The sequence below is a fragment of the Pelodiscus sinensis genome, chromosome 29 (assembly GCF_049634645.1).
Source record: "Pelodiscus sinensis isolate JC-2024 chromosome 29, ASM4963464v1, whole genome shotgun sequence".
NCBI classification, from domain to species: Eukaryota; Metazoa; Chordata; order Testudines; family Trionychidae; genus Pelodiscus; species Pelodiscus sinensis.
This window is the reverse complement of record NC_134739.1, coordinates 12,696,225-13,254,941: the sequence shown is the minus strand read 5'-3', so window position 1 is coordinate 13,254,941 and position 558,717 is coordinate 12,696,225. Positions and strand designations below refer to the sequence as shown.

Sequence of the window (558,717 nt, the reverse complement as noted above, 5' to 3'; positions counted from 1 at the left end):
GTAAATGTTCTTGCACCATCAGTGGTTAGTTTAACATAGGGAAGAAAGACAGAGGCTAGCATTTAAACTAGAAAGCATAGAGCAGCAGTGTGCAACCTGTGGGTCGTGACCCCCTTGGGGTCACAGCGCTTGGATCCGGCCAGTTGCTTTTCCTGGCTTCTCAGTTCGGCGTCTGACGTACACGCGGCAGGGGGAGTGGCAGGAGAGTGGCTGTGACCCGACAATTAAAGGGGCCACTTCTTTTTTTTTCCCCCCTCCACCAAATTCAGCGGCCCCTGTGGGGGTCGCGAATTAAAAAAGGGTGTGCACTACCGGTATAGAGAAAAAAGCTCCACGAGACTGACTGAATCAACTCCATGGAGAGTTATAATAAGGAGGGCAAATGTGAACGGAGGTCTAAAGTGAGCAAAATGGAGCTGTCTGAGGATGACAAACATGCATCTCTACATGTCTGAAAGCAGACTGCAGCATAGAGACACATCTAAGTATAGAGGGAGAACAAAAACGCTGTATCTACAGTCACTCCATAGCCAGCTCAATTGAGTTCTGATATTGGCAATGCCCATGCAACATTCAGAAACCATCCAAATCCAGTCTGCAGAGCTCTTCTTACTTCCTCTAGAAAATCAAGTCCATTCCTCTGTCCTGTGTGAAAGTGCTTTGTGGTAAATAAGCTTAAACTGCAGGTCAGCTGAAATAACAGTACATTTCCATGACCCATGCTGGGCATTCAAACATCTAGGCTGGTTTAACTGGGTTAAGACGTACAGAAGCACAGCCAAGCTTCAAAACAAGCAGCCGATCAGCATGGAGGGAAGTTCAAACCTCTGCTGGTCAACTGCTTCCGTCAGCAGGCTGATTGAACAAAGGATAGTGCTCCACTCTCAGAAGGGTGAGGAACTGACATTTCTGATCTTTCATCTGTCCTCCCATTCTCATCCGGCACATGGGAGGGTTAACCGTGGTGGATCCCACACAGGACTAGGAATGTAAGCGACTAGTCGACTACCCGATAAGCATATGCTTATCAGGTAGTTGAGTCAATACTCGAGTAGTCACTCCCCCCCCACCCTTGCTGCTTCTGTATCAGAGGCAGCAAGGGGGGGAGAGGGGAAGAGCTGGAGCTGACTTAAAAAGCTGGTTCCCCCCAGCACCATCTCACAGGACAGGTGGCAGGGGAGGCAGAGATGCAGCGGGTCAACATCCAGAGAGCCAGATTTGTTGGGAGGAGAGGGTTTGGCAATGTCCACAAATAGTTTTGGGGCCGTATGAAAGGAGCTAGCCCCATGGAGGTAGAATGCTTGGCACGGCAGATGCTGAGGGAGCGCAGGACCCTGTCTGCATGGGAAACTTGTGGTGTGGGGCAGAAAACACAAAGATGGACGCACTGAATTAGGTGGTGGAGAAGTTACATGCAGTGGAGAATATGAGGCGGTCCAGGAATCACAAAAGGGATGGTCAGAGCTGGGCTACAAGAATTTTGGTCCCGTCAGATCTTATGTAACACTTGTGGGAGAAGGGAAATGGGGAAGGCGTAGTGGAGGTCGCCTGTCTATGAAGGAGAAGAGCTTCACTTGAGAGTCCACCCCCATGGCCCCGTGCAGCAACAAAGGGGCAGCTTTCCGCTTTTGTGAGTGGCAAAGAGACCCCACCATAGGATGCCCCATTTGTGGCACCTGAATGTGGCATCATGTAGGGATGTGACATGATCCAGCCTGCCACAGGCAGGAGCTGCTCCAACTCAGCTGGAACAGTTGGCAGCAAGCCCAGCCGAGCATGCCTCCAGCTCGGCTGCAGCAGCCCCTGTTGGCAGCGGACCCAGCCCAGGTGTGCCATAGGCAGTAGCAGCTGGGGCAGTCCCTGTCCGCAGGAGGGGGGCCACTCTAGCCCAGCCAGGCTTCCCCCTCCCACTTTAACTGATTAACCAGTTAAACATTATGTACCAATCAAACGGGATTTCACATCCCTAGCGTCATGGAACTCCCACTCATAAGCAAGATAGGTACTTCTGAGCATGCCAGCTGGGGAATTTGGAGTGCCTGGGAGGTATGTGGTTTGGAGCGTCGCATGGTGATTGATGCAGCAATTCCAAAGGTGGATGGACGCAGCACAGAAGGTGTAAGTGTTGCTGGGGCTGGCTTGCTGACGCACACGATTGCTGGGGAAGAACTGAATGTGCTGAGACCAGAGGAGAAGAAACGATGTCTGGCATGCGAAAGGGACTGCCCTCAGTTCCAGCACGTTTATGTGCATTCTGACCTCCTGTGGCATCCAAGCCTCCCACACCTGTGTGATGCTCTGATCAATGGCTCTGAACTTTTCCAGACGACTGTACCAATTTCAGGAGTCTGACTTGTCTTGAAGACCCGCAAATTTCACCTCACTTAAAATATACTTGCTTACAAAATACAAAAGTGTCCCAGCGCACTATTCCTGACAAAATGCTTGCTCCCTCATCATCGTGTAATTATAAAATAAATGAACTGGAATATAAATATTGCACTTACCTTTCAGTGCCCAGAATACAGAGCAGTATAAACAAGTCACTGTGTGTATGAACTGTTAGTTTGTACTGATTTTGCTAGTGCTTTTCATGTAGCCCATTGCACAACTAGGCAAATGTCCAGATGAGTTGATGCACTCCCTGGAAAACGCCTGCATACCCACAAGGGTACACGTACCCGTGGTTGAAAACTGCTGGTCTAGATGGGATCCTCAACCCTACTGGGAGGCATCTGGTGGCCTGCAGGCTGGGAAGGGGTCCTGGCCATGACCCTGGGAGGACTGGTCCATCATGTGAGGGAAGCCATAGCCCTCTGGGATTCTGGCCTCCAAATGAACCTCCTTGGGTCTGTAGATGGAGAGGAGCCACAGCTGCAGGCAAGCACATGCAGACATGCGTGCAGAATGACAGAGGTACGATATGTCCAAGGAGAAAGAGAGAACAGCAGCCCATGGCACTTGTGATGCAGGTCTGCAATTATGGCTGCTAGAGCAGCAAAGCAGTCCACTGGGAGAAAGACAACTGCCACGATAAGAGCTGAACTTTGCCCCAGTAAATCATCCGTGCAGGTACGAGCACCATCTTGTCCTCATTGATGCAGCCAGCTAGAGACATTGGGAGACCGTGAAGGGCGAGAATGGCGCAGATTGTTCTGGTCAGGAAGCACGACAAGGAGCCAGTCGTCTTGACCGGAAATATCGAGTAGCCGAGGTGGTGTAGTTGTGCTGCTAGGATGGTAAAGACTTGCATGGAGACTCACAGAGCTGTAGCTATGCCAGAAGGAAGGACTCAGAACTGGCAGTGATGGTGTCCTACCTGGAGATGGAGACGTGGATGTAGGGGTCCACATCAAGAGCCGTGAACAGAGTTACCACATGGTATTTGGATTTTCTAATTAAGCTATTTGGTAGACAAAGGTCGAGAATGGGAGGAGACCCATTTGATATGGAATCAGTGAGACTAGCCCATAATGATATTTCATTGAGTCACCTTTCACAATCCTGCTCCACCTTAAGAATGACTGTAACCTACATATCCACATGGCAGCGATCCAACCAAGGGTCTGTCACAGTTTTGAAATTCAGATTCCAATACAGACACTAATACCTACAGAAGACCTTAACACTGAATTTTTCACTTGCAGATCTCTATCGGCCTGGTAATAGCCAGTAACAACTCTCCACACTCCTGAACAATGAAGTGGGACTATTTTTGCCCAGGACTGGCTTTAGCTAAGCTGTGGTTGCCATGGGGATGCACAAAAAGCCACCAGAGTTCAATTCAAAGCTGCCTGGGTTTAATGGCAACACTCAGCTTTTCCAGGCTCGGATTCCTAAATGGTTGGACTTTATATTGTCTAGAACGCTCCGGGAAGCAAACCCGAGGGGAAAACAGACCACTATGCCAGCTCTAGCAGAGCTGAGCCAATGCAAGGTAATGGCACTGACAAGACACCCCCCCCCCCCCCCCAGAAGCTTGCGACTCAAAGAGCAGGAAAGGCAAATGAACGGCTGGAATGAAGCATAATGGAAAATCTCAGGAAGGCTGAATGTAAGTCTCTCGCGAATGTTCCCCACTACACAAACTCACCTTCACCCACTGGTCTGGCTTCACATCTTTTAAAACCACTGTTAGCTCTGGCTTGTCCATCAGCACTTGCATTTTGGCACAGCTGGGGTCATCGCTTGTACAAATACTGATGGGGACCATCCACAGAGGCCAGTCCTCCCCTAAACGAGGGAAAGGAAAAAACGAAGGCTGAGAGGAGAAGGTGTGTACACACCACTCGACAGAGGGTCAGCCTGATGTTCTAGCAGGTTTCAGCAGCCAATTCAACACAAGCATTTAAGTCAGCTTATTCTGTCAGGAAAATGGCCAAGGTGCCTTTTAGATTATAATGACAACAGACATCCACATCTCATGTGGGAAATAACACGTTTTAATTTCTGAACATGCAATAGCTAACCAGCATTTGTATCTGCTTAAATTATAAACCAGACGCTTGTGCTTTCTTTTAGCCGTGGAGAAGTTACTCAGTTACTGAGGCCCCTGAGAAGAGCTCTTTAAGGTGACAGTCAAGGCCCTAGATCGGATATTGACCAAAGATTTAAACATCCGAATATGATCAAATAAAAGCATTTTACCAGTGAAAGTCTCTCCCCCATACATGTGATTATGACATGCAGATTCAGAATACGTCTACACTGCGGAGGAAAACACCAGAGCCGGCTCAGGGAGCTCGGGGTGTGGGGCTAAATACAGCTGTGGAGACACTTGGGCTCCGAGCCCATTCCTGTCCCAAGTTTCAGAGCCAGGGCTGAAGCCCAAGCCCGAACATCTACACTGCTATTTTGAACCCCACCCCCTACAAGGCAAAGTCAATGCATCCAGGCTCTGTGACTCAGCTCCGTGGCTTTTCTGTGCAGTGTAGACACATGCTAAAAATGTACGAGCATCCAGGGCGTAGCTTAACTTGGAGTTTTAACAAGTATTTAAAAAAGATCTAAATCCTAAAAGGGCACCTGCCTGTGCAATCAGACAGTGCAAGAGTTGAGTTTCACGGAAGTGCTGGCGTGGCATACAATATGATGCACGGCTCGACTCCTGCTATTAGCCTTCATCTTACCGCTATATGGTCCACTTGCACAGAACTTCTTCTGGACCAACTTCAGAACTTTTTCCTCTTCTTGCTACAATGGAAAACAAACACCATAGTAGTATCTACCGAATTCAGGAACGTCCATGATGGCAGAACATTCCCATGAAAACAGAATAAATGGAAAATGTTTTTGCCAGTTCCGCTGCCACCACTGCTCAATCCCTTGGGGCAGAGGGTTTTTTTTTCTCTAGCAACACACCTAGAAATGGATACTAGGGTACCATTCAGTAGATTCAGAACAGAATCCCAGCATATTTAAACATCCACGGAGTTTAAGATCAGAAGGAACTACTAGGTCATCTAAATCTGACCTTCTGCACACAGTAATCCGTATATTAAGCACAATAACTTGTGTGTGGCTAATGCAAATCATCTAAAAATTCACCCAGATCAAGACATCAAGTGATTGAGAACCTGCAACTTCCCCTTCGGTAGTTTGTTGCAAAGGTTAATACCATGCAGTATTCCTGTATCTGTCTCCCCAGTGCTGTACAGAGCTAAAATCACCTCCCTACCCCTAACTCACTACTTCGCTGTTTACCCAAGGGTTGTGTTAGCTCTTTTTGCCACAGCATCACACTGGGACATCACACTGAGTAGCTTGTTCATTATGACTTCTAATTTACAGCCCCCTATTGCATAGCTAGGACTTGCATTCCTTGTCCCTCGAAGTACCATTCTGCATTTGACTATATGAAAATGCATACAGATGGGAACATGCTCAGCTTACCAAGCCACCCCTCGGCATTACTGCTCTGTTGTCCTTAGTTATCATTCTGCTAATTTTAGCATTAGCCGCACATTTTACCAGCAGTGATTTTACATTTACTGCTGGAGCAATGATGAAAACATTGAATGCTGGGCCTAGTGCTGACCCCTGCAGAACCTCACTAGAAACACCTCTGATTTGACTATTAATCCCCAACATGATGGAGATTTCAGCTCCACTGTCGAGAATAGCTTCCAGTTGTTCCTCATCTGTTGTCCCCAGCCTGCCCCATACCCGCAGGCACAGAGAACTAGAATCAAAGCAGCTGAAATTCAAAAATGTCCACAATCTCCACAAATACTGGAACCCCAATGGGAGTACAACAGGGTCATTCTTCACCGGCTCACCTCTTCCAAGACTGAGAAACTGTAACCATGGTGGTTAAGCACCTTTAGTGCAGAAAAGCATTTTTAGTCTATGCTTTTATAGAAACCAATACATTTAAACAGGCACAACAATCGGTGATAGGAAGCAGCCCATATATTTTAATCCCCGATATAGGAGGATTCTGTAAGGCTACTCAAATGTTAAAACAAGACACAAAAGGAAAAAACAGGCAAAGAAAAAAAATGTTCATTTGAGGAAACTCGGACGCAAGAGAATCCTAACTACAGCAGTGGTGATAACTGCCAACTCTGAAAAGTGAAACAGGTATTTGGGCCTGGACGGGCTAATCTGAAGAGAACAGAATAGTCATTTTCCTGCTTGTAATTAACAAGAGTAAGAACGCTCAGATCCATGCAAGACTGCCTGTTACAACAGTGCTGGGATAAGATCAAAGGCTTTGGAGGAAACCCTTCTTTTTATTAGGTCATAAGCATTTACATGCAATGAACTTTACAGGTGAGCTCCTAGAAGACAGGCAATACAAACACAAGCACTAGCAGCAGACACAGTCTAAAGGGGGCTTCCAAGGGTTTGACAAATTGATTGTATAGCACATATCTTGGAGATTAAATGCTCACAAAAAACACGGTCAGAAATACAATCAAAGCTTCTTCAATTAAAGCAGGAAATGGCCCATCAGCATAGCTACCAGAGCAATAACTTCTCTACTAAAGTTTGGGCACATTAGCTACACAGTGCTGGTTTTCAAAGCCTGCCTATATCAGGCAGCTTTTTCAGGTAGCACTTCTTCTAAGCTAATGCATGCCACCTGTAAGATTTTAGGGATCCTCATTCAGCACCAAGATGACCAGATAGGTTTAATTATTCAGCCTTTATTTTTCTTTGAAAGTTGCCTTGCCACTTTTGTGCAGAGTGGAGATCTGGGTGCAAGTTTGTGCAAAGCATGAAAAAAGCAGCCTGGGATGATTGTCAATGATGTAAAGTGTGACAGAGTGGCTACACAAAGCACTTCTCCCATAATTTCTCTATTTTAAAGTGTCAAACCAAAGTAAAATCTACCCATTTCCACTTAAATGTGATTCTAAACCTGAAATACTGGAAAAGGAAAGTCCCAGTGATCAAGGAGAGGAAGTGACAGAAGCACCCGTAGTGCTCGTTCCTCAGGATGTTATGATCCATTACTCCCCACAGAACTTGAACAAGTTAGCTACATGTTTGCAATACAACATGGCACCAAGAAAAGCAAAAAGAACTTTGATCTACATTAGCAGAGGCATTGATACAATCATGAATGGTCTGGAGAAAATGAAAAGGGAAGTGACATTTACTTCTTCACATAACTCAAGAATTTAGAATGGGGAGAGGGAGAATCACATGATGAAATTAATAGGCAGCAGCTTATTTAAATCAAAAGAAAATTCTTCACACAATCCTCAGTCAATCTGTGGAACTCACTGCCAGGGGATGCTGTGAAGGCCAAAAGAATAACTGGGTTCAAAAATAATTTGTTAATTTCCTGGAGGATAGATCCGTCAGTGGCTATTACTCAATATGGTTAAGGGCACATACAGGCCATGCTCTGGGTGTCCTTAAATCTCCCGCTGCCCAAAGATGGGACTGAACAAAGGGAGCAGATCACTCGAACTTGCTCTGTTTTGTTCATTTCCTCTGAAGCACCTGGCATTGGCCACTGTCAGAAGACAGGATGCTGGGCTAGATGGACCTGACCCAGTGTGGCTGTTCTTATGCTCATGACATCACAGAAGATAGTGGCCTATAAAGTGCTCATGAGACTAGGATTTGTATTAAAATCTTCTGGTGTGAGGCACTTATGACTTAAGAAAAAAGGGAAAATTAGTGGTAACAGTAACTTTTAGGCCTAGGAAAACCATCCAATCAAGTATTGGAAAGACACTGTATAGGGTGGTATGAACTAAACTGAAGGGGTGACATTAAAAGGGGAACACTTACTGAGAGGGAGATTATTAAACTGGAGAACAGTTTCCAAGAAAAGTGGCAGAAGCCCCTCAACTGAAAATACTTTGTCAGACTCATTGTAAGTTACGAATAACGTATGGAAATGCTTTCCAAACCGTGTGGTGCTTCTAACGTGCATGATGCACTTGCTCACAGGCTATTTTGCCATATACTTTTCTGCCCCATTATAACATTCTTAATGTATACTGGAGTGAAGTGAGTCACCCAGGTGTCCTCTCCCCCATACCTAATGCACACTCCAACAAAAAGGATACTTAATGTCTAAGCTCCAAGCACACTAACTGGATGCGCATCAGGGGAATGAACTCCCTACCACTATGAACGGCATTCCCCACGGAAAGTGACAGAAACCCCTCTGCTTAAGACTCTCTGCCCAATCTAATTACAAGTTGGGAAGAATACACAATACCTCTCCCCCAAACTGCATGATAGAGTGTAACTTTATGTTCTACCTAAAAACATTCGCCCTCCCTTCAAAAGCAGGTTTTGTCTCTGAACAAAAACAAGTCACTGCACTGCCTCCTGATCAGGAGAGTCCTGAAACGAACGGATACTATTAACAGTGATCCTGGACACTTAAGGTAACGATGTGCTTGGAATGCAAAGGAATATTTAATGTAACTGGAATTTCAAAATCTGTAATTGTTTTCTGTTTTTATCATCACAATTTACCTGCTCAGCTTCCACATAAATGAGCGGGAATCCCATTTGTTTGGTCCATGTATTCATTACAGCAGCAATAGGTTTACCACTGGCTTTCTCCAGACTCTCCCAAAGGTCCTCTGTAGAAAAACAAAAAAAACATCAGTCTATGAGTTCCCAAATCTCCCCCCCTCCCCCCAAAATGTAAATCTAAACATACATTAAATGCTGACAAGGCCACTACAAAACATCAGGAATCTAATTTGTTTCATTGTGTTTATTATTGTCACAAATACACCTAATCAGAAGCTAAAGATGCCTCTCCCAGGTGTTTTATGCTCCATTTTTGTAAAGTTACACGGTAACAGAAATGATTCAGTGAGGATAAGCAGCAGTTTAAACCTCCCCTAGGAAACGTCAACCCCTTCATTAGGATTCCAAAGACTACCATTTATAATGCATTGTTAGCAAAATGATTGGAGTAAATAACAAAACCCTCCACATTTTAAAAATAACTGTTCTCTTTCTCAACATACTTTCACATGTGCCCAGGAGCACTGGTGAACATCTGGATCACTTATATCCGTGGTTCCCAGCCTGAGGTCAATGGTGGGGAACCAATGCAGGGGGGCCATGGAAAGTTTAAAAGAAAGGATCTCTTTTCTCCCCCCTCCCCTTTACTTTTCTTTTCCTTTTTTCTTCCCCCAGGAAAAAGGGGTCTATGAAATTTTAATAGACTGAAAAGGGGCCATAAGCTCGAAAAGGTTGGGAAGCACTGACTTCTACCCAACTGACAAAGCACCCCTTATTTCAGTTCAGCATTTTAACTTTGATACACAGCAAATCGCTATGTGAAATAAGTGCCAACATACACTGGACACAACCTCATTTGATCAGTTTAATCCCACATGTGATCAGTTCTGCAAACGGAAACTTGCAGAAGCCTTAATGTCCAATTATCAACTTACTCTGAAAAACCAACAGCTCGTTAGAAAAAGCCGCAAGGGCAAAAATTCTGAATCAGGCACAGGTAGCTTTACTGGGATAAATGCAGCTCCTTCAGCTCATCGTGCCAATGTACTCCAGTGGTTAGAGAAACAGATTGGGAGAAAGCCAAGAATATATTGGGTTCTAATCCCAGCTGAGCTACTGACTCCTTACATGACCTCAAGTGCAAGTCTACAGGCTTCCTTGCATCCCAGTCAAGTCAGCAGGGAAACTGGGTATTTTAAAACCCAAGATACCACTGGAAATTAAATTCTCCAGAGCTCAGCTTTCTTGGATAAAGCAGAATCATAGGACTGGAAGGGACCCTCAGAGGTAATCAAGTCCACTTACCAGTACTCACAGCAGGACCAAGCACTATCTGGACCATCCCTGACAGGTACATGTCTAACATGCTCTTAAAAATCTCCATCAATGGAGATTCCACAGCCCCCCAGGCAATTTATTCCAGTGCTTAACCACCCTGGCAAGTAGAAAGCTTTTCTTAATGTCCAATCTAAACCTCCCTTGCTACAACTTAAACCCATTGCTTCTTGTCCTGTCCTCAGAGGTTAAGGAGAATGATTTTTCTCTTTCCTCCTTGTAACAGTCTTTTAAGTACTCAAAAGCTGTTACGTCTCCTCTCAGTCTTCTCTTTTCCAGACTAAACAAACCCTCATAGGTCATGTTTTCTAGACTGATAATCAGTGCTGTTGCTTATCTTTGGACTTCTCCAACCTGTCCACATCTTTCCTGAAATGTGGAACCCAAAAAGTGGAAAAAGTCTAGCTGAGGCAGAGTACTGCAGAAGAATTACTTGTCATTTCTCACTTAACACTCCTGCTAATCCAGAATGATGTTTGCTTTTCTTGCAACACTGTCACACTGTTGACTCATATTTAGCTTATGGGCCACTGTGACCCTCAGATGCCTTTCTGCAGGACTCATTCCTAGGCAGTCATTACCCATTTTATAACTGTGCAACTAACCGTTCCTTCCTAAGTAGAGTACTCTGCATTCGTCCTCACTGAATTTCATCCTGTTTACCTCAGACCATTTCTCCAGTTTGTTCAGATTATCCTGAAATATAATCCTATCATCCAAAGCTCTTGCAACCCCTCCCAGCTTGGTATCGATCACAAAATGTGTAAGTACTTTTTATGCCATTATCTAAATCGTTGATGAAATACTGAACAGAATCAGACTCCGAACTGTTCCCTGCAGAACCCCACTTACTATGCCCTTCGAGCAAGACTGTGAATCATTCATAATGACTCTCTGGGAAGTTATCCAACCAGTTATGCTCCCACCTTATTGTAGCTGCATCTAGGTTGCATTTCCCTAGTTTGTTAATGGGAAGGTCATGTGAAACTGTATCAAAAGCCTTACTAAAGTCTAGATATATCACATCTACTGCTTTCCCGCTATCCACAAAGCTTTCTTTGACTGGGTAACAAGCCATCAGATTGGTTTGACACAATTTGTTATTGACAAATCTGTGCTATTACTTATCACCTTATCTTCTAGCTGTTTACAAATGGACTCCTTAATTATTTGCACATTATCTTCCCTGCTACAGAAGTTAAGCTGATTGCTCTGTAGCACCCTGGGTGGTCCTTATTTCCCTTTTCATAGATGGGCACTGTATTTGCCTTTTTCTAGTTTTAAGAACCTCTCTTGCCTTCCATGACTTTTCAAAGCTAATGTCTCAGATAGCTCCTCGCTCAGCTCCATGAATATTCTATGATGCATTTCATCAGGACCTGGTGACATGAAGACATCTAACTTGTCTGAAATAATTTTTAACTTGTTCTTTCCTATTTCATAACTTTCTGATCCTACCCCATTTTCACTGGCATTCACTATGTTAAGTGTCCAATCGCCACCAACCTTCTTGGTAAAAACAGAAACGAGGAAGTTAAGCACCTCTGCCATTTCTGTATTTTCTGTTGTTTTTCCCCTTTTCATTGAGTAATGGCCCTACCCTCTCCTTGGTCTTCCTCTTGCTTCTAACATTTGTGGAGTGTTTTCTTATTACCCTTTATGTTTGATCTCGTTTTGTGCCTTGGCCTTTCTAATTTTACCCCTTCATAATTGTGTTTGTTTATATCCACCCTTTGTAATTTGACCTAGTTTCCATTTTTATAGGATTCTGTTCATTTTTACTTAATTGAAGATCTCCTAGTTAAGCCATAGTGGTCTCTTGCCAAACTTCCTATCTTTCCCATGCACTAGAAGAGTTTGCAGCTGTACCCTTAATAATGTCTCTGAAAAATTACCAACTGTCTTCAATTATTTTTCCTCTTAGAGTAGCTTCCTATAGGATCTTACCTATCAACTCACTGAGTTTACTGAAGTCTGGCTTCTTGAAATCCACTGTCTATTTTGCTGTTTTCCCTCCTCTCCATTCCTTAGAATCATTAACTCTACCAATTCATAATTTCTAGCCAACCTGCCTTCCACTTTAAAATTCCAAACCAATTCCTCCTTATTTGTCAAAATCAAATCTAGAACAGCCTCTCCCCTAGTAGCCCTCTTCACCTTCTGAAATAAACAAAACCTGTCTCCAATACATTCTCAGAATTTGTTGGATAATCTGTGCTCTGTTGTGTTAATTTTCCCTACAGATGTCTGAGCAGCTGACGTCCCTCATCATCACCACCACGTCCTGTGGTTCGGAGATGATTTCATTAGTTTAAAAAAAGCCTCATCCTCCTCTTCTTCCTGGTTAGGTGGCCTATAATACAGCTCTACACCATGACATCATCCTTAGGTTTTACCCCTTTTATCCTTACCAAGAGACTTTAAACAAGCCTGTCTCCTATGTCCCTCTCAATGTCAGTGCAAGTGTATACATTTTTAATTTGCAAAGTAACATTTCCCCTTTTTCCCCTGCCTGTCCTTCCTGAGCAAGATGCACCTTTCTATACCAATGTTCCACTCATGCATATTATCCCACCAAATCTCTGACACGCCAACTCTGTCATATCTGTTTATTTACTAGCATTTCATACAAAAATAACTGCTGATTACCTGTAGCTGCATTCCTCTGCTGGAACCTGGTTAAGTACAAATTCATTCCTTTCCGAAAATCCTAGAAACATACAATTAAACAGGTAATTGCTCCAGAAAGGAGGCTCTCACTGTCCTCCCAGTGCAGTGCACTTACGTCCACACATCAGCCAAGGGTCCCTAGTACTGGTTTTCCTTCTCTACCGCACCCCTAGGTTGTGAAGTCAGGCATCAAAATGGCTTTGTAGAACTCCTGGTCGGTAGACTTCAAGCTTCAAATGCATTTGGAATATTTAAACAATCATGTTTCTATGTTGTCCCAATAGCTTAGTTCCCGCCCTGAGATTTATTAAGGGTGTTCAGGTTTCCTCCAGAAGAGTAGTAATAACTCCCCAAAAACGAGTGAAAGAATTAGTGTTCAGGAGCATAAATGTTCAGCAATCAGAAATCACACACTTACAAACTGTTTATAGGTTGTTCAAACAGGAATTTTTACTAACAATCTACATTAAAATTACGTGCAACTGGGCACTTTTACCTCATCTCCAATGTAATCATGTAACATTCGGATTACAGATGCTCCTTTGCTATAAGAAATAGCATCAAATATTTCGTCTACTTCAGATGGGTGGCCCACATTGACCTAGGATATACAGTACAATGTGTAGTTAAAACAAACTGCCTCTTGTCTGCAGTTCCAATTCAAATGAACCAACTAGCAGAAAAAAAATTTCATACTTAATGCTAAAACAATTTTCTCAATAGTTCAGCTATAGAGGAGGTTCACATAGCCTGCCTCCAGGTCTGAATTGCTCACTAAGCCTGCCCAATGGGCCTCTCCAATTAGATATGTTCAGAGATGACAAGACATGGATTCGTTTATAGGTAGATAATCTTGTGTTTCATTTCCAGCATCTAATAAATAGGTCTGAAGCTGTGTTCCCTATAAGCTGTGCGCTTGTATGGCCACGTAAAAGAGATTCCAATGCCACACAGATAATTAGCAGAGCACTCACAGCTTGGTTTACATTTCTCCTGTGGTGCACATTCACACATGCATTGTTGCATGTAACAAAATTTATTCTGCACACAGATGGAAAAACCTGCACATTGATGTTAGGTCTTGACCCAGTCCTTTGTGGACTATGATCTATACCAGTGGTGGGCAACCTGCATCATACAGGCTGCATTCAGCCCAGCAGGGTTCTATGTGTAGCCCATGAGACATTTTGTTTACCAGTGCTCATAGGCAGGGTTGCCAGATTTCACTGGTTTCCGTCCATTTTTTTTCCCTACTGGTATTATTAAAGCAACATGCACATAAACCAAGGGCATGTAAAGCGAGGTGCATGCTGACTGCACACAACTTTGACTGTAATTGCTGTGCGCACCTTCTGCTTCCAAACTGCTGCTATGGTCCAGTTGGCACATCCTGCAAATTCTAGGGATGCAAGTGCAGTTAGCCAAACTATCCTAACCTGGGAGACCATGTTGGTTATGACAATCTTGCGGTCCTCAGAGATGAAGGAGGGCCACTCATGTGGCCCACTTACTAGCCTAGGTTGCCCATCACTGGTCTATACTCGATCACTCATACTGTGACTTGACTAAATTTGATTGGGCTCAAAGTAAAAAAAACTGGTTACTGATTAGGCAATGAGGAAAGTAAGCTTTTAAGAATACCTGCACTGGATCTGCCTGTTTGTGATGTCAGCACACACCAGTATCCACAAGTATCCCAAATTCCCTGTTATTCAAAGCATGATCATGCCCCCTGACATCTATGACATTAAGAATTTCCTTGATTATCTGTTTGACTGAACATATTAAATCCCTCTGTCATTGAAATAATGGAAGCTAGACAACAAGTATAAATGAATAGATTCAACATTTCCCTCCTTTTTAGCTATCAGTGGAGGGGTTCTGCTGAGAATTCCTAGCTGAACTGAAAGCAACATAATGGCAAGAGCAGGGAGTAACAGCTCACTTCAATAGGATGACTGTTGTCTAAGGCATCAAGCTCCTGCGCTCGTGTGTAATCAGCAGAAACAAACTGAGTCCAGATATCATATTCTGGGAAGCAGTGGTCTACACAGAGGTACTCAATCCAGGAGGCAAAGCCTTCATTCAGCCAGAGGTGGGTCCACCATTCCTTGAAAGAAAAGAGGAGTATTTGAATGTAAAATGCTTTTCCCCCCACTAGTTTCACTTATTGTAACGCTCCTTCCTACTCACTGAACTAAAATGCCTGCACTACAGACTATTAGCAGCCCAGATCACTGCTATCAGAGGGAAAGGGCTACTGAGGTGGCGTCTGAATTCTCCGATATGGAGAGATCAAATTTAGGAAATAGAACAGAATGCACAGCAGACTAACCCTAACCCTTCAGCTTTAGAACAGCTGATGGACTGACTTGAGCCCAGCGCAGAATGACCTACCCAGCAATTGCTTGCTAGCTGACATTTGCTTCCAAGAACGCAGAACGGGGAGCGCAAACATGCAGATGGTGGAAAAGAAATTGCTGTACAAGCTATATATGAGGCTGTATCTGAGCATAGAGCCACAGGCGGAACAGTTACAGGAAGGACTAACAAGGAAGACTGAATTGGGGAAGCTGACTGTGGCATGAAAGGCTACAGTTCAACAAAGTAGTCAAATCATGGGGAAGCCACACATTCTGCTCCTTAGGGAAAGACCCAATCCACAGCTACATGGGAATTTTTCTATTAAGGTCCTTATAGGTAATGGGAAAGGTGTTTGGATACCCAAGGGAGAAAGAATACCATTTTAAATAGATACTGAAAACCAGTAGTTATTTTAAGTTAAAGTAGTTTCAGGATTATACCTGCCCCAGACACACTTCCTGACAATTTTTGTGGCTTTACAATTATACTGTCCTATATTTTAAGATGCATCTTATCTCAGCTAAGAGAGAAAACTGCCTAATTGTACCAAGGGAGATAAGGAAACCGACTACATATGTAACTGGGGGAAAAAAAGAGAAAAAGGCTTTCCTGTCTTTTTATTTCTTTCAGTTATAGTTCTCCTACTTATAAAAGTAGATAATTCAGATTTAAGTTGCCATGTCTGCTTAATGAGAAGAAATTGGAAAGTGATACAGAGTTAACCCAATAGAAATACAGCCACACACCAATACTACTACTCTGCTAGGAATGGAACATAAGAGGGAATTCAATAAGGAATAATTTTATTGAACAGTCTATGCAGATAAGTCCAACTTTATTTTTAGAGTAGAGACTGTCCAATTTTCATTATAGTTCTGATAAAATCTGTTTCCAAGACATGGTTCCAAAACTTAAATGCAGTGCTCATGCCAAAGGATTACTGCAACTATGAAAAATGACAGACATTCAACTTTAGTTTCAAATTCCCAGGAGGCTTCTTCTATATTAATTTCATGAAGTATAAGTAGGTGTCAGGGACATGCTAACTGCAAGAAGCTGCTACTCTATCCCAATGAAAACTCAAGACCAGGGTGGGGAAGTGAGATTGCAATGTTATTGCTGAGGCATCCCTTTATTTCCCAGAATTATTTTGATTCCAATTAGTTTAACATCTTGGAATGTGCAAGAGCTGGCATTTGAGGGCCTTATTGTCTGGTAAATTCCAGAATTGGTACCCTAACCGTAATGTAACTGACACTTCCTGCAGTGATCGTATCTTTGCTCCCTGCATATAACAAGTTACCTGAGTCAGACATTCACAAACATCTAAAATGAGAAAGTGAAAGGCTTTCACCAAAGAAACATAACCCTATTTTAAACACAAAAAATAAAAGAAAAATAAAAGTTTAAATGGAAAAAAAGCTTTAAAAAGGAAAGAAAATGCCACTTTAATAAAAAGTTTTACAAAGCCCTTATAAGACAAGTAATATTCCTTTGTTAAGTTACAGTGGGCCACCAGCAATCTCCAAAGCACTTGTTAGTGATCCAGAAAGAGCTGGTTGATCACACAATGCCACTTTATTTCCACCTGCCCAACTACATTAAAAGCTAAAAATACATTAAATACTAGCCTAATCGTACTTTGCCACTTAACTGTGTCACTGTCACTGGGATATGACTACAGTTACAGAGGGAGGTGCCCTGTGCAATTGTGAATGCAGAAAGAAAGAAGTGATCCACAACTTTGTATTGTGACACACGTCACACTATGGGAAAGCTTGAGAACCTATGCCTTACTGCTGTCACTGGCCAAGTGACACACAAACCTCTCTTCTATCCAAAGCACAATCTCTCTTTTGGCAGCCTAAAAGCCAGAACTAGAAAACTTTGCTGGCTCCAGAAGTGTGCTCCTTTTGCGGCAGTGCTTCTAGTTCAATTACCCAACATACTGTGCTTCTGGCACCGCATAAGGCTTCCTAACCTCTAACCTTGTTGGCTTCCCAAAACCCAGTGGCAGGGTTTTTCTAAGGGGGTGTCAGAGAAAAGAAAGCAAAACACTAGAAAGATCTAACTGGGACAGGCAGATGCCACTTCTTAGCAGACACTTTAGTAAACATGGCTTCCAGGTTTGAAAGCCCAGGGGGGAGTTTATTGGCACCTTTCAACCCTGCTGCCTCTCTCGTATTTGTACTCCCATCAAAATGGCTTTGGCATCAATCATTCAGAAGACTGGTTCCCTACAGACCCAAAATAATCAGTGTCAGCTACTACCAAGTAACTTGTCAGCTAATGGACTCGGATAAAACGGTTCCAGTGTCACAAACTGAGAAGTCTGCTCAGTAAGAAAAGCTGATGATGACCGTGAATCATCCTTACTAGAAAGGAAAATGACTTATCACTTTGAAAGTTATCTAATATGGTGGCTTAACGAATTTCCATGGAAACCTGCTGTTCACTTCCCACTGTTTGACTACATTGAGACAGACTCAGTCAACTTCTTAACATTAATTCATACACACCAGAACTGGTTAATTAGCCTTTTTCTCTTTACAGATCTGTTCTACAGGAGCATCTGATGCCCCTTAAAGACAACATGTCACTTCCTTTTCACGTAATACTTTTGGGGGCACGTGAAGTACCTAACCGTAGTTAGGAGGAGCACTGCCAAACTAAACACGATATGTCTCATCATAACTAGCTTGCAAGTTCCTTGAGGTGGAGACAGTCTGTTCTATTTTTGGACAGTGCCTAGCTCAATGTGTTTATTGGTCCATGCTTAGGGCTCTTACGTGTTACAGTAATACAAACAAGAATAAAAATACTTTAAATATTAGATACCATAGTCACAAGGTTTCCAAACCACTGATGAGCAAGTTCGTGTCCCACAACCAGAGCAACCCACTGACGGGATGAAGAACAGGAATTTTTGGGATCAATCAGCAGTGCAGTCTCCCTGTTTTTAAGGAATAAAGAGAAGCTGAGCCGCACATGGATTACCTAAGCAAGCTACAATCATGAGCCGTACAACTGAAAAAACAGAAGTTGTTTCAGTTTGCACATAAAACGGTTACGTTACATTTTAGAGCAGTTGGGATGATTTGGGGCAACACTTCCTCAAGGAATACATGAAATCAAGTGCAAAAAACCCAGACAAGAGAAAAACTTTATTCTGAAAAAAAAAAAAAAAGTCCAACTACATGTCTAGAAAAAACGGGGGAAATGTCTCACCTTCACTGCAATTTGCTTTCACACTCCATAATGTATGCAAAGCAAGTTTTCTTCCCCACACTCAACCCAGAACCAATCTGCGCTCATCCAGGAGCCCAATCATCGGCAGTGTAACATTTACCATCTTAGATGCATACAAATATACACATCCCTCCCCACTTGTAATCAAATTAGAGAACTCTGAAGTCATCACAAACAACTGCATCGTAACTATGGCTTGGTAGGTCAACCAGCAGAAACTATTCAACAGCAGAGACTCAAATGAGGGGAAGAAATGTCTTGGATAAAACATAACCTGCTCATTATGCCAATCTTCTAAGTATCTCACAGGTAACAGACAAGAGTGTCAAACTGAATGCAAGGGGGAAACTTTGTACTAGCATTAAAACCATCTTGCAAAACTCTCCTTACCCACTGCATATAATTTTAGGACAGGGAATAAAATATCAGTTCTCATCAGCATGGCAGAATGGGCAAGGAGATTTTGTGCACAGGCTGGTCATTTTTTCATAATAATTTTGAAGGCCAAATTAATGGGACGAACTGATAAAGAAAAATCCTGAAATCTCACTTCAGTAGAACTAATGAGACTCCTCTGTTGCAAAAGAAGGGAGAGCCTTCCAACAGCTCAAAAACAAACAGGAGAATATCGAGCAGAAGGCATAAAATTTTGCTTATCTAATCAAGTAACTGAAAATGGAAGGCAAGATAAGGTTTTCAAAATTACTCAATTCATGTTTGTCCTATGGTTGTAGAAGTTTACCAACTTGGCTAGAATAAGTACAAATCAGGAACAGTTTTCTAAATTGTGTAAACAACGACAGAACTAGGGGGAGGGGAAATGCAGCCAAGAAAACACTTTTTTTCTTTGGCAAACACCACCGCTGCCAGATGCTTTTAAAATCTTTAAGGCTATCTTGGCTAGTTGCCTTAAAGGCTAATCCTTATCCTTTGGAGATGTGAACATGACTGCATTCTGGTGTAAAAGTCTAAATTACTCAAGACTGAAGCTGGAGTTGAGGAAGTTACTCAACCTTACTTGGGGGAGAAACCCAATCATTACAACCCCCTAAAATCAGTCTGGCTGCCTCCAAAATTAGTGAACAAAGGGGAGAAAGACAGTATTTTAACAGCATACCTATAAGTAACAAGGCCCCAGTTCTCCATGGCACCTTTATAAAATAAATACAAAGGTTTATTGATATTGATACACACCTCTTCCTAAATGTTTAAAATTCAAAGAAAATCAATACCATTCAGCAAAAAAGTGAGTTACTTTACCAGCTGCAAAGTCTGCAATAGCTATGAGATCAATTTTAGGAAGAGGATAAGGAACATTGAAGTAGTCCTTATAAAAAGGCAGAGTTTTAGCAGCAACCTATAAAAAAATAAGAGGAAAAATCTACTAAACATTTTAACTAACTCACAATGACAGGCAGTAATGACATTACCACATGACTAAGTACTCCAGAAAGAAGCACATTCTGGCCTCCTCCCCAGCAATCACAAGTCTAAAAGATGGGACTTCCAGGAATGCCAAAGTAACAACATTTGGAAGTCCCCTGACAAGCCTTGCTGCCTTGCATTGACTTTATACAAAGGTGATCATGCCAAATCATCTCAGTTGGGTCAGAATTCTATATTTTTGTCAAGGCTTCAAGGTTTCTTTCTCCTTATTTCTCCATGTCACTAATCAAATCAGAATCAAGGCAACATGACAAATGTCACATTAATTGTGCTGTTGACAGAACCCAGGTTCCCCGCAACTGGGAACTACACAAATAGTAGAGGAATCACTCCAAATGCATTTACTGTACCTCTAATGCAAACTTTCCCTGTTCTGCTTTGCCAACAGGAGTGTAAACACGCACTAGCACACCATCAGACGACCTGGTCTCTACAAAGTCATACTCTCCCACCACAAAAGCTACTAGGTACGTTGACATCACAGGTGTGCGGGCAAACTTCACTTCCACCAAATTTTCATCATCAGGGTATGGCTTCCGATCAGTGACATTCTTTCCAACAACAAGAAAGGAATGCAGTTAGTACCATGAAAAACATCACTGGATTACAACTTTAACACACTATGCTTATAGCCAGGGCTCGACAAATAGTGCAATCTACTCGCCTACGGGCGAGTAGATTGCAACCCGGAAGAGCCGGGTTTGGGCGATCTGTGCATGCGCAGATCGCCGGACAGTGCATCTGGTGAGCAGGGCTTGCTGCAGTTCGGCGAGCCCTGCTTATAGCCTCCCCACTTACCCCCAACTGAACAACCTGAAAAACAAATACCTATTTTGTATAGTTTATTCCACAAGTTATTTCACACTGCAGTAGCTTTTGCTATCAGTTCCTGGGCTCTCACTCCCTAAGACTGGTGATGGGACCCATGCCTAATGAGCCTGTTTCCCCCACGAAGTTTTCAGGGCATTATTCTTTCATTCAAACACTGAACGGCTGGCTGCCATAAAATGATTGACGGACAAGACTTCTGGCCTGCATTAGTACATCATAGCAATACGCCGTCTGAGCAAAGCAAACTGGGTCATAACTGAAAATGATATTAACAGGGAAACAGACATCCCAGCGATAGGCGCCTATAGCATGAGATACTGAAGAGTGGCTTCTCCGTAGCAAATAACTATTATGAATAGGAATGTAAAAAATGCTTTTAAAAAGTCACCATTAAAAATCTTCGTGGTTATACACACTGCAGAGCCCACAGCATGGGGTGGCAGCCCACTCGTTGGAGCAGGGCTGGCAGCTGGCACGTACCAGCGGATGAGTTTAACCACAACTGGAACCGATAAGCTGATGCTTATTGGTTAACTGGTTCCACTCTTAGATCCCTAATTTATGAAGATTTATACCACACCATATTTAAAATGGGGAATGTGAAGATACCTTGTTTGTACCTGTAATAAAATTCCTGCCACTCGCTCATGTTATGTCTGAACATTAATTAGCAGCTCTCCAGGGCAGAGACTAGTCCTATTCATCTATAAAATGCACGCATGCTTACGTAGCTATCTAAGCAAGCAAAAGGTTTATTTTTTCAAGCATTCAATTAATGGAACAGCATGTCATGCCATGCATTACGACTTGTTTTAATGAACAACCCTTTCTGGTTTGTGCAGAGTATTTAATTTTTAGCATCTACTAGCCATGGATGTCTGTTTTAAAAAAAACAGTCCGCAATCAAGTATAATTGCTTAGTGATCACAAATAATATAGTCCATCTTCCTATTAATGGGTGCTAGTTACACACATCACTAAGTTGCAAACAAAACTGCTAGATAGCCAGTTGCTATACAAAAATTAGTTATTTGCACATTAAGCACTTACCATATTTGACAAAGCTACTCTGTCTTTAGGGACAACCAATGAGATATCAAATGTCGCTTTAATAGCAGGTTCATCCCAGCAAGGAAAGGCTCTGCGAGCATCAGTGGCCTGAAGGAAAGAAAGCAATAACTGAACAAATCTTTCACAGAGATTATGACAGTGAAGCATATCAAATACATTCTATTGGTAGTCTGGCACTCTATGGTCGGACTCTGCTAGAAAAAGTTTCCTTGTTCTTTTTTGACCTTTGGGTTAGTGTGTTTCTCTTAATGTATAGTTTAATTCACTCTCAGGTTAAAAAAAAACAACAGAAATTCATTTTGTTTTGTGTCTGAAGTTTATAGGCCCTGAGCAAAATCCAGCAGAGTCATGACCGAATAGTGCTTCGGTCACGTCAAAGGGAGGGTGCACACATAGTCACAGAAATCACACACGATCCCTTGGTTGCATCAGCTCACTACTCTGCACACACCAAATTATGTTTTATTTGAATTAAATAGAGGAAAAAGTGCTTCATGTGTTTATTTATATAACGAAGACAACTGTTGATGTCAAGAGCTATAGAATATTTGAGACAGAAGACAGCACACAACCTGTGTACCATTAAGATACTGGGACCAAGTCAGAGCGTCCAAGTAAAATATTAGTGCACTTTCAATAGGCAACTTATATGGACATTAGGTTCAAATAAGCTGTTTAAATAATTTATTTCTAACACAGCAGCTGATGGACCATGATGGAGGAACTTGCCAAAGCCTGGGATTTGTTGACTTTTAGGTCATAGTGCAAAGGTTATTTTTTATTACCTTGTATTTTGCTGAGAGTGAGAAGTGGAAAATGTGGATTCCAGAAACTCAAGCCATGCATGTGAGTGAGACCAGTGTTCACTCTAAGCTGCAGGGCAGCCCAGCCCCGTTCAGTCAGTCAGCTCCTTGCGAGCCCTGAGCCTCTGTCTGGGCAGGACTGATGAATCACCTGTGAAGCTGGGCTGCCCCACGGCTTAGAGCAGGGGTGGCCAACCCACGGCTCTTCAAAGGACAAATTACAGCTCCCGCACCCGTGGCTCAGCTTCTGCACCTGTTCTGCAATCCCCTGCTCTGACCTTTTTTCCTTGTCTGGTCAGGGCGCCACTGGGGGCAGCAAGATCTGACACTGCGGCCGATGGAAGCCTGGTTTGGTGACACACTGCTGTTAAAGGAGCAGCGGTTTTTTGCTCAACAACTTCTTTCCCTCGGCTGTTTGCGCTATATCCACCACTATTTTGGCTCTTTGTCTGTAACGGGCTGGCCACCCCGGCTGAGAGGGAACTAGAAAAGAACTGTATCCCAATCTTCTCCCAAGAGTAAATCCTGCATTAAGAATGACTCTTCCTGAAAACAAAAATATAGCTCATACCTCAAACTGAGTGACAGCAGCATAGCGCGTGTCTCCGGAAGGGGTGGTATATTTACTTCTATAAAAACCTTTCATTTTATCATTCAGCTCTCCAACAAAGTCTATCTTTAATGTCCCTGTCCCTGTGACAAAAAAAAGAACAGAGGTGACATGTTATTTGGAGGTGCCAAACAGAACATTTATTTAGCCTGTTTTTTCACATCAGGCTACTTAGTTGGCTCACTACCCTTCTGAAATAGCTCCTCCTTTCCATTCGTCCCCACCCACAGCACCACTGCCAGCATCCTTCAAGTCCTCCCCTCTCCTGACAGCACTGCACAGAACACTGCCCAATGGCAGCTAAACACTAGGAGTAATGCAAGCAGCCGTGGCACTATGGCACTTGACTGGTACAGTACCTCCCGGGTTCTGCTTGCATTCATTTCTCTCTATTCATCGCTGCACTGTAACCAGACTGAGCTCTTTCTACCCAGTATAAGAATCTGATCCTGCGACCCTTACCATTATGAGTAAGGGATGCATGATGGGATGTTACTTTTAACTCCACAGGTAGGCTTAGAAAACCTAATCATATAGAGTGCCTAAGGATGTTAAAATGCGGTTAATTGACTAGTCGATGGAATTTCCGTCAACTAGTCGATAGGCACTTTCCGCACTGCTACTAGGGCTCTCGTACATTTCAAAGCAGGAATGCAGAATTCCATGTATAGCCTGGGGCCAGCGGGAAGTCGCACTGACTCCAGGCTGCACGCGGGTGCCTGCTTTGAAATGCACAAGAATGCCCAGCAGGGGCTCTTGTGCATTTCAAAGCCATGGAGCCCAGGGTCCCCTACTAACCCTGGGCTCCATGCTATGCTGCATGCCGCTAGGAGCCCGGGGTCAGCTGAGGACTGCCGAACTGACCCTGGGCTCCACTGCCCCCTTTGAAATGCCACCTCCATGCGTTTCAAAGGAGCAGTGGAATCCAGGGTCAGTTGGGGACTCCCAGCTGATCCCAGGTTCTGGGGAAATGCTGCGGGGAGCCCAGGGTCATCTGGGAGTCCGCAGCTGACCCTGGGCTCCACAGCAGTTGCCCCTTTCAAATGCCAGAAGCAGCGTTTTAAAGGGGCAGCCACCACACACCTGATCCACAGATCAGCTGTGCAGCAGCTGCCCCTTTGAAATGCAGCCTTGGAGTTTCAAAGCAGCAGCGTCACACAGTTGTGCAGCGCTGCCAATTTGAAGTATTCCCCCCCCCCTTTGCTGCCACTCTCATATAGAGGCAGCAAGGGGGGTGGGAATCGATTCATCGACTAGTCTTTAACATCCCTAAGAGTGCCTACGTGATTATTAATAAAACCTTACAAAAATCTAATACAGAAGTCTAGGTAGAACTTGGTCTGCACTCTGACATCTAATTCAGTTACATCCAGGATTTATTCTGCCCTTGATGCCTCAGCACAAAAGGAGAACCTGATCTTGCTAAGGAAGGCAAGGTGCCAATAATCTACAGAATAAAGTATGGTAACATTTGTATCTGCTTAGAATCTTTACACATCTGAATGCACAGATAAAAATATCCACCTCCCTTACTCAACTGTGGTGTCAAATTCCAACCTAAAAATCTCAGCAAACAGAACTGCCATCCATACAGTAAGCAAAGAGTTTGTATACTGAAAGCTTGGAGAACACTACAGTAATTAAGCTTAGCTTTTTCTGGGTAACAAGAGAACAGATCAACGGTCTCTCGTATAAATAGCTCCTACGCCTAACTCCCAGCGGCAAGCAGATGATCAGAATCACCTCAGGAGTTCGAAAGCAAACTTCACTATTACTAAAAGCAAACAATCACAATCATGTTTTAGTTCTGCAAGCCTAGAGTTGAGGCAGCAAAGTAACTATTACTGGCACTGTTTACTTATTGTGTCAGTGATTTTTACCATCAAATTTCTTTGTAGAACAGGTTTCAAGTCAAGTGAATGTAATTTGCACTGACACTGTAAATGAAACTTTATTCTGGTGCAATCCAACCACGGATACAGTTCTAATGTAGAATCAACTGCTAATTAAGGAACTAGAGTGACCAATTTAAAACACAGGCACAATTGCTCTTACTTAAAAAAATGTTCTTGCAGAAGCCTACTAGAATTCTAGAAAATAGGACCTACAAACCTTTAATCGATTCGTTTTTTAATTTCAACCTGCTACCACCAAATATAACCGGATGAATAAGACACTTGCAAATTTCAGTCTTCTACTGGCTCACACTAATGAACACACTAGACCAACCAGATAAGTATAACATGCACAGACTGGGACTTTGTGCATCTGTCCATGAAACGTGAAGCCTGCTGCAGCTCCCCATTCTTTCTTGGAGGGATAAGGGGGGGAACATCAAACACTAAGACAATGAAGTATGAGAGAATGAAATATGGAATTTTTAAAGTAATTAAAACTTGGTATCTTTCAAATCTTGATTTTTAAATAGATAGGCAAATAGTAACCTACACTAGATTTTTTCTAAATCAGTGAAATATTTACACCTCTCTACAAGAATGTTTCCAGCTGACCCAGACACTAATATTTTACCAAATTATCAACAGGAATGCTACAAGACACTAACCTTCCTTTATAGTGCTGCCATTACTAGGCACCATGATACCTGCAGTCAGACAACCATCACCTGCACATTTTTTCCCACTGAACTTGTATCTAATTATTGTGCAAATCAGTCAATGAGCTTAACCTAACAGAGGACAATATCTTACACAGAGGATCTGCTGAAAGATTCCCAGAGCTGTCAGCACAGAACCACCATTGCAGAAAGGTTACTTCTTCTGGGTAACCACAAAATAATTCCATAGCCAGGACACAGTGTTGCTTGATGGGAAGATTTCTTTAAAGGCTGCAACACCAGTAGCCCATGTGATTTCAGTCCGCAGTGTCTCACTATGTATCCTAAGCTTACAAATGATTTCTCCTCATCAGGTCAGAAGATAGTTGAGTTTCCTGTTCATACCCATTCCATCTGGGGTCTCTCTGCATGGGCTGCCAAGGAGACTGCCAAGAAGTAGAGCCAACTGTGGTATGGATGTGAGAGATGGACATCCATCCCTCCAGGATGTGGGCTGAATCCAAATGCTCATTTTAACATACGCTCCTCAATAACCAGTTCTCTTACAGTCCCTTACAACCTGGGATAGATTTTAACTCATGCCAGATATGAGACAATTAATCTCCTAAACAATCCAATGATGTTACTAATGTCAAAGGCTGCTTGAACAATGCAGCAGGTCTAAACAGGCCTCAAAATGTACTATATGTTCAGATGAAATAAATACTGCAAGTCAGTCTTGAAACAGAGCAGTCTCACATTCTAGAACCTTGCCCTTGTTGCACCCTTCATGCAGGGATAACAATGCACTTTCAAAGCACACACTTAGCACTTTGCACTGTAGTTCACATGTTCAAAACAGTGTAAAAACATTCATTAATCCCCAGCTATGGAATGGGGAAGGCTGAGTCTTAAGCAACTTCTGTCATTCCTAGATCATCCATTTTTCTTGGTTCCCTTCTTGTCACCTATCTAAGACAACCAACATATTTAGTGAACAATTAAAGCGGTTTGTTAGAAACTAATAGTGGAAAGCAAAACTAGTCAAGACAGCCAGAGCAGGAGTCATGGTAACCTGAACTATGCCCACTTTGTATAATCTTCACTCACTTCTTATAGGGCTTTCTATACAAACTAGTTTTTCAGTTAATTAGATAATGACTATTAACTGGGGCTGTTAAATTGATTTTTTAAATCAGTTACAGTATGTATACAGATATTGATGCTTTACTACATTTCCAAATATACGGATTTCAATTACAACACAGAATACAAAGAGTACACTGCTCACTTTATATTTTTATTACAAATATTTCCACTGTAAAAAGATAAAAGCAATAGTATTTTTCAAATCACCTCTTAAGTACAGTACTGTCGTGCAAGCTCCTTTGTGAAAGTGCCATTTACAAATGTAAAAACACTTTTAATTTTTTTTTTTTTTTTAAACAGAACTGTACTTGAGAACAAAGCTTTAAAACTTTAGAGCCTACAAGTTAATGCATGACGGAGCATACAAATCTTTAGCATACCTGGCACAAATACCTTGCTACGCTAGCTATAACAGTGCCATGCAAATGCCTGCTCTGTCAGATGACATTGTAAAAAAGAGGGCAGCGTTATCTCCTGCAAATGTAAACAAACTTGTTTGTCTTAGCGATTGTCTGAACAAGAAGCAAGATTCCCATCAATGTAAGATGCCCACTGAACTGACTTAACTCCACCTCTCTGAGAGGGGTAGAGCTGAAATTAATGTAATTAGGGCAATGTCTATGTAAATACTGTGTTACCTACACTGTCCGCTGGCTGCCAGCACCCCAGACGTCAGAGCAGTGTGTTGCGGGGGGGGGGAGGTTCCTGTTATCAGTGCCCACCATTCCCCACACAGTTAAGTCAGTGGTGAGGATAAGCACAGTGGATGTGTAACACCGCTTTAATGACTGCAGTGGCTATATGTTGAATTAACTTAAGTTGACTTGATTTTGTGGTGCAGACATGCCCTGGGACCTCGGAAATGCTGCTTACCTTTTTGTAGAGTACTGGGAAAGGAGAGTGTAACTTTCTCATCTTCATTTTGATAATTGAATCCCGTGGCGTGTATTTCTGAAACGGAAAGAGCACTTGGTTCAGACAAGAGCCTAGAATGTTTCTGTAACTCAAGAGCACTTTATAGCATTTTGCTAAGCTCAGCTGGACTCAGTTCGCTGAAGTGTGAGCGTAATCACTAATCAATATTTCAAGTAACATAGAACAATGTAAACCTAAATACCCAAAGAAATACCACACTTTGACAATATTCAATGCTCGATTCTCATGCCTCAGGCAACCAAGTTAAGCATATTTATGTGGGGATCTTAGTGTTCCCCCACACAGATTTCACTTGAAGCTCCCACCTCAACCTCTTCCCCCACACACTCCACCGGAATGCTTCACTTACACAGATCTGCATAAGGCTGAGCAACCTATCTATCTGTTTGTAACCAGAGCAACGTGAGCAGTATGTTTAGATTATAAACTCTTTGAGGCAAGGACTTTGTCTCTTGTGCAGGTCCAAGCATGTTCGGAACACTTGAATACTGCTCCGCTGATAACGAACGAAACTCCAATGGACCACCTCTCATTTAACATGAGATGTAGCAGTGTTATGGAGAATGAGAAAAGTTGTGCCAATAGAAATTTGTTTAGTATAGTATTACCTAATTTTTCAAACATGGTATTTACAAAAAATCAATTTGTTTTAGAAGCTTCTAGATCTCAATTTGAAAAAATAACTAACCAGATTCTTATACCGTGAAAAATGAAACTCAGAGGTTTTCAGAAACAAGGATCTTGGTTTTGTTTAGATTTATAAGGGAGCTCAGTTCTAACTGGAGCTCATACCGCTGTCATTAAAATGTAATCTTTGAAGTAAATTGTAAATGCTTACTGGTAAATGACTCCAGGCCAGACTGAGGTAGAGAGGAAATCAGCCCTCAGCTACCAAGCTCATCTCCCAGGCTGCAGTGCTCAGTGCTGACAGAGCATTTTCAATTGCTTCTTCTTCCTTTCTAATCAATTCAGAGAGTGGCACTTACTGTGTCTGGAGGAACTGCTGTGTTCAGACCTTCCTCACCTAGGAAAATTGCTACAGCTTTCAAGGTGAGATCCTAGACTCTCTTCACCCCATCCTTGGTCCACACAAGCAATCCATCACTAACCAGCTTTGAGAAGAGCAGAGCTGTTTGTAATCAACAGAGGAGCACTATTTTTAATAGTGCCCAATGTTCTGAGCTGGTAAATTTCCATTCAGCACATTACATGCACACCAGCATTATATAAATTGAATCATAGTTGTGAATTTACTATCATCATCTCAGGTATTAATTGTTAAAGGACAACAGAAATCAGGAAAAGGATGATAGAAGAAATGTGCTGTACTTACGTTAGATAGGGACACATTAAAAGAGGAATGTGCCAGAGAATCCATTCTCATTGTACGGATCCTTGAATCACTATGGCCTACATCTAGAAACAATGGAGTTTAATTTTAAAGTATTATAGAATGACCTCTTTTTCTAGGGCCATATTTTGTGGCAAGGTGGTATTTTCCAGACATATTTTTAGATACAGCCTCAGAACACTCACGTTCATTTTGACAAGTCAGAAACTGTCAGGAAGAACTCCTTTTCCAAGAACACATCTTCAGTAAACAGTACTTTTGTTTACTCTAGTATAAAAGGGGAGAGAATGTGTTGCTCCATTTTTTTTAAATGGCGCATTATTTCAGCCTGAAAGTCATCCAAAGTAAATACCAATCTCTGTTGACAAAATATAAATGTAAAACTTCTATGAATGTATTCAGTCTTACCTGCTTGCTCCCTGCTACCTTACTTAGGAATTAGTCAGCACTGACTGCAATAATGAAATATTCAACAAAAAACCCTCTCGCTATAAAACAACTATAAGAGGAAAGAAATATAGTAATGAATCAATACCAAAAGAAAAATGATAGTTCAGTGGACTGATTTGTTAAAGTTTAGTCTACTAGCTTACACTGCATTTCCACTAGGGATGTTTTAGCAATTGTGTAGCTACAATTCTTATAGGTTTTACGGTTACTAAATGCTCTCGCCCCCGGGGGGCAGAGCCAGCAGCCAATATGCTCCTGGCTCCCAGCCCCACTCCCAGGGAGCCCCATGCCACCTCGTGGTGGTGCCTCTATCAAAGGCATCAGTGCAGGATGGCAGGCGGGAGCTGGTTTGCGAGAGGAGCCAGTTTAGAAGTCAGCTCCCCATATAGATGGGCTCCCCACCTGCTGCCCCTGATACAGTTTCCGTCCATGGGGAGATCGAGCCCCCCGCAGATGGGGGCTGCTGCCGCCCCACACTGCTGGCTCTGACAGAGAGGTAGCAGCACGGGGCAGCAGTTGGGAGCTGGTTCAAAAACTGGTTTCCCACACAGACTGGCTCCCGCCTGCTGCCCTGTGCTGTTGCCTCTGTATCGGAGCCAGCAGTGCGGGGTGGCATGCAGCTTCCCTGTGCGCTCTTCATTTAAAATTCAGACCAGTGGGCTGGGACTGAGTCAGCCTGCCAGTCTGAGTTTTAAGTGCAAAACATGCAGGGGAGGAGGAGTGTTGTGGTTAACCGGTATCGTTAACGGATAAGCAATCACTTATCAGTTGAACGGTTAGCCGCTAACATCCCTCATTTCCACTATTTTAAATTGTCTATGCCCTTCTGCTCAAATTGCTGAATTTAAGTGAAAACAGGCCTGGGATTAATATTCAGGCATTAGAAAGACTTGAACGGTGCCTTTTGGTCAAAATTTCACCAAATACAGCCAGGAAAAAAAAAAGAAACAGTCATTAGAAGTCTCTAGTCTATTAATTTAGTAGAAGATGGAAAAGCAAAGGAGCCATGAGGGCGAGCTGTAGGTCAAAGCATAGCCAACAGAATGTCACATGTATGGTGGTCTGAACAAGACACACTAAGGAACTTCGTGGTTACATGAGGGAGCCAAACTGGTTGCCAACTCAATCACTAAATAAGATTTGCTGGATTTTGACCCTTGCTATTTTGAGATTCCAACGGAAAACAAAGCTGGTGTAACAAAATAGAGCGCCAGCAATCTGTCAAAAGAGGAGAAAGGGATTGAACGTCTGCCTCAGATATTACTCTGTCAAGCTGCCTGGAAAGTATGTTATCCACCACAGGGGCCAGCAAATATCTAAAAGGGTGTCACAAGGAGAAAGGAGAAAATTTGTTCCTCTTGGTTACTGAGGACAGGACAAGGAGTATTGGGCTTAAAGTGCAGCAGGGGAGGTTTAGATTAGACATTAGGAAAAAATTCCTAACTGTCAGGGTGGTCAAATATTGGAATAAATTGCCAAGGGAGGTGGTGGAATCTCCCTCTCTGGAGATATTTAAGAACAGGCTAGATAGACATCTGTCAGGGATGGTGTAGACGGAGCTTGGTCCTGCCTTGAGGGCAGGGGGCTGGACTCGATGACCTCTTGAGGTCCCTTCTAGTCCTATTATTCTATGATTTTATGAAATGATGCTGAGCTGACCAGCTATGTGTCAGCTTAGAGAGGCTAAAATAAAGAGCTAAGAAACCAGACTGGAAGGTCTGGAGCTGAACTCAGCAACAGAACCCTTTGCCACAGCCTTTTCACAACCTTTAATGAGCATTGAGCATGAAGTAAAGGAGTCAATGACCCAGCAGATCCCAACTGAACCTAGGGAAGTACCTTGCAGCACGCATAAGGGATGGAGATTGTTGCTAAACATGACACCAAATATTTAATTTTTTATTTTTTCCCTAAAGTCCCCAAATCACTACAAATCAATTGCTTAGCAGTGACATGTTGTGGTGTGGTTTTACTTCTTTTTCCTGCCTGTACAGGTTGAACCTCTCTAGACCAGAACCCTCAGGACCTGACCAGTGCCAAACCAGAGAATTTGCCAAATCATGGAAGGTCAATATTGTCGAGTAGCACGACTAACACTTCCACTACTTACTGGACTCTTAGAAGACATTTAGGGAAACAGAGCTAAATAACAGCACAGAACACTGAGAACCAGGACTGGTGGCTGTAAATAAAATGTATGGAACTGTGGAAATCTTGGCCGCACCCTTGATAAGTGGATATTTGGCTAACCAAATTAATGCCAGACCACAGATGATGCTGGATTACAGAATGACAGATTGACCGGATCAATCTGTACAAGAAAAAATATTGGGCAACTGCTTTTACCATGGCAGATACATAAGCAAAACAGCTCCTCACAGGTTTATTTTTCTGATTGCACAGGAAGAAACCTTGTTTATACATGCAGATAACCATTTTTCACAACAGCACTTAAATATGGTTAATTGTGTAGGGTAGATGGGGTTTAGCCCTGATTAAATAGGGTTGCTTCCAGTATCAGTTTCCATTGTAATGTGCACAGGCCCTTAGCACTTGATTGTTCAAAGGGGATCATTCTGACGAATGCTGCAGGTGCTCTGTAACTCAAATAACGCCTTAAGAATCACAAACTTCCTCTGGTTAATTTACATTTTTAAAATACAGGCAGTCCCCGACTTACGCGGATCCGACTTATGATAGATCCGCACTTACAAATGGGGCTCTCTCGCCCCGGAGCTCGCAGGCAGCATCCGCCACCTCGACCTCTGGGGCGAGAAAAACTGCTCCCGGTGCCCCTGGTCTTCTGGGGACCGTCTCCAGCAGACCAGAGACACCGGGAGCAAAGCCGCAGCAGCGGCGCGGTCCCATGCCTCTGAGGCTTTGCCAGAGCAACTTGGGGCACCGGGAGCAAAGCCGCAGTAGCGGCGGGTTCCCGTGTTTCTGAGGCTTTGCTCTGGCAAAGCCTCAGAGGCGCGGGACCGCGCCGCGGCTGCGGCTTTGCTCCCGGTGTGTCTGGTCTGCTGGAGACAGTCCCCAGCAGACCAGGGACACCGGGAGCAAAGCCGCTGCCGCTTTGCTCCCCGTGTCCCTGGTCTGCTGCGGGGGGGGGGAGGGGCGCATCTAGTGTGTCCCCCCCCCCCCCCCCAGCAGACCAGGCTTTTGTTGTGGACCCTGGGACAGAGCAGCTGGGGCGCTGCTGGTTGGTCCCGCAGCGCCACTCTGGGCACTACTGGACCAACCCGGCAGCACCCCAGCTGCTCTGCCCCAGGCGTCCTGATTCAGCCGCTGCTGGTCAGTTTCAGCAGCGGCTGAATCAGGACACCTGGGGCAGAGCAGCTGAGGTGCTGCTGGGTTGCTCCAGTAGCGCCGAGGAGCGGTGCTACTGGAGCAACCCAGCAGCACCCCAGCTGCTCTGCCCCAGGCGTCCCCAAGTCAGCCGCTGCTGAAACTGACCAGCGCTGACTACAGGAAGCCCGAGGCAGAGTTGCTCTGCCCCGGGCTTCCTGGAATCAGCCGCTGATCAGTTTCAGCAGCAGCTGACTTGGGGACGCTTGGGGTTCTTAAGTTGAATCTGTATGTAAGTCAGAACTGGCGGTCAGTTTCAGCAGCGGCTGAATCTGGACGCCAGTTCCGACTTACATACAGATTCAACTTAAGAACAAACCTACAGTCCCTATCTTGTACGTAACCCGGGGACTGCCTGTAACAAAAATTTAAATCTATGTGGCTCACAAAAGAATTTATTCAGTTAATATTTCAAAAATGCACACCAGAGAATAATTGTTGACTTGGTATCAATTCAAGTGCCTCTTCCTAGCCTCTCAAACTGGCTTCCACAAGCATTTTTATGTTAAAAGGCAGGAGACAATTGCATTTCTATCCAGCCAAGAAGCACACTATATCTACATTGGCAGATTTACAGCGCTGCTCACAGAGCACTGCTGGCAAACCGCTGTTGTGTGTCCACACTGTGCTCCTTGTGACAGTGGAGCATGTCCACATTAGCAGCATTTGCAATGCCACAGAGAGCAGTGCATTGTGGTAGCTATCCCACTGTGCAACCGGCTGCAGGGTGCTTTGGGAAAGATTTGCAATGCCACATGGGGCAGTCAGCATCACATGATTCAGGTTTCCCAATCCCATTGGTTCCATGATCATCCTGCTACACTGACAGCAGCTTTTCAACAAAAATGGAGGGGAGGAGTGTGAGACAAGGAGTGTGAGAGAGTGTGTACATGTTGGGCAGGGGGCAGACTATGTGTTTTGGGGGATCTCAGCATGCTGCCTTGTAAGTTCAGACAGCAGCAGGAAACAGCCCCTGCTGAGGCAGGGGGAAGGGGAAAGCCTGTCATGTCAGCTTCCCCCGCCCCTCTGCATGGCAATCTCTCACACACACACCTGCCTCTATTAGCAGGAGAATTCCACCTGAATGGTTTGCTCTGTGGCCTTGAGCTAAACAGCACAGCACGCCAGCTGTCCGAAGAGGAGCACTGAAAGAGGATATGCGCAGGCAGACAGGCAAGTTTAAAACCAAGAACAGAGGAGTCTTGAGGAATTATGGACCATTTCTGGAGGCCACAACACAGCAAACAATTCAAGTGTCCACACTGGCACCTAAGTGCTGTATCCAGAGGACAGCAACTGCTGAGTTAATGTGCACTTACTGTCTTTCCAGGATGGACACCTCAGGAGTTACAGCCACTGGGAGCAGATTCGCTGTGCTGTAACTTGCCAGGGTAGACTTGGCTTAAGTTGCACTATTTTTAAGAATGCCTATTCAAGCCACCAAGATTTAATACCCAGCAAAGTATGAATAGATCAGTGATTATCTTGCCCATGAGTACTTAAGCTTTAGAATACTGTCTAGAATACTTTTTAAGTGCTTAAGAGACCAGCTTGTAACAAACATGAAAATGTTGCATGAGGCTGCTGAAATTTCTGAGGGAGCTGGAGGCAAAGGCTCCTGAAAGAAATAGAACAATTTTGGCATTCTAATGACTTTGAAGGGCTTGGCACACTAGTATACACACTTGAACCAGTAACATGAGAAAACATGCAGAAGTTGTTAGTTCTCCATTTCTCTGGAAAAGGGCATAAAAAAGATCCAGCAAAATTTCCAAGATACAGAGCACTATATATTTAATACTAGTTTTCTATAAATAACATTCCACATTTTAAATAAATTACTGCACTTCTAAAAAGTAATTCTTGAAATTGCATAGTATCTCCATGGATTGTCAATTAATCCAATTTATCAGCGTGGAATACAAAAGTCTAGACCCGGGGATCATATGTCCAATCTAGTGCAGGGATTCCCAAACTTTTTGACACGGGGACCAGTAAATCCATTCACGAACTTTTGGAGGACCAGTAATGTTCATTTGCATATTTGCATATTCATTAATCAAATTATGAATATTCAAATAAGTTGTTTCTGGTCCTCCCAAAACCCCCCAGTGCCAGCTTTAGCAAAGCTTTTGATATGGTCGCCCACAATATTCTTGCCAGCAAGTTAAGGAATATGGATTGGATAAATGGACTGTAAGACAGACAGAAAGCTGGTTAGACCAAGGTTTCCCAAACTTTTTACTTTAGTTGGAACCCTTTTTTTTCCAATACTGCTTTTTGCAGCTCAAAAATATAAACACATAAAAAACAAACTGAGAAAATACCAGACATATAACATGTCTGGTATTTTCTCATTAGGTAAGTTGTATTATTATTAGATATATCAGTTTGTAGTTTCAAGCTGCCTGGCTGGTAAATGTGCTCAGGCTGCATGACTGTGTCTACCAGCCAGCCAGTTCGCAACTACTCGAGGGGGAGTGTGTGTGGGGGGGGACAATAGAATCCCCAGGCTGGACTAACTCATGCGGGGGGCAAGGGGGGAACAGGGGCAGCGTCCCAAGATCGAAATATGGCCTGGTCAGTCCCACTCCCCGCAGGCCGATTCATTCCTCCCCCATGCTCCCCCCGCTGTGGCACTGACCAGCCCCACTTCCCTCAACCCCCTCCCAGGCAGCCAGGTCCACTTCTCCTCCCAATCTCCCTTGGCCAGCCCCACTGCCTGTATCCAGCCCTCCTTCCAGAGGCCACTTCTTTTCCCCGCCCCCATCTTCCCCGGCCAGCTCCCTGCCCCCAACCTCGTACCGGCAGCCCTGCTTCCACCAGCCCTCCAATCTCCCCAGCCTGCCCCGATTCCCCTGTCCAGTGCTGCTTCCGGTGGCCAGCTCTCCCCTCCTCCTCACCCCAGAATCCCCTGGCACCTGCACCTTCCCTTAGCCCTGCACTCTCCTGGTGCCTCCCCCTTCCCGCACTGCCCCGCCCCCTTTGTCCTCTCTTTCCCTGATACCCACCCCCTCAGCACTCTCTGCCCCATCCCCTCCTGCCCCTCTGTGCCCTCACACATCACTTGTTCCATCCCCACCTCTCTCATGCCCACCCCTTCTTTCAAGCCTTCTCCCAGCACCTCCCCCTCCAGCCCCCAATGCCCTTTCCCTCTCCTCTCCTCTCCCAGCATAACCCTGTCCCCCCTCCCACTGACACCTCCCCTCCTGCCCTTTCCCTCAGGCTGTGTCTGGACTACATGCCTCTGTCGTCAGAGGCATGTAGATTAGACACATAGGCAAAGGCAAAGGAAGCCGCGATTTAAATGATCGCGGCTTCATTTACATTTACTTGGCTGCCGCGCTGAGCCGACAAACAGCTGATCAGCTGTTTGTCCGCTCAGCGCGCTAGTCTGGACGCTCCCCTGCTGACATCAAAGCCCTTTGTCGGCAGCCCCATTATTCCTCGTCGGATGAGGTTTACCGGGGCTGCCGACAAAGGGCTTTGATGTCGACAGGGGAGCGTCCAGACTAGTGCGCTGAGCGGACAAACAGCTGATCAGCTGTTTGTCGGCTCAGCGCGGCAGCCATGTAAATGTAAATGAAGCCGCTATCATTTAAATCGCGGCTTCATTTGCCTTTGCCAAAACAACAAATCTACATGGCTCCGTCGACGGAGTCATGTAGTTTAGACATACCCTCATTGTCTGCACTTGGCCCCCTGGCATTTGTCTCTCTCTCTCCTGCACCCTGTCCCTTGGTACCTTCCCCTCCCAAGCCCCTTCTCCTTCCACTCCTCCCCCTCCACGCAAGCCCGCCGCTGCCGCCTCCTCCTCCTCGCCTCTGCCCAAGCCCGTTCCCTACCTTCTGCCTTCCACATTGCGGGGCCAGAGGCCGCCAGAGCCAGCGTGGCCCTGCCACGTGCCTCCAAAGACTTTTAAAATCTCGGGCCGTGACGTCACGTCAAACCCGGGCGTCCTCCCCGCCCACGTGCAATGCCGCACATGGGCAGCAGCAGGCGGTGAGGAGGAGCCGCGCACGGCAGGGACGCTCTGGGGGTGGGGTGGGAGGACACACGGGGGGGTCGGCGCCAGGCAGAACCGGGGAAGAGACCCAGCTGGCACTTCCGGGTTCAGGGGCACCAGGCATGCTGAGGCCCGGTATTTTTTTCCCGCGGCCCGGTAGCGGGCCGCGGCCCATAGTTTGGCAAACGCTGATCTAGTGTATTTGAGATAAAAAATAGCCAAATGCCAAAGATAGACTCATACATATTCAGTATCAAAGTGATCGTAAAAGATGCTTCCCCCTTGATCAGGGATGGCCAATCTGTGGCTCGCAAGCCACATGCGGCTCTTACCCCCTTAAAGTGCGGCTCGCGAAGCCTTCCCCACAGCTCACAAAGCCACCCCTGCATCGCTAGAAACAATCCCTGGCCCCCAATATGGGAGCCTGATGTGGCCAAAAAGCCTTGTGTTTTCTTTTGAAGGGGCAGCGTTCTTTTCCTCCCCCCCCCCCCCCCCCAACAAAAATTGCTAAAAAAAAATGTCTGGCGCGGCTCTGCATTTTTTCCACCCCTGCTCTAGACTCATTAGCATCATTGTCCACACTTGCAGATGGGAGGGGGTGAGGACGATGTGTTAAAATACAAGGGTAGAGAAGACAATTTAACAAATGCTAACTGTTTGAGCTAAACCCTATGCTCTACTCTGCACATCCCTTACAAGGCTTACCACAGTTCCACTAAGTTGCATTAAATACAGTTTTTCCCTAGTGAAAACAAGACTTTCAGTGGTGTTTTCAGAGCTAAAAATTAAAAAACCTCCTTGGTCATTTACGAGTTATATACAACTCAGATACTGTTCATATAGAAGCTGCACAAATAGCCTTCAAAACACATTCTACATCCTGTTTGCTGCAAACATATTTAATATCTTTTCACTGAGTTTAACAGCACAAACTGTAACAAGCAGGTTTAGGGTTTTTTTTCCAGAGCTAAATTCCCTTGGAAGATATCAAAGGGCCTTAATAATGGCATATATAGTCATATTCTGGTCCGTTCTTCCCCCTCCAAAATCAATTTGGGAATGTTTGCCTCCAGTTTTGGCCAACAGAGCTCAAAACTGTAGCAACCTACCACTCTGACTATATTTATATTATGACCCACTTATATTTGCAGAAAAAACATGTAATCTGAGTGGTTTTAAACACATATACCTTGGGACATGACCTGCGCTTTTCGGCTTTGCAGAACATCTAGCACGTTGGGCACAATATAAACCAGTTTCATGACAAAATGGCTTTAATAAAGAATTGAAGACCATGGTGGAAAGACACAAACCATGACAATTCTAAGTGAAGTTCTACGCAAACATTTTTAAGTATTATTTAGCGCAGCACAATAAGTTGGCTAAAAAATGCTACCAAAATTATGTTAGCTATTATAGCCAATATTGTTTTAATGCATGGCTAAATGAGGTCAGCAGGTTCCATGTTTTAAACATGATTTATATTCACAGAATTACAAAACTTAATCTGTTCCAAGTAGGGATGTGCAAAGTTAACCAGCAAACATCACCCTAAATGGGTGACTTGCCAGTTCCGATAAACCTGTGGGGACTGGAGCTACTCCACATCCATCTTGGGCAGAGGGTTACTCCAGCACTGTGGGGCCCATGATGGATAGGTGCTAAAGCCCTGCTGGGCCATTGATTAACCCTTTACATCCCTACTATCCACCCTCATCCATATGCTTCATTGAACTTGAAACCTGTGCTTGCCCAAGGCTTTTGCAGCGAGGAGAGACAAGATCATTCAGGCAGTGATAGAGCTCCCATGCCTTCCACACAATCCCCCCTCTTCACTTCCAAAGGACAGACAGGTGCTCCCACAACTGATACAATTAAATGGAAAAGAATCCTTGAGCATCTCAGCAGAAATCATGGGATGTCCTAAGACTAGCTAGCGCAGAAACACTGAAGGAATGGTAATGCGAATAAAGCTTTGCTGGGGAAACAGCAAGGTAACCAGAATGCCAGATATCCAGGTCAGATGTGCAGTGCAGACACACTTTACAGCCCAGGATCCCTTGTGGCCATACAAAGAATCAACTTGGGGGGTATCCCCTTCGGAGCATTTTGTTTTGAAGTTAACACCCCACTGAAAGGCACAAGAGGGTTCGCACCTCTCAGTTCAAATTATTTGCAGACTTAAGCAGATATCACTGCATATTGCCAAGCTTTTCCCAACTACTTGAAATTTAATTTGTTTTTAAATGACAGCTGAGATTCTATGTAAACAGAATGACTTCAGGAGCTCGGGATTTAGGAATGCCTTAATCAGGCCCTGCATCCTATTAATGACTCTCTAACTTCCTGTGGGACTAAAAAGGATGAAGTGGCAAATATTAAGCAGCAAAAATTCAAATAAGGAGTTAGCTGGCAACATGTTTTCAAAAACTGTATACAGAAAAACTGAATGCTAAAACAGAAGGGTAGTGGCTCACTCTATTATTTGGCAAAATTAACAGATAACCCTATGCCTGTTTGCAATGCTGCATGTGAAATTGCTGATTACTACCCTCCGAACACCTCAATATCCATGTCTTTAATAAATGAGTTACTTGTAATCTATGAAATATTCAAAATGCTCCCCAAGCTAAATGAAGGTGAACTATAATTAGCCAATGATTACGACTTCCGCAGATAATTTCACACCTCCTTAAAATGAAGATTTGCAGAGAAACCTAAGCACTTAATGTCCAATATTAAATATAAATAAAACACACTCCTGTGGAATTTACTTAAAAAGATAATTACTTAAACTTGCTTTCTGAATCACTTATTTAGCTGATTATGGCCATTCGTTTAGACAGATAACAAATGTATCTAATGCATAACTATCCACTTAACCAGAATTAGCTTGCTATATGTAGTAAGCATTAGGGTTCAAACACCCCAAAAAAGTATAAGTCCAGGAATCTAGAAGGTAACAAATGATCCAGCCATGTAAGAAAACACTGAGGTTATAGAAGAGTTTGCAGTAGACAATTCCAGCTAAATCTAAAATAAGAATCATGGTTCCAGTGCAATCTTCATTGGTACATGTGGCAAGCTCACAGCTACCAGTTGGAATTTCAATTACTATTTTTAGTAATACAATGATTTCTCATATTTCAGTAGTCAGTGCCTTCGCATGGTAAGTCCTATGTATAATGAGTTGTGCATCACCATCAATAAGGATTCCAGAGACCAAATGCTGCTGAGTTTTTTTCCCCCCAAATAGGCCAAACTCAGGTAACACTGAGAAAAGTGTGCCCCCAAATTCAGTTGCAGTTAAAGTTTTGTTGATGCATGAGTTACACTTGAAACGACTGCCCACGTACCTGTGTTCTGCAGAACTTACAAGAATTAGTAATAAACTTAGTCATTAATTTTTCAACAGACCTGCCTCTATTTGCAAGGAAAGCAGATTTGTTGAGAAAGAAGGTGCTATGAGATAGGACATATCTCACATTAGAAAAAGAAGAGCTCACTATTAAGTTGTTAAAATATCCTAAATTCCCCTTATTTTTCTTAAATCTACTGCAGTCTCAGTAAGCGAAGCAGTTCTTTATCAAGGACCCTACAGCCCACACCTAGGTAATCTCATGCTTTCATTACTATAATTTCTCTCCACCATTCAGTCTACTTAAAATATCTTGCTGAAGTCATCTCTTACCATCTTCAAAATATTACACATACAGTATTGTAATCTTGAACTTCTTCACCCGCTTCCTGCCTTTGCATATCAATTGTAAGTTACAGTCCTTATGTAATTTAATCTCTGCTTTCTTCTGTTCTTGCCTCCTTCCAATCTTGACCTCTTAAATACTCCTGCTGTGTCCTCTATCCACTTAGATTTATGTCTTCTAACCATGTTGCCCCTATGCTTGGAACACTCACACAAACATACACTAAGTTCCCACCTTCGAACCTGCTTTGCCCATGCACCTTTCCTACACTGATCTCACCATTTATTCTACCATTCCTCTCTACATGCACTGTTACCCCATGTTTTATCGTTTGTGTTGAACTGCACATGCCTCAATAAAGACCAGGTCTCACTATAGTACATCTATGGTCTTACGTAAATGGATAACCAAGTGTCAGAACAGTCAACCATCAACATCCCTTGAGAAGAAATGCCAAAACTCAACAGGGTAGGATTCGAGCTGCAACCCAATTTATTTTTTGGAGCAAAATTAAAATGAACTATTTTGCTTTAACACTGTGTAGAGAAACTAAACTTCTGCCCTGGATTAACACCCCAACACTACAAGCATATAATTATTTGTAATCACAGCTCTTTCACACACCCATTTAAATAAACACTCAAATAAAAGAACCTCTTTCTAGCATCCCTTATGATCTGCCAACAAGGAAAGAGGGAGTATCTACCAATTTTTTTTTTTGCCACTTTCCTATTCAAGGTTGGCAAAGTACCTACTACCCAACATTGACTATTACTACCTAACATTTACAACATTTCCCCCCTGGATTTTTCCTCCCTTTCAGAACTAGATCTCCCACTGAAAAATCTGCAAATCAAATTAAGAACATCTACTTAGATTACACACTTAAAATCTATGCACAGCAGATTAGACTATAGTTTGGGGACAACAGTTATACTGTTGTGACAGTCCTCACCCTATGAGCGATAAGGATGTTAAGAAATGGGTAATTCACTAATTGTGTAGTCAATAAAATTTATCGACTACATGATTAGTCGATAAGGGAAGGCTTGCTCAGTCCTGGCTCCAGGAGCTACCTCCTGGCTCCAGGAGCTACCGCATGCAGGAGCTACCCCCACTATGGCTTTGCAGTTTAAATGAAGAAAGAGCTGGGTGTGCAGACAACCTGGCTTTTACTACATTTAAATACAGAGCTGAAGCTACCAGACCCGACAGGAGCTACCAGATCCAATAGGAGCTGGGAATGAGCCGGGCTTGCTCAGTCCTGGCTCTTGCCGGGTCCAGCCTCTCCCCCACCCCCGGACAGGGGTTACTGCCAGAGCAGCCTCTGCACAGCCAGCCTGGGCCACCGTGGACAGGAGTACTTCGCGGTAGCCTCCAGCATTTGGGGGGGGGGGGGAAGGAGGAGGGCCCATACTGCAGAGACAGTGCTCAGGGGAACCGGCTTTTAAGCCAGCTCCTGCTTCCCCTTGCTACCTCTGATACAGAGGCAGCAAGGCGGTGGGAGAGAGAAGTCGACTCGACTACCTGATAAACCTAGGCTTACTACTCACTCACATCCTCAGAACCGTCAGTGTCAAAAAGCACTGAGGGGCAATATGTAACAAACTGCATCAAGAATAGTTCTTACCTTCATCTCCCTCTGGTACATAGGAGGCTGTAATAATATCGATGTCAGCACAATTCATCACAATTTGATTGGTTGCCTGTCCCACCTGCAAAAGAAGTTGTATCCGTAACTGTCGTGAAAGGTTCATACACATTCCCCTTTAACACTATATTTGCTTAGTATTCACTTTGTATTGGGATTTAACCTGACATCATGAGTTGTCTAGAGGCAGATGAAATATTGCAACAAAGTAGCTACAAAGAAAAAATACCACCATTTCTTCTATTTTTAGTCCATAAAATCACTCACTAGAATATGCATATTTACATTACATTCAGACCATTTAAACATATTACTGAATTATAAATTGTATTAAATTTGTAGAGTAATCTAGCCTAATGGAACTCTGGCCCTTTACCTGGGTTTCTAAGCACTAGCCCCACACAAATATTAAATACTGACAGAAATTAGAAATTTTCCCCATTAGTAATGAGCAATAATGGATTACACTAAAAGTGGATAGTATAACTACTGAAGATGAGCTAAAACACCTTACACTGTCAATAGTATTTAAAAATGACAAGAACTTTACAACACAGGAACATTGGCTAAAGAGCAGCCTTTCAATTCCAGTTAAAAAGTTCTTTTTGGACAACTTGTGACTGTATACACATTGTTTTATTTGTAAAATGGCTGGTTACCAATGTAATAAAGAGCCTCACATCTCCAGCATTTCACTTGGATGCAACAGCCTGAATGCCCAGTAACAAAAATGAATAAAATTCTGGATGAAAGAAAACTGGAAATGTTTAGGAACTGCTCACCTCCCACAGTAGCTAGTAACCGATTATTCAGAAGAAAATGTACAAACCCCATGAGAGAAAAAACACACAGAATACAAATAGAAGCAGTTTCATCCAAACCCTAAGTAGTTAGTGACTGGCTTAGTCTGGAGGTAAAAGGGAATAATATTCTTTAGATATTTTTTTCCTAAGTGGGGTAACTAAACATTTTAACAAATGCACTATACTAAAAAGCTCTAGCTCAATCACATTACAGCAGCATTCTCACAGAACTGTGTATTGTGTAGAGAGTCTTTATGTCAGACTTTGATATGTTGCCTTTCAATTTCACTGAGCATAAAATAACCCAACAATGTAACCTACCAAAGTACCAAGAAACATATTTCTGTTATATGAAACTAAACAAATATAACAGCTACAGTGACATGATCTAGATCTGGCAAAGACCAGTGAACTTAACTAATCTTTTCTTCACAATATATGTACAATTCAAGAGGTTTTATATCCATTCCCATAAACATTACTTCCATAAACAACAGTTTATAACCTGAGATTGTGAATGGTAATTTCTTAGTTAGGTGGGGTTTTTTTTTTTTTTTTTTTTTTTAAATCAAGCGACACAGCCATTTGGTTTTCAGAAAAAACTAGTCAGCATAACCACTTTTTTCTAAATGGTACTTAATTGGAAGACCCTTATTCGTCAACCTACTAGTCCAAATTCCTCAGCTATTTGAGATCCTAAAAATGGAATGATACATGAAAGAGCTGCCCAAAGTCCAGAAACTACCGAAGTTAGTAAGTCTTTAGCTTTAAAAACTCTGAATAGCTCTAAGCACATAGAAGTGTCTTCATTAGAAATACAGGAGAGGTTAGGATTGATTGGAGACTTCATAATCAAATCTTTATGAGGATGCACTATTTTTAGATTTCACTTGCCTCCTGCCAATACCAGCCAGCTTTACAAAAGGGTACAAAGTGCTGGAAAACTTTTATAGGAATCAGATTAACGGTTAACATGTGAAATATTTACTCTCTGCCAGCCCCACAAATATCAGGTAAAATCAGCAAATGAATATCACAATCAGAGTATACTTGTGATGCTTTAATTACACAGAACTGATAGAAAAACCTTCACACAGGAAAGAAAGCAGCCTTCCCTCCTTCCTATTAAAAATATTTAGAAACCAACTACATCTTTAACAAGTCCTCGACAATTCTTAAAGACGAGGCACAATGAAAATCCCTGCAAAACAGTCAACATTTAACCATTCTTACCTTACCAGAACCTAAATCTTAAATTGAAAAGAACTTCATAGTGCTTTGTAAACACCTTTAATAAATAGCTAAGTATTTAAGTTAATAGACAGAAAACAGTTCATAAGCTTGAGAAGTGAGTTTTCTGGAGAACAGTTATTCTGCTCATGTAGACATTAGTTTTCATGCATACAATCAAGTTAAGCAGCAAAAAGTACTCTTGATGGATGCAATACATTCATTTCCAAGATTATAAATATGTGAAGTGTCACCCTTGCTCCACACAGCTGTACAACATAATTAAGCTGCCCTTCAAACAGATCAGGCTGATCAAGGAGATTCAGTACAAGAAAATGATGGAGGAGAAATACTCATGACAGATCCAACCATAACCAAAAGAAAAATACTTGAAATAAAACTGAAATGAGATGAGTGTCAAAGTTAAATACACAGCAGAACCCTCCGAAATGGACATCCTGGAACAGACTAAAGAGGTTAAGAAGCAGTTATTTGGCTAATCATGTAGTGGATATCATTTGTATCCACTACACGATTAATCAATAAGGGGAGGCGCTCCGCAGAGCCGCAGTGAGAGCAGATCCCGGAGCTGGCCTGAGCAGTCCTGGCTCATGCCGGCTCCAGGATCACTGCGGTGCTGTCCCCCTACCCCAGATACAGAGGCAGCCTAGGCTTATTGGGTAGACGACTATTTGACTACTCACTTACACCCCTAGTCTTGACTACTTTTGCCTAGGCCTCACACCAGGCCTGTGATGTATGGGCTTATGTCTCAGGCCTTCTTCTGACTACAGTTTGCAGTTCAGTTAGATGGGTCACCCGCATGGTCTTGGAGCTGATATAATTAGTATTTTAATCCCCTTCCATCAGGTGGACCTAGGCTTATCAGGCAGTCAACTACTCAAGTAGTCGCTTACACCCCTAGAACAGACCAACCTTTCTGTCTAATACCTTGCTACTGGCTGTAGCCTAATAAGAGGGAGAGGTTAAGCCCTATCCCAGTTTCTCCGCCTTCCGTTCCACTCCTGCAAAACAAATCATGCAAACAAACCATCCATGCTTATTTTTCTGGAGAGGAGAATTCCATCAATCCTAGTGGGAGATCAAAGTTTATTGTTTTGAAGCACAAGCTTCCCCTCCTGTGTTACCAACTTGAACTAGCTTGTTGACGTCCTAGAGATATATCAACCATATAAAGTCTCAATGGAAACAATACTTGTTTTCCAGGCTCTCAGAGGAAGAATAGTTATAACTGTTCTAAATTCAAAACCAGTTCAATTTTACTTCAAACACAAGTAAAAATTTAACTGTTTCCTTAAGCTTTCCCTTAGGGATTAATTTTTAAAACAGTGTATGTGAATCTACTTGTTCATATTCGCACCCACAATTAATTTGGAGCAGTTTATAAATTTCAGTCTCAGAAAAGGATGCAGAGGCTAAGCCTAACAAATTTTACTTTTTATTGTCCAGATTATTGCAAAGATCAGAAAATTTAAAGACTACTTTCACTGAAGTCAGAATATTCATGTAAACCAGAAGCAATTTAAAATAAGCTCATGCCCCTGCAAAAATGACCAGTTTCATTGGAATACAAGAGAACTGGGCATCTCAGGCCCCTCAATCATAACTACGAAGGGGAAAGGTTGATGCTCTACCTATAATTCGTATCAAACTACCTTAGTACAAAGAATAGTGATATTGACCGGTTTAAGTTCTTGAGTAATAAGGGAAGAAAGCTAGTGAATTTGTGAACAATTATTGTGCAGAGGCCAAGTAACTTAACCATTAAGAAAGGTTAGCTCATGGAATCCTTTTATAGTTTCCATTACATAATAATCAATAAAGTCTGAACTGCATTTACTGGATGTTTACTTTGTCAACCAGAAATCCCCAACTGCATCCAAAGCTTTAAAAGCCAAGCCACTCCACAATTCATTATAAGGGAAAAGTTAGACCGCAGGGCAAGATTTCATTCTGAAAATGTCACTTTTTTCATCTAATTCAGATGTATTTTAAAATATTTAGGTATAGTTTTAGTTCAAAAAAATCAAAAAGCAATTGAGAGTTGTAGAAAATTGTATGGGGGAAATCCTATCACCAAGGCTTTCTAGTGTTCCAATTAAATTTAATACAGATGTTTATGTTTAACATGCCAATAAGGTGGGGCACAAGGAAAAAAGTCAGTTACTAATTACCTTTCCTAAACCACAAGTCAGAAACCTGTAAACAGACATTTTCATAACTGTTCAAACAGGAGTTAAAGATACTCAAATTTCTAATTAGCTGCTTATGCAGAAGAGTAGAGGGAAAGAAAACTCTAGGATTTCTGTACTATTTACAGCAATCAAACAAGACATCTGGGGAGTTCTGATGGAATCTGAAGCCACTTGAACTTCAGTCTCATGGTTTATTCATCAGAAGTCCCTTCTTAATGCCATTAAGATCTTAGCCTATACATTCTCTGATGCATGAATTCTTTCTATGTACTGTACAGTTTGGCAACACTTGATAAATTAAAACCTTGTAATTTAAAGTTGTTGGATAGTTAATCTACATATAACATCCCAACAAGCATGCACTCAATTCTCAAAGCCTGCCAAATGTTTGATTAGTATTTTACTCTCCAGAAATATGAAAACAAAACTAGTTCAGAGCCTAAACTGTAAACAAATGCACAGAGACCCTGCTCAGAACTGAAAGATCGATTATGCCAATGAGAGATCAGCAGCAGCTACATTTATTAATATTTACCTAGGTAACCACATTTTTCATTCACCTACATCTAGATTGGATTATGGAAGCCAAGCAGTAAATCTACTAATATCAAACACAGTATTGCTCTGCTATAAAAAGCTATTTTGTATTTCAAACAGCATTTAATTCTATTATATCCTATAGTATTCACACTTCAGAAATATTACGTTTACACAACTCAAGTGTCTTTTTAATGTATAACAAAGGGATCACCTTTACTCTGATGAATTACAGCATTGCACAGAACTGAGAATTAAGGGTTTTGCCTGTTCTGAAAAGCAGGAGGTATACAAAGAGTAATAGCAGGGACCCCGACTGTGAATATGAATAGAATCAAAATTAGTGCAGTGTCTTTAATTTTCAAACTCAGATCTAAGTTATAGTACTACAAATCCAAACTGCTATACTGGATGCAGATTAGTCTAAAAGACTTTCCAGATGGTCTACAAAACATGGTATTCATAAGGATGGATCTTCAGAGTTGTAGAGCTTGTCTACACTGACATTTTACAGCATTACAACTTTCTTGATCAGGCGTGTGGGGGGGAAAAACCCTGGGCACAAGTTACAGCACTGTACAGCACCAGTGTAAATGGGATCCCAGCTCTGGGAGTTACACCTAGTTAGGTGGTTTACGCAGAGTGCTAGGAGAGCTCTCTCTCCCAGACCTGGTGCCATAGCTGTACTTGTACCACTGCAGTGGCAGTGCTTTAATGTTTTAAGTGTAGACAACATGCATGATCAACCAATCACTAATCAGCAGGGCTAACCAAGCAGCGGCGAGCCCCACTCGCCAGCCGCGTGCTACTGCGCACGCACTGACCGCACTGCGCGGCCGCGCTGGGCTAAAATCTCCTCACCACGGGTGAGTAGATTACGTTAATTGTCGAGCCCTGCTAATCAGTATACTCTAAAATCAGACTATGAATGCCTTCCCCTAGTCTGGCAGATACTACATAAGCAAGCTATAAAAAGCGACAGATGTGGGTTAAAACATTGCTAAATATACCAGAACATCCTGAATACATATTAAAGGGATTGGGAAAGGAAAGATTTTAAAGGTCCATCCATTTTATATTGTACAGCCAGCCTTTTAGGCAGCAGATCCTTATTGTGCAGCCAAGAGGACCTTTGCTGGCAGTTTATACACAACAAAACTGAACTATCATGAGTTGATATTTTCTATATTTAATATGATGGCGTACAATTTCCAATACGTGCAAACCAACAGAATCACGTCGCCCAGATCTGTCTAAATCTCTAAGCTGTTACACCCTTAACCGGAGAAGTAATTGTTCAGAGGCACTACAGCATTACAAACTTTAATTTATAGGATTAAAACAGAAGTTGAATGTTAGGAATCAGCTGACTAGTTTTGTTGATGGCTAACTCAGATTTGCCTTTTCAATTTGATGCTACAGAAAAATAGTATGTTAGCAGATCCCTTCTTTGTTCATGGCCCAGGATTAAGCCTTTTGGGACTGGAAACAGAATGGATTTCAACTGACCTAGACAACTGAGTAATGACTGTGCCAAGTTGATGTCTGGACCCTCCAAAATAGAGTTATAAAAGGCGACTTTCATGAATTGGCGACATAACTATTTGGCAGTTCATATTTTCTCTGAATGTTACTTCTGCTTATTTAAAACAGTTCACAAAAAGGTATTTGCATCTAGGGATGTGAATGGTTAACAATTTGATAGGCCCTTAAGACTGAGCCCCACAAGCCAGTCAGCTGCCATGGGACAACTGCAGGTTTTTAGTTGCAGTGTAGGGATGTGAAGGACGAGTTGACTACCCAATAAGAAAATGTTTATCAGATAGTCAACAGGCTTGTCGACCAGCTGCTTCCCCCACTTGCTGCCTCTATCAGAAAGTGGCAGAAAGAGAAAGGGGTGCTTCAAAGCGGCAGCCAGGCTGCACGCAGCGTTTCAAAGAGGCAGTGCAGCAGAGAGCCCGAGATCAGCCGGGGACTACCCATCCTGAGCTCCACACAGCACTTCTGCTCTGAAATGCCACAAGGAGCCTGATGCTGGACTCCCCAAGGTGTTTCAAAGTGGCAGTGCCACACGGAGTCAGTGGGGGAGTCCCCGGCTGATCTAAGGCTCCACGCAGCATTTTCACCTTTGAAGTGTAGCAACAGCCCTAGGCCTGTTGCTATACTTCTAAGGTGGCGGTGCCCTATCAGCTAATTAAATCGTCAATGCAAAATACATTGTCAATTCGATTAGTCAATTAGTTGATATTTAACATCCTTCTTGCAATGTAGACAAACCCAGAGTATCAGTGATAGAGCTGGAACTGAAATTAAGGGAATCTAGCTCCTCATTCTTTGATCAGTCCGGTAACCACAATTCCTCTCAATAGTCCAAACTGTTGCAAATATGCATGTAAAATCCTGGCCAATAAATTAACTGGCTAAACTTTATGTTTAACCAGTTCACTGATTAAACAGGAGCAGGTGGGCACGCCACTCCAGCCTGAGCAGAGCAGCCCCCGCTTGCAGGAAGGGCGCAGCTCCATCCCAGCCACCCTGCCTACCCCTGCAGCAACTCCCATCGAGCTGCCTGCCCCCCTGTGCTGCTGCCTCTGGTTTAAAGGCAATAGTGTGGGGCAAAGGGGGAAGGAGTGGAGGGAAATGGGAGCTAGTGCTCATTACGGATGTTAAATTTTGATTAATTAACTAATCAAATAGTCTATGGGATTTCCATCGACTATTCAATTAGTTGATAAGAACTTCCACGTTCCGCCTTTGAAATGTACAAGAGCCCCAGCAGGGGCTCTTGTGCATTTCAAAGTTGGAATGAGGTGTGGAGCCTGTGGTCATCAGGAGAACCAAAGTTGGTCGCCACTGCACCTCTGCCCTTTCCCATGGAGCTGAAGGGAACAGGCTTTTAAGCCTGCTCTCTCCAGCACTCCCTCCTCTTCCCCCCCTTTGCTGCCTCTTTGTGATAGAGGCAGCAAGGGGGGGAAGCAAATAGTCAACTAGTCGCTTACATCCCTAGCACTCGCAAGGAGTCAGCAAGTAAGCCAGATCCCCATGAGCACTGGTTCCCGCCCCCACGCTGAAAATGTCAGTGGTTACACACTTACACAAACAAACACATTTTAACATCCCTACTTCGGGGTAGGATTGGAGATGAGGGACTCAGTATGCAGGCTGCACTGGGGAGAGTGCACTATTCTAACCCTCACTCAATGCAGCAGCTTGGGGTCAGTTGAAAGCAGCTCTCCATGGCTGCTACAGCTCCAGCAAGCACAGTCAGAGGAGGGGTGGCATGTCCCTTGGCTGAGGCAAGTCCACATTCATCTGCCCCCTGCGCTACTCAGCCAGAGTGAAGAAGGCAGCCAACCCTGCACTTTCCCCTTGCTCCCTGATGAGGGGGAACAGCCGGCAACATTCCCATATGAATAGGGGTGGGGAGCTTCAGCCCCCCTGCCCTCCCTAAAGGGTGCCTGGGAGGTGGAAGGATCGGGGATGGAGCACTTCCAGACAAGCGGGAGAAAGGAGGGTCCCTTTCACTTGCTTGGTGATTGTCTCTTTTCTGTATGGTTTTATGACAAGCAACTCCATTCCAGGCACATCCAAACCTTTATGTTTACTTTATGCTTTAAGTTACTCTGAGACAGGAGTGGGGAACCTTTTTTGGGTGAGGGGGCCACTGGCTCACAGAAAAGTCATTTGGGGTCCGCACACTAGTGAGAAAAAAAACCTCCTCACTGACATGGCCGCCGACAGGGAACAAAGACACTCTCTACGTCCCCCTTGCACACCGGCATCTAGGAGAGCCCAGCCCCGTGATGGGACAGTAGGGGGGCTGAAGCATCAGCTCCGCAGTGCTGGGTGGAACTGAGCCTCTGGGGCTGGATCCAAGGCCCCCAGGCCTGAGGTTCCCCATAACTGCTATAAGAGGAAGTTGTACTAGGGATGTAATAGTATAGTCAAGCAATTGATAAGCAAAAACATATAGGTTAATGCTTTAGAATACATGAATTTCCCGCCCCCCACTCCTTGCCAGTAAATTTTTTAACAGGCTGGCCAGCAGTCCAGCTCAGCCCTGGCTTGCACTGGGTCCTGAACCCACCCCTGCTGTGGCTCTGCATTGAAAGTGCATTAGGAGCCAGGCAGCCCGGCTCAGTTCCGGCTCGTGCTGGGTCCGGGAACTCAACACCCTCCCCCGGACAGGGGCTGCCCAGGGACTATAGGATAGTCAACTAACCGATAAGAACCCATGAGGTTAATCAACTATTCAATTAACCAATATTTAACATCCCTAAGTTGTACACTGACTTCGGTGGTCCTAGCTCTTACCATTTAGGAGACGCTTCAGAGGGTAGCTGAGTTAGTCTGTACAGGATAAACTTAAACAACAAATGGTCTGGTAGCACTTTATAGACTAACAAAACATGTAGATGGGATCATGAGCTGCCCACAAAAGCTCATGATACCATCTACATGTTTTGTTAGTCTATAAAGTGCTACCAGACCATTTGTTGTTTTTTAAGTTTATCATTTAGGAGAAGTTCTTTAACAAACAGATGGACAATCTCTCAAATATATAGTAGGCATGTGAATGCTAAAGTAATCTTAAACAGCCAGACAGAAAACTTATTGAAGTTATAGTTACTAAAAAGCTCAGTCACTGCTCTGAAAAAGAGGTTAGTTTTACATGGCTATAAATCTGAGTTTTATCAAAAGACAGATCATAACACCGTAATTTTTGTTTATAAGAAAGCAGACAGAAAACTTGGCCTGCTTTAGGTTTGTTCAACATGTGAAAACTAACAATGAAATGCCAAATTAAAAACTACAAATAAGCATTGGTAATTTTCAAGACTAAAATCGCATGATTTGCTTCAGTCAACAACTGCCACACAATCTTATCTACTGAATCATAAAAGGTTCTGCTCTCTCATGCGGACATGAAAAGACCCTGTATAAGCATAATATGTACTTCTGTAGAGTCAATGAACAGCATTCTATCAATCGGTTTACATGCTTATGAGTTCAAAAAAACTGGCGTTCCAAAGCCAAGACTTCAAGTGCAATACTTATTTGAGCATCAAATGCTCAAGGCAGAAGTGTCACCCACAGAAACAAAGTGAAAAAGGCCACCAAATCCTACTTACTGCTAATGAAAAAACAAAACAAAAAAACCCTACTCACAAACAACCTATTTCACTGATCGAATGCTGACCTTTAATCTGATACTTGAAAGAATAGTTTAAATATATATTTATGACTGATTCTACAGCTCTCTACTGAGGATGGCAGAAAATAAGACGTTGAGGTACATAGTAGCAAAAGCTTTCATAAACAAATAATTAACCATGATTTTTCCAGGTATAAGTGTTACACCATTCAAGCTCTAGCTTAGAAAGTATTTCTTTTCAACCGCTTAGCACAAATTACTGTCTGCTCATCCACTGCCACTACCAGGGTTCTTGTTATTAAATCATGATACTGGCCGTTCAGAAGGTGGTGGTGAGGATCCAGTAATCACTCCTTCCAAATCCACACAATCGGGAAGACTGGAGAGCTATAAAATAAGTGCCTAAATCTGTTATAACTTGGTGCCTACACAAAGACATAGGATTTCAGAAAATGAATAAGCATATTTTCAAAACAGTCTCATTACTTTACATTTCTACTTCACTAGTTGATGCTTCTCTCTACGTGTATTGATCAATACTCTCAGAATTGTACCCAAACCACATCTCAAAGTGGATAACAAACCCAACAAATACAAGCTCAATGAAGGTCTTCCAAAATTCCAAAGCCAGTCCTAAGATCCTAGCAGCAAGAACACATCTAGAACTTAAGCTAAAGGAGAACCTCCAAATAGAGAATTTCATTATTTCCTCCACATGCAAATATACTCATCACTGGTCATCTTCCTGCCAAGTCACAAGATTCACCATCATTCATAGCCTTTCACCCACCTCCAATCTACACAGACATCAGCTTGAAGCTAAGTCTTCATATTTATCAACCTTATTACTTCATATTTATCAACCTTATTACTCACATAGGATTACAGACATCACATTTATAGGCAACTTTTAACTTCCTTTTATGACTAAGGATTTTGGGATGCGTATATTTCAAACAAGGTATTTACAATCTTCCTCAAATATTTTTCATTCTTTGTTCATTCAAACTGTGCCAGCTTGAAAGAAGACCCAGCCATAACACAGAAAATTTGCATAATTTTCAAACTAATTTCAGAGGAAAAAACTGAGTATGATAGTGTTTGCTTTTCAGAGAAAGTGTGAGAATCAGTGTTTTTGGTTGTTTACATATTTTCACTGGTAGGGTAGCTTCTGGTTTCATGGAGACCTCTGCTTTGCATGATACTGAGGCTCACAGTAGCTTCCAATCTTGCATTAACCAACAGGAAAAGAATGTATGATTTTTTATATAAGGCTTTCAACCAAAGAATTCCAAGCCATTTCATAGACTGAATGTATACAATACCACTCAAATGCAGCATCTTTTGGATTGGAAGGCAAAAGCAAGCCATATTCCACAACTGGCATAGGGCAAAAATACTGACTGGAGCTAAGAACAGCCATACTAGGTCAGAGCAATGGTCCCTCTACCGCAGTGGTCACCAACCAGTAGATCAGGATCCACAGGCAGATCCTGGAGCCTCTGACAGGTGATTCTGACTGGTTTGGCTGGGAGGCACTTCACCTGCCCCTCCTCACACTGCCCTGCTGCTCCTGCCCCCTGGGAGCCTCCCACTTGATGTGAAGGGTGGGGTAGACAGAGGCAGGGGGACTGATGTCACTCTGTCCTGCTCCTCTGTAACCTATCTTCACAGAGTGAGGAGGGTGGGGCCTTGGCAGGGCCTCCAAGGAGGGGCGGGGCAGGGGTATTTGGGTTTGAGGCAGATCCTGGACTGACAAATTCAAAAAGTGATCTTGCACTTAAAAAGGTTGGAGACCACTGCTCTAGCACATTAGCCTGCTGCCAACAGTGGCCAATGCCAGATATTCCAAAGGAATAAATAAAACAGGTCAATCATCAAAACACACATCCTATGTCATCCAGTCCCAGCATCTGCCAATAAAAGGCTTAGGACAACCACAGAATGGGGTTGCATTCCTGAGAGCCAATGATGGACCTATCCTCTGGGAATTTACCTAATTCTTTGTTTAATCCAGTTACTCTTCTGGTTTTCAAAACATCCCCTGGCAAGTTCCATAACTTGACTGCATAGTTTGTGAAAAGCTTTCATTTGTTTTAAACATGAACACTTCCTTATTCAATTTCCCCAAAACATTCACTATTTCATAGACCTCTATCCTACCCCATCTCACCTGTCTCTTTTCCAAGCCAAACAGTGCCATTCTTTTTAAGTTGTTCCATGTCCTTAATCATTTTCATTGTCCTTCTCTGCACTTTTTCCAGATCTAATCTTAAGTCTTTTTTTGACTTAAAGCAATCAGAACTGCATGCACTACTCAAGATGTTGGCATCCTATGGATTTATATAATGGCATTATGATATTTCCTGTCTTATTCTTTATCCTTTTCCTAATAGTCCCTATAATCTTTTTTGACTGATATAGCACCCTGAACAGACAGTTTCAAATAATCACAGCAATTTCAAAATCGCTTTTTGAGCAGTAATAGCTACTAGACCCTCCTCATGTTGTATGTATAGCTGAGATTATGTTTTCTAATACATATTACTTTGCATTTATCAACACTGAATTTCATCTGCCCTTCTGTTGCCCAGTCTTGTGATATACCTGTGTAACTCTTCAGTCTGATTTCGACTTCACTATTTTGTGTAATTTCTCTCCTATTCCAGGACTTGTTTAAGAGCCTTTGGTGAGGGAGCTTGTCAAAGGCTTTCTGAAAAACTAAGTATGCTATATCGACTGGCTCACCTTTATCCACATATTTGTTGATACCTGCTCTGCCATGAACTTGAATAGATTAGTGAGGGTTGATTTTTCTTTACAACAGCTCTTCCCGAAGAAACCTTTGTGTCTGTTCTTTACTACAGTGTCAATCAATTTACCTAACACTGGTATTACTACCATCCTCCGGATATTTAACACACATACAGGAAAAAAAAGCAGTGCTTGGATTCTTTGACTCAGAATGGAAACATTGGGGAGAAAAATAGAAAAGGGACAGGGAAATAGTCAAGAAGCATGTGTGTGGGCAGAGAGTTGACCCTCCCAATACAGTAACCCACAGGAGAAAACGGAAGGCTGACACAGCTCTTGAGGTGGGCCCTGAGTGAACTCCCTCAAGGATCAGTGCTCCCTGAAAGCTGTGCACTTGTGCAGTCACTCAGGAGAGATTCAGATGCCTTCCCTCCAAGTCAAAGAGCACTCCCCCATTCCCTCTCCTCCCTACCGTGTCTCCCCCTCCCCAAAAGAGCACTCCCCCAACCCCTCTCCTCCTCACTGAGTCCCTCCCCAGGGATGATCACTCCTTCCACCTCCTCACCTTCCCAGCAGGCCCCCCACCCCCAGGGCAGAGCACTCCCCCACTCCCTCTCCTCACCACAGTACCCCCCCCCGGGCAGAGAAACAGCGCTCCCCCCACCCCTTCTCCTCCCCACTGTGCCCCTCCCAGAAGAACAGTCCCCCACCTCCTTTTCTCCCCCCCCCCCGAGTCCCCTACCCTGGGGAATAGCACTCCCCCCCACCCCCCACCGAGCCCCCCCCCGGGGAAGAGCGGCTCCCCCACCCCCCACAGAGCCCCCCCCGGGAAGAGCGGCTCCCCCACCCCCCCACAGAGCCCCCTCCCGGGAAGAGCGGCTCCCCCACCCCCCCACAGAGCCCCCCCCCGGGAAGAGCGGCTCCCCCACCCCCCCACAGAGCCCCCCCCCCGGGAAGAGCGGCTCCCCCACCCCCCCACAGAGCCCCCCCCCCGGGAAGAGCGGCTCCCCCACCCCCCCACAGAGCCCCCCCCCGGGAAGAGCGGCTCCCCCACCCCCCCACAGAGCCCCCCCCCGGGAAGAGCGGCTCCCCCACCCCCCCACAGAGCCCCCCCCCCCGGGAAGAGCGGCTCCCCCACCCCCCCACAGAGCCCCCCCCCCCGGGAAGAGCGGCTCCCCCACCCCCCCACAGAGCCCCCCCCCGGGAAGAGCGGCTCCCCCACCCCCCCCACAGAGCCCCCTCCCGGGAAGAGCGGCTCCCCCCCCCACAGAGCCCCCCCGGGAAGAGCGGCTCCCCCACCCCCCCACAGAGCCCCCCCGGGAAGAGCGCCCCCCCCACAGAGCCCCCCCGGCCGGTACCTGCACGGCCGCCTCCAGCTTGCCCTCGAAGGTGAAGTCGATGAGGTCGGGCTTGAGGCAGAGCCCGTAGTTGAGCGGGGACACGTCGGCCGGCAGCCGCTCGAAGGGCCGCTTCTCCGGCATGGCGGCGGGGGGAGGCGGCGGGACCCAGCGAGCGCGCGGAGCCTGCCCGGCCAGCGACACACGGAGCGAGGGGCGGCCCGGCCGCGCGTTCCCGACAGCCCTCAGCAGCGGGGCGGCAGGGGGCGGGGCGGGGCGCGGGGACGCTGCGTGCGTGCATGCGTGCGCGCGCGCGGGCGAGCGCCACGCACCGCCGCCGGCGGGCCGCGCGCCGTGACGACAGAGCGGGCGCGCGCCGTTCGAAACCGCCGCTCCGTGGCGGGGGGGGGAAGGGAGGGAGAGAGAGAGAGCGCGCGCGAGCGTGCGAGCGCGCGGGTTGCGTCAGAAGCGCGCCCGCGCGCTCTCCATCCCGCCCCGCCCCACCCCGCCCGCGCCTTCTTAGTGGCCCCGCCTCCAACTCGCGCACCCCCTGAAGGTGGGGTCCTGCGCCTGCGCGTGGGGAGGGAGCTAGGTGTGGCTGCACACAACCCTGCCCCCCACTAGTGGGGCGGGGCTCCCGTGTCCAGGGCCTCCCACTTCTAGAGCCACTGCACTTCTAGAGCCAGCCCCTGTTCTAGAGCAACCTGCAATTTAGAGGCACCCCTGCTGTTCTAGAGCCAGCCCCAGTCCTACAGCCACCGTGCTTCTAGAGGCCCCCCCCCCCCCCGTTCTAGAGCCAGCCTCTGTTCTGGAGTGACCTGCATTTCAGAGGTACTCCTGCTGTTCTAGAGCCACCCCCTGTTCTAGAGCAACCTGCATTTTTTAGGCCCCCCGCTGTTCTAGATCCACCCCATCCTAGAGCCAGCCCTCCTGTTCTAAAGCCACCCCCAGTCCTACAGCCACTGCACTTCTAGAGCCAGCCTCCGTTCTAGAGCAACCTGCATTTGAGGTTGTTCTAGAGCCAGTCCTCCCATCCTAAAGCCACCCCCAGTTCTACAGCCCCTGCACTTTTAGAGCCAGCCCCCTGTTCTAGGGCCACTCCCCTTCAACGTAGCACCACCCAGAACCAAGCCTTGCCTCTTCCCCTCCCGCCTCAGCTACTGAAGCATCGTCCGGGACAGCGATGGGCAACCTGGGCTAGTGAGTGGGCAGCCTGAGTGGCCCTCGTCCAGAAGAATGGCCAGACTGGCTCAGACCAAAGGTCCATCTGCCGACAGTGGCCAATGCCAGGTGCCCCACAGGGAGTGAACAGAACAGACAATCAAGTGATCCCTCCCCTGTCATCCATTTCCAGCCCCTGACAAACAGGCTAGTGACACCATCCCTGCCCATCCTGGCTAATAGCCATTGATGGTCCTAGGTTTTTTTTTTAACCCTATTAAAGTCCTGGTCTTCACACCATCCTTTGGCCAGGAGTTCCACAGCTTGCCTGTGCACTGCATGAAGAAATACTTCCTTTGGTGTGTTTTAAACCTCCTGCCTATTAATTCCCTAGTTCTTATGCTATGGGAACAAATACATAACTTTTCCTTATTCACTTTCTCCCCAGCAGTCATGATTTTATAGACCTCTCGCCTGTCCCCCCTTAATCTCCTCTTTTCTAAGATGAAAAGTCCCCGTCTTTTTTCTCTCTCTTCATGTGGCGTCCATTCCAAACCCCCAACTCCATCTCGAGGGGCCCAGTAAAATTGTTGTAACTCAGACAGTCTCCCAGGATAAAGCAGTTTTGCTCACTGCGCTTGCGTCCCTAGAATTTGCGGTGGGTGCCGATTGAATTGTAGCAGTCCTGTGATTGGCTGCAGAGGGAGCGCATGGCTCTTGCAGTCAGTGCTGTGTGCAATCAGCACGCACCTCACTTCACATGCTCTTGCTTTATGTGTGTGTCGCTTTAGAAATACTGTTAGATAAAAACTACGCAGAGAGAAACCAGTGGAATCTGGCAACACTGCAGGCGAGCAACAACAAACAAAACATCTTGTGGGCCACAAATAGAACCCCAATGAGCCACAAGTTGCCCATCACTGCCCTGGGGAGTCCAACCCCCCCGCAGCCTCCAGCTGTCCAACAGCATGAGCTGAGCCCCTGCGCTTGGCTTAAAATCCATGAGGCTGTCTGAGAAAGTGATACATTCGGGGTTCTTATTAGCCTTCTGGTTGTTAACCATCACCATATGCTTGCAACACATTTCCCAGCTTTCCTCAACAACTGGGATGCCGCTTGTTCAGATTTTCCCAGGATTACCCCTCCCCTTTTAAGGTTCAAAGGCCAGCTGTCCAGATTTGAACTCAGGAACATCCTAGCTTTCCTATCTCAAAGGTGGCAACCATGATTCATGAGAGTCAACCAGCTCATGAATAGCAGGACTCCAGGAACTGGGGTTGTGAGAAAAAAAAACCACTAGGGCTGTGTCTAGACTGGCCAGTTTTTCCAGAAAATCAGCCACTTTTCCAGAAAAACTTGCCAGCTGTCTACACTGGCCGCTTGAATTTCCGCAAAAGCACTGACGATCTCATGTAAGATTGTCAGTGCTTTTGCGGAAAAAACTATGCTGCTCCCGTTCGGGCAAAAGTCTTTTTCTGGAAGACTTTTGCGCAAAAGGGCCAGTGTAGACAGCTGAGATTTGTTTTCTGCAAAAAAGCCCCGATTGCGAAAATGGCGATCGGGGCTTTTTTGCGGAAAAGCGCGTCTAGATTGGCACGAACGCTTTTCCGCAAAAAGTGCTTTTGCGGAAAAGCGTCCGTGCCAATCTAGACACTCTGTTCCAAAAATGCTTTTAACGGAAAACGTTTCCGTTAAAAGCATTTCTGGAAAATCATGCCAGTCTAGACGTAGCCCAGTTGAGGTTAACTGGTGCTGCACGGGAGGATAAGTGAATTCAGGGGTGGCTGAGTTCCATACACCTGTTTTTCTCTGCCCATTCACCTTGGGCTTCCACTGAATCAAGCAGCTCTGTTCAGCTGAAGGATGTGCCAGTCTCATAAACTAACCCCACCTCTCTCACTGAGGCTTCTGAGGACATTCCATTCCCACCCAGCATGTTCATTTCCACTGTTCCTGGTAGACTGGGGAGAGTAATTTAAGGTCCAATAACAAGGCCCAGATCTCCTCCCTGGGTACACACAGCATTAACCACCAACCTGATTAAAATCTTAATCACAAAAGAAAAAGTATCAGTCCCTTTTGTTGAGATCTATTTCCTCCTTTATTTTAAGAGGGAGCTCAATATCTTATGCAGGGAATGTGTTCTGTTGTTAATTTCCTTCTATCCTTGGGAGCCACGACTGGATTTCTCAGAAGGTTTTATTTTAGTTAAAAGTGCTATCTCACTGTTTAAAATATAAGTTAGCACAGAGAGAAAGAGAGAGCACTAATTTGCTGAGACCCAGAGGAGTTTGCAGCAGGAACTGGGGCGCAGAAAAAGAAGGTCTTGAAGCATAATTAAAAAACAGCGGAGGAGTAGAGTTTGTTTGGGATTTCTTTTTTAGTTGCAAGGCCTCAAGGACAGGTAAGGAGCCAGAAGAGAATGGCTGGTGGTGTGCATTGTATTTAATGAGTTCTCTGCTCCTGTTCCCCAGGACTGCTTTCCCAATATCATGGATCCAGGTGCCGGAAATTGAACATCTCAGAGGACATTGTGCATTTCCATGGCAGCCAGCCAGCGTGCATCACACCAGCTATATGAAGGCTACCTGTGCGGGGCCAGCATCATGAAGCGGTATGGCACCCATTAATCCCTTTGCCCCCAGAAAACCCATTTTCTTTACAGCTGTTTCAGTTCATGCTGGGCTAGATCATGCACCCCCTGAAACCAACAGCAAAGCCACATGGTTCAGGATCAGGCCTAGTGTGCATAAAACTTGAGATACAAATTGTCAATGCAGGAGACTGAGCAAGAAATGGGGGGGAGTGTTTGTTTTTAATTAATTTGCTAATTGTGGGGAAGTTAATTCACTTCTGGTGAAAGGTACCGGTGGCAGCCTGGTGGCTGAAATCCTTTACTCCAAACAGGAACAGCCTGAGCAGTAGTAGTACAAGTTTTCCCATCCTGACATCATTCCAAGACTCATTCATTATGACTACTTGTTTCAGCATCGTGCTCAGAGACCCCAGTCAGGATCAGGGCCACCCAGCATGTTGGGACTCCTTTGATAGCTGTGTATTGATATTGCACTAATCTTTGCTGCAAGGTAGGATAAATCTGCATTGACACATTGCACAGGAAGCAATTTGTCTTCTCCAAATGGAAACAAATATTTGCAGAGAGATTGCATTTGAATTTGGTTGCCAAAGTGATAACTTGGCTTGAGTTTGGAGAAAGGGAGGATAGATTCTTTCCAGGGCTGTTTCTCCCATAGGTACAGTAGGAGATGGCTGTGGTGGTGTTGAATAGCAGCTGTTAGTTGAGGCAAAAGAATCCTTCTATCCAGAAAACCCATGGAACATCTTCCCCTTTTGTTACTTCCCAATCAAGTTAGTTTCTCCTGTGATTCCACAAGGCAGATCGCATTGTTTGCAGTGTCGCTGTAGCCGTGTTTGTGCCAGGCAGTGTTCCCTGTAAGCTGAACACTTGGGTGGCCACCCAGGAGAGATTCAGGTGCCACCCAGATGACTAGCAGAGCACCCATAGCTGGCAGTGTGTGTGTTTTGACTAGTGGTGCACATCCATGCATGCCATGATGCACATAAAATATGTTTTCCACCCACAGATGGAAAAAACAATTAGAGGGAGTACTGGTGCCAGCTTATGACAGACAAGATTGGTGAGGTCACATTGCACCAACTTCTTTGAGAAGTGTTTTCAAGCTGCATAGAGCTCTTCTTCACGTCTGGAAAGGTAACCGGAGTGTCACCGCTCAATACAAATTGGGAGAGGTTGTTAACCCTGGACTCCTTGGTATTTACGCTTATCTTAAAGACAAATACATGTAATAGGACATAAGCTTTCATGAGTTGCAGCTCACTCTGCCAAAGGATGAAAGCTTGTGTTCTATTACATTTTTTTAGTCCTTAAGGTGCCATTGGGGACTCCTTGGCTGTGTCTAGACTGGCCAGTTTTTCCGGAAAATCAGCCGCTTTTCCGGAAAAACTTGCCAGCTGTCTACCCTGGCCACTTGAATCTCCACAAAAGCACTTACTTCCTATTGTAAGAAATCAGTGCTTTTTGCGGAAATACTATGCTGCTCCCATTCGGGCAAAAGTCCCTTTTGCGCAAAACTTTTGCGCAAAAGGGCCAGTGTAGACAGCTGAGATTTGTTTTCCGCAAAAAAGCCCCAATTGCGAAAATGGCGATCGGGGCTTTTTTGCAGAAAAGCGCGTCTAGATTGGCACGGACGCTTTTCCACAAAAAGTGCTTTTGCGGAAAAGCGTCCGTGCCAATCTAGACGCTCTTTTCCGAAAATGCTTTTAACGGAAAACTTTTCCGTTAAAAGCATTTCCGGAAAATCATACCAGTCTAGACGTAGCCCTTGTTTTTTGCTGAAACAGATTAACCAGTCTGACAATTGTTAAGCATAAAGAGTTAACGAGAAGTGGGCAGATGGCATCTCCGGGGCTGTCGGACAAAGGAGGGACTGAGGCTCAAATACCTGCCTTACATAAGAGACCTCAACTCAAGTCAGTGAGTTGTCATTGAGCCAGAATCTGGGAAACAAAACGGCATCAAGGTTTTAGGGGTTTTTTCCCCACATCCGCTGCGAAAGTGGGCCCCTCAAGGCCACCAGGCTGCGCTGACTTGAAGGTATTGTAACAGCTGCTCACAATTGGAATCTCAGGTATTTTTTTATTGAAACCCACACACGTTTGACGTTTTTTTCTCTTGGAAACAGATAGGGAAATAACTGAGTGGGGCCCCTTTATGAGCTGCCCTGGAGCAGCAGCTGCCTCCAGCTGTTGCATTTAAAAACCTGCATTTGCTGGGGTTCTCTGTCTACCCCTGCTTTGCCACGTTTTGTAATGCTCCAGGTGCGGTTACCTAATGCTGGTGAAGACTTATCTATCTAGTCCATCAGGCTGGGAAGAAGCGCTGGATCAGCAGACAGAATGGCGCGCTGTGTGCAATAGAGCTGCTCCCAATAAAAGCGCCCTCTTGGCTATTGAAAGGCTTTTTTGGAGCTTCCGGCAGCAAACGTTCCTCTGAGCTGGACTGGGAGGGATCTGGATTGAGCAACTGACTTCAGGACTCTGTCGTCTCTCTCTTGCAATGGGAGACAGAATGGCCCAGTGGGTAGGATGCTGGAGAAGGAGATGGGGGTTCTTTTAGAATCCCAGGGTTGGCAGAGACCTCAGGAGTCACCGAGTCTAGCCCCCTGCCCAAAGCAGGACCAGCCCCAACTCAATCATCCCAGCCAGGGCTTGGTCAAGCGGGGACTTAAACACCTCTAGGGGTGGAGATTCCACCCGCTCCCCAGGGAACCCTTCCCAGTGCTCCCCCCCCCCCACTTAAGGAAATAGTTTTTCCTGATATCCCACCTAGACCTCCCCCACTGCAACTTCCATTGCTCCTTATTCTGCCATTTGCAACCACTGAGAACAGCCTCTCTCCAGCCTCTTTAGGGGTACGTCTAGACTACATGGCTCCATCGACGGAGCCATGTAGATTTGTTTGTTTGGCCAAGGGAAATGAAGCCGCGATTTAAATAATCGCGGCTTCATTTAAATTTAAATGGCTGCCCCGCTCTGCTGATCAGCTGTTTGTCGGCAGTTCGGGGCAGTCTGGATGCTCCCCTGCCGACATGAAAGCCCTTTATTGACCTCCCCGGTAAACCTCATCCTATGAGGCATAACGGGGAGGTCGATAAAGGGCTTTCAGGTCGGCGCGGGAGCGTCCAGACTAGCGCGCTGAGCCGACAAACAGCTGATCAGCTGTTTGTCAGCTCAGCACGGCAGCCATTTAAATTTAAATGAACTTCATTTCCCTTGGCCGATCAGCCGATGGAGCCATGTAGTTTAGACACACCCTAGAGACCCCCTTCCAGGTAGTTAAAGGCTGCTATTGAATCCCGCCTCACTCTCCTCTTCTGTAGGCTAAATAAGCCCAAATCCCCCAGCCTCTCCTTGTAAATCACGTGCTGCAGGCCCCTAATCCAGGAGTGGGGAACCTTTTTTGGGTCAAGGGCTGCACACAAGTGAGAAGCAAAATACTCCCCCCAAACCCTCACTGACGTGGCCCCAACAGAGAAGGAGAACGACCCTCCCCACATTCCCCTGGCACACCAGCGCCGAGGAGGCCCAGGCTAGTAGATCTCGTGCAGTCCAGCCCCACGGGGAGATGGCAGAAGGCCTGGAGTGCCAGCGCAGGCTCTCCAATGCTGGGGAGATGCCCTGAGCCTCGGGGGCCAGATCCAGGCAAGCTGGGGGCCACATCCGGCCCCTGGGCCTGAGATTCTACACCCCTGCCCTAATCATTTTGGTTGCCCTCCGCTGGACCCTCTCCAGTGTGTCCACTCCCTTTCTGTAGTGGGGGGCCCAGAACTGGACTCAATACTCCAGATGTGGCCTCCCCAGAGCTGAATAAAGGGGAATAATCACTGCTCTGGATCTGCTGGCAATGCTCCTCCTAATGCCCCCAATATGCCGTTAGCCTTCTTGGCTACCAGGGCGCCCTGTTGGCTGTTCAGTTGAATTCCTGTGTGTTTTGGGCACGTCACTTCCATTCTCTCGCCCTTTCCAATGTTGGTCTGTCTTACCTATTTCGACTATAAACTCCTCCGAGCAGAGTAACTTTAAGGCGATGTCTACGCTGCAGCTTACGTCGGCATAATTTAGATCACTCGGGACGGGGGGAGGGGGGTGAATAAGTCAACCCACTAAGCGACGTAAGTTACAGCACCATCTGCGCGGGTGTGCACAGGGCCACGGGGGCAGAACTGCTGATGCTCGCAGGGTCTAGAGTAGTTAGGCCAACAGGCAGGGCAATCCCTGGAAATGTTGGTGCCCTACACAGCCCCTGATGGGGGGCACAGGGAGCTGCGCTCAGTACTAGAGGCAAGCGCTGTGGGGGGCAGGAAGGCAGCAGGGGGTTGGGTGCACATTCACCAGCAGTGGCGGGAAATGGAGTGACCCGGTTCCAGCCTGTTGTGTTCCCCCGACTGCCAGCCACATCACCTGGGGGGGAAGGGGTGGCACTACCCCCACCCTCACCATCAATTTTCTAGGTGCCTGTGCAGCACCTACCACAACGGGGCTGCGTCTGCGCTGGGCCTTCTGGGTTGCTGCTCCTTTTGTAGGCCTCTCTAGCCCCTGATTGGCCAGTTTCTTCTGTCGCTACTCTAGCCTCCTGGAGGACCTCTCTATGGCCCTTTCTGGGCTCAGGGCTTGGTCCGCCCCATTACCGGGGGGACAGTGAAAATTTGGAGGCGCAGCATCGCGCGGAGGAAATCGGCACCTGGGGAATTGTGGCGTTTCTGCATTCATTGCATGTCCTCGAATCTGTTTAACGGGACCTCCGGCTTCTTTTCCCTGGGTTTGTTTCCTGTTCCCCTCTAATAGCTTATTTTATCCCTTATTTTAAGAGGGATAAGGGATCTTTCGGAAAAGGCTTTATTTTCCGAAAGATCCGTGTCCAGACTGGAGCTTTTTTCCGGCAAAGCTCCGTGCCGAAAAAAAGCGGCAGCCAGTCTTATGCTAATGAAGCAGGGGAGATTTAAATCCCCGCTTCATTAGCAATTGCGATACGTCTAATTTGCATCCCTTTTACGAAAAAGGGATGCAGTGTAGACGTAGCCATTACGTCAGAGGGGTATGCAATGTAAGAAGCAGGGAAAGCAATGCCTGGCACTCTCCACCCCCAAGATACCCCCTTTCAGTGGCTTCTCCAGTCTCCTGGGGCTGCCCAAGTTTCAGGCCTGCACTACTAGCCCTCCCTGTGCTCTGGGGCTTGGGAGGTTGCCTACATGCTCTCTCACCCTCCAGAAGGGCCAGGCCCCTGCACCGCCTGCCCTCCTAATTCTGGGGGGTGACAAGGAAGGCTGCGGCCGCCTGTGCTCTGGGCAGGGACACGGGACTACACCCGTGGTCTGAGCAAGGACACAAGAGCAAAGACCACCCTTGCCGGGGGGGGAGGGGAGCTGAGCAGAAGGAGTGGGGACTCGAGTGGAAGGGGCAGGAATGGGGGTGTGCCTCCGCCAGCCCTAGGTTCACCCACTGCCCGTGGTACGGAACACCTCTTCCTGCAGCCCCAAGGGCCCGGGGGGGATGTATCCACGCGAGGCAGGCGGCTGAGCCAGCCTCCGAAATCTCTGTGCTCAGGGCCATGAAGGGCTTGCTAGAGCAGCTCATGGGTGCTTGGCGGAGTGTCACGTCCCCCCCAGGCGGTCTCACATGGCAGCTCCCGCCTCTGTTAGAAGCTGGATGATCTGTGGCGTCGGAGAACGTGTCATTCCCCCTGCCCCCCATTCTTCATGTGTGGTTGTGTAACCCCCAACAAGCCATGGCTGCGCTGCTGTGCAGAGAATCGGTGGCGTTGCAACACCCCACGGCTGCAGGGTTCATGCTGTTAGTGGTGGACATTCCCGGTTCGATCCCCAGGGGGTTGGCCGAGACGCTGGCTGTTCCAGTAGCTCTGGCGAAGCTGGAGGTGTTTCAACCTGCTGAGTGAGATGACTCACCCCCTCTGGTTCCCTAACAGTCTGAGCACAGGCCTGGAGAAGGGCCACGCCAGGCTTCCAGTCCCAGCTCTGGGCCTCAGTTTCCCCATTTGGGCCTCAGTTTCCCCATCTGTTCACTTGCCTGGGGCATGTGGCTGGGAGGACTAATCAGCTCACGCTTGAGAGGCGCCTTGACAATGAAAATCAGTGCGTCCGCTCAGGCTGTCAAGTTGGCCCCCGGGGGCTTAGGCACGCGGTTCCCCCGGCTAGTAAGAGCCGTGTGCCTAAACCTCTTAGGCAGCTTAGAAAATCTCAGGCACTAAAGCATCTTTCCTTCCTTATTATAACACAAGTAGTATGTCCGAGGCGCTGCCGCCATGAAACTGAAAGCAAAACCCTTGTGCCTTGTCCCTTTTGTTCAGTGACCACAGAGCCACACCCTGGGAGAAAAATCTTCCGCATACCAGTGGCTGCTCCTTCTTCAGGGGAAGGCGTGTGCAGGTGAGGGCAGGGATTTCTGAGAATGGCAACTCCCTTGTTCGGTACAGATTATGATCAGAATTGAACTAAACGTCCCCCTTCCTCCTCCCAGCCCCACTGTAGACCCTCCACATCCACGGCTTGGTTCTGTGCCCCCTTTTCCCAGCCTGCTTTGCTGACGGTCACTCATGTGGAATGGGCTGAGACAAGTCAGGCTGCAGCCCAGCAAAGGCCCCGTCGCTACGCCGGAGCCAGCGATTAGACACAAAAATGCTTCCTCTCCGCCAAGATCAACAGTCCCCAAAGCAAACCACAGAGCGTGTTTGGGCAAGAAAGGGTCCCAGCGGCGTGTGTGCTGAAATAAGATACAAGATGGGAGGTGTGTTGAGTCAGGGCTCCCAGGAGGTCGCTGTTACGGCCTGGCGGCCCTTGCGGGTCAAGAACTGCATTTGTCATGACCGGCGTATCCCTCTGGGCTCCAGCAGCGCTCCCGTTAGCTCCCCCGTCTCTCATCAAAGAGCAACACAGCGTGTCGGGGCCGGACGTCACCGAAACTGACGGCATGCTGCTTGAACATCGCAGCGGGGCAGCTTTGAGCCGATTCTCCTCCTACCGTTTTCTAGGCAGGGCCGGGCCAGGGTGGAAACGTTTCCTGGGAAAGTTCCGTTTTGAGAGCCTGGTGCTGGGTGGAAAGGACGTAAGCTCAGCTATTTAAAAACAAACCCATGAGATTTAATAACAGCACAAAAAAAATTGGTTTGGATTTTTGTTCTTGGCCGTCTGTCTTCGCCACCGTTATACGTACACTGGGCCAGCGGGTTTCAGACTCTTTTGAGCGGAGGCCCAGAGTGACAGGTCCAAAGCCATGCGGCAGCTCCGCGGAAGAGCTCAGAACAGAGCCAGGCGTCCTGACACCCACGCCCGAGGACCTGCTGCCTCTGTAGCCCCGCAGCACTGGGAAGTCCAAGGCACAGAAGTGTGATGCGCCGGCAGCACTTGTGCACCGCGTCCGGCCAGCACCGTGAAGGAGCCAGACCCTGGCGTCCTTTTGCCAGCCAAAGCTCCTGTTGATGTTGGGTGGGGCAGAGGAGGCGCCTGCAGAAAAATTGGGGAAGAGTCTCCAGATTTGCCCTGCAAAGTCCTCCTGAGTCGTCTTCTAGGCAGTGCTGAATGTGTGCAAGCCAGGCATGAGCAGTAGGGATCGTAGGCTGGGGGAGGCTAGGTATGGGCCTGCCCACGCTTTGCCCCCAGGCGCCTTCCTGCATCCTGTTCAGCTCCCCAGTGCCCTAGCCTAGGCAGGGGCTGGGGCCGTCCCACCCACCAGGTGCCCTGGAGCTAGAGGTTCTGGGACAGCCTGGGGCGTGGGGCCGGTGGCTGCAGTGGGAGGGGCTTTGGACACCAATGTGGGGGGGCCTTGCACAGAAGGGGCAGGGCTGGCAGTCTGCCCATGGTGCCAGGGCATGCCAGCTCTGAGCCCCGGCACCCCTAGGCTTGGAAGTTCATAGCCCCGGCACACCTAGGTTTGCTGCATCAGTTATGAATGTAAAAAATGTTCTTGAGTCCAGTTAAGCACCTCTTCTAGGCACAGGCTGGATCGGATCCCACAGCCTTTGCTCATCTGTCCCAGCTACAGTGAAAAGTCTCAGACGGCGGCCGTGTTAGTCTGTAAGGGTATGTCTACACTACCACCCTAGTTCGAACTAGGGTGGTAATGTAGGCAACCGGAGTTGCAAATGAAGTCCGGGATTTGAATTTCCGCGCGTGTAGCCGCGCGGCACGGAGTCCGCACTAGCGGATATTTAAAAATGGCGGCGCCCAGCTTTATGCAAATGAAGCCCGGGAAATTCAAATCCCGGGCTTCATTTGCAACTCCGGTTGCCTACATTACCACCCTAGTTCGAACTAGGGTGGTAGTGTAGACATACCCTAACTAAAAACAACGGGCAGTCCTGTGACCCCTTAGAAACTCATAGAAACATCTAGGCTGTGTCTAGACTGGCAAGTTTTTCCACGAAATCATCTGATTTTGCGGAAAAACTTGCCAGCTGTCTACACTGGCTGTTTTAATTTATGCAAGAACACTGACGATCTCATGTAAGATCGTCAGTGTTCTTGCGGAAATACTGTGCTGCTCCCGTTCAGGCAAAAGCCCTCTTGTGCAAATCATTGTGCAAGAGGGCCAGTGTAAACAGCACGGTACTGTTTTCCGCAAAAAAGCCCCAATCGCGAAAATGGCGATCGGGGCTTTTTTGCGGAAAACTGCGTCTAGATTGGCCACGGACGCTTTTCCGCAAAAAGTGCTTTTGCGGAAACGCATCCTGCCACTCTAGACACCATTTTCTGAAAATGCTTTTAATGGAAAACTTTTCCATTAAAAGCATTTCCGGAAAATCATGCCAGTCTAGACATAGCCCTATAGTATCATGAGCTTTTCTGGCCAAAACCCACTTCCTCAGATGAGTTAGAGTGGAAACAACAGAATCCAAGATATATAAATAGAGAGAGATATAAGAGCAGAAGAAGTACCTGTCAATTGTAGGACCTGTGATAATGAGGTTAATTAAGTGGGTGGTGTGTGTCCCATTCATAGCTTTTGATGTGAAAACGTGACTATGAAAGGCAGGAGAAAGTGGTGGTGTAGTGCATAGACCAGTTAATGTCTTTATTCATGCCCGGGGTGACAGTGTCAAATTTGTAAATGAATCCCAGGTATGCAGCCTCTCTTTGTAATTGGCTGGGGAAATTCCTTTGTAGAAGGACCGTGACTTGTAAATCCATGACTGAGTTCCCAGGCAGGTTAAAATGTCCCCCTAGAGGTTTGTGTGTTACCCTTTCTGATGTCTGACTTGTGTCCATTCATCCTTTGGAGCAGCGACTGTCCGGGTTGGCCAATATCCATGGCAGCGGGGCCTGACTAGCACTTGATGGCCTAGATCCCATTGCAGGATGTGCAGCTGTATGAGGCTGATGTGGTTAGGGCCTGTGATGCTGTCGCTTGTACCGACGGGTAGCCAACAACGGTGCTCCCGGACCACGGAGCCGGAGCTCAAAGAGCACGAAATACACAGAGGCAAACGCCCGTCTCCCATTCCCGGCCCTGAGACCGGAAATGAACTGACCAACCCTGGAAGGAAGGAGAGGCTGGCAGGGCAGGAACTGACGCGGTGCTTTGATCCTGCACATCAGCCTTTGGCCTCTTGGGGCTGCGCTCATACTGGAGGTTTCCAAGGGAAAACAATCCGAGAGTTTCTGTTTAGCCCCTGGTGGGGCGACGGTGGGTCCATATGCCATGCGGGGAGATAGCAGCAGTGGGGAAAATAAATGGCCTTATCTGCGTGGTGACGTTTTTCATTTCCTGCCCCTCGGCGCTGCCCGCCCGGGAGGGGTTCTGAGATGGACTGGCAGGGGCGTTGGCACAACAGAGCGGTCACAGCTCAAACCCCACCCACCCTGGGAGTAACCAGCCAGCCCACCCAGGCTCAGGGACCCGCGGACAAGTAGGGCATGTTCTGGAGCGGCTTAGGGGCTAGGGCATTCGCAGGGTGGTGGGTTCAAGTCCTGCCCGCTCTGGGAGCGTCGGGACAGCGAACACTGAGTGCCCCAGGGACAGAGCTGGCTACTACCATTTGGAAGGCAGGATAAGGGTGTGATGGCACAGTCGGGGTTCCCCTGGATCCTGCACCCCCGTAGCAGCCAGAACAGTCGCCAGCAGAATAGAGAGGGGTTTACTGATTTTCCAGAATACAGCCCAGCACAGACGTGATGTAGCAATAGGAGGGGGGCTAGGATGCCCCAGACCCCTTAAGGGGAGGTGCCTGAGCCCCTAGTCTCCTAGGCTGTCTCCATCATGTTTCCAGCCCCAGACTAACTCCTCCTCCCCCCACATATTTCTTTTGTTCCAACCTTCTTCCCTCCCCCCAGTCAGGGCAGTGTCTGGCCCCCCTGCTGGGCCATGCTCACAGACAGGGCCAGTAGGGGACAGCCCCAGCCTAGCGACCAGCAAGATGCCCACGACACAAAGAGACCTGTGGAATTGCCCACAGTCAGGCCTGCCAACGGGGGGCAGGGGGAACGACCAAGAGTAGTGGCAGCCAGAGCCCTTTAAATCCCCACTGGAGCAACATGCACTGTGCTCCGAGGGCAGCTGGAGGGCTGTGGCGTGTTCCGGATGGTGCTGAGGGCTGGCTGCTCCCCACCTCGCCCCTTCTGGGAGCACGGAGTCCCGCCCCCACCTTGCCCAGCGAGGGCTGGCTCCCCTGCCCACAGGTGATGCATCCAGAAAGGGAGCGGGAGAGACGTTGACTCTATCAGTGTCGTGTCGAGGGGCTATTATTAGCGCGCTGTCTTGAACAGTAGTTGTTAATCTCTAAGCATCTGCCCATCTCCAACAGGAGGGGCTGAGAGTGAGAGCGGCAGGCCCTGCTGGAGCGCGCCCCCCCCCCCGGTCCGTCCATCCAGATGAGAACTCTGGAACGAAAGCTCGCCTTGCCAGCCTATCAGGCTTGGCGACAAACGTGCTGTCGCCAAAAGTGAAAACCGCTCAAACCGGTTTTTCTGCCTCCGTTGTCGACGTTTCATGGCTGGCTCCCCTGTGGATAGTAAAAGCAAAGCATTGTGGGGGAGCATTCCACGGAGCCGTGCTGTGGGAAGGCAGAGCGGATCCCTGCACTGCTCGGGATACCCTAGGAGCTCTCCGTGCTGAGGAATGTCAAAGCAGCACGGCAGCCTCTCCAGCCCTCCCCCTGCAGCAGCCGCATGCCTGCTGCTGGATTCCTAGCTGGGCAGAACAGGAGCATCCCAATGATTTGCTCTTTGTTTGTTCCCCAAAGGGAGCCGCTCACTCCGCTGTCAGACACTTCCCTGAGCTTTGAAAGGGGAGGGGCGCCTGCCTGCAGGGCAGCAGAGATCCTGAAACACTGAGCACAGCCACCAGGGCAGGCATGGTGGGATAGTGGCGGAAACCAGTTCTCTCGACAAAACAAACAGCAGAGTCCACACTGGCTCTTTGTCGACAATGAAGGGAGGGGAAAAGACAAAAGTCTCTTGCAGGGATGGGAGCTTTTTTGTTGCCAAAACGGTGTTTTTCCCGACCAAAGTTGTGCGGCAATGTAAACGCTCTCGCTGGTTTGTTGCCAAAAGACAGGTTTTGACAACAAAATGTGCCAGTGTAGACAAGGCCTTAGGCAGCTCCTGCTGAGGCAGGAACTTGTTTCGAGCAGCAATGGGGTAGGTGTTTGCCCAGGTCTTGTGATGTGAACAAATAACCCTTGCTTGTTACTACCATGATTCCAGCCAATGGGAGCAGCGGGAAAAGCTTCCAATTGAGCAGTTTCCTGCACTGCTGTTCCCCCAGCCTGGGGGTGGAGGAGTTGCTTCCTCCCCCTACAAGCCAGATCCAGCCCAGGAGGCATCCCCTCCTCCCCCCACAGCGGGAAGCCGGTGCTGGCACTCCAATCTCACGAGGCAGGAGTGGACTGGAGCACCAGCGCAGGCTCCCTGCTGCAGGCAAAGGGAGTGAGCTGTGATGATCATGGTCCACACTTTGAGAACCACTGGTCTAGTTAATAAGAACTGGCTACACGTGTCGACTTGGGGGAAGGTCTGAAATATTCATTGACGTGGCAGGTGCTGTGTCTGCTCCTTAGGGACTGGTAGAGCTTTATTTGAGGGCAGTGTCTGGGTGGGAGCCTGGGGGCGGGTAACTTTAAGAGAACGGTGCCATTTGGACATCTGAGCAACCAGTAAGATGATGCAGAAGCTGTTTTGTGCTGGCTTGGTAAATAGAAATATCAGATTAACCAGCAGTTTTGGGGCTTGCTGTCCCGTTTCTTGCAGTGCACCCTAATTTCATATCAGCTGGCTCCCCTGGGACCTTGGGTACATAAGAACGGCCAGATTGGGTCAGACCAAAGGTCCATCTAGCCCAGTGTCCTGTCTTCTGACAGTGGTCAATGCCAGATGCCCCAGAAGGTGGGAACACAACAGGTAATCATCATGTGATCCCTCCCCTGTCACCCATTTCCAGAGAAACAGAGGCTAGGGACACCATTCCTACCCATCCTGGCTAATAGCCGTTGATGGACCTAACCTCCGTGAATCTATCCAGCTCTTTTTTTAACCCTGTTAAAGTCCTAGCCTTCACCACATCCTCTGGCGAGGAGTTCCACAGGTTGATTGTGCACTGCATGTAAAAAACTTCCTTTGGTTTGTTTTAAAGCAGCTACCTAGTCATTTCATTTGCTGACCCCAAGTTCTTATATTATGGGAACAAGTAAATAACTTCTCCTTATTTACTTTTTTCACGCCAGCCATGATTTTATAGACTTCTATCACGTTCCCCCTTCGTCTCTTCTAAGCTGAAAAGTCTTTTTAATCTCTCTTCCCATGGGACCTGTTCCAAACCCCTCCTCATTTTTGTCACCCTTTTCTGAACCTTTTCCAAGGCCTAGAGGTCTTTTTTGAGAGGCGGTGACCACATCTGCACGCAGGATTCCAGATGTGGGAGTCCCACGGTTTTATGCAGAAGCAATAAGATATTCTCTGTCTCCTTCTCTCTCCCTTTTTGAATGATTCTGACCCTGCTCTCAGGTGACTTCTAAACAGCCAGACACACAAGGGAAGGCAGGCACTGAGCGGTGGCTCAGAGGGATGGCCTAGCGAGGACTCGCCAACTCCATCACTGGCCCAGGAAGAGTAGCCCTGCTCAGGACCGTCTCTCATGGTTCTGGGGGCAGGGAGCAAGTCTGGTGTAGAGCGGTAGGTGGGGGAGACTCCGGGAGTTCTGTCCCTCCTGTTTGTGCTGAGAGCGAAACATGAGGGCCTCAGGGTGACTGAGTATCAGGCTCTCTGTGCAACAAGCATCCTGGATGAATAATCCTCGCTCCACAGGGAGCTCCACACCCTGCTGGCTGCAATCACCTGTAAACCCTGCTGTGGATAGCAGGGCTCCAGCCAGGGCTCCCTTGTTCCGCTGGGCCAGGGATCATGCGTGTGTGTGCGAGTGCGTGTGTCATGCTAGCAAAATGCGTTCCCGGTGTGGCGCCCGCGGGGAAAGCCTGCAGCCTCAGCGCAGACACACCCTGTGATAGCCGGCACAGCTCTGATCACCGCACGCACGGAGCGCAGGTGGGAGCAGACGCCCCACGCCGTGGGGCTGTTCAGCACCAGGGTCCCATGACTCGGGCAATTCAAAACATCAGCGTTTTCCCTTTCTAGCGTCTGTGCTCTGGGGGAGGGAGGGTTGACGGGGAGAGAGCCAGTCCCCCTCTTCCCCATCCATTCCTCTCCACCCCCCAACGCAAAGCTGCTTTCAGAAGAGTCCTGTGTTTTCTAAACTGGCTCCCCTATGAGTCAGGTCCCCTTCCTTGCTCAGAGCATCGGATTCCTTCCCCAGGGGCCCCACCCCACATCAGGACTTTCATCAGCAGGCCAAGAGAGCTCTGGGTGGTGGAGCAGCCTAGGGCACATTCCAGGGCTGCTTCTTTCCTCCCCTCCCTCAGACATGGCTGAGCTGTTCTCCCTGGAGAGGCCATAAGGCAGATCCAGCTGCTGGAGGAGTGTCCATGAGGTGAGGGATCTGGGCTAAGAGAGCCTGGAATGAACCTGACTTTGCATCTTGCCTCCCCCCTCTTTGATACAAACTGGATCCCTCCCTACCTATGCAATGCAGCCACATCTGGGGTGGAGCCAAGGACAGCCACAGAGCTGAAATGGAATGCCTGATGATAATATATGGTTCGGAGCACTGGATGTGACTTAGCCAGTGACAGGAAGTGAGTGCCTATTGGGGTTTGGTCAGAGGGTGGGAATAGGTCTTAGCCCTACCTGTGACCTCGTTAATTCTCTTCCCCAGGTGGGCAAAAGCAAGATGGATCGAGCCGGACTCTAGGATAAAAAAAGGAGGAGAGGTTTGGAGAAGGTGGTTCTGGGAGGCTGGTGGGCCCATAGTCTGGGTTTACTGCTGAGCTCTGAGCCAGAGAGAATACAGCCTAAGGAGAAATGGGAACGTCTCCTAGGCAAAGGAGGAAAGACTCCAGCGAGGATAGTCTGGGAGAGACTGCTCATCCAGCACTCTGGGATGGAAGAAACCCTGACCTGGCAGAAGATGCCAGAGCAGAGGGAGAAGTTTTGAATGTGATGGATTTTGCTTTGAAACGTTGAGGCTTGAATGATGGTAGGAAACCAGCCCCATGCTGGTTTATTTCTGAGACCATCAGAGGGAAACTGAGGCAGGACTGGGGCAGAGCCACCCTCCACCAGGAGGGGCTTTATTTCCATAACCAAATGATTATCATCCCTGAGACACAACTTAAATAAAGATTGTAATGCTTTTTTGTTGAAATAGCTTGCCTTGTAAGAAAAAACCCAGTAAAAATAGCTTATAGGAATGTATTTATGACCACAGACATTCCTGGAGAATAGACATATTATTCTATGTTTAGAAGGGTTTTATATTTTTTATAAAGGTAACAAGACAGGTCATAGCTTTCTAAATGTTTAAAGTTGTGGGTTTTTTAAAGAGAAACACACTGTCCATTTGCTTTTCAGAGTTTTGCCTAAATGAATTGACCAAAATACAAAAAAAACCCCAACCACTCAAAACCTGCTCTTCTGAGTTATCACAAGTAAATTATAAAGAAAGCTTGAAGATGCCAGGGCCCCTATAAAAGTCACACTTGAGGCCTTTGTATAACAAAAGGAGTAAAGGGTATTATCTAGATGACATCCCTTTTATCGAAAAAGGGATGTAAATTATACATATCAAAATGGTAAATGAAGGCGGGATTTGAATTTCCCACAATTCATTTACATAATGACAGCCACAGCTTTTTTTTGAAAAGCCACTTTTTGAAAAACCCTGCAGGTAAGAGGGGCATCTTTTGAAATAAAATGCCCCCTTTTTGAAAGATCCTGTAATCCTCAAAAAATGAGGTTTGCGGGATCTTTCTAAAAGGGGCATTTATTTCGAAAGATCCCTGTCTTAACCGCGGTTGGTTTGTTTTTTCGTAAAGTGGCTTTTCGAAAAAAAAGCCGCAGCCGCCATTATGTAAATGAAGTGCGGGAAATTTAAATCCCGCCTTCATTTACCATTTCGATATGTTCTCATTTACATCCCTTTTTCGATAAAAGGGATGTCATCTAGGCTTAGCCAAAATGTTCAAGAGAAACCAAACACCATAATTTTGGGACTATGGGATAGTCAGAGATTAGGCTGTTGCCTTTGGCCCAGTTATGTGAACAAGAAGCCCCCAACCCCTCTTCTCTGCTCAGTGGTGGATTAGCCACTGGGCCAACAGGGTTGAGCCCAGGCATCCTGGCCAATTGGGGACTCCCCTGTGCCTGCTCCTTCCACTCGTCTGGTGCTCCTGCTGAGGAGTGGAATTGGCGCGCTCCTTATACCTGCCTGGCATCCCTGTGGGGGAAGCCCTGGCACCAGCGTTCCCTCTAAGCTCAGGGCTCCGTGTATGGAGCTGACTGCCTGGGCGGCGCTGATTAATCACCTGTGAAGCTGGGCTGTCATGCAGCTTAGAGGGAACACTGCCGGGTACCCCTAACCCCACTCTCCAGCAGGAACGCCAGGTGGCTGGGGGAAGCCCTTGCACCAGGATTCCCTCTAAGGTGCACGCCTGTGTGGGTGCTCACCAAAAAATTCAGTCCCGCCCACCACCTCAGCAGAGGTGGGTGGCTGCCCTGCCCCAGGAACAGCTGGGCAACCACCACACAGCAGCTGGGAGCTGGAGCCTAGGCTGTGGTACTAAAAATAGCACCAGCTGTGGTCCCAGCCCTAGCAGCTTCCACACAGCCGCAGCCCCAGCTGTAGTTCTAAAAATAGTACTGCAGACCTGGCCCCAGCCACGCCCCTGGGAGCAACAGGCTGCATGGCAGCTGCTACGGTCCGGACCGCTGTCCTAAAAATAGTAACACAGTCCGGGCCCCAGCAGCGCCACGCAGCCATGGCCCCAGCTGCTCCCATGGTGCTAAAAATAGCACCATGGCCACACATGTGCCCTCCCCCAACCTGGGGAGCAATTAAACTATCTGCCCGGGGCGCCAGAATGGAGCGGTCCGGCCCTGCCCCTAGGTAAACTCGGTGTGTTTTGGCTGGATTTCCCCACTGAGGGCGTGGTGGACTGCTCCGCCACTCACAGGGCCCTGGGTTGGGACCCAGTGGAGTAGAGACTCGGGTCCCTCTACCGGGGTGATTAGCCCCAATGTATTGACTTGGGCTACCAAGCTGTGACGCCCTCCGTTAAAGGGCCCTACCCTATTGACTTGGGCTACCCAGTCGTACTACCGTGGACCAACAGTCGGGGTTATAGACAATGAAGAGACTGCCGACGATACAGCGGCTGACCAGGTAGCGTCCAAGCTCTCGTGTAACCACCCCCAAGAGACGGGGTGCGCCTACGCTGGGACAGTCCTGCAGAAAGACCTCCCCTCATGAGGCGTTAGTACTCCCCCTTAATGGAAATACGATGACCAAAAAGATGGGGGAAGGACATGCCCGGAGGCGTTTTGTAGCTGTCCCTGCCAAGTAGCAATTCCATTTTTAAAATGTTCATCATTGCGCTCCTGGCGCCCTCAAGAATTATTTTTCTGGTTTTGCTTGAATCCGAGCTGTCACCGTCAAAAGCTTTGCAGCGTTAAATAATACAAGCCAGTGGAGGAGCGGCCTGAGAAATGACTGAAAACAGAGGTACAGAGGTGTTAGGATGACTAATCCCCCAATGCAGAAGGCCTGGGGGGACAGAAAAAGGCTCAGCTGAAGTGGAGAGAGAGAAAGATTTGAAGAAAAAGGTGGGGGCAGGGAGGTGAGAGGTTTGAGGCATCTTTGCAATGACCAGAGGTCCAATTATCAACATTCCTAACCCAGGGGCACTTGTCAGTGGACCAGGCTGTCTGTGTGCCTTTTGTTGTTAATCTGTCACCTTAACGATGGGGGTAAGATCTAAAAATACGCAACTCAGTGTGCACCCCTATTCCCTTTTCACAACAACCTTCCTCCTGCCAGAACAGGGGGGCCGACAGAACTGGGCAAGGTGGGTCTAGCTACCACCGTAGTAGCAGTGGCCAGGAGCCCGGGGCAACGGCCCCTTTTGCCCCACCTTGTCAGTGCCTGTGGGGCAGTGGTCTGGGGCAGGTTGACATTTCTCCTTACCTAGGGAGGAAATCCAAAGCAGGTTTGAAGCACCGTCCCTAAACAATTGGCTACGGAATTTCTGCACGAACCTCTTAGGGAAGAATTTGAAGCGGCCTGTTGATTGGAGACAGAAGCACTTGAATTTCGACCCTCCTGGAGATGAAGGGGCTGACTCTCCTATAGCCCGACGTTCTCGTTAGGCAGGAAAACGGACTCTAAGGGGGAAAGCGCCTGGCTCTGCTCATGCGGAGCGTGGCAACTCGGCGGAACTCAGCCGCGGTGGGCGGCCGCAAAAGGGGATCTGGGCACGGGAACAGGCTGTGCAGTAAATGTTCTGGCTGGAAGGACAACGGGGAGCCGGCCGGCCCTCCGCAGTGCTGGTTCTTGGGGAAGGTGGCATGGCTGTGGGCCGGACCTTTGTGGCCGGCTAGCGCCAGGCACGTGATGATCGGTGAAAGGAGCCTTATGGGGCAAACAGAAAGTGCAGGGGCCTTTGCCCAGTGGGATATGGGGGCTGATCACGGGGCCTGCGCTGGCCAAGGGTGCATTCAGCACTTTCTGAGCAAGCTTTGGCACTGGGCTGGGGGCTCCCTGTTCCCCCCCCCCACACTGAGCTGGGGGCTCCCTGTTCCCCCCCCCCTGCACACTGAGCTGGGGGCTCCCTGTTCCCCCCCCCCACTGAGCTGGGGGCTCCCTGTTCCCCCCCCCTGCACACTGAGCTGGGGGCTCCCTGTTCCCCCCCCGCACACTGAGCTGGGGGCTCCCTATCCCCCCCCCACACTGAGCTGGGGGCTCCCTGTTCCCCCCCCCCGCACACTGAGCTGGGGGCTCCCTGTTCCCCCCCCGCACACTGAGCTGGGGTCTCCCTGTCCCCCCCCCCACACTGAGCTGGGGGCTCCCTGTTCCCCCCCCGCACACTGAGCTGGGGTCTCCCTGTCCCCCCCCCCCACACTGAGCTGGGGGCTCCCTGTTCCCCCCCCCCCCGCACACTGAGCTGGGGGCTCCCTGTTTCCCCCCCCACACTGAGCTGGGGGCTCCCTGTCCCCCCCCCACACTGAGCTGGGGGCTCCCTGTTCCCCCCCCCACACTGAGCTGGGGGCTCCCTGTTCCCCCCCCCGCACACTGAGCTGGGGGCTCCCTGTCCCCCCCCCACACTGAGCTGGGGGCTCCCTGTTCCCCCCCTCCCCGCACACTGAGCTGGGGGCTCCCTGTCCCCCCCCCCCCGCACACTGAGCTGGGGGCTCCCTGTTCCCCCCCCCGCACACTGAGCTGGGGGCTCCCTGTTCCCCCCCCCCCCACACTGAGCTGGGGGCTCCCTGTCCCCCCCCCCCCACTGAGCTGGGGGCTCCCTATCCCCCCCCCACTGAGCTGGGGGCTCCCTGTTCCCCCCCCCCCTGAGCTGGGGGCTCCCTGTTCCCCCCCCCCCCCCCCCCGAGCTGGGGGGAGGGGTCAGAAGCAGCCCGCGGAATTTTCCACTCCCGGGCGGGCCCAGCGCGGGTCCCGCCTCCATCCCGGCATGCAATGCGGATCCAAGATGGCGGCCCCCATGCAGCGGGGCCTGGCTCGCCTGCTGCTGCCGCTCGCCCGGGGCCTGCAGGTGGAGACGGGGGGGGAGCAGTGTGGGGGGGTAGGGCGTGGAGTGGGGGGCAGTGGGGGGGGTAGGGCGTGGAGTGGGGGGGCAGTGGGGGGGGTAGGGCGTGGAGTGGGGGGGCGGGCTGTGGGGGGAGCAGTGGGGGGGTAGGGCGTGGAGTGGGGGGGCGGGCTGTGGGGGGAGCAGTGGGGGGGTAGGGCGTGGAGTGGGGGGGCAGTGGGGGGGGGGTAGGGCATGGAGTGGGGGGAGTAGTGGGGGGGCGGGCTGTGGGGGGAGCAGTGTGGGGGGGCGGGCATGGAGTGGGGGGAGTAGTGGGGGGGCAGGCTGTGGGGGAGGTGGGGGCAGGCTTCAGGTTTTGGGGGGTTGCAACGGGAGCTGGGGGAGGAAGGTTGCAGGATTGGGGGGATGCAGAGTAAGCTGGGGGAGGCGGCAGGAGTTTGGGGGTGATGCAGTGTGAACTGGGGGAGTTTGAGGGGGGACGGTGATTGGGGGGAGGCTGCTACGGCAGCTGAATGAATGACTCTACAACTTTTCTTTAGGGTGTTGAGCCCTTACTCAGACTGACTCGGACCTCCCTGCTGGTCCCAGTGAGAAGCAAGAAGCGGCACGCTATCCCTCCTTCTGTCAATGCTAAGCACCTGACTGAGGAGGAGCACAAGTTGAAAGCCAGGGCTGCTGGCATTGTGATACCTTATGAGCCCCCAGAACGCCCCATCCATCTTGCTTGCACAGGTAGGCGCAGGAACAAAATGCTGGTGGTGCCTTCCAGCAGTAGGAGCAGGATGTGGGGTAGTGGGAGAGCTAGTGCTTGGTGAAGTGTGGGACCAGTAACCTAACACACCTGGGACCTTCATCAGTCTAGTGCACTGGTTCAATAGGGGGCTGTTTGATTACACTCGATCCCTCTTTGTAGGGAGAGTAACCCTCATCCTCAATTTCTGCTTAGTGCTGCCGAATGGTGCCAAACTAATGGATCAAGGGTGACATAGAAGCTTTCACTCCCTCCTCCCCCTGGAAAAAGCCTTGCTCTGAAATGCAGTGACTGCCTCTGAGATTGAGAGGGGAACCCAGGCTCTCTGACCCATTCAAGGGGGCCAGTTATTGCCAGTTAGTGGAGTTTTTTGTATTGAGGAACCTGGATTGAGACCCACCAAATACGTCACACGGGCCCACTCAAGTGCCAATAGCTGGTAATAACTTTAGGTCCAAACCTGTGCTGCTTTGGGGCCTGTGCCTAGCAGTGATTTGTTCCCACTGTCGCTTCTCTTAGCTTTTTATTGCCCTCTGTGCTTCCTTCAGGTTTTGTCTCTTCCTTCAGGTTTTGGGATAAAAGCCTATTTAAGGAATAAACAGGCCATCCAGTTTCTTACTTCTCCCTGATCATCTAGTGTTTCCCCTGTTGGTTCTCTTGAGACTTTCATGGTTTTTTTTAAGAACTTAACCTGTTGCCAGGGTGTTGATCTTTTCCTGATCTCTCTCTCTCTTTCTAATACAGCTGGAATTTTTGACCCCTATGTGCCTCCGGAGGGTGAGGCCCGCTTGTCCTCCCTGTCAAAGGAGGGGCTGAAGCAAAGAGCAGAGCAGCTGAAGCAGCGCGCGGTTTCACAATTAATGTATGTATTCCAGGGTTCCATTCAGGAGCTGCTTGGGTGTAGCAGCAATTCCACTGCAAATCCTTGCATGCAACTGGCTCTCGACTTTTTGCTGTACTGGCCTATATCAGTGCTGCTAATCTGTGATAACATCAGATAATCTTAGGGGAGGCTGTGATTTACTCATCAGTATTTTCTGCTACCTCCTGACACACCATGGCTCGATTCCTGGGGTTTTTTACACGTGTGTCCAGAGTCCCTCCCCGCCACAAACCTGTTCTAGGCACTGCATAGTGGGGATGCTCAAGTACATTTCTTTTTGTAAATGTGTAACCACTGATATTTTCAGCAGTTACGTGTTTACACGCAGGGGGGCAGGTGGGGACCTGATGCTTGTCTTACATGGGTGTAGTGCGTGGTCTAGAATAACCAATAGCCACACAGCTTATCACATTGCAAGAAAAGTCAGGCAATTCACCCTGTGATTAGTGCCGGGCGCTCACTCCCGTGACAGCCTCGTGTTTATATTTCCAGTCAGTGGTTTCACAAAGCTGGCTCCTCACCCAAGCACCAGCCCCTGCCTGCCCCCCATCCCCAGCTGCTGTCTCTGTGGGAAGCAGTGTGGGGGTAGGCAGCTCTGCAGGAGCTGGTTCTCTATGTGTACCAGCTCTTGCCTGACCCCCTCGCACACTGCCTCTGTTACACAATTGATACAAAGGTGTGGAGAGGAGGGGCCTGTCACTGTGCAGGTTAACCAATGAGCCCAGGTTTAGCGGTTAACCGTGTACACGTTAACATTCGGACTGTATAGGCAGAATAAGAGACTGTCCCTGCCCGGAGGACTTAGGATCTAATTAGAGGATGGGAGCAGAAAAGAAATTTTATCATTCCCCTTTTGGGGAACCAAGGCACAAGGATTAGGTGACTTGCCCATGGTTACACAGAGGGGTCAGTGGCAGAGTTGAAAATTCAACCTCAAACCTCCCCTTCCAGTAGCTTAACCACAAGGCTGTCTTTCCTCTCCACTTCCCTTCCATGTCCACGGCATCAGCTCGCTTGTGAAGCCACTGACTGGAAATATAAACACAAGCCTGTCGTGGGAGTGAGCACTGGGCACTAATCACAGGTTTTTTTTTGCAATGTGATGTGCTGTATGGTTGTTGGTTATTCTAGATCAGTGTTTCTCAACCTTTTTTTTATAAAGTACCCCTTTAAAAAAATTCTAAGTACCCCCAGTACCTACAGTTTTCAGACACACACAAATTTTTTCTACCATTGCAACACATTTGTTTAAACAACTTAAATGTAGCCGGGCGGACGATTACATTTTTGGGTAAAAAAATACACAAATAATAACGTGCTGTAAAACTTAAAACAAAAATTCAGTTTTCTCCAAATTTGAGTTGTGTTGACGTACCCCCCAGACTTCTCTCGAGTACCCCAAAGGGTACTCGCACCACTGGTTGAGAAACACTGTTCTAGACCACACACTACACCCACTGAATAGCTTTATCGTGGGCACAAGGAGATTGTGTCATGGGAGACTCCGTGGAGGATGGGATTAAGGCAAGTGAAGCTGCCTTGATCTTCTGAAGGGTGTTTTCTGAATTGTTCTTCTCTGTAAACTATTGAACACTGAAGGGCATGAGAGCAACATTTCTTATCTTTGCCATTACAGGATTCGGAAGATAAAAAATTATGTTCCTAACTTCAACACTAAAACTTTCCCCGAGAAAGCCCAGGAGATATTCATTGAAGCTCACAATTGCCTGGCAAAGTAAGAGTGGTTCTTTCCTGTGTTGTGGTTTTTCAGGGCTTTCCCTTTGCCCCGCTTAGGTGCCATATTCTTTCCTCCTCTCTCTTTAGTAGACTCTCTCTGTTTCTCAGAAACTTTTTCCTTCTGCTGCCTCCTTGAAAAGGCCGTGGTTGAGATACCACAGGTCAATGCTCCTTTAATTCCGACTGACGAGGACAGCAAGAAAGAAGAGGCAGCAAATACATTTGGGGGCCTGATTTCCAGATGTGTTGAGCCTCTGCCGCGCTCGCTGGTATCGCTGGAAACGTGAACACTCGGCAGTTCTGGAAATCAGGCACCAAGGGGTTGTTTTGACCCGAAGTGTTGCTCCGATTTTCATCCTTTTCCAGTGATGAGACCAAGCACGTTTCCAAAGTGCATTTGGCTTAGTTACAGTTATACACATGGCTAGTTGAGCCAGATTCGGGTTCCTGGGGGAGTCGTGCTGTTAAATTGTCATTGCTGCCTTTGAGGCTTGATTCCATGTGGGCTCTGTTGTTCATCTGAAATCCCAGCTCAGCCCTTTGCATTTTGCCAGTGGATTTGATACAACATGTGGGGGAAGAAGAGCTTCTTAGGTGGAGTCTTTTCACCACGTGCCGCTGAGTAACGTAGTGTATTTTCACTTTACAGTTTCAACAAGCTGAAACTTCACTCCTTGGTCACGGAACGCAGCTACCCGGTAAATATTTCTCTGGAGTCAGCATGTCCTTTAGAAACCACTCAAGGGCTAGGCAATCAGCTGTCCCCTTTCTTGGCACTCGGAGAAATGAGGCAGAGTACAAGTCCAGCTGGCTCTTTGTAGCATTAATTCCATGTTTATCTCGGGGCAGAACAGAAGTGTTTTATAAACACACAAGTTTGGGATCTGACTGGAACCCAAGCGATGCTGCTTTGTGCCACTAGAATTCGATCGGCCTTTTAGCGAACAATGAGCATTATTTTTGTAGGATCTCCCTCTTGGGCGTGCTCCCCGCCTTGGAGGGAATACCAAACTCCCCTGTTGATCTCTGCAGCCACAGAATCAGGCCTCACAAGAGCCCCTTGGGTTTGGTTGCAGTCTCTAACCAAGATCCCTGTTAGTAGAGTCGAAGGCAGTAAACAAAGCCATGTTAATTTCTCTTGTGTTGGAAACATCAGGGAGGCGGATGCTAGAAATGCCTGGAAAGGTCGCTTGAGAGCAACCTTGTTTGCGTTTCCCCGAGATGCTGTGAAAATGGTGCTAAGGAGACGTGCAAACTAAACCGTGTCTTTGAGTCCCTTTGTATTGAGGAAGGGGCAACACTGGCAGGATTCGTGGAAAGCCGAGAGCCCGTTGGGGTGTTCTGTAGCTGTGCTCAGTGGGCCTGGGGTTAACCCCTCATGTTCTGCACCTCTCACCATTGCTCCACATGGCAACACTCACTCATGCATGCAGAGCGCCTCTCTCCCTGGTGACCAATTACTCATCATGTTGCTAAGCAATCCCGTTTGCTCCCTAGGAAATGGTGCGCGGGAACAGGTACAATACCATCCGCTGGAGCTTTGTGGAGTCATTGGAGCCTCCCAGGGTGGTTCAGGTTCGGTGCTCGGATATGGTGAACAAGGGCAACCTGTACGGGCAGGTGACGGTCTTTATGCACACCCGGCAGGTACAGTCTCTGTCTGCGTGGTGTCGCGCCGCCAGTCTTGCGTGGTGTCACATAACCAGTGTCACGGTTCTCCCTGCAGACCTTGGCGATCTACGACCGATTTGGGCGCCTGATGTACGGCGGGGAGCAGGTGCCAAAGGATGTCTTGGAGTACATCGTGTTCGAGAGGCACCTGGTGAACCCGTATGGCTCTTGGCGGATACACGGCAAGATAGTGCCAGCCTGGGCACCCCCAAAGGACCCCATTATCAAGGTGACATATCTGAGAACTGGCTGCTTCATAGACTCTGTGATACGTCTGCCAAATGACCCCTATGCCCCAAGTCCAAACGACCCCTATGCCCCAAGTCCAAACGACCCCTATGTCCCAAGTCCTGCACTCTCAAGCTGCTCTTTCAGGATCGTGGCAGCTTCATTGCTCACGGCATTTCTTGCCGCTTCCGGAGGCTCTCCTGTGCCACTCTCTGCAATTTGGATATGGCCAAGTAGCTTCTGCAGCACTTCGGGCAGAGAACAATACATGGGGTTTCGGTGTAGTTGAACTACAACTAGTTGGGACGGGGGACTAGGCGCTTTGGGGGTTAAATGGCATTGGAGGCACTGGGAAAGGGATTGGATAAAACACAGGACATCTGGGATTCTAGTCCTGCCTCTGCCACAGACAATGGGGTGTGTCACTTACTTTCCCTGTCTGCGAAATGGGTGTAATGCTGACTGCCCCCAATAAGCAGTTACGGTTTGTGAAGTATTTGAGGGATTCAGCCGGAGAACTCTACAGACACATTCAGAGGGGTAGCCGTGTTAGTCTGAATCTGCAAAAGCGATGAGGAGTCCTGTGGCACCTTATAGACTAACTGAAGTGTAGGAGCATAAGCTTTCGTGGGCAAAGACCCACTTCGTCAGATGCATGTCACATGCATCTGACGAAGTGGGTCTTTGCCCACGAAAGCTTATGCTCCTACACTTCAGTTAGTCTATAAGGTGCCACAGGACTCCTCATCGCTTTTACAGACACATTATTATTATTGTCCCAAGAGCTGATAAGGGGAGGTTGTCCCCTTTTGGCCATTTATACCCCTGGGCTTGCTGCTGGTACATGTGATCAGGCAGAGAAGTGCATGGGCTATTGTTCCTTGGCCAGTCATCCATACCGCAAACAGGTTCCTGCTAAGGCCTGTCGGCGAGACAAGACACGTGGTGCAGATGTTCCCTCCCCTCTTGTCCCATCCATCCCCTTTCCTGCTCGAGGGCTAGGCGCCTTTGTAGCCTGAGAGGGTGTTTCTCTACAGAGCTGCTCTGCAGCCAGCCCAGTGGCAAGCTCATTGGGGTCTTGTTCTTTCAGACGGTGATGCTCCCTGGCCCCACCCTGGACCCCTCGCAAGAATTCGATGAGATCCAGCATGAAATTCCAAAGCCCAATCGGACGCAGTACAAATAACGCCGGGCAGGAGGGGCGGCGACACGGAGAAAGCAACAGACTGGAGATGTGACGGTTCTTCGGTTGTGATCCGCAAGCAGTGTGACAGCAGGTTCTGTTCCAGCTGAGCACAGACACCACCAGAGATGTCTGGGTGGGGAAACTTACCAGCAGAAGACTGCCCGGCACGGTTTGGCTCTTCCCCCACCACACAGCATCCTTCGTGCCGGTCTCCAAACTCCGTCCGGTTTGCTTTGGAGACCAGCCATCCCACATCTTCAGGAGTGCACATTAAGTGACCCTCAGTTCAGGGACCTGCGTCCCTGCTTCCCAGGGCACGGGTGTGTCTATGGGTGAGGAATGTGAGGCGCAGTCTATATAAAGCATTCCTGCCCCCTTCATCTGCACTGTAAGCATAGCTTTTCTAGCCCTGGTCTTTATTTTTTTTCCCTTCACTTAGTGGCTGGTGCCTGCTCCTGGACTCTGAACTCCCTGTTTTCCTTCCTCTTCCGCTCCTGTGCCCCTACTAGAGATGGTAAAAGTGGTTAAGTAAGAAACCGTGTAACTGCTGAAAATCTTAGTAATTTACACAGTTACATGCTGTGGGCTCTGCCAGTATAAAGCTTTATACTGCCGAGTCTTCAGCGCACGGCGGCAGCTGGCTCCCCCTGCAGCCGGCTTACTGGGAGCCAGCTCCCAGGGTATGTCTACACTAGCCCCCCAGTTCGAACTAGGGGGGCTTAATGTAGGCATTCGAAGTTACAAATCAAGCCTGGGATTTAAATATCCCGCGCTTGATTTGCATCTTCCTGGCCGGTCGCCATTTTTTGAAATTTACAAGTTCAGACTAACTGCCCGCGTCTGTACGCGGCAGGGACCCGGTATTTTGAATTAAAGCCCTAAATCGAACGACCTGTTAAACCTCCTTGCAGGAGAATAAAAGGCCCCACCAGCTCCGTTAGCTCCTCCCTTCCGTTTTGCTTTGGGTTGGTATTTGCAAGGGCAGCTTTGGGGAGCTGGTTGCCCTTTCTCTGCCTCAGTCTTGCTGCAGAGCCAGCGGGCTGGGTGCACTGGGCGAGCGGGGGGAACGCGGCAGAGGGTCCTGTTTTGTAAGTAGAAACTGCCCTGTCCCCCTCCTGGGGAGCACAGCAAAGTAGGGTTAGTGCCTACAACCACCTAAGTCCTCACCCTCCTTGGCTTGCCGAAAGAGGCAGTGATGAGCAGGTGACTGGACGGAGGTCACGAGGTGCAGCCCTCGCTAGCACACTGCTGGCGCCGAGCAATCACAGCAATCCCAGTCTGGAGGGAGCTGCGTTTTGAAACATACAGATGTTGGCAGATGGACAGAAGCTGCTCACTGCTGGGAAACCGGCGCCGATAGAAAATTGCCGTTGACAGTAGCGCTTGACGCTGTGCTGGGAGGTGCGGCACCCCGGCACCCGTGCCCCAGAGAGCTTGCAGCCTGAAGGATCAAACACAGCACAGTCTGGCGGCCTTAGAAACAGAAACACTTCTTACAAGCATCTAAGTGCCCCTCCCGCTTTCCCGGGGGAGCGACCCTCCGGCAGGAAACACTCCATTCCCGTCAGCTGCCCAGAGGCAGGCTTTGGAAGGTGCTTACACCACACGCTGCATGGCTGGACTCTTGGAGAAGCCAGTGGCCCTTTCCTGACCTGGCCTGGGGCTCGTTCCCTTTGCTGCTCCTAACAGCTCAGCTCTTTGTGGTCTAGCAAACACCTGCAGCCCTGGTCTGCTGCTGGCCGCCAAGAGCAATGGGATAGGAGAGCATTATTCCTGCTGCCTCAAAGGAGGTGTGATCCCAGCGGCTCCATGTGATGCCTGCAGTAAGAGACTCTTACCTAGTTATCAGAACGGCCAGACTGGATCGGCCCAGAGGCCCAGCCGGCCCAGTGTCCTGTCTGCCGACAGTGATCAATGCCAGGTATCCCACAGGGAATGAACAGAACCGTCAATCATCCAGTGAGCCCTCCCCGTCACCCACCTTCTGGCAGACCGACACCATTCCTGCCCATCCTGGCAAAGAGCCATCCAGGGACCTGTTTTCCCATAATTCTTGACTGTCTCCAGCACATGGAGTATTTCTAAAACCGCCACCGAGGCCTTGCTCTCTCCATGGGGAGCAAAGCCACCAAGGGGCCTCGTTACGAATCCCTTTGGTTTTTGAACCCAAATGTATCCCCATGCCTACCCCAAAAAATAGCACCTTCCAAGCAGCTTTCTGAGGCCAGTCGGGGCATACTGGGAAGTCGCTCTACAGCCCACACCACGTGCAAGCTGGGTGGGGAATGGCTGGCTAAGAAAAATTCAGACAGCTGCCTGCTTTGAGGCTGTAGGACAATAGAAAAGCAGATCCAAGTGCTTTCCCACCACTGGTTTTAATCCATAGCATTTGGCCGCTCAGTTAAAAGTGCCTGCTCCTGTCTTACTGGGATAGTTGAACGGGTTTGTGCTCATTGGGAGAAAGTCCGCGCTGACCCTCAACCCTGTGAGTCCGAGCTGTCCTCGCCCATACGCAGAATATGTGTTGCGTAGGGCTCCTGAAAATCTGGGGCACTGCTGGGTCTCAAGGTTCACCACCTGCCTCTTCCCATCCCTGTTCTCTGGCTCAGCTTCCTCCGGAGATGATCTAGTGAACTTCCAAGTGACAAAGCAGAACACTGAACCTGTGAAAGAGCCGTGCAAGAGGCCAGGAAAGTATTTCACAGGCATTTGCTAACCCCAGGTCTGTCCCGCCAGCTTCTAAATTTCCCGTGCCAGTCAACAGGACCCAAGTTGATTATTTTATGAGTGTGTTGCTGAAGATGATGAAACCACATCTCCAAAAAATTGCACCCCCCCCCCAGCTGCTGTCGGGCTCAGGGACACCAGTTTAACAGTACGGCGTAAGGCCCTGTACATCCTAAGGACGGCCCTGCTAACAGTGCAGTGAAACACACCATGCGCCGCGGTGTCTGCTCTGCCTGTAGTGCTCTTCCACTAACATATTATTTAGCACCTAGAGGCCCCCATCCAATGGAAAGTGGTGCTGTAGAAATCCTGGTTACGTCTAGACTGGCATGATTTTCCGCAAATGCTTTTAACGGAAAAGTTTTTCCGTTAAAAGCATTTGTGGAAAAGAGCGTCTAGATTGGCACGGACGCTTTTCCGCAAAAGCACTTTTTGTGGAAAAGTGTCCATGGCCAATCTAGACGCGGTTTTGTGCAAGAAAGCCCCAATCGCCATTTTCACGATCGGGGCTTTTTTGCGCAAAACAATACCGTGTTGTCTACACTGGCCCTCTTGGGCAAAAGCATTTGAGCAAGAGGGCTTTTGCCCGAACGGGAGCAGCACAGTATTTCTGCAAGAACACTGACAATCTTACATGAGATCGTCAATGTTCTTGCGGAAATTCAAGCAGCCAGTGTAGACAGCTGGCAAGTTTTTCCCGCTGCCTGTTGACCGTGTCTGCTGTTTAAGATGGACCTGTTACCGCTTTGAGTGCAGTGGAAAAACTTGCCAGTCTAGACGCAGCCCCTGTGTTTATAATCCGAGTAGACAAGACTTAAGGGTGAGAGGGGAAGCAGCTTACTCAGAGGCCAGTGGCGGAGTCAGGAACAGCCCCTCCCCTCCCCCGCCCCGCATCCCCAGTCCAGGGCCTTACTCATTAGACCATGCTGCCTCTCTCCGATGCAATGGTTTTTGTGCACAGATGTTTGCACCCACGGTTCCCTCCCGATGTGACCTGCCTGCTTGAACCTAGGCCTCTACTAATGAAAGGACTGTGTGACATACTGTGCGGAAAGGCAGGCTGGGGATGCAAAAGTTTCCACTGATGGTAGGAGCAGCGTTGGGGAAAGTTAGGCTGACCAACTCCTTGCATGGTGCGAGTCTCAGAGGGGTAGCCATGCTAGGCTGCGTCCGCCAAAACAACAAGGAGTCCCGCAGCAGTTGAAAGAAGAAGAGATTTATTAGGGCATCACCTTTCATCGGCAGAAAGCCTGCTTCATCAGAGGGGCGAAGGTGAAAAATTAATTGCAATCGGTATACTGCGCAGACGCAGCTGCCGAAGTGGGGTTTTACCCACATTGTGCCAAATCTGCTAGTTTTTAAGGTGCCACAGGACTCCTCGCTGTTATTGCAGACTAACGAGTGCGGCGTGGGCCTATCACGAAATGAACAAGTCCACGCTTCTTACTCTGAGTCACAACCTCAGCGACTCCAGAGTCTTGCGAGATAAATCACAAAACTTCACAGCTGGGAGTTCCACGTGTATATAGATAACTCTCTTTATTCTCTGTATGTACATTTTCTTACACCGGCGATCGATTTCTTGGGACATTCAGCGCTGAAACGGACAGCGGAAACATTAGCATTTCCAGTTCCTACGGACACAGAGGCTGCGTCTAAACTACACCCCTCTGTCGGTAGAGGGATGTTAATTAGACATATCGAAAGTGCAAATGAAGCCGGGATTTAAATATCCTGCGCTTCATTTGCATAATGGCAGCTGCCACTTTTTTCCAAAACGGGGCTTTTCGGAAAAAAAAAGGAAGTTTAGACGGGGCATTTTCGACAGAAATGCCCTGTTTCGAAAGATCCTGTACTCCTCCTTTTTGGAGTACAGGATCTTTCGAAATGGGGCATTTCTGTTGAAAATGCCCCGTCTAAACTGCTGGGTTTTTTTCAAAAAGCCCCGTTTTGGAAAAAAGCAGCGGCCACCATTATGCAAATGAAGCACGGGATATTTAAATCCCGGCTTCATATGCACTTTTGATACGTCTAATTTACATCCCTCTGCCAACAGCGGGGTGTAGTTTAGACGTAGCCAAGGAAAGTAAAGGACAGCCTGCGGAAAGGGAGGAGGGAGAAGACAAATCCTGAGCCAAAGCCACATGACGGAGGACAAAGCTAAAACATTCCCTTTTGCTGTCTCGGATCTCACTGCTCCCAGGGAGAGGAGGCAGAGGTGGTGAATCCTGGGAAGCTACTGTCCCGAGCAGCCCTGGCTCCTGCAGAGACGGGGAAAGGGACCAGATCAGCTGACTGAGTTGGCAGAACGGGCATCTCTCTCCCCGCACTGTCTCTGTAATAGTCTTATATCCGTGCTACCTGGGCAGCTAACCACTAGTGTGGCGGGGGAGACTCTTAATGGCTCGCCTGCATGGTTTGTCACCAAAAACTGCCTTTTGGCAACAGAACAGCGAGAGCGTTTATACCGCAATGTGACTTTGGTTGGGAAAAACACCCAGTTTTGGCAACAAAAAAGCTTCCAGCCCCGTGAGAGATTTTTGTCTTTTCCCTCCCTTCATTGTTGATAAAGAGCCAGGGTGGATTCTGCTGTTTGTTTTGTCGAGGGAACTGGCTTCCGCCACTATCCCACACTGCCTGCCCTGATGGCTCTGCTCAGTGTTTTGGGATCTCTGCTGCCCTGCAGGCATGCGCCCCTCCCCTTTCAAAGCTCCAGGACTTGTCTGACAGCTGAGTGTGTGGCTCCGTTTGGGGAACAAAGAACAAATCATTGGGATGCTCCTGTTCTGCCCTGCCAGGAACACAGCAGTAGGCAGGCTGCTGCTGCAGGGGGAGGGTTGGAGAGGCTGCTGTGCTGCTTTGCCGTTCCTCAGCACGGAGAGCTCCGAGCTACAAGGGAATCCCAAGAAGCACAGGGATCAGCTCTGCCTTCCTGCAACACTGCCCTGTGTAATGCTCCCCCACAATGCTTTGCCCTGTCTCTCCACAGGGAGCTAGTCATGTGGCCGCGAAATGTCGACAACGGGAGGCTGAAAAATCGGTTTGACCGGTTTTCACTTTTGCACATCGACAGCACTTTTGTCCTGGTGTGGACAGAGCCCGAGGCTGCCCTTGGCTGTTCCTCCCCCATTTCTAGTGGGGCAAACTCCCCCTTGTATTTCTTTCTGTCCATGGGCTGTAATTGTCCCCTGGTCTCTCTGCCCGGGTGGGGGCACCACGTTTCCTACCATGGGAAGCTCCAGGAGGCGGCAGCTGCGTTGGCGTTCTGTGGTATAACAGCCCCGTGCTTTCAGGAGCAGAGAGAGCCAGCAAGCAGTGGTGATGGGAGAGCAAGGCACTGGTGGGAACCAGGCACGGGGTGGGCACTTCTGACCTCCCATATGTGCTTCTGCCGATGCACCTGGCCCGTGCCCAGCAGCGCCTCTGGTCTGACCCTGCAGCTCTCCTGAAGGTTTATTGCTCACTCCTCTCTCTTCCTTTTGTGGGGTGGCAACGTGGGCAGATCTGAGTAGCAAACCCTGTAGCCCCATCCTGCTTCCAGCCCCACTGTGGGCTGGACCCTAAGAACCTGCTGCATGGAGCCAGGCTCCCAGCTTATGCCCTACCCTACACTGGGTCGTCCTCCTGGCTTTGGTGGTATTCGGTTGTTCTCGGCACTGGGCTTTCTACCAGCAGGCATAGCGGGGCTCAGCTCCGTCTGAAAATGGCTGGAGGGTGGGTCATGACCAGGACAGAAAAGGCATCCAGGGAAACCCCCCTCTCTGTGCATTCTAAAAGTGAAGGCTTGCGACTCGTGGATTCAGACGATTCCCCTTCCTGGAGAGGCTTGGTGGCCTTCTGGGAATGGTAGCCCTGGGCGTGTTCGCACCGGGTGGGATGGTGTAGACACATGCCCAGGAGTAACCATCAAGGACAGTACTTCAGAAAGTGAGTGACCTTGTTAAGACACTCCACACCCTGGAGTTGGTGTTCACCCAATGGTGCCGTGAGGTTAGCCGATGGACTGCGGGTACTGCAGTGAGTGTTCCCTGGGGTTCGTTAATACAGAGGATGCTAAAAGCAAAGTGGTGGAACGGCCGAAAGGTTAGCTGATTCCCCAGGAAAACATGCAGAGACTTTCTTTTGGGACCAGAGAAAAGAGGGTCGTTGAATTAGATCATTCAGGCACGGAGCGGGCATCACTGGAACGAAACAAAAATGGCTCGTTGCAGATGCACGGATTTCGTGCGACTGGTGCAGGGTCAGGGGATTTGCGGGGATCGAAATCCAGGAAGCAAAGTGACCCGGGACCAGAGGGGAACGTAAGCAGCAGCTTCTCTCCAGCTTCAGAACCTAAACTAGACGTTGGAGTTCTCCTGGGATGAAATGAAGATAGCAGCAGCGTTCGGAGAGACCAGCTAGGCTGTTGACAATGACTTGGAAAGCCGCTTTCTTTTCCTGCTTGGTCTCCTCTTTGCCTTGACCCCGACCCCTTGTTCCACCTCACCCTTCAGTTTCGTTTGGCTTTTCATTGACGGTCAAGATCCGAGCCTTCCAATGGTGGAAGTCTCTCGCTAGCGCTGATCTTCAAATCCTGACTCCCCTTGTACGCCCGGAGTGTTGCTTCTTACACAGCTGTTTCCCCGTTGCCTCGTCCTCCCATTGGTGCGTTTTCTCCACTAGCTCACTCCCCTCGATTGCTGCGGTTGGTAGCTGTTGCGGGGGGAAGGACTGTCATTACAGACTCGGTACCATGCACAGCGGAGCACTAACCCTGAGCGGGGACTCTGCCGTAATCCCAGCATTAAATAACAACTTGATGCTTAGTACCTTGCAGGAGGTGGCCTTGGCAGACTCACGCCTGGGAGAGAGGGTCAGTGACGTGGGAAAATTCAAACTTCCAGGTCAGTCACTCAAGGGAGCAATAAGTGAGTGTTCGTTAGACAAAGATGAGCAGCATTTGGGGTGTAAGGCTTATCGACCCCTTGTTAAGTTTGATTTATCCTGCTGTTTGGGCCCATGAGTGGCACTCCAAATAGTTCCACATGCTTCCGGACGATCCACGAACAGACACGTAGCTGTAACGGTCAACGAAGAATTGTACAACGAAAGACGCCGTTCCTATTCCTCCTCGTTCCGCCGGCGACGTAACCCTCCTCTGAAGGCTTCCCATTTGCTCTCTTTGACTTGAGCGCTGGGACTTTGTGTAGCGTGTTGCAGTTGTGGATGAGTGTCTCGGGCGTGCCGCCGGTGAACGTGGCTGAACGCTTTCCGACACGGCGGGTTTGACAAAGAGGACACGGTGCTACCTTGCGATGAGTGGACAGACGAAGAACGGAATGTGCAAAGTCTCACAGCTGGCTTGGGTTTTCGGTGAAGGCAGAAGAGTGCAGCTGTCCCGACAGCAATGGCCCATCGAGAGGTGGCTCATTTCCAGTGACTGAGAGGATTACGGATATTCGCGTGTGGGATTTTTGTCACCCGCACCCTCTACCCTTAGTGTAGGACTCAGTCACGTCCTTCATCCCAGTCCGTGGCCATGCACTGGGCTGTGTTAAGAATTGAAGCAGTCATTGGTTGAAGCCTTCTCCCCTTTTATGAAAGTCCCACCCACCTGGGAAAAGCTACTCACAGTCCCATGGGCAGATGTCTGATTTGGTTGGGCTGGGACCCCCGGCTTCCTCTTCCCGTGTTTCTGCTGGTTTGCTTTTGGCGGGGGTGGCACAAACCAGACTGACCGCTCCAGCCTCCAGTGGGCACCCCTCCGAGGTTTGGCTGGTTTCTCTGTCCCCCGCGGGCGCCCCTTCCACTTCCCACGGGCAGATGTCCGCCATGACGCTACCACCTTTGCTAAGACACCTGCCCAAGATGGGAGCCACCCCCACTTCCCAGGAGAGAACCTCCGCCATCGTGCTACTGCCCAGGCTGAGACCTTTCGGGGGCTTGGCGTCCGGCCCGAGGCGATGCAGCGGCTTGTGTTCGGCTTGGCCCGCGTGTTTGCTTTTTGCTTTTTTCTGCTGCGCCATTGGAGTCTCCGCGACAGCTGTGCTGGCCGTTTCTGCCGCATGCTTTCCAGTCTTATGGGGCATGGCTCCTTCGACGTCCCACGGGCATCTTTCTGCCGTTGCACTTTCTTTCTCAACAGCTCTTGGATCTAATCCTTCCCAAGGGCAAATATCGGACTTTTTGCTCTCAACACTGTCAGATTTCCTCGATGAAATGTTGCCCGTGTCTGTTACAGAGAAGTCCTCCCAGGGGCAGACGGACTCTCGCTGGCTGCTTTCCTTCTCCAGCTTTTTAGCTGGGATGTCTCCCATTCCTCTTAGACCCTTTTTATCACTCTCTCCTGCATCCTGTCTTAATTTCCCTTTATCTGATGGTGCCTCCAACACTTCCCAAGGGCATATTTCAGCTTTAATGCTGGCTTCGACCTCCTCACTTTCCCACGGGCAAACCTCGGCCTTTTTGCTCTCCTTTGACGGGCCTTTTGACAGTTCAAAGCTTTTCCTGTCGGCTTTTACAGAGGATTCCTCCATGCTCCTGCCCTCCCGGGGGCAGATGGCCTCTGTCTGGCTTCTTCCCTTCTCCAGCTGTTTGGATGAACCCGCGGCTGCTTTCAAGGCGACGCCATGGTCGCCAACTTTATCCTGTGCTCCTTTCTCTGATGGAATTGCGGCCTCCTCCCAGGGGCAGATTTCAGTTTTAACGTGAGCTTCAACGTCTGCACTTTCCCAGGGACAAACCTCTGCCTTTTTGTCTTCAGCACTGTCTGATTTCTTGGAGGCAACGTTGGGCAGCTGGAAACGTTTGGAAGCTGGTTTTAGAGATGGCTCCTGCACATCCACGGTCTCCCAAGAGTAGAGGGGTCCCTTGTGGCTGCTCCCCGGCTCTAGGGCTTTAGATGGGCCCGTTGCTTTTGACTTGCTGCTCTGCTCCTTTGTGGAAGCCACACCAGCTTTTCTTAGTAAAGTCCCTTTCTCTGATGGTGCATCTGCTGCCTCCCAGGGACAGATTTCAGGGCGAACGCTGGTTTCGACCTCCTCCATTTCCCACGGGCAAACCTCAGCCTTTTTGCTCTCCACGCTGCCAGACTTCCTTGATGGGCTGATGGACAGGTCACAGCTTTTCCTGTTGGTTTCTCCCAAGGCTTCCTCCATGTCCATGCTCTCCCAGGGGCAAATGGCCTCTCGCGGGCAGCTCCCTTTCTCCAGGGATTTAGATGCACTTGCTGTTGCTTTCGGGGAGAGGCTCGCGGCCCCTTTGGAAACGGCATCTCTCTCCTGCTTTAATTTCCCTTTATCCGAGGGAGCTGGAGACACATCCCAGGGGCAGACTGCAGGGCTAACGCTGGCTTCGCCCTCCTCGCTTTCCCACGGGCAAACCGCTACCCTTTTGCTCTCCACGCTGCCGGATTTCTTTGTCAGATCAAAGCTTTTCCTGTCGGCTTTTACCGCGGCTTCCTCCGTGTCCACGCTCTCCCAGGGGCAGGTGGCTTCCCGCTGCCTGTTGACCGTGTCTGCTGTTTTAGATGGACCTGTTGCCGCTTTCAGTGCAGAGCTCTTGGCCTCTTGGGAGAGGCCCTGTCTCATTCTTTTCCCTGGTGGCGTTTCAGCCACCTCCCAGGAGCCGGCTTCAGCGTTCACGTTGGCGTCCGCCTCCTCCGTTTGCCAGGGACAAACCTCTGCTCTCCTGCTCTCCACGCTGTCCGCTTTCTTTGCAGCCCCTTTAGGCGGGCTGGCGGGCTTTGCGTCAGCTTCTGCGGACGGCGCCTCTGTCTCCGTGTTCTCCCAGGGGCACACGGATTCCCACTGGCTCCGCATCCTCTCCAGCTTCCTCCGTATGGCGTTGCCGGTGCCTTTTGAGCCCTTCTTCTCCACCGCGCTGCCTGCTTCGGCCGGCGCCAACCCATCTGGGGGATCGTCGGCTGCTTCCCCTCTTGCCTCCCAGGGGCATATTTCGAGCACTTTGCTGGTGGTGTTGTTTTGCTGGGCTGGGCTGGTAGTCTCCTCTTCCCAAGGGCAGATGGTGGCTTGCTTGCTGATGATCTTCGGCCTGCTTTCCTCGGGACCTCTGGCTGTGGTCTCGCGCTTGGCCGCCCTGCCCACGGACGGAGCGGAAGTCTCTGCCAGTTTGGGCGTATCACATTGGCTGCCTGCGTCTTTGTCCTTCTTCCTCTGGCTCGCCTCGTCCTCCTTTCTCGTAACGCTGCCCTTCTCTCTGACGCGGTGAAACGCTTTCATGGCTAACCCTATACTCCTGATGGAGCTTTTCTGGGGCGGGGTTTGAAGACTCAGGGGTTTTGCTAGTGAGCCGGGTGGTTTCTCGGTGCCGCCAGGTTCGCTCGGCTTCTCCTGCTGGCTCGGCTTCAAAACCTCCTCCTCCGCCAGTTCCCACGGGCATATTTCTGCCGCGAAGGAAGGTGCAGGCAGCAGCCGGCCGTGCCCTGCCGCGGACGGAGGCTGCACGTTCTCGTCTCCCCGCTCTGCCTCCTCAGTCGTTCCCGGAAGCTCCTCCACCTCCCACGGACAGATGTTGATCCGCGCAGTGTTGTCTTTGGAGCCCTGACGGGGCGTATCCGTGGCAGGCCGTGTTTGCTCACTCCTTTCGAGGCTGTGAGCCAGGCTTTGGTACCTGACGGGCGGCTGCGGGGGTGTTCTCTTGCCGGCCAGGGGCGCCCTGCCCGCCAGCTGGGAGCTGTCCACGCTGATGCTTTTTATCGGGGCGTACGTGACGTGTTTCTGCGCCTTGTCTTGCGGGGTCGCGTCCCCTTCCCAGGGACAAACGGCGGCCCGGTCGGAGCTGTCCTGCCGGAGGGAGCTCTCGGTCCCTTGGGGCGCATCATCGCTCTGCGGCTGCTTGGCAGCCTCTAAGGCCTGCTCGGCAGGCTCCCCGCCCTCCGGGTGCCTTGAGGGTGGCGTTTCAGGAGCGGACGCTTCCGGCTTCACCTCCCTCTCGTTTTCTCCAGGCGCTTGGCAGCTGTCTTCCAGATACGCCCGGCTGGTCAGCAGCAGGGCCTTCTCCCTGGCACTCATCAGGACGCTGAGGGATTTCTGCAAGGGGGAGGGTTTGGGGTGCAGGGGTTTCTTGTCGGCCAGCAGGTTGTGGGCACTGGCAGACTTGTAGACGAGGGGGGCCGAGTCCAGGGACTCGCTGTTGGCCCTCTCGGAGGCTTTCTTGGCCAGCTTTTTCCTCATCAAGGAGTCTAGCAGCGGGGGTTCCTTGCCGAGGCTGTCATGCCTGGAGGGCAAGGCGCCCTCCTTGGGCTCCCGCATGTGGTCGTAGGTGCTGTGGGACTTCCTCAGCGAGAAAGCTTTGTGCTTGGAGGCGTCCTCTTTCACCTTCACGCTGGAGCTGCTGGAGTCCAGAAGCCGCCTTTTGTAGGAGCCGGAGTGGCTCCCGCCGCCGCTCCCGCCGGCCCCTTCCTTGTCGTCTCGGCTGCACTGCCGGGACACGGACTCCGGGATCTCGGTGAGGCGCCTCATAATGGAGCGGCCCAGCCCCCGCTTGGAGCTCCGCTTTTTCTGGAGGTGCGGGTTGTTGGCCGTCATCTTCTTGGTTTTGTGGACCTCTAGCTGGGTGTAGAGCTTTTTTAATTCATCCTGCAGGTGGGGTGGAGTTTGGGAAGGCAGAGGAAGGAGGATCAGAAACAAAAAAAGCAGAGAACTATATAAACACTCTGACTCAAAGCGTAGGAAAACCTCTGGGTTGGGTCGGCGCAGAAGCTAAAACTAGGCCTCTGCCTCTCGGGTGGAAGGCCCGGCTGGGTTAGCTTGGGAATGCCAAGCAGCCAGCCAGGCTGAGGGAAGAAAGCGGGAGCATAAGACACCTGGGCACAGTCCAGAATCCAACTCTTTCATTTTTCATCCAACATGCTAGATTTTTTTCCTCATCTGCCCCCCTTTTTCCACAGAAAACAAATCCATGTCCGGCCCGGCTCGAGCTGTGATATAGCAGGCGGGCGGGGAACCTTTTTTGCGTTGGGGGGCTGCTGACCCACAGAAAAATCAGCCGGGGGCTGCGCACACGTGAGAAGACAGACAAACCCCAAAGCCTCACGGCCGTGGCCCCGGACTGAGGAGACAGACACTCCCCACTTTCCCCTCGCACACCAGAGCCTGGGGGGCCCAGGCTAGTAGATTTTGTGTGCTCCAGCCCCACATGGGGGATGGCGGTTGGGCTCCCCAATGCTGAGGGGGAGCTCTGAGCTTCAGGGGGCCAGATCTAGGCAAGGTGGGGGCTGCACCTGGTCCCTAGGCCTTAGGTTCCCCACCCCGATTCAGCAGAGACAGAAAGCCCCCGAATTAACGGTCCACCTGGCTGACATGAGGAAGCATGTACCCCAGGGGCAGCCGTGTTAAACAGGCGCCCAATGATGATGTCACGCCATTGAGGGCTGTGGAGGTGGGGGCGCCGATAGCCTGGGGCGCCAGCTGCCGGCAGCCCGCCCCGATGTACCCTGGCGCACAGTACAGCCGCCCGAAGGGAGATCAGAAATCCGATCCAGTCAGGGTGGAGTCATGTTTATGCCACACACCCCCTGCCCCGTGAGTGTCTGAGTCCCGTTTTCCAGTTGTACTGATCTCCCCGTAGCAGAGTGAACCTTGAGGAAACTGAACCCCCCGTCCTGAGGAGAAAGCTTTTTTCAGGGATGGGATTCTCAAAGGGGCATGAAGGGGCATGAGGTGCCTACACCCCATTGAAAGGCTCCTTGTGGCTTCTCCACGTCTGGCCCGTACATCAGCCTCTGGGTTCGTTTTCCCCGGGATCGGGGCTGGGCGATTTCCTACAGGAGTCGGAGGACAGGACGGGCGGGCGTAGGACTGAGCTGGGATCCGGCCATCCACCGGACCAACCCCGTCCGTTCGGGTGGGACTTTAAACTGTGGATTGCAAACCACCAGGGGTCCGGGGTGCTGCTCAGGCCGCCTGGCATTGCAGGGGCTCAGCGCCTTGGAAAATCAGACTCCTCGGTGCTAGCCCCCGAAGAGCCCGCCAGGCGCAGCCCCCTCAGTGCTGCGGGCCGGGGGCTTGGGCAAGGCAGACAGAGCCAAGAGGCTGGCGGGTGGCTCTCGTGAGTAAGGGCTGGAAAGATCAGGCCTGGAGAGAGGAGTGAAGTTGGTTACCGAATAGTCGTGTAAACGATTAACCGATAAGCCTGGGTGTGGCGTTAATCCTAACAACTACATAGACTCCTCCCCCCGCATTGCTGCCTCTGTATTGGAGGCAGCAAGGAGGCAGGGGGAGGCGGGAGCCGGCGCCCCTCTGCCCCGCGCTGCTGCCTCTGATAGAGAGGCAGCAGCACGGAGGATGGGAGGGGCAGGCGGGAGCTGGTACATGCAGGATGCCGGCTTTCAAGCCAGCTCCCCGCATGGATCGGCTCACACAGAGTCACCTGCTGCAGCGTGACGGCAGTGGGGGGGCAGGCAGACAGGACAGAGACTGCTCTGTGGGATCCCCGTGGATAGAGGCTGCTGCCGCCCCACGCTGCTGCCTCTGATACAGAGGCAGCAGCATGGAGTGGCAGGGGGCCCCTCGGGAGTGGGGCCTCGTCCCCGGGGACTACTGAACACTCGTGTAACCCAGCGGTTCCCAAACTTTTCGGCATCACGCCCCCTTTTTGATTTTTGACAAACCCTCACGCCCCCCCACCCCCCCCCAAAAAAAATATAGCAGCAAAACTTGAGGGGGGAAAAAAGGAATTGACCGGGGCCGAAAAAAATTAGCAGCAAAACTAAAAGCAGAGCAGGTATTGCCCTTTTAAGGTGGCCATTTTGAAGTCTGCCCCAGATGGACCGGGCTCTTTCTTGAGGGAGGAATGATGGGGGGGGGGGGAGAGGCTGGGTCACCTCGTGCCCCCCAGTTTGGGAACCCATGCTGTGACCAATAAGATTAGGTGCAGTTACAGGAATATTTAGTTAACTGATACCTAACAACCCTAGAGCTTGGTCGTTCGCCCCCTCCCCCACATTTCAACTGAGCGTTTACTCTGGAGACTAACAATGACACTGCATATGTCAAGCCTTCATAACGGCTTTTCTACAGACCATCCGGCAGCCCGGGATTGCTGCCCCCTGCTTCCTCTCCCTCCCCTCGTCCCCCGCTGGCGGAGGGAGGTCCCCCTCGCCACCCCACTGGGTGAAAGACTGCAAAAGGCAACTCTTACTCTGCACTTCTGTATAGCTAGCGTCAAAAGAAGGTCCTGAGTGTGCCACCCACCCGAATGTCATCGGGGTCAAGACTGTGCTCGCTCCACGCCGACGCGATGCTGTTGTTCAGGTAGGAGCCCGAGCGCCGCATGTCCAGCTCGTCCTCGTAGACCTCGGCCGCGATCTCCTCCCGCAGGGGCGCCCCGGCGTGCAGGAACTGGGGGGCGAGAGCGGGGGCTGGGGTTGGCGCCCCATGCTGCTATGCAGGTGGGGGGGGGCGGAGAAGTTTGGCCTCTCCCCTGCCGGCAAATCCCGGGGCCACCTCCCCGCCCGCCTCCAAAATGACCAAGGGTGTGTCTGCGACGCAGGGACAGGTGGAGCGTCGGCCCAAGTCCCATGCCGCGGGGGGGGGGCTGTTTGTGAGTTGGCTAGTTAGAGGGGGACAGGCTACAGCTCGGGTGGGTAGAACCTCACCTCTCTTTGGCCTCTCCCGCCGTTTTCCCCCCTCCCCCGGGCGGTCATGGGGGGTGGATGCGGAGAGCAGCTCACGCCCAGAGAGCCCTGCGTGACACCCCCCCCCCCGGGGCCAGAGCGTGGTGCGCACAGAGCCGGGCTGGCTGGCGCGGGGGCGTGTGGCCACTCTCCCCGGCGAGGAGCCCCGGTGCAGCTAGCCCGAGGGAAGGTGACAATGAGGGCAGGTGCCTCCCGGCCTGGCAGAGCTTGCGGTAGATCAGCCTGGCTGGGTGGTGCCAGGGAAGCGGCAGGCTTGGTGCTAAATACAGTGCCCCCCCGCCCTGGCTACTAACCAGGGCAGCTAATGGGGGGCAGGTCTCGGCACCCCGGTTTTTGCAACACTTGAGTGAGTGCAGGGGCTGGCCCTCCTTCCTCCCAGCTCACTGGGCTGGTGGGTGACCCAGCAGGCACGGCCCAGCACTGCGACGCAGGCCAGCCCTCCCGGCGCTAGCTACCCCTCGGCCAGCTCTGTGCTGCCACCTCAGCCCTGGGCGTAGGTGGTGCCATGGGGCAGGCAGGCGGGACGGACCTGCCCCCCTGCAGAGCCCCGTGGGGCAGTCCTTGCAGCCCTAGCCTGCCCCAGCCCCCACGGTTCCTGGCTCGGGGAGGAACAGACTGCCTGTCTGCTGGCTCAGTTTGTGCCCGGCTGCGGCTGCCCCTCTCTTTCCAGCGTTGCCGCATCTGCGAGCCCAGGGGGGCTGGTTGGGGATGGGGTGGGTGCGGGCGGAGGTGGTACACCGGGGACTCTGCCCCAGGGAAGGCTGGGGAGGGCTGGGTGCCGGCGGAGGTGGTACACCGGGGACTCTGCCCCAGGGAAGGCTGGGGAGGGCTGGGTGCCGGCGGAGGTGGTACACCGGGGACTCTGCCCCAGGGAAGGCTGGGGAGGGCTGGGTGCCGGCGGAGCTGGTACACCGGGGACTCTGCCCCAGGGAAGGCTGGGGAGGGCTGGGTGCCGGCGGAGCTGGTACACCGGGGACTCTGCCCCAGGGAAGGCTGGGGAGGGCTGGGTGCCGGCGGAGGTGGTACACAGGGGACTCTGCCCCACGGAAGGCTGGGGAGGGTTGGGTGCCGGCAGAGGTGGTACACCGGGGACTCTGCCCCACGGAAGGCTGGGGAGGGCTGGGTGCCGGCGGAGCTGGTACACCGGGGACTCTGCCCCAGGGAAGGCTGGGGAGGGCTGGGTGCCGGCGGAGCTGGTACACCGGGGACTCTGCCCCAGGGAAGGCTGGGGAGGGCTGGGTGCCGGCGGTGGTGGTACACCGGGGACTCTGCCCCAGGGAAGGCTGGGGAGGGCTGGGTGCCGGCGGAGGTGGTACACAGGGGACTCTGCCCCAGGGAAGGCTGGGGAGGGCTGGGTGCCGGCGGAGGTGGTACACCGGGGACTCTGCCCCACGGAAGGCTGGGGAGGGCTGGGTGCCGGCGGAGCTGGTACACCGGGGACTCTGCCCCAGGGAAGGCTGGGGAGGGCTGGGTGCCGGCGGAGCTGGTACACCGGGGACTCTGCCCCAGGGAAGGCTGGGGAGGGCTGGGTGCCGGCGGAGCTGGTACACCGGGGACTCTGCCCCACGGAAGGCTGGGGAGGGCTGGGTGCCGGCGGAGGTGGTACACCGGGGACTCTGCCCCAGGGAAGGCTGGGGAGGGCTGGGTGCCGGCGGAGGTGGTACACCGGGGACTCTGCCCCAGGGAAGGCTGGGGAGGGCTGGGTGCCGGCGGAGGTGGTACACCGGGGACTCTGCCCCATGGAAGGCTGGGGAGGGCTGGGTGCCGGCGGAGGTGGTACACAGGGGACTCTGCCCCACGGAAGGCTGGGGAGGGCTGGGTGCCGGCGGAGCTGGTACACCGGGGACTCTGCCCCAGGGAAGGCTGGGGAGGGCTGGGTGCCGGCGGAGCTGGTACACCGGGGACTCTGCCCCAGGGAAGCGGGAGGAGGAAGGAGAAAGCCGCCTGGGGCGAGCAGTGCGGGGGCCAGGCCCACGCTCTGGGCCCGAGCCGGCTGCCAGCGGGTTACCTTTGGGACGAAGAGCAGCGCCAGCGTCAGGGTGATGGTGCCGTGCGTGTGGACGAAGAACAGCAGCAGCGTCCAGTCAGGGTGCAGGGAGGGGACCATCAGGAACCTAGACGGGGGAGGCTGGTGAGAGGGGCCTGCGCTTGGACTTTCTCCCTCCCCCATCTGCCCCGGGGGCTGGGGATCTTTCCAGGCACTTCGTGGGACCTGGCTCCGGACTGAGCGCGGCTCCGGGCCCCATTCCCTGCCGCTCTGCCCCCTCGTCTGGCAGCCAGGGGCAGCTCCTTTGGGCTGGGGCCTGGTTCCCCTCTGCTGACCCAAGGGGAACCGGGGGTCACGCCCCAAACACTGAGGGTGGGAGGGGCAAAGGGCCATGGGGGAGCTAAGGGGAGGGGTCTGGCACCCGCCTCCGCTCACCGGCAGCAGCCAGGGAAACGGAGCAGGGCGGCCCCAGCTGGATGCTCTGCCGGCCAAGGGGAGGGGTGGGACCGGCCCTGCGCTCCCTGGCGGGACGTGGGGTGACGCAGCGGGGGGAGCAGGGCGAGCTGGGGCTGTGTCGCTCCACTTCCCCCTGAAACAGTGGGGGGCGGCAGATCCCCGGCCCCACTGTTCCCCCCAGGCTGCACTGATTGGAGGAAGAGGCAGGGTGGGGGCGGAGCAGAGCATGGAGAGGCGGGGCCTGGGCTGTAGGGCCCTTTCCCCGACTGGGGGGGTCATGCGACACCCCAGATCCCCCCTCACCAGTCGCCCCTGCCTGGACCCCAGACAGCAGCGATACCGCTGTGCACAGCTGGAGGGGGAGACCTGTCCCAAACGGGGGTTTGGCCCCAGGAAAGCCTGATTAAAGATGAATCCAGGCCCCAGCGTCTAGCCCGGTGAATTAGATTATCCCGCCCTTGGCTGGGCACGGTGGGGGCAGTCAACCCTCACTATTAAGGGGCTGTCCCGGTGATAGGAACCCCGCCCCCGGGAATGCCTGCTGTCCTGCTGGGCGCTGCCTACGTTCCCTCCGCATTTCCCTGTCAGACAGGCTCAGCCCTGGCTCTGATCGCAAAGCTCGCTCCCGCTGCCCCTCTTTTACAGCGGGGGAAACCGAGGCACGGAGCGAGGCCACGACTTGCTGCCCCTCGCCCGACAGAGCCGGTGCAGAGCCAGGAATAGAAAGATCGCCTGAGTGCCACTCCGGGGCGCTCCCCGCTAGGCAACGCTGCCAGTCTCCCAGGACTTCTCTGAGCTATACTACGCCAGTAAGTGTCATTATCTGCACTGTGCTGCCAGGGGTGGGAAACTGAGGCACAGAGAGACCAAGTGACTCGCCACACGTGAGACAGTCATTGGCTACAACCCAGGACTCCTGCTCTCCTCCTCTAACTCCTGAACCACTCCCTCCCGTTGGGAACAGAACCCTGGCACCCCCCTGCTCTAACCACTAGACCGCACTGTAGAGCGTCTAGCCGCTGGGGTTGGTGGGACAGTGCAGGGCGCACCATTGGTTCTGCACCAGAAAGGGGGCGGGTAGCGCTGCCTAAGGGGTTCAGGAGCTTGCCTGTGCGTCCCAACTGACCAGCGTCCTTGGCACTGAGCTGGGAGAGCGGAAGGGGAGGAGGAAAGGGCAGGCTGTTGAGGCGACCTCAAGCTGCCCCCACGACTGACAACTACAGCACGAGGCTCGGCGCCGGTGCAACATCGAGGCCCGGGAATGGGGTCCGTGTGTCTCCAGGCTCTGTGTCACCTGGGCTGCGCTAGGGAGCCCCCCGGGCAGGCAGGTCCCCCAGCCAGCGGGGACCTCGGCGTCCCTGACCCACCTGACCACGTGGAAGGCCGCCGAGATGATCATCTCGTTGTGCAGGGCGATGCCCATGTAGCGAGGCTCGTGGAAGGCGGAGGGCACCGTCCGGGTGGCGTAGCACAAGAAACTCCCCCAGAGTAAGAAGAGCATCTCCGCTGGCAGAAGCGAAAGAGAGAGGGAGAGAAGAGCAGTAAAGACCGGGGCTCGTTTCTCTTGGGGGTCGTGTATCGGGGCGCGGTGCTCCAGGGAGTGCAGGCAGCGGCCGGGCGAGGGACTAGTTAAGGCGAGCTAGCTGCCATGACTTCCCGGAGAGGAGGGCAGCTTTCTCCCATGCCCATCCTCTGAGCACTTCGCTCTCCCTTGGCCCCGAGCCCCAATGGCCTGTAGGCCGCACGCCCTCAACAGTGGCCAAGTGACACAGTTGGGTTGCAGGGAAGGAGCACTGTGGTGCTGAGGGCCTTGTCTACCCTGGCACGTTTTGGCGCCAAAACCTGCCTTTTGGCCACAAGCCAGTGAGAGCCACAAGCCAGCCTGCGGCTTTAGTCGGGAAAAACGCCCAGTTTTGGCAACAAAAACCTTCCAGCCCTGCGAGAGACATTTGTCTTTCCCTCTCCCTTCAATGTCGACAAAGAGCCAGGATGCACTCTGCCATTTGTTTCGTCGAGAGAACTGGTTTCCGCCAGTATCCCACCGTGCCTGAACACAGGCTGTGCTCAGTGTTTTGGGATCTCTGCTGCCCTGCAGGCTCCGCCCCCCCTCCCCTCCCCTTTCCAAGTTCCAGGAAGTGTCTGACAGCGGAGTGAGCTGCTCCATTTGGGGAACAAACAAAGAGCAAATCATTGGGATGCTCCAGTTCTGCCTGGCTAGGAACCCAGCGGCAGGCCGGCTGCTGCTGCAGGGGGAGGGCTGGAGAGGCTGCCGTGCTGCTTGGACATTCCCCAGCACGGAGTGCTCCCAGAGCTAGGAGGGAATCCCAAAAAAGGCAGGGACCAGCTCTGCCTTCACACATCACTGCCCTGAGGGCTGCTTCCCCACAATGCTTTGCTCTGTCTGTCGACAGGGAGCTAGCCTGAACGGCGGCCGGCTATGGAAACCCCACAGCACAGTAGGAGGGAGAGCCAATCAGCAGAGGGACCCAAACGCCTGGCCTTTTGTATTAGCAAGGTGCGTTTCCAGGTGCCATTTTGACCATGGGCCAGGTCCTGACGCTCTCGCTCCTCTCAAGTGGTGCCTGACAGCAGGCGGAGGCCTGTGGATGTCCTGGGGGCTACCTGGGGTGCAGGCGAAGCGTCGGCATGGAAACCCGGCCCCGTGGGCTTCCCGGTGAACCGGCTCGTGGCTTTCCCGCCTCCTCGCTGGGAATTGCCCTGTGCCAGGGCTGGGGGCAGCGGACCTGCACCCTAAGATGGGTTCTGACTCCGGTTTGAGCCCAGGCCCCCACTTCTGTCCACCCCCACACCTGCCCGACCCCAGTCAGCAAGCGCTCAGGACGCCAGCCCTCGGACCGTGCTGGGGGGTGGGGCAGAGCCCAAATCTTGCTGAGACGTGGATCCGAGCCCTGTCGCCCTGCCGTGTGGACGCAGCTGCAGCCTGACTGGAGGGAGAGGGTCAGCAGAACGCAGTCCAGACGGGTTAGCGTGGCTGGGAGACCTGGATCCGGCCCGTCAACCCCAGTTCACGCTACAGGGTGGGATGTCCAGTGTGGGCTTGGAAACCCGAGTCTCTCGAGCATCCTTCCCCACGTGTCCTTTGGCTCTTGTAGGACTGGGGTCAGAGGGGTCACTGGGCAAACGGAAGGCCCCTTCCCCTCCCCCCCGTCGGACGCAGGGTCTCACCCACAACCATCATGTAGTCCCAGCGGTCGTGGTCGCAGATGTAGAACTGGAGCCCTGTGGCCGTGCGGGAGCGGATCACCAGCGGGATGTTCTTGTCGATGTTCTCCAGCATCCCCACCGTCCAGGCGGCCAGGAACCAGAGCACCAGGAGCAGGATCAGCCCCAGCATCCTCAGCACCCGCCCACTGCTCATGTAGGGCATTCGCTGGGCCGAGCGGGAGAGGAACACCTTCAGGACCCTGCAGCCGGAGAGCGAGGCGGTGGCTCTGGCATCCCGGGGCCTTTCCTTCAGTGGCCAACTGCTGCCTTCCTGCCCCCGCCCCCGCCGCTCCTGCCCCCGCCCCCGCCGCTCCTGCCCCTGCCCCCACCGCTTCTGCCCCCGCTGCTCCTGCCCCCGCCCCTGTCCCCACCACTCCTGCCCCTGCCCCAGCCTCTCCCGCCGCTCCTGCCCCTGCCCCCACCGTTCCTGCCCCACAGCCTTTGAGTGCAGCCCCTGTGGGTGCGGGTGCTCGGGGTGGCCCTGATCACCGGGGCCCCATGGCGGCGGTGGGAGGGCTGGCAGAAGGTGGCGCCGCCCGACGGGCCCTGGCCCGCGTTACCTGTACAGCTTGAGGGTGATGGTCCCGTAGACAATGGCAAAGCCCAGCATGCGCACCCAGCGCAGGACGATGCAGCGGAAAATGCTCGGCTTGAAGTACAAGATAAACACCTGGGCAAAAAGGGCGGGGGGGGAGAGTGACTGACTTGTTTTTCCTAATGTCCAACCTGAGCCTCCCTGGCTGCAGTATAAGCCCCTTGCTTCTTAGAATCCTAGAGCACTAGAACTGGAAGGGACCTCGAGAGTCATCGCGTCCAGTCCCCCGCCCTCACGGCAGGACCTAGTACATCCCTGACACGTGTCTGTCTAAGCTGCTCTTCAATATCTCCAGGGATGGAGATTCCACAACCTCCCCAGGCAACTTATTCCAGTGTTTCACCCTCCTGACAGGTAGGAAGTTTTCCCTAATGTCCAACCTGAACCTCCCTGGCTGCAATTTAAGCCCTTTGCTCCTTGTCCTGTCCTCAGAGGCCAAGGGGAACAATTTTTCACCTTCCTCTTTGTGACACCCTTTTAGATACTTGAAAACTGCTCTCATGTCCCCTCAGTCTTCTCCTTTCCAAACTAAACAAGCCCAATTCCTTCAGCCTTCCCTCCTAGCTCCTGTTCTCTGGACCTTTCCTCATTCTTGTTGCTCTTCTCTGGACCCTCTCCCATTTCTCCACATCTTTCTTGAAATGTGGCGCCAAGAACAGGACACAATCCTCCAGCTGAGGCCTAATCCGCGCAGAGCAGAACTGGAGAAGGACTTCTCATGCCTTGCTCACCACACTCCTGCTTGTGCCACCCAGAACCAAGTGTGCTTTTTTTGCACCAGTGCCGCGCTGTTGACTCCTGCTCATCTCGCAGGTGCTTGCGAGATTTTATTAGATGCCGGAGACACCTCCCCAGGGAAATTAGGCATGTGCAAGGCCTGGGAGAGCTGTACCGGCTGCTGAATCCTCCGCCGGACGGTGGATCGGTGGCAGGACCCGGCGGACAGACTCCGGGTGTGATTTCCCGCTCGACTAGAGAGATGTGTGCTAGCGCCGATCAAGCGAGAGCACTGAAAATAGCATCACTGGGCTGGCATGTGCGGTGGGACGGGCTAGCTGCCCAGGGCGTGCCTTCCTTGGGGCAAAAAGAAGGTGTAACTCCCTGGTCTGAATTTGGCCCCTCGTGGGAATCTCTCTCTGTCCTGGCTAGGATCAAGGGCCCCGCAACACAAGGTCCTCTAACTGGACAGTCTGGAAAGAGGGAAAGGATTGATGTCTATCCGGCCTGGCCGCCTTTCCGAGTCAGGAGGAGGCTGGGCCCTTGTGGGCTCAGGGAAAGAGACAGAGCAGTCCCCCCTGCCGCAGGCCAGGGACTTACAGGGAAGTAGAGAAGCAGAGATCCAAAGAGGATGGTCTCCAGCAGGATAACACCTGACGCCCGGATCCTCTGCGGAAACAGAGAGAGAGACGTGGTAGAGAATCCAGGTGGTGGGGGCATGGGCCACGCAAGCGCATGATGGATCTGCAGGGAAGCTGAAGGTGGAGAAATTATTCCAGAATGTGCCTGTACTTTGGGGGGTGGGGGTGCCCCACGGCCATCCTACCACAGCCCCCCCCTCCCAAAATCAAGCTTCAGGGGCACCCCTCTGGAATGCAACTCGTAGATGTATTCGGGGCTCGGGAGCTAATCCCACTGGCATTGCTGGAAAGTGGAGTTAAGCTAGTGCACCGGTGCAGGGGGAGGATGCACCAGCAGCAGCTGCCCTTGTCAGTGGAAACAACCAGGAGCATGGGGGCACCGTGCTCTCTCCAGCGGAGAATTTTTATTTTCAATGGAGCAGGAGGGGAGGACCGAGCTGCTACCAAGAATGCTTTGCCGCCCCTAGTGCCTTCTGGATGAAGCTCCCAAAGCACGTTGCAAACTTTCATTAGGGTGTGCAACTCCCTGCCTCCCCCCACCCCCGGACTGACTGCGTTCAATAGTATTATCAACCCATTCTACTGATGGGGAAACTGAGGCACAGAGCAGGGAAAGTGACCTGTCCAGGCTCTGAGGCAGCACTTGGAAGACAACTCGGATCCCTTTGCTTCCAGTCCTGTCCTCAGTGCCCTCGGCAGAGCTCTGTGCGGCTACTACCTTTGTGTGCATCTGTAGCTGCAAAAATCAGCCCTTGGTAGCCGTGGATATGAAGCGGGTATCTGCGGATTTGCAGGGGTCTAGAAATCGACGCCTGGGCAGGGCACAGGACAGGCTCAAGCAAAGCTTTCTTGGGACCCTCCCATGCCCTAGAGCAGCCTCTGATTTTGGCAACTTCCTTTCGATGGGCACCCCGCTCGAGACATGCAAGATCTGACTGATACAGGAGTGCGGGGCACCCCCCGCCCCGCTCCAGCCAAAGTCAACAGCAGCTGCAGGTGCTCCCTGGGGGGGGCCCCAAAAAACAGAGGCCCCTAAAAGCAGAGACCACCAAAAACGTCGCCCTCTGTGACCTGGCCTCCGAGCCGGGATTAGAATCCTGCGTTCCTCTCTCTCCGAAGACACGGCCGAGAACTCGCACCGGGCACCGGGGGGTCCGCCATCTGGCACCGAGGCGCCGCAGGGGGGAGGACCGCCCAAGAGCCATAGGGCGGGGCAGTAAAATCGCATTGCTCTGCCCAAGCCGGGGGCCTTGCCTTGCTCTTCCGGAAGTGGTAGGAGACCAGCATGCTGAGGAAGACGGCCAGCATGCAGAAGGCCTGGAACGCGAGGACGGCCGCCCGGAGGGGCCAGTCCTCCTGGATCAAACAGGGGCTGTCGTCCACGCACGTCACGCAGCCTTCCCTGCAGGGCCGGCAGGCCAGCAAGCTCCCAGCCGTCGCCGCTCCGTCCTGCCCTGCGTCCCGGGCCGAGCTCCCCTCCGGGCCTGCTGGCAAAAAGAAGACAGGTGGGAAGGTTAAAAGGTGGCTTTCGCTCTCCCCGCCAGACCGAGTCAGTCATGGGCTGGGGCCAATCGTAGCCCGAGGGGTGGGACAAAAATCGTGATGCTTCCTGGGCATCTCGAAGGCCTGGTCCAGACACGCCGCTGCATCCGTATCACGCAGGCCGGGACTGATTTGGCTAAGCCGGTTGGGCTGGGCCCTGCAGTTTGCAGCCTCCCCCCCCCCCGGGCGCTGATGAAGGGTGGGGAGAGCGGAACAAGGTGAAGGCAAAGCGGGGCTCCGATCTGCCCCCAGGGTCCAAACCCCTGGCTGCTGTTCCACACTGTGGGGCGGAGAAGCCAGAGGCTTCGAAGGCTCGGCAGGGGCAGGGGTGGCGTGCTGGTGTGGCAGAGAGGAAGGCTGGCGCAGTGGTGAAGACACCAGCCTTGGGTGTGGAAGATTTGGCTTCGGCTCCCTGCTCCGCCACCGCCATTCTGCACGGCCATGGGCAAGTCACTTAGCTTCAGCTTGCCTCTGTGAAGCAGAGTGTGTGTGGCAGTGACGGGGGGGGGGAGGGTTCCACGAGAAGACCCAAGTACCGTGTTTTGCCTTTGCACTTGGATGTGCCGCAAGGGAAACACCCAGCCCAGCCATCCAGGCGGGACACTCCGGCCGGGGGAGGCCATGCCGAGCTACCACCTACCGGGCTGGCCAGCGCCGGCGGCCCTGTTTGCGCCGTAGAATCCCGGCCGGCACAGGCAGAGGTACCTTCCGAGGACGAAGCCGCGGCTTTCCTGCGGGACGCACTAAACAAAACAGGCGAGGGGTGAGTTCCACCCATCCCCCTCTCTGGAGCCCCAAGGGTCCTGTTTTTCCTCTCCCTGACCCCTCCCAGCTGGAGATCTAGATAGCTTCTTTCAATGGCACAGGCATGGGGGGGGGGTCCACCTTCTTCCCCCTGCCCCCACTCACTGGGGTCCCTTGGCCCTTTAAGTTGATCTCTGGAAGCCAGTGCGCCAACATTTCCGAACGACAGGCCAAAGCCCGCTGTTCAAATCCCTCCTAAAGCCCTAAATGGAGGCGTAATGCCGCCCAGCGCTAATCCCCGGAGGAGAATTCCGCCGCGGCCACGAGGCCCAAAGCCGGATGCCAGCGGCCTGTCGAGAGCCCAGGCCGGAGCCCAGATGTCAGTGGAGAAAGGGGACAGATGGGATGCAAAGGGGGGAGCAGAGCAGGAGCCTGGAGAGCCCCAGCTGTGACCCACGGGAGTGCTGGCAGCAAATGGCATCCCTGCTGCCATCCACATGCCCCCGCCTGGCACTACCGCCATCGGCCGCTGCTCTGGCTGACAGGAGGTGGCTGTTTCTCCCTCCCCTAAGCAGTCTTGGCCTGTCTCGCGGCTGACAGGGGGTGGAGCAGAGCAGGGCATAGGGCTCCTCCAGACGCTGCTCCCAGCTGCTGAGGCGGCCACGGGAGACCTGGGCGGGAATCCCAAGATGTGACCGGCCCTGCCTTCCCTCATCGCTGTGCTACACGCCCACCATGCAGGGCGCAGGGCTGTGGAGATGGTGGTGGGTCCCAGAACCCTCAGAGACCTTCCCCCACTCGCACCCAGACTCCCTCCCCCACCACCTAAGGCTCTGGGAAGCAGTTTGGGTGCAGGGGGTGTGGAGGTTGAGCTCTGAGCAGGAATGTGGGTGTGAGGGAGTCTGGGATGCAGGCTGTGGGCTGGCACAAGGTTTGGGGGTTCAGGAGGGGGTGGGGTGCAGGCTTTGGGCTGCGGCAGGGTATTGCGGTGTAAGAGGGATGGGTCTGCAAGGTCTGGGCTGGGGCAGGGCACTGGGGTGCAGGCTCTGGGCTGGGGCAGGGTATTGGGGTGCAGAAAGAGGTGGGGGTGCAGGCTCCGTGCTGGGGCAGGGTTTTGGGGTGCAGGCCAGGGATAAACCATCAGGCCACAGGCACAGCATTGGATCCTTGCTCTGGAGGTAGAGGTGACGGGCCCTTCACCCGCTGCTCCCCAGTGCCGGGGTCCGTTGGGGCCCCCAACGTAGCCACTCGGTTCCCGCTGCCACCCTGTCTGGGCAGGCCTTCCCCCAGCAGGTGTCTGGCTTCTCAGGCAGGCTTCCAGTGTGAGCTGAGGTGAGCGCAGGAAGCAGGGACCCGCGCCCGGACAGCTGGGTCGGCTCTGGCTCGGCCAGGCGGCGGGGACGCGAGAAGCGAGGTAGGACGCTGGCCTGGGAATCAGAACGCCTGAGCTCTCTTCCCACTGACTCGCTTAGCGCCCCCTGGCCCCTCTGTGCCGCCCCCAATGTTCCCTCGAAGGTCTTTTGTCCTTGTGCGGAATAAATGTTCTGTGCACCGAGGCAAGTGTCGATGTGCACCACCAGGAGAAACCCGGGCTGCGGGTGCTCTGCTAATCAGCTGGGCAGCCGCCCAAGTGCCCAGCGCCCAGGGAACCCTGCCTCCCACCCCCTGGTCTGTTCAGTGGGTTGGGGCAGGATCCCTTCCCCTATGTGTCTGTGCAGGAGGGAGGCCCAGATCTCAATAGGGGCCTCTGTGAGCATCAGGGGAAGCACAAGTGTTGCAGGCTAATCGCTCGTGCAGGACCGGCGACTACGCAGGAAGGGGGCAGCTGTCCTTGGGCAGATGTGGGGAGACACAATCCCCCCCCCCCCGGAAAAATGGGGGAGCCAGAAATAGACCAAGGAACCGGCTAGCGAGTGGGAGCGATCCCTGGCAAAAGGAGCCGTGGGAGACAGGGAGCCGCCACGCCGCGGAGGGATTGCTACTAGGGATGTGAAAATGTAACTGGCTAACCGATTAAATGGGATTTTACATCCTTAATGGCTACCTTTGGATCCACCAGCCCATTACTCTCCCCTTGCTCTGGAGGCCTGGACAGCTGCCCCCTCACACTCCTGCTCTGGGATGTATATCAGGTCTGGTCAATATCATCAGGTCTATATCAGGTCTGGTCAATATCATCAGGTCTATATCAGGTCTATATTAGCTTCAGAGGATGCTCTGATCTATATCAGGGATGATCTCAGTGGTTCTTAACCTGGGGTGCACGCACCCCCTGGGGGTGCGAGATGCTCTTTCTGGGGGTGTGTGACATGCTAGATTTTGATGATATAGCTTAGGTTTAAAGCACTGACCTACTTCAACGATTTTTAATAAGGGGTGCGAGAACATATTTTGAGAGCCAAAGGGGTGCAGGCTGCAGTGAGGCTAAGAACCACTGATCTAGATGGTGCTTGGTCCTGCCGTGAGGGCCGGGGACTGGACTCGATGGCCTCTCGAGGTCCCTTTCTATTCTAGGATTCTAGGGTGCCAATTCCGCAATGTCTGGCTCTCTGCGGCGACCGGAATGCATTCACCGCGCACCCGTAAGCAGCGCCCGCAATTCAAAGGAAGCCTTTGAATTACAGAGCGAGCCGTGTCCCTGGTATTTACCCAGCATGGGAGCGAGGGCAGCAAAAAGAGCAGCAAGCCGAGGCAAGATTCGTTAATTAGCAGTGCTGGGTAGGCTGCCTTTCGGTTTGCGAGCATGACATCCAAGGGGGGAGGGAATCTAGCTGCGTTTGTCATTTCAAATTGCCCGGAGGGCGGCTGGAGATCTGATGGGACATTCGACCCCAAGGGCCGAGTCTCCTAATCCCCACATGATTAAAGCGACCCCCTCGATCGCCATCCGGCGCCTGCTTGGAGAAGCTGTTGGCTCCCTCTCTCCCTGCTGAGCCGAGGGGCCGGGCTGGGGCTGTGGGGTTGGGTATTACAGTGGGGAATGCGCATTGTGATGGCTGCCAAGTCCGTTAAGCCCCGGAATGTGACCTACCTTAGTGGGTTATAATCTGATCTCTCTAGCTATCTAATCATCGCTAGGCATTTGTACTGCACTCGGCTGGGGAAGCCTGTTTTGGTAGGACCTACCAGAACTGTCTGACTTTGTGCTCGTAGTTCCTTCCTTGGCTCCAGGCTTAGTAACACATGTGTCAGATTCCCAGCGGGTGTCAGTGGAGCAAAGATGATTTTTGTCTCCTAAGGATTTGGCCTACTGCCCCCGGATGAAACCTGGCCACCAGCCTACGCCTGTCCATGAAAGGCCAGATTCTCATTGCACCTCATCACCCCACATTTTCCCTGGGTGGCAACAGGCCCTGTTGAAGCTGAACATCACTGAAAAAAACAGACCCCAGGGGCAAAGTTCCCTATAATTTTTGTTCCATCTGTGCGCAGAATAAATTTTGTTGCATGCACCAAAGCATGTGTGGATGTGCACCACCAGTAGAAACACACGCTTCTGGCTGTGTGTGCTCTGCCAATGAGTTGGGCAGCACCTGAATCTCCTGGGTGGCCGCCTAAGCGCTCAGCTTACAGGGAACACTACGGGGTGAAAGTTGCTTACATTTCTTAGAGCTGCTATTGTATTCCTGCCTCCCCCGCAGGGCTCAGAGCAGCAGACTGGAGGGGGGTTATGATACAACAGTACCTGTGGGTGTGGGGTGGAGTTAGCGGGGGAGCTCAGGGCGGGGGGGGGGGGGAGGATGCAGGAGTCAGGGCTGGGTGTGTGTGGGGGGGTGCAGGAGTCAGATTTGGGGTGTGAGGAGGAGTTTTAGGGCAGGAGGCTGGGGGTGGTGCAGGAGTCAGGGTTGGGGTGTGCGAGGAGGGTCTCAGGGCAGAGGGTAGGGTGTGGGGGGACAGGAATCAGACAATGGGGCTGGGGGGACAGGGCAGGGGCCTAGGGACCCGCCAGGCTCAGGCCCACACTGTGCTAGGCGCTGGCCATCCACAGAGGGAGGCGGCCCCCGCTGGGAAGAGCGGAAAAGCCCCTGCAGATCCAGGGAAGGGGAAAGGAATGGCCCCTCCGAACCAGCAACCAGTGAGATGGTGGCTAAGGTCATGTCAGTTTGGCTAGTGGGGGGCGGGGCGAGAAAACTCACTCGCCATCTGATTCGCCCTCCACAACATTTCCATGGTCAGACGTGAGCCCGGCGGGACAGGAAACCGAATTCTCTCCCCTCCCCCCCGGGGCCACACAACCCACGCTCCACGCTCCAGTTCTAGTTCAGAATTACACTCAAAACCTCCTGCCTCCTCCCGGCAGCCCCGCCGCCTCCAAAGAGAAAGCGTTGCCCAGTGGTTAGGGCTCTAGCCTGGGTCTTCAGAAATGTACACGCACTTTTCTCCTCCAGTACAACAGGGCAGGTCTCGGCCCTCAAAGCTCTTCAGGCGCCCAACTCCCATAGAAACCATGTAAGTGTCTAATAATAATAGACACCTAATAACGTTGAGACTCTGCCTCCGTGGCTCCCTCTGTGCCTCAGTTTCCCCCTCTGTCCAATGGGGTGTCAGCCCCAGTGGGTTGTGAGGCTGATGATATTGAAACTGTGACGTGTTCAGACAGTAGGGCCGGGGTGCCAGAGGGGTGCCTCAAACCGATTGTGCTGTTCGCAAGGGGTCATTCCTTGGGGGCGATGGGGGGGGGAGACTGTGCACAGAGGAGAACGGGGATGCCAGAAGCTTTTCAAACTGCCCATTGTATGCCCTGGGGAGCTTTGCAGCCCATAGCTATTCCCGGCTGAGCTGCGCCTTCTGAACTGATCGGGGGCCGGTAGGTTGTGATCTGAGCCGGGGTCTGCACAGCCGGAAAGAGCCAGGCCACACCCGGTGTGTCCTGGCAACACAACACAAAAGGCCACGCCTGCCCTTGCGCTTTGTCGATGAATCTTTGGTTGTTCACGGGTGCTGCCCCCCACCCCACCCCCGGTGGAAGCGACGACGTTTGGCCGCAACAAACGCACGAAGTCGGCTCCGTGTTCCACTGCTTCTGGGGATGAGGCTAGCATCCACATGGAGCCATGGAACGCCCTTCCCGAGCCATTCGCCTGGCGCCAGCACAGGTATCATTTTGGTGCCAGACCAAAGCCACCTTTTTAGCTTTTACTGCGGTTTCGGTGCGTGTCTTGAGGTGTTTTAACAGACTGTGTCCCCTGCCTTTGCGGTTCTGTATTTTACTTTTATACATCTATACTGATTGTCTTTTAAATCACTTTGGCTACGTCTACACTGGCCCCTTTTCCGGAAGGGGCATGTAAATTTCACTAGTCGTCGTAGGGAAATCCGCGGGGGATTTAAATATCCCCCGCGGCATTTAAATAAAAATGTCCGCCGCTTTTTTCCGGCTTTTAAAAAAGCCGGAAAAGAGCGTCTAGACTGGCCCCGATCCTCCGGAAAAAGTGCCCTTTTCCGGAGGCTCTTAACCCTACTTCAAAGTAGGAATAAGAGCCTCCGGAAAAGGGCACTTTTTCTGGAGGATCGGGGCCAGTCTAGACGCTCTTTTCCGGCTTTTTTAAAAGCCGGAAAAAAGCGGCGGACATTTTTATTTAAATGCCGCGGGGGATATTTAAATCCCCCGCGGATTTCCCTACGACGACTAGTGAAATTTACATGCCCCTTCCGGAAAAGGGGCCAGTGTAGACGTAGCCTTTGTAAGCCGCCTCGAACGTTTTCAGCAGAGAAGCGGAGTACGAATATTTGGAACAAATAAATACAAAAAATGCAAACGCTGCTTTGTTGGCCGGAGAGCGCTCGGCTGTCCACACAGCGAAAGCCGCTCGGGGCGGGGGGGGGATATTTTGTCGGTGAAAGTACTGACAAATGACGTTGGCAGGCGCCAACTTTTAGCGAGGGGGCTGCGTCGACACGGACCTGTCGCTCCAAGCGGCGTAGTGTAGCTGTTCCCAAAAGTGCTGACATGCAGACTGGCTCGGGGACCTCTAGGTACGTCCACACTGCATGCTGATTTCGGAATAAACTATTCTGGAATAGTTATTCCGAAATAGCTTATTCTGAAATAGCACGTCTACACTGCAGGGAAGCCTCAAAATTAGTGCGAGGCCGGCTCCCCTCATATAGACGCGCTATCTCGCTGCAGCGCCCCGGGAGGCACTGGGGAGGAAGAACTTACAACGGCCCTGGGAAGGGGCTATTCCGAAATAGCAGCAACGGAGCGTCTCCACACGCCGTGTTTCGAAACAGCTATTTCGGAAGAGGCGTTATTCCTCGCAGAATGAGGTTTACAGAAGTCGGAATAAGCTGCCTGTTATTTTGAAATTTTTTCGAAATATCGGCATGGCTGTGTCGACGCTCGCTTTGTAACGGCGCAGTGCAGACGCACCCTTCGTGGCTGCCGGGCAGGGCGTGGGGCTGAGAGCCGGTGGGGAAGGCGATCCTGCGGGAAGAGCGTGGGGAGGGAGGGAACCAGGGGCGGAGAAGGACTCTGGAAAGAGGTGTGAAGTTGCACAGAGGGGTCATGTCCGTTTGGCGTGGAGGGAGGCGAGATCTAAGCCGGAGCCCACTGAAATCGGAGGCGTTTTTTCTCCATTGGCTCCCTGAGCTTTGGATCAGGCCCGAGGAGAGGGATTTCCGGGGCACTAGGGTTCGCTTGGGATGTGGAAACCAATGTCTCTCGGAGCTGCAAACACCCTGCCCCCAAAGCCCAACAGGGGCCTGCTGGGTAGAGCTGATCACACGCCATGAGTCAGCGCTGCACCCAAGGGAGGGCTCTCAGGCTATGTCTACACTCGCGGCTTCTTGCGCCAGAAATACGCAAACGAGGCTCAGTGTGGAATATTGCCGAGCCTCATTTGCATACCTAATGAGCCGCCATTTTGCGGAAGAGGCTCTTGCGCCAGAAATATGCAAACGAGGCTAAGCGTGGAATATTACCGAGCCTCGTTTGCATTCCTAATGAGCCGCCATTTTGCGGAAGAGGCTCTTGCGCCAGAAATATGCAAATGAGGCTAAGCGTGGAGGCTTTTCTCGTGGCCCCTTCTTGCGCGAGAAAAGCCCTCTTGCGCAGTGCCGCTACGCCAATTATTTTCAGGAAGAACGGCGTTGCGCAAGAGGGCTTTTCTCGCGCAAGAAGGGGCAGTGGAGACAACTCCTCCTGGCGCAAGAGCCTCTTCTGCAAAAATGGTGGCTCATTAGGTATGCAAATGAGGCTCAGCGATATTCCACGCGTAGCCTCATTAGCATACTTCTCGCACAAGAAGCCGCGAGTGTAGACATAGCCCGAGAGGCGGAGGGGCAGACCAGCTGCTGAGCGGAGCCGGGCCGGCAGGGGAGTGGGCCGCACGAGGCGGCGGGGCCCCCTTTACCTGCGTACTGTTGAGATCACACTGGTGCGTGGCGGTGAACCACCCCGGGCTGCTGGCGCACGGATTGATTTCCACGTCCTGCAGCTTGACGTCCATCCTCACCACGCCCCTGCAAGAGAAGAGCACGGGCTGGGGGCAGGGGCCGGGCAGTTGAGCCTTCCCCTTCCCCTCTCGCCTCCCGTGGGAGTGGGCCGTGGCGCTAAGGGGCACACAGAGACCGGTCCAGGCTCATGCTGCATCCACGGCCCTCCCTGAATTCCCCCTCACCCCCCCCCCCCCCCCCAGCTGCAGCAGGCCAGGAAAGCCACAGGACTGAGGCTGTTCTGTTTGTGGAAGCTCTGTGCTCGGCCAGGGGGCTGGGACCCGGCGGAAAGCGGCTGGTTGTCCATGCAGGGGTCGGTGTGACGGGGTGCGCATACCCCACATGGTAGCAGGGGGGCTTAAGACCTGATGGGCGGAGGAAGTCCCGCCCCCTCGCCCGGACTGGGCATGCTCCGGATGCTGGGGCAGTATAAAAGGCAGCAGAGCCGCTCAGTCTGGGCTGGCCAGTGAAGGAGAAGGACCTTCTGCCGGAGCGCCAGCAGCCAGTGACTCAGACAGCAGGAACTGGAGCCCCAGGAGACAGCCGCGGTGTAACCCCTGCGGCATTCTAGGGAGAAGCTGCTGCCGGGGGGCTGGAAGACCCAGTGACTACGGGGGACGTGGACCCAGCCGAAGCGGTAGGAAGCGACCCAGGGAGGGTGCAGGAGCAGCCTCTCCCACCCGGGTATCCTCGGCATGTTTCGGCCGGATTCCCCACTGAGGGAGCGGAAGACCATTCTGCTGCTCACAGGGCCTTGGGTTGGGACCTGGTGAAGCAGGGTGGGCCCCGGACCCCCTACCAGGGGGCTTGCCCTAACCCTACTGACTCTGGTCCTTAGGCTGCACAGCCTTGAACCAAGGGCTGTATATAGACTCTGGCTATTAGGCCACACTGCTCTAAGCCAAGGACTGTCTTGAGACGAGGAAAAACCATTTCCCTAGGCGGCGGCGGGGGGGGGGGGAGCTCTGGGATGGGTTCCCTAGGGAGGGGGTGGAATCTCCATCCCTAGAGGTGTTTAAGTCTCGGCTTGACAAAGCCCTGGCTGGGTTGATTTAGTTGGGTTGGTCCTGCCTTGGGCAGGGGCTGGACTTGATGACTCCTGAGGTCTCCTCCAGCTCTGAGATTCTATGACTCTGGCTGGTAGGACACACTGCCTTGAGCTAGTCGCTACAGACTCATAGACTTTAAGGTCAGAAGGGACCATCATGATCTAGTCTGACCCCCTGCACAGTGCAGGCCACAGAATCTCCCCCACCCCCTCCTAGAATAATCCTCTCACCTAGATCTCAGATATTGAAGCCTTCAAATAATTTGAAGACCCCAAGATGCAGAGAATCCTCCAGCTGTGATCTGTGCCCCATGCTACAGAGAAAGGCGAAAAACCTCCAGGGCCTCTGCCAATCTACCCTGGAGGAAAATTCCTTCCTGACCCCAAATATGGCGATTAGCTAAACCCTGAGCACGTGGGCAAGACTCACCAGCCAGACACCCAGACTTTCGGAGTTACCCCGAGTTAGGGGCTATTGAGTGACTTTCGGCCGGTGGTCTGTACTGCCCTGTGTGCTGGGCTGCTTATGGACTCGGGGTCACCCTGAGAGAAGGGAAGATGTGTGGAGACGTCCCACTCTGGAAGAGACTCACACTTGTGACGGACAATGCCCACAAAACAGATATTAGACAGGATCACAAAGAAAAAACAGTTTCTTGCCATTTCAACCAGAAAGGACACTGTCTCAATGACTTAATTACCTGCATCCTGCTTCAAAAGCCTTTTAAAACTGCACTTGAAAGGGAATCCTCTGAACTGTTATTCATGCTAAAATTCGACACTTTGCGCGGGGGTCTTAACAAAGACTCTAGTTACCTTACCCATTACAAAGATAGCTTCCCCAATTATCACCTCTAATACCATTAGCTCACAGACATTTACCTTCTCCCCCCCCCCCCTCCCGCATCCCCCTTCTGTTCTGAAATTTGATTTGTCCTTTTCATATGTGTTCTTTTTTTTAAATTGTATCCTTTGGTATATATGGCTGTGACTATTTTCTTCCACTATTTGATCTGAGGAAGTGGGTCTGGCCCACGAAAGCTCATCATCTAATAAACCATCTTGTTAGTCTTTAAAGTGCTACATAGTCCTGTATTTTTCTTGTGACGGGGAGTGCGTACACCCCCACAGTCGGCCACACGCTGCAGCAACTAGGAAGCTGCCAAGGTCCCCCCAGCTGCCGTGGAGCTCAGAGCGGGAAGGGAGGCTGCCTTCCATACGCGCCCCACGAACAACCCTTGGGCTCTGCCTAATGGCCACTCAGGCTCCCCATGGCACAGATATCTCGTCCGGCTTTCCCTACGGCCGCGGGAATCCAGGTTGTATTCCTGGCTCTGCTGCTAACGGGTTCCGTGACCTCAGGGCAGTCCTTTCCCCCTCTCTCGGCCTCGGTTCCCCCCTTCCTCTCCTTGTCTAGTCCAGCGAGCGCTTTGGGGCAGGGCTCGTCGCTCCTGGGTTTGTACAGCACCCTGCATGGTGAGACTCAGGTTTCCAGTGGGGCACTGAGTTGCTACTCCCATAGGAATGCCCGGCTGGAAGGGTTTGCAAGAGGTCATGCGGCCCAACCCCCCGGGCAGAGGCAGGACCAAGTCTCTCAGCAGGTGTTTGGTCAACCTGCCCTTAAAAAGCCGGCAACGAGGGAGACTCAACAGCTCCACGGAGCTCAACTAGCCTGCGAGTTAGAAAGGTTTTTCCCCAATAGGTAACCCCAGGGTCTGTCTCCACGGGGAGCGGTTGGTGATGAAAGTGCCGTCACCAGGCAAACGTCCCCAAAAGTGAAAACTCATCAGCGTGGTTTTCCTGCCTCGTCGACATTTCACGGCCACATGGCTGGCTCCCCTCTCGACAGACAGAGCAAAGCATTGTGGGGGAGCATCCCACAGGACAGTGTGGGGAGAAGGCAGAGCTGGTCCCTGCACTGCTTGGGATTCCCACCTAGCTCTGGGAGCGCTCTGTGCTGAGGAACATCAAAGCAGCATGGCAGCCTCTCCAGTCCTCCCCCTGCAGCAGCTGCTGGCCTGCTGCTGGGTTCCTAGCTGGGAAGAACAGGAGCATCCCGATGATTTGTTCTTTGTTTGTTCCCCAAATGGAGCAGCTCTCTCAGCTGCCAGAAACTTCCCCGAGCTTTGAAGGGGGAGGGACGCAGCCCGCAGGGCAGCAGAGATCCCAAAACACTGAGCACAGCCACCAGGGCAGGCATGGTGGGATAATGGCGGAAGCCAGTTCTCTCGACAAAACAAACAGCAGAGTCTACCCTGGCTCTGTGTCGCCAATGAAGGGAGGGGAAAGACAGAAATCTCTCGCAGGGCTGAAAATATTTTGTCGCCAAAACTGGGTGTCTTCCTGACAAGCTGCAGGGCCGCGTCAACGCTCTCGCTGTTCTGTCACCAAAAGGCAGGTTTGGGCCTGGGCACGGGCGGCGAGTTGTATCGGCTGCTGGGGCGTGTGTTCCGGGAACATTCAGAGCACAAGGGGGTCCAGCTCCACTAATGTTCGGGGTGGGGTCTCTCCCCTGGCCCCATCTGCCTCCCTCATAGTGTCTTCTAGTCCTGCCTGCTGTCCCCAGGCGATGTACAACGGGAGGAGAGCACTGACCCCCTGGCCCCCCCTCGGCGCCCTGCCCCAGACCAGAGCTCGCACCCTGCACCCAAACTCCTTCCAGATCCCGCACCCTTTCCTGCACCCCAACCCCCTGCCCCAGCCCCCACCCAAACACCTTCCCAGACCCTGCCCCCCAGACCCCTGCCCCAGCCCCCACCCAAACTCCTTTCCAGACCCTGCCCCCCTTCTGCACACAAACTCTCCAGAGTCTCCAGGTCGGGGGGTCTGCGGGGTGGGACTTGGACCCATTCCAGGCACCATCAAAAATCATCCAAGCCTGCCGCTAGCGAGCATGGAACTAACACGGCTAAGGATCCCGGGTCAAGGAGCCGTCCGGCCGGGTGCATTCCGGGAGGTGGGAGAGGAGAGAGAGGCAAAGGAAACAGACATTCGCACAAGTCACTTCTTTCTACCATGGTTCTTATAGACCCCGGCCTCTGTAGCTTCCTCTCCAATGCATCTGATGAAGTGGGTTTTACCCTTATGCCCTCATCCAGCTGCTAGTCTCTGAGCCCTGGTCGACACCAGGGAGTTCTTTCGAAAGAACTCCCCAGTTTTCGAAATAACAAGCAGAGCGGCCACACGACCAAGCCCGTCAGTTCGAAACAGCAACTCCAGCTTGTCACGAAGGACACCACTTGTGTCGGAATAACGGGCGGGGGACGTTCCTCCCCAGAGTCCTTCCTGGGGCTCAACCTCGAGGTAGCACGTCCACACTCTGCTTCCGGCCCATTTCGAGGCTCCCTGGCAGCGTGGACGCGTTAGTTCGAAAGAGTTATTTCGGGAGTTACTGTTGCGAAATAATTTCCTAGTGCACATGCCCTACGGTGCGACTGGACTCGGGGCTGATTTCGCAGGTACAGACGAAGACGGCCACCCCTCTGAGGCTTACAGGGAGAGAAAGAGCGCGGCGGGGTGCAGGGGTTGGATCGACCAAAAACCAGATGGATCTTGACGGCCCGACGTTGCCGCACCAATTAGATCTACTGAGAAGCCACCTGTTACTCGTCTGTGTTTGACCCGTTTTTCATGCCCGGGATGAAAGCAGCCACCTTCCCTGTGGCCAGTGGCCTCCCCTTGTCACTGGCCGAGTGGAGCTGCTTGTCTTGCAAACAAACCCAGAGAGGCAGGCGACGTGGGCAGCGGCAGGCCGGGTCCCCGGGCCAGGAGCCAGCTGGCTTGGTGGGCTCCCCGAGCGTGCTGCCTCCCTGCGAGCCGGGAGAAGAGCTTTAGGGCTTACTGACTGCTCAGCTGTAGGCGCGTCTTGGCACAGCTGTTCCCCGGAGTGACTCCGGCAGCCCCAGCCCCCTCTCGATTCAGATCTCCTGCCTTGGGGGGCAGCCAGGCGCATAGAGGGGGAGGTCAGTGGTGGGGGGTAGAGACACAGCCTGGGTTAGGGCAAAGTGCAGGCCCCATCAGCGCCATAATCTGTCTGGCCTGTCACAGCTAGTGTGGCACGCAGGACGCCTGACCCCCCTTTTAATGGTAACCCCACTTCACTGTAGCCGAGTTTCCGAAGGGAACCCTGCCAGGGTTCGACTGATCCGGCAAGGCGCCGGGCAGGCGCTGGACCCCCTGTGGCAGCAAGGCCCCCATTTACCTTCCAGTAAAAAAATATCACATGAAAACAAAATGAAGCCCCCCCCCCACCCCAGTCCTCCCCCAACCAACCCCGCGGGTGGTCTTAGGAAAACAAAACTCCGTAGAAATGGCTCCCTTCGTTTCTGCTCACTTCCAGGGAGAATAGCGCTTGGTTTGCTTTTCCGAAGGGGTGTCGGAGTGGGGAGGGGGAGTATTTCCTGGCAAAATTTGTAACCTAAACACTGGAGCCTGATGAGATAGATTAGATATTGGGGTGCGTATGGTGTGGATGAATGGGGTGTATGGGGATAGATAGACAACAGACAGATGGGGTGTATGGTGATAGATAGACAGACGGTGCATAGGGGTAGACAGACAGACAGAGGTGGTGTATAGGGACAGACAGACAGACAGATAGATGGGGTGTATGGTGATAGATAGACAGACAGACGGTGCAGAGGGACAGACAGACAGAGGCGGTGTATAAGGACAGACAGACAGATAGATGGGGTGTATGGTGATAGATAGACAGACGGTGCATAGGGATAGACAGACAGAGGCGGTGTATAAGGACAGACAGACAGACAGATGGGGTGTATGGAGATAGATAGAAGGAGTGTATGGGGCCAAATCACCCTTTGATCTCCAGGTCTGGGCTGCAGCGTGGAAACACCGGGGCAGAATCCAGTGGATCCGGGTTCTTCTGGGCGGACTTTCTCATTTGGGCAGGTAAGCGAGCCCAGCCAGCCCTGGCAAGGCGGCATTAACCCCGTGGGGTGCTCACAGGCCGGGACGCTCACAGGGAAGTCAGGGGGCTCCCCCATGTTTCCGTCCATCCCTGGCCAGGTTTGGGGGCTGAAACTAGCTTCGGGCCGCCCCCTGTGGGATTCTGGGCAAAGGAGGCCGGTGGGGGGAGTCAGGGGGCATCGGGCAGGGACACCCAGGGGCGCTCGGGGGCGGGCCCCGAGCACAGGAGCTGCTGGCGGGAAGCGTGGAGCCGCCAGTGCAGACGGTGGGAGCAGCCCCGAGTGCACAGGAGGCCTGGAGTCTGGCAGGAGCGGGGGGTTCCCTGCCATCGGACAGCGCTGCGCCGGGAGGGGAGGGCGGAGGTGGGCGACAGGGCTCCCCTGCTCCACCTCTGTCAGTGACTCATCCGCCCTCCCCCCAGTGCAGTAACCGCTCGAGCTATGACCAGGCCAGAGCTTGCCAGTCTGCTGCGGTTCCCCCTCCCCCCCGAACACCTGGGGGCAGGTCGGCCAGCGCCCAGCCCGCCTCCCAGCCCCGCCCCCGGGGCTGGCAAACCCGGCAAGGGGGAGGAAGGATGTGGGGGAGACCCCGAGGGGCGTATGCCAGGCACCCGGCCGGTCTGCACTCCGAGGGGTGAGAGGGGAGCCCCAGAGCACCACCCCCAGGGCTGACGGGCCCCTTGGCAGCGCTGTGCCATGGCGTAGGCGGGGTGGGGAAATTCCTGCAGCTCCGCGCCTCTGAGTGGGGGAGATGGGGGAACCCTGTCAGTGCAGATCCCAAGGGTGTGTTAGGTGGGGGAATCCCCCAGCTCCGCACCCCACGGCGGGGTATGTTAGATCAGGGGATCCCTAGCTCTGCACCCCACAGTGGGGTGTGTTAGATCAGGGGATACCCAGCTCTGCACCCCACAGTGGGGGAACCCTGTCAGTGCAGATCCCAAGGGTGTGTTAGGTGGGGGAATCCCCCAGCTCCGCACCCCACGGCGGGGTATGTTAGATCAGGGGATCCCTAGCTCTGCACCCCACAGTGGGGTGTGTTAGATCAGGGGATCCCCAGCTCTGCACCCCACAGTGGGGGAACCCTGTTAGTGCAGATCCCAAGGGTGTGTTAGGTGGGGGAATCCCCCAGCTCCGCACCCCACAGTGGGGTATGTTAGATCAGGGGATCCCGAGCTCCGCACCCCACATTGGGGTATTTTGAGGTGAGAGATCCCTCAGTCTGGCACCCAGGGTGGGATATTAGGTGGGGGAATTCCCCAATTCAGCACCCTAGGGTGGGGATAAGTTAGGCGAGGGAATCACCAGCCTTGTATCCCAGGGATGCACTAGGTGGGGAATCCCCCAGTTTGGCACCCTAAGGTGGGGTATTTTGGGGGTTGGATCCCCAGTTCTGCACCCGGAGGCGGAGCTGGTTGAGGGGATTCCCCAGCCTGGCATCCAAGGGAGCTTGTTTGTTGGGAGTACCCCCATTGCAACACCCCAGGAGGCCTAGGAGATGGGGATTCCCCCAGCTGTGCCGTAGGGGGTGGGTGGGGGGAATCCGGGAATTGAGACAAGAGAATCCACCCGCCCCCGCACTGGAACAGGGGGGCAGAGAGCTCTTCACGCTGCTTCCCCGGCACGCCCCCCATCCCCCACAACTCCCACCACAGCCCCGCCCCTTGCCTCTCCCAGGCCCCGCCCCTGCTCACTTGAACTCAGGGCTCAGGTCCGGCTTCAGCCCATAGAAGGCGGAGGAGAGGGCCACCATCCAGCTGGGCAGGAACTTGCTGTCCTGGCACTCCAGGAAGGGCGGCGACCACCGGACGTGGCTGGCGTCCATCACGTAGCTGTCGCCCCGGTGCCACTTGGGCGTGTGCAGGCTCTTGAGGTCGTTGACAAGGACTCGCTTGCGCAGGGAGAGGCCCGGCGGGGCCAGCGGGCCGGGGAACCCCTGGCCCTCCCCACTCCCGTTGCGTGGGCCTTCGGCCGACAGCTCCTGCAGCAAGATCTCGTTGTTCTCCTTGGAGGCCTGGAGCACCAGCTGGGGCTTGGCAGAGGCCGGGTGGGCGTGGAAGGTCAGCACGGCCCGGTAGACTTGGGGATCCCCTTCCACCAGGCTCCGCACCAGGGCGTGGTACCACTCCGTGTCCTCCTTGACGCTCGACTCCCGGATGTCGTTGGTCTGGAAGAGCATGTTGAGGAAGTTGGTGGCGTGGCTCAGGGCCTCGGTGGCCCCCCGCAGGGTGGCCCGCAGGCTCGGCGGGGGGCCGGCGGCCCCGCCCGGGGCCGGCGCCTCGAAGCGGCGGCTGCAGTTGGCTTGGGAGAGCCGCCCCACGTCCCCCGAGTACAAGAACGTCAACGCGGCCTCCGAGCCCTCCGGGTCCACCTTGTCCAGGTCCGGGGTGGGCCCCCAGGAGGACGTGGAGGAGGACGGAGAAGCCCATTCCTTCGCCTTGGGTGTCCTGGCCTTGGGGGGAGGGGACTTCTGTGGCTGGAAGATCCCCGTGCCCCACGCCAGCTCCATCTGGAAACCCCAGAGCAGAGGCCACAACCAGCCCCCCATGGCTGGGCGAAGGGGATCAGCGGCGCGGCCACCCCGCAGCCCTGCCGCTGGCTTGGCTCATTTCAGCAGCAGCAGAAGCCGGGACCCCCCCCCCCCCCGAGGCCAAACGGGGTTGCCTCGGGGGATCCTTAGGAGGAGGGGGGACAAGGCGCAGCGGGGCCCATGGCGGGGCGATTCACGCGTCTCTGCGCTGCCAGAAATACGCAGGACTCTCCCTCTCGCGCTCACTTTCTCCCCCCCCCCCCCCACTTTGCTGGCGACGGTGTGGACGTCACCGGCTCCGAAATGTGTCCATCTGCCGGCGCGGCCCCCCCGGCCCGTGCACGCCCGGCCCTAATGCGGAGGCTTTGGAATCTCCAGCCCCCGGCCCCAGCGCGCGCGGCCCGCTGATGCTCCGAATGGAGCGATGCGCCCAGGGGGGGAGGGGCTGGCGGCCACGCGCCCTCCCGCTCCATTGAGAGATCTGGGGCTGGCGCTGATGCAAGCGGAGCCTGGATGGGGCGCCATGGCAACCGAGCCCGGGCGCGCGGCGCCCCCGCCCCGCGGTCCCATTCATCAGCTGCGCGCGCCCGGGGGAGGTCGCGGGCGGGGATTCACCCTCGCGGCGCCCCCAGCGCTGGGGGTCCAGCCGGGTTGCGCCGCTCGTGTACTGCGGCGGCCAGTGTCCCCGTGCGGGGCGTCGGACCCCGGCAGCGTGTCGGGGGCGGAGGAGAGAGGGAGGCAAAGGGAAAGGGGGCCCGCAGGGAAGAGAGGTGGTGTCAGCGGGGCAGAAACATGGGGGGCAGATGCACAGGGATGGAGGTGGGGGAGCAGTTGCTCAGATACTGGGGGGGGGGGCAGACGCACAGGGGACGGAGATGGGGGGAGCAGATGCACAGGGGATGGAGACATGGGGGGCAGATGCACAAGGGACAGAGATGGGGGGAGCAGATGCACAGGGGATGGAGACATGGGGGGCAGATGCACAGAGACACGGGGGAGCAGATGCACAGGGGACAGAGATGGGGGAGCAGTTGCACAGATATTGGGGGGCAGATGCACAGGGGACGGAGATGGGGAGGGGGAGAGTAGATGCACAGGGGACGGAGACATGGGGGGCAGATGCACAGGGGACGGAGACGGGGAGGGGGAGAGTAGATGCACAGGAGACGGGGAGGGGGAGAGTAGATGCACAGGGGATGGAAACATGGGGGCAGATGCACAGGGGACAGAGATGGGGGAGCAGTTGCACAGATACTGGGGGGCAGATGCACAGGGGACGGAGACATGGGGGGCAGATGCACAGAGACATGGGGGCAGATGCACAGGGGACGGAGATGGGGAGGGGGAGAGTAGATGCACAGGGGACGGAGACGGGGAGGGGGAGAGCAGATGCACAGGGGACAGAGACATGGGGGCAGATGCACAGGGAACCGAGTGGAAGAGAATGAAAAAGGGGATGAACAAGAGAAAGAGTGAGCGGGAGACGAGTGGGAGACAAACGAGGCAAGGCCTTGGCTGCCCCCTGCCCTGCTGGAAGTGGATCCGTCATACCCAGCATCTGACCCAGGTGGATGCGGCTGAACATCCCTCATAAGAGACCCCCGCCCCTCCCGCCACCCACCCTTCAGGGCTCTGCCTGGCCAGTCTGCTGCCTCCCCGGTGCGTGGGGGGCTTGTGTCTCCAGAGGGCGCTGTGGCACCACGAGTCCCCTTTCCTCTCAACCCCACAGTCCCACATTTCAACCCTGTCCCGAGCGTCCCGTTCTCAGCCCTTCGCCTCTGCCGCCGGGATGGGCTGGCATGCGCAGCCAGGACGCTCGCGCCGCTTTTGAGCGAGGCCAATTAACACCCCCCCCCCCCCCCCCGGGAGCATCAAAATCGCAGCGGTGCCGGGAGGGCAGGCTGGAAACTGCGCTGGCATCAAGGGACTTAGGAAGAAGCAGGGGAGAGAGCCTGACGCTGGAAGCCATCTCTGGAGCGGCCCTTCCTAGACCGGATTCACAGGGCAAGCGCTGTTGCAGCACAACCGAGAAAGCGCCTCCAAGATCACGCCCGTGGGGCTGGGCCTGGCTCCAACACAGGGACAGAGGCAGGGCCTGCCTGGAAGAGCTGACTGTCTAAACGGACAAGGGGCAGGAGCAGTGTAGAATGACTGTGCCCATTTTACAGAGGGGAAAACTGTCCAGCGCGACTAAGCCCCCCCAGCCAGGGTTGGGTATTGAAGAACTTGTCCTGTAATGGGAGGAGCCCCAAGCCACTTCTCTACAGCCATGCGGGTGGGGGTGGGGGGAGCCAAGAAGCAAACGCAACTCCTTAGCGTCAAAGCTTTCCTCTTTACCCCCTTCTGCAGCCCTCAAAGCTGAGAGCACAGCTGCCCAGCCCCTGCGTGAGCCCCTGTCTGACAGAGCATGGGGGCTGGTGAGATCATGGTGCAGGCTTGATCCTGCTGGTGCAGGGGCACAGAGGGGTCCCCCGAAGCGAGGGGAGCACACTGGACACGGGGCGATGCTGCCTCCTAGCAAGAGAGAGACCCTCAGAGGGAGCAAGTAGCTGCCCACGTGCCTCCTCCATATAAAGATGCTACTGCATCTCCCTGGTCAGTGCCCAGCGCCCACCTCCTGCTCACAGGGGCAGGGCAGGCTGTCTCGGGCGGCACCCCACGAGGCTGCCTATTTGCAGAAATTCCATGTGCATCGTGTGCTTGCCGAGGAGGCGGCTCCGTTGGGATTCCTTTTCCACGGAGGTGGGAAACAGATGTGCCCCAGGCCGCTTGATGAATCTGTACGTCTCCCTGTGGCACGGTGACACTGTGCACGCTCACAGGGCAGCAGTTCCATGTGTGGGAAGCATGGCCTAGTGGTTAAAGCCCAGGTGTGTAAAACCAATGAGCCCAGCTGGGTGACCTTGGGCAAGTCTTCATCCTCCCACCCTGTGCTTCAGTTTCGCTGCCTGTGAAATGGGAACACTCGAACTGGAAGGGACCTCAAGAGATCGAGTCCAGTCCCCCGCCCTCACGGCAGGACCAAGCACCATCTAGGAGGTTATCCCTGACAGGTGTCTGTCTAACCTGCTCTTCAATATCTCCAGAGATGGAGATTCCACAACCTCCCCAGTGCTGAACCCCCTTGACAGGTAGGAAGTTTTTCCTAATGTCCAATCTAAACCTCCCTTGCTGCAATTTAAGCCCATTGCTTCTTGTCCTGTCCTCAGAGGCCAAGGAGAATAATTTTTCTCTCTCACCTTTTTATAACATCCTTTTAGGAAGTGTCTATACAGCAGGGCTCAACACGAAATAAGCGACGCAAATGGAGCTCCGTCAATTGCATAGCTTATTTCGAAATTGGGAGCAGCTACACAGCACTTATTTCGAATCAGAGCACTCTTCCTCTGACTTCCCTCATTCCTCGTACAATGAGGGTTACAGGCGTCGTAATAAGCAGTCCTCCAGCTTGACAGTATTTCAACATTATTTCGAAACATCAGCCTGCTGTGTAGACGCACTCAGTTATTTCGAAATAACGTTGCTCTCTAGACGTACCCTCCAGTACTTGAAAGCTGCTATCATACCCCCTCTCATTCCTTTTTCTAAACTAAACAAGCCCAATTCTTTCAATCTTCCCTCCCAGCTCATGTTTTCTAGGCCTTTAATCATTTTTATTCCTTGTCTCTGGACCCTCTCCAATTTCTCCACATCTTTCCTGAAATGTGGTACCCAGAACTGGACACCACCCTCCAGCTGAGGAGTGTCATGTTTCTGACCAATGTGGCCTCCGCTGATTCAACCTGGCAAACAGGGCAGAGGATCTGTCTAGGGGGAGCTGACCCAACCCTGAAAAATCCAGGGCCATCTGGGGGGTTTTGGAAAAGCTCTCCCTCTTTGCTTCTGTTTCACACCCTCCTTCGCGGCATTCTCAGGGAGCCCCCCTTAATCCTTCTCCCCATACCGCAACTGCGCTGAGCCAGGCCCTTTCGAGTGCCAACCGTAAGCCAGCTGGCAATCAATGGCACTGCTGGGGCTCGCTTCTAGCATCTTTTAAAAGGATCTGGGAAGCTGCATGCCTCCTCCCACCCCGTTCAGCTTAACTCCTTCCAAATGCAGCTCTTGCATTCCATCCACTTCCCGCAAATCACCTTAATGATGTGAAAGTGAATTGCTTTATCCTTTCCATTACCCCACCGCACTGGGCTGAGAGCTTTGTTTGTCCATTAAGCCCCATTTCTGCGAAGCTCAACATTATTACATTCAAATACTTGTTTTGCAGCAGCACTTTGGTGCATCTTTTGCAGGAAACTCTTAAGGGACCGGCCCTTTTTCTCTTTGCTTTCATGCAATCTGCTACCTACCACACGCACACAAGTAGCTTCACCTTGTGGAGGAGGCAGGTAGTGCAGCTTGGGTCAATAGCAGGTTTGAACCTACTACCTTCAGCACCAGTTTCTGGTGGCTGAGCTAAAGCAATAGCTCCTGTTATCGGATCATGGTAACAGTGTCATGACTAGGTACTACAAAGGAGAGTCTGGCTTGCGAGGAAAGGGTTAAGCTAATTTGGAGATGCACCTGAGGGAGGGGGCTTTGGGCATTCAGCCAATGAAATGCAGATAAGGAATTTCAAGAGAGAGAGGGTGGGGAGGTTCCTTTGTTCTGGAGCAAGTAGCAGTTTTCCCCCAGATAGCAGGAGAGATGGATGGTCCCAGGAACAAACTCCTTGAAATGTGTAAGTAGAAAAAAGTTTAGATAGTTCATCAGGTTTTGAGTCTTTTCCTTGTGGGGGGGAGGGGGAGTTGGAAATCATGTTTGAGGTGGTTAGCTGTTATTCTTTTGTAACTAATGATTACAGCCCAGGGATTCTCCCCGAGTCTATTTCAATCCATGGCTTTTAACACCCAGTCATTTGCTCAACAGTAGTCTTGTTTTAATAATAAAAGTGTTTTCTTTTGTTTTGGTTAACTGGTATTAGTTGATTTTTGTGTCCTTAAACCTACCTACCTAAGTGAAACCACGTTACCCAAGAGAAGTAGAGCCCCGTTGTTCTCTGTGGATTATCCCTGTTTGTTTTCCCAACTCTAAGCAAAATGGAGGTTGGGGGAAGTGAGAGAGAACTTTGCCTCAGGGAAGGGATTCCAAGTGGTCTCTTCCCTGTAAGAAGAGTTATTTCTTTTTATTTCTTTTTTTTTTATTCAAATTGACACTTGGTGCTGGCAGCAATTTTTTTTCTTGGAGCTCAGGGAAACTGAGACTGGACAAGTTTGTCTATAGGAGTTACAGAGACAGGTTCTTACAGTTTATTTGGCTAGCCAGCCCCCATATCTACACTTGAAGTGCCAGGTTGGGAAACTGAGCTGTGACAAACAGTCTCGTCACTATCTGACCACCAGCTGGGACCCCCAGTTTTAGTATGGGACCACCTAGTGACAGGGCCTTGCACTGAGCCAGGCTTACCACCATAGACCAGGGGTCCCCAACTTTTTTCCTTGCACCCAGCCCATTTGGTCCATGCCCCTGCAGAGCCATGATTGGGAGCCAGGGCCAGGAGTGGAGTTGTTAGCAAAAATGTCATATTTTAGTACTGGTGTAAGAATATATAGCCTCTCCCCGACTTATGAACCAGTTACGGACCAAGCAATTGGTCGTAACTCAGTTTGTTCATACGTCAGACCCCATAGAGTTACCTGCGACCGCGCTGTTCGTAAGTGCAGATCGTGTTCATAACTTGGGGTCCGCCATTTACGACAGCTTCGGTTGTAAATGCGAACGGTCGTAAGTCGACCGTTCGCAACTCGGGGACCGGCTGTAAGGTGATGTACAGTGAGAGCTATATGCGTCTTTCACCGTTTCTCATGATTAGACAATGTCTGCGTTGTAAATTAAGTTGTGTCTTCTAGTAACTACGTGATCCTTTGATGAGTGGAGCAAGAGGCAGAGGGACCCAGAAAACCCCAAAATGTAAAGCAGAAAAAGAAGGGAGGGGGAGGAGAAAAGAAAAAAAAATGCTGTTAGCTACATTTTTTTTGTCTTCTCTCCTCCCACTCTCCCCTCTTTTTCTGCTTTAAATTTTTGGGCTTTCTGTGTCCCTCTGGGCCTCCTACTCAATATCTGTTGTCTGAAGATATGGGCTGTGCCCACGAAAGCTCATGGTACCCTCTATGTTTTTTAGTTAGTCTCTAAAGCTATGTCTACACCGCTGGCTTCTGCCAGCAGAGCGTATGCAAATGAAGCTCTAATTAGCATTTTGTTACACTTCATTTGCATAATCTATTCAAGCCATTTTTGTGCAAGGGGATTTTGCACAGAAACAAGCAGTGTGGACGTTTCCTTTTTGCACAAAAAACCTCTCCCAGAGAGGCAGAAGCATCTTGAGCAAAAAGGAAACGTTCACGCTGCTTCTTTTTGCACAAAAACAACTGGACTAGATTATGCAAATGAAGTGTGACAAAATGCTAATCAGTGCTTCATTTGCATACTCTCTGCCAGCAAAATCCGGCAGTGTAGACAAAGCCTTAGGCGCTACAGGACCATTCGGGTTGTTTTAGTTTTTTTCAGTTACAGACTAAGAGGGCCACCTCGCTGAAACTCAAAAAGACTGGAGAGACATGGAGATGTGAGCACACGAGGCTGAAGGAATTAGCAGAACAGCCCAGTCCTGGAGACAGGCCGACATTCCTCAAGATGAGACCAGAAACAAAAGATAAGGAAGCGTGACTGTAGACATCAAAGGATACACAAGGGAAACACCAAGAATAACATATCAGGGATTGCAGGTAGGGCTGGACTAAGGGGTGGGCGAGCCGGGCAGCTCCCCAGGGCACCAACCGATGGGGGGCTCCTGATGGAGGCTGTAAGGGGCGCACGGCGTCCCTTATAGCTGCCATCAGGCGCCACGCGCCCGGCTCCCGCAGTGCCGGCCCCCCCCCATCCCCGCAGAGCCGGCCAGCAGTGCCCTTCCCCCCATGGCTGCGGGGCCCTGCACGGCCAGGCGCTGCCCACCCCGGGCTGCATGCCAGTAGCGGTGGCCGGTCCAGGCTGGGCAGCGCATGTGCCTAGGGACCCATGCACCCTAGGGCCTGGGGTGCCAAAATGGCTCGGGCCGGCCCTGATTGCAGGACGACACTGCAAACCCCACAGAGTCCAAGGGGATCTCACAAGCATCAAATGGGGGGCTCTGGGCTCAGTCCTGCAAGCCAAGCCTCAGAGAAGCCTCGAATTCTGATGGACAAACCCCGACTCCTCACTCAGTCAGTCTCGCCTGGCCAATAAGACTGATTTCAGCCATGACAGACTGGTCAGCAGGGAGGGGTGTGTGTCTGTCTGTCTGTCCGCCCGCCTTTCCCCCTGGAAGAATCCAGAGTTCTTCTCATAAGCACAACAGAGCTCTGTCCAGGAATGGAACCAGGCGTGGCAGCGGTTGGCGCTAGGACTAGGAGTGGTGGGACGTGGGCTCACTGTTGGGGGCAGGAGGTGGGGGCCACAGCAGGGAAGAGAGCCGTGGCTGGGAGGGGACCACGGCCAGAGCTGCAGCTGGGGCCGTGGCTGGGACAGCAAGGCTGTCGTTGGACCACGGCCATGAGCCAGCTGGGGGTAGAACAGGGCTGAATGGCAAATCCCTCCCTACACCCCCAGTTGGATCTGTCCCAGGCTCTGCCACCCCCTCCACGTTCCTCCACGACCCGCCCCCAGGAGGTGCCACACAGTTGGGGGGCCACTGCGCTAGGTGCTGTACAAACCCATTGCAAAGGCCGACTCCGTCCCAGACGCCTTTCACAGCCTCGCCAGAGGAGGCACAGAGAAGTAACGCACTTAAACCAAGCTCAAAGGCAGAGCAGGGATGAGACCCCCGAAGCCCCTGAGTTCAAGTGCAGTGCCGTCGCTCCAGCGCTCGCAACATTGAGCTGTGCAGGGTCTGAACCTCAGCAGGTCTTGACGAAGGCCTCTCTTTTCAGCCACAGCGAATGCATTTGGGGCTGCCTGTGTAGGAAACCAGAGACATGGGGCTGAGAAGGTAGGTGGACTATGTATAGTCAGGGATTTAGGCCCACCCAGAGCTAATTGTCATTCCTGGGCCTATCCTCCATGAATTTAGACTTTTTTGGACCCTTGTTGTGAGCAGGGATGAGAGATGGGAATGGGGGGGGGGATTTACACCCCGATCCTGCAAAAGGTCTAGAGGATGCTTGGTGCTGCCGTACGGGCAAGGGACTGGACTCGATGACCTCTCGAAGTCCCTTCCAGTCCTAGAATTCTATGAAATGGATCCCCAGTGACTGAGGCCGCCTTGAGCTGCCTCCGCAGAACAACTTGCAACACTGGGGACCCAAGGCCATAGCGGGGCGGGGAAGAGGGTTGCTGGAAAAGGAACTCTAAAGGGGCATGGCCAGTTCATAATCTGTATCTCGTGAACATGGCTCGAGTGGAAGCAAATGGTGCTGGGGACAGTGGGAGCTCAGACACCGCCATGACGGGCTGGATGTCCAAAGCCAGGCCCGGGCTTCCGCAAGCACCTGAAGACTTGACACGCCCTGCTAGAGACATGGCAAAAGGGCCTGGTTTACAGCAAGTGCTGAGCCCGGGCCCCCAGTGCTGCGACTCCGGCTGCAGAATCTTGGTCCAGGAGAACGGGGATGGGAAACGGTCACCGTGGCGACGGGGAGGTAGATGTGATGGGGCTGCTTATCTTGTAGCTTTAAAAACCAGACCTTGGGGCCACCCTTGACTTGCTCTGTCCCCAGGTTTTGTTTTTGCCAGGGATGGGAGGGGGGTGAGGACTGGGCACGGAGGGGGAGCAATCAAGGGAAATCAGAGGGTGGGCACCCCCCCCCCTCACAGGGCATCAGGGAAGGGCAGGCAGAGCTGGGAGACTGGTGGGGAAGGGGGTGCAGGGAGGGGGGGGCGGGTGAGGGCGCCCCATTTAGCAACCACAATTTTGGCACATGGGGGTCCCCCCACCCCCCAGCGCTGCCACCTGAGGGCAGAGCCTGGGGCTGGCAGTGGGGGAGGGGAGGAAAGGCGGGATGGGAGGGGCTTATGACAGAAGGGGCGTGGCTTAGGATGGGTAGGGGCGTGGCCTATCTGACAGAGGGAACTACAAGGCGGGTCAAGGCGAGGATGGAATGGGGTGGGGCCTATTGTGGGGGGGGTGACGTCGCGCGAGGGACGCACGGAAGGGGTGTGGCCCGTGGGACAGGGCGCTGACGTCGCGCGAGGGACGCACGGAAGGGGTGTGGCGTCTTGGAGGTGGGTGAAGAGATGCCGACGCCACGGGCGAGATGTAAATGAGGGGGGGCGTGTCCGGCGCACGCGGGGGGTCGCGTCCGTGCCCTGCCGGAAGCGGAAGCGCGGGGGCGCGGCCGGAAGCGGAAGCGCGGGGGCGTGGCCGGCGGCGGGCGCCGCTGAGGGGAGCGAGCGGCGCCCGGGCCGGGCTGGCGGGATGCAGCGGGCCGAGCTGCGGGAGGGGGAGGCGGCGGCCTCGTACCGGGTGCTCAGCCGCCTGCTGGGCTACGGGGCCGGGCCGCAGGCGGGCGGCGGCCCCAAGGGCCCCGCCGAGGAGGGCGCGGCCGGCGGCTCCCGCCCGCCGCCGCAGCTCATGGTGTTCCGCAACGTGGGGCGGCCGGGCGGCGAGGCGGGGCCCGGCCCCTCGGAGCTGCTGTGCCCGCGGCACCGCTGCGCGCTGGAGCCCAAGGGGGAGCCGCGCTGGGGGGCGCTGTCGCCGGCCGGGCTGGAGCTGCAGCTGGCGGCGCTGGAGCTGCAGCGCGGCGTGGGCGCCAAGGGGCCCGGGCCCTGCCCCTGCCTGCTGCCCGCGCCGGCCGCCGAGGAGACCAGCGACGCGCTGCTGGTGCTGGAGGCGCTGGAGCCCGACGAGGCCGAGGAGGAGCCCGGCGGCCGGGCCCCGCCGCCTGCCGCCGCCGCCGCGCCGCCCGGGGGAGGGGGAGGCGGCGGCCCCGGCGCCAGGAAGGGCTCGCTCAAAATCCGCCTCAGCCGCTTCTTCCGCACCAAGAGCTGCAGCGGCGCCTCGGCCGGCGGGGAGCCCGCCGCGGGCAGGAGGCGCTCGGGGGAGCTGCCCGCCTCGGCCGGGAGCCTGAACGACGTGTCCAGCGCCAGGGGTCGGGAGCAGGACTCGGGCAGGTGAGGGGGTCGGGGGAGGGGCCCATGGGTGGTTAAGGAGCACTGGTGGGAAGTGGGTGCTGGGACAGCAAAGGGCTGGGCAGAGGATCCATCCTGTGGGAGAGACTGGGGCAGGACTAACTCAGGTGTGAGGCATGGGGCCTGTCTTTGCCCCTTCCCATGCTGTCAGCTTAGGGGGAGCAAGGGTTTGGTGGATACCCCCATTGCTTTCTTGATCTGAAGTCATGTAGGGGTGCACTATGCAAGGGTCTGAGTGGGCTTGTGGGTGCAGATGGGACAGAGTATGGGGGTGGCATGGCATGTGAGGAGCAACAGCCTGCACTCAGCTGAAGGGGGCAGGCGACATGCTGCCCTATGCTCTTGGTACAAGGGCTCAGAGAAGCTGTACTGGGGAGGTGTGTGTATGTCGGGGTATGTACCTTTCATACATAGGGTACATACGGGGAGGGAGAGGGATATAGAGACTGCATTATAGTGTGGGCTTTCAGTGTCTGGATGGGAGGTGGGTATGGGGGGTGGCAAGTGAATGGTGTGGTGTGGGTGGCAGAAAGATGGTTTAGTATATGTTCATGTGGAGGGGCATGGGGAACACTGCAGGGTACACTCCTGTCATTGACAGAAGAAGGTTGGTATGCATGTGCAACAGCATAGCTGCTCAGCTCTGTGGGCAGGCATGCCTCACAAGTGTGCTCTCAGCACAGAGCACCAAGGAGGGCATGGGTTATGTCTATCTGGCATGGTGCTTGTTGCTGGTCAGATGTTCAGTCCCTGCTCTGAGGGGATTTCAGGCATGTGACATGTAGGTGGAAGCAGGAATACACTCCTAGCAATGCTTTAGGAGCAGCATCTGGCAAGGAATAGCTGTTTTTAAATGTCATGGGGCCAGGCTTTGGGTTCAGACACAGACAGGAAAGAAACTCAGATACTTCTCCCATGGATTGTATTTTCCCACAGACAGCCCCACCTACAATCTGACTTAGTGAGGCACAATCTCCACTTGTTGATATACTTTGTAGTACCAGTTCTCGAAAACTTTCCATGGGTGATGTACCTGAGCGAATGAGTGACAGCTAATATCCAACTGTATGCTAAAACTTGCACATCTGAATCTCCGTTATTGCTGATTATATACTGTATGTATTGAGTGAACCTTAAGCAAAACTATTTTCTGTAGATAGTCCAGTTGTGACACCCAGATGTTCAGAAACTATATCTCAACCCATGTACTATAGTTCACTGTTTCTCAACCAGTGGTACGAGGACCCTTGGGGATGCTCGAGAGAAGTCTGGGGGGTACGTCAACACCACTGAAGTTTTGAGAACTGAATTTTTGTTCTAAATTTTACAGCACTGCTCTATTTTTGTACTTTTTACACCCCAAAATGTCATCGCCTGCCTGGCTATGATTAAGTTGTTTAAACAAATATGTTGCAGTGGTAAGAAAAAATGGTTTGTGTGCATGGCATGCTTGCAAAAAACTTGAGGGGGCTAGGCTGGCAGTGCTGAGACTGCATCCTATTGTGCTGGCCTAAGCTGTCTTATCTCTTTCCCACCTGTTCTTGTCTGTCTTGGATTGACTAGGTGGGTGAAGAACCTTTTATTGGGCCAACTTCTGTTGGTGACAGATGGGAGCTTTGAGCTATGCAGAGCTGCTCTTCAGGTCTAGGCAAGGTAGCCCAAGCATCACAATGAAGTGGAACCATGTTTAGAATAAGCACACATTTGAAGGGACCATTCAAAGTAGAGTGGCCCTTTAACATGTCCACAGCCATAGGATGCCAGCGAATCCCCTCTCTTTGTCCAAAAATTAGGAAGCCCCAGTGTCGCAATCTAAATCTTTTGACTAAATGGTGATGGGGTTCTGCTTTCTCTATCAGCAACCTGACTTGAGGGATTTGAACCCGTGTCTGACTTGTCGTGTCTTATTTCTGGGACGCTAAAGGCAGCTCCTCTCAGGAGCCATTGATGAAAGGGACTGTGGAGCTGACCATTGTTGCCTAAAGACCAGTCTGCGAGCTGTATGTTCTCCTAGGCCACTTCCAGTATGGCTTCAGCAGTACTGTTCAGTGCTATAGTAGGGTAGTCCCATGGGAGCGTTGCTTACCCAGTGAACTAACACCGCCCCCGTTAATAGGGAAACTGCTTCAGTGGGAGGAGTGAAGAATTTGGAGCTGCAGGGGGCTCATGTAGTGGTCTGTTCACTGCTCCCCATGTTACCATGTGGAGTTGGGAGCGGTGAGTCGCTGTATGCTTGTTTCCTAGGGCTGGGAAAGTAGAGGTGCCCTATTTGAGGGGAGGCAGAAAGTATCTTACTGGGATCTCAAGTGAGTTTCTGGTCATCCCAGGGGCAGCGTTTAATGGACTGTGGGAAAGTGTAGCTCTTGCCCAGGAGAATTGATTGGCCTAATCTCAGTCCTTTGGGAAGAGAAGGGCACAGGAAAGGGGTAGTTCAGGGCCAGGGAACCTTTTTTGCGTTGGGGGTTGTTGACCCACAGAAAAATCAGTTGGACAGAAAAATCAGTTGGACAGGGGAGCAGTGGGAGCTGGAGCACCAGTGGGGGCTCCCCAGTGTTTTTGTTGGGGGGGGGGGAGCCCTGAGTCTCGGGGGCCAGATCCAGGCAACTGCAGCCAGTGGGCCAAAAACGTGCCTTCACCTTGCTGGTGTAGGCTGGGGGACTGAAATTACTGGTTGTTTCTAAATAGGGGATGGCATGAGTTAACCCTGAGATCACCTCACCTAAACTTCTGAGCTAAATTGCAGAGTCAGCTTGTTACTGCTGAATGTTGGCCATGCGTTTGAACCTGAAGTGCTGTTAATGGACTCCTGGGATGAGTCTTGGTGGTTCTCTACATGGGGGTGTTGAAGCCGTTTTATACTGTGACTTACAAGCCCCATTTACCACAAATGGACCTTAGACGGGGGAGAGCTCCCATTTGCTTGTCATGGCACTGTTGTGCTAATGGAGTTGTGGTTTATTCACTCATTCCGGTTCTGGTCAGTAAGAACAAGGAAGTCTTTAGGATTTCCAAGAACTGAAGTCAAGGGGCATGAAATTAGCAAGGAGGTTTTAACAAACTTAGATCAGAAAGAACATACTGCTACTGGGGCTGTTGCTGTTTCCAGGGCTTACATGCGGAAGCATGGAATTCTGCTGCACACGTTAGATAGCATTCTAGCAAAGAGTAGTTCAAAGTGCTGAATGCAACTACTGCTGTAGCTCAGGGGCTCTTCTCTGCTGCCTCCAGCTTCACAATTTGGCCTCAGTTTCTGCTTAGATGGGAGCTTTCTTCATGGGGCTGTCTGTGAGAGGCACAGGGAAAAGAGCCCATCCCTGTGTGGTGTTCCAGGTCCCCTGCTTGCCAGGAGACTGCGTAGTAGCAGTGTCCATTGGTGGCTGGAGGGTGTTTGGCTTTACGTGGTCTCCTTCTAGCGGAGAAGAGTGGTGGAGGCCGGTGGGTTTGCTGCCCACGTCTGCAGCCTTCCATGTGCAATCTTTTCCGTGCTGATGTCAGAACAAGGAGAAAAGGCTTTCAAGGAACCATGTGCTGCTTGCCCACGTTTTCAGGAGCCGCTGTGCTATAGCAGTGGGACAGCTTCAGGGTCCTCACAGCTGCTTCTGCCCCCTATTTTGTTGGCTTAACCTCCCCTCTGGGGTTGTATTGGTGTCTTCTTCTCCCCAAGCTGCCTCTAAGTGCTGCTAAATGGGTAGGATTTCTAACATGCATGCTAGGTACCCTTCATCAAGATACTGATTTCCCCCCCCCCCCCCATCTGCATCTGTTGGCTGAGTCGCTCACTTAAGGACACTATATCTGCAGGTTCATAGAATCATAGAACTGGAAGGGACCTCAAGTGTCATCCAGTCCCGTCCCTCACGGCAGCACCAAGCACCATCTAGACCAACCCTGACAGGTGTCTGTCCACCTTCTCTTCAATATCTCCAGTGATGGAGATTCCACAACCCCCCTAGGCAATTTATTCCTGTGTTTAACCGTCCTGACAGGCAGGGAGTTTTTCCTAATGACCCACCTAAACCTCCCTTGCTACAATTTAAGCCCATTGCTTCTTGTCCTAGCCTCAGAGGCAAGGAGAACAATTTTTCTCCCTCCTACTTGTAACACCCTTTTAGATGCTTGAAAAAACGCTCTCACGTCCCCTCTCAAACTTCTCTTTTCTAAAAAAAATCCAGTTCTTTCAGTCTTCCCTCCTAGGGCATGTATTCTAGACATTCATGTTTCTTTATGGCAGGTTATATTTGTGTAGACTGCTGGTTCTTTGCCTTGGTTCCCTTTTTCTCCTAGTGAGGACAATGAACTCTTTGAAAAGCCCAGTGTAAGGCAATTGGTAGTTTTAACACACGTTTGCTGGTTGAGGTAAATCCTATGCTCTCCCTTTGGGTTTTCCTCCATCAGCCAATGCATGTTAAAACTGCAGCATGCCTCATCTGCACTAGGGCTTTGATGTTGGTTAGCACCCATGTTATACGTTTTCTAGTGTAGACATGGCGTGTCAGGTGCGCCACAGATGGCTGACATGACCTCATTCTGTAGCTTTTGGGGAAGAAACCATTCCACTACGACCAGCGTTCAGACTGGGGAGGAGGCTGCAGCAGTCTAAGAGCAATGCTGCTTCAGTTAGTTCAAAGTTGAGTTTTGGTCCAGCTGCTGCTATTCCTGGACTTGCTACTTAGCTTTCAGGCAGATTCCTGTCAGTATATCTGACTCTGCTGCTTCTTCCTTCCTGCTCCCTCCCCAAATTCCTGTTCTGAGATACTGAGACCAAGTTCATTAGGTCTCGGTACTGCACAAGGGTGTTCACCCGGCCGACTTTCTTGTATGTTACTGCTAAGCAGAATCCCCAGGTTCTGAAGTTACAGCCCAGGCTTTCCAGAGTATTCCGATTAGGGATGTTAAATTTAGTTTAATCAACCAGTTGATGGATTTTCCATCGACTAGTCAAAAAGTGGGGGAGCTGATGCGGGGCTAGCTCCCGGCTCTGGGAACTAACCCTGCTGCACATCAGCTTTTTAAATGTATTGAGAGCCTCCCGTCTTTTAATACATTTAAGAAGCAGAGGCACTGCATCTGAGACTGGGCGTGAGCTGGGAACCAGATGATTCCCACCTTGCATCTGGTCCCTGCTACCTCTTTGCCTTCCCTGCCCTCCACAGAGACAGTACTGGGGGGAACCGGCTTTTAAGATGACTCTCCCCAGCACTGGCTTCTGCTCCCTGCCCCTTTCTGTCTCTGATAAGCTCTATCAGATAGTCAACTAGTCGCTTACATTCCTAATTCAGATTCCTTGTTGGGACCCTAATTCAGACTGAAAGGGAAAGTGGCCCTCATTACTTAAGCTCAGGAGTCTGTTTGGATGAACTGGGGTAGACTTTAATTGCAACTAAATACAGGGATACCCCTGGCAACATTCCTGCCTTTGGGCCTGAGCATTAATATTTAAATACTCACATCAAAGAAATTGCTCTTCATCTCTGTCTTTCTGGAACCAATTACAGAAATTAGGACTGCACAAGGTTTCATTCACCTTGTCTAGAACAGCAAGTTCTCAGGGCTGTCTGAGCTGCTGTTGATCTGGTGGGCAGCTGAACCTAAAGCGCTTCAAGTTCTTTCCTCTGATTTAAAGATGCCCCCGTCTTAGCTGTGACCTCTGCGATATTTGATAGGGATCATCGGATGCCTGCGCTTGCCATGTGAGGTGCTTGGGAATTCCATCACTAGCATTCTTTAGCAACTGTCGTGTCCACCATAATGCCCACTCATGGCAGGGTTTTTTTGAGGGGGGGCACTTAGGGGATCTCCTACAGTACTACATTAAACTGATGCAGGAGTGTTCTGTTGCTGTTCACACTTGATTTAATATTTTCCACCGGGATATTGACATTTGTTGCACCTGAGAAGAGGGAGAGGAAATCTTAGAGACTGTTTGGTTTTAAAAGTTAAGCATAGCGGTGTCCAGGCCCTGTGAATTTCTGGATCTGACTCCACTGCAGATCTAGAAGTGAGAAAAAACACATGGTGTCTTTTTTTACATGATTATAGAAGAGTAGCATAAAAATGTAGCTTTTAGCAATGGCACAGAGAGAGCCAAAATGTTTCTGCTCCATGCAGTTTTCTGCATTGGAACAAATCTAACTAAATTGTAGGCTTAGCTGAGATAAGGCCAAACGTGTATTTGTGTGTGGTGGCTAACCAGTGTTAGTCTCATCCCTCCAGGAATAAAATAAGGCCTTATTAAAAGATGTTAGAGGCTTAATTCCAAACTACTTTGGTTTTTTAAGTGATCAGTATCTAAATACTGATGTTTCTCACTACTGTCCTTATTTGCAAAAATAGGGCGTAATATTTCCTTCACACCTGTGCTGTCCCATCAAAATCAACAAAGTCTCTCAAGAATAAATGAGAACAGAATTTGTTATGCCCTGCAGAAGAGGCTATAGTTGGATATTCTGCTCACAGATTTTTAATGCCAAAATTGGCACTTAGATCCCCATGTTCCGGGAATTTGGTTACATTGATAGCCTGTGCAGCGTCACACTGTGCAGAAGATGGGAGTCTGGTAGCTAAAGTGCTTTGAAACTGACAAGCTTCTTAAGTCTGGCGATGGGATGACAAAGGCAAAACCTGCGAGTGGATTTCAGAGAAGCATTCAGATTGTGGGGTGCGCTAGCTCCTTACAAATCTAAACATGGAGGTGGGGAGAGAAGAAGGTTCACGGGGAGCCAAGTCGGCCTGGTAAAATCCGACTGGCTCAGAGTGAGAGATTCTCTTGGATAGGCAAGTAAGCTATTGGCATTTGCATCATGATTCGGATGGGCAAGAAGGGCTTATGTCTAGGTTAGTAAATTTTCAGGTCAGTGCTGTAAGGCAGAATGTAGTAAAGCATGTTTTAGATGGCACTGTTCTTCGGTTGTGAAGTACAGGTTGGACCTCCCTGCTCCGTAACCCTCGGGACCTGACTGGCTCCAAATGAGGGAGTTTGCTGGACCAGGCATGTTGATGCCGGCTGGACCCTTTCCGGGGGTGGCCTGGCCGGAGAGGTTCAACCTGTTTGGCACAAATTGACTTGTCTAGCCTAGGTGGAAATTTGCATTTGACATCTTTCAAGTGGTCAGCATTTGGGGCAGGTCTTGGTAAGACAATGGTCTAGTACCGTGGTCACCAACCAGTAGATCGCGATCTACCGGTAGATCTCAGGGGCTCTGAGAGTAGCTCTTGAGCCCTCTGAACTGCCCGCCTGCGCAGTACATTTACATTAGATTTCCTCATTTGAGGAGCAGCTACTCACCGAGCAACAACACAGGTGAGCAGCTGCAAGGAATGGTGGGAGCTGGGAGGGCTGAAACACCCCAGCCAGCTGACTGTGGCTTTCAGCTGAAAGAGGCTGCCCCGTCCTCCAGCTGATAGGTGGCTTCTCCTCTGCGCCTGCCCATGTGGAGCTTGGTGCACCCTGGCTGAGTGCCATGGCCAGCTGGCCGGGCAGCCACTTCTCTTCCCTCCAGCCCGGCTGCCCTGCGCTCAGCCCAGGGAGGCTGCGTCTAGCTCCACCTGTGCTGGAGCAAGCTTCGCAGGCTGAGCGCAGGATCACAGATGCCTATCTGATGGACTGTATACGACTAGCAATCTCAGGCTACAACCCAGACTTCAAGACATTGGCAGATACTGTTCAGTCAGTGTCACACTGAGACTTTATTGGAAGAAAAAAATATATAATTCTCAATACTTGATTTTAGATTTACAAAATAGCACAGAACAAAATGTATAATTGTAAATGTTTCATTTGACATTTAAATAGCATGAATTAAAAACAGACCATTTATTTCATAACTATAAACGTGATTTTAATTTTATATACTGAATAATTTAAAAATAAACTGATTAACAGAGTGTATAAGGGCAGGGGATAGCAAGTGATGGACAGGAGAATAGAGAGGGTGGGGCTTCAAGGAAGGGGCGGGGCGGTAGATCTTCCTGTTCTGAGACTTAAAAAGTGATCTTGGGTGTAAAAAGGTTGGAGACTACTGGTCTAGTATTACCTTGCTGCATGCAATACAGGGAACTACCCCTGTAGACACTCTTATTAGAATTTGGTTGCACACTTAAGATCAAAACTTGCGCACAGGCCAAGAGTCAGGCTTGATTTGCCTAGAAAACACTCAAGTGGCAGCCATGTATTTCTGACGGCCTTGCATGAAACTCAGCTTCTGCAAACCAAGCTTTAAGCAGGCTCGTTTCTTCATTTGTTGTGGTGGGACAAAAAACCTGCTTCCTGTGAGGTTGTAGGCCGGAGGGGCTACTTGCCGGAGGCTTTCTGAACAGCAGTTCGTGGTCAGCGTTGGCTGTGCTCAGATACCAGAATGTGGCTGAGCGCTCCAAAAATAGTACTTCTGAGTATAAAGAAAGGAATCAAGTTCGAGAATGTTTTTAACTCTGGAGTTACTGTTGCAAGACCGCCACTTGCAGTAAGCGCTAGCTTCTAAAAGAAAGAGGAAGAGAGACTGCTGAGTTTCAGTTTCCCCATCTGCCATGCATAGACTTGGATCTTGAGCCAAGTTGCAGCTACTTTGCCTTGTGAATTGGTGACAGTACCCACCTTTGCAAAACCCTTCAGGATCGTTCAGTGGAAGATGCTGTCAAAGGCTAATTCTTACAGGACAGTGCCGGGACATGGCTACATTTGTTAGGCCATATACCAGGTACATTTTGGAAAGGAAATTTTGACTCAGCTTGGAGGAGTCCTCAGAGGTACATTTTAAGCCATGTTCCCATATAGCTAAATGGGCTTAGAGGGCAGCTTTTCCGCAGTTCACCAGGTCTGACGGTCTCGGGAAGGCTGGGTACCACGTGTAGCACTTGAAATGAGCGTCAATAGAGTTGACTGGTCTTGCATTCTACATGTAACCTGTAACTGTGTGGCTGTTCCATGCTTCACCTAAGGCATCTTGCAGTAATGGCCAACCAAGGGGAAGAGTGATTTCATCGTAGCATTGTATCCGTTTGAAACAGGCTGCACAGCTCACGTTGGAGTAGATTTGCTCTGACTTTCCTCCTGAAATGAACTTAATGATCAGTTTAGAGACTTGAGTTTTGTGTCGTGGTGGTCGAAACCTCTCTAGTCTGGCACCCTCAGGAACTGACTGGTGCCGAACCAAAGAATTTACCAGACCACAGGAGGCTGGAATTGTCTAGCAGCATGACCAATCCTTCCGCTGCTTCCTGGGCTTTTAGAAGACAGTAAGGGATAAATTAGAGCTAAATAACAGCACAGAGCAGTGAGAGCCAGGACTGGTGGCTGTAAACAAACTTTATGGGCGTGTAGGAAAATTGGCCACACCTGTAAATGGACATCTGGCTCACTGAAATCGTGCCGGACCATGGGTGTAGCCGGAGCAGAGAGTGCCGACTAGAGAAACTCAACCTGCACTTTCTGGTTTTCTAAATCAGTTTTGGCTTAGTATTTGTGTGTGTTTCCTGTCCACCAAACTGCACTGCAGGTAGAGGGACTGGCTTTTCAGAAGATCGAGCCGCACGGTTTTTCCAGAGCTGAGGAAGACTTGCTGCCTCCTGTATTCATTAGCTCTTGCTCTTTCTCAATAGGAAACCCCGACTGACAAGAACTCAAAGTGCCTTTTCTCCGGTTGCTTTCAGCCCTCTCTTCACAGGTAAGGCTAGAAAGATGAAGTGACACACTTGTACTGCATACACCTTGGCTTGCTGCTCTTTAGATTTAATTACAGGGAATGAAGATTTCCTCTTCCATTCATCTACTGAGTGCTGTGCGGTTCACTAGGACTGACAGTCTCACAGGCCCCTGAAACCAGCACCAGTGTAAGGGTTGTCTGTCCTGGGACGTTAACGAGGATAAAGGTCGGGGGTGAATTTAAAGCTCAGAATCTGTTCCTTATTAAATGTGTGTGGGGGACCCTCGACAGAAGCAAGCCAGTGTAGCCAAGTCCCGAGGAACGCAGCTCCTTGTTCTGATTCACATTTTTCATGTTTACTGTTGAAAGGGCACCAGCATCCAGAAGTGTGACCTTAGCAGCGGGATGGGCAAGAGGCAGGGAGCAGCTCACACTTTAAAAAGCTAGCTGTTTTCTGTTCCAGACAGCTTGGAAAAGAGGAAGGAGATTTCTCATGCTGTTCCCGCCCTACCCAGCAAAATCTTAGTTCCTATTGACCAATCTCTGTTTCCAGCCAATAGAAACTGAGAATTTTTGCTGGGAACAGGGGCAGCGTAGGAAGCCTTCTCCCCCTCCCTCTCCCCTCCCCCCCCCCCCCCCCCCCCCCCGTTTAAAAATCCAGAGACTTAAGATTGCCAGCTGTAATTTCTGGTGAATAAAGGTTCAACTTTTGCTTATCCGGAGTTCTGTTAAGTGGACCTTTTTTCTTCTGTGTTTTTAATCTAGTACTGGGCTGAGGTTCCTGGGTGTGCAACAGTGCAAATATTACATCTTGAAGCAGTTTGAGAGAGTTAGCCGTTGAGAGTCAGAATTGAAATCTGAGGAAGCGGGCTGTACAGCTGGCTCTGAGGTTAATTCAAATGACGATTGAGTTCCTGTATTAAGAGATTTAGCTAGCCCCCAAGATATGGATTTGATTTACTTCGGCAGAATTGTTCGCCTGGGATTTATAACTACACAGCTGCTTAGAATCCTCTTCAGAATCGATCAGGCTTGGTTATTTTTAGTATTTGATGCAAGTCCAATCCGATAGTCTCACTATCTTGTAGATTTGATAATTGGATTGCTTTAGTCTTCAGCTTGGTATTAGGAGGGTTGCTTTGATACTCTTGAATAAAATCAAGGAAGCTGCTTTAGTACGATCATTTAAAAAAATCACACGGCTCTTACTAGCCATGCAGGTCCAGAAACTTTCAGCACCTGGGTCAGTGCTAGCTAAGTAACCTAAAAACCTGACCAGTTCTGTGTTAGGTATATCTCCATTGGTATATATAGGGCTTGGCAATCTAGTGAATCTACTCACCCATGGTGAGTAGATTTCAGCCCGGCGCCCTGTTTACCAGTGGCATGTGCGTGCGCAATGCGGCTCTTGCGCGTGTGCAGTGTGGGCGAGCAGCTTTCGCCACAGTTCGTCAAGCCCTGGTGGTTTATATATATATATAAATAACAAAGGTCGTCCAGTCCAGTCCCTGCCCTCCCAGCAGGACCAAGTACCCTCCCTGTCAGATTTGCCCCAGATCTCTAAATGACACCCTCAAGAATTGAACTCTCAACCCTGGGTTTAGCAGGCCAGTGCTCAAACCACTGAGCTATTCCCCCCGCAACCCTGGGTTCAGGCAGGCCCCCAAACGTGAGAGAGACTGTGCAGCATTAAACGGGGGTTGAACCCCAAATCACTTGATCCTAGACTATTGGCTGGCACTCCCCTTGGAATCCACAGGCACGTTGTCTGTAAGACTTCTGGCGGGGGTGGGCAAGTAAGGTGGCAGAGGGCCACACGGTCCTGTAAAAGCCTTTGGCATGCTGGGGTATGTGACCTGGGTTTGGGTCCTGCGTGTAGGTGGTGGAAGCCCTTTGCAGGGGGAGGTATTAGAGACTGAGCCAGTGCCACCCTCGCCTTGGAATGGTGACTCCTGTGCGGTGGGGCGGTGGCACCCCGCTCTGGCCCATAAGCTCTTACCACAGCATCACCTGACCCATGTATCTGTGTAAAGGAGATCCTCCCACAAGATGCCTCCTCCTGCCCCCTTCTTGGCTACGGCGTTTCTAGAAGGCCGGCTCCGTGCTGGGCTGGGCCAAACCAAACGATCTGGCCAGCTGTTCCCAGCCTCTGTGCTGCTAGTTGCCCTTCCCTGGTTTGTTGCCTCTTTTGTTCACCAAGAAGGCTGGTGGTGCTTGGGTGCCTACAATAGGGAATCCTGGAGAAAAGGAGGTAGGTTCCGAAGTTACAATAGGAAAAGAACAAAGAAATAACTGTTCTCTGAGTAGTCGTCACTGGCTGTCACGCTGGAGGGGCGTAACAAGTAGGATCAGTTTTGGGACTAGGTCTTCTCCGTATCTTCAGTGATTTAGATAAAGACGCAGAGCAGGGGCGGGGAACCTTTTTTCAGCTGGGGCCACTGACCCACATAAAAACAGTCAGGGGCTATGCCCAATTGAAAAACAAACTTCGCTACTCATCTGCTCCCAAGGAGGGAAATGAACCAAACAAACTCAGAGGCTGGACCGACGCTGGCGGTGGTGGGGAAGCTCAGGGCTGCTGGCCCACGGCGTGCAGACTTGATGTGGGCCGGATTTGGCCCATGGGCAATAGTTTCCCCACCCCTTGCATAGTGAGTACATGTACAAAGTTTGTGGATGATACCAAGCTAGGAGGGGGTTCCAAGTGCCTTGGAGGGTGGGCGTCATAATTTAAAATGATCTGGAGAAATGGTCTGAAGTAAACAGGATGCAATTGAATAAGGACAAATGCAAAGTGTTTCTGCCTGAGTGGATGAATCCGTTTCTCTCAGAGCATGGGAAGCGACTGCCTAGGAAGGAGCCCTGCAGAAAGGGAACCCAGGGGTCAGAGTGGACCACAAGTGAAACACGAGTCCACAGGGTGACACTGATGCAAAGAGGGAAGACTGAAAGAATTGGGCTTGTTTTGCTGAAAAAAAGAGAAGACTGAGAGGGGGCAGGAGAGCAGTTTTCAAGGAACTAAAAGGGTGCCCTAAAGAGGAGGGAGGAAAATTGTTCTCCCTGGCCTCAGAGGACAGGCCAAGAAGCAAGGGGCTTAAACTGCAGCCAGGGAATTTGAGGTTGGACATTAGGAAAAACTTCCTGCCTGTCTGGGGGGGTTAAACACTGGAATAAATTGCCTGGGGGGTTGTGGACTCTCCATCTCTGGATATCTAAGAGCAGGTGAGACATCTGTCAGGGATGGTCCATCTTGGGGTGGGCAGTAAAATGGCAGTGGTCCGCCAGTGGTGGGCCACTACATACTTACCTGGACCGCTGGAGGTACAGTGCTTGCACAGATCGCTGTTCCTGGCAGGGAATGGCGTGGACCAGGACATGGCGTCCTGCAGCTCCCATTGGCTGGGAGGAGCAATCTGCACCAGCAGGAGCTGTGGCGCCCGTACCTGCGGCGGCCCAGGTAAACACAGTGGTGACAGCCCACCAGGGGCTAACCTGGGAAGCCGAATCCGGCCTGCGGGCCGATATTTGCCCACTGCTGATCTAGGTGCTGCTTGGTCCTTCCACGAGCACACGATGGGACTAGACATAACGCCCTCTCGAGGTTCCTTCTGATTCTGTGATCTGGCCAGAGGTTCCCATGCATGCCATTGGCCTTTTAAACCACTTTGTGAGCTATAGAACGTCAGGGGACCCTTTGTAATGCTTTGGTCAGCATCCACATCTAAAATTGGAAGCACCCAGTGAAGCCTATGGAGGGAGAACGTGGCCAAAGAACTGCCCCTGCCGTATTGCCGACTGTCTTCCTCTTGGGGTGGCTGGCGAGGCGATACCTTTCATAGCCAAACACACAAATGCACTGTCACGTTCAAAATGTGACCCTTCCGTCAGCCTTGGGCGCTTGGCGTCTTTCCATGGGTGTCCAGCATGGCCCAGGAGAGTACACGAGATGCGCACATTGGCAGCACTGGTTTGTTCAGTGCAGCAAGTGAAGTGTTGAAAAACCGGAAACCCCTCCGATTCCTTGCTCGGAACGTGCTTCTGCCGCCGATACCTCAGATGCCCACCCACACACTGCCTGTCCTGTCAGCCTTGAAACCGCCCCTCTTAGTCGCCTGCAGACTGGCTGGCTCCTATGGAAAGGCTCTGCGTGCCCATTGGAGGTTGTGTTCGCTAGCTTGTGCCGTTTGCTCGCACTTGACTGTTTGGAGCCTGACCCTTGAGCTGCTGTGGCCAAGTTAAAATCCGGGCAGAGGGGAAATTCAGCTTGGGAGCGTTTAATATGAGACTGAAGCAGAGGCCTATGGCCTGCATGGAAACTGGCCTCCAAACCTCCCTCAAGCCACCGCCTTGCAGCGTGACAGTCTCTTCCCCTGGCATGCTCTGGAGCAGGGGCAATCTCTCACCCGTCTCTCTCCATGAATCTCTCAGGGGAAACTGTGTCACTCGTGGATGTGGACATCTCCCAGCGAGGACTGACCTCCCCTCACCCTCCGACGCCTCCGCCTCCGCCCCGGAGAAGCCTCAGCCTTCTAGGTACTCTGCGCCCCTCGCCCTGTCCTTCCTTCCTGGCCCTGTGTCTGGGTTGGACTTGGTAGGGCTTCAATTCTTGTCCCGTTTTGGAGTACAGTGCCCAGGGTCCCTTCCCATTTTCACTTCCCATGCAAAGAATTTTTCCAAGGCCTCTCCAGGGAGGGTTATTGTAGGACACTGAGGCGGGCCCTTTCTCCTGGGTTTAACATGCTCGCTCTGCAGCGCTCCCCGGCTTCTGAGACGGCAATGCAAACTTGGGCGCCGCGGACGTGACTGCATGCTGGGTGGGGCCGTTAGACCTCCCAAAGCCTGCACTGATATTCTTAGTCATCTGTAGCCAGCCCCGTTCCCCCTAAATACCCAGTTTAGAAATGGACAATCTTGATTTGCAGGGTGGGGTGCACGCCTGCAGGGAGGTTGCACCAACGTCCGCTCTTCGGAGAAGCCAGCGGAAGGCTGAATTGCTGGTGCATGCGCTGTCTCTTCCCCTCCCGCCCGGCACCGCAAGCAGAGCCGAATGCTGGGCTTGCTTTTGCGCCCTTGGCAGCTTGCTTCCTTCCCTATTTTCTCAACCTCTCTTGCTTCTGTTCTCTTCTAGATGATATCTGTGGAACGCTGCCTACGTCCGTTCTAGTGGGTCCGATGGGGTCCTCCCTGCAGTCTTTCCCTCTGCCTCCGCCGCCTCCACCCCACGCTCCAGGTCAGCTTAGGCTTAGCGGCAAGGCTGCTTTGGCCTGGCAAACGTATGGCCGTACTTCGGGCTGTATCGCCCGGGAGCGCGATAGCAAGGCCCGGGCGCTGCCCCTTTGACTGGGCCAGATAAGGCAGGGCGGAGCGGAGACATGCTTGAGTCAGGCCTCTAGGCTCCTTGTGAAATGATTTGTACGTGGACTGTGGCTGGCGGCGTTGCTCAGTGTCCTCGCTTCCCTCTTGCATCGGGCCCCCTCCCCTCTTCTCCATTTCCTCTCTGCGCTTCAGCAGAATTGGCATGTGCACAGAGCCAGCCGCTTCTAGCGTTGGGGCAGTTCTGGGAGTAGGTCTCGGTGCTGGCCCCCTGGGCTCATGGACATCTGGCTTTGTGGAGCTGGGTGGCATCACGCACAGGGCTCTGTCCCTTCGCCTCCAGTCTCCTGTCTTCCTGGTTCTAACTTTAGGCTGTTCAATTTTTGGAGCCTAGACTGCATGGACGGCCTCCCTTTGCAATCCGTTTTTCAAGCAGCCCTGTGTCTGTGGTCAGCCCTCGGAGGGGCTGCCAGTGAAGACAATGAATTGGTTGCCTTGGAGTTGCTAGCCAGGTTTTCCAGCTCGGGGCTCCTTCCCAAGGACGCTGTCCGGCCATCAAGGCAGCTGCTTTTCTCCTGCCGTGGCTTCTCTGTGCCTGCCTGGCCCTCTAGAACCCGGGGCCTGCTTGGGGAGGGCGGCTTGTGTTCTTTGCAGCATTGCTTGTAAATAGGTGACCGCTGTCTGCCGTGGCGGTTGTTTCCCTGCAGATGCGTTTCCCCGCATTGTCCCGTTCAGAGCGATGGAGGCAGCGAACGGCCAGACCACCCAGCATCTTCCGTGTCCTCTCTACCGACCAGACTCGAGCAGCTTTGCAGCGAGCCTGCGAGAACTGGAAAAGGTAAGGGCTTCTGTGGCTGCTCTTGCGAGGCCTCCAAAGGTTCTCGGTTGCTGGACCGTCTGTGGGTTAACTCAGAGAGCTGCCCTGTTGGGCTTTCAAGCTTCCCCCGAATGGGTTTGGAAGCATGAGACAGGGATAAGAGAAGGGAAGCTGTATTCCCCTAATTACAGCCCCGCCAGTGACAAATTCTCCCCTTGTATAGTCACCCCAGCTTGAGAAACACGTGGATGGAATTGGAAGGGGCGTGTGTGAGATGTTCTCTTTATTTCGGAAGCTTGCATGTGTAAAGACACATTGTGTATGTGTGCTGGAATGATGCTCCTGTTTGCTCTAAGAAATTGACTCGGTGCTGCCAGTGATCACCAGCCATGTGACTAGTGACGAAACTGGTTTATCTGCTAGTATAGCTAGAGCAGAAGAGTTTAATGCTGTTTACTTGCTCTGAACTGTCTGAGTTTGCTCTTAAACTCCTCCCCAGAGCAGGTGATGGGGGGGCACGTGGCTGATAGCCTTTGTTGGCGGGGGAGTTAACAGCAGTATATACCAGTATGATCAACTGCAGCTCCTGGAGTGAAATACTTTCCTTGCAGAGGAAATGTTGTAGAGCGATGTCTGCCAACAGCTACAGACATGCCACACTGTTCATTCTTCCTTGCTGTCCGCTGCAGCGTGGGTGGCTCCGGAGCTGGCAGGGGCCCGGGCTGCTCAGTCCCAGCTCGAGCCGGCTCCTGGAGCGACTCCCGCCGCAACTCTGCAGAGCGGCCCTGTCGACTGATCGTATCGATGATACGATTAGCCCGATAACCGGCTTCTAACATCCTCGTCTGAATCCCTTGATGGTTAAGCCAATTAGTAAAGAGTGTTAATGGGCAAGTGCCTCTCCTCACTTATCAGTCTGAAGGCCTCTTCGCCCTCTCTCCTGGCAGTGTGGTTGGTACTGGGGACCGATGAACTGGGAAGACGCCGAGATGAAGCTCAAGGGGAAACCAGACGGATCCTTCCTGGTACGCGACAGTTCCGACCCGCGTTACATCCTGAGCTTAAGCTTCCGGTCCCAAGGGATCACCCACCACACCAGAATGGAGCACTACCGAGGTAAGAGCAGCCCGGTTCTGGGAATGGTTTCCCTCCCTGGGTCCCAGCCCTGTCCTGATCGGCTAATCAGCTCCGCGCTGTAACTCCGTCCCTAGGCGCCCGGAACGAGCTGCGCTTTGTACATTGTCCTGCCTGCAAAGCAGACCCTGCATTCCGCCAGCCTGGGCTCTGCTTCTATGCCGAACTGCAGCCCTCGGCGGGTCAGTACTGGGTTGGTCACAGAGGCGCTAACGAAGGCCCTAAGTCAGTGGTTCTCCAGGTGTGGTTCGTGGCTCGCTAGTGGTCCAATAGTGTTGCAGGTGGGCTTGAGGCTTGCCCCTCTGCAATGGGGAGCCTGAGCTGGTGCTCCCGCCCTGCCCCTCCTCTTCTACTCCCTGCAAGGTCGGAGCACCGGCTTCCCACTACAGGCAGGGCAACCTTGGGGTTGGATCTGGTTTGCGGGGAAGGAAGCGGCTCTGTGCACTGCCCCTCTCCCTCCCCCTCCTGGGGGAAACTGCTCATGTGGAGGCCTTCCCCGTTGCTCCCATTGGCCGGGAGTCTGGCCGTGGGAGCAGTGGGGGGGCGGTGCCCGGGAATGGCGGGAGGCATGGAGCCAGGTAAGTGCCCTACTCCTGTCATCCACCCCCCCCCTGCTGAGACACCCCACAGCCTGCTCCTGCACCCACCTTGTCCTGGGCGGATGGCTGGTGGTGCCCAGAAAAGTCTGCGTTGAGCCGGGGGCTCCATGGGCTGAGAGGTTTGAGAGCTGCTGCCCTCGGTGTAAATATTTGGACCTACTTTGTCAGCGTAAGGCTGTGAAACGCCCCCCCCCCCCTTTCTGCTCTCAGCAGCGAAGGCTAAATACGGAGCCATTCGCCCACGCGTTGTCATAGCACCCAGTCCCGCCTCGGCTGCGGCCGGCTCTGCAGACAAGCTCGTCACAGGCTTAGTGGCCACGGGAGGCTCTTGGGTGGCAAATGCTCCATTGGTCCATTTCTCAGTGGAGGAGGAGGAGGAGGAGGGGGATGGGAGGGCCCTTCTCAGAGGAGTTCAGAGCAATGTAACAGATTCCCTGTTCCCTCTTCTCCCCTCCTCCCCCCGCCCGCTCTGCAGGCTTCACTTTGGGAAAGCTTAGTAGGAAGGAGCTAATGGACTTGCAAAGCTGCTGTGTAAGACAATACAAAAAGCGTATTGATTCCTTAATAGAGCTTGGAAGCCAGGCGGGACCGTTGTGACCATCAAACCTGACCTGTGTGGGAGACCTAGCTCAGGGTGCAGCTGCTGTATCTTGTTCTTATGGGGCAGTTGATGGAACAGTTCAGTTCTGGCGATTGAAGACTGGCAAAACTTTGGGGCTGTTGAGTCGTAATCGTTATCGCCTCCCGTTTACCAGGTGACAGGAGTGTCCCGGCTAAGTGCCTTGGCCTTTGGTCACTTCCTCATTAACTGAGTCGAGGGCAGATCAGCGTGCGTGTGTCTGGCTCGTACAAACTGTCAGCCTCCCTGCAGAAGTTTTAACTTTGATCGTGTGGCTTTTCTATTCTGAGAAGTCTTTGTGTGTTGCTCACACCAGCTTCCTGCCTCATGTGGCATCTTGCTTGAAGGATACTTCTCCCCCCCATTTCCCCCTCCGCATTTGCCGTTCACATGTGGTTTTCTGTCTTGGCACTGTGCACAAAATGTTCCGGAGGGTAGCACGTACCTGAGAGACTCAGATGTTTTGAGGAGGTACCGTCTTACAAACCCTGCAGTCTGTAGCTACTTGTCCAAGTACCAGAGTACTTGGTCACCTCAGTAGATACCAACTTCTAAAGACATGCCTGCAAAAAGTTTCCCTCTGAGCTTGCCTAGCTCACTTCCCCTTTAGACAGTGTCTCTTGCCATAAAGCTGGAATGGGTGGGTGCAGGTTGTAATGTGGAATTTGAGGCCCTCTTGCCAAAAGTTCTTGTACAGTGTGATCCTCTCCTTCCAGGAGCAAGAGTTGGAGCAAGTCTTCTTCACTGCCTCTCAAACTTAATTCTTGTACTTCTGTAAGGCTAGTGACCCTTCCTTGGCGGCTCCTCCGCTGTGAGGCCGTACCATCACAGCTGGGTGTGTGTCGGGTTGAACCCCCCTCTCCTGACTGTTCTTCGAGGTGCTTAGATGCTGGCTCCTCAGAGCACACCTAGTGTGCGCTTAGCTATTGATTTTTAAGTGGGATTCCTCCTGGTTAATGTTAAGCATGTGCTTAGCTGCTCTGCTGGATGGGGGCCATCATTTATAAACTGCTTGAGGTGTGGCCCATTAATAAAACTTTCAGAAGTGAGACATGGAGGAGCCTAAGTTGGATTGAAAGTCGATGGGATTTTGAAGTCGATTAGGCGCTTTGGAGAGGTCCCTGCGTCTCTGTAGGGTGTGCAGCATCATGAGACCTGGAGCTGGGCCCAAGTGGAATATAAAAGACGACGTTCAGAGCTGCCTGTTCTCCCTGACACCCCAGTCCTCTCCAGTCGTTCCCAGGACTTGCTCTGCAGAAAGACCCTAGTGCTCCTGTTGGTCTAATTCATTCGGCACTTGCATTAGGGGTGACTGACTACTGCACGGTTCTGAAAACTGCAGAGCTGAGCGCTTTGCTACAGGGTGAAAGTGGCTGAGCTAGAGGAATGGTGCAGAAAGACCTGTTTGACCTTCAGATTTCCGGCGGGGGAGAAGTACCGGGGGACGCTTGCTTGTGCCTAAGGAATGTAGCATACATGCAGGCAAAAGCATCCTATGTCCCGAGCAGCATGCAGGCAGAACTGGGCCAGTATTCTCTGATCTTCCTGCAGCAGGTAGATCTTACAGCCTGGGGTTTATACGCCACAGTAGCTATTCCTGACTCATGGCCTGGGTAGGCCTGCAGGGCCGGAACTGGCACTGGGATAGCTATGTGCGTTTAGCTATGCCTCGGCCAGTCCCTACTGTAGGGCTACTCAACATGTGGCCTGCCGTGCAGTTTGGGTTTACATGGGGCTCAACACACGGGCTGTGGGTGGGATCCTTTGAACGTGGCCTCCCCTGGGAACACGCTCCACAACGGGAAGGCGTCTCCCAGGTGGGGTGAGCACTGCAAGATGCAAGTGGACGGGCTGGCTGGCAGAGATGGGTGCAGGGTGTCGGCATTTCTAGCCCCCAAGGAGGAGGTGCCAGGAGCCCTGGGGCATTGTGGGAAGTGCTGGCTGCTTAGCCTTGTGGGCAGAGCCTGAGAGGTGCTGACTGGCTCTCACTGGCCTTGTTCGGGTCCGGTGCCGTGACTTAAGGCTTAATCTTTGTATTCATGCCCGTCGGTGTAAAAGATGCTATTTGCATAGATTTGCATACATATTTGCATGTACGGGCAACCCCGCTTAAGTTGTGGCCCTCTGCATGTTCTGTGAGTATCACTGTGTCCCCCAGGGCTTCCAGAGCTGGGTAGCCCAGTGCTCTGTGCGTGTCTGTAACGCAGCGGTTACCTATCACTTCCTGCAAGCCCCGCTCAGTGCAGGAGGCCTGCAGTGCTCCCTGGGGGTGCCTCTCTCCGCCCTGGGGCACAGCTCCTGTGTCGAGGGGGCTCCTGGCAGCATTGCCGTGGCTGTTCCGGTGGAGCTGTTCCATACGGTGCCCTCCTGAGCTACTTCGAAGTCCGTGCGTCCTTTTCCATTGCTGGAGGCTGCTCTGGCCACACGCAGCAGGCTGAGGGGAGGAGCAGACCTGCCTATAACACTCCTGCAAGCGGGGGCTGCCTCTCGGTGGGGGAGGAGAGTTCTCTTGGATGGCTTCTAAGGCTCAGACTAACCCACTGAGAGGTCTGCGAGCAGCTTAGATGGGGGAGGGGTTGTGTCTCTAGCTCTTCCCAGCCCTAGCCTCAGGCAGAAATTGTATCCCAGGCCAGCATGGGAGGAACCATCACCCTGTGTCCCTTAACCCCGCCTCTAGGTAGATGGGGCGGGGTTGGATTGAAGCATCTGGACCCTGGGCCACACCAGGCCCGCTTGGAGGGCAGGCCACAGTGTCTAGAGACCGACTCCACTGCTGGGATTGGTCTGCTTGTGTGGGCTCTGCTCCTGCATCAGCCACACTTACGTGCTGGGCTGGGGTGTCAGAATCCTTTAGCGAGAAGCACTGAGAGGCCGTGGGGCAGCCCCACAGAGCTGTTGCTGAAGGGTCTCTGTAGATTGATGGGGGCATCGCTGCAGCCGGCACGCTTAGGTCACAGTTTTGGTTTTTTTACAAGGGCAGGAGCCAGAGGCATCTGTAAGCACCAGGGTCATTGTCGGTGGGAGCTGGTGTCTAGCCAGCTGTGTGAGAGGGCGGTTCAGTCCCTGGCCTGTCTGAATAGGCCAGCGCTGTGGTGCATGTCACCTAGCCGAAGAGCACGAGCGAGCAGCACGGATGACAGAGTCTCTCCCTCTAACGAGAATTGTTTCCTGTTGGCAGGAACCTTCAGTCTCTGGTGTCACCCCAAATTTGAGGACCGCTGCCAGTCCGTGGTGGAGTTCATAAAGAGAGCCATCATGCACTCCAAGAACGGGAAGTTCCTTTACTTCCTGCGCTCCAGAGTTCCAGGTGAGTCCTGCACCCACAACTACTTACAGCTTTGTGTGTGTGGCGGGGGGTGAGATCTGTGATCTGGTGGGGCATGCGCTCGAGCCCTGCTCGTGGGGCTCTGGTTGAGACAGCGTTGGTCACAGCGTGCTAAAGTGTGCTTGCACAGCGGCTTTTAGACCGGCATCTGGCAAGCACGTCTGTCTCCCTCAGCTGCTTGTGCTAACAACCGTCTTCCCCCGGGTGGGAGCACGTACCGCAGCTCCCACCTCTGGGGTGCATGACTTACTGGGGGATTTCTCACGTTGGCCACTTGACGCGCATGACGTTGGTGTCTGCTCCGGTCCTTTGGGTACCTGCACTAAACGCCTGTGTGCTGTTCTAGTGCTGAGAAGACCCGGCTGTGGGTTGCTCGTTGCAGATGTGGCTGTGCGCACTAGACAACAGGCCCAGCCCCTCAGCACAGACTCCCTAGTGCTCCATCATGCCATGTGCTGGCTGGTAGCCAGTTAAAACTTCACTGTTTCTCCTAGTCTGTGCTGTTTGCTGCTTCTCGTGGGCGGCTCTGCGCTCCCCAGTTCTCCCCTGGGGCCGGCTGAGCAGAGCCGCATTAAGCCAGGCACGTGCATGGGAGGGTTTCCAAGTGACAAACTCCACGTGAGCCTCATGCAGTCGCTCCTATCGCTCAAGTCCCGTGGGGAGCGGCAGGGCTGGAACGCACCCGCCGGCAGCGCTTGCCACAAGGAAGGAGAATGAGTGAGGCTTTGAGTCCATGTTTGATTGAGGATTGGTAGGGAACCGGCTTCCTCCCCTCCCCCAAGTCAAGCTGGTTCCGCGCGCGCACGATTCCCTGTCACAGCAAAGCGAGTTCTGCTATCAGACTACGTTCGTGCGCTGGGACAGCCTGTCATCGGCTCCTTCTGTGCCCCGGAGCCAGAAGCTGACGGGATAAATCCAGCAGGAAAGGAAGACCGGACCGCTAGTGCCAGTGACGGTTAGGGGCCGTAATGGGGTGCGGCGGTTTGAGCGGGGGTGCACAGCAACTCCTGAATGAAATGGCTGGAGTATGAGGAATCCGCCCAGACAGCCAGACTCAGGCAGAAAGGTGCAAAGGGAGGCAGGGCCTGGGAAGGTGTCAAGAGGGTGATGAGAGAGCAGGGGTGGGCAATTTATTTTTGAGGGGGACCGCTCCAAGATTTTGCAAAGTGGTTGAGAGCCGCACTCTTCCAGGGTGTTACTGGAGGAATTCCAGGGTCTGGGATGGAGGTTGGGGGAGGGGATTGGGGTGCAGGAGGGAGTTGTGACCTAGGGCAGGGGACTGGGGTGCAGGGGTTTGGGATGCGACCTAGGGTAGGAGGGGATTGTGATCTGGGGCAGGAGATTAGGGTGCCAGATGTGGGAGGGAGTATGGGTGCAGGAGGGGGCAGAGGGTTGGGGAAAAGGAGGGGCTGGGGTGCCAGAGGCAGGCTCTGGCTGAGAGGCAATTTTACCAGCAGAAACCTGAGGCAGGCAGACTGCTGTAGGCTGCTCCACACTGGGTGGGGGAGTGGGGGGGAGGAGGCTTCGTACACTGCCCCTGCTCCCGGTAAAAAATCGCAGCTTTTATTGGCCAGAAACTGAGAGATTGGCCAATGGGAGCTAAGAGATTTTGCCGGGGGGTGGGAACTGCATGAGAAGTCTCCCTCCCCAGCAGTCCAGAATAGAGACCAGCTGGCTTTTAAAGTGGGAGCTTCTCTCTGCCTTAGGGTTCTGGTGAGATGGCCACGGGCTGTTCCAGCGGCTTGGCAGGCTGGTTCTGGCGCTGGCAGGCTGTTCCCATGATAAAAGGTGACAAGGCGTGGCTTTCCTGCCTGTCAGTCCTGAGTCCTTGTTAGGCCTGACCGGTGCCCATTGCGCTAAGCCCTCGGCCTAGGCAAGGCCCTTCCCTGGGGGTGTAGTGATTTCCTGGGCACGTCAGTGTTTGGTGGAACTGGGTAAAAACCAAAGGGGGCAGAAGGGAGGGGCGCTCAGTACTCCTGGGAGCCGGTGTCGGGTGCTCACGATGCAGCGGCTGGGTGGCCTCAGCTGGCTCCTTGCCCCCTTGCTGCCCTGCCGTTCAGAGGATGCAGGTTGTCAGGGGGCTGCCCACCAGAAGCACTGGCCCCCATTGGACCAGAGGGACCTGTCAGAGTGGCCCCAGGTGCTTCCAGGGGCTCAGCAGCCTCTGTGTGGGCGACCTCAGCTGCCGGGACCTCGCTCCCTGCCCATCTTGCTCCCTCGGGCGCGTAGCCCCATCAGCTTCCTCTGCTGACCCTTCCGCCTGGCCCCCGGTGCTTCCCAGGGCTGGGGTTGGCAGAGGAGCCAATGCTCACAGGGTACAACAGTCTGCTGACGTCAGCCCTTCCACAGCCTGGGGACGAGCGGGGGGATTTGAACCCACCACCTTGCAGTCCCCAGTGCTTTCCAGGGCTGGAGCCGGCTGTGGACCCAGTGCAACGGGGTGACAGCCGTTGTTCCCCTGCTCTCCCCACCCCAGCCCTTCAGCCTGGCCCCATGCGCTTCCTCTGCAGGCCTGCACATGCCCACCCACAAACCCCCAGGTCCTGAAAGCTAAAATCCAGCCCCAGGTGAGAATGAGGAAACCCCCAATTCTGGCTTCTCCCAAACCTGGGAGTTCTTTGGGGTATTTGCTGATGTTCTCCAGAGGGCCTTGTACATAACGCTAAGGTAGCCCCAACCCTAAAGAAATTAGTCTGGACGGCTCAGACTAGGGTGTGAGATGCTACAGGTTGCCCGGGGGGCAGGGCGAAGGTTTTTAAAGCAACGTAGCCCTGACACATACGCGAGTGACCCTTCTCCCCAGAGCTGGCGTAGGAATAGTCACTTCATGGCGCTGTTTCCTCTGGATCGCTGGGCTGCAGCCCCGAATCCGAATGGGCCGTGTGGCCAGTTGGGATTTCTGACCCTTTGAGAACAAAGCGCCGCTGCCTGGCGTGGGCTCCCCGAGCCAGTGCCTTCGATCCAGCGCTCCTCGGCACGCTCGGGTGCTCCAGGTTGCTGCGGAAATGCTGCTAACCTCTTGGTGTGGGGGTGTCCAGTGAGTCTCTGGCGCCAGCAGCGAGGCAGATGGCTAGCGCAGCATGCAAATCTCTCGCTGCGTCCCCGGCTGAGCTCTCAGAGGCTTAGCCCTCCCTCCGTTGAGTCCCGCGCTTCGCTTTCTCCGGAGCTGGCTCCCAGCCCCCTGAGCTGCCGGGAGCAGTTGCAAGCCCATCTTAGCGTGAAGAGCTTTTGCCTTTTCCTTTCACTCTGCTCCGCTGGCCTGCGAGGCTTCCGTCAGCAAACTCCCTGCCTGCCAGAGGGGGTAGAGTGGGATGAGGACGGATCCCTTCTGAGAGGACAGATGAAAATCCAGGCCTGCTGCCGCTGATCTCAACGCCCAGGCTTAGGTCGCTGCCCTGAGCTCGGGCGTGTTCTCACAAGCGGGAGGTCAGCCCAGGAGGGGGAAGCAGATGGATCTCGCTTGCAGCCGTTCCAGGCTGTTCTGAGCACTTCCTGCCTCCAGGGCTTGACTGTGGTGCAGTCGCTGTGCCCAGCTTCCTGACTTCAGGAATGAACAATTGCCCCCCCGGGAGCCTCCCTCCCCAGAGCGGGCACCGCTGCTCCAGGGTTACAAACCCGCCCGTTGGCTCCCAGGCTTCCCCTCCTCCTCGGCTGTTGTAAACGTGACTGTTTTCAAAGCCCTGGCGCTGTCGCTCAAAGGGAGGCTTTGGCTCCTGCCAGTTCCCGGATGGCTCAGCCAGAAATGTGCGCAGGGCTGGATGGGGCAGAACTGCAGGGGCATCAGAGGGGACCAGCGGGAAGCGACAGCTCGCTGCGGGGCCGGTTTGCTCCCTCCTGGCGTTGGTAAATAACTTGGCTGTGCTCCCTTGTCCCCGGATGCTTTGTTCGAAGGTCTCCCTCCGACGCCCGTCCAGCTGCTGTATCCGGTCTCCAGGTTCAGCAACGTCAAATCCCTCCAGCACCTTTGCCGGTTCCGGATCAGGCAGCTTGTCCGCGTAGACCACATTCCAGAGCTCCCGCTGCCCAAGTACGTTCTCCTGACCGGGCTGGGGCGGGGGGAACTTCTCGGGCGCTGGATCTAGAGTCTAGAGGGCAAATCTTAGCATCCTTGCCCCTTCCCTTTCCCTCCATTGGCCTGTTGGGACCGCCCATCCCAGCTGTAGCATGGGGCAGTGTGTGTGGGGGATCGTGAATAGCTGGGAAAGGGAGGGACATCAGGAGGGAGCAGCCATCCACTGGCCAGGGCGAGGCGTCTGTGGCGCGGGGGCGGCCGGTAGCAGTGGAGAGGCAGGAAGAATCGTCCTCTAACGATCTGTGCCTGCCCCTGCTCTTTCCAGGCCTCTGATCTCCTACATCCGGAAGTTTTATTACTACGACCCCCAGGAGGAGGTGTACCTGTCGCTGAAGGAAGCTCAGCTGATTTCCAAACAGAAGCAGGACGCTGAACCCTTGACGTAGCCAGGCTGCCTTGCTCACGTTGTCGCTGTCACGGACGGTAAAACCCACTTGGCTGTCGTGCCGTGCTGGGGTGGGGGGCTCCTTGCTCTCCTGCCCTCGCGGGGATATCCCTGCTAGGTGACCAGGGCTCATTCTTGCTGGCCTGGCGTTATCTGCAGGGCAGTTCCTTCCCATCTCCTGAGTCATGGGCAGGCAGATGAGAACACGCTGGGGTGGGCTATCTCTGGGGGGGCCTGGGGAATACCAGCAGCTTTGGGGGTGGGGAGTCCCGAGCAAGCGGAGCCTAGGGCCTGCCCAGCTGCTGAGGCAGCACACGGTGAGCTCCTAACTAGTGGGGAACCAGGGATGTAAAATCCAGTTGAATTGTCTGACTGGTGGAACTTGCTATTCAACCAATGAAAAGGGGGGCACGCGGGGGTGGGGGCTCCAACCCAGCGGCCCTGCTGTGCTCAGGCCGGATTCTTCCTCCGGGCTGGAGCTCGCCTGCCTGCAGGGCAGCTGGGCCTGCTGCGGATGGGCTGTCCCGGCTGGGCTGGAACAGCCCCTGTCCCACAGCGGGCGGGGGGCTACTCCAGCCTCCACCAGTTAACCGGAGCTGGGAAGCCTCACCCATTCGCGTCCCTAGCGGGGCTCTGAGTGGCGTGGGGCTTGATGCCGCCTGCGTAGCTTTTCCCTCCCATGCGAGCTCCGGGCGAAGGCCGGGAGGGAAATCCCTGCTGAGCAGGGAGCGGTTTTCTGCGGTTCAGGGGGGTGCAGCGGGGAGCTTCGGGAGACGCCCCTTCCCCTACAGGACTCTCCTCGGGCAGCTGACACAGCCAACTGCTGGGGGAATCGATTAGCTGGGGAATGAATTGATCTCAGCTTGTTCTCCCCGTACCTGAGTGGACTGGCCGCCGCTAATGTATCCGCCTGCACGCTCCTTGGCACGCGGCTGTCCACCGAGAGATTCTGATGACTCTTAAATGGTATTAAAGTGGGCTGCTGGGTGGGGCGCTCACCAAAGAGCTGAACCAGAGACCGTGATGAGGGTCGGCTTCCCTAGTTCAGTGAAACGGCAGCCGTGCCGCCCTGGCTGCCTCTGCACGTGGGCTGACGGGGCTGGGGCCCGGGGTCAGAGCTCAGCACCCCGCACTGTCAGGAGTGAGAGGCGACGCCACCTTTCCCCTTCCCCTTTCTGAACGTAGAGGACACAGGCTCCTGGCTCTGATTCCGGGCCAGCTCTCCAGGAGGTGCAGGGCAGACCTGGGGGTTGGTTGCTTTGTGCCGCCTTTGGGTGGTCCAGGTTCTGGGCTGTTCTAAGGTTCGATTCAGCTCAGGCCTAGAGCTGAGCAATAGCCCGTCCCGGTGCGTCGTGGACTGTAACCCTGTCAGAGTGATGTCTGACCTGCGGGGGCTGTGCTGGCTCATGAGCAGCCCTTAGACATGGCCAGGGCAGAGTGACAGTAGAACGGATCCGCACGGCGCTTCGTGAGAGAGGCCAAGTTACACTTGATAAGAGGCCGCGGAGCCCATGGACACGTGGGGGAAATGAAGAGCAGAGCCTAATGCTTCTCAGTAGGGTTCCTCTTGTGCCTCTGATGGATGCCAGAGAGCTAACTGCCATTGTAGCCCCCCCCCCCCCCCCCCCCCCCCCGGCTTCTCAGCCTTTAACTTCCTGAGGGCCGAGTGTGCCTTTGAATTGGCTCAGGGTTTTGTGGCCATCAAACCTAGCCTAGGTGGTTTAGGCCTCCACACATAGTGAGGCAGATGCTGGGCCTTGTTTCCGGGTGGGGTGATGACTGTAATCATTTCCAGATCACTGGGTGGGAGTTGAGGCTAACACTGGGGAAGAACAAGTTACGAATTTACTGAGGCCTGGGCTGTACTTACTGGAAAGTCCAATTAAGATACACCCCTCCAGCTGTGTTAATTAAGTAGCTGGAGTCGACTTCCCTTACTCCTCCTTCGCAAATCGAGGAGTCCCTGCCTTGGTGGGGGCGCCCTTAGCGTTTGACTTAGGGGGTCTTTACTAGACTCGCTAAATCAAACTCCGGAAGATCGACCACTGCAGTTGACCTTTGCAGTCGTGAAGACTTAGTCTGAGATAAATTCGATGTCTTTCATCAGTCCCTGCTGCCTTGATGACAACTAACATACTTAATGGGCTAGATCTCTGAGCCATTTGCTATTATCTTTGAGAACTAATGAGGGACAGGAGACGTCCCAGAACAGCAAAAGGGCAAATGTAGTGCCCGTCTATAAAAAAGGAAATAAGTACAATCCAGGGACGTATAGACCGGTCAGTGTACCTTGAGTACCGGGAAAGGTAATGCTTACAACCCGATCTCCACCTAGAAAGATAATCATAGAACACTAGAACTGGAAGAGACCTTGAGAGGTCATAGAGTCCAGTCCCCTGCCCTCAGGGCAGGACCAATCACCAGCTAGACCATCCCTGACAGGTGTCTGTCCAACCTGCTCTTCAATATCTCCAGGGATGGAGATTCCACAACCCCCCTGGGCAATCTATTCCAGCGTTTAACCACCCTAACAGGTAGGAAGTTTTTCCTAATGTCCAACCTAACCCCCCCTTGCTGCAATTTTACTCTCTCCTCCTTGTTAACACCCTTTTAGATATTTGAAAGCTGCTATCATGTCCCCTCTCAGTCTTCTTTTCTGAACTAAACAAGCCCAATTCTTGCAGTCTTTTCTCACAGCTCATGTTCTCTAGATCTTCTCTAGACCACCTCCAATTTCTCCACATGTCTCTAGTTCTGGGCACCGCATTTCAGGAAACAATACTCCAGTTGAGGCCTAATCAGCGCAGAGTAGAGCGGAAGAATGACTTTGCATGTCTTGCTTACAACACTCCTGTTAATGCAAACCGGAATTATGTTTGCTTTTTTTGCAAGTGTCACACAGTTGACTCATGTTTAACTTGTGGTAAATAAAGTAGTAAGTAACAGTCAGCAAGGATTTCTCAAGAACAAATGTCAAACCAACTTAATACCCTTTTTGGACAGGGTAATGAGCCTTCTGGGTATGGAAGAAGCAGCAGGTGTGATATAGAGCGATTTTTAGTAAGGCGTTTGATAGGTCTCACGTGATCTTGTAAGCACACTAGGGGATGGATAATGGCAGAGACTACACTGACTAAGTTAGCAGATGATGCCAAGCTGAGCAGGGATGTGAGCACTTCAGAAGACAGGATTAAAAGTCCTAATATTGGCAAGTTCTAGAAGAGTGGTCTAAGCTAAGGAAAATTCCTTAAGGACAAATGTTTGTGCAATGAATTGTAGCACTTTGCACAAGTGGGAGGTGGCTGTGTAGGAAGGAGAACTGCAGAGAAGGTTCTGGTCGTCGTGGATTGCAGACTAGTCACCGATGTGATACTTTTTGCCAAAAAAGAGTGAACTTTCATTCTGGGATGTATTGGCACCAAGGTGGTGAGACACGAGATGTAATTCTTCCTCTGTGTGGTATGAGAGAGGCCTCATCTGGAGTAGTTGTGGGCACGGCGCTTGGGGAAAGATGTGGACAAATCAAAGAAAGTCCAGAGGAGGGCAACAAAACTGGTACAAGGGCCAGAAAACACGACCTTGAGGAAAGATGGGGGAAAATTGCTTTTGCTTAGTCTGGAGAAGAGAAGCGTATAGGGAGACCGTATTACTTTAAGAAGTGGTTGCAAAGAGGAAAGTGAGATTGTTGTCCTGTCCTCAGTGGCTAAGGAGAAGCATTGGGCTTAAATTGGAGCAAGGGAAATGTAGGTTGGACATTAGGAAAAGTCTCCTGACTGTAAGGGTAGGGAAGCTTTGGAACAATTCCCTAGGGGGCTTATGGAGTCTGTCACTGTCTTTTCCGCTCTTACACTTCCAAGCAGGAGTCGGGTGGTTCAGATGATACGTAGTCCTGCCTCCATTCGGGGGACTGGACTAGATGACTTGTCACAGGCCCTGCCAGGCTGAGATTTCTGCGGTACCGTGCTGACACTTCCTGCAGTGAGAAGCAGGAGCGCCCTGTTTCCCCCCGCAGAGTCGTGGGTATTAGACCAGGGTGGGCACGATATGGCCTATGGGCATCTATCCAGCCCTCAGCTGCCCTGCCGTGCCCCCATCCCCGTGTCAATCGAGACCTGGGGGTGGGGGAGTGTGCGGTGTCATTCGCTCTTTAAAAAGGCTGGCAGTTCCCCCTGGCAGGGGTGGGGCCGAGAGACTTCTCACACTCCCGAGCCCCCGATTGGTCTGGGGTTGGGGAGCAAGTGAGGTCTCCTTCCTCCACTGGGGCACATGGTGCCTAGAGGAAATCACCCCTCCCACCTGAGGCCCCGCCCCTTCTGCCTGAGGCCCTGCCCTTTTGGGGGCGGAGCCGGCCCACAGCCACTACCCACAATCCATGAAGTGGCCCCCCTGCAAAAATGATTGCCCAGCCCTGTGGTAAACGCTCCTGCACAAGGGCTGCAGGACCCCAGCGGCCCCCGAACTCTGACAGGCTCCTATCCTGCCTCTTCTGTCTGTTGCCCTGCCAGCTCCGCCCGCTCCGGGCTGGGTGTTGCATGCCGGTGGTGGTATTCTTCTTGTCTGCCGGGCGAACAGCGTAAAAGCTCAGCGGCAGGAGCGGAGAGAATTGCTGGCTCCACCGTTGCCCCCCGAGGGAGCCGTTCGGAGTGCTTGGCCGCCTGCTCCGTTCTCTGCTTTCAAGTGGATCTTTCCAGCCGAGAGGCATTTTCCGGCTGCTTCCTGTGTAGAATTGCAAACACTGAGGCTGCTGCCACGTGGGGGCAGATTCTGTCTCATGGGCGGACAGTTGCCTGGCCTCGTCTAGGAGTTCTGGCCCCTTCTGCTTGCTGAGACACGAGGTATTCAAGAAGCTGCAAGTTGGACCCATGTCCCCGGCGGGGGCTGTCCTCTGCTGTCTAACCCCATGGCCGGTAGAGTTTACCCCGTGGTGCACAAGTTTTTCGTTCCTGATTCTAAGCTTGTGTTGTAAAAGAGCCTCCAGCCCTTGCTAGAGGATGTTGTGAAGACTAGGACTTTAAAAAAGAGCTAGATACATTCATGGACGTTAGGGCCATCAATGGCTGATAGCCAGGATGGGTAGGGAGGGTGCCCCCGGCCTCTGTGTGTCTGGGAATGGGTCACAGGGGGAGGGATCCCGTGAGGATTCCCTGTTCTGTTCCCTCCCTCCGGGGCACCTGGCATTGGCCACTGTCGGCCGACAGGACACTGGGCTGGATGGACCTTTGGTCTGACTCCGTCTGACCGTTCTGTTCACCTTCCCCCATGGAGCCTTTCTGGCTACTGTAGACCCACCCTAGAGCTCCCCTGAGCCCAGGGTCTCTACATTCAGCGGGTCCGGCCTAAGCTGTCCGGCTTCTTGTAGGTCACATGCCTGCAGTTAGTCATGTGACTGACCTCCGCTCCCTGCTGCGAAGGGCCCGTGGTCAGGACCGGTTTCTTGTAGTGCCTGCATGTGCCTCAGAACCCGGTGCCCTGTTACAGCCAGGCATGGATCCTTTGGGTGCCTCTCGTGGGCCTGAGAAGGGGGGGGGGCTCACTATGGGAACGGCTTCTTTGCCCTTGGGAAACCATCGCGAGCGTTGTAGAGGCCCTGAGAGACACTCGCCAGGACGCCCTGCGTGAATCCCCGTGTGTGAATGGACACGTGGCTCCTTAGCCAGGTTAGAAGGTGCTGGCTAAGGGCTTCTCTCACTGCCCCGGCAAAGTAGATACGGCGCGTGCTCAGACTAAAGCAATCGCTTCTGAGAGGCGAGAGCTAGCTTGGTCCCTTTCTCCTCTCCCAAGACAAAAGGAGAGCTGGAGATGAGATGGGCTGATGGGGGAGTTCCTAGCTGGGAGCTTCTTGTAAGGCAGCTCGGGAAACAGTTATTTGCAATCTCCTTGAAGCCAAGAGCCAGGCTTGTAGGCGCAAGCTGTCATACCGGGATTCCCCTGGTGAGCAGAATGAGCCAGGAACGGTCTCCGATTTTACCAAGGATTGGGGTCCTGCCCCTCTGATTGGGGGAGTCTTGTTTGCTCTCTTGCTTACTCCTCTGCAGTGCTAGATCTGTTCCCGTGGATGCTCCTGTGCTCCCCTTTGCGCTCCTGTACCCCAGCCCAGCTCCCCTTGGGAGTCTCTGGATACGTCTACACAGCAAGACTAAACTTGAAAGAAGCGATGCTAATTGCATAGCTTAGGCCGAAATTGGGCCTGTCTACTCAGCGCTTATTTCGAAGGAGAGCCCTCTTCCTCCGGCTTCCCTTACTCCTCGTACAAGGAATCATAGAACTGGAAGAGACCTCAGAAGGTCATCAAGTCCAGCCCCCTGCTCTAGGCAGGACCAATCCCAAGGAGGTTTACGGAAGTCGGTGTAAGAAGCCCGTTCTTTCGAAATAATGGGCTTGCTGTGTAGACGTGCGCTACGTTATTGCGGAACAACATCCGTTATTCCGAAATAATGCTGCTGTGTAGACGTCCCCTCTGATCTGCATTGGATTCTTCCATGTAAAACAGACTGACTAATTCTCTTACTCTCCCTCTCTCCGATTAGGAATTGGCTTGCTGAGATCCTGCAGCAAGGAGCCCAAGCAAAGCTGCGGCAGACGGAGGCCGAGAAGGGTGAGCCCTGCCTCTTCAGTGACTTCTGCTTGCCATCTCTTTTGTCCTCGGAGGAGGATTCGGGGTTCCTGAGAAGCACAGCAGACTGGCAATTGGAGCGGCAGCTCCTGGCTTCGGGTAGGGCCTTGGCCAGCAAGCGCCCGGGATCCCAGACTCCACGCAGAACGGAGAACGTCATGGCACTATTTACGTTTTACGTTTTTATCTTTGATGTTTCCATTTCTCAGCATGGGAAATATTGTCGTGGGAGCGGCTGGATTGCGTCGCCCCACAGATGCCAGGGTGAGGGAAGAGAGGGATCTTGCAGCAAGATCACCCCATCCAGCCGTCCTTGTAGAACTGCTCTTTGGCTACCACCCTTTGTGGCTGCGGCCAAAGAGCTGCTGGGAAGCAAACTGAGCCAGATTCATGTGCAGCTATGTAGAATAATTGGCAGGGGAGGTGCTAGCGCTCTAAGCAGTGTGCAGCTGCCCAAATCCTGTGCTTTCTAGGAGACGCTGCTAGAGTGAAACCTGGCCTCTGGGAGCAGAGCTCTGCCGCTGGATCGCAGGAGGTCCTGTGTGCTTTCACATCCTCCTCACGGAGGGCGGGCGGGGTGTGCTCCCGTCAAGGGTTCTGAAGCCTTCTGCCGGTGGAATGGTGGGTAGCACAGAGGGCCAAGAGGCTGCCGGCCCCCCAGCAGATGTTAGAAGGTCTAGCCCAAGAGGTTTTTTTCAAGCTGAAGTTCTTTAAAGTTCCTCCCAGACACTGGCAAAGCTCTCGCCGTCGTCTAAATTCCAGCCAGCCATGAGCCAAGGGTATTCCTGCCTCAGCTTTGCAGAGCCAGAGGGTCTTCTGGTTTGGCCTTGGTGCTGTGACGGAAATGGAGCCGGGTAGAATCCGCTAACTGCTACGGCTGTCGTGGGACGTGCCTCGGACTCGACAGACAGGCTCGTGGTTTTGACCCTCCTCCCGGGGTGAGGCGGGGATGAGTCAGGAGAGGAGGAGAGTCCCCCCGCGCTTGGGGCTCTGTGTTTCTAGCCTTTCGGGGAAGAACTAGAATCTGCGCTAGGAACCGGAGAGCTGCTACTGCATTTCCCACGGGGCTTCTGAGTTTTCCATAGATGGCTGGGCCGGGCCCTGGGAGTAGCGCTCTTCTCAAGACTGGTCTGTTCCCTTGTGAAATGTGGGCTCACTGCTACGGGGTTAAAACGGAGTGTCTGCCCCTTAGGGCCGAGACCTTTCTGCTGAGGGATCTCGCATCCTAACTATTGAAACTAGAAAATTCCCCTCCGGGTGACTGCAGCCGCCCCCCCCCAGCCGTGTGCTGCTCAGGAAGTTGTGATGTGTGTGTCTGACGCTCTGGCTGTGGTCTGGCTTGGCAGCCGTTCTGCTGAGGGCCGAGTGGCCCGTGTTGGGTGTTGCCGTGCATTGTGCTGGTTGGATTCCCACCCTCCCTTAATAGACGATCTACCTAGTGAGGCGAGGGAGAGGCGCAGGGGGCTCTGGAAAGCTGCCTGGCTCTCTGTACAGAGCGTGTGTGGAGGGTGCTGTTGACCAGGGTGTCTCCCTTCCTAGCCCTCCGCCCCCGTCTTGTGCGATGAGCACAGCTTGGCTTCCAGATGAAACCCTCAGTCGGCGTCAGCCATCTCTAGAAATACCTCACCTGAAAGCATCCACTACTGAATCTGTGTCCGGTAGGGGGGGGACCTATTTGGGCAGGAGGTAGCAGGCAGAAATAAATACCCCCTTAGACTGGCCATGGAGGGCATGTCTTCATGGCTGCCTCCCCCACACACTTCCACGAGCAATCTTAGAGCGTGGGTCAGGCTAACAGTAGCAGTGTAGATGTTCCTTCTTGGAGGCCTGTAGCTCCCTCCGCCCTCCCCTTTCTGGCCAGGCTCAGAGCCCAAGTGTGAATGTCTGTGTTGCTGTTTTTAGGCCTGTGGTGTGAGCCAGAGCCAGCTGACCTGGGCCCTGAGACGCTTAGTAGGGGTGCGGGGTAGGGGGTTGCTGTGTAGGTGAAGCTCCAAGATGATTCCCTTGTGAAATCTGGGCTCCTTCGGTCCGTAGCGCACTCTGACCCACTCACGAGCCCCCCAGAATTTCAGTCTGGAATACGCCCTGCCCCAGCCGGAGACCTGCAGTTCCCATATCAGGGCATGGGGAAGATTTTAAGGAGAGCGCTGCAAGTTGGAACGAGCGCACCGGAGCTTGAAAATCCAGCCGTGCCGCTTGGAGACATACAATGGCTTGCCTCTTCGGTCTCAGTGGGAGGTGGGCTGGGTGTGAGCGCGATCCCTAGGGGCGGAGCCTCTCCTGCCCTGCTCCAGCTCGTCTTAGCCTTGGCTCGAGAAGCCACGTTCAACTTCCAGCCAGTTGGTGCCCTGGAAAAAGTCGGCTTCCTAGAGTGACTGCAAACAAGGGTCCGATGCTTCCAAAATACCTGTCCGCTCCTGTGCAGCTGCAGAATCACAGCTCATCAGCCGCCCCTCCAAGCGGGCATCTGCAGGGCTCTGGCATGGGGACTGCCACAGGGCCGGCTGTTGGACTCTGGTCCCTCGTTTTCGGCTGGTCGCGTGGAACACCTGCTGTCCGCGTGGTTCTGGAAGCCTGACCGATCTGCTGAGTTCAGAAGCGGTCAGCGCTGCTTCCCACGTGCCACCCACTCGGAGCAGGTAGACGCGAATGGTCAGATTGGTGCTAGATCTGAAGACGCAAGGGGGAAAGGTCAATAGGCTGGAGAAAAGAGAAAATGCATGTGGAATGGCCAGACATTGAAATAACCCATAGAGTGAACTACTGTTTCTAATTGGGGTTGCCTGGGGGGGAGGGGCATAAAATGCACAGATCTGCACCCCAGCATTGGCTGGTTTCATGAGAAATGCTGATCTCAAGCTATTCTGACCCCTTCCGTCCCTGGCGTGTTTCACTTCTCCACGTCCCCCTCTTTTTTTTTTTTAAGCCCCGTGCAACTACTGAGGACTTGTTCCCGCTGAGCCATTTGAGTCCTGGGCAGGTCATGTACCTAAAACATCAGGAGCAGTCCCGGAAGCAGCGGAACTTGTTTTGAAATGCTGTTGCCGTATTGAGTCTGCCGTAACCCCCCTTGAGAAGGAATGTTCCCCCATGGGGGGGGCAGTTTCTGCTGGTCCTTGAAACTTGAACGCTGTGGTGGGTGAGTGTTCTAGCCGGATGGTGGTCTGCTACCACGGGCTGTGGCTTGCCTCTTTGAGCTGCGCGAATTTCTCTGCCGGGTGCCAGGGATTCCGTGGTATGGAATGTAATCCTGTCTGCTACTGAGCCTAGGAGTGCCTCTGTCAGTAGACACTTGGGTCTTACCACCAGAGATCCCGGAAACACCTTGCGAGAATCAGAAGCTTAGCACGATTTTGCTAGCCCGTCCTTTTCCATAGAGAAACAAACCCGTCCAGAAATGACTACGGGCAAGTATAATTTGTAAGGCTCAGCGTTAGCTGCCTTGAGCAATGTGAAACGCCCCCAAACTGACTTGCAGGATTCTGCATGCTACATCCTTAAATGGACTAATCTGAGGCAGGTCTTGCTTTTCGTACGCAAGGACATTGGATTGATCTGTCTCCATTCAGCACCTGCGTAGCAGCAACGCTGCTTCAGCTCCTCTGCGTGAGGGAGACAGGGTGCTACATGCCTGCCCTAGCAAGTTACCCCATCTCCTTATTTCTCTGGCGTAGCCCCGCGAAGGGGAGGTAACATCCTTCGAGCTGTTCTGCTGCCTATCACGTATCACTTGGACGGCATTCGCCGCGCTCTTGCTTGGAATGAGAAATCGACGTTTGTTCATGTTGCCAGGGGCTCACCGCTTCGTTACTTGGTTTCCGAGCTGGTAGCCCTTCCTGATGGAAGGATGGGAGCGTCCTAGACTCCAGCAGCAGGAGTGAACTTTCACCGCTCTAGTTCAGAGGCGATCCAGGTGTGAGTAGGATGAACAGAGCCTCCTCTTCAGGCGGGCGCTGTGCGTCCTTTTCTGGGTGTAGCAGGCCTGCGGATGGAGATCTCTATAGGTGACCTGTTCCTAGTCCTCATTTTATCCATCATCCCGTCCCCATGCAGCAAGGGCCTTTTCACAGTCTTATCCCTATGGGGATTCTTTGTTTTCCTGGTAGGTTACTGGGTTTATCTTGATGTCAAGGGACACTATCAATTTGATTCTCTTACCGTTACTTGGAGCATCCTGATCGCTGGTTTTTCAGGAAGTCAGTTTGCTAAGCTTATCAAGACGGTTATACTCTGGCTTTGCCCGGGATGGCAGGGCGCTGGAGGAGATGGCCCAGAGAGACCCTTTCTACAGTTCTGTTAGAGGGAATTTGACTCTTGCCAGAGCGAAGACGATGGGTCATGAAACGGACTATCCATGAAGTGCTGTCTTAAACTTGATCCGTGATCTATCCAAGCATGCTGATTTTCCATGTGGTCACTATAGCGACGTCACACTTTCCAGTCAAATGGGTCTTTGTTTCAAGTTGACAAGGTCCCTTTGAACGTAGGTGGTTCCCACACCACCTTTGTTCTGTTGCATGTCACCAACTTTTCGTTCCCTGCAGCAGTGCCTCTCGGGCATGAGCTGACTTGACGTGCTCCGGGGGAATCAAAGCCACTGTGGTCCGTGCATCAGGTGCACTGTGCTCCCACGAAGGGCTGAGATGGGCTAGCTGGTGCTTGGTCCTGCCGTGAGCGCTGGGGACTGGACTTGACGACCTCTGAAGGTCCCTTCCTGTCTGGGTTCTATGACTCTACATCCTGGCCAGGTTCTTTTCTGAAAGGATCTTCCTGTTGCAATATCCAGCCCATTGTTCAGTGCCTAGCTGTGTCTTGGTGCCGGCTGTCAAACGACACAGAATCAACTTGACATCAGTGGCTTGCTTAGTGGTTGGCTTCCCCCCTGGTGCTTACCGTCCAGGGGTGCACCGAGAGAACGTGTGTTCTTTAATCTGGCAGTAAAACCCCTGCAGAAAGCCATGTGGACAGGCTTTTGAATGGCTGTCCGCCAGTTTAGACCATTGTTCCTGGAGTAACTTCTGTTTAAAAGGCCTCTGGTTTGGCTTGTATCTTACCCTTAAAATGACTGTCGGGTCTGGCCCTCCAGTTTGGAGGTCTTGGCTGTGCATTCGGCCGTCTCTGCTGTCCGCTGACTCCAACCACGCTTCCTAGGAGGCCTTCTGAGAACCCGCAGACTGGAAATCCCTCTTTCTATCAGGTGTCACTTGTTGACAGCTGGGACCATAATCTTTATTGCCTCCTAGGGGTGTCCAGGTCAAACAGGATAGACAAGCCTGGAAGTCATCTCCAAACTAGGCAGCTGAGTCCCAAGGGGATAGTGTACTTGGCCAGATGTTAGATGTGGCTTTTGTCTCTGCCACTGACTTGCCACGTGAAACCTTGGGCAAGTCCCTTCCACGCTGTGCTCGATTCCCTCCGTTGTAAAATGGGACACAAGATGGATCCTTTTGAAGTGTTCTGAGAGGAACAACGCTGTAGGTGCTAATCAAGAAAAATGCCGGCAAACTCGCGTGCGTTCGAAAACCGAAACACACAAACTTCCAGGCCTTAATGCAAAAAAGGGGCCAGTCCCCCTCTCTGCACATCACTTTTGAAAACCAGTGACCCAAAAACACACGCTGGTGTTGCAGCCTTGGATCTCTTTAAAAAAAATGTAGCGTACGTAGGCAAATACTGGTCTTTGATTTAAGCGAAGTAGCATGCAAAATTCTTGCATCACTCAGAGGCTGGCTCTTAAGCAATCCAGATAAGGAACCTCCCTCTATGTGGAGCATGTTGTAAACCAAGTGGATGCAAATCTCTGCTGACTCTTTCCAAGCCCAGAACTCTTCACCATCCAGCAGAAATGCAGCTTTGCTTAATTTGTTGGTCTTTTTTTTTTTTTTTGGCTTAATTTATTAAAATAGTTGCTGTATAATTTATTTTCATAAACTATATAAAAAAGTTACTAAATGGTAAACAGACTTGCAGGCCAATCTTGGAAAAATAGTTTTTTGATATAAACATACCAAATGCACTTGCTGTGTGTTTGGTTATTTTTGGGGGCGGGCGGGCGGGACGCAGGGGGTGTCTGTGGATCCGTTCCAGCCGGGGTTGGTCTGTATATATTGTATTCATAGGCATGTTTGGCCTCTCGGATGGAAGCATTAGTAACTCTGCGGGTCTTGTCCAGGAAGCTGGTGTAAATTTCTCAGTTTTTTTTGTAAATCGTCGCTGAGGAAGACCTCTGACTTTTGTGTGTGTGACTCCTTTTTATTGTCGGTTGGAGTAAGGGGGTGTTTTGGTTGGGGGCGGGATGGGGGCATTTGAAATAAAATGTCGAGAAATTGTTTCACAGACTCTGTCTTGGGATGTTTCTGTCCTAGCCACGAGCCCCCTCCCCCTTCGGAGACTCCTCCTGCCCTGCATGCAACTTTGGCCCCCACTTGTAGAGGCTGCTTCAGGAGCTGTCAGTCACAGGCCAGTTAGGAGGGACTCCAGTGGCTCCTTGCACTCTGTATGGGACCCCAGGAAGGGCAGCGGGCCACAGTGAGTGGGGTACAACTGCCAGGAGGTGTGCCCCCTCCCCGCATGACACATGCTTCAATAACAAAGCATATGGCAGTGAGCCCCTTTCCCACTCCTCCATCACTGGGGGGGCTCCCCTTTCTCTGAAGCCTCGGGCGCTGGCTCTGCAGGCGGCAGCGGGCTGGCCGGGAAGTGGCTGATCTAGTCCTAGCCATGCAGGCAGCTCTTCCCTTTCCAGGGCTCCTGGTGCTCTTTGCCCCCAAGATGATGCCCTAGGGTTGGCCGCAGGCTGGGGTGCTGGCTTCATCTTCCCCTTCCAGGTACGGCCATCTGCCCCCGCTCCTGTGAAATCGCACACACCCCTCCTGGGCCTTTCTTCTCAAGCCTGCCTGTTCCACTCCTGCAGGCCGAGGTTGGGCACCAGGCTCTGTTCAAAGCTCTGCCCCCTTGTGCTCTCTGGGGTGTGTCCACGGCAGGCCTGGTGCACGGGCCTGTGCCACCTACCACAGGGCCTCCTTGAAGGCGCCCCGCCTTCCTGCTGTGGTGCAGGCTGTGCTCAGGGCACGGTTGCTGCCTTTCAGGGGGGCTGTGCCTTAAGGGAGCCGTATAAGAGAACAAGGCTGCTTCGGACCTGGACCTCTCCTCCTCCTCAGAGGTGCTAGATGGGGCGAGCGGGCAGCCCTGAGAGGAGTGTCGCACAGCAGCTCCCTTCCCTGCAGCCTGGGCCCCAGGAACACCCCGACTGCAGTGGGCTTGGCTCAGCCACACCCCGCTTTCTGGAGTCTCCGGGGCCACGGGGTGAGGAGAGCTGCCGGAGGAAGGAAAAGTGGCGGGGGAAGTGCGTGGATGTTGCCAAAGCTCTCAGGGCCGGGAGCGGGGCCCCTGAGAAGAGCACAGGTCCCAAGCCAAGCAGGGACATGCGAGGCCTTTCCCTGGCGTGGGGCTGGCCAAGTGTGACGGACCAGGCCAGGTCTGGGAACAGCTGAGGGTGTCCGCTCAGGGCCAATTGCTCAACTTTGGGGCTCCTTACAGCCCCCAGACTGGTGACCTTCCCAAATAGGCCACAAACCAGTCCCACAGAGCGCTTCAGCTGCCTGCCTGAAGCCTCACGAGCAAAACCCCTCTGACACCCCAGCAATATCCGTGCCCCACATGGCCCCGGGCCTCATACACAGGTGGGGGTCTTAGAACCTAATCCCACCTACCCCAAACAAGTTCTGTCCGGTTCCAAGAAACCAGCCACAGATCCCAGGTCAATTTACCCTCCGGATCTTACCCACAAATCACGCTGAGCCAATCCTTTAGCATCTAACAACTAAAGGTTTATTGCTACCAGAAAGAAAAGCCTGAGAGTAAGGTTCCTAAAGAATCCTACGTTCCATGCATCGAATCTCCCAGTTCTCGATGCAGGCTCTAGCAGAGATGTTACAGCTGCTGGCTTAAAAGTCCTTGTTGCGCATCCTAGGTTAGGATGGGTCCACAGGTCTTTCCGGCTCTTCGATCCCTGCACTGCTGCCTCTGGGGTGAAGTGCTGAGCTGAGCACCAAGATGGAGTCAGCCACATGGCCTCTTTATCCCCCCTTCCTGGTCTCCTCTTGGCTACAGCAGGTGGCCTATCCCTGTGTTCCCTGCTGGTAGCCCCTAGGGCTGAGTCACCACTCTTGAGGTGTGTCCTTGGCCTATAGCGGGCTATTGTTCCAGAGCTGTGCTCGGTAGCATGGCCATAGTTCAACCACATCTAGAGAAACATTTGGTCTCCACACCAAATACATGCTTCTAACTTCACATAGCGACCTTATACAATCACGTGAATAGCGTATATGGAATCAGAAGAAAGTTGCTCCTATTGGACACCTCACATAGCCCCCTGTGGTGCCACTTTTGGGGCCAACACCCCCCTGTGGGTGCAGCAGTGATCTGGCTGCTCCCCTCAAAATCCAGTACCGTGACCCCACGCAATCCCGGGGGGGGGGGGTGGATTTTTTCGGAAGAGCTCGGCTCCCATTTAAACACCTGGGCAGGGGCCCGGTGCCCATTGGAGGGCAGAAACCAGTCGGCTGATTCCCCGGGGCTCCCAGCACGCAGGCTGAGCCGGTCCCCTGCTGGCAGGACTCCCCCGGGCAGGCTGTGGGAGATCACGCCCAGCAGGGCTGAGGTTCCCCAAGCGCCTGCCTTGACCGGCCGGCACGGTGCACAAGTGAGGGCCCGGGATGGGTTTGGCCTGCGGGAAGCCAGCACCTAAACCAGCAGGTAGGAGTGATGGCTGGGTGGGACCAGCTGGGCTTGGTGACAGTGGCAGGGCAGGGGGTACAGCTGCTGGCATGGAGGGGGGAACGTCCATGCAGTGAGGTGGGAGGGGGGGGCTTCAGCATCCCAGGGAAATGGGGCGGAGGCAGGCTGGTAGAGGAGCAGAAAGCAGAGGTGGGGCGGTGAGGGCCCGTGTGGGAGAGGCCGGGCGAAAGGCGGCTGCTGGCCACCTTGTGGGGTGACCCCGATGCGTCCAGGGAGGGGGCTGGGCCCCTGCGAGTCCCCCACATGTTGCTTTGAGAAGATGTGCCAGGTACCCGTCCAGTCAGGTCTTTCCAAAGGACCCAGCCGGGCGTGGGGGGTGGGGGCAGTTGGGTGGGTCAGTCACCCCCAGCCCCATGCAAACCCGGGAGGGAGGGAAAAGGGCTCTGGCCACCCTGCCTTCCTGGAACCGGCTCCGTCGACTTGCTGTGAGTTTGAACGTGTGGCCGGCACCCTTCTGCGCGCAGCTTTCCCGGCTGTCCTGTAGGCTGCACGGCCCCCCTCGTCCCAGCCAGCTCTGGGTTCCGGCCCCGCTGGATCCCTTTGGGCCGGCTCTGGGTTCCGGGCCCGCTGGATCCCTTTGGGCCGGCTCTGGGTTCCAGTCCCCGCTGGATCCCTTTGGGCCGGCTCTGGGTTCCAGTCCCCGCTGGATCCCTTTGGGCCGGCTCTGGGTTCCGGGCCCGCTGGATCCCTTTGGGCCGGCTCTGGGTTCCAGTCCCCGCTGGATCCCTTTGGGCCGGCTCTGGGTTCCGGGCCCGCTGGATCCCTTTGGGCCGGCTCTGGGTTCCGGGCCCGCTGGATCCCTTTGGGCTGGCTCTGGGTTCCGGGCCCCGCTGGTTCCCTTTGGGCCGGCTCTGGGTTCCGGGCCCGCTGGATCCCTTTGGGCCGGCTCTGGGTTCTGGGCCCGCTGGATCCCTTTGGGCTGGCTCTGGGTTCCGGGCCCCGCTGGTTCCCTTTGGGCCGGCTCTGGGTTCCGGGCCCGCTGGATCCCTTTGGGCCGGCTCTGGGTTCCGGGCCCGCTGGATCCCTTTGGGCCGGCTCTGGGTTCCGGGCCCCGCTGGTTCCCTTTGGGCCGGCTCTGGGTTCCGGGCCCGCTGGATCCCTTTGGGCCGGCTCTGGGTTCCGGGCCCGCTGGATCCCTTTGGGCCGGCTCTGGGTTCCGGGCCCCGCTGGTTCCCTTTGGGCCGGCTCTGGGTTCCGGGCCCGCTGGATCCCTTTGGGCCGGCTCTGGGTTCCGGTCCCCGCTGGATCCCTTTGGGCCGGCTCTGGGTTCCGGGCCCGCTGGATCCCTTTGGGCCGGCTCTGGGTTCCGGGCCCGCTGGATCCCTTTGGGCCGGCTCTGGGTTCCGGGCCCGCTGGATCCCTTTGGGCCGGCTCTGGGTTCCGGCCCCGCTGGATCCCTTTGGGCCGGCTCTGGGTTCCGGCCCCGCTGGATCCCTTTGGGCCGGCTCTGGGTTCCGGCCCTGCTGGATCCCTTTGGGCCGGCTCTGGGTTCCGGTCCCCGCTGGATCCCTTTGGGCCGGCTCTGGGTTCCGGGCCCGCTGGATCCCTTTGGGCCGGCTCTGGGTTCCGGCCCCGCTGGATCCCTTTGGGCCGGCTCTGGGTTCCGGCCCCGCTGGATCCCTTTGGGCCGGCTCTGGGTTCCGGTCCCCGCTGGATCCCTTTGGGCCGGCTCTGGGTTCCGGCCCCGCTGGATCCCTTTGGGCCGGCTCTGGGTTCCGGCCCCGCTGGATCCCTTTGGGCCGCGCTCGACACAAACTGAAGCAGCAGGAGGATGCAACTAGCAGCCAGGGCTGGCTCCTTAGTGAGTGTAAATGCAGGGGGGGGAGGGCAGGCGCCAGCCCAGCATGACTGTGTCCCCGCCCCCACCCCCATTGCGTCCCCCCAGCCCTGGGCTCTGCCCTGCTCCCAGCCGGCACAGGGCTTGCGAGCTTCCTGGATCACGGTTCTCCCCCCCCACCCCGTTTAGCGAGGGCAGAGGGGTCATGACCCCTGGTGCCCCCCTACTCTAACTCCTGAGGGTGGGGGTGTCACACCTCACAGGTCAGACCCACACTTGGCCCCTCGGCTCCTGGGCGCCAGCCCCTTCTCGGGGAGTCCACTCCAGTGCAGCGACCCCCTCTTGGGGGGCCCGTTCTCACCTGGGGGGTCCGCCCCGGGACGGTGCCTCTCCGGGCCTTCAGCCCGCCTGCCTGTGCCGTGAGCCCCTTTGGGGGGTCCCCTCCCTCTGGCCCCCCGGGGCCTCCCCTCCCAGAGGGAATAGCCCCCCTGTTCTCTAGACCAGGGCCCCTCCCCGCCAGCACCAAACAGGAGGGTTATTGAGCTTTGAGCAGCCACGGGAGTCGGGCCAGTCGGCCTGGGCCCCCCGCTGGCCCCCCGCCCCCCCGCCGGCCCCCCGCCCTCCCGAGCTAGCTGAGCTCTGGGCTCAGTCCCCAACCCCCCCCCCAGTCTCTGAGCTGAGCCTCCAGTACCCCCAGCAACAGCCCCTCCCCCGTCCATTGGCTTCTCCCCGGGTGGGTCGCCCGGGCCCCTCTTCTCCCCCGTCCCGTTCTCCCCGCGCTGGGGCCGGCTGGGTTTGGTGGCCAGGCCCCCTGCAGCCACTTGGCTGTCTCTGGCCAGAGCAGGGCCGGGGGCACCAGAGCACCGGCCCCCCCAGCTCCAGCTCTGGGCTGTTCTCTGCAACGACAAACTCCCTGTGTGCAACCCCCCTTTGGCCCCAACCCCCCACTTCCTCACGGGGGCACTCCACTGGGGGGGGGCACCGCCTGGCAGTGGGTCTGGGCAGGCGGGGGGGGGGATTCTCTGCCAGGCCTGGTGCGCCATCTTGTGCCCCGGCTCCGCCACTGCCGCTAGCGTCTGGTTGGGAGCGGGCCAGGCCTGGCGCGGCTAGACACCCCCCCCCCCCAGCATGGGCTGCAGAGCCGGCCAGAGATGAAACAGCTGTTCCCTCCGCCTCCCCTCGCTCCGCTCAGCAGCTGCTAGGAAGGAGGCTGCTGTGGGCCTAGCATGGATGGTTGGGGGGGGGCTCAGAGTAAAGCTCCCCCCCCCCCCGTTGCCCTCTTGGCTGGGTGGGGGCTGCTCAGCCTACCGTGCTGTGCCCTGAGGTGGGGGGTACAAGGGCCTCCCCCGCCGACCTGGCTGACTCATGCTGGCTGGGTCAGAGCAAGGGGGAGCTGGGTCTCTGCAGGAGGGCGGCTGAGGGGGGGTCCCGGCAGGGCGCATGGGGATGGGGATTTCCCTCGACTGGCACCTTGGGTGCGGCGAAGGGCATTCCAGCGCCCGGCGCCTGCCGGAACCTGCCAGGGCTGGCTCCGGCTCCGGCTCCAGCGTGTGGGGTTTCCCCCTGCTGTGCCCAGCCACGCCAGAGCCACTGGGACCCGGCGGTAGCCACGGGAGGAGCGATTTCCTGCCAGGGCGCTGCTCAGGCTGCAGGCGAGGGGGGAGGGACGGGCTGCCTGCGGGTCTCTCCAGCCCAGCCGGCAAGGGCCCGGGGGCTGCGCCCTCCCTCCCGTGGGTGTGACGCCGAGGTCAGCCCGGGGCGAGGTGCAAGGGGGGGGGGAATCCTCAGCACTTGGTGGCCCCGTGGGCCCAGGCGAGGAGGCACCGGGGAGCCGCGCTGGGTGTGGTGGTAGCTGCTTGGAGGCACCGGCAGGCGGGCGGGTGCGTGCCTGGAGCAGGCGGCTCTGGGTCCCAAGCTGGCCCTGGGTGCCGGAGCCTGCGGCAGGCCCAGGGCTGTTACCCCAAGGGCGGGGGGCCAGGATGGAGCCTGCTCTGCTTTTGAAGGGGACCCCAGGGCCAGGTGCCAGAATCCCATTGACTTCTCAGGAGAGCTAGGAACTTCAATTCCTTCTGGCCCCTTTGGGAAGCCAGGCTGCCTGCTGGCTGCCAAACCCGCCCGGATCCTGCCTGCTCCCCCATCCCCTTCCCTCCATCTCCCCCCGCCCGCTTGGACCCTGATATGGAAGCGCCTTTGTGTCCCTCGTGGCTCTGGCGGGGCTGTGGGCCTGACCGGGTGCCCCCTGTCCCTCCCTTTACCCCCTCAACCGCCCCCAGGTTGCGCCCTCCCCCCCAGCCACCCCTTCCTGCACCTGACCCTCCACACAGCGGCTCCTTTCCCCCTGGGGCCCTGGGCCTGCCGCACGCTGCCTTCGCAGCCTCCGGCGGTGGCTTAGCTCCGGGCTGCTCCCGCCCCCGGCGGCGCTCAGGGCAGCCTGGGAACCCAGCTCCGCACGCCTCGGCGCTCGGCAGATCAAAGCCCGCGGCGCGACAGAATGGGGTGAGCGCGGCCGGCGCCGGAGAAGAATCCAGGCTCGTCTGCGTGATGCCTGTGGGGGGGGCTGGTGCGGCAAAGGGGCTCTTCACGCCCTTCCCCGCGCCCAGCCCTTTCCCCAGCTCCGCTTGTTCCCTGCCAGCCTTGGCGCGCTCCCGGGCCGAACCAGGGCCCAGCTCCCAACACGCCCGAGGCGCAGAGAGGGAAGGGGTTAGGGCCGGGGCTGTAGGGCCCTGGCGGAGGCAGGAATAGAACCGGCAGCTGCTGGGGCTGGAAGGGCAGGTTGTTACGTAGCTGAGGGGCTGGAGCACAGCGGCTGCCCACGGCCCCGCCGCGCTAGGCGCTGCACAGCCCCAGAAGGAAACCTCCCCCCCGCCCCACAGCGCTGTTGCTTGGCAGCGCAGACCAAGATCTCCAGCTTCCGGGGTGTCAAGAGAGGCCCCAGACCTGGCCCTGCCCCCCGGCACGAACGGAGGCTGGTGGCGCTAGCCGGGCGATGGAGCCGGTGAGCACCGTCTCTCCCCCCGGGCTGCTCCCTCCAGCCCACGGCCTCCCCTTATGAGTGAGGGTGGCCGAACGCGGTGGAGGGGCTGGGGCCGGGCGGGGGGGTCGTCTGCCTGCTGTTGGGGAGGTTGCCCTCTGGCCTGGCTGAGGGGTCGCGCTGCAGGGCTCTCTGGGGCCAGCAGGGGGCGAGGGGGGGCTGTTTGCACCTGGCTGTGTGCGGTGGCCGGGGCGCGTTGCTTTGCTGGAACAGAGCAGAACTGCCCCCCCAGGAGTCAGAGTAGGGGGCACCAGTGGGGGTCTGGGGTTATGACCCCCCCCCCCCCGCCCTTGCTCAGCAGAGGGGGTACCCTGATCTCGGAAAGGTTTGGAAGCCGTGTGCTGTCTGTGAGCAGGGCAGAACCCAGGGCTGGGGGGACGCTGGGGGGGGGCACACAGCCATGCTGGGCTGGCATTTGCCTCCCATTTACACTCGCTAAGGTGCCAGTCGCATCTTCCTGCTGCTTCAGTTTGTCTTGAGCGCGGCCCAAAGGGAGCCTGCGGGACTGGAACCCAGGCCTTTGCTCTAACCACTAGGCCCCACGGCTGCCTTCTGCAAAGAGCCTGCGTCTCCGTCTCCCTGTCACCCTGCGTCCCGCTCGCTGGGGCTCTAGCCCCATTGTCTGGGGGAACAAAGGGCCCCTTTGACGGAGCTGCCGGACAGTGTCTCCCAGGCTGGGAGATTTTATACAAAAATCAAATCCCGGGATTGGATTTGCTGCCTGGAGCCACGCTGGCTGGGCACAGCTCCACCCTGGCCCTGCCTCCCCACGCCCACACCCTCCTCTGCCCCCCTCTCCTGCATTGGTAGCTAAGGGGTCTCCCTGCACTTGGCCCTGCTGCTCTCTATAAGGCAGCTGTGAATGGAGCAAGCTGGCCAGGGGCCCGGCCTGCCCCATCCTCTGTGCCCCCTTCCTGTAGGATCTGGGCTCCATTCACCCACTGGGGCAGGGGCACAGCCGGGGGGGGGGGAGAGATTTGCCCTGTGCCCCCTTTGGGGCTGCTTTAGCCAATCAAAATCCCAAAGGAGCAGATTCCCCTACCCTAACCCCCCCCGCCCCCCAGCCCAAGAGGTGGGTTTTCCCTGCTTCCTTTTTACCCTAGGAATTCGGCCCTTGGGGGCAGCCGTCCGGAGCTGGTGCAAAGCGCAGCCCAGAGGAGCCCGGGTGCAGCCACTTGGACTGGTCCCGCCCACGCCAGGTGCAGCACTAGTGATCCTGCAGCTTCCCCCGCCGGCCCCGCCTCGGGCAGCCTGTCCCTGCTTCGCTGCCCCGAGCACACCGCAAACAGGCGGCCCCGTGGCCAGCTGGAGAACTTGGGGACCGGGAGGAGGGCTGAGCCGTGGCGCGGCGGGGAGGGACAGTTGAAAATGGGGGGTATGGTAACCATGTAGCCGCTAAAATTTTAGCAGTTGCCCATTGGCTCCCCGGGAGTGGGGTGGGCAGCTGGCCCCCCTCCCAGGGAGCCGGCTGTGATGCCGTGGGCAGCTATCGTGTAACCATTTGGGTCACTAATTCTTACACCCCTCATGGGGAGGGGAAGGGCTTTTCTGCCCAGCCCATTCAACTCCAATGCCTAATGGACGTAGTGGAGAAAAGCAATTGTGGTTAAAGAACCACCGGCCCTCAGCGCCTGCTCTGTCTGCTCTGGGGATGGCCCTAAAGTCAGAAAGAAGCAGAACCAAAACGCTTTGCCCTGCCTTCCTTTGCCTGCCCTGGTGCTGCTGGCTGAGCCAGGGCTGGCTCCTAGCTGGGTGGCCCCAAAGGGGCTGGCTGCGCCTGCGACCCCTGTATTCTGTTTCCTGTTTGTGTTGCGTAGCACGTAGGTGCCCCCCCGGAGAGCCGGGATTCCCCTCGCGCTAGGCGCTGTACGGACACAGAGCAAAAAGAGGGCCCCCACCCCCGGCACGTACGATCTGTGCTGCGGGCGAGCTAGGGACCAGCAGATGTGGCCCTAAGAGCCATTTGCTTCATTCCGCTGAGCCAGCTGGGCGCTGTCTGTATCCCTGGTGGGTGGCTGGTCCCCACGCACGGGTGGGCGCAGCGCCAGCCACAGCTACCGGGGGGGGGGGTGCATTCCTGGGGCCCCTTGTGCAGCCTGAGGGAGCAGAGGGGCAAGTCAGCTCATCGGCCTCCCGAAGAGAGGTGGGTGACATCTGCCCGCCTTTCAGAAATGCTCCACAATCTCCCCCCCACTATCCCTCTCCATCCCCAGAGCACCCGAGGGGGGTGGCTGTTAACCACAGGGGCTGTGCCCAGATGCCCCACGGGGGGGCTAGCACAGCTGAGGCTCAGAGGTGGCTGGAAAAGGCCGGTGGCCCATGACTCCGGTAGGGCGAGCTGGTTTCATGCAGGTTCTCAGGGGCTGGCTGGGGAGGTGATGCTTCGGGGGCTGGCGGGGAGGAAGGCTCTCCCGCGCCGAGCTGTGCCCAGATGCCAGGCGGGCACGGGTGGGTAGGCAGAGCGTGACCGCATGGGGAGGCGTGCCTGGCCCGGGCCGAGCCTGCCGCCAAGGCGTGGCTGTGCTGTGTGCCGAGGAAGGAGGAACAGCCGTGTGGGGGGCTGGGTGCTCGGGGGGCTGGGCGCTGCTCTGTGCTCCGCGGAGGCGTGTGGGGGGCTGGGTGCTCGGGGGGCTGGGCGCTGCTCTGTGCTCCGTGGAGGTGTGTGGAGGGCTGGGTGCTCGGGGGGCTGGGCGCTGCTCTGTGCTCCGCGGAGGCGTGTGGGGGGCTGGGTGCTCGGGGGGCTGGGCGCTGCTCTGTGCTCCGCGGAGGCGTGTGGGGGGCTGGGTGCTCGGGGGGCTGGGCGCTGCTCTGTGCTCCGTGGAGGTGTGTGGGGGGCTGGGTGCTCGGGGGGCTGGGCGCTGCTCTGTGCTCCGCGGAGGCGTGTGGGGGGCTGGGTGCTCGGGGGGCTGGGCGCTGCTCTGTGCTCCGCGGAGGCGTGTGGGGGGCTGGGTGCTTGGCTCAGGCTGGGGGGAGCTCCGCAGCTGCTGGTGCCCGCCCCGGCGGCCCAGAAGGAGCCCCTCTGCCCGCAGCCTCGCAGCCATCTGGCCTGCCCCAGATTCCAGCCGCCTTCTCCCTCCCCACGCACCTGCCATAAAGCCCCCTTTGTCAGAGGCGCGGCCCGGCCTTTCCCTGCCCTCCCCGCCGGGTGGCAACACCAACATGGCCGCCGGGCTCCCAGCGTATTTTTAACCTCTCATTAGCATCCCCCAAGCAGCCCCGGCGCCCGTTTCCTGGCGCGGTTCTCAGCCGGGAGACAAAAGCCGCATTCTTCCCGCCGGCCGCTCGGAGGCTCCCCGCTCCCGCTGCTCTCAGCCGCCCATGCCCGCCGCATAATCGCCTCCCTGTTGCACGGCAGCGCGTGGTCACCAAGCCGGAGACTGGCCTGGCAGCGTCCCTCCCCCAGCCCACACGGGCCCCTCCCCACCTGCTCTGACACGGCTAGGGCGTGGGGTTGCTAGGAAGGCCCCCGGCGTGGCCCCTGCCTTTGGGGGGCCACGCGGAGCCACTTCAGAAGGGCCGGAGCTTGGGGCAGGAGGGGAGAAGGGGCGCAGCTCCGGGGTTTCTCCGGTCTGTGGCTATGGGGCACTCCAGCAAACCCCTCCCAAGCCTGGCGTCTCAAGGCAGGGCCCCCTTAAAATTTGAGCAGTCGGTGACTGTTCCTGAAAATCCTCCACCCCCGGGTTTGGGCCAGGCCAGGAGAACCGGAGCATCCCGGCTGCGGCATCCGTCCGTCAAGCACCGGCGCGGGGCAGGCCGGGCTCCGGGCGGCAGGGCCGTGGCCAAGCCGAGTGAGCGGACGTGGCCCAGGATGCTCCGCTCGCCTGCGCCAGGGAGGAATTTGCGTTCTCGGGCGCTGCCCGTCCCTTGTGCCAGCTCGGGGCCGGGGAGGGCTGAGCCCTGGCGGAGAATCCCCCGCCCAACGGGCATTTCGAACGGCTCCGGGAGGCAGCCCCATGAATCGCCAAAGGCAAATGTGTCCGAGCTGCCCGCTGGGGCCTCTCTGCCAGCGGGGAGAGAGCGAAGGTGCAGCCAGGCCGGTCAACGCCCTCCCCGACTGGGGGTCTGGGCGAGACACAAGCCCAGGAGAGGAGCCGGGTGCAGAGCGACACCCAAGCCAGCCTTCCCTGGGTCCTTTGGGCTCGTTTCCTGGGGAGCGTGTGAGAGATTGTGGGGGGGGGGGGAGAAGGGAGGGGTGTTAGGCTCTGAGTGTGACACACACTGGGGGGGGCAGATGATTGAGATCAGTCGGGGGCTGTCACCTGCTTCCCCCCGCCTGACCCAGGGATGGGCGTGGCCCCTGGACCCAGGGCCAGGAGAGTGGGAGCAGCCTCTGCCATGGGGCCGAATGCGGGGGGCGCAGGTGGGGGCTGGTTGGTTTACTCTGCAGCACGCTGGGGCTGCTCCTTGGCCGGCTGTGGGGAGGCTGGTGGGGGCTGCGCTCCAGCGGCCTCCCCCTTCCTCAAGCGTTTGGCAGCAACGTGAACCGCACCAGGTGCACCCGGAGACTGCGCCAAGCAGCACAGAGATCCACCTTCCCCACGGCCGGGCCCGGGGCTGGATCCTTCCCCACGGACGGGCCCCGGGTCGGGTTCAGGGGCCCGGAGCTGGATCCTTTCCCACGGCCGGGCCCAGGGTCGGGTTCAGGGGCCCGGGGCTGGATCCTTTCCCGCAGCCGGGCCCAGGGTCAGGTTCAGGGGCCCGGAGCTGGATCCTTTCCCACGGCCGGGCCCCGGGTCGGGTTCAGGGGCCCGGGGCTGGATCCTTTCCCGCAGCCGGGCCCAGGGTCAGGTTCAGGGGCCCGGAGCTGGATCCTTTCCCACGGCCGGGCCCCGGGTCGGGTTCAGGGGCCCGGGGCTGGATCCTTTCCCGCGGCCGGGCCCAGGATCGGGTTCAGGGGCCCGGGGCTGGATCCTTCCCCACGGACGGGCCCAGGGTCGGGTTCAGGGGCCCGGGGCTGGATCCTTCCCCACGGACGGGCCCAGGGTCGGGTTCAGGGGCCCGGAGCTGGATCCTTTCCCACGGCCGGGCCCCGGGTCGGGTTCAGGGGCCCGGGGCTGGATCCTTTCCCGCGGCCGGGCCCAGGATCGGGTTCAGGGGCCCGGGGCTGGATCCTTCCCCACGGACGGGCCCAGGGTCGGGTTCAGGGGCCCGGGGCTGGATCCTTCCCCACGGATGGGCCCAGGGTCGGGTTCAGGGGCCCGGGGCTGGATCCTTCCCCACGGATGGGCCCAGGGTCGGGTTCAGGGGCCCGGGGCTGGATCCTTCCCCACGGATGGGCCCAGGGTCGGGTTCAGGGGCCCGGAGCTGGATCCTTTCCCACGGCCGGGCCCCGGGTCGGGTTCAGGGGCCCGGGGCTGGATCCTTTCCCGCGGCCGGGCCCCGGGTCGGGTTCAGGGGCCCGGGGCTGGATCCTTTCCCGCGGCCGGGCCCCGGGTCGGGTTCAGGGGCCCGGGGCTGGATCCTTTCCCGCGGCCGGGCCCAGGGTCGGGTTCAGGGGCCCGGGCCTGGATCCTTTCCCGCGGCCGGGCCCAGGGTCGGGTTCAGGGGCCCGGAGCTGGATCCTTTCCCGCGGTCGGGCCCAGGGTCGGGTTCAGGGGCCCGGAGCTGGATCCTTTCCCGCGGCCGGGCCCAGGGTCGGGTTCAGGGGCCCGGGGCTGGATCCTTTCCCGCGGTCGGGCCCAGGGTCGGGTTCAGGGGCCCGGAGCTGGATCCTTTCCCGCGGCCGGGCCCAGGGTCGGGTTCAGGGGCCCGGGGCTGGATCCTTTCCTGCGGCCGGGCCCAGGGTCGGGTTCAGGGGCCCGGGGCTGGATCCTTTCCCGCGGTCGGGCCCAGGGTCGGGTTCAGGGGCCCGGGGCTGGATCCTTTCCCGCGGTCGGGCCCAGGGTCGGGTTCAGGGGCCCGGAGCTGGATCCTTTCCCGCGGCCGGGCCCAGGGTCGGGTTCAGGGGCCCGGGGCTGGATCCTTTCCCGCGGTCGGGCCCAGGGTCGGGTTCAGGGGCCCGGGGCTGGATCCTTTCCCGCGGTCGGGCCCAGGGTCGGGTTCAGGGGCCCGGGGCTGGATCCTTTCCTGCGGCCGGGCCCAGTTCCCCTTTGCTCCTCACTCCAGAGTAGACTTTGTGGCCCGGTGTCCCCGGGGAGGGGGGAGTTAAAGTCCGGGCATCTCTGCCCAAGGAGCTGGCTCTCTCGGTACGCGGGGGCGCTGGCCAGTCGCTCACACACCAGCTGCCCGGGGCCCTCTGTGTTGACCCAAACACCCCTCTGGGCGGCTCGGGGAGGCGTTTGCCTTCCCCCTGCCGCATTTCGCCCCCCAACCCGTTCCAAGCAGCCCTCCGCTGGGGCGCGATTGTTTTCCAGAGGGGCAGCCGCTTGCTAATGTCACGCTCCACGCCTGAAGGAAGAGCCCAGGAGCTTGCCTTCCCAGGCTGTGTTCTCACCACTCACCCACACTTCCTTCCCAAGAGGGGGGGAAAGCCTCGTTGCTCCTCCCTGCGCTAACCACTAGACAGGACTATCCCAGAGCAGGGAACAGAATCCAAGAGTCCTGCCTCCCCCTCCCTGGCTCTAACCCCTGAACCATTCTCTTCCATAGACTGGAGCTGTATAAGGAAGTGCTCAGTTGTCAACTTCCTCTCTAACCACTAGGACATACTCCCACCCAGCAAAAGGAATAAACCCCAGAAGTCTTTCCACAGTCCCTGTGTCTAACCACATGGCTACACGTGTGGCTCATTCTGACTGTTCTGGGTGGGGGCATCAGCTTGTCCTAGGACTGTCCTTTGCGCTACTGACATCACCATTTTGGGGGTGGTCTGCGTTCCCTTCCCGGCTTCCCTTTCACTAGGCCATATTTGCTGTATCCGAAGGCCCCAGCTGAGATCAGAGCCCCACTGTGCACAGCGCTGTACAAACTGCACGGAACAATCCCTGCCCCAGACAGCTTGCAGTCCAAATAGACCCAAAGGGTGGGGAAGGGAAACCGAGGTACGGAGCTGGGTGGTGACTTGCCCGAGGTCACACGGGGAGGCAGTGACAAGGCCAGGAGCAGAGCCCAGGGCAGGCGGGGGCCCTAGCTCCCTGGACGTTGGAAGTTTCCGCCACGTTTTTGTGACCCTTGGGAATTTCCCAAGAACACAAATGTTTCTGGCAACGGCCCTCCTGCCAAGCAAATATTTACGCCGGCTCGGCCAAAGGGGTGGATGACTTCCATGCCATACACTGCAAACAAATTACTCATGGAGGATAATTGCTGGGCTCGCCGACATGAACCCAAGCGTAGATCCCCCCCCCTCGTCCGCCCGCCCCGGGGTTCGGGTGGGGACAGCGGGCTCCGCAGGAAAGCCGGGGTTGCAGCTGGGATGCTTGGCTTTTATCCCTGGCTCTGCCATGGCATCAATGCACGGCCTAGGGCTAGTCACGTGCTGGCTCCGTGCCTCGGTTTCCCCTCCTGAGAAATGGGGAGAGTGATGCTGACCCACACGCCCACCGGAGAGAGGATTATATCTCGGAGGCACGCCGGGCGATCCTTAGGGGAAAGAGCAACCCGGCCGGACAGAGAGACATCCCCCCCTTTCCGCTTGCCGTGGGACTTCTCAGTGTTACCCAGCGTATTCCCTCGGCCCAAGGCAGCGACTGGCTCCCACCCTACTGGGGCTCAGGCCCCCTTCTCCGCTCTGGGGCCTTTGGCTTGGGGAGAGGCTGTCGCCTGGCTCACTCCTGGCCTCCCAGCGGCGCCCCCCGGGCTCGGGCAGCGGGGACGAGGGCGCCTGTCCCCGGGGAGGGTTAAACCGTTGTCTCCGCCGCCGCGGTCGCAGCCTCCGCGCCCGGGCTAGGAATTCCGCCGTGGGCAGCGTCACATGAGGGACAAGCCTCAGCTGCCAGCTGGCCAGCCCGGCCGGGCCCTGAAATAATGGTAACCCGGGGGAGGGGGGCCTATTGCTGGGGGGCAGAGCGTTTGGGGGATGGAGGAGCTGAAGAGTGACGGGGGGGGGGGGGACATCCCAGGGCATGGATGGGGCAGGGCAGATGGGTGTGTGGATGGGGAGCCCAGGATGGAGGGGGGGGGGGTGCGGGCAGGGCAGCTGGGGGGGGGGGGGGATGGCTTCAGGGACATGGCCAGGGCTGTGTGGCAGGGGCTGGGCTGGGGCTGGCGGATAGATGGGGACACAGGGTGGCTGGGGGCACGGGCTGGGGCTGGGGAGCAGGGCAGGGCGGATGGGAGGGTCCAGGGTGGGCTGAGGGCTCGGGGGGGGGGGGAGGGACAGGGCAGCTGGGCGGACACAGGGTGGGGCTGGCTGAGGGGGCATAGGGTGGGGCTGGTGGCTGGGGGGCACGAGGTGGGGCTGGCTGAGGGAGGCCCGGGGTGGGGCAGATGGACGGGGCCCCGGGAGGGGCTGGCGGCTGGGGGGGGCATGGGGTGGGGCGGATGTATGGGAGCATGGGGGGCTGCTCCCCGCTCGCAGTGGGGCGCGGCTGCCGGTGCCCGGGTGGGGCGGGGCTGGGGGGACAGGGGGTGGGGCTGGCGGCTGGGGGGGCACGGGGTGGGGCTGGGGGACAGGGGGTGGGGCTGGCGGCTGGGGGGGCACGGGGTGGGGCAGATGTATGGGGGCACGGGGTGGGGCTGGGGGGACAGAGGGTGGAGCTGGCGGCTGGGGGGGCACGGGGTGGGGCAGATAGACAGGGGCACAGGGTGGGGCTGGCGGCTGGGGGGGGCACGGGGTGGGGCTGGGGGGACAGGGGGTGGGGCTGGCGGCTGGGGGGGCACGGGGTGGGGCTGGGGGACAGAGGGTGGGGCTGGCGGCTGGGGGGGGCACGGGGTGGGGCAGATGTATGGGGGCACGGGGTGGGGCTGGGGGGACAGAGGGTGGAGCTGGCGGCTGGGGGGGCACGGGGTGGGGCTGGGGGGACAGAGGGTGGGGCTGGCGGCTGGGGGGCACGGGGTGGGGCTGGGGGGACAGGGGGTGGGGCTGGCGGCTTGGCGGGGGCACGGGGGGCTGCTCCCCGCTCGCAGTGGGGCGCGGCTGCCGGTGCCCGGGCGGGGCTGGGCGGGGAGCGGGGGGGGCGGACACAGGAGCCCGGCGCGGGAGGCGCCGCTCGCAGCAGCCGCGGCAGCGGGGCCGGCTGCTGGGGGGCTGAGCAGGCGAGGCCCATGGATCGCGCCGGGGGGCCGCCCCCCGCCCTCCCCCCTGCTCGGCCCGGCCTGGGGGCGCGCTGAGGGGCGCAGCATGGAGCAGGTAGGGGGCACGGCGGGGGCGGGGGCTCGCGGGCACCACAGAGCTGGGGGGCAGGGATCTAGGCATGGGGTGGGGCTCTGGGCATGGAGCCCGGGGCTGGGCACAGGGTGGGGGAGGGATCGGTGCATGGGGTAAGGGTAGCGGTCGGGTCTGCGTGGGTGGGGGGCTGTGTATGTGAGGGGGGGGTAGGGGCAGGCTCTGGGAATGGAGAGGGGGGTCTGTGCATAGGGTGGGGTGCTGGGGGTAAGGGTGGGCTCTGGGAATGGGGGGGTCTGTGCATAGGGTGGGGTGCTGGGGTATAGGGGTGGGCTCTGGGAATGGGGGGGTCTGTGCATAGGGTGGGGTGCTGGGGGTAGGGGCAGGCTCTGAGAATGGAGGGGGGGTCTGTGCATAGGGTGGGGTGCTGGGGGATAGGGGTGGGCTCTGGGAATGGAGGGGGGTCTGTGCATAGGGTGGGGTGCTGGGGATAGGGGTGGGCTCTGGGAATGGAGGGGGGTCTGTGCATAGGGTGGGGTGCTGGGGGGTAGGGGCGGGCTCTGGGAATGGAGGGGGGTCTGTGCTCTGGGAATGGAGGGGGGTCTGTGCATAGGGTGGGGTGCTGGGAGGTAGGGGCGGGCTCTGGGAATGGAGGGGGGGGTCTGTGCATAGGGTGGGGTGCTGGGAGGTAGGGGCGGGCTCTGGGAATGGAGGGGGGGGTCTGTGCATAGGGTGGGGTGCTGGGGGGTAGGGATGGGCTCTGGGAATGGAGGGGGGGGTCTGTGCATAGGGTGGGGTGCTGGGGGGTAGGGGCGGGCTCTGGGAATGGAGGGGGGGTCTGTGCATAGGGTGGGGTGCTGGGGGGTAGGGGCGGGCTCTGGGAATGGAGGGGGGGGTCTGTGCATAGGGTGGGGTGCTGGGAGGTAGGGGCGGGCTCTGGGAATGGAGGGGGGGGTCTGTGCATAGGGTGGGGTGCTGGGAGGTAGGGGCGGGCTCTGGGAATGGAGGGGGGGGTCTGTGCATAGGATGGGGTGCTGGGGGGTAGGGATGGGCTCTGGGAATGGAGGGGGGGGTCTGTGCATAGGGTGGGGTGCTGGGGGGTAGGGGCGGGCTCTGGGAATGGAGGGGGGGTCTGTGCATAGGGTGGGGTGCTGGGGGGTAGGGGCGGGCTCTGGGAATGGAGGGGGGGGTCTGTGCATAGGGTGGGGTGCTGGGAGGTAGGGGCGGGCTCTGGGAATGGAGGGGGGGTCTGTGCATAGGGTGGGGTGCTGGGGGGTAGGGGCGGGCTCTGGGAATGGAGGGGGGGGTCTGTGCATAGGGTGGGGTGCATGCTGAGCTGTGTACACAGGGCTGGGGTGCATTGTAACCGGGGCGGGGAGGGGACACTGATCTGTCGCTCCTGTGGGCCACCCCGGGTGTCCTGGGGTCTGGTGAGGAGGCTGGTGCTGGGAGGGGAACAGGGCAGGTGGGCGCCAGAGTTTATTACAGTGATAGTAGAGAAGATGGAAAAGGGGGGGAAGCGGGTAGAGAGAGGCGGGGGGGACACACCGGGGCTTGCAAAGGGCTATGGGAGGTGACGGTCTGGGGCTGTCCGAGGGGTTGCGTGACAGGTGTTGGGAGGGGCTTGTCTGGGGGGGTGCAGGGATGAATGGGAGTGTGGGGGGGATCCAGATGTCCGGGAAGGAAGGCCGGGGGGGGGGTTGCCCGCCCTGGGGTGCGGGAACAGCCCCTCCTTGCCTGCCCAGCCAGACCCCTCCGCCAGTGGAGGAGGAGGGAAGCCGGGTGCAGCGGGCGGAGCTGTCTCTGCCTGTCTGGCCTGGCCTGGCCCCCCCGGGCCCCACGGAAGGCGGGGGTGGGAGCTGCGTCGCCAGACGGGGGCGGGGTGTTGGCTCGGGGGTGCTTTGGAGTCCCTGAGTTGCCGCTTGCCTCTCCCTCCCAGCGGGGGTCAGGGAGGGGAGCAACGCTGCTTTGGGGGTCGCTGTCCCTGGCCATGGGCAGCCGGACCCCAGGCTCTTGGGGTTGGGGTATTTCCCGCAGACGGGAATTTGGCCACCAGTTCGTGGCTGCGGTGAGGGAGGGGGTGGGGAGCTGGGGGAGGATCTCTGGGTTTCTGGCGGGAGGGGCTGTTAGAGGGGGAGCAAATGGTGTGTGTGGGGGGGGAAATCCATCGCTGTTTTGACCTCTTGCCCTGTGGGGCTGCCATGGCTTGGCAGTGTGGGCAGGTGACTGGGAGCCCCCCAAATATCCTGGCTCGCATTCCCTGCCCCCAGGACTGCCTATGCCAGCAGGAAAGCAGGAGCTATCCCCGGGGATGGTCAGGCTTGCATGTGGGGGGCACAGGGACACTCAGGCCCCTGCTTGAAGACAGGCCGTGGGGCTGGCCTCGGAGGGGCGATTGGAGCAGCTGCTGATGCTGGTTTCTGGGCTCGGTGTAAACGGAGGGTGGGGTGACTCGATTTATAACAGCACCGCTGAGAACAGAGCCTGGCCCATAACCGACCCGACTTGGCAGAGTCCAGGGCTCGGTCCGACTCCTCTGCCGCTGTGCCACGCGGGGCTCCTGGCGCCGCCAGCCATGCACCTCCAAGTGCTCGTGGTTTAAGCTGGTGTTTTGGAAGAGAAATTCCAGATCCCAATACGCTGGGCGCCTAAACCCCTTAGGCTCGCTTGAAAACGTCTGACCCAGGTCCCGTGGGTGCCCTCGGCGGTCGAGCAGCATGGCTTGAGAGCCAGGCCTGGAGAAGGGACGTGACTTGGGCAGAATTGCTTTCCAGGGGCCTGTAGCTGGGCCAAACAGGAGGCAAGTAAGAGAAGGAACATTCTGATTGTAGCAGGGCAAGGCAGGGACTGTCCATTCTGTGTTCGGACCGTGCCTAGTGCACTAGACAAGATGGGCAAAGCCAGTGAGCCCCCAGCTCCGCCTCTTCTGCCAGAGGCTCCGCCCCTTCCGGCAGGCCTGGAGCCCATCCCCCAACCTTGCCCAGGGCCTGGCGAATTCTGTTGCCCACCCTGCGTGAGGGGGGGTGTCTCTTTTCTAGGGCCAACTTCTGTTGCTGAGAGAGAATCAAGCTTTCCAGCCCCACCGCGCGTCTTCCGGCGGGTCGGCTGGGCAGGGCCCGATTTGCACCTTTTAATAATGGGGACCGATAATGTCGAGGTTGGTCGTGACGCGTTTCTTTCCGTTTATCGATTTAACCTGTGAGGGGGCAGGGTCAGAGGAGAGTCAGGCTCCCGCTACGGATGGTGGACGTTGAGCTCCCAAAAGTGAAAACGTTCATAACGCAAGTTGCAGACGTCGTCTGCCAGAGCAGACCACGTAAACATCCTTGATGCTATCCCCTGGCTACTAGCCTTTTATGGACCTAACCTCCATGAAATTATCCAGCTTCTCTTTAAACTCTGTTCTAGTCCTAGCCTTCCCAGCCTCCTCTGGCAAGGAGTTCCACAGGTTGACTACACGCTGTGTGAAGAAGAACTTTCTGTTATTAGTTTGAAACCTGCTACCCATTAACTTCATTTGGTGTCCTCTAGTTCTTTTATTATGGGAACTAATAAATAACTTTTCTTTATTCACCCTCTCCACACCACTCCTGATTTTATAGACCTCTATCCTATCCCCCCTCAGTCTCCTCTTTTCTAAACTGAAAAGTCCCAGTCGCTTTAGCCTCTCTTCATATGGGTCAATTTCCGTTGTTATCCATGGGGCAGATTTATGTCGTGGGTTGCAGGTGCAGGGCGAAATGGAGGTTTCTTGATTAAAAATCTGATTCTTCTGAGCATATTGTAGCGGATGCACGTGGGCTCGTAGGTGAACCTGGATGGACAAAAGTTTTCCACCCGAAAACGCAGGGTTGTCTAAAAACCGCGCGGCATCGTCTCGATTCCAATTGGCTGCAAGGTGAACGTTTGAGTTTTTGAAACCGTTTTTGAGTCACGTAATGGGGTGCGTCCTTGTGTCCAAATTGCCCCCGTGTCCGTTCCGAATCGGACCCAAACCGGATTTGGAAACGTTGGAACTGGAGCCTCTGAGTCTCAGCCAGCTCGGCTCGCTAGCGGGGGCATCTCTACGCGCCTGGTGGGCTGGGACCGCCGCACCTCCCTTGTCAAACCCCGCCAGTCAGTTCTGGTGTTATCGGGAGTCAGTTTCCCTCCTGACGGAAGGGCATGATCGATGGGTCTGAATGGCCGCCCGAGCAAGGAGGGCTGCGTACATACCGCCCGCCAGTCAAAGGCCGCCATGCTCTCTCTTGTGAGCCTGATTGAGCATTTACATTGCAGCAGTGCCTGGAGGGAAATCCAGATTGGGGCTGGGTTGTGCTGAGTGCGTCCAAACATCTCTCAGACAAACCCGATTCTCTCCCCTTCTCTTTCTCCCTTTTCTGCCAGATCTTCCCTCTCTCCTCCACCGGCCTTCTATCTCCTGCTTCGAGAGGCCGAGTCCACTGACGTGAGTTCTGTCTTCACCTCGCCCTGAAATGCAACCGCCTCTGGGGTGGTGTTCACGCTAGCGCTGACGAAAGAGCCGTTCAGAATGGATAGGGAAGGCTTCCTATCCAAAGCGCCCCGTGCATCCCATGGCACAGCTGCCACCGAATCTACAGCAGTGTTTTATTTAGTGCTTCTGGGTTCCCCTCCCTCCCGCACCCCAACACGTGTGTGTGTGCACACGCCCCCACACCCACACACACTCACTCTGTGGCACTGGGGGCCTAGATTGGTGAACAATTACTTGGTGGATTCATTTTGACGAGGCACAGAAAGGTGAAGTGACATGCCCACAGGTCACCTAGGAGGTGTGTGGCGGAGGAGGGTATGAAACTTGCGTCTGAGTTGTCCACAACCCAGCCTGAATGTAGGGTTCTTGCTAGGGTTTGCCTTGACCAGCTACACACATGTGAAAACCACCCCTGGCCTTGTGATTGTTAGCGTGTTAGTGATCCTGGGTTTAAAAAACACACTTCTTTCCCCAGTGGAGAGAAGGCCTTAGGAGCGGAAGAGTGTGTGGGAAGGGTTGTGTGTGTGTGTGTGGATCGAGAGAGAGCCTGCGTGTGTGGTACATGCATGATGCCTGCCGAGAGGCCCTCGGTACCCGTGTGTGTACGGCGTGCACAGTGCGTCGGCCTGCCGTGCGTTGGTGAAATCCCGTGTTCCTCGTGGAAGGAGACATGTCTGCGCGTGAAGCTCCGGGAAGGCACGTGAGGGTTCAGGGTGGTGAACACGTGTCCCTGCCACGTGGGACTGTGGGATCCTGCCTGCGTGGCTGGTGGGTACCAGGCTGAGATGCAGCGAGGGAGACCGGGGGGGAGGAGGGAACGTGGGTTATATCATCAGAGCTGGCTGGGGGGAGCCTGGGGCTGAGCTGGCAGGGAGGGCTGCGGGCTGGTGGTGACAGGGCTCAGGGGGCGCAGCCAGGCAAACCCCGAGATCCGAGTGTCCGTGCTGGTGCTGTGCTCGGGTCCGGAAAGGGTTCGTAGGACTCCGGTTCCCTACACCTGCTGCTGCCCAGCCACTCTGCTCTGGCACCGCCCCTGTGCCCTGATTCGCCGGGTTAATTTTAGGCAGTGAGCTGGAGCCGGGTGGCATGCGGCTGGCTGGCTGATTGGGCAGGCTGGGGGCGCGTGGGGCCGGGAGTGGCCCTGGCCCTCGGCCCTCCTGCGCGTCGCCGCTGGCTGATCGTCGCAAAGGCTGAAGGACTCTGGGCTGCCGGGGAGCAAACCCACGTCCCCAGGGCTCGGTGCTCCCCGCGTCCTGCCAAGTGCCCCCCCAGGGACTGGAAGGGAGGCGCCGCGAACCCTAAAATGCCTCCGTTCAGCCCAAGCACAAAGCCTCCCCCTCTCCTTCCGGCTGCGTGGCCGTTCGCTAGCGGTGCTGGGGAGGGGGTGCTGGAATCTCCCCCCCCGGGTGCTGTTATTGGGTTTTTATATTGCCACCCTTGCCGCGGGGCCTTTAAGAGCTTGTGACCCCCCCGCCGAGCAGAGCCCGGTTTGTAGCCGGGTTGTCTCTTGTTTATCTCACGCTGTGGGCTGAGCTGCGCGCGCCAGGCGGGGGAGCCGGGTAACCCTTTCCCGGCTGCCGAGCCAATCGGCCGCCCCTCTCGCGGATTGGACGGGGAGAGGCTCTTGGCGGGGCGCTCGGGGGCGATCCGGCCACGCCCGGCAGTGCCTCGGGAGGGACCGGGCCTGTCGACCTCGGGCCAGCGTGCTCTGCGCCGTGCAGGATTGAACCCGGAGGGGGGGGGACTCACCAGAGCGAGGGGCCGGCTCCTGATTTCAGGCCTGCCGGGGTAAATGAACCCCATGGAAGTCAAGGGGGCTGATTGACAGCCGCCGAGGGTCTGGCCCAGGGGAGATCTGAATCCGCAGGGCTGGATCTATATTTAGGGTTTGTTACGCTTACACTTTTACATGCTCTTGCACACACGCGCATGCACTCACACGGGCGTGCACGCATGTGCACTCTTACACACATGCACACAGGTGTGTGCATACACACACACATGCACGCACACGGACACAGGTGCCCATACACACGAGTGCACAGACAACGTGCATGTACACATATGCATGCACACATCCATATGGGCATGTACACACATGCACACACATGCACACACATGTGCACGCGCACACACACCGTGTTTCAGGCCAATATTGTCCCGAAGTTTGTTGAAATGCATTTTGCTTATGGCAATTTGCCTTAGGGCCAGGGCCAGTCCTGCAATCCTCCGGGGAGGGGGGGGCTAGTGAGCCCCCCTCTGGCAGGGCTCTGGGGGTGGATCTCCAAGTGTTTCCCCCCCCCATGTGTCCCCTGCACTGTCTGCAGAGCCTGCACTCCCACCCCACATGTGTCCCCCAGCCCCGCCTGCTGCCCTTGGGTGATTTAACCCCCCCGGGGCTGATGCTACCGATAGCGCAGTGAGACTGTGCAGACCACCAAGCGTTGCCTGGGAAATGACGGGGATCCCCCCCCCCAGCCCAGTTCTCCCCAGCCCCCCTTCCCCCCCCGCCACTGGCAGGCACTTGCCACCAGCCCTCGCTAGAGGGGGCCCTTTCTCTTTCTCTCCACGGAATGTGAGCGTCAGCTGTTCCCTGCCTGGCACCCAGGCCCTGCTCAGCGCTTGGGCAGCGGGGACCCCGACTCCGTCCCTCGCCGCCCGCCACGTCCTCTCCAAGGGGATGCCTCCGCCTGCGGGGAGGACAGGCCGGGGGTGGCCTTGCAGGGGCTCCTCGATTCCATTCCAGGCATTCCCGGCCCCCGCCACCCTGGGCCCAGCCCCTCCACCTCGCCAAGGGGCCGTGACAAACTCCTGGGCCTGGATCTGGACGTGGGTCCAGACGGTGCCTCTTAATTCTGCTCGGGGCTCTCGGAGCCCCCCCAGCCGCATGGGGCCCTGGGGCCCATTCTGAGCCGCCAGAAGTGGAGCGGAGGAGGAGGGTTTACACAGCTGCGGGCTGGACCGAAGGGCCCATGACGGCGGGGTGGGGTGTGAGCTGGGCGTGTGCCCGGGAGCCATCGGAGGCGCCCCCCAGCTCTGAAGGGATGGCAGCTCCGGGGAACGCAGGCCGCTGGGTCCCACACTGGGCCTCCGTGGCAGGACAGTTCACTGGGGCGCCTCTTTGCAGCCCCCCTGAAAGCTGCATCGTTCCCGAGGGCCCGGGTTGATCGGGGAGATGGGGGAGGGGCCATTACTCTCCCCCTTCCTTTGAGTCTGGAAAGGGCTCCGGGGCCCCGCCCGGCCCTGGGTGCTGCAGAAGGGCCCCAGCTGGGAACCACCTGGAGACCGAGCGCCCAGCGATCCTGAACGAACCGCCTTGCACTGTGGTGGTCTAGTCTCGCTTAGTGAGCAGCCTCCCCGCTGGGGATCCCAAAGCCTGTTTATCAAGGTGGGGGGGGGGGGCTCGCTGTCAGAGATGGGGAAACTGAGGCACGAAGTGGCACCGGGCCTGGCCCACTGAGTCAGTGGCTAAGCCGGGCTTAGAACCAGGTGCCCTGCACCTCTTGCTGTGAGGTCACATCTCCTCCCACAGAGGAAGGAGCATCAGAGTCCTGGTTCCCAGCCCCACCCCCACCTCACTTTGCCCTGCCCTGCCCTGCCCTGCCTCTCCCCCCCCCCCCCCGCCACATGCCTTCCAGAGCCAGGGCGCCCTCATTTGGAGGCTCCGGCTCTAATTACTAGGCAACGCTGCCTCCCCGCAGACATGCTAAAGCTGCTGGTTTCGCATGAACCCCACAGAGGGAGCGGGTATCAGCCTGGCCCAGCACAGCGGGGCCTGGCGCTTCCTGCCGGGTGTTCGGGGCCCTGTCCGGAGAGCCCACGTGCCCAGGTTCGGAGCAGGGAATGTGCCCGGGCTGGCTGAGGGCAGTTTGTCCATTGTGGGATTTGGCTGCGAGTCGAGGGGCAGGATGTGATTTCATTTCCCCTTGTGCAGGCCGGGCGAGGGGCCCTGGGGCTGGACTTCCCAGATGGAGAATGGGGGGGGGGGGGCTCCCTGCTCCCCTGGGCTGTCCCCCTTGCCTGGGTGCGGGAAGGGCTCAGATCGGATTGTCTGGAAGAGGGTGCTGAGGGATCCTGGAAAGGGTCTCCAGGGGGTGGGGCCGGGGCTGGCATCCCCCTTCCCCCCGGCCCATCCTAGTGCCGCTGGAGGGATGGGAGCGGCTACCCAGTGCCCTCACTCTTCATCTAGAACCCCAGGGCGGGCAGAGACCGCAGGGGTCACCGAGTCCAGCCCCCTATCAAAGCAGGACCAGCCCCAACTCAAGCATCCCAGCCAGGGCTGTGTCCAGTGGGGACTTAAACACCTCGAGGGACGGAGATTCCACCCCCGCCCTAGGGAACCCAGCCCAGCGCTTCCCCACCCGCCTCGGGAAATCGTTTTTCCTAAGATCCAACCTAGACCCCGCCCCTGCAACTTAAGCCCATTGCTCCTCCTGTCACCACTGAGGACAGTAATCCAATCAAACGGGATTTTACCTGCCTGGGGGGAGAGATACCCCTCGGGGGCTGTAAGCCATTCACCACGGCAGGCCCTGGTTGGGTTACTCTCCCTCACACCTGCCTACCTGGATTGTCTCCCGTGGGTGCAGAGTTGGGGGTGGCAGGGGGCTGGCCCCAAAGCGAGGCACCACAGGAAGTGGCGTCCGTGGTTCGCAGAGCTGTTCGCTGCGATCAGGACCCTGTGGTGCCAGGTGCTGCACCTAGAGGCACCCGTCCCAGTGAGTTTACAGGGTAAATAGGCAAGACAGAGGGGGAAACTGAGGCACGGGGAAGGGATGCGGCTGGTCCACGGTCCCCCAGCAGCAGGCCGCTGGACTCAAACTCACACTGCCAGATGGTGGCCTGTCCGCGGATGCTTGCGCCTGTATTCCAGCTGCCTCCCTGAGATCGCTTGCCCCTTGCAGCCGGACACAGCATTCGTTGTCACTGAGAGAGGCTTAGCAGCCGCTGTGTTCCGCCCCAGAGGTGGCTGCATTTCAGTAGTGGGTGAGGCGCACCTGTGCGCATTCATAGTGTCTGAGGGGCTTTGGGGAGGATGAATGGGGCTTTGGAACGGTGGATGTTAATGTCAGTGGTGTGAACAGGAGCCTACTACCAGGGTAGAGAATCTCCATAACGTTCTAGCAGTACGTGGCCCATGACACACAGTAGAGCTGCTCCAGTTTCATCCAAGAGAGGGCGGTGGATGCCCAGACAGACCTCTCAGGGGGCTGTTAATGCCATTAGATGGCTGGGGGAAAGCTCACTCAGACATGAAGTGATTTCCCCTCTAATCAGTCCGAGTCAGCGTGAAGTTGGGGGTGTCGGAGGGGAACCCTGCCCCATCCGCTCTTGCAGTGAGTCTGCCAACTGGGCCTTCGGCTCTTAGTGATGCTATTAAAAACATCACCCCCGGTACCACAGTCCCCGAGTATGTGACCCCCCCCATGCCCCCCACTTACACCCATGGAAATGTCACCACCCATCCCCCTGCTGCCACCAACAGACCCGCCTGGCCCAGTCCCCTCCCCCTCCCTCCGGCACCGTTCAGCAGCGTTGGCTGGTGGGAAAAATCCAATCGGAGCAATCGACCCCTCCTGGGCCTGCAGCCTGTGTGGACGTGCCGGGCGCGGGAGGCGCCCAGAGCTGTGGAACGGGGGAGGGGGCAGGTTATGGCGTGGGGGGGAGGGGGGCGGCGAAGCAGTTTGGGGGGTGAAGTTTGGGGTGTTCCGATTGAGAACACAATGCAGCTGCTTCACCTCGTTATGACTTGAGTGAGGATGGGGATGGGGGGTGCTAATTAGAGAGGGAGAGTCCGTCTGTCTGTCCCCCAATGTCAGTCTGTCTGGGTTCTCTCACTGGGGCCCCTCACCGCTGCCTCTGAACTCCTGACCAGTGATGTGCTGAGTGTGTGTGTGGGGGGGGGAGGGGGCGTGTATCCACCACTCCTTTCCAGGCCTGCCCTCCCCCCAAACCTCTTGTCCCCAACCCCAGGCCACCCTGGGGCAAACATGAGCCTGAAAATGCCTCCCTCTGCTGTGCCTGGTTCTGAGCCCTCCCGGGAAGGGGAGCAAGAACAGGTGATCCAGTAAAAATGGGGCGGGGTGGGGGGCGGGCAGCCTGAGAGACATCCAAGAGGGGGAGACAGACAACAAGAAGAGGGGAGATGGAGGACACAGACAGGTGTATGGGGGAGACAGGGAGGATGGGGGAGCCAGGGGGATAGGGAAGACAGGGAGGACGGGGAGACGGAGTAAGGGGGAGACAGATAGGGTATGGGGGGACGGACGGAGTACAGGGGTGACAGACGGAGGATGGGAAGACAGGGAGACGGGGAGGACAAGGGAGACAGACGGGGGATGGGGGAGACAAGGGGACAGGAAGGAAGGGGGAGACAGGGAGGACGGGGAGACAGACGGGGGATGGGGGAGACAGACGGGGAGGAGGGAGACGGGGATATGGGGGGATGTGAAACAGACACAGAACTGGGGCAAGGAGATACGGTGAGCCTGGAGCTTGCTAGCCTCCCCCCCCAGCAGGACACCCCCAGGCTCGTGGGAGCCCCACGTTCTGGAGGGGCCACACGCCGGCTCCTCCCCTTCCATTGTGCTCCCGGGAGCGTGCGTGCCTGGGGAGGGGTCGCTTTCCGTCTGGCTGTGCCCTGGTGGGGAGGAAGTGACCGGTCGCTTGCATCCGACTGTTTATTCCCTGCAGCTGGCAGCTGGCGGGGCGGATTCCTGATGCCAAGGCTGGTTGCTAGGGGGGGCTTTGTGGCCAGGTTCGTTAACGAGGTCGTTAAGAGGGGACGGTCAGTAGAAATCCCCCGGCGTCCCCGTGGCTGTGCACGTGGGTCCCGTTTTCCTGGGCCCCTCAGCAGCCTGCTCCGGCGGCTGGAGCGCCGGGCGATTTTTCAGGCAGTCGCCCGCTGTCCCTGTTGTGGGGGCGCTGGCCGAACCCGGCAGGGCCACATCACACAGGGTTGGGTTCTCCAAAGCACTCGGGCCCAAAGGGATTTAGGAGCGTCAAGGGGAGTTGGGTGCCTAACTACCTTGGCGATCCTGGCCCCCAGCTGCCACGTGGGTTTGGTTTTCTCCCAATCGCCCGGTGCCCGGATTCCGACCAGCTGTTGGCACCCGGCGTGCCTGGTTCTTTGGCGCCTCTGCCCCCGGGCTGGGATGCCCACGTGGGGGGCGAGCTCTTTCCCAGCTCTGGGTGCTGGCTGCGGGAACATCTGGCCCTTTGTGGTTAAACCCCTGACGTGCTTCCCACCGCTGCTGCCAGTGCCCACGAGGCTCCCCTCCTTGGAATTTCCGCCTCCTTGATATTTCTCAGCCCAGGAGGGGCTTTCCCCGGTTCCCGCCCTGGCATGGCTGATTCACCCCATTCCCATCTGGGCCAGGTACCATCGCCCTCCAGGCGGGTGTGTGGGAACTTTCAGAGGGGATCTTCCAACCAGCGGCCTGTCTGTTCCCACCACAGCACCAGGAAACCCTGGCATGTCCTTTTTCCCCTCCTTGGGCTGGGCGGTGAATTCCTGTCGGCTGCCATCTTCCACCCCAGAGGAGGCTGCATTTCAACATGGCTGGGTACCGAGAACTGGCAAGTCACGGTGGTTAAGATTAAGACAGTGGCCTAGAGGGGTAGGCACCGAACACACCAACAGTAACTCGCGTCTCGTACTCCTGAGGGCTTCTTCTCAAAGTACACAAGCCAGACGGAGGGAAACAGGCTCGGGGAGAAATGACTTTGCCCAGGTCAGACTGTGGATCAGTGGCTGGAGCCGGGTCGGCAGGTTTCCAGTCTAGTGCCCTTTCTCTCAGACCATCCCATCTTTCGCTCGCTCTAATTTCTGTTCTTCAGACAGAGTTTGGAAGGGGATTCCAAAAAGAGCCCCCAATAGATGCGTGTTTCGATCCTCTTATTGGCCTATGCCTGTGGGAGTTCCTTCAGGACACAAGGGGCTGGAGAGAGAGAGAAGAAAAAACCTCCTTGTAAACGGGCACGCGGGGCTTTGTAAGTGAAGTTTCCCCGTCAGTCGGTTTCTGTTGTTTTACCGTCATTCTGGTCAATGCCCAGAGGAAATTGTTGTTGATATGATCTTTCTTAATTGTATCATGGAAAATTTATATTAGACGCTTGTGTTTATGCTGCGTGGGTGTGTATATGCGTTTGAGAGAGAGGCCGAGAGTAAAATCTTGGACCGTTCGCCAGGGGGTCCAGCGAAAAGTCAAGTTAAGGAATAAAACACGCGGCCGGCTGCAGGACAGCTGCTTTGTGTGTGGCTGTTTGTTCTGCCTCCGCTCGCTGGCTGTGGATTAGTACTCAGCACTAACGGGTGGGGTTTCCCTTCGCGGATCTCAGGGTGCTTCGGAGGCATTACTCAGCTAAGCTTTAGAACCCCATGTTCCCCTGCGAGGTAGGACCGTGGTCTGCATTTTACAGAGGGGAAACTGAGGCAAAGCAGGCCAGCTCCTCAGCTGGGGTATGAACGTTGAATGCAAGTCCACTGAACCGCATGGAGCGCTGCTGCTTTGTACCAGCTGGGCCTCTGGCCTGGGGAGTGTAAGTGATGTGTCCAAGGTCACACAGTGAATCAGTGGCAGGACTGAGCAGTGACTCCGGCTTCCCTGCCCTGCTTTAGTGAGAAATATACTGGAGGACAGTGTGGCCTGGTGGTTAGAGGAGGGAGCCAGACCTCCTGCCTTCTGTTCCTCACTGCCACTCGCCTGCTGTGTCATCGTGAGCAAGTCACTTGCCTGCGCTGTGCCTCGGTTTCCCCATCTGGGAACTAGAGGGAGACGCCCTCGGGGTCTGTAACATGTCATGGGTCAGTCGTGCCCACTGAGGTTTGGAAAGCGCGCTGAGATCCTTGCTGCTCGTCTCCAGATGTCCTGGAGTGCGGCTTTGTGGCAGCCGCGGGGGTCCCGGGTGGTCTCTTTTATTGGAGCAACTTCTGTGGGCGAACGGGACGAGCTTCCTCCAGACAGATCTTGCGGGGCGGCCGCTCGGCAGCTGTGGATCCCCCCCCGCCACCCCGATCGGTTCCCCCGCTGGAGGCTCCGGCCTCTGGCCGATGAAATCGACGCGCCGGGCTCTGGGCGCTGGCTGCAGAAAAACCGCAGGCCGGGAGAAATCCGCAGCTCTCCTCCGCGGGAATGCTGAGTTGCCATGGCAACTCTGGCCCCCCTTCTGCATTTAGAGCCTTGATCCCTCCCCCCCCCCCCGGGTTGGGGGGGGAGGAGGATGCAATGGTGCAAGGGGGGGCTGTCCGCACATGTCTTGGGTTAATCCTAGGTGGGGTGCGGGCACAAGGCAGGGCCTCAGGCCCTGGGGTCGGATGTGGCCCCTGGCTTGCCTGGATCCGGCCCCTGAGGCTCAGGGCTCCCCCCCAGCATTGGGGAGCCCGCGTTGACACTCCAGCCCCCCCCCCACTCCCCGCGGGGCGGGGGCCCACAGAATCTATTAGCCTGCCCCCCCCCCCCGGTTCTGGTGTGCAAGGGGAGCGTCTCTCTCCTGGATCGGGGGTCACTCGGTGAGCGTTTGGTTTTGGGTTTTTTTGGTTCTCGTGTGTGTGGCCCCCGACTGATTATGTCGCCGGCCCGGAGTGGGGATGGCTTGGAAAAAAAGGGGGAGGCTCCTCTGAGTCTGGAGACATCTGGCATGCGGCTGGGACTGGGCAGGCGGGACTCCTGGCTTCTCTCCCTAATGCTCCCGTGGGAAGCAGGGATGGCGGGCGGGGGGGCCTGCTGCTGAGCTGGAGCGGCCCCCCTTACACCCCCCTGCCCGCCGACCGGGAGCTGCTCCAGCCCCCACCGGGTAACCGGTTAAGCAGTCCCGTCCCTAAAAAGCCGTGTGTTATTCTAACAGAAAGGACCTTGAAAATAGACAGAACCAAGTGTTCTCGTTGCGTAGCTTCCGGAACGGCGGCGAGGAGTCGGTTAAAAACGAGTCGTTTTTTGTACAGGGGCGGGGAGCCTGTTCTGAGCCAGGGGCCACTGACCCAGAGAAAAATCAATCGGGGAATTAAGTGAGAACCCCCCACCCGTATCCTCACTGACGTGACCCGAAGGAGAAAGACGTTCCCCTCGCACAGCGGGCCCCGGCTAGCAGGTTTGGTGGGCTCCAGCGTTGGGGGAGCCCCAAGCCTCGGGGGCCAGATTTGGGGGAGCCGGCCTGAGGTTCCCCACCCGATTTAGAGGCTTCTCATACTCGGGAGGCCCCGAGCCAGGGCCCGGAAATCCTGACCCACTGTCACAGCTCACAGGTCCTGCCCACACTTGGCTCCTTGGCTCCCTGGGTGGGGGACCCCCCTCCAGTGCGGCAGCCCCTTCTCGGGGAGCCCGCTCCGGTCCGGCAGTGAGACAGCCCCTTCTCGGGGAGCCCGCTCCGGCGGCAGTGAGACAGCCCCTTCTCGGGGAGCCCGCTCCGGCGGCAGTGAGACAGCCCCTTCTCGGGGAGCCCGCTCCGGTCCGGCAGTGAGACAGCCCCTTCTCGGGGAGCCCGCTCCGGCGGCAGTGAAACAGCCCCTTCTCGGGGAGCCCGCTCCGGTCCGGCAGTGAGACAGCCCCTTCTCGGGGAGCCCGCTCCGGTCCGGCAGTGAGACAGCCCCTTCTCGGGGAGCCCGCTCCGGTCTGGCAGTGGGACAGCCCCTTCTCGGGGAGCCCGCTCCGGTCTGGCAGTGAGACAGCCCCTTCTCGGGGAGCCCGCTCCGGTCCGGCAGTGAGACAGCCCCTTCTCGGGGAGCCCGCTCCGGTCCGGCAGTGAGACAGCCCCTTCTCAGGGAGCCCGCTCCGGCGGCAGTGAGACAGCCCCTTCTCAGGGAGCCCGCTCCGGCGGCAGTGAGACAGCCCCTTCTCAGGGAGCCCGCTCCGGCGGCAGTGAGACAGCCCCTTCTCGGGGAGCCCGCTCCGGTCCGGCAGTGAGACAGCCCCTTCTCGGGGAGCCCGCTCCGGCGGCAGTGAGACAGCCCCTTCTCAGGGAGCCCGCTCCGGCGGCAGTGAGACAGCCCCTTCTCGGGGAGCCCGCTCCGGTCCGGCAGTGAGACAGCCCCTTCTCGGGGAGCCCGCTCCGGCGGCAGTGAGACAGCCCCTTCTCAGGGAGCCACTCCAGAATGGTGACCCTCTTGTGGGGGCCCCACGCTCACCTGGGGGGTCCGCCCCTCCGCCTTCGGGACGGCGCCTTGCAGGGCCTCCAGCTGCCTGCCTGTGCCGTGAGCCCCTTGCGGGGGTCCTCTCCCTCTGGCCCCCCGGGGCCTCCCCTCCCAGAGGGAATAGCGCGCCCCTGTTCTCTAGACCGGAGCAACTTTCAGCCAGCCCCAAACAGGAGGGTTTATTGAGCTTCGAACACAGCAACGGATCTTGCACGGCCGTCTCTCCTGCAGCTGGTGAGTCCTGCCTGCTCTGCTCTCTGTCCCCCCAAAACAGCCCCCAGGCTCCCAGCAGAGCCTTCATTACCCCCAGCAGCAGCCCCTCCCTGGCCAGTGTCTTCTCTCCAGGTCACAGGGTCGCCTGGCCCCTCTCTTCTCCCCTTCCTTCGTCCAATGTTCTCCCCTCGCGGGGACCAGCTGGGCTGGTCGCTGGGGTCTCCCCTCTGCCACCCCTTGTCTGTCGTCTGGCCGGGACTGTCTGTGTCCTCTGAGCAGGGGCGAGATCACCAGGGCACCAGACGCCGTGGCTCCAGTTCTGGGCTGTTCTCTGCAACAACCAACTCCCCACCATTAAACCAGTAACATTTAGGGACTGAGGCCTCCCCGTATGTAACCCCCCTTTGAGCCCCAAAACTCCCCACTTCCTCACACCCACAGAAAAATCAGTCAGGGGCTGCACATAAGTGAGATGCAAAAAAAACCCCCAACCAAACTCTCACTGGGAAGGAGACAGATGCTCCCCATGTTCCCCCCGCACACCAGAGCCTTGTCTTGTGGGCTGCTCTGCGCGCCCCGCTTTCTGGGGAAGGTCTCCCTTTTAGTTCTGTGGTTGATTTCTCTTTGCCTGGTGAGGTCAGCGGTGGTGGCACCGGGGGTGGGGTGGGGTAGGTTATTTCTAGCACTGGCTAGCCATGGTGGATTTGATGTGGCGATGAGGCCTGCTACATAAAGTAAAACGATCTTAAAATCCACGGTTGTTAAGCACTCATAGTTCAGGCTGGATTTTTACCATGCCATCCAAGTGAGTTTGCTTTAATTGGCTGTGTCTGCCATTGGTATGGAACACCATGTGACACCCGTGTGATGTATTGACCCCATTTTACACATGGGGAACAGAGTCATGAGAGAGGTTAAGTGCCTTGCCCAGGGCCACGCAGGACGTGTGTGGCAGAGAAGGGACTTAACTCCAAGATTGCCAAGTCCCTGGCGCGCTGTGAAAACACTGGATCATCTTTCCTCTGACGTACCCCCCTCCCCCCGAGATAGGTTTTTGCTCCCCATGGCAATCATGAGTGTGAATTGAGTTTGTCGGCGTGACTCTTTAAAAGCCGATGAAGGATTATTTTGATGCCGAGAGGGTTCACGAGAAGTTCCAGGGCAGAGGGAGGGACGTGGCGGAGCGGAGGTGACGGGGCCTGACACGTTGGCGATGCCCCGTGTTTCATGCCAGCGCCTCCAGGGTGGGTTCGTATGCAGAGGACAAAGCGGCAGGGGGCGGGGAGGTGCAGAAAGGGTTAATGGTGCCTTCCACTGCTCTCGCCCTCCTTGCTGCTTGATGTCAGGGTCTCTCTGAGGAAACGAGGCTGGGACTCCCCCTCCGGGGCTCTGCCCTGTGCCAGTCCCCTCTGCCCGGCCCCGGGGCTGGCTGCCGGTCCCTGGGCCCGCGGCGGGTATCCCAGCCTCCGTCCATCCACCTGGACGTTTGTCTGTCCTGGTGTGACTCCGAGCCTGGGTCTGGCCAGGCCAGCTCCTGTCCCTCTGTCCGTTCATGCTTGTGCTGCGTTTGTCCATCTGTCCAGGCCTGTCCCTGACGTTCACCTGGTGTCTGTGTCCCGGAGTGTTTCTGGTCTGTCCATGTCTGTCCCTTTCTCCTGGTGTCCGTCCCTGTGTCTGACAGTGCCTGTCCTGGTCCTGAGGTCTGTCCGTGCCCCTCCCTGTCCCTCTGTCCTTGTGTCTGTGCCTGTCCCTCTGTCCTGGTGTCTGTCCTTGTGGCTGTCTGTGCCTGTCCCTGTCCCTCTGTCCTGGTGTCTGTCCCTGTGTCTGACTGTGCCCCTCCCTGTCCCTCTGTCCTAGTGTCTGTCCCTGTGTCTGACCGTGCCTGCCCCTGTCCCTCTGTCCTAGTGTCTGTCCTTGTGTCTGTCCGTGCCCCTCCCTGTCCCTCTGTCCTAGTGTCTGTCCTTGTGTCTGTCTGTGCCTGTCCCTGTCCCTCTGTCCTAGTGTCTGTCCTTGTGTCTGTCTGTGCCTGTCCCTGTCCCTCTGTCCTAGTGTCTGTCCTTGTGGCTGTCTGTGCCTGTCCCTGTCCCTCTGTCCTGGTGTCTGTCCGTGCCCCTCCCTGTCCCTCTGTCCTGGTGTCTGTCCCTGTGTCTGTCTGTCCCTGTCCCTGTCCCTGTGTCCTGGTGTCTGTCCCTGTGTCTGTCTGTGCCTGTCCCTGTCCCTGTGTCCTGGTGTCTCTCCCTGCCTGTCCCTGTCCCCGTGTCTGTCCCTGCCTGCCCCTGTCCGTGTGTCTCTCGGTCCGTCCCTGGCCGTGCCAGCCCCGCCCTCGGCCCGCTCGGCTCAGGGCGGGGAAGCTGCCGCGTTGGAGCCCGGAGGAGGCGGAGCCGGAGCCGGAGCCGGGGCCGCCCCAGCCCCAGCCCGTCCCCCGCGCCCGGCCGCCCGCTCGGTGCCCAGCGCCGCCGGCTCCCCGATGAATGGAGTCGCCTTCTGCCTGGTCGGGATCCCGCCGCCCCGGAGCCCCCCGGTGAGCGCGGCCGGGGGCTGGGGGGCGCTGGGGGGCGGGGGCTGGAACTGGGGGGAGGCTGGGGAGGAGGGACTGCGCCTCGGGGCGCTTTGGAGGGGCGTGGGGTGGCACTGGGGGGGGGTTGGCACGGGACGGGGAGCCGGCACTGCGGGGGTGGGGGGGGGCGGGTAGCTGGCACTGGGGGGGGGGGGCTGACATGGGGGAGGGCAGCCGGCACTGGTGGGGTTGGCAGGGGACAGGCAGCCGGCACTGGGGGGGTGGGGGGGGACAGGCAGCCGGCACTGGGGAGGGAGGGCAGCCGGCACTGGTGGGGTTGGCAGGGGACGGGTAGCCGGCACTGGGGGGGTGGGGGGGGACAGGCAGCCGGCACTGGGGGGGTTGGCATGGGACAGGCAGCCGGCACTGGGGGGGTTGGCAGGGGACAGGCAGCCGGCACTGGGGGGGTGGGGGGGGACAGGCAGCCGGCACTGGGGAGGGAGGGCAGCCGGCACTGGTGGGGTTGGCAGGGGACAGGCAGCCGGCACTGGGGGGGTGGGGGGGGACAGGCAGCCGGCACTGGGGAGGGAGGGCAGCCGGCACTGGGGGGGTTGGCATGGGACAGGCAGCCGGCACTGGGGAGGCGGGGGGCTGGCCCTACGTTTGGTGCCGGGGTGGAGAGCCGGAGTGGCCCATCGGGATGGCACTGGCCTGCCCGCGGGGCGTTTGGCGCCTAGGAGGCTGGCTGGCATCGGTGGGGTGACCGGGGGGGGGGGGGGGGGGGTGGGCTGGTGTCTTAGCCGCTGACACTTTGTGGCTGGTTCGCTGGGGACGTTGGTACCGGGTGTGTGTGTGTGGGGGGGGGGGGTTCGTGCCGGCGGGGAGGTTGCCCGCGCAGTGTCCGAGGGCGGGCGGGCGGCATCTCAGCAGCCAGCTCTCCGGGGGAGGCTGGTCCGGGCTCTGTTGGTCCTTCCACTGGGTGGGGGTGGGCAGGCTGCCCAGGGAGGCTGCGCTGTGTAAAGTGCCAGTGGGGACCGTGCTGCTGTGTGGCCGCCAGGAGCCCAGCCGTGGGTCCCGCAGCCCCTGGCAATGGCGAGGTTGCCCGCCGCGGGTCTGGCAGCCTGGTCTCCGTGAGCCCGTCCGGCCGTCTCGCTCCAACCTCAGCAGGCTCGCCGAATATTTCGATCCAACGTTCTTGTCCCGAGCCTCCCCCGCCCCCCAGCCCGAGAGCCAGGAATGCCCCCACGCGCCTGGTTTCCTCTGGAACCTCCATTCGCTTTGTCTCTCCCGCTGACTCCAGCCGGGCTGGGCTGGGCTTCTTATCAGCCGGCCCCGTCTGTGTGCCAAGCCATCCGGCCCAGCTGCCTACAGTCAGACAAGTAACCCTGGAGGCCGGGCCCGAGGCCGTCCTGTTGGGCAGGATGAGTTGGGGGGTTGCTTTGAGCCGAGTCTATTTAAGCAGACTCCCCCCCTCCCCTCCCCCCCCACACGCTTTGGACTATGGAAGAGATCCCTAGCTGATCCCTGGGCAGCTCCATTGGCTTGAAAGTCTGTGCTGCTCACAGGCTGCAGTGGCTTGAAGTCGCAGAAACTCTGGCTTTGCTAGACTAGATCCGATAGCGCTCAGTGGAACGGCACCACTTTATCCTGCTTTATCTGGGCACTCTTGGAGAGGGGGGGAAAACACAACCTACAAAGTGGCGGCGTTATCTGCCATGGGGATTTCTCCCCTTTTGGACCCCCTCCTCTGCCCTCCGGCCACTCCAGACCAGATCCTGCCCCTGGTCAATTTCCCTGTGGCGTCACCGGAAGCCGAAAGTGCAGGATCGGGCCCTGCGCTCTGGGGCGGGTGGGGTGACGCTCTCGCACCATGACGCGGCAAAAGATGTTTGCTGGAAGATGCGCATTGCTCAGGTGGTTTCTGCTGGGTGTTACGTTCCAGAGGGTGTGGGGAGCGGGAGCGCACGGGGTGGAGAGAATGAGACTGCACCGCGGCAGCCACGCCTGAACAGCTGGGGAGGGGGGGCACCCCAGCTTCCGCCACAGCTGGGGAGATGGGGGAGGGCTGCTTGGCAGCAGAAAGAAAATTCGGTGCCTTGGCTGCGTTTGTCCAGCGTCGCGTGGTTCCGGACGGAGCGTGGTGCCTGGAGGGGCCGTGAGCCAGGAAGCCAAACTGGCTCTTGGCATGAAGCTGGCCGAGTTTCGGGAGGTTTCAGCGGGGGCCGCGCCTCCTCGCCCCAGGGCTGAATTCGGTCTGTGCTCCTTTGGTGCAAGTTGTGCAACTCAACCAGCCTCACGGGCGGATGAACCCATGTGCCCTGCTTCGGAAAGGAAGGGCCCTGCTCCGTCACTGGGCGGGGGGGATGCCCTATGGCTTGTATTTAACCCTTTGCAAGTTTTCCTCTTTCATGGTGTACACAGGGCATCCCCGCTACAAGTTGCCATGGTGCACATCTGTTCCATGCGACAGTCGTTGACGCTTGTAGGGACGGATGCATTATAAGTCCTCCCATTCCCCACTCTTACGTTGCGCCAAAAGAAATCCCTTACCTCAATTTGCACAACCGGAAGTCAGCTGCTGGGAAAAAAATTCCCCGCTTTAAGTTGTTTCACTATTAAGTCCAAGGTTTTTTGGAACATATCTTGGACTGATAGCGAGAATAGCCTGTAATAAGGCAGAGATTTTCCAAAGAAAATCCTAAGGGATTTAGGAGCTGAAATTCCAGCCTTGGAATTTATTTCACTATTTTTTTTGTGTGCTGTTTGTCTGCCCATGTTCCACCCAGGGAGGCAGTGTGGTCTAGTGGTCAGAGCACAGGGAACTGGACATTAGGAAGCCTTGGGTCTGTCTGAAACTGGCTCTGCCACGGGAAACCGGATAATAGGAAGCGGTGTGACTCTAGCTTTGGTCACTTAACCGCTTGCTGCCTCAGTTTCTCCCACCTGTAAAAAGGGGATCTGGATACTTGCCTGCCTTTTTCAAAAGTGCTTGGAAATCCTCAGAGAGAAAGTGCTGTGGTATTGTGAACGTCTTCGCCACAGGGCCCCCGTGTGCTCCCCCAGAATGAAAGCAGCAGGCGGCTGCTCACTGATTCTTTCGCCCGATCCTGGGGTAACAGTCTGGGGCCTGCCCTGGGAGCGCATGGATGCTTGGCCAATGTGATGTGAAATCCGTACCCCAAAATGCTCTTCACAGGCTCGCTCTTGCCTGCCCGAGAAAACTCTGCTGTTTGAAAATTCCACCCAGGGAGCTAAGGATGCGTCGTGTGTCCCGGCTCTTGGGGCCCGTTGAGAGTTTGAATTCTGGCGTTTGGGCGCTGCTTGGAGTTTTGAACCCGCCCGCCTGGAGGGCGACAGGCGGCAAGTAGCCAATGGTTTGGGAGTTTGGTGCAGAGCCGTGACTTTGAATGCGGTCTTCTGTGCTCTGTTTAATGACTTTGGGTGATGTTCAGGGTCCCCCAATCCGAAGGAAGAACAAGAATACCCGGCGTCTCCTCAGTGGACCACAAAACACTTCACAAAGAGAGGTCAAAATCATCCCTCCCTTTGGCAGTGGGGAAACTGAGGCACGCAGGAAGTGACGTGTCTTGCCCCAGGTCGCGTGGAGCCAGCTGAAAAGTCGCGTAGGCCGCCTTCCGGGCTGCGGTGTCGAGTGCGTGAAAACCAAACCAGCATTCCCAGGAGCCTCAGCCAAGGACAATAGCTGTGCGGTCGGTGCGCGTGTTGCAGCTGACGGATGCGTGAGGGCGGGTGAAATTGCTTAGAACAGAGTCTCAGCCTGGTGTGTCTCACCTGGCTGGGGGCCATTGACCGGCGCTCGCTAGCCTGGCTCTGCCTGAGAAGTTACTATGGCTCGTTGGCCTTGAACTCGGAACCACAAGAACGAGTCACGGCCTTGAACTCGGAACCACAAGAACGAGTCACGGGAGGCTCTCCTGGCCTCCTGCCTGGATACCAGAGCAGCCTTGTGTGGGACCAGTGCAATCCTGTGTGTTGTCTTGCGGAGGGGGCTGGGGGGGAGAGCACAGAGAGGGTCTTTTCTCTGCCCCTTGGCTCGCTCGGATTCTATCCGAGGGATCTGAGGCTGGGAGCCAAGTCTGCTGGGCCCACGTTGCTGGATACGGCCTGCCAGTCTAGGGCATGGGCCTGTCCCCATCACCCCTGCACATCTGCTGCCTCCAGCAGTAAAGTGGGGGGGGGAGGTGGGAACAGGGAGGCTGCAGGGGGCTAATGCGGGGAAAGTGAAACTTACAAGCAGCACCGGTGAAACTGACCAGTCTGTTTTCCCTTCCTTGTCAAGCAGAGGGAAATGAAAAACAACCCAAGCCCATGCAGCATGGAGGGAGAGGAGGGGATAGGACTTCCCTGTCTGTGATCCCGCAGCTGGGAAATGTTCTACCTGCTGCTGTTACTAATGACCTAAGGGACTTAGGTGCACACTGTTCCGTTCCCATGGACTCGGTCTGGTGTCTGTGGGGAGCCTGCTTACAATCTGTGCGGCTCTGTGGGTTGTGGGGATTCCTAGATTGTACAGCCAAGAGGACTGAAGCCTGAGGCTGCCTGTGAAAGAGATTAGATAAGAAAATATTTCTTGTTACAATCCACCTCCCCCCCCCACTTGTTTGTCCCTCTGTAGCCAGCTAGCTAGTGAGTTTCCCTTGTCGTCCCAGCTGGGGCTTTCATGCGGCGAGGGGGGAGAAATTGAAAAAGGAAACGTGGGAAGAGGTGATCGTAAAAGGGATGATGTGAAATTGATTTTTAAGCTCCTTTTCAAGAAGGAAAAAAAACGGGATTTGATTTGAAGTTGCTGATGCCCTGTTACTAAACCAAGCGGTCACCTGGGACCGAAGCAGGGATCCAATTTAAAGAGGAATAGAGATGAGATGAGGTTAAACCTGTCTGCTTAAACCGGGGCACCTCGCTCTTTCTTTATGCCGCCGGCATAAGGGTCTGACGGCGCCGGGACTTGTGAGCGACCTCCGAAAATGAGGCCACTTGTTTATGTGTCCAAGGGTGCGCTTAGGTGCCTGACACACTTCCCCCGTGTGGAAATGCTGGCCCTCTTTTTAAGCTGGCAGGTTTCTGTGATTACTCCCCAGATGGCTCTTTCTTTGGCGACATTCGGAAGGGATTCCGTCTGCTATACAGACTGGTTACGTGCAGCAATGTTAGAAAAGCTCGTCTGGTTTTGCTCGGTGGTGGTACAGAAACAAGCCCACCGCCGAGTGCCTGGAGACTGCAGGAGCTGTGCTCCGTGGAGCCGAGGGAGAGGGCACTGCGTAGGCGGGAGTGGAGAGGAGTTACGGGGGCGTCACTCTTTGGAGGGAGAAAGTGGGGGGAATATCAAAGAAAGGAAAAGTTTCGCCGGGGAAGATGACAGTCTGTGAGGAGCAGTGTCGTGATCTGGGTGAGAGGTTGCGCGCTTTGATCCTGGCTTCCTTTGGAAGAAGACTCTGTCTCTCTTCCTCACGTCCTGAACCAACACCTCTTGGACAGGGGCTTTTCTGTGCTACGCAGGGATTGGTCTAGTGGAGGTCTTGTCTGCTCTGATGATGTGCCAGCTGGTCACCATCAGCAGCTGGGTGCTAACATAGTTGCAAGGGTGCCAAATGTGGACAGGCGAAGGTGCGACTTATGCAGGTGCTGATCACAGCGTGGCTTTTCCTGTCTACGCTCGTGGTTTGCACGGGGGGCTGCTCACTGTGGAAGATGCTGCTGGGACTGGCTAGAACACAGAAGTCTCCTTTGGGTTGTTCCTGGTGTGCTGACCTTGACACTGACGCCTGTTCTCCTGCCCACTGGTCTCTCCCAGACGAGGCACAGAGTTGGGGTAACCACCCCTCCTACAGAGCAACACCCACACTGACCCAATTCAGCTCTGGGAAGGCTCAGCTCTCAGAGGTCAGCACCCAGGAAACCAACCCCCAAAAGGGACCAGAACCCTAAAAAAACTGTTTTACCCCGTGTAAAAATGTACCCAGCGAAAGCGTGTAAAGTCTGCCCACCTTATCAATGCACAAGAGAGATGCACACTGGTTGTTCCTCCCAAGTAACAATTATTTACACTCAGCTTGATAATAAACAAGAGTGTTTTAATTAAATAGAAAAGTCGGGTCTAAGTGTCTGCAAGGGAAAACAGACAGATCAAAGCAAGTTACTAAATTAAAATGAACGCAAACCGCTAGCTAGGTCTAACTCATTAAGAAACTTGTTACATGCAAATTCTTACCCTAAACAGCTGTTTTTATCCCTGATAACAAGCCTCACGTCAGAGCTGATCTTTGCTCGGCCCCGGGACTACAGCTTCTTCAGAGTTGTTCTTTATCCCCTTAGAGTGGGCCAGGCAGTTTCAAAGGGCCAGCTGAAGACGGGTGGTTTCCCATTGCTTAAAGAGACTCCCCCGGGGTGGGAATCCTTTGTTCAGCACCCCCCATTCCTCTGGAAAAATACCAGGAGTCCAGTATTAGGTGGCCTGGGCTCACGTCTTTCTGAAACCCACCACAGTTTAGGCTTATAGGACAAACACGACCATTCCCGGGTCGTTGGTTTGAGCACCGAGGCATCATGTTTCCAGGGTACCAGCAATGGCCTTCGTTAGCATGTGTAGAACTATAAACAGCTCTGCCCTTTATACATCTAATGTCCTGTACGAGAATGAAACGCCCCAAAATAGGAGACACAGATTCCGTCGACGGTGCCATTAAAATCAGTAGGTTTTGTCTCCAGCGTCTTCGAGTTACGCATATTCCTATTCATCGGCCAATTTCCATCAAGCATGGGGGTCCCTGTGATGCTGCCGAAGGCTTTTTCTGTACCAGCTGGTGCCTTCCTGCTTCTCATTGGATTTGCGTGCCGTGGAGCTTGGAGGGGTTAGGGGCTTGGAACCAGCCACGCTCTGCTGCAGGTTGGAGCCACGCTCTCTGATGGCTGTCGAGTTGCAGTGTGGACGTTGGGGCTGCGTCAGGAGACAGGGCTCTAGGACCCTTTAGCCGGAGCTCCGAGACCCTGAATCAGGTGGCACGGGTCGGCCGTGGGTGTTGGCCATAAAAACATAAGAGCGGCCAGGCTGGGTCAGACCAAAGATCCATCTCGCCCAGTGTCCTGTCTGCCCACAGGGACCAAAGCCAGGTGCCCCAGAGGGAGTGAAGAGAACAGGGAATCATCAAATGATCCCTCCCCTGTCACCCATTCCCAGCCTTTTACAAACAGAGGCTAGAGACACCATCCCTGCCCATCTTGGCTAATAGCTATTGATGGACCTGCCCTCCATGAATGAATCTAGCTCTTTTTTGAACCCTGTGAAATTCCTGGCCTTCACACCATCCTCTGGCAGGGAGTTCCGCAGGTTGTGCGCTGCGTGAAGAAGTGTAGACATGCCCTCAAGGGGTGGCATGCGCCAGGGCTCCCCCTGGAGGCTCATCAGTAAGGTGGGGGGCGGGATCGAGTTAGGAGAGCTGCTCAGATGATGACAACACCCCGGGGATGAAACTGAAGGGACCTTCAGGACTAGATGCCAGAGCCAAGACTGTAGCTGAGTCTGTCACCCACCCGCCTACTCGGCGAGTTGGGGACTCGCAGCACACGCTCCCCGGCGGGATGTGTGCACCCCATTGTTTCAGGCCTTCATGCTGCGGTTCTCACCCCAGGATTGCTCTCCTGGCCCCCCGCAGAATGGGGCTACGCTACTGGTTGTTCTTCGTCACCCCCAGCCAAGACGCCGGGGGCTGGCACGGAGCAAAGGGAAACCCGGAGCTGGGAGGTAGGAAGAGCTTCCTGGCCACGAGGCGGTGAACTCACCTCCCGAGGGACGGGCGGGAAACCCCACTTGAGTCATTTCGAACGAGACGTGACCGATGTCCGGCGGCGGCGGCGTGGGCAGCACCGTTCCGCATGAGCACCTGGGGACGGGCCTGGGGACCGCTGGGGGCTTTCACGTCTGCCTTGGGCACTGGCAGGGGAGCCTGGCTCCAGAGAACGGGCACAATGCAGTAGCCCATTTCCTTAGTCTGCCCTGGGCAGGGATACCCGGTTGGCTTCCAGCCGGCCTCTCCCAGAGGTGCCCTGCCGGGATCTCAGAAGGGGCTGGTGTACCTGCCCTGGACAGAGTCGCCCAACACCCACCGCTTGCCGTAAGATATTTAAAAATGAGAATCAAATCCAGGCTGCTAGTTAGAGAACGTCTTCCTTCCCGCGTCCACTTCCCTCCAGGACGGAGCTCTGCGGACAGGGATCTAGGGGTCCTAGTGCACCACACGCTAAACGGGAGTCCACAGAGCGACGCTGTTGCACAAAAAGCAAACGTGATTCTGGGCAGCATGAACAGGAGAGTGGTGAGCCAGGCACGAGGAGCCATTCTCCTCCTCGACTCTGTCCTGATTAGGCCTCAGTTGGAGGATGGTGTCCAGTTCTGGGCACCACATTTCAGGGAAGATGTGGAGACATTGGAGAAGGTCCAGAGAAGAGCAACAAGAATGATGAAAGGTCGAGAGAACATGAGCTAGGAGGGAAGTCTGAAAGAATTGGGCTTGTTTAGTTTGGAAAGGAGAAGGCCGAGAGGGGGTACGAGAGCAGTTTTCAAGTATCTAGAAGGGTGTCACAAGGAGGAGGGAGAAAAATTGTTCTCCTTGGCCTCTTAGGACAGGACAAGAAGCTTAAGCTGCAGCAAAGGAGGTTGAGGTTGGACATTAGGAAAAACTTCCTACCTGTCAGGGGGTTAAACACTGGAATAAATTGCCTAGGGAGGTTGTGGAATCTCCATCGCTGGAGATATTTAAGGGCAGGTTGGACAGACACCTGTCAGGGATGGTCTAGACAGTGCTGGGTCCTGCCGTGAGGGCAGGGGACTGGACTTGATGGCCTCTGGAGGTCCCTTCCAGTTTTAGGCTTCTACGATTCTATGATTTCCTGTCCTCATGTGAACAGCAAACAGCAATTCCCGCCGTCCAGAGATGCAAACAAGAGAATCTAGTTTCCTTTCCTCCTGTTTGCCCCCCATGTTCGTAGTGCGATTGGCATGGGTATCTTAACCCAGCGGCTCCCAACCGCGGACCGGTGGCGGGCTATGAACTCCTGCCTGCCGGGCCGCAGCATTCTGCCAGGCCACGCCCCCTGCTGCAGATGAGCCCCGCCCACGGGGCGCTCCATTCCCCGGGCCGCGGTGTGTCTGGGGTGAACAATAGAGAGGCAGGGCGCATAAAAACAAAAGGATAACGACTTCCCAGCCCCAGCTACGGCCAAGCGGGTTCTGGCCAGAGGGAGAGCCGCCAGCCTGCGTTCGCTTTAACCCGTCTGGGCTCGTCCCTCGGTGCGAGGGTGGGTTGCCGCGGTGCCTCGCCTCGGTGGGGCCGTGGCGGGATGCGTCCGGGCGTGGCTGCGTACGGCTGCTCCCACTGCAGAGCCAAGGACCCGGCCTCAGCCCCTCTTCCGCCGATGGGCTGGGATTTTGATTCTTTGTTCTTAGACCCCTGGGATCGGCAAAATGCTCCCAGTGCCACTTTCTTCAAGGCCAGGGCAGGCCTGAATGGCCGTGTCCCGGCACTGCTGGCGGGGACGACCTTTGGCTGGGGTTGGCAGCCAGGCGACGGGGTGGAACCGCACACACTGTGCTGGGCCGGGGGAGGAAAGGGGGGGGTTCTTGGGGCTGACAGTCCCAAGAAGGGGTTGTCACATTACCGAATTGGAGGAAAGCAGCCAGGTCGCTGCTGCACCCCTAGGTGGGGGTGTTGGCCCCAGAAAATGGTATAAAAGGGAGCCATGTGGGGTATTGAATGGGAGCTTATTGTTTGCTGATCCTGTTTATGCTATTGATGTGAGTGTATAATGTCTGTGTGTGTAGGTAGGAATCTGTAATCTGTGTGGAAGCTGAATATTTCTCTGAATGTGGTTAAGCTTTGCTATGGACAGGCTGAGTAGCCAGGCCCTGTGGGACAATGGCACTTAATGGGCCGAGGACACACCTAAAGAATGGGGGCTGTCACCTGAGAGCAGCCAGCAGGGAACACAGAGATTGGCCTCTGTCCAGGTGACCTGCTACATACTAGAAGAGGCCAGGAAGGAGGTATAAAGAGGCCATGTGGTCGATGCCATTTTGTTCTCAGCTCAGCACATCATCCCAGAGGCAGCATTGCAGGGATTGAAGGGCCCGAAAGACCTGTGAACCCATCCTGATGATAGGATGCGCAATAAGAACTTTTAAACCAGCAGCTGCAACATCTCTGCTAGAGCCTGCATCGAGGACTGGGAGATTCGGTGCATGTAACGTACTATTCTTTAACAACCTGACTCTCAGGCTTTTCTTTCTTGTGATAATAAACCTTTAGTTTTAGATTCTAAAGGATTGGCCCAGAGTGATTTGCGGGTAAGGTCCAGAGGGTAAATTGACCAGGGATCTGTGACTGGTTTCTTGGAACCAGACAGAACTTGTTCGGGGTAGGTGGGATTGGGTGCTAGGACCCCCCACCTGTGTATGAGGCCCGGGGCCATCTGGGGCACGGATATTGCTGGGGTGTCGGAGGGGTTTTGCTCGTGAGGCTTCAGGCAGGCAGCTGAAGCGCTCTGTGGGACTGGTTTGTGGCCTGTTTGGAGAGGTCACCAGTCTGGGGGCTGTAAGGAGCCCCGGATTTGAACAATTCGCCCTGAGCGGACGCCCTCAGCTGTGCCCAGACACGGCCTGGTCCGTCACAGGGGTCGCGTGAGCAGCTGGTGGAGAGGCGGGGGCGGGGTCACAGTGGTGCTTTTCATGGGACTGTGTGGGGGGAGGTCTCCGGCGGGGTGGGGAAAGGGAGGAGCCACCTGGCGGTGACAATGGCCCTATTGTGGCTCCGTAGCCCAGGGCGTGTTTTTGCTGCTGCGCCGGGCGGGTACGGGCCCGGGGATTGGGCCAGATCTGCACCGGCCGGGTTCTGTCGACGCCCCCGGGAGCGGAGCAGCTTGGGGGGGACCCAGGAGGGGAGGGAGGGTTCTGCGGGGGGCCTCCGGTTTTGATTCTAAACGCGCGTGGGCTGCAGACACGTGCTCGCGGCTAGTCCTCTGGGGGACACACGGGGAGGGCGCCATCTGCCCCGGAGAGGCCCCGCCCCTTGCCACGGATCTGCCCTTCCTCTGGCCCCGGCTCAAAGGCGAGAGGAGCTGTCGGAGCTGCCAGGGCTGAGATGAGGCCTGGAATGTCCCATTGGATCCCCGCGAGCGCCAGCCCCTAAGGCGCTTTGCACTCCCCGCCCACGCCCGGGATCCGGGCTGCGCCGAGACCGCGGCCTTGGACGTCCGGCTCCATGCGGGGCCGTTTCCTGCAGGGGGTGCTCCCTGCCCTTTCGCCCCAGGCCAGCCTGCCCTGGAGGCCCCGGGGGGGCGGGGCGATGGAGAGCGGCCGCCCGAGGGTGTGAAGAGCCATTGATCGGGCGGCAGACCGTGGGACAGCGGTGCAGGGCTGCAGCTGGAGCCTTCGTTCCGCTACAGAGAGTTTCCCTGTGACGCTCCTGCCTTGTTATCGCCGGGCCGGGGACCTTGGGCGCCAGCTGTGTGCAGCCTCGAACCTGAGCCTGGAGCCTTCACTCGGCCGAGGCGCCCCGGCTGTGTCCCAGGGACCCTGCAAGCGAACATGTTTGCCCCCCCCCCGTGTCCTTGAGAAGGGCAAGGAACGGAGTCCGCCTCCCCCTGGCCTTGCCGGGTCGGATTTCCCGCCGGCCGCGGGGTGGGGCAGAGCCCGAGGTGCCTTTCTCAGCCGTCAGAGGAAATGGCTCATTGTGAGCCCTGCTTCAGCCACCCAAAACCAGCCCTTCCCCCCCCTCCCCCCAAAAATGAGGCCAGCGTCTATTTGAGGGTTTCCACGGGAAAAAACAGGAAACGGAATCCTGGGACTCCAGGCCAGCGCAGAAGAGGGGGAGGGGTCGGAGGTTTCCTCCGTTTCTCGAAGGCCCCGTCCCGCGTCCTCTCCTGCCGAGAGAGGAACTCCCTCTGGGAGCGCAGGTTTGGCTGGAGAGAGGAGGGGGAGGGCGTGGACGAGCGAGAGGCCCTGTGCCCAGCTGGGGAGCCCAGATCTCCCTGGCCAAAAGGGACAGACCCTGAGAATCGGGCTCCCTTGGCGGGTCCTTGTTTGAAACAAGGGCTCCACTCCGATGCCTGGGAACGTGCTTTCCCGGCGCCTTTGCTGCGGCTGGCCCACAATGCACTGCACTGGCTCCCTCCACTGACATGCGGCTGCTTCTGGGGTGGAGTTCTGCGGCCAGCGCACAAGCCAGGCAGGGAGCTTTGGCCAGCCTCTCCCCCTAAGTGTCTCCCCCTAAGCCAGGGGTCGGGGCCCCTGACTCACGGAAAAATGAGTCGGGGGCCGCACACAAATGAGAAGCAAAAAAACCGACCCCCCCCCCCCAAACCCTCACTGGCGGGGTCCCTGACTGAGAAGCACAAAGACCCTCCCTGTATTCCCCTCGCACCTGGGGGGCCAGGCGAGTAGATTTTGAGGGCTCCAGCCCTGTGCGGGGGTGGGGTGAGGCCTAGAGTGCCAGCGCAGGCTCCCCAGTTCTGGGTGGAGCCCTGAGCCCTGGGGGCTGGATCCAGGCAAGCCGGGGGCCTCATCTGGCTCCTAGGCCTGAGCCCCCCCCTCCCGAGCAATCAGGCTACCAGTGCCTGGCACTGACACAATGTCCAGGCACTCTGCTAAGGTGGAGGGAAGAGCCGTCGGCTCTATCACCCGGGCAGCGCCCCCGTGTCCTCCGGACGCCGGCCGGGCAATAGCGACTCCGCTTCGCCTGGAAGCTCTGACGGTCCCGAGGCCGGGCCAGGCCCAGGAAGAGCCTCCGGGCGCCTGCACCCAGTGTCCTAGAGCTGCCCAAGGAGCCCAAAGGATCTTCTAGTGGAGGTGAAGGAGAAAGGAGCGGGTCGGTCAGCTGCTGGGGGCCGGGGAGTGGACCCGCCCCCTGTCCGTCCAGCGGGTCTGACTTGGGTACAGCTCCCTCGCTTGCCAGCTGGAGCCCGGACCCGCAGCGAGAGGGATGGGTCTGCTTTCCCGCTCACGACCCAATCACCGTCCAGGAGGCCAAAATGTCATTCTGTGTCCTCGGCCCCCAGCCAAGAGGCAATCCCGTCTGAGCCCCCAAGGCTGTGGCTACCGGGGACACCGAAGAGGGTTTTCCCCTAGAGACAGCAGGGAGTGAGGACTTGGTTCCTTCTCTGTCCACTCAGAGCGCTAGCAGGGTGGGGAACTAACAAACCCGGCGCGAGCTGCAGTATGTGCCAGCAATGGCCAGCTGGCTGGGACGTACTTCAGAGGTACAGGTTCAACTCCCAGCTCTGCCACCGCTGCAGTCCCTCCCGCAGTGACCTTGGTCAACTCATTTAGTCTCGCCCTGTCTCTGTCTCCCAGCTGTCCCATGGCGAGGCACACGGCTTTCGTCTGCGCGGTTTAGATTCTAAGCTCGCAGGGGCAGTGCCGCTCGGGGTGGGGCTGGGGGCGATACGACAGGACGTCCCGAGACGCTAGACCCATGCTGAAGCCCGTGTGGCCACGTCTGTGCTGCTGCTGGGAGCGGGTAGGTGACGTGACTGTGCCTCTCTCTGCTACCGCCACTCGCAGGACAGACCTGCCCCGAGCGTCTGAACGGTGCCTGCCCGACGGGGACATGATCTCAGGGGAGGCCTTGAGGTGCCACTAGGACGCCTCTAATCGCCCTCCTGATTGCGGACAGGCCTCGTGGCCCAGGGGTGTTGCAAGGTTGGTATTAGGGAGGTAGAAAGGGTTAAAAATCATAAATGTGTAATTGATTAAAATTCCATTGGGTACCCCGCTAAACAGGCCCTACGGGCAGCTGGCCCTGTGGGATCCCAGCTCTGCTGGTCCCGGTGCTGCTGGCTCTGCAGGCTCCCGGCGCTGCTGGTCCCGGTGCTACTGGCTTTGTGGGATCGTGGCCTTGCAGACCTCCGGTGCTGCTGGCCCTGTGGGCTCCTGGCACTGCTGGGTCCCAGCACTGTGGGCTCCCAGCACTGCTGGCCTGGTGGGCTCCTGGCCCCACGGACTCCCGGCCTTCTGGGCTCCTGGTGGTGCCAGCCCCGCCGGAGTTCAACCACGCGCAGGAGCCGATCGGCATCAGCGGGTCAGTTAACCGGTTAAACTCTTACACCCCTCGTTGGTTTTGCTTTGCCGGGGGCATTGTCTGGCTGGGGGTGGAGAGGTGCGCTGGGAAGAATCCCCAGGGCCCAGCCTTGCATGGCCCCCCCCCCCATGGACGTGCTCCCAGCCAGCTGCAGTTTCTACTCGGCCAGGCCCCGTTCTGGCCGCCCCTGCAGCAGAGCCGGGTGGGGAATGGCGGTCGGGCAGCGCTGCCAGTTACCACGTTGCGCTCAGCGCGGCGGAATGCCGAGCGGCACGAGGAAGTCCGTTATGAGCACGGCACCATGAGCCAGCAGCCTGCCTTCTCCCCCCGCTTCGTTCATTGGCTGTTTAAAATAGCCAGCGCTGCTCTTCCTTGCTCCGGGGGCGCAGGGGGAAAACCTCGGCTTCCTCCCTCGTCCGTTACAGCGGCAGGTCAGGAAGCGTCGCCTCCGAAGGGCTGCCGGGGGGACCCACCAACCCCTGGGGCTGCGCGGCGGGGACCCCCCGATCCTGCACCCCGTCTGCAGCGAGATGAGACTCCTCCAGCCAGTAGAACAGGGAGGGGTTATTGCTTCTCCAGGATACAGCCCAGCATAGGCGTGGGGTGGGCATAAGGAGTCGGGGCTGGCAGCCCTGGACCCCTTGGGATAGAGGTCCACAGGCCCCTGACCCCTCAGTACTCAGTCTCCTCTCTCCAGGTTTTCCCAGCCAAGACTGCCTCTTCCGAAACCACAGAACACCCATCCCCCAGGTAGCCACACCCCTTCCTTTGTTCAGGTGAGACGCCCCGGGCCCCCCAGTGAGGGTACCCACAGCCCAGGCATAGCGAGCAGCGAGTGGACAGCCCCGCCCACTACATCACAGCCCCCCAGGGTGCAGCACTAAGGACTCACGTGCATGCCCTGTAGGCTGGGCGCTTTGGCGGCCGCTCAGGAGAGAGTCCCATGCGCCCACATCCGGCAGCCTGTGTGTCTACTGGTGGTGCACACCCACACATGCCTTGGTGCACATATAAATTTATTCCGCACATGGGTGGAAAAAAGCTAGAGGGAACATTGATGCCGTGGGGTTACTTTCCCCTCCTCGTTGTAGCTGGGGCTTTGAATGCACACAGGCAAGCTGAGAGATGTGTCCGGTGGGAAGCCAGGACGTGGCTCTTACGCCCCTCGGTAGGTTCTACCCCCTGCCTGGATTTGGGGAGCGCGCGGCGGTAGCTAGGGGCCAGGGCTGCCTCCGTCCGGGCGGCATGGCTTGTCTAGCAACGTGCGCCAGTGTCACATCGATACGATTATGTAAGTGCCAGGCTGCAGGGCAGGCTCGCTGCGCCCAGGCAGAAGGAGCCCTGACACATGTGACTTGGCCTGGTATGTTACGGGGCAGTCGTGTCCCTGCCTGTCTGCGGGCAGGTCTCCCCTCGGGGCTCCACAGTGGAACAGCCCCGCGGCTGCTGAACGGCCGCTACAGTGTTGAGAGAAGGGAGGTTGGAAAGAATTGTTTTCCAGCCTAGCTGCACCTACCCCAGAGGCTTAGCTGGGGCGCTTAAAGGGTGTGAATTTTTCACACCCCTTTGAGCAACGTAGCTCGTCAACCTACATGTTACACCGCGGGATCGCTGCTGATCCGGCGAGCCTCCTGCCTGCTCCTCCCACTCCCGTTTAGCTTCCTCTCTCCGCCTGGGCTGGGCCCGGGAGCTGGGATTTCAGGCTGCAGGGCTGGCAGGATGCAACACGCTGCCCCTGGATTGGATCCGGTTTTGCTGGGCCTGCTCGGCGAGGGAGCAATGGTGTTTTCCGAAAAGGTCAGGGAAGGGGCCCCCACGCTCGGCCCGGGCTCCCAGTGTCTCTCGACGCCCTCCGGTGCGCTGCTGCTTTCAGATACGAAAAAGACGAAAGTGCAGCTGAGCTGATGTTGACATTCAAAGCGGCGAGGCGGCCAAGGGAAAGATTAGTTGGGTCACGATGCAGCGGAGCGGCGCCCGGAGCCAAATGGGTGACCGAGGCGCGTTGGACGAGGCGCTGTCGAGATAAAAGTTTTTCGTCTTTTAAAAGAACAAAGCCACTTCCTTCCCGGCGTTCACACCCCAGCCGGAGGTGAAAGAATGTCAGAAATCCAGTTCGCGGCCGCCTTGTTTGCCTTGTGCCTTGGCCTTCGCGGCAGCTAGTCAGTTTCCCGGCGCGCCTCGTCAGTTTGGCTTCCCCCTTTCCTGCTCTGGTCGGTGGCTGGCTGGGTTTGGGTTTCCCTCAAAATCCCGTAAAGCAGGGGCGGGGACCTTTTGTGAGTCAGGGGCCACGGACCCACAGAAAAATCAGTCGGGGGCCGCACACAAGTGAGAAGCAAAAACACAAAACAAAACAACAACCCCCCCAAACCCTCACTGACGTGGCCCCTGACTGAGCAGAAAGACCCTCCCCACATTCCCCTTGCAGCCCAGAGCCGGGGAGGGGGACTAGTAGATTCTGTGGGCTCCAGCCCCCTGGCGGGACGGTGGGGAGGCTGGAGCACCACCACGGGCTCCCCTATGCTGGAGGGGAGCCCTGAGCTTTAGGGGCTGGATCCAGGCAAGCCAGGGGCTGCATCTGGCCCCCGGGCATTAGGTTCCCCACCCCGCTGTAAAGAAAATGGGCTGGTTGCAATAGAGACACACATCTCCCCGGTCTCCGGTTGGCCCCCCAACCTCTCTAGGGGGCTCAAGGAGAGGTGAAAGATTTTAATGGGTGATGGAGACTCAGGTCCCCTCTTACCGAGGGGGGTAGTTCCCCCCAGTGTGCAGAGCCGGGCATTAGCACGGGCTTGTTATTGAGACACTGGCTTGCAACTGCAGCGGCCTGCCCGCCATTCCCAGCTTTGCCACTCACTGCCCGTAGGACCTTGGCCAAGCCACTTAACCTCTCGTGCGGTACGAAGAGCATCCGTCGTCGCTCAGACCGCCAGCTCCTCAGCACACAGCCTGGCTCTTACGGCGCGCAGCGCCCTGCCGGGGTGGGTCGCTGGTCTCCGCGCAGCGTGCGATTCGGATACAACTGGGGAGGCCGGCTACCCTGCGGTGTCTTCACTGACGCTCCCTCCTTAGCCAGGCTGAGGACTCTGGGCTGCCTGATGGCTTGTCCAGCGCCTTGCTCCCGGGGCTTCCTGCCTGTGCCTGGCCAGCCCAGGAGACGGGGCTGCGGCGTGTTTGACTGAGTCACTGTGAAGGCGGCTGTTGATTGCGTGAGCCTGTCCGGGTGAGCCGAGGAGGAAGCTGACATGCAAAACGAGCCAATCTGCAGGCTCCATTTGTGTCGGGCTAATTAGCAGAGTACGCGAGGCTAATGAATAGCCACTCGATTGCTAGTGAACCTCGGTAACAAGCTGGACCAGTGCCACGGAGCAGCCCATGCGAATTCCCGTGTTTCCTGGGGGGTTTCCCCTTGGATTTGACCCCATTTAGTTCTTGTGGGCTGGCGGGTGTTCAGGCCCCAATCCCCGCAGGATTTTCGGTGCCCGTGTCCGTGGGTTTCCTTGGCCATTGGGAAGCTAACTACCTTTGAGGCTCCGGGCCCCGGTCCAGGGTGGGTGTGGCTGCATGGGGATGCTGCCGGGAAGAGAAGGGGTTCTCCTGGCTCTGAGGAGAGCCGCTGTTTTCGGAGAGTTTGGGTTATGGGGAGGCGCTTTGGGTGCACATGGGAAGGGGGAGCAGAGGGGGGTGGCTTGTGGCAGGGCCTGTGCCCAGAACGAGAGGCGTTGGGGGGCGTTAGAAACCCCGGTCTGCGGGACCCAGTGTCTCCGCGGCAGTGGGCCGGGGTCTCCCCGCTGTGCGACCCGGGGGGGGGGGGGGGGTGGCTAGACCCGCCGCCACGCTGCAGGACAGCACCTGCCTCCGAGTCACAGCGGGACTCAGGCACTGGCCCATCCCCCACCAGAACCGTGGGGGAAACCCCCCCGAGAATTTGCTGGTCCGAGGCAGCCGGATGTGTGGCCGGGGCCGGAGTCAAAGGGGAGGCCGAGAGCGCCTGGGCGGAGGAGGCAGCGTAGCGCCCTTGCTCCTAGCGGAGGCTCATGGGGGGATGGGTGAGCTGACCCAGCCTGCGTGGAGGTGACTGGCCAGACCCCGGGGCTGCGGTGACCCAGACGGTGCACCCTGCGCTGGGAGGCCTCCCGCTATACATAGAGCCAGGGCCGCGTGTTCGGGATGCCTTCCCGGCAGCATTCCAGGCTCTCGGCTTTCAGGCAGCTGCTCCCCGGGGCCGGGGCCGGCCCTGCCCGGATGCCGAGCACGCAGCCGCGGAAGGGGCGTTGTGCAATTCGGGGCACCAGATTGCACGGTGCCTGCGCACCTGCGTGTGCTGCCTTTGGGCTCTGGCTGCCTCCAGCCCCTTCCCTCCCCGCAGGCTGTGCTGGGGCTCTGGCAGCCCCCGGTCTCTCCCCAGAGGCTCTGGCAGCCCCATGCCCCAGCCGCCCCCTCTGGGCTCAGCGCCCAGCCCTGCTCACCGAGCGGCCTTCGCGGGCCCGGAGGATTCCTGGAGCAGTGGCTGGAGAGAAGCGGCCCTTTGCCCCTAAAAGTGCCGCTTCTCTCTGGCCGGCTGCTGCTCCTCTGGCCTGCGCCCCACTCCCGGCCCTGCTCCTGCGGGGCCTGCTCTCCTGGACTGACCCTGCTGCGGTAAACAGCGTCGTGTCCCCCGTGTCCTCACCGCGCCAGCCCCTCTCACCCCGTGTGGAGGAGTGGGGAGCACGCTGCTGCTCGGGTACATAGGGCACCGGCACCGGCAGACGGCCCTGCCCAAGGAGACCTCGCAGCTCCCTGCTCCAGCCTCCCCCTCTCTCCTTCCCTTTGCCGCCGGCCTTGTCTCTGCACAGCCCTGGCACCGGTGCGACGTGACCCATCACCCCGAAACTGACCGAGGAGGGTCCCCTCGTGGGTGGCCCCGACCTGACGACATCAGGGTCTAAGCCCATGGTACGTCCAGACGAGGGGAAATCCTGGCTCCTCGGCAGGGTCGGTCCACGCTGCAGTGAGAGGTTGGGGGGCAGCCGCATCTGGTGGCCCCGACACCAAGGCCGTGAGCCACTGGCAGGGGGAGCCTTCCTTGCTCGTCCCGGCGCCCTCCGCGCCTGCTCGGGCGCCTCTCCGGGCACTGCAATCCCACCTCCGGCTGCAGGGGTGTCACCCCTCGTCTAACGGCGCGGCAAGCGGGCGACGCGGGTGAGCTCCTGAAGCGCCGTCGCTGATTTCACTGGGGACGGGCTTGTCCCCTACGGCCGCTTCTGTCTCGCTTCTTCCCATCGCTTCCAGGTGGCTCTCTGACCCCTTTCCCGCCGGAGCCCCCTGTAAATGCCTCTGCAAGGGGTTAGCAAAGGAAACCGCCTTCTCCTACCCAGCCCTGACTCAGCTTCTCTTGGGGGGCGGCCTGGGTTTCCCCTGGGCCTGGGGGGTAGGCGTGAGGAGGGGTCGTTAGGACTACACCTCTCTTTAACTAAATAACTCCCCCGGGGCCCAGATCCCTGCTGGGCTGCAAAGCTTCGGTTACAGAGAATCAAAATGTTCCCCGGGGCTGATCTCGGATGGGCAGCCGCCAGGGGCCTGGGCTCACTTTGTTCTGCCTTCCCCACCGCAGCTCATGCTGGGCCGTGGCCGCTCCGCCCCCTGTTCTTTGTCATTACACCTCCCGTCCAAAAGCATCTTTTCTCCCCTCCCTTTCCCCGCTGGGGCATGTTGATTTCCCTCCCTCTGCTGTTTGGGAGGTAGAACAATTTCCCCCCAATCACTTCCATCCACGTGCGGATTTTTTTCCATCCATGTGCGGACTAAATTTTTTATGTGCACTGGGGCCGATGCGAATGTGCACCACCGAGGGCAACACAACGGCTAGCTGTGGGCGCTCTGCTAATGAGCTGGGTTCTCTTGTCTGGACGGTCTCCGGAGCGGCCGCACAAGGCGCAGCTTACAGGGAACTTCGGTGCAGACCCCCTCACTGTGTTTAACTCAGTCAAATGCGTCAGGGTAGGATACAGTTTGTGCAAGAGCCGGATGGATGCAGCCCCAGGTCACTTTCTTCCCTGGCCGCCTTGGGTCTCCACTGGATCCACACTGATCACTAAACCACCTCCATGCCCTTCCTCAGATTGGCCTCTCCCCCATCCGGGACCAAGGTTCCCTCTAATTTTTTCCACCCGTGTGCAGAATAAATTTTGTTCTGGGCACCAAGGCATGTGCGGCTGTGCACCACCAACAGAAACACACGCTGCTGGCAGTGGCCACCGGGCTAATCAGCTGGGGGGCATTTGAATCTCGCCGGGGTGGCTGCCCCAGTGCTCAGAGGACAGGGAACTCTGTCCAGGGCCCTCCCCTCTACGGATTGTGAGCTGCGGACCCCTCCGAAGGCGTCTCCTGCCCTGGGAGCACAAGGGTCTAAGCGTGGGGGGCCTCTGTGGGTGCAGGTGTGTGTGGGGGTCAGTGGCAAATGGATCCTTCCTTCCTGCTGTGTCGTCTGGCGTGGGACAGCCAGCCCCTCTGTGGGTCTGCGAAGTGGCAGCGCGAGCCAGTGGGCAGAGCTTGGGCCTCCTTGCCGGGAAATCCCTCTTTGGCGTGGCCTCTAGACCCTAAAGGTCTCTTCTGGCCTCAGCGTCTCTGAAAGGGTCCGGGAGCCCTTCCTAACTGTGCAGGGGCCGCAGCTCCTCCCAGGCTGGGACAGCAAACCCGGTCCTCCTGGCAAGCAGAGGAAGAACTTTGACAGGCGCCAATCAAACGCTGATGCGGGTGGGTCACAGGCGCCGTTCCCAGGTGCGTAGGAAGGCGGGCGCATCCTTCTGAATCCGATCCACCAAGCTGCATTTATTTTGGGGCTGCCGGGCCGGCCACATCCCTGCTTCATCCTCCCCTGCGGGCTCGGTGGAAAGTCCTGGGGCCCGAGCTGAAGGCCGGCTCTCCAGGGACGCCGTCGCGGGTGGAAAAATGCTCCCAGGTCCTGTGAGGTCTCTTGCTGGAGGGTTTGACCTAGTGAGACCGTCTTCCCCATAAGGAAAAGGAGCTTGCTGGGATGGTGGCAGGGCAGCCCACAGCGCCTCCTATGGGACAGAGGCCGCCGACTGAAACGCAGCCTGCCTGCACGCTGTTGCCCTACCAGTAGAGGGAGTTGGCTGGCAGTTTCCACTGCCACCAATGAGCAGTTTCCATGGGAAAATTCCTGCCCCAGTAACAGTAGGGGTTGTGTGCACGTGTATGCTCATGCGTGGGTGTGCATGTGGGTGGGTGTGCACGTGGGTGTGCACACGGGTGTGCACGTGGGCATGCGTGGGTGTGCACATGGATGTGCATGTGGGCATATGTGGGGTGCATGTGGATGTGTGTGTGGGCGTGCACGTGGGCATGTGGGTGCGCGTGGGTGTGCACGTGGGCATGCGTGGGTGTGCACATGGATGTGCACGTGGGCGAGCACATGGGCATACATGGGGTGCATGTGGATGTGTGTGTGGGCGTGCACATGGGCATGTGTGGGATGCGCGTGGGTGTGCACACGGATGTGCCCATGGGCATGCGTGGGGTGCACGTGGATGTGCACGTGGGCGCGCATGGGTGTGTCAGGCTCAGAAGTGGTTGAAAATCTTCTGATGGGAGGATTTTCCTTGGCAAAGGCCGATGGGATGGAACGGAAACGTTTTGCAGGGCTTCATCCGTCTTGTTGGCATTTTTTGCAGGAAACAAGTGATGTGTCGCATTCCCGCTTCCTGTTGTGTTTTGGAAGGAGGCAAAGGGGCTGCCACGAATTGTTTGATTTTGTGACAAAATCTGGGATTTTGACTTTCCGACCTCGTTCTGAAATCGTGGCTTTCCTGCAGGACAGAAATTCCACAGCTAGTTAAGACTTTATCTCCATCTCTCTGAAGCTGGGGCGGGGGGCCGGCCACTTCCTGGTGCCACTAAAATCAGGCATCTCTCCCACTCGAGGTCGGTAACTTTTTCTCTCCTCCTGGGCAACAGAGGCCCAGTGGGGTACAGCAATGCTCCCTCTAATCTTTTCCATCCATGTGCGGAATACATTTTAACATGCATTGAGATGTGCGGATGTGCACCACCCGTAGCAACAAAACCTAGCTGCGAGGGCTCTGCTAATCAGCTGGGTGGCATTTGACTCTCTCCCGAGCGGCCGCACAAGCGCACGGTTTACTGGGGGTCAGCTTTTAAGAGGGATGGCTCCCGGTCGTGGCTGGCCGAGGGAGCGTGCGAGACCAACTGCTGCTACCAGTCGCGGGTGTTCACCTCTAGTCCACGTGCGCAGTGCCTCGTTTTGGAGCTGGTTCTGTGCCTGGCTCCTCAAGGCAGGCATGCGAGGGAGAGAGTGTGATTTCTCTCCCAGTTGTGTCTGTACACCACGTTGCACAGATTCATTCCACGGAGCTTCCCGTGTGGCTGCAGGGCTCTTCAGAAATGCAGGCGTTGTGGCGGGGGGCCCGTGGGCCCGCCCCATTCGTGACCAGACGTTCCCGGCACTCAAAGCACCATTTGAACCCGGAGCGACGTGCCCCCCGGCTGGGTCGCACCAGGGGGCAGAGCCGCTGGCCCGACAGACTCCAGGGGGCAGGGAGGGAGGAGGCTCCAGCCGCATGTCGCCCGCTGACGTTCCAGCTCCTGCTCCGTGGCCTGAAGCCCAGATGTTTTCCGGCCCCTCCGTGGACAGGCCTGGGGCAGGGTTGGGCCGTCCTGCCGTGGCAGCCACAGCGGCTTTGCTTCCGTCGCTAAGCGCGGGGCCTCTGCCCAAAACGGGGCGCGTCCGTCGCTGGCACCCGGCCAGCCCTCCTCCCCGGGCCCTCAGCCTCCCTCCTCTTTCCCTGGGCTTGGGCCAGGGCGCCCAGCACAAAGTTCCCTGGCACGCACCCCTGCGATGCCCAGCGGCAGAGGGGCACGTGGGCGCACGGGGGCAGGGGATGAGGACTTACAGCGCATGCCCTCCAGCCTCAACTCCCCCCTCGCCCCCAGCCACTGATCCGCTGCGCCGCCTCAACTCCCCCCTCGCCCCCGGCCACTGATCCGCTGCGCCGCCTCAACTCCCCCCTCGCCCCCGGCCACTGATCCGCCGCGCCGCCTCAACTCCCCCCTCGTCCCCAGCCACTGATCCGCTGCGCCGCCTCAACTCCCCCCTCGCCCCCGGCCACTGATCCGCTGCGCAGCCTCAACTCCCCCCTCGCCCCCGGCCACTGATCCGCTGCGCCGCCTCAACTCCCCCCTCGCCCCCGGCCACTGATCCGCTGCGCAGCCTCAACTCCCCCCTCGCCCCCGGCCACTGATCCGCTGCGCCGCCTCAACTCCCCCCTCGCCCCCGGCCACTGATCCGCTGCGCCGCCTCAACTCCCCCCTCGCCCCCGGCCACTGATCCGCTGCGCCGCCTCAACTCCCCCCTCGCCCCCGGCCACTGATCCGCTGCGCCGCCTCAACTCCCCCCTCGCCCCCGGCCACTGATCCGCTGCGCCGCCTCAACTCCCCCCTCGCCCCCGGCCACTGATCCGCCGCGCCGCCTCAACTCCCCCCTCGCCCCCGGCCACTGATCCGCCGCGCCGCCTCAACTCCCCCCTCGCCCCCGGCCACTGATCCGCTGCGCCGCCTCAACTCCCCCCTCGCCCCCAGCCACTGATCCGCTGCGCCGTCTCAACTCCCCCCTCGCCACCGACCACTGATCCGCTGCGCCGCCTCAACTCCCCCCTCGCCCCCGGCCACTGATCCGCTGCGCAGCCTCAACTCCCCCCTCGCCCCCGGCCACTGATCCGCTGCGCCGCCTCAACTCCCCCCTCGCCCCCGACCACTGATCCGCTGCGCCGCCTCAACTCCCCCCTCGCCCCCGGCCACTGATCCGCTGCGCCGCCTCAACTCCCCCCTCGCCCCCGGCCACTGATCCGCTGCGCCGCCTCAACTCCCCCCTCGCCCCCGGCCACTGATCCGCTGCGCCGCCTCAACTCCCCCCTCGCCACCGCCCTGCCCTGGTTCTTGCTCTGACGAGGATAATTGTGGGCGACTTTCCTCGCACCAGATGCCGGGAGGCTCAGCTCGAGGGGCGGGAACGGGGGGAGCGATCAGGCTGGTTTTAAACGGATTAATCCCCGGGCGTCACCCTTGGGTGGCTCTGGCCCCAGTGGGCTTGGGGCAGGAGAAAAGCCGATGCTGTCAGTGTGCTGGGCCGGGCTGTGGGGAGGGGGGTTTGCGGCACCCAGGGGTTTGGCTGCCGGGGGGGGGGGGGGGGGAAGAGTAGACCCGCAGTCCGTTACCTGCCGCCCAGCGGGCACAGTTTGGAATCCAGCGATGCCGTAGCCCGTTTCCTCGCACCCCCTGGCCAGGGCATTTCTCACCGTTTGCCCTGACACTCGTCTGGTTCCGTTCACTCCACTCCCACCTCCTCGTGCAAACTCTTCCCGTGCCGGGGGAGACACGGGAGCACGAGGCTCATGCACAAGAACCCTGCCACGTGGCCGAATTTGCACGGGCCCGGTAGGGAGGAGGTGGGTGGGACGCCCCTCCCGTCCCGTCTCAGCGGCCGCCCATCCAGGTGGGAAAGCGCTTTCCCTTATAAGGTCTGAAATCCAGTGGTGGTTTCACCATGGGCTCCATCTGCTCTGAAAATCCTATTAAGCTTTCATTTTCTGACCCTGATCTCGGCTCGCAGGGTGGGAGGGATTAGCGTTTGGCCATCTCCCCCCCCTCGCCCCCGCCGCAAATCTCTCCAGCCTTGGCTGGCCTGTTCCATGCTGCAAAATCCTTCCTAGCTGCACGTCCCTTGGTTTTCCCCTTCCTCCTCCCCATGCGGGGTATTTCCCCCGTCTTCCCCGGGAGCTGAGGTTCTTCTCATCTCCTGGCCAGCAATGGGCTACAGGCGCTGGAATCCACCAAAGCCCAGGCCACGTGCAGGATCTCGGGGCTCCCTGGCGTCAGCCCGGCCTGACGGTGGCCTCAAGCTGGCAGCTGGTGCCTGGCAAAGCTGCTCCAACTGCTGCCATGCAGGTGACCTCTGACCCGCGGGCACGATCCTGCCTCTCCTGGATATTATCCGGGTGAGTCCGAGGAAGGCGCCAGGCCTGCGTGACTCACGGGAGCACCAGGAGGTGCACGGCCCCCCGTGGCCCTGCCAGCATTTGGATGGCTACATGCCCTCTCCCTGCCCCTCTGCCTGGCCCTCCCTGCACCCCGCCCCTTGCAGGCACCAGTCGCCTGTGGTGCCCGGGGACCCTCTGCTTAGCAGGGGCCCGCCCCGGTGTCGGACTCACCCACCCGCTTTGCTTTGTGGTCGGGGGGAGGCTCTGCAGACCTGCCCTGTTGGACACAGCACAGAGCGTGGGTACGCCCGCCCAGAGCCCCCTGGTACGCCCGCCCAGAGTCTCCGGGTACACCTGCCTGCCCACCCAGAGCCCCCGGGTACACCCGCCCAACCACCCAGAGCCCCCTGGTACGCCTGCCTGCCAGCCCAGAGCCCCCCGCCCCAGTATGCCCGCCCACCAGCCCAGAGCCCCCCGGGTACACCCGCCCACCCAGAGCCCCCGGGTACACCCGCCCGACCACCCAGAGCCCCCTGGTACGCCTGCCTGCCAGCCCAGAGTCTCCGGGTACACCCGCCCAACCACCCAGAGCCCCCTGGTACGCCTGCCTGCCAGCCCAGAGCCCCCCGCCCCAGTATGCCCGCCCACCAGCCCAGAGCCCCCCGGGTACACCCGCCCACCCAGAGCCCCCAGGTACACCCGCCCGACCACCCAGAGCCCCTCGGGTACACCCGCCCACCCAGAGCCCCCGGGTACGCCCACCCACCAGCCTAGAGCCCCCCTCCGGTACACCCGCCCGACTTCCCAGAGCCCCCTGGTTATGCCCACCTGCCAGCCCAGAGCCCCCCTGCGGACCCTCGCATGCTAAAATAACCTACTCGACAGGGACACAGCCAGGCGGGTTGGCATGTGCCCGGGAGCAGGGGTTCCTCTAACCATGATTTGTGTCTATCGGGGCAGAGAACGTCCGGCCCAGGGGCTGGATCTGGCCCCCGAGTGTTGGGGCTGCAGCCCCCCTGCCACCATCTCCCCGTGGGGCTGGAGCCCACAAAATCTACTAGCCTAGGCCCCCCCAGGCTCTGGGGTTGCTCCTCACTTGGGTGCAGCCCCCGAGTGATTCTTCTGTGAGTCACCCCAAAAAGGTTCCCTGGCCCTGGCGTCTGTCTTTTCCATCCCAGCGTCTGGCCCTCTCTTGGAACCCATCTGGCTCTTGGCCCAGAGGGCGTCTAGTGGCAGTGAGTCCCGTGGGATCGCCGGGCCTGGGGTTCGATCCGTGGGGTCCCACACACTAGCCACTAGCCGCCTGTGGCCAGTTCGCTGTGCTTCCCAGCTGGTTGGCCACCCCGGGGCTAGAGGGAAGGAAGTGTGTCCTTGTCTCCGTTTTTTGTGGCCTTGCGATTTCCTGGATCCTCCCCTTATTTGGGGCGGGTGGGAAAGGACCCGCCGGAGAGCCCGGCCCCCCCCCTCGGTGCCGCTCAGCGCTGTGCCACAACCGCTGCCTCTCCGCGGCTTTACCGCCCCCGTGCTCCGAGACTGGCGCTTGGAGTGGGCCGGGATGCCACGTTGCCGGCCTTCGGCCTCTGCCTTCGCTCGTGGAGACCGCGGCAGCCGAAATCTTCCTGGGGCGGAAGTGGCAGGGAGTGGCTGTCCCAGAGGGCGCTCTCAAAGAGCCCCCCCAGCCCGCTCCCTGCTGACTCGGCACTCTCCCTTGGCCTGGGATCCGGAGGGGCGTACCTCCCGGTCCGGCCTCGCTTCCTCTCTCCTTCCCAGAGCGTGACGCTCTCTTCCCGCTGGGGCCAAGGGTGAGCCATGGGCTGGCCGGGACGGGCCCAGCTGCAGCTGTCCAGGGAACAGGATGTGCGCCAAAGGGTGGCCGGGGGGCTGCTGATACCCAGGCAGGCTGGGGGGAGGGGAGAGGAGCCTCCCGGCGGGTCCCAGAAGGACGACAGTTCGAGTCTGGGGGCTGCCGGGTGGAAGCGCGCCGACCGGGTTCTGCCGCGCGGGCGAGCGAGCGCTTGGAGCGCTGCTCCCCGCCATGGGCTCCGGGAGACACGCGGGCTGCTGTCTCGGCGTCCAGGCCTGATCTGAGCTCGGGGCTGAAACTTACGACTCCTGGCTCCGGCACTGATTCTCTGGGCATCCTCAGATGATTGTGGTTGTTTGCACCGCGGGGGCACCTACGGGCAATGTTCCCTCTCAGTCCTTTCCATCCGTGGGCGGAACACATGTGGTGCTGTGCACCGCGGCCGGTGCGGATGTGCACCACCCATAGAAACATGGGCTGCCGGCTGTGGGCGCTCTGCTAATCAGCCGGGCAGCATTTGAATCTCTTCTGGGTGTCCGCCCTAGTGCTTAGCTTGCAGGGAACAAACGCTGCCTACAGGCCCCTGAAGAAGAAGGATCCGGCAGGAGGCAGGCTTGCCTAGTGGTTGGAGCACCAGCCTGGGACATGAGACATGTGGGTTCAGTTCCACGGACTTGGGCACATCACTTAGCCTCTCCGGGGCTCAGTTCCTCACCGGTGCCATGAGTGCGACAGCCCTGCCCGACTCCTCAGGGCTCTTGGGAGGAGGAATACAGGGAAGATTGGCAGCTGTATGGATACTGTAGTCCTGGGGCTACAGGCTGGGGAGGATTCAAAAGCCAGACGGGGGACGGACACGGCGAGGTGGTTTGGCTGTAACGTAATAAGCCCCAGCTGCCTGCCCCGTGGCGGGGAAAGGAGGAGGCTGGAGAGACCGCATGGGGAGGGCTGGGGGACACTGGGTAAGACGGACATCGCAGAAGATGCTGGGGCTAAGTTTTCCCTTCTCCCCCCTGTTGCTGCTGCAGCAGCGCCCCTGGCAACCCCCCTCCCTCTCCGCTGTTCTGTGCCGGGTGACTTCCGAGCGCTCTGGGCCTCAGTTTCCCCATCTGTACAGTGAGGCCGATCTCGCCCGGGATAGTACGTAAGTGCAGGCATTGAATAAAGTCGTTTTCACCATCAGATCCTGTTAGCAACATTCTCCGAACACAGGGCGGCCTTGGCCCGTGACCCGGCTGCTGGGCGTGGTCTCACTGTAAACAGTGACTCATGCTCTGAGGGCTCACCCGTGAGTAACAGCGGCCTGGGAGCCGGTGGGCCGGTAGAGGGCAGGAGCGGGCTGGTCTGGCCTCTCCGGCTCGGATTGAGCTTGGCTGCACGAGGATGAGAAAATCTGAATCCGCCTTCTGGGAGAGTGTTTTGTTGCTTCCCCTGAAAAGAGCGTCCCCGGCGGGTTCCGGTTTGCCAGGGAAGCTGGGGGAGAAAGGAGGTGGTTTGGGATAAAATTCAGAACGGGTCCAATAAGTCGCATATAAGAATGGCCAGTCAGGGTCAGACCAAAGGTCCATCCAGCCCCGTGTCCCGTCTGCCCTCCGTGGCCAACGCCAGGTGCCCCAGAGGGAGTGAACAGAGTCCTCACGTGATCCCTCCCCTGTCGCCCGTTCCCAGCGTCTGGCAAACTCAGGCTCGGGACAGCATCCCTGCCCAGCCTGGCTAACAGCCGTTGATGGAACTAAGCTCCATGAAACTATCTTGCTCTTTTTTGAGCCCTGTTAACGTCCCAAGTCTTCACAACATCCTCTGGCGAGGAGTTCCACAGGTTGCCTGTGCGCTGCGTGAAGAAAAACAGAACTTTGTTTGTTTTAAACCTGCTAGCTCTGAATGTCACGGGGTGACCCCTAGTTCTTACGTGATGGGGGCAAGTTAATCACTTTTCCTTAGTCACTTTCTCCAGACCTGTCACGAGGTGATTTTTGCTTGTCATATCCGGCCTGAGGCGAGAGTTCGTTTGTCCCTCTTCCCAGGTGGGGGTTGGAAGGATCGGAGGGCTGAAATGCAGCATAGAACCTTGCTTTGTTAGGCCTGGGGGTTGGTATCTGTCCCAGTAGAGCTTCTGGCAAGTCGCAAGGGACTTTCAGGCCGTCCACCTGGCCTGGCTCCCTCTGCCAGTTCCCATGGTCTTACCAGAGCGTTTTCCTGGGGCTGAAAGGTCTGTTCCTCTCCCCTGTTTCTGAACCAGAGGCCCACATGATGGGTGGGACTGGGAAAGCCACAGCTAGATGCAAAGTGCTGTCAAATGCGCTGCGGAAGCAGGTGGAAAAACCCAGAGGACAGATCTATCGTTCAAGTGACGTGTGTGTGTGTGTGTGTGTGCGCGCGCACGCGCGCGGCAAACCCTCTCCCAGGAGAAGGGCGGATTGGAGAGGAAGGATGGTCTAGCTGGTAGGAAAGCAGTCTGGGGCTTGGTAGATCTGGGTGAGCTTTGGTAGTCACTTGGTCGCTCCGTGCCTCAGTTTCCCTACCGTCACAAGGGAATACGTAGTAGCCCCCCCCCCCCGGAGTGTGGCAAAGATAAGTCCGTTATAGGCGGCGAGATGCTCAGACCCTGGGGAAGGGACCGGATACATCTCAGAGATGGTGTGGGCGCAAGGTTCCTTTTCACCCCTTAGTGCTGCGAGCCCCGGGAGGGGGGGGGGAAGGAAACTGAAGGCAAAGCCAAGCTGGAAGCTTTGTGGCAATGGGATTAGGGTGGTAACGCTCAGTTACTTCTCTCTCCTTCCTTCCACGTGTGCGTTGCACAAGGGAAGGGAGCAAGTGCTGGTCGTGAGCCAGCAGGGGGCTCTGCCGGCCACGGCAGTCAGCTAAGGGAGCACATCTTGTGTGTCTGTGAGATATGGTGGGGAGTGTGTGTGGGGGGTGAGGTTTGTGGGTTTGTGAGATATGGTGTGTGTGTGTGGGGGGGTGAGGTTTGTGGGTTTGTGAGATATGGTGTGTGTGGGGGGGGTGAGGTTTGTGTGTTTGTGAGATATGGTGTGTGTGTGGGGGGTGAGGTTTGTGGGTTTGTGAGATATGGTGTGTGTGGGGGGGTGAGGTTTGTGGGTTTGTGAGATATGGTGTGTGTGTGTGGGGGGGTGAGGTTTGTGTGTTTGTGAGATATGGTGTGTGTGTGGGGGGGTGAGGTTTGTGTGTTTGTGAGATATGGTGTGTGTGTGGGGGGTGAGGTTTGTGGGTTTGTGAGATATGGTGTGTGTGGGGGGGGTGAGGTTTGTGGGTTTGTGAGATATGGTGTGTGTGTGGGGGGGGGTGAGGTTTGTGTGTTTGTGAGATATGGTGTGTGTGTGGGGGGGTGAGGTTTGTGTGTTTGTGAGATATGGTGTGTGGGGGGGGTGAGGTTTGTGGGTTTGTGAGATATGGTGTGTATGTGTGGGGGGTGAGGTTTGTGTGTTTGTGAGATATGGTGTGTGTGTGTGGGGGGGTGAGGTTTGTGTGTTTGTGAGATATGGTGTGTGTGTGTGGGGAGGAGGTTTATGTGTTTGTGAGATATGGTGTGTGTGGGGGGGAGGTTTATGTGTTTGTGAGATATGGTGTGTGTGGGGGGGTGAGGTTTGTGAGATGGTGAGTGTGTGTGGGGGGGTGAGGTTTGTGTGCTTGTGAGATGGTGAGTGTGTGTGGGGGGAGGTTTGTGTGTTTGTGAGATGGTGTGTGTGGGGGGGTGAGGTTTGTGTGTTTGTGAGATGTGCTGGGGCGTGTGTGGGGGCGCGGTTGTGTGTTTGTGAGATGGTGAGTGTGTGGGGGGAGGTTTGTGTGTTTGTGAGATGTGCTGGGGCGTGTGTGGGGGCGCGGTTGTGTGTTTGTGAGATGGTGTGTGTGGGGGGGTGAGGTTTGTGTGTTTGTGAGATGGTGAGTGTGTGGGGGCGCGGTTGTGTGTTTGTGAGATGGTGTGTGTGTGGGGGGAGGTTTGTGTGTTTGTGAGATGGTGTGTGTGTGGGGGGAGGTTTGTGTGTTTGTGAGATGGTGTGTGTGTGGGGGGAGGTTTGTGTGTTTGTGAGATGGTGAGTGTGTGGGGGGAGGTTTGTGTGTTTGTGAGATGTGCTGGGGCGTGTGTGGGGGCGCGGTTGTGTGTTTGTGAGATGGTGTGTGTGGGGGGGTGAGGTTTGTGTGTTTGTGAGATGGTGAGTGTGTGGGGGCGCGGTTGTGTGTTTGTGAGATGGTGTGTGTGTGGGGGGAGGTTTGTGTGTTTGTGAGATGGTGTGTGTGGGGGGGGAGGTTTGTGTGTTTGTGAGATGGTGTGTGTGTGGGGGGAGGTTTGTGTGTTTGTGAGATGGTGAGTGTGTGGGGGGAGGTTTGTGTGTTTGTGAGATGTGCTGGGGCGTGTGTGGGGGCGCGGTTGTGTGTTTGTGAGATGGTGTGTGTGGGGGGGTGAGGTTTGTGTGTTTGTGAGATGGTGAGTGTGTGGGGGCGCGGTTGTGTGTTTGTGAGATGGTGTGTGTGTGGGGGGAGGTTTGTGTGTTTGTGAGATGGTGTGTGTGGGGGGGGTGAGGTTTGTGTGTTTGTGAGATGGTGTGTGTGGGGGGGGTGAGGTTTGTGTGTTTGTGAGATGGTGAGTGTGTGGGGGCGCGGTTGTGTGTTTGTGAGATGGTGAGTGTGTGTGGGGAGGTTTGTGTGTTTGTGAGATGTGCTGGGGCGTGTGTGGGGGCGCGGTTGTGTGTTGCTTTCTGCGGACTTGCTGCATTGATTGTGCGGGGCTCGGCGGGGCGGTGTGTTTCGGACACTCCCGTAGGATCCCGTGGGGGGGGGCGGGCACGCGGTGCGCCGGGAGACGTTGCCCTGCTGAACGCCCCCTGCCCTGCCCCCGTTCGGGCTGTCGGAGCAGCCCTGCGCCCCCGCCTGCCCCACCTACTCACCCGAGCGACCCCCCCGCCCCCCCGGGGGCTGGGAGAGCCCGGGCCTGGGGGAGGATCCGCACCCTGGGCCGTGAGCCGCTGCAGGGCCGGCGCCCGGAGCTCGGGGGGCGCGGTCGGACACACGCCGGCCCGGGGAAACGGGTGCGAAATGCTCGGCTGAGTTTCCTCTCTCGGTCCCCGCGGAGGGGCCAGGCCGGTGGCCGGGCGGCGGCTGCGAGCCAGCTGGGGGCTCCAGGAGTCTCTTTGGGCAGCCAAGCCCAGCTCTGCCCCCCCCGGCCCGCCCAGCCCCATGGCTCGGGCCGACAGCTGCGGGGTGGCCTGTCTGGTTTCTCCGGCTCAGCGGCCCCGCGTGTCGGGACAGGCCGGGGTGACGTGAGACGGGGCCGCGGAGCCACCCCCAGCCCCCTTGGAGCGGGGCAGGCGGGGCGGGGAGGCTGTTCCCTCGCGGATCCGGGGGAGGCAGGCGGGGTGTGAGGGCGGCCGCGAGGAACCTCGTGAGCTGGGGTCAGCCCGGGCAGAGGGGCTGGCCTGCCCTTGGGATCCCCCCCCCCGCTGCTACTGCCTCCTGCTCACTCAGCCAGCGCTTCTGACAAAGGCGGGGGGGGGGGGGGGGGGGACGGAAAAGGGAGGGTGAAGCCTGCCAAGGCTGACTCAGCTGAGAGACTCTCCCAGGCTTCCTGCCTCAGCTGCCCGGGAGAAACCCCGCGGGGCTGCTGCCTGCAGGGCCGGAAGCGGGTCCCGAGTCTGGAGCCGTAACTCCTGGGGCTCAGCCGTGTGACCCGTCCCTGCGACCGCCTCCCCCCGCCTTTCTCCCGGCCGCGGCGAGCTCCGGGGCCGCACGACGGAGCCCGGGCGGGGCCCCTCGCTGTCCGAGGCCCTGGGGCTGGGGCGCCTGGGCTAGGCCGGTGGGTTTCACATGATGGGTCACGCCCCAGCGCTGGGCGGTGGGAGGTCGGGCGCTGGGGCTCGTGGCTGCAGGGGGATCGGTGGGAGGGGGGGGGGGCTAAGGCAGCTCCCTGCCTGTCCTGGGACCGCGCCCCAGAAGCAGCCGGCAGCAGGCCCGGCTCCTAGGTGGGGGGGGGAGCGCACAGGGCTCCGCGCGCTGCCCCTGCCCCGAGCGCTAGCTGCCGGCTGCTTCTGGGCTCAGCCTGGTCTGCAGGGGCAGGAGAGGCAGGAAGCTGCTTTAGCGTCCCTGCTGCACCGCTGCCAGGGAGCCGCTCGAGGTCAGCGCCTCCTGCCTCCCCCCCCCAAGACAGAACCCCCTCCCACACCAGAGCTCCATTCTCCGCCCCACCCCGGAGCCCCCACTCCAGTCACACTCAGTCGGGTCACGACATCAACCGTTTTCTTCAACAGGGTCATGGGAAAAAAAGGTTGAAAACTGCTGGGCTAGTGGGTATATGAGACGTGTTCCCCGCGGAGTCGTCATCCCAGCCCTTTCATGACACGGTATAGCTAGTGCGCTCTTGTTCCTCCAATGGCTCACTCTCCTGTGCACTCCCCTTCGCACGCTCTTGTTCCTCCAATGGCTCACTCTCCCGTGCACTCCCCTTCGCACGCTCTTGTTCCTCCAGTGAGCCGTTCTCTTGTGCGCGCCTCCTCGCATGCGCTCATTCCACCAGTGATGCGCTTTCTTGTGCACTCCCCTTCGCACGCTCTTGTTCCTCCAGTGTGCTGCTCTCTTGTGCGCTCCTTCTCGCACGCTCTTGTTCCTCCAGTGAGCTGCTCTCTTGTGCACTCCTTCTCGCACGCTCTTGTTCCTCCAGTGAGCTGCTCTCTTGTGCGCTCCTTCTCGCACGCTCTTGTTCCTCCAGTGACCTGCTCTTGGGTGCTCCCCATCACACTCTCATTCCTCCGGTGACCTGCTCTCTTGTGCGCTCCCACTCTCACGCTGTTGTTCCTCCTCCAAAGCATTTGTGCCCTCTCCCCATTGCTTACTTTTGATTCTACTCTGTATCAGAGGCAGCAGTGTGGGAATGGAGGGAGAAGGTTCCCCAGGAGCCAGTGTGCGCCGGGAACTGGCTTTTAAGCTGGCTCTCTGCGTGTACCGGGAGCCTATGTGAAACCGTGTGCACGGATGCAGTTTCACATCCCTAGTGTTCACAGTGCAGAGCAGTAAAGAGTGCCCCTCCCCCCCGAGGATCTGTCCTGAGACCAGGGCTGCTCAGCGCATTCAGAAAGGGTCTGGAAAACGCGGTGAAAGTGAGGTGACCAAGTCTGCAGACGGTACAGAATTGTTCCAGATAATTCAATCCAGAGCTCAACGTGAAGCATTTCAAAGGGATCTCGCAAACCTGGGTGACGAGGCCGCACCTGGGTAGGGGGAATTCAGCGCCGATAAATGCAACGGGACGCACCTTGGAACACAGAGTCTCGGCTGCCCCTCCAAAACGATGGGATCCAAATTAGCTGCTACTGCTCACCAGAGAGATCTTGGAGTCATGGCCGCTAGTTCTCCGAAAACATCCGCTCAATGGGCAGCGGCCGCCAGACCGGCGACTGGGATGGTTGGACCCATTAGGCGAGAGAATAAGACAGCAACGATCACAGATAGATCCACGATGCACCTTGCATAACCTGTGCAGGTCTGGTCACCCCCACTCCCAGGAGCTGTCTTAGGGCTGGAAAGTGAGCGGAGGAGGGCAAGGAAAATGGTGGCATTAATTTTGAGAGAGCCTATTGCGAAGTGTGGCGCCAAACATCGAAGTAGAGCACGAGTCCGGTGTGTCTCCTATTCCTCGTGCAACGAGGTTTACAGGAAGCTGGAACATGATGCCCGTTATTTCGAATCTGTTTCGGAATAATGGGCGTGCTGGTAAAAGGCGCAAAACGCTATTTCGGGATAATGGGCGGTATCCCAAAATAGCGCTGCTGTTGGCCAGGGCAAGGGCAGCTTCGGTGGCAGGAAAGGCAAAAGAAGCCTGGGACTTTTCAGCTTAGAAAAGAGACGACTGAGGGGGCCGGGTCGCGAAAGGGCATAAGGAAGTGGTACTGACCCCCGCCCGGAGCACAAGACTCCCGGGTCGCCCGATGATATTAATCGACTTGAAACCCGCAACAGGATGCCCCGCGTCAGGCTTCCTGGGGGCGCGCGAGGCGAAGGTCAAAAGCAGAACTGGGCTCAGGGATCCTGCTGGCTGCAATGGGCAGGGTCGCGAGCCCCTGCTCTGGGATGCCCGACCCTCCCGTTGCCGGCCCTGGGGCTGGATGACGGGATGGGCCACTTATTCAGGTCAGTCCCTCGGAGGCATCTGGCACTGGCCACCATGGGAAGGCAGGACACTGGCCTGGTGGCCGCTCTTACGTTCTTATATCCCTGCTCCGATGCACTCACGCCTGCCTGCCCTTGATCTCCTCCAGCTGATGGGGTGTGCTCCCAATGGCTCCGTCTCCCTCCTTCCCGGGGCGCTGGCTCCATCTCCCTCCTTCCCGGGGCGCTGGCTCCGTCTCCCTCCTTCCCGGGGCGCTGGCCCCGTCTCCTTCCTTCCCGGGGCGCTGGCTCCATCTCCCTCCTTCCCGGGGCGCTGGCCCCATCTCCCTCCTTCCTGGGGCGCTGGCTCCGTCTCCCTCCTTCCCGGGGCGCTGGCTCCATCTCCCTCCTTCCCGGGGCGCTGGCCCCGTCTCCCTCCTTCCCGGGGCGCTGGCTCCGTCTCCCTCCTTCCCGGGGCGCTGGCCCCGTCTCCCTCCTTCCCGGGGCGCTGGCCCCGTCTCCCTCCTGCCCAGCAGGTCCTCATGCGCCTTCTCTCATGTCCTGGTTCTCTCCCTGCCTCTAATCACGGTTACAGGCAGTCTCTGCCCATGCCTTATCTGGCCCTCAGCGTCAGGGGGCCCACCCCCCATGTTCCCAGGAGGAGATAGGCCCATTTTACAGATGGGGAACTGAGGCCCAGCAGGGCTTGGCTTGCCCAGGGTGACTGGAGCTAAGCTGGGAATGGGACCCAGGTTTCCTGAGTCCCAGGGCAGTGCTGTGGGTACTAGCCACCCGTCCTCCCCTCCCCTTGCCCGTTGCAGACTGCCCGCCCCTCGCGCCAGCATGCTGCAGGTGAAATGCCCTTGCATGCCCCCCCACGCCCGACTGCTTGTCCCTTCAAATCCGCCCCTTTGTCCTCTCTTTCTCCCCAGTCCTTCCCCTGTCTCCATCCCTGTCCCCGAGCCCAGGGCCTCACATCCTGCCCCCTTGCAAGCCGAGTTCCGGTTTCCTCGTGGCCTCCCTCCTCCCGGCTCAGCCTGCCTTCTCTGGCAGTAGCCATCGGTTGTCAGACATAGGGGAAGACCAAGAGTCACAGGCTCAATGGCCCACAGGCTCAGGGGGACAGGGGAAACTGAGGCACAGTGCGGGACTGGCCCAAGGTCATTGGCAGAGTTGGGAATCGAAGCCAGAGATCCCTGAGGACCCGTCTAGCCACCTAGCCACACGGCCTGCTTCTCTCTGCGTCCGGGTGTCGTCTCTTCCTCCGCTCTCCAGCCTCACTCTGCTACCGACTGCCCCATACCTGCTTGCTCCCCCCCAGGCTCCCACCCTCCCCCTGGCTGCCCGGCACACGTTCCATCGCTCGTCGCGGCTGTTTAGGGCACGGAACGCGCTCGCGAGGTGCCGTACGCGAACTGATCATGGTGGGATTCCCTCTCCTGCCCCCACACATCTCCCCAGGAGCATGTGTGTGTGCGTGCATGCGTGCGCGTGTGTTCCGCTGACACCAGTATTGTGTTCTCACTACCTTGTGCACCGAGACCTGTGAGCTCACGGGGCAGGGGGCTGGGTGGGCGAGCGAAGAGGCTGCGAGGTGCTGCGTTCCTAGAACATTCCCCACCGAGGGATTTTACCCGGGCCCGGCCTGGGGGGGCCGATATGAATTAGCACTCCCAAACGCTGGGGCATTCACGAGGCTAAGTGACGTGCCCAAGGTCACACAGCAGCTCAGTGGCAGAGGCAGGCGCCCTGGCGCCCAGTTCTGTGCCGTTAGTCTCTGGTCCACCCTCCTCTCCTTTTGGGGAATTGAGTCTGGGGGTTCATTCAGTCCTAGGCTCCCGACACAGCCCAGGTCCCCGCTTGGCCCTGGAGCAAAAGGGTCTCGGACCTTTTTCCGGTGCTGTGCTGTCCCCGCTGAAAGACCTGGACGGGGAGCTGGGGAGCAAGACCTCCCTTGGGCTGAGGGGGAAGGGTCACTCCCCATGACTGCAAACCAGGCCGGGAGGAGAGCGCTTCTAGCCCCTGACCTGTCCCCCTTCCCCGCCGTGGTGCAATCCCGCTCCCACGCCGCATGGGCATCAAGAGACACTCAGACGCCTTTGTGGGGACAAGCTGCTCTCCTGGAAGGGGCTCAGATTGGGGCCGGGTTATTCCACCCCCAGGCTCTGCGGAGCCCGATGCTGTTTGCCCTCCCTTGCCCCCTGTTTTCGGACAAAGCCAGCGGTTGCCACGTGGGTGAGCCCGTTGGGCCGTCCAGCCTGGTAGCCCTCTGCGGGCTGCGGCCAACGTCGGGCGCTTCAGAGGCTGGCGAACCTCGCTCCCCCTGCCGCCACGCCCTGGCCGGCTCGGCAAGGCGGAACTTGGGGCGGTTGCTGCACGTCGAAGGCGGAGGTGGCCTTATCGACAAATCGAATAGTCGACGCAAATTGCATCGACTATTCGATTAGCCCATCAATCTAAATTTAGCATCCCTGCTCCTGCCATCCCCATGCACCCCCTTGAGAGCCTCCTGCCCCCTTGTCTGCTGCCTGGCTGCCCTGAAACAACCCCCCAGGTTTTGACTCGGGGGCCCCTCGGCTCACGGCGGTTCTGTCCTGCAGAGTGGCCGGTTGTTTGTCGGGCTGGTGCGGCTCCGCAGAGCATGAGGCTGCTATTTCGCTGGTCCGTGAGCGGCAAGAACGCCTGGGAAGCGAGGCCCAGGCTGGCACACGGCACCTGCGGAGGTCTGGGCTGGGCTGGGTCTCATGGAACTTGGTCAGCAATGCCTGCAGGTTGCCGGTTCGAACCCGGCTGAGGCTGAAAGTGACCGAAAGTCGTTCTCCTTTGGCGGGTCTTGGGAGGCGCCCAGGCCGACCACGACTGGGCGAGTGTCCATGTCACCAGTTCGATGGTGCTCAGTGCCACCCCAAAGGGGTCAGCGGACTGTGGGGGCTGAGGCTCAAACAGGCTACGGTGAGTGACCCAGCCTGGTAGGGCTCCCTAGTGGGCGAGGCATTGTCTTGGGGGTGCTGCAAGGGGGGCCCCTCCCCGGCACTGGCCAGCCAGGCCCTGGGCAAATGCTCGGCTCGGAGAGAGAGAACGAGAAGGGAAGAGAGCGAGAAAGCAAAGCTGGAAGCCCCTCGGCTCTGAGAGGCCCCCCAGAGTGTATGCCCCCCGGCTCTGCCCTGCCCCCCTTCAAGGACCTCAAGGCACCTGGCAGAAGTGGGGACTGGCTCACCACCCCATATCTGGGGAACCGGTGATGCACTGAGCCGGGCCGGGCCGGGCCGTTAGCCCCAAGTCACCTGCCTGCTCCAAGACACGAACCCAGGAATCCTGCCTCCGGCTCTAGCCACTAGACCGCACTCCCCCGACTCTTTCTTGGCTGGCGCCGCCAGGCTGGGAAGCGCGCTGAGGAAGGAAGGAAGAGGCCGCGAGGGAGGGCGAGGAGGAAGTAGGACGATTTGGAGAGAGCCAGAGGATTTAAAAAAAAAAGAAGTATCAGCCAAGTGAAACTCCCAAGGCTGGTGTCGGCTGGAGGGGGCTGGGTGGCCCAGGCAGGCCGTGCCGGAGGGGGTGGGAGGGCGGGGTGGTGCTGTGTGGTCTGATCGCCTGGAGCAGCTGCAGGCAGAGCGTGTGCATTCTCTCTCGCCGTCTGTCCGGCCGCCCGCCCGCGCCCGGGAGCTGGGGGTTTCGGTGCCTCCCCCTCGGTGGGGAGGGGCGTGCGTTCCCCCCGGCGTCGGGAAGGGAGGGGGCGGATCTGGCTTGCCCAGGGTTGGAGCGATCCCCGTTCATCTGCCAGCCGAGCGCGCTGACTCCGCGCGGCTGCCGGCGCCTGGCGGCCAGGCTGAAGTTTAGGGGCCGGCCGAGGGGAGTTGGGGGGGCAGCCCTGCGAGCCCCTCGCCACCGATGGAGCTGCAGGGGCAGGGGACCGGCTGCCCCAGGGGCTGAGCGAGCCATTCGGCTCCCTTGCCGCTGTCAGTGCCCGTCCGGGGAGAGTCCCTCCCGTCCCCTTGCTGGATGGTGGAGGAAGGCGTGGGCGGCGGGGGACCCCGGCGGCCCCTGGCCGGGCCGAAGAGCGTCTCGGCGGTGGGCAAGGCCCTGTGGAGCGTGCAGCGGGCGGGGAAGGGCTGGCGCGCCGAGCGGCCCATCGGGGTGGATTGCAGCTCGCCCGAGCCCCGCTGCATCTGGCTGAGCAGCCTGCGGCAGGACCCCGCTGGCCTGGAGCTCTGGGGGTCCCAGGCGGGGGCCGCCCACCCCAGGCGGAAATGCCACGCCCGCCCGCGGATGGAGACTCGCCGCATGGTGAGAGACGCCCCGGCCTGCCCTGGGCACCGGCCTCCGATCCCCTCGCACCCTAGAGGGGGAGCCCGGGGAGGGGGGAGCCGGCCTGTTCAGCATCCGGTGGGGATAGCTGCCCTTTGGGGGGCGCGTGCATGACTGGGGGAGGCGCGTTTCCTACCCCCCACGTGGCGCTAGGGAGCCGAGGGGTCACTGGAGGCTCAGACACCTGCCCTGTCTCTGCTGAGGGCTCGGCCCCCCGAGGGGTGAGTCTCCGGCGGGTGGTTCATTCCTTCCCTGCCCAGGAAGGGCCAGGCCTTGCCTTTGCTAACGCGGGTCCTGCTGCTGCCACCGGTGCCCTCCCTCCTCTCCATCGCGGAGGGTCTCCGGCTCAGCTGCCCAGCCCCGGACGTAGCCGTGGGCTCGGTTCTCGGCCCGCCGGCCCGTTTCGGGTTCGACGGAGGATGCCGCGTCGGTTCTGTCGGTGTCGGACTCTGCTGGGGAGCCGGCCCCGGGGTCGGGGACGGGGTGGTGGAGTCATTCCCGCCCCGTCTCGTAGCTGGTGTCTCCCCAGCGCGTGGTGCCCGGCCGCTCCGGCTCAGAGCGTGGGTGATCAACACGACGGGCGCAGATCCCGGGGGTAGTGAGGGCGGTCTGAGCTGAGACTAGCCGAGGCGCTCAGTGAACAGGTGGGGTGGGAAAGGAAAGGGTGCGGCCGTGCAGGGGATGTGGGGGACAAAGGGACGGCAGAGTTGGGGTTCCGCTGGCATCTCCTCCGTTCCTTTCCTGCGCTGCTGACTGAGCGCCGAGTGCCGGCCCCCAGCAGCGCCAAGGGGCTGTTCGCAAGTTCCCCGTGGCCTGGGAGAGCCGTGCACCCGATATCTGCCGAGGGCCGGCCGGGCGGTGCACAATGGGGCAGAAACTGCAAAGCAGACAGAACCGGCGCGGGATGAATGACCGCGGGGCGAGGAGCATAAAGGGAGAGGTTCAGGGCTCTGTGTGTGTGTGTGAGCTCAGGCCCGGTAGTGAGTCAGTGGTGGCGCCGTGCCCAGCGTGGCGACGACAGGCCGGCTCGCACGGATTGTCACTGTGATCAGCGTTCCTGCGGGTCAGTTCTGAGCAGCGTTGGGGTGGCCGTGGGGAGCGATTTCATGCCGGGCGCTGGGGGTTTCAGGGAGCGTTGCTACGTGACCCTGGGCAAACCGCGCGTCACCCTCGTGCCTCAGTTTCCCCATCTGTACAACGGGGGGAATATTCACCCGCTTGATGTGGGCTGTGCGTTAGGGGGGTGTAGGGAGATGCGCAAGAAATTCCGGTTGCTGCAGAACCGAGACCCGCGTGACACGGAAAGTGCCTGATACGACAGACGTGCCCACAGGAAGGAACTGGGGAGCCTGGGGGGCGCTTTCCTCATCGCCCTTTCTGGGTGGTGACGGTGGGTGACTCCCATCGCCAGCAGATTGGTGCATTTCAGCCGAGCAGTGTTAGTTGTGGGGGGGCAGAATCCAGCCAGTCCTGGTCCGTGGGAAGTTTCTGTCCTGGGTTAAGCTAGCAAGAAGGGGGACATCGGCTTGTCCCCGAACAAGGCCAGGAAGGAGCACGTGGGAGCACCTGCCCCGGGTGCTCAGCGCCGGGCAGTGGCTGGCCCCGGGTTTTGCAGAAGCGGTCAGTGTATGCTTCTTGGGAAACTGAGGCACGTGCGATGGCCGAGCCGGACTGAGGTGTGAAACCCGCCTGTCTCCCCAAGCGCAGCCTGTTCAGGGAGGTGCCGGCTGGGTCTCCTCCCTCCTCCGGCGAAAGGGGCCGAGGGCGCTCAGAGGAGACCCAGAGTTGGATGGTCCGGGTGACAGAGCAGCAGCCTCGGGCCTGGGGCTTGCCCTGGGAGGGGGCACGCCCCCCGAGGAAGATCCCAGAACATTTCCGGGGGGTCGCAACCTTCCCCCTGGTTTTCAGCAGCAAGAGGAGCGGGGCACGGTGGTCGGGGGGCCCACGGAGTGGCAATGGCTGAGACCCACGGGCCTGATCCTTTTTGGCTGGGAGGCTGCGGGCCCAAGGCCGAGTAATGCTTACGGTGTAGCAGCAGGGCCGGATTGGGGGGGGGGGGGGGCTTGCTGGGCAGCCGCCCGGGACGCCAACCTATGGGGGGCGCCTGATTGAAGTGGGAAGGGGCGTCGCATCAGGCGCCCCCCGTAGGTTGCTGCCCGGGGGCGGGGCTGCGCAGGCGCCCAGCACCCCGTATGTCAATCAGGTGCCGCGCGCCCGCTGCCCGGGCTGCAAGGATGTCTCGGGCCGGCCCTGTGGAGCAGCATTCAAGTCAGAAGGCCTCCTCGCATGATCAAGTGTTACGCACCAGGAGGGAGGGCTGCTGACCTGGCCCATCGGCCCCATCTAGGCGCATGGGGCCACAGTCACCCCTGGTGAGAGGCACTCGGGATCCCACTGACGTGCGGTGTGAAGCCTGTGAAGCGGCCCAGCAGCGAGAGACTTAGCACGGAAGACGGGCAAAGGGGAAGGGCCCCTCTGCCAGAAAGGGCAGGCTGGCAGGAAGGAATTGCCCATGTTGTGGGTGCCAGCAGCAAAAGAGGGACCTTTTCCCCCTGAATTTATCTAGCTCTTTTTGGAACCCTGGTCTTTACACCATCCTCTGGCGAGGAATTCCACAGGTTAACGGTGCTTCGGTCACTGGCCGGCTGCTGGCTGATTTGTCAGCAAGGAACTCCTTCTGCCCCTCTCCTCTTGGTATCTGCCTTCCCACAGGCCCAGGTTCTGTGCCCGAGGGGCGCCCCGGAAGGGGAAGCCGCATGGACAGGATCCTCTATTTCCCATTGCCCCAAGGTGGCAGCCTGGAGGCTCAGCTAGAGACCAGTAGTGTGTAAGGGGCACAATTTGGGTGCTAGGTCTGCAAACAGGAGCCCAGGTGTGTTTGGGTCCGTAAGAGACTGTATGGACCCTCCCGGTGGGCAAAACCCCTGCGGGCTGCAGTAACCACCCGGCTTGCCTGCCCCTGGCTGGGGTGGGCGAGGGGGCTCGAACGGAAAGTGACGAGGCAGCAGAGACAGTGGTGGGCAGGAGCCCCCGGCGGCAGCTCCGGGCCGGCAGGTACCACGGGCAGGTGTGTGAGCGAAGCGGCGTGTGGGCAGCCCAGTGACGGGCCGGGGCTGGCAGGCGCATCTGGGATGGAAGCTGCGGGCGCCGGAGTCGTGTGGGCCGCAGGTTTCATGTCGAGGTCGCTCCCTCTCTCGGTTTCTCTTTCGGAGGCTTGTCCGTACTGGTTAGACTCACAAGGGCACATTCAGCTGTCAGCTTAAAAATAATCCGGCGAGCAGGAGCCGAGACAATGGAAACTACAGCTGGGGGGGAAGTAACCGCGCCGGGCCTGAAACGGGGAGGATCCAGCCCCCTCCCTCCTCAGCAGGGCCAGGGGTCCCTGTGCCCCCCGGAGAGGTAATTCCAGGCACCGGAAGAGGGGTGCTTCCCCCACTTCGGGGGAGGAGGAATGGCCTAGGGCGCGGTCTCTAGAGAACAGGCTTTTTCACCCCCTTCCCCAGCTCGGCGGCACCAGGCAGCAGAGAACGTAGGGACGCTGCTGCCGGGTTAAAATCTCCCCCCTGGGGACCTTGCCCACAGCCGATCGACCGCTCTTGCCGTGAGCACTGGAGGCTGCAGCTGGAGACGGCTGCATCGGGGGGGACTCAGCCCTTCACGGCCATCGCGGCAGGGGCATTTGCTCCGCGGCGTTGGGCCTTGCCCTGGGAGAATCGGGCACGCGTCTCAAACCTAGCACTGCTTCTGCTTGGATCCCAGTGTGAGGGGTTTGTCCCGTTGGGGCTATCCCCTGGTGCGCCGATCCTGCCCTGGGGGGCACTCCCCCACCCCGTCCTGCTGGGCCAGATCCTCCGGTCCCCCCAGCCAAGGCACAGAGCTGGGGTCAGCGTCTCCCTGCACAGCAACACAGACGCTGAATCCGTTCAGCTCCAAGCGCTCAGCATCCAGGAAACCAACCCCCAAAAGGGACCAACTCACCAAAGAAATCCATCTGACGGTTGTCAAAGGTTTGGACAGAGAAAGCGCATAAAGAAGACCGCCCACTTTATCAATGAAAGAGAGAGAGGCGCACTGGTTGCTTCCTCCTCCCCGCTTCCAGGTAACAGTTACTTAAACTGGGCGTGATCATAAACAAAAGTGTTTTTATTAAGTACAAACAGCGGGAGTCAAGTGTGTGCAAGGGAAAACAGACAGATCAAAGTAAGTTACTAAATTAAAATAAACAAAACACGCCAGCTAGTCCGTATCCACTAAGAATCTGGTTACGTGCATGTTCTTACCCTAAACAGTTGTTTTAAACGTCCCTGTCGCAAGCTAAGCAGCCTTCCAGCTTGGGCCCGATCCTTGCCCCTGTGCGATCTCAGACGTTTTCATCAGGCATAAAATAATAGGTGGTAAGTGGCGGGGGAGGAGGGAGGGTATGTCTACACTACCCCGCTTGTTCGAACTAGCGGGGTAGTGTAGACATACCCGGAGTGTCCCTGGCATCTGGTGACTGCCCCTGATGTTTGGATTCCCCTCTTACGTCCCTTTTGCCCATGGGGAGAATTTCTTGTGCTCAGTTCAAACTTTTCTCCCTTCCAGTGGAAAAGTACCAGATCCAAAATGGGTTTCAGCATCCGGCGGCCTGGCCACGTGTCATTCTGGGACCAGCCGTGGCAGTGCGACCTAATGGTTAGGGTTTACACGACACACAAGACTATTCACGGGTCCTTCGTTTGAGTCATGTCGTTTCTGGAGCCACTGGTGACGGCCCACGTTGGCACGTTTAGGATGCTGAACGGATCCACGCTTCATATTTCTAGCGTCGCGGGCGAGAATGAGACACAAAGAGAGGCTATGCACGCGCAGCGGATTACCGCCTTGCAAATGGCGTGCCATGCGATTTGCATAAAGTGTCTTTGAGTGATGCATATTCATGTGCCTAAGCCAGTTTTCATAAAGCATGGGGGGAGGGTGTGATGCCCAGGAGAGCTGTGGCGTGGCTGATCACCGGCTTTAGGGCCTTTCGTAAGCACCTCACCCGACCACTGGCGAGATTTGGTTTATGGCGGGGCGGCTGCGATGCCCAGTCCCGGAGCAGCCAGGGTGAGCTGAAGGGGGATTTTAAGTGGCGGATAACTGGCTAGTCGAGTAGTTGATAGACTTTTTATCAACTGCACGATTAGTTAAAGCAATTCAGTCCCGGCTCGCGCCAGGTCCAGGACCACACCCCGCTGCCACGGTGCATTCCAAACGTAGTAGGAGCCGGGCGGGCGGGGACTGAGCTGGACTGCCTGCCCGCCCAGCTCCTAAATGCAGAGCCGCAGCGGGGGTAGGTCCTGGACCCGGCGCGAGCCGGGACTGAGCTGGGCTGCTGGCCAGCCTGCTAAGAAATGTGGGAGGAGGGGGGGTGCGTGTAGTCGATAGCATCCTGCGAATCGGTTACTCGGCGACACGTTTACATCCCTAGTCCGGAAGCCAGGACAGTGGCTTGGTTGGAATGAGTGGGTTATTGCGTGGCAGCGTGTGGGGGTAGGGCTTCCCGATGGCCGTGGCATGAGCTGCCGGCGACGCTGGGGGGGGAGGAACATAAGAACATAAGAACGGCCGTACTGGGTCAGACCAAAGGTCCATCTAGCCCAGGAGCCTGTCTGCCGACAGTGGCCAGCACCAGGTGCCCCGGAGGGGGTGGACCGAAGACAATGATCAAATGATTTGTCTCCTGCCATCCTTCTCCAGCCTCTGACAAACAGAGGCCAGGGACACCATTTCTACCCCCTGGCCAATAGCCTTTTATGGACCTAACCTCCATGAAATTACCTAGCTTCTCTTTAAACTCTGTTCTAGTCCTAGCCTTCCCAGCCTCCTCTGGCGAGGAGTTCCACAGGTTGACTATGCACTGTGTGAAGAACTTTCTTTTATTAGTTTGAAACCTGCTACCCATTAACTTCGTTTGGTGTCCTCTAGTTCTTCTATTACGGGAACTGATAAATAACTTTTCTTTATCAGCCCTCTCCACACCACTCATGATTTTATAGACCTCTATCATATCCCCCCTCAGTCTCCTCTTTTCTAAACTGAAAAGTCCCAGTCGCTTTAACCTCTCCTCATATGGGACCCGTTCCAAACCCCTAATCATTTTAGTTGCCCTTTTCTGAACCCTTTCCAAGGCCAAAATATCTTTTTTGAGGTGAGGAGACCACATCTGTATACAGTATTCGAGGCAGCAGTGGCCTCTCTCTCCTGCTCTGGAGCCAGGCTCCGAGTTCTGGGGGGCAGGTTCTGTTTGTTCCTTGCCTGCGCAGTGCCTTGCGCCATGGAGACCCAGCTCAAAACTGGCCCGACAGGCGCCAGGTGGGGGCTGAGCAGACCTGGTGCAGGTTTGCACTGCTGCTAGGCAGCCGCTCTTCCTCGCCCGGGACAGACGCAGGCGAGTGTCAGGCTGGCGTCTTCCGCGTTGCGGTTCGGGGTTGGGTGGGCGTGGCCGAGGGCGCCTGGCTTTGGGGGAGAGAGATCGGGACGCTTCGGCACTGCTGCCCCTCGTGGCTTGTTTGCAGGACCCGTGGCAGGGAGACCTAATGGTTAAGCCGCTGGACGGGGTCTCGGGAGACCTGGCTGTGCCGTTGGTTTGCTGGGGAGCCTTGGGCAAGTCCTTCCCCCTTGCCGTGCCTCAGTTTCCCCATCCGTCAAATGGGGACGTGGGTCCCGACCGACTGGAGAACCGCACGGCCGAAGAGCAGGGCTTGTGATGGGCAGCAGGCAGGAGGGCGGGAAGCAGGTGAGCTGCCACCTACAGTCGCGCCTGCCCGGACCACTCCTCTCGCAGCCTGGTCAGGGCAGGCGGTCGCTGGAAGCCGGGAGGTTTTCCAGTCGGGCAGGCTTGGTGCTGACGGCCAGGCCTGCGCCCTGCTGCCATGGCTCCTCTGCACGGGGGGCAGCGTGTTCCCACACACAGCCCGGGACGTGGCCTTCTACCCGCCTTGTCCAGCAGCCAGGCCTGCCCAGCGCTGGGGGAGAGACAAAGGGGCTTTGTCCCCCCCTTTTGTCCCCCACTGCTCGCTCGCTTTTTCACACGGCCAGGAAGCAGGCCGAGGCAGGACAGGGCCTGCATTTCAACTCCCTCGGCCCTTGGCCCCGCGTCCTCTTTTCTGTTCCTCTCGCTCGGGAGCGCTGGGAATGTTAACGAAGCCCCAAGGGGAGGAGGGAGAGGCTGGGAAAGGCCCCCCCCCCCGATCCCCGGCTGGTTCCACCTGCTGTTCGACCCAGGCCTGTGGGTACGTCGGGTGCTGCGTGGCCAGGCCGGACCTGTGGCCGCCCGAATTCAGTAAGGAGCTAACGTGCATCATTCCCTAGGGTCCCGGCTCTGCCGCGTTCTCCTCTTCCGCTGCCCTCGTCCCTGCTGGGTCCCCTGCCCTCTCGGTTTGTCCAGCGAAGCTGCAGGCAGCAGGGCACCCCCCCCGCCCCGGGAGCCGGAAGTCTGGACAGCGGGAGGGGAGTCGAACAAGGAGCGATGGGAATTCATAATACTCGTGCGCCTCTGGCAGTGCCCGCGGGGAGGTTCCCGCGCACGAGTGAGCCCTGCGCCTCGCCACCCTATCCCCCTGTGACGGAGGATCCGGGCCTCATCCCGTAGCACAGCTGGGGAAACTGAGGCACGGGGCCGGGAAATGAGATGTCCCGGGCCCGGGGCCGTGCTGGGAATGGAAGCCAAGGTGGAGCTAGTTAAAGCCCCTGGGGGATTTGGATGCTCTGTTCCCCTTCATTGGAGCGCAACCCCCTTGGGCAGTTTGAAAAGCAGCTGAGGAGGGGAGAGGTGCCCCCGTGGCTGAGCGGCTCTTCCCTCCTCTGGCCTCTGCCCTGGGGGGTCGCGGGCGGGGCCAGGCGCTCGGACGCCATTGCGGTTACATACACCTCTGCCTGCCGCGCTCTGCTCCCGCGACCCTGCCCGCCTGCTCGGGGGTGCCGGTGGCGCGCGTCCGATGGGCGCATTTGCATCCCCCAGGGGCGCGGCCGCCGTGTCTTCTGGGGCAGGCGGGGGGCCCTTGGGACTCTGCTGATGCTTTGTGGGGGGGGTCCTGGGGGTACCGGGTGGGGCTTTGTCTTGGCTTGTGGCAGCTGGCACCGAGGCGGCCGATCAGATGTTCTGCTCTCTCGCCCGGCTGGCCATGCCCGGGGGCTCGCCCGGGAGCGCTGTCGGCTGACAAAGGAGCCACTCCCGCAACCTGCCACCGCCTCCCCCTCCTCCTCGGTCTCCAGTTCCTTTCCCCGCCTCTCTCCTCCGTCTCCTGCCCCCCCGCCCGGGCGCTGCCCTCCGGTAACCCTCCCGGCTCCCACGTCCTGCATTTTTGTTGCTGTTGTGACAAGTGCCAGCCTGGGAGGAATGTGGGTGGGGCGCCGCGCCGGGGCTGGTTTCCCCTTGGAGCGGGGACGTGGGGGGTTACGGCCCCGCTGTGCACCTGGCCGAGGCCTCTGCAGTGTGCGGGCGAGGCGCTCTGGTGGCCGCAGCCGGATCAGCCCCTCCAGGCTCAAAGCGGAAGGCGCTGGGGGTATTCGGCTGTTGCTCACAGGCACTCCAGGACGCTCGCTGCGACAGGCTCCGCGATGTGAGGGGCAGATAAGGGCTGGGCCGCGGTGGTGTAAATGGCTTGGATCTGTCTGGCGTGGGAGTCCCCTGGGGGGCAGGAGGCGGCTGGCTCCGTGTGATTACCGTCTGCATCCCCTGCCTGATCGGGCGCTCTGCCCCCGAGCGACAGCCTCCAGGACCTGGCCGCCTGGCTGGAACGCGCAGCCCAGCCGGGCCAGACGCCGCGCAATAAAGCCAGAGGCCGGGGCACGATTTGCACCCAGCGCCCCTTCCTCGTGCCTGGAGCCGGGTTTGGCTGCCCGGGGCTTTGCCCGGCTGCCCGTGGTTGGTGCCGGCCGGAGGGTGCGGAATAAATGTTGCGAGATGCGCCAAGGCAGGTGTGGATGTGCACCACCATGAGACTCACGCTGCTGTCCCCACGGTGCTGCCCTTCCTTTCCCTGGGGCCGGCAGAGGGAGGGTGAGGTGGGCAGGACACGGTCCAAGCGGGCCGCCACCGTAACCCCTTTCTTCTTGCCCCCCGACAGCCGACGCTGGGCCGGAGAGATGGGACCTCTCCGAACGCCAACGCCCCGCCGGAGGAGCCCTTCCCCTGGGTGGGGCCGAAGACCGTGCTGCTGCAGAAGGGCTCGCAGGGGGGGTTCGGCTTCACCCTCCGGCATTTCATCGTCTACCCCCCGGAGTCGGCGGTCCATTCCAACGTCAAGGTAGCGCCGTCCCCCACCCCCTACCCCCCGGCGGGTCCCGGCCATTGGGAAAGGCCTGGTCACCTGGGAGCGGGGGAGACCTGGAGGGGGGCACTGGCCAGATGATCGCCCCCTGCCTGGGGACAACCCCCTTTGCCCCAGGCCTGCCTCTCCCCACCTGGTTCTGCCCTCTCCCTGCCTTCTTGCCTCTTCTTCCCTCCCTTGCTGCACCCCCGCCCCGCCTCTTCCCCCAGCCAATGAGATCAGGGGGTTCCCTGGTGGGCTCTGGATCCCATGTGAATGGCCCAAAGCGCTCTCTGCCTGCCCGCGGGCCCGGGGCGCACCCTGCCTCCCTGCGCCTCTGCCCCGGGCTGGGAATTCTGGGTATTTCCGTAGGGGGCAGGAGCCCCCTCGGCCTCATGGTCTTTGCCCTCCCAGCCCTCCAAGACAAAATGCTTTGGGGGCCCTGACATTCTCCAAAGCCGCCGCTTCCCCCTTCGCTCCTTTTCTCCCATGGCCTGGGCCCCTCCCCGTCCTCCGTGGATGCCCGCCGGCTTCGCCCCTCTCTGGCACGGGGGCACTGGACGTCGGGGGCCAGCCAAGGGCAATGCGGTACCCCGCCCCGGGCGGCACATGCCTCGCCTCTCGCCCTCCCAGCGGCCGGGCGCTCTGTCTCTCCCTCGGGCTGCAGCCAGCTGGCCCTGGAGGGGAAAGAAACCTGGCCCCATGTCCCCGCACTGGGGGGAGAAGCCAGTGCGTGGTGCTTGCCATGAAAGCCGGGGGATTCCTTCCTACCCGCTGCGCTCAGCAGAGGCCCCCCTGAAGCCTGGCGTTTGCCCAGCCGTGTTGTAGGGAGCAGCCCCACCACCTCCTCCAGCGCCAGTGTTTGACTCCCTTTGGACCCAGGAAACCTGCGGGCAGTCTCTCTCGCCGCCACTGACTCCCTGAGTGCCCATGGGCAAGTCATCTAATCCCAGCCCATGTCCTCCCCTCTGTAGCACGGACCCGCCCTGGCCTGGAATTGCTGGGGGGTTGCTCCTCTCTGGGCTTGGGAAGATGGAGCTGCCGGCGCATTAGCCTGACAGCCGCGGCACCCCAGATGCGGGTGGGCCCCGTCCCTCGCCTCCCCGGCCGGCTTGTGGGGAGGTGCCCGGGGGCTGGCTTGCTCTCACCACTGCCATCTGCAGACCAGGGCGCCAGGGACCCCTGGGGGATTACAGGCGTGGGCTGCGTTTCCAAAGTGGGGTGCAGGGCGATAACGGGGGGGGGGGTTGCACCGCCCAGCTGGGGAACCTCGGTGCCACCCCCGATCAGCTTCCTAATTCAGGGGTTCACGGTGCCGTGCGCCCCCAGGGGTGCACCCCAGAACCCTGTGCTCCTGTCCCCAGCAGGAGGAGTTTGGGGGGCGCTTGGACCGAGCTGTGTGGAAGGGTAGCGAATGGGGGAGCAGCCCAGTCCCCGCCCCCAGCTACTGTCTGGAGTCCCCCCTTCCGGCTGAGGACTGCTCCAGCGCCTTCGCAACACAGTTAACCCCTTCCCCGCTGGACAGCAGGCCAGACGGGCGCAGCTGATGGACTCCCTTGAAACGTTGCCAGGCGCGCGGCTGGACCCCGGCAGGCTGCATACGGGGCAGCAAATGGCTCCGAAAGCAGCCGGCCGGGGTGGGCGACGTGCCCCCTCCGCCCTGCGCAGTTCGGGCAAAATGACCGCCGTGCGTGGGGGCGTGCCGTTCCACCGAGGCCCGGCCGGAGCGCGGCGGCGAGGGAACCGCGCGGAGGGAGAGCAGGGGCCCGACTGTTCGCGGCGGCCCAGCGCTCTTCGCTCCTGATGGAAGGGTCCCCCATTGGAGACCAGATGCCTCCAGGAGGACGGAGCTGGGGCCTGGCTGATGGCTGCAGAATTGGGAACACGGAAATTACGCAGGGGCAGAAAAGCCCGAAGTGGCCCCGCCTACGCCTGCTCTGGCGACCGGTACCTAATGTCTCCACGGAAGCTGTCGCCCCCTTGCCTGCCCAGCGCTTCCCGTCGGGCCCCGTGAGCTGCCGGGGCCCTGCCGCACGAGGCTTGGTTGCAGCGTTGCGTGACCCGACTCCTTCGTGCTGTGCGGCTGCCTTTGTTTGCGGGTGGGTGCCTGTAAATCCCCGTTCAATTCAAACCCGCTGATCTGTTGGCTTTGCCGATGGCCGGCAGCGAATTCCACCCGTTGGCTCTGGGCTACTGCCGGCCGCTCGACCGGTTGCAAATTTACAGCATTGCGGATTTACTGCCTGTCGCTCGCAGGGCTCTGCTGTGGCAGGAGGAAGAGGACTGGGGGCTGGTGTCGGAGCTAACCGATCCTTGTTATCCATAAATCCTCCCCCACCCAGCTCAACAGGACCAGCCTTTTTGTCTCCCCTCTGTGACCCCTTAACAATCGGAGCTGTAAATCCCCGGCGGCCACTCAATTCTTAGACACGGAAGGTATGTTCTCCCGAAGGGCATTTGTGTAGAGATGAAGGACGACCTTTGGACCCAGGAAACCTGCGGGCAGTCTCTCTCGCCGCCACTGACTCCCTGAGTGCCCTTGGGCAAGTCATCTAAGCCCAGCCTGCATCCTTCCTTCTGTAGCACGGAGAAAGGAATGGGAGTTCCAATTTCCCATCTTGCCTGCGTAGCGTGTAAGCTCGGGCTGGAAGGGGCTCTCTCTTGGTGCATGTCTGGGCCCCCTTTCACCCCCTCCCTGAGCTGGGTGGGGGCTGCTCGCCTCTGGCAGAGTGACTACCACGACGAGTACACGCCTGGCTCGCACGTGCAGGTATTTGCAGCTCTGGCGTGCAAGCCAGGCGGCCATGCGGGGCACGTGCCCGGTTGCACGCAGGGCACGCAGTGTGTTTTCACCCATCGTTCTGCAGCTGCCTGGAGTTCGTTGTGTGTTCGCTATGGGGCTTGTCGCCGGTCCGGGGTTCCCATTGCGCCTCGGTTTGGCTGCCGCCTTTCCCCTCGCTGGGGTTTGCTGCTGCTGTAGGAGATGGACCCACCATGAAATCCGCGCCAGTGGGTGGAGGTGGAACGGGCTGGCTCCTCCCTGTATTTTGAGCAGGCCCTCAGACCCGGAGACGGCCTTGCATGAGTGTCTGGCACCAGGGAGGGGGACGTGCACAGCTCGGGAACGGAGTCTTTGCAAAGGCGTTCCTTGCCCCCGGCCGCCTGGCTCGATTCAGGAGTCAAACGGCAGCGTCCTGCTGCCAGGCGGCCCTCGGTTGCCCCACCCAACGGCTGACAGTGGCGCCCAGTGGTTAGCCCCTTTGGCAGCCCCGCCGGGTGGCGTGGGGTGGCTGAAGGGAGCCCGGTAGAACTGAGCTTCGCGGGGTGGCGACACCTGGCGCCGTCTGACGTCGAGACGCGGCCCCGAGCCTTGGCACCGGCTCCGTAACCTCTGCCGTGAGTGGAACAGCGACACGGAGCCCAAGAGACCCCGGCGTGGAGGTTGAACTGGGTCCCAGCGTGGCCTGGGCCGTGGCATGTGGGCCCCAGAGACTTGGAGGCTACGCCACAGGGCCTGAGTCCTCCTCGCCCCGCCCCGCCCCCCCTGCCGAGCTGGCCACAAAAGGGCCACGAGGCCACCCGACAGCTTTAGGGGTCAGACGCCACGTCTGGCCAGGAACCGCTGTCCAGGCGGGACGCAGCTTCGCGCCCAGAGCCGGCCTCTCGGCTGCCACCAGCCAGGCCTCCGTGTCCAGGCTGCCGGGGTTGGAATCACCCCGTCTCCTTCCCCTTCTCTTCTGGGCGGCACCCTCCGGGCAGAGGGGGCCCTGTCTCGGAGAGCCGTGTAGGCCGGGCTCCTCTGCCCCCTGCCAGCCTCCCGCCTCTCCGGAGGGCTCCTCCGGCTTTCCTGCCCCATTCTCGGCCTCGCGAGGGGGGTTTCTCCTGCCGCACCCGGCGCTCGCCTCCTTGTCCAGCTGGGGGCCTGAGCCACGGGGTGGGTTGCCTAGGAACAGAGACAGACCCGTGCCCGAACCCCCCCTCGCATGCCCCTGCACGGCTCACGGGCAAGACAGAAATTCCCCGGAGCCCGGGACCTGGCCTACAAACATCCCTGACAAAACGGGGAGGAAGGAGGGACCAGCACCCCCCGGGGCGGAGGGGCGCCTGTGCCCACCCTCGGCTGGGCCGGTGGGAGGGGTCCCCTGCCTGCCGCGTCTGGGCGCTCCGTGCTGTGGGGGTCCTGCCGGCCGCCGCGGCTGGGCAGCGGCTCTGAGAGACCCCAGGGAGTTCCTGGGTTCCCTGCCGGGGTCTGTCTAATTCAAACTAGTTTTTAGGTCTAGATGCACTAGTTCGAATTAGTGCTGTAGTGTAGACATACCCCCGGGCGGCCTGGGCAGCCGTCCAACCCGGGGCGGGGCGGTCTCTGGAAGCCCCAGATTCTCTGGCAGCCCGGCTGGTAAGTCACAAGCTACGCGCCCCCCCCTGCCCTCTCCAGGCTGCTCCCCCCCGCCCCGAAACCTCCCTCCGGCCTCTTTCTGCCTCTGCCCTAGCCCCCGGCCTTCTGGGCAGCTTCCCGCCGGGGTGGGTGCAGGGCAGCGAGCGTTGGGCCAAGCGGGGAGCCAGGGGAATTTTGGACCCTGGGGGCCCCTGATCGGGACGCTCCAAGCCCCGGCATTTGGACCCAAGGGCGACCTGGCCTGGGATCCGGCCGGGGGCGCCGACTCAGCCGGGAGCAAGAGCAGAGCGCCCCTGCCCCCGTGGCCGCCCACACCACCCCCCGGGCAGAGCTGCGAGGGCAGGGCTGGGGTCAGGCCGGGGCCTGATTGCCCCTCCCCCCAGGAAACACCTGCTTTCCCTTGGCGCGCCGGGAAGGGCCCCACAGCTGCAAGGGGGCCCCCAGGGAGAGTGACCCTCCCCCCAAGCCACAGGGGTGGTACTTAGCACCATGGGCGGGGCTGCCCCCCTCCAGCTCTCCCCCACCCAGTGCACAGTCCTGGCCCTGCCTGGGTGCCCCGTGCGCTGCCACGTGCGCGGGTAGAAGGGCGTCTCTGTGTGCAGGGGCCCACCAGGAGGCTGGGGCAGAGCCAGGGACTTACCCCAGCTCTGCTGAGTCTGCGGCTAGTGCTGTACCCACTAGACCATCCTTCCCCCCCGCCGCTGAGCCGTCTCCCCACCATGTTCCAGGGGCTGAGCTGGGGGCGCGGCGTGGGACCCGCCCACCATGTACCCTGGCATGGGCCCCAGCCCCCCGGGCAGCGGGTTAGCTTGGGGGATTCTGGCCCGGGACCCGTGCAAGCCGGTCCCCAGCTCCTGCCCCGAGCCGATCCGTCGGCCAAGCAGCCTGGGCCGTCCCCCAGGGTCAGCGTCTGACTGGGACCCGCTGAGGTCAAGCCAGGATCAGAAATAGCGCTGAGTCCCCCCCCCCCCCCCCCCCTGCCCAGTCTCCCAGCCCCTCCCCCGTCTGTCTCCAAGGAGGGGGCAGGAACTCCCCCCACAGCCCTCCCAGCTCCGCATCTTGTCGGCTCGCCGCTCGCTATAAATAGCGCAGCACCGGGACGACGGCCCCTCTGGCCACACCGGCACGTGGCCTCCCGTGTCACCCTGGCACGTGGCCTCCCGTGTCACCCTGGGGGTAATGACAATGCTGATAGAGTCACTCGGGACCGGCCTCCGGAGAGCACCTCTGTCTGGGGCAACCGTTCCGCCCCCCAGCCCCCCTCTGCCAGCCCTACAGGGGGGGCCCCGACCGTCGGCTTCGCTCCGCGCCGGACAGCCTGGTATCGGGCCTTTCCCCCGGGTCCCTGCCTCCAGGTCGCCCCCGCATGGGCTAGGGTGGCCCGGCCACCTCCTGGCCTCAGTTTCCCCTTCTTGATGCCCCCCTGTATTTCACAACAAGGTTCCCCTTCTGTGTTGAGTCTCCCTTCTGACTAAACCCACCTCCCCCTCGGAGGCAGGGCCCCCCTGAGCAGCCGGCCTGGAGCTAGCCCCCCCCCCCCCCGTCTTGGGCCATCTGGGCAAGTCTCGACTCCTGGGGCAACGGCTCAGATGTTCGGGCTCCGTCATGGCTGCCAAGTCAGCCTGCTGCCGGGCGCCTCCAGGGCGGTGGGCAGAGAGGGCAGCCAGCGTGCCACCAGGCCGGGAGGGTGGGGTTCGCAGGGTGGCCCGGGGGGTGTAGAGGCCCAGCTCCCATCCAGTTTAATGAGGCGTCCAAATCCCTTCGGCTGCTTTGCCGATTGTAGCAGGCTCTGCAGCGGCTCCCGGGACGGGCAGCAGGGAACGGGGAACCCCCCAGGGCTCGGGGGGAGGCCTGGCCCGGCCCGCAGCACCCCAGCCACACCCGGGTCGCCCCTCCCGTGCTGGCTCCTGTTGTGGGGGGAGAGGGTTTACCCGTGGGGGGCAGATGGGGCCACTTGAGGGGCAGAGGCTGCTCAAGGGATACCCTAGTCCTGGTGCCCCCGCCCCGAACATCCATGGCAGGCAGAGAGCTTGGGGGCAGCCGCTGGGCGGGAGACTCCACCCTCCCCTCCCCCCTTCGTGTAACGGGGCCTGTCCCGCTCCCCACTCCCTTGGGCTCCTCAAAGCGGCTGCGGCTGCCTGGTGACATTGGTGTCTCTCTCTTCCCGGTGCAGGAGGAAGAGAATGGCAACCAAGCAGGTAAGTGTGCCCCTGCGTGTCCATATGTCCATGCGTGTGCTTGTGCCTGTGTGGGCGTGTGCCCATGTGTGTGCCCGTGCGTGTCCATATGTCCATGCGTGTGCTTGTGCCTGTGTGGGCGTGTGCCCATGTGTGTGCCCGTGCGTGTCCATATGTCCATGTGTGTGCCCGTGCAGGGGCGGATATAGGGCAGGGCGAACGGGGCGGCTGCCCTGGGCCCTGCTCTTCAAAAAGCCCCGTGCATGCGCCGTGGCAAAGGGGGGGCCCCCGCGAAATTTTGCTGCCTGGGGCCCCGCAAAACGGTCATCTGCCCCTGTGCCCACGCGTGCCTGTGTGTGCCCCTGCGTGTCCATATGTCCGTGCGTGTGCTTGTGCCTGTGAGGGCGTGTGCCCATGTGTGTGCCCATGCATGTGCCCGTTGTGTGCATGGGGGTGTCCATATGCTTGTGTGTGTGCCTGTCCATGTGCCCATTGTTACAGATCGGGCCGTGTCTGGGCACAGCTGAGGGTGTCCGCTCAGGGCGAATTGCTCAACTTTGGGGCTCCTTAAAGCCCCCAGACTGGAGACCTTCCCAACCAGGCCACAAGCCAGTCTCACAGAGCGCTTCAGCTGCCTGCCTGAAGCCTCCCGAGCAAAACCCCTCCGACACCCCAGCAATATCCGTGCCCCAGGTGGCCCTGGGCCTCATACACAGGTGGGGGGTCCTAGCACCCAATCCCACCTACCCCGAACAAGTTCTGTCCGGTTCCAAGAAACCAGCCACAGATCCCTGGTCAATTTACCCTCTGGACCTTATCCGCAAATCACGCTGGGCCAATCCTTTAGCATCTACCATCTAAAGGTTTAGTACTACCAGAAAGAAAAGCCTGAGAGTGAGGTTGTTAAAGTATCCTACGTTCCATGCACCGAATCTCCCCGTTCTCGGTGCAGGCTCTAGCAGAGATGTTACAGCTGCTGGCTTAAAAGTCCTTGTTGCGCCTCCTGTCTCAGGATGGGTCCACAGCTCTTCCCGGCTTGTGATTCCCTGCGAGGCCGCATCTGGGGTCAGGAGCAGATCTGAGTACAGGCAGTCCCCGGGTTACGTACGAGATAGGGACTGTAGGTTTGTTCTTAAGTTGAATTTGTATGTAAGTCGGAACTGGTGCATATTGTAGGGGAAACTCTAGCCAAACATTTCTCCAGAGCTCAGTTTTATTCTCCCACAGCCAGGGAAGGGGAAAGCTGCAACCCCCCCAGCGGCTTGCGAATGCCCAGCCAGGGGGCAGCCGCACTGTGGTCTGGGGGGCGCGAGGGCGCAAGGCAGGGCCCGGAGCCAAGCTGCCCGAGGCGGGCGCAGTGGGAGCCCCTCGCCGGCTTTCACCATGTCTGGAGCCGGCTGCTAGGCCGCGGTTTCTTGGGCCTTGCCCCAGCCCAGAGCCCAGCCACGGCCCTGGCGGTGCGAGACAGGCCCTCGGGCCCTGCCTGCTTCCCACCGCCCCCCGGGTGCTGTCTGAGCAGCGGGCCAGCAACCCCCTAGCCTCCAGCCATGGGCCCCTCCTCCCACTCTGCTGAGGCGCCCCAGTCCTGACCTGTGGCCCCCCCCAAATATCCTAGCCCTGCCCCTCCTCCCACTCTGCTGAGGCGCCCCAGTCCTGGTCTGTGGCCCCCCCAAATATCCTAGCCCTGCCCCTCCCCCAGCTCTGCTGAGGCACCCCAGTCCTGACCTGTGGCCCCCCCAAATATCCTAGCCCTGCCCCTCCCCCAGCTCTGCTGAGGCACCCCAGTCCTGGTCTGTGGCCCCCCCATTTCACTCCCTGCCCCCCCCGCCAGACACCTCCTTGCACTAGCCTCTCAATCCCACCACCCAGCCCCCTCGGCTATTCCTATTCCTTCCCCCCCAGCTCTGCCCTCCAACCTGACCCACAGCCCCATCTGCGACTGCTCCTGGGACCCCCTCGCCTCACTCGTCCCTTGCTCCCTCCCTCCTAACGCCCAGCGCAGGGCCGATCCCCCCCCCCCCCGGGCCTGTAGTGTCACGGGGGTGCGGCCTAGTGGAAAGATCCCGGACAGCGCTGGCCGTAGAGCGGGGCCTGCCCAGGCGTGGGCCCAGCCGGGGGGAGCGGCCGCGCCCAGGAGGGCAGGTGGGCGCGGGGTGACTTTGGAAACGGCCCGCGCCCGGTTGCAGCCCCCCGAGGCTGGCGTTGAGTTAACCGGCTCTGACGCAGTCAGAACAGATCGTCCTGCGCCCGGCTTGACGGAGGACGGCCAGTCCTGCCCCCCGGCCCTGCGGGGAGGGGTCGGGCTGCAGACGAGGCGCGTTTGGGGGCGGGGAGGGCCGGCCGGCGAGGGAAACCTGCCGCCCTTGGCCCAGCGCGCCCGCAGGCCGGTTGGGAAAGCGAATCTCCCCCCGCCCCTCCTTACTCTGTCCGCAGCGCCCCAGAGCAGGTCGGTCATGGCACAAATCCGGGGGCTTGCTGGGTCCCCGGTAGGGAGAGCCTGAGCAGGACCCATTGGAAGGGGGCTGACCCCTTCCTTCCCTCCTCTGCTCCCCCCTCTCCAAACCTCCCCCAGGCCAGATTGTTCGTGGGGGTCGGGGCTCTTGCCCAGCCGGGCTGGCTGTCATTTTCGTTGCGGTGTGGGGTGTCACGGGGTGTGTTGTGTGGCCCCGGCAGGGTGTGTGTGACATTGGTGTGTAGCCAGTGCATGTGCGTAGGAGTGTCATCCGTGTGCATGACTAGCGTGTGTGGGCGCATAGTTCTGCGTGTGTGTGTGTCCTGGGCACGTACGTGTGTGTGTGTGTGTGTGTGTGTGTGTGTGTGTGTGTGTGTGTGTGTGTGTGTGTGTGTGAAATACCTAGTGTTTGTGTGTGCTCCTGCACATAGTTCTGTGTGGATCCGGTACACATGAATGTGTGTGTGTGAATAGTATCCAGTGTGTGCGTGGGCTCATGCACATCGCTCTCTGTGTGTGTGTCCAGTACCCATTCGTGTGCATGTGTGTATTATCCTGTGTTTGTGCGGGCTCATGCCCATAGTTGTGTGTGTGTATCCAGTACACACAGGTGCGTGTGTGTATTATCCTGTGTTTGTGCGGGCTCATGCCCATAGTTGTGTGTGTGTATCCAGTACACAATGAGTGTGTGTGTGTGTATGTACTACCCAGTGCTTGTGTGTGCACACACCAGTCTTGCCCGCCCCAGGGGACCCCCAGTGCGGGGCTCCGGCCTCATGCCCCTTCCCTTTCCTGGCACAGGACCCCAGCGGGGCCGCCTGGAGCCCATGGACACAATCTTTGTGAAGAACGTGAAGGAAGAGGGACCCGCGCACCAGGCCGGCCTGCGCACAGGTGAGCCCCCCAGCACCGCGCCCCCTTGGGGAGGGTTCTGGGGGAAGCCGCTGGCCCAGTGCCTGGCGGACGGGGGGCTCCCGAGCGAAATAGGCCTGGAAACTCTTCTCCTGAATCCAGGGGTTGAGCCGGGTGAGGACGGGGCTTTAGAGATTCCGTTTCTCGTCTTCCCTTTGGGAAGGGGCTGGGAGAGCCCCCGTCGGGGCGCTCCAAGGGCAGGACAAGCCGCTGGTTTGGCTGGGGTCTGTCGGGCTACAAAGAAGCAGGCAGGAAAAAAAACCGGTCTCTAGATTCAGTTCAGGCGCAAATTCAGTGTCCTCCGTCATCTGTCGCCTGGGGCCGTTCCTCCTGCAGGGGACATCGTGTGATCCAACCCCGTTGAAAACCGGGGCAGGAACCAGTGGAGGTGGGAGCAGAGAGGGGCCCCTCATCTCCAAAAAGATCTCGTGGCACTGGGAAAGATTCAGAAAAGAGCAATGGAAAGGAGGAAGAGTTTGGAAGGGATCCCATGGGAGGAGAGATTAATGAAACGGGGGCATTTCAGCTTGGAGAAAAGGCCACTAAGGGGGAGGGATAGGAGCGAGGTCTATAAAATCACGGCTGGGGAGAAGAAAGTGAATAAGGAAAGGTTATTTACTCCTTTTCCTAACACAAGAACATGAAATGAACAGGCAGTAGGTTTAAGACAAACAAAGGGAAGCATTTCTTCACACAATGCACAGTCAACCTGTGGAACTCCTCGCCACAGGATGTTGGGAAGGCCAGGACTTTAACAGGGCTCAAAAAAGAGCTAGATAGGTTCATGGAGGTTAGGTCCGTCAGTGGCAACTAGCCAGGATGGGCAGGGATGATGTTCCTTGCTTGTGTTTGTCAGAAGCTGGGAATGGGTGACAAGGGAGGGATCGCGTGAGGATTCCCGGTTCTGTTCCCTCCCTCTGGGGCCCCTGGCATTGGCCACTGTGGGCAGAGAGGACACGGGGCTGGATGGGCCTTTGGTCTGACCCAGCACGGCTGGTCTGATGTGTGTTCTCAGCAAAGGGAGGGGGAGAGAAGTTTTGATTCCTCGTCCTCCCTCCTGCTCGCTGGCTCCCTGCAGCCGGTGGAGGGAAGGGGGGGGGGGTCGGGCCTGGTGGTGGAGCCAGGGCCTGAGCTAGAATCGCTTCTCGCGTGGTAATTAGCCAGTGGGGGCGGGGAGCTGGTCAGGCACCCTGGGGGCACAGGCCGTGGCCGGGCCGTTGCGACGCGTCGCCTGACGGGTCGGTAGTGCCCAGCTAGGTCCCCCCTTCCCCCGTGGGACAGGCCTGGCCTCCGCTCTCAGCCCAGGAACGTCCTTGTCCCGGGTGACGTCTGTCCGTCCGGAGGCCTGTCCTCCGGAGAGCAGCGCTCGCTCCGGGCGGTGGCCGGGGGCAGGGGGACGGGGCTTCCTCTCTCCTCCTCACGCCCAAAGCTCTCGGGAAGCCGGGTCTGCTGCTGCCGTCGGCCGGCGCCTGGGGGAGCAGCCGGAAGGTGTCGGCGGCCGCAGCCGTCACTGCCTGGCCAGAGCTCAGGGTGGGCTGGCGTGTGCCCGCCTCTGAGGCAAGACCGCCGGGCCCGGTGCCTGCTGGGCACCATTGCTGGAGACACAGGGGACCTCTCTTATCCCCACAGCCCCTCCTGCCCCGTGCCGACGCCCCCAGCTCCCCCCGACGTCCCACGCCGCCTGCGGGGGCCCTGTGGCCAGTAGGGGGCGCTGAGGGCGGTGCCGCGCTTTGCTGTGGTTCTCGCCGGCTGGCTGCTCTCTCATTCATGGGCCCGCGGGTGTTTTCCCTCTGCAGGGGACCGGCTCGTCAAGGTCAACGGGGAGAGCATCATCGGGAAAACCTACTCCCAGGTCATAGCGCTGATCCAGAACAGGTGAGAGCGCCCCTGCCTCTCTTCTCTGGGGGGGCCGGGGCGTGGCTGGGCGCAGGGGGCAGCTGCAGCCTGGGGGTGTGAGCAGCAGATGGAGGAGAGAGAAGCCCCCCCCCACACACCCTGGAAAGGGAGCAAAGAAGTCAGCAGGCACGTGGCTCCGGAACCGCGATTTTCGGGGTGGCCCGGCCAGGTGTGCGCTGCGCTCCGGGCCCTGCTGGCGAGAGAGGCGCTCCAGAGCTCACCCTGACCTTGGGAGCCCCTAAATACGGCGCCTGGGGAGCAGGCCGCGGGCAAGCGGGCCGCAGACTAAATATAAGCGCGGCCCGGGGGGCTGGGGGCGTTGGGAAGCGTCCCCGGGGTGGATGCTGGGGCCTGGCTGGGAGACCGACATGGGATTTCCGGGGGGGGGGGAGTTGTTGCAGGTTCTTGTGCTTTGGGCTAGTTGAGAAAGAAATGAAGAGATGGGGAGGGGGCAATAAGGGGGCAATTCCCGTGGGGCCTGGCGATTCGAAGGGGCCCCACATGGCGCCTCTGAGGGCTGGCGGGGGCGCTGGGGAGGCGGGGGTGCCGGGCTGCATGCTCCGGGTGGCTCTGAGGGCGGGTGGGGGTGCTGGGGAGGCAGGGGTGCCGGGCTGCATGCTCCGGGTGGCTCTGAGGGCGGGCGGGGGTGCTGGGGAGGCGGGGGTGCCGGGCTGCATGCTCCGGGTGGCTCTGAGGGCTGGTGGGGGCGCTGGGGAGGTGGGGGTGCCGGGCTGCATGCTCCGGGTGGCTCTGAGGGCGGGTGGGGGGCGCTGGGGAGGCGGGGGTGCCGGGCTGCATGCTCCGGGTGGCTCTGAGGGCGGGTGGGGGGTGCTGGGGAGGCGGGGGTGCCGGGCTGCATGCTCCGGGTGGCTCTGAGGGCTGGTGGGGGCGCTGGGGAGGCGGGGGTGCCGGGCTGCATGCTCCGGGTGGCTCTGAGAGCGGGTGGGGGTGCTGGGGAGGCGGGGGTGCCGGGCTGTATGCTCCGGGTGGCTCTGAGGGCGGGTGGGGGTGCTGGGGAGGCAGGGGTGCCGGGCTGCATGCTCTGGGTGGCTCTGAGGGCTGGTGGGGGCGCTGGGGAGGCGGGGGTGCCGGGCTGCATGCTCCGGGTGGCTCTGAGGGCGGGCGGGGGTGCTGGGGAGGCGGGGGTGCCGGGCTGCATGCTCTGGGTGGCTCTGAGGGCCGGGTGGGGGTGCTGGGGAGGCGGGGGTGCCGGGCTGCATGCTCCGGGTGGCTCTGAGGGCGGGCGGGGGTGCTGGGGAGGCAGGGGTGCCGGGCTGCATGCTCCGGGTGGCTCTGAGGGCCGGGTGGGGGGCATGCTGCGGTCTGGAGTCCTGGGTTCGGGCCTGGCTCTGTGGTGAAGTGCAGGCCAATGGTTAGAGCGGGGACCCCAGAGCTCTGTGGTGGGGTCCCCGCAGCCAGTTGCTGCCCTGCGGGGCTCGGAGGCCGGGGGCTCCCGCGGTGTCCAGCTCCTGACTCTGCCTTCCCCTCTCTCTGCAGCGACGATGCCTTGGAACTGGCCATCATGCCCAAGGACGAGGACATCCTCCAGCTGGTGAGCCGTGTGGGCCCTCCTGCTCTACCACCCGCTGCCCGGGAGCAGCAGCGCCCTGCAGGGAGCCTTGCCCCTTCCTCAGTGGGGTGGGGGGAGCTGACCCAGGGCTCCCAGCTGGGCAGGGACCCGCCAGGGGCTTCCTTTGGGCAGCCGGGCTGGGTACCGGGAGCTGCCTGGGCTGGTGACCGTCCAGTGAGACGTGCGTGGGCCACTCGCCAGGGGACCTTAAACCGGTCACTCTCATCCTTGCCAGCTGTCAGAGAGGACCACTCCCAGCATGCACTGCAGCGCTGGGCGGCCCTGCGGCATGCTGGGACTTGTAGTCTCTGCAGGGACGCGCCTGCTTACGGAAAGCAAGGGGACGGGCCGTGCATGTCTAGCGTTTCGGGCTGCGCGCTGTCTGAGCCCGGCAGATCCTTCGCTGGCCGGCCCCGCAGGCTGCGTGTGCCCTCCGAGGGGCTGAGGGCACGGGGGAGCCTGGCTGCATTGTCCCCTGCCGCGGCTGATCGCAGGGGGAGGGTAATCTGGGCCCAGCCAGCGTCAGGGCCCTGCGCCTGCAGGTCGGCAAGGGCTGTGAGCTGACCCTGAGCCAGACCTCTTACTCCTCAGCCCCCCCCTTCCTCGGCTGGGCTTCCGGGCTCTCGTGACCCGCAGCCCGACAGGATCTCCTTTACTAGTGGCCACGGGCATCAGCCCTTTGGATCTCCCAGTTTAACAGCCCTGCGGAGGCCCCCCCAGCCTACGACCTGATTTCTGCTGGCCCTTTCACCCAGATCCTGGTTTAACTCCATTCCTGTCTCCGGCCCGGCCACCTTCCCGGGCTAGAGCTGCAAACGGCCGCCATGTCGGGAGGGATGGAACGGGGGTGGGAGGGCCGGGATCCGGGGAGGGGACAGGGTGTGAGGCGGGAGATGGAGTAAGGTTGAGCTGGGGTGACTAGTGGGTGTCAGGGCGGGGTTTAGTGCTGTGATGTGGCAACGGTGGGGGGCGCAGCTGAGTTCAAGCTGCAGGAAAAGGCCTGTGTCGAGCCGTGCAGGGGGATGAGCCCCGGGGGCCCCGAGTCCCTGGGTGCCGATCCAGGAGGTTTCGGGGAGACCCCGCGAGTGCCGCCCGCAGGGGATCAGGTTGGGCTTCGGGGTCGCTGGGCAGGACTCCGTGGCCGGCGGGTCGGACCAGACGCTCCCAGGAGCCTGCAGCTTCCTCGCCCGGCCGGGTGGGGGGGGATCGGGGCTGAGCCGGGGAGCTGCTCCGTCCCGTGGGGCGCGGCGGCGTGAAGCCGCCCCAGGCCGTCCAGGAGGGATTGGCGCAGGTCACAACACAGCCTGGGTGTTCCCAGGGCCTCCAGCTCAGATTCACCCTTTGGGGAGCAGCTGTGAAATCCAGGGGTTACAAACCCCCCTGCTTCAGGGCATCCGCCCCAGTGAGGGTCAGGAAGGAACGGCCTGGCCGGGCCAGGGAGGGGTTAGCGCCTCCTTGCCTGGCGTGGTGCTTAGGGCCAGGATCACCGTAGGGCCATCGGCGCGCAGGGCGCTGCACACACAGTCTGAGACAGGCCCTGCCCCAAAGAGCTGCAGTCAAAATAGAGGGGGGGGGTCAGGACTGAGCAGGGGTCTGCTTGGTCCTGGACCGGGAGTTGCGGCTCGGTCGGGCCGTGGCTGAGATCAGGCGGGGCGTGCCCTGCGGCGTGCCACCGGGCATGGATTTGGCCCAGCGCTCCTAGGCCCCGGCTGCGGGGGAGGGAGTGTTTGGCACCCACAGGCCGGGCAGCTTGGCGTGCCTACCGGAGGGTGCCAGGGCAGCCCCAGGACCAGCCCGGGGAGCCGGGGGCCGGCTTCGTTTCCCGGCTCAGCCTCCAAAGGGACCTTTGTGTGGGTTTCCCCGTCCCCATGCCGGGGCCGGGGGCGGGAGCATTCCTGCGGCGGCAGCTCAGGCAGCCAATGGCAGGCCTCGGCCAGGAGCTCCCTGCGGCGGGGGGGGGGAGGGGGGCGGCTCGCTTCCCTCCCGTCTCAGGACGTCCCAGTCGCCAACCCCCCAAATCGCTGGAAAAGGCGAAACGGCGACGGCCGCGGGGGCCGGGAGCGAGCAGGCGGCCGGTGCAGGGAAGGGATGGTGTCCGCCCGGGCCCGTGTCCCATGGGATCCCCGGAGCCGGTGTGTATGACGTGGGCATTGGCTACAGCTCGTCTGTCCCATGCTGTGCCCCCCGAGAACAGGGCCCCTTTGTGCCGGGCGTTGCCCGAGCCTAGGCGAGCCAGCCCGGGCAGATGGAGTCTGGAGAGAGCCGGGGGGCTCCGGGGGCTGCCTGCCTTCCGGCGGGGAGGGAACAGGCCGGCAGTTCAAAGGGGCAGGGGGCGGCAGGGGGGATTCTCCAGTAGCTGGAAGAACGGGCGGGGGGGGAAGCCCAGGGCTGCGGCCGCCCCTTTAAGCGAGCGTGCCGGCGCGGCGCACCGCTCCTTTTTTGGATCAGAAAGCGCCGGTTTGTCATGACCCAGAAATGCAGCCTTCCCCGGAGCAGGATTCCAGGGCAGCAGGGGGCTGGGCACAGCTGGCTCCCTCCTTGGGCCTCCGGAGGACGGGGCAAGGAGGCAGGAAGGACCCTGGGGTCGGGGGGGGGGGGGGGCGTTTCCCTCCCCTCTCTCTGATTCCCGGGGTGTCGGAAGGGAAGCTCCTTTTGGAAGGCAGATTCCAGGGCTTGGACCAGCTGTGGCGCATGGGTTCCCCCGCGCCCTGTTGATGGGGGAGCCCTGGGCAGCAGGTCACTGCATGGAAACCCCTGCCCCCTCTGATCACGGCGCTCTCCCCCGGCTGGCTCCCAGCGCTGACGGCCCTTGGCCCCCCGAGCCCCACCGCAGTGCCGGCAGGGTCAGGGCCGCGATCTGGGCGGTGCGGGCAGGCTGCTGTCCTCCACCCCAGAGGCAGCTGCATTCCAGGGGAGCCCAGCCTGTCCTGCCAGCTGCGTGCAGTCGGGGCCTGCAGCGCGCCGGCGGCTGGGGGCAGGACCCTGCCTCCTTGCCTGGCCTCATCGCTTTGGCTTTTAACCCTTTCGCTCTGGGAACCAGCCTGGGGCGCGTATGAAATCCTGCCACAGACACCCCCCCCGCCCCGGGGCGGGGGTTACAAGCAGCCTCCGAGCACCCGGCCTTGCATGAACGAGCCCCGCCAGCCCGTGTCCTGCCTCTGCTCTGCTTCCCTGCTCGCCAGCTCAGCCGGGACCCTCTGCTTAGCAGGGGCCTGCCCCCGGTGTCGGACTCACCCACCCGCTTTGCTTTGTGGTCGGGGGAGGCTCTGCAGACCTGCCCTGTTGGACACAGCACAGAGCGTGGGTACGCCCGCCCAGAGCCCCCCGGGTACGCCCGCCCAGAGCCCCCCGGGTACGCCCGCCCAGAGCCCCCGGGTACACCCGCCCGCCAGCCCAGAGCCCCCCTAGGTACACCCGCCCAGAGGCCCCGGGTACACCCGCCCGCCAGCCCAGAGCCCCCCTAGGTACACCCGCCCAGAGGCCCCGGGTACACCCGCCCGCCCGCCCAGAGCCCCCCGGGTACACCCGCCAGCCAGCCCAGAGCCCCCCTAGGTACACCCGCCCACAGCCCCCGGGTACACCCGCCCGCCAGCCCAGAGCCCCCCTAGGTACACCCGCCCAGAGCCCCCGGGTACACCCGCCCGGAGCCCCCCGGGTACACCCGCCCGCCAGCCCAGAGCCCCCCTAGGTACACCCGCCCGCCAGCCCAGAGCCCCCCTAGGTACACCCGCCCACAGCCCCCGGGTACACCCGCCCGCCAGCCCAGAGCCCCCCTAGGTACACCCGCCCAGAGCCCCCCGGGTACACCCACCCGCCAGCCCAGAGCCCCCCTAGGTACACCTGCCCACAGCCCCCGGGTACACCCGCCCGCCAGCCCAGAGCCCCCCTAGGTACACCTGCCCGCCAGCCCAGAGCCCCCCTAGGTACACCCGCCCACAGCCCCCGGGTACACCCGCCCGCCAGCCCAGAGCCCCCCTAGGTACACCCGCCGAGAGGCCCCGGGTACACCCGCCCACCAGCCCAGAGCCCCCCTAGGTACACCCGCCCAGAGCCCCCCGGGTACACCCGCCCGCCAGCCCAGAGCCCCCCTAGGTACACCCGCCCAGAGCCCCCGGGTACACCCGCCCGCCAGCCCAGAGCCCCCCTAGGTACGCCCGCCCAGAGGCCCCGGATACACCCACCCGCCAGCCCAGAGCCCCCCTAGGTACACCCGCCCAGAGGCCCCAGTACACCCGCCCGCCAGCCCAGAGCCCCCCTAGGTACACCCGCCCAGAGGCCCCGGTACACCCGCCCGCCAGCCCAGAGCCCCCCTAGGTACACCTGCCCAGAGGCCCTGGGTACACCCGCCCGCCAGCCCAGAGCCCCCCTACGTACACCCGCCCAGAGCCCCCCAGGTACACCCACCCGCCAGCCCAGAGCCCCCCTAGGTACACCCGCCCAGAGCCCCCGAGTACACCCACCCGCCAGCCCAGAGCCCCCCTAGGTACACCCGCCCAGAGGCCCGGGGTACACCCCCCCGCCAGCCCAGAGCCCCCCTAGGTACACCCGCCCAGAGGCCCCGGGTACACCCCCCCGCCAGCCCAGAGCCCCCCTAGGTACACCCGCCCAGAGCCCCTGAGTACACCCACCCGCCAGCCCAGAGCCCCCCTAGGTACGCCCGCCCAGAGCCCCCCTAGGTACACCAACCCGCCCGCCCAGAGCCCCCGGGTACACCCGCCCGCCAGCCCAGAGCCCCCGGGTACACCCGCCCGCCCAGAGCCCCCCTAGGTACACCCACCCGCCCGCCCAGAGCCCCCGGGTACACTCGCCCGCCAGCCCAGAGCTCTGCCCCACGTCCTCCTGGGACGCTGGGGGTGGACACGGGCCCTGAGCGCAGGGGTTGTCTCCTGCCCGCCCCACCAGTGCCTCCTCGCAGTGTGGGACCCAACGGGGTGCTGTGGGCCTGGGTTAGGAGGTAACCCCCCCCCACACAGACACTCCCCTGACAGAGACAGACAGACACACAGACGCGCTGACATAGACAGACCCCTCCCCTCCCCCGACAGAGACAGACAGACAGACACGCTGACATACACAGACCCCTCCCCTCCGCCGACAGAGACAGACAGACAGACACACAGACACGCTGACATACACAGACCCCTCCCCTCCCCCGACAGAGACAGACAGACAGACACGCTGACATACACAGACCCCTCCCCTCTGCCGACAGAGACAGACAGACAGACACACAGACACGCTGACATACACAGACCCCTTCCCTCCCCCGACAGAGACAGACAGACACACAGACACGCTGACATACACAGACCCCTCCCCTCCCCCGACAGAGACAGACAGACACACAGACACGCTGACATACACAGACCCCTCCCCTCCGCCGACAGAGACAGACAGACAGACACACTGACATACACAGACCCCTCCCCTCCCCCGACAGAGACAGACACTACCCCGCCCTGGGCTGTGGATACTGGGCGGCGTGGGGCTGTTCTCAGGCCATGCCCTGGGTGATATTTTGGGCGACCCGGTGGTCTGAGCCGAGCGGCGTCGGGTGGAGGCTCCCCTTGGACCCGCCCCGGTACCGAGAGCCTGGTGCCGAAGCGTCTCTGGGCTGTTCCCGCCGGTGGCCGGCTGAGCCTCATTTTGCAGGGGAGAAAACTCGGCTCCAGAGAAGGGAACTTGGCCGACTTGCAGAGCTGGGCCGGGAACCCCCGTGGCCAGTCCCCGGTCCCTTGCTTTCGCCGCTGGGCTTCCCCTGCACCGGGCAGACTGCGGAAAGCTGGTTCCGAAAGCGGTGCAGGTTTCTGGGCCGGCCGCTGGGCGTGTCGGTTCCGAAGTGTCGGGGGAGGGGAGACGGAAAAGCCTGGCTCCCCGGCCGGCTCGGTGCCCGATGGAGCACGTTGGGGGGGAACCGGAGTCTGTGGGAAGCCAGCGGGGAGCCAGGAGGCCGGCAGCGACCCGCGCGTTAGTCACCCTCCACCCCAGCAGCAGGCGCATCCGGGGCTGTTTGCGTGCGCGTGGCCGGGGCGGATTCGGGGCGGGCCGAGACTCCGGGCTGGGACGGGCACCAGTGATCTCAGCAGCACCCTGCCCCGGAAAATCAGCTCCTTTTCTGGCCTGGCACAGCAAACCCCGGGACGTCCTGGGGCCACTTTGCCTGGAGGCGGGCGTCTGCCCCTCTCCTCCTCCCCCCCGGGGCTGCATCGGCACACCCTGCCCCACCCCCGTCCGGCGGCACGGAGAGCGCCCCCTCCAGAGGCATCTGGGGGCGCGCTGTCAGCCCTTCCTGCCGGAGGGCCGTGCCCGGCGGGTGGCGCCCCAGTCCCTGTGCAGTGTCGGGTCCACGCCCACCGCCTGCGAGACGTGACCCCGCGGGGGTCGTAAGCGCTGCCGTAGCAGGAGGATGGGGCATGGCGGGGGCTGGGCCATTCCCGCGTTCCGTGCCGCCTGGCGCTCCGCTTTGCATGCGCCCGCACGGCCTCGGGGACCCACGGCGCCCTGGCAGGGCCACAGGGCTCGGGTCTCCTGGTCCCACGCGGGCTCAGCCGTGGCCCTGTCCTCCCGGGCGTATTGCCCGGCTGTCGATAGGGGGGCGAGCCGGGGACGGGCGGTGATGCCCGGGTGCCAGGCTCCTGGCCGCTCTGACCCCTCTGCTCTCTCTCCCTCCCAGGCCTACTCTCAGGACGCCTACTTGAAGGGCAATGAGCCCTACTCAGGAGGAGCCCAGAGCATCCCGGAGCCGCCGCCCATCTGCTACCCTCGGAAGACCTACCCCTTCCAGGCCCGGGCTCCCAGCCGGGAAGCGACGGTGGCCGAGCCTGTGCAGGCCCAGCCGGCGGACGGCAGATCCTCCCGGCCGGCTCCTTCGGGCCCGGCTTCCCCCCTGACCAGCGCCTGGCTCGCCGGCCCCACGCCCAGCGCCTGGAACAAGGCCACGCGGGAGTTCGGCAGCGCCCGCTCCAGCCCGGCCCGCTGCCCCCCGCAGCTCTACTACGGGACGCCCCAGCCGAGGCCCGAGGGGCCCGTCGCCAGCTCCCCCTCGCGGGTCTCCCCCGGCAGCTGCCCACCCCCCCTTGCTGCTTCCTTGCCAGAGCGGTACGGCACCCCGACGGCTTCCTCCGCCAGCAGCCCGGCCTGCTACGGGCGGCCCCTCCCGGACCTCTGGCCTCCCTGCGGCTACACGGAGGCGGGCGCGGGGCCCGGCGGGCTGGGCCGCCCCTCCTGGGAGTGCGCCGGAGGCCCCAGGGCCGTGGGCCGGCGGGAGTGCCAGCAGGCGCTGAGCAACTGGCTGGCCCGGCAGGAGCCGCGGCGCAGCTCCTCGGAAGAGCGGCGGTACGCCATGCCGCCCCGGTACCGCAGCGCCTCGCAAGACCGCCTGGGGGACAGCCCGGCCGCCAGAGGCTGGCCCCACAGCGCCTCGCAGGACACGCTGCTGCAGCCCAGCCACGCCGCCTGGGGCTGCCGGGCCCGCTCCGACAACTACCTGGGGCGGTGTGGGCGCTCCACCGAGGCCCTGGCGCCGGGCGCGCTGGCCGGGGCCTGCTTGGACAAGGGCGCCTGGCTGCCGGAGAAGCCCCCCAGGCAAGCGGCCAGAACTGCGCCAAGCCAGCCCGGCTCCCGCCCCCCCGCTGCCCCCGCCCGGGTGCAGAAACACCCGTCCCAGCCCGACCTGCGGAGCATGGACGACTCGGGCTACGTGGGCTACCGGAGCTACAGCCCCTCCTTCCAGCGCCGCACGGGCCTGCTCCACGCCCGCTCCTTCCGGGACCCCGGCTTCGGCGGCCTGCTCGCCTTCAGTCTAGCGCCCCGGCCGGGCCCGCCGCCGGCCCCCCACCCGGACAGACCCACGCCGCCAGCGGCGGCCCCGCCCCCCCCGCCGGGCAGTGGGGCCCCCCCGGACCAAAGAGCCCCCCGCCACGAGGGCAGCGCCCGGCTGCCCCCGCCCGAGGCGGAGGAGCGGAAGGGGGAGGTGGTGCTGCGGCAGAAGCCGCCCACGGGCCGCAAGGCGCCGGCGCCCGCCCGGCAGATGAATTTCGTCTTCCCCGAGGAGCCGAAGGAGACGGAGCTTTGCGACCCGCCCAGCGGCAAGGGGGAGGCGGCGGAGCGACCCGCCCAGCGCGTGGCACCCTTGGCCGTGCCGGAGGATTCCCTGGCGTCCATTCCCTTCATAGGTGAGGGGGGTGTGGGAACGCCAGGCGCTGGGGGGGGCGGGGGTTCCCTCAAGCACAGCACTGGGCTGGGGGGGCTCACAGCTGGCAGCTCCTCCCCCCGCGTCCAGGTCTGTGCCAGCCCCCCGGGCAGATCCCGCCGTTGGCTCCCCTGCTTTGGTCCCCGGAGCATCGGCCGGCGAGGCTGCTGGGAGGGGAGGCTGAGCGGGGCAAACGGTCGTCTCCTTGGCCCCGTGCCGGGGCGGGACAGGCGTGTGCCCGGCCCCCGATGGGCAGCCCGCTGCCGCTGTGCCAGGTGGGCCCCGAGATCGGGGGGGCAGGATGGGCATTACGGGGGGCCCGGCACCCGGCGGCGCTGCTCCTGGGCTGCCATGCGGTACCCACCGTGGCCACCCACCGCTGCAGGACTTGCCTGCGCGAGCAGCGAGGGGAGGAAGCGCCCGGCGCGGCAAAGGGGAAGGGCCCCCCAATCCATGCAGCGGAGGAGGGGTCCGGCAGGCCCAGGGAGCAGCCTTCGGGCCAGGCGGGGGGGGATCCCGTGTCTCTGTGTCCCAGCCGAGCTGAGCCGAGCGCCGTTGGGAGCCCAGGACCGGCCTCAAAGCTGGCGCCGTCTCACCCCTGCAGTCTCTGTGCCATGGCCCCTTCCCCCGCTGTTCCCCAAGCTCACCCCCTGCTCCCCCCAGACCCAGCAGTCTCTGTGCCACGGCCCCTTCCCCCGCTGTTCCCCAAGCTCACCCCCTTCTCTCCCCAGACCCTGCAGTCTCTGTGCCACGGCCCCTTCCCCCGCTGTTCCCCAAGCTCACCCCCTTCTCTCTCCAGACCCTGCAGTCTCTGTGCCACGGCCCCTTCCCCCGCTGTTCCCCAAGCTCACCCCCTTCTCCCCCCAGACCCTGCGGCGTGCAGGCGCTGGGCAGAATCTGGCCTCTGCCCGCCAGGCAACCCCCGAGGCCGAATCCTTCCAGCGGGGGGGGTGCTGCACCATGTGGGCCTCTCCCTCCACACAGGGCTTCTCTGGGGGTAGCAAGTCTGGGCCGGGACCCCCCAACTTGCCCTGTAGGTGCCGCCCGGCGGGGCTGGGCCGGGCCTGGCTCAGGAGAGGCCAAAGGCTGCGTCCCCCGTTTCCAGGCTGTGGTGCCAGCCACGCCCCGGGCGCTGCACGGGGAGGGAGCCGGCCCGGGGGGTCTCTGGCTTTCCCCGGCCTGCCCGGGCCCCACGCGCTCACTGCCCCGCCAGGGGCAGCAGGGGAAGTGAGGGGCCCAGAGACGCAGGGGAACCCAGCCAGTGCCGGCTTCGAGGCGGTTCAGGGCCAGGCTGCGCTCGGCTCTGCGGGGAGACGCCCTGGCAGGGCCAAGAGCTGACACGGGTCCCTGGCTGCCCCTCAGGAGGTCACCATAAGGGGGCCCCTACTTGCTCGGCCCCCCTTTGCTCTAAGAGCTGCCCCACTTGCGGGGGGGGGTCTCCTGGTCCCCGTCAGCATCGCTCCGCTCCCTGAGCGCCACCTCCCCCCCCCGCGGAGCAGGCCTGCAGGGGACATCACGGCCTTTCCCCCGGCACACGCTGGCACAATGACGCGGCTGCCCCTGCCGTGCCCAGGCTGGTACTGTGGGGCCGTTGTTCTCCCTCTCCAGCCTGGCTATTGTTCGTGCTCCTGGCCCGCCCGGCCTCTGTTCCCTCGCCGGGGGGAGCGCGGCGCGGGGCACACAGCCTGCCTTGTGGGCAGCGGGGCAGGTGCATCGAGGCGGGGCGGCTCCCCTCCTCCAGGGGATGCCCCTCCCAGCCCACTCCATCTGGGCCCCTAGGACCTGGCACCCAGCCTGGCGCCGTGGGGGGCCACGGGGGACGAGCACTTTGGGGAGGGAGCCCTGGCTTTGGAGTGGGGGCAAAGAGGGGATTGGGTCTTGCACCCCGGCTGCCGAGCCCACACCGGGCACTAGTGCCAGGACGGCCCTGCAGAGGGCCAGGGGTTCCCCGGTGCTCTGGTCCTGGGCTGTTCCCTGCAGGGGGCGCTGGCAACACACAGGATGGGGGGTTGGATCTCTGACCCTGCAATCCCAGCAGCAGGTGGCGCTCTGGGGCGGGTGCCCTCGGGCTGGGGGGGGGAATCTCTGACCCTGCAATCCCAGCAGCAGGTGGCGCTCTGGGGCGGGTGCCCTCAGGCTGGGGGGGGGGGAATCTCTGACCCTGCAATCCCAGCAGCAGGTGGCGCTCTGGGGCGGGTGCCCTCGGGCTGGGGGGGGGGAATCTCTGACCCTGCAATCCCAGCAGCAGGTGGCGCTCTGGGGCGGGTGCCCTCGGGCTGGGGGGGGGGAATCTCTGACCCTGCAATCCCAGCAGCAGGTGGCGCTCTGGGGCAGGTGCCCTCAGGCTGGGGGGGGGGGCTTCTCTGACCCTGCAATCCCAGCAGCAGGTGGCGCTCTGGGGCGGGTGCCCTCGGGCTGGGGGGGGGGGAATCTCTGACCCTGCAATCCCAGCAGCAGGTGGCGCTCTGGGGCGGGTGCCCTCGGGCTGGGGGGGGGGAATCTCTGACCCTGCAATCCCAGCAGCAGGTGGCGCTCTGGGGCGGGTGCCCTCGGGCTGGGGGGGGGAAATCTCTGACCCTGCAGTCCCAGCAGCAGGTGGCGCTCTGTGGCGGGTGCCCTCAGGCCGGGGGGGGGGGGAAATCTCTGACCCTGCAATCCCAGCAGCAGGTGGCGCTCTGGGGCGGGTGCCCTCGGGCTGGGGGGGGGGCTTCTCTGACCCTGCAATCCCAGCAGCAGGTGGCGCTCTGGGGCGGGTGCCCTCGGGCTGGGGGGGTCTGCCCGGGGCAGGCGTGGGCGGGAGACCCCAGCCTGTCCTGCGGGGGTCTCGGGAAGCGGCTCTGTTCCCCCCCCGCCGTGGGTCGGGTGCTTCATGGCGCTCCCCACTCTTCCAGACGAGCCGACGAGCCCCAGCATCGACCTGAAGGCCAAGCACGTCCCCGCCTCCTCCGTCGTCTCCAGCGCCATGAACTCTGCCCCTGTCATGGCCACCAGCCCCTCCTCGCCCCCCTTCTCCTTCACCGCCAGCCGCCACTACTCCCAGGACTGCAGTAAGTGCCGCCTCTCCCACGGGGCCGGGGCTGGGCAACGCCGGGGTCCTGGCGGGGCTGGCTGGGCCGTGAGCTGCAAGGGGGGGACGGCCCCTCACTTTCAGGAGAGCCCGGGGGGGGATCTCGGGAAGGGCGAATCCAGGGGAAGCCCCCGGGGGGTTCTGCTGGGCCATGGGGCAGCCTCTGGAGGGATTCCCCATAGCGTATGTCCCGGGGGGCTCGGTCTGTGCACAGCACCTGCTGAGGGGAGCGGGGCGAGCCGGGCCGGAGGGGCCTTGGCCCGAGGGGGGGAAACAGGCTACAGAAATCAAGTGCCAGCGGCCAGGGGAGTTCTCAGGGCTGCAGCTCCTCCGGCCCCTGGCGCACAACCTCCCTCCGGCAGCTCCCTCCACCCCTGCCTGCCACCTGTATTGCCTCCCGGCGCTGCCTGCTGGGGCCCGGCGCACGCTGTCTCCCTGCACTCCCGGCTTGCTCGCGCACCCTAGCGGCGGTGGAATGACTTGCTTGAAGCCGTGCAGCAAAGCTGCGGCAGAACTCAGACGGACGGCCCCCCAGCTCTACCCTCGAAGGAGCCTTCCCTAAACAAGGCTCAGGCAGCGGCAGTGGGGGAAGGGGAGTCAGGCGCTGAGGGTTAACCCAGACGCCGGTGCACACGAGAGCAGGATCTGGCCCGCTGTGCGTCCCTGGGCCGCCAGTAAAGAGCTGCAGGAGCGCCGGGTTGTGCCAGCGCCGGTGCCGCTCTGTGCGGCCAGCGCCAGGAGAATAAACCCAACTCCCTTGTGCTGAGACGCCTTCCTGCCCCCAGCACCGTGAGCCCCGGCGGGTGCCCACCAGCCCAGCGCGGCTCCTCGCCAGCCATCGGCCTGCGCCGCGAGTGGGATGGGCACACAGCGGTGGGTGCTCTGAGCTGGGGCCCTGCTGCCTGATGGGACCCGGCGCACGCTGTCTCCCTGCACTCCCGGCTTGCTCGCGCGTCCCAGCCGCTGTGCGGAGAGGTGGCACGACTTGCGTAAAGCCAGGCAGCAAAACTGCGGCAGAGCCCGGGCTGCCAGTCCCCAAGCTCTAACCACTAGGCACGTTTCCATTAGACGTCCTGGTCCCCTGTCCTAGGATGAAGGACCCCTTCCCGGGGCTGGTAAATCACCACCCCCAGTGGGTCTCCTGTGGGGAAGAAGTGGCGCGTTCCGAGTTTGCTGACTGCCCCTTTCTCGTCTTCCCCTTCCAGGCAGCATCAAAGCCGGCCGCCGGTCCTCCTACCTCCTGGCCATCACCACGGAGCGCTCCAAGTCCTGTGACGATGGCCTGAACACCTTTCGTGACGAGGGGAAGCTCCTACGGTAGGGAAGACCCCTTCCCCGCCCTGTCGCACCCCAGCCAAGCCTGGCTTCTTCGGGGTAGCCCCACCCTAGCCCCCTCGCTGGTGTGACCTGACCCCCCGCTGCACAGAGTAGTCCAGAGCCTCCGGGCTGGCAGCTCTTGGCCCATCTTGGGCCAGCGGTGTGATCCATTGGGGCGTAGAACTGCTCTGACCCCGGACAGGCTCCATCCTGTATCTGTCCGGGGCCAGGGGTTCTCCGCACGTTCCTCCACCCCCAGAATCCTTTGCGCCCTGTCACCCCGACCTGCTGTCCAAAGCGTAGCATCGTTCCCGGCCCGGCTGCAGGGTTGTGCCGAGGGGAGCTGGGGTGGTGGCGCTGTCCGGTCCCACTCTCGCTGGTTTCCCGGGGCGGACAAGCCTAAGCCGGCCTTTGCCCGCGTGGCCTGAGATGTGCCAGGCGCTCCTGAAAGCCAGGTCCAAAGCGTCTCCCCCGGGGCCGCGCAGGGAGAAAGCAGCGGCGCTGGGATTAGAACTTGGGACCTCGGACCCGCGGTGCTTTCCGCTCGGCCAGGGGTGGGCAAATATCGGCCTATGGGCTGGAGCCGGTCGGTCAGGGTTAGCCCCTGGTGGGCCCCCGTGGCTCTATTTACCTGCACGGCCGCAGGTACCGGCAATCGCTGCTCCCATTGGCTGCGGGTCGCCATTCCCAGCCAATGGGAGCTGCGGGAAGCTGTGTCCCAGTCCGCACCGCTTCCTGCTGCTCCCATTGGCCGGGAACGGCGATCTGCAGCCAATGGGAGCTGCAGGAAGCGGTGTCCCGGGCCTGGCTCCTGAGCGCCAGGGCAGAGCCTTCATGGCCTGTCCGAACCCAGTGACGTTGGAGCAGCAGAGATGCACCAGGCGCCGCGAGGAGGGGCCGGGGCCGGTGGGACTTTTCCTCGGCTCGGGACCATTTGCCGCCTCTCCCTCCTGCTCCCTGCTCACCGGCGGCTGCTTCCCTTGCAGGAGGATACCAAGCCGGGTGCCGAGTCTCCGTATGCTCCGGAGCTTCTTCACAGACGGGGTAGGTGTCCGCGGTGCAGAAGGGGGGGGGGGGGTTTCCCTCTGCCACTGGCACGGCGCCTGCCGAGGCCGCACCAGTCCCCTGCGCCCCCAGGCACGGGGATGCCACCCCACAGGGTCTGTTTCTGCCCTGCGCCCAAGTGCCGCCAATGGTGCCGACGGCCTCCAGCTAGCCCGGTGCACTCCAGCTGTGCTCCAGTGGGTTTGCGCCCTGGCACCTCTGTCCAAGGGAACCCGTCGGTTCGTGTGTCGTCCCCGCACGGCCCTGAGTCATCCGCCAGCCCCGATCGGCTTGAGGCAGGCGGCCCCCAGGATCAACAAGTGTAACACGAGCCAGGCCGTGCTGACGACAGCTGAACCCTCCCGGCTTCCTCCAGCAGCGTTTGTCCGGGGGGGGGTTTCCATGCTCTCCTGCCTCGTGAAATGCCCCCCCCCCCCGGACCACGCTCTGCTGGAAGAAGCTGGGATTGCTCCGCTGCTGCCGGAGTCCCTGCACTCGTGCACGTCGCTACCGGGGGGACGCAGCCGCGTGTGACGCCCGCTCGGCACTGGGACCAACGGGGGTGGGGGGGAGCGGGGCGGTCCCCTAAAGGGGCAGAGGAGCAGTCACATTCCCCTCTGGAGCCCCCGCCGTGCCCCTTCCCAGAGCTCCCATCGAGCGGGTGGGGCGAATTGCTCTGCTCCCAGCAGCCAAGAGGACAGTGAAGGGACAGCGGCCTCAGGGAAGGCCACTGAACGAATGGGAGACGCTGTTCTCTTGCTCCCGGCCCGGCCCAGCTGGGAATATACCAGCCCCAGGCCGGCTTCTCCTCTCGCTCGCTAGGGGCTGAGCCAGGAGCAAGACAGCACCTCGCCCCGTGTGATCCCCCCGGACTTTACAGGGGATCACCCGTTTTTCAGCATGGGAAACTGAGGCCTCCGAGGGGTAGGGCAGAGAGGCACGTGCACCTCCCTCGTGCACATGCCGCTGGCACCAGTGCAGTGTGACTCGCACCAGCGCCAGCCTGGTTTCACGCCTGAGCAGGTCAGGGGGATCCGTGGAAACCGTGTGTACACGAGGGATTTCTACGGAGGCGGCTGACACCCTGCTGGAGACAAAGCCCGGAGAGTTGCCGTGTTTATGGTTTCACGGGGCTGAGGGTAAAGGACCAGGGGCCTGGCCAGTCCCTGGAGTAGGAGTAGCGGGGCCGGAGCTGAGAAGTTCCTGCCCCCGCACCAGGCCTGCCTCTGGCCTGCCAGGGTGTGAGGGCACGTGGCTCCCGCCAGGACCGTCCACCCATCTCTCCGCTCTCTCTCCCTGCAGTCTCTGGACAGTCTCGGGACGGCTGAAGACTCGAGATCAAAGAGGCACTCGACCTCCGACCTCTCAGACGTGACATTCAGCGACGTGAGGAAGGAGGGCTGGCTGCACTACAAACAGATCCTCACCAAAAAGGGGAAGGTAGGTGCCCGCTGTCCGGTGCCCCCCCAGGCCGGGGGGGGAGAGGGAAAGGGCTGGGCCTGCTTGTCAGTGGAGGACCCCCCCCCCCGGGGAGTCGTGTCAGCACCAGACACCATGTAGGCACCGTTTCTACGGGTCTCCCGTGGTCCCCTTCTGCGCCCGAGGGTCTCAAAGCATTTACACATGGATGAGCCCTCCGGGGGAAGGCTGGCATTGTTATTGGAAACCGAGGCACGGACTGGGAAGGGATTGGCCAGCACCACGTAGGGAGCAGCGCCAGGATCAGAGCCCAGGAGTCCTGGCTGCCAGGGGGCCCCACGGCTCGGGGGGCAGGAAGGTGTCGGAAACGGGGGCTCCCCACTTTGCCTGTTTCCGCTCTGTGGGGGGTCTGGTCAGGCCGAGGTGGGCCAGCAGCGCCTGCGTTCCGGCCCGCGCTCATGGCCGGCCTGTCCCTCCCCTCCTCCCCGCAGAAAGTCGGCGGCGGCATCCGGCAGTGGAAGCGCGTCTTCGCCGTTCTCCGCGCACACTCGCTGTCCCTGTGCAAGGACAGGCGGGAGGCCGTGACCTACGCGCCGCCCCCAGGTGAGGAGGAGCAGCCGATCAGCGTCCGAGCGAGCCTGGTGGACATCTCCTACAGCGAGACCAAGAGGAAGCACGTCTTCCGGCTGACGACCGCTGACTTCTGTGAATATCTCTTTCAGGCAGAGGATCGGGACGACATGCTGGCCTGGATCAAAGTCATCAGGGAAAACAGCAAAGCCGAGGGCGAGGTGAGAGCCAGAATGGGGCTCCTGGCTCCCTCCAGGCCCCTGGCTCTCCGCACACGCCCCGGCACTAGCCAGTTGGGTTCTCCAGCTGTTTGCCTGCTGCTCCCTCCAGAGCAGGGCTGGCCCAAGCGTGGCCCTCACTGGACGGAGGAGCAACCTTTAGGGACTCCAAGTCCCAGCATGCCGTGCTCCACTGTGCCCAGAGGGGCGCACTGGGACTCCAAGTCCCAGCATGCCTTGCTCCACTGTGCTCAGAGGGGCGCACTGGGACTCCAAGTCCCAGCATGCCTTGCTCCACTGTGCCCAAAGGGGCGCACTGGGACTCCAAGTCCCAGCATGCCGTGCTCCACTGTGCCCGGAGGGGCGCACTGGGACTCCAAGTCCCAGCATGCCGTGCTCCACTGTGCCCAGAGGGGCGCACTGGGACTCCAAGTCCCAGCATGCCGTGCTCCACTTTGCCCGGTGGGGCGCACTGGGACTCCAAGTCCCAGCATGCCTTGCTCCACTGTGCCCAGAGGGGCGCACTGGGGCTCCAAGTCCCAGCATGCCTTGCTCCACTGTGCCCAGAGGGGCGCACTGGGACTTCAAGTCCCAGCATGCCGTGCTCCACTTTGCCCGGAGGGGCGCACTGGGACTCCAAGTCCCAGCATGCCTTGCTCCACTGCGCCCGGAGGGGCACACTGGGACTCCAAGTCCCAGCATGCCGTGCTCCACTTTGCCTGGAGGGACGCCCTGGGACTCCAAGTCCCAGCATGCCTTGCTTGCTTTGCCTGGAGGTGTACACTGGGACTCCAATTCCCAGCATGCCTTGCTCGCTTTGCCTGGAGGTGTACACTGGGACTCCAATTCCCAGCATGCCATGCTTCTCCCAAGTAGACTGGCCTCTGCTGCATGCTGGGAATTGTAGTCCACTGGGGCCTCTGCATGGCCAAGAAGAGGGACTGGGGCAGCCTCCATCGGGCCATGCTGTTTGCGTTAGCCCCGGTTGGGCACGGTCCAGGGGGCTCTGACGGTGGCAGGCGCGTCTCCAGTCCATTCCCTGCCCCAATCCAGGCTTTCTGCCCCCAGGGTTACACGTTGCACAGTCGTGTCTCCCAGGGCCTGCAGGGCACATGGGGGGCTCCGCAGAGGGCCAGCCCAGGGTGAGTGGCAGCCCTGGGGGTGGGCGAGAGCCCCCCCTGCTGGAGACAGCGAGGCCAGGCAGGTAGCTGCGCAGCCACGTTCCCTGCTGATGGCCCCCGGGGGGCGCTGTGGGGCAGCCCTGCTGAAACCCCTGCGCAGCCAGCTGGCATGTTCCTTAGCTTAGTGCGCCCCCTGCTGGCCTGCGGAGGGATAACGGTCGGGATTTCCAAGGATCCCAGCCACGGGCTGTAACACAGCCCCCTCCTCTAGCACCGGGCCCGCAGGGCCCTCCGAACAGCCGTGGAGCCCGGGGGGTCTTGGATCCTCCCCTGGGGCACAGGCAGCAGGCAGAGGGCAGTGTGGGGGGCAGATACCCCACCCTGCTGGTTGGGTGTGGGCTGCACAATGCGCCCCACTGGCTTCCGGAAGGAGTTAGCTGGGAATTTGTTTTGTGTGGAGAACAAAGCTCAGCTCACGGCATTACAGGGGTGGGAGCTGGACTAGATCCAAGCCAGCTGTGGGCGCTGGAGGGGTGGGAGCTGCCCTAGATCCGTGTCCAGCTGAGGGCACTAGAGGGGTGGGAGCTGCCCTAGATCCATGCCCAGCTCAGGGCACTAGAGGGATGGGAGCTGCCCTAGATCCGTGCCCAGCTCAGGGCGCTAGAGGGGTGGGAGCTGCCCTAAATCCTTGCCCAGCTGTGGGCACTAGAGGGGTGAGAGCTGCCCTAGATCCGTGTCCAGCTGAGGGCACTAGAGGGGTGGGAGCTGCCCTAGATCCGTGCCCAGCTCAGGGCACTAGAGGGGTGGGAGCTGCCCTAGATCCGTGCCCAGCTGAGGGCACTAGAGGGGTGGGAGCTGCCCTAGATCCGTGCCCAGCTCAGGGCACTAGAGGGGTGGGAGCTGCCCTAGATCCGTGCCCAGCTCAGGGCACTAGAGGGGTGGGAGCTGCCCTAGATCCGTGCCCAGCTCAGGGCGCTAGAGGGGTGGGAGCTGCCCTAGATCCGTGCCCAGCTGTGGGCACTAGAGGGGTGGGAGCTGCCCTAGATCCGTGCCCAGCTCAGGGCACTAGAGGGGTGGGCGCTGCCCATGATCCATGCCCAGCTGAGGGCACTAGAGGGGTGGGAGCTGCCCTAGATCCGTGCCCAGCTCAGGGCACTAGAGGGGTGGGCGCTGCCCATGATCCATGCCCAGCTGAGGGCACTAGAGGGGTGGGAGCTGCCCATGATCCGTGTCCAGCTGAGGGCACTAGAGGGGTGGGAGCTGCCCATGATCCGTGTCCAGCTGAGGGCACTAGAGGGGTGGGAGCTGCCCTAGATCCGTGCCCAGCTGAGGGCACTAGAGGGGTGGGAGCTGCCCTAGATCCGTGCCCAGCTGAGGGCACTAGAGGGGTGGGAGCTGCCCTAGATCCGTGCCCAGTTCAGGGCACTATGGAAGCTGAATTTCCTTAGGATTCCCACAGGCTCCTGTCCACATGGGGCCCTGCTGTGATTCCCCTCGCCCCGGCGTGGCACAGCCCCCAGGGGTGCCCGGGGGCGGAGCTCTTGGGGGGTCAGAGGCAGCTGGGATCTGCGGGCCGAGCGGTGGCGCCCCAGGAGCGGGTGCCAGCCGTGGGGCATGAGGTGGGCACGCAGGCGGCTGATGGCAGCCGGAGGGGGTTGGCACGCAGGGCACAATGCTGCATGGTCCAGGATCCCAGGACCAGAGCAATGTGGGGCGCAGCTTTGTCACCCCACGTCTCACCAGCCCCCTTTGGAGAGCCGGATCTCTGGGCCCCCAAGCCAGGGACGAGCGAGGTGCCATCGGCGGGGGGGTTGCTCCTCGTGCTGCGCTGGGCACTGCCGGGCAGGAGTGGAGGGCAGCTCCCACCCCCGTCCTGAGCTGGGCTCGGATCTAGGGCCTGGCTCCAGGGGGCTGGCGGTGTCCAATGCACTGAGGTTTCGGTACTGGGGTCTCTCTGCCCTGGCGGGGAACCTGTGTGTGGCCCAGCCCCCAGACTGGCCTGTATTGGGGCTGGGTCCTGTCTGGTCAGGCTGCGGGGCCGTGGGGCAGGGAGGGGCCCATCCGAAGGAGAAACGACAACACGACGACGGACGAGACGGCGCTTGCTTGGGCTCTGGCGGCAGACGCGAGGCTGACGCTCCCCCCCTCTTGTCTTTGTGCTGCTCCAGGACCCCGGGTTTGCAAGCCAAGCACTTATCAACAAGAAGCTAAATGACTACCGGAAAGTGAGGTAAGGGCCCCGGGCGCCTGCCCGGCTGGGGGAGCAGCCCCTAATGGTTAGGGCACTAGCCTGCGAAGTGAGCCAGGTCCCTGCTCTGACACAGACCTTGCGTGTGGCCTTGGGCCTGTCACTTAGCATCTCAAGGGGCCAATAGGCTGGGAGGGTGAATGCTGTAGCGGTGCACAGCTCCTGCACAGGAGGGGGCCGGAGAAATACTGGGGCACCCGGCTGCCTGCCCCTAGCAGAGCGACACTTCCGGAAATTACCCCACTAAACCAAACCGGTTTCAGGCAGCGGGTGAATCCGGTTTGAGGGCGCCAGGGGGTTACACGGGTGCTGCTAGGTCGGCTGGAACCCGAGCTAAACTGGTGGGACTGTTCCTTGGCACCCGGGCTCGGAAGAGCGGGAGCCCTGCTAGGCAGGGGTTTGTGGTGCCCCTCGCTGGGCATCACGCCTGGCACGGGCGCTGGGCAGAGAGGGCCAGGCAAGGGCTGGAGGAGGTGCCCTGGGATCCCCAGCAGGTGCCCCTGTAATGTGGGGCAGGGGAGGGGGCTGTAACCCCCCCACACCTGTCCTGGGGGCACTGGGTATCCCCAGGCAGGGGGAGGGGAACCCGCTGCAGTGTGAAGCATTGTGGGTCAGTGGCAGCCCCCAAAGGAGCTAATTTGCATAACCACTCCCAGGATGCCCTGCACTGCAGTTTTGCCACCAAACGTTGGCCGTGCAAAAGCGGGGGGGGGGGGGTGAGTGTGCAGGGCGTGCAAGGGCAAGTGTGAGCATCCAGGGCGTGCGAGGGCAGGGGTGAGTGTCCAGGGCGTGCAAGGGCAGGGGTTAGCGTCCAGGGCGTGCAAGGGCAGGGGTTAGCGTCCAGGGCATGCGAGGGCGGGGGTTAGCGTCCAGGACGTGCGAGGGCAGGGGTTAGCGTCCAGGACGTGCGAGGGCAGGGGTGAGTGTCCAGGGCGTGCGAGGGTAGAGGTGGGCGTGCAACGGGCCGAGAGGAGCATCTGCTGGGCGTGCGAGGCTGACACCCCCCCCCCCCCGTCTGCTTTCTGTGCAGCCCCTCGGGAACGAAACCCGACTGCTCCCCCAAGGGCTCGCGTGGGCTGGGGATCAGGGCAGAGTTCCTGAAGCCGACGGGCACGAGGCAGGATGTGGCCATGACGAAAGGTACGAGCGGGGGGGGCCTGCGGGGTGAGGGAGGGGGGCTGGGCACTGAGAGTCGTAAGGGGACGTGTGGGGCGTGTCTGTGGGAGGTTGTGGGTCCACAAGGGGACTGGGCCAGGCCAGCCGGACCCCAGCGCCTGCGATCGGCTGAGATGGGCCCGGGTTGAAGGCCGGCTGGGTGGAGGGGCTCCCCAGCAAGAAAGGGGGGTGTGAACGGTCAGGGCCTGCACCCCGCAGAGCTCACAGGGACGGTCGTCTCTGCTGGACGAGGATCCTCCGCCCATTGGGCCGGATGAAGACCTGGCCTCAGTTTCCCCTGCCTTGGTCGCCTCCCGCCTGGATCACAGCAAGATGTGTGCAGGCACTTAGACGCCGATTTCCCCGTTGGCGGGGGGGTTCTCGACTCCCCCCAACCGCCCCCACTCTGGTCCTTCCCCCCAGCCGCTGCCCCCCACCAGTTCTCCGCCCCCTCCCACTGAGCCTGCTCCGTCCCCTCTCCCTGCCAGTGTCCGGCAGGCTCCAGTGCCCAGGAGCCGGTGTCTACCCGGGTGGGAAGCAGTTGGCACTTAACGCTGCAGCACGGCTCCTGGGCCGCGGGCTCCCCTGCGCCTCCCACGCCCGGCACGGCTCCGTCTGCGCCGTCCCCTGCCGCTGCGGGCTGCAGATCTCGGCACCCCCTCCCCCATGCTCAGCGTCTTTCCAGGACCTGCCTCCTCCATCCTCGACCCAGCCCCCCTCCGCACCCCCACGCCCTGTGGGGCCAAGGCGCCACTGCACACGCACCGGCCGGGGCCCCGGGCGGCGCAGCGCTGGCTGGGACAGCCTAGGTGGGGGGGGCCGGGTCACCGTGACAGTGGCGAGGCTGCGGGGATCCCGTGGGGGGGGGGCTGGATTCCCCGGCCTCTTGCTCTTTGGAGACTGACACGCAGTTCGGTTCCAGATGAGGGCGGCCCCCAGAAAGTCCCCTGGGGCATCAACATCATGAAAAAGAACAAGAAAGCTGCACCCCGGGCCTTCGGCGTCAGGCTGGAGGACTGCCAGCCGGCCCCGGGCAACAAGGTGGGTGCCAGGCAGCGTCTGCCTGCCCGGAGCCCCCACGGAGCACAGAGAGGGCCGGGCGCTGCCCTCTGAGCCCCCCCCAGATACAACGAGGGCCGGGCGCTGCCCTCTGAGCTCCCCCCAGGTGCAACAAGGGCCGGGCGCTGCCCTCTGCCCCCCCAGGTACAACAAGGGCCTGGTGCTGCCCTCTGAGCCCCCCCCAGATACAACGAGGGCTGGGCGCTGTCCTCTGAGCCCCCCCCAGATACAACGAGGGCCGGGCGCTGCCCTCTGAGCCCCCCCCAGATACAACGAGGGCCGGGCGCTGTCCTCTGAGCCCCCCCCAGATACAACGAGGGCCGGGCGCTGCCCTCTGAGCCCCCCCCAGATACAACGAGGGCCGGGCGCTGTCCTCTGAGCCCCCCCCAGATACAACGAGGGCCGGGCGCTGTCCTCTGAGCCCCCCCCCCCAGATACAACGAGGGCCGGGCGCTGTCCTCTGAGCCCCCCCCAGATACAACGAGGGCCGGGCGCTGTCCTCTGAGCCCCCCCCCCAGATACAACGAGGGCTGGGCGCTGTCCTCTGAGCCCCCCCCCCAGATACAACGAGGGCCGGGCGCTGTCCTCTGAGCCCCCCCCAGATACAACGAGGGCTGGGCGCTGTCCTCTGAGCCCCCCCGAGATACAACGAGGGCTGGGCGCTGTCCTCTGAGCCCCCCCGAGATACAACGAGGGCCGGGCGCTGTCCTCTGAGCCCCCCCCAGATACAACGAGGGCCAGGCGCTGTCCTCTGAGCCCCCCCCAGATACAACGAGGGCCGGGCGCTGTCCTCTGAGCCCCCCCCCCCAGATACAACGAGGGCCGGGCGCTGTCCTCTGAGCCCCCCCCAGATACAACGAGGGCCGGGCGCTGTCCTCTGAGCCCCCCCCAGATACAACGAGGGCCGGGCGCTGTCCTCTGAGCCCCCCCCAGATACAACGAGGGCCGGGCGCTGTCCTCTGAGCCCCCCCCCCCAGATACAACGAGGGCCGGGCGCTGTCCTCTGAGCCCCCCCCAGATACAACGAGGGCCGGGCGCTGTCCTCTGAGCCCCCCCCCCCAGATACAACGAGGGCCGGGCGCTGTCCTCTGAGCCCCCCCCAGATACAACGAGGGCCGGGCGCTGTCCTCTGAGCCCCCCCCAGATACAACGAGGGCCAGGCGCTGTCCTCTGAGCCCCCCCCCCCAGATACAACGAGGGCCAGGCGCTGTCCTCTGAGCCCCCCCCCCCAGATACAACGAGGGCCGGGCGCTGTCCTCTGAGCCCCCCCCCCCAGATACAACGAGGGCCGGGCGCTGTCCTCTGAGCCCCCCCCAGATACAACGAGGGCCGGGCGCTGTCCTCTGAGCCCCCCCCAGATACAACGAGGGCCGGGCGCTGTCCTCTGAGCCCCCCCCAGATACAACGAGGGCTGGGCGCTGTCCTCTGAGCCCCCCCCAGATACAACGAGGGCCGGGCGCTGTCCTCTGAGCCCCCCCCAGATACAACGAGGGCCGGGCGCTGTCCTCTGAGCCCCCCCCCCAGATACAACGAGGGCCGGGCGCTGTCCTCTGAGCCCCCCCCCCAGATACAACGAGGGCCGGGCGCTGTCCTCTGAGCCCCCCCCAGATACAACGAGGGCCGGGCGCTGTCCTCTGAGCCCCCCCCAGATACAACGAGGGCCGGGCGCTGTCCTCTGAGCCCCCCCCCCAGATACAACGAGGGCCGGGCGCTGTCCTCTGAGCCCCCCCCCAGATACAACGAGGGCCGGGCGCTGTCCTCTGAGCCCCCCCCCCAGATACAACGAGGGCCGGGCGCTGCCCCCTGAGCCCCCCCCAAATACGAGGGCCGGGCGCTGCCCCCTGAGCCCCCCCCCCAGATACAATGAGGGCCGGGCGCTGCCCCCTGAGCCCCCCCCAGATACGAGGGCCGGGCGCTGCCCCCTGAACCCCCCCAGATACGAGGGCCTGGCGCTGCCCCCTGAGCCCCCCCCAGATACGAGGGCCTGGCGCTGCCCCCTGAGCCCCCCCCCAGATACGAGGGCCTGGCGCTGCCCCCTGAGCCCCCCCAGATACGAGGGCCTGGCGCTGCCCCCTGAGCCCCCCCCCAGATACGAGGGCCTGGCGCTGCCCCCTGAGCCCCCCCCCAGATACGAGGGCCTGGCGCTGCCCCCTGAACCCCCCCCAGATACGAGGGCCTGGCGCTGCCCCCTGAGCCCCCCCCAGATACGAGGGCCGGGCGCTGCCCCCTGAGCCCCCCCCAGATACGAGGGCCGGGCGCTGCCCCCTGAGCCCCCCCCCAGATACGAGGGCCGGGCGCTGCCCCCCTGAACCCCCCCCAGATACGAGGGCCGGGCGCTGCCCCCTGAGCCCCCCCCAGATACGAGGGCCGGGCGCTGCCCCCCTGAACCCCCCCCAGATACGAGGGCCGGGCGCTGCCCCCCTGAACCCCTCCCAGATACGAGGGCCGGGCGCTGCCCCCCTGAAGCCCCCCCAGATACGAGGGCCGGGCACTGCCCCCTGAACCCCCCGATACGAGGGCCGGGCGCTGCCCCCCTGAACCCCCCCCAGATACAAGGGCCGGGCACTGCCCCCTGAACCCCCCCCAGATACGAGGGCCGGGCGCTGCCCCCTGAACCCCCCCCAGATACAAGGGCCGGGCACTGCCCCCCTGAACCCCCCCCAGATACAAGGGCCGGGCGCTGCCCCCTGAACCCCCCCCAGATACGAGGGCCGGGCGCTGCCCCCCTGAACCCCCCCCAGATACGAGGGCCGGGCGCTGCCCCCTGAGCCCCCCCCCAGATACGAGGGCCGGGCACTGCCCCCTGAGCCCCCCCCCAGATACGAGGGCCGGGCGCTGCCCCCTGAACCCCCCCCAGATACGAGGGCCGGGCACTGCCCCCTGAGCCCCCCCAGATACGAGGGCCGGGCGCTGCCCCCTGAACCCCCCCAGATACGAGGGCCGGGCACTGCCCCCTGAGCCCCCCCCAGATACGAGGGCCGGGCACTGCCCCCCTGAACCCCCCCCAGATACGAGGGCCGGGCGCTGCCCCCTGAACCCCCCCAGATACGAGGGCTGGGCACTGCCCCCCTGAACCCCCCCCAGATACGAGGGCCGGGCGCTGCCCCCTGAACCCCCCCCAGATACGAGGGCCGGGCACTGCCCCCCTGAACCCCCCCCAGATACGAGGGCCGGGCACTGCCCCCCTGAACCCCCCCCAGATACGAGGGCCGGGCGCTGCCACTCCGAGCGCATTTGCCCAGCAGTGACCCCGGCTGCCTGTGGGTCGTCTCTGGAGACTCTGCCCCCTGCCCCTGGCGGGTGCCGCTCCAGCCCTGCCCCCCCCCCCCCCCCCCCCCCGTGGCCTCAGCCCCTCAGGCTGCGCCTGTGCCCGCAGAACGTGCCGCTGCTGGTGGAGACCTGCTGCCGGGTGGTGGAGGACAAGGGCCTGGAGTACATGGGCATCTACCGGGTGCCCGGGAACAACGCCGTGGTCTCCAGCCTGCAGGAGCAGCTCAACAAGGCGGGCGCCGAGATCAACCTGCAGGACGAGGTGTGGGGCCGGCCGGGGGCGGGGCCAGACTCCGGGGGTTCCAGGAGGGGCCAGCCGGGGGCGGGGCCAGACTCCGGGGGTCCCAGGAGGGGCCAGCCGGGGGCGGGGCCAGACTCCGGGGGTCCCAGGAGGGGCAGGCTCGGGGGGGGGGGGGCAGGTCTGGTCTGGCCCACCCACCCAGCTGCCTGGTTTGCCCTGGGGCGAGAGCCGGGCCCCCAGCCCCCCATATGTCATTGGGCGGCGCAGCGGCGACCCCTAGTGGCCAGGCCCGGCTGTGCTGCTGGCTTAGCACAGAGCAGGTTTGGTCTCCAAACTACCCGCCCTGGGGGCAGGAAGGGGAATACGCGGGGGGGGGGGGGGGGCAGGGACTCTGCCTCGCAGCATCCTGGGAGCACCTTGGCCTTGCGCTTGTGGGGGACGCCCGGGGGGGGGAGCTGATGCCAGTGAGGCCCCTCCTGCCCCGCTTGCCCACCCTGCATCCCGGGGTCACGCCCCCCCGCAGGCTGCCCTTGGTCTGAGCCCCCCGGGCCATGGGAGCAGTGAGTCCCTGGGGCCCCCAGCAGGGCCTGGCCTGCCCCCCCTGGGCAGCCTCCCCCTAACCCGTCTCCTCTCCCCGCACAGAGGTGGCAGGACCTGAACGTCATCAGCAGCTTGTTGAAATCCTTCTTCCGCAAGCTCCCGGAGCCCCTGTTCACAGACGGTGAGTGCGGGACGCCCCCCCCACGCACACGGGCCCAGCGATCTCGCACCCACACAGCCCAAGAGCACACCTGCACTGCACACACAGATATCTCTCTCCTGCACGCAACACACACAGATCCGGAAATCTCACACAGTCGCACACACACACAACATGCATGTGTGCACAGTCAGAAATCTCTCTGTCACACACACACACTTGTGCACACACACCTGGAGAGCTGTCTCTCACACATATACAAACGTGTGCACACACACCCACACCTGGAGCACTCTCTCACACACACTTGTGCACACACACTGGAGAGTGCTCTCTCACACACACTTCTGCGTGCACGTGCACATACACACACACACTCATACCTGGAGAGCTTTCTCTCACACACACACACACACACACACACACACACACACACTTGTGTGCACACATAAACACACGCATCTGGAGATCTCTCTGTTACACACACACTTGTGCACACACACACCTGGAGAGCTCTCACACACACTTGTGCACACACACACACCTGGAGAGCTCTCACACACACTTGTGCACACACTCACACCTGGAGAGCTCTTTCTCTCTCACACACCCATCCACCCTGGAGAGCTCTCTCTGTAACACACACCCAGCCTGCCGTGCTGCGTGCTTTCCTCCTCCCACTTTCGTACCCCTTGTGCCCCGATCCTGGTCCCACCAGAGCTGGCTGCAAACTCCCTGAGGATCAGGGTTTGGGGTGCGGCTGGCTCTGGTGCGTGTCCCTGCTGCCCAACAGTAACTGGTGCGATGAGACCCCACTGTGAGCCCTCCCCCCCTCCTGCCTTGGGGGTATGGTTCAGTGAGCCCAGCATTGGCCTGCTGCTCTGCCTGCCCCTCTCTCGCTGCCCCCTGGGTCCATACAGGCCCCCCCCAGCCTGTAGCTATTCACTGTCTCCCTCCGCTGTCTGTGCAAGACCCATGTGCCCTCTGCCGCCAGCACTCCCTGGGCTCCCCCATCCAGCTCTCTGCACAGAGCCTTCCGGGTACATCCCACCGCTGCCCCCAGCGCCCGCGCGCTGCCCCACCTCCGCCTGTGCCCAGGCCCCCGTGCGCCCACCCTGCCCTCGTGTTCTGGCCTGGTGACTCCTCGTGTGCAGAGCCGTCCCTCCTCCCCACCCGTCGCCAGCGTCTCCAGCAGCGCAGCCGCCCAGGGCTCCACCCCCGGCCCGGCGGGCACTGCCTGGGCGCGCTGCATCGGGGCGGTGCCACTGACCCGTCTCTCTGCGGCTCTCAGATAAGTACAACGACTTCATCGAAGCCAACCGCATAGAGGATGCCAGCGAGAGGATGAAGACCTTGCGGAAACTGGTACGGCCAGTGGGCAAAGCCCGGACGATACGGGGTGGGGCGGGGGGGTCCCTCGGGGGCATGTGGAGCAGAGATTCCCCTCCGAGCCCCCCAAACCTCCTGCCATTAGAGGAGAACAGGGATCCCCCTCCGAGGCCCCCAAACCTCCTGTCCATGAGTTGGGAGCAGACAGGAACGACTCCCCCTCCTGTCTAAAAGGCTTGGCCTGCCCAGCCGAGTGGGGCCGGGGTGGAACACCCCTGGCCTGGAGGTGGGGGGCTGGTCAGAGCACCCTGCCTTGTCCCTCCTCCGGCCTGGGAAAGAGGGAGCGGAGGGGCTGAGCTAGGACAAGGAGGGTCCTGGGGGGAGGGGCCCGGCCAGGCTTTCATGCTGCTTCTGCACCCCCAGATCCGGGACCTGCCGGGGCAGTACTACGAGACGCTCAAATTCCTGGTGGGGCACCTGAAGACCATCGCGGACCACTCGGAGAAGAACAAGGTACCGTGCCCCCCCTCGCCCCCCACCATTGGCCCACGGGCCCTGCCAGACAGCTCGGGGCATTCGCGTGGCCCCGGGGCCGTGCACTCCATGGGCTCCATGTCCCAGGGCGGCAGCCAGTGTGGAAGGGAAAACCTACAGCCGTCACCAAGCAGCTGTTCTCTCTGTTGGAGAGCAAGTGGCATGTGTGTGTGTGGCCAGCGTGCGAGCAGGTGACATGCATGCGTGCGGCCAGCGTGCGAACATGTGGCATGGCTGTGTGCAGCCGGTGTGCGAGCACATGACATGCGTGTGTGTGGCTGGCATGCGAGCACGTGGCATGTGTGTGTGTGGCTGGCATGCGAGCACGTGGCATGTGTGTGCGCGGCCGGTGTGCAAACGCGTGACGTGTGTGTGTGGCTGGCGTGCGAGCATGTGACATGCGTGTCTTCCCACGGCCTGTCTGGAACATGCTTCTACACCCTGCGCTGTCTGCACGCTCCCTGCGTGCTCCCGGCGTGTAGGCCACATGCTCGCACGCCGGCTGTCTGTGTGTGGCACCGTGAGGGACTCGGGGCATGTCAACGCGGGAGGTGTGATGCCAGGGTGGGCGGGCAGAGCCCTGCTAGCTCCGAGCGAGCGAGCGCCCCACAGCAGAAGAGAGTAGCACCTCCCCGATTGCGTGCCGAGGCCTCCGAGGGGATTGCACGCAGAGCGGCTAGCTTCTCTCGCGGCTTGTGCTGCCGCCGTGATGTATTTGCCCTGATCTCCCCCAGTGTGGGTGTGTCTGTCCGAGCGGGGAGTCTTGCCTCCAGCTCCGGGGCTAGATGTGCCCTAAGAAACATGCCCAAGGCTACCCGGGAAGTCTGTGGCGGAGCAGGGAATTGCTCTCCCAAGCCCTAGACGAGAGCCCTACTGGCTGGAAAGCAAACTGGAGACGGGGGGCAGCAGTCTCTAATGGTTAGAGTAGGCAACTGGGCGTTAGGATGCCTGGGATCTGTCTGTTGGCAGCTGCCTCAGTTTCCCCATGGGTAAGAAGGGGCGCAGAGCAGCAGAAGGTGCCGCATGGCTCCAGCGCCCTGGCGTGAGATGGTCCGACCCCAGTGGGCAGGGCCGGGGAGCCAGCGTGGGGCAGGCTGCTGGGACTGAACGCCCTGCCTTGGCTGCAGATGGAGCCCCGGAACCTGGCCCTGGTCTTCGGCCCCACGCTGGTCCGCACGTCCGAGGACAACATGACGGACATGGTGACGCACATGCCCGACCGCTACAAGATTGTGGAGACCCTCATCCAGCATGTAAGTGATGGGCGACGCCCCGGTCAGCCCCCGCGCCTGCTGCCCCCCCCCAGGCAGGACGGGCCCCCGGCACCTGCTCCCCCCCCAGGCAGGACGGGCCCCCGGCACCTGCTCCCCCCCAAGGCAGGACGGGCCCCCGGCACCTGCTCCCCCCCAGGCAGGACGGGCCCCTGGCACCTGCTCCCCCCCAGGCAGGACAGGCCCCTGTCACCTGCTCCCCCCCAGGCAGGACGGGCCCTTGGCGCCTGCTCCCCCCCAGGCAGGACGGGCCCCTGGCGCCTGCTCCCCCCCAAGGCAGGATGGGCCCCCGGCACCTGCTCCCCCCACAGGCAGGACGGGCCCTTGGCGCCTGCTCCCCCCCAAGGCAGGATGGGCCCCCGGCACCTGCTCCCCCCACAGGCAGGACGGGCCCTCGGCACCTGCTCCCCCCCAGGCAGGACGGGCCCCTGGCACCTGCTCCCCCCCAGGCAGGACGGGCCCTCGGCACCTGCTCCCCCCCAGGCAGGACGGGCCCCCGGCACCTGCTCCCCCCCAGGCAGGACGGGCCCCTGGCACCTGCTCCCCCCCCAGGCAGGACGGGCCCCCTGCGCCTGCTCCCCCCCAGGCAGGACGGGCCCCCGGCACCTGCTCCCCCCCAGGCAGGACGGGCCCCTGGCACCTGCTCCCCCCCCAGGCAGGACGGGCCCCTGGCACCTGCTCCCTCCCAAGGCAGGACGGGCCCCTGGTGCCTGCTCCCCCCCAGGCAGGACGGGCCCCCGGCGTCTGCTCCCCCCCAGGCAGGACGGGCTCCCGGCGCCTGCTCCCCCCCAGGCAGGATGGGCCCTCGGTGCCTGGCTCCCCACTTTCCACTTGCACTCTGCCGGGCTGGCCAGCCCCCGGTGCCCTGCTGAAGGGGGTCGGACTTTTGCGCAGGACTCTGCTCCCAGTGTGGGGCAGGGTGTGCGGGGTGGGCCCTGGGACTGGGGGGGGGGAGGAGGCTGGGGCAGGGGCACCAGGCCGTGGGGCAGAGGGACCTGCCCCTGCAGGGACTGAGCCACACGCATTCGGGGCGGGATCAAATCTGGCAGCAGCTGGGCCCCCCGGAGCCAGTCACTCCCCTGCCCGCCTCCCTGGCTGGGAGGGACCCAGCGTGGCCGGCCGTGCCCTGAGCCTGCCCCTCTCCTTGCGCCCGCAGTCGGACTGGTTCTTCAGCGACCAGGAGGACAAGGAGGAGAAGGTGAGTCCCGTGTGCGGGACGTGTGGGGGGAGGAGGGGACCGGCCACCACCTGCCCCAGCCGTGGGAGGCTGCTCGCCTCTGGAAACAGCCAGTCTCTGAACGCACCCCCGACCGCCCACGCACAGCCCTCGTGAAAGCCTTGGCCCTCGTGGCAGCCTCGTCCCTCGTGGCAGCCTCAGCCCTCGTGGCAGCCTCGTCCCTCGTGGCAGCCTCGTCCCTCGTGGCAGCCTCGTCCCTCGTGGCAGCCTCGGCCCTCGTGGCAGCCTCGGCCCCCGTGGCAGCCTCGTCCCTCGTGGCAGCCTCAGCCCTCGTGGCAGTCTCGTCCCTCGTGGCAGCCTCGGCCCTCGTGGCAGCCTCATCCCTCGTGGCAGTCTCGGCCCTCGTGGCAGCCTCGGCCCTCGTGGCAGCCTCATCCCTCGTGGCAGCCTCGGCCCTCGTGGCAGCCTCGGCCCTCGTGGCAGCCTTGTCCCTCGTGGCAGCCTCGTCCCTCGTGGCAGCCTCGGCCCTCGTGGCAGCCTCATCCCTCGTGGCAGCCTCGGCCCTCGTGGCAGCCTCGGCCCTCGTGGCAGCCTCATCCCTCGTGGCAGCCTCGGCCCTCGTGGCAGGCCTGGGGGCAGCCTCTCTCCTGCCCCCTGTGGAGACCCTGGTGGGGCTGGTTCCCTGCGTGTGACCCGCGCCCCGGGACAGGACCCAGCTGGACGAGCGGCTCCATCCAGCCCGGCTGGGAAGTGGGGGGGACTCGGGGCTGCTCCGCTCACCCCGCCGCTGCCGTTGCAGACGCCCGTGGACGAGAAGGAGGCGCAGTCGGTGCCCAACATCGAGTACCTGCTGCCCAACATCGGGAGGACGGCGGGGCCGGGGGACGCCTCAGGTGAGGGGCGGGGCTGTGGGGCGGGGGAGGCTCTGTGACAGTGCCGCTGCCCTGGCTCTCCCCACTGGGCCAAGTGGGGGTTCCCTGGGGAGCCCCACTTCCCCCTCCCTGGCCAAGCCCCTCTCAAGCGGCTGCAGGAGAGCCAGGAGCCTGGCCTGCCCCCTGCCCTTAGGGGCCGGACCAGTAGGGGGCACAAGCCTTCCCGGGCGGGGGGGGGGGGCCTTTCCTCAGGCCACGCCCACTGCTGAGCTTTGGGTGTGACGGGGAGGCTGGCAGCCCGGCAATAAAAAAGAGCCAATCACTGGCCAGGGCCTGGCTGCTGCAGTTGAGTGCCCCCTAGTGGTTGTGCTGGGAAACGCCAGGTCAAGTGGCAGGGAGTTCCCCAGGCCGTCTCCACGGGAGCGTCTGCTCTGCGCCCCCCACTGGGCCCATGGCGCAACAGTCCCCGTAACAGCCAGCGACACACAAGCCTGGTTCCTCACTACCCCCCAGCCTGTCGTGGCCCCACATTGGCTGCCTCTTTCCCAGGCCAGGCCCCCACCCCCGGCTCGAGCCGCGCACAGGGAGGGGGCGGCTGTGGAATGACATTGATTCTTTATGCTCTTTCCTTCAACGTCTCTCTGCTGTCGTCTTCCTCCTCCTCCTCCTCCTCCTTCTCCTCCTCCTCCAGCGGACCTCCTGGAGCTCTAGAGCGGGTACGGCGCTGCCGCGTGGGTGCATGGCTCAGGCTGTCTTTCCACCGGGGGGGGATCACGAGACAGCGGGTGCAGGAGGGGAGACGCAGCGCCGAGCGCCCCCCGGGACGAGCGCCCCCCCGCCCGTGCTGGCCGCAGCACACGTCACCCTGGGACTCCCCTTTCTCATGGGGGGCGCGGCCCCCGGAACACCCCCCCTGAAAGATCATGACCTCCAGGGAGAGGTGCGGCCCCCCATGCGCAGAGGATGAAAGCTCTGCACCCCCCTCGGTAGCTTTCTCGGGGCACCGCCTTGCAAGGGAGCTCGCTGGCCCCTCTGTCACCCCACCCGCCTGCTGGGGGTGCCCATGTCCCCGGGGAGCCGCGGCTGGGCCCGGGGGGAGCTCGCCGGCTGGGGGTGCCCATGTCCCCGGGGCTGGGCCCGGGGGGAGCTCGCCGGCTGGGTTCTGCCAATGCCCCGAGCCTGGCCAGGCGGGCGGCGTAAAGATTCCAGCTGCCGGCCCGGGTGCGGAGACGCCCTGCTCCCCCTTCCCGGGGCCATGCAGCCCAGCCCCACACGGCCCCAGGGCAGCCCCATGCTTCACGGCCTGCTCTTCCCAGCGGTGCCTGGCTGCAGGCTGGGGGAGTTCAGCCCCCCCAGGGGTCAGCGTTCCCTCCAGGCCCCCCTCTGTTAACGGCCGCCTTGCGGGGGGGGGGGGCTGCGTTTGTCCTTGTGCTTCTCAGCGTGGCAGAGTGGAGGCCCCCCCCCCCCCCCAGCTCCTGCTGCCTTTAACCCGCTTGTGAGACGCTGCTGATTAACACCCGGCCCCTCCCCAGCCACCTCACAACCCCCCCCGGGCACATCCCCTGGGGTTTGCCCCCCTCCGCCCCAGCCCTCTGGCAGCGAGACGCCGGGCTCGGGGTCGGAGCGGGCACCCGTGGGCAACGCCGGGCAGGCCTGGCCCTTCGCTGCTCACGGCCCCAGGGTCCTGTCCCCCCATTTCAGATGGTTTCTACCCCCCGGGATCTGCTTGGGAACCCCCCAGTAAACATCTTCCGCATTTCTCTGCTTTCCTGGGGGGGGGCTGCTCCCCGCTGTGGGAAACTGCCCTTTAGCGCCAGTGCGAGGCGCTTGTGTCTCCCAGGCCACGGGTCTATGGGGCTGCAGGGAGGTAAGGGGCCCTCGTGTCAATCAGGATCGGGGCCCCGTGAGCACGGCAGCCCCCAGCACCAGCGGCGTGTGCTCCCCCGTGTCACGAGAGACTGGTTTGCACTAGGGCAGACGTGCGCAGCTCTAACCCACCCTGTGTCACGGGGCTCCCTCAAACCAGCCTCAGTTTCCCCAGGGGGAAGGCCCGGGAGCCAGCCTGTGTTCTCAGCCCTTCCCTCCCATTGCTCCGCTGTCTCCCTCCGGCCCCATCCACTGCCCCCGTTGGCAGGGGCCTGTCCCGCTCTGTGGTGGGTGAGAGTGGCTCTTTTTTCTCGTTTTCCTTTCTTCACCCTGTGGCTTGGCTGTTCTTTCCCTTGTGCTGTGATTAACCCCATGAGTGTGGGGCCGGGGGTGCAGGGGGCAGGCAGACGGGCAGAGGGACCGGGAGATGGCTGTGGGCCCCTTCCAGGGGATCCCAGAACCTGTCAAGCTGCCCCCTGGCAGGGGGCGGTCACTGCCTCGAGGCGTAGGGGCCTGGTCGACATGCCGTGGCTGACACGTTTTTTCCCCGGTGTCGGTGGCACCGGACCGTTTGCAGCCGTTTCGCTGGGAGGTGAAAAAAATAAATCTGAAAAAAGAATCCTGTCCCGCCCTCCGCCGCGAAATGAATTTTTTTCTTCCATGTTTCCTCAAATGTTGCTGAAAAAAAAAATCTCAGCCATGGGAATAAACGGCCGGAAATCGAAAAGGCGAAACCGTTTGGTCCGACCTCTCTCCTGCTCGTGGCTCCGCCCAGGCCTCCTTCGTTTCCTGTCATGGCGCCCCCTGCTGGTTGCTGGGGGAGATGGCGCCGCTGATTAGAGCTGAGGGACAGCTTGGCAGTGCCAGGGTCCCTCTGCTGTGATGCCCACGCGCCCCCTTGCCCCCCAAAGGCCTCCCCCCCACCCTAATCCCTGCTCCGTCTTTTGCCTTGCAGACTCAACCAATAGCAGCTCTGCCAAATCGAAGGTAAGGACTCCATGAGGGTTTTTTTTGGGGGGGGGTAAATTCTCCAGCTCTGCTCGGCCCCCGCCTCTGGCACAGCGAGTCCCAGGGTGGAAAACTGGCGTTTGATCCCCAAATCCAGCCGCTGTCCAAGCCCGGGGCAGCGAATGCCTCATGTGGCCCTGAGAGCGGAAGGAAGGGAGGGGGGGAGGAGGAGTTCATGGCTCTGCCAGCCCTGCACGAGGGGGGAAGGCTGGGAGGAGAAAGCGTCAAGGTGACTGTGCAGAGCAGAGGGGGGTGGAACGGCCTAGTGGGTAGGACACTGGCCTGAGTGGCAAAGACTTTTGTTCCTGGCCTGTTCCGTGAGTCACTGCGCCTTCTGCCTCAGTTTCCCCTCTCCCCATCCTTCGCGGGGAGGAGTGCCGTGGCCAGTGTCCCTGGGCAGCTCTGCCTAGCGCAGCGAGGTCTGACCCTGACCAGCGGCTGGGCAGGATTCTAACGCGGCAGCAGCCCCCGAGTCGCCCCATGCGCGACGCGGCTCTTAACTCAGGTTCTGAGCAAGGCCCGTTCCTGCGATCAGGGCTGGGACACGAGGGTCCAGCTCTCCCTGGTGTCTGTCCCGGTGGCTCCGTGGGGCCGGCCAGCCCTGGGTGTAACCGTGCCTGCTGGCCAGCCCCTCGCTGGCTGGCTGGGACGCGGAGGAGGGGAAAAGAACATGGAGTCCTGTGTCCTGAGAGGTGGGCACAGGACTGGGATAGCAGCTTCTGTTTTCCCAGAGTGCACTGCAGCAAAATGGGACAGCGGCCTCCATTATTTTCCCCCAGAATGCACTGCACCACTGTGGGACAGTGGCCTAGATTTTCCCACAATGCATTGCACCACTATAGGACAGCAGCCTAGATTTTCCCACAATGCACTGCACCACTATGGGACAGCGGCCTAGATTTCCCAGAATGCACTGCACCACTGTGGGACAGCGGCCTAGATATCTTCCCCAGAATGCACTGCACCACTATCGGACAGCGGCCTAGATTTCCCAGAATGCACTGCACCACTGTGGGACAGCGGCCTAGATTTCCCAGAATGCACTTCACCACTGTGGGACAGCGGCCTAGATATCTTCCCCAGAATGCACTTCACCACTGTGGGACAGCGGCCTAGATATCTTCCCCAGAATGCACTGCACCACTGTGGGACAGTGGCCTAGATATTTTCCCCAGAATGCACTGCAGCAATATGAGATGGCCAGCTAGATTTTTTTTCCCAGAATGCTCTGTGGCAGCACCGCCCAATAGCCTTGCTTTTTCCCAGGATGCCCACGGGCCGATGGCATGGAGGCCTCAGTTTTCCCAGAAGGCACTGCTGCAGCAGGGCGCTGGGGCCGGGGAGGAGCCGCGGGCGGAAGGGGCGTGCGGGCCGTGGCGCTCAGCGTGGGCTGTTCTCTCCCGCAGGGCTCGGGGGTGCCCCGCAAGGACCAGTACGCCAAGGAGCTGCTCGCCATTTCCTTCATCTCCGCCGTCAACCGCAAGAGGAAGAAGCGGCGCGAGGCCAAGCTCTTGGGGAGCAGCACGGACGACGACTCGGAGCACGAGGCCCCGCTGGGCGCCGGCAGAGGCCGTGCCGAGGAGGCCGGGGGCGGGGGCCCGGTGGAGAAGCTGACCCCGGAGCCGGGTCCCATGCGCAACGCTCCGAGCTGCCAAACGGCCGTCGAGGGGCCGGGTGGCCTCCTGGTGCCGGGGCCGGCGGAGACGGAGGGGCCAAGGGAGCCGGCGCCCGACGCCCGGTCCATCGTGTCGGGCTACTCCACCCTGTCCACCATCGACCGCAGCCTGTGCTCGGAGGTGCAGTCGGTGGCCGAAAGCCGCGGCGAGGAGGCGGACGACGAGCGCAGTGAGCTGAGCCACGTGGAGACCGACACGGAGAGCAGCTGCCTGCCGCGCCGGGCCGGGCTGGGCGCCGGGCAGCGGCCGGAGCTGGAGAGCGGCGACAGGGAGAAGCTCGCCCGGGACTCCTTCAGCTCCCGCCGGCTCATCCAGTGCGACACGCTGGCCCGCCGGAAGCTGGCGCGGCCCCGGGCGGGCAGCGAGGCCTCTGCCCAGGGCAGCCAGGAGTCCCTGCAGGCCCCCGAGGAGCCGAGGGGAGGGGGGGCCCCGGCCCGGCCCTCGCTGACCGAGCAGATCCGGCTGCGCCTCCGCGGCTCGGCCGACGACATGGCCGTGCGCATGCGCCAGCCTCACTCGCCGGAGACACGGCGCAAGAAGAGCTCCTGGCGGCGCCACACGGTGGTGGTGCCCGGTGGCCTCAGGGACCTCGCCTCCAGCGAGTGGGCGGAGCCGCGGGCGCCCCCCGGCGGCCTGGAGTCCTGCCCCCCGGCCACTAGCGCCTCCTGCAGGGACTTGCGCCGCGACAAGGACTCGGGCCTCAGCAGCCTGGAGTCCACCAAGGCCAGGCCCTGCGCGTCCTCCGCACTGAGCCACCAGGGCAGCACCGGCGAGCGGCCACACCCCCAGGGCCCGGGGGGGGACCCTGGCGACCGGAGCCCGGCTCCCCCCCGCACCGCGTCTTTCCGCTTCCACCAGTGCCTCTAACCCCCCCGGCCTGGCTGTCTGCCCCCCCTCTCCGCCCGCTGGGCTGCTTCTCCCTCTAGGGCAGTTCCCCGCCCCGCCGGCCTCTCCACGGGGCTCGGAGCTCCCCGAGGGGCTGGCGGCCGCTCACCTTCCCTTGCCAGCCTTGGCCCACCACATTGCCGGGGCTGGTGGCGGGGATCCCGCATGGGCAGAGCCAAAGCCAGAGCCCCCCCCCCCCCCCCCAGTCGCGTGACTTTCAGCAGCCTTGCCTCGGTTGGCTGGAATTTGTCTCTGTTTCTCAAACTGGCCCAGCCCTGCCCCAGAGGTAACGCCTGCCGGCCCCGCCCCGTGCAGCACCCGCTGGTGCGGAAGGAGATGGTGGGTGGTGGACAGAGGGTCCCCGGCACCCCAGTCCTGCCTGCGCTCCCCACCCCCGAGAGCAGCCAGGGAGAGCGAGGTGGCAGTGCAAGGGCATGTGACCGTTTGCCTGCTGGTTTATGACACTGACACGTGTGTGGCCGTGGGCACCGTTTGCACGTGGATACTGTGGCTGTGCCCCTCGGCGCACGAGTGTGTGTGCACGGTCACCATTTGCACATGGGCGCTGTGGCTGTGCCCCTTGGAGCACAAGTGTGTGCACGTGCACTATTTGCACGTGGGCGCTGTGGCTGTGCCCCTGGTGCCTGTGTGTCCATCTAGAGCTGGGCGAACGTGGGGTAACCAGTAGACGGGAGTGTGCTGGGGTCACTGGTATGTGCCCGCTGGCGCCAGGTGCAGGGACCCGCGTGCTGGGACAGCCCAAGTGAATTCTGGGAAACATCCTGCGTGCCAAAGGGCCCTTTGCTCCCCAGCCCCGGTACCAGGCCTGCTCCACTTGGTGGCGCCAGGGAGGTGGGGACGGGGGGGGGGGCGGATTGCCAGGCTGGCTCAGCACGGCCAATGGCTCATTCCCCTCTAGGCATCTCGCACACCTGCAGCCTCGTGCTCTGCCCCCCCCCCCCGCCCTCCAGCTCGTTCTCTGCCCCCCCCGCCTCCCCGAAGCTGCTTTCTCTGACTGTTCAGTCCCTTTGCTGGGTGCCTGGCTGTGCCAGAGGCCTGGGCCTGGTGCTCGTCCAGGGGGGCCATTGATCTGCAGGCCGGCCCCCTGGCTGCTGACGGTGCTTTGGGACGGGCGCTGCCGGCTGCGAGTGCCTCGGACTGGCTGGGACCCCCTGGCTAGCCGCGGGCTCTGCGTCATGCACCCTGGGAGCGAGGTGCAGCCCCTTTCAGAAGCTGGGGGGGCTGGGTAGGAGGGACACACGGGGCAGCCCCAGGTCTCTGGAGCCGGGCGCGTTCCCGGAAGGGCCCTGAGATCTGCCTTGGCCACCCAGTCCGGCCCTTCCTAGCGATGTCCGAGGGAAACCCGTCTTGCTCACAGACAGCCACGGGGGGGGGGGGGGGGGCAGGGTTAGAGGGGCAGACTGGGTGCCGCGTGGCTGCAAAAGCTGGGGTGCTGGTGGGTCATCTCCAGGCCTGCCTTTAGCTGCCAGGTCTCTTCCATGCCAGCCCCTGCCCGGCGGCGCCCCGGCCCACGCGCTCCCAGTGATCCCCTGGGCGTCTTTACATCTCACAGCCCCATAGGTGCCCCCCCTGACGCCCTGCCCCCGCCTAACTGCCCCCGCCTGACGCCCTGCCCAGACCGGCTAAGCCAAATAGGGCGTCAGCCAGATATACCTGAGACGCGCCGGCGCGCGCACCTGACTGGGTGTGAACACACGGCCTGCAGCACCCTGCCGAGCAGCCGGAACCCACAAAGATGCTAGCTGGGGAGTTCGAACCCCCTATGCAGCCCGCCCCTATGCAAAACTCCCCTCCCCCCCCCCCGTGAACTTTTCCACCTGATCCTGCCTGCGCACTCGGTCCCAGGGCACCGCAAATCGGGGCGCAGCTAGAATGCTTTGGCAGGCCAAGAGTTGAGGGGTTCCTTTCCCAGAGGCAGGCGAGCTGAAATTGGGGGGCAGTCCACCCCAGGTAACCGGAGCCCCATGGCGTATCACTCCCGCTGTCGCCCAGGTTACACCAAACGCCTGTCCTGCCCATGCGGGTGTTTCTATTTTTCCTCTTGAAAATGGTAATCTGTGGTTTTTCATGCTGTAATTTGGGGTAGATTTTTTTGGGGGGGCCCTTTTAATTTGAAATTAACCCCCCCCCCAAACCAATACCCCTGTCTCTGTGTGTAGAAAAAAGCCACCTGCAGCCCCACGATTGGATTTACGACCAAGACGCATCTCTTGAATCGAAAGACTAGCTGCCTTCTAGTCTGGGGGTTTCACGATCTGTACATAGAACTCCTGCCTCGTTACGATTTCCACGCCAAACTGCAGCCATTCCAATGAGAGGCCTTGGGGGAGGGGGGCGTTAAAACTAAAAAAAACAAACGTACTCCAGTGGATGCATCGTTCTCGTACTTTATGCAAATAATTGCTGTAAAGTTTTTTTTCTGTTGGTTTTTTTTTTTGGTGTGTGTAAATATTGTCTTTAAATGTGTAACATATTACAAAGAATTTATAAAGGGTTTTGTAAGAAGTTGCGCTCATTTAAAAAAAGAAAACCACCAAGTGCTGTAACAGTGTTGAATTTTTAAAAACTTTCCTGCATGTGTCATTTATTTTTCCTTGATGTGTTGTCAAAGGTCAGACCTAGCTATGGAATATGCAAAACTAAAAAAAAAAAAGCGGGGGTGGAACCAGATCGCTCAGCCGTTCAGCGTGGTAGATTGGAAATAAACTGGCATATTCAAGGAACAGGCTTTCTGCTTTCATTGAAATGGCCAATTGGCTTTTTAGCAACCAAACGCTGCCGGATGGGGTGGGCAGTTTGAACCGGGGGCGCTAGGGGGTGCTGCTTTCGCTGCCGGGGTTGGCGATGGGCTTGGGGGACGTGTTAGGGCGAGTCGCTTTGGTTATACCTGCGGGTAGCGAATGAACTCGGAGCCTCCGGGAAATTCCACAGGGCTGTTCTGTGGCAGTGGCTCCGTGGCCTCCGCGGGGATCAAACAGGGAAAGAGGGACGCTTCCAAGCTTGGCCCTACGGAAGCTCCACTCTTTGGGCAGGCCGGTGACAGGCTGGCGGCTGATCAAGGCGCCTTTACCACTTGGCTTGCGGGAGTCCCTGGCGGCCCCAGGCTGATGCGCGCCGTACGAGCATGGAACACGACGGCTGGGGGCTCGTCCGTACACGTGAGCCGAGTAAATCAGCCACGTTTTGCCCCACAAGAGCGGGGCAGGGAGGGGGCATAATTTTTGATGGGCGCTCCGCAGGGCTCGGGCTGGGGGGGAGGGCGCTGCATTTTGCAGCGCTGGGTATTTGCAGCCCCAGCCCCGCCCCTTCCACCAGTGACCCCGCCTCTTCCACCTGTAACCCCGTCCCTTTCACTGAGACCCTGCCCCTTCTACCTGTGACCCCCCCACCCTTTCCAGGGGTATGGACCCCTCTCCCTTTCCTGCACCAGGCCTTTCCAGCTCCATCGGGACTATGCATAAGGAAAACTTATTTAGTTGCTCCCATGACAAGAGACCGAGGGGTCACCAAATGAAATGAATAGGCAGCAGGTTTAAAACAAAGGGAAGTTTTTCTTCCCGCCGCGCACAAGCAACCTGTGGAACTCCTCGCCAGAGGATGTGGTGAAGACTAAATCTTTAACAGGGTTCAAAAAAAGAGCTAGATAAACTCCTGGGTTAGGTCCATCACTGGCAATTAGCCAGGCTGGGTGGGAGGTGTCCCTAGTCTCTGTTTGTCTGGGAATGGATGGCAGGAACGGGATCACGTGGTGATCACTGCCTCTGCATTGGCCATGTCAGCAGACAGGACAGTGGGTGAGATGGCCCTTTGGGCTGACCCATTCTGGCTGGCCTGATGCATGCCCAGCCCAGCGCGAGGGGGCAGCTCTAATGCGCTAAAACCCACCCCGGCCCTGGCGACGCTGCCAGGGCTGGTGCCCAACCGTACAGCGCCAGCGGCTCCGTGGGGGTCATGCCGTCGACGGGCGTGGCAGCTCCCCAGCGGCGCCGCCGCAACACGGCTGAAGTGGGCGAACACTGGCGGCTGTGCCACAGGCTCACGGCTGCACCCCGAGCCAGGCCAAATGCCAGACGAGACCCGGCTGTCAGTCAGCCCCTCGCTGCGCCCCGAGGCAGCCTGCCGGCTTGGGCACACTCCTGAGAGCCGATGCCTTGGCTAGCCACTGCGGGGGCGTCTCCACTGCAAAGTGCATTGCTGCGTTCCAGGGTATTTCGAACTCGCGTCGTTTGTCCTTCGGCGCAGTCGCCCTCACTGTGCTGCCTGGGCCCGGTGTCCGCTCACAGCGCAGGTGCCGGGCCAACGTTACTGCCCTGCACGGGGCGGGAGGTGGTGGTCTCTGGCCGGCGAGCCTGGGGGTTTCCCACCCCGCGGCCTGCGTCTGCAGCTGGGGCCAGCCCCCCCCGCCACCCTGACGCCCCTCCCAGCCCTGCAGCCGGGGCCAGCCCCCCCCCGCCACTGACGCCCCTCCCAGCCCTGCAGCCGGGGCCAGCCCCCTCCCCGCCACCCTGACGCCCCTCCCAGCCCTGCAGCCGAGGCCAGCCCCCCCCCGCCACCCTGACGCCCCTCCCAGCCCTGCAGCCGGGGCCAGCCCCCCCCCCGCCACCCTGACGCCCCTCCCAGCCCTGCAGCCGGGGCCAGCCCCCCCCCCGCCACCCTGACGCCCCTCCCAGCCCTGCAGCTGGGGCAGCCCCCCCGCCACCCTGACGCCCCTCCCAGCCCTGCAGCCGGGGCCAGCCCCCCCCCCAGCCACCCTGACGCCCCTCCCAGCCCTGCAGCCGGGGCCAGCCCCCCCCCGCCACCCTGACGCCCCTCCCAGCCCTGCAGCCGGGGCCAGCCCCCCCCGCCACCCTGACGCCCCTCCCAGCCTGCAGCAGGGCGCCAAAGTTTGTGGCACTAGGAGAAGTTTGGCCACTCACCGCTGCTCCCCGCCCCAGTGTTTCTACCCAGAGTATCAGCAAGAGCCCCCCCTTCACCACTGGGCTGGGTTGTGAGTGGGCAGGCGAGGAGATGATTGGGGGGGGGGGCTGTGGAGGTGGAAAGGGGGGGTTGGGATGGGGGAGGGTGCAACACAAATTATCCCTAGCACCTGAGTCCTTGCACCTTTGGGCCTGGCAGCTCAGCCCCCCGGTGCTCCGGCCAGTGCCCCAGTTATGACCATACAAAAACCAGCGTGACCCTGCCCCCCACACTGTGTGTGTTGCAAATTAGGTGCCAGCCGGAGCCAACACTGCAGCAGCGCAGGTGGATTTCTCCGGCCCCCGGGAGATTTTTTATTTTTTTTGGGGTGCTGGTGGGTGTTGAAGCGGCAGGAACAAAAGACCAAGCCTGAAAGGGGGGAGGGGGGCTTGTGCCATCTGGGTGCGGGGAGCCGGGCGGGGGGCAGGTGGTTTATTAAAACTGGACACTCAGCTTAAGAAAAGAAGCACAGAAAGGCAAACGCAAAAGCAACCCTTTGTCATTGGGACGGTTCACGTTACAATGATCACAGCTCGCACAGGGATATCCATGGCATCCATAGAGGTTTATACACAGACCTATGCTACAGACAAAGCCGGGAGAAAGTTACAAAACCATACAGACGCCAGAGCGGGCCTGTTCTTGTTTTTTTTTTTTCTCAAAACAGTTCACAAGAAAATTCATGCGAGAGACACACGACAGCGTAGAAACCCCCCAACAGCATCTACAGTTTTCTTGGTTGTCCTCTTAAAATGTTTACCCAACGTACAGTCGCAGACAACGAAAGCAAGGTGTGACATGCAGTAGCATCTCCATGCAGAACTTGGGCGGTGCTTTTTTTTTTTTTCTTTTTTTTTTTTTAAAGATGGTGGTTGTTTTTTTTTTTTTTTAATATAAATTTCAACGTCAGACTAAAGTGGGTGGTTTGTGTCCCCTTCGTTTTAACGTGACACACTGGGCTTGTGAGTCACACACAAAAGTTGTGATGCCATGAAAATGACAGACACGCGCACACGCAAACACACACGCGCGCACGCACACGCACACACACACAGAAAACTAGTCTGCTTCACCATGGTAGGGCTGGGCTAGGCAATTAATCCAATGGAAATTAACAACCCCACCCAAACGCCCAGTAATCCCTCAGCAAGCACAGCCGAATGTGGAAAAAATCCCTCCCAGGCCGGGCAGGTAAAAGGCAGAATTGCTACAGTAGTAGCCCTTGTGCTACGAATACGAAACGCCTTTGCATCATACTGCTGCATGTAACCACGTGCGACGTGGGGGCCGCTGGTGGAAGGCACACGGCACCACAGCCCCTGCAAAGCCTGACTAGCGCTACCAAGCTAGGGCCATGGTTTCAAAAGCCTGGCGCCTTTTTTTTTTCTTTTGGCTGGCTCCTAAATCGGTCAGGCCCGGCACCGTGGGGCTCAGCTGCTGCCCACCCAGTGCCGCCAATGGGCTCTAGGTGCATAACGGCCATAGCGGCGCTGGGCCTTGGGTGCGTTTGCTGATGTGACCTCCCCCCCCGCCAGACTGAGTGGGGCCTTTGAAAAACAACATCCGCCCCCTCTCCCCCCGCCAACGTGGCACCGTTTTCACGTGAATTTAGCAACACTGCTCGCTGCGACCAGGGTGAGTTGCCTTCCACCCCGAGAGCGGCCGGGTTGCGCTTGGGTTAAACATGCCCCCTCCGAGGCCGAAAGTTGGGGGGGGGGGGGCAGCGATTTACCAGCTTGGGTTTTAAAAATCCCCCTTCCCTTCCAGCGTGGGGACAGGCAGGATCGGGCGGGGGGGGGGGGGGGGGCTAGCCCTTAGGTACAGGAGTGACATCTATGCCAGCATTACTTTTGGAAGTCCCCTTACCCTTGCTAATTCCACGCCAGCGGGTATAATAAAGTGCGGCATTGGGCGTAGATCCGGCCAGCCCTGCCCATGAGGAGCAAAGTGGGCATGGGGCGGGGGAAGGTCTTAATACTGGGTGTGCTGTGCTTATGGCTCCCCCCAAGAGCTGGGCGCACCAGAGCCCGGTGGGTGGGCACCAGTGTTCCCTGTAAGCTGCACGCTGGGGCAGCCATCCCAGGAGAGAGTCAAATACTGCCCAGCTGATTAGACGAGCGCCCAGAGTACCTGTCCCTACGGGTGGTGCACAGCCGCTCACGGCTTGGTGCACAGAACAACATTTATTCTGCACATGGGTGGGGGACAAATCAGAGGGCACATGGGTGGGCACCCGGCCATCCCTAGCGACGGTCTCGGTGGCGATGAGACGTCCTACTCCGCCCCTCTCTGGCCTGTGTGGTGATTACGTTTTCTAGGCCCAGCTCAGGCCGCGGAGGGCCGGGGGAGGGCCAGCCAGTTGCAGCTTTGCTACAAAGTTTCACTTTGGTACTGAAAAATTACACGGTTTAAAAACGAACGCTTCGACTTCCGGCTCGTGCGGTGGGGGAGGAGCCTGGAACCGGCCTGCCCCGGGCCTAAAAGGCCCCGCCTGAGGATTTTGCCTGGCCAGGGGAGGCCAAACCAAGCAGAGGTGTGTGCCCAGCGCAGGGTGGGGCACTGGCTCAGAAAGGGGGCTGGACCCTCTGGGGGCTGGCCGTCCACAGGAAGAGCCAGTTCTGTGCTGGGACCGAGCCAAGGGCAATCGTCTAGCTGCAAAACGGGCGCATGTTCGTTAAGAGCTGGGCCCGTCCCTTTCCCGCCCTGCCCAGCCGGCACCCCTACACTCTGGCTTGTGCCTGTGATTCTCCTGCTCCTCCTGGACCCATCAGCCCAGTTTGTGCCTGACTCCGCCCACATCTTGTGGCCCCGCCTCTGCGTTTAAAAACGGTTCCGATACAGATGGGGCAAGTGTAACCTGGTGGGAGTGCCGTTCTACCCCCTTTGCTCCGGAGGAGGGGCTGACAACAAGCCTGTGTTGGCCACAAGACCTGGGCCTCAAAAGTCAGCCCTCATACCCCAGAGATCGCAGGTTCGATCCCTCCTGGGCCTGGTGTCGTGCCAGGGTATACTTGCGGATACGTGCCAGCCTTGCCCACCATGCTTGCAAAACGGGGAGGGGAAGGAGAGGAACTGGGAACGTGTGAACACAAGCTGGTAAGCTGAGCATCAGGGTTAAAGCTACATTTCTACAACAACCATTTCACCCGGGAAGAAGCGCCAACCCCCTCATATACCAGACGCGACGAGAGATTTATTTCTTCTTTTTTTTAAATATTTATATATATTATATTTATATTACGTATATTATATATATATAATATGTAAATATATTTTTAAAACAATATAAAATGTTAAGACACTTCACTTAAATGTAAAGAGTTGCTTTTTTGCAATCCAAAGAAATTGCATTATGTTCTTTTTTTTATATTATTATTAATTATTATTATTATTTTCTTTTCTCTTTGTTATTCAAAAAAAGGCTCGTTCTTTTGATACAAAAATGATCGCTATACAAAAAAAGAAAGAAGACGGGGGAAGAAAAAAAAAAAAGACGACGAGAGAGAAGGAAACGAATCCTGACGAGGAACTAGCCAACGAAAGAGGTGAGTCGATGTCGTACGCGGGGTGCGTGACAAGCCGCTCGCTACACAAGAGCATTGCGGATAAACACACACGCACACGCGCGTACGCGCACAACACACGCACACTCACACACAACGTGCATTGACCCCCCCAGACAGACTGTGCTTACATTTTCATTGGCCATTATCTGGCCAGCCCCCCCCAATCATATCTGTATTGTACTTTACCAGCCCTGCCCTCACCTCTCTGAGTTCACGGCCAGCCCCTTCTCAGTGTCTCCTCTGGACCTGCAGCTCCGCTACTAATCTCCCACCCCCCGCCCTTGGGGTCCTGTGCCACGCGCCACGCCTGGCTTCACTGGGCTCCACGGGGCTTTCACTAGGGTTGCCAGGTGTCCCGTTTTCGCCCGGACTGTCCGTTATTTGGGTGCGTCTGGTAAAAAAAACAGAAAAATCGGTATTTCCTGTTTTCCTTGGACAGAAGCCCGGCGGGGACAATTTTCCCCTGCCGCATAAGGCAGGGGAGTGAGGCGCACAGGGCCATTTAAAGGCACAGTGCTTTTTTTTTTTTTTTGCTCCCCCCCTTTTTTTCCTAAACATAATTTTTTCCCGGTGGTTTTTTTTTTGGCGGGGAGCACGTGTTCGGTATTTTTTGTTAAACCACCTGGCAACCCTAGTGAGGCTAGGGTTGCCAGGCGTCCGGTATTCTACCGGACAGTCCGGTTTTTGCGTCCTCTGTCTGGTAAAAAAATTCAGAAAATACCGGATACGTGCACTGTCCCGTATTGTCTGTTTTTCTGGCTGGGCGCCGAACGGAGTTCCTGGTGGGGGTGGCGGGAGTGTCTGGGACTCCCAGCCACTCCCCCCGCCCCCGCCAGGTTTCTGCACACAAGCAGAGGGCGTCCTGGGCTGGGAGGCGGGGCCGCGATCGCGCTGGGAGCCCTCAGCTGATTGCGTGGGAGGAGGCGTGACGCCGTGGGGAGGAGGAGAAGCCCCGTCCCCGCTCCTGAGCGCTGGTCAAGTGCCTTGCGGCGCCGGAGTCCAGGACAGAAGCTCTCAGCCAAAACCAACTGGGGTGGAATTCCTGCTTCTTCCACTGGGACACCCAAAGACCTGGCTATGGGGGAGTCACCTTCCTACCCTGGTCGCGCCTCCCCCCCCTCCTCCCACCACTGTGTTGCCCCGGGGGCTGCGCCTCGCTCTGCTTTGGGTAGCAGGCGGCTGCCTGCCTCCCAGCTTGGTGGCTCTTGGTAGTAGGTTGGGGGGGGGGGGTTGCTCTACAAATGTTGATCCCGTGTGTTTGGTATTTTTGGGAGACCATCTGACAACCCTCGGTGAGGCCCTTAGTGCCAGCTCCCCAGGCGCCACATTTACGCTCTCAACTGGTCCCCCAGCAGATTGCGCCGGACAGGGGCGCTCACCCTGTGCCCTTGCAGAATCGCTATGGAAGGGCGGGGGGGGGGAGGGGGTTCGAACCCCATGGCCCCAGCTTGGGGGTCAGACCCTTCCCCCCCCCTCCCTCCCTTGGCTTAAAACGTTGCCTTTCCCACCCGCGCTCCTCTGCCTTTCCCAATCCCATCTCGCCCACCGAATTCAGCTTCCCTTCCACGTCCCTCAGTCTGACATGATCGATGCCCACCGTCACGGCCCCTTCCGTGCCACCCGGACCCCGTCCTGCCGTTCAGCATCACCCCCCGCTTCCTGCCGCCCCGGGCGGCCTCCGCCAGGCGCTTCTGCCTGCTGCGGGAAGGAACGGACCTGACCTTTAAAGTGCTACCTTGTGAAACGAAGCGTATGGGGAACCCGCCTCTCTTTCAGGATCGGTCCCCGTCTCACGCCCCCCATCTCTCCCCATTTCAGCCACGGCTCTTGGAGTCACATTTTGCCCGCCTGCCACTGACGCGCCCCGGCCTTTGGGTCTTGCCAGCTGCGCGGCACGAGGCAATCTCACCAACTAAACCCTCCCGTGCTTTCCTTCGTGTGTCAGCCAGCCCTTGAAGAAAGAGACGGCGAAGCAAACGCAAACACGGAGCTGCCGGCTTCGGGCAAGAGGCGCCCTGGGGGCCTTCGAAGCCGCACTGCCCTTTCCACGAGGAAATAAAGCGCCACGGAAAAGCTGCCTGCATTGGCCCCAACGCCAACGCATCAGTGACCCATGAAGACCTGGCTCGAAGAGTGTAGCACAGTTTCCTACAAGATTAATCACAGTTACAACTGCTGAAAAAACGTTACGGACAGACAAACGGAGTAGCCGCCGCATTAACAGTCAGCGTGGCGGGTTTCAGAGGCATCTTCAGAGGCCGCTTCCCCTCCCCACCCGTCCGCCCCCTCTCCACAGCCTTCCACTTTTGTTCTGGTCCCCCGTGCCCAAGGCGTGGCTGGTCCTGGCGCCGCGCACCATCTTCGTTGCTTGGAGCTCGTGAAACGGGAGGCGTGAAGTTCTTAGCGCTCTTAAATAAACAAAAAAACGCCAGGGTGGAAAAAAAGGAGGTGTCGAGTAGGGAGAGAGAGAAAAAAAACCAAACAAGCCACCAACAAAAGAACAACACCAACAAAAAAGAGAGGAAGAAACAGAAAGAGGCAAGTCGGCCATATTGGAGCAGGACGTGAGAGCGAAGGTTGGCCAGAGTGGAGCAGGAGTTTTAAAATAAAAAGCTAGCAGGACATCTGGTGACCTCTGAAGTTGCCTCAAGAAGACAGTCCAAGGGAGTGGTGTAAGAAAGAGAGAAGCCAGGCCCCAGGAGGGAGGAAAACCGTCGCGTGAGAAGTTGGCAAGGAGCGTTAGAATGAAATGGATGAGTTCCTTGCCCCAAAGGAAGTCAATACAGGGATAGATGTTCTGCCAGGAGTAGATTTTTCTGAGACTGGACTGGAAGTCTCACTCGGCCCACTAGCCTCTTTAGATGATCTAGCGGCCTAGAAAGAAAAGCAAGATTCAAGGAGGAGGAGGCGGCGGCGGAGGCGGAAAAGGCGGGGAGGGGGGAATCAAACATTCGTTTTAAAGGAATTTGTTCGGAAGCAGCATTGCTTTAGGCCTGAGGTCGAGCAACTGGGGGAAAGGTCCACACCACAGACAGAGCGTGGGATGGTCTGGTTCCACGGGTTACTGGAGGAGGGAGGGAGCATCCCCAAGAGGAAAAGACAAGCGAGAGACAGAGAGAGACGGACGGACGGACGGACGCACACGCAGGCAGGCAGGCAGAGGGAGACAGGAGAGAAAGGCGGGGGGGGGGGGGGGACAAGAATTGAAATGTTAGACTGGGCATGCACAGCGTGTTAGAAGAATGACTGTTCTCACGTTAGTTGCGTCACAGCCGAGTGGGGGAAGGCGAAATTTCAGGGAGGGGGGGAGGAGGAGCGGGGAGGGGGGGAGGAGGGGTCGCTGCAGAGGTGCTGTTTATCCGAGCTGTCCCACCGGAGCCAAAGAACAGGACAGTTGTTCACAGATGCATCTGGATCCCCAGGGGCCGGGGGGGGGGGAGGTGCTTGACAGAGCGGGGGGTGCTGAGATAGGGATATGTCCTCCAGACCACAACTCTGCCCCCTATCTGCCCCCAAGCTGGGTTAGCCTAAGCGTGGGGAATGAGATCAGCCCCCCAAAACATTGCGAGGTATTGACATGGGCGCCGTGGGCTGTGCTGGGCCAAGCAGCTGGGGAGGGGCAGCGGGGAAGGGGGTCTTAGCTGTACGTAACCTGCTAGGAAGGGGGTTCCCTTGCCCGGCCTTGCCCACCCATCCGGGATGGAAGGGCGGAGGGGCCTGCCAAGGAGCCGGCTAGACCAGCTGGCCCCTTGCCGCAGGTCGGCGAAGGCAGGAGGCAAACAGACAGGCGGTGCTACCCGAAGGCCATGGGAAGCCGCCCTTTGCCCCGAGCAGGTTGTGGTGCAGACTCTCGAGCTGGGGGAGGAATTTCTTGGAGGGCAGGGGGTGGGATCGGGCCAGGGCCAGGTGAGGCGGGGGCTCTGCAAAGCCGTCCCGACGGCGCGATGTGTTGGATGCACCACGGGACAACACCGTGACTGGCTGACACCCCCACGGCCCGGGAGCCAAATTCCCATTCATGCGTGTTGCCCTCTCATGGGGCTTTCCCCTCCCCCGGTCAATGGGGCGCGTGTGCCTAACTCCCCGAGACGCCCTGCTCCCAACCCCCTTCACGAGGGCGTCTCCACGGTTCCCAGCTTCGCGGCTCCTTGATACTAAGCCAGCTAGTTTTGCAACCCCCCTAGGGTAAGGGCGAGGGTTGAAAAGACGGTGTCGGTGCCCACGGGGTGACGGGATGGGCCCCTGGGTGCGGGTGAGTAGCGAGAGGCTGCCAGGGAACGCCCAGGCCCCAGCAAGGCATGGGTGAGCCAGATTTGCTTTGCTTTGGAGAGCGATAAAACGAGCAATGTCGTAGGACACCCCCTCCCCCGACCCCTCTTGTTTCTTTGTCAATCCCCCAGAGACTCTCGGCCCACTGGTGGAGAAACACGGGCTTAGATGACTGCCTAACTCACAGCCTGGCAACTTTAGCCAAGCCATGGCCAGGCCGCAAGCCCGCCTAGCAGGGAAATGGTAGCGAGGGACTCCGTGCGCGTAGGCAGCTGTGAGCAGAAGGCACTTCCACAGATCGATCCCGCGATCGATCTTGCGGTGATCAATTTAGCGGGTCTGGTAAGGACCTGCTCAATCGAACGCCGAAGCTGCCCCTGACGACCTCACCATCAGAGACGAGTTTCTCCCCTCACCCGCCCGCTGTGGGGCTGCCTCTGAAAATCGATGCAAGGTGCGTCGACTCCAAGCCACGTGGCTGGCGTTGCGTATCTTGCATGGATTTTCTCTGCCAGTGTAGACCTGGCCCTACGTATTGCCTAGCATCTAAAGAGAGCAGAAGAGCGGCCCCCTAGGGTCAGACGGATGGTCCATCGACCCTGGTGTCCTGCCATCGGACCAGCCGGCGGCAGGTGTCCGGTGCCAGGGCACGATGGCTTCCCAGCTGCTCTGCGGTGGGGTGATGGGGCAGGCCTAGGTGAACTGCCTTAGAAGTTTGACCTCTATGTTCTCCACACATATAGAGACTAGAGCTGCCCCCTGCCACCCCAAATGCAGGTCCCGACCGGTCCCACAGAGTCTTAAACACCTAGCAACATTGCCCAGGCCAGGCACAAAGGAGTCAGGCGCCCATGGACTGCCCAAGGGAATTAGGCTCCTCACTCCCATCCGGCCCATACCATGGGGTTTGGTTTGTAGGGGTAGGGCGTCCTGGGCCAGTGTAACACTGCTGGGGGCGGGGGGAGCGGTCAGAATGCAGCAGGCTGGCCACGCACCCCACCCCCTAGGCCCTGCAGAAGGGGATCAGCAGCGCCACGGCAGGCTGGGGGCCGCCCCTCGGCAGGGAGCCGGCTTGGCTCTGGGCCCCTCCCGGGAACCGACAAACAGCACCTGTGCCGGGCTCTAGGAGCGCTGACCCCGGCTCGCAGCGGAGGAAGCGCAGGAGGGGGGAGGGGTGCGGGGCGGGGGGGGGGTGCAAAGGGAGCAGCTCGGTGCCTTTCAGGGATGGCTCCATTTTGCTCATGAGACACGGGTCCAAACCCAGGGTGGGGTGGGGCAACACCCCCCCCCCCCCCCCCCGTTACAGGCTGGGTTTTGGTCCATTCCGATGACCAAAACTGCGGGTTGTTCCATCGGCTCGGGGGAGGGGTGGGAATACAGACTGGGGGGGGGGGGGACACGCGGACAGGACATGGGACAAGCCATCCCCGGGTCGCTGTTGCTCAGCAGGGGTGGGGAGGGGGCACTGGGTGACAGGAGGCCAGGGCTGGCCGCTGGGCCTGGGGGCAGTCTGGCAAGCCGGGGGGGGGGGGTGTCAGTGGGGGAGGGCAAGGTGGGGGGGGGCTAGGGGCTAGAAACTGGCTTTTGTTACCTTGCCTTGTGGCCTCAGAAAGCTGGCCAGCCACTGTAAGCACTGGTAGCGTCGGCAAGAACACAGAGGCAAGTGAACCCAGCTGCTCCGGCAGACACGCCCGCGTGGCACGGGGAGGCCCCCGGGGAGGGGAGGGGAGGGGGGGGCAGGGAGGGGGGTCTACTCCGAAGCAAGCCCTGCTGCCTTCGTCCAGCAGCCCCTCCCGGTGCAGCCCCGGCGCTGCCTTCTGCCCGCGTCGGCAGGCCCCCCTCTGAGAGCACGTGGTCCCGGAGCCGCTGTGGAGCAGGAACCACGGAGTTCTCTGCCCCACGGCGCCCGGCAGAGCTGTGAACAGGCCCCGCTCGGGGGGAGCCCGCCGGGCGCTGGGCGAAGAGGCGTGGGGTCGCCGCAGGGGGCTGGTGGAGCAGACAGTGGGGGCTTGCTCACGGAGAGCACTGGGCGTGGCTAACGTTGGAGGGCGGAGTCTGCCGGGGCACCGACCCGCTACCGATGCCGTGCGAGCCTTAGTATCAACGGCTCCGAGGTGGGATCTGAAAAGGGCCTGGCCTCCAAACCCCTCGTTCCTCACCCCGGCACGGACGTCAGCTCCGCCCCACGCGGCCTGCCCCACAGAGCAGTGACGAGCATCTTCTATGGCAGCGGTGGGGGACCCATCCGCCCCCCGGCTTGCCTGGATCTGGCCCCGGAGGCGTGGGGCTCCCCCCCAGCATGGGGGAGCCCCCCCCGGGCGCTCCAGTTCCCCCACTGACCCACCCACGGGGATGGAGCCCTTGAAATCTACTTGCCTAGCTCAATGTGCGAGGGAAGGTGGGGGAGGGTCTTTCTGTCCCTCAGTCGGGGCCACGTCAGGAGGGGTTGGGGTTTTTTTGCCTCTCCCTCGTGTGCGGCCCCCGACTGATTTTTCCTGTGGGTCAGTGGCCCCCAACTCCAAAGAGGATCCCCGCCCCCCGTCGATGGATCCGGCCTGGCTTCCCCGCACCCCACGGGAAATGAGTTTGCTGGCCTCAGCCTGGCGCCCAGGTGTCTGCTGTGGAAGCCAGCGCGGCGGAGGGTTGGCAGCGTCGATAGCCCCCACCCAGAGACCCCCCCCCCGCGGAGATCCCCAGCGAAGCAGGGACCCGGCCCCCCGCGGCCGCCCTAGGGATTAGCTACCTGCTGCTGTCCCTGGATGCGCATGTATTCCATCCTCTGCTTGACGTGCTTGCTTTTGTCCGGGCTGGCCTGCTGGGTCTGCTTCAGCCTGGACGCCGGATTCACCATCTTCATGGCTGGGATGGAGACGCCGCCGCTCTGCGGAGACACACGGGAGGGAAGGGGGGTTAAAGCCACCAGCAAATACGCCACCCTCACGTGCACCTGCTGGGCGTGGGAGACCGTGGGCAGGGGCCGGTCTGGCTCCCCAGGCCTGGATCTCGGAGTGCTTTGTGAATCTTGTGTGCTGCCGGTGCCCTGCTGAAGCCCATGGGGGGGGGGGGGATTTTCACCAGTGCCTCGCACGGGCCTGCCCTGGTGTTTCACTAGTGCCCTCCACGGGAGCAGACGTGGGCCAGTGCTAAATCCTAGAGAGCCTCAAAGGTATTTAGGGCCCTAACTGCCATGGATGTAGGGCCTAGCCCCCGTTGAGGGTCTGGGCCGTCGGGCGCCCATGGCAAACGCAGCCCCTCTGGGCAGGGGGCTGGGACCCAGTAGGGCAATGGGGCTGGGAGTGTGACCCACACAGCTGCAGGGTGTGGCGCTGCCCCACGGAGGGGCACTTGGGCCACTTGCAGAGAGAGCCAATCAGCTCACGCTGGACAGGCACCCACACTGGGCGCCAGGGGTCCCAGGTTCGATGCTGCCCCGCGGCATTACAGCAGCCCAACAGCCCAGGGCTGCTACTTTCCACGCGTGGCTTCCCGGCCCAGCCGTTTGCTCTGCTGATTGCCCCAGTAACACTCCAGGCCCAGTGAGACCCCCCCCTTTGCCTTGCCAGTGCTCAGTTGTGTCATTCTCCTCCCCGTGCACGCACCCAGCCGGAGTCCAAAGCCACACAGCAAAGACCCTCGAATGCAGCCTGTAAAACACTACCATTTGGGGGGCTGCCCGATGATTTCTGAACCCCAGGCTGGGCCCAGCGACCGGAGCCTCTGACCCAGGCAGCTGGAAGACTCGGGACTTTTTGGCCAGCAGCTGAGTGTTGCTGCGACCCCAGGTCTGTAACACTGAGCCAAACTTGGCTTTCAGCACCCCCCACGTTGGGGGAGAGGGCTCACTCACACAGGCAGCAAAAGACAGCAATGGCCACAAGGGGGCGCACGGATGCAGTTACCGCCTCCTTATGCTCCATTGGAGGGACACAAAACGAGTCGTGGGGGCCTTCACGTATTTCGGGGGGGGGGCTACATTTCTCTTAATGGGGAAGGTGGAGGACCCTGAAATTCCCTGCCCTTGGAAACACACCTGCTCCTGCAGGGCACCAGCCGAGCGCAGCACTGCCCCCTGCTGGAAACAGGCCACCAGAGCCTCTGCCCGTCAGCACCCAGCCTTCCTAAGGACTTTACTGCGCTTCCCTGGGTGCTGGAGGTAGGGGGGGTTGTTTGCCACATGGCTGCAGGGCAGTGTTCCCTCTACTTTTGCTATTCATGCGTGGAATAAATTTTGTTATTTGCACCAAGGCATGTGCAGATGTGCACCACCAGGAGAAACACATGCTGCCGGCCGTAGATCCACCCCACGCAGCAGTGGCCCAGAGCCCCTCGAGGGACAAATTAACCAGGGACTTGCCTTCTGGGAGCAGGAGGGCAAATGTCAGAGTGCAGAGTCTGGGAAAAGAACGTGCCTGGGATTTCAGAGCAGGAGGGCCTGACAGCGGAGGGGAGACGCAGCCCCAGGCACACCCAGTGCGACGGAGTTACTCCAGATTAGCTCTGGAGCGAGGTCAGAATCCAGCCTGGTGCCTTTATCGTCACGTGCAATGGGACCCCAGCAGCCCCGGGCGCAAAGCACAAGGACAAAGGCCGGGAGTCAGGGGAGGTGAGTTGCTCGTGTTCCGGGAACAGACTGCTCCCTCTCTCCCTGGTTTTGGACTCTTGCAGGTTTTCCTTCTGAATTCTAAGACAGAAAGTTTTGCTGCATTGCAACCCGCCCGCAGGTCTGTGTCTGGCTTCCCTGGGGGCAGGCCAGGACCAGACCGCTTTGCCCAGCTGTTACTGCGGGGGAGGTTGGACACCCAAGCCTGGATCCCAACTGGACACACACGGTTCGACACGTTCGGAAAAGAGCCGGAACGCCGCCGCACGTTCGCATGGGACGATAGGAGCGAGACGGGGGGGGGGGGCTTTCATCAGACCGCTCTTCAGGGCGGGGAATAAGGCTGTTAAATGTAGGTTAGTAAGAGCGCCTCTGCCTTTGAAGTGTGGCTGCAGGGCTGGACTAAGGGGTGGGCGAGCTGGGCAGCCAACCTACGGGGGGCACCTGGCTCCTGGTGGGCTGCAGCGGCCGCCCGGGGCGGGGGCCGTGCTAACCCCCGCAGCACCAGCCAGCAGCGCCCTTGCCTGTGCGGCCGCAGGGCCCTGCACGGCCAGGCACAGCCCGCCCCGGGCGGTCCCAGGCTGTACGCCATCGGCGGTGGCTGGGCCGACTGGGCAGCGCATGCGTCGTGCACCCAGAGGTGGTGCCATGCGCCTGGGGCCCAGGACTCCAACATGGCACAGGCCGGCCCTGGCCCCAGGCGAAAGCTTTGAAACGTGGCGTGAAGCTTGGGGCCAGCGGGGCAGTCCTCAGCTGACCCGGGCTCCAGCAGCGCTGCCACTTTGAGGCCCCCCCTCTTTGTCTCCCCCCCCCCCGCTACCTCTTTCATATAGAGGCAGCAAGGGGGGGGGACGATGAGTTGTTCACATCCCTCGTTGGGAAAGGCAGGTCACTCCGAAGCTTCTCTTTCGCCCACGGAAGTTGCCCCTTTAAAAGCCATGACCCCCTCCCCGTGGCCGTCGGCGCATCCTCCGCAGGTCACTGCGCAGTGCATAACAGAAGGATGCAGGGAAAAGCCACCGGACGCGGCAGAGGGGACGCCTCCCGGCTCAGTGAGAGGATGCCCGAGGAAGCAATGGAAAGAGAGAGGCTTTGAGACAGAAGCCGATTTCCACGTGGGAAGCGCGCTGGTGGCCATAAAGCAGTGTTTATTGGCTGGTCACGCACAGGCTGGCGGGAAGGACAGCACAAAGTACTCTGTTGGCAGATAGCGAGTCCCGTAACGTGGGTGGATGCCAAGGTGGTGCCCAAAGAACAGCTAGTAACCAACCATGCCCACCACCTACCTCACGTAGCGCCTCCCCATTGCTTCCTGGCGTGCACACTCACAGTCTAGCCACGTGGACACGGACTGACTTTCTAGGGCCTCTTCCATCCTGCAACCTGCGCGCCTCCCTTCAGGCAGGTTGTTTCGGTTATTACGGAAAGACACTGGCAGGTCTGGGAGCAGCTAGGATGGGGCCTTTCCCGCTTGGCTTTGCAAAGGCGTGCTGAGACGGACGTGTGCCGCGCTGACACAGCTGCTGTAAGTGGATGGAGCTTCACGTCAAGGGGACAACCACCCGGCCCACGAGGCTGGATTCAGCGGAGCGGTAGAGGAGCGAGTCTCCGTACCAGAGAGGTGCAGTGCACCTGGTGGGTTGTCAGCCAGCCTCCGGAGAGCACAGCGAGGGGAGCTCCGATGCTCTGGTTTGGGGAGCAGCCTGCTTTCTCCCTCTCTGCTTTTTGTGCTGTGTGTCTAGCTTCTCGGTGTGCACGCCGGGACCAGGGCACGTTCCCCAGCTGTGTTCCGGGGCGATCCGCTGCTCCTTCCACACAGGGCTGAGAGGTTCCAGTTTGGCTCTGGGTCTCAAACGATCCAGAAATATAGGGTGAGCGGGAGAAGCGGGGGGCGGGGAGGGAGGAGCGGTTCAGCCAAACCCTTGCTAAGTGGCCTCCTGTTTCAAGACTTTGTTCTGTGACGCAGCCAGGCAACCTCGGCCCTGGCACGAGAGCGATGAGTAAAACCCACGGGCTGGCTGCTCGGGGTCTGTCTACTCAGCCATCCGAGGTTACGTGATCTAGCCAATCGCAAGGAATGCAAGGCATTCTGGGAGCTAGCCGGGCTTAGCTGGACTAAAGCTGTCTCGCCTACGGCTATACAGGCTGCAATCGGCCCCACAGAGCTTCGGGCCCCTTTACCCAGGACCTGAAGAGCCAGCGAAGGATGCTGACATTCGTTTTCAATTCCCTTTCAGCCAAGAACCAGGCCCCGGATAATTACTACCAAGGGGAGAGGAATTCGCTGCTCAAAGCGGAGAGCTAATCCAGCAATAAGCCGGCATCCTGCCTGGTGGAGTCCCCCTCCCCCCTTTGCCTCATCAGCTATTCAGCCCGACGTGTGGCCTTTGCGGATTCCATTTGCAACCAATTTGGACGGCTTCCGGGGCTCGGCTCCGGGATGTAATTAGGAGAAACATCTGCCACTTAGCACGGCCACTTAAAGGGCCGTTTGACAGAAAAGTGCTTCTGCAAAATTTAAAAAAAGGCACCTTCTTGGCACAGGAAATCTAGCCGCTGGGTGGAGTTGGGGGGAGGAAGGGGGAGCTTGCTCTCCGGAGTGGCTCTGGTTCGCACCACGGCTGTGCAGCTGCAGGCGGGAGAGACTGATTCTTCTCTGCCTCTCGCCTCGTCCGGCCCCGTGGCCAGGCTGCCGACTCTCGGAGAGGGCGTGGGGACGAGGAAAGGGAAAAGAGAGGGGATCTCTGGCCCTAGAGCCCAGCGCAAGAGTTGCAAAACGTGCCACTTCCCGGTGTCCACACGGAGCGGCTCTGACGCTGCGTCTCCAAAGGGTCGGCGACGCGGCCAAGAAAAATCCAGGCCACCGGGTCTCAGGGCTCAGCTGCCGTGGGCTCGCCGCGCTACAAGCAGCATGGAGACGTCGGCAGCTTCCAGACCCTCGGCGCTCACAGGATTACAGAGCCCGGGTTCTGGTCTGAGCGGGAACATCTTCCCTGCGACGCTTAGCCCCAAAGCCGGAGCCGGGCTCTGAGATTCGGTGCCGCGGGTTTTCCTTCGCAGGGCCCCAAGGGGCTGTGGACATGGGACCGGACGCTGCCACGGGCGGGAAACAGGAAGAACGGCCCGGAAGGGAACGTGGCCGCCCCAGTCGGACACCAGCGAAGGTGTCAATTTCAGCAGAACGTGGCCCTTGCGGCTCGCTCTGGGGGGTCCACGCACCGTGGCTAAAACCACCCCCTGCTTGGAATGTCTCCCTTGTCGTCTCCTCCCGGCTCCCCGCTTTCATAGCCACCTGGGCCTGATTTTATTGCCGGGGGACGGACCAGCCGCCCTGCTGCGGTTTGAAGTCGCACCCGGCAGCCAGCTCTCGCATTCCAGTGCAGCGGGTTGGGAGGGGTCTCGGTGGCTCACCGGGATCCGACACACCCGGCTCTGTATGGCTTCCCGGTCACACCCCTCCCCTATGGGAAAAACACCAGGGTTGGGGGAGGTGTAAAAAATCCATTACGTGGCCTGCGAGAGCCAGAGCTGCCACGTGGGCCAGTCTGCTCGGCCAAGGGCCTTTCCGGTTGCCGGATATTTCTCCCTCCCCGGCCGTTCCCTCGGCTCTGGGGGAAGCTGAGCTCTTGGGACGGGGGTTTGGCCGGGCAGAGGAACAGAAAATGAACCTGAGGCCGGACGAGCGGGAGGTGCGGCGTGCTCCTCTTGGGCGCGTCTTCCTCCCCCGGCTCTGACTCCAGGCAGGGGGGCGCCACGGTTCCTGCTTGCCAGCCGCTGCGTGCGAGTCCCTCGAGCCCTCCTCCGGCTCCCTGACATCCCCACGGCCCCACCGCTTGCTCCACAATAGAAATGGGGGTGGCGGGTGGACAGTAATTTCGTGAATGGCCTTCTCCAGCTCCCGGAGAGCATCCTCCAGGCTGTCCAGCCTCTGGGACGTGCCGGCGCCGATCTGCTTGCGCCTTAGGGACTGCCGAGCGGAGCGGAGACACTCCTTCCGTGGTTCTTCCTTCGAGGCCCAGCTCCTGCGCCCTTTCCGCCGGTGGCTCTCCAGTATTTGATGCTGCCTTGGCCTCCCCCTCAGCACGTCGGCCTAGGCTCCCCGGCCCGGGCTGGCTGGATCTCCGTGCCGTCCCAGCGGGTGTATGGGGAGGTGTTCACACCCCTGGTGGTTGGGGTCTGGGCAAGACCTCGGGCCTGCCATGGGGGCACGTGGGGGTCGGGCAAGCAGGGATGTCTTCCCTTTGCGCCTCCTTGCTAGCCCCACCGGGGTCTTCAGCAGCAGGGAGCGTCCTCTCCGAGCTCCCAGCCTCAGGTGCTGTGACATCGCCGGGAAACCCCGCGGCCACGTCCGACCGGAGGAGAGCGTCTGGTACCCGCTGCGGCGTCCTTCAAGAGAGCGACGAGGGGTGTGTCCTCCCCCCGGGCCATCGCCCCGCAGCGGCCTGTCCCGACCATTTCTCCTCCCTCAGCCCGGGGCCCCCTTCGCCTGCTGGCACAGGCTGGGTGTGTGGAACGAGGAACACTGAGGTCTCTCCTCCCGCTGCCGGGCTGCGGCCAAGAGATGGAGCGCCTCCGGGCTGGACGGGGGAGGCTCGGACGCCCGCGCTAAGACACCACCTGGAGGAGAGGGGCTGCCTCCCCCTCTGCCTGGTTCGGCAAGAGCCTCAGCCCACAGAGTTGCTCTCCGGTGGCGCCCTGGCCCATGGCGGCTCAGCGTAAGGAAATCCGCCTGCTCCCACCTCTGTGCTGTGGGGCTGGCGGGCCCATCAAGAGCTGCCCATCTCCGCAGCCGGCTCCGGCGCCGCTTCAGACACCCAGCGGGTGAGCACAGTCTGGGGCCGGGAGACAGCCGGGCCGGCTGGAGAGGCCGACTCCTGCGGAGAGAATTCACAGGCCTGTTAAGGGTGGGCAGGGAAGCTTTGCCACGCGGACGACCAACGCTGAGCGCTTCTGAGAGGGCTTTCCTGCCTCGCCAGGGCTGCCAACGGCCCAATCCACCCTGGGTCTATCGCCTCCCCCCGTCGCGACAGCCCCTGAGCCCGGCGCCCCGCCTGGCTCAGAATAACTCAAGGGGCAGGGTCTGGAGTCAGTACCGTCAGTACTTTGGGAAATGGGGATTTAGGGCCTGGCTTCCAAAGGGAGTTAGGCACCTCTCCGTGCCGCTAGAGGCTCGCTGGAGTGCACAGTGCACCTGGGCAGGTGAGGAGCCAAAGGGAGTTAGGCACCTCTCCATGCCGCTAGAGGCTCGCTGGACTGCACAGCGCAGCTGGGCAGGTGAGGAGCCAAAGGGAATTAGGCACCTCTCCGTGCCGCTAGAGGCTCGCTGGACTGTACAGCGCACCTGGGCAGGTGAGGAGCCAAAGGGATTTAGGCACCTCTCCATGCCGCTAGAGGCTCGTTGGACTGTACAGCGCACCTGGGCAGGCGAGGAGCCAAAGGGAGTTAGGCACCTCTCCATGCCGCTAGAGGCTCGTTGGACTGTACAGCACACCTGGGCAGGCGAGGAGCCAAAGGGAGTTAGGCACCTCTCCGTGTCGCTAGAGGCTCGTTGGACTGTACAGCGCACCTGGGCAGGCGAGGAGCCAAAGGGCGTTAGGCACCTCTCCATGCCGCTAGAGGCTCGTTGGACTGTACAGCGCACCTGGGCAGGTGAGGAGCCAAAGGGAGTTAGGCACCTCTCCATGCCGCTAGATGCCCACTGGACTGTACAGTGCACCTGGGCAGGTGAGGAGCCAAAGGGAGTTAGGCACCTCTCCGTGCCGCTAGATGCCCACTGGACTGTACAGCGCACCTGGGCAGGTGAGGAGCCAAAGGGAGTTAGGCACCTCTCCGTGCCGCTAGATGCCTGCTGGACTGCCCAGCACGCCTAGGTAGGAGAGAGGAGCCAAAGGGAGTTATGCGCCTCACCCACACAGCTGCCATTGTCAATCCTGCCTGGCGTCTTTCGGCCCCACATAAAGCTGGATTCCGATCCCCCTTGCGCCGGCAGACAGCAAGAGGCACCAGCGTAACGCCGGTGCCGGGGTAAGGGGAGCCGGGGCCCTCGGGGCGGTTTAACGAGCTGTGCACGGCAGGGAGGAGGGGTCAGCGCTTTCAGGGGACGAGGGATTCTGGGCCAGAAGTGGGGAATTTCTTTGCCTGCAGCAAGGGGCTCTCCGCAGCCTCCGCGCCCCCCCCCAGTACCCCCAGCACTCACCTTGGCGGCTGGCTGGCGGCTGGAGTCAGTCCCGGCATGGGGCCGGCTGGCCGGGGCAGCCTAGTGGCCAAACAGGGCAACAAGCCGGGCCGGCTGGTTCCCGGGCCTGGCGGCGCAGGAGGGGCCCCTCAGACACCCCGAGGCCACCGGACTCCTCTTAGCGCCACCCAGCAGAGGCAGGTGGGGAACGGAGGGGAGACCGGCTCCGACATCCCCGGGATCAGAGCCAATCCCCCCGACACGATCCAGTCCGGGGCAGCAGAGAGAGGCCCAGGCTGGCTGCAGAGGCCAGCGGGGGAGCAGCTTCCATCCAGCCCCCCCTCCCAGCAGCCGGAGAGCCGGCTCCCCACCCCCAGGCGTGGGGCAATGCAGCACACGTGGGGCAGGAAAGGCAGCTCGGAGCTGCCCCCAGGAGTGCCAGGAGACAGAGCTGCAGCAGAAGGAGAGATCGACAGACCGAGAAGGGGTCAGGGAGCAGGGCATCCGGGGATGGCTGAGCACAGGGCAGGGGTCATGTTTCCTTTCCTCCGCCACCGTGCTGTGCATGGGCCTTGCCCATGTCTCCCGTCCATACAGGGCGAGGCAGCGGGTGGATGCAGGGCATGATGTGGGATGCTGCCCCCTCGCCAGCAATCAGAGCGACTCCCGGCACGGGGCCGGGGAAGAGCTGCAGGCTGGCCGGATCTGATCCTGGTGGGGAGGGGAACAGCCGAGGCCGAGGGTGGATGCCTGAGGCCTCAGCTGACTGGGCCATTTGGGAAGCTGGGAGGACTGGCCCCTAAGACCAGCCCCTGCTGGAAGCCACCTCCTTCGCCGCTCCTTGCACCAGCTGAGCACTGAGGCCGGTGCAGCTTGGAGGAGCCCAGCTCTCTTGCTGGCTGGATTCCCCGGGCCGGGCCTGAGGTCTGGTGGGGACCTGGCTCTCTCGGCAAAGTCTCCTGGTAAATCTCAGCCTCGGTCCCTTCCCCCCAGCTCTATGTCCCAGCTCTTCCCTGCTAAGGTCGCCAGGTGTCCGGTATCGACCCGCACAGTCCGGTATTTTCGCCTCCTGTCCGGTAAAAAAATTCCCAAAATACCAGACACCTAAAACGTCACCGCGGTACGTTGATTGTGTGCCGGCCAGGAGGCGACAATCCCAGGCTGTCCGGCTCCGTACGGACGCAGCCTGGCAACCCAGAGCGGTCCAGCCCAGCGCAGGGAGGCAAGCTGGTTAGGGCCGAAAAGCCTCACCACGCGGTTTTTAAAGGGGCCATGCTGTGGGGGTTTTTTTTTTTTTTTTTGCTTAACTCTCGGGGTCTTTTTTTCTTTTGCTCAACAAACTTTTTCCCGGCGTGTTTTTGTTGTTGGGCATTTTTCTGAAATCATCTGGCAACCCTATTCCCCGCCCTCCCCTTTGTGCTCTCAGGGGTGCCCAGGGCCTGTTCCCTGTGGCTTGGCCCATCGCCCCCGGGCCCAGCCTCTCCCCTTTCCGACTGACACTGCCCCCACGCCCCCTTGGCTTCCCCTGCTCCCAGGTGAGGCCTAGCCCCGTGGAGTGTCCTCCTGGCCTAGGCCCCTGGCTAAGCCCCTCCACAGCTCCGGGCAGCTCACGCGCCAGGCGTGGCCATGCAGTGCCACCCCCTGCCTGCCCTCCCACAAGGGGCGGTGCCGAGACCCTGGCATCCCTCCCTGGCGGGAGCCGGTGCCTCGGTGATGACCCACCCCCCATTCCCTGCCCACGGGGTGCAGGACTGGCCCCTCGGCACAGGGCGGGGGGCGCGGCTGCTGTGATTAGTGCCTGTCCCGTGCCGTGTCAGTACCGTCCGCGCCAGCGTCAGGGGTGAGCCGTTAGTTTGTTAATCCGGAGAGCGCGTGAGGGGGAGCAGACGGGAGAGGAGCCGGGCAGAGGTGCGGTGGCAGCCAGGTGGAAGAGGGGTTTGCACAAGCCGTTACCTTCCATCCGTGGGCTGCCAGGGCGGCCCCATGGGGCCACACGTCTGCGGGAGCGGGGCAGACGGCGGCCGCGAGCCGGTCGCAGCGGCACGTGGGGAGAAAGGGGGAGCCGGAGGTTCTCTGAAACACCTGAGGAGTCAGAACACGGCGGGTTGTGCGGCGGGAATCACACAGGCGGGGGGGAGGTGGCTCGAAGAGGGCGCCCAGGCCGGCTGCTCCCTCGCCCGGCCCGAGCCCAGACGCCAGCTCGCGGCTGCCAACCGCAGGCAAGACAACGGCTCTTCCTGCCCAGGCGGGGGGTGCACGTGACAGCCAGGAACCCGGCCCCAGAGACGCTACGACCCGTCCCCTGGGGGCAGAACCGGGCAGGGAAGCCGCCGGACACCGGCCCTGACGGGTGTGGAGCCTGACGGGAACACTGATTCTGGAGACTGGGCTAGTGGCTGGGCCGGCCGCTCCCCTCACGTGCTGCCCCCGCTCGAGGTCCCCTGGGGGGTCTGCCAAGGGGCTCCTGGTGGGGCGGGAGGGTTTGGAGCCGGCCCCGGTGCTAGGCAGCCACGGGGGAGCACACGAGGACCCCGGAAGCTCCCCGGACGTCCAGCCCTCAGCTCCGCCTCCCACGTGGAAACGGGGCAGGGGCCGGCGTGTGGGGAGATTGCCGGGCCCCCCTGGGACGTGGCGTCCGATCTTCTCAGGGTACCGGGGCAGCAGGGCCCTGGGAAGGGAACCCACCCGACCCTTCTCTGCAGGCCCCCCCCCCCCCGCCAGGTAGGGCTCTGCTACCCGACCCCACAGAAGCCCAGAGTGAACGGGGCAAGGCGGGGCGGCTCTGCCCAAGCCCGGTGCCCCCCACACCCTGACCCCGGGGCGGGTAGAGCCACTGGCGGCCGGGGGCCCAGCTGTGGAGCCAGAAGGAGACCGACAGGCCCAGGCCGCTACGCCCTGGCCCGGTGCCTCCCCCGGGGGGCAGCGCTTCCCTGCCGGGGGCCGGGGGTGACACCCGGCCCGAGCAAGGGCAGGATCGGGCCCAGGGCCGTTCCCGTCTCCGGAAGCCAGGGAGAAGCGGGGGCTGTTCCGGGCAGGGCTCCGGCCGTGTGCCCCTCCCCCCAGCACCCCGGCACCCACCTCCAGCTCGGCGATGATGCGGTCCTCCTCGTCGTCGTCCTTGATGGCGGAGGCGATGATGGGCGGGGTGGAGGCGGGCCTGGCGACCTCGGACACCGTCCGCCTGAGCTTCACCTGGGGCTTGTGCGGTTCCAGCTCCTCCGACTCGGCCTTCTGCAAGGGCGAGAGGTGAGCGGGGGCGGGGGCTCGGCCCGGGGCCCGGCGGGGGGCAGCCCGCCCCGTACCTTCATGAAGCCGGCGTCCTTCTTGCTGGTGACGATCACCTCGCCGGTGCGGGTGGTCGTCAGCCCGTGGGAGGAGGGGAAGCTCCGGCGAGGCGGGGGGGGAGGCGGCGATTTCGAGGGCTTCTCCGTCCGATACCGGGGCACCGTCAGCTCGTCTGGGGAAAGCACCCGGCTGTCAGGGGCAAGGCCTGGCTCCTCCCCCACTCGCGCCAGGGACTCGCCTGCGCTCCAGAGGGACACCCAGGGGCACCCGGGGGGGCGTGGGGCACCCTGACCTGGGCACGTCCACGTTGATTGCTACCGAGGCAAGACGGACACGTGCTCTGCAGGGCCGACAGCACCCTGGGACACACTGCTTGCCTCCAGCTGGGCGTGCCCGGGTGCCGACCCGTGTGGGGCGGGCTGCATGGCCCCAGGGAGCTCACCCGTACGCCCCAGGGCCCGGCCGGCCACACGACCGCTCGGGAGGGGCCCTCGCAGAGCCTCGGGGTCAATCCTGCAGGTGCCGAGTGCCCGAGAGGGGGCCCAGGGCCTTGCAGGGACGGGGCCCCGAGCGCCCGGTAGATCTGGGGAGCTCAGAGGCCTGGTGAGCTCGAACACCGAGCCCCCGGTACCGGAAGGGACAGAAACTGAGCAACTCCCGGCCGGTGCCAAGCCCCTGCAGCGAGGGCCCCGTGGCCACGGCAGCAGAGAAATCCCCTGGAATCGGCATTCGCTCCCCAGCCCGCCCCCCCGGCCGGGCTTCTCGGGCAGGGTGTTTCTCCCGCCCTGGGCGGGGCACCGAGAGCAGGCCCTGGTCCGAACGGAGGATGCTCCAAGGAGCCCAGCGGCCCTGGAGTGACAGAGCAGGGAGCCAGAGTCTCTTGCGCTTCCTGGGCTGGCCAAGAGGGGGCGCTGCAGTCTCAGCCATCCCCTGCTCTAACCACTGCCCCCCACTGCCAGGAACGAAACCCAGGCGTCCTGCCCCCCTACCCTATATCCTGCTCCCCCCACGCCTGGTACGGACCCAGGAGTCCTGGCTCTGGGGGCAGTGGAGAGGCTGAAGAAGGCCTGACTTGGACTGCGGGGGGTGGGGGGACCCGCCTCGGGGGGTCCTCAGGGCTGAGACAGGGACACGTTGCGACGGGCACCCTGGCCGGACTCCCCCGCCCCTACCTGAGCCCCTGCGGCCGTTGGGGTCCACCTTGGCGGTGGCTTTCTGGCTGTGCTGCGGCTTGGAGGCCTTGTGCTCCGGCGTGGAGGCGGCGCTGCCGGGGCCGGCGGCCGGCTTGTGCTTGGCGGCGAACTCCAGGTCGGGGATGGCCTTCATGAGCTCCGCCTGGGTCTCCTCCAGGAGGCGGTTAATGTCCTTGGCGCTGTACTGGGTCAGCGCCGCCCTCTTCTCCTCCCAGTCCCGCTCGGCGGCCTGCGGCAGAAAGCGCACCTCGCTGCGGCGTGGCTGGGGGCTCGGGGGCCGCCCCGCCTGAGCCCCCACACCTGGATCCCGGCGTACAGGCTGGGGGCTCTGGGAGGAACCCCGGAAAGGCCTGAGACACAGGGGTGGGGACCCTAAGGCCCTGGGGCCGGATGTGGCCCCCGGCTTGCCTGGAGCTGGTGCCCAAAGCTTGGGGCTTCCCCCCCCAGTATCGGGGAGCCCAGGCTGGTGCTCCACCCCCCCCTGCTGCCCACCTGTGGGGCTGGAGCCAATCGACTAGCCTGGGCCCCCCGAGGCTCTGGTGAGGGAGGCGAATGTGAGGGGGGGTCTGTCTCAGTCGGGGGCCACGGCAGCTGCTGCGTCTCACCTGTGTGCAGCCCCCGACCCACAAACGGTTCTTCGCCCCGGCTCTAGAGGGCTTCATACAGCCAGAAGGGACCCTGACCCCTGTACAGCAGGGACCAGAACTCCCCTCCCCCCAGTCCCGTATTAAGCCCCAAGCCGCGGGACGTCAAAGCATTAGCCTGTGAGCCAGGCAGGGAACGGGCGAGAGCGAGGGTCTGCTCATGCCCCAGGCCTCGGCTGGGAATCGGTTAGCAGATCCTCCCGGACGATCCCCCGCCGGCGACCCCGACTGCCACCTGGATCCTCCTCAGGCTCCCTCCTGCGAGCTGGGGAATCATCGCCGGGGAAACTGAGGCCCGGGGCGGGCACAGCGGTGACAGTGTGTCGGGGCGGGGAATGGAACCCTGGCTCCTTGTCTGGATCGTGGCCCCCCCTGGCTCTAATCTACGCTCCCCGCCTTGGAAATGGACTCTAGGGCGAAAGGCTGAACCTGGCGCTGCCCGGCTTTGCCAAACTGGGGGCCGAACCTATTTCCAAAGGCTCACGCCCCCCACCCCCCACTGCAGGGCAGATTCTCTTCGGGGGGGGGGCTCCCTCTGGGCTGCCCTGTCCCCTGCAGGTAACCAGCAGGGGGCGCTACGGAGGGAGGAGGAAGTGACAGCAGCTACGGGGGGGGGGGGGGGGGGCGTGTCGGGAGGCAGCTGGGGAGGTGGCGCCCCCTGGTGGACACCCCCAGGGTGACAGGCCCTGCCATGCAAAAATCTCAGTTCCCAAAGACTGTTGCCTGCTGGTGTGAGCCCCCCCTGGAAAGCCTCCCCCAGGCGTGCGCCCCAGACAACGCGGGCAGGAGCACCAGGCTCCCCCCACCCCCCGCCCTGGCTCTCACCTCCACGGACACGGCCTTGTCCGCGCTCCTCCTGCTGGGGATCTCGGGGCCCGTCTGGGTCTTGGCCGGCACCATCTCCGGCCCTCGGGAGGGGTTATTGCTCTTGGAGGGGGCAGGGGCGCTCTGCCCGAAGCCGGGCGGCCCCAGGGGGTCCGTGGAGCCCGTCAGGTCGTGGAGGTTCATGGGGGGGCTGGTGGGCATCTCGAAGTCCAGCCCCCTGCTGAAATCGGTCTCCGGCGCCGCCTTCTTCGGGGACTGGCTCAGGTGGGGCGACGGAGCCCAGCCCCCCTCCTCCACTTGCCTGCCCACGGGAGAGAGAAGTCAGGGGTCTGCGGGCAGGACGCAGGAGGTGGGGGGCTGGGGTGGGGGCCGCACCCTGACCCCTTGCTGCAGAAAACCCATTTCAGGGGGCTTCCCGTGGCTCCGAGGGGGCCGCTCTGTTTATTCACCCCCCCCCCCCCGAGTCACTGAATGTTTCCCTTGGTTTTTAAACTGAAAAAGGGTTTTTCTGCCCCCTTCTTCCCGGGGGTGGGGCAGGGCTCTCCCATGGCTGGGGGGACACAGCCGAGTCTGGCCCAGGGAGCCGGGACCGGCCTGGGGGTGGGGTAGGGGTCCCCCGTGGCTGGGGGGACACAGCCGGGTCTGGCCCAGGGAGCCGGGACCCGCCCGGGGTGGGGTAGGGGTCCCCCGTGGCTGGGAGGGCACAGCCGGGTCTGGCCCAGGGAGCCGGGACCCGCCCGGGGTGGGGTAGGGGTCCCCCGTGGCTGGGAGGGCACAGCCGGGTCTGGCCCAGGGAGCCGGGACCCGCCTGGGGTGGGGTAGGGGTCCCCCGTGGCTGGGAGGGCAGAGCCGGGTCTGGCCAGGGAGCCGGGACCCGCCCGGGGTGGGGTAGGGGTCCCCCGTGGCTGGGGGGGCACAGCCGGGTCTGGCCCAGGGAGCCGGGACCCGCCCGGGGTGGGGTAGGGGTCCCCCGTGGCTGGGAGGGCACAGCCGGGTCTGGCCCAGGGAGCCGGGACCCGCCCGGGGTGGGGTAGGGGTCCCCCGTGGCTGGGAGGGCACAGCCGGGTCTGGCCCAGGGAGCCGGGACCCGCCCGGGGTGGGGTAGGGGTCCCCCGTGGCTGGGGGGGCACAGCCGGGTCTGGCCAGGGAGCCGGGACCCGCCCGGGGTGGGGTAGGGGTCCCCCGTGGCTGGGGGGGCACAGCCGGGTCTGGCCCAGGGAGCCGGGACCCGCCCGGGGTGGGGTAGGGGTCCCCCGTGGCTGGGAGGGCAGAGCCGGGTCTGGCCCAGGGAGCCGGGACCCGCCCGGGGTGGGGTAGGGGTCCCCCGTGGCTGGGAGGGCAGAGCCGGGTCTGGCCAGGGAGCCGGGACCCGCCCGGGGTGGGGTAGGGGCTGCCCCGTGGCTGGGGGGGCACAGCCGGGTCTGGCCCAGGGAGCCGGGACCCGCCCGGGGTGGGGTAGGGGTCCCCCGTGGCTGGGAGGGCAGAGCCGGGTCTGGCCCAGGGAGCCGGGACCCGCCCGGGGTGGGGTAGGGGCTGCCCTGTGGCTGGGAGGGCACAGCCGGGTCTGGCCCAGGGAGCCGGGACCCGCCCGGGGTGGGGTAGGGGTCCCCCGTGGCTGGGAGGGCACAGCCGGGTCTGGCCCAGGGAGCCGGGACCCGCCTGGGGTGGGGTAGGGGTCCCCCATGGCTGGGGGGCACAGCCGGGTCTGGCCCAGGGAGCCGGGACCCGCCCGGGGTGGGGTAGGGGCTGCCCTGTGGCTGGGAGGGCACAGCCGGGTCTGGCCCAGGGAGCCGGGACCCGCCCGGGGTGGGGTAGGGGCTGCCCTGTGGCTGGGGGGCACTGCCGAGTCTGGCCCAGGGAGCCAGGACCCGCCCGGGGTGGGGTAGGGGCTGCCCTGTGGCTGGGTTTGGGGGGCTCACTTGCGGATCTGGGTGAGCGTGTCCGTCACCGCCTTGCAGCGCTTCAGCAGCCCGTCCAGCCGGTGCGGCTCCTCCTTGAGGAACTTCACGGCCTCCACCTCCACCCGCAGCACCACGCGCATCTTGCTCTGCAGGCTGGGGAAGTGAGCTGGGAGAGGCGGGCGCAGGGTCAGCGCGGGTCCGGGGGGGCTGGGCCCGCTACTCCGAGGGCCAGGGGAAAGACCTCCCAGAGCATGGGGGAGGCGAGCCCCCTCCTGCACCCGGAGACGCACCCGACTCTGCCTTGCCCCCCCCCCCTCGCCTGGGAAGAGGCAGCTGGGGGAACTTCAGGAGAAACCCCCCCTCAATTGCAGCTCAGAGACCCCTGGTGCCAACAGCCCCATTCCCTTGCCAGCCCCCACGCCCCCCAGGCCTCCCACGGGCACACCCAGCCCAAACGCCTGCCGCCCCCCCCACAGGGTCACCCGGGCCCCCGTTTCCCCGGACATGGCTTCTCTGGTCCCGCCCGGGGAGTTCTGACAGTGACAAACATCCCTGATTTTTCCTGGCTCCCCGTTTCCCTCCTCTCCAGAGCTGGGCGGGCGGAGAGCAGCAGCTGCTGGCCAGGCACCCAGCTCTGAAGCGGCGCAGAAGTCAGGATGGCCTGGGATGACATCACCCTAGAAACTGTACCCCCCTTGGCGTCCCCCTAGCAGCGTCCTCTCTGGGGGACCTCGCAACATGGCTCCCCCGTACTCACCGCAGCCCCTCAGAGACGACACTCCCCTGCTTCCGGGTCTAGCACTGCCTGCCTCTCGTCTCTTCGCCTCCCTGGCCTTCCTTCCGTTTCCCACCTCCTGCCCCCTCACCCAGGCCCAGCCAGCCCCCCGTCAGGCACACGGGTCAGAGACCCAGGCAGCCTCCCATGGGCCTTTGCTGTGGGGGAGACTCCTGTTTGTTACATTCACCCCGGGGCTGAGACGCTCCCCTGCTCGCTGTGCCGTTCCTACCCTCCTTCTCTCTTGGAGCCGGGTTGTTCGTGGCTGTTGCAGATTTCGGGGGGATGGGCGGGGATGGGGGTTGTTTAAACCTGGCTGCAGTGGGAGAACCTTGTTCTCTGCATTTGAGGGAGCAGGGAACCCGCAATGGGCTTGGGGAGACTTGACCAGGGATGTGCGGCAGGTCAGTGGCAGGGCCAGGATTAACCCTCAGGGGAATCCTGGCTCCCAGCTTTGTGCTCCACCCACTCGCTCTGGCTGCCAGCTCCTTTCCGTATCCGAGTGGGGATGGGGAAGGAGCACTCTCCCTGGTGGATTGAAAGGCCAAGCCAAGCCCGGCCCCCCTCATCTGCTTCTCCAGCACTCACTGTGGCCACTAGCACAGCAAGCAGCCTGTTCTTAGACAGCTCCATCAGTGGGGATCCGGCCCAGTGTTTCTCTGTGCTGAGCTGGAGGAAATTGCCCCCCTCTCGATGTGCCGTAGCGGGGGGGCTGTCTGCTCTGTGACCCAGGGTCCCTGACTCACCCACATGTGGATTGGCCCAGACACCTAGTCCCCGCCTGAGCAGATAACAAGGCTTTTCCCAGGGGGAGAGACAAAGGAAGGGAGGAGGAGACGGCCACTCGGCTGGGGGGCAGGGCCTGGGGGGTGGCCGGGTTTTGGCTGGGAAAATGTGAAGGGAAGAGACTAAGCCAGTGGTCACCGACCGGCAGATTGGGATCTCCGGGTCGATCTTGGAGCTTCTGAGAGGTGATCCTGACGGGTTTGGCCAAGAGGCTACCAAGTGTAGAATCATAGAACAGTAGAACCGGAAGGGAGCTCGCGAGGTCATCGGGTCCAGTCCCTGCCCTCCCGGCAGGGCCCAGCACCGTCTAGACCATCCCTGGCAGGCGTCTGTCTCACCTGCTTTTAAATATCCCCAGAGATGGGGATTCCACAACCTCCCTGGGCAATTTATCCCAGTGTTTGATCCCTGACAGGCAGGAAGTTTTTCCTAATGTCCAACCTGAACCTCCCTGGCTGCAGTTTAAGCCCCTTGCTGCTTGGCCTGTCCTCAGAGGCCAAGGGGAACAATTTTTCTCCCTCCTCCTTTCGGATACTTGAAAACTGCTCTCCTGCCCCCTCTCAGCCTTCTCTTTTTAAACTAAACAAGCCCAAATCCTTCAGTCTTCCCTCAGCTCCTGTCTTCTAGGCCTTGAATCATTCTTGTTGCTCTTCTCTGGACCTTCTCCAGTTTCTCCGCATCTTTCCTGAAATGCGGTGCCCAGCACTGGGCGCAATCCTCCAACTGGGGCCTGACCAGCGCAGAGCCGAGCGGAAGGACTTCTCGCGTCTGGCTCACCCCACGCCTGTTAACAAGCCCAGAGTCCCGCTTGCTGTTTGTGCAACTGTGTCCCACTGTTGACTCCTATGTAGCTTGTGGCACTAGGACCCCGAGATCCCGTTCCGCAGGGCCCCTTCCTAGAAGTCGCTTCCCGTTCTGTGTGTGGAAGGGATCGCTCCTGCCCAAGTGAAGCACCCGGCACGTGTCCGTGTTAAACTTCATCTTTTTTACCTCCGACCATTTCTCCAGTTTGGCCCGATCATTTTGAACTATGACCCCGTCCTCCAGGGCCCTTGTAACTCTCCCGGTCTGGTATCATCTGCAGACTTAACAATCGTATTCTCTACGCCATCGTCTTCAGCGGCCCCTCCCCCTGCTGCTGCGCATCTCCTGCCCTGTGCCTTGCAGCTGTCCCCTCGGCGCCTCCTGCTATCTGGGCAGGGCAGGGGAGGGAGAGGAGGGGGCTGATGTCAAGGACCCCCCCCCCCCCTCACTCTGCATCCTGTCTCCACAGAGCAGAGAGAGGGGTACAACAGGGCTTGGGATGGAGGGAGTTTGCTGGCTGCTTTTGGGAGTGGTGCAGGGCCAGGCTGGGGTGAGCCTGCCTTAGCCCCACGGCCCCACCACCCAGGAGCCAGCTGGAACCCATATCCTGAAACCCTACCCCAGGCATGAACCCCCTTCTGAACTCCAAGCCTCTGCCCCAGCTCCAAGCACCCCTGCATGCAAACACCCACCCAGAGCCTGCACCTAGAGCCCCCTCCAGCCCCCCGACTGCCTGCCCTAAGCTCAGCTCAGAGCCCCCTCACACTCCAAATCCCTTAGCCCAAGACCAGAGCCTGCACCCCAACCCGCTGCCCCGCCTGGTGAAAGGGAGGGGGGATGGTGTGAGCAGGGGCGGGGCCTCGGAGAAGGAGGCGGGGCCAGGGAATTTGGGGGTGAGGTAGATCTTGGATTGCACTTCAATTCAGAAAGTGATCTCGTGCTTAAAAAGGTTGGAGACCCCTGGACTAAGCTGAGTACTGGGGGCCGGGGGGCCGGTGGACCCCTCCCCCAAGGGGTCTGACTCCTCTAACCACATCACGTCCGCGCTGGGCTGGATCCTGGGGAAGCAATAACCCCTCCCTGTTCTACTGGCGGGCGAAGTCTCATTTTGCTGCAGACGGGGTGTAGGATCGGGGGTCCCCGACGCGCCTCCACACTCTCCCCCACATCTGCCATGCTGTAGACTAAGCCTGTGGCTCCTGGGCCTACAGATCCCCAGGCCCGTGCATTGTCTGGGAGAGGCAGAACGGGCTCGGGGAACGTTCAGGGATCCTTAGGGAAGACACGGTTCTCCACAGCTGCGCTGAGCGTGTCAGGCCTCAGCCCCTCAGCTAATGGCCAGCTGCCCCGAGCGTGAATCCTGCTGCTTTCTCTGCTGCCGGGTGCCACGGGAGAGCGTTCCAGGGTGCCAGCTAGCCCCCCTCCCATGAGGCACCCCAGGATCGGCCTCCCCCAACCCTCCCCTTCAGCCGGCCCCCCTTACCCTTCAGTTCGGTCAGCGTCTCCCCCAGCTGCTTCAGCACCACGGCCTTCTCCTCCAGCTCTTGCACGGGGACCACCCGGTGACTGTCCTGGATCTTCGCCACCGACTTCTCCAGGTCGCTGGAAGCACCGGGCGGGAGCGTCACGGCGGGGCCGGGCGGGCAGGGGAGCAGCTGGGCTGGGCAGGCGAGTGTAGGCAGGGCCCCGGGCTGTGCCCCCTGAGCCAGTAGCAGCTCTGGCCCCTGTTCCAGGTCAGGCACCGGCACAGAGGCAGAGTGGGGGCCGCTATGAACCAGCCCCTTGACGCCGCGGCTGATTTACACCCGCGGGCGAGCTGGCCCCAAAGACTCGTATGGCCACGACTGTGCCCAGGCCTTTGCGAAGAAGGCAGAGAGACACAAGCAGACACCAGGGATGGGCACCGGGCACCCTGCCCACCAGGGACTGGCACCGGGCACCCTATCCACCAGGGACAGACACCAGGCACCCTGCCCACCAGGGACTGGCACCGGGCACCCTGCCCACCAGGGACTGGCACCGGGCACCCTGCCCACCAGGGACTGGCACCGGGCACCCTATCCACCAGGGACGGGCACTGGGCACCCTGCCCACCAGGGACAGACACCAGGCACCCTGCCCACCAGGGACTGGCACTGGGCACCCTGCCCACCAGGGACGGGCACTGGGCACCCTGCCCACCAGGGACGGGCACCGGGCACCCTGCCCACCAGGGACTGGCACCGGGCACCCTGCCCACCAGGGACAGACACCGGGCACCCTGCCCACCAGGGACAGACACTGGGCACCCTGCCCACCAGGGACAGACACCGGGCACCCTGCCCACCAGGGACAGACACCAGGCATCCTGCCCACCAGGGACTGGCACCGGGCACCCTATCCACCAGGGACAGACACCAGGCATCCTGCCCACCAGGGACTGGCACCGGGCACCCTGCCCACCAGGGACGGGCACTGGGCACCCTGCCCACCAGGGACGGGCACCGGGCACCCTGCCCACCAGGGACTGGCACCGGGCACCCTGCCCACCAGGGACAGACACCGGGCACCCTGCCCACCAGGGACAGACACTGGGCACCCTGCCCACCAGGGACGGGCACCGGGCATCCTATCCACCAGGGACGAGCACCAGGCACCTTGCCCACCAAGGACACCAGGCACCCTGCTCAGCAGGGACGGGCACCGGGCACCCGCCTGCAATCCTGCCCTTACTTCAACTGCTGAGTGATCAGCTCTTCCTCGTTGAGGTAGCGGAGCCGCTCCTCCTCCACCAGGCTGCGCTGGCGCTGCAGGGGGTCCTCCTGCCTGCGCAGGGCGTCCGTCACCCGCACGCTGATCTCCGTCTCCGTCCGCCGCAGCATCGTCTTCACCGTCTCCTGGTTCTGCAGCTGGGAGGTCAGCGGGAGAGGGGCGTGACCTGGTGGTACTTCAGGGGGCGCGAGGACACAGGAAAGGGACCGATTCTGCCCCCGCCCCCGGTACCATCCAAACCCCCAGCGGGGCGGGGGGGCGGCCGGGACTCATGGCTTCGAGCCCCAGCCCCAGCGCGGCGCGTGAGCCGAGGCTGCTGGCTCTGATCCCCACGTCTCTCCTAGTGGTTAGAGCAGGAGGCAGGGAGCTCCCATTAGCACACAGGAGGGCGAAGCATGGGGGGGGAGCGGTTCAAGGCAGGTGGGAACCTGGGGGATTGCTGCCAGGGCCAGTCCAAGCTGGGCACAAGGAGTGATTCCCTAGGGGTGCTGGGATGGCACGGGGCTGGCGCTGCCCAGGTAGCAATGGCACAATCAATTCCACGCGAACCGCCGCAGAAGGACGGGGGGGGGGGGCTCTAGCTCGCATGGGGGAGCTGAGTGGGGATCCCCTCTCCCAGCAGAGAGCAACCAACCCACCAGCTGTGCCAATTGTTCCGTTACTCCCCCCCTCCCGTGCGCGCCGTCCCCGGGCACAGCCTGGGGCAGGGTCTGCCAGGGCGAGACGGGCGCAGGGATGGGTCTGACGTATTTCCGAGGAACTCGGGCCCTGGGACAGCGTTGGCCGTCCTCCATTCCGCCCGGCTGCTCCGCTTCCCTCGGCTCTGCAGCGTCCTCCAGAACCACCCCACTCCCGCCTGTCACTGGGAATTAGGTCTGGAGCCCAACGAGGCCGAGAAAAGCAGGGCCTGGCCACCGAGACCCCGGGCTCCTGACCATCTGCCTGGCAGCCCAGGGCCAAGGGAAGGGCAGGACTCGGGGCAAGCCGCGGGCGGGGGTACGAGCGAGCAGGCGAGAGAGGAAAGGGGGGTCCGGCTGGGGAATCCCCCCTCCCATCACACAGGACAGCCAATCCACCTGCGCACGCTCCTGGGAGCCAGGCTGAATCCGAACGCCGAGCCGGAAAGCAGCCGCTGACCATGAGACGGCGCTTTGGGGGCCCGGTGGGGCTCAGGCCGGTCCCCGGATCGCCAGCCCCGTGGGGGTTCACTGGTGGCTTGGACAGACGGTGGAGGACCCAGGCTGCCCCACCTCTGGCTCCAGGGGCAAGTTCTTTCTCCACTGTGCCCCTGGAGTAACCCCCCAACCTCCCTGCATTCTGTGCCCCCCTTCTCCGTCCTGAGTCCCAAGGGTGCCCAAGCGGGTGGTGCTGTCCGTGGGGACGGCTGCGGAACGGGGTGCTCTCGGCTCGGGTTCAAACAGCAGTGAGGACCCAGCGGCTGGGTCATCGCCACGCCCTGCCCCCCGTTAAGAGCCCCCTGGCTTGGCCGCGCAGGCCTGGCTCCGGGGGCCCGCGGGTGGTCCCAGGGGCCCCGCCGCCCGCTCACCTGCAGTTTCTTCAGCTGCTGCAGCTGGTTGCGGAGGTCGCTGGCGTTGTGCTGCAGGTCGTGGAGGTGCAGCTGCATGTGCAGGCGGGTGATGGCCGTGGGCGGCCCCCCGGGGGTGCTGCTGGCCGAGGGCTGCGGGGGGGCTGGGAGCGGGGTCCCCATGCTGCTGCGGCTGGCGGCTGAAAGCGGGAAGGGAGCAGCGCGGCCAGTGAAGGGCGGGGGGGGGGGCTCCCTCCTGCCGCCCGGCCCCCAGCGCCAGCTCCCCCCCCAGCGAGCAGGGCGGGGTGCAAATCTGGCTCTGCCGCCCCGGCCCTGCGGCTAAGCCCCGCCCCCTTTCTGCCGAACTCTCCGGCCCAGCACCGCTAAACCGACTGCCGGGGAGCCCCCAGAGATGAGCTCTCGGGCCAGGGGCCCCCAGGGCAGACCGGGGAGATTTTAGGGCACTGAGTGACATATGCACTGCCGGGGGGAGGGGCTGCCATGTGGGGTGGGGCTGGGCTGGAGGGGGAGGGGCTGCTGTGTGGGGTGGGGCTGGGCTGGAGGGGGAGGGGCTGCTGTGTGGGGTGGGGCTGGGCAGAAGGAGGAGGGGCTGCTGTGTGGGGTGGGGTTTGGTTGGTGGGGGAGGGGCTGCTGTGTGGGGTGGGGCTGGGTTGGAGGGGGAGAAGCTGCTGTGTGGGGTGGGGCTGGGCTGGAGGGGGAGGAGCTGCTGTGTGGGGTGGGGCTGGGCAGAAGGAGGAGGGGCTGCTGTGTGGGGTGGGGTTTGGTCGGTGGGGGAGGAGCTGCCGTGTGGGGTGGGGCTTGGCCAGAGGGGGAGGAGCTGCTGTGTGGGGTGGGGATGTGTGGGAGGGGGAGGAGCTGCTGGGGGGGGGCTGGGCCTGTGGGGCAGCTGCTTAGTGGGCCTCTCTGAAGCCGCACAGGAGGGAGGGGCAGAGGACGGGGACACCTGCCCAGGAGTGGGGCCTCTGGAGACCCCTCCTCCACCTCCCAGAGCCCCAAATCCCACCCCCTCCCCTCTGACTCAGGGCAGCTCCCCCGGTGGCGGCTCCTCGGGCCCCGGAGTGGGAGGGCCCCATGCACAGGCAGCTCCTGCAGGCGGGACTCAGGGCTGCGGCCGGGGTGCCTGGCGCCCCCCCCCTCACTTACGGGCTGGCGGGGGCGTCCCTCCGTTGGTGGCCTCTGTCTTCTCGCTGTGAGTAGGGGAGGGTGAGAGGTGAGAACCGGTTAAGCCCCCCGGCCCCGGCAGAGCGAGGACCGGAGAGCCGGGGAAGGGCGCAGGCCACCGAGGTAACACAGATGTTAACGAGATGCTTTGGGGTCATGCTGTCCCCCTAGGGCTGCCTCTGCCCCCAACCCAATCTCCCCCCTCGCTCAGAGGAGAGCCAGTGAGATTTCCTGCCACTCCGAGGCCCCTGCAGTGGGCCAAGTGTCCATGAGCATCAGGACCGCTGGGCACTGGGAACCTGTGGAACTCACTGCCGCAAGATAACATCTCGGTGCTTGGAAGCGATCGAGCGCTTCCAGGGAGAGCAGGAGACGTACACAGTGAAAGGACAGGACACCGAGTGCCTTGCAAGGGCTGTCCATCTTCCCGGCTCAAAGCAAGAGCCAGCCTCCAGCGTGGGGTGGAGGGGGTAGGAAAAGGTTTGCTAGGCCAAAGGGGCCTGCCTGCAGGACTCTGGCCCCTTGCTTAGCGGGATGTGGTGCTAGGCCACAGGGACCTTCATGCCAGGTCCTTGCCGGGTTTTCTCAGGCCTGGCTCTGCTGGCAGGCCCAGCGGTGATGGGCAGCGGTGGGGCGACCCCAGGGGAACAGGCCTTGTTTGCATCCAGTCCCTGCATCTGGGAATCGCTGGGATGGTCTCCCACCCACCTGCAGCGCCTGCAGCCTCCGACCCCCGGGCATTTCCATGGACCGACAGTGTCCCCGGAAAACAGCCCCTGGCAGGACGGGGGGGGGGGGGGAGGGCGTGGCGGGAAGGAGCCCCACGGCCATTGTGCCCTGCAGCAGGTGAGACCGCCAGGAAATCCAGCTTGCCAGCTCCCCATCCCTGGAGCAGGACCTGCGGCCTCCTGCCCCCATCCTTACCTGGGGGTCTCGGCGTCAGAGCCCCGGAGCAGCGCGCTCTGCACCAGCCCCGTCAGGCTGGCGATTTGCTTCTCCATGGCCTCCATCCGTTCCCTTTGGGGGGCAAGGAGGGGAAGGAGCTGCGTTAGCTCCGGCAGATGGGACGCTCCGGGGCTTGGTATCTGCATGGGGGGGCCCAAGGGGCTACGGACCCAGAGATCCCAGCCTGGCCGGGGAGCCACCGCCCCCTCCCGCCCGGCGCGGCACCCGGCCGGGGTCTCCCTCGCCTGCCGCAGCTCAGCAGAGCCCCCTGAGGTCAGCTCCCTTCCCGCGACGTTTTCGCGCCAGCCAGGGATCCGGGCCTCAGCCCCGGGAATCCCACCCCCACCCCGGCAGGAGAGACCAGGCCACATTCAGCCAGAGAGCCCGGCCCGGCTCCTTCCCAGACGGAGCTCACTGAGTCCTGGAGCTCGCCTGCTTTGAGCCTCGCCCTCCCCCGGGTGGGAGGGGACGACCCCCGTCCAGGCCCTGGGGCAGGAGCGTGGCAGGACCGCAGCCTGGGGCGGGACATCGCGCCGAATTCTGCTGTTCTCGGCTGTGCTTCACCCCCTCTGCATTCCCTCCCCCTCCAGCTCCCTCGTGGCCCCCCCCCCGGGAACAATCGATCTATCATCGTTGCTCGGGAGACTGGAGACAGGCGGAGAGAGATGACAGGAAAGACAACGGGCAATTTCCATACCAGCTTCACACCGCACTGCCCGCTCCCTGCCGCACACGGTAGGGCTACGCACGGGGAGCTCTGGCTTGTTATGCCCAGGCTGGAGAGGACAGGCTCTCTCCCCATGCCTCCCGGCGCTTGATGAGCTGGGAGAGGGACGCCCTGCCAGGGAAACTGAGGCACGGAGCGATGCGGGGCTGCGATTCCCAGGCGGGTACGCCGACTCACACCAGCACGCTGCAAAGAGCAGGGCGGACGTCCCAGCCTGCTCGAACCTCCCACGCTCAGAGTCCAGGGGCCTTTTGCACCCTCAGCATCCAGACTGCGGCTTTCCACCGGCTAGCTCGGCCCTGTCTGCCCTCGGCTCCCTCGAGGGCTCCTGACTGTACAGCGCTGGGGGCGCGCTGAGCTCTCTTGCAATGGGAGCTGAGTGGGAGCAGAGGGCTCCCCAAAAACCCAGGTCTCCTGCAGCCCAGCGCCTTATCCATAGGACCCCAAACTCAAACTGCCCCCGGGTATGTCTACACTACCCCGCTAGTTCGAACTAGCGGGGTAATGTATGCATACCGCACTTGCTAATGAAGCCCGGGATTTGAATTTCCCGGGCTTCATTAGCATAAGCGGGGAGCCGCCATTTTTAAATCCCCGCTGCTTCGAACCCCGTGTAGCGCGGCTACACGGGGCTCGAACTAGGTAGTTCGGACTAGGGTCCTATTCCGAACTACCGTTACTCCTCGTGAAACGAGGAGTACCGGTAGTTCGGAATAGGCACCCTAGTCCGAACTACCTAGTTCGAGCCCCGTGTAGCCGCGCTACACGGGGTTCGAAGCAGCGGGGATTTAAAAATGGCGGCTCCCCGCTTATGCTAATGAAGCCCGGGAAATTCAAATCCCGGGCTTCATTAGCAAGTGCGGTATGCATACATTACCCTCCTAGTTCGAACTAGGAGGGTAGTGTAGACATACCCCCTATCCCGTAACCTGCCTGATGCATTATCCACGGCTGAACAACAGGGAAGCATTGAAACCCCCCAGAAGTCCTGAGGTCTGGTCCCCAGGTCTAACCACTGAACTACGCTGCCTCCCGTATTGCTGGATCACAGTCTAGTGCAGAGCCAGGCACCGCCCTTCAGGACCCCTTGGCTCTCATTCCTGTCTGCCAATGCTGCTGCTCCGTGACTCAGTTTCCCCACGTGGAAGAAGGGGATCATGACCGGACCCACAAGGCAAACCCAGGAATCAGTCTCTTCCTCCGTCGCTGCTGGGCAGCAGCCGCCCCACGCCCTGCTCCTTACCTTGTTTCTGTATCCTTGGCGGGCGCAGGAGGGCCGAACCCTGAGAGGGGCCGGTCCCCGGGGCCCGGGAAGAGTTCCGGGGGCCCCGAGGAGCTGGAGTTGCGGGGCTTGCTGACGGGGCTCTCCATGAAGACGGAGGAGCAGGAGTCTTTGCGGAAGGACTGACGGACGGGCGAGGACCGGCTGGGCGGGCCTGAGTAGGGGCTGTGGGGGCCCTGGCCCGGCGGCATGTCCACCAGCCGGCTGTCGGCCATCTTCTGTGGGGAGGAGGGGGGCATGCGGAAGCCGAGGCCCGGCCCATAGGCCTCGCCGTACAGCTGGGCGCTGGGCTTGTACAGACTGTCCTCCAGCTCCGTCTGCAGGGCGGCGGCCGAGTAGGTGCTGAGGGAGCGGACGGAGCCCCGCTTGTAGAGCCCCCCGGCGTAGGCGAAGGGGTCGCCCAGGCCGGCCAGGGACTGCGTGGAGGTGATGCTGAGCCGGCCCTCGTGCACCATGCCGTAGGGGTCGGCGTACAGGCCCTCGTTTTTCACCAGCATCATGTTCTTGCCGGCCAGGTCTTCGTCCGGCTTGACGTCCCGGCGCTCCAGGATGGCGCTGGGGCTGGGCGAGACGCCCGGGGCGGGCGGCAGGTTGGAGAGGCGCTCCCCGTGGTGCACGGGGCTGCCGGCGTAGGAGGGCGGGCGCCCGCCGCTGTAGGACATGCGGGAGCGGGACGGGGAGGAAGACTGGAGCACGGGCGGCGGGGAGCCGGAGGTGAGGTGCGACGCCGGGGACATGTTGTTCAGCCGGCGGGTGGGAGAGGACTCCCGGGAGGTGTAAACCATCTCCCGCTGCAGGGCAGAGAGACGCATCAGCCAGGCCGGCAGGGCGAGGGACAGGCCCCGCCCTAGAACCCCCCCCAGACCCGCAAAGGGGCCGCGTGTGGGTTGTGCTGCCTCTGTGTGTGCTGAAGCACCTCCCCCTCCCTGCTAGACCCCCATTCGCTCTGGCGACCCCCTAATGTGCCCACGGTTCCTATGGCATAGGCTGAGCTGCGGCAAGGGATGGCCAGTTGCATGTGGGGCGGCCTAAAGCGGAAGGGCCTGGGAGAGGGGTGGGCCGGATATGGCCCACGGGCCGGATACGGCCCGGCAAGCTGTTTGAGCTGGCCCACGGCCCACCCTGCCACGCCCCTTCCTGTAGGCCAATCAGGACTTGCGGGTGGAAGAGTGCGCAAAGTCGCCTCCTTCTGCCCGGGGCGTGCGGCGCCTAGGGGGAACCGCCCCTTCCGCGTCAGGCCCCACCCCTTATGGGGGCGGAGCCAGCCCCCAACCACTGCCAAAATTGGTGAAGTGGCCCCCCCTACAAAAATGAATGCCCACCCCTGGCTTGGGGGGTCCGGGACACCGAGCAGGCGGGCAGGGATGCTCGGGGCCAGGAGCAAGCACTAGGGAAAGGGACGAATCCTCCACCGGGCAGCACCTTGGGCCTGACCCTCTGCAGCCAGTTACCGATACCATCAGCGCAGAGAGCGTGAAAGGTGACCAAACCACCTTACACCAGTGTAAATAGCCACACACACACACACACACACACACACACCCACCCCTGTAGTGGTGCTGTAGAGGAGGCTTTCACAACCTTGGCCAATCAGAGCGGGGAGCAGTCAGCCAATCAGAGCCAGGCTGGGCCCTATAAAAGGCTGCAAGGGCTGAAAGGCACTCACTCTTGCTTTAGTTGTGGAGCAGGTGGGACCTGGCTGCCTGGGAAGCTCCAGAGGGTCCCTGAGACGGAGCAGAGCTGGGGAGCTCTGGCCTGACCCGACTTCCAGGCTGCAGGCCTGGTACAGGGGCCTGAGGGGCACTAGGGCTGCAGGGAGGCAGCCAGGGCAGCAGGTTCACCCCCCAGCCAACGCGAAGCGGCTAAGTCAGGCTGCAGTGTGCCCCGAGGCAGGGGCTCGCTGCCGACTGGCCGTGGGTCAGGCTCTAGAGCTATGTCTACACTCGCGGCTTCTTGCGCGAGTAATATGCAAATGAGGCTAAGCGTGGAATATCGCCGAGCCTCATTTGCATACCTAATGAGCCACCATTTTTTTCAGAAGAGGCTCTTGTGCAAGAAGGAGTGTCTACACTGCCCCGTCTTGCACAAGAGGGTTTTTCTTGTGCAAGAAGGGGCAGTGTAGACGCTCCTCCTTGCGCAAGAGCCTCTTCTGGAAAAAAATGGTGGCTCATTACGTATGCAAATGAGGCTCGGCGATATTCCACGCTTAGCCTCATTTGCATATTACTCACGCAAGAAGCCGAGAGCATAGACATAGCCTAGGGGGTTGGGGTTCCCTGGGAGGGGAGGACCAGAGTGTGGGGGCCCTGCTGTGGCGAGGAAGGGGCACCGTGGGTCAGATGGGACACAGGGCCCGAAGTAGCACAGAAGACAGGTAACTCAGGGTGAGACACTGGTCAACAGGGGGCGCTCCAGGGTTGGAAAAGCTAATTCCTGAGGAGAGCTGCAGGGGGCGCCGTGCCTGTGAGTAGACCGCGTTTTACACACACACACACACACACACACACGCTGCTGCTTCTTGCATAAATAAGCTGGGGTTGATTCAGGGAGGGGAGCCCGACAGGCCGTGAGCTGCGGATTTGTAAACGCTTCCACCCGTGCGCACGCACACACACACACACACACACACACACACACACACTGTCGGCAAAGCCAACTAATCTCCCCCCCCCCCACTTAGATCCCAGTGCAAACCTAGCACCCCGCCCTGCGTGGGACTGCAACCCCGGCTCCTACAATCCCTGCCTTTGAAAAGCCCCCCCCTTTGGCCTTCACGCTGCTGCACCCCAGAACCAAAGCTCAGCAGTATCCCACGCGCCCTGGGAAATTGCAGCTCCTGCGCGCTCTCCCGGAACACAATTGGCTCTGATTAATCCCCTAATCATGGTGTTTATGACTCCACCACCAGGGCTGGGACCAGCCAATCTCCTGGCGCAGCCCTTCATGGTGCGGCAGCTGGGGCAGACAAATGGGAGCCCGTCACGCCTTATGCAAACACGCAGTCACCAGCCCTGTCGCCTCTTGTCCCACTAAGCTGCCGGCTCTCCCATAAGCTCTCCCACCCCGCCTGCCCTCCAGCTTCTGACAGCCCCGGCGTACGTTGGTGCACACGCACACACGTGTGCAGGGTCTGTGTCCTTGTGCATCTCCGGGTGTGTTTGCTGGCACTATGTTCCCCCTCCTCCAACATGGAGACGGGATAACCTCTGGCCCCGTGGAAGGGGGGAAATTCTTCCGCCTCCCTCCATGGGACAAGATGGGACAGCCCCCCTCCCAACCCCTGCCCCTTCCTTACCCGCAGGTCCCCATTGGTGATGTGTGAACCTGGGAAGGAGGCGTAGAGGGGCTCTTTGCGGTAGATTTTGATGATACTTCTGTCCTGGATGTCCCTGGAAGAGAAGGCGACGCAGTGAGCAGCTGAGCAGCGTGGTTCCTAGCCCCCGGGACAGCCACGGGTAGCCCCTTGCTCTGGGTCTGTCTGCAGGGAGGCCAGGGAGGGCAGATCAGCCGGGGCTTGTGCACGAGAGAGAGAAGAGTTCAGCTCCCTCTGACAATTGGCCAGGGACTCAGCGGAGCGAGGGGTTGATCCTGCCGGGTGGACACGTTCGCTCCCTGCCTGGACAGAGCCAACGTGGGCCGGAATTCCGAACCCAGCTGGGGTGGAATCTCCATCTCCTCTCCCCCCCTCCCGGCCCCGCCCAGGGCCCTCACCGGACGTCCTCCAGCTCGTAGAAGACGTTGCGCGACTCGTCCTTGATGAGGATGGCCGTGTTGGAGGACTTCAGCATCCCCATGGTGAGCTTCTGGGGGAACATGTGGACGATGAGGGCGTGCAGCGTGTCCATGCTGCTGATCTCGTGTGTGATGTGGACGCGCCGCGTCTCGTCCCCGAACTGCAGGAAAAGGACCCCTGGGGACGAGGGAGAGGGGAAGGCGTAAAAGCGCCACTCTGAGCAGGCGCTGGCTGACAGCGTGACAACCCAGGATGGGCTAGGAGTCAGCAGACCTGGGGGATTTTCCTGGCTCTGTGCCTCAGTTTCCCCACCTGCTTGCGCGGCTATAGACCTAATATTACTGTTACTACCCTACTGTCACACCCAGGCCAACGCCGGGAAAACACGGCATGAGGCAGGAGAGTGATACAGGTTTTGCACCGGTATCTCCCCTAAAGGAACAGGGTGAGTGACCCAGACTTAGCGGCAAAGTTGTATCTGGATCCGTATTTCACCCTGCACAAAGCAGGAAGATCTTTGGCTCCAGGGCTGCGGTGATTTCTAACCCTGGCCTGTCCCTGGGGATCATTTTTAAGGCCATCTCCGCTGCCCCCCTCTGCCCCTCCGCTGCTCCCCAATCGGGATGCTAGGGCATCACCGATTAACCGCTGAGCCGATGTTTACGGTCTTGGTTCCACTCAGCCCGTTCCCGGGGAGGCAAGAGCTGTGGCAGGGCAGCACAACTGCCTCCCCAGGAGTGGAGCCAACAGCCGGCCCTGCTCCCCGGGAGCGGGGCAGGTAGGGGCTGGCAGCCCCGCTCCTGGAGAGGCTAGTGTGCAGCGCATGGGACCGTAACCGCTGAGCTTCTTAGCAGCCACACGGTTCCCATACGACGCCATTTTTAACATCCCTATTCCCCCCGGTTAGTCAAATGGGAGATTCCAGCTGCAGGCTCCCCGCCGGGACGGACCAGTCATCTCCTCCACTCCCTGCCTGGGCCCGATCCTCCCCGAGCGGCTCCGGGAACACGCTGCCCGCAGCCGCAGATCCAAGAGCATTAGCTGGATGCCTGGGAGCGCCTGGCCTGCGTGTGCCTGGCTAGAGCCCGGTGCTGCTGGAGAGCGGGCAGTGGAGCTGCGGGGCCAGGGACCGGTGAGTGACCAGAGTTTGCAGATCAGAAAGTCAAATCCTGGCCCAACCCGGGTTTAGGAAGCGGCTTCTCCTCCTATGGACGCAGTAGCTCCCAAAGGCCTCCAGCACAATAGCTGGCCCTGGCTACTCACAATGGGCCCCGGTCTGATCCAATCCAGGGTGGTAATTCCTGGATCCCCTCCCATTGATCTCTGCCCCTCTGACACGTACTTATGCCAGGGGGTCGCCAGAGGCCCCACCGCTAAAGGAGTGGCTCCCTCAGCTGCTAGGCAGTAGTAGGTTGGTGCATGCAGGGGAGCCAGCCACTACAGGCACACACATGCTCCAGGGATGGGTGGAGCGGAGGGTGAAAAGGCCCCCGCGGGAGCCGGCCTGCGGTACCTGGCGACCGGAGCTTGGTTTGGCTGGTGGAGCGGGACAAAGGCAGGCTCTGCCGGAACCGGTTCATCCTGTTGAATCCGAGGGGCAGCTCGGCTTCAGACATGGTCTCCAGGGACTCGGCGGAGGCGAAGGAGAGCTTGGCTTGATCGGCCAGGCCGGACTGGGAGCCCTGGGAGTGCCGCGAGCTTCTTGTCTGGAACAGAAGAGCCGAGCCGTGAGGGGCGCGATGGGGTGCCGGGGGCAAGGTGTTCCCATCTAACCATGCGGGGCTCTCCCAGGCCTGGGCAGCAACACCAAGCCATGGGCTAGACCTGACCCCAGTAGACAGTTTCAGGTGGTGGATGCTTTGCCCTGCCCCCCAAGGGTCATACCGCACCCTACCTTAGTCCAATGCCCACTCTGATCCCGCATTTTAAGCACATCCCACCATCTGCTGGTTCCTGACTCCTGGACTGCATCTAGACTGGCGCTTTTGCGGAAAAACTTGCCAGCTGTCTACACTGGCCGCTTGAATTTCCGCAAGAACGCTGACTTCCTACTGTCTGAAATCAGGGCTTCTTGCGGAAATACTATGCTGCTCCCGTTCGGGCAAACGTCCTTTTGCGCAAAAGGGCCAGTGTAGACAGCTCAGATCTCTTTTCCGCAAAAAAACCCTGATTGTGAAAATGGCGATCGGGGCTTTTTTGCGGAAAAGCGTCCGTGCCAATCTAGACGCTCTGTTCCGCAAATGCTTTTAACGGAAAAGTTTTCCGTTAAAAATATTTGCGGAAAATCATGCCAGTCTAGACGTAGCCCTGGGTTTGCAATCTCCCTGCTCTGTATTCCCAAGACACCTTCGTGGATCCTGCATTTTGCACATTTCTTTCCAGGGGACACTGTGCGCCCAGGGGCCATGACAGTCCCCAAATGTGGGACGTACGGCGCAGGCCGGCCCTTTGCACGCCAAGCTCCACTGACATGCATCTGACAAAGTGGGTCTTTGCCCATGAAAGCTTATGCTCCAATACATCTGTTAGTCTATAAGGTGCCACAGGACTCCTTGTCGCTTTTGCAAGCTCCGCTGAGTTCTTCGACCTTCCCCCGACAATCACAGCAGGAAAAGCCACCGGGCTGCAGACCAGCGCTTTGGCCTAATGTGCGCAAGTAAAGGAGGCCAGCCAGTCATAACGGCAAGGACCTTGCCCCCAGGGAGCCGAAATCCTCAGGTTATTCCAGAAGCAAAGCAGCAGCAAAGGTTACGGCTGCACGAAGGGGGGGGGGGGCATGAGATTGGCTTTGCAGCATAAGATTGGAATACGCCAGGCAGGAGTCCAGTGTCACACGGCCAAATGTATAACCTCAGCCTGTGGGTAGGGCCTTTCTACACAAAAATCTGTAAATCCGGCACGCCGTGTGTGCGTATTTCATAGGAACAGAGTGTACCAGGCACAACCGCTGTATAACTCAAGGGCTGCGTCTAGACTGGCAAGTTTTTCCGCAAAAGCAGCTGCTTTTGTGGAAAAACTTGCCAGCTGTCTACACTGGCCGCTTGATTTTGCGCAAAAGCACTGACGTTCTACTGTCCGAAATCAGGGCTTGCGCAAATGCTTTGACGTTCCCGTTCGGGCAAAAGCCCTTTTCCGGAAATGTTTTTGTGCAAAAGGGCCAGTGTAGACAGCGAAAAACTGTTTTGCACAAAAAAGCCCCGATGGCAAAAATGGCGATTGGGGCTTTCTTGCACAAAACTGCGTCTAGATTGGCACGGACGCTTTTCTGCAAAAAGTGCTTTTGCGGAAAAGCGTCCGTGCCAATCTAGACGCTCTTTTCCACAAATGCTTTTAACGGAAAAACTTTTCCGTTAAAAGCATTTGCGGAAAATCATGCCAGTGTAGACGTAGCCAAGGTGTTTTACACTCGACGCTGTGCCCAGGGAAAGAAATACACCCACCCCGGGAATACACTGAGCCCATCGGCACAAAGGTGTACATCGGAAAGGCTTGGCACATGTGTGGGACACCCACACCTGGGGTCAGCAGGTGCTGAGCAGTGTTCCCTGTAAGCTGTGCGCTTGGGCAGCCGCACAAGGGAGATTCAGCTGCCACCCAGCTGGTGAGAAGAGCTCCCACCATTGGCAACGTTTGTTTCTACAGGTGGTGCACATCTGCGCATGCAACAAAATTCATTCTGCCCATGGTTGGAAAAAATTGGAGGGCACACGGGTGTAGTGCACCCCTGGAAATCAGCCCCCCAGGGATGCTAGGAAAAGCTTTTCCACTAATGTCACACTGATTTTGGAGTGAGTTCCCATTACCAATGCATTTGCTTTCTATGGACAGTATAGTACTTGAATTACTCTACCACCAGCTGAGACCAGGGCCCTGTTGTGCCTGGCGCTGTACGTGCACATGGTGAGATAACCCCCCCTTAGAGAGTACATAAGCAAGAGTCTCAAACTGGCCGTCCAAATTGAGTGAGCAAGTAACACTCTGATGGGCTGGGACCCTCCTCGTCCCTGCTGACAGACACACGACACCCAGCCGAGCGCTGCCCCTGCTCACGCCCAGAGAAACGCCAGGATCCGGCCAGGCCGCTGTGACTCAACATGGAAGCCGGCTGGTTACTGATCTCCAGAGAGGCGGCGCTTGGTTTTAAACAGCGGCCTCATCACACAGCTCTTGGAAAGGGGACCGAGACGGAGCAACCTCTCTGTTTAAGACCAAAAAAGCCCCAGTATGGAATGATAGCACTCATTTAAATTAGACCTTAACTGGAGGCTTTAATTAATCCGGGGGGGGGGGGGAGTTTTATGGGTTGTTCTCGCTGTAAGTAACTGCCAGGAACCTGTCTGGAATCGACATGAAAACAAAGCAAGTTAGCAAAATGGAGCTTTAAACGGCAAACGGTGAGAAAACCGTTTCTCGCTTGGAAGGGCCTGATCCCGCCAGCAGGGAGCCGGATTGGAGATCCAAAGCCTGGGGAGCTAACGGGAGTCATTCCAGGAGGGGCCTGGCCCCAAGAGAGGCACATCGGGGAGAGGGATGGGCGCTGATTGCCATGCTGGGACGGGGTCGCATCTGTGCCACCCTGCAGTGTTTGGTGTGAGGCCGACTTGTGGTACCCTGGGGGCAGCCATCTCTAGGCCACAGTCCAGTGCCACCCAACCGATTAGCGGAGCGCCCACAGCGAGGGTTGTGTTTTTCCTGGCGGTGCACATCTGCACATGCCTCGGTGCGCATACATTTTATTCCACACGTGGATGGAAAAGATTAGAGGGAACACTGCCTCTCGCACCAAGACCAATGCCACTCAGGTCACTGCACTAGGCCTGACTGCCTCTGAGAGCCACGTACACCGCGCGGGCAGGCCCCAACCCAGAACTATAGCTGATGCTGAGTTAAGGCTGCCTGGAGGCATCTTGTGTCTGTTCAGAGCATCTAGTTCACTGAGCAAACGTCCACATCCCCTTAACTCTGCCCCCGGAGCTGGCGATAGCTATTGGGCATTCTTTGCCCGTGCTCCGGTTTTGTTCACTGGACTCAGTATAGCTGCATGGACAGCCGGTTCCCCGCCGCACGTCCTCTCTCTGCCCCTTCGCCCGCCCTCTCCCAGCTGTTATTTTCCACTCCTAGCCCAGAATCTCCTCACCCAACCCCAAGGCCGGGCCGAAGTGCCCATCCAACAAGGCTGAGGAAGGCGAAGAAGGAAGGGGCGACAGGTTGGCCGACCTGCATCACGCGTCCAAGCGCAACCTCCCCCCCCCCCCACACCCGCCCGCCCGCCCACTCGTTTTGTCTGGAGAAAATAAAAATAGCTTGAACCATGGGAGAAAATCTGTATCTGGCTCCATCGGCATGACGACAGCGCACAGGCCTCTCCGGCAGAGGGACCGCGGTTGCCATGCTATCATCTTGGTTGCTAAGGGTGGCTGGCGAGCTCCGCCAGCTCCCAGATCCGGCCCAGAGAGGGGGGCGGGGCGGCAGCAGTCGCTTCGCGGGGATGGGGCGGCGGTGTGTGTCCCCCAAATGGGGCGTGGAACCACCAGCTGTTCTGGGAGGGGGTTGATTTCCCACAGTGGCTCTGGGTTCAATGGACCCTCGTGCAAAGACCAACATGGGAGCTTGAAAAGTCCTTGGTTTCCCGGCCGGCCGGGGCTGCTTGGATCACTCCGCACCGGACGCAGGACGCACCGAGCCCGATCGCGGAGCCGATGACATCACGCCGGGGCTGTGACATCAGAGCTAGCGGCCGAAACGCGACTCTGCCACCCCCTCTCGGGATGGGTCACTGCGCCGGCTGCACTGACTCCGCTTGTGCCGTAGCCGGGTGACGGAAGCCAGGCCCCGCGCAGGATGATCACCATCCCTGGGGAGGGGGGCGGGGAGGAGAATGAGGAGCAAAGATAAAGGGACTTGCCCTGGGTTCCACAAGCAGCCTGTAGCAGAGCCAGCAGGGGGATGGGCCACTGGTGGTGTGTCTCCATTTTACAGGGTGCATCCCGCCTCCTCCTTGCCCAACCCCCCGCCGCAGCAGCCTCCGCCCCAGCACTGCCGCCCTAATCCCAGCCCGGTGGGGAAAGGGGGGAGTGGGTCTGGCTGTGCAGGGCAGGAGCTGGCTTGCTGAGGGAGGGAGGGGTGGGCCTGCTACCCCGCCCCGTAGGAAAGGTACCACGCAGACACCCAAAGATCCCCAGAGACGGCAAGTCGACACCTCCCCCGGTCCTCACCTCTGGCCCATCCTTCCTGTCTGGCAGCAGCGTTCGTTTTCCACCCTCAACGAGGCCTGCTTAGCTCAGCCTGGAGAAATGGTCTGAGGTAAACAAGACGAAGTTCAGCAAGGACAAATCCCCAATGCTCCACTGAGGAAGGACCAATCCGTGTCTCACACACAGAACGGGAAGCGAGCGTCTAGGCAGGAGCCCTGCAGAAAGGGATCTAGGGGACCACAAGCTAAACAGGAGTCCACAGTGTGACACTGTGGCAAAAAAAGCCAACCTCATTCTGGGCAGCACGACAGGAGTGTGGTGAGCCAGACACGAGACGTCCTTCTTCCCTCGGCTCTGCGCTGGTTAGGCCTCAGCTGGAGGATTGTGTCCAGTTCTGGGCACCACATTTCAGGGAAGATGTGGAGACATTGGACAAGGTCCAGAGAAGAGCAACAAGAATGATGAAAGGTCTAGAGAACATGAGCTAGGAGGGAAGACTGAAAGAATTGGGCTTGTTTCGTCTGGAAAAGAGAAGGCCGAGAGGGGACATGAGAGCAGTTTTCAAGTATCTTAAAGGGTGTTACAAGGAGGGAGAAAAATTGTTCTCCTTGGCCTCTGAGGACAGGACAAACAGCAATGGGCTTAACAGCAGCCAGGGATGTTGAGGTTGGACATTAGGAAAAACTTCCTACCTGTCAGGGGGTTGGTTAAACACTGGAATAAATTGCCTAGGGATGTTGTGGAATCTGTATCACTGGAGATAGTGAAGAGCAGGTGAGACAGACACCTGTCAGGGATGATGTAGACAGTGCTGGGTCCTGCCATGAGGACAGGGGTCTGGACTTGATGACCTCTCGAGGTTCTAGGGTTCAGTCCGGGCAGGGGATGGGGTGTGATCCATTCGCTCCCTGCCCCCCCGGGAATTCGACGGTCCTAGTCAGTCCGTACCCACAACGCTCCGCCCGCTGGCTGGGCTGCTGTACCCCGCTGGGAGCGCTTCCTTCCAAGAGGGGGACCCATGGCGGCCACTCCCACTCAAAAGCGCGGGCAGAAACTGAGTGCCTCCCCTGGGATGTACGGACTGGAGGCTGTATGGACCAGAGGCTGTATGGACTGGAGGAAGTATGGACCGGAGGCTGTACGGACCGCAGGCTGTATGGACCGGAGGCAGTATGGACCGGAGGCTGTACAGACCGCAGGCTGTATGGACCAGAGGCTGTATGGACTGGAGGCAGTATGGACCGGAGGCTGTACAGACCGCAGGCTGTATGGACCTGCCAGTCTCCAGGCAGAGGAGCGGCTGCCACTGGAGCTGAAAAACTGAAGGCAAATTTTGACTTTATAGAGAGTGACGGCAGCTCCATCCTTGACCTCCTGAGGCCATTAACTCGGAGGGAACGGCCGTGCCTCCCCCGGCCTTGGAGTGACTCTCCCTGCCACGAGAGAATTTATTAAGCACAGCCTCGCACGCTCCCTGGCTTCCACCCCGCCCCCCGCTTCGGCACAGCCTCCGCCGCAGCCCTCAACGCCCACAGCCAGGCCAGAGCTGGAGTCCCGCCGCCCCCGGGTACAACCCCCCTCGTCAGCGCTGGGCCCATCCGGCGGGATTGCACCCCCCGGTTCTTCTAGGGCTGGCCGGGCGCAACCTGGCTGGAATCCGCTCCCCCGAGGCAGCTATCGCTGGCGTGCGGATGGGGCCTAAAATGGACGCTGCTTGGGTCTGTCGCAGCCTCCTCGCCCCCACCCCAATTTGGCAAAGACCTTCCCACCGGTGTAAATGAGCTTTCTGCTCCCCACCGCCACTGCCCCCCGCGGCTACGCTGCCATGTAAAAAGGTGGAGCCGCCTTATCCGACGGTGGCCCCAGTGAAATTAGTGGCAAAGCTCCCGTCGACGTGGCTGAGGCCTGCCCAGAACCGGGAGGTTGCTGAGACGTCACCAGCCTGTGCCTCAGTTTCCCCACCTGCCAAGAGCTTTGAGATCTGGTGCTGGTGAGTCCAGAAAGGGGGGGAGGGGTGCTCACTTGGCCTGCTGCAGGCCAGTGGAGTACAGCTGCAAACCTGCGCGGGGAGCTGCCAAAGGCTCATCCCACCCTTGTACACAGCGAACGCCGCACGTCCCAAAGGAAAGGGAAGAGCTTATCCACCTGCCTCGCGCCTGGCCAAGCCGCCTCTTCGAGCGGCACGGTGATTAGCCAGACGTGCCCGTATTCCCGCAGCGAGTCGCTTCGCCGGCAGCCACGCGGCGCCTGCAGGCTAAGCCGTGAGTCAGGGGAACCACAGGGGGAAACATCGGCTGCAAGAATTTAATTCCTCAGGTGGAAATCAGAGCACAAGGGACACTGAAAAGTGCCCTGGGAGCTTGGGATGAAATACATCCCCATGCTCTGGGCTCGGGCGTCCGTAGCCGCCTGTGTCAGCGCTGAGGAGCTAAGTGGGATGTAAGTGACACTGAGCCTCGCGCCTGGGGCCAGGTTTTCAAGGATTCAGCAGCCACCAATTTCCCAAAAGCCTCAAGGCCAGATTTGTACCACAACTGAAATCAGTAGGTGCTGAAACACCTGTGAAAATCCCGTCCCCGGCCTCCCTGCAGCTCCCACGATGGCCACTGACGCTCCTACCCCACGAGCTCTTCCAACGGCCCAGCCTCACTTGCAGGGGGTCATCCTGCTGGAGCACTGGCCCCTGTGACCAAAGTTCCCTGTTGTCTTTTCCATCCACGGGTGGATTTTTCCATCCATGTGCAGAATAAATTGTGTTGTGTGCGCCAAGGCATGCGAGTGTGCACCACCAGTAGAAACAAAATCCCCAGCCACGGGCACTCTGCTAATCTGCAGCATTTGACTCTCACCCGAGTGGCCGCACAAGCGCCCAGCGTACAGGGCACACCGCCTGTCGGGCACCATGCTGCAGTGGTGACCGGTGTAATGCTGAGCGTGCATTGCGCCCTGGGGCTCGTGGGTCCCACCGCATTCTCCCGGAGACAGGGGAGCGGCGTGGATCTGCTGTTGTGCTGAGCGGGCGTTGTGCCTCAGTGAACATGCACCGTGAGCGATACGCTCCAGGGCTGGGGGGGACCACGGCGGAGACCTTCATTCAAGAGCTCTGTCAGGAAAGCAAGAGAGGTAGTGCCTGGCTTTTCATCTTCCGCACCGCATGACCCTGGGCTGGCAGGGCTTAGAGCTGCCTGCCAACCTGTGAGCTCACGGGATTGGAAACAGCCGTCTCATGAACCCCTTCCATCAACAAGGCTCTCCAGGGCGCTGGCGTTGCCTGACACCCTCCGTCCCCGCCACTGGTGGCCTGTCACACTGATTGAGAAGCATCAACCTAAACGGATCAGGAGAAAGAGCAGGGCCCGGTGCGGCCACTAGGCTAAACCACGGCCTGTTTGGTCCAGACGGTGCTGGGTCCTGCCGTGCGGGCAGGGGACTGGACTCGATGACTCTCAAGGTCCCTTCCGGTTCTGCTGTTCTAGGATTCTAAGTAACGAAGGCCTGGGCGGCGCTCAAACTTTGAACTCATGTAGCCACGTCCCCTGGAGATGTGGCCAAACCTGTCTGGGAACCTCGGTCCCTCAGGGAGGGGCAGTTCCTCCATCCCTGCTGCTCCGCAGAGGTACAACGCCAGGTGAGCCTCTCGCTTGTCTGTACCTCAGTTTCCCCTTCTGTCCCCAATAACACGGCGAAGATTGTGCGGGCTCAGAGGCTATGGTGAAGGCTCCGTTTCAGCCCCTTCGCTAGAGAGGCAGGTTTCCCGTCATCTGGACAGAATTCCAGCCCCGTCCTGGCTGCGACACTACCTTAGTGGCATTTCCCGCCCCGATTCCCCATCTGTAACACAGAGATAGCAACGCTGCAGCAACCCCTGCCCCATGCCCAGGCCTGCCGGGAACCTCCCAGAGAATCCGTGAACCCGCCTGCCCCAAAAGCACTGACCCTCTCTCTAGAAGGAGGCTCGCCAGTAGCGGTGTGGAGACCATGACACACAGCGGGGTAGTTCTGATGCCAGGCTGCAGGGGGCAGCGGTGGCACTGGCAGGATGAGTCGGTCAATGTTTGAGAACCATTCGAAGGAGGGAAAGAACCAAATGCTAATACCCACAGCCCACTTGTTTATGTCCCTCCAGCCTCTCTGGGTTTCCGCGTTAATTCTGCGTTTTGAGCAGGATTTCAGAGCACAAACGGGATGGAAAGGACAGCTGCCGGGCCCTGCACTTCTTGACACCTGGAAAGCCATCACAGCGACACCCCAGCTGGGAATCCCCCCTGTGGCTCTCACCCCACAGTGCCCCAGCAAAAGCAGGCCAGAGGCGAGTCGGTTTCATTCAGCTGGAAAAAGTTATTGACACGGCCTGAAATCTCCCTCCCAGACAGTCTCTCCCGGGTGCGGCTTTGCCGTGAAGCCACGGCCACGCAGACTGCGGAGAAGGCACAGGGACCGAAGGGGGATCTCGGCCCAGCTGGGAGGCCACCGAAAAAGCCCGATTTTTATCATCTAGCTCGCTAAGAGCCGCGTACAGGGAGCTCGGGTAGGCCTGCAGGATCCGCAGTGAAGAAAGTTGTCAGTAGAGGTGGTTCAAAACCCCGGGGGAAATCCACCCACTCCCTCCTCCCCGCACATGTTGACGGAAAACGTTCACCAGAATTAAAATTCCTAGCAGCCTTTGAGCTGGTTAAAAATAATGGGGGAGGAGGACAGAATCCCAAATATTTTGCTCCAAATGTTTCCTCTCTCCCATGTCTTTCCTCTCCCTTCTCATTGAAATGTCCCCGGAAACCTCCCTCCCCACCCCAGCCAAGGTGCTGTGGTCTGTTTGGGTGAGTGTGTGAAATGATTTGGGGGGTCCAGGGCTTGGCACAACAGTATCGGTATCCCCCAAACCTGCCACTAGCAGCTAGGAACCAACCAAGGCCCGCCATGCCCGTTTCTTTCCCCTCCTCCCCTCTCTGCCACCAGCTCGTCTCAGGCTTATGTGGTCCGATTTCTGGCGGAAGGGCTGGTTTTTTGTTCTGGGTGCATACATCCCCTAGCATGATACAATCCGCCTGGGAGCTACCGTAATGAACCAAAGTGAGATACAAATGTACAGCACCGAGCACCCTGAGGTCGGAGTCTATGACTGCAGCGCCGCTGTAATATACTTAATAGCAATAAAAATGTGCAGGGACTAGCCCAATGAGGTCCCGGTCTGTGACTGCATTGCAAAACGGCTAGTACGCTTATTTCCATTTTAGAGATGGGAAACCGAGGCCCGGATCCCCCAAGGTAACCAATGGGAGTTAGGTGCCTAAATGCCTTTAAGGACTGGGCTTCGGCGACAAGATCTTACAGAGGCAACAGCAAAGCAGGGACAACCAAGGGCCAGGCTGCTCTCCAGACACTACCCCAGGCTTCTTGGATTAGGGTGCAAGGCACCGCTCACATCCAGGGAGGTCCCCATGCGGCCTCTGCCCTTAAAAGCTCCCACACGCCTGGCCATGTGCTAGTGTTGGGGGGCGGGGAGGCTGCAAAGAAACAGAACAGTCGGAGATCCTGGGCAGAGCCTCACCCGTGTCCATTTGACAAGTGCCGGTTCGTGCTCCTTCACCAACGGGCCTCGGCGGCACCGAGCACAGCGCGCTGGCGGGGGTTTGTCAGGGGAGGGGTGTGCTGTGCTAGGAGGCCTGCATGGTGCAGCAGAGCCAAAGGGGTTCAGAGCACGGGTCTCACCGACTCGCCCCGGAACGGGTGCTCCTCAGACGGGTCGGGGTGTTCCCGTGAGCGCTGGGGAAGCGGGCGGCGGACAGGCCATAGCAGGAGAAAGGAACGACCCCCGCCCCATCGTGGTGGCTTCCTCTGGCTGCTCCCAGTCGGCACAGACGGACGGGTCCCGGGACAGGCCACTCGCCCCCATCACGGCCTCGGGGGCTCCCCTGGGAAACAAGGCGCCTGTCGCCTGCCCCAGTGTCCTCTCCCTTCCAGTGCTCTGGGTCGGAGATGGGGCTGGACACCAGCGCGGCTCGTGGGAAAAGCCTTCAGCAGGGAAAGGCGGGGAGGGAGGTTGAAATCTGGCTCCCCGTCCCAATTTTTGCAGCTCAGGGGATCGGCCTGGTTTGGGAAAATGCAGCCGCGTCGTCTAACGTGGGTGCGCGGGGCAGGGAGGCAGGGCTGGGTGGCGAGGCAGGGCAGTGACGCAGAGCACGGTGGCACTGCAGTGCAGAAGTGCACTTTGGTGCGGTAGTGCACGAGTACACTGCGGTGTGGCAGTGCAGCCCAGTGTAGCAGTGCAGTGTGGCATGGAAGCGCAGCGGTGCACTGTGGAAGGGCAGTGCCGTGTTGCAAAGCACAGTGGCACTGCAGCACAGTTCAGGCTGGCGTTGCAGTGCAACAGAGCACTGTGGTGTGCCGGTGTGATCTATGCAATAATGTGGCAGTGCAGTGTAGCAGAGCGCCAGGGCAGTGCAGTGCAGTGTAGGAGCAGCACTGTGGCATGGCAGTGCAGTAGCACAAAGCATGGTGGCATTGCAGTGCAGTAGTGCATGTTGGTGCAGCAGTGCATGAATACACTACGGTGTGGCAGTGCAGCCCAGTGTAGTGGTGCAGTGTGGCATGGAAGCACAGTGGAGCACTGCAGCATGGCAGTGCAGTGACACAAACCACAGTGGCATTGCAGTGCAATAGCACGCTTTGGTGGGGCAGTGCAGCCGAGTGTAGCGGTGCAGTGAAGCATGTCAGCGCAGTGGCACAGTGGGGCGGGCAGTGCAGCAGTGCAGCGTTGCCAACGGTGCATGATAGCGTGGCAGCCCAGCCCAGCAATGCAGTGCAGCTCTGCAGTGCGACACTGCAATGATGGGGGTCTCCCAAGTGCTCCTTTTGCCATACTCCCGCTCGCCTGCCTGTCCGTGGAGAAGGTTCCTAGATTTCAGGACCCCGACCCCATCTCATGCCGCCAGGTCTGTCTGTTCCCTGCCTCCTAGACCGCTGCTCCTGCCCGTCCCCGGGTGGGGATGCCCACCCCCAGCCGCACGCCCCCGTAGCTCCAGCTCTTGGGCCTGGACACGCCACCTCCCGAAGGCAAGCCGAGGGCGAGAGGCTTAAGCACCAGATGTGCCGTCTCATTACGCAGCTCCCTGCTCGGCTCCAGCGCTGACGTCAGGGCCCATCTGGAGCAGGGACAGCCCAGCTCTCCAGCCAGTACCGCAGGGGCGACCCTCCTCCTGCACGTCCCAGTGCTGGCGAGTCACCCTCTGGCCCTGGAGAAGCCAAGCTCCTTGTCTAACCCCCTCTGCTCCTTTAGGGAGTGCGCGCGGCGACCCAGAGGTGGCTGCTCTTCAGTGGGGCCAGGCACAGTGTGCGGCCTAGAGCCCCAATGGTGTGCAGGCTCTTAACTTTGGCGCTGGGAGCATAAATACCCTTGAGATCTGGGTTGGGATAACTACACACCCTGCAGTGGCTGGAATCAGAACCTTTCCACTATGTGTCATGGACCCTGTACTGCTAACAGCAGGTGTTGCTCCCGGTGGTGCACATCTGCACATGCCTCGGTGCACATAATAAAATTTATTCTGCGCGTGAATGGGAAAAAATGAGAGGGACCGCTGCTGACAAGCCTGGAGTGGATCTCGGTGGAGCCTGTATGATGGTTCCCTGCATTGCATGAGGAGCGAGAACCCCGAGGGGTGGCAGAGAGCCCCCTTCGTTACTTCCTGTCCGGGATGGACAAGAAGAATGGGAATGAGAAAGGACGGGGGGGGGGGGAGTTTTCCCCCATCAGCTCCAGGAGTTATGTGGCAGGGAGACACGGACCCAGGCTGCAGCACGGGGGGGGGGGTGATTCTCATCTGGGCCCGTTCTAGTTTGGGGGGGGGCACAGTCTGAGCCCTAGGAGATGTCCCTCCTGGCAGGTTTCTACAGTGTTCTTGACTTGGCTTCAACACGCCCCTCCTCAGCCCCTCCGGATCACAGCCCAGCCCAGCCCCCCCCGGGTCTCGCTGCCGAATTAAACATGTAACAATAATTCATCCAATGTCTAATGTTCAACATTTTGTCAGGATTATCCCGATTAACCCAGAATTAATCCCGATCTCAATGTTAACTGGATTAATGCTAAAATCGGATTAGAGGGGAAACCGGACCCCTTGACTCACGCATGGGGCTGCCTCTGGGAGCCAGATGGCAGCGGGGGCTCGCCAGCCCTGGCAGGGCCCCACCACGCTTTGAGGAAAACCGCTACCCCTGAAACAAGTTACTGATAGCTTCCGAGTCCACTCTAGTCCCTGCCAATGCCTCGGCCCTGCAGCAGAGGAGAGGGAGGGGAGGGAAGAGAAAAGAACGAGGGAGAAAAGGGAAGGGAAGATGGAAAGAGAAAATGAATGAGGGAAAGAGAAAGAGAAAAATTAACAAAAATAAAAGAGAAAGAGAGAGGGGAAGGAAGGAAGGAAGGAGAGAAGGAGGAAGGAAGGAAGGAAGGAAGGAGGGAGAGAGAGAGAGGAAGGGAGGAAGGAAGGAGCGAGAGGAAGACAAGCAGGAGACACAAAAAATGAGACATTTGACTCCCACCATGGGATCTGCGGTCTCCCTGCTCCCGCCAGAGCCCCGAGCCCCCCGGCAGGCAGCACGGGGGTAGCTGGCTCTGCTCTCTGTCCCAATCCCGGCCCGGCGGTACCCAGAGGCCTTCACTCCTCTGCCCACGTGCTGACTGTGGAAAAGCCGGGTTCTCTGCAGCTCATGAACACAGACAGCCCTTGGTTCCCTGCCACCCTAATGCGCATCGGTGACGGTCCCTTCCCTGCCACCGGCAGGCGGCTCCCAAGGGGGTTGCTCTGTGGCCGCTGCCCAGGGCACCTGAGGCGGGGAGCTCAAATGCCACCCCCATGCCCCCTTTTCTCCTGCCTGCCTGTTATGTCTCTTGTGCCCTCCGTCCCCCAGCACAGCACTCCTCCAGCTCTGTGCACCTAGAGCAGGGAGAATCCAGATGCACCAGCAGCAGATACAATTTTCTACTCTCTACGGGTACGTCTACACTACAGCGCTAGTTCGAACTAACTTAGTTCGAATTAGTTAATTCGAACTAAGCTAGTTCGAACTAACGCGTCTAGAACTAAAAACTAGTTCGAACTAGCGTTTTGCTAGTTCGAACTAGTAAGTCCACATTGAGTGGACTCTGAACAGGGCTTAAGGATGGCTGGAAGCAGTGCCGGCAGGGCATAAAAGGAGGACTTAGAGCATGGAGATGCTGTCTCAGGCTAGCCGAGGGCTGCGCTTAAAGGGTCCCGACCCCCACCCCGGACACACAGTTCTAAGGGGTGCCCCGCTTCCAAAGAAGTTCTGGCTTGGAGTGCCCACACTGGGCACATCACACCACTCGGCCATCAGCCCGGCTGCACTTGCCGCAGGCTGCCATCTGGGGAGAGGGAGTAATTGGGGGGCTGCAGGAGAGCTTCCACCCCCAGAAGCCCGCAGAGCCAGCCCAGTCCTCCCCATCGGGGGCTCGTACCCCATTCCTCCCTCACCTCCTTCCACTTACCCTTCCCTAGCCCCTCTTCTTATTGATGTACAAAATAAAGATAACGTTTCTTCCAACATTGACTCTGTCTTTATTGAAAAAAACTGGGGGACACTGGGAAAAGGAGGTGGGAGAGGGGAAGAGAAAGGCTGGGAGAGGGGAGGGCAACTAACATGATCAGGGGTTGGGAACAGGTCCCAGATGAAGAAAGGCTACAGAGACTGGGACTGTTCAGCTTAGAAAAGAGGAGACGGAGTGGGGACAGGATAGAGGTCTCTAAAAGCAGGGGTTGGGTGGAGAGGGTGCATTCAGAAAAGTTCTTCCTGAGTTCCCATAAAGAAGGACTAGAGGACACCAAAGGAAAGGAATGGGTAGCAGGCTTCAAACTAGTAAGAGAAAGTTGTTGTTGACAAAGCAAATAGTTAACCTGTGGAACTCCTTGCTGCAGGAGGCTGTGAAGGCTAGAACTAGAACAGAGTTGAAAGGGAAGTGAGATCAAGTGATGGAGGTTGGGTCCATGGAGTGCTATTAGCCAGAGGGTAGGAGTGGTGTCCCTGGCCAAAGTTTGTGGAAGGCTGGAGAGGGATGGCACGAGACAAATGGCTTGGTCATTGTCTTCGGTCCATCCCCTCCAGGGTCCCTAGGGTTGGCCGCTGTTGGCAGACAGGCTACTGGGCTAGATGGACCTTTGGTCTGACCCAGGACGGCCATTGTAAGCTCAGGGCTCAGGGTCGGGGGTCTCAGTGGACCCCCTTGATTTTCATGCACACCTGCTCCTGGGTGGCCAGGCTGGCAGCTCTCCTGCCCTAGACGGCCACTTTCCTGTGCCTAGTGCGGAGATCGTGGACGAGGTCCACGATGTCCGCACTAGCCCAGGAAGGTGCCCGCCTCTTGCGGTCCAGGGCAAGCTCCCGGGAGCCGCCAGCCTGGTCCCGGCAAGAGGGGGTGGGCTGGGAGGCATCGGGTGGGTGGCTCTGTGCCGTGCCAGGTGCAGGGTCTGCTAGCTGGGTGCTGGCAGGCTTGCACCTGGCACGGGCACCGTAGCCAGCCCGTGCCCCTTTAAGGGGTCCGGGGCCGGGAGGGGGGCATAGAGTTTCCCTGGTGTTGGCCAGAGTGGCCACCAGGGAAACCTGGGGAGGGCTAGCCTCCCACTAGTTCGAACTAAAGGGCTACACAGCCCTTAGTTCGAACTAGCTAGTTCGAACTAGGCGTTAGTCCTCGTAAAATGAGGTTTTCCTAGTTCGAACTAAGCGCTCCGCTAGTTCGATTCAAATTCGAACTAGCGGAGCGCTAGTGTAGCGCATAGGAAAGTTAGTTCGAACTAACGTCCGTTAGTTCGAACTAACTTTCTAGTGTAGACATACCCTACCTGTCTGGCACCTAAGCCAGCTGCCTCAGTTTGCCTCATGGTCAGGCCAGCCCTGCCGCTGCCTGCCCTCGCCATTGGTCGCACGGCGCTTGGGGGCGGGGGTGACACGTCCAAAACCTGCAGCCCCGGCTGCCCTCTGTGCACTGCCCTTCCCAGGGGCCGGCCGACGCTTTGGGACCTGGGGTGGGGGGGGCAGAGCTGGGGCCAGGATGGTCATGTCTGCAGGCAGGCGCCAGGCATGCTGGGAGCTGGCCACGCACTCGCAGGTTTCTAATCTCTTACAGCCTCGGCCGCTGCCTCTGCAGCCCTGGCGGCATCTCCCCGGCAGGTTCCTAGTCAGCTGGGTTCAGCTGCGGCCTCCTTAGAGCTCCCTGCTCTCCCCCGACGCGGCCTCGCCCAGCGGCAGGCCCTGGGCCCGGCACATCCCCGCCAGCGCCTGGAGAGCAGAGAGACCAGCACGTGGCGCAGAGGCGGGGGCCGGCGAGCTCCCCGGGGGCATGGCCAGGGGGCAGACCCCCACGAGGTGCGGTGGCTCAGGGCCCCCTACTCCAGGCTCCCCGTGTTCTGGGGCGACCCGCGTCCTCGGGAGGGGGTGCTCAGAGCCAACCGTACTGCCCTGTTTGGAGGGAATTTCCCACCCACCCCAGGAAGCCCCAAATTGCCACCTGCCTACCCCCATCCCCACCCAGGAGGGAAATGTGCTAGTCGGGGTGACCCTCCCATTGGGCAGGTGCAAGCAGGTGCCTGGGGGGCATGAGGGCAGGCGAGGGGGGCAGACATGAGGCTTTAAGGGGGTTGATCAGCAAATGGAAGGGGGAAGAGCAATTGGTCACTAGGAGGGGGGACAGGAATCAGCCCAGAGAGGCAGCGTGTCCAAAGGGGGCCTCTGGAGGACAGAGCCAGGCCTCGGGAACTGGGGTGGGGGTGGGGGGTTGCCAGCGAGGGGCTGTTGTTTCTGGCTGCTCCCCAAATCACGTGGGATCCAGGCTCTTCCAGCCCCTCACTGTGAGACTCCAGCCCTTCAGCCCCGGCACCGAGCGGACTCACCATAGCAAATGCATCACGGCATCCCCCCCACCCCCGACCTCTGCCTCCCCGGGGAAACGTCGCTGCGGCTGGTGCTTCCATGGCCGGGCCACCCCGGGCCAACTGGAAACCGGCAAACGGGATGAGAGTCATGCAGCTGCACCCAGAGAGTCCTAGAACCGGTAGGGATCTCGAGAGGTCGTCAAGTCCAGTCCCTGCCCTCCCGGCAGGACCAAGCACCAGCTAGACCACCCCTGACAGGCGTCTGTCCAACCTGCCCTTAAATATCTCCAGAGATGGGGATTCCACAACCCCCCAGGCAATTTATTCCAGTGTTTAACCCCCTGACTGGCAGGAAGTTTTTCCCAATGTCCAACCTAAACCTCCCTGGCTGCAGTTTAAGCCCATTGCTTCTTGTCCTATCCTCAGAGGCCAAGGAGAACAATTTTTCTCCCTCCTTGCAACACCCTTTTAGATACCTGGAAACCGCTATCACGTCCCCTCTCGGCCTTCTCCTTTCCAAACTAAACAAGCCCAATTCCTTCAGTCTTTCCTCATAGCTCATGGTCTCCAGCCCTTTCATCTTCTCTGGACCTTCTCCAGTTTCTCCACATCTTTTCTGAAGTGCGGTGCCCAGATCTGGACATAAAACTCCAATTGTGGCCTAATCAGCACAGAGCCGAGCAGAAGAACGACTCCTCGTGTCTTGCTCACAACACTCCTGCTAACGCAAACATCCTTGACTCCTTAAAATGCCCCCTCCTCTCTCCTGCCCCACAGTCTGTGTTACCAGTGACCTGAGCCGCACAGTTGAGACAAAAGGCCATCGGGGGGCGCGGGGATGCGTGTTTACTGCAGTCTGGAGCAGGAATGGCAGGGTTGCAGCAGCTAAATCTACTTGCTATTTGCCCATCTCACCCAAGTAAATGTCACTGCTGTGTGCAGGATTGGTTAGGCAAACTCCTCGAGTCCCACATCCATGAACAAATCTCTGCCCACACAGGGCTTCACTGATGCTGCAGGCTGTGGCCATTTGGAATGTGGGACAGAACCCAGGTTGCTTCAGGGCCCTGCCATTTATGCTAAGAGAATCTCCTTTTGCTGTTGGCAGTATAGGACTCATGACACACAGGTGAGACATTTCACTTTCATTCAGCCATGGGCAGCAAAGCATCATTTTTCTCTCTTTCCGCCTCATTACATTTGGGTAGTTCAGTAACTTTTATTCTCTTTCATCTGACATTTCCAAAAGCTCTGGGGTGCAAAAGGAGTTTTACCGGAGGGGCTAAAGGGACCTCTCTGTTCAGGCCCCACGTGACATGAGTTTGAGACGGCCTCATCCCTCGTCTTAGCAGGCATCTGCCCACATCACAAAGTCAATTTGGCTTGGAGAGCTGTCTCTGCCCGGGAGAGTTCCAGGAGAAAAGCGACGGACCCTGCGGGCCGTGGGTCCAGACTGATGGCCATCGGGCGAGCTGTGCACGAGAGGCTCAGGTCTGGATAAGCAGGGGCGGGCATGGGGGGGGACAATGGTAGATTTGCTCAAAGGCTGCCTGCTTCCTGGTTGGCACTTTATCCACCTCTGCCTTCCACATCTGCCAAGGGGTCCCCAAAATTCCACACACAAGAGACACCCCATGGCCCTGGCACCCCAGGGGGCAGAAGGAGGGGCGAGGGCTTCACCAGGCTCACGCCCTGTCTTCCAAGGGTGGGCTCTCCTCCCCGCCGGGATCCCTGGCCTCGCGCCCGCCAGACGGGCTCTCAGCCCCCGTGGATTGCCTCCTTCCCAGCCACGACCGGCGGGGGCTCAGGAAAGTCACGGAGAAGAGCGAAACTCCCCCAACTCACCGACAAGGCCGGGAGCCTGGGGGCAGACTCCGCTCGCCCCATCCCGTTGCCTGGGCGGCGGTTGCTAGGTAACCGAGCGGTTGCCGGTTGCCAGGCTGGCCAGGATGAGGGACTTGGAATGTGCAATGGGAGGAGGGGACCGGAAGCGCCATGACAACAGCCCGGGGAGGGGTGGGGCAGCCGGGCGGAGGGGAAGGCTCAACCCCAGAAGGCCGGGGGTTAGGATGGGGGGGGGGGGCAGGCCCACGGCACAGACCCATGGAAAGGGGGGATGCAAAGCAGGTGGGGGGGGGGAGGCTCCAGCTCTGACAGTGACCCAGGACCACTGGCCCTCTGTCGCGGCTCCCATCCCCCTGCTGAGACCTGGGCAGGGCCTGGAGAACTCCCCCCCCCCCCCCCAGCTCCCAAAGCATTTCTCCCGGGGCTGATGGACACGAGTGAGCGACAAGCAACCTCCAGACGGGCTTCCCCTGGCTGCTCTCTCCCTGCCAGCCCAGCCCTGAGACCCCAGAATTGCAGCCCATCCCGGGGTGGGCCCCTGCTGGACCCCACCCTGGGAGTCCCTCTCCCCACGCCTGCCGCTCCCTCCTCCGCCCCCCTCGAACACCTGCTCCCAGGGAGCCTCCTCCAGGCAGACAGAGCAGCGCCCCCGCTACGGCCCCATGGCTTGTGCCCCTCTGCGTGGTGGGGTCGGTTCCTTGCACGGGGGCAAGCGATTTAACCCCATCGGCGGGGGAGGGGTCCCCGCCTCCCTTAGGCGATCCGGCCCGGGGGTGCCGCTAGGCCTCGCTGCAGCTCTCTGCTTCCCCGCCAGCGCTGGGAGCGAACGTCACCCGGCAGCCCCACAGATCCGGGCTGCGTCCTCCGGAAAGAGGCACTTCCCGCCAGCCAGCCCCTGCCGGACCCCTCCCCCCACCGCGCCGGGCCGGGCAGCGCGACCCCGCGGCCGCACCGCTGACCTTCACCTGGTGCCGCAGCATCGCTCAGCCACCGCGGCTCAGCGGGGAACGATGCTGGGAAACGAGCCAGCTCCGCACTGAGCCCCAACGGGACGAAGGCTCGGCCGGGCGCTGCCGGGGGGAGGGGAAGGGCAGCACCCTCGCCCCTGCCCGGAGGGGCCCGTGGGGCGCAGGAGCAGGAGCGGACCATGCCCAGAGCGATACAAAGACTTTTGCCCTCTGTCCTGTCCAGACCATCGCGAGTTAATCCCCACTGCAGCGCGCGTGTCATTAGCCTCCTTTGACAGCTGAGGAAACAGACACAGGGTGCCGGAGTGACTCACCCGGCCATCTGCTGAGTCTGGATCCGGACCCACAGCTCAGGGCCCCAGCTCAGCACCCTGGCCCCAACGCTGCCCCCTCCTTGCCGGGGGGGCGTAGGAAGCAGGAGCCGTTCCCCAAGGGGACTAGCGAATACCACCGCTCCTATTGCACCGTGATTGGAGCCAACAACAGTCCCGACCTTACGAATATTCCCGCTCGAAACCTCCTTAAGCCCGGCCGAGGGGGGGACTCCGGGTTAGCTGGGGACCAGACGCTGGGGGCAAAGCCCGGAGGCAGAGACGGTCTCCAGGAGGGGGGACGCCAAGTCCCACATTTCCCGCCCGTTCCTCAGGCTTCCCGCTGCTCCCTTAATGCCGCGTCATCGGGCACCTCGCCCGGGGGGGGGGGTTCCAGGGCGACGGAGGCACGGCCACCACGGCGGAGCCCCACCAGGACGGGTCAGGGTCCGAACGACCTTGGAGAGTTTCCACCCTGACCCCCAGCCACTCCTGCGCCACCTGCCCCGCAAGGTCCCTGGGATGTGGGGGAACCACGATTTTCCGTGGAGGAGAAAAATCAGATGCGCTGTTGGCCACGAGCCAGAGGATCCAGTACTGCCCCTTCCCGGCAGCTACCTGGCCCAGAGTCCCGCTGCAGGACGGCCCCGGCGCGATTTTAAGGCCATTCTCAAACAGACCCCCTGCTCTTCCCCAGGGGTCGGGCCAGCCGAAGGGGGAGTCAGACAGCGCGGCTGCTCCCTTGGTGAGTCTTCGAGAGCTCTGCAGAGCCCTAGCACAGGACAAGGGCTGCGCCCGCTCCGCACCAAGGGACCAGGGAGCCAGCGGGGAGACAAAATCCGTTGATCTCAGAGCACCAGACCAAGCGTTCGAGTAGCACCAGGGCCAGCTTCCATGAACTGCCCTGCCCGGGGAGCTCACAGCACCATGCAGCAAGGAAGCAGGTGTTCTCCTTACTTTACCGATGGGGAAACCGAGGCACACAGCGGGGACACACGCCGCAGCCAAGCAGGGGAGCTGATGCACCAAGCCTTGCTCCAACCACTAGGCCAAGCTGCCTTTGAAGGCGCCAAGTTCTAGCGGGAATTATTCTCTGCCCTTCCCAACGCTGGTCAGGTGCGCTGGGATTTCCTCTCTCCGAAGGCTCCCAGGCGGGTCTGCTCCAAGATGCTCCAATCGGCATCCCACAGCGCCTGCCGCTGGGCATGCCAGGGCTTTGACCCCCCCGGGCGAGATCCCAAACCCTCCCCCGCCTGGCCGGCCTCCCAGCAGGCTGAGCAGCCTCGCCCCTGCTCACAGCCCGACGCGCCACCGTGCGGTCGCAGGCCCCCTCCCACCACAGGGCAGCCGCCGAGCTGAAGAGCCCAGATCACTCTGAGCTGCCAACTCTCACGTGCTGCCGGGCCGGTTTCCTTCCTCTTTCCGAGCCTGTGACCAGCCAGGTGCGAGGCACCTTCAGCCGCTGGCTCAGGGGGTGTCCACAATGCACGGCAGGCCCAGGCGCAGGCTCCGGTTTGAGCCCCCCTGCAATCCACGCCCAAACCCGCCCGACGTGGGTCAGCAAGCACGGAGAACCCAGGGCCTACGTTCCATGCCAGGGGCGGGTCTGAGCCCGGATGCCACTGAGACAGGTGTGGGCACAGCTCTAGCTACAGACCAGAGTCGGAAGGTCTGTGACCATCAGAACAGATGGTCCTGTCTGCCCACTGTGGCCAATGCCAGATGCCCCAGAGGGAATGAACAGAACTGTCAATCATCCAGTGAGCACTCACTCCCAGCCTCTGACAAACAGGGGCACCATTCCTACCACCCTGGCTAATAGCCATTGATGGACCTAACCTCCATGAATCTATCTAGCTCTTTTTTGAACCCTGTTTAAAGTCCTGGTCTTCACACCACCCTCTGGCGAGGAGTTCCACAGGTTGACTGTGCTTGGCGTGAAGAAAAAACTTACTTTTGTTTGATTTAAACCTGTCACCTCTTCATTTCATTGGATGCCCCTAGTTTACATTAGTAAATAACTTTTCCTTATTCCGTTTTTCCACACCAATCATGATTTTATAGATCTCTATCTTATCCCCCACCTTTGTCTCCACTTTTCTAAGGTGAAAAGACCCCGTCTTTTTAATCTGTCCTTATATGGGAGCTGTTCCAAACCCCTCATCATTTTTGTTGCCCTTCTCTGAACCTTTTCCAATGCCAATATATCTTTTTTGAGATGAGGCGATCACAGCTCTACGCAGTATTCAAGAGGTGGGCGTCCCATGGATTTATAGAGAGGCAGTAAGATATTCTCTGTCTTATTCTCCATCCCTTTTTTAATGATTCCTAACGTTCTGTTTGCTGTTTTGACGGCTGCTGCACACGGAGGGGATGTTTTCAGAGACGACTCCGAGATCTCTCTCGAGTGGTAACAGCTAATTGAATCCCCCTCAGTTTGTACCTACGGCTGGGATTGTGTGTTCCAATCTGCAGTCCTTTCATTTACCAACTTTCAAATTCATTTGCCATTCTGTGGCCCGCTCACCTAGTTTGGGGAGCTGCATGGCGCCAGGCGGACACGCTGGCATGGCTGAGACCTGGCTCCGGCCGCTGGACGCCCCGGTTTACAGAGGCCTGTGGACACGCAAGACCAGCCGTGGAAACGGCCCACAAGCCCGGATCCCACAGGCCTGGTACCACGCAGTGTAGACCCCCGCCGAGACCAAGGCAGTAAGAACTAGGATGCTGCTCTGTGGCAGCCGGGAGCAACATCCCCATCCAGCATGCATGCGACAGGGGCCAGCTAAAGGCAGCTAGCCAGGGGGAAGGATTACTCCTTCCCTGTAGGACTGCACAGTCCGGGGGCTAAGCCAGGCACCTTGGAGAGGGGACACCCACATTCAAATCCCTGCTCGGAGCCAGGATGTCAAGTCCCATTTCAATTAGTTAAAGATGAAGTTTTACTGGTTAACCGATTACATGGGGGGGGGGGGGATGGACAAGCTGACACCCCCCCTCCCCCGCTGTGGATGGGGGCTACTCCATCTGGGCTGCCTGCGGCGGGTGGGGGGCTGCTCCATCGCCACCAGTTCACCATTAACCACGAACACCCTTACACGGAGCCGCTCGGTGCTCGCATTCCACCCCTCGTGCAAAGACAGACACGGTTTTCATGGGGGGGGGCGCAGTGGTTTTAAAGCGAACAGCAGCCGGGGGCCTTTGGGGGCAGAGACGGGCTTTTAAAACACATTCCCCCTCCTGCACCCCGCTAGAACCCCCCCCCCCACACACACACACAAAATATGCTCGTGCACAAGCAGCAAATAGTGAAGCGGATCGGTCTGACCTCCTGCCCTGTGGCCCACCGGCTTTTGGCCGTCCCAACCCGACTTGAACGCACAACTCTGTCCTCCCTAGGCGAGCGCCCTAGCCCCTAGGCCACGCGGGAACCTGCCCCACCACCTTACCGTCAGGGCGCCCCTGCACGTGGAGGGCAGGGGGGACTGGTGAAAATGGTGATAAAGAACAGGGGAGGGAGAGTTCGGCTTTGGAACCCTGGGGGTTGACTAGAAAGAGGCCGAGGGTCTGAATTATTCATCTGCCAGTCCACAGCCATGACCTAACACCCGGATGAAGAATCTCAACTGGGCTCTTGAACCCTGGAACGGGCTGAATCCGTCTCCACTCGCTGCTCTGCCCCTGCCATCAAGAAGCCAGGAGGCTGGTCTCTGTGACACCCGCGTAAACCCGGATTTCAGCACCTCGCCTGCCAACTTGCGGCGGGGACAGAGAACCGAGAGCTGCACATGACCCAGGCTCGTCTCCCCAGACACGCAAGAGCCCGTCCTGCAGAATCGGCAGCTGCATCGTCCTTGTGAGCGCCCCCCGGTCCTTAAATCAAACCGGGCACTCGCCACACGCTGCAGCCTTGCTCAGGAATCCCAGACCTGCAGCCCTCCCGCTTGTGCACACTGACGGGGCGGGGAAGGGGCAGAAAGCGCATGCACGTTCAACAGAAGCAGGGACGGGGGAAAAAATCAGAAATACTGACCTTAAAGCTCCAGTAGTTGGGTTGCTAACAGAAAAAAAACCAACAAAACAAACAGAAAAAAAACAAAACAACAAAACAAAATACCATTAAGATTCTTCTCGGAGAACAGTTGACTTTAAGCGGCGCGACCGAGCGTGGGTTCGTTTCTGTTTAAAGTCCCCTCCTGTGGGTTTTTTAGCGCCGTGCCATGGGTGGGGGGAGGGCGCGGGAGTCAAGGGGACCATGCAGCTGGCGGAAGGGGACAAGCAACGGGAGGGTTTGATGCGAGCCAGGAGTCCCACAGGAGGGCGGTGGGGACCGTAGGATGCCAGGGTTGGATTTCTAGGAAGATGCCCCGCAAAGTTCGTGCGTCAGGTTGGCTATTTCCAAAGGCTGATACGCTCCCACCCAGCAAAGAAGCAAGCCAAGGAGCGTATCTCCAGGGAAGATTTCTCTCCTGCCCTCACCCAACCTTCTGCCCCGGCAACCTCTGCAGGGCAGATCCGGAGGGCAGAGACCAGAGCAGAAGTAGCGGGTGCTTCTTTAGGCCATGTCTACACTACAGGGAAGATGGATTCTGCCGTGGTCAATCTTCCAGGGCTCGATTTAGCGGGTCTAGTGAAGACCTGCTAAATCGAACACAGAGAGCACTCCCATGGATGCTGGTACTCTTGTGCTTCGCGAGGAGCAAGGGACGCCAAGAGGAGCTTTTGCTCCGGTCGCCCTCCCGCTGCGTGGGCGGCGATGCAAGATACACCGACTCCAGCGACATCGTTAATATCGTGGGAGTTGTGCGTCTTACGTTGGACTTCCCCTTTGGTGTCGGCGTGGCCCTGAGAGCGTTTGCAAAGCAAGGAGCGTCGCTAGCATCCTGACATGGTTTGGGAGCAACGGTGGCACACGAGTTCCTGCACAGGACGTCTACCTTGGAACCGGTGGGAGGAATTCCGGTGGCAGCGTAAACACTCCCTGCTAGGTAAGGCCCTATTTGGATTTCAAGGGGATCTTCAAATATCAGCAGCAGAGGGCACGTCTACACTACAGCGTTATGTCGAAACAACAAGAGGAGATCCACACGCAGCAAGCCCCGTTATTTCGAAAAAAAATTTGTAACAGGTTTCTTATTCTGGAACAAAACCCCCTTGTTTCACGAGGAATAACGCCCATTTCAGAATAGCCGTGGTGTGGATGCGCCACTGCTGCTATTTCAAAATAGCTGCTCCCCGGCGCCATTCCCAGTTATTCCTCCTCAGTGCTTCAAATCGAGACAGCACGTCCACATTAGGGAACCCTGCCTCGGGCTCATTTCGAGGCTTTCCTGTAGCGTGAGCGCGCTATTTTGAAATAGTAATTTCAGGGGTTACTATTCCGAAATAACTTATTTCGAAATACTCTTGTAGCGTAGCCATACCCTGAGCGGTGGGCAAGACATGGAAAATTGCAGAATGAATAATGGACCTCTATTAATAGCAGCTCTATTAATTTGGGAAAGCCAGAGAAGACCTAGTTCCAGAAACGTTTGCTGGGAGGTTATAAACACTCAAGTATGCTATGTCAGAGACATTTTGTTGGCTCACCAGACATTGCAGCAATATTACAGTCCTTAAAAAAAATCAAATCAATCCATCAATCAACAGGTGACCGGTACAGGACACAATTAAGAGACGCCCCAACCCAACTGCTGTAGAAACTAGTGAGGCTACAACTTGCCGTTTACCTTTGACGGGCACGGGTGGGGAGCGCGGGATGAATGACGTGCACAAGAAGCGTGCACAACGGCGAACGGTGCCCAGCTAATTGCAATCACAACGGTGGCGGCAGCTTCATCTCGCGGGAGCCGCACAAGCCACGGAAGCGCGAGTGATGTTGGGTCTCAGGGATGTCAGCTGGTGGCTAAGCGGAGGTGGGTTTAAAGCCTCCCTCCAATGCCCTTTGGCGCTGTGCGGGATTTCTCCCGCCGAGGATCCCTCGCCTTTTAAACACACGCACACGCCCAGCGCCCGCCGAGCTGCGCAAGAAGGGGCAGCGGAGAGGGGGCAAGGGAGAGTTCCCGAGGCTGAGTTTGGCACCGTTGGCCAAACCCTAGGTCACCTGGGCCCAGCTGGAGCCAAGCAGCAGGACGAGAGCTCGCCTCCTGCTGTCAGCGCCGAGAGGTGGAGTTAAGGATTCCCAGACAGGCTCCAGTGGCCAGCTCCACACCCCACCCTGAGGGCCTCTCGCGACCTGCAGCTATAGGTGCCCACAAGGAATCTGGTTCCTGATCTTTAACCCAGGAGATGAGGGGCCGGGAAGGGTCCCCGCTACGCCCCCAAGGCCACTGCTGGCGGAGCGAGCGGCACCAACAAGGGTACCCGCCGGGTGGCTTTGCTCTCCAAAAGCAGGACACAATCAGCTCCAAGGCGTGATTCAAGGTGCCCCAGGGAGGGGGAGCAAAGGGCTGGAATCCCCGGGGCCTGAGGCGATGAGGTCCTGGCCCGGCTCAGGCTTGGCATGGCCAGTGCGGGAGGCGTGGGGGGGCCAGTTGGCGTCTAGAGGACAATACGAGTCCGGCGGGAAATGAGCCACCCACGATCACTGAAAACACAGAGGACTTTGGACGCTGGGTTCCTGCACAGACCCCCCACCCCACCCCGCTGCTGCCGAAGGGGCAAAGCCAACAACGGCGGGGCAGGAGTCTACAAGCTTGCCAGGGGCATCACACAAGGCCTCCTTACCCCCCAGGCCTTTCTCTAGGGATATTGACCAGCCACTGTCAAGAATCCCAGACCAGGGCCATATAAGTCAATAGTGACTGATCCCGGCCTGCCCCCATGCTAACTCCAGGCCCACCAACACCCCTGCTGGAGGGAGTTGTTGCATCCTGGGCTCTGGAGAAGACATCTATCCTGTATCTCCCTAGACAGGGACAATCCATGGGAGTCGCCCTGCAGGAGGAGAAGAGTCCAGGGTTTTGGCCCAAGAGACATTGGCATCTGTCCCATGGACGAGAAGACCTCTCCAGGCCCCTTCCAGCCCGACCCAGCTCCTCCCGTCTCTGCCAGGGCAGCCAAGGGCCCGGTGATCCTGCAGGAAAATGCCCACGGCACCGTCTCCGAGCTCAGACCAAGTGACCCAGGCTCCCAGGGAGCCGTGCAGATATTCGGGCTGGGGCCGGGGCTTGGAGACCCTCCCCCGACCGGTTACAGAGCCCGGAGTCCAGTCCAACGCTGAACGTCTGCACCGGACTTTTGAGCGCCGCAGCCGGAGCCCCGTGGAGCTGGGCCGGCCCCAGCCACCTTTGAAAGCCGCGTAGACGATCCCTTCGAAAAGGCCGATACTCCACTGGCCCTTCAGTCCTGGAACTGTCAACAGCTGACGAAACTCTCACCGGCCGGTCGAGGGACACAGAGAAACCAGAACCGCGGTGACGCCGGGCGTCTATCCGGCGCAGAGCCTGGCGGGCGGACCGTCCCCGTTGGACTGCTGTGAAAACCGAGGCTCCGTCTGCAGCCGTGCTAACAAGCGCTAAAGTAAAGCGTCTTGGTAAATCAGTTTAGTCAAACTGACCGAAACCCCCACGCGCCTATGTCAGCCTCCGAGCGGCGCGGCGCGGCTCCGCTCAGCACCAGACTGGAGCAAGCCTTTCTGTTCAGACTGAAGGCTTTGCCCCGGACACCCTCAACCAGTTAAACAGGCGCCGCTCTCCCATGCCGACACGGCCCGAGTCCCTGAGGTCTTTAACCCTGCTAAGTACAACACAAAAGCCCCTTTGCTGGGGCCGCCCTGAGTGTGGGAAAGGCCGATGGATTTGAAAGCCTCACCAAGGTCGCACAGCGCAGTGCAAACCACCAGCGCAGAGGCTCGCACCAGTGTCGTGCGAGGCTCGCACCAGTGTGACTTGCCTGGACTGCCTCAGGCGTAGCTTTCCTGCATCTGCTGCAGGCTTTGGCCCAGGGGCAGTTTTCCCACGCCAGCCCCGTTCCGTCAGTGCTCTGACTTCCGGGCACCCTTGGCAGCTTGCCCCCGACTCCCCTGATGCCGGACACTGCCGGGCTGGTCAGCGACGTGTGTCCCAGTGTCCTCCCTTAGCCAAGCAGTGCTCCGGAGACGAACCTCCAGCGGACCAGAGCGCATTCAGCGCCACCTTTCCTGCAAGAGCCACGTCCACTCGGCAAGAAGCGAGGCTGGTCCCTCGGCAGGTGGCTTCCTTCGGCTGGTTTTGGAGCCACAGGCTCCCTAGGGGGAGAACTACCCTACCCTGCTGGTGGAAGAGGAGATGGACGTAAAATACCATTCTGCCCAGTCCTGGCAGGGTCCCGGTGAGGGGAGCCGGCCACCTGAGCAACCACAGCACCTCCCGCCATTCCCATCCCACCCACCTTTGGGTCTGGCATATTGGGTCTCTACAACCCGGCGCCATGGGGATCTTCCAGCCGTGGGCAGCAAATCAGATGCCCCTGGAGGCTTAAGAAAGGTGGTGGCCTGAACCCCTCTGTTTGTGGGACCAGAGCCAACCGTGAGTAAAAGCAGGAGGTTGGGCGCACTAGCAAGCCTGGGGTTTACAGATGGGGAAACCGAGGCACGGAAAGGGGGCGGGACTTGCCCAAGATCACACAGAGATCCCAGTGGCAAGACCTAAGGTTGCCTAAGCCCCAGTCTTGTGCCCCCGCCCAGTCCCTAGCTCGGCAAAGCGCCGGCGTCCTGCTTTCAGGGCGGAGACCCGCGACGCCGGGGGATGAAAGGTCTGTGCTGTCTTGGCAATCGGACCAGGGGCTGAGGGAAGGCTCAGGCCCCAGGAGAGTCAGCCGTGATCCCCAGCACGGGATTCAAGAGCTTTTCTTCTCCAGCCTCATTGTTTGACTGCGGCTCTTGCACCGTCATTTTCCTTAGCCCCTGCTACGGCGGCTGCTACCTCCCACCAGGCCTGCGTCTGTTTTATTTATCGTTTGAGGCTGTGTGGACGAGTGTCTCGCATGTGGGCTCTGTAATGCCTGCCTCCGCCTCACAAACATACACGTCTCCCATGCGGGCTCCATAACTCCCGTCTCGCACGTGGGCTCTGTAATGCCTGCCTCCGCCTCACAAACACACACGTCTCCCATGCGGGCTCCATAACTCCCGTCTCGCACGTGGGCTCTGTAATGCCTGCCTCCGCCTCACAAACACACACGTCTCCCATGCGGGCTCCATAACTCCCGTCTCGCACGTGGGCTCCGTAATGCCTGCCTCCGCCTCACAAACACACACGTCTCGCATGCGGGCTCCATAACTCCCGTCTCGCACGTGGGCTCTGTAATGCCTGCCTCTGCCTCACAAACACACACGTCTCGCATGCGGGCTCCATAACTCCCGTCTCGCACGTGGGCTCTGTAATGCCTGCCTCCGCCTCACAAACACACACGTCTCCCATGCGGGCTTCATAACACCTGTCTCGCACGTGGGCTCCATAATGCCCATCTCAACACATCTCACATGCGGGCTCCATAACTCCCGTCTCGCACGTGGGCTCCATAATGCCCATCTCAACACGTCTCGTATGCAGGCTCCATAACTCCAGTCTCCACCTCACAGACGTCTCACACATGGGCTCCATAATGCCCGCCTCCGCCTCACACACGCGTCTCACACGTGGGCTCCGTAACGGCCGCCTCCGCCTCACACACGTGTTTTGCATGCGGGCTTCATAACACCAGTCTCGCACGCAGGCTCCGTAATGCCTGGCTCTGCCTCAGACACGCTTCGCACGTGGGCTCCATAACTTCCGTCTCTGCCTCTCACACACGCACTCCTCACTGAATGCAGCAAGGATCCTGGCGGCATCCCCGGCGGCAGGAGAGCGCGCGCCGGGGACACCCCGGACACGGCCGGCGGGGCTCACGGGGCGTAGCGTCCAGGCCAACGCAGCCTCGAGGGCTCGTCGCCGCCGTGTCCGAAGCGGAGCCATTGGGGGTCTTGGCCAGCTTGCTCTCGTTCCAGAGAAGCGCCTCCTTCCTGGGGGGCCAGCTCTCCTTGGCATGGGGGGCGCAGGGCCCCAGGGGTCTGAGAGCAGCGTGCCGGGATGGGCTGCCCCCAGCTGCCGGAAAAGCGACCTTGGGGAGACACGAGGGAGGCCGGACGGGGGGAGAGGAGTGTGCGGGGCCCAAACACAATGGGGGAACACACAGACAGGAGGGCAGGAAAGCGAGGAAGCCTGGCCAAAGCCGGGGGGGGGGGGTCAAAGCCCGTTCAACGAGGGCTCCAGAACCCTCGCCAGCAGCTGTCCTGCGGGGCCGGTCTCCCTCCAGCATCCCCGGCAGAGCAGGACGGGGCCTGGGAACAGCTCGGTGGGGAGGAGCCCAGGCTAACGTGACCTTCGTTCCCCCAAACGGGACACCCCTTGGGAGTCTGAAGGCCCCTGCGCTGTGCAGGGCTGGTCTGACCCCTCCCTGCCCCCCCGCCAGAGGCCGGCCCACAGTGCCCCCGCCCCACGAGTGCAGGGCCACTCCAAGTCCTTTATGTCTCCCACCCACGCAGGGCCAGGATGAGGTCCCCCTCCGGCCCAACCCCCCCCCCCGTCACCTGCCCAGGCCTCCCTCCCCCACAGCGACCCTCCTTACCCCCGCATGTCGGGTTGGTCCGAACCCACCCACGAGTGGGGCCAGCCGGCCCCCACCACTTTCCCTAGCTCTCCCTCTAGCACAGGACTGAGGTGGCCCCCGCTAGTGGTCGCACCCCCCTTTTTGGGCAAAGCTGGGTGTTTGCCCCATTTGTTCTTGCAATGGAGGACGACAAAGGCCCAGTTTCGCCAGGACGGCCTAAGGCAAGGGACCGTCCCAGCCAAAACGGGACACACGCAGCCCCGCCGAGGCTGGGGTGGGGGTGGGGGACAGAAATCTGGGACTGCCAGCCTGGTCCCTCTCCCACAGGGCAAACGGGCCGGGCTGGAGCTCGGTCACCTCCGCGAGCTTGGCTCTCCTCCCCACAGAAAATGGGTCAGTACACGAAATCACCTCCCACCCCTCCCAGCAGAAGGTCGTTATTGGCTGGATCCTTTCTGCCATCAGATGGGTTTTCTGACGCCTTTCTGGGGCATTGGCGAGCAGTGATCCCTGTCAGCTGGACGCGTGGGCAGCTCCGGAGAGATTCCAGTGCCGCCCGGCTGTTTGCAGAGTGCCCACAGCTCCACTGGCATGTCTCCGGGTGGTGCACATTCGCACATGCCTCGCTGCATATAAAATTTATTCCACACATGGATGAAAGACATTAGCGGGAACTTTGCTGGTCCCTATGGCAGATATTCATTGAACTCGGCTCTACCCGTCACTAGCCTGAGGACAGAGTCGTTAGAAATAGTGTCGGGGCAAAAGGTTGACGAACGCGCCAGCCCAGGAAAGCTCCCGGTGCACCATTCTACCAAAGCCGTGACTCAGTAACTCTGGCTGGGGAACTCACCACCCAACCCAACCCCCGCCCAGCACTGCTGTTTGCACAGGAGCAAATAATGCTGGGGCACGGAGGCAGGGAACCTTGCCTGGGAGAGGGGAGGAAACGGGGTGTGTGTGTGTGTGTGTGTGTGTGTGTGTGTGTTTGTGTGTAAAAATCAGTTGGGGGCCACACACAAGTGAGAAGCAAACAAGCCCTCTCCACAACCCCTCACAGACGCGGCCCCTAACGGAGTCGCAGAAAGATGAGGTTCAACAAGGACAAGTGCAGAGTCCTGCCCTTAGGAGGGAAGAATCCCAAACATTGGTACAGGCTGGGGACCGACTGGCTACCCAGCAGTTCTGCAGAAAGGGACCTGGGGGTTACAGTGGATGAGAAGCTGGATGTGAGTCAACAGGCGCCCTTGTAGCCAAGAAGGCTAATGGCATATTAGGTTGCATTAGGAGGAGCATTGCCAGCAGATCCAGAGATGTCATTATTCCCCTTTATTCGACTCTGGTGAGGCCACATCTGGAGTATTGTGTCCAGTTCTGGGCCCTCCCGCCCACTACAGAAGGGATGTGGACGCAGTGGAGAGGATCCAGCGGAGGGCAACAAAATGATTAGGGGGCTGCAGCACCTGACCTACGAGGAGAGGCTGAGGGAGTTGGGTCTGTTTAGTCTGCAGAAGCGAAGAGTGAGGGGGGATTTGAGAGCAGCCTTCAACTTCCTGAAGGGAGGTTCCAAAGAGGATGGAGAGAGGCTGTTCTCAGTAGTGACAGATGGCAGAACAAGGCGCAATGGTCTCAAGTTGCGGTGGGAGAGGTCCAGGTTGGATATTAGGAAAAACTATTTCCCTAGGAGGGTGGTGAAGCACTGGGATGGGTTCTCTAGGGAAGCAGTGGAGTCTCCATCCCTAGAGGTGTTTAAGTCTCGGCTTGACAAAGCCCTGGCCGGGTTGATTTAATTGGGATTGGTCCTGCCTAGAGCAGGGGGCTGGACTTGATGACCGTCTGAGGTCTCTTCCAGCTCTGTGGCTCTATGATTCTATGAAAGACCCTCCCCACCCTCCCCTGCACACCAGTGCCTACAGGGGCCCAGGCGAGTAGATTTTGTGGGTCCCAGCCCCGCAGGAGGCTGGGGGGAGGAGGGGCTGGAGCGCCAGCCCAGGCTCCCCGATGCTGGGAGGGGCCATGAGCCTCAGGGGCTGGATCCAGGCAAGCCAGGGTCTGCATCTGCCCCCTGGGCCTTAGGTTCCTCTCCCCTGCTGCGGCAGGTGAGGATCAATATCTGGCAGCAGGGAGGAGACCAGGCGGGAGAGGAAAGGTGAAATTAACATATCTCTGGCTCTCCCAGAGCATCAAAGGCAGATAATGGGCTGAGAGAGGATCTGAAACCGCAGCCTTGTTACAAGCGGAGGAGACAGGCGGCTCGCAGCAGCCAGAGCGATGCAGAAGGTAGGAAATATTACACCGGCAGAAATGATCATCGCAATGAAAGTCATGTCCACAAGGCCATGAAATGACAGACTAATTAGAAGCTCACATCCCTCTCCCCCTTCAACCACCACCCACATGCCCGAGAAGAGGAGCAGGATGAGGGGATGTGGTTGAAGCTATTTGTAGAAAAGGGAGAGACAATAAATAAATAAATAAATAAATACAAATCCAGTCCTAGAGACCAGGGTAAAGTCGGGAGGGAAACGAAACCAGCGTGAGTCACCGGGCTGGCCACAGCAGCAATTTGTATACGATTGTGTTAATGATAAACAGGACAGGAGAGCGTGCCGCGGCCTGGCTAGCATGCACCAGGGCACATTTGTCCCTGAACAGAAGGGACGGGGGCAGCTTGTTGGGGAGGGGGGGTAATTAACTCTGCTTAGAGCAGCCTGTTCATGCTCCAGCCTGGACGCCGGAAAGACCCTAAAGCGAACCGAAAGCCACGAGGGGCTATTGAAAAAACTTAACAGGGTCAATCAAAACCGATCGTCCTCTCCCCTCCCACAGCGTAGAGACCCCCCCCACCCCAACAGATCTCATTTCCAGGCAGGATTAGACCCTGAGGGTTCCCATAGTGCCTAAGGGACTTAGGAGCCCGGTGCCCTTGACGCTCAATGAGACCAGGGCTCCTGGAACACACGGATGGTGCTGAAAATCCCAGATGCCGGCCTTAAGCAACCACCCTGGCCTTAGTCACACTTCTTTACGCAGCACAAGTCGACAGGGCATTTGCTTCCAAAACCGGACTCCTCCCACCCAAAGCACTGCCCTGCCAGCCTGAGCCCAGAGCACGCTGGGCTGAACGGCCGTGGGACTGCACAGCCCCAGCTCCACCGTCCGGCCTCAGTCATCTCCTCCGACCTGCCCTGCTACTCCCCGGGGCTGCGGACGGGGCCCCTGTACTGCCAAGTCCCCGAGCTAGGGCTCGCCCCCCCTTTCCGGAGATTCCCCGGCGTGCCTTTGTGAGGACTAATCCCCAGAAGAAACATGGGGGCTGCCGCGGAGGCAGCAGAGTTTGTCTTTGGCGGAGAGCTTTGGAAGGAACGAACGTTGGACCGGACAGGCTGCTCACCTGGCGCAAACGGGATAAACCCATACGCCGCCGATGGCCGAGGCGTTAAGCAGCGAGGGCGACAGGCCAGGCACATAAGTCAATTGTCCTTGGCGCAGGTTGTTTTTCCTCCCTCCCTGCCAACCAAAGAACGTGACCCTCTCACACTCACATGGCTTTAAAGAAAAGGACTGTGCAGCACTTTAAAGACTAACAAGATGGTTTATTAGGCGAGGAAGTGGGTCTGGCCCACGAAAGCGCCTCACCTAATAAACCATCTTGTTAGTCTTTAAAGTGCTACATAGTCCTGCCTTTCGTTTCAGCTACACCAGACTAACACGGCCACATCTCTATTACTATGGCTTTAAAGAGACTCGCTTCCTCTAGTGCATGGGGTCCCAAAGTGGAGGGGCGTGAAGAAATTCCAGGGGGGTGTGAGGAGACCCAGCCCCTCCCCCTCCCCGCCAAGTTTTGCTGCTATTTTTGTTTTTCAGCCCTGGTCAGGTCCTTTTTGCTCAACAAGTTTTGCTGCTATTGAGGGGCAGGAGTGCGGGAGGTTTCTCAAAAAAGGGGGCGTGATGCTGAAAAGTTTGGGAATCACTGCTCTAGTGGGAGCTCCGTCCGGTTCCTGGGGGAGGAGGCGCTAAGGGTCTGATCCCTCATGATCTGGCAGGCCGAAGGGTGGTCAGATTCCCCAGTGCAAGCTGGGCAGCCGTCCACGCTCGCTGGGCACCGGGACCCCCGGCGGCGCCAGGATCCGGGAACTGGATCCTGCAGGAGCCAGGCAGCCCCAGCTCTCCACGCTGCTTCCCCGGCACTGGGTAGGGCAGGTAAGCCGAGCCGCCTTCGGCCAGGCTGAGCAGAGAAACCAGGAAGTAGCTGCCAGGCAGCTCAAACTGCAGCACGGCCATGGCAACCGCAGCGTGCACCCGGGTCGAACACAAGGGAGACGAGGCAGAACTTGGCTGCTCGCAAGGGACTGCAATGTCCCATGCACCTCACTCCCGCCTGCTCCCAAGCCCACCTATGGCCAGGCTCACCCTTGATTTGATGCCGCTTGCTTAAGAGAGAGATTCAGCCTGTTTCCTCCCACACGTGTCCTTGGAGGTACCAGACAACCAATGCCCTTTGCCTGGGACATTTACTAGAGGGAGAAACAAGTATCCCCATCAGCTGGGACTCCCTGCATTGGCGGAAAGTCAGGCTGGCTGTTCTCTTAGGTCCTCTGCACCTCGGGCATCTAGGGGTCTGGCCACAGCTGTGTTTGAAACCCCTGGCTAGCAGGCTTCCCGGAAGGCGGGCAGGAATTACATTGTGCCTGCTGGCCCAACCATGTTTTTCAGCATCCCCATGCTGTGCTATTAGGACCACAGTTCCGATGGGGGCAGGAGGGGGGGGGGCGCTGTTCCCATGGAGCCAAGAATCCCTCCCCCCATTCGCAGCCCTGTTTAAACACACCGATTGGTAGCACTGCTCCTCGAGACTGGCCCCTTCTATGCTAGGCCCTGGTAACGTTCCCTGCTTTGCCAGTGATGGAGTGGAAGGGTAGATGGGTCCTGAAGGCTGATCATAGAATCATAGAACCATAGAGCTGGAAGAGACCTCAGAAGGTCATCAAGTACAGCCCCCTGCTCTAGGCAGGACCAATCCCGACTAAATCAATCCAGCCAGGGCTTTGTCAAGCCAAGACTTAAACACCTCTAGGGATGGAGACTCCACTACTTCCCTAGGGAACCCAGCCCAGTGCTTCACCACCCTCCTAGGGAAATCGTTTTTCCTAATATCCAACCTGGACCTCTCCCACCTCAACTTGAGCCCATTGCTCCTTGTTCTGCCATCTGTCACTACTGAGAACAGCCTCTCTCCATCCTCTTTGGAACCTCCCTTCAGGAAGTTGAAGGCTGCTCTCAAATCCCCCCTCACTCTTCTCTTCTGCAGACTAAACAGACCCAACTCCCTCAGCCTCTCCTCATATGCTCCAGCCCAGCCCCCTAATCATTTTGGTTGCCCTCCGCTGGACCCTCTCCAATGCATCCACATCCTTTCTGTAGTGAGGAGCCCAGAACTGGACACAACACTCCAGATGTGGCCTCACCAGAGCCGAATAAAGGGGAATAATGACATCTCTGGATCTGCTGGCAATACTCCTCTTAATGCAACCTAATATGCCATTAGCCTTCTTGGCTACAAGGGCGCACTGTTGACTCACATCCAGTTGCTATGAGGGAATCCAGCTGCTGCTGAGAATTTTAACACGGTATCCCCTAACGGTGGTCATGGCTCTCATCGGCAGTCCATTTTGAAAGGACCCCCCATGTTACAGACGCCCAGCGGTGCTAACTCCACCGACTGAAACTGCCTTAGCAACAGTTGGGAACTTTCCTCACAGGCAGAAAGTGGGGGGGGGGGGGGGGGGGGGAGGAAGAGGGTGTGCCTGGGCCTGGCAGGTATTTGGGACGGGAACACAAGGGCCACACCGGCAGACACGTCCGCCCTCCAGAGTTACAGCCCGGATGGAGAGTGGGCATCCCCCTCCCAATAAACCAGGTAACCAAGGTAGAAAAGCGCCAAGCGGAAGCCGGCCTGGCGAAAGGCTGGCTCTGGCCATCCCGCCCAGAATGTGCCGACACGTCCTGCCTGCCACTGCGATGAAGGCGGATATAATTCCTAATGGGGATTTGTTCAGCATCTCCCTGCTGGAGTAGTCCCACCCGCTCCGCAATGCTCCCCCCAGGCCGTGATCAGTTTCACTAATGGAATTGCAAATTACAACCCACTTCTAAATCATTGGGGGGGGGGGGGGGTTGGAAAATCGCTTCTCCCGTAGCCCAGCCCTGGAGACACATGCTCCAGTGAGAAGTGGGGTGACCTAGGCCGCGGGGAACATGGCCCTCCGCTCCCAGCGACCTTGTTCCCAGCTGAACTCTGGGCTGGGGCTCTGTTCATCTGCCTGGCATCGCACCCAGCAGGAATGATCAATCCAGCCCGATCGGATTGCACTTCTAGGGCTGCTGGCCATGCCCTGCTGACACACACACACACACACTGCAGTTTGTGATGGCCCCTTCTCCCCGCGAGAGCCGTCTGTGATGGCCCATTGTTCCAAGGAGAACCAGGACAGAGGCCTGGGGAAGGGAAATAAAAGGCTTCGATTCGTAGCCCTTTTGTGCTCCTAGGAGCCCCTTGAGCAGGACTGGCTCGGGAGTGCTGGCATGGCTCGGTACCATCCCCGCGCCACCGGGACGCTGGATCCGGCCTGGCTGTGTGTGACAGAGGGGAGTGGGTATTTCCAGGAGGGAAGGGGCAGGGCTCTGGGTTTCATGTCAAAAATGCAGACTCCGTGCCAGGTCTCAGCTTCCCCAGGGTTTTCCAGGGAGACCCCTAACAGTGCCCCGGAACTGGAGCTCGTGCCCGGATGCTCATTTCAGGCCTCTCCCTCCTTCCCTCTCCCAGCCACCCTGGGCTGTGCAGAGCAGCTCCCAGGCCAGGACATGTGCAAGGTACCACAAGATGGATGCCTGTCTCCTGCCAAGGCTACAGATGGCTGTGTGTGTGCCCGGATCCTCCAGGCAGAGCTGCCCGCATTAAGGAGGGTCGGCGTGTCAGCGGGTTGTTAACGCGGCAGCTTTTCCAGCCCAGTGACTGCCGAGCGAGAGGGCAGAGAGATTGGCTGGCGGCCCCGGGCGCCGTCAAACTGCTGGGATCGGAGGAGAACCCCGGCTCGCGAGAGACCTGCCTGCCGATGGCCCGTCCGGCGCGCAAGGCGGGCACCGGCCGTGCCCCTTGGCATCCGAACGGCAGGCAGGGCAAGCCTCCTCCTGAGCCTGCCAGCAGGCCAGGCGTGTTGAGGGAACTCAGTCTGCAGGACGGGCACTGCCAGCTCCCGCCTCCAAAACTTGGCCCTCCCTCCCCGTGCCCCGGCCAGCCTTAGGGAAAATGGAGTCCTGGGCAAAGGTGTGTTTTGGTGCCCCGGACTCTTGTGGGCACAGCACCCCCCATTTCCCCTGGACTCCCCAACCCTTGCACCCCTACCCTGTGCCCCCTTTGCCCCTAATCTCTGCACTGTGACCCCTTCATCCCAACCCCAGCACTCTCCTCCCACCTGTGCTCCCAGCCCTATGCTTCCAGCTTGCCCTGCCTCACTGCCCCCCTGACCAGAACCCTGCACTCAGCAATAGCCATGCCCAGATGCCCCTCACCCTCTGGCTATGGCCCCCTAGGCATGGGCCCCCTTTGCCAAGCCCTAAGGCTGGTACTGCCCCCGCAAGCTGCCCAAGAAAGAAGGGGCGCTGGAAGTTGGGGGAGGGGAGGCCAGTGGCTTCTGAAGACACCCTAGCAGGGCTGGGGCGGTGGACTGGGAAACACCGGGGCCTGGGCATTGCCAGATCGCAGGGCACCGTCATTCCCGGAAGCCGGGTTCGAGCCCGGGGAGGACGGGTGCCCCTCGCACGCCGCTGAACTGCTGGGCAGGCTAAGAGTATCCTGATATTATCAATACTGACCCCCCCCCCCCATGCACCCCGCAGGCAGGCACACAAGCAGGCAATAGAGATGAAGTCCCTGCTGGGATCTGCCCCCCCCCCGTTATGGGAGGGGGAAGAGAAGTAGCCCCTTTCCAGGGGAGGCTGATCTTTGGGAGAGGGCAGGAAGGGGCAGGGGGGAGGAAGCCACCCAGCCACAACGGGGCAGAGATGGGAATGGCAGAAAGGGGGTGCAGCCCCCCCGCCCTGCCTAGCAAGCCACTGGGGTGACCCCAAAGCTGGGTGGGGGAGGGGAAGACCCTGCGCTCCCCGCCCCCCGCAGCAGCCCGCAAGGAGCCCAGCCGCGCCGGGACGCAGCAGCGACCCCGGGAGCAGAGCCGGGGGGGGGGGAACCCCGCTTCCCACCCGCGCCGGGGTGCGGGGCGCTCCCGCCGCCGCTGGCCCGGCCGCGGGCTCCTTACCTGGCTCGACTCCGGCTCCGGCGCTGCAACGGGAGCTGCAGTGTCTATAAATCCAGCCTCAGCCACCGCCGCCGCGGGGCAGGGCTGGGAGGGGCGGCCCCGGGCTGCACCGCCCGCTGGCCCCGCAGCGCCCCGGCTCCATCCGAGCCGCCCGCCCGCCGCGCTGCCCTTCCCCGCACCCGCCCGGGCGGCTTCCCTTATAAGGGCACGGTCGCCATGGCAACCGGGACTCCACCTGCCTTTCCGCAGCCGTGCGGGGCTGGAGCGACGCGCCCCCCTCCCCGCCAGCCCCGCCGCGGGGACAGCCCCAGCCCTGCCCCCTGCGGGGCGCCTGCATCTCCCAGCAGGGGGCGCTGCGGGGCGGTGCAGGCTGCGGTGCGGGAGAGGGGGAGTTGCTTGGATCTCCCAGCAGGGGGCGCTGCGGGGCGGTGCAGGCTGCGGTGCGGGAGGGGGGGAGTTGCTTGGATCTCCCAGCAGGGGGCGCTGCAGGGCGGTGCAGGCTGCGGTGCGGGAGGGGGGGAGTTGCTTGGATCTCCCAGCAGGGGGCGCTGCGGGGCGGTGCAGGCTGCGGTGGGGGGGGGGGGGTTGCTTGGATCTCCCAGCAGGGGGCGCTGCGGGGCGGTCAGGCTGCAGAGGGTGAACAGGACGCCTGGATCGCCCAGCAAAGGCGCTGCAGGCTTGGGGAGAGAGAGGAGCGGAGGGCGGCTGGATCTCCCAGCAGGGGGCGCTGCAGGGCGGTACAGGCTGCGGGGGAGAGTTCCTGGGTCTCCCAGCAGGGGGCGCTGCAGACTGCGGGGAGAGTTCCTGGGTCTCCCAGCAGGGGGCGCTGCAGACTTCGGGGAGAGTTCCTGGGTCTCCCAGCAGGGGGCGCTATAGGCTGCAGGGAGAGTTCCTAGATCTCCCAGCAGGGGGTGGAGTATGAGTACTGCCATGGGGGCAGGCCCTGGCTTTGCCAGCAAAGGGTGCTGCAGGGGGTAGGGCAGGAGCTGTGTTGGTGGATCAGATGCTATTCCAGCTTCAGCCACTTCCAGAAGGGGGCGCTGCACAGGGTGGGACAGGAGTATTGACTGGGAGCAGCGCTGGACGTCTGCAGTCCCTGCTACTCCCAGCAGGGGATGCTATGGGAGAGGAGAGGGGGGGCTCCCAGTTATTCCAGTCTCAACCACTCCCAGCAGGGGTGGGACAAGAGCGCTGGTGGGGGGAGGGAGGAGCGTCTGGCTCTACCAGCTGGGGTCACTGTTCACCTTGAGCTCACCTTGCCTGGGGTGCGCCTGTCCTAGGAGGGTTTTAAAAGACCCCACGCGGAATTCCGCGTCTGGTGCTGAGCAGGCCATGCGCTCGCATGCAGACGCACACTGGACGCTGGAGCCCACGGAGGCAGGCACAGGCACCCTGGCAGCCAGGCAAACGCAGGCAGAAATCATGCAGGGAAAACCCAAGCGGGTGCGTTCAAGATCTGAAAAGAGCTTTCAGAGCACAACCCCCAGAGACGGGAGCTAAACGCTGCAGCCCGGCCCCCTGCCACGCGCCGGGAATGAAGTGGAGCAGCTTATGAGCAGCCGGGTAGTCCACTGCGTGTGGTCTGCCCAGCCTGGCGGAGGGGGCCGTGGGCTCTGCGCCTCCCCAAATCTGTGTGTGCGGTGGGAACGGCCCTCGCCGGAGCCCAGACAGCTGGGAGCAAGGGGCCTGCCAGCCTCTTAGCTGGGGCTTTGCCTTTCCCCCTTCCCTCTTGGTAAACACGAGTGCGCCACGTCTCGGCATCCTGGTAGTTGCTAAGCCACGGTGCCAGTGGTACCCGTCCTGCCCACGTGCATGTCCCCAAGAGCCGGATCCAGGGCATGCTGCATCCAAGTGGCTGCCCCACACTGGTCCTATCCCTGCTGGACTGTCTTGGGCAAAGCCCAGGCAAGGGCCAGACACCAGGGAAAATAACCCCCCCAAAATCCCCTCCATGACAAGTCTCTGAATGGCGGCCACTAGCTCCAGAGCCAGCTCCTTTCCCAAAGACCCTGGTTCCCTTCCCGCAACCGCACACTTCCCCTCGCCCTGCGCCAGTCCCCCGCCGCTGGAGGAGCACGCGGCCCAGACGGAAAAGAACAAGCCCCACGTTGAGCTCAGCCCTCCCACCGAGCCAGGCCATTTTCCCAGCCTCTTCCCACATGCTTAGCCTGAGATCCGGCAGCTGCCAAGGTGGGGCTGTCCTGGCCCTCTCAGCAGCACCCCACCCCCGCCACAGTATCTTCAGTCTGTCCCGGGGACTCCAGCTCACACCTGCTGGGATGACTTGTGGACAGGGGACCCTGCATCCGAACCACGATGGTGACAGGCCGTGTGTGGGAGGGGGGTCTCAGTGTCCCCATGCCAGAGACCCACGGCTTTGGGGAGCGGATCCGACTCCATGATGCTCCATTAGCTCGTCGGGGCAGGGGCCATGTGTGTGCTGTGACTGGCCAGCACATGGCCACGACCAGGGGCTACAGTAACACGCATCTATCACAGAACTGAGAGAGTTTGTGCGTCTGTCTGTCCATGTGTCCGTCCGTTTGTGCAAGAACTCCTCCTGAACGGTAAGTGCTGGGACCGCCACATTTGGCAGGCAGCTTCCTCTGCCCCTAAGTTAAAGCAAGGTCAGGGTTTGGCTGTGCCAGGACAAAGGGATGTGCCTGGAATGGGACTGTTTTCTGTCTAACAGAAAGGGAGGGGTGTGATAGCAGGGACTAGAGATGTTAAATATCGGTTAATTGAATAGTCGATTAACCTCATGAATTCTTATCAGTTTCTCGACTATTCTATAGCCCTAGGGGGTGGGACCAGCAACCAGTGTGCTCCAGCCCCACTCCCAAGGGGCCCCCTGCCACTTGTCCTGCTGCTTCTGTATCAGAGGCAGCAGCGCGGGATGCCAGGCGGGAGCTGGTCCACGAGGGGAGCCAGTTTAAAAACCAGCTTCCCTTGTGGACCGGCTGGCTATCGCCCCGTGATACAGAGGCAGCAGTGCGATGTGGCAGTAGCCCCTGTGGGGCGGGAGGGAGCTGAGATCCCGGACCCAGCATGAGCCAAAACTGAGCCAGGCTGCCTGCCCGCCTGGCTCCTAATACACTTTAAATGCGGCGCCACAGCGGGGTAGATCCTGGACCCGGTGCGAGCCAGGACTGAGCCAGCCTGCTAAAAATGTACCGAGGGGGGAATGCGTGTCGCCTATAGCATTAACGGATACGCTTTTACTGATGAGTTAATCGGCTCCACTGTTACATCCCTAGCGGGGACAGTTATACTCACAAACAACCAGATTGGGGCAGCAAGCGCACGAGCCCAGGGAGCAGCCACGGGCCAGCTGTGTCGCCTCCGCCACTCCAGGCCAGCCCCGGGTAAGTCTTTTAGTGCTAAATAATAATAGCACCTGTGTGCTTGGGAGGGGGCGATGCCGTGTTCTATGGGGTGGGCACTGGGGCATAAGGCGATGAAATGGCAGACCTGGGTGCACCACCCAGCAGTCCTGGTTCTCCCAAGCGACAAGCACTAGGCCAAAAGTTCACCTTAAGAAGGCACCAAGGAGGCAGGACGGATGCTCCCGAAGCCCCTGGGCGCCATAAATGACCAACCTTCCAAAGACGGGCAAAGGGCTGTTCAAAGCAGCTCTCGTGCTCCCCCACCCGCGCGCCCCCTGCGGGGGTCCCATGGGATGAGGACAGCGCCCGCCCTGTCTCACTGCAGCAGCTGGGGGCCAGGTGAGAGACGCCTCTCCATGGCCGTTGCTGCTCCAGCGGGCACAGCTGGGGGAGGGGTGCATGTCCCCCAGCTGAGGGACAGACACACAGACAGAGACACAAACAGACTCTGGAATATATCGCAAAGAGCTGTCCCTTTCTCCACCTCTGCCCCCTGCTGGCCCAAAGGGGTTATAGCTGTCCTGGTCCCCATCTCTGGGCTCTCCCCCCGTCACTCCACAGTATAATTGTCCCTGCTTTCCATCCTGCACCCCCTGCTGCCCTGATGGGGTCATTATATAGCAGCGTGTTCCCTTTCCCCTTTCCGAGCATCAATCCCATTCCAGGCACCTCCCATTTTCCTGGCACAACCAAACCCCGACCCTGCTGTAAGTCATGTTAAGAGGACGGTGTATACAGAATTTGATGGCCCTAGCTCAGTGTTTCTCTAGTCGCGGTACAAGGACCCTCAACGGTGCTCGAGAGAAGTCTGGGGAGCATGTCAACACAACTGAAATTTGGAGAAAACGGAATTTTTGTTTGAAGTTTTATTATTTTTGTACTTTTTACACCCCAAAATGTTGTCCCCTGTTGGCTACGGTTAAGTGTTTTAAACAAATGTGTGGCAATGGTGAGGAAAAAAATGTGTGTGCCTGAAAACTGTAGGTACTGGGGGTACTTATAATTTTTTTTAAAGGGGTACTTGATACAAAAAAAGGTTGAGAAACACTCCCGTAGCTCTTAGCGTGTAGGAGGAGTTCTTGAACAAAGAGACAGACGGACAGATAGACACACAGACGACCTCTCTCAAATAGTCAGTAGATTCGCTTGGCCACGGTTGCTGATATATATTTATTTATTCTAAAGCCAGATTTATTCTGGGCAGCTGCAAATCCGCTGTGGTGAGCCAGCCACCAGCACTGCCGCAGCCTTTTTTATTCTGCATCAAAACCGAGCAAGCTTCAATCCCAGGCTTTTATTTACTTTTCTTTCGTCTACAAAGAGGCACATATCTGCTCTCGCCACCAGTGTTCCCTGCCAGCGGAGGGCTTGGGCAGCCACCCCAGGCAAGCTTCAAATGCCACCCAGCTGAGTAGCAGAGCGCCCACAGCTGGAAACACGTGTTTATACGGGTGGTGCACAGCCACACAGCCTTTGGTGCATGTAGCAAAATTGATTCCGCACATGGGTTGGACACAATTAGAAGGAACATTGTTAGCCACTGTACTGTATTTAACTCTGCGCTGGAGCCTGCAACCCATAGGACATCAGAAGAGGGACTGTATAGCTGGGGACCTTGCCTTGGCAGGGTTTTGGTCAGAAGAGTGTTTGTAATCCTTTGGTCTCCGGGGTTTGCCATTTATCTGCACAAACGTGTGTTCCCAGCTGGCACCTGCCATGCAAGGTCTCAGCTGCACAGCCAGTTCTAAAAACAATTCAGACCAGTGGGTCATGCACAGGGGAGAGGGGAAAGGATCATCCCGTTTCCATTCATCAATATCATTACCCACATTTCTAACCATCCAACCCAAGTCAGACCACAGCAAGGCCACTTGGCTGAGGATCTGTTCACAGGAAGGGGGGTTCCCATGGAAGCCCACATATTTGCCGCTGCGTCAATGTATTTTCCAGCGCGGGTGCCCGGCTGTCCTGACAGTCACAGCTTTGTTGTATTTAGGTCCCAATTACCCGCCACCTTGTCCTGATTTTTCACGTGTGCTAGCTGGGTGGTCGCCCTGTTTCCAGCTGTCTCAAAGGCACCCACTTGGAATGCCAGGCTGACCGTCGGAGTACACACAGCTCCTCCCTGTTACACGAGGCAAAGCCAACCGTCTTCTGGAGTTAGCGGGAGGAGCCATGCTTCTGCTGAGCTCAACCCGTCCAGGAAAGGAGAGGGCTGACATAAGAACATAAGAACAGCCGGACTGGGTCAGACCAAAGGTCCATCTAGCCCAGGAGCCTGTCTGCCGACAGTGGCCAGCACCAGGTGCCCCGGAGGGGGTGGACCAAAGACAATGATCAAGCGATTTGTCTCATGCCATCCGTCTCCAGCCTCTGACAAACACAGGCCAGGGGCACCATTTCTACCCCCTGGTTAATAGCCTTTTATGGACCTAACCTTCATGACATTATCTAGCTTCTCTTTAAACTCTGTTATAGTCCTAGCCTTCACAGCCTCCTCTGGCAAGGAGTTCCACAGGTTGACTATGCACTGTGTGAAGAAGAACTTTTGTGTATTAGTTTTAAACGTGCTACGCATTAATTTCATTTGGTGTCCTCTAGTCCTTCTATTATGGGAACTCATGAATAACTTTTCTTTATCAGCCCTCTCCACACCACTCATGATTTTATAGACCTCGATCCTATCCCCCGTCAGTCTCTTCTTTTCCAAACTGAAAAGTCCCAGTCGCTTTAACCTCTCCTCATATGGGACCCGTTCCAAACCCCTGATCATTTTAGTTGCCCTTTTCTGAACCTTTTCCAAGGCCAAAATATCTTTTCTGAGGTGAGGAGACCACATCTGTACACAGTACTCAAGATGTGGGCGTACCATAGTTTTATACAGGGGCAGTAAGATATTCTGTGTCTTATTTTCTATCCCTTTCTTAATAACTCCTAACATTCTATTTGCCTTTTTGACCGCCGCTGCACACTGTGTGGATGTTTTCAGAGAACTGTCCACGATAACGCCAAGATCTCTTTCCTGATTTGTCGTAGCCGTGGAGAAAGCATGGGCTAATGGACCGGACATTAGCTTGGACGTCTATCTCTCCTTTCCCTCTCACCCTTTGTCTGATCTACATAGTCTGCAACCTGTCCCGAGCAGGGACTGTCACGCTGTGTACAGCACCTTGCGCAACGGCTTCGTTTGCAGCTGGGGGCTTTCGTTGCTACTGGACCACACACCTTAAATAACAATTCAGGCATGCTAGGTGTTCTTCAGGCTGCATTAAAGGGGCACACGTTGGGAAGAGATTGGTACATTACTGGTTTATATTAATCAATTAAAACGGATTAAAAAAAAATCAAAACTTCCTGGTGTTTGCTTACTTCCCGCATTTGAGAATATAAGAACAGCCATCCTGGGTCAGGCCATCTAGCCCAGGGTCCTGTCGGCCGACAGTGGCCAATACCAGATGCTCCAGAGGGAGGGAACACAACAGGGAATCCTCAGGAGATCCCTCTCCTGTCACCCATTTCCAGACAAACAGAGGCTAGAAACACCATTCCTTCCATCCTGGCTAATAGCCATTGATGGACCTAACCTCCATGAATCTATCTAGCTCTTTTTTGAACCCTGTTAAAGTCCTGGCCTTCATCACATCCTCTGGCAAGGAGTTCCACAAGTTGACTGTGCACTGAGTGAAGAAAAACTTCCTTTGGTTTATCTAAAACCTGCTGCCTGGTCACTTCATTTGGTGACCTCTAGTTCTTATATTGTGGGACTAAGTAAATAACTTTTCCTTTTTAGGGCCCCCCCCACATTTACGACCTAATTGGTTCCTGGAGAACCACTGTAAGTCAAGCCATCATAAGTTGAACCCTTATTTCCCGTAGGCACAATGTTATAAATGGCGGTTCTGTTCCCAGAAACCTATTTCATACCCTAAAAATACCAAAATTGACTACGGAAATGGAGGAAAATTAAACTAAATAGTTCAAATAATGCACAAAAATAACTCAAAAGTGAAGACCAATGGGGCGGAGATGCGCTCAGGTCAAGCAGCAGCTGCAGACTGGTGCGTCTGACTGACCTTGTGTGTTTCCTGTTTTGGGAAAACGTGTGGAGTCTGCGTCATACGCTGTCGTAAATACGAGCTGCGGACGTAAATTGGTGGGGGCGGTTAGGAGCTATCTTGCATGAAAAAATGGTTGTAAATGCGGGCGGTTGTAAGTCGGGAGTCGCCTGTATTCCCTTTTTCCACACCAGGTATAATTTTATAGATTTCCACCAGCAGGAGGCAGCACTTGGTCCTGCGGCGGCTAAAGAGGGGGCGGGGCACACAGGCCAAACCTCAGACTGACAGCAAGACAGGGCTGCTAATCTGGTCTATTAGTCAGTTTCACTTCTCTGTCTCATTCCGCTGTTGATGGTTCACCTGCCGTTTACCGCGCTCACCCATCTGGGTTTGAAATGTGGTAGCTGCCGCATCGGGCTCTGCTGTCGACTTGCTGACAGCCTGCTGGGGGTTGGCGGTAACGCGTGCACCTGCCTTCTTCAGGATCGATAGACGTAGGATCAAAATAAACGTCCCACGTCACGGGCACTGGCGCCACGGGGGAAAGCGTTGGGGGCTGCTGGAGCAGGACGGCCCCCAAACATTTCTATTCCTATCCAAAGTGCTAACCGTGCGCCTCTCTAATATTTTAAACCAGCTGAAATTGGGTCCTACATTATCGGGCAGCCTCCCTCTGCCCGCTTGGCCTATGTGTTAAAAATCCGCGCAAGCCGGCAACGTTTCAAAGAGGCCTGGATCCTGGCTGCATCCCAATGTCATTTAAAGGTTGACACCTACCGGCTGCATCCCTTCTATGTTCGGTTACTCTCGGTAATTGTTTAACGCGCTGAGAGACGAGGAATATTGCTTGTTTTCTTTCCTCCCCATGTGGGGCCACCGTCTCCTTGTTTGCTGGTTTCTGCCTTGGACGGGGGTGGGGTGCCAGCTAGGACTCCGGGGTGTGGTGCTCAGTGGTTATCCGCTTACGGGTATCAATATCGGGAAGCGTATTTAACACTGAGCTCTTCAGTCGCGCAGAGAAAGATCTAACAGGATCAGCTGGACAGAAGTCAGAGCGGATACAAGATGTGAATGTTTAACAGTGGAATTAGCCCTCGGGACAATTTCCCCAGGGTCGAGGCAGATTTCCTAGCACTGACAATTTTTAAATCGAGACTGGCGTAGGGATGTAGAAGGGTAACTGGTTCCCCGCAAGGGCGGCGTTTCGGGAGGGCGGGGGGCAGCTTTCCTTCCCCTTCCCCTTCCCCTTTCCCCTTCCCCTGAGGATAAGGGAGCGAGGGGAAAGTACTTGCACCGGGTGCAGGTCTCTCACTCCTGGCTGGTGAAGGGATGGGGGCACCGGTGGAACTCACGGATGCCAAGGACTGTCCTCTTGTTCCCTTATCGGCAGGGGAGCAGGATGGAAGCTGCCTCCCGCGGGTGTGCGTGGCTGTGCCCCTCCCCGGCCTGCTCTCACAAAACGCCCCCGTGGTTACCCGGTCAGCGTCATGCTAACCAGGTAACTGGTTAACCGGATTGTGAGCCCGGCGGGCCGGCAGGCGGGGACCCAGCGAGATCAGGGTGGCAGGCGGGAACCCAGCGAGATGAGGGTGGCAGGCGGGAACCCAGCGAGATCAGGGCGGCAGGCGGGAACCCAGCGAGGTCAGGGCGGCAGGCGGGAACCCAGCGAGATCAGGGCGGCAGGCGGGAACCCAGCGAGATCAGGGTGGCAGGCGGGAACCCAGCGAGATCAGGGCGGCAGGTGGGAACCCAGCGAGGTCAGGGCGGCAGGCGGGGACCCAGCGAGATCAGGGCGGCAGGCGGGGACCCAGCATGGCGGGTAGGTGGCACCCGGCCGCGCTGCAGCGGACCCAGGCGGGGGCAGGGGGAACCCCGACTCCAGCCGCAGCAGCCCCGCCATGCCTGCTCACAGCCCCCGTGGACCCCCCCGGTGGCTACCCTGCGGCGGCCCACCCACGAGGAACCAGTGCACCGATAGAACTACAACTGGTTAACCGCGAACTATTTTGCTGGATATTTACGTCCCTAGACGGGTTGTGCTTCTGGGAGCTCTGCTCTGGGGATTGCGGTGGGGCGGTTCTTTGGCTTGTGTTATGCAGCCAGCCAGCCACACTGGCCCCTTGCGGGCTCAGAGACCTGGGAATCTGTGCCCCACCCCAAGGGGCAGCACCCGCTTGTCTGTGGAGTGGCACCCCAACGCCGTGGCTTGTGTTCCTTTGAGTCTCTCTGGCTGCCTTGGGCGGTGCCCCAGCGCACGACCTAGCCCAGCGGTCACCCGCCAGTCGATCGGGATCTACCGGTCGATCTTGGGAGCCTCTGACAGGGGATCCTGACTGGTTTGGCCAAGCGGCTACCAAATGCCGGTGCTTCAGCGGCCCCTCCCCCTGCTGCTGCGCATCTCCTGCCCTTTGCCTTGCAGCTGTCCCCTTGGAAAGAAGGGGGCTGATGTCAAGGAGCCCCCCCCTCACTCTGCATCCTGTCTCCACAGAGCAGGGAGAGGGGGCACAACAGGGCTTGGGAGGGAGTTTGCTGGCTGCTTTTGGGAGCGGTGCAGGGCCAGAGCAGGAGGAGCCTGCCTTAGCCCCACTGCACCCCCATCTAGGAGCCACCTGAGGTTAGTAGTGTCCAGCCGGAGGCCACATCCCGAACCCCTCCTGCACCCCAAGCCCCTGCCCTGAGCACCCCTGCATCCAAACACTGTCCCAGAGCTGGCACCTAGAACCCCCTCCGGTACCCCAATGGCCTGCCCCAAGCTCAGCTCAGAGCCCCTCTCACACGCCAAACCTCTTCACCCAAGACCGGAGCCTGCACCCCAACCTGCTGCCCCAGCGTGCGGAAAGGGAGGGAGGGAGGGAGGGAGAGGGGGCGGGGCCTCAGAGAAGGGGCACAGAGGAGGCGGGGCCAGTGTCGGATCTCGGATTGCACGTACATTCAAAAAGTGATCTCGTGCTTCAGAAGGTCGGCGACCCCGACGCAGGCAAGTCCCTAAATCCCACTTAAAGCCAGGGCGTGGAACAGCTACCGAGAGCCTTGCACAGGCGCTTGGCTCAGCGGCCCGTCTCACCCTCCCCAGCGCATTTCCAGGGACTTTTCCTTGGAAACAGCCCCGGTGAGCATCCAGACGGCTCAGCCCCAATCAGAACCATCCCGAAGAACCCTCCAGTGCCGGCGTCCACGCGGGCAGGGCTCTCTGGAAAAGCCGGCCGGGGGGAGGGGGAGGGGAGCCTTTTTCCAAATCAATAGGATTGTGTTCAGAACCACAACGCCGCGAGCGCTCCACCAGGAAATCGCTCTCTGGCTCCAAAGGGGAACGGGGCCGCTGCAGAGACGGCGCATGCCACGCCGGGTGACTCTCTGGCTGGTGCTTCATGAGCGTGAGGCCGGCCAGCCGGAATGACCACGGCCCCGCGAAGATGGGCGACGGAGGAGGGATCACATGATGGTTCCCTGTTCCGGCCACTCCCTCCGGGGCACTTGGTGCTGGCCGCTGTCGGCAGACAGGGCACTGGGCCAGATGGAGCTTTGCTCTGAGCCAGTCCGGCCGTTCTTCTGTTCTTAACTGGGCTGAGGCCACCAAATACAGATTCCCCAGCCCTGGTAATGCTGGAACGCTCTCAGCGACCTCTGCCCGCTCCCCACCCTCTTCCCAACCTGCCACCTCGGTGTCAGCGGCTTCCCCACCACGCCCGGGCCTCCCGGCCCACGGGACACCCGGCGGCTTCCCCGCCGCGCCCGGGCCTCCCGGCCCACGGGACACCCGGCGGCTTCCCCGCCACGCCCGGGCCTCCCGGCCCACGGGACACCCAGCGGCTTCCCCGCCACGCCCGGGCCTCCCTGCCCACGGGACACCCGGCGGCTTCCCCGCCACGCCCGGGCCTCCCGGCCCACGGGACGCCCGGCGGCTTCCCCCTTGCAGCGCGCTGGCTCGGGACCAAACGGACCCTCCACTTTCACAGGACCGAGGCGTTTGCGTCGGGCAGGGAACTTGGCACAGGCCTGGCAAATCGTTCCAACCAGATCGCAAACCACAAGAGAGGCTCCGGGTGCCGTTAATGCCCCGGCATGTCGGAACGGCAGGAAAGCAAGGGGCTGGCTGCCAGAAAACACTGTGAAATGTGAGTCACGGGGAGGCTGCACTAGCGCCCAGAACAGCGGCCGGCTGCCGGGTTGGCAAGACCCGAGACCAGGCTGTAAGGGATCTGCGACCAGTCTCGAGCTCTGTCCCAGCTCCCCCCTCCGCCAGGCGGATGGCAGGCAAGCGGCTTCATCTTCCTGTACCTCCCTACCCTCTCTGCAACTAGGGGCGGTGGCGCTTCCTCTGTCTGCCAGGTTTATCCAGCCAGGCTGCCGCAGAGGTGCAGCGCCCAGCCCCACGGGGTCCGGATCCGAGCCCAAGTCCCGGGCGCTACGGGAAGAGAAATAAACGCCAGGAATCATAAAGCCGCCTGACAAACGGCCCCCCCATGTCACCGATTGTCCTCTGCTCTCCCGGAGTGGGATTTCTCCCCTCGCTGCACACGTGCCACAGATGGATCCACGGAGCTGAGGGCAGAGTAAAGGCTGAATGGGGGGCGGGAACCGAGGCGGAATGTTCTCTCTCGTAGGGCGTGCGGGCGTTTGAACAGCAGCGTTCGACAAAGGATGCGTTTCCCTTTGGAACTGCCTGCGACGTAATTACAACCGGCCCTTCCCCTTCCCTGGGATGCTGCCTGGAACAGAATGATTGTAACTCCTAGCTCTTACCTAGCCCTTTTCAGCCGCAGATCTCAAAGCAACTCACTATTATTGCCTTTCTTTCCAGACAGCCTCTCACATGGACCCTCACCAACGCCTCGAGCCACGTAAGGGGCCACGGGCCACGAGAAAAGGTCCTTGCGTGGGTCAGGAAGTGGTTACAAGATAGGGAACAAAGGGAGGGAGAAATGGTCAGTTTTCACAGCGGAGAGCGGTAGACAGCCGGGTGCCCACTGTACCACCACCGATGCTGCTGTTCACCATATTTATCCACGACAAAACCCTGAAAACAACAACGGTCCCACGAACTGAAATAGAGATGGATGGTCTCGTGAGCTTTCGTGGGCACCACCCCCTCCTTCAGGGACAGATACGGAGCAAGAGGCGCAGAGGTTGAATTATAAAGCAGGAAAAAAGGGGAGAGGCGGGCGGGAAAGAAAAATCTGTCAATGAACGTCTCCATGCTAAATGAGGCTAATAGACTGGGCTGTAAACAGGGCTGGATTAGCCAATAGGCAGACTAAGCACGTGCGTAGGGCACCAGCAAAGCAGGATACCAAAAAAAATATGAGATTTTACGGTATAGTATTGTTTTTATTTTGAATTACATATGGGGTCACCATCATCTTTTCAGGGCTTAGGGCTTCTAAAGGTCTTAATCCGGCCCTGGCTGTAAGTGCCCGATGTCCTTTGGGTGTTGAATATAATGGCCCTTCCAGTTCATGTCTTTGTTCAAGCTGTGACGGCGCATTGGGGTTTTCCCGTCTCCTGCACCCCCGTAATGGCACAGACAGACTCCGCCAGCCAGTAGAACAGAGGGAGTTTATTGCTTCTCCAGGATACAGCTCAGCACAGATGCAATCTGGTTCCAGGGCAGGCCTAGGATGCCTCAGCCCCCCTCGAGATGGGGGAGACTGGGCCCCTAAATCCCAGCCCCTTTCCCTAGGCTGTCTCCTCCATGCTCCCAGACAGAAACTAAAACTCTCTTCCAGCCCTGCCCCCCAGCCAGGGGCAGCATTCCCCCTTCCTTTGTTTCTCTCCCTGGGGGGTAGCTGGTCGGACAGGTTGCGAGACCCTGGCCTAGTGACTCATCCCCTGTCCTGCTGGGCTGTGCTACAGGCAGCAGCCAGTGGGGGTCACCCACAGCCTCAGCATCGCAACCAGCAAGGTACCCCCCACTACGTCACACAAGCCATGAGAGATGGGGGGGGGAAGCTTCAGCGCCCCCCCCCCCCCGAGCCCCTTTTAAATGGCACTTGGGGGTGGGAGGCTTGGGGCTGGGGCAGTTCCAGACAGGGAGGGGGGGTGCCCCCAGCCAGCCCCTTTCACCTGTCTGGTGATTGTCTCTTTTCTGTTTGGTTTGCTGAGACGCAATCCCATTCCAGGCACATCCCACTGTCCTGGCACCACCAAACCCCGCCCTTGCTTTGAGCTCTGCTAAAAGGAAGCTGCCTCCTGAATTTGGTGCTCCTAGCTCTTTCCATGTAGGAGGCGTTTTTGAAGAAACAGACAGACAGACAGATGCCCAGACAAGCTCTCTCCAATACACGGTAGACATCTGGGGAAAGGGGTGCGGGGCGAGGCCGCGCCGGTTGCAGCTGACACTAAAATGACTCACGCCGGTTACGTGGGGTGCTGACGGCGGAGCTGTGCAAAGGGATCTCACAAACGGGAGTGATTGGGCAACAAACCGGCAGATGACATTCAGGGCTGATAAATGCAGAGTAATGAACATGGGAAAACTGAATCCCAACTCTGCACACAAATGAGCTGTTGCCAGGCTGGAGATAGCTCTTGCAATCACTGTGGCGAGTTCTCTGACAACATCTGCTCCGTGCGCCACGGCAGACAAAAAAGCAAAGAGAATGTCGGGAGCCCTTAGGAGAGAAATCGCTACTAAGACAGAAAATGTCATGATGTCCCTCTCTACATGTATGGCGCAGCCACGTCCTAAATACTGCAGGCAGTCTTCGTACCCCTCTCACGAAAGACGTATTAGAACAGGGAAACGTACGGAGGAAGGCAGCCTCCTCATAACGCAAGAACCAGGAGTCACTGCATGAAAAGAATAAGCGGCGGATTTACAACGCACCAAAGGAAGTATTTCGCCACACGCTGCCCAGTCAACCTGTGGAACTCCTTGCTGGGGGATATTGTGGTGGCCAGAAGGGTAAGTGTGTTTTAAAAAGAATTAGAATTAAATTCCTGGAGGATAGGTCCCTCAACAGCTACTATCCAAGATGGTCAGGGATGTAACCACATGCCCCTAAATCTTTGACGACAAAGAAGCTGGAATTCGACAACATAGGAAGGATTACTCAGTAACTGCCCTGTTTAGTTCATGTTCTTTGCAGTATCCAGCACTGTCAGAAGACAGGACCCTGGGATTGATGGACCTTTGATATGACCCAGAATGGCCATTTTGATGTTTATGGGGAAACCGAGGCCCAGAGCGGCGATGTGACTTTGTTTAAGGTCACCTACCAGACCAGTGACAGAGCAGGGAACAGAACCCATGTCTCCTGCATCCCAATCTGGCACTTCACAGGCCTTAGGAAAACATATTTATCTTGCCCCTCCCCGCCCCGTAGAGGAAATAAAAGAAAGTTCTTCTTCACACAGCGTGCAGTCAGCCTGTGGAACTCCTTGCTGCAGGAGGCTGTGAAGGCTAGGACTAGAACAGAGTTTAAAGAGAAGCTAGGTAATTTCATGGAGGTTAGGTCCATAAAAGGCTATTAGCCAGGGGATAAAATGGTGTCCCTGGCCTCTGTCTGTCAGAGGCTGGAGAGGGATGGTAGGAGACAAATCGCTTGATCATTGTCTTCAGTCCACCCTCTCCAGGGCACCTGGTGCTGGCCGCTGTGGGCAGACAGGCTCCTGGGCTAGATGGACCTTTGGTCTGACCCAGTCCGGCCGTTCTTATGAAATCTCCTGGCGGGTGACAAACAGATCAGCAGGCACTGCTGGGAGTTTGTATGGAGGGGGGCTAGCACCAGCTCCGCCCTGAACCCCGCCAGGCTGCCGAGCCCCCCGGGGAGGGGAGGTGTGGGCGGGGTTTGATGCCACAGGTAGAACAGGGCCTCAAACGCCCAAGCGGCTTTCTCATGGCTGCTGCCGTCGGGGCAGGGGTGTGTGGTTCCCGGCAGCAGCCTGGCAGGAGGAGTCGCTGCAGCAGGCAGGTAAAAGGCCTGGCCGCCCCGGCTTTCTGACCCTGGGCTCCCCGCGTCTCTCCCTCCTCCCCCCGGTCCACTCATGCCCCTCAGTTCTGGCTCGCAGGCCCCGGGCTGGGCCAGGACTCCCCCTCGGCAGAGCAGCCTCTGCTAACGAGGCAACTTGACTGGTGCCCCCCAAAGCTCCCTCCCCCTCCCCCCACCGACGTGGGGAAAGAGACCCGTAAATTCCGCTCCCGGGGGGTTCAGGTGCCCAGTCTCCAGAATCCTGCCGCACCCGCTGCGGCGGTGCAGGGTACAATTCAGCCCTGTCCCCACCGGCTGCTGGCCTGCTGGGTGGGCGCAAGCTCTCGTCCGGAAGCAGCTGACGCCCTCCGCCCCTTGGGAGACGCTGCCATATCCAGCCGTACCCCCCCCCCCAGTCTTTGGCCTCCAGCTGCCTTTCCCTCTTAGCTACCAGGCCTGCTGAGCGCCCCAGCCCGGACCGTGGGGGGTGGCACAGGGCCCAGCCTGCATCCTCACTGCTGGTTGGGGCGCCCGGAGCTTAGCATGATGGAGATTCCCAGGCAAGCCAGAGGATCCCTGGCCCCTCGCTCGACTCCACATGTCACTGGGAGATCGTCGAGCACCGGTGGGAGTTCCCTGACCACCGGGAGCCCAGGGGAACCCCCCGCCCGGGACAGAGACCGAGTGACAGGATTACAGGCCGTTCCAGCCCAGGTCAGCTCCCCACTCCCTGGAGGGCAGGCCTCCATCTCACACACTTTGCCAGTAAGTGCAGGGCAGAAACTGATCGGGACAGATCCTGGGATCCCAGAGAGGCTCAGGGGACTTATTCCTACTTTGCTCTTTCCATCAACTGCTCGCCAAGGGCTTTATGAAGGAGTTCGGTGTCAAGGGAAACTGAGGCACCGGGCGGCGATGTGACTTTCCCACGGTCACCCAGCAGGGCAGTGGCTGAGCCGGGAACTGAACCCGCGTCTCCTGCGTCTCACGCTGGTGCTCTACCCGCGTGCCTCCCCACGGGCAGGCCGTGCGTGTGGGGGAGCTCGCCCCATTGCTGCACACACTACACCGGCGCTAAAAGGCATTGCGTACTATGGAGATCAGGCAACTGCGGCACTGCTCTTCCCCCCTCCTGTTGGGCCAGTCGCTCATTGCACATAGGGACCGGTTCCGCTACACCCCTTAGCCACCAGGCTGCAGCGGGGGGTGGCCCGGGCATCGCGGCCACGCTCAGCGCCAGCACCGAACCTCGCAAGTTCTGCGGGGAATCCTGGTGCCAGACGCAAGCGGGTCCCCTCCTCCAAGCCCTCCGACGGCTGGAGGCGCTTTGAGACACACGTGAGCGGTTCTAGAACACGACCACGCGGCCAGCTGTCCGCCCGCGGCCGGCTACCGCACTAGGCTGGCAACAGCCCCGCCTGGCCAGGGCTAACCCACAACCCCGGCCTAGAAAGCCGGCTGTAGCAACGCCTGGGGGACCTGTGCTCGCCCCCAAGCAGGGCCAGAGTCTCCAAAGAGCCCAGCATATCGGGGCCCCGGTGGGCGAGGCTCCGGGGAGAATCGGGCCCTTGTTTGGGGCAGAAACAGGAGCTGAGCTGGGAAGGAGATCTGGGTGCTAAGCCCTTGGCAATCTGGCCGAGGAGACGTGCCTGTATCCAGTGCTGCCGTGGCTGGCGCCTCGCACCCAGCCCCCCCCCGGGGCTACCCATGGCAGGGGGGCTACTCGGGGACAGGGACTGGGAACACCTCCCCACAAGCCAGCCCAGGACTAGTTGCCGGGGCCAAGGCTGTGGGATCGGTTTCCTTAGGTTCCCCCCAGCACCCACAGCCAGGGAGGAAGCACCCCGGTGGGAGAAGGCCGGGAGGCGTTTTGGGGGCCACGCAGAGTCCAGGGGTGTTGACCCCCGGGGGGTTGGGAGGGAGCAGGGGGCGGGGGATGGGCTCTCAGCCAGTTGATCTCCCACCCTTTGCCAGTCCCGACCTGACAACAAATTGGAGAGAACTGGGTTGGGTTCCCCCTCCTCGCTCGCATGCCGGCTAGCCCCCCCCTCCAGCCCGCCAGGTCCCCACACAGGAGGTACATCTGCCCCCAAAGCTTGTCCCCAAGCCCCCTCCGCCAAGGCCAAAATCCCACCCCATGCGCCTCCCCCCATCCCCGAGAGAGGCCTGTTTGCAGCCCGGCCCAGCCTTTTATGCCCCACGTGACATCGCTGCCAGGCGCCGGCGCCGGGTCTGGGCGAGACTTCCCGGAGCCCCTAGAAAGGGGCAGGCGCCCGACGCACCCGGTGCCCTTACCTGGTCCCGGATCCTGTCCTGCTGGCCGCGGATGGCCAGGGCGTGCTGCGGGTACTTGTTCTTCAGGTGGTCCATGAAGGCGTCCCGCTTGCGGTCCATCTCGGCCTTCTGGAGCCCGGTGAGGGCCTCCAGGCTCTGGGCGGCGATCACCGTGTGCCGGCGCTCCGAGGTGTGCACCAGCCCCACGTTGGAGAAGCGCCGGGTCCCGTTCCCCAGGGTCCGGTATTCCCGCGGGTACTCCGCATCGTCCGCCGAGATCATGTGCGTGCTCGTCCTCTCGGGATCTGCACAGGGCGGCGGGGAGAGAGCAGAGCTGGGGTCAGGGGCCTTCCGGCCAGCCCGCAGCCGGAGGCCTCAGCTGGAGGGGCCGGGGCGGGAATCCAGTGGTGACCCTGCTGTTGCGGAGCTGCGTGGTCGGGGCTGACAGCACCGGCTGGCCGGAGGCTGGCTCCTTGCTCCGGATCCAGTGAGGCCCTGCTAGTCCAGCCCTGGGGTGCCCCGAACCCAGCCTGGCTGGGGGCTCTGTGGGGCTGGGGACGAGGGGCCTAACTCCCCGGCACACGTACTCCAGCGCAGTGAGGCGCTGGAGCCCCAGCGGGCGTGGTGCGCAGCCACCGGGGAGCGTCTATGCAGCCGCCGGCAGCGGGCTCCCCCACTCGGCTAGACGGCCCCCTGCTCGCCAGCAGCGAGGGCCCAATGCAGCCCAGCCACTTGCGTCCCTCGCCGGGGGCTGGGTGGCACCCTGCCAGCCCAGGCCGCTGGTTTGAGCCTGCGCGGAGCTAGAGGAGCAGTGTAGCCAGGGGGTGCATACCAGTGGGGCAAGGGGTCAGGGGTTGGCAAGGCACCAGGCCTCAGTCACGTGGCGACCCCCTTCTCCAGAGGCGGGAGGCTGATGTGCGAAGCTCCCCCTCGCACAGCAGGCTGGGGCCCTGAGTTAGCGGGAGTGCAGCTGGGGCGGGTAGCAGCCGCACAGCGCCGGCCGTACAAGCCCGGCACAGCCTGGGGGTGGAAGCGAATAGTCGGGGGTCCGATACGCCTTGTCTTCTTGGGTAGTCGACTGACTGTTCGACTATTCGCTTCCCCGCCCCCCTTGCTGCCTCTGTATCAGAGGCAGCAATGGGGGGGAGCAGGAGCCGGTGCTGGGGGGAGGAGCACCCTCTCTGTGATGAGCAGGGGAGAAGGGGAGGCAGAGCCGCAGCGGTCCCAGAGCTGGTGTCCCGGCTTGTGCCGGCTCCGGGAGCTGCCGCTGCTGCAGCTCTGCAGTTTCAATGTCGTCGGAGCCCGGTGGTCCCGGAGCCAGCGCGAGCCAGGACGCCTCAATCCCAGCTCAAGCCGGCTCCGGGAGTTGCCGGGGCAGCGGCTCTGCAGTTTCAATGTCGTCGGAGCCGGGCTGCCTGTGCGCCCAGCACTTACTCCATGTAAAGTGCAGAGCTGCGGGCGGGGGAGCTCCTGGAACCGGCGCGGGCCAGGCCTGAGCCTAATCGTACAGTCGATACAAATGAATCGACTCCACGCTTTGCCCGGGGCCCGTGTGCTGGGGAGCTCGGCTTTCAGCAGCTCTTGCCGGACGCCGGCTCCCTCCACCCGCCGGCGGTTTGGGGAAGCGACTGACCCGGGGAGGGACGTGCACAAGCGCGTGGCCCTGCTCCCATCCCAGGCGAGGGGGAAGTCCTGCCAAGAAAGGCGCAGGCCGGGCGCTTTTGGACGCCCCCGCCCCGCCGATGCAGGCCAGGCTGGGGCGGAGTGGGCAGCGGCCGAGCAGGCAGGAGGCCGGAGGGATGGGCTCACACTGGCGCCCCCCCCAGGCCGTTACTCAACGCTAAAGCCAAGGCCTGCTCAGGGCTCCGGGCGGGTTCCGGGGCCTCCGCCGTGCCGGGGACTCAGCGCCGGCTCCGGCCTCCAGGGCCAAAGGCCGGCTGGGAACTTTGTGACCAGCTAGTGTGACGGCCGGCAAGGGGGGCCGGCCATTCCCGCCGCCAAGGGAACTGGCCCGCCCTTGCTCGGGGGCGAGGCTCACCAGATACCTGCGACTGCCCCCTCCCAGCCTAGAGTGCCACGTTTCCAGCTGCGCTCCCCCTCTCTGGGTCCCCCCCGCGAGGGCCTGGTGTCCGAGGTGCAAAGGGGGCAGTGGGGGTGGATCTCAGGCTCTGGAGAAGGGGGCAGGCTGTGGGATGCGGGGCTGGGGAGGAGGGAGGCAGGTCGGGGCTGTGACCAGGACAGGCCGCAGCAGGAGGGGAGGGGGGCGACTGGGCTGCTGCTCCTGACAGTGACAGACGCGGACAGGACGGGGGGAACCACAGAGGCAAGGTCCAAAGGAAAAGGCCAGCCGGCGACGGGACACCGAGGCAGCCACAGGCCCGCGGCGGAGGGGCCAAGGCGGCTGCACAACAGACACACACGGAAGGACACAGACAGACGGACACACCAAAAAGAAAATGAAAGGGAGGCCGGTGAGAGGAAAAGGGGGTCCCGCCCTTTCGGCCGCCGGCCCCGCTCGGAGGCGAAGACCCGGCCGGTGGGACCCTCGTGCGACAGGGCCCGGGGTGACCCCATCCTCAGCCAGCTCCCTGCCCGGCCTCGGCCCCTTCCCGAGGGTCCTCCGGCCCCACGTCTCTTTGTAGGCTCGTCCTGCCTGGCCCCCTCCCTGCTGTGGGGTCCTTGTCTCTAGCGACCCCAGTGCTCCCCTGCGCGGACAGAGCGCCACAGAGCTGGGAGCCCCCCACGCGCACACGCCCGCCGCAGATCCGGGAACCTCGCCCACAGCCCCTGCCCTCGGGGTCTCTCCCTGCTCAGCCTCAGACCGTCCGAGCTGGGAAAACATCCCCCACCCAGATCCTCTGGAGCCCCCCGCAAACCCGAGACCCCAACAGTGCCCCAGGGGCCTGGAGGGGCTGCGGTGGGTCGGTGCCAGGCCCTGGGGTTAAAACCTCTGTCGCCAGGGCTACAGACACGGACATACGCGAGGAAGGAGGGGCCTGCGGTGAAGGCGCCCGGCGGACACAGCTGGATAGAGGGACTGATGGAGAATCTCCACCCGGCTGTTAATAGTATAGGACCTAGGACACAACGCCAGGCGGTGATTCTAGCCACCAGGTGGCAGTGTTTGCACGACAGGAAGTACGTTGAGCTTGGGTCTTTATAGGGAAATATCCGAGCCTCTTGCAATCCGGAGCAGCAGTTTTCCCACGACGGGGCGCGCCCCAGGGCTGGGTGGTGGGAGGTCGGGCCCCGGGGATCATGGCTGCAGGGGTCAGGTGAGCAGCGGGGGGCTAAGGCAGCTCCCTGCCTGGCCTGGCCCCGCAGACCGTGCTACCCCCCAGAAGTGGCAGGCAGCAGGCCCGGCTTAGGTTTGGGGGTGGGGGAGCACACAGGGCTCCGTGCACTGCCCCTGCCCCGAGCACGAGCTCTGCACTCCCATTGGCTGGGGACCTGCTGTTGGCTGCTTCTGGGTGCAGCATGGTCGGGGGGGGGGGAGCAGGAGAGGCAGGAAGCTGCCTGAGCCCCCCCCGCTGCACCGCTGCCCTGGAGCCGTTCGAGGTCAGCCCCAGCTCTGCCCCCTCCCCAAAGCCAGAGCCCCCTCCTCCGCCCCAAAGCTCCCCTCCTCCGCCCCACCCTGGAACCCACACGCCAGTCACATTATGTCAGGTCACAGCATCAGCGATTTTCTTCAACTGGGGCATGAGAAAAACAGTTTGAAACCCTCTACCCTGTAGTATTTGTCCTAAGAGACAGGGGGGGGGGGGGCTGTCATCCTCAATTTAGGGATGGTAAACTGAGGCACAGAGCAGTTAAGTGACTTGACCAATATCCCCCAGGGAATTGGACCCAGAGGCTCCAGGTGAGTTTTAGTCACCCGGATTCCCTTCCTTCCGCTTTGACTACCCCAGTGACGCTTCTAGCGCCATTTCTACCCAGAGGTCCCCACGCGGCACGGCGCAAAGTAACTTTCTTTTCATCAATGGGGAAACTGAGGCAGGTGACGCAAAGTGACAGGCCCAAGGTCCCCCAGGCAGAGAGCAGACAACCGAATTCAGCGTTCCTGGCCCTGTGTTTGGGATCCCTGGATGGCGCCTCATTTCGGTGTCAGCCGCCCAGTCGGTTAATGGCTCTGTGTGGAGGGCGATAAGGGGGGCCCAGCCATCACACGGAAAGAGAAGGGAAAACAAGCTGGCGGCTTTGCAGCCAGGAGTCAGCCACTGGTTGCACGCCGTGACGTTAATTTGTGCCAAGCCTGCTCCGCAAGGCGAGTGGCAATTAATGACGGGCGCAGAGATCGCCCGCAGCTTTTCTGGGGCTCGATAGGGGCGGGCAGCTTAGGGCCTGCCCCCCCCAGCAAATCCCAGACTGCCTGTTAGATCCCCCCCGCCCCACTCCGCGAAGGTGACTCCCACCTTCCTTCCTTCCGCGTCCCCCAGCACCCCTCGCCGACCCGCTGAGCCGGGGACCGACAAGCCCAGGGCAGACCAGAGAGGTGGGGGCAGCTTTGGCATGTCCTCTGTAAGGGTGTCGAGATCCTGGGGGGTGGGGGAGACGCAGAGCGGCACCAGGCAGCGGCAGCTGCTGTCGTCCAGGTCTCTGTTCCTTGCCCTGCGGAAACGGCAGCTTGAGACTTGGGCGCTGTCAAATCTGCCGTTTCGTGAACCACTGTTCAGTCTTCATCGCTCTGCTCCCCCACGCCCCACCCCCTTCCCAGGATCCCGTACCCCACGCCAGAGAGGGGCTCCCCCCCCTTGCTTCTGATCAGCCTGACATCTTAGCTTTCCGACAAACTTGCTGGGCTGCCTTCCCCAGACTTAGAATCACAGAACCACAGAGCTGGAAGAGACCTCAGAAGGTCAAGTCCAGCCCCCTGCTCTAGGCAGGACCAATCCCAACTAAATCAACCCGGCCAGGGCTTTGTCAAGCCGAGACTTAAACACCTCTAGGGATGGAGACTCCACTACTTCCCTAGGGAACCCATTCCAGTGCTTCACCACCCTCCTAGGGAAATTGTTTTTCCTAATATCCAACCTGGACCTCTCCCACCGCAACTTGAGCCCATTGCTCCTTGTTCTGCCACCTGTCACTACTGAGAACAGCCTCTCTCCAGCCTCTTTGGAACCCCCCTTCAGGAAGTTGAAGGCTGCTATCAAATCCCCCCTCGCTCTTCCCTTCTGCAGACTAAACAGACCCAACTCCCTCAGCCTCTCCTCATAAGCCTCCTCGCTTCATCTTGCACCGGGAAGGGGGGGGAGATCCCCCACCCTGGAAAATGCTGGGGCCGGCTTTATTCCCTTTGGTGCCCCTCTCTGGGACCCCTTTCCCAGGGCAGGTGGTCGTGGTGGGGAGAAGAACTTGGCAGCTGGTCACTTGCATCTGGAGGTGTCAGGCAGAGATCCCCAAAGAGGCTGAGTTGGGGGTGGGGGGTTGTTCACTCTGGGTGGCAATTTGGGAGGTCCCTGCCGCTTCGCCCTTCCTGGGACAGCGGCGACGCCGAGCAACCTTGCCCGGGGCTGCGGATAACATCACTCAGATCCCTTGGAAGGGCTTGGTACCTCCTGCCCGCACACCCCATGGGGGCAGGACGGACACAGTCAGCCCTGAGTCCTTTCCAGGCTGCAACGTGCCTCGTTTGTCGGAGGGCGAGAGACGAAGGACCCTCTGGGACTTCCCGGGCCCTGCTCCCGGCGGCGCACCACGGACGGGGCAGGCCCACCGCGCGATGAAGAGGGAAAACCAAGAGCAGAAAACGTGGAGATGGCAAGGGCGCTTCGCCACCTCTTTGTGGTGCTTTCACCAAGGTCGGTGGTGACTGGACGCCCAGTGTAGTGCATGCCAGGGTATGTCTATGCTACAGAGTTTTTCCAAAAAAACTTACACTTACGTCCACACTGCAATCGCGTTCTTTCCACAAAAAAAATCAAAAGAAAAATGTTTTTCGACATTGATAAACCTCATTCTATGAGGAAGAAACCCTTTTGGGAAAGAACTCTTTTAGAAAAAGGCATGTGTAGACGGGGAAGAGGGAGCTCTTTTGCAAGAAGAGGAAAGAGGAAAAAGCACAGGTGCCCTGGTGGCCACTCCGCCCATAGTAGCCACAGCTTAAATGCGAGAGAGCGTCCATTCAGTGTGGACGCTAGCTGTCGATTTCAATGCACTTTTGCAGTGCGGACGCTCTCTTTCAGAAGAAGTTTTTCTGGACGATCTCTTCCAGAAAAGCTTCTTCCGGAAGAAGCCTGTAGTCTAGACATAGCTCCAGTGAAAAGCAGGTCAGTTCAGAAGTTAAAATAGGGAAGGAACAAGTTAAAAATGACTTTGAAAAGTGAGATGTTTTCAAGTCACCAGGGCCTGATAAAACGCATCCTAGAACACTCAAGGAGCTGGCAGAGGAGGTATGTGAACCTTTGAAAAGTCATGGAAGTCGGGAGAGTTTCCAGAAGACTAGAAAAGGACAAATCTAGTGCCCAGTTATAAAAAGGGAAATAAGAACTACAGACCAGTCAGTTTAACTTCTATGCCAGGGAAGATAATGGAGCAAGTAATTAAGGAATTCATCTGCAAACATCTGGAAGATAATAAGGTGATAAGTAACAACAGCCAGCGTGGATTTGTCAAGAACAAATCATGTCAAGCCAATTGGATAGCTTTCTTTGATTTGTCCTTTTCATATGTGTTCATTTTTTTTAATTGTATCCTTTGGTATATATGGTTGTGACTATTTTTTTCCACTGTTTGATCTGAGGAAGTGGGTCTGGCCCACGAAAGTTCAACACTTAATAAACCATCTTGTTAGTCTTTAAAGTGCTACATTGTCCTGCCTTTTGTTTTAGACTTTAGTAAGGCATTTGACATGGTCTCGCATGACCTTCTTGTTAATAAACTAGGGAAACACAACCTAGATGGGGCGACTATAAGGTGGGTGCAGAACTGGCTGGATTACTGTTCTCAGAGAGAAGTTATTAATGGTTCACAATCCTGCTGGAAGGGCAGAACAAGGGGGGTTCTGCAGGGGGCCGTTTTGGGACCGGTTCTGTTCAATATCGTCATCAGCGATTTAGATGATGGCATGCGGAGGATACCAAGCCGGGAGGGGTTGCCAGGGCTTTGGAGGGCAGGGTCATAATTCAAACTGATCTGGACAAACTGGAGAAACGGGCTGAGGTCAATAGGATGAATTTCAACAAGGACAAATGCAAAGTGCTCCATTTAGGGAGGAACAATCCGTGTCTCGCACACAGAATGGGGAGCGACTGGCTAGGAAGGAGTCCTGCAGAAAGGGATCTAGGGGTCAGAGCGGACCACAAGCTAAATAGGAGTCAACGGTGTCACATTTGCAAAACAAAACAAAACGAAAAGCAAACCTGATTCTGGGCGGCATGAACAGGAGTGTTGGGAGCAAGACAGGAGAAGTCCTTCTCCCACTCGACTCTGCACTGATTAGGCCTCCGTTGGAGTGTTGTGTCCAGTTCTGGGCACCACATTTCGGGAAAGAGGTGGAGACATTGGAGAAGGTCCGGAGAAGAGCAATAAAAATGATGAAAGGTCGAGAGAACAGGAGCTAGGAGGGGAGACTGAAAGAACTGGGCCTGTTCAGTTTGGAAAAGAGAAGATTGACGGGGGCATAATAGTAGTTTTCAAGCACCTAAAAGGGTGTTATAAAGAGGGAGAAAAATATTCTCCTGGCCTCTGAGGATAGAACAAGAAGCAATGGGGCTTAAACTGCAGCAAGGAGGTTTAGGTTGGACATTAGGAAAAACTTCCTACCTGCCAGGGGGTGAAACACTGGAATAAATTGCCTGGGGGGTTGTGGAATCCCCATCGCTGGACATACTGAAGAGCAGGTTGGGCAGACACCTGCCAGGGATGATCTCAGTGGTGCTTGGTCCTGCCGGGAGGGCGGGGGATGGGATCGATGGGCCCTCGAGGGCCCTTCCAGTTCTAGGATTCCGTGAGATCTGGGGCCTGCCAGGTGTCTGATCCGGTCCTGGCACCTTTTGGCCTCTCCCTGCCCCCCGGGGGAAATGGCTGCCTAGATCAGCTGTTCTTCCCCCGGCAGCTGGGGCGCATCCACGTTTTCCGCCTGACTTTCCAGGAGCTGCGGCTGCTCTCCTCCTACCACCAGCCCTGCCCCACCTGGCCCCGCCCCCTCACTGCCCTGCTCTCCTCGGCGGCCCCCCCTCCAACGGCCCCACGGTCATGACCAGTCCTTGCTCTGCCCAGGACGTTCTCAGGACAAGATGCCCGGCCCTCTCCCCTCGCAGCCACACCCTCCCCCTCCTGTGTCCTCCATGGCATCTCGCTCCCCACTAGGGACCACAGCCCCAAGATGCCCTGCGGCTTAGCCAGGCTGGTCCGTACAGGCTCTGGGCTCTGCCTGCCCTGCGGCTCGTTCCCCTGGGAGAGTGGCAGACCCAGCAGCGTGGTCGGGAGCTGTCTGGGCCTGGCCGGTGCTGGGACCGACACTCCTGAGAGCGCCTGGGCCTGCCCGCCCAGCTGCCCGGAGAGCCGGGTCGTGCAAAGCCCCGGCACCAAGCGGCCGCATTGGACACGAACCTCGCGCTCGGCACAGCAGGGTCCGGCCCGGAGCGCGCGGAGGCCTCGTCACTCCGGCCCCTCTTCCTGGGACACAAAGGGCTCTGCTGACCATGCCTCCAAGCGCACACGTCCCACAGGGCTGGAAGCTCGCGTCCGGCTCGTGCTCCGGGGTGCAGGGAGAGAGGTGAGGAGACTTCCCTCCGGCCAGAGAGCAAATCGGCCGCAGGGCAGGAGCCGAACCCAGGAGCGAACCCGTGTGGTAGAGTTTGGAGTGGGGGGGGGGAGGCCTATGAAGATGCACGGGAGTAGGCCCTACAATAAACAACCAGTGCGCCGGTCAGAGAAATGCAGAGCGTGGACCCTGGCCTGCGGGGGGATGCCACAGCACTAGGGGCTGTAAAAGAGCACACGGCCAGCAGGGAGCAGAGACATCAGGGGAGGGGGAACCCCCTCAGAGGACAGTCACGTATCAATCACAGCAGCCACTTGCCCCCACAAAGTCATTTCTAAACTTTACCGAATTCGTCCCCTGCCCGCCCCGTGGCAGGGGAGGGTCTCCCCGGGAATTAGAACGAGGGGTCATGCAATGAAGTGAATAGGCAGCAGGTTTAAAGCAAACCAAAGGAAGTTTTGCTTCACGCAGCGCACAGGCAACCTGTGGAACTCCTCGCCAGAGGATGTGGTGAAGACTAGGACGTTCACAGGGTTCAAAAAAGAGCTAGATACATTCATGGAGGTTAGGTCCATCAACAGCTATTAGCCAGGATGCGTAGGAGTGGTGTCCCTCACCTCTGTTTGTCTGTGAGGATTGTTCCCTCCCTCTGGGGCATCTGGCCACTGTCAGCAGACAGGACAGTGGGCTGGATGGACTGTTGGTCTGACCCAGTCTGGCCATTCTTATGTTCTCACTGATGCGTGCAACAGACACCAGAGTGTGCAACAGACACCAGAGTGTGCGAGAGCACACTTGAGCATGCCACAGACACCCAAGCGGGCGACAGCCCAACCGAGTGTGCAACAGACATCCGAGCATGCAAGAGTATACCCGTGCGTGCAACAGACACCTAAGTGTGCTAGAGCACACCTGAGCGTGCAACAGACACCTAAGTGTGCAAGAGCACACCTGAGCGTGCAACAGACACATAAGTGTGCGAGAGCACACCTGAGCATGCGGGAGCCCACAACCATTCAAAAGCAGCCCAGCCCCTCCGGAGGCCTGACAGCTGTTTCTGTCCGTGGGCAGCTGGGTGGTGCAGCATTGCCGGGCAGCGGGGGACAGGGCGGCGGTGGGGGCTGAATCGGCGCTGCGCCGGCGTCAGGCCGGGCTTGTGCTGCAGCTCAGGATGCCGCTTCGCTCCCGAGTTCAGCAGCCGCCGTGGGGAGCTGCAGCGTGCCCAGCTCCCGCCCACCAGCAATCAGCATGCAGCTCCCGGCCCCCTAATGACACGCTCCGCTGGTGGAACACGCCAGCTGGCTGCCTCTCTCCCCGTGCCTGGAAAGAGCCATTTCAAGAGCCCGGCGTGAGCCGCAGGCAGGTCGGAGCTGGGCTGCTCGAGGCCCCAGCCCGGCTCCCTGCAGAGCCGAAAGGCCCTCGCGGTGGGTTCCAGGAAGGGTCCGTGCAATGTGCTCCTGGATCCCCACGCTGGAACCCGGGGCCAAGGCAGCCTGGCTGATTCCAATGGCAGCCCCTCCCCTCCTGCCAGAGTCCCGCTCCCCTTGCCTCCCATGATGGGGGGGAGGGCAGGGAGGGCCCCCACAGGCATCGGGTTTGTGGGCTCCATCCCCAGGCAAATCTCCCCCCAAGCCCCCGTATGATCCCAGCCTGGCCCTCTCCCCCAGCTTCATCCCCTGCTTGAATGGGGCAATGGCAAAGACCAACACCGCCCGTCCCCCCCGGGAAAGACGCTGCAGGGCCCAGGGGCTGTCCGGCGCGTCAGGAACCCAGCCATTCCGGGGTTCCCGAGCAAGGGCGTTCACAGCCCCGCTCCCCGCAGTGCCAGGAGGGAGACCGGCTGGGAAGGGGCCTGGAATCCAGGCATCCCGGGCCGCACCAGCTGGCCGCAGCGGCCACCCCGACGCCCCGGGGACTTGGAAAGGCGGAGCCACCGAACGCCAATCACAGGGGATGTCGCAAGCCGTGCAGGGCGGGGGCTGCCTTCATGCCCGGGGTGTCCAGCGCCTAGCGCCAGGGCCCAATCAGCACCGCTGGGCTTCTCTAGCAGCAGGGTAAGTCGAGGGTGACGCCAAGGAGGGGGAGGGAAAGTGCAGAGGAAACGCTCGGGCTTCCCAAGGTCGGGAGGGTCGTGGGGCCCCGGGACCGCAGTGATATGTTCACGCCTTCCCCCCCCGAAAATAGAACCGAGCCAGGCCCGGAAGGGGCCCCTGTTACAGGGGCAGCCGAGACGGGGTGGACGGCAGCCTCAGGGCTGGGTCGGCACGGGCGCTGGCCGCTCCTGGGATGCCGCCATGGATTGGGTCCCCGTTTCCAGCGGAGCCCTGGCTGTGGGTCCCAGCTCGGTCCGGGAGTCCCGACTGCCCCCAAGCCAGGAGTGGTCGCCGGGCCCAGGGCAGGGTGCTCAGGGCCGGCCGGGAGCGTGCGAGACCCACAGTGCTGGGTGCCCTGGGCGGCGACCTCGCGGCTTGCGTCCGGCTTTGCCACCCCGCGGTGGGGGGAACTGTCCCCTGCCCATGTACCTCTCCAGCTGCTAGGGAGGGCTGGTCCCCACCGGGCCGACCCTTTCCTGGGGGAAAACGTAACCGACGGCATGGGCTTGGCTCTGCCAGGCCAGGACAGCAGAGGGAAGGGAGCCCTTTGGCTCCAACTCCCAGCTCCGTCTACAGCTCCGGAATCAGGCTCCCAATTGCCTCTCTGCTCCCCTCTCCCCAGGGACCGGCCCCGGCTCTGGCTGCCTGGCCCTCCCCGGCAGGGTGGTATGATCGCCGCGGTAGTGCTGGGGCCAGTCCACGCAGGGGAGCTGACAGCGCCAGACCAGCCCGGCCACGCTAGGGCCAGCGGGCACCACACCAGCCTCCCGAAGCGCCTGACACCCCTTCCCCACCCCACAGGCAACCTCTCTGGCTAGCAGGTGCCTCCCAGCCTCACCCTGGCCAGTTCCCTGTCAGCTGAGCGTGTGGGCAGCATCCAGGAGCGATTCTGATGCTGGCCAGCTAATTAGCAGAGCGCTGGCAGAGTGCGAGTCTACTGGTGGTTCACATCTGCATGTGCCTCAAACAAAAATTATTCCGCACACAGATGGAGGAAAAAATTAGAGGGGAGATGGGCCTTGACCCAGCTCAGCTGGGGCAGACCAGCCAAGCTTGCAGCCTATGGGGGTACATCTCCCTTTCCCGAAATCGCCAGCCCTGTCCAGCCCTCATCTCGTGTTACCCTGTTACTTCCAGCCAGGAGGTACCCCCAGCGCACCTCCCCCTCGGCTTTTGGAAACACCCGCCGCTCTCCCCACCCGGGTCTGGACTTCCCAGGAGAAATCAGCCAGGCCCCCCAGGGAAAGCGGGGTGAACTCGTGAGCGACGGCTCCAGGAGCGTCCCCATGAGCAAGCAGGTCCCCCCACGTCTCTGTGCCGCTCGCTTACCGTTTGGCTCACACAGGATGGGCTCCCAGCTGGCCTCGGCGTGGTGCCGCCGGGACGGACGGACGGCTTCCAGGACACAACCCCACCGTCCGAGAGCTGCTGGGCCGGGGAGCCCCCGCCCGCCCACAGCAAGGTGGAAAGAGGCTCCGGCGGCGGCGGCGGCAGAATCCCCCGGTGCCTGTAGCAATCCCCCGGTGCGCCCCGGCAGGCAGCGGCTGAAGGACGCTCCGGAACGCTGCGCCGATTCATCCGTCCATCTTGCCTGCCGTGTCCCAGGGCCCTCCGGGGCACGTGCCCCCCAGCCCCGGGGAGCTCTGTCCGGATGCCCGGCGACCCCGCTCCTCGCAAGCCGCAGACACACGGGCTCCGTGCGCTCGCTCTCCTTTTACGCGTCCCCACCCCCTGGGAAGGGCACGGCTGGGGATCCCGGCCAAAAGCCGCCTCGCTCCCTAGCAGCAGCACCCCGCGAGATCCGCGCACGAGGGCGGGGCAGGGGCGGCTCGGCCCCCCCCGGGAGGAGGCAGGCGGGTCCGGCGAGCGGCCCTTTCAAACACAGTTTATTACTGCAGCTTCATCAATCTTCCAGAGGGCGCAGCCAGACGGAGCCGGGGAAGGACGCGGCCCGGAGCAGAGCAGGCGCGTTTGGAGAGGTGGCGGGCTCGGAGCGAGCCGGTGCCTGCGAGCCCGGCCGTTCGCAGAGCGCAATGCACCCGTGGCGCTCCGGCGCTGCAGCCTTCCGCCCTGCACACCCCGCACCAGCGGGCTTCTGCTGCCTGCCTGGCGCTCCCTCCTCTGGAGATAACCCCTTCCACGCCGAGGCGCCTGCCGCCTCGCTCCCCTCCCCGCGTCCCCCAAAGCCAGGGCGGCGCCTTCGCGTGCTCGGAGTCACTGGGCCGCCGGCGGGGCGTCGCGGTGCCCGGGCCTGGGTGTTTTGCGCCCGCAGGGGGAGGCGCGCAGGAGGGAACGTGCCAGCCTCAGTGCCCGACGGCTCACCCGGTGCAGGGTCTGCCCGACGGGGCCCAGCCTCTCCGGAGGAACCGAGGAGGGCAGACCCGGCTCCAGCCGCCCTGCCCTCGGAAAGCCACCGAACCGGCGCCGCTGACTCCACCCGGGGGGGGCCGATTGTCTGCACCTGCCCTCTCCAAAACAGCCTGCCCCCCCCCCGGCAGGGGCGATCCCAGGCAGCATCTTCCTGCCCCACGGCAGAGCCAGCTCCAGGCAGGCTGCCGTGAGACGTGACCTGGCTCCCTTCCCTGCAGGAGCCCAGCCCCAGAGCCTGGCCCTCGTGCATTCTGCCCGGCCGGGGTTGCACCCCATGCCCACGTGGGAGCCACTTCTCTTGTCAGCTCCTGGGGGGGACCGGTCCCCTCACCCCCAGGAGCAGAGTGGGAAGATGGCGGTGGCGGGGTAGAGCTGGGGAAGGCAAGTCAGAGCCTGTCAGGATTTGGTCCCCGGGCGCTGCCCGTGAGCACGCAAGGGGCACCCCATGGCTCTTGAGAGCGCCCCCTGCTGCTGGGGTGTGATGTGGTGGGCAGGCCAGACCCTCTGGGCATCCCCTGGTGGCTGTGTGGGGGCTGGGGTTGATCCCCGCTGGCCGGTACCCGCAGGACGGCTGCCTTGAGTCATGTAGGCAAAAAGACCCAACCGGTCCGACCGGCTGAGGGCAGGCAGGGAACAAAGGAAGGGAGGTTTCGGGGGAAGGGGCAGTGGCTGGCTCACACCCCTTGGAGTAGGGGGGCTCCATTGTCATCACTAGACCCTCAGCTAAGGCTGCTTCCTTCATGTTTCCCAGCCAGCCACTGCCCCTTCCCCTGAAACCTCCCTTCCTTTGTCCCCTGCCTGCCCTCAACTGGTCTGACCGGTTGGGTCTTTTTGCCTACGGGACTCAAGGCAGCCGTCCTGCTGGTCAGTGCTACGGGTACCGGTCAGTAGGGATCAACCCCAGTCCACACACAGCCACCAGGGGATGCCCAAAGGGTATGGCCTCATCACATGGGGAAAGATGCTGCCCCCAGCGACAGCCAGGAACCACCCGGATGACTTGGCCCTTAGGAGAGTGAGAGTGAGAGAAACTCCATGGTGCACGGGCCCTGGCGGGACCAGTCCTCCCCTGCCCCAGCGCCGCTCTCAGAGCTGCAGGGCTGGCCGAGGGGGACCTGCTAGCACCTGCCCTGCTGCTACAGGAGACAGCAGCCCCCCACGAGCGGCCTGCCCTTGTACCAGCCAGACTCTGCTCAGGAGTGTGCACAAGGGGCGGGGAGGGACCGGGGCCCCTCCTGCCTAGTAGCCCAGGTCTCTGCTCTGCCCCCGGACCGTGGGCATGGGCCAGGCTGGGTCCCACGCAGACGACCTGGGGGGGCGGATGCGCCCGGGGAAGGTCCACCAGGCACGGCTGGCCTGAAGGAAGAGGCAGGGAGGCAGCTGGGAGAGTGGCAGCCGATTCCCCCGGTCCAGCTGGCAGGGGACGTGCCGCGGGAGAGAATTGTCACCCAATGCACCCCCGGGTACGTCTACACTACAGCGCTAGTTCGAACTAACTTAGTTCGAATTAGTTAATTCGAACTAAGCTAGTTCGAACTAACGCATCTAGAACTAAAAACTAGTTCGAACTAGCGTTTTGCTAGTTCGAACTAGTAAGTCCACATTGAGTGGACTCTGAACAGGGCTTAATGATGGCCGGAAGCAGTGCCGGCAGGGCATAAAAGGAGGACTTAGAGCATGGAGATACTGTCTCAGGCTAGCCGAGGGCTGCGCTTAAAGGGTCCCGACCCCCACCCCGGACACACAGTTCTAAGGGGTGCCCCGCTTGCAAAGAAGTTCTGGCTTGGAGTGCCCTGAGTGCCCACACTGGGCACATCACACCACTCGGCCATCAGCCCGGCTGCACTTGCCGCAGGCTGCCATCTGCGGAGAGGGAGTAATTGGGGGGCTGCAGGAGAGCTTCCACCCCCAGAAGCCCGCAGAGCCAGCCCAGTCCTCCCCATCGGGGGCTCGTACCCCATTCCTCCCTCACCTTCTTCCACTTGCCCTTCCCTAGCCCCCCTTCTTATTGATGTACAAAATAAAGATAACGTTTCTTCCAACATTGACTCTGTCTTTATTGAAAAAAACTGGGGGAGACTGGGAAAAGGAGGTGGGAGAGGGGAAGAGAAAGGCTGGGAGAGGGGAGGGCAACTAACATGATCAGGGGTTGGGAACAGGTCCCAGATGAAGAGAGGCTACAGAGACTGGGACTGTTCAGCTTAGAAAAGAGGAGACGGAGGGGGGACAGGATAGAGGTCTGTAAAAGCAGGGGTTGGGTGGAGAGGGTGCATTCAGAAAAGTTCTTCATGAGTTCCCATAAAGAAGGACTAGAGGACACCAAAGGAAAGGAATGGGTAGCAGGCTTGAAACTAGTAAGAGAAAGTTGTTCTTGACAAAGCAAATAGTTAACCTGTGGAACTCCTTGCTGCAGGAGGCTGTGAAGGCTACAACTAGAACAGAGTTTAAAGGGAAGTGAGATCAAGTCATGGAGGTTGGGTCCATGGAGTCCTATTAGCCAGAGGGTAGGAGTGGTGTCCCTGCCCAAAGTTTGTGGAAGGCTGGAGAGGGATGGCACGAGACAAATGGCTTGGTCATTGTCTTCGGTCCATCCCCTCCAGGGTCCCTAGGGTTGGCCGCTGTGGGCAGACAGGCTACTGGGCTAGATGGACCTTTGGTCTGACCCAGGACGGCCATTGTAAGCTCAGGGCTCAGTGTCGGGGGTCTCAGTGGACCCCCTTGATTTTCATGCACACCTGGTCCTGGGTGGCCAGGCTGGCAGCTCTCCTGCCCTAGACGGCCACTTTCCTGTGCCTAGTGCGGAGATCGTGGACGAGGTCCACGATGTCCGCACTAGCCCAGGAAGGTGCCCGCCTCTTGCGGTCCAGGGCAAGCTCCCGGGAGCCGCCAGCCTGGTCCCGGCAAGAGGGGGTGGGCTGGGGGGCATCGGGTGGGTGGCTCTGTGCCGTGCCAGGTGCAGGGTCTGCTAGCTGGGTGCTGGCAGGCTTGCACCTGGCACGGGCACCGTAGCCAGCCCGTGCCCCTTTAAGGGGTCCGGGGCCGGGAGGGGGGCATAGAGTTTCCCTGGTGTTGGCCAGAGTGGCCACCAGGGAAACCTGGGGAGGGCTAGCCTCCCACTAGTTCGAACTAAAGGGCTACACAGCCCTTAGTTCGAACTAGCTAGTTCGAACTAGGCGTTAGTCCTCGTAAAATGAGGTTTACCTAGTTCGAACTAAGCGCTCCGCTAGTTCGATTCAAATTCGAACTAGCGGAGCGCTAGTGTAGCGCATAGGAAAGTTAGTTCGAACTAACGTCCGTTAGTTCGAACTAACTTTCTAGTGTAGACATACCCCCCGAGACAAGCACCCGCAGGGAATGAAACAAACCAGAAACAAAACCCAGCAACCCCACAGCAACCCCACAGCAACCCCACAGCAACCCCGATCCGTCCCACAAACCCAGCCCCCGCCAGCCACCGCGCCCGTCCCTCGAGGGCGGCTGGGAGCGCCGGGGCACAGTATCGCCATCGGGGTGTGTGTGTGTGTCTGTGTGCGTGTCCCCGTCTCTGTGGAGGCTGCAAGTGGAGGCTTGTGTATGTACATTTGTGTGGGGGTCTCTGTGTGCATGTGTGTGTGTGTCCATGTGGAGGCCTCTGTGTGTGTGTTTGTGCGCACGTGTTTGGATGCCACACATGGGCAGGCCCAGCCTTTGGGGAAGGCGAGCGAGGTGGTTGCCTTGGGCCCCTGCACATTCAGGGCTCTGCACTGCCCGGCACCTGCCCCCCCGGCCTCTTTGTGTGTTTGTGTAGAGGCCGCATGTGGAGGCGTGTGTGTGTCCGTGTGGAGGCCGCACGTGAAGGCCTGTGTGTGTGCGTGTGTGTGTGTCCGTGTGGAGGCCGCACGTGGAGGCCTGTGTGTGTGTGCGTGTGCATGTGCATGTCCATGTGGAGGCCGCACGTGGAGGCCTGTGTGTGTGCGTGTGTGTGTGTCCGTGTGGAGGCCGCACGTGGAGGCCTGTGTGTGTGTGCGTGTGCATGTCCATGTGGAGGCCGCACGTGGAGGCCTGTGTGTGTGTGCGTGTGTGTGTCCATGTGGAGGCCGCACATGGAGGCCTGTGTGTGTGTGTGTGTGTGTGTCCGTGTGGAGGCTGCACGTGGAGGCCTCTGTGTGTGTGTGTGTGTGTGCGTGTGTCCGTGTGGAGGCCACACATGGAGGCCTGTGTGTGCGTGTGTGTGTCCATGTGGAGGCCGCACATGGAGGCCTGTGTGTGTGTGTGTGTGTGTGTCCGTGTGGAGGCTGCACGTGGAGGCCTCTGTGTGTGTGTGTGTGTGTGCGTGTGTCCGTGTGGAGGCCACACATGGAGGCCTGTGTGTGCGTGTGTGTGTCCGTGTGGAGGCTGCACGTGGAGGCCTGTGTGTGTGTGCGTGTGTGTCCGTGTGGAGGCTGCACATGGAGGCCTGTGTGTGCGTGTGTGTGTGTGTGGAGGCCGCACGTGGAGGCCCGTGTGTGTACATTTTGCACGCTCGAACGGGTCTGTCCTGCCGCGTGAGCGTCAAGAGGGAGCTTGTGTCCTTACAACAAACACAACCCCTCCCTGCCCCTCCCCCCGGAGCCCCGGGCTGCCGTCTCTGAGGAGGGAAGCGCATTCTGAAGGCTGGAAGCTCACGGACGCCTCGCACGACCCCTTCGCCCTGCAGCCCGGGAGACGGGGGATGCATCTGCCGGGGCCATTCCGGTCCGGACCCCCCTCTCCAGCTGGGGCCAGTGTCAGGCGCTACGGGCAAGGTGCAAGGATCCCTTCAAGAACAAACCGAATGACAAGACCTTGCTCTGTCTCTCCCCCTGGGAAGAGCCTTGTTCTCTGCTCAGGCTGGGACCAGGTGTCTGGGCCAATCCACACGTGGGTGAGTCAGGGGGACCCCGGGGTACAGAGCAGACAGCCCCCCCGCTATGGCACACGAAGCGTGAGGGTTCAGAACCCTTGGCCTCACTCTCGTTAGCCTCTGCGTGGTACCCGAGGGTGCTCTCGCTGCCCTTAGCAATGGCGCCTCCTTTTGGGAATCCTACGCGGCTCTGGGCCTCACTAGCTTGTGGCAGGGAGTTCCGCAGGCTCGTGTGGCATTCTGCCAAATCTAGTCAATCGAGTGGTCGCGGGGGAGTGCGGGGGGGGACACGCATGGCTCTCTGGACACCCAAGAAGCCAGCGCCCCCTCCCCCAGCCCTGCCAGCCAACCCAGCCGCACTGGGAAGCTGTTTTCCCCAGGCAGATCCAAGGGGCAAGAGCCGCTCTCGGGGGGCTGCAGAGACAGCAGCACTAAGCTGGGCTGCAGCGGGGGTTAAAACAGGGCCGGCTCCTTGCAGGGGGGCTGCGGAGGCACATCCGGCAGGAAATCAATTCCCATCGACCCGGCCCCCGCGCAGCACCGATCCAGGCGGCCTGCGCACGGCGAGCGCAGGGCGGGGGACTCAGCTGAACCGGGCTGGAAGCATCGTCCTTCCGACAGACCCTCCCGCCCCCGCGCCTCTGGATTAGCTGCAGGGCGCAGGGGGAGCCCTGGCCTGGGGCCATGCTAGGCCAGTGGCTTCCAAACGAGGGGGCCGCGCCCCAGCACGAGGAGGTGGGATGTCGGGCCCGGGGTCTCATGGCTGCAGGGGGATCAGGGGAGCGGGGGGGGGGGGGGGCGAGGCAGCTCCCTGCCTGGCCTGGTATCGCAGACTGTGCTGCCCCCCAGAAGCGGCCAGCAGCAGGCCTGGCTCCTAGGTGGGGATGGGGGGAGCGCACAGGGCTCCGTGCACTGCCCCTGCCCTGAGCGCTAGCTCCGCACTCCCATTGACAGAGAACCTGCTTCTGGGGCGCAGCCTGGTCTGTGGGGCCAGGAGAAGCGGGAAGCTGCCTTAGACCCCCTGCTGCACCGCTGCCCGGGAGCTAGTCAAGGTCAGCCCCTCCTGCCCCAGCCCCGACCCCCCCCCCCAAAGCCAGAGCCCCCTCCTGCCCCAGCCCCGACCCCCCCCAAAGCCAGAGCCCACTCCTGCCCCAGCCCTGACCCCCTCCCCCAAAGCCAGAGACCCCACCTGCCCCAGCCTCAACCCCCCCCAAAGCCAGAGCCCCCTCCTGCCCCAGCCCCGACCCCCCCCAAAGCCGGAGCCCCTTCCTGCCCCAGCCCCGACGCCCCCCAAAGCCGGAGCCCCCTCCTGCCCCAGCCCTGACCCCCCCCAAAGCCGGAGCCCCCTCCTGCCCCAGCCCTGACCCCCTCCCCCAAAGCTGGAGCCCCCTCCTGCCCCAGCCCTGACCCCCCCCAAAGCCGGAGCCCCCTCCTGCCCCAGCCCTGACCCCCCCCAAAGCCGGAGCCCCCTCCTGCCCCAGCCCTGACCCCCTCCCCCAAAGCCAGAGACCCCTCCTGCCCCAGCTCTGACCCTCCCCCCCAAAGCTGGAGCCCCCTCCTGCCCCATCTCTGACCCTCCCCCCCAAAGCTGGAGCCCCCTTCTACAGCCCAAAGCTCCCATCCCCCGCCCCACCCCGGCGCCCACACGCCAGTCCCATTCTGTCGGGTCGCGGCATCGATGATTTTCTTCAGCTGGGGCACGAGAAAAGCCGTTTGAAACTGGCAGGCCCCCAGCACAGGGGCCGAGCAGAGGCCAGGCAGAGCCGCCAGCCGCAGCGCCAGGGCGGGGGGGGGGGGCTGGGTATGGGTGGGGGGAGGCACCGCTCACTGCGGCAGCCCACCCCCCGAGCTGGGAGCACGGCCCCTCTAGGCCCTCGGTCACCCTGCAGCGTAGCCCAGGCGGGTCTCGGAGCCCCTCCTGCTCCGTCCACACCCCACGCCAGCGAGCTCTCCAGCCCCCGCCGTGGCGTAACCTGGGGGTTTGCTGTAGCCATATTGGAAGTCCTAAAGCGCGGCTGGGGAACCTCAGGCAGCTTGCCTGGATCCGGCCCCCCAGGCTCACGGCTCCCCCTAGCATTGGGGAGCTTGTGGGGCTACAAAATCGACCAGCCTGAGCCCCCCTAGGCTCTGGTGTGGGAGGGGAAGGTGGGGGAGGGTCTTTCTCCTCAGTCAGGGGCCACGTCGGCGAGAGTTTCTGGCTTCTTGCTTGTGGGGGGCCCCCGATTGATTTTTCTGTGGGTCAGCGGCCCCCAAAAAGGTTCCCCACCCCGAGCCTCCAGCCTTCCCCTGCAGCCAGGTGGAAGAGCAGCCGCCGTTAGCAGTGACGCCTGGAGTCACATCCTCCTCTTCTACCGAAACTGCATTCCAAGAGCGTCCCCACGGCCAGGTAAGAAGGAGATCCTGTCTCATGGGCTCCCCCCCCCCCCCCGGCCCCAGCTAAATTGAATGGCGATTGCCTGTCTCCTAGAACTGGAAGGGACCTTGAAAGGTCATCGAGTCCAGTCCCCTGCCTTCACAGCAGGACCAAGGACCATCCCTGACAAATTTTTGCCCCAAATCCCTAACTGGTCTCTGCAAGGATTGAACCCGCAACGCTGGGTTTAGCAGGCCAATGCTCAGACCTAAAGAAACCCCTCTCAAGACGGGCAAAGAAAACTCAGCCAAACAGCATTTCGTCCGGTGAGAAACTTTCTCAGGAGCTGAGGCTGCAGCATCCTCGTTCTGTGGGTCGGGCCCTCGCTGCCCCACTGCTTGTCTGGCTGATCTGTCTGCTTTGCAACCGTTTCTGCAGCCGTAGCGTTGATTTTGCTCGGTGTAAATCCGCGAGGGCGGCGGGGTCCGATGGGCGGGGAATTCTGGGACAGCGTGTTGTGACTGGCTAGTACAATTATACTGAAATAACGGGTTGAGGGCGAGCTAAGTAGGTCGCAGGTCTCACCCTGTAAACTGGGGCCCGGTGACGGCGCATGGGGGATCCCTCCGATCCTGCACCCCCATAGCAGCCAGAACAGACTCTGCCAGCCAGCAGAACAGGGAGGGTTTATTGCTTCTCCGGGATACAGCTCAGCACAGACGGGATGTGGTTACAGGAGTCAGGGCCAGGATGCCTCAGACCCCTTGAGGGAGGGGGTCCACCAGCCCCTCAACCCTCAGCTTAGTCTGTTCCCTTCATGCTTCCCAGCCAGAAACTGCCCCCCCCCCCCCCCCGCCAGGTGTCCGTCTCTGCCTCCCTCCCTTTGTTTCTCCCCCTGGGAAGACCTTTGCTCACTGCTCAGGCTGGGACTAGGTGTCTGGTCCAATCCACGTGTGGGTGAGTCAGTGGGAATCGCACCCTGCAGCACAGGGGAACCCTGGGGTACAGAGCAGACAGCCCCCCACTACGTCACTGGCCCAAAAGGACATTCTTGGGGTGTCATGATTATGAGGGTTAGCCAGCAGCCTGGGGATTAAGGGGTTAACTACACCTAGCCAGGTGGAGTGACCAGTAGGAATGTAGGTGGGATTTTCAAACTGGGACAAATGAATTTGGGGGGGGGGGGGTTCTCCCTTTTGTCTCTGGGAGAGAGTTCTCTGCAGCTACAGAGAGGGACAAGCATGTCTCTCTCTCTCTCCAAGTCACCATTCTCCATTTTCTGTAAGTAGGGGAAAGTTTAGGTAGTTTCGTTAGGTTTTATTGTTTTAAGGGTTGGGTGTGGGATCTGAGATCTGGCACTGGTTAAAAGATGTTTTGGCTTTTCTTTGTAACTAAGTTCTAGGCCCATGGAGTTTCTCCATGAGGATATTTTGTTACCTCCCTATCTAGTCATTATGCTTGCAACAGGAATATTGTTATAATAATAAAAGCTCTTTCCTTTCTTTTTATTAACCGGGCATTGGTTAATTGTGTGCCCTGATTTTTATCTTAGGGGTGAGATTTCCTAAATGATCTTTCCCCTGATTTCTTTATCAACATTTGGGTGGTGGCAGCGGAAGTTTTATTCCCCAGATCTAGATTTTTAAGATTTGGGGGGAAGTTTTATACCAAAGCCTGGTAGATAAGGCTTTGGGGTACACTTGCTGGCCCCCACTTCTGCATTTATCATGCCAGAGTGGGGAAGGAGCCATGACAAGTCCAGGGCTCGGCTGCCAGATCAGAGCTGGCAGACCTCAGCCCCGGGGTTGTGCCACTGGGCTGAAACTGGAGGCTTGCTGGCTGGTTTGGGTGATCGTTAATAAACAGGGATGAAGGGGGCTATTGCCGCGTGAGGCTCCGTCATTGGGAAAAGACCCCACGGACCCGCACCGGGTAAGGGCCAGGGAGGGGGCCTGTATCGGAAAGGCGACGCTGGAGCCCTAGGCGAGCACGTATGCCCCTAGAGAGAGTGCGGGTGTGAGCGGGTAAGAGCTGGCGGGACCGGGTGGGAGCTGGAGCCCAGCTGGGATCTGGGCCAACCCCCGTGGGGTGGCAGCAGGGGCGCGGCTCACGCCCCAAACCCGATCCCGCCGGTCTGCGCGCTGCGGTGCGGACACAGTAGCGCAGCTGGGAGACCCGGGCCAGCCAGGAAACCCAGGCTCACGCTGCTGGGCGGACTCTCAAGCCCTAAATGCAAGCTTTTCCCCGGCCTCGTCGGCCACAGGGGCTGCTCCTGAGGACACCGTGCCCAGAGAAGGTGGGGACACGATGCCGCGAGGTGTCAAGGCGGGGAGGGGGCGCTGGCCTTGCCAGGAGCCATGGGAAGGCATCGCTGCTTTGCTGAGCTGTGAGCAAGGCCTTGGGGCCCTGCTGACCCCACGTCCCCAGCAAAGCCTCACACGTGCCCTGCTGGCGTTTCACCGCCCGGCCTCTGGCCCATTCCACAGGGGGAGAACAGAGACCGGAGGCAGATTAAGGGAGTTGCCTGAGGTCACAGAGGGAGGCAGTGAATTGAGCTCAGGTTCCTGGCTAGGGCCCTGTCCCTGTGCCCATCCTCTGCCCAGTGTGCCCCCACCCCGTGTCAGTGGGAGAGAGGCAGGAGCGGGCGGCGATCAGATGCCACGAAATTAACTGCTCATTAATGTCACAAGGGGCGACGGAGAAGGGGCTTTGCATTGAGCCAAGAGGCGGGCCCTGGGGTGGGGTCAAGCCCGTAATCCCAGGCCCCGGAGGCTAAGGCCTTATCCACTAGGCCACTGCACCCCCCCTTCAGCTGATGCCAGCTCCAGCCCCGGGGGGACTGGCGGTGGCTGCCTGGCTGGTTTTCTTCCCCGGGGGAGGCGCGTTTCGGGTTGGTCCAAATGCACTCGGTGCCCGTTTTCCAGGCGAGCGAATCGCTTCCGCTCATCTACCGCTGCCGGCGCGGAGTCACGCGAACTGCTCGCTGGCCGGCAGCCGCCTGGCGGGGCCAGTGGGGGAGGAGGGGGGCTCGGAGGGCACAGCTGCAGATCAGCCAAAGGAAACGCAGCTGCGCACCAGCCCCCACGGGGCCAGCAACTACACATCCCCAGGGAGGGCTCGGTGGCGCCTGAGCCAGCTTCTATCTCCCCTGGCCAGCTCCGGGTCGCGCGCGGGGCCGGAGAAAGGCGGGAATGGGTGGTCAAGCCGCTTCCTTTCTCTGTTGAGACCATGAGCAGTTTGGTGTCTGTGCAGCACCCGGCACAACGGGGCCTGGTCTCAGCTGGGCTCTTTGAAGTGAACAAGGAGATGCCGAAGCAGTGCTGTCTAGCGGTTAGGCTGCGAGGCTGGGCGTCAGAGCGCTGGGCTAACTCTGCCTCGGTTTCCCTCGCAGTAAAGCAGAGTGGAGGGAGGGTGGGAGAGGCCTGGTTTGAGCGGGGGCAGGAGCCGGGCCGTGGTACAGAGAGGAGCTGGTTCTGGTTTCTAGCAGGGAGCCAGCAGGCTGGGTGGCTTTGCTGCCTGCTTGCTGATACAGGGCCTGCCCGGCGGGTGGGCAGGAAAGAGACAGCGGGATAAAAGGAGCGGAGGCGGCCGAGCAGGCGCGGGAGGAGGCGGGAGGGCTGGAGAGGGCGCACACAGAGATGGAAAATCCATTCCCGACCGGGCCCCGGAGGAGACACCGACCGAGCGGAGTCACCCGCCGGAGCAGGCGCTGGCCCCGTTCCAGGGAAACGGGGAGCACACGGGACTAGCCGCCTCGCCCCTGGAGGCCACAAAACGCCTTGTGGAAAGACACGGTCGGGTCCACCTGCCCCCGGCTCCGACACAGGGTGTGGCATCGTGTGTTTCACAATCCCAGGGGGCCGGTTTCCCTCCCCCCCCGCCCATTGCAAGGAGCACGTGTGCATCGGGGCACGTCCTCCGCCCCTCGGCCTGCGGCACGATCCGCCCGCGCGAGCAGGGGGCCAGTGGGCCAGCGGGTGACGGGGCCGGCGGGAGCGAAAGGCGAACAGCGGGGCCTGGCGAGAGGGAGACGAGAGTTAACGTCCCGCTAGGAGGCCGGTGCTCGCCAGGAGTCCTGTTTTAATAGGGGGAGCATCACCGGGGCAACGGTCCCTGCCCCCCCACGTGTCTCCGGAGCACCTCGCGTGGGCGTTTCTCCGCCTCGTGCCGCTGCGGCGCGGCGCCGGAGCCAGATGCCACAGCGCGGCCTGGCCCCGCAACTCCGGCGCCCCTCGCAACGCCACCCACGCGGGCGACCCCTGGCTCCGGTCCGGTCCCGGGTATCCCAGGTGGAAGCGGTGGGAATGGGCCACCCCAAGGAACAGCCCCTCCCAGCTGCCCGCCTCCACCAGCCAGCGAGCCCGAGGAGGTGCCCCGAGCTCAACGCGCTCTCGCTCCCCCTCGGACGCCAGCTCCACGCCGGGCCCGGGAGCAGGGAGGGAGCCGGGTTGTCGCAGGGCAAGACCTGCGAGAAATGGCACCGCTGCCGGGGCCGGCAAAGTGCAGCCACACGGGCTCCACCTGGCTCGGGAACCGGGGCCTTTCCACCGGCTGCTATTGGCGGCTGCCCAGCCCGCTCGGTGGATCCAAAGGGCGTAAAACAGCCGTGGCTGACGCTCCGCCCGCCTCCCCCTTGCTCTCTGAGCAGACTGACCCTCGACCTCGGCCACTGGTGCCTGCAGGGGGAGGGGGTGCAGGGAGGGCCGGGGAGAACAGGGAGGGGGAGGGGGAGGGGGAACACCCCGTTTCGCAAGCACCGAGCGGGCTGGACGCATCGCTGGGTGCTGGACACCGCGGGCAAGTTGCATGGACGGAGCCGTCTGCAGGGCCCCGGGCTGCTGGCTCCTTATTCCCATTAAGTCCACTGGACGTGAATGGCGGGGGGGGGGGGGGGGGGGGGGGGTTACGAACCTGATCACAGGGCACTGACCTCAATCATGCGCCTGCCTGGGAACCGGCCAGTGACTGTCCCATTCCATCGGCATCCGGATCCTCCGTGGGAGGAAGACGGGCGGGAGGCCTCCCTCACCACCCCCGGCTCCAGCCGGGCACCGGTTCCTTTCCCCGTCGGGAGCTAGCGAGGCGGGATCTGCCAGGCTGGCACGAGTGTGCGAGGAGTCTCTGGGCTGCCCCACTTCCCCTGCCAGACCCATTGCATCCTCCTGGCTCCCGGCCGATTCCTCGGCTCACATCCTCTGCCGCCCAGGGACGTCCCTGCTGCCCCCGGGGATTCCCCTGCTGTCTCTCTCCTCCCCGCCATTTCGAAGCTCCCCTGGGTGTTTTTCTTCCTTTGGAAATGTCCCGGCGAACGAGCCGCACAGGCTGCGCACCAGGCGCACACGGGCCCTCGCCACCCGCTGCTGGCGTGCCCGCCGCCTCGCCACTGGCGGGGAAAGGCACCGACCATTTCTTACCGACACTGTCCTATCGCACCCCAGCTCTTTCCGTAGCCCCTGCCGGCTTTGGCTGCGGCTTCGCCAGCCCTCGCCAGAGCTGTGTGCCTCGGCGCGCCCGCAGACTTCCACCTCTGTGCACCGCCCCCCGGCCAGAGAGGGGAGCTGTGTGCGAGGGACGGCAGCCCGGCTCCCCAGGTGCAGCTGACTGCATTCAAGGCAGGCTCGGCCCCCGCAGGCCTGTAGGACCCCGCTCTCCGGCGACAAGGCTTGAGAGGGCGGAGGGCAGCTGGGTCAAGGCCTGGGGAGGGGCCTGTGGGGCTGGGAGAGTAAAGGGCCTGTTCTCCCGCCTTGTCACCGCTGGGCAGACCCAGCCCGAAACACCCTGCTCCAAACACCCCGGCTTTCGGGCCAGGGGAGAGCCAGACCCGAGGTTCGTGGCCTGACTCCCCTCCTAGCTGAGCTGCAGAGATCAGAGCACCCATGTGCATGGGGGCCCTGGAGACCTGCTGCAGAGAGGGCTTGGGGGGTGGCAGGGTGCAACATGGGCCCCTCGCAGGGTTCCCTGTATGCTGAGCGCTTGGCCGGCCGCCCAGCTAATGAGCAGAGCACAGATGTTTTTCCTGGTGGTGCACATCTGCACAAACCGCAGTGCACAGAACAACATTTATTCTGACATGGATGGGGAAAAATTAGAGGGAACATTGGTCCCCCAGAAATAATCGTACCCCAGCACTCACCGCGACTAGCTGGGTTTCCTGTACACGCAGCCGGCCGCCAGGCCCCACCAAGGCCAGTCTCTGCATGCTGCAGATTCCGGCGGAAATCTCAAAGAACTTCCTACATACCAATTCTCAGGCCACTCCTGCGAAGGGAGGATCATCTCCCTTGTCCAATGGGGAAACAGAGGAAAAGTGACTTGACCAAGGTCATGCAGTAGGGCAGTAGCAGAGCAAGGAAGAGCCTTCTACTCAGCGCTGTATTCCCTCGAACGTGCTGCCACCCCTGGACAAGCTCACGATCCTGCCCTCACCCGCAGTCAATTCAGACCCGACCACCCCGTGGTTTTTCTCGCTAGAGACATGACAGGCAGGTCCCAAGGTTTGGGGGGGGGGTTGTGCTCAGGGACCTCTTGTGCTGTCCAAACACATAAGAGACAGTCCCTGTCCTGCAGACCTGACAGTCTAAAGAGACGGAGCGAGAGAAAGGAAGTAGCATTAGCCTCACCAGACAGGTGGGGAAACTGAGTCATAGAGCGCCAGTGACCAATTCGCCCGGGTCCAATTCTCTCACCCCATGAGAGAACCAGCCACAAGGCTCCGGCCCCCACCACGCTAGCTGCTGACACTCCCCTCCACGAACCTGTTCCCCCGACGATTCCCCACCTCCAGACAAACAGGGCTGCCTCCCCCAGGGGGCAGACAGACCCACGAAGGGGGCTGCGGGATGTGCACTCTGGGATCTCGTGGGGGGGGGGGGATTATCCAGCTGTTTCACAGTACCCCTGCTCTTGGGGAGCACAGCTGGCTGGGGAGACCCAGGAGAAGCGGCTCTTTAGGGCTGGGGCGCACGGGACGGTGGCTGCTCCAAAGGGGCTAGAAACATCTCGCCGCCTGCCGCGGCAGTGCAGCCAAGGGGCAGCGTGGCAGCTGTCGGACAGGGCCTGGCCGTGCTAGGCAAGGAGGGAGGCCGGGCGCCGCGTTGGCGCCACACGGCAAGGGAATTCCAAGCAGGCGGCGCATGAGGCGCAGGTTGGCATTCAGGGTGGATTCCAGAGGTGATGCCCAGGCAGCTAGCGGCACCCGGGAAGCGGGTATTATGCCTGCCTGGAGGACGCCGGCTCCGGCAGGGCTCAGCGCCCCTCCGTCTTCCCTGGAAGCGGAGCGCTGGGGCAGCCCCCCAGGAGAGAGCCAAATGCCGCCCCGCTGATTAGCAAAGCGCCCACAGAACCCACAGCCGGCAGCAGCATGTTTCTATTGGCAGTGCGCGTCCGCACATACCGCAGTGCACCAAACAAAATTTATTCCGCACATGCACGAAAGGGATATTGTGCCCCTCAAGGGGAAAAGCCGCCCTAAATCAGCAGCCTCACTTCTGGCAGCAGCCCAGAGACGGCCTGGAAGTCGTGACCTTGTGTCATCCATGGGTAGAGCCCTGCAAATGCTCTGTATCCGCAGGGACCCGCATCCGCGGAGGTGGGTCTCTGCCGCTCCTTTGTGCGGCGACAGATGCGGAGACGCAGCTACCAATGCCAAGCGCGTATCTGTGCAGGGCTGTACCCAGGGGGGTGGCAAAATCATGGCAGAAGGGGCTCTCGACACCAGGCTCCCCCTTTCCCCCTCCTCCCCAGATCGCCCGGGGAACCTCCACACGCCCCCTCGCAGGGAGAGCGCAGCCCTGCGACGTTACTCTAATAAAACACAAATAATAAAAACCCAGCCAGGGACCCGGCAGCGACTGTAGCGGAGCCCGGGAGCCGGGGCCCCACGCTCTCAGAGGCGAAGGAGCAGACGCGCTGAATGACTCCGGCTGAAAGGATTCAGTAGCCGGATGCAAACAAAGCAGCCTCCGCCTCCCTCTGAAAGCCAATTTGGGCCGATTGAAGACCCCCCGAGGGGCCCGTTGCTGCGCCACTCGCCGGAAGCCCATGCAGCGGCCTTGTTTGGCGCACGCTCGCCTGCCCGGAGAGGGCGTTTCCGCCGGACGCCTGCCCGGACGCGGCTCCTGTGACCCCCGGCCGCGGCATGATGTGACTCCAGTAGAGCAGAGAGGGGTTATTGCTGCTCCCAGATACAGCCCAGCCTGGGATGGATGCAGGCATAGGAGGATGGGACGACAGCCCTATTTCCCCTTGGGGGGAGGGGTTACAGGCCTCTGAACCCCCCCTACACTGGTTAGTCTGCTTCCTCCATGCTTCCCCACGCTCTGCCTCTGCCCAGCTCCCAGCCTGCCCCCCAGCCGAGTGGCGTTTCCGTCTCCCTTCCTTTGTCTCTCCCCCGGGAAGAGCCTTGTTATCTGCCCAGGCGGGGACTAGGTGTCTGGGCCAATCCACACGTGGGTGAGTCCGTGGGAATCGCACCCCACAGCGCAGCCAGACGGGGATACGGGGTGTGACGTAGTGGGGGTATTGGGCTGCTTTCTATGCTGGCTCTGTGGTAACCCCACTGGCTGCTGCCGGTACCACGGCCCAGAAGGACAGGGGATGGGTCATTATGCAAAGAGGGGCTCTCAACCTGTCTGACCAGCTACCCCCCAAGGAGAGAAACAAAGGAAGGGGGATGCTGCCCTGGCCGGGGGGCAGGGCTGGAGGAGAGGGAGTTAGTTTCTGTCTGGGAGCATGGAGGAAGCAGCCTCAGCAACAGGCTGGGGGGTTTAGAAGCCGAGACACCCCCCCCCCATATCAAGGGGGGCTGAGGCATCCTAGGCCTGCCCTGTAACCTGGTGACATCTGTGCTGTATTCTGGAGAGGCAATAAACTCCCTCTGTTCTACCGGCTGCTGGAGTCTGTTCGTGCCATTTCGGGGGTGCAGGAGGCGGGGGACCCCAACGTGCCGTCACACGGGGTTACAGAGCAGACAGCCCCCCCCCCCACAGCTCCTTTCTGCCCCCGTTCACTGTGCTGGCCTCTCGATTCCCTGTCCAGCTCCTTCCTGAGGGGGGCGGGGGAGGCTGCCCTGGCAGCGGTGAGTGGGGCCCGCTTTGTGGCCCCTGGGGGTGCCCGGCGCGCACCTCAAAGCACCCGGGTCCGAGGAACCCCCAGCTAACTGTGGCTGCTGACTCTGCAGCCGCGCTTCCCGTCTCTCTCCCGGGCAGGCCCCCCACTGTCTCCCCGTTTCCATCCCTTCCCCTCCTGCCTGTCTGGGGGGGCAGCAGACGCGGTTGCTGGGGTTGTAAATACATCCCTGCGTTCCTAGGACTGGGGAGAGGGCGGGCAAGCCCCGGTCCTCAGGTGTCTGACCCAAGCCAAGCCTGGGACGCTCTGCGGGGTACAAGCTGCCTCCCCAGGAACCCTGGCCCTCTGCACTCCGCCGGCTGGGGCGTGCGCTGTCAGCAGCGGCCACCAAGTGACTGCCCCTTTTGGAGCCAGGTGGGTCGGGCAGCCCCTGCTCTGGAAGGCCAACGCACGCGCCCCGCAGGGGAGAAGCAACCAGCGGGAGAGACCAGACCTCAGCTCTGTACTCAGCATCCTCACCTTCAGCCTCACTACTGTCAGCGACGGCGCCAGGGCGGAAATGGGTGAGTTGCCAGGCTGGCTCAGACCCAGGGTCCATCTCGCCCACAGTGGCCATGCCAGGGGCCCCAGAGGGAGGGAACAGACCAGGGAAGTGGAACAGCTGACAGCCTCCAGCGTGCGGGGCCCGGACAGCCCCTGCCTCCCATGGCCTGCTGCCGGCACGTAACCGGTTAAAGAAATCACGTCACCCGTTCCCTTTGATTGGAGGCGGAGCTTACGTCCCGCGTCTCCACGGGCAGGGGCTGCGCGGTCGCATTCTCGCGCGGGGGTGCACCCAACAAAATGTATCCCGCACCTGGATGGAAAACCTGAGAGGGGCCATGGGGTCCCGGCCTTCACTCAGTCCTAGGATCGCCCCCTCGCCTTGCCCCTCCCCCAGCAGAGGAAGGAGCCTGGCAGCGAGGTCACTAGCCCCGGGCTTGAGCCCCGTGGCTGCCGGCGACTCCCTGTGGGACCTTGGCCCGAGCGTTTGACCCCCCTGTGCACGTCGGAGACACGGGGATCGGAATCCTTCCATTCTCCCCGCCCTTTGGCTGCCTGGCCGAGTGAGGCTGCAGGATACGCGCCCTGCTGGGTCTATCGCGACTGGGCCCTCTCAGGCCGGCGGTGTCCCCAGCACGGGGCGGGAGAATGTGGGGCCCTGGGGCTCCTGGCTGCAGGGGGATCAGGTGAGTGGGGGGAGGGGCTAAGACAGCTCCCTACCTGTCCTGGCACCGCAGACTGCGCTGCGCCCCAGAAGCAGCCGGCAGCAGGCCCGGCTCCTAGGTAGGGGGGAGCACACACTGCCCCTGGCCCGAGCACTAGCTCTGCTCTCCCATTGGCTGGGAACCGGCTGCCGGCTGCTTCTGGGGGGGAGCACAGTCTGGGGTGCCAGGAGAGGCAGGAAGCGGCCTTAGGCCCCCCCGCTGCACCGCCCCAGCCCTGCCCCCCAAAGATGGAGACCCCTCCTGCCCCAGACCTGAACCCCTCCAAGCCGGAGCCCCCTCCTGCCCCAGCCCTGAACCCCTCCAAGCCGGAGCCCCCTCCTGCACCCCAAATCTCCCATCCTCTGCGCCCCCCGGAACCCACACTCCAATTACATTAAGTCAGGTCGCGGCATTGACCATTTTCTTCAACCAGGTCATGAGGAAACCAGTTGGAGAGCGGCTGCCCTAAGGCACGAGCCGTCCCTCCTTCGCCTCTCTCAGGCCACTGCGAGGTGCCAGACGTGCCCCCCTCTCCCGCGCGAGCTCCGTGAGACCATGTGCCCGGCAACGGGGCCTCGGCCAGGCCTGCCAAGGAGGCAAACGCTGCCTGAAAGCGGTGGCTTTGTCCTTGACCCGGCTCCGCTCCCACGGCGCCCCCGCTGTCCACGCGCAGGCGCAGCCATGGCGAGCAGGCGCACCGGCGTGGGGGACTCGTGGGGGCCGACATTGCCGGGGGCGATGGCAACGTGACAACGGCAGCACCAGGATCAAACCAAGACGGTCCCCCCTGCAGCTGGACCCAATCCAGGACGCTTGTTCTATGGGCCGCCGCCCTCCCCGGTCCCATCTCCATTCCTGCCCAGTGACTTGGCCACGGGTATCACACCCCTCTGCCCGGCACGGATCTTGTCACCACGCACGACAGGCGCACCGCCTCGCAACACAGATTCCAGGACATGTCAGGCGCAGCTAGATAAACAACAACGCATTGTTCCAGCCCCGCAGCTGATAACCTGAAAACTCACGGGCTTGAAGGCAGCAATCATGTCTAGTGACAGCCGGACGAGGGGAGTATGATAATGAAGGCGACACGCTGCGTTTCCAGTGCGCCTGGCACAGACAGGTACCGTCTTCTCGGCGCAGTGGGGAGAGAGGGGGCGTCTGTCCTTGCCCATCAAAGAAAGGGGGTTTGGGGCAGGTAACTGATCAGCCGAGAGAAAGGCAAGCCGTGTCTGAGCGCTCCACGGAGCACGGAGGGAGGAACAATCCGTGTCTCGCACACAGAATGGGGAGCGACTGGCTAGGAAGGAGTACGGCAGAAAGAGATCTAGCGGTCCTAGGAGACCACAAGCTAAATAGGAGCCAACAGTGTGACACTGGTGCAAAAAACCCAAACATGAACCGGAGTGTGGTGAGCACGACACGAGACGTCGTTCCTCTGCTCGACTCTGCGCTGATTAGGCCTCAGGAGGAGTCTTGGGTCCAGTTCTGGGCCCCACATTTCAGGAAAGGTGAGGGGAAACTGGAGAGGGTCCAGAGAACAGCAGCAAGAATGATGAAAGGTCTAGAGCACAGGACCTACGAAGGAAGACTGAAAGAACTGGGCTTGTTTAGTTTAGAAAAGAGAAGGCCGAGGGGGGACAGGAGAGCAGTTTTCAAGTGTCTAAAAGTCTGTCACAAGGAGGAGGGAGAAAAATTGTTCTCCTTGGCCTCTGAGGATAGGACAAGAAGCAAGGGACTTAAACTGCAGCCAGGGAGGTTGAGGTTGGACATTAGGAAAAACTTCCTACCTGTCAGGGGGGTTAAAAGCTGGAATAAATTGCCTGGGAGGGAGGTTGTGGAATCCCCATCGCTGGAGATATTTAAGAGCAGGTGAGCCAGACACCTGTCAGGGATGGTCTAGCTGGTGCTTGGTCCTGCCGGGAGGGCAGGGACTGGTCTTGATGGGCTCCTGAGGTCCCTTCCAGCTTTGGACTCTATGACTCCTTAAGAAGCTGGGGGCCTGTGGGTACCGTGCATCCCCCTAATACTCTGAACGGGAACTAGTAGCATCATTCATCTCCTGCCTTCAAAACCCAGGAACCGCCCCCCTCTGCCGCCCCCCAAATCATGAGAGTGGCTTGACAACCTGGAGACTTCAACCACCATTCTTGGTACTCCTGGTTCCCAGCGATGCTGATGGGGCGAAGGATGCCGACGGGGTTCCCAGCGATGCCCCGGGGATGGAGCAGGAGACCGGGCTCCTAATCCCAGCTCTCCCTGTGGACAAGTCATTTCATTCCTCTGTGCCTCTGTTGCCCCGTCCCCAGGCCGGAAATCACGGTGCAGCCCTGCCTGGAGATGGGGGGAAGTGCTGGGGGGGGGGGGGGAACGGTGGCCAGACGGAGCAGAGGGGAGGGACTTTGGGAAGTTGGACCAGAGCACAGAGGTGCCTGCCTCTGCCCCGTCGGCCCACAGCCCACCCTGGAGGGGAGGCGAGCCCCAGCACTAACACCCCCCTATGCTGTCGGGCCAGTCTGCCGGACGTCGCTAATGGGAGATGCGCATCTCAGCCCAGCTCGGGGTCTGATTCTGCCTTTGCCACGCGGGGTGCACTGGGATTTATGGACACGGCCGGCCTGCTGCGCTGCTTGATTTTGTGCAGACAGGGCCGCCGCTGGGGGAGGGAAGTGGGAAAAGGCGGCCCGGTGATTTAAAAGGGCCGGGGACTCCAGGCCGCCATGGCTACTACAGTGGTGGTGGCTGGAGTCCTGAGCCCTTTAAAAATCACCACCAGAGCCCCGGGCTGCGTGGGAGAGGTGCAGCGTGGTCCAGCCTGCACCAAGAGCTGGCTGCACCTAGCCCCACCCCTTCTGCTCAAGCCCTGCCCCTACTGGGCGGAGCCTGGAGCCAAGTCCCTCCCCTCCATTGCTCAACACCTGGCGCAGCGTGTCACCAGCTCTGTGCGTCGATCATCTGGGTGCGGTATCCAAGCCCTGGTTCTGGAAATAGCTCCCCCATCCCTTCCCGGGAAGACAGGCCATGAACAGAGCGTCCCAGAAGGCACCGGCGCTTCATAGAATCATAGAATCATAGAACTGGAAGAGACCTCAGAAGGTCAAGTCCAGCCCCCTGCTCTAGGCAGGACCAACCCAACTAAATCAACCCGGCCAGGGCTTTGTCAAGCCGAGACTTAAACACCTCTAGGGATGGAGACTCCACTACTTCCCTAGGGAACCCATCCCAGTGCCTCACCACCCTCCGAGTGAAAGAGTTTTTCCTAATATCCAACCTGGACCTCTCCCACCGCAACTTGAGCCCATTGCTCCTTGTTCTGCCACCTGTCACTACTGAGAACAGCCTCTCGCCAGCCTCTTTGGAACCTCCCTTCAGGAAGTTGAAGGCTGCTCTCAAATCCCCCCTCGCTCTTCGCTTCTGCAGACTAAACAGACCCAACTCCCTCAGCCTCTCCTCATAGGTCAAGCAGCTTCCCCATTCACCAGGCTCGTCCTCCGGAGAGGCAGCCTGCCCCCTCCATCCCTGCTGAACAGAAACCGGCATCTGCACCGAGCGTCGCTCCTTGTGGATCAGACGCAAGGCTGACAACCTGGTGACAGTTCCCAGATCTCTGCTACAGACCTACCGCCCGACCTTGGGCAAGTCACTGCACATGGGCCTCCACTCCCTTGCTGGTAAAATAAGGAGCATTCTTCTCCACTCGGGAGGCTTCATTTGTTCCTGTTTCTGAAGCGCATTGGGCACTTCAGACTGGAGGGGGAGGGTTCATCATCTTCTGGCCGGCTCTAGCATAGGATGGGGATGGGAGCTGCTGGTTCAAGAATGGTCCAAAGGTTCAAGCGCAGGTGCGCCGGCGGGAGTGAACCATCAAGCGATCAGGAAGCAGGAAGCGTGCGCCAAATGCAGAACATGCAATCGCTCCGGAGAACCCCGGAAAAACGTGCCCGATCAGGCCAGATGAGAAGTGCTCCTCTGCCCAATCACATGGGAAGTGATGCAGAATTAATTATAGGCTGCAGATCCTACAGGCAAGCATAGGGTTTAACTGCTAATCTGCGAAGGATATAATTAGCCTGCATAGAATCGCTAACGCGGCTTTGAGGCTGGATTTTCGCCAGTCATCTGGTGTGCTAATGTGTTTCAAGTGGATCATCTATTTAATTCAGACCGTCATGTCCTACAGCAGTGTTTCTCAACCTTTTTTTTTTATCAAGTATCCCTTTCTCAAAAACAAAAAAAAATTAGAAGTACCCCCAGTACCTGCAGTTTTCAGACACACCACATGTTCTTTCTATCATTGCAACACGTTTGTTTAAACGCCTAAATCGTAGCCGGGAGGGTAATGACATTTTTGGGTGTAAAACGTACAAAAAATAATAAAACGCTGTAAAACGTAAAACAAAAATTCAGTTTTCTCCACATTTCAGGTGTGTTGACGTACTGCCCACACTTCTCTCGAGTGCCCCGCGGGTACTTGTACCACTGGTTGAGAAACAGTGGCCTGCGGCACCGAGGAGGCTGGCGAAGCTAGGCACGATCTCGAGGGGGAAGTGCGAGAAAGGGGGTTTTCTAAGCCTTAAATCAACCCTTCCGCTCTGAGCCTGCCGAAATCAAGCGCAGGATGCCGGCCGTATGGAAGGAACGACGGGGCGGGTCTGGAGCTGGGACCGGGCCGGGTCCGGAAACACGCTGGGCTCAGCTGCTGTTTTCATTGCGTTATCCCTCTCTTTGTCTAGGGGGGCACCAACACCCCCGGGAAGAGACCAAGCATGGGCAGTGGATGACGACAAGCCCCGCCCCCAGCCCCGCCCATTCCACTGAGGCCCCACCCCCCACGGGAGCCTCGCTGTCTCCCCGCCCCCGCACCACAGGGAGGGGAGGAGGGCGGGTGGGCAGGTGCGCCCCACCCTCCCCAGCCCCGGAGCATGCACGGGGAGGGCGGGCACTGGGGGTAGCAACACTCCACCCCCCTCCATACGCCTACAATTGGATGTTCTGGGGGCGGGGCCAGGCTGGCGGTTTGGGAAGTATGACACCGGCTGCCCCAGAGCGAGGCGGCGGGTGGGCGAGGGGGCAGCAGGTGGGGCCCGCACTGAGGCGTGCACACCGGGGAGAGCGGCCGGCTGCACCGGGCCTTGGAAAGGGGGCCGGTGTCTGGCGGGATGCGCCCCCCGCCCCGGACTGAAGGACTGGCGGTGCCAGACCTCTGCCAGCTGGTGGCAAGAGGCCTCCGCCCTCACCCCGCCTGCTACGTCTGGGGGGATCTGGAAGATCTCCCCCTTCTTTGTGGGAGGGGGGAGATGGGAACCCCGCCCCCCCCAGCAGAGGTGACTCATGGTAGCACCTCGGTGATGCAACCCACCCCTGTGCTGCTGCCAACATTGTAATTGCTACCTGGGATGCTTCCTCGTGCCCCCTCCCTGTTCCTCTGGGCAGCCGCCCCCGCTAGAAGCAGAGAGCAGACGGGTGCAGGGCTGGCGGGCCGGGTGCCAAATTGGGCAGACCTGGTTCTGCAAACTCCCCCCCCCCCCCCCCAGCCAAGCCGCCCTACAGGGGTAGCTTTGCCAAGCGCTTCAGAGGAGGCTTAAGAAAGAAGAGCCCCCCCCCCCCCGCGTTAACTGGGAAACCTGCTACAGCGGGGGGGGGGGGGGTGAGCAGCAGGCTCCCTGGCAAAGCTCTCTGGCTTGCCACCGTTTAGAGCCAAGCTGCCGAGGAGCCGGAGGGTTAGAGAACAGCCTGGGGGGGGGGGGGGGGGGAGCCGGTGCCAGGGTCGGAACACAAGCCCGTCCTCGCCGCTCCGGCGGGAAAAGCGACACCGTTTGTGCCGGTTCCTTCCTGGGGCACTGAGCCGCCGGGCGAGGCGGCCTCCTGCCCGCTGCGGGAGACGAACGCTGCTTCCCCAGCTCCAAATCCGCACCCTTCCCCCGAGGCCGCTGGGCCAGGCCTCGGCGACGCGAAACCCCCCCCCCCCGTCACCCGCTCCTGGGAAGGAGGCGCGGGCTCCGATCGCGGGCGTCCCTAGCAAAGGGGGCACCCAGCATCACGGCGGCAGAGAATACGCCGGCTCCGGGAGGGCGCATCGGCGGCTGGGTGGGCCGTCGGGCCGTGTGCCGGGTCTGGCGCGTGAGCTGGGGGCAGGCGTCTGTCCCCGCTGCCCCCTACCCACGGTCGCGTGCTGAGTCCGGCACCTCGGGACCCTTCGCGGCGTGGACCAGCGTATTGCCAAAGGACGCACTTCGCCAGTGGCGAACGCTCTGACCTTGAGGGTTTACTGCCCGCCGAGTCCCTTGGGTCCCAGATCCATCAGCGTCAGCCAGAGGGGGGAACGCCCAGCCCCTCTGGAGCAAGCAGGCGAGCGCGGCCCCTCTCCGCCCGTGCTGCAGGTTGCTTTCGGACCCCCTCCTCCCCCGCGCGGCCCACTCCAGGCCGTCCCGCCGGGCCACACTTCTGCCGACGGAGGCCCCGGCTCTCCCGGGCTGTAAATCAGCGCCCGGTTAGCGGCAGGTTATTAACGCTGCCGACAGCGGTAACTAAATGCCGTCCCCCCACCGCTCCACTTCGCTTTCTGCGCTCCTCGCCCATTTGTAAGCCACGGGAGGGAGCCGTTTAAGGCAGCTCAGCAAGATGCTTAAATTAACAATTTACAAATCGCTTAATTGAGGTCCCGGGCTCCCTCTTCCTGAGCAGAAGCTGCTAAATGCTTGCGAATGGATCCCAGGCTTCGGCGTTTGCCAGTTGAATGACAGGCCCCGGCCGGCCCTACGGGCTTCGGTTCCTCCTGGCCGGGTGGGGCGGCCCCCACGTAAGCCCAGGATGGCTGCAAGAGGAGGCTGGGTCCGGAGGGGGAAAGCACAGGGCCGCTAACCGAGGGTAGGAGATAAATGCCCCTCTTTCCCCCCCCCCGCCGGTGCAGCCTGACAGGTGATCCGACACCTGCCCAGGTCTGAACCCCCTGGCCAAGGGGCGCTTCTACTAACGTGGCTCCTACGGAATGGGAGAGGCTGGTCGCCCCGACCCACGAAGAACAGGGAGGAGCCCCCCAGAAGGCCGAGCGGGCAGATACCGGGCTGGTGCTGCAGATGGAGCGTGGTGCATGTCACCCGGCAAGGTGGCTGGTTTAATGCCGCGTCCCCTGGGCCCCCCAGGAACCCCCCCCCCGACATTCACGAGGCTTGTCTCTCCTGCAGAGGTGGGGGTGAGTCTGCGCACTAACGCACGTGCTCTTCCCCTAAGGCAGGGCGGGGAACCTCAGGCCGGGGGGGCGGATGCAGCCCCCGAGGTGCATTGCTCCGCCTCAGCGCAGAGCCCGTGTGGGTGCTCCAGTGCCCCTGCCATCCCACCGCAAGGCTGGAGCCCACAAAACCTACTAGCCCAGGCCCTGGAAAACATGGGGAGCATCTTTTCCCTTCCTGCATCAGTGATGAGAGTTTGTTTAGTTTGGGGGTTTTTTTTGGAGCTCACTTATAATACACGGCCATATACCATCTCCTAGAACCAGGAGGGACCTTGTGAGGACATCTAGTCCAGTCCAGTCCAGTCCCCTGCCCTCAGGACAGGACCAAACACCATCTCTGACAGATTTACCTCAGATCGCAAAATGGCCCCCTCAAGGATTGAACTCACAACCCTGGGTTTAGCAGGCCACTGCTCAAACCACTGAGCCATCCCCCTGCCATGCAGCCCTTAGCTGATTTCTCTGTGGGTCAGCAGCCCCCAGCCCAGAAAAGGTTCCCCAGCCCTGCTTAATGTGGGGCAGAGGGGGGAGACACTGGCTGGGAACTGGGGTTCTAGTCCACGCACAGCCGCCCTGCGGCGAAACCTGACCCTGGCGCTCCAGGGCGCCAGAGCCTGCCTCCAGCGAGTCGGCGCGCCGGCTGATTCTGGCGCAGCAGGCGGTGATTGAAGGGACATCGCCGGCCCCGGCAGAGCCGACGCTCATCAGCTCCACCCCGGTCAGCGGAGCGCGGCCCCTTCTGCATACGGAACGGAGGGGGAGGGGATCCCATCTGACGTCCCCCACCCCTCGCAAAGGTCCATCTTGCCCAAAGTCCTGTCGGCCCACAGTGGCCAGCGCCAGGTACCCCAGAGGGAGTGACCAGAACAGGGGATCATCCAGGGAGCGTCTAGACGACGTTCCTCTTTCGAAAGAGGAATGTAAATGAAGGAAATCGAAAATGCAAACGAAGCTGCGGATTTTCAAAACTCCCGCGTCATTTGCATAATCGCATCCGACCACGTTTTTGAAAACTTTTTTTTTTTTTTAAAGCAGTCTAGACACAGTTCTTTGAGGAAAAAAACCCCTTTTTCGAAAGAACCCTGTAAGCCTCATTTTTTTCAGGAATAAGGGTTCTTTCGAAAAAGGGGGCTGCGAAAAGCAAGATCCCAAATCCCCTACTATCCACCATGACTTCCACGCCCTCTGCCTGCCTAACTGCAAATGCCCTTAGCTCTGTCCCACAGAGAGGGGCAACAAATGCCCAGCCCGGCTAAGTGACTTGCCCAGGGTCACACAAGACACATGTGGCAAAGAGGGAGATTGAAGCCAGCTCCTGCCTGAGCCTCAGGCCACCACTCTAACCACTAGGCCATCCAGTTTAGACTGACGCTGCCCCCTGCCCTGTGGCAAGTGGGCTGGTGCAAAATGCCACAACTCCATGGATTTCCACCGAGCCGGGCCGGCGTACGCCGCAGCCGGAGATCTGGCCCCGAGCCCCTCTGGTCGCTACGTGGAGGCAAGGCCCGCCTGGTGGCCCGCGGGCCAAGGGCACCATCCCTCAGCAAGGAGGGGAGGGCGAGGGATGACAGGAGCCAGTCCCAGTGGGAGGCAGCAGCGCAGAGGGAGGCTGGGCCGGCTGCTTGTGGGTTTGTTGATTTTTGTTTCCATTGTTGGGAAAATGGGAATGTTAATTAAAAGGCAAACGAGCGCGCTGGAAATTGACTTGAAGCAGAGAGTTATTAAGAAGCCGTTGAGGCTGTGAATGATTCTTCCCTGGGTCGCCCGCCGGGGGAGGCGATTAGACGCCATCGCCGGCGTTAATGTGCCACGGCGCTGAGCACGGGGGAGGGAAGGGCCGGAGCGGGATCCTGGGGCAGCTCAGGCCGGGGGACGGGCCCCACGTTTTGTCTGCGGAGCCGTGGGGCGGGAAGGGGGGTCTCCTTTCTGAAGCGGCTCATCCTTCATTGGCCAGGCCTGCCCATGTTTTGCCAACGGGGGCTCCGCAAACCTCCCCAGAGAGCTGAGACCGGTCCGGCCGCTGTCTACACTGCATTTCGGAGACCCGACCCTGGGGACTGCTGCGCACAGAGAGCCTGATCTGCACCTCACAGACCCCAGGGCGTCCCTGAAGTCATCCAAGGGCAATGTGTTGCCCCAAACTTCGTGGTGCCCGATGCGGCTGCGTGTTTTGCCTCTCGGCAGGGCCGGCTCTGTCAAGGCCCCGGCCCTTCTGAAAGCAATCCTAGAATCCTAGAACTGGAAGGGGCCTCGGGAAGGGCATCAGGTCCAGTCCCCTGCCCTCCCGGCAGGACCCAGCACCGTCTAGACCAGCGGTTCCCAACCGTTCCCAGATGGGGACCCATTGGACAATTCAGGAAGACGTGGGGACCCAAGGCCATTCAAAAACGGGGGGAGGGGGGAGGCAGAGTGACCTGCGGAGACACCTGGTGACCCTTTTGAAATGTACTGGCGACCCATATTTGGGTCCTGACCCATAGGTTGGGAAACCCTGCGCTAGACCATCCCTGGCAGGTGTCTGTCCAACCTGCTCTTAAATATCTCCAGGCATGGAGAGTCCACAGTCCCCCCAGGCAACTTATCCAGGGCTTAACCATCCTGACAGGCAGGAAGTTTTTCCTAATGTCCAACCTAAACCTTCCCATTGCTTCTTGTCCTGTCCTCAGAGGCCAAGGAGAACAAATTTCTCCCTCCTCCTTGTAAGACCCTTTTAGATACCTGAAAACCGCTATCACGTCCCCTCTCAGCCTTCTCCTTTCCAAACTAAACAAGCCCAATTTTTTCAGTCTTCCTTCATAGCTCATGCTGAAATAAAAACCAGGACTATGCAGCACTTTAAAGACTACCAAGATGGTTTATTAGGGGATGAGCTTTCGTGGGCCAGACCCACTTCCTCAGATCAAATTGTGGAAGAAAACAGGCATGACCATATAGACTAACACGGCTACATCTCTATTACTATTCTTCACAGCTCATGTTCTCTAGATCTTTCATCATTCTCGTTGCTCTTCTCTGGACCTTCCCCAATGTCTCCACATCTTTCCTGAAATGTGGAGCCCACAACTGGACACAAGACTCCAGCTGAGGCCTGATCAGCGCAGAGTCGAGCGGGTGAATGACGTCTCGTGTCTGGCTCCCCACTCTCCTGTTCGTGCCGCCCAGAATCAGGTTTGCTTTTTGTGCAACAGCGTCGCTCTGAATCGGCAGGGCTAAGCGTTTCGGACGCGGCTCGGGGCCAGGACACCCCCCCTGGCTGGCTTACAATGAGCCGTAGGCTTCCAAGTCACTTTGAAAACGGGACGGCGCTGAGGCATGATGGGAAACTGACCCAGGGGTCTTTGGTACCCCCAGTAGCGGCTGTTCCTGCAGTCAGGTGATGCTCAAACTACACCCCGCTCCGAGTACAGGAACCGTTTCAACGTTTGTCATTGCTCTGAGCCGGGCAATGGCCCTGTTGCTCCGGCTGTCACTGGAGCCAGGTGGAGGGCCTCCAAGCACTGTGTGGTGGGGCAGGCTGGTCTCATTAGCGGGTGAAGAGGTAACTTGGCCACAGGCCATTGGGACCGAGGTGGGGAAGAGGTTTCTGACCGCGGAAGGCTCTTGGAGCCAGCACAGGAAGGCAGGGAGAGAGCCAATGGTTGAAAGCTGAAGCTAGAGAAATGCAGACGACAGAGAAGGCAAAAGTCTGTACCAGCGAGGGGAGTTAACCCTTGGAACAGATCGCCGAGGGATGTGGGGGAGGCTCCGTCCTTGACATCTTTAACTCAAGCCTGGATACTTTCTAAAGGCGCCACGCCGGCTCTCGGGGAAGTTACAGCCTTGATCCAGGACGCACCGGGCCATATTGTGTCTGGTCACTGCCTATCGAGTTTACAACGAGAGAGGGGGACAGACAGACGGCACTGTGGAAGGGGAAAAGGAGACAGTGCTGGTGCCCAGGATAGGCTGCCATCTCTGCACGCTAGCGGCCTAATCTGGGGTTGGCCACGTGGCAAAGGAGGGGCTGCTGCCGATATTATTTGTGCTCCGCTAGCGTTCGCACGCTCAGACGGAGGGAAGCTCCAGTGTGTCGGGCACTGTATGTAGATGAGACAAAGGAAGTATTATCATGATCAACTGCGCAGAACAGAAGGGGAAACTGAGGCACATGGGATTAAGTGACTTGCCCAAGGTCCCACCAGGGAGTCAGTGGCAGAGCTGGGAACTGACCCAAGGTCTCTTGAGATGCTCTCGCCACAAGGTGATCTTAGCTGGTCACACAGGTCTCCATGCCACAAGCACAACCACCATGTGGGGTCAGAGTAAGACCTCATCCTGTACACGATTACCCCCCACTGGAGGACTGGGCCACCTCAGCAAGCACCACCGGCTGCCACAGGCATGCGCCACGCAGCTGGGAAGCTGCCAAGCCCTTCGCCTGGCTCCCGGCTTGGGACCGAGTGGGTGGTGATAAGGTGCAATCAGCTCTTGGCGGCCTTTGTTCCTTCCTCGCCAATTACTCATCCCGGCCCAAAGGAAAAGCTGGAATTTTCCCACCCTGGTTCTCTTGCCACGGCGTGAAAGCTCTCCCAGCTTGCCAGCCCTCCTGGCTGCCAGATCCGGGCCCCTTTGGAGGGAGGCTGATAGGGGCTGTTAGCCAAACGCAGCAGGTCTCCCCCCTCTTCGATATCCAGGCTGATGGGGCTTGTTACCAAGGGCGTGGTGAGCGGATCCGCACAGGCTTGGCTGGAAAGTGACGCGTTTCCCAGGGCAGGTGGGTTTTGCCTTTGGCTTCTCTGGGGGTTGGGGAGCAGGCGGGTTTGCTCCTCCCGCGCACAGCACCCTCGGTGGGCGTGCAGGGTTAGCCCAGCCTCCAGGCAGGACGCTGCATTGCAGCACGGGGACATGGCGTGCCCACAGCCGACGGCTGGCGCAGCAGCATGGGAGAATCGAGCGCCGGGTGGAAGGGGGAGCCATTTCCCTCTGCCATGAACGCTTGGGGAGAAGAGTCTGGGAAGAGTCCCCCGTCCGCACAGAGCCAAGCCATCAACTGGATTATTAGTAGCTGTGTTACCGTAACCGGGTAGCCGCATGTGGAGCCGCAAGTATCAGCTGGGGATAGCCACATCCATGTTGGTGAAGGCCGATACTCCCGGATATAAAGCAGATCTCTGCAGGTTTGCAGGGCTCTCCTGCCGGGTGTGTTGTAAACTCAGGCCTGGGGGACCCAGGCTAGTGGCTTCGGGATTTCCAATGCGTCTAAGCCCGGGTTTACCACGGAGGGGGCTGCTCTGTGCCCAACCTCTGACTCAGCTCTGCGGCGTGACGTGCCTCCACCCTGCAAACCCACAGGACCCGGGCTCTGTCCCCAGCCGCGTCCTCGGGCGTGTGCCCGGTGCGCTCGCTGGCCTGAGCCGGCCGGATTGCAGGGCGGAAGGAAGCAGGGTTGGACCCGTGCCTGGCTGGAGCCTAGCGTCCGTGGGCAGGGTGGACAGACCCCCGGATTTGGCTACGCTGCCGGGAAAAAACCAGCCTGGCCAGGAGTCTCAGAGCGGATCGGCTGACTCGGGCTCCCACTGTGGGGTCCAAGGAGCGACACAGACCCGCCCACGTGGGCCCTCAGACCTGCTCTTCTTGCTGACACGTGGCAGAGGCAGCCACGCCTGTCTATTTCAACAAAAACACCCAGGAGGAGCCCTGTGGCACCTTGGAGACAAAGAGTTTCTTAGGGACTACGTGTCCGTGGGCTGCGGTTCATGCCCACAGAGGCCCCCTCTCTCATCCTGGGGGCAAAGGTTACACCCTGCGCCTGTCTGCCTGCTCTCTCCCCCCCCCAACTGCCTCTGTAACCCACACACCCAGTGTGGTGCTCTGTCCCATGCACTTGCACCACGTACCACGAGAGATAAGAACAGGGGAGCGCGACAGCCTCAGCTAAGAGCCAGCTGATTTTATAGCTCACACTGTAGCGGCTCCTGCACTAAGCTCCAGAGAACCCAGGTTCAAATCCGCCCCGTGGCTGTTACACCTCCCCTTTATAGGGAGGGTCGCTGCTTTACCCCGTGCCACGCTGCTGCTTTGCCCTCGTGGCAGAAAGGAAGGGCGAGGGCCCATTCCTATTTCGTGGAGGGAACTGAAGCCCCGAGACATGATCTGGTCTCAGCGGGAGGACGGTGTCCACGCCGGGCACCGCATTTCAGGCAAGAGGCAGGCACACCGGAGAAGGTCCAGAGAAGAGCAACAAAAACGATGAAACGTCTAGCGCATGGGCTCCCAAACTGGGGGACATGCCCTCCTGGCAGGGCATGAAGAAATTCCAGGGGGGGTGCAAGGCGATCCCTCCCCCCGTCAATCCCCTCCCCAATTTTGCTGCTATTTTTGTTTTTCATCCCTGGTCAGTTCCTTTTTTTTCCCCCCTCAACAAGTTTTGCTGCTATTCTTTTTTGGAGGGGGGCCTGAGGGTTTCTCAAAAATCAAAAAGGGGGCGTGATGCCGAAAAGTTTGGGAACCACTGGGAGAACATGACCTGTGAGGGACGATTGAAAGGTCCGGCAAAGAGAAACGTGAGAGCAGCTTTCAAGTACCGAAAAGGGTGTCACAAGGAAGAGGGAGAGAAATTGTTCTTCCTGGCCTCGGAGGATAGTACAAGAAGCAAGTGGCTTAAACTGCAGCAAGGGAGGTTGAGGTTGGACCTTAGGAAAAACTTCCTGCCTGTCACAGCGGTTGAACGTTGGAGTAAATTGCCTGGGGGAGTTGTAGAATCTCCATTGCTGGAGATATTGAAGAGCAGGTTGGACAGACGCCTGTCAGGGATGAGCTGTCGCCTGGTTCTCACTGGCTGTGCTGGGAGGGGGGGTGTGATTTTTCACACCCCTGAGCCAGAAAGCTGCAGAGCAGTGATGTACCAGGGGAACAGCGCCTGGCGCTAAAAGCAGGGCACTCAAAGGCAGCCTCTCGAGCGGGATGGGAGATGCTTATCTCCCGGGAGGACCCTTGTGCGTGGTGTGTCAGACACACATTCCCAACGCTGATGGAGCCTTCAGAAGGAAACGAACAGGAAGAGGCAAACGACCAGGACCGGGTGAGCATGACAGGGCTGTACCGGTGCGTTCGGAGGTCCTTCCGTCGCTGGAGTCCTTCCATTGCTGGAGACAAGCGGCCAGCAGGCTGGGCCCTTTGAAAGGGGGACCTCAGCCAACCTGGCGGAAAACCCTGGGAAAGCCCCTGACAGGAGCTAGGCGAAGACCTGGCGAATTAGAGCACTTGTGACCGACTGTGTGTCTGGAGCCGTTTGTTCCCAATAGTCTTCCCCTCTGTCACCAGCACAGCTGAGCTGTGAGAGAGACGGGGGCTTTTCAGCTTGGAAAAGAGGAGACTACGGTGGGGAGGTCTATAAAATCATGCCTGGCGTGGAAAAAGTGAATACGGAAAAATGATTCACTTGTTCCCAGAACATAAGAACTAGGGACCACCCGATGAAATGAATAAGCAGCAGGTTTAAAACAAACCAAAGGATGTTTTTCTTCACTCGGTGCACAGTCAACCTGTGGAACTCCTCGCCAGAGGATGTTGCGAAGACTAGGACTTTTAACAGGGTGCAAAAAAGAGCTAGATAGATTCATGGAGGTTGGGTCCATCAATGGCTGTTAGCCAGGATGGGTAGGAACAGTGTCCTTAGCCTCTGTGTGTCTGGGAATGGGTGAAAGGGGAGGGATCACTGATGATTCCCTGTTGTGTTCCCTCCCTCTGGGGCATCTGGCATTGGCCGCTGTTGGCAGACAAGACACTGGACTGGATGGACCTTTGGTCTGACCCCGTCTGGCCGTTTTGATGTTCTTATGAGAAGAAACGTTTTCCTCTTGTCACTGCGGAGCTGTAGCTAAGTCAGGGCTGGTGCTATCAGGTTGCTGCTGCACAACCGGGACAAACAAAACAGCCCCACGGCCAGGACAGCCAAATGCCTCCTAATTCCAGCCCTCCCGAGGAGCGAACCAGCCAGGAACTAGCCACCGGCTCAGCCTTCTTCTGGGCTCTCACGGGCTTGGTTCCTCCACACCCCAGGTCCCGTCCAGCATGAAACTGGGAATCCCGCAGCCCCTCAGCCCAGCCGTTCTCAGCCCGTGTTGACCCCACGACGACATTCGGTGGCCCTGGGTAGCAATTCTGGGATCCGGGACCGTCCATGGGACCAAGGCCGATGCATTGGAGTGACCGATTTACACTGGACCTGGGCTCATACCTGGCCAGGCCTGGGGCACCCCCTCCGAATTGGGATTGCCTCTTGCGAGGGGCCCCGAACGCCCAGTGCCCTGTCTCAAGGAAGCACGTTTGCAAGCCAGCTGAGCGCAAACACACAAGCCCTTCTGAGCCAGGAGTTTCATGCCACATACAATTCTGGCTCTGTAGACCAGACAAAGCAAAGGTTTGCCCCCCGCCCGTCAGCTTCCTCCACAGATACTGCGAGCAGCCGCTCCCTGGCCAGCCCCTCACCTGTCACGCTGGGGGATGTCGCAAGTCAACAAGCTGTCTGCCCGGAGGACACGCCGTTGTATCGGGCTGTCTGGTTGCCTGGCATTTTGCCCCCAGACGGCAGGGCCGGAGTAGGGGCCAATATTCCTTCGGCCACCACGCGCTTGGCTCTGCCCTTTTTCCTACAGCGGCGCAGCAAAGCACAAAGCAGCACACACACACCCGGTTTTGCTAGGCACAGCAACGCTTCAAACACACACACACCCCCCAAGCAGCGAGCCCGGCCCAGCGGCTAGATCTCCTGCGGCCCATCTTACAGCTGGGGGTACGGAGACGAGAAATCACACGAGACGGCGACGCGGAGCAAAGCTGCGACTGGCGTCCCGCATTCCCGACACCTGCCCTGGACAGCGGCAAAAGTTCAGCGGCCTCTCGTGCCCTGCCTCAGAGCAAGGATTCGGGAGCGGGTGAGACCCCCCACTCCGCCTGGCAGACTGCCTCCCAGCCCCCTCGCCGTTGCAAGTCTTGTTTACACTAGGAACGCACCCCTTGGCACAAGCCCGTAGCGCGGATGGGCACGCCAGAGCATGCCCCAACGCCGCTCACCCCACCACTGGCGTGTGCCCCCCCAACCCCCAGCGTAGAAACCGTGAGCCACAGGTCTGAGGGCACCGCTCCAGCCTGAGCTAAAAGCCAGCCAGCTCCCAGGGAAAGCTGTAGAGCAAACTCCTTCTGTGTCCCTGCAAGCCCAGGAGTGGGCAAGAAACAGCTGCCCCACCAGGACCCTCCGGTACAGAGCAACCCCCTCCTGTCCCAGGAGGAGGGGGAGGCTTTGTATGCTGCCTCCAGCCCCAGCACAATGTCTCAGTTCCTATTGTCCAGAAACACCCCCGCGCCCGGAGCAGAGCCACAGGGAGCAGCCAGCTACTTTGAGCAGCCTGGGGCTGCTGACAGGCAGGGAAACCTGCATCAGGGTCCTGCAGGGCTGCTGGCTGGGAGTCACCTAGGGAAGCGCCTCCCATACACAGCCTGGGACCCCACCTCCTCCATATCCCCCAACTCCCTGCCCCAGGCCACCACCCCAACCCTCTGCACCCCGTCCCTCAGATCACAACTCCCGCCCAGACCCTGCACTCTCCCTTACGCCCCTCCCCCAGGCCAGAATCCTCTCCTGCCCCCAGACCCCTACTAGATCCTGCGCCCCAAACCCCTGCCCCAGGTCACAACCCCCCTTTTCACCCAAACTCCCTCTCAGTCCCCACTCCCTCTCCTGCACCCCAGTCTCCTCCCCCGAGCTCCCTTCTGCACCCAGCCTCCTGCCCAGACCCCGCACACACCCCCATAGAAAAGTGCAGCCCTTCACCCCTTACCAAAATCTGATTGGTGTGCCCCCCCATCAATAATTACTGCTCCACCCTTGCTGTAAGTGGCCGACGTGCCACTACATGGGACACTGAACCACGCCCAGCAGGTGGGTGGGTTACAACCCCACTCGACTGCAGTGCAGACAGACCCTGTGTTCACACCAGGGCCGCTGAAGCAAGAATCGCTAAAACCCCAGTAGGCAAAGGTCTGGGAAGACCCTGCCCCCCTGAAGTCAACAGCAAAACCCCCAATGGGACTTCAACTGGGCCAGGAATGTACCCAAAGTCCTGTGAAGACACGGCGCAGCCGGCAGGCCTCACTTCTGAACCCGCCCTGTAAGGACACCAAGACAACGGGCCAGACGCCGCATGAAGCGAGCTGGAGATCCTACCCCCCCCTTACGGACATTCCGAGCGCCGGGGGCAGCCATCCGCCCCTTCGAGACGGCTCTCAGGAAAGCACGCTTGGGACCCAGGCAGGGACGCGATGGGTTTGGAGACGCAGCGAGCGGTTGACGCCCTCGCCGCCGATTGACAAGGCTCGAATGCAGTTTTCGCTTTAATAAATACTTAATAAACCCCCCCGCCCCCACCCTTTGCTGCAGCCACCTCCCCGCGATGCAAAACACCCAGATGTTGGAGGCCGACAGACGCGCCCGCCGTACAATTCAAATCTATTATTTTGACAGACCCAGTAGGGGAAGCGCCCGTGAATTTCGCCAGCTTCCGACTTGTGTTTTGAACCCTCCCTGCCAAGCGTGTTCCCACCTCTGCTCGGCTAAGGATTCTGGTTGTTCTGCCTCTTCACAGGAAACCAACCGGATCGACGGGTTTCTCCCTCTGTATCCGCCCCCCACCCCCGCCTGGAAAATCCTCATGCAGCGATCCAGCAGCGGCCATATCCGCTGGGTGGGCCAACCAAAGACCACCCCTCGGGGAAAAGCCCAAGGTGTCTGCAGTTATAGCTGGGGGGGCGCAAGACGACATTCCAACTCGGGACCATCCACCAATTTTCCCTCTCCACCGATTTTCCGCCTCCACCCAGGATGGGCTCTGGTGGTTTCAGAGGAACAGAAATCAAGACCCGTCCCTATAAAGTCCCACATTCCAGGTTCGTCCCCCGACACGAATCATCAGGCGCTGGAATATCAGAAAAGACGGTTCCCGTGCCCCTGCCCACGGGTTTCCCACAAAGTGTAGCCAAGACCAGCAGACCAGGTTTGGGTGCGGATGCTGCAGTAATCTGTGTGGGAGGGGTAGGGAGGTGGAGATGAAACATTCAACATTTAACAAGAGGGACGTGGTGGGGGGGGGCACTGCCAGCCCTTCCCCCCACCCACCCCCGACATTTACTAACCTGGTGACTTTAAACAAAGGGAACAGAGTCCTGGCTTCTTTCCACCTGCAACTCGATGGAGCCCTGGTTAAGGACAGGAAAGGAGGAAATTTATGAATGAACACAAGCCAGAAGGCAAAGTTTGCCAGGGATGGAGGGGTGGGGAAAATAAATGAATAAATCAGGCTACACGGAGCGAAAACACAAGAGCAGCAGGAGAAAGAATCCCATCAGGAAATAAAACCAGCGAAAGAGAGAGAGAGGAGACCGGCTGTAGTTTTACACCTCGCGTCTTGTGGTCTCCACTCACCGCCGGCGACCACGGGCAAGGACAACCGCCCAGGGACGCCCGCACACGCCGCACGTACGTGGTACAATTCACACGCCCGCGCACAGAGCGCGCCGTGTACGGCTAGTCACACGGACCCAGCTTGCACGCCGGCCTGCTTCCTACTGTCCGCCCAAAGAAACCACTGCTGTCTCGCACAGGAAAACATACGCACACACACAGACACACAACACACACACACACACACACACCCCCCAAACAGAAGACCACGTCACGAGCCACAGTCCTGAGAGTGCCCGGGCTGCTTTGACCCCGGCACACAGTCACAGCAAGGAGGTACCCGTGCAGACGGGGGGGGGGGGGGGGGTGCAGAAACGGCCAGGCCCTTGGGGTCAGCCAGGGAACACGACACAGGGGCTCTCCAGGCACGGAAGGGAGAGATGCCGGCATGGAGAGAGAGCGCCCCCTACAGCTACTCATGGGCTGGCTCCATGTGGCTTCTACTTTAACCCCCAGCCACACCGTGTCGCGTATACAAAGTCCAGGGGCTTGGAAGGGAAATATCCCAAACACCGGCCGACAGGAGAACTTTGCAGCTGGAGCAGAAGGTGCTCTCCACTGGTGTGTGTGTGGCCGGGTTTGTGGGCACTAGGGGGTGTACACACGTTGGGGGGAGCAGGGTCAGAGACCACAGAACTCTCGGAGGTGAAGAAGAAACCCCTTTCCGACCAAGGTCCTTGCCTGGCCTAGTCAGGCCGACTCCACGGGAATCCGCAAGGCGATGCTGATTTGTGCCCGGGAAGATCTGGACTGTGGCTTTTGGGGGTTTTCTGGCAGTGGAAACTGGGGGGGAAGGACTGAGCCTCCAACTCCGCAGTGATGGCCCAGAAACGTGCCCCCGGGCAGGCGGGACCAGCTAACGAAACGGCCGCACGCCAGCCTGAAATGTGGGAGGAATTTACGCGTCCTACAGGCCCTGTCCTACCGCAGCCCGGGGCCCTGCCTGCTCTTCCAACACCTGCGGCCACGGCACGCCCGCGTCCTTCCGCCTGCGCGTCAGTGCGTTGGCCTTGGCCCGCCACCCCCGTGGGGATGGAAACGTGGCGCAGGAGAGCTAAAGACGCCCCCGCCCCTGCCGGATCCCTGATGAACCCCTGGATCGAAAAGCCTTTTGACCGGGTACAACCCGTGCCAGGCGCAGGGCCACGTGGCCCCAGCCCACCCCTTTGAGCCTTTGTTTTTAGGGACTGGGGCTGTTTTCTTCTCCCGTCTGCGCGTGTCCAGGCTGAGCGGTGGGAGTAGCGGGGAGGCGAGGAGGCCTCGGCGCTCACAAGAGCCTCATTCTTTCAGGGCTGGCAGCAAAGTGGCACACGCCCCGCGACTTGGCTTCTCTCCTCTTCCCCCTCCACATCCTCACAGGGGCATCAGTCTTCCCGTCACGGCCCCGGTGGTTCAGACAAGTGGCACCGCTGAATCCCGCCCGCTGGCCCGTGCTGCTCAGTGGCAACCCTGGTGGCGCGTGCCTCAGTTTCCCTGGGGACGGTACCCTGCCCGGCTGCGGGTGGGAGTTTGGGGTGTGACTCTCACGGAAGGGGGTGCCCCTTCTTAGCACGTACCCAATAGCTCAGGCTGTCCTGCAGAAGGGGACAAAGGGGGGGACAGGGCTGGGGCCGGTTGCTGGGTGGGTGAGGGAGTCTTGGCTGGTGGAGGATGCAGGGAGGGGCCCAGGTCGCTGGCTCGGGGCCTCCCCTCCCCAAGATGGATTGTACTGACGGCTCCTGGTTCCTGCGTTAACACGTCTGGGCTCCGCTTCTGTTCCACTTGCTGCCTGAGAGTCACACGTGACGCGGATGGAGGTGCAGGGCCCGGAGACTCCCCCACACTCTGTGACATGGGCCTTCTCTGGGGTCCCAAGTGAGGCCTGATCTACACCACACCCATAACCAAGCCGGTGACCTTAGTGGCACATGGGACAGGGGCAGCATGGCCCAGTGGGTAGGGCGCTAGACTGGGAGTAGCAAGGTGCTAACCCCCCTCCGCCACCGACTCTGGTGCATGACCCTGGGCAAGTCACGTCTGCTCTCTGTACCCCGTCTCTCCTCCCATCCTTCCTGGGCCTTGTCGACTTGGGGCAGAGCCGCGGATCGCACAGCACCTAGCACGGAGCCCTAGTCTCAGTTGGGACCTCCAGGGGGGAAGGTAGAAAGGCTCCAGCGTGGAGATGGGGCTGACGTCTTGGCAGACCGACAGCTCCAAAGCTTGGGCCAGGCTCTAAAGCCAAAACATTCCAAGGTGGGTCCCTGCCGGTCGGGACCTGCCTACAAGCAGCCGGATTTCTCCAGAAGGTGAGGACTTCCTCGGCCGGCATAAACTAAGGCTGAGTTGGTCCCTAACAGCCAGAGCGTCCTCCCCCGGCCAGAGGGCAGTGGCAGGGAGGGTGGGACGGTTACTGTGACTTAGCACATCAGCAACTCTTGATTCAGCAACATGCTTTACTTTAAGCACCCTGGAAGAGGGGGTGCCGCAGCTAGGGAAAGGGGGGTGTTCTTAGCATGTGCTGGTCAGCACACGGGAAGGGGCGGAGCTAGGGAAAGGGGTGTGTTCTTAGCATGTGCTGGTCAGCACACGGGAAGGGGCGGAGCTAGGGAAAGGGGTGTGTTCTTAGCATGTGCTGGTCAGCACACGGGAAGGGGCGGAGCTAGGGAAAGGGGTGTGTTCTTAGCATGTGCTGGTCAGCACACGGGAAGGGGCGGAGCTAGGGAAAGGGGTGTGTTCTTAGCATGTGCCGGCCAGCACATGGGAACCAACATGGGGAGAAAATCTTAGCGAAGACAAGACACTTTGTCGTCCGGACACGTTAGCCGGTCCAGGCAGACTCTAGACTGCCCTGCCCTTGGTCTTTACCTTGCCCGGCTCACTCACGTGTGTAAGCTACCAGCTGCCTTGCCTTTATGCCGGCGGGTCAGGTAGCGGCTGTTCGCTAGCACAAGGCAAGAAGGCGAGGCCCCGAATTTCTACGGGACTTAAACTGGCGGATGAGAAAAGACTGAAAAATTCCCCCTGCTCTTGTCTTTGATTTCCCCCCTCCCTCCCTGCAGATCCAGAGAAACAGAGAGAATGCCAGTGAGAGAGAGGAGGGGTGTGTGTGTGTGTGGGGGGGGGGGGGGGTTGCCTGCTTTCCTCATCCTCCCCAGACTGCGGGAACCGTTCGAAACCTCTCGGAGACGTGGCTGCGCCTAAGTGCTCGGCTGAAATGGGCCATCTGCAGGCGAAGGCAGCGTTTAAGTTCAATTGTGTTCACTGCGGGTTGCTGCTGGAATTTTAATTCGTGGCGCCGAGGCGATGGGGTTCATTCATGCTCGCACCTTTTTTTATCCACCTTGTGGAGGGTGGTCAGACCTTGGCTGGTCACTGGTAAATACAGGGGAGCAGCTGGAGCAGATAAGCACGGAGAGGCCTTATTTTCATGCAGCCATGCTGCAAAACCCTGGTCTTTCGACCACTGTTCCCTCGAATGTTTTTCCACCCATGTGCGGAATGCATTTTGTTTTGTGCACCAAGGCAGGTGCAGATGTGCACCACCATTCAAAACACAGGCTGCCAGCTGCTGCTGGTCTGTGGGCAGGTTGCTAATCATCTGGGCAGCATCTGACTCTCTCCTGGGCGGCCGCCCCAGTGCTTAGCTTAGAGGGAGCCCTGCTCTCCACCCGACAGCTTATTCACCCTGTTTTGTAACTGGATCCCGCCCGGGGGGGCAGAGCACACAGACGCCCTGGCTGAGCCGCACTCGGAACTGGGGAAATCCCGGCTCATGAGCGGACTTTGCAAAGTCAGGTATCAACAAACCAGTCACGCTGGAGCAGCGGTTTTCAACTCGTTTCAGTCCACGGACCACCAGGCCAATCCAAACATTTTCGTGGCCCACCTCCTTTTTGAGACATGACAAAAAAGGGCAGACCACGAACAATTTGGTTTGAAACGTATTTCTTACTAGCAGATTTTTGGTGCCTGCCCACGCCATGTGACTTTGGACAATGCTCCTGTGGACCACCGAAAAAGTCACCATGGGCCACCGGTGGTCCGTGGACCAGCAATTGAGAACCACAGTGGCCTGTTCATTGTGTCATTCAGGGTCCGTTATTTCCAGGAGCACACGGGAGGAGAGTTGTCGCTCTCAGAGTTAGTAACAGATCCACCGTGGGCTTTACGGTAGAGCAGAGGTGGGGGCCCTTTTCCCACCGGGGGCCCCTGACCTACAGAAAAATCAGTCGGGGGCCGCACACAAGTAAGAAGCAAAACAGAACCCCCTCAGCCCCCTGCTCCCAAGTAAGATGCAAACCTCCCCCCCAAAGCCCCTCAACAACAATGAAACCCCCCCTCGCTCACACCCAGTGCGGGGTGCGGTCCTGGCCAGCCCTCGGGCGCGCTCCAGCCCCTTGGGAGGAGCCCAGACGAAGACGCGGGACGGATCGAATGAAGCAGGGAGCTGGATCCGGCCCGTGGCCCGGAGGTTCCCCACTCCGGGCTTGGAGCCCACCCCCCTATTGTGCGGAGGGCACATGCAAAGAGACAGCCCCGGCCCCAGAGAGCTTCCAGGCCAAACACCAGACCCACGTAGTGCGAGGGAAGAACTTAGCCGTATCCCCCTTTCCCAGCTGGGGCAGGGAGTGACGGGCAGAGCGAGCCGGCCCCTGCCCCAACCGCAAGACGGTCCCTGACTTCGCGGCAGGAATGGAGTGGCCCAGCCCGGCCTCTGCTCTGACATCGCTGGGATCCAGACGGGCGAGGCCCCCCCCCAGGTGTGTGCAAGTCCTCCAAGGAGGCAGGAAGAGAGACAAGCTCTTTCTGGTTCAGTGCCAAAGAGACTCCTTCCCATGACTGAGGTCTCCAGCTCACGGCACAGGCTTGGCTTGGCCGGGGCGGGACGGGGACAGGAAAGGCGGGTTCGAGGGTCTCCACTTGGCAGTCCTGCCACCGTGCCCTGCTATTGCATCTTTCAGCCCAGGGTCTCAAAGAGCAGCGTGGTCAAAAAGGGACTGAGGCGGCGTCAGAGCTGGCTCAACTCTGCCACCGAACTACTAGGGGACCTTGGTCAAGTCACTTCCCCGCCCCGAGCCTGGGCTTCCCAGGAAACAGCACGGACGGCCCTGCTCCAAGCGCTGGGACCCTAAAGGAGGAGGGCTGGTTACTGGGAGGCAGTGTCCTGCCGCTCCCTGCGAGGCTGAGCGACTCTCCCAGGCTCCCAGCAGCCCTCCAACTCCCTTCTGCGCCCACTGGACTTTCAGCCCCCCGCCTGCAGTGCTGCAGGGAGGCACCGCTCTGCAAAACGCCCGCACAGGACACGTGCCGGGGGGCTCAGCCCTCGCCGAGGCAGCTGGCCTGCGCTTTGCACTCAGCCCCCCACACCAGTAGCCCGTCTGAAGGGGCAGGAGAGGGGGGGTTTGCCTCCAAGGACAATCAGAAAGCTACCGCCAGCAGTTTCTATTCACCTGAATACACCCCAGGAAACCGCTCTGAGCTCGGGGCGCTCCCTGTCCCCCGCCAGAGCCGGTCTCACCGGGGGGCGGGCAAACGGAGGTAACGTGAGGAGCTGTGGCCCCTGCCGCCCAGGGCTCACCTTAGGGAAAGCCCCCCCCCCAGGTGAGTCCCGGAGCAGCCCCCAGCCCGGTTCATGCCGGGGTCCAGGGCCACGCGAGCCGCGGAGATGGGGGGGCACATCCAACGGGGCAGCATCGGGGCGCTGCTCTTCCCGGTTCCTCCGGAGAAAGGAGGGACGGGAGAGGAGCGGGGGAGGAGGGTCTCTCCTTCGCAGTGTCCTTGAGTGTCCTTCCCCGGCTTTGCTTTTCACGCAGTGCAGCGGATGAGGAGAGATTGAAAAATCCCAAATTGCTGTCTTCTTTGATCCCCCCCCCCCCCCCGCAGAGCCGGGGAAGGGGGGGCAGGAAACCAGCCCCAGGGAGAGAGACACGCTCCGGCGCTGAACAGCCCCCAGCCCCCCATCTTTGTCTTTTTCACCCCCTCCCCCCCCAACATGCCCGAAAACCCCAGGGCCAGCCTTGGCGGGGAGGAGGCAGCAATCGCCCAGGGCTCTGCGCCACAGGGGGCCCCGCACAGCTCAGCCCTCGGCTTCAGCCCCGGTGGGGGGGGGTTGAGGCTGGCGGCCCCGGGCCCCAGCACGTGGGAGGCCGGCCCTGCCTGGCTTTGCACCCCTCAAACCTGCCTAGAGCCCCCAGGGCTGGAGGAATCACTGCCCTGCCGGGGTAACTTCAAGGGCCCACCCCACAAGAGACGGTCTCAAGACACAAGGGATGGGGGGAGGGTACTGCCCCCCTGCAGAGGAATGGGGGGGGGCTAGGCACGCACCACGAACAACCGGCGGCCCCTGCCAGGCAGGCCACTGGCCTTTGATCTCCAGGGGCTTCTCTTCCAGCTGTATCCCCCTCCCCTCCCTGTGCCCTGCAGCCAGCCTGGCAGCAAGCCCCTCCAAGAGCCCCCACGCGGGGAAAACCCCGGGGTACGGTGCAGAGAGTCTGCCAGGAGCCCACGGGCGGGCGGAGAGCCCCCAACCCACCCCCCGGAGCAGGGAGCAGGCGGGCAGGGCTGGGACGCCGGCTGACAGGCCCAGGAGCTGGCAGACGCGCTGTTTGGTCTGGGCAATGTGGTTTTAATGAGCCATATAATGCTCTTCAAATTATGTCGGAATCATTAATTTCCCCGCAACGAGGCAGATCCCTCAGTCCCGAGGCCGTCGCCGGCTCGCCAAGCGTGGGCCCTTCTCTCGCTCTCCTCCTCGGCCGTGGCGCACGCCTCGGCACGCACAAGCGAGCCCCCCTCCCCGGGCCTTTCGGTCAAACGGCAGCGGGGAAGCCGCCCCGGAGCCAGGAAGCAAAGTGGCGCCCGTGTGAGGGGGTGGTGACGGGGACCTGCGTCAGGATCGAAACACCCGGCGGCGAGCAAGGAGGGGGGATTGCAGGGCGAGAACCGGGCCCGTGCTTCTCCCCAGTGGAGTGATTCGCCCGAGGACTGGGGGGCAGGGCGGTTAAAGTCTCTGTGCCCCCTCCCCTTGGGGACTCCCTGCCCCCGCCCTAGAAAATGGGGGATACTGAGGCCAGCGCAGGATGGAGGCTGGGGTTTTGTTGTGTCCCCAGAAGCTGCCCCCCAGGGCAGGGAAGGCAGGGGGAAAACGGGGGGGAGGGGGGGGGCTAAGGCTGAAATAACCCTAAACTTGAGCAGTGGGGGGGGCCCCTAGGCCACATCCCAACAGCACGAGCTACGGAGGGAGGTTCCTTCCCAGGCCCGGCCGAGGGGGCAGCCCCAAGCTCGCTAGGGGAGGCGCTCTAGGAAAACTCTCCCCCGGCCTCCGGAGCCAGAGCGGGGCGTTCACATCGGCGTGTGGACGCTGCAGCTCGGACGGGGCCGGGCGACTCCCCCACCCTCAGGCCTGGGGGCTCAGGGCCTCCTTGGGGAGCGACGTCAGCTCCATGAGCCGGCACGGAGCCAGGCTGCGGCCGGGAGAGACCCGGCCTGGAGCCCCAGGGAAGCAGCCGAATGGGGGAAGGGGAGTGTGCCCCGCTCCCAGCGGCCAGAAAGCAGGAGTAGGGGGGATTTCAGCCCCTGCAAACTCCAGGCCTGGTTCCCCCTCTTCCCCTAAGGCGCTGGCTTTGAACAGGGACGAGCCGGCGGGCAGCACCGCACGTACAGGCTGTCTGCCCGCCCGGGTCCTGCCCGCCGGGGGGACGCTGCACTGCGGCCATGCCCACCCCCCGCACGCCGCCGAACCCCCTTTGCCGCCGCCTCTCCGGGTGACGGTGCCACGCGGCCGCCGGGCACAGCGGGGCTGGCGCAGGTCTCCCTGCAGGCGTGGCTCGCACGTGGCTGCTAGCGGGGGGCTCCGGCAGATGAGTGCAGGGAGACGGACACCGCAGCCCGCGAGCGCCCTCCGCCTGCTCCGTTCCCTGCACCCTGCCCGGCACTGCTGACTCATCCAAGCCGGCTCTGCCTCCCCCGGCGCTTCCCTCCTGCCCTCCCCTCCCCTGCACGCGCTAGCGGCCTGGCCTTGCAGACATCCCCCTCTCTGGGACGCCGCAGGGCAGGGGCCGGCGGGAAAGGCGAAGGTGCAACCAGGCAGGCGGTGCCGGAACGCCCATGGACCCTCAACGCCCAGCGGGGCGCACACGCCAGGTAAGCAGCTTCCCGAGGGCACACAGGTGAATAGAGCCCTAGCGACCGGCCCAGCCACCTCCTGCCCGCAAGCTGCTTCCTGCCCACCTCTGCTCCGGGGGGGGGAGGCGTTTCTGTGCCCCCTCCACAAATGAGAAAACTCAAGGCGCAGCAGGAGGAAGGGACTGGCCCGAAGGTCACAGAGGGAGCCGATGGAAGGGCCAAAAACTGAACCCAGCTCTTCCGAGCCCTGAGCATCACAGACCCAACCTTCCGCTCCGTCCCCCTCCCGTAGCAATTCCTAGGACAGAGGTGGGGAACCTCAGGCCCAGAGGCCAGATGTGGCCCCCGGCTTGCCTGGATCTGGCCCCCGAAGCTCAGGGCCCCCCCCCCAGCATTAGGGAGCCCACGCTGGTGCTCTAGCTCCTTCCACTGCCCTACCATGGGGCTGGTGCGCATAGGGTTGCCAGGTGTCCGATTTTCACCTGGACAGTCCAGTAATTGCGCCCTCTGTCTGGTAACAAAACCCAGAAACATGTCCGGCATTTTCTGTTTTTCTCGGACGGAAGGCCAGCGGGGACGGAGGCGGCGGGAATGGGGAAATTTAAAGGCGCAGCAACCCCCTTTTTTTTTTTTTTTTCCCCAATGATTTTTTTTCCCACCAGGTTTGGGATTTTTTGTGAAGGTATCCGCCGGCAACCATAGGAGCACACAACTGGCAGAGCCCACACCCGTCCGGCCCCCTGGGCCCCGGCTCAGCTTGTTAGCCTGAGTCACTGCCCACCCTGTCAGCTGAGCGCCGGGGCAGCCATCCAGGAATGAGTCAGGGGCTGCCCAGCTGATTATCAGCGCGCCCGTGGCCGCCAGCGTGTCTTGCTATTGGTGGTGCACATCTGCACCTGCCCTGGTGCGCAGAGCAACATTTATTCCGCACACGACTGGAAAAAAATTAGCGGTAAGATTACGGTCCACCCTGCTAAGCTCTATACCAGTCCGTGAGATTCACGCCTCCCTGGGCCCCCCGGTAGCCCCGACATAGGAGGCCCTGGGAGTCAATGAGGCAAGAGATGCCTATCCCAGAAGCTCCACACTAGGCCTAGTCTCCTCACGGGTCAGGCGGCCACAAGAGCCGTCTCCTCTCTGTAGGGTGGGAACCAGACTCCTATCAAAGGAAAACACTGGCACAATCGACGCGTCCGGCACCTACAACGCTGGGCGGCCTAGCAGCATTCAACAGCTCCTCCCTGTGAGAGCTCCTGGCTAAATTCCTAATCCCGGTGCCTTGCTCTCTGGGCCGGCAGAGCCGCTGTATCCCGGAGAGCAAACAGGAGCAGCGGATCCTGGGGGGGCGGATAGGTGGAGAGCACCCCCCTCGATTCTCCTGCACCAGAAGCTGGACAGTGGGGGGTTGCAAAAGTTCCCCCCAGTAGATCAGCAGGAAGTTTTGCCCCCATCCCAGCAGAATAGAAGCCAGCCCTCCTCTGCCAGCCCGTTACCAACCCCGCCGCAACCGATATGGACGGTTTCCCTCGGAGACGTCGGCATTCCCCAGCAACCTCTGTTGCCCAGAAAAGACACTGATCACTGGGGAGCACAGCTTCACGCACAGTCCCCAGTTTCTCTCCTGCCTGGAGAACAACCACCAAAGCCCGGCTGAGTCACCAGCAACGGCCACCCGGGCCTGTCGGTTCACCACTCCGGGTGCGTCTACGCCGCAGCGTTTTCCTGGAGACACAACACTTGCGTCCACGCTGCCGTTGTGTTCTTTTGACGGAAAGTCGAAAGCACGGAGGGGTTTCCGACGGCGGGAAATCTCAGTCTACGGGGAAGATGCCTTTTGCCGAAAAAGCTCTTTCAGAAAAAGGCATGTGTGGCCGCGGAAGAGGGAGTTCTGTCGAAAGAAGAGGCCTTCAGGAAATAACACGGGCGCCCTGATGACCACTCTGTTCGGACAAATCCCAACAGAAATGCAAGAGAGGAGCCAATCACGTCGCTTTTTCTGTGTGGATGCTCTTTCGGAAGATGCTTTTCCGGAAGATCTCTTCCAGAAAAGCATCTTCCGAAAGAAGCCTGCAGTTGAGATGTAGCCTTAAAGGGGGTTTCCTCTGAACTTTGCCTCGCTGGTACCCTATGATGTAGTGTCAGTACCTTGCTGGTTGCTATTGTAACTGTCACTAGGCGGATTTGAACCTAGGACCACTGAAGCAGAGCCTAGGAGCCTCTATCCTCTGAGCTAAAAGCCAGCTGGCTCCTGGCCCATGCTGTAGATGTCTCTTGGTCTTAATTGTTGCTGTGGTCTAGGTACTGCCTTGCACAGTAACCACACTAGGTGAAGTAATAGACAGGTAGCCGTGTTAGTCTGGTCTTGCTGAAACAAAATACAGGACTCTGTAGCACTTTAAAGACTAACAAGACGGTTTATTAGGTGATGAGCTTTCGTGGGCCAGACCCACTTCCTCAGATCAAATAGTGGAAGTTTCTTGCCATTTCAACCAGGAAGGGCATTGTCTCAAGGACTTAATTACCTGCATCCTGCTTCAAAGACATTTTAGCACCAGACTTGAAAGAGAATCCTCTGAACTGTCATTCATGCTTCAGTTTGACACTTTACACCTAGGTCTTAACAAGGACGCTAATTATCTTACTCATTACAAAGATAGCTTCCCCAATTATCACCTCTAATATCATTAGCTCACAGACATTTACCTCCCCGCCTCATCCCCCTCTGTTCTGAAGTTTGATTTGTCCTTTTCATATGTGTTTATTTTTTTGATTGTATCCCTTTGGTATATATGGTTGTGCCAATTTTCTTCCACTATTTGATCTGAGGAAGTGGGTCTGGCCCACGAAAGCTCATCACCTAATAAACCATCTTGGTAGTCTTTAAAGTGCTGCATAGTCCTGCCTTTTGTTCACACTAGGGCTCTGTCTACACTTGCGGCTTCTTGCGCAAGAAAACGTCCATGCTGCCATGTGCGCGCTGTGCTTTTGCGCAAGAGCACCCATGGCAGTGTAGACGCTCTCTTGCACAAGAAAGCTCCGACGGCCATTTTAGTCTTGCGCAAGACATCCCTACCGAGTATCCACACGGCCCTCTTGAGCTAGAGCCCCTGTTTTGCAAGAGGGCTTACACCTGTTAAAGAGCGTAGCTCTTGCGCAAGAAGCCCTCTCTTACCACGCCGTACTGCAAGAGCGGGCGGGCAGTGTGGACGCTCTGCGGATTCTTGCGCAAGAACGACCATACTGGCACAAAAAGCCGCGAGTGTAGACATAGCCTCAGTGTGTGGGTGACACTATGGTTGGGGTGTGGGTGACCCCTACTGGCCTCTGTAAGCACTGCCCAGCGGGGGCGCCTTAAGGGCCCCCATGACAGTGACCGAACCGGTCCTACCGGCTAAGGGAAGGGATGGAACAAAGGAAGTGAGTGTTGGGGGAAGGGTCAGTTGCTGGCTGGAATCAGGAAGGAGACAGACTAAGCAGGGGTGCTAGGAGTCTAAGGGCCAAGGCACCCCATCTCAAGGGGTCTGAGGCATCCTGGCCCTGACTCCTGCAGCCACCTCACGTCTGTGCTGGGCTGTATCCTGGAAAAGCAATACACCCTCTGTTCTACTGGCTGGCGGAGTCTGTTCTTGCTGCTACGGGGGTGCATGATCAGGGGGACCCCCAACTCGCCATCACATGCCCACCGGCCTGTTTTACGAGAATGCCACGCTTTGGGTTACAACCGCGCCCTTTCCGTTAGAATCTCAACGTGCTTTATGAACTCCCCCCCATTCTGTCCCACTGGCGGGGGAGACACCGCCCTCAACCCTTTCCAGTTGGGGAAACCGAGGCACGGAACGGTTCAGCGACTTGCCCGACAGCGGGAATAGAACCGATAGCCTAGCAACTCTCAAAGCCACACGCTCAGCCCCCTCCCCGTGGCTGCACAGAAGGGCCAGAGGTCAAGGGTCATTTCCGAACTGTGGCTTGTGGCTGCGGACGTCCTGGAATCACGCCTAGACCAATCCACCCAGCGCCAACCAGGCTTCTGCACTGGGGTCAGATGCGTCATCGCAGCCCTCGCGCCTCACTCGCCCGGAGACTGGCCTCTAATAATAGCAGGAACGGGCTGGATTTTTCCATGCATGAAGATCCAGAGGGACTTGTGTTCGGAGCCCAGGCCTGGCTGCTTCGCATGAAGCCGCCCGGCCAAATGCAAAGCCCCGAGCGCCGCGACAGCGCGGCTCCACATCGCGGGGAAGGGCCAGATCCCTCATCGCCGCCTCCGCCCTCGCCCTGCATAGCCGCAGCCGCAGAGTCAACCGACGGGCGGCTGTTTCGCCCCAATTACTGTGTCGCTCAGCCCAGGCCTCGCTGCCGCCTCTTCCCTGGCAGATTGGGGGGGGGGAGCCCTGATTGGCGCCTGCGGAGACAGCAGGGAACAAGGGGGGGTCGGCAGAGAGCTGCCCGACTCGTGCCCTTTCACAAGGTTAGGGACAGCTGCTGTGACTCACTGCCGGAGCCTTTCCCCGCTTCCTGTCTCCCTGCTAGAGCCTTTCCCCGCTTCCTGTCTCCCTGCCGGAGCCTATCCCCACTTCCTGTCTCCCTGCCGGAGCCTTTCCCCACTTCCCATCTCCCTGCTAGAGCCTTTCCCCGCTTCCTGTCTCCCTGCCGGAGCCTATCCCCGCTTCCCATCTCCCTGCTAGAGCCTTTCCCCGCTTCCTGTCTCCCTGCTAGAGCCTTTCCCCGCTTCCTGTCTCCCTGCCGGAGCCTATCCCCGCTTCCCGTCTCCCTGCCGGAGCCTTTCCCCGCTTCCCATCTCCCTGCTAGAGCCTTTCCCCGCTTCCTGTCTCCCTGCCGGAGCCTTTCCCCGCTTCCTGTCTCCCTGCCGGAGCCTTTCCCCGCTTCCCGTCTCCCTGCCGGAGCCTTTCCCCGCTTCCCATCTCCCTGCTAGAGCCTTTCACCGCTTCCTGTCTCCCTGCCGGAGCCTTTCCCCGCTTCCTGTCTCCCTGCCGGAGCCTTTCCCCGCTTCCCGTCTCCCTGCCGGAGCCTTTCCCCGCTTCCCATCTCCCTGCTAGAGCCTTTCACCGCTTCCTGTCTCCCTGCCGGAGCCTATCCCCGCTTCCCATCTCCCTGCTAGAGCCTTTCACCGTTTCCTGTCTCCCTGCCGGAGCCTTTCCCCGCTTCCTGTCTCCCTGCCGGAGCCTTTCCCCGCTTCCTGTCTCCCTGCCGGAGCCTTTCCCCGCTTCCTCCCGCCCTGCCGGAGCCTTTCCCCGCTTCCTCCCGCCCTGCCGGAGCCTTTCCCCGCTTCCTCCCGCCCTGCCGGAGCCTTTCCCCGCTTCCTCCCGCCCTGCCGGAGCCTTTCCCCGCTTCCTCCCGCCCTGCCGGAGCCTTTCCCCGCTTCCTGTCTCCCTCCTAGAGCCTTTCCCCGCTTCCTCCCGCCCTGCCGGAGCCTTTCCCCGCTTCCTGTCTCCCTGCCGGAGCCTTTCCCCGCTTCCTGTCTCCCTGCCGGAGCCTTTCCCCGCTTCCTCCCGCCCTGCCGGAGCCTTTCCCCGCTTCCTCCCGCCCTGCCGGAGCCTTTGCCCCCTTCCTGTCTCCCTACTGGAGCCTTTCCCCTCTTCCAGCCTCCTCGCCAGGCAATGTTCGTTCCAATTTTTTTCCATCCACGTGCAAAATAAATGTTCCTATGCGCACCAAGGCATGTGCAGATGTGCACCACCAGGGTGTGTCTAGACTACATGCCTCCTTCGACGGAGGCATGTAGATTAGCCAGATCGGAAGAGGGAAATGAAGCCGCGATTAAAATAATCGCGGCTTCATTTAAATTTAAATGGCTGCCCTGATCTGCCGATCAGCTGTTTGTCGGCAGATCGGGGCAGTCTGGACGCGACGCGCCGACAAAGAAGCCTTTCTTCATTGACACAGGTAAGCCTGGTTTCACGAGGCTTACCTGTGCCGATGAAGAAAGGCTTCTTTGTCGGCGCGTCGCGTCCAGACTGCCCCGATCTGCCGACAAACAGCTGATCGGCAGATCGGGGCAGCCATTTAAATTTAAATGAAGCCGCGATTATTTTAATCGCGGCTTCATTTCCCTCTTCCGATCTGGCTAATCTACATGCCTCCATCGAAGGAGGCATGTAGTCTAGACACACCCCTAGTGGGAACTCATGCTGCCGGCTGTGGATGGCGGTGGGTTCCCTGCTAACCAGCCGGGCGGCACCTCAATCTCTCCTGGGTGGCCTCCTCAGCTTCCAGTGAACACTGCTGCTTCCTCCCTTCTGACGGAGCTTCCCTCATGGCCGGAGCGTTTCCCTCCGGTGGGACGAGGCCCTGGCACCAGAGGGGCAGTGGGGACGCTCCATGGCTAATACCCATCGCACAGCGATAGGAGGCAGCGCCTGGGCATGCAGAGAGCCTGTCGGGACGTATTCTGGGTTTTCAGTCACCCAGCCCCACCCTTGGCCTTGCTCCTGGGTGGGGGGAGGAGGGGATCAGCCCCAGCCTTCCCCCCACCAGCCGCAGCCAGAGCATGGGGGAAGGGGGCTGGAGCAACACGCCACCCCAGCCTTGTGCTTACTTTGAAGACCATGGGAGGGGGTGTGTTCGCACCCGTCCCCGTCCATGGGCCAGAGCGGTACCTCTCCATGCAGGGCGCTGTACGTACACTCAGCGACTCTCAAGAACCAGGGGCCACCCAATGAAATGAACAGGCAGCAGGCTTACAACAAACCAGAGGACGTTTTTCGTCACGCAGTGCACAGGCAACCTGTGGAACTCCTCGCCACAGGATGTGGTGAAGGCCAGGACGTTAACAGGGTTCAAAAAAGAACTGGATACATTCATGGAGGTTAGGTCCATCAATGGCTATGAGCCAGGATGGGCAGGGATGGTGTCCCGAGCTTGGGAATGGGTGACAGGGGAGGGATCACTGGATGATTCCCCGTTCTCCTCCCTCCCTCTGGGGCCGGCGTTGGCCACTGTCGGCCGACAGGACACTGGACTGGATGGCCCTTTGGGCTCACTCTTAGGTCCCACAGGCAGAGTAAATCTTTCCCTCCCGCCAAGCGCTCAGCACCAATCATCATTCCAGGAGCCAGGCCAGCGGTCTGGGGCTTTCGAGTCCCCCGCCCCCCATGACGAGGCCATTCAAGGAGAACAATGGTGAGAGCGCGGGGGGTGAGAGGCCAATGCCTGTAATCACCCGGCATTCACTGGGACAGCGCCAGGTGCTCTGGGCAACGGCCAGAGGATGCAAAGTCGCAAGCTAAAAGCCTCCGGCCTCGTCTCCCCAGCGTCGCTCCCCCGGCAGGGATTGGGGGGGGGGGGCGCCGAGCTAGCGGAGCGGCGAGTCGTCAGCGCGCCTGGGTCAACGGCTCAGAGAAAATGGGGACCATGGAGGGAGCCGATCTGCCCCCCGCCTGCCTTGCCTGGGGCCCTTTGCTCAGGCGCCTGCCGGGTGGGCAGAAGGGGCTCGCGGAAGCTAGTGGCTAAGAGCTGAGCCGTGTCCGTCTGAACGTCCCGGGGAGGGTCACGGAGGGAGATCACAAAGAGACCCCACCTGCCTCCAAGCCAGCAGGCCGCCCTAGGGCACTTGGGCTGGGCTGGTTTGCAAAGGCCTCCCTCTCTCTTGCAGCCCTAGGGTTCTGTGATTCTAGGACAGGGCCGCTCTGCTGGGGGAGGACAGGGAGAGGGACCAGGAGGATCGGACAGAAAGCGGCTTTCCAGGACGCGAGCCCCAGGCCAGATCCTGCAGGATCCAGGGGTCCCGGGCCGGGGAAAGGGCGTGAGAGCTCGAAGGACAACCAAGGAGGGTCCTGGACCAATAGACAAGCTGCAAGGCGCAAGCTTCTCAATCCAGCCAGCCAGACAGCCAACCCTGGCGCGCTCAGAAGCTTGGGGGGCGGTTGGAGATCTGTCGACATCAGCCCCGGTTACCGTCTGCAGGCTCAGCCAGAGCCGGGGGCAAAGAGGGCGTCCGTGGCAAGAGGGAAATGACGCCGCCGGTTACATGAGTTTCTGCCACCCGGCGGTGCTGTCCCTGCCTCATTCGTGCTGGCGAACTCCCTTCCGTCCCGCCCCCCAAGCTCTCCTTGAGCCACACCCGCCCCCCAAACACAGCGCTTGTGGGGTGAGGGACATGGGAGATGTCACCCCCATGGGTGGCGGGGGAAGGCCCAGCTGGGAAAACCAAGCCCCAGCCCCACCCCTTCCACCAGAGGCTCCGCCCCTGGAGCCAAGCTCCGCCCACCCCCAACCTGATCCTTCCTGGCCACCTGCAGGGCTGGGCGTGTGGGCAATTCTGGGAAGGCTGCGTCTTCCCTTGCCTAGGTGACCAGCTGCCCCAATCCCACCCTGCCCGCTGCTGGGCTGACTGCCGACAGGCAGGGGCTCTGCCCCTGCTCAGGGTCAACACCCATCACCCTCCGGCCCGGGGGAAAGGGGGAGAAAGTGCCAGGCTGCGGACCCTGTGCGACCAGCTTTGGCCTGGGAACAGCTCACGCTCTGCTCGCCCCGGCGCGGACCCCACGGCGTGCAGGGCAGAATGCCAGCACCGCGCCGCCCTGCCCCGGCGCAGACCCCACGGCGTGCAGGGCAGAATGCCAGCACCACGCCGCCCTGCCCCGGCACAGACCCCACGGCGTGCAGGGCAGAATGCCAGCGCCGCGCCGCCCTGCCCCGGCACAGACCCCACGGCGTGCAGGGCAGAATGCCAGCACCACGCCGCCCTGCCCCGGCGCAGACCCCACGGCGTGCAGGGCAGAATGCCAGCACCACGCCGCCCTGCCCCGGCGCAGACCCCACGGCGTGCAGGGCAGAATGCCAGCACCGCGCCGCCCTGCCCCGCCCCGGCGCAGACCCCACGGCGTGCAGGGCAGAATGTCAGCACCATGCCGCCCTGCCCCGGCGCAGACCCCACGGCGTGCAGGGCAGAATGCCAGCACCACGCCGCCCTGCCCCGGCGCAGACCCCACGGCGTTCAGGGCAGAATGCCGGCACCACGCCGCCCTGCCCCGGCGCGGACCCCACGGCGTGCAGGGCAGAATGCCAGCACCACGCCGCCCTGCCCCGGCGCAGACCCCACGGCGTGCAGGGCAGAATGCCAGCACCACGCCGCCCTGCCCCGGCGCAGACCCCACGGCGTGCAGGGCAGAATGCCAGCACCACGCCGCCCTGCCCCGGCGCAGACCCCACGGCGTGCAGGGCAGAATGCCAGCACCACGCCGCCCTGCCCCGGCGCAGACCCCACGGCGTGCAGGGCAGAATGCCAGCGCCGGGCCGCTCTGCCCCGGCGGGATTCCGTGCACAGACACAACCCCCCTCGGTCGCTGCAGCGCCGGGTTTCTCACCAAGCTCCTTGCTGAAAGGCTGCCAAGGGCTACACCCACCACAGAAGCGCAGGGAGCCCCCTGGGAGAGCGGCCGGGAGGGAAGGCAGCATGGCCCGGCGCTGCCTGGGGGTCGGTTCAGCCCCGTGCATGGGGTGCCTGTGATGTAGTGGGCTTTGGGTGACCCCTACTGGCCTGGATCTGTAAGCACTGCAGAGCGGGGGGCTGCCTGCGGAGCCTGTGGTCATGTAGACAATGACCCAACCAGTTGTTACCTGTTGAGGGCAGGGACTGAACCAAGGGAGTGAGTGTTGGGGGAAGAGTCAGTTTCTGGTTGGGAAACATGAAGGTTACGTCTACACTGGCATGATTTTCCGCAAATGCTTTTAACGGAAACGTTTTCCGTTTGCGGAACAGAGCATCTAGATTGGCAGGACGCTTTTCCGCAAAAGCACTTTTTCGTGATTGGGGCTCTTGCACAAAACAAAGCTGAGCTGCCTACACTGGCCCTTCTGTGCACAAGCTTTGAGCAAAAGGACTTTTGCCCGAATGGGAGCAGCAGAGCATTTCCGCAAGAAGCCCTGATTTCTTACATGAGATCGTCAGTGTTCTTGCAGAAATTCAAGCGGCCAGGGTAGACAGCTGGCAGCTGCTTTTGCGGAAAAACTTGCCAGTCTAGACGCAGCCAACGGGAACAGACTAAGCTGAGGGGGCGCTGGACCCCCTCCCCCAAGGGCTCTGAGGCTCCTGTAACCACATCACGTCTGTGCTGGGCTGTATCCCGGACAAGCAATAACCCCTCCCTGTTCTACTGGCTGGCAGAGCCTGTTCTCACTGCTCCGGGGGTGCAGGATCGGGGGGATCCCCGACACGTCCTCACAGTGCCACACCCAGGAGCGCGGCCATTGCACGGGTCCTAGCTGCCAAGCCCCGGGCGGCTCAAGAGCTGGGGACACCGAGGGTGTAAGAACAGCCCTGCCAGGGCCCCTTCCTGCCCCCATACACCTCTGGGAGTAGGCACAGACTCCAGGGGTGCTCTGGAGCTAGGGCACCCTCAGGGAAAACTTAGTGGGTGTGGTGCACCCCACAGCAGCCAAGCTGCCCCACTCTGCCCCCCCCCCACACGCCTCTCGCCACCGGTAGCCCTGCCGACCAACCCCTCCCCAAAGAGCTGACTTGCTGCATTCAGCTCCGGGCGGGCAGGGAAGGTCACACTTGGGGGACGAGGTGGGGCAAGGGCAGGGGCAGGGCCTGAGGCTGGGCGGGGGCATTGAGCCCCCAGCTAGAGGGGAAGTCAGTGCCTATGTTTCTAGAGCTGACGGCTCCTGCTGGGGGCCCTTCACGCCAGGTGTGTGCCCTGCATCATGGGGGTAGATTCCCTCCGAGCTGGGCGCGTGTTACGGAGCTGGATCAGACAATAAGGTTGGGAGCCCGGCCGCTGGCTCCTGGGTTCGGTTCCCCGGCCGGGCAGAGATTCCCTGCGTGCCCATGTCGGGTCACTTAGTGCCTCAGTTTCCCAGCGGCACAATGAGGACAAAACCCCGGGATAAATGTATTCGAGGCTGTGAGCAGCAGGCCCCAGGACAGCGCGGCTAGGGGAGCAGCCTGCGCTCTCTTAGCTGGGCGCGCTCAGGGCCCCTAGAATAAAATCACACTGGGAGGGCCCCCCATGCTGCGGCTCCAGCCCCCAGCTGAGCTGGGGCACACGTGCCAGGGACGGAGCCGGAGCCGGAGCCGGAGCCGGAGCGGAGCCCCCCCCCCCCCCCCCCCGCGCTGGCGAATGGTTGGGCAGAATGCGGGTGAAGGGGCCTTGCCCCTGCACAGCAGTGCCGGGGGGCAGTCGAACAGCTGAGCCTGTTTGTTTCTCTGCCATGCCAGTGCCCGCCCCCCGCGCCCGGCTGGGGCATCCGGCTCAGGTCTGACTCTGCAGCAAGCGGGCGTCTCTGCTGCAGGCCGAGGTGCGGGCGGGGCTCAGCTAGGCCAAGCCGCAGGGGGGCTAACGCCGCTAAAAAGGCAGAGACGTGGCAAGGGGAGCTGGGAAACAGCCCACGGGCCTAGGCAGGCCACACCCCCGCTGCTTTTATTCATGCTGAAACCAGTGCAGGGGGCGGGGTCTAACCGGAGTCTCGTGACTCAGTTTCCCAGCTGTAAAGCGGGGGTGGGGGGGAGCTGGGAGGGGAAATACACAACAGGCAGGGGGCGCTCTGACACGACGGGGAGGGGTATTGTACCTTGACCGAGGGCCACGGCTCTCCTGGGTTTTCCAAGGAGGCCCTGAGCGCGAGGTTGCCCGCCTGGACAGGCGGCACACAGGGACTCTGGGCCGTGAGAGAAGCCAGGGCAGAGGGGACGGCAGGGTTTCGCTCATCCCGGCCGAGCCCGGTTACTCTGCGACATTCCCCCTCGGGGGGGCGGCCGGGGGCAGCTGCGATACATGGAGAACCCCCAAACTCAGCCACCCCCAAACACACCCGCTGGGTTTTTCCACTCCCTCCTCCGCTGCCTCCCCGGCCTGCCAGCAGCCCGTCTGCCTGAAGCGCAATTAACAACCCTTTCATTTGCATGTGTTTGCAGAGCCCAATCTGGGCAGCAGGAGGGGAAAAAATAAACTCCAAACAGCTGACAGCAAAATGTTCCCGCCCCCCCTCCCCCCGCCATGGCAGCAGATGAGGAATCTTTTTTTGGTGGTAAAAAAAGAAGCAGCGTTTTCGCTGCTTTGCCAAGTGCCTCGTTGAACCTCGTGGCACCTGCAGCCGGTGGGCACGTGGCTGGGGGAGAGGTCAAGGAGGCCTTGGCTGGTGTGCACGCACAGCCGATAGCCGCCTGTGACGGACCGGGGTAATGTGACACCGCCCCCCTCCCCTCCGCCACTGATGGACCAGGATCGCCCCCAGCCTCGGAGGGAGAGGGAGCAAAACGTGCAAGGGGCAGGTGCTGCTGCGGGTCTGGGCAAATCGAACGACTGGAGGGAGCATCCTGGAGCCAGGCTGAGCCAGGACAGCACGAAGCACAGGAGCAGCCCCTGCTCCGAGGGGACGGGGGCGTTCCTCTTGCTGGGGGCCCTCTCCCAGGGGGCAGCATGGGAGGGGCGTGAGGCCGGTGAGCCCCGCCTAGCCCCATGGATTGGGGGCATCCTGATCTGCTGGAGGGGGTGGGAGCGAGAGAGCTCAGAGCCCTGGTGGACTCTAGGGCTGGATTCCCAAATAACCCCCCGCAAGGTCGAATTTATACGCGGCGCGTCCCCGCCGCCACGCCCGCCCCTTCCAAAGAAGGGCTGTGACATCGGCAATCTGCCCTCCGGCTTCTCATCCGGAACGGGCGAATTCCGAACCAGGTACCTCGAACAAGCAGCCGGGGGGGGGGGGGGGGGCGTTCTTTCGCAGTAACCAGCTTCCCAGAGGCATTCGAGTGGAGGGCTGCCCAGGGCTTCCCGGGGCTCCAAGTCCGAGACCGCGCGTCCACCCTCGGGGAGCCGGCCCCGGACTCCTTTCGAAGCCCCCCCCCCGTCGTGGGGCCGCGCCCGTTCGGATTCCTTCACTGGGGCGCGAGGAAGCCGAATGGAGCCATTTAAAAAATAGTTCCCTAGTGGAGACGGGGCCGTGCTGCCCTTTGGAGGCGGCCAGTCCTGCGGGCACATGCCACGGCGCGCACCACGGCCGCCTAGGAACCTGCAGACCGAGCCAGCGCCGGGGGCAGCCCTGGTGCCATGCGCCGTCTCTCCCCCTTGAAACAGGCAAGGAAACGGCCCAAGCGCCTGCCTGGCCTGGCCAGCTGTAGGCACAGGCAGGATACGCGGCTGTGGAGGGCACCACGTTTGGGGCATCCGTGGTTTAGTTGTGGGGGCAGCGTGGGCTCCGGTGGCCCCAGTACCCAGCCTCCTGCCCAGTGTTCTGATTCCTGGCCCACGGGAGGCCTCCCTGCCCAGCTCCTGCCCCCACCCTGCAGGTGCTCGGGCCGCACAGGGCCCCACAAATGGTCAGGAAGGCCCTGCCCCGAGAAAGCACCTAGGGTACAAGGGGGCAGTGCAGGGTTGGGGGGACAGTGTCATTCCCTGCAGAGGCAGCCACGCTCTGCCTAGAGCCTCCGGCCTCGGACCCAGCCGGGTTCGACCCGGGCTAGCCACATGCCCAGAGCTCCGCACGCTGCCCCTGCCCCGGCGGAGCGGCCAAGCCGGGAGCGAAGGAGAACAAACCGGCCCCTGGGGAGGGGCCAGAGGCCAAGCCGATGGGCACCACGCAAGGATAACGCCGGGGGTCCCTAGCCAGGCAAACGGTGCAGACAGCAGGGGACACTGCCCGCCCCGGCATGAAGGGAGTCACAACCCAAGGAGGAGCAGGCTGAACTTCCAAGGCCCGATGGCACCAGGCAACTCGACTCCCCCCCCCCCCCCCCAGCCCTGGTTGCAACACCCGGGGGGGGGGGGGCTGGACCTCCCCTGAGCCCAACCGAGCCTCCACTCTCCCCCTGCTGCTTTGCCTGCAGTTCAACACGCCAGCTACCTCCAGGGACTCGGGGGAGCTGGAGCAGGGCTGGCGGGTATCGTAGGCAGGGGCAGGCGTCACCCACCGCCCTGGGTTCAGGGCTTTCACAGCCGAGGAGGAGACGGGCTGTGGGAAGGAGCCGGGAGCGGAGAGACGGGCCCAGTGCCTGGGAGGCCAGGGAGAGCCAGGCCCCAGGCCCGCCCCGGGATCCACCGGCGGGACAGACCCATCTACAGTCACAGGCAGCGGCCACAGAGGGGCCGGGAAGGGACGTTGGGTTGCGAGAGGCAAGTTCTGCTGTTGGGAATCAGAGGAGACGGGACCCGAGCGGCTCGGTGGGAGGCCGGTCCGGGGTCTGTCAGCGCCACGCTGACCCGGGCGGAGGCACAACCGTCTCTGGTCCTGGGCGCACACCCGGCTGCCTGGCCGTACGCAGCACTGCCCTCCGCGGACATGCCCCCTTCCACGTGCCCCCCAGCCCCGACACGCCCCACTCTCCACTGCTGCCACCTGACGCACACACGCGTGCCGACACACACACTGACACAGACAGATACTCACACTGACATACACTGACAGTGACGCACACACACACACTGACGCACACAACAGACACTGAGACAGATACAAACATGCACACGCTGACACACACCCTGATACACCCAGTCACTCCCACAGACACTGACACACAGACACACACACACACAAACACTGAGTGACGCACGCGCACACGCTAACACACACACCGACACACACACAGACATACAGACACAGACACATATAGACACTGACACAGATACCCACAGTGACGCACGCGTGCACACTGACACACACACACACACACACACACACACACACACACACACAGACATACAGACACGGACACAGACACCCATTCTTACACACAAACAGTGACAGTGATGCGCGCGCACACACTGACACACACACCAGACACTGAGACAGATACAAACATGCACACGCTGACACACACCCTGACACACCCACAGACACTGACACACAGACACACACAAACACTGACAGTGACGCATGCACACACACTGACACCCACACACAGACATACAGACACTGACACACAGACACATATAGACACTGACACACACAGACACTGACACAGATACCCACTGACACACAAACAGTGACAGTGACGCACACGCACACACTGACACACAGACACACACACACAGAGACACAGACATACAGACACAGACACTGACACACAGACACCCATTCTGACACACAAACAGTGATAGTGATGCGCACACACACACTGACACACACATACACCCACAGACACCCACACTGACACAGACACTGACACACACAGACACCGACACACACGCATACTGACACTGACAGGGACGCACCCACAGACACACATACACACACAGACACTGACCCGCGCACGCGCACACACACACACACACACACACACACACTCTCTCTCTCTCTCTCTCTCTCTCTCTCTCTCTAAGTAACAGGAAACTCAGCTACACAATCCGCACTCTGGGGACGCCTATTTCCATCTGCCACCTGCCTCCTCCGCAGAACCAAAAAGCCCCCCCCCCCCCGGGCGCGTGTGTGGGACGTGGTTTCGCTGGGCAGGGCAGACAGCAGCAGTGGCGCGCGCTCGCCCCCCCCCCCCCACAACAGCCACGGCCCAGCACAGATCAATGTGCAGCAAAGAATCCGGTTCTATAATGAAACCCTGGCTGACTTGTGGGTGCTTTGCTCCCCCATGTCCAGCCCGGCCGGGGAGCTGTCTGCATCCCCTGCTGGCTGGGTCGCTGTGCCGCGCGGTGGCACCGGGCACTGCCTGGTACCGGCCCCCAAGGCTCTGAGCCTCGGGCGCTGATACGCTGGCCTGGCCGCCGCGCCAGGGGCCGTGCCTCGGGGATGGGAGAGACGTGACCACAGGAAAAGCTGCTGACTCTGCTAGTGCGATACGAGAGCAAAAGTTAAACCCAGGGCTCAAGAGAGCAAAAGGAGATTCCCCCCCCCCCCCCCCTCCGCAGGGCAGTGAAGGCTGCTGACTCCAGGACCCCTGGCGCCCCTCGGAAACCGGCAGGACTGGTCAGCAAGGCACCCGAGATCCGGCTGCTAGTGCCAATGGGACGCAGGCCCACTGCTGTCCTTTGCAGCAGTCCCCCCGGAAGTCCCACGTACCCCTTCCAAAAGGCAGTCACTGCTCCACAGCGCCTCCAGGCTCACTACAGCCTGGGCACAAAAGGAACAATTGTGGTGCCCCATTTTACAGATGGGAAAAGGGAGGCACAGATCAGTCAAGTGACTTTCCCACGGCACACAGGCCGTCGGTGGCAGAGCTGGGAATTCAACTGTGATCAGCTGGCTCCCACGTGGCCTCCTGCTTCTCAAAGCCACTGCCGCAGCGACACCCTCAGCCTCAGCCACGCCGGCTCAGAGGTGCCCACTGCAGGCAGGGTCAAAGCAGGTTTTTAAAAGCCCCGGGAAGGGGACATCCATGGCCCAAAGACAAGACATGACCCCGCCCCCCGCTCGCAATCCTGGGGAGTCTCTAACGCTTGGCTGGGCAGTGAATAAGATCCCCCTCTACACAGCCTCTAGCCCTGTCCTCATTGGCAGGCGGCCGCCCCGCAGCGAGACCCCGAGCCCTGGTCTACACTAGGGAGTGGTTTCGAAATAACCCCCCTAGCGCTTATTTCGGAATCGCGGCCGTATGGACACGCTGCCGCCGCTCTTTCGGAATAACTCCTCCGCGGGGCCGGAGTTATTACGCCCCGGGGCTTCCACGCAAAGGCAGCCGGCCTTGGGCTCATTTCGAGACGCCCCCGCAGTGCGGGCGCGCTAGTTCGAAAGAGTTCTCGGGGGTAAGGATTTGGAAATCATCCCTCGTGTGGACGTGCCCCAGGGTGCGGGGCCTTGCCAGGACCCAAGGGTGGATGCGTGTCCAACAGTCCTTGCAGGCTGGGCGCTGGGGGTGTTTTGGGGACAGACCAGGGAGCGTTCGGGAGGAGAAAAGAGCAGAGGCCGAGGCTGCAGCTGGCGGGCGCTGGCACTTCGGCACCCGCCATGGGGCTGCTCCGGGATGCTGGGCTCCTGCCCCCCTGCCTCCAGGGCGCTCTGCTCGGCGCCCTACGGTCACGCAGCCGGACTGGGAGAGCCGCAGCCGACAAGGGCACACGAATACACCTGTGTTCTGCAGGCTCGGTAAAGGCACCTGGCAGAGCAGCGCCAGCCGGGTGAGAGGGCCCGGGTGACAGGAGCTGTCGGTGGCAGGGAGCGGCGGGGCCAGGGCAAGCAAGGCGGAATATTCTGACAGCTCTGCCCCCAGGGATGCCCGGGCAGGGGTCTCACTCGGGGGTGGGGGAGTGGAAGCCTGTGAACAGCGCTCACCGCTTCCAGCCTGATTCAGACACACGCGGCCCCCCAGGGGCCTTTGGGGGACTCTGGGGAGGACCTGCTCCTGGTTCCTCCCTCTCCCCACCCCAGCCCCGAGGGGCTGCTGGCTGGCAGAGGGAGCCGCGGGTCCCTGGAGGGCGAGGTCCTGCCTGGTGGAACTTGCAGCAGCGAGAGCAGCCGAGAACAAAAGGCCGCCTGCCCGGAGACCCAGCCCCGGAGCCGGAGCCCAGGCAAAGAGAGAAGAAAGGGGCCTGCGGGCATCAACCCTCACGCCGTCGCCCCTTGAAATCCATCACCTCGCCCCCCCCAGCCCCCCGCCCCCCCAGCACCAGGGAGGGGAGCTCTGGGTTCCCACCCACAGGAACCGGCCCCCTCCAGGGTGGCAACCCGCTGGGAGCTTGCTGGTGAGGCTGGCGCACACATCCCCACCCACCCCTCTTGGGGGGGGCACACAAGCCCTCACACACACACCCCCACTTGGGGAAGCACGGCCCGGCTCAGCTCCTCCTTGCCCCCCGCCCCCCGCCAGGAGAAGGTGCCCTCTCCCCTTCTGCGCACACGCCGGGGGCGAGCGGTTCGAGCTCTTCTAAACCCTCCTCCCCCCCAGCTTGGGATGGGCCATATTTTCCCACCCCCTTCAAGGACGCTTAAAATAACTCACCCGGGCAACCTGCCACCGGAAGGCTTGCTGTGCACCCCCCCCGCCCCCCCTTTGGAAAAAGGTATGCACCCACCAGCCCCCCACCAGCCCCCCCCCGCACCCCATCTGTCTCCGCGATGTCACGAAGCGTCACCGCCCGGCCGGGTAAAGAAAGGAAAAGCCAGAGCCGCGCTCAGCCAGCCCTGAAACCACGTTGCTGGGAGAGAGAAGCCGAGAGAGAGAAAAGCAAACCCCTTGGTCCCCTCCCCCCCAAATCCTCTTGCTCCAGCAGCGTTTCTAGGGCAGCCAGCTCTGTGGATACTTTATCCCCCTGGAGCCAGGCACCCTGGCAACAACACAACACTGACGGCCAACCAGAGCCACAAGCGCCTCCAGCTGCCTTCCTCCGGCAGCCAGCATCCCGGGTACCAAGTCCCCCGCCTCTGCCGCCGCTCCCACCAGCTGCCCTCCCCGGTCCTGCGTGCAGTGGCTGGATCCCCCCCTCCCGCCCCACCATCTCCCTCTCTCCAGCTCCAGAGCCCCCGACGCCAGCCCCGGCAGCTCACCGCAGCGCCCGGTCCTCAGCATCACGCCGGGCCGGCGCTCGGAAGGAGGAGGGGAAAAAAACCAAACACACAAATAAAAACAAAATACCTGCTACTTAAGAATGGGTGCACATAGTGAGAGTGACATGCCTTGGGAGGGTGTGTTTCCCATGCTCGCCCGTGGCTCCTGCCTTCTTCCTTCCTTCCTCGCTTCCCCCGGGCGCTCAGAGCCAGGCAGCCATCCGCCACCGCCGGCTGGAGTGCGGGAGCGGCAGCGTGGGAGCGTGCGGCCGTGCGCGCGCCGGCTCGGCTCGGCGGGGCACAAAGGCTCATGTGGGAACCGATCGCTGCGCGGGGTGGGGGAGACCTGCCCCTCGCGCCGAAAGGCCCCGCCGCTGCCTGCCCGGACAGGCGTCTAGTCCAAATGCCGGGCGGGCAGCAGGGCACGGCGCGCAGCACCCGAGCGCCCGGCACCGCTGCTCCCATGGCAGTAGAGATTTCCCTACGCCCCGCCATGGGGGTGTATACCCCCCCGGAATCTCCCCAACCTCCCCCAGTTTTGTGAGCTATGGTGTCATACAGCCCATCTTCACAGTGTCACTGACACCCCCCTTGTAAATTTGAACCCCCCCCCATTTCAATTCCTGGGGCGGCTCCTGCAGGGCAGCTCCCCTCGACCAGCCTCCCCATCCACCCGGGGAAAAGAGGGTTTGTTCCCCTTCGAGGGGGCAGACAGCCAGCGCCCTGACACCCCCCTTGTAAATTCGAACCCCCCCCCAATTTAAATTCCTGGGGCGGCTACTGCAGGGCAGCTCCCCTCGGCCAGCCTATCCGTCCACCCAGGGAAAAGAGGGTTTGTTCCCTTTTGAGGGGGCAGACAGCCAGCGCCCTGACACCCCCCTTGTAAATTCAACCCCCCCCCAATTTCAATTCCTGGAGCGGCTCCTGCAGGGCAGCTCCCCTCGACCGGCCTCCCCGTCCACCCAGGGAAAAGAGGGTTTGTTCCCTTTTGAGGGGGCAGACAGCCAGCGCCCTGACACCCCCCTTGTAAATTCGAACCCCCCCCAATTTAAATTCCTGGGGTGGCTACTGCAGGGCAGCTCCCCTCGACCAGCCTCCCCATCCACCCAGGGAAAAGAGGGTTTGTTCCCCTTCGAGGGGGCAGCCAGCCAGCGCCCCGCCTCTCCCGGTCACTGCGTGAGCTCGAAAGATCAATCGGGAGCGAGCGGACAAAAGAAGGGGGTGGGAAGCTGCTTTTCCGGGCGGTATTGACAGCCGCCAGCATGTCTCAGACACAGCCTGCCCATCATCCGGCCCCCGCGCCCTGCCTGCTGAGCCATCAGGAATCCCCCCCTCCCCTCCCCTCCAATCGGGGGCGATAGGAATTATCCGAAGCCATGATTCAGGATATGACAACTGCCCCACAAGCCCCCAGCTGAGCTGGGGGCAGTGCGGCTGCCCAGGCCTGGGGGGACGCAGCCCTGATCCTATAGCGCTGACGGTCTCACGAGATGAGCCCGATGGGCCTACACTGGTGCCCAGGCTTGCCAATGAAGCGACCGCCCCAGAGGCAGGAAAGAACCCAGTTCTGCTGAGCCCCACGCCGGTGCTCTAACCACTACGCCGCACTGCCTCGCGGCCAAGGAAATCAACGAAAGACGCACGACTGATCACGTTAAATAATTAACACGCACGCCCTGCGCCTCCACGTGCCAGGCCTCCGGGCGAGGGCTGAGCGGGGGTAAGAGAGGCGTCCTCCCCCCGCCACCGTCCCAGAGCAATTCCCGCTGAGCCGGGAGCTGCCCAAGTCAGGGCGCCCGCCCAGCCGGCGTTTGGCGCGAGGGAGAGGCGGGGGAGGAGAAAGCCTTACCTGCTTCCCCGAGAGCCCCGTCCCCGTGCCAGCCCCCGCTGCGGATGGGCTCCCCGCTCGGCGGCCTCTGCCCGCGCGGGGGGAGGCGGGAGCCGCTCAGGGAGGCGAGCGAGTGCCCGGCGGGCACGGGCAAAGCGGAGTCTCTGGCTCCATTAGGAGAAGCTCTGGGGGGGGGGGGGGGGCGCAGCCTTTTCCAGCTCCACTGAAGTGCATCCTGATGGAGCTGACGTGCAGCGGCCTGACAGAGAAATGCCCCAGCTGAGGGCCGGGGCTGTCGGGGGGAGGAGAGAGAAGTCCCCAGGGGGGAGCATCCAGCAGCGGCACCTGCTGTCTTACTGGGACGCAGCCCGCTTGCCGCGGGGCCCCCTCCTTGCCTCCTTTGCACCCATGCCAGCGTCTCGCTGCCTGTGCCCAGGGGACGGGCTCTTACGTGGCCGCCAGGGCCGCGGCGCATCGGCCCCATGGGGCTGGGGGGCTGCAGGTGCGGGGGAGGGAGGCGGGCAGAGGAAGAGGTGGGAAACCAGATGGGGGCGAGGGAAGGAAGACGCCTCAGCCCCGAGTTGCTGCTGGGAGAAGGAGCAAGCCGCAGAGAACGGGCCCGGGACGGGCGTCCGGGGGCGCGATTCCCCGGCTGGCGCGGTGCAGGCCGGACCGGATGCATGAACGGCTCGGGGAGGCTGGCGGCGGCTCAGGGCAGGAGCCCAGAGCAAGGCTTCCAAGTGCAGACGCCCCTTGCGAACGGTCCATGAGGCTGGCTAAGCCGGTCGCGCCATCGGCCATTGAATCCCCAGGGTTCTCCAAGGGGCCGGAAAGGCGGTGGGGCAGCCCTGCACGGTGCACACAGCTGGCAGCCGGGGTCCCAGGCTACCTGGCTGTGGCAGGGGCAGCGTCGGATTGGGCCCCTCTCAGTGTCTGTGGGGCGGGGGGTGCCCTTTGGGGCAGTCCCGTAGCAAAGGGCAGAGTCCCAGCCCCCGGGAGCACTAAGGAGAGGGGTCCTGTGGGGTGCATCAGACCCACATGGAACCCAGGTGTGATGTAGTGGGGGGACCTTGCTGGTTGCTAGGCTTGGGCTGTAGGTAACACTCCCCCCCCCCCCCCCCGGCTGTTCTCTGTACCACGGCCCAGCAGAGTAGCTGATGGGTCAGGTAGGTAACCTGTTCGACCGGTTACCTCTCAGGGAGAGGAACAAAGGGAGGAAGGCGGAGGGCAGCCCCTGGCTGGGGGGCAGGGCTGGAAGTGGGGCAGTTTCTGTCTGGTATCATGGAGGAAGCAGCCTAAGCAAGGGGCTGGGATTTAGGGGCTCAGTCTCCCCCATCTCAAGGGGGCTGAGGCATCCTAGGCCTGCCCTGTAACCAGATTGCAACTGTGCTGTATCCTGGAGAAGCAATAAACTCCCTCTGTTCTACTGGCTGGTGGAGTCTGTTCGTGCCACTACGGGGGTGCAGGAGTCGGGGGAACCCCGCCGCACCGTCACACCAGGGCAAACCCACAGCAATCCCGGCCCACCGCCGACTTGCCCAGGGAGCTTTGCATCACACACAGAGGGTGAGCAATCCACAAGCCTGGCCAAACACAACTCCCTCCTCAGCCACTCCAAAGCCAGGTCACCTCCCAGGGCTGAGCGCCACGTAGGCACGGCCGGGGATCCATAAAACCAAGCGGCGGGGAATACGAAGAGAGTCAGGAGTGAGGCTGTCAGGCATTTAATTACCTGCCTACATAGCTCTCCAAAGTCCTAGCTCCTGCCTGCACCTCGGGTCACTGCCAGAGCCTTTCAATTGTGTCAAAACCTGGGTAAGATACAGGGCAAGTCAGGCTACAGGAAAACCTCCTGAGGAATAAGCTGGCTCTGATACACTTATTTCACCAGTGAGATTAATCGGGGTCGAGTAGGAGGGTCATGCAGGTACCCTAAGAGCCAAACGCTCGTACAGCAACAATGCCCTGAACTGTTACAGTCGCCCTGTGTCACCAAGAAACAAAAGACTATTGTTCGCCGAACCTTCTGTAATATCACCAGGCCCAGACAACAACCACAATAACCCCCTAGCTCTCTCATCGCGTTTCCCCCCTCCCCCCGCCATCAGCAGATCTCAATGTACGTCACAAAAGGACGCCAGCACCATTAGTCCCATTTTACAGATGGGAAGACTGAGGGACAGAGAGGACGTAACTTGCCCACAAGTGGCCAGGGGCAAGACCAGGGAACTGAGGTCTCCTGAGTCCAAGTCCCTGGCTTTGTTCCCTGGCAATCTGCGGCCAATAGGAGCTGCGATCGCCCATACCTGTGGAGGTGCAGGTAAATATAGTTTCAGGAGCCCGCCGGGGCTAACCGTGGCAGATTGGATTCGGTCCGCAGGTCGGTTTTTTCCCACCGCTGGCCTACACCATGCAGGGTTCTTGGAGGTGATGAACCCAGCCCAACTCCTGGTGCCCTTCCAGGTGTGACGGGACCGCCCTCCGAAGGCCAGCTGCAAGTCCCAAGCCCATTTGGCCATCAGCAAAGACAGAGAGGTTATGGCTTTAACGGAAGCAAATCCAAGCAAGGTGGAGAACGTTGCTAAATGAGCTCCAAACGGGGGCCTGAAACGCGGCTCAATCTGCATGTCTATTTCATCGCGTTCCGTATTCCCTCCTGAACTCCCGTCATTTCAAACACGCATTACGAAGAAATATTTGAAAGCTAAAGTGTATTAAACAAGCACTTTATCCTCATCAGCAGGGAGGTTACGGACCTGCGCTGGTCTCCTTCCAATAACCTTGTGCACAGGATCCCGCGTCTGCTTTCCAAAAGCCATTAAACACATGCTTAAGTGAAGTGACGGCTGATGAAAATGCGGGGCTGACACACGCCCGGCCTTGATGCGCCCGACGGGGACGGCGCGGGTCAGCGACGGCGCAAGTGGCATGGTGCCGCGGTGCCGGGCCTTTGCAGACAGACACGGCTAGGGGTTACCAGGTGAGGGGTCCCCGTTTTCCACGCCGCTCGGGGGGCCTCTGTGCAGATCCAGCCCCCCTTGCTGCGATGCCTGGGATGCAGTCCTGCCCCCCTTAAGTTCCCCCTCCCCAAAATCAAGACTCTAGCCCCAATGGCAATTTAAAAAAATAATAGTTTTTAGAGGCAATTGATACCATTGAGATGATTTGACGTTTTTGAGTCTCCACGGTTTCCCGGCGAGGATGGGCAGCAACTTTCTTTCAAAACAATTTCAAACGGCGTGGGGCAGCAGCTCAGGGGGGTGGGAAAACCTGTACGATCAGCAGAAAGGGACACACCAAGGACTCACCTCCCCCCGCCCCGGGCCGGCTTGGGGCTGCTGGCGGGGAAGTCCAGCTCCGAGGACGGAGAGACGAAGAGAGGGAGGGGAGCGTGGGAAAATAGATGGCAGGAGAGATAGGAGCTGCCTCTCTCAGCTGTGCTTCCCCCTTCCGCCCCACCGCCCCACCTCGCGTCTCCATTGTCCTCACGCGGCTGGCGCCGCCGACGGGGGGTCGCTGTCGTTCATGCACACAACGGAAAACTCACTTTTCTTAGGGTGCTTCCCACCCACCCATCGCGCCATCACCCCACCCGCAGCCTGCCCGTCACACCGGTGCCCCCGCCTCCCCCTTCCCGCGGGTTTCACATTTCCATCCCCCAGGTACCTCCCGGGGTGCCGTCCACCCAGCAGGTCCCACCAACTCCGCCTTCCAGGCAACACAGCCCCCCCCCCCGCACAGCTGTTCTTGGCTGCCTGCGTTCAGCACCCCCTCCCCCCCAGAAGCAAGCGGTTCACTCACCTGCCGCGAGGTCGAGGGCTGGCCCAGGCGTAGGCCGCTCCCGGGGTGGGCAGCAGGAAGCAGGGCTGAAGGAACAGCTGGCGTCTGGGCATCAAGTACCGGTAACTCTAGGAGCCCGGGTGAGCTGGGTGCGGAGGGCGCTCGCTATTGTGAACGGGCTGGAGCGGCTCCACGGATCAGGTAACTGCCCTGGGAAAAGCGGAGAGAGAGGAAATGAAAGAAGCGCTCCCGGCTGGGGAGGGCGGAGAGCAGGGGCAGGAAGGGGGGCCCAAACGGAGTGGGGGGGCTTCAGAAGCCCATGTTAGGACAAGTCAAACCATAGATGGAGACAAAGGATCAAAGCCAAGGGAGGGCGAAGGCTCCGCTTTCGTGCCATCGCTGTCTGGAGCCTTAGATTGTCAGGACCAGGGCGGGTTCTGCCACCCCACTTTTCCAGCCACCTACTCTCTCGGAGTTAGACGTTTGTGGTCACAGGCGGATTAGACTCCAGCTCCGCCTGCTCGAAAAGCCTAAGCCCCGGACACCGACGCAAAAGGTGAATCGCCCTCCGCTGTACGGGGCACATGACACACAGCTGAGCAATTCCAATTACATCCTGCGGGGGGGGACAGGCGAGACACATCCCCGACAGTCCGTCGCAAAGCTTAGTTCTTTTCACGGTGCCCTTCATCCGAGGATCATTCCCTAATTTAGCCCCACACAAGATGATTCCCGCCACCATGCCCTGTGACGTGCAGCCGCCTCCAGGGCAGCGCACCCAGGAGAAAGCACCGAGATCTACAGATGAGTGAATGATTATTCTAGCGATGCATAGAGCCAGCCGTGCAAGCCCCAGCGGCCAAGCAGCCGCCGGGGTTCCTGCAACCCAGGATCTCTCTGCTCCAGCGGCTAAGGATGCGCTAGGAGCAGCACTGGGCTGTTGGCAGCTGCCCACCAACCTTTGGCTAGAGACCCCTCAGCTCTTCTCGGCCAGGCTGGGCGGTGGATGCACCAACTCGTCCCACGTGGGTTGGAGTCAAACCAGAGGTACAAAGCTCCATTATTCCACCCCTCTTCCCTGAGATAGCCACTGCCCACTGGCTGGGGGGAAGGCAGGAATGGCTGGCCTGGATCACGCCCAGGGCCCCTGCACCTGACCGGCTCCTTCCGAAGAAGTGCTAAGCAGCGGGCAGATCCCTCCTGCGGTAGGTCTCCAGTAGCTAGAGATTGGCATAAGCCCTGGACTGGGTGGTGTAATGTCCCTTCCAAAATGTCTGCAGCAACAGTTCTGGGTGGCCTTGCTCTCCGTCCGCGGGCCCGTCCCTCTCTTGCCTCTCGCCTCATCGCTGGCCGCCTGCGCTGTGCGTTCTGCAGCCTTGCGTGTGGAGGAGAACGATTTCTTCGGCCCGGCTTGGATTTTTGCCACCGAGGGGCACGTGTGTGCTGCACCAAGGGGCGCTTGTGGCCCCGTAATGCGGGGGTGTATAGAAGCCAGGTCAGGGAAGCAGCATGCGACCCCGTTTCTCTAGCCGACATCCTGTGCTCGGGGGGAACGGGGCCTGGAGGCCCAAACCTTCAAAAGATATTTTGGGGTCTAAACTCCATGGGAGTTCAGTGGCAAAACATTGTCAAGGGTCTGGGCTCAGGTTCCTACCTGTCTGTGCCCCGTTCCGAAAAGCTGATGCCTCTCAGAGCTGGGGTGAGGAACCTTTATTGGGCATGGGGCTGCTGACCCACAGAAAAATGAGTTGGGGGTGCACGCAAAGTGAGAAGCCCCTGACTGAGAAGGAATAAGACCCTCTTCGTGTTCCCCTTGCACACCAGAGCCTGCAGGGAGGGGGGGCTAGGCAAGTAGATTTTGTGGGCTCCAGCCAGCAGGAGACTTACCAGCCTGGCTGCAGAGCTAAGGTTTGCAGAGTTCAAAATGTTTCCCAGCCAGCCTGCCTGCCCTGTGCTTGTGTGAATAACAGCTGAGGAGAGGGGGTGTGGTTCTTCTTGGCTGCCTATTATTCAAACAGGCAGCTCCCATTGGCCAGTTTCTGGCCAGAAACTGGCCAATGGGATTGTGCTGGGGGCGGGGCAGCTCCTGAAGCTTCCCCCCCCCTCCAGTTTTGAAACAGAAAGGGGCCCAGCAGCTGTGTATTTGCACGGCAAGTGGGGCTGGGGGGAAGCAGGGGAGCCTGCCTGGGGCTCCTGGCTGGCTCTGCAGGCTGGATCCAATGGCTTGGCGGTGGGATCCAGCCCACGGGCCGTATTTTGCCCAGACCTGCCCTAGGCACTGCAATAATGCACGGGACTGAGGTGTATTGCCTCATCCCACCCGGCTTTGGTAGCCTCCCTCAACCTATTGGCCTCTCTCCGCAAGCCAGAGGGCCCCCCACAGGCCCATTTCGGCTTCTCCGTCATCCCGTCTCCAACTTTCCTGCTGAAAGTTCTCTGAGCTTCAGCAGCACCCGGATCAGCTTTGGGCAGGGTTTATACAGCTCCCACACCCAGGCACCCCGCGCACAGCTGTGCCTTTGCGCACCACCGCTCACCACGTGCGCAGCCCCATCCCCTCAGACACACTTGCAGTTACACAATGCCCCCGATTCCCTGCCCCAATGGTCATGCATGCACACAGCTGTGCACAGACACCCCATGCTCCGCAGGGAGACTGGCGCATTTGTCCACCTCAGTCCCCACACGCACACATGCACATGCACACGCACACACACATGCACACATGCACGCACATGTGTGCACATATGCGCACACACGTGCGCATGCATGCAGAGACATGCACATGAACGCATATGTGCGCACGCACACAGACACACACGCACATGCACACATGCACGCACATGCACACGCACATGTGTGCACATGCATGCACAGACATGCACATAAACGCATATGTGCACACGCACACATGCACACAGACACACACACGCACATGCGCACACGAGCACACTCAAAACACCATGCACGGAAGTGCCAATCACAGAGCGCCCAACTCCATCCACTCCACCCCACCCCCGACTCAAGCTGAGCGGAACCAGCTGCACAAGCTGTCCCCCTGCACAAAGGGAGGAAGGATCCATCCCCGACTGGTTGGCGTTTTGACAGCACCTCCCATCAGACAGACTCAGCCAATGTAGCATCAACTCCTGAGGCGCAATGGTCTGATTAGCCCCCAAATTCCAGACGAGGAAACTGAGGCACGGACCAGGGCAAAGTGATCACACGATCCCAGGCAAAGCACGAGATCCCCACCCATCTGCTTTCCCCTCTAGAAAGTCCTTCCTCCCACACAGACTCGGGCGGGGGTGGGGAGAGTTAAAGGTGCATCACCGCCATAGAAACCGAGCGGGAGGGCTAATATAAAATGGCAAACATTGCAAACCCGGAGTAGATTGCCCAGCCGGCTCCGTGCAAGGCTAAGCCCAGGTGGATCCGGCAGCGTATTTCCGCAGGAACTGGGGAAGACTTCATCACCGATCAATAATACATGTCTTGGCAGATGTGGGGAGCCGAGCGGTCCCTCGCCGACTGCCTCCTTGCTGTCTCTTCCCATCTGGAGCCTGCGGGGAAACCAACAGTCCACCTCTTCACCGGGCCACGTCTGAGTTCCACGGAGAACAGTGGCTCCCAGCCTCAGCCCCACCCTGGAGCCCACCCTCCAGTTGTGCTGTCGGGTCGCGGCATCGACCGTTTTCTTCAACCGGGTCATGAGAAAAAAAGTTGGAAACCCGCTGCCTTCGCGCATGCAGCACGGTCCAACAGAGCAAGGAGGCTGGGGCGCTGGGTTCTGCCTCCCAGGTGTCCCAGCGAATCAGTCCGCCGCCGCGCTCCAGCCAGAGGGGAACAACGCCCATCCGCGTGGAAAAGCCGAGAGGCTCCGCTCCGGCCTGCAAAGCGCTTCGAAACGCTCAGATGCTGAAGACAGGCCCCTTTGTTCTGGGTTCGTACAGCACCTGGCGCCAGGGGCCCCGGTCCACGACAGGGCGTCATGGTAATGTAAATAATTCCAAATAATACCAACCTCACGGGAGCCTCTGGCGGATGGATCTCACTCCTGCCCATTTGTTCTAGCCGCACTGTAAACCCCCGGGGACAGAAATACTCCCTTCCCATCGAAACACAGCAACGAGTGCATTTTATCCCCATTTTACAGAGTAGGCAAAGTGACTTGACCCAGGTCACCCAGCTGAGCCAGGATTGGAAAGGAGACTTGGCCATGCTGTTGCTCTCTTGGCTGCGCAGCACCTTTTTGGGGGCGGGGGGCAGGGATAGGCAGGCTCAGGGGAGAAGGGGCAGGATGTGCAGTGAATATCTCTGCTTCACGCAGGCCGTGGCTTAGAGAGGCTGCATTAGCCTTCCTCACCCAGTAGCCAGGTTACTCTCTGCGGGGGCTAATCGTTAATGCATAACACACGGGCACCGGCACAGACGGGAGGGTGAGGAAGGTGAGACGGATGCAGGTTGGCCTCTGAGGACAGGCCAAGAAGCAAGGGGCTTAAATGGCAGCCAGGGAGGTTTAGGTTGGACATTAGGAAAAACTTCCTGCCTGTCAGGGGGTTGAAACACTGGGATAAATTGCCTTGGGGGGTTGTGGAATCTCCATCCCTGGAGATATTGAAGAGCAGGTTGGATAAATACCCATCAGGGATGGTCTAGAACCATGGTCACCAACCAGTAGATCGTGATCTGCTGGTAGATCTCAGGGGCTCCAAGAGTAGCTCTTGAGCCCTCTCTGAACTGCCCGCCTGCACAGTGCATTGACATTAGATTTTCTCATGTAATGTAGGCGGGGCTTCAAGGAAGGGGCGGGGCAGTAGATCTTCGCCTGTTCTGAGACTTAAAAAGTGATCTTGGGTGTAAAAAGGTTGGAGACCACTGGTCTAGAACATGGGTTCCCAAACTGGGGGGCGTGCGCACCTGGGGGGGGTGAAGAAATTGCAGGGGGGGCGCAAGGCAACCCAGCCCTCACCCCGCCCCGTCAATCCTGCCCCCCCTACGTTTTGCTGCGATTTTTGTTTTTCAACCCCGGTCCGTTCCTTTTTTTCTTTTTAGCTCAACAAGTTTTGCTGCTGGGCTGGGGGAAGGGCGGGGGGGGGGGGGAGCTGAGGGTTTCTCAATAATCAAAAAGGGGGCGTGATGCCAAAAAGTTTGGGAACCTCTGAACTAGAAGGTGCTGGGTCCTGCCGGGAGGGCGGGGGACTGGACTCGATGACGTCTCGAGGGCCCTTCCAGTTCGAGTGTTCTCCGAGTCTATGGAAAGAGAGGGAGGCAGAGGGTGAAAAAGCAGGAGGCGGCGTGGGACGGGGGTTGTTCAGGGCTTTAGAGCAGCAGCCACCCCACCCCCCTTTCCAAGCCACTAAAAATCAGAAAGCCCAAGAAGCAGCTTGGAAAAGTCCCCTTAAAAACAGCCTGGAAAGCTGGGCCTGCTGCACTGGGGAGGCAGCCACGTTGCTTCCTGCACTCGGGCAGCGGTGGTGAGGGCGTAGGGAGCCCACAGAATCTACTGGCCCGGCCCCCCCGGGCTCTGGCGGGTGAGGGGAATGTGGGGAGGGTCTGTCTCCTTCCCTCTCAGGGCCACGTCAGTGGGGTCCCACCGAAACGCCGCAGCTGCCTGCTTCATAGGGGGAGCCTTCTCCAGCCAGAACCTGGAGGAGGACGGGCCAGGGCCGGGGGACCCACGTTCCTTTCCCTGCTCGGCCGCAAACGTCGCTACCCTGGGGCCCGGCCCAGCCCTGTACCGCTCGGCCAGGCCTGCTGCTTCCCTCGAGCCTTCTTCCCTTTTCCCCTGGGTCTCCCCGCCTCTTCCCTGCTTGGTCGGGGTCTCTACACCCCGCCGGCCCAGCCGCCTTCCCTCCTCCGAGCTCCCTGCATCGCCCCCCTCAGAGCTTCCCCACATGGGCTCTGTCCCCAGCTGCACCCCCCTTCCTCCTAGACACCACGCACCCCGGTCTGCCCTTCGCCCAGCCCTGCCGGAGCCGGACGGCTGCAGGTCACGGGACAGGCGGAGGCCGCGTGGCTTTCGCTTGCCAGGCTTCCGCTCCCCGTTTGGCCGGCACAGCCGCTAGGAAGGGACCGGGAGCCGAGGCAGCTTGAAACATCTGGGAAATACAAGCCACCCGAGTGGGGCGGGTCTGTCCTGCTTGTTTCTCCCCCCTCGCGCTCCATTCCAAAGACACAGGCACATAGACACACATGCACGCACGCACGTGCACACACACATGCACGTGTATGCACACTTACACACACACGGATGGACACACACATGCACGCGCACACACATGCATGTGTACGCACACATACACACACGTGGACACACACACGTGTGCACACACACGTGGACACACACACACATGGACACACATGTGGACGCGCGCACACGTGTACACACTCATGCATACACACACGCACATGCACACGCACACGCACACACATTCCCTGGCTGGACTGGGCCCTGCTCCACGATGAGGGGACAGGACATGAGCGTCAGGATGGTCGGCCGGCGGCTGATGCTGGCTTCCCCCTGCCAGGGATCAGACTGGCCCTGCCGGGGGCGCCCCAGGCGTCCGGAGTCCACGCACGCTTCCTGATGGCTTTTCCCGTCCTCAACCCTTCCCGCCTCTCTCTCACTCCACCTCCCAACGGCGACTTCTCCCTCCCTCTCCCGCTGTCTGTGCCGTTAGAATCAGGGCATCTCTGCTCTGCCTCCCCCTTGTTCCCTTGCTCCTCCCTTTCCAACCGAGCTCTCCCGGCGACCATCCCACGCGCCGCAAGGAAACCCAGCTGCTTAACCAGGCCGCCTGTCTCCTGGCCCGTTTCAGGGGATGTTCTGGTTAGAAGGAGCAGCTTGGCGGCTTGCAGGGGTGGGTGAAATCTCCACCGGCCGGAGCAGAGAATCCTGCCCTGTGCGCCCGGCCAGGGGTGGCCCCAGGAGAGCAGAGCACGGCGCTCCACCACAGCGGCTCGGAGCTCTCTTACCAGGGCTCTCCAGGGTTCTCCATCCTGTCAGCCTTGCACTTGCGTTCCCCCTTCTGCCCAAGATCCTTGGGCAAAGCCAACAGACCTGCCGGGCCCCTGGGTTCCCTGTGAGAGACTCCAGTGCCACCCAGCTGATCAGCAGGCACCCACGGCTAGGTTCTTGTTCCTCCCGGTGGTGCACATGCCCATGCCTTGGTGCACATACAAAATTCATTCCGCACATGCAGGAAAAAAAATCCGCACATGGCTGGGAAAGATTAGGGGGAAACGTTGCTCTCAGCCATGGAGGGGGGCTAGCTCTGGGAGGCCTCAGGCATTCTGGCGGTATTTGGAACCAGAGGGCTGGGTTGGGGCCCTGCCTCTAACAACACTTCAAACTCCCCAAGCGCTTTAACACACCGGAATTACAGGCCCGCCCTCCCATCACGGACTGGTGTTATCCACCTTTTGCATACGGGGAAACCGAGGCACAGCGAGCCTTTGGTGCTGCTTCCCCCTTAACCATTAGGCAGCACTGCCTTGCCACCAGGGAAGCCACGTGGAGCTATTTTAGAGGGGTTTGATGACTCCCTCTCATTTCTCTGCCAGGAGGCAGCTCCCTCCTATGCTGCTGGGTCAGTGAAGAACGATTTCCGGCTTCGTCGCATTGGCCTCGCTCCCTGGAGTTGGGAGAAGCAGGTGGGTGGGATTTTAAGAGGACAGATGGGTGAGGGAGGCTGGCTGTACTGTAAGTGAGTCTTTTTGTGGGGGAATTCGCAAGGCCCGCGTGAGCCCGGAGGGGGCTGCTGGAGCAGCCATCTCTCCCACTGTGTTTTCGTGAGCTGCCGCAGCCTCTCCGGAAATGGTGAGAAAATTGCACCTTTCACACAGACGCAGGTTGAGCTCCAGCCCCTTAGCCGACTTCTGAGCATCTGCAGCTCCGCATTCGGTCTGAGCAGGCGGTTCAGAGGCCCTGCACTTAGAGGCCCTTCGTTAGATCTCAACGCATTTTACCTCCGGAGAGGAGGGGGGTCCATTGGGGGAGGCCAAGGGACACAGGGGTCCTAGTGGACCACACGCTAAATAGGAGTTGTCAGCATGATGCTGCTGCAAAAAAAAGCAAACATCATTCTCGGCCGCATTAACAGGACGGTTGTGAGCAAGACACGAGAAGTCATTCTTCCGCTCGACTCTGCGCTGGTTCGGCCTCAGCTGGGCTACGTCTAGATTGAATCCCTTTTTCGTAAAAGGGATGCAAATTAGACGTATCGCAATTGCTAATGAAGTGGGGATTTCAATCTCCCCCGCTTCATTAGCATAAAAATGGCTGCCGCTTTTTTTCGGCACGGAGCTTTGTTTTCCGAAAGAGGCTTTATTTTCCGAAAGATCCGTGTCTAGACTGGCGCTTTTTTCCGGCAAAGCTCCGTGCCGAAAAAAAGCGGCAGCCCTGTTTATGCTAATGAAGCGGGGGAGATTGAAATCCCCGCTTCATTAGCAATTGCGATACGTCTAATTTGCATCCCTTTTACGAAAAAGGGATTCAATCTAGACGTAGCCTTGGTGTATTGTGTCCAGGTCTGGGTGCCACGTCTCAGGAACGATATGGACAAATTGGAGAGGGTCCAGAGAAGAGCACCAAAAATAATCAAAGGTCAAGAGAACAGGACCTGTGAGGGAAGACTGTAAGAATTGGGTTTGTTTGGTTTGGAAAGGAGAAGGCTGAGAGGGGACATGATCGTAGCTTTTAAGTGCCTAAAAGGGTCTTACAAGGAGGAGGGAGAGAAATTGTTCTCCTTGGCCTCTGAGGACCGGACAAGAAGCAATGGGCTTAAACTGCAGCCAGGGAGGTTTAGGTTGGACATTAGGAAAAACTTCCTACCAGTCAGGGAGGTGAAACACTGGAATAAGTTGCCTAGCGGGGTTGTGGAATCTCCATCCCTGGAGATATTGAAGAGCAGGTTGGACAGACACCTGTCAGGGATGATGTAGACGGTGCTTGGTCCTGCCGTGAGGGCAGGGGACTAGACTTGACGACCTCTCGAGGTCCCTTCCAGTTCTAGGATTCTCCTTATTTTACAGGTGAGGAAAGGGACTTGCACCAGGCCGATCTACGTCTGCTGAGTCCAAGTCCCACGCTCAGAGTGGACCAGACCTGGGGGCTTGGGGAGTGTGTGGGGGAAAGGCTGCACCCCACAGGGAAGGGGTGGGCACAGGGCTGGGGGTGGAGGGAGTAGACTCACTTAAGGGAAGTGCAGGATTTCATGGTCCCAATCTAGCGGCGACTCGAGAGCTACTGGATCTAGGAAAGTCACCCCGGCTGCTTCACAGGGGCTGCTCAAAGAAGGCCTGGAGATGGACTAATGGGAAGTGCTGCAGGTCAGGATTGAGGTGCAGCGTTAACAGGCCAAGGGGGTAGCGGTCACCCCACTCCAGGGGGAAAAGGGTTAAAAACAGCCCTGGGAGAGGGCTGCCCTGGGAGCCAATTGGAGGGGAGCTAGAGTCAGCCAATCAGAGCTTAGGAGGGCTGCATAAAAGAGATGGCTGGCCAGGCAGAAGATACTTTTGCTCCAGTTCTGGAAGGGGAAGGACCTAGCTGCCAGCTAGCATAGGAATGACAGACAGACAGACAGAGCAGTGCTGGGGAAAGGCAGGGAGAGCTGGGGAGCCCAGTGTGATGGTGTGGCGGGGTTCCCCTGACTCCTGCACCCCCATAGTGGCACAAACAGACTCTGCCAGCCAGTGGAATAGAGGGAGTTTATTGCTTCTCCAGGACACAGCACAGATGTCATCTGGTTTCAGGGCAGGCCTAGGATGCCTCAGCCCCCCTTGAGATGGGGGAGACTGGGCCCCTAAATCCCAGCCCCTTGCTTAGGCTGTTTCCTCCCTGATTCCAGACAGAAACTCAAACTCTGTTCCAACCCTGCCCCCCAGCCAGGTGCTGGTCTCCGCCCGCCTCCCTTTGTCTCTTCCTGGGAGGCTGAGCCTGGGTGTTTGGGTTAATCCACATTTGGGAGATCAGCGAGAATCTCCCAGCGCAGGGGGACCCCAGGTCACAGAGCAGACTGCCCCCCACTAGGCCACACCCTGGCCTGACCATTTGCAGGCTGAGGTCCAGTGACAGGGGCCTGTGGGTACTAGGGCTGCAGGGAGGCATCGAGGGCAGCAGGTCCTCTGCATTTCACACTGCAGTTTACCCCTGAGGCAGGGGCTAGATGACCGGCATGGGTCACTGAATGTGATGGACAGGAGAAGTGCTGGCCAGCACCCGGTGACTAAGGGGTTAAACTCAGGCAGCTGGCCCGGGTGGTGGCAGGGAGCCAGAAGAACCAATGGGAAGAGAGGGCTGAAATTTGTATTGTGTAAGATTCCCTGCCTGCGTCCTTTGGGTGGGGGAGTTAAACCAGGAGTTGAGAGATACAGAATGATTTAAACCCAGACAGGACTACCAGGCCTCCAAGCAATTCGGGTCAAGGCAGTGGACTGAACCAAGAAGAGATTGTGAGTAAATAAAGGGAAAAAAGTGAATCTAGTCACGATCGGGGTATTTTTCCGTATTTTGTGGTTTGGTTTCAACTGCTCTGTGTGAACCGATGCCTCCCCTCCCCCATGCACCATCTAAGAATTGTTCCCAGAGATGTTCTCTGTGTTTTTCATTTGTTTTCCTTAGTTGCTCTGTAACACTTAGCAATCAAGTGCTGGATGCTTTATCAAGCAGATTTTTTGTTTTGTAAAAAAAATCACTTTTTTAAGGTGATGATTTGATTCTCGTCTCTGGAAGGTAACAGCAGGTCTGTCCATGTGTGTCCGTCTGCCTGCCTCAGACTAAGAGGTCAGCTATCAGAGACTGCAGTTTGGTTTTCTCTTCTCTTGTTTTTCAAGTTCTCTGGTGGTAAAAGAGCTTGGGGTACCCGGGGGAGAATTCAGTGTCCCCCCTGTTTTTAGGGACAAATCACTTGATGGTGGCAGCTTCCCCCTCTAAAGTGCATGCATCTGACTCTGGGGAGGTTTTTGTAAGCAGAGCCTGTAGAGGCAAGGTATCTATTTTTTAAGGTCTCTTGCGGGCCCCCACCTTCTGCGCTTGGAGTGCCAGAGTGGGATCAGCTGTGACACTGAAGCACGGTGGGTATAGGGGATTGGCGGTTCCCTGAGAGGGAGGACCGCAGAGTGTGGGGACACTGCAGCAGGGCAGCACCCTGAGGGAAGGATGCTGTAGTCTGGGAGGGACATGAGCCCTCACGTAAAGTGGCAGAGTCATTAACACACCAACAGCAGGTGAGACACTGGCCAGAAGGGGGCGCTGCAGTGCTGAGCTAATTCCCACGTGGCCAGCAGGAGGTGCCATGGCCTGTTACAGGATTGTATTGCCCTCTAGCGACTAGTCCGTATAGAGGATAAGAGCCTGCCACTGCCACCAGCTAAGGGAGTTACTCCTTTCCCACAATGGGTGGCGCCCTGGGCTTTTGGTACTCGAGATACGAGGCTTAGTTCCTGCCGGGCAGAGGCCTGGAAGAGACAGAGCCTTGCGCAGGCACCGCTTTGGGCCAGCAGTGGAGGTGCAGAGGTTGGAAGGGGGAAGCAGGTACATTCGCCACCTTCATCCCGCACTCCTGGTGTCGCTTCCTGGAGTCCCAGTCACGTCCCCGCACAGCTCTGCACCAGCCGAAGGGCACCGCTGACCTTGGATCTCTCCCTGCCGCACAGGCCTCCCTGATAAGATGCCAATAGGCTAGAAATGCCAGTCACCTTCCTCTTGCGTGCGATTGTATCAGGAGCCGGCTCGCCAGCCGCAGCTAATTAAATACTGGCTGCGGTCGTTGCTTAAAATGAAAGTTTGTTTCCTCTAATAACCGAAGCAAGGAAAGAGGAGGACCAGGCATCCTTATATCTAGCAAGAACATCTGCTGCTAAGCCAGTCCTACCTGCTTCCGGCTCCTGCAGACACAGCCAGCCTCTGCTCAGACAAAGGAAAAGCCAGCGTTGCAGAAGCAGTGTTGGCAAAAGGGGAGGGGGGTGGCAGGTCCTGATGCCGGAGGCAGGCAGGTTGGACCCTTCTTTCTGACTTAGTTTGGAAGCGCTCCGGCGCGGGACTGTCTGGCAGAACTGGCCAAAGACTGTCAGGGGGCCTGTGTGAAGGGAGTTTGTTGGGTCTCAGCAGGCTCCGAAGTGGAGAAGCACCCCCGAGACAAAGCCACCTGCGAGCCTGGCGCCCATCCCGTGAATGGGACGAAGAACCGGGGATGACGATGTGATCGCAGCTGGAGAACTGCATCTGAGCCCCCCCACTATAGAGAGGATGTGGAGGCATTGGAGAGGGTCCAGCGGAGGGCAACCGAGATGATGCAGGGGCTGGAGCACGTGACCTACGAGGAGGGGCTGAGGGATTGGGGCTTGTTTAGCAGAAGAGAAGAGCAAGGGGGGATTTGAGCAGCCTTCTGTTCCCTGAAGGGGGTTCCAAAGAGGCTGGAGAGAGGCTGTTCTCAGTGGTGACAGGAGGAGCAATGGGCTTAAGTTGCAGTGGGGGAGGTCTAGGTTGGATCTTAGGAAAAACGATTTCCCTAGGAGGGGGGGAAGCGCAGGACTGGGCTCCCTAGGGAGGGGGTGGAATCTCCAGCCCTGGAGGTGTTTAAGTCCCTGCTGGACACAGTCCTGGCTGGGATGGCTGAGTTGGGGTGGATCCTGCTTTGATAGGGGGCTGCTCTCGGGGACTCCTAAGCTCTCTGATTCTCTGATCACGCAGCCTATACGAGGAAGGCAGGACCGATCGATCCAGGGTGCACAGGAGGTGGGGAGAGGTCCCTGCAACTTTTTGCGGGTCACGCAGCAGCACAGAGGCCGGTACCCACCTTTCCAAACTCCGAGCAGAGCCCCCGAGCCACAAGGCAAGCGCCTGTGTCTGTGAAAGCGCTGGGCTCTCCCCAGTGCCAAGAGGGGGTCCTTCGAGGGGGGGCTTATCCCTGCTTGAGGAGGCCCTGAGGATGGAGCTGTCTGGAGGGTCGATTAGTGACGTTCCCCTGGTCCCTTTCGATGCGCCCTCCCGCACGGTCTCCGGAATGGCGGGGACTGGCCGGGAGAATCCCAAGCAAGAAACCTTGCTGCTGCACAGGCGCGGGGGTGGCTTTTAATGCGGCCCCCGGTGCTTTGTGCAATCCCTCGCCCGCGGCCAAGCTCTCCTCAGGATGCGCTCACTAGGGCCGCCCCGGCAGTTTTGTCCGATTACTCACAGGTCACGGAAACGGGGCCAGAGCGCTGCCTGGAGCGCAGAGAACAACGGCGCGGAATAGCTCCCCGGGCCCTGCGGGCAAAGGGTGCCTCTATGGCAGATTGCTGGGACCACGTGCCAGAGCCCCACGGAGCAGAGCTTCCTGTGCAGGGCGGGGACGCTGCAGCATTCTGGGGGAGGCTAGCTCAGTGGTTTGAGCATTGGCCTGATCAACCCAGGGTTGTGAGTTCAATCCTTAAAAAGGCCATTTAGGGATCTGGGGCAAATTTGTCAGGGAGGGTGCTTGGTCCTGCTGGGAGGGGAGGGGACTGGACTTGATGACCTCTCAAGGTCCCTTCTGCCTCTATGAGCTAGGTAGCAATGACAGCAGGCCTGCCTGTAGGGGAAAACTCCCTCCCTGGCCCTGGGGTTGAGCACTGGGATAAATGGCCTGGGGAGGTTGTAGAGTTAAATATCATCACTGGACACACACCTGTCAAGGATGATCTAGATCAGGGGTTGGCCACCTTTCTGAAGTGGTGTGCCTCGATTGAACCTGCCTTCCCTGAGCTGTGCTCTCCTGGGAGGGGCTCTCCACTGGGGATTTTTCTGTAGGGTTCTGCAGGCTTCTTGTGCAAGAACTGTTTTGCACAAGAGTTCTTGTGCCTTTGCACGAGAGCATCCAGGGCAGCGGGGGCTTCCCTGCAAGCTGGATCTGGCGTGGAGCCTCAGGTTCCCCCTCCTCAAGGAGCGGGTGCTGGCTCCATTCTTGCAGGGCGCATGATGATGGATTGCCAACACGGGCTCCCCTTTGTAGGGGGGGTTCGTTCATTGCGCGTGCCACGGAAAATCATCTTGCTTACCACTTATGACATTGCCAGCCCTGCATCTAGAGGGTCCTGCTGGGAGGGGACTGGACTAGAGGGCTTCTCCAGCTCCCTGCAGGTCCTAGAGTTCAACTCCTGCTGCTTAAGGGTGCCAGCCTGGGTGGTGTTGGGGAGGGGTCACTGGTTTATCGCCAGAACTGGCAGGAGCTCCCCTGGAGGTGACTGGACTGAGGTCTCCGCACCTGAAGTCAGGGCCACACGTGGAGCGGAAGGGCCAGCCCGTCGCTACCAGCATCATGCGTGTGGGAGACCGGCGGGAGCCAGCCCAGGAGCTGTGCTCCGTGTGCACCGAACTTGGCTACCCCAGCCGAGGGGTCGGACACGCTGGCAGCTCATAGAGCCACGCCAGGACTGAAAGGCCAGCTGGCAGCAGGGGAGTCCGTCCATCTTCAGGGGCCTTTGCTGACCCAAGCGTGTGGCCAGGTGTCCAGGTCAAATCCCCACTCTGGCACGATAAATGCAGAAGTGGGGGCCCGCAAAAGTACCCCAAAACCTGATCTTTCCAGGCTTTGGTATAAAACTTCCCCCCAAAATCTGAAAACCTAGATTTTGGGGATAAAAATCCGCTGCCACCACCCAAGTAATGATAAGAAAACTAGGGAAAAAATCACTTGGGAAATCTCAGCCCTAAAGTAAAACCAGGACACCAAAAAATGAACCAGTACCAGGTTAATAATAAAAAAATAAATACTCCTGTTATAGGCACAATGACTAGATGGAAAAGTCACCAATTAATATAATCATGGGGGACCCCCATGGGCCAAGAGCTTAGTTACAAAGGAGAGGAAACCCATTTTTAAATGCACAGACATCAGATTCCCATTCCCAAACCATAAAACAATAAAACTTAATGGCTGTGTCTAGACTGGCAAGTTTTTCCGCAAAAGCAGCTGCCAGCTGTCTACACTGGCCGCTTGAATTTCCGCAAGAACACTGACGATCTCATGTAAGAAATCAGTGCTTCTTGCGGAAATACTATGCTGCTCCCGTTCGGGCAAAAGTCCTTTTGTGCAAAAGCTTTTGTGCAAAAGGGCCAGTATAGACAGCTCAGATTCGTTTTGCGCAAAAAAGCCCCGATCGCAAAAATGGCGATCGGGGCTTTTTTGTGCAAAAGCGCGTCTAGATTGGCACGGATGCTTTTCCACAAAAAGTGCTTTTGCAGAAAAGCGTCCGTGCCAATCTAGATGCTCTTTTCCGCAAATGCTTTTAACGGAAAAGTTTTCAGTTAAAAGCATTTGCGGAAAATCATGCCAGTCTAGACGTAGCCAATGGATTTATCTAAACTTTACCCTACTTACAGATAGTGAAGAGTCTTTTCTTGGAGAGAGAGACAAGTCTGTCTCCCTCAGTATCTGGAGAGAAAACTACCCAGAGACAAAGGAGGGGAAAACCAAAAATTCCTTTGTTCCAGTTTGAAATTCCTACCTACATTTCCATTGGCTGCCTGCTACCTGGTTTAGGTACAGTTAACCTCTTAGTCCCCAGGCTGCTGGCTATCCTTCATGATCATGACACCAGGTCATACCAAGGGTGGGCCTGCCTTTCTGGCCCATCACCTGAAACACCAGCCCCTGCAGTCGGATCAAACTGGAAACCTTGGAATCTCATGGCACTTCAGCAGCTTGAGCTGAAAGACCCACCTCTCCGTGCCTGCTCCGTAGCCACTCACCGGCCCTGTGTAGCATCACCAACAGCAGGACAGAGGATCTTGTCGTGCACGTTGCAGATGCTGGAAACCTCACAGGCATCCCTGCACTGTTCTGCTTGGCCCATCTTTGTGGTTAACCAGCCAGGTGGGTGCGTGGGGGGAGGGAGGGGAGAACCCAATCGTCTTGAATAAGAAAAAACGTGGCTGGAAAAAATACCAAGCTTGCCCCCCTGGCTCCAGCAGCACTGAGGTGCGAGCAGCAGGCAGGCTGCACTTCCTCCCCAAAGTGATCCGCAAACAGCCTCCCGTGAAGCCGGCGTGCGGAAACCAAACAATCATTACGTTACAAAGTGCTGAAGAGAGAAACCTGTCGGGATGATCCACGATTAAATATTAACCGTGCAAATCAGCGGCGCAGTCTAACGAGGCGCAGACGGAGTGATCAGAGCCTGGGAACGGAAAGCCGGCAGGAGACAGACAGACAGACAGCTACGGGAGACAGGCTGCACCTGCTCCTCCAACCCAGCTGTCATGGGTTGAGACGGGGGGGGGGAACCTGCCTGTACATAGTGCAGTCTGGGGGGAAAGGGGCACCCCAAATCCAAAGGAGGCTAGGCAAAGAGAAAAGACTGACTCGAGAAAAGGGGGAATGACCTACTGCAGGGAAGGGCAAAGGTTCACCAGGGTTAGCCCGTTTTATTTACCCGAGTGTCCGTAGCTACAGTCACTCATCGCTTCCAGTGACCAGGGTTCACCGTTCCCAGCCAATGGGAGCTGCCTGAGCAGCTCCCATTGGCTGGGAACAGCAAACCACAGCCAACGGGAGCAACTAGAAGCGGTGGCCTGGTCTGTGCCATTTCCCACAGCTCTCATTGGCTGGGACCCATGAATCACAGCCAATGGGAGCAGAGAGCAGCCCTACCTGTGGAACTCAGGAAAATAAAGCATCTGGTGTCCCGCCAGGGGCTAACCATGGTGACTCGCGTCCAGTCCACGGGCCACTTAATGGATAGAGCAGCAGCCTATCTCTGTCACACTCCGTGCCTCAGTTTCCCTGCTTTGTTGCTGTCTGTAAAATGGAAATGATGGTCCTGACTCCTCCGGAAGCACCGTGAGCTGTCTGGCTGAACAGTGCTAGCCTGGAGCCGGGGGTTCCTGTTACAGAGTTGGGGACGGGGATTGATGGGAAAGGCTGACCGACAAAGCAGGCAGAGAACAAGGGCAGCCTTCTCTGTCCCTCTTGCTATACAGACCTTAAGCCAGCCTGGCTCGGGCATGTCGCCGAGATGTCAGCTCAGATGCTCGCTGTGCTCAGGGGCGACCTTTTACCCGGAACATTGCTGCTGTCAGTAGCTGCTCTTCTCACAGAGGTGAAAGGCCTGCAGCTGCAGCGGCTCAGGGCTGCCAGAGTTGGTGACGGGGGAAGATGCTACGGCCTTCCGCAGAGTTCAGAGAAGGGGCGGCTTTGCGGGGGGAGATGGGATGCGGCTCTCCTCCATTTCCTGTGGCGATGGGTTGCTTTTCTTGGCGAGCTGGGGGCTGCCTCGCGAAAGCTGTCAGGGCTCCGCTCCGGGTGGGAAGGAAAGACGCCGCAGCTGCTGAGAGGAGGACGTGGAAGGGCAGGTGGGATGCAAGTACCTGGCCAACGGCGCCTCTTGGTTTGACACTCCCTAAACTGCCCACTCGTGGCTGCTCGGCACATGGCTGCTGAGTTCCAGGCGCCCTCCAGCGTTCGGCCCTCCCCACAAAGAGACTCCCTGCTAGACTTGCAGGGTTGCTTCAGGGGACACCCGTGGCCACTAGCGGCGATGAGCAGGAGTATTTCCGACAGGGCAGGTGAGGAAATATCTGAATGGACCCATTTTGCCAGTTGTAGCTACAGAGCAGGATTCGCAGCTACACAGAGCCATTGGCCCCCTCCAGAACAGACTCTTCCTTCCGCTCAAGGGGGAAGGGTTAGCAAGGCTGGAGAGGCCACGCCCGGGGATGCAGCCACTGCTGGGGACCAGGCGTTTTTAACTCAGGTTCGTGGCTCAGTCCTGCCCCAGGCTGGCTCCGGCACAGGCTGCGAATCAAGCGGCCAACCTGAGTTACCACCACTTGTGACGTACTGGGGGCTGCGTTCATTCTGGTTTAGCATTCACTGTTTGCTTTGTTGAGCTTAATGTGATTCCTACTGTCCTATGCTGGTCGGCAGTGACTCTGTGGCTACGTCTACACAGTTTTCTTACGTCTTCCGCAAAACCCTATGCAAATGAAGCATGGATTAGCATATTGTCGCATTTCATTTGCATAATTACTTGAGACGTTTTTGCACAAGAGGTTTTTGTGCAAAAAGGCACCGACTACACAGCACCTTTTTGCGCAAAAACAGCTCCTAATTACTTATGCAAATGAAGTGCGGCAATATGCTAATCTGCACTTCATTTGCATAGGGTTTTGCAGACGAGGGAAACTGTGTAGCCGTAGCCTGAGTGTGTCTGTGGGCCCAGTGCTCACACGGGAGATGGGGTCTCTGGGGGAGGACTCCTGAAGGAATGGCGCCTGTTCCTTGAGCTAGGTGGAGGATTCAGTCAGGTGACACTGTGCCGCAAAGGAGGAGGCGGGGTAGCCTGGAGGGAGCAGTTGCTTGGGGTGTGCGTTGGTTTTCGGCTGGCCTAGGGAGGAGGGAGCCTAGCTGGGGCTCGGGCCCCCTTCCCCAAGATGGAGCGTACGGGCCGCTCCTGTGTCCTGTAACTGGAAGTCTGGGCTATGCTGTGCCCCGTCAACGAACGTCTCTGTTCTGCTTCTGTTCTGTTCTCTTCTGGCTGCAGATGGGGGGGCAGGGCCCAGGGGACCCCCCCACACTCTGTGACACCCGTCACTAGTTTCACACGGTAGGGAATGTGTGTGTGGGGGGGGGGGACTCACCCTGTTCAGGGACATAGTCCTCCTCCTGCCACTGCCCTCCATGCAGCCCTCCTGGGACCGGGGGCCCGCTGGGCTAGGGTCCGTGTGTGTCACACTGGGGCCGGCGCGTTCAATAACAGGCAGGGCTTCCACCTCTTCACCGCCCGGGGCAGCTTCATGTCTCCCTCCCAGCCTGGGTCTGCACCAAGCCCAGAAAGCGCCTCCTGCAGGAACCTAGCTGTCCTCAGCAGGCCTCCCGCCCAGCCAAGCTGCCGGGTTGCCCCTTGCCTCTGGGCCTGCAGGCTGCCGTGAACCCGGCCTCGGGGGAGCAGCTTTGGGGGGACTAGGCCCAAGTCCCTACAAGGGCCAGTCCAAGTAGCCTGCAGGGTCCTCCGGGCCCTCTCCGCCTTGCACCGTGATTCGCTGTGTGTTGTGCAGTGGGTCTGTGGACCCCCGGCCTGGCTGGGCTCCTCCCTCCCGTCCCACTCTACTGAACCTGGTGCATGTCCTCAGGGCCTTTGTGCCGTCATGGTTATAAGAGCACCCAGAGAGCAACCTGTTCCCCGCACTCACCCTCCCGGAGATAACGCCATGGAAGGGCCAGTCCACCGTGGGCGGGACACAGCCCCTGTGTTAAACAGACAAGAGACAGAAAGGGCGTGAGGGGAAACTGAGGCAGAGAGAGGGCCGTGACTAGGGTTACCAGGTGGCTTCAAAAAAAATACCAGACACTCTTGATCTCAGATGTGAGGGAGGGGAGACCGGCCAGGAGGGGAGTGCGGCTGGCTGGGAGGATGGAGGGGCGGAAACAGCTGGCGGGAAGCAGGTCTGGCCAGGAGGAAGTCAGGAGAAGCGGGGCTGGAGATCGGGAGGAGGAGGAGGAGGAGAGAACCGGCTAGCGGGAAGCAGGGCTGGTTGGGGGGAGCAGGACTAGCCGGGGGAGAGCGGGTTGGGGGGACTGGCCGACGGGAAGCAGGGCTGGCTGGGAGGGGGAAGTGGGGGAGAGAATTGACCGGCGGGGAGCGAGACTGACCTTCCCCGGCCCTGCTCCCCCTCCTCCCGCGTAGTTGCATATTGCTTGGCTGGTAGACACACTCACGCAGCACGAGCGTCTCTACCAGCCGGCAGTTCGCAACTAGGTACCGATACTCCTAATAATAATAAAACGTACTTAATGAGCAAATACCCAACATTTTCTGTGTCCGGTATTTTCTTAATTTTTCCCCCGGACAGAACCGTCAAATTCCGGACTGTCCGGTTCAAAACCGGACACCTGGCAACCCTCGCCGTGACTCGCCCAAGGTGTGACGTAGTGGGGGTACCTGGCTGGTTTCTATGCTGCTGGCTCTGGGGTAATCCCCACTGGCTGCCGTGGGTACCACGACCCAGCAAAACAGGATGAGTCACTATGCAAACCAGTGGCCAGACACCCCCCATGGAGAGGAACAAAGGAAGGTGGATGCTGCCCTGGCTGGGGGGCAGGGCTGAAAGAGAGTTAGTTAGTTTCTGTCTGGAAAGCAGGGGAGACGGAGCTGGGGAGGGGGGCTGGGACTCTATCATCTAATAAACCATCTTGTTAGTCTTTAAAGTGCTACATTGTCCTGCATTTTGCTTCAACTACCCCAGACTAACACGGCTACATTTCTATCACTATTCAAGGGGAGCACTGAGACCTCTTAGCCCCAGTTCCTGTAACCAGATTACATCTGTGCTGTGCTGTATCCTGGAGGAGCAATAAACCACCCTCAATTCTACTGGCTGGTGGAGTCTGTTTGTGCCATTTCGGGGTGCAGGAGACGGGGGACCCCCAACGCGCCGTCACACAAGGTCACCCAGCAGAGCCAGAGGGAGGCTGGCTTGCAGGCCCACATGCCCTGGCTTTGAGGCTGTCTGTAAAGCAGCCGGGGCCTTCTTGCCACTAGGGAGCGGGGACGCACTCAGAGCAGGAAGAAGTGTCTCTGGAAAGAAAGCCGTGTCCTTCCGTTCACCCCAGCTCTGCCCGGGACGGCCATAGGCCAGGGCCACCCCAGCTCACGCCCAACGGAGTCACGAAGCGAGCCAGGCGCTGGGCCAGCTGCCAAAGAGCCTCGGGCAGTAGAGGCATCCGGCAGCCTGCCAGAGAGACACGCGGTGGGTTGTGTGACGGTGGAGAAGTGCTGCCGCTGCCCGGCGGGCAAGCCCCTCGCCCCAGCCTCCCGTTCACCCCCGGCCCTGCCCTGCCCTGCCCCCACGGCCCCGAGTGTGTGTGGGGGGGAGGCTATTTATAGCTCCGCAACCTCGGGAGAACGATGTCGTGAATTGGAATCAGGTGCAAGGCAGGGCCCTAGGGGGAGGCAGGTACCCAGTTGCTATAGCAACCTGCTGCTGGAGGATGGAGATGAGACGGGAGGGGGACGGATGCCCCCAGCCATGTGCCAGGCTGCAGCTTGCCTGCTACCCTGGGACGGGATGCATGTGCTGGGTGGCAGCACAGGGAGCCAGACGAATTTGGCCCGCGAAGTCAGGGCAGATGGCACGCACCAGCCTGGCAGGATGGCGTGACCTCTCCCAGGTCCCCCCAGTGTTTGCCCCCCGGGCTGAGGAGGCTAGATGGCCATGCCGCCCGCCCCCCTGGCACCAGAAGGGGAGGGGGAGCAGGCTCCGCTGGCTTCCTGGGTGAACTCAATTCCTGGCACTGGCATGAGGCTGCCAAGGCACTCAGGTACCCAGCCCACCCAGAGCCCAGCTCCACTGTAGAAGAGGGAGGGGCACACCCAAGGTCCATCTCGCCCAGTGTCCTGTCTGCAAGTGGCCAATGCCAGATGGCCCAGAGGGAGGGAATAGAACAGGGAACTGTCCAGCGATCCCTCCCCTGTCGCCCAGTCCCAGCTTCTGTTAAACATCCTGGATAACAGGTATCGATGGACCCAACCTCCATGAATCTTCTTTTTGAACCCTGTTAAAATCCTGATCTTCACACCATCCTGTGGCAAGGAGTTCCACAGGTTGACTGTGCTCTGTGTGAAGAAATACTTCCTCTGGCTTGTTTTGACCATGCTGCCTATTAATTCCATTGGGTGACCCCTACTTCTTGTGTTACGGGAAGAGGAGTAAATAACTCTTCTTTCTTCACTTTCTCCACACCAGTCACATGCTCAGATAATAAGGCAAGACTCTGCAATACCATCCCCAGGCAAAAAGTCTTTGGGGCCAGGGTTTGACCATTAGCCGGAGACCCAGGTGCCATTCTCCACTTTGCCCGCCCCCCCCCCCAACACACATGACTTTGGGCAAGTTGCTCAGTCTCTCTGTGCCTCAGTTTCCCCATCAACAGGGGGCGACTAGTCCTGCCCCCCCAGGGGTGCTGTGAGGATAACCACAGTCAAGACTGGGAGGTACTCAGATTCTATGGGATTGGCGGCCGGATATGCATCTTAGGCCATGTGCCAGAGGGTAGACTAGACACCTCAGACCCCAAGCTGATTAGGGGACCCACCAATCAGCTGTGCATGGCGCACCCCATTTCACATGGCACACGCTAGCGGCCCCGTAACACTTGGAATTCAGGCTGCCAATTACCCTTCCCCCGGGACTAATTAAGTTGCATTTTACACAGCACGTTTACCCTCCCACAAACACTTTGGCCGCTGCAGACGGGTTCCCTGCAATGCAGCCACTTCTGGGGTGGCGGGGGAACACTGCCTCAGGCCAGAGAGCAGACTCTCGCTCGGGAAGAGCCACGAGCCGTCTCCCTGCTAAGCAACCCACACACGCCACCCTCGATTTTGACCTGGGAAATTCAAAGGGACGACTGGATCCTGGTAGGATTTGAACCTGGGGCTACCCAAAGCTGAAGGTGCAAGGCCACCAGCCATGCCAGCCGTTGTAGCTTGCAAAGTTTGGAGCGAACCCTGGGGCAGAAGCGACAGGCCGGGCCTCTAGGATCAGCTGAAGGGCAGGTGAAGATGCTGGTGGATGCCAGGGCAAGAGGCCATAGGATCCATGTGCTTGCCCGGGGCTGGGGGGGGGAGGAGGACACATGCACCACCAGCCGCCCCTCCCCCGCCACAATTGATTTGCCCTTCCCACCGACTCTCTCCCTGGGCTGACCTAGTTTCAGCCTCTCTGGCAGGCACAGGACGTGCGCGCGGTGCAGCAAAGCGAGGAGCCCCCAGGGGAGTCACCCCTGCACCAGGTCAGCAAGTCTCTCTCCTACCCACCTCCAAGGCGGGGGAGGGGGGGCTCAGGCTCGGAAAAGCGAGCAAGAAGAGAGGCGCGGAGCGATGGCAGCACAGCACGGGAGCTGGGCTTTGTGTGATGAGTCCCCTCCCCCCCCCCCAAACTCACCCGGCTTGCACTCCCTGAGGATCCTGCCAGCTCCTGGAGGGGATCGGCAGCATAGTCTAGTGGCTAGAGCAGGCCGGGGGTGGGAGACAGAACGCCCAGCATCTTCCGCTAGGCATGTTCTCTGAGCGTGGCAGCGACAGGGAGCCTCGGGGCAGAGCTGGGTTGCTGGGGCAGGGAGGCACAGAGAAAGTGAAGGACAGACGTCTCCAGGAGCCCACAGATGCAGACAGGCAGGGGTGGGTGTTTCAAAACCAGTGCCTAAATCATCTGGGGAATTGGGGGCATCCCACACACCCCCTACCAGTGCCAGAGCTGTAAGGCCAACCTCCCGCTCTGCCGCCTTGCTGTATATTCAGCAGCTCCAGCCCCTCAGGTAGGAAGGCATTACCTGATGCCAGGTAACTCTCCAGCAATGTTCCCTCTCACCTTTTCCAACCGTGGGTGGATTTTTTTCAGTCTGTGGAATAAATTTTGTTGGGTGCACCAAGGCACATGTGAATGTGCACCACCAGGAGAAATGCAAAGCTAGCTGTGAGCACTCCGCTAATCAGCTGGGCTGCATTGGAATTTCTCCTGAAAGGCCGCACAAGTGCACAGCTTACAGGGAACACTGTTCTCCAGTCCAACCACCTAGACAGGCACAGCTGTAATGGGTCCCTCGGCCCGCAGGCTGCCCAAGACCGAGTGGCGACATCACCTTACCCCCCTTGTGGAGGTCCCCTGTTTGGGGTCACTGGAGAGGCTGCTTTAGGGTCTGGGGATAATCTGGTTCATTAGGACAGAGCTGGGGTGAGCCATCTGAGCCATTAGTGATTGTCCCTGAAAAGTCATGGAAGGCAGAAGAGATTCCAGAGGACTGGAGGAGGGCAAATGTAGTGCCAGCTATGAAAAGGGAAATAAGGACAACCCAGGGAATTGCAAATCAGTCAGCTTAATTTCTGTGCCAGGACAGATAAAGGAGCAAAAAAGTAAGGAATCCATGGCTGTGTCTAGACTGGCCAATTTTTCTGGAAAATCAGCCGCTTTTCTGGAAAAACTTGCCAGCTGTCTACACTGGCCGCTTGAATTTCTGCAAAAGCACTGACTTCCTACTGTAAGAAATCAGAGCTTTTTGTGGAAATACTATGCTGCTCCCGTTCAGGCAAAAGTCCCTTTTGCACAAAACTTTTGCGCAAAAGGGCCAGTGTAGACAGCTGAGATTTGTTTTCCGCAAAAAAGCCCCGATTGCAAAAATGGCGATCGGGGCTTTTTTTCGGAAAAGCGCGTCTAGATTGGCCACAGACGCTTTTCTGCAAAAAGTGCTTGTGCGGAAAAACCTCCGTGCCAATCTAGACGCTCTTTTCCGCAAATGCTTTTAACGGAAAACTTTTCCGTTAAAAGCATTTCCAGAAAATCATGCCAGTCTAGACGTAGCCCGTGTGTAAACATCTAGAAGACAATAAGGTGGTAAGAAACAGCGTGGATTTGTCAAAAACAAATCATGTTACATCAACATGATAGCTTTCTTTGACAGAGTAACAAGCCTTGTAGATGGGGGAAGTGGTAGATGTGGTATATCTAGACTTTAGTAAAGCTTTCGATACATTCTTGCGCAACCTTCTCATTGACAAGCGAGGTAAATACAACCCCGATAAGGTGGGTGCATAATTGGTTGGCTAATTATTTCCAGAGAGGAGTTATCAATGACTCACGCTCATGCTGGAAGAGCATAACAAGTGGGTTTCTTCACAGATCATTTCTGGGTCGGATTCTATTCAATATCTTCATCAGTGATTTAGACAATGGTACAGAGAGTACACTTGCTGTTGAGTCCAAGCAGGGAAGGGTTGCAAGTTATTTTAATTCAGAATGGTCAGGACAAACTGGGGAAATGGTTCGGGGATAAACAGGATGAAGTTTAATGAGGAAAAATGCAAAGTGCTCCACTTAGGAAGGAACAATCCATTTCACACATACTGCCTGGGAAGTGACTGTCTAGGAAGGAGCACTGCAGAAACGGATGTAGGGTCATAGAAGATCACAAGTTAAATTAGAGTCAACAGTTTGACACTGTTGAAAAAAAAAGCCAACATGATTCTAAGATGTATTAGCAGAGTGGTTGTAAACAAGACAGGAGAAGTCGTTCTTCCGCTCTACTCTGCACTGATTAGGCCTCAATTGGAACATTGTGTCCCGTTCTGGATGCCACATTTCAGGAAAGATGTGAACAAACTGGAGAAGGTCCAGAGAAGAGCAACAGAACTTATTAAAGGGCTAGAAAACAGGACCATGAGGGATGACTGAAAGAACTGGGTTGTTTAGTCTGGCAAAGAGAAGACTGAGAGGGGGCATAATTTTTAAGTACCTAAAAGGTGTTACATGGAGGAGGGAGAATTATTCTCCTTAACCGCTGAGGACCGGACGAGAAGCAAGAGGCTTAAACTGCAGCAAGAGAGGTTCAGGTTTGACATCAGGAAGAGCTTCTTAGCTGTCAGGGTGGTAAACACTGGAATAAATTGCAGGTTAGACTAATGCCTGTTAGAGATGGTCTGATTGGTGCTTGGTCCTGCTGCAGGGGACTGGTCTTGGGGTGTGTGTGTGTGTGTGTGTGTGTGTGTGTGTGTGTGTGTGTGTGTGTGAGAGAGAGAGAGAGAGAGAGAGAGAGAGAGATCTCTGGGAGGGTGTCTGTGTGTGAGAGAGAGAGACAGACAGACAGACCTCTCTCTGTGTGTGTGTGTGTGTGTGTGTGTGTGTGTGTGTGTGTGTGTGTGTGTGTGTGGGAGAGAGAGACAGACAGACAGACCGACCTCTGGGGGGGTGTCTGTGTGTGAGAGAGAGAGAGAGACAGACAGACCTCTCTGTGTGTGTGTGTGTGTGTGTGTGTGTGTGTGTGTGTGTGTGTGTGTGTGGGAGAGAGAGACAGACAGACAGACCGACCTCTGGGGGGGTGTCTGTGTGTGTGAGAGAGACAGACAGACAGACAGACAGCTCTCTGGGGGGGAGTGTGTGTGTGTGTGTGTGTGTGTGTGTGTGTGTGTGTGAGACAGACAGACAGATCTCTGGGGTGAGGGGCGTGTCTGTGTGTGTGTGTGTGTGTGTGTGTGTGTGTGTGTGTGTGTGTGAGAGAGAGAGAGAGAGAGAGAGACAGACACACACACACTCATCTCTGGGGGGGTGTCTGTATGTGTGTGTGTGTGTGCGTGTGTGAGAGAAAGACAGACAGACAGACACATCTCTGGGGTGGGGTGTGTGTGTCTGTGTGTGTGAGAGAGTGAGACATCTCCAGCTGCTCTCCCAGAGCCGTCAGGCTGGCACTGGGGACCGCTGCTTAAATCACTGAACAAAATTTCAAAAGAGAAGCCAAACAAACGGAACAAAAAAGGAGAGAAAAGGCAAAAGCGAGACAGACGAGAAGGCGCCTCGCCTGGTACCACCAGCCTCTAGGCCCCAGGAGAGTGCCAGCTCCCCGGCTTCTCCTCTCGTTTCCATAGCGATGCAATTTGGTGCTCTCCAGAAGAGCCGACTTTCTCTCTGCCTCCCAGCAAATTTTATTCCAGGTTTTTTCAACAGCACCTGACGGAGCTCTCTGTGGCTGGAAAAGTGGGTGGGGGAGGGGAGAATCAGGGAATTTGCCCCGGTCCGATAAGTCCTGAACCATACTCCTCCCTCACTAGCAGTGAACCTGGGGACGGCACTGTCCTGGCTGCCTGCAACCTGGTGATCAGGGCCCAGTGGGGTAAAGTCACCCTGCCGAGGCTCTGCGGAGAGGAAAAGGAGCCTTGCCCGTTACGGCCGGGTGCCGGAGGCCTGCGTTCAATTCTACTGCCACCGACTCCCAGTGGGGCCTGGGATTGCAAAGAGGCTGGAGAGAGGCTGTTCTCAGTAGTGACAGGTGGCAGTACAAGGAGCAATGGGCTCAAGTTACAGTGGGGGAGGTCTAGGTTGGATTTCAGGAAAAATTATCTCCGTAGGCAGGTGGGGAAGCACTGGGCTGGGTTCCCTAGGGAGGCGGTGGAATCTCCATCCCTAGAGGTTTTTTGACAAAGCCCTGGCTGGGATGATTGAGTTGGGTTGGTCCTGCGTTGGGCAGGGGGCTGGACTCGATGACTCCTGAGGTCTCTTCCTGCCCTTATCTTCTAGGATCTCAGGCAAGCCTCTATGTGCCCATGTAGCCCATCTGAAAAACAGAGATAACGCTTCTTCCTTGGCCTCTCTCTCTCTCTGGGGACTCTCGTGTTATGTGTAAGCACAGCACCCAGCACCAGGGGGCAGCATTCCCTCTAATATTTTCCATCCCTGTATGGATTTTTCCCATTTGTGTGCAGAACAAATTTTGTTGCGTGCACCAAGGTGTGTTTGAATGTGTACCACCCGTAGAAACAAAAAAACCTAGCCGTGGGCTCTGCTAATCAGCTGGGCAGCACTTGACTCTCTCCTGAGTAGCTGCCCAAGTGCCCAGCTTACAGGGAACACTGCCAGGGGGGGCCTGGTTCCTGGCTGGGGCCTTTATGTGCGACACATGAACATGGAATCCCAAGAAGCCAGCCCCTGGGCCTGCCGCCAGGGAAACACCTCCTGCTGAAGAGGACAGTGCACAGTGGGTAAGGAGCAGGTGACACTGGATGTAGTTGCACCGGCACTGTCTCTTGGAGACTCAGAACTAGGAGCTGGCGTCTCCTGAAAGCCACAGCAGAGCTCAGAGATGGGATAAAGGACTTGCCACTAGAGGCTCCTCACTTGCTCATCCAAAGGAAGAGCATTGAAGGACACTGGTCAACATGCAGCAGGAAGGTGGGGAGCAGGGCCGCCTGCTGGGGGCAAAGAACAGCTAACGTAGACCCCCGTATTAGTGGGCGCTCCAACCAAATGTCATTCTGATGAGATCTCCCCTCCATCACAGCCGGGCCAGGCCTGCATGCACCAGCTTGCAATTTCTAGAGCAGAGTCAGCGTCTAATAACCCTGGACTGGCTGCGAAACATGTTGGAGAGCAGCTGGCGGAAAAGCCTGTTGGGAATTGGTCAAGGAAACCTTCTTTCCATCTGAAAATTCCAGTTCGCTGACACCCCAACGGCTCCCGTTGGAACATTCGACTGCTTTGCCGCTTGGAACATTCTTGCGGTGCAAACAAAAACTGCCTAACTGCGAGCTTCCATTCTGTGGTTTGAAATTGGGGAGGGGGGTTGTTTTGCCACCCAAATTGGTGTAGAATAGACAAATGTTAAAGAGTCAGAATCAAAATGTTTGCAAATGATCGGAACAAAACGTGTCCACTGACCCAACCCGGGGGGGGGGGGGGAAGGATTTTTGGTTCACAAGTGTCACGATTAAGACTTTTCGTTCCGATTCAGTGGAAAAAGTGTGTCTCAAAAACTCTCCCAGGCTGGGAGAAGCGTTTCCCTCCCACCTCTCGCTCACGGCTCTAAAGACGAGTCTTGGTAAGACCAGCCTACAGAGGACTTGGCTCTAAATAATTCGCTGCTTCTGAACTTTGCAATGCCTGGCACATTCGCCCTGATTCCGCGAGTACTCGAAACAGTTCATTTGCACCGTTAGATTCCCGAGGATTTCGCTTGGTCAGGTGCCTGCTTTCTCCACACCCAGGGACTGAACTAAGAACAGGGAGGGGACTTTGCTATGTCACCATCAGGCTGCTCTGGGTACCACGGCCTTGTTCTGGTGGCAACCAGAATGCACAGTGCTAGTGCAAACAGGCAATGCTACCCTGTGCACTGGTGCATCCTACACCGAGCGTGAAAACAGAGCCGTGCAAAGGCAGCTCCGCCTGTTGGCACTTGTGTAGTAATAGTCATGCCTGGGCACGGATGGCTAAAAGAGCTAGTGCAATGAGGCCCAGGCGGTAGATTTCTCTGTTGCACTGGAGCTAGAAAGTGGGAGTGGGGACAATGGGGGAAAAGATGGGGAGGCGGAAGAAATGAGGTGGTGCACAGGACTAGGGAACTGGGAATCGCTCAATGAAATGAAAGAGGCAACAGGTTTAAAGGAAGCACATCTTCATCCAACATACTGTCAACCTGTGGAACTCCTTGCCAGGGGATGTTGTGAAGGCCAAAAGCATTGCTGTGCTCACAAAAGCAATAAATGAGTTCCTGGAGAATAGGTCCATCAGTGGCTATTAGCCAAGATGGTCAGGGATGGTCAACCCCATGCCCTGGGAACCCCAACACTGTTGACTTGGGTTGGATCATCTGATAATTTTCCTGTTCTGTTCTTTCCCTCTGAAGCAGCTGGCTCTAGTCGCTGCCAGAAGGCAGGATCCGGGACCATTGGTCTGACCCATTCTTATGGTCTAGAAGTGGAGAAGGAAGGAGACAGGGCCAGCCAGAGACTTGGCAAGGCCCCCCAGGGGACAGTGTGTGGACTCGGGCCAGGACGGGAGAGCTGACGGCTGACATCCATCAGAGGAGGCTACTCGGACCTCAGAGGGCGTCTCTGAGATGTGCCAGGGGCTGAAACCTGCCAGCGAGGATTCCCCGCCTTGCCGCTCACCTCAACGATTCCTGGAAACACGCTCACTCCAACCTCCGTGAGCAGCAGGTGGGGAAAACGGGCAGCGCCTGGAGTTGTTCCTTGGGGGGATGCCACCGTCTCAGCAGGCTCTGAGCTCCCGCTACGGAGCGCTACCCTCCCCCCAGCAGCACCACGGCTTTGCTCATTACCGGGAAAGGGTTCTCCCCACGGGGCCCCAACCTTCCCAGCAGCAGCTGCCACTTTCTGCCCCTGCGGGAGGGAAGCCAAGACGGAGGACAGCACTGCTCTGGTCCCCCAGCTCCAGCCAGGAGAGGCGTCCAGTTGAGACATCTCTCTGTGCCAGCCCCCCGCTGTGTGCAGTGCCGCACCCCACAGCACTTGGTCTTGGCGGTGCAAGAGTAAGGGGGCAAAGCTGGGGGGAGAGGGCAGCAGCAGGGTTTCTCCTCCCCTCCATCAGGTCTTGCTGCCAGAATCCATTTCAATACGTTTCACTAGGGGTAACTAATGGTTCTCTAGTCCCGGCCTCTCCCAGAAGGGGGCGCTGTAGGACATGGTGCAGGAGCGCTGGCTGTGGGGGGAGCAACCAGCTACTCCCATTCTGGTTTCTCCCCACAGGGGGTGCTGTGGGGGCTGGATCCGTGGTGTGGATCTATGAATCTATCGAGTTCTTTTCTGAACACTGTTAAAGTCCTAGTCTTTACCATATCCTCTGGCAAGGAGTTCCACAGGTTGACTGTGCGCTGCATGAAGAAAATCTTCCTTTGGATTGTTTTAAACCTGCTGCCTGTTAATTTCATCTGGTGACCCCTAGTTCTTATATTGTGGGAATAAGTAATTAACTTTTCCTTACTCACTTTTTCCACACCAGGCATGATTTTATAGTCCTCTGTCACGTCCCCCCATAGTGTCATCTTCTCTAAGCTCCTCAAGCCTCCGCAAACTTTCACGAGCCTCCCCGGACTTTCCACCGGCAGCAGTGAGGGAGAGGCAGAACAAACGAAGGGCCAGGCTGGAACAGACCAAAGTCCAACTCCTGCCTCCGGACACAGCCTGACAGAGACGGGTCCAAAAGGGACACCCACCCACATAATGCACCTGCCCAATCGCACGGTACGGACCCGTGGGAACAGCTGGCGTCTGCAGGGGGCTGGAATTTCCTCCCACCAGAGGCCGGAGGTGGGCGTGTGCCTTGGAGCTGTTCGAGGTAGCCCCCGCACTCTGCCATCTGGGGTACCCACAGCTCAGGAGGGTGTGACATCCCCGCTTTACTGCCTCCCTCCCCTGAGCAGCTGGGCCGAGGCACTTCTGAGCAAATAAACAGGGAACGTACCAGGGATGCCACCCTGTGCCCGCAGTTCCATGGCCCATCCTCACCCAGCTCCTGTCCTCCCCCTAGCAGTCTCTCCCGCAAGCCGTGCAGAGGGGGCCACCTTGTGGCCACTGCTGCCACCAGCTGCTGCATTGAATTTCAAAAGAACCCCCCGCCCCCAGGTTCTGGACTATGATGTGTTTCACTGTATAGCCCCCGGGCTGCAGTTCTGGACAAGCACACTAGAGCGTCAGGGGCTGTTCACATCCTGAGATCTGGGCCTCCTGGTGCTGGGCACTGCATAGACTCCAGCTGAGATCAGGGCCCCGTTGTGCCGGGTGCTGCACATACCCAGAGAGACAGCCCCTGCTCAGAAACAGTCACATTCTAACCCGAAAGGATGGGCATGGGGTGGGATGGGAAACGGAGGGAGAGGGGATGAAGCAGCCACACAGCAGAGCTGGAAATAGAATCTACATCCTCACTCCCATCCAATACGCCAGCGTTTTTCAACCTTTCGGGTACCGGGGACCGGCTCGCTGCCTTCCTAACCTGTGCCAGGGAGATCCGAGACCAGCGCCGGTCCGCGGACCGGTCATTGAGAAATACCAGACCAGACCATGCTGCCCCCCCCAAAGCGCCACTCTCACATGCACCTAGCTCTCATGCTAACTCTGCCAGTATTTGAGTCAAGGACCCGAGCAACGCCAGGTACATTTTCTAGGCTACTGGATAATGGTGGAGCTGGAGTCACGTACCTAGCATCGATTTTCTGGGGCGGCCCTTGTGACGATAAGAACATGAGAATTGCCGTACTGGGTCAGACCAAAGGTCCATCTAGCCCAGTATCCTGTCTACCAACAGTGGCCAGCACCAGATGCCCCAGAGAGGGTGGACCAAAGACAATGATCAAGCAATTTGTCTCCTGCCACCCCTCTCCAGCCTCTGACAAACAGAGGCCAACGACACCATTTTATCCCCTGGCTAATAGCCTTTTATGGACCTAACCTCCATGAAATTATCTAGCTTCTCTTTAAACTCTGTTATAGTCCTAGCCTTCACAGCCTCCTCTGGCAAGGAGTTCCACAGGTTGACTACACGCTGTGTGAAGAAGAACTTTCTTTTATTAGTTTTAAACCTGCTACCCATTAATTTCATTTGGTGTCCTCTAGTTCTTCTATTTAGGGAACTAATAAATAACTTTTCTTTATCGGCCCTCTCCACACCACTCATGATTTTATAGACCTCTATCATATCCCCCCTCAGTCTCCTCTTTTCTAAACTGAAAAGTCCCAGTCGCTTTAACCTCTCCTCATATGGGACCCGTTCCAAACCCCTAATCATTTTAGTTGCCCTTTTCTGAACCCTTTCCAAGGCCAAAATATCTTTTTTGAGGTGAGGAGACCACATCTGTACACAGTATTCAAGATGTGGGCGTACCATAGTTTTATACAGGGGCAGTAAGATATTCTGGGTCTTATTTTCTATCCCTTTCCTAATAATTCCTAGCATCCTATTTGCCTTTTTGACCGCCGCTGCACACTGTGTGGAAGTTTTCAGAGAACTGTCCACGATAACTCCAAGATCTCTTCCCTGATTCGTTGTAGCCAAATTAGCCCCCATCATACTGTACGTATAGTTGGGGTTATTTTTCCCGATGTGCATTACTTTACACTTATCCACATTAAATTTCATTTGCCATTTTGTTGCCCAATCACTCAGTTTGGTGAGATCTTCTTGGAGTCCCTCACAGTCTGCTTCTGTCTTGACTATCCTAAACAGTTTGGTATCATCTGCAAACTTTACTACGTCACTCCTTACCCCTTTCTCCAGATCATTTATGAATAAGTTGAAAAGGATTGGTCCCAGGACTGACCCTTGGGGTACACCACTAGTTACCCCTCTCCACTCTGAAAATTTACCATTTATTCCTACCCTTTGTTTCCTGTCTTTTAACCAGTTCTCAATCCAAGAAAGGACCTTCCCTCTTATCCCATGGCCATGTAATTTACACAAGAGCCTTTGGTGAGGGACCTTGTCAAAAGCTTTCTGAAAATCCAAGTATACTATATCTACTGGATCCCCCTTGTCCGCATGTTTGTTAACCCCTTCAGAGAACTCTAACAGATTAGTAAGACAGGATTTCCCTTTGCAGAAACCATGTTGACTTTTGTCCAATAAATTATGTTCTTCTACATGCTTCACAATTTTATTCTTTACTATTGTTTCGACTAATTTGCCCGGTACTGAAGTTAGACTTACCGGTCTGTAATTGCCAGGATCGCCTCTAGAGCCCTTTTTAAATATTGGTGTCACATTAGCTACCTTCCAGTCATCAGGTACGGAAGCCGATTTAAAGGATAGGTTACAAACCACAGATAATAGCTCAGCAATTTCCCATTTTAGTTCTTTTAGAACCCTTGGATGAATGCCATCCGGTCCCGGAGATTTGTTAACATTAAGTTTTTCTATTTGTTCCAAAACCTCCTCTAATGACACTTCAATCCGGGACAGTTCCTCAGATTCATCACCCAAAAAGGACGGTGCAGATTCAGGAATCTCCCCAACGTCCTCAGCCGTGAAGACTGAAGCAAAGAAATCATTTAGTTTCTCCGCAATGGCTTTATCATCCTTGATTGCTCCTTTTATAGCTCGATCATCTAGGGGACCCACAGGTTTTTTAGCAGGCTTCCTACTTCTAATGTACTTAAAAACCCTAGATGTGCCAGGGTTTCCCCAATGCTGCACCCCCGTAGCAGCAAGAACAGACCTCGCAAGCCAGTAGAATAGAGGGGGTTTATTGCTTCTCCAGGATACAGCCCAGCCTAGACATGATGTGTCTACAGGAGACTAGGCCAGGATATCTCAGACCCCTTGAGATGGGGTCCCGGGGCTCCTAGATTCCAGCCCCTCCTTAGTCTGTCCCCTTAGTCTGTAGAACCGGTTCGGTCACTGTCGGGGGGGGCGGGGGAGGGCCTTCAAGGCACCCCCCGCAGAGCAGTGCTTACAGACAGAGGCCAGTAGGGGTCACCCACAACCCAAGCACAGCAACCAGCAAGGTACTGACACTACATCACAGCCCCACCTCGGGCTACACCAGACTAACACGGCTATATTTCTACCACCTCGGGAGGTTGACGGGAGAAACTCTCCTATCAACTTCCCTTACTCCTTGCTGTCATGAGGAATAGTGCAGTCAATGGGGGAGCCCTCAACATTTGATTTAGCGGGTCTTCCCTAGACCCACTAAATCAAATCTCAGAAGATCGATGCCCGAACCTCTGGTAAGGCCATGTCTCCACTTAGTCACTTGGTATGGCAGAGAGGGTGAGTAAATAAGGGGAGAACACACCCGAAGTGGGGCTGTCCTGGCATGCATGTGCACACTTTGTGGGGGGCGACATATCAGATGCTTACCTTGTCTCCATCCATGGTGCTCCACTGCTGAGGTCCCTCCAACGCCCTTCTTTCTCCTGTCGACTGTTATTCAGACAGGATCCAACATCGCAGTCATGCAGCCTATCCGTGTCCTGAGGTCTGTCTGCAAGTACAGTAACACCCGTGTTAGTCACCCAGATTTCAAAGGGATGAGTGGCTCTGGGTTTTTATGCCGACTGTTGCGAGTTCAACCACTGAGCTATTTATAGTATAGTACTGTCTCTTCTTTAATACCTTTTTCCTTCAGTTACATTCCTCCGGAGATCAGATTTCCTGCTAAGCTGAGTGCTGAGGCCAAATTCAAACGCCACCCCACGGATTAGCAAAGTGCCCACAGCCGGCAGCATGTGTTTCTACCGATGGTGCACATCTGCACCTGTCTCGGTGCACATCACAAAATGTATCCCTCACGTGGATGGAAAAAATTAGAGGGAACACTGCCGGCGATCAGTCATCCTTCCAGTGATTCCGATGTGGGACGTTCTACAGGGGATAAATACTTAGTTGGTCCAGCCATCCTCAGATGTGGCTTTCTTTTCACCTTGCTACATCTAGCCACTCAACGATACAATGTGACAGATAAATGTTCGTCATTGTCCTTCAAACCCGGGGGGACAGGGGGAATATTTACAGTCACAGGCTGTGTCCAGACTCAGGGTTTTTTTCGGGAAAAGTAGCCTTTTTCCGAAAAAACTTCCCCTGTGTCCAGACTCAAGCCGTGTTCTTTCGAAATTAAATCGAAAGAACGCGGCTTTTCTTTCGATGGCGGTAAACCTCATTTCACGAGGAAGAACGCCTTCTTTCGAAAGTTCCTCTTTCGAAAGAAGGCGTTCTTCAATGTAAATAGGGCTTCTTCAAAAGAGAGCATCCAGACTCACTGGATGCTTTCTTTCGAAAAAGCAAGCCGCTTTTTCGAAAGTTCAACGTGCAGTCTAGACGCTCTCTTTCGAAAGAGGCTTGCAGTCTAGACATAGCCACAGGGGAAGCACCTAAGTATTGTACAGACTAGGAGTCAGTTAAAGGACACATTGATCTCGTTAAGGACCCAGGTTTGCGACAGAATTCGAGGAGGCGACTCCCAGTTCAGAAAAAGGGGAAATCCAAGAAATGATGGCGGAGGGGCCAGGGAACCTCATTCCCAGCCTCCAAACACCCGCGTCAGCAAGGTGCCTCGGATCGCACAGGCAGACTTCTGATTGCTGTCTGCGACCTGGGCCCTGATCCTGCCTCTACTTACCCACTCCATGGGCAGCCTCCCCCTTCATCCAGTCTGGCTACTCCAGGTGCTTAACTGCTTGCAGGCGTCGGGCCCTGACAGCCAAAAATATTGAAGCACCTAACCTCCCGCACTGTAATCTGTGCTGCAATTTCAATCAATATGTCCGGAAATGTAGAAAACCATCCCACCATATTTCTAATCGATGTGAATGGGTGTTGGATGGTTAATGGTGCGATTCAAACTGCCCAGGACGGCCACAAGGGTTGGTTTTGGTTTTTTAAATCAACTTCATTTGTTTGGTGTTAATCCCTCGCATCCAATTGTGAATAATGGACTGCCCTAATGGCTGTATATTAATTGTGTTCTGGGAGTGCCTAGCCACCCTGTTCACATGGTGCTAGGTGCTGCACAAACACGCAATGAACATGTGAGGTTCATACACCTATTCCTCAATACACTCTCCTGCCTGGATTGGCTCTGCTTCTTTGCCCCCCCGCCCATCCCGCCTACCACCAGAAGCCCCCCTGACTTGGGAGGAATTTGGCAACCGGTCCTAATGGAACCAACTGATCACTTCCGCCAGGCCCATGCTGGGCATACGGTGCCCAACACTTAGAAGAGGGAGGCTGGGAGAAATCCCCTTTGCTCTTGGCCTAAAGGAAGAGAGGGAAGAGCCATGAAAGATGGGGAGGCTCTGGGTTGGGGGGTTTATGGAGGGAATGGACAAGAGGAGCCAAACTGGAAAGCGGGGTATGCATGGAAGGATGCAACAAGCAGACCTGGGGCTGGGTGAGAGAAGAGCTGTCTAAAGACAGGGCCCTTATGGGGTGAAGGTAGCACTGGTTCCTGGTAGTGCCCAGGGGGGGATATATTTGTACCCCCATGTTGGTAGGAGCTGTCATCTGGGTAACCTGCCCTTGGCAGCCAACACAGCTGTTCAGAAGTAGGGGAGAGCCATGGATCCAAACTAGACCCCTTCATACGATGGAAACCACTTCCAAACAGGGGGTGCGTCCCCCACGCCCTACTTCCAGAACCTCCGAGGTGCAGCGATGCTGAATGCAATGCTGCTCTCAGATGGTTTTGCAAAACACCCAAAGGAAAGACGCATAGAGCCGGCTTGGGGAGGAGGGGAGACTTGCCACTTCCCAAGGAACAAGCTGTAGACATTTTGACACGGAGCTTACGCTCTGCTGGGAGGCGGAGAAGAGCGTTTGAGCTCTCTACTTGCCGAGCGAGGATGGGGTGCCAAAAATAACCAAGGCTTTTATTTAAATGACACCTTTCCCACATTCAGAATGGGGAGCCACTGTCTAGGAAGGAGCCCCCCAGAAAAGGAATCTAGGGGTCAGAGTGGACCACAAGCGAAACATGAGTCAGTGCAACACTGTTGCAAAAAAAGCAAACCTGATTCTGGGTGGCGTGAACAGGAGTGTGGTGAGCCAGACACGAGAAGTCGTTCTTCTGCTCGACTCTGCGCTGATTAGGCCCCAGTTGGAGGATTGTGTCCAGTTCTGGGCACCACATTTCAAGAAAGATGTGGAGAAATTGGAGAAGGTCCAGCGAAGAGCAACCAAAATGATGAAAGGTCTAGAGAACGTGAGCTATGAGGGGAGACTGAAAGAATTGGGCTTGTTCAGTTTGGGAAAGAGAAGACTGAGAGGGGACATGAGAGCAGTTTTCAAGCATGGAAAAGGGTGTTATAAAGAGGGAGAAAATTATTCTCCTTGGCCTCTGAGGACCAGACAAGAGGCAATGGGCTTAAACTGCAGCAAGGGAGGTTTAGGTTGGACATTAGGAAAAACTTCCTGCCTGTCAGGGTGGTGAAACACTGGAATAAATTGCCTAGGGGGGTTGTGGAATCCCCATCACGGGGATATTGAAGAGCAGGTTGGACAGACACCTGTCAGGGATGGTCTAGACTATGCTTGGCCCTGCCATGAGGGCAGGGGACTGGACTTGATGATCTCCCTTCCAGTTCTAGGATTCTCGGATTCCACCTAGTTCAATTAAATCAGCTGGAAATTAAACCTGTTGTGTCCGTCTGTGATCAGTAGAGGGAGCAAAGACACATACTAAAACACACAAAGCAGGGCTCTCCCAGAAGAGTTGGAAACTTCTATCACCCCCTCTCTCCCCTGCCCTTAATTCCCAGAATACATTGGTTCAAGTTATCGGAGAAATTGGTCCTTTCAGGCCACTTTGCACTTTGGGGGAGGAAGTCAGCTGGCTGGACTCTCTTTGCTTGTAGGCTACCATATGGAAATCCAGGCTGCCAGGTAACTGGAAGTTGTTTCAACCCCCTCCTCCCAAGAAATCAAGTGAAATGCAGGGGAGGAAAAATATTTGTCATGTGTCTGGAACAATATCTCACACACACACACACACACAATGCATCGCAAACGCACTTCCAGCCAAAGGGATCACACGAAAGAATATTTAAACTCCCACACCAGATATTTTAGTTCCTTTCCATTCCAGGGCCATTAAATTTACTTTTTCCCCCTGCACCCTCGGAGCATTCCTTGGGTGAGGGGGCTGCCGTAGCAAAGCCACAGAGGTAAATGGGAATGTTTAAATTAATTTCCCCCGGGGCTTTGCCTGTGTGTTCACTTCTTCTGTTAGAAGGTTCAAGCTTTTAAGTGTGAATTGATAGAGGTGGGTTGATACAGATGTGGTCTCCTCACCTCAAAAAAGATATTTTGGCCTTGGAAAGGGTTCAGAAAAGGGCAACTAAAATGAAGAGGTTTGGAACAGGTCCCATATGAGGAGAGGCTAAAGTGTCTGGGACTTTTCCGTTTGGAAAAGAGGAGACTGAGGGGGGATATGATAGAGATCTATAAAATCATGAGTGGTGTGGAAAGGGTGAATAAAAAAAAGTTATTCATTAGTTCCCATAATAGAAGAACCAGAGGTAGCAGGTTTCAAACTAATAAAAGAAAGTTCTTCTTCACACAGTGTGTCATCAACCTGTGGAACTCCTTGCCAGAGGAGGCTGGGAAGGCTAGGACTATAACAGAGTTTAAAGAGAAGCTAGATAATTTCATGGAGGTTAGGTCCATAAAAGGCTATTAGCCAGGGGATAGAAATGGTGTCCCTGGCCTCTGTTTGTCAGAGGCTGGAGAAGGATGGCTGGAGACAAATCGCTTGATCATTGTCTTCGGTCCACCCTCTCTGGGGCACCTGGTGCTGGCCACTGTCGGCAGACAGGCTACTGGGCTAGATGGACCTTTGGTCTGACCCAGTACGGCCGTTCTTATATTCTTATGTTGGTTGGGTTTTTTTTCCTGATGGGCTAGAGACAAATGGGGGGAAATTCTTCAGGGCATTCATTCGGATTAACGGGAGACAAAACGTAGAATATTGTCACCCCGGCGGAAAGCCTTGCGAGTGGTTTTTGAAAAGTCAAACAGAAAGCTGCTCCCGGCAGGCTGTAGCCCCGGTGGGAGACGGTTTCCAAACGGCCCCCGAGCAGAAATGTGAAATTGACTCACCAGCCTGAGAAGCCAGGACAAAGCAAGAACACAAATAAAAGAAAACACCCCCCCTTTCGCTTTCATAGCGTCCCTACTCAGAGGGAGATGGTGTGTTAATCTTAGAGTGCCTCTTTAAAAAAAAATCCCAACCCAATAAGACTAGGATCCCGGAAGGAGAAGGGGATTTGGCTGAATTCTACTACTCCACAGGTGTCTGCCTCATGGCGTGAAATCTTGGCAGGCTGGGGCCAGGCTGTCCCCTCTGGAAGGGAGTGCTCCGAGCTTGGGAGGCTGAAAAGAACAAACTAAAGTGGGGCAGCAGGCAGAGAAGGGAGGTCTCTGTTGACCTAGGATCAGAAACTCAGTGGTGGTTTAGGGCCCTGAAGGCTCTGGCTTGAGTCTAGTCACTCTCCTACTAGGGGGTTCTCAGTACCAGTAAGTGCCGTTTTTCTTCCCTCACCCTGAAATGGGTTGGATTGTCCCCAGACTGGTCCAGAGCTTGTGGGCTAGCCAACCCGCCTGGATGGTGCTGGACGTGCGATGGAGGGGGATCTGGGCTCAGTGATCTCTGGAGCTCCCCTCCGCTTCTGCAAGTTGATTCTAGGCTGTGGGTGACTCTAGAGGTGGCCACAGCTGAAGTAGGATTTTAAGGCCGCTCTTCTAATCAGCCTCAGAAGCGAGACCCTCCCCTGGGGCGGCAGGGAGGGATGCTAGACTCAAAGCCCATCCCTTTTCTCCCAAATTACACCCCTCGCGAGGTGCTACCCGGGAGCCAGGAACTGAGATTTTACGGACAAAGCGGGATCCTGTTACTACCTGCAGACACGCCCCTCTCCGGGCACTCATCCCTTCCCCCCACGCTCCCAAAGCGTTCCCCTGGAGAAATCCGGGTGCCAACGCGATGCCAAGAAAAGTGGGTCCCACGGCTTGGTGCTTTCCTCTGTACTATTCCACCCCCGAAGCCTGGCCTTCACACCCTCCAGCGTGGCCGGGGGAGCCGCGGGCAGCTAGGCCTCCCTTCAGGACTTTTTGCCTGCCTGGCTAGTGGCTCAGTAGTTGAGATTGCAAAAGGGTCACTAGAAACCACTCTGCTCTGTGAACGGGCATCAGCCTCGCTCTCCTCGGAAAATGCCTCCGAGCCTGCCCCCTTGGAGGAGATCAGGGTCTGTGCATTTTGATTCCTTTTCCCTCCTTTCTCTGGGCGTCCCGTACGGCTCGCTTCTTAGAAACTGCCACTCCTCCCCGGGGATCACCAGGAAAACACCCCCTCCCCCCTACAGGCTGCATTTTTAAAAAGCAGCCCCATTCCCCGCCTCCTCCTTTTTTTTTTAATTAACCCTGACCCCAGCTGCACATCTGCAGCGCAAAGGAGGGGAGCTGTATAAAACCGTATAGGGGGTGGATGATTAAATGCTTCATAAATTCAGGTGTTTGGGAGCCTAGTGAGGGAGGGGCCAGCACATTCCCTCGCACCATCTGGGTCTTGTTAACGCGGACCAGCTTAAATCAGTGGATGAGTTAGGCAAACTCGGGTGCATGAAACAGGAACCTTTGTGCGGCGGAGTTGAGGGAGGGTCCTTCCCCCCCCCCCTTGCCAAGGAGTCTTGGGAGGGAGACATCAGTGTGAAATGGGGGGGAGAAGGATTTGGGAGTTGAACAACGGGGGGGAGGAGCAAACGGCAATTGGGGAGAGACAGAGGCGACTTGTAACCGCCTCACTCCCCACATGAGTTGCTGATTGTTGTAGTCACTTAAGGGGAGGCGGGTGTCATCCTTCCCCCCAAAACCCAACACACAGCTAATCCAGAGCTTCCACTGTAGCTGGCTGTCTCCATAATTCGATGGTACAGCGTCCGATTGCTATCCAAATCCCGTTTCCCCAGGGTTTGGAGCTACAGGGCTCGGCAGACAGAATGGCAAATCCTTGATATGACGAACTGTGGAGGAGAGGAACTGGAGAATTCCAAATTAGTGCTTTAAAGCTCCACACCCCCCTTTTTTAGTTTTTGGAAACCTTCAATCAAAAATGAAAGAAACCCCCTTTCCCTTCCCAGGGCTAGCCAAGGGAAAAGGCTGGATGAAAAAACAACCCAGCGTCTTCTTGCTGCTTTATTTTTAACTCCCCCTGGTGCACAGTGGCCTCTCTAGAAACTGTGACCTTAGCCAAATTCTCCAGGAAAACAAAAGTCCGAGAAGCAGAAAAGGGCCTCTAGGAAGATAAGGGCTTCTTTTAGGATATTACAGGAGGCATCACATGGCCCCAGAAAATCAAGTGATCAAACTTTGCACCCCAAAAGTGTACCGAACTAGCCTAAAGCAATTAACCTGGCCCCGTACGCCAGCTCTAGAGGTTGTTCTACCAGGGCAGATCCCTGCTGGAAGGGGAATATGGTATACTGGGGACGGGTAGAACTGTGTGCCTGCCACTGATTTAGCTAGGTGAGCAGGGGGAAAAAGAACCCACTCTTCCTATTAACCAAAGTAGTTAAATCAGCACAAAACCGGTGTGTAGGCCAGGCCTCCAAACAGAGCCGCGACTGCCCAGGGGAGGTTATACTAGTATCCCCCACCGCCACTAAATCAATTTGAATCCGAAGGACCATCACAAACCTCTCGCCCTTCTCCACCAAGTGCCCGGTGCCCGCCTGTGACCTCTTCTCTCCCATAGCAACGTGTCTATTTAAACAACAACCGCCGACCCCTTCCAACCCTACCAAAACACAGCACTCCGCTGCACACGCTTCTCCCCCCCGGAGAGAGGAGGACAGAACAAACAACATCTGAGAGATGTTAGTCCCCTCTTAATGCACGGCTGGCGGGGGCTGACAACCTGCACAGATGCGTACGGGACAAGAACCGTTGTGTCCAAATGAAACAGGCCTTATCTGGGCTAAAATGTAAAGGGAAACGCTTTCACTATATTAGTGCTACCAGTTTCCTGTGTAGACAAGGCCTCGGTGTGAAGCAGTTTAGTTGATCTGACTGAGGTAGAGAGATATCAATATAAAGCAGTTGGGTGTAGACCTACAGAGCCAGAGTTTCAACGGTAGTCGGTAGCTCCTATGGGAGTTAGGCACTTAATCATCGGGGCAAAGTAGCTTCTGCTGGAATCAAGGGAGTAGCAGTGATGCAATCCTCATGTAAAAAACCCCAGGCAGTAATTTAGCAATAAATACAGGATGATTCCACCTAAAACTGTGATGTAAAGCAGGAGAAGGCCCAGTTCTTGCCCCAACTGGACTAAATTGGGAGATAAACTGGGGCAGTTACATTGAGGATACGCCCTCCTGTGGAAACAGTTATATCAGCCGAAATGTGATGATGTTGTCATAGCAAATTGAAACCTATAAACGTCACTTTTATATCGACCCACTTGCCTCCACGCTACCCGAGAGTTAAACCAATTTACCGAAAAACGGTGAGAAGTCCCGTGGTCCCTTAAAGACGAGCAGATTTATTTGTACCTAAGCTTTCGTGGGCAAAGACCCACTTCGTCAGATGCATCATCTTTTCATCTTTGCCCGCAAAAGCTTATGCCCAAATACATCTGCGAATCTTTAATGTGCTGCAGGATCCTTCCTTGGTTTTGCGGATACAGGCCAACACGGCAAGCCCCCTATTTGATTTCCCTAAATTGTTGTCTCCAATGCAAATAATCTGGTGTACTGCTGCATAGAAGGATTCATCCTCACACAACCTTGCACAGAAATAAGTCCGTTTTAGTTTACACCTTTCGTTCTGCGCATTAATGCCAATTTAGTTCTGCTGGTGCACGTTTGTGTTCCGAGATTGATGCACTAAACATGCCTCTCAGGTGAGATGCATTTTTAAGGACTGGACTCGGGTTAGCCTGAGGGTCGGATTCCCCTTTACTTCCACGTCTTGTTCAGTCATTTATGCCATGCAATGATTGAGGCTGCAGCCTTCCATACAGATTCTTTATCCCACACATGTGGGTACTAGGGGACTAATGTGGACACACTACCTCGACTTAGAGCCCCAGAAAACACTGGGGAGTAATTACTTTGAATGACCATGGGAAGGAGCTATTTCTAAAGAAGCTATTTCAGAGTATTTCTTCCAGAACAGCTTATTCCAAAATAAGGCTATGATCCCATGTGCTTTTCTTAGAAGCAGGGCTTGACAAATCCACTTATCTACTTGCCACAGGCGAGTAGATTTCAGCCGGTCACCCCGTTCACCGGTGGTGTGCGCATGCGCAGTGCGGGTCTGGTGCATGTGCGGTGCGGGGCTGGCGAGTGGGTTTTTGCTGCAGTCCTCGAGCCCTGCTTATAAGCATAACAAAATCACTTTTCTGTGCCTCAGTTTCCCATTTCTACAACAGAGAAAATAGCCCTGTCCTGCTTCACCGTGGTGGTTTCAGAGTAAATGCTGGGAGATGGCAGGAACCATTAAAGTTATAGACCTTCCCGTTTGTGATTTTTTTAAAAATTCTGGTGTAAATCATTTTCAATAATAACACTGCGGGTGTGACTACATAGCCGCATTATTTCAGAATAACGTTCGTTATTCTGAAATAATGCGAGCGCCTACACAGCCATTCCGTTATTTTGAAATCTCTTGTGCAACGCCGTTCTTCCTGAAAAGTAACAGCTGTAACGGCGTTGCGCAAGAGGGTTTTTCTTGCGCAAGAAGGGGCAGTGTAGACAACTCCTTCTTGCACAAGAGCCTCTTCCGCAAAAATGGTGGCTCATTAGGTATGCAAATGAGGCTCGGCGATATTCCACCCTTAGCCTCATTTGCATATTACTCGCGCAAGAAGCCGCGAGTGTAGACATAGCCCAAGTGTGGGATACACAATCTGTATGGAAGGCTGGAGCCTCAATCCACACTACAGCTATTTCGAAATAGCTAGTTTGGAAGAGGCGTTATTCCTCGTGGAATGAGATTTACAGAAGTCGGAATAAGCCATCTGTTATTTTGAATGTGTTTCAAAATAACAGAATGGCTGTGTAGACACTCACATTGTTATTTCAGAATAACGAACGTTATTCTGAAATAATGCGGCTATGTAGACACACCCGCAGTGTTATTATTGAAAATGATTTACACCAGAATTTTTAAAAAAATCACAAACGGGAAGGTCTATAACTTTAATGGTTCCTGCCATCTCCCAGCATTTACTCTGAAACCACCACGATGAAGCAGGACAGGGCTATTTTCTCTGTTGTAGAAATGGGAAACTGAGGCACGGAAAAGTGATTTTGTTATGCTTATAAGCAGGGCTCGACGACTGCGGCAAAAACCCACTCGCCAGCCCTGCACCGCGCATGCACCAGACCCGCACTGCGCATGCGCGCACCACCGGTGAACGGGGTGACCGGCTGAAATCTACTCGCCTGTGGCAAGTAGATAAGTGGATTTGTCAAGCCCTGCTTCTAAGAAGCACATGGGATCTTTTTCAGGGGAGAGGGCAATATGCCACGTCTATCGAAAAGACAACATGAAAAGCTCCATTTCCTTTCACCCCACCTCTCCCTTAGACTTGTGTTGTTCTAGCTCAAAGTCAGTCTTAGTTCTGTTGGTCATGAGCCAAAGATCTGAGGCACTTTGCAGGGGAACCCAGAGAGTCATGGCAAAGCCCCCCATTTTTATCTCTGTAAGTTCCCATTTGAGTTTATGGGTTTGAGCTTCAGATTATGACCGAGAGACCCCAGCTCCTCAGTCACATTCAATCTAAGTGATCACTAGACTGACTAGAGCCATGACAGACTAGTAACATCTGGAGGGCCCCTGTGGTGTGAATGAAGGCATATGATGCTTTTCATGTTGTATTTTCCATACAGGCGGCAGATTGCCTTTTCCCCTGGAAAAGACCCCGTGTGCTTCTTATAGGCATAACAATTTCCCTATGATTACATAGACAGGCTATATCTACCCTACAGTTTTTCCGGTATCCCCTGAAAAACTCTGCCGCATCCAGGGAACGCAACCGCTTTTTCAGATCAGTTTCCGAAAAAGCAGGTGCACTCTTTTGGAAGAGCCCTTATCCCTCATAAAATGAGGAATACAGTGTAGATGGGCCAAATGTTGGAAAAGCCTCTTCGGAAAAAAGAATCAGAAAAAGGTACGCAAATTGCAAACTGCAATTTGCGTACCTTTTTCCGAAAAATAACTGCAGTGTAGATCTAGCCACAGTCTGTACATCTATACTGCGGAGCTATTTCAGGATACTTCCAGTATCCCGAAATAGCTATCCCGCGTCCTGACAAAATATCTTTTAAAATAATGGGCAGGATTCGCCAAACCACAGCGAGCCCCGCTCACCAGCCGCGCTGTCCGACGATCTGCGCATGCGAAGATCGTTCTGCACATGCGCAGATCACCCGAACCCGGCTCTTCCGGGTTGCACTCTACTTGCCACGGGCGAGTAGATTGCATTATTTGTTGAGCCCTGATAATGGGTATGCTATTCCAAAGTCCCTGTAAACCTCGTTCCACAAGGATTAAGGAAGGTTTCGGAATAGTGCTTTATTTTGAAATTTGGTGCTGGGTGACAGTGCCAAATTATGAAATAAGCAAGTTCAAAAATGACTCAAAGTAAGCGACGCAATTTGCGTAGCTCAAATTGAGTTGCTTATTTCGAGCTAAGGGGGCAGTGTAGACGCACCCGTTCCAGAGTAGAGATCTGACCCCAAGACTTTCAAATCCACGACTAATGCTCTAGCCACCGCACCATTCTTCCCCTAGAAAATATTAGACCCCCGGAAGGGATCCGGCAGCATGTAGGTGTCCTACTTACACAGGTTTATTTGTGCCTCCTTCATTCAGCAGGCTAAGATATGTTAGCACAATCGGGACAAACCAGAGACCAGAAAGGAAAACAGCCCAGCCCTCCCTAACCACAACTCTTTCTCTTGAAAACTAAAAGGTCGGTTTGATAATCTTGGCTCTTGGGCCAAACTCCTCCATCCTCTCTTGGCTGTTGCTCACAGCTAGACCCACTGCACAAATAGTGTGAGCCAGAGTTTTAGGTGAACACACTGGGCCAAACGCTACCATGCTTGTTCCTAGCTTGCATTTTTCCCTTGTGAAAGCAAGGATTGCCATGCTGGGGCAGGTGGGTAAAGGGCCAGAATAAAAAAAAATCATTGTTAAAAACACATTCAGGATTAGCACTGATTTTTGTCTGCAGAGACACAGCCTACACACACACACACACACACAGTCCCCCCCCACACACACAGTTCCCCCCCCCACACACACACACAGTTCCCCCCCCACACACACACACAGTTCCCCCATCCCTTTTGGCGTTGTTAATTTAGAAAGAAAAAGCAACATCTTTCCCTTCCTAGCTAGGTTTCCCCCTCCCCTGAGCATTTATAAAGATCTCTTTGTTTGGAGGAAAAATGGGATCTCCTTTCCTTTTACCTTCCAGGGCGAGCCTAGCCCCTCTCCCCTCCTGCGAAAACACACAGGAAAGGGTTTTCTTTCGCCGCTTGATTAGATTCAAAGGGATCTTTGTCTGGGGGTAGGTCCTGCCAAGCCCTCCCCCACCTCCCTTCTGACCCCCAAGACTCTGCCTGGTTTTGTTTTAAACTAGGAGAGACAGATCTGCCCCTTTGGGGTTTTTTTTAGAGGCTGCCCTTTGATTTTCCTGGATGGCAGTTCTATGTTGTGCATTGACACATGTTTCTCTCTCCCTGGCTCACCTAGGAACAGACAGGGGGTTTCCCGAGAGAAATCTCCTCCCGTCCCAGTTTCCTTGACAATTTGTGTTTAAAAATGCAAAACATATCTGGAAGGAAACAAACCAGCAGTGGGGTCAGCCAGGTTGGATCATTCTCTGGGCCTGCGATTTAATTGAGAAACTCACTCCTTACGTCCTCATAGCAGCAGACTCCAGCTTCTTTTAGGGGCTCAGCAGAAAACCTTGTCATTAAGGTTGCCAGGGGTCCCGTTTTGTACCGGACAGTCCAGTAGTGGAGCTTTCTGTTCGGGAAACAAATTGAGAAACTATCAATGAGACAATGGAAATGTCGGGTATTTTCTAAATAAGATGTAATATCGATTGTGATGTAATGCCAAGTGTGTCCAGTATTTTTGCTGTAACCATCTGGCAACCCTGCTTGTCGTCCTCTTCTCCTAACCCTTGAGTGACAGGGGGCAATTTTCTCAGGAGGGCTCTGTAATAAAAGTGTATACGATATATTGCGGAGAGAAGCCGGGGTCCACTTAGCTCTGCAATAGATGTTGTGCTTGAAACTCCCTAAAACATTTAGTGGTGAGATTCGCCATGTGCTTCACATGGACTTAAAAGATATGGAAGATCTAAGTCTCTTTATTGAGATATATAGTATAATATAGATATGAGGCTCAGGACTCCGCCCCCCCAGCATCGGGGGTCCGCTCTGGTGCTGCAGCTCCTTTGCTGCCCGCCCGCAGGGCTGGAGCCAACTAAATCTACCACCTGGGCTCTGGTGTGCGAGGGGAACGTGGAGGGTCTTTCTCCTTCTCGGGCAGAGGTCACATCAGTGAAATTTTGGGGAATTTTTTTTGCTTCTCACGTGTGTGCGGCCCCCGACTGATTTTCCTGTGAGTCAGTGGCCCCCGACCCAAAAAAGGTTCCTGGTGTAGAAATCTACGTATACATGTCTGTTTATCTGTTAGCCACTACATATATGTTAGGTGTCGCGTACACCTGGGCTGTGTCTAGACTGGTAAGTTTTGCGGAAAAACTTGCCAGCTGTCTACACTGGCTGCTTGAATTTCCGCAAGAGCACTGACTTCCTACTGTCTGAAATCAGGGCTTCTTGCGGAAATACTATGCTGCTCCTTTTCGGGCAAAAGTCCCTTTTGCGCAAAGGGCCAGTGTAGACAGCTCAGATTTGTTTTGTGCAAAAAAGCCATTTTCGCAATCGGGGATTTTTTGCGCAAACGCGCGTCTAGATTGGCACGGATGCTTTTCTGCAAAAAGTGCTTTTGTGGAAAAGCGTCCATGCCAATCTAGATGCTCTTTTCTGCAAATGCTTTTAACGGAAAATCATGCCAGTCTAGACGTAGCCCTTGTGAATAACTCTTCTGAGCATGGTCTGAATAGAATATACACCTGAGAGAGATGCAGAGAGGGAGAGTGAAGGATGGGGAGCTTGATAGGTACTAGGAAGTTACAGCAACTGATGTGTTCTGCTCTTCCCATAATGCTATTCATCCATGTCAAGTAGGCACAGCACTTTGAAAACGGAAGTCCGCTTTGGCATGAGACAATAGGGCACATGAATGGTTTAAAACAAACCAAAGGAAGTTTATCCTTACTCAGTGCACAGTCAATCTGTGGAACTCCTTGCCAGAGGATGTAGTGAAGACCAGGACTTGAACAGGGTTAAAAAGAGAGCTAGATAGATTCATGGAGGTTGAATCAATCAATGGCTATTTGCCAGGATGGGTAGGAATCGTGCCGCTAGCCTCTGTTTGTCTGGAGGTGGATGACGGGGAAGGGATCACGTGAGGATTACCTGTTATGTTCCCTCCCTCTGGGGCACCTGGCATTGGCCACTGTCGGCAGACAGGACCCTGGGCTAGATGGACCTTTGGTCTGACCCAGTATGGCCGCTCTTATGTTCTTATGTGTGTCCTAGCGCAGGTTAGGAGGTACCCTACACCCAGCTGCAGTCTCCAAACAGAAGAAAAGCACAGAACCAAACAACAGAGCAAGCAGCTGGTTGGAACTGCGGGGCTGGATTCTAACGACTAGAGAGGAATTTTGTAAGTAGCACAGTAGATCAGTCCAGGAACAGGGTCAAGCTGAAACGCATCTCTCTGAGACAGGCCTGCTGGGAACATGCCCAGAAATGGGCTGAAGGTCTCCTTTGCATATTGGCCTGCCCGGCCTCTTTGATCTCTTTGGCTAAGCTGGCTTCACCCGCGTTTTTAAGAATCAATTGGCTACACCGTTGAGCCAATACCTGCCCCTATGTCTGAGCAAGCGGACAAGTGTGTGGCGAAACAGGTCTAGATGCATATTTCAAATGGCATGAGGGCAGGTGTAAACGTGTGTGCAACGCACACACAGGCATGTAGGATTCGTGTGTGTGTGTGTGTGTATCCTAAAACCTCTTTTAAATGTTGCCTCTCTTAGTTATACTCTCGGCTAATGTCTGGATGAAGGCGAAGAGTGAGCTTGGATAGGGTTGGAGTGTGTGTATTTTCTGTTTGCGTTGAAATGTTCAGCTCCCAAAGACAAGAGGAAAGGCATCAGTTTCCACCAGCCAATGATCCGTCACCGAGGGCTGTTAGAGGAACCTTTTTCTCCCCCAAAAAGGTGTTTCCCACACTCCTCCGGGGGGTTGCTCTGGAAGGCACACAGGTAGCAGAGCGGGGGTTATGTGCTGGCAGTTAAAACCAGCACTCAAAGCAAAAACAGAGTCAAAACAGAGGCCCCGCCAGGCAGCCAACAATTTCTCGTGAGGAAGGAAGATTTAATACAAAGACAAAGCAAAAGGCAGATGGGGTAGAACGGAGGCAGGGTGCCCTTCTCCCTGCACAATTCTCACTTCCGCTTCTTGGGGGGGGGACGCCTCCTTAGCACGTCAAGCAGGGCAGCTTCTCCTTAGGGGTGCGACTACACAGCACCCTGAACTCGGAATGAGATCCGCAAGTTGCGCTACGCCAATTGCGTCTCTTATCTCGAATCGGTTTCGAAATAGCGTATTTTGAAGCGTGGCGCCTCTACCCAGCACCAAATTTCAAAACAACGCGTTATTTCGAGCCGTCCCTTATCCCTCGTGCAACGAGGTTCACCGGGTTGCCGAATTTACATGCCCGTTATTTCAGAAAATATTTCGAAATAATGGGCAGCTTGTGTAGACGTGGGGTAGCTATTTCGGGATAGCCGTACAGAATAGACATGCCCCCTTGGGAACCAGCCAAAGCAGGACAAGTTACCCTGCTCTCTTGGCCCCTCTCATGCCGGGGTCCTCCTCTGGCCAACGCCACGTGCTTTTTGCAGGCTCGCAAACATCCCTCCGACCCACCCTGAAAACAGTGCCCCCCTCCTGGCTTCTTAAAACGTGAGAGTCGGAAAATGAGGGGGGAGACTTTGACCTGTCGAGCCTCCATTGATTTATGGATGAACCCCGAGCTCGCAAGGGAGCCCAGCCCCCGAGTAGCTGGCTCGTAGCGTGGGCTGGGCAGCAAGACAGAGGAACGATTTGGCTTCTGCGGTTCTAGGGTGATAAAAGGGCTGGGTAGCCTGCAGCGAGCATTGTTCGCTGACCTATTACCAAATGAAAAGGGAGGATTCCTCCTCCCTTCCCGCTGCCCCACCCCCAGCCACCCGAAAAGCGCGGCTGGATGGGTAAATGCAGGGGGGGGCATTCGGCCCCAGCCCAGCTGTTCTCCGGACCAGAGTTCACAGAGTTCAAACTGCAAAGATGGGAGGGGGAGATAGAGGGGAAACTGACACCCACAGATCGCCCTGTGGCCAGAACAAACAACTGGACTTTGCAACCCGCCACCGCGGTACAAAACGCAGGCAGCCCCCGGGAAAAGAAAGCAGAGCCCCGGGTGAGAGGCAGCTGGAATCGCATGCGCTAGGGGCAGAGTTAAGGTTCTGCTCCCAGGCAGGCGCCTAGAGGCCGATTTTCCAGCCTCCGTGGAGGCCAGTGGCGAATCCCTCCCCTCCTCCCATGCTTCCTGAGAGGCAGGTTTTGACTCTAGTTTTCCCAAGGTGGAGAGCAACATGGGAAAACCAGATCTGGCTCCTGCCCAGCCATTTCCCCTTGGTGCCAGGGAGCCTGGGCAGATCTGGGGAAGGAGGCCCAGGAAAATCCCCCCTCTTCCCACCTTTGTCTCTCCTGCACATCTTGGAGGGATGGTGGGGGCAAGAAGGGGGGAGGTTTCTTCTCGCCCTCTGAAGCGCATCTGAAGACACGAGTTTTGCCCACGAAGGCTCATGACAGTCTGCACTAGGGGAGTTATTCCAAACCAACAAGCGGCGCATCCACACGGCCGAGCCCGTTATTTTGAAATAACTCCTGCTCTCATGGGGGAACTGCTTATTTCAAAATAGTTACGTCGGGCGTTATTTCGAAATAACGCCCGAGTGTGACATGCCAGGACTACGCGTTGTTTCTACGATCTACAGCTGAGACGGGGGCAAAAGAGCCTCCGTGGGCCAGATCCGACCTGCCAAGCGGATTGATCCGGCCCTGCCGCTCCCCCTCCCCCCCAGGCCAATCAGGGCTTGGGGGGCGGGGGAAAGCGTGTGAAATTTCCTCTGCCCTGCCAGGAGTGAGCAGCATTCTCAGCACCTCATGCTCCTGGCAGGGCGGGGGCAGGGCAGAGGAAACTTTGCCTGCTCCTCCCACCCCCAAGCCCTGATAGGCCTGGGGACAGGAGCATGTGACATCTCCTCTGGCCCCAGGGGCATGAGCACCTAGGGGAAACCTCGGGGGGGGGGGGCAGCAAAGACTTCACATACTCCCTCACCCCCAAACCAATCATGGTCTGTGGGTGGGGAAGCAGGGAAGTATCCTGGCCCCGCCCCTTCTGGTGTGGCCCAAAAGTTTCTGAAGTGGCCCCTGGCCAAAAATTATTGCCCGCCCCTGGGCTGAGAGGAGGCGAGAGGCCTTTAACTCCTTGCTTCCTGAACACCTTTCAAAGGAGACGGGCATGGGGGCGTTTACACCTGGCCCTTTGAACTGAGCTTTTAGGGAGAAAGTTAAACCCACAGGGCTAAGTGTCCACCTATAAAACAGCCAGTTAACTCCCCACAGAGGCAAGGGGGCTGTTACATGTTCACTCATAAAATATAACCCCCCCCCTCTCCGCCAAGGCCCCCTTGAAGTGCCAGGCCATGTCTCTGCACCGGTCAGCGCCGCGATTAGCCATTTATCTACATTCTTAGGGCCCGGCCGATTGTCATCTCTACTCCTTACAGCGACCACAATTTGGCTGGGATTGTTCTTGGGAAGCTGGCGGGTGGTGGGGCGGGTGTGAAGGAAGCCAGGATCGATGGCCAATCTCTCCCGGATCTCCAAGCAGCCGGGATCTGGCCACCAGTGAGTGGATGGGGCCTGCTTCCAGGAGGTGTGTTTCCGAAAGCCACCGGCCTCTTCTTAGCTCAGTCTTTTGCTTCCCCACGGCCACTGGCCAAGCTCAAAGTAGCGAGCTGAATGTTGGCTAGAGCCTGGGTTACATGCTAGGCTGCCCCACCAAGAGGACTTGTACCTTTTAGGCCACACCATATGAGCAAATAAACACCGGAAGGAACTGCTTTTTCAAAACCAAGCACCACCCAGGTGTCTTCTAGGTGGGTTTTAAAGATGACATGCCCATTGCAGAACAGGGAGCCAATGGACGGAAACAATGGAGCTGTGGGCAGCTGATTAAACTTAATTAGCGTTCCCCTCTCTCCCTCCCTCCCGCCCCCAAATCCTCACTCTTTTCTTTGCTGTAACCTGATGCAGGCCGGCCTATTTGTCTCTCCTGCCCCTCGTGTTTCCCCGGAGCCTTTGTACCCTTGAGCCTGGAGGGCTTTAATTTTTTTTCCCCCTCCCTCTTTGCAACTGCAAAGAACTTTGGACAGGAGAGCCTGTTTAACCCTTCACCCCTGGGGGAAACCAGCAGCTTGGGGGGAGGAACTAATCCAAAGCAGCAGTCTCAAAAGACACAGAAAGATGCCAGATTAAAACTCAAGTCTGAGAGCAGCAGCAAACCAAAAGAGACAAGGACAAGACTGCAGAGTCATTTGGTGGGAGAGGTCCAGGCTGGATATTAGGAAAAACTATTTCACTAAGACTATATCTACACTGGCGGGTTCTTGCGCCAGAAATATGCAAATGAGGCTAAGCGTGGAATATCGCCGAGCCTCATTTGCAGGGCTCGCCGAGCGGCGGCAAGGCCTGCTCGCCAGCTGCACGGTTCTGCGCTCTGCACCTGCTCAGATTGTTCTGCGCATGTGCAGATCGCTCCGTGCCGGCTCTTCCGGGGTGTAATCTACTCACCATGGGCGAGTAGATTGCACTATTTGTCTCATTTGCATACCTAATGAGCTGCCATTTTTTGCAGACGAGGCTCTTGCGCCAGAAGAAGCGTCTACACTTCCCCTTCTTGCACAAGAAAAACCCTCTTATTTAAAAACGCTGATTATTTTCAGGAATAACGGCAATGTGCAAGTGAGGTTTTCTTGTGCAAGAAGGGGCCGTGTAGACAGCTCCTTCTGGCGCAAGAGCCTCTTCTGCAAAAAATGGCGGCTCATTAGGTATGCAAATGAGGCTTGGCGATATTCCACGCTTAGCCTCATTTGCATATTTCTGGTGCAAGAACCCGCCAGTGTAAACATAGCCTAGGAGGGTGGTGAAGCACTGGGATGGGTTCCCTAGGGAAGTAGTGGAGTCTCCATCCCTAGAGGTGTTTAAGTCTTGGCTTGACAAAGCCCTGGTTGGGTTGATTTAATTGGGATTGGTCCTGCCTTGGGCAGGGGGCTGGACTTGATGACTCCTGAGGTCTTGTCTAGCTCTATGATTCTATGATTCAGCAGCTCTGCTAATGCATTTATTGAGGGGGGCCGTCTTCCCTTCCCTTCCCTCTGGAGTCTCTCTCAGTGGCCTCTCCCCCAGGATCATTTCTGTAGATTTAGTATTTACGATTGATGTTTGCTTTTTGTTCAGCCCTGGCTTGATAACCAGTTTCCATCATTTTTCAGGCTCGGTTTTGTGAGTGCCTCTCCCCGTTTACATAGCTATGGTCAGACCATGCAAAATCTTGTGCCTGCTTTTCTCTCTCCTGTCCCCAGAGTGATTTTTAATGGGAAGCAAAAGACAGGCAGAGAAAACATCTTTCTCAACATAGGCAAGAAACATTGTCATTGGGATTACGCCCAGTTGCCCTTTACTTACTGTCAAAGGGGAGTTTGGGGCATACAGATATGCCTCACCTAGTTAGCTGTCATTTAGCATGCAAATCACATTGATTTCCTCCCATTGATGCTGTTTCTTCCTCTGACATAGCTCCCAACTCTCCTGAGCAGTGTGGTCACTTTCAGGGTATGTCTACACTGCACCGTTAGTTCGAGATAACTAGCCTTATTTTTTAAATAACTATGCGAGTGCCTACGCAGCCATTCTGTTATTTCGAAATCATTTCGAAATAGCGGGCAGCTTCTTCCCAAATCTGTAAACCTCATTCCACGAGGAATAACGCCTCTTCCAAAATAGCTATTTCGCAATAAGGCATGTGGAGATGCTCCGCTGCTGATCTTTCAACATTGCCCCTCACCAGGGACATTGTAAGGCATGTCTACACGGCACTCTAAAATCGAAATAAGAGACACAATTTGTGCTATGCAAATTGCGTTTCTTATTTCGACTTTATTTCTAAATAGCCTATTTCGAAATCTGGCTCATCGACACAGTGCCAGATTTTGAATTAAAGCACTATTTTGAGACATCCCTTATTCTTTGTGGAATGAAGTTTACAGGGATGCTGAAATAGCGCATCCGTTATTTCGAAAATTCTTTCCAAATAGCGGACACGTTCCTTGGACATGGGCAGGGCCAGATTAAGGTGGGAGCTAGCCAGGCAGCTGCCCAGGGTGCCAACCTATGGTGGGCACATGATGGCAGCTGTAAGGGGCGCTGTGTGCCCGGCCACGCGACACCCCTTAGAGCTGCCATCAGGCACCATGCGCCCGGGGCCAGGGGCTGTGAGGCTCCCCTTAGAGCTGCAATCAGGCGCCGTGCACCTGATTGCAACTGTACGGTGCACAGTGCTCCGGGGGGCAGGGCCACGCATGCGCCATGTGCCCGGGGCGGAGCAGCGCATGCGTCATGCGCCCGCTGCCCGGGGCACAGGAAGGCTCGAGCCAGCCCTGGACACAGGGTAGCACATCTACATTAGGGAAGTCTGTCTCAGACTAATTTGGAGGCTTCCCTGCAGTGTAGACGTGCTATTTCGAAATAACTATTCCAGCATAGCTCATTGTGAAATAGGCGTGCCGTGCAGCCATACTGCATTGAAGGGTTAATGGCAAGAGGTCGTCTTCAGATTGTGAAATGGTTGCAAAGGTTTCACGCTCAAACTCCAGGAAAGGGCAGAAATCAACCTCCCACCCTACAACGTTGAGCTATTCAGTGCCCAGAGGAGGCTTGGGTTATTTCTGTTTACAAACAAACACGCAGCGCAGAGGTGGCATTTATTTGCATTCTGCATTTGGCCAGGAGAGAAGTTTTTGTTGTTTAACTTGAGGGAGGATTTTCTTTTTAAATTCCTGGCTCAGGGAGCTCAGAGGGCAAGCGCCAAAAAAATCAGAACACTGAGCGGCGGGAAAAGCGTTGTGAGAAATGAAGTACAATTGACACTACGTCTACACTACATGCTTCTTGCACAAGAAGACTTTTGTGCAAGAGTTTTTGCACAAAAACTTCTTGTGCAAGAGCACGTCCACACCTCAAAGCATGTGGCAAAACCAATGTGTTTTTGCGCAAGAAAGCATCCGCACTGTATGGACGCTCTTGTGCAAAAAAGCTCTGATGGTCATTCACAGAATGGTCATCAGAGCACCTGTTTCTTGTGCAAGAAGCCCCTCCAGCATCCACACTTGCCTTTTTGCGCAAGAACTCCTGCACAAAAGGGAGTTATGCCTCCTAAAAGGAGGTTTACCTACGGCGGAAAAAGCCTTCTGTTCTGACGTTTTACTCTTGATTTCCTTGTGCAAAAGTGCATTTGAGGTGTGGACGCTCCACAGCTGTTTTTGCGCAAAAACCTTGCAGTGTCGTTTAGGGCTGTGTCTACACTGGCGCGATCTCACGCAAAAGCGGCCGCTCTTGCGCAAAAACTTGCTGCCTGTCTACACTGACCGCGTGTTCTTGTGCAAGTAAACTGACGTTCTAATGTATGAAATCCGGGCTTCTTGCACCAGAACTCTGACGCTCCCACTCAGGAATAATCCCCTTTGCGCAACTGTTCTTGGGGGTCTACACTGGCATGGATGCTCTTGTGTAAAAGCACATCTCTTGCGCAAAGGCACATGCCAGTGTAGACGCTCTCTTCTGGAAGAGCTTTTGCACAAGAACTCTTCCACAAAAGAGTTTTTGTGTGAGACTGCACCAGTGTAGATGTAGCTATAGATGTATGAGCTGCCCCATCGCAAGAAGGACAACAGGGATATCGCTTGTACTCAGTGGTAACAAACTGGAGTCAATTTTCCCGCAACAAGCGCAACTCACGAACCGGTTTGCACCCAGAAGCAATAAATGAGGTTTCCTTCCCAAACGCCGGTTTGTTCTCCCCCAGTTCCTAAAGGTTCCCCTCAGAAAGTTTGTTTGTTTGTTTACAAAAAATGGAAAGAGAATAAAAGAAAACACACTGCCTGTTGCTAGCCCTGCTGCCTGAGGTTCAGAATTAAGGCCAGCTTAACAAAAAAGGAACAATTAAACCGACAGGCTGGCTGCTGAAGCAGGAATGTTCAGTTTTCCAGGAGTGCAGCTCTAAAGAAGGAAGCCAAAGGATGGCAGATTATTTTGTGTTAAGCTAGAAGCAGGCTGTGTGTGTGTGTGTTTTATGTGTTAAGCTAGAAGCCAGGCTGTATGTGTGTGTGTGTGTGTGTGTGTGTGTTTTATGTGTTAAGCTAGAAGCCAGGCTGTGTGTGTGTGTGTTTTATGTGTTAAGCTAGAAGCCAGGCTGTGTGTGTGTGTGTTTTATGTGTTAAGCTAGAAGCCAGGCTGTATGTGTGTGTGTGTTATGTGTTAAGCTAGAAGCCAGGCTGTATGTGTGTGTGTGTTTTATGTGTTAAGCTAGAAGCCAGGCTGTGTGTGTGTTTTATGTGTTAAGCTAGAAGCCAGGCTGTGTGTGTGTGTGTGTTTTATGTGTTAAGCTAGAAGCCAGGCTGTGTGTGTGTGTGTGTGTTTTATGTGTTAAGCTAGAAGCCAGGCTCTGTGTGTGTGTGTGTGTTTTATGTGTTAAGCTGGAAGCCAGGCTCTGTGTGTATGTGTGTTGTATGTGTTAAACTAGAGGCCATCGGTGCGTGTCCCCCTCCCATCTTTGCAACCCTGATTCCTACTAAAGACGAGGGGGCAAACCTTTGCCGCCCCATCCCCCTCTTACCTTTTTTATTTTCCTTGATTTTTGCAGGGTGCCTGTTTTCCCAGATGGCCTCATTTAGGCTAATTTCGCTCAATTGCCAGAAGCCTCCACTCCAATGGAGCCATTTCGCTGAGCTGTAACAGCTGAGCGCGCCTCCAACGTATCGGGGCGGGCGGGGCTGTTTTTCCTACCTCCAGGAAAAGTTTGCAGAGGACTTTAAAACAAACAACCCCACCACGACTTTTTCCCCCCAGAAGGAGAGCGATGTGGATAACAGGGGCGCTCGAAAGCCCCTCCTAACTCACAATAAATCCTTGTCCAATCTCTTCTATTGACTGCGTGTAAACATGGTCAATGAAAGGCCTTTCTAGTGACATCTAATCCCTCAAGCCCGCTCCTGGATTCAGTCTCTCCTCCCCCCACCCAGCAGATCTCCTGGGGGGGGGCTTCTTTTTCTCCCAGCTTTCTGTTTTCCTCAGCCCCTCCTCTGCTCTCTAATTCATCATTAGCGCCCTGACACTAAACTAAATCAATGAAACCGTTTTGCGCCTCGCCCCTGGCCTAGAGATTTCCCTTTGCCTCGAAATCTCGGAAACTATTTACCGAGGGCTGGTGGGTGCATTCTTTGCTCCCCTGCCCACCCCGCCTCCCTCCCCCTTGGAAAGTTGCAGCCCGACCACGGCAGATCATTAACAGCCTTATTCAATCCCCTCCCTGCAAGAAGATAATAACAATCAATAACTGAGTGGGGGAGGGGGGTCGCTTTGACATTGACTCCTCCGCTCCGGGCAAGGAAGCAGAAAAGTTCTCCGGAGTTGCGAGGCTGTTTTAAAGCAGGAAGGGGCGCGGGGCGGGGGTGCAAACTGCGAGGGCGATTGTGTAGACTGGGGGGTGCACGAGGGACTGTGTAGACCGTGGGGTGTGTTTTTAAGGAGCAATAGGATGAGCCAAACTCCCCCCACCCCGTGCCTAGCAGAGCGCAATGGATGGTGGCTTTGTAACCCCATCAATGCACAACAACGCTCTCCCACCCACCCACTGCCTGATTTCACCGGGAATCGAAAGCACTAGCTGGAAGGTTTCCATGTCAGAATCTCCGTTCGATTGACCCAGATTCAAAGCCTGTATTGGCAGGGTTATTTTCGGACCTTGCCAGCCAATAGAAGCCCTGTGTTTCCTTGGGGGTCTGAGCTTTATGATGGGTTGGTTTTTTTTTTAATTGTCGCTGCAAGTCTTGGGAGCCGAGATCTTTCGGCCTTGGGGGGGGGGGGGGGGAGTTTGCCGTGGGAAAGGTGTCGTTGGTGAATGAAGAACTCATTCCATCGGAAACAGCCAGTCCCCTGGCCCTCGGAGAGAGATTCCGGCACTGGCTGGCCTGCCCGTGAGGCGGAAATGGTTACAATGGGCGCTGGAACGTTCAGGGGCCAACGTTCCATAGTTTCATTCATGTGAAATGTGTCCAGAGAAATCCTTCCCTAAGCGGCCAGGCACGAACACACACACACACACACACACACAAATGTGTCCAGAGAAATCCTTCCCTAAGCGGCCAGGCACGAAAACACACACACACACACACACACACTGCATCACACACGAGACAACAAACCAAACATACACAAAACCCAGTGAAATATATCTCCAACCTGCCATAAAATCTCTCTCTTTCTCACACACACACACACACACACACACACACCCCAGGCGAACACAGACCTGCCCCTGCCTCTTGCTCCTGCTTCCTGGGACCTGCTCCTGCCCCCTGCTCCTGGGTCCTGCTCCTGCCTCTCTTTCTCTTACACACACACACACACACACCCGGCTCACCATCACATGCACACGGAGACACCACACATGCAAACACAAGAAAACTAGTGCACAGTAGCAACGGAATGTGCACGCACAGCCCCGGCTCATGTAGCGAATACACACACACACAGAGCCCTTTGTACACACAAGACAGGCGTATGCATGCACACCCAAAGTAAACACCCAACACTATACCTACACTACATACCTCCGGTGTTCGCACAGACGAACAAATCCTGCACACCCTTGACACACTAACGCCTCCCCCTCCCCGGATATAAAGCAAAGACCGCAAAATTCACACACCCCTTCTGTGTACACAAAGACACACTCACACACCAGTGAAACGCATCAGCAACCCGCCGGCCCTGCCCTAACACACACAAATCAGGGCCAGGGGCAACGGAGCTGTGTAAAAAGATATTTATTCCTCAGCCTAGAATCCATATTGCACCCAGGGAGTAACACTCTTTCATAGTCATATACTTACAACTTTAAATAAATAAAGTTACAGTAAAACCTTCCAGAAAAGTCCCAGAATCGGTTGAAAAAGAAAACTCCTTCTCTCCCTCCCTTGGTGTATTTTCAAACTGAAGGGAGGGAAAAAAAGCAAGCGGGGGAAATGCACTTTCTGAAGTTGGAGAAAAATTCCTGGGTGGGGGGGTGTTCAGTCGTGGTCAGTTCTTTGAGAATTCACAAGAGGTAAATGCCTCCATTATATTTTCCCCCAAATCCTTCTGGGGCTGCCTTATGTATCAATAGAATTTTTTCTCTAGGGAGCTCACACTTCAGGAGAAAAATTTTCCCACCTTAGCCCTTCGGAAACAACACCGATTCTTGAATTCATGTTGACCGGGGAAAAGTGTGACAAGTTATTGTTACTGCCCCCCCCCCCCCCCGGAAAAACAGAGAGCTGTGCCTTTAAATCCTGGATGTGGGGGTCTCCCCCCTCCCCGCCACCCCAACCCACCTCCCTTTTTTTGGATTGATCAGCCGGTCAAGCCTATTTTAACCCACCTCCACGCCTGCGGAGTTCTTGGAGTGATTTCAATGCAAACCCAAAGAGAGCGTCTGTGCTCTGTTCCCAAACTGAAGCGCCAATTATGCAGAGGGAGAGGGAAGGGCCCCACCTTCAAAACCCCACTAAGCCCCCATCCTCCCCAAAATGAACCCTCAAGTTTCCCAGCGTGACGTCGCAGCCAGGCTGAGATTTTTCCTGAGTCTACCCCGGCGGGGTTTGAGAAGAGCCGCCAGCCACTTACACAAGCGTGTCAAGGAGGAATGGTCCCCCCTGTCCCCATCCCTTCCAGCTGCAGGGGAACACCGCGGACCGCTAATAAAACAACCCTCCTTTTGCTTCCATTTGGGAAACAAAGCGACGCGATTCAGACGTGGAGCTAGGCGCTTTGGGTGGCTTCAAACCCACCCTCGTGCTGCTTTGGCTGTAAAGCATCGCTGGCTCTGTTCTGGGGTGATGCAATGATTTCTTCCTCCGGGTATTGATTGATTGTTTTAAAAATCCAACCCGCGCGCTAGCCAATAATCGCCGCGCTTCCGCTTTTGTATTTGTTTGATCGCATTGCAACAAGCCTTAAAAAAAACCCCGGGAAGGAAACGGAGAATGTCTAGAAAGGATTGTGGCCCGGTTCGGACCGGGCTCAGTGTCTTTGCAACGTACCAACAAAGAGGCGTGTTGCTTGAGCATAGATCTGCTGGCTCTGCGGCTTTGGGAGGCCAGGTCTTGTAAGGTGGGGAGGGGGCAAGTTTTGAGGTATATTGTCCCATATTCGCAACCTCCATCACAGTCTAGAATGGATGCATGCGCGCCTAGACGAGAGGGCAATGCGCGCCTAGACAGGAGGGCAATGCGCGCCTAGACAGGAGGGCAATGCGCCTAGACAGGAGGGCAATGCGCCTAGACGAGAGGGCAATGCGCGCCTAGACAGGAGGGCAATGCGCGCCTAGACAGGAGGGCAATGCGCGCCTAGACGAGAGGGCAATGCGCCTAGACAGGAGGGCAATGCGCCTAGACGAGAGGGCAATGCGCGCCTAGACAGGAGGGCAATGCGCGCCTAGACAGGAGGGCAATGCGCCTAGACGAGAGGGCAATGCGCGCCTAGACAGGAGGGCAATGCGCGCCTAGACAGGAGGGCAATGCGCCTAGACGAGAGGGCAATGCGCGCCTAGACAGGAGGGCAATGCGCGCCTAGACAGGAGGGCAATGCGCGCCTAGACGAGAGGGCAATGCGCGCCTAGACAGGAGGGCAATGCGCGCCTAGACAGGAGGGCAATGCGCGCCTAGACGAGAGGGCAATGCGCCTAGACAGGAGGGCAATGCGCCTAGACGAGAGGGCAATGCGCGCCTAGACAGGAGGGCAATGCGCGCCTAGACAGGAGGGCAATGCGCCTAGACGAGAGGGCAATGCGCGCCTAGACAGGAGGGCAATGCGCGCCTAGACAGGAGGGCAATGCGCGCCTAGACAGGAGGGCGTGCGCGCAAGCGGTGTGTTTCCTATACACACACAGACACACACACACGTATCCTCCCACACGCTTTTTGAGGTGATTATATCCGCTAACGAATATTCCTGAGTTAGTCTGTGTTACTGCTGCTTGAGCAACATTTTCGCACCCCTTCCTCGCCAAAGTGCCTCAGTCTTTTCGGCTTAGTTTATCCAGGCTAATAAAGGGAAAAAACCACCCTCTCTCCTTTTCACTGCACTGGGCGCTTTGCATGTCTAAGGGCTTAGCCTTCCAGACCAGGCATGATAATTAAAGAGAAACGAGTTCACACGTTCAGAGCAGAGCCAGAAGTCCCCCGCAGCCATGCAACCCTCTTGCAGACTTTCTGAATTTTCGAACTGCTCTCTCTCTCTCTCTCTCTCTCTCTCTTTGTTGACGTTTATCCCAAGCTCTTGCACGAACAACAGGGGTTTGCAATTAACAAACGACACGAATCTGTTTGCAAATTCCCCACTTCAGACCGCCCCCCTCAAAAAATAACAACCCTGGAAGACACATTTTAAGGAATTTGATTTGGACCTTGAATCAAGAAGCAAAATGTGCAGATTGAAGCCGGCACTGGAGGACTGCAAGCCCTTAAAAGAAAGCCCCCAAGACACGAAAACCAGCCAAGGGTGCTTCTCTCCCTGCGTGCCTCTTTCCCTCGCTCCTTGGCTTTGCTTTCCAAAGCCCTTTCGGGTAGCCAGAAAGACCAGGGTTTGAATGCGAACAACAGAAGCCTCCATGTTTGTGCGCCTGTGTGCATTGGAGGCAAGGATTCTGTTTGCTGGAGAGAGGTTTCAAAGCAAACTGCAGAAGGGAGAGAGACTTCCAACAGAACCGGCATTTCTCTCGCACACTTAGAGGGGATTTCTAAACCGTCCACAGTTATTGCTACAATTTCACAGGCACATGGGGGGGGGGGGGGAGACCGATTGTGTTAAAAGGAGAAAAGCTGTCATTAAAAAGTCAAAAAAGAGAGAATGTTTTAGCATCGAAATAATTCAATATGCCTCACAGAAAAAAATAAATTAATACAGAGAGAATATTTAACCTATAATGGATAGTTATTTTCTACCACCGATGGAATGATATTAAAAATTCCAGGTGACAGATTTCAATATTTGCTTTCATTGTAAGTCTACACTATCCCCAACCTTTCTTTCTTTCTTTCTTTCTTTCTTTCTTTCTTTCTTTCTTTCTTTCTTTCTTTCTTTCTTTCTTTCTCACTGTGTAGGCAAGGTATGTGGAGTCAATTATGACAGTAGGGAAGGGGTGAATTAAAACATTCACACCAAGGTGATGAAATGAAGGGAATCACATGGCCTCAAAATGTGGCAGATCTGCATTTTGTTGAAAATATTTTGTGTTGGGAAGGATTTGGTGTTGGGGGGGGGGGGACAAAAACAACAAAAAGCCACACTAGCTTTGATTTGTCTAACATTTCCAAAACAGAACAGACTTCAGAGAGCCAGCTGAACTTTGATGTCGGAGAAGGGTGAAATCAAATCAGAAATAGTCGAAAGGGCCAGTAACAAAGACACTGGTTTGTCCGAGGAGTTAAACTGAGATAGGATTTCCTCTGCCGAGAAGGGAAACAGTCTCTCAACATTCTTCTCCGCATTCCACTTTGGAACTTAATAGGGATCAAATTGTCCATCTGTACTCTATTCTTAATGCCCTGGATCCTATTTCTTGCTCCAATAAAGCTTTTACAGGCCTGCTACCTTGAGGCTATCTGAGTTCGGCTATCCAGCAAACAACTCTTCGGGGTTTTTTTTTCCTCTTTTTTCATTTACATGTCCTAGTTTTCAATAATTTCCTCTGATACCCGCTTATTTTCTTTCTGCAAACAGAACTTCCTCTGCTTCTTAGTGGCTTTTTGTCCCCCCCCCCCCTTTTTGGTCGATAAACTAGATTATTTAGTTTCCATAGCGGCTTGCAATTTTTGTCTGAGATTGATTAATGCAAAAGGGGGTATTTCTTCTCTATTTTTCTCTGCCTGCGAGGTTGATGAGCATTTTAAATCAATGCATTTCTCAGGGAAAGGGGGAAATTAGAGACATTCCTTTTTCTTTGCGTCAGCTTTCTTTCTTTCTTTCTTTCTTTCTTTCTTTCTTTCTTTCTTTCTTTCTTTCGAAAGCTTTGTGGAGATCAGTTTAATAGGTGGACAGCATTCCATTCTCCCACAAACTAAGGAAGTGAGAGGGGACAATCTACAAATTAATTTAGACCACTTGAATGCTTCCCAGTCAATATGCACATTTTAAGGCCAAATCAGCTGGGTTGGAATAAACCACTGATGTAGGGAGGGGGTTGAGGTATTTTTTCAAGCTGCCCTGAATTGGGGGTCGATGTTTGACTTTTGCACAGAGCCCCCCAAAGCTGGACCCCCCAAAAAGAAACCGAGCCGCAACCAGAGATAAAATCCCATTCCTCCCCGTCTCCAAATCTGCAGCGTGATGGGGGAGGGGGGATGTCAGACAGCTGAAAAGGTGCTGGGGTTAGAAGTTGGGGTGCTGAGCCCTGCTGAAAATCAGGGAGCCTTCCAGGCGCTTCCAGCTGGGCTCTTTGGGAATTAATCCGGTTCCCAGCTCCCTCCCCCACTCCCCCAACTGTTGCGTGTAAACCTGGCAGACATTCCTCTGGCCTCGCTTAGAAACCCTCCAGGCCGCAGCCCCGGAATTTGAGGCTGGGGGGCACAGGAAGGGCGCTGCCCCCCATCTGCCAGCTCCACAGCGGGTGCGTTTTGGAGAGCGCCCCGGAGTTCTTTACGCACAGTGAGGCGGCGGGACACAAGTCCCCATCCGCCCCCACTACCAGCGAGGGGGTGCAGGGGAAGCTGCCCATGAGGCTGAAGGGATTCCGGGCTGGGAGGGCCGGGCGTCTGCAGCTGCCCTTCCCCTTCGGGGCCTTCCCCCTCGGAGTCTTGCAGGGCCTCCCCTTCGAGGCGCTTTGCTGCCTTTCTGCCTCGGCGCCTCTGGCCAGGCGCCTGCGCTTGGCATTCCGGTCCGAGCCGCTGCCTCTCACCGCCTTGCTGGGGCTCGGGGCTCGCTTGGGCCCGGGGGGCTGGAGCTCGGGGGCTTTGCCAGGCTCCGGTCTCCCTCCGGGCCGCAAACTTTTCCCGTCCACGCTGAAGCCCCTGGCGTAACACCACAGCTTGGACTGCCGGATGAACCTGTCGAAATGCTCCCTGCGGGGCTCTCCCGGGGGCAGCTGGGGGGCCGGGCTGAGCGGGCCCCCGCCCGAGTCCTGCGCTGCGGCCGGGGGGGCGCAGCCGGGCGGCCCCGCTCGCTCCCCGAGGCCTGAGTCGTTCGAGGCCTCTTGGCGCAACT

The 558,717-nt window shown here is 58.5% G+C and overlaps 7 protein-coding genes, 1 long non-coding RNA gene and 1 pseudogene across 20 annotated transcripts in view; 3 read left to right on the top strand and 6 right to left on the bottom strand.

The window, feature by feature from the left end:
- NPEPPS (aminopeptidase puromycin sensitive) overlaps window positions 1-56,783 on the bottom strand; it is a 66,059-nt gene extending 9,276 nt beyond the window's left edge. The window contains exons 1-15 of the mRNA XM_075911445.1: window positions 56,531-56,783; window positions 42,457-42,541; window positions 27,908-27,985; window positions 23,293-23,414; window positions 21,898-22,005; window positions 20,367-20,567; window positions 19,831-19,927; window positions 19,688-19,721; window positions 18,160-18,274; window positions 14,903-15,067; window positions 13,454-13,558; window positions 12,937-12,997; window positions 8,950-9,059; window positions 5,130-5,193; window positions 4,094-4,233 (exon numbers count right to left, since the gene is read on the bottom strand). Coding sequence (XP_075767560.1) covers window positions 4,094-4,233; window positions 5,130-5,193; window positions 8,950-9,059; window positions 12,937-12,997; window positions 13,454-13,558; window positions 14,903-15,067; window positions 18,160-18,274; window positions 19,688-19,721; window positions 19,831-19,927; window positions 20,367-20,567; window positions 21,898-22,005; window positions 23,293-23,414; window positions 27,908-27,985; window positions 42,457-42,541; window positions 56,531-56,653 — 1,608 coding nt within the window. The 5' untranslated portion in view covers window positions 56,654-56,783. The remainder of the gene's footprint in view (window positions 1-4,093; window positions 4,234-5,129; window positions 5,194-8,949; window positions 9,060-12,936; window positions 12,998-13,453; window positions 13,559-14,902; window positions 15,068-18,159; window positions 18,275-19,687; window positions 19,722-19,830; window positions 19,928-20,366; window positions 20,568-21,897; window positions 22,006-23,292; window positions 23,415-27,907; window positions 27,986-42,456; window positions 42,542-56,530) is intronic.
- Window positions 56,784-69,741: 12,958 nt separating this feature from the next.
- Window positions 69,742-78,428, bottom strand: LOC142821015 (uncharacterized). The gene is made up of 3 exons (XR_012898064.1): window positions 77,863-78,428; window positions 74,458-74,517; window positions 69,742-71,222 (listed from the first exon to the last, which is right to left on the bottom strand). It is a non-coding gene; the product is annotated as an uncharacterized LOC142821015 (long non-coding RNA).
- An 818-nt stretch (window positions 78,429-79,246) lies between these two features.
- Window positions 79,247-86,217, top strand: MRPL45 (mitochondrial ribosomal protein L45). The gene is made up of 8 exons (XM_075911230.1): window positions 79,247-79,370; window positions 79,904-80,096; window positions 80,860-80,977; window positions 82,635-82,733; window positions 83,385-83,433; window positions 84,233-84,382; window positions 84,462-84,635; window positions 85,725-86,217. The coding sequence occupies exons 1-8, from the start codon at window positions 79,290-79,292 to the stop codon at window positions 85,818-85,820; spliced, it is 960 nt and encodes a 319-aa protein (XP_075767345.1). The 5' UTR covers window positions 79,247-79,289; the 3' UTR covers window positions 85,821-86,217.
- A 7,636-nt stretch (window positions 86,218-93,853) lies between these two features.
- Window positions 93,854-127,617, bottom strand: GPR179 (G protein-coupled receptor 179). Its single transcript, XM_075911231.1, has 11 exons — window positions 126,196-127,617; window positions 118,447-118,555; window positions 110,988-111,090; window positions 110,060-110,289; window positions 108,765-108,833; window positions 107,413-107,522; window positions 106,814-107,052; window positions 104,995-105,133; window positions 103,193-103,298; window positions 100,742-100,888; window positions 93,854-98,125 (listed from the first exon to the last, which is right to left on the bottom strand). Exons 1-11 carry the CDS (start codon window positions 127,047-127,049, stop codon window positions 94,151-94,153), a joined length of 6,081 nt encoding a protein of 2,026 aa, XP_075767346.1. The 5' UTR covers window positions 127,050-127,617; the 3' UTR covers window positions 93,854-94,150.
- An 8,733-nt stretch (window positions 127,618-136,350) lies between these two features.
- On the top strand, window positions 136,351-170,697 carry SOCS7 (suppressor of cytokine signaling 7). Of its 2 annotated transcripts, XM_014574111.3 has the most exons (10): window positions 136,352-137,147; window positions 146,760-146,824; window positions 151,232-151,336; window positions 151,932-152,033; window positions 152,824-152,954; window positions 153,881-154,049; window positions 158,464-158,592; window positions 162,502-162,637; window positions 162,948-163,105; window positions 169,595-170,697. In XM_014574111.3, exons 1-9 carry the CDS (start codon window positions 136,453-136,455, stop codon window positions 163,066-163,068), a joined length of 1,653 nt encoding a protein of 550 aa, XP_014429597.2. In that variant the 5' UTR covers window positions 136,352-136,452; the 3' UTR covers window positions 163,069-163,105; window positions 169,595-170,697. The 2 variants fall into 2 exon arrangements, with proteins under 2 accessions (XP_075767617.1, XP_014429597.2); XM_075911502.1 differs by lacking the exon at window positions 151,932-152,033 and having other exon boundaries at window positions 136,351-137,147.
- A 21,672-nt stretch (window positions 170,698-192,369) lies between these two features.
- Window positions 192,370-312,339, top strand: ARHGAP23 (Rho GTPase activating protein 23). Of its 5 annotated transcripts, none has more exons than XM_075911443.1 (24): window positions 192,370-192,516; window positions 259,199-259,378; window positions 265,951-265,975; window positions 269,208-269,300; window positions 271,115-271,193; window positions 272,712-272,766; window positions 279,458-280,958; window positions 283,867-284,022; window positions 285,248-285,359; window positions 286,346-286,403; window positions 287,706-287,843; window positions 288,314-288,613; window positions 291,900-291,961; window positions 293,010-293,119; window positions 294,057-294,175; window positions 297,570-297,725; window positions 298,347-298,425; window positions 299,696-299,769; window positions 300,157-300,246; window positions 301,395-301,520; window positions 302,695-302,736; window positions 303,515-303,608; window positions 306,409-306,440; window positions 307,868-312,336. In XM_075911443.1, the coding sequence occupies exons 1-24, from the start codon at window positions 192,508-192,510 to the stop codon at window positions 309,002-309,004; spliced, it is 4,827 nt and encodes a 1,608-aa protein (XP_075767558.1). In that variant the 5' UTR covers window positions 192,370-192,507; the 3' UTR covers window positions 309,005-312,336. The 5 variants fall into 5 exon arrangements, with proteins under 5 accessions (XP_075767558.1, XP_075767556.1, XP_075767557.1 ...); XM_075911441.1 differs by lacking the exon at window positions 192,370-192,516 and adding an exon at window positions 210,694-210,849; XM_075911442.1 differs by lacking the exon at window positions 192,370-192,516 and adding an exon at window positions 249,409-250,085 and having other exon boundaries at window positions 288,545-288,613; window positions 307,868-312,339.
- Window positions 312,340-314,481: 2,142 nt separating this feature from the next.
- On the bottom strand, window positions 314,482-488,918 carry SRCIN1 (SRC kinase signaling inhibitor 1). 8 transcript variants are annotated; one of them, XM_075911739.1, is made up of 20 exons: window positions 488,686-488,918; window positions 412,701-412,984; window positions 380,201-380,224; window positions 356,481-356,673; window positions 354,946-355,144; window positions 354,530-354,623; window positions 351,196-352,025; window positions 349,205-349,297; window positions 348,263-348,306; window positions 347,120-347,298; window positions 345,535-345,710; window positions 344,306-344,424; window positions 340,476-340,623; window positions 338,557-338,857; window positions 337,067-337,316; window positions 335,912-336,066; window positions 335,688-335,840; window positions 334,563-334,691; window positions 324,578-324,715; window positions 314,482-319,973 (listed from the first exon to the last, which is right to left on the bottom strand). In XM_075911739.1, the coding sequence occupies exons 2-20, from the start codon at window positions 412,959-412,961 to the stop codon at window positions 319,752-319,754; spliced, it is 3,708 nt and encodes a 1,235-aa protein (XP_075767854.1). In that variant the 5' UTR covers window positions 412,962-412,984; window positions 488,686-488,918; the 3' UTR covers window positions 314,482-319,751. The 8 variants fall into 8 exon arrangements, with proteins under 8 accessions (XP_075767854.1, XP_075767853.1, XP_075767857.1 ...); XM_075911738.1 differs by lacking the exon at window positions 488,686-488,918 and adding an exon at window positions 424,809-424,942; XM_075911741.1 differs by lacking the exon at window positions 488,686-488,918 and adding an exon at window positions 424,809-424,942 and having other exon boundaries at window positions 319,834-320,439.
- On the bottom strand, window positions 324,723-330,822 carry LOC142821032 (uncharacterized; annotated as a pseudogene).
- A 68,549-nt stretch (window positions 488,919-557,467) lies between the features above and the next one.
- The window catches only part of EPOP (elongin BC and polycomb repressive complex 2 associated protein), a 3,049-nt gene continuing 1,799 nt past the window's right edge, over window positions 557,468-558,717 (bottom strand). The window contains exon 1 of the mRNA XM_075911306.1: window positions 557,468-558,717. This exon is cut by the window's right edge and continues 1,799 nt beyond it. Coding sequence (XP_075767421.1) covers window positions 558,038-558,717 — 680 coding nt within the window. The 3' untranslated portion in view covers window positions 557,468-558,037.

What these genes read in the sequence shown, in the direction of transcription:
- GPR179 (XM_075911231.1), bottom strand. Translation starts at nt 127,049, where the DNA reads ATGGGGGGCTGGTTGTGGCCTCTGCTCTGGGGTTTCCAGATGGAGCTG. An exon ending in GACCTGAGCCCTGAGTTCAA is followed by an intron (nt 118,556 to 126,195) that starts GTGAGCAGGGGC and finishes CTTCTCTTGCAG; the next exon opens with GGGCGTGGTGAGGATGGACG. An exon ending in CGCCGGCGCTGGCCAGCCCG is followed by an intron (nt 110,290 to 110,987) that starts GTAGGTGGTAGC and finishes TTTTGCCAGCAG; the next exon opens with GCCCGGAGGGGAGCTCGGCC.
- MRPL45 (XM_075911230.1), top strand. Translation starts at nt 79,290, where the DNA reads ATGCAATGCGGATCCAAGATGGCGGCCCCCATGCAGCGGGGCCTGGCT. An exon ending in CGCTCGCCCGGGGCCTGCAG is followed by an intron (nt 79,371 to 79,903) that starts GTGGAGACGGGG and finishes ACTTTTCTTTAG; the next exon opens with GGTGTTGAGCCCTTACTCAG. An exon ending in CAAAGGACCCCATTATCAAG is followed by an intron (nt 84,636 to 85,724) that starts GTGACATATCTG and finishes TTGTTCTTTCAG; the next exon opens with ACGGTGATGCTCCCTGGCCC.
- ARHGAP23 (XM_075911440.1), top strand. Translation starts at nt 249,801, where the DNA reads ATGGTGGAGGAAGGCGTGGGCGGCGGGGGACCCCGGCGGCCCCTGGCC. An exon ending in ACGAGGACATCCTCCAGCTG is followed by an intron (nt 272,767 to 279,457) that starts GTGAGCCGTGTG and finishes TCTCCCTCCCAG; the next exon opens with GCCTACTCTCAGGACGCCTA. An exon ending in TGAAGACCTTGCGGAAACTG is followed by an intron (nt 299,770 to 300,156) that starts GTACGGCCAGTG and finishes CTGCACCCCCAG; the next exon opens with ATCCGGGACCTGCCGGGGCA.
- SOCS7 (XM_014574111.3), top strand. Translation starts at nt 136,453, where the DNA reads ATGCAGCGGGCCGAGCTGCGGGAGGGGGAGGCGGCGGCCTCGTACCGG. An exon ending in GAGAAGCCTCAGCCTTCTAG is followed by an intron (nt 151,337 to 151,931) that starts GTACTCTGCGCC and finishes GTTCTCTTCTAG; the next exon opens with ATGATATCTGTGGAACGCTG. An exon ending in GCCTGCGAGAACTGGAAAAG is followed by an intron (nt 152,955 to 153,880) that starts GTAAGGGCTTCT and finishes CTCTCCTGGCAG; the next exon opens with TGTGGTTGGTACTGGGGACC.
- SRCIN1 (XM_075911739.1), bottom strand. Translation starts at nt 412,961, where the DNA reads ATGATCTCGGCGGACGATGCGGAGTACCCGCGGGAATACCGGACCCTG. An exon ending in AGGGACGCCCCCGCCAGCCC is followed by an intron (nt 347,299 to 348,262) that starts GTAAGTGAGGGG and finishes TCCCGCTTTCAG; the next exon opens with CCGCCAGCCGCAGCAGCATG. An exon ending in AGGACGCCGGCTTCATGAAG is followed by an intron (nt 335,841 to 335,911) that starts GTACGGGGCGGG and finishes TCGCCCTTGCAG; the next exon opens with AAGGCCGAGTCGGAGGAGCT.